This window comes from Homalodisca vitripennis, chromosome 1 (assembly GCF_021130785.1).
Source record: "Homalodisca vitripennis isolate AUS2020 chromosome 1, UT_GWSS_2.1, whole genome shotgun sequence".
NCBI classification, from domain to species: Eukaryota; Metazoa; Arthropoda; class Insecta; order Hemiptera; family Cicadellidae; genus Homalodisca; species Homalodisca vitripennis.
This window is the reverse complement of record NC_060207.1, coordinates 143098675-143673350: the sequence shown is the minus strand read 5'-3', so window position 1 is coordinate 143673350 and position 574676 is coordinate 143098675. Positions and strand designations below refer to the sequence as shown.

The 574676-nt window shown below is 33.9% G+C and overlaps 9 protein-coding genes across 21 annotated transcripts; 4 read left to right on the top strand and 5 right to left on the bottom strand.

Annotated features, from left to right (window-relative positions):
• The first annotated feature begins 8462 nt into the window (after positions 1 to 8462).
• On the top strand, positions 8463 to 39539 carry LOC124372730 (FK506-binding protein 5-like). The gene is made up of 5 exons (XM_046831142.1): positions 8463 to 8607; positions 20370 to 20546; positions 27511 to 30100; positions 32271 to 32497; positions 38927 to 39539. Exons 3-5 carry the CDS (start codon positions 27526 to 27528, stop codon positions 39110 to 39112), a joined length of 2988 nt encoding a protein of 995 aa, XP_046687098.1. The 5' UTR covers positions 8463 to 8607; positions 20370 to 20546; positions 27511 to 27525; the 3' UTR covers positions 39113 to 39539.
• Positions 39540 to 52458: 12919 nt separating this feature from the next.
• On the bottom strand, positions 52459 to 70346 carry LOC124372722 (probable tubulin polyglutamylase ttll-15). Its single transcript, XM_046831134.1, has 10 exons — positions 70147 to 70346; positions 68540 to 68749; positions 67487 to 67648; positions 67273 to 67407; positions 66111 to 66319; positions 61939 to 62102; positions 57676 to 57851; positions 55249 to 55358; positions 54588 to 54789; positions 52459 to 53625 (listed from the first exon to the last, which is right to left on the bottom strand). The coding sequence occupies exons 1-10, from the start codon at positions 70198 to 70200 to the stop codon at positions 53515 to 53517; spliced, it is 1533 nt and encodes a 510-aa protein (XP_046687090.1). The 5' UTR covers positions 70201 to 70346; the 3' UTR covers positions 52459 to 53514.
• A 318-nt stretch (positions 70347 to 70664) lies between these two features.
• Positions 70665 to 99560, top strand: LOC124372705 (tubulin epsilon and delta complex protein 1-like). 2 transcript variants are annotated; one of them, XM_046831119.1, is made up of 6 exons: positions 70665 to 70951; positions 79317 to 79380; positions 81166 to 81356; positions 83928 to 84083; positions 87463 to 87639; positions 93789 to 99560. In XM_046831119.1, the coding sequence occupies exons 1-6, from the start codon at positions 70832 to 70834 to the stop codon at positions 94263 to 94265; spliced, it is 1185 nt and encodes a 394-aa protein (XP_046687075.1). In that variant the 5' UTR covers positions 70665 to 70831; the 3' UTR covers positions 94266 to 99560. The 2 variants fall into 2 exon arrangements, with proteins under 2 accessions (XP_046687075.1, XP_046687082.1); XM_046831126.1 differs by lacking the exon at positions 93789 to 99560 and adding an exon at positions 91871 to 92010.
• Positions 99561 to 109334: 9774 nt separating this feature from the next.
• LOC124353530 lies at positions 109335 to 111950 on the bottom strand. Its single transcript, XM_046803413.1, has 2 exons — positions 110735 to 111950; positions 109335 to 109426 (listed from the first exon to the last, which is right to left on the bottom strand). Exons 1-2 carry the CDS (start codon positions 111948 to 111950, stop codon positions 109335 to 109337), a joined length of 1308 nt encoding a protein of 435 aa, XP_046659369.1.
• A 2441-nt stretch (positions 111951 to 114391) lies between these two features.
• On the top strand, positions 114392 to 150737 carry LOC124372691 (kelch-like protein 18). 2 transcript variants are annotated; one of them, XM_046831103.1, is made up of 10 exons: positions 114392 to 114868; positions 120287 to 120417; positions 123498 to 123638; positions 125897 to 126095; positions 126811 to 126971; positions 132462 to 132598; positions 134271 to 134493; positions 140563 to 140779; positions 141327 to 141496; positions 145131 to 150737. In XM_046831103.1, exons 1-10 carry the CDS (start codon positions 114728 to 114730, stop codon positions 145351 to 145353), a joined length of 1743 nt encoding a protein of 580 aa, XP_046687059.1. In that variant the 5' UTR covers positions 114392 to 114727; the 3' UTR covers positions 145354 to 150737. The 2 variants fall into 2 exon arrangements, with proteins under 2 accessions (XP_046687059.1, XP_046687067.1); XM_046831111.1 differs by lacking the exons at positions 114392 to 114868; positions 120287 to 120417 and adding an exon at positions 123262 to 123409.
• A 6427-nt stretch (positions 150738 to 157164) lies between these two features.
• On the bottom strand, positions 157165 to 200920 carry LOC124372682 (WD repeat-containing protein 76-like). Its single transcript, XM_046831094.1, has 12 exons — positions 200648 to 200920; positions 195710 to 195936; positions 193441 to 193536; positions 185859 to 185995; positions 182805 to 182910; positions 178641 to 178774; positions 177641 to 177801; positions 176182 to 176266; positions 169631 to 169766; positions 164236 to 164426; positions 160439 to 160557; positions 157165 to 158273 (listed from the first exon to the last, which is right to left on the bottom strand). Exons 1-12 carry the CDS (start codon positions 200705 to 200707, stop codon positions 158073 to 158075), a joined length of 1653 nt encoding a protein of 550 aa, XP_046687050.1. The 5' UTR covers positions 200708 to 200920; the 3' UTR covers positions 157165 to 158072.
• A 10104-nt stretch (positions 200921 to 211024) lies between these two features.
• LOC124372674 lies at positions 211025 to 275131 on the top strand. Its single transcript, XM_046831087.1, has 5 exons — positions 211025 to 211091; positions 217511 to 217591; positions 244605 to 244690; positions 245604 to 245667; positions 274938 to 275131. Exons 2-5 carry the CDS (start codon positions 217535 to 217537, stop codon positions 275067 to 275069), a joined length of 339 nt encoding a protein of 112 aa, XP_046687043.1. The 5' UTR covers positions 211025 to 211091; positions 217511 to 217534; the 3' UTR covers positions 275070 to 275131.
• Positions 239195 to 464596, bottom strand: LOC124372611 (RNA-binding protein Musashi homolog 2). Of its 11 annotated transcripts, XM_046831038.1 has the most exons (10): positions 464408 to 464596; positions 379596 to 379624; positions 337645 to 337673; positions 309704 to 309771; positions 276955 to 277018; positions 268484 to 268568; positions 263536 to 263658; positions 243889 to 244106; positions 242393 to 242559; positions 239195 to 241675 (listed from the first exon to the last, which is right to left on the bottom strand). In XM_046831038.1, exons 8-10 carry the CDS (start codon positions 244082 to 244084, stop codon positions 240857 to 240859), a joined length of 1182 nt encoding a protein of 393 aa, XP_046686994.1. In that variant the 5' UTR covers positions 244085 to 244106; positions 263536 to 263658; positions 268484 to 268568; positions 276955 to 277018; positions 309704 to 309771; positions 337645 to 337673; positions 379596 to 379624; positions 464408 to 464596; the 3' UTR covers positions 239195 to 240856. The 11 variants fall into 11 exon arrangements, with proteins under 11 accessions (XP_046686994.1, XP_046686979.1, XP_046687001.1 ...); XM_046831023.1 differs by lacking the exons at positions 263536 to 263658; positions 268484 to 268568 and adding an exon at positions 404735 to 404783; XM_046831045.1 differs by lacking the exon at positions 263536 to 263658.
• Positions 464597 to 544806: 80210 nt separating this feature from the next.
• On the bottom strand, positions 544807 to 547312 carry LOC124355156. Its single transcript, XM_046806150.1, has one exon. It carries the CDS (start codon positions 547210 to 547212, stop codon positions 545302 to 545304), a length of 1911 nt encoding a protein of 636 aa, XP_046662106.1. The 5' UTR covers positions 547213 to 547312; the 3' UTR covers positions 544807 to 545301.
• Positions 547313 to 574676: the final 27364 nt, after the last annotated feature.

The following is a 574676-nucleotide window of genomic DNA, read 5'->3' as shown; positions in this document are numbered from 1 at the left end:
TATTGATGATTTTTTAATCATTATTTTGCTTATGAAATGTCCTTGTTCTGTTGGTAAATTTTAGTTGCATAACTGTAATTTAAACTTATAAAAAAGTTAAAAATTAAGAAAAAAAAATTTAAAATTTCTAAAAAACATTTTTTTTAGCACAAATAAGTGGTTTAAAAAAAATGTATGCTGATTTCCTGTTATATCCTAGTAAACTATATCTAACCCTTAACCTAATTACAAAATTTCAAAAGCCTACCTTATATAGAAGTCCAGTTATGATTTTTTTCACTAAATGTGACACGGGCACAGTTTTTGTAATTTGCATGGACGTTGTATGTAATGTTACACTATATTCACAAATCAATATTTGACACTATACAAATCGGTACTTTGGGATTATACCAACCACACCAGTATGAAGAACACAAAAATATAAATTTATAGATATATTATAAACAAACATTGTAGAACGAAAAAAAAAACAACTTTTTAATTACAAAATTACAAACTTACAAAGATTATCTTGTTAATGAGGTCAGATTCGCTTCAACTTTTTTCAATGAACGTAGAACGTTATAAAACTATGTATTTGAGTAACAGAACTAACATTCCATCAATCAACAAGCATTCCCAGGTATTGTGATCGGTATTGTGGTCACTGTTATCTTATCTTTCTCGAGAATCCCGATTACGGCAGGCCGCGCGGCATCACATGATTATTTAAGTTTTTTGTACGGTACATAATTGCCTTTCTATTACCATTCAATTTATATTTCTGATCAGCCCCTCTAGAATTATATTTACTGATAGATACTATCTCGAGGGATGTTTTTCTTTCGTTGACATCAGCGCGAGCTTCGGAAGCACCTTCGGCCGGAGGCACTCGCATTTTGGGTGGCGGAGTTTGATGAAGAATAATAGCAAGTTTTGTGTGTTTTTTTTTTTCAATAAAGGGTTTAGTTTTTGTTTGGTAATGTTTGTTTTTGTTGAATTTTTGTGTTTGGAGAAATGTAGGGGTAAAATACGAAAGTACAACAAAGCGAACGGGCGGCGAGACTCTGCAATCACGTTATCTACTACACCGCTCGACTTTGACCTCTGTCTGAGGATGGGGAGGGGTTTGCGATAAGACAATTCCTGTTTTATACTGACGAAATATTGTTCTACGCTAATCTATTAATCAGTTGAAGCTAAATGTCAAATAACGATTCATGTCTGGGTGTGGTCTGTATAATCCCAAAGTACCAATGAATCTAATAAAAGGGGCATAGTAAAAATGCCCTAACAACAAAAGTAATGAGAGAATTACAAACGTAAACAACGCATAGCAACATGAACGTAACCTCAATCTCGACCAAACAATTCAACAGCTGCGAAGCTCAAATACGACCAAACAAACAGTCCATAAAGAAATTAACTACTTTGTGGTTGCAAAGCAACTAATCGACTATCGATTAGTCAAAATTTCGCGGCAATAAGATGAACTATAAGAAAATTGCAGGCGAAAAAACGTGACGTACCTATATTACGGCCGTTGGCGATTTTCAGTTGAGTAGCCGACAGCCGTAATACCGGTACGTTGGCATGTAAAGGGTTAATAAACCCTCTTTCAAATAAAATGGATTATTAATTTTTATTATTAGTTTATGTTTGTAATATAAAAAGTTACACTAAATATATTTTTTAATTTGTAAAAAACATTTCTTTGCACACTTAAACGATATTCAAAAAAATATTTGGTGCTTTTCAGTTACACAGCACTAAAGTATATATAATTCTTAACCTAATTATACAATTTCAAAAGCTTACCTTAATGTAGTATTGTGTTTATGACGTTTTCCCTAGAAGTTGACATATATGTAAATTTGGTCAGATGCTGAAGTAAAGTATTATACTGTATATATATTTGTAAATTCACTATGCTCAGAACTAAAAATGTCAAACACACAAAACTAAGTATAAAACAACAATAAACAATAAAACAGTTATAAAACGAAAGAACTGTGTAAAACACGACCTGTAAACAAACAGTACGATCGGCAGCGCAACCTCGACTGTGACAAGTAATCCAACTGCCGCACGGCTGAAATAAAACACAAATACCACCGAAGTAAAGACTACATAGAGTATTAAATCATTATAAGCGTATAAAGCAACTCATTAGATCGAATATCATGCCGATCTGATGTACTATAACAAATTACAAAGACAAATTCGTGACGTCCGTGTCACACGGCCGTCAGCATTTTTCGATTGAGTACCCGACGTCCATGTCACACGGACGTTGGCGTGGAAAGGGTTAACTGCCTCTTTTGTTTATAAGACACAACTTTCTGTAAGCTTTTATAGCAATATCATGATTTATTTTTAAGTTATTACTATTATTATACTTAGCTCCTAGAGTGTCGATCATATTTAATAGGTACATGCAATTAATCCCAGGGTGTTTTTTGCCATTAAGCAAACTTTTAGTTAAAACACTATATCTTTTCTTTATAATTTTAGATTACAAATTAATTTTTATTTTTTTTACCTCAGTTTTACTGTTCATTTGTTTGTAAAGCCAAAACTATATTTGATTAAAAAAATAAATAAGTAAATAAAATAGTAAAAAGTTATTAAAAACGTTATTGACTTTGCACTATCTTAAATCTTCATTAAAAGATCTAGAATCTCAGTTAAGTTTAGTATGATATATTACATATACATGAGCCTATACAAACAAATTGGTAATCCTATCTTTTTAGAAGTTAAGAAGCAGCAAATATTTTATTTTTTTACTTTGGTCCAGATTTGCACATTTTGGACCAGTTTTTGTTTTACACATAAAGTTGTTGTTTTTAAATATAGTTTTGAAGTAAGTATATAATGTTTTCAATAATCGACTTTTTATTTTATGCTAAAGTATTTAATACTAAAAAATAATTAGTATTTTTAAACCTAGTATCAAAAAGAAACTTAAACATTCTATTTTAGCATAAAATAAAAAAAAAATATTTAAAATATCACTCATTTACTACAAAACTATATGTACACTATTTACAAGACAAAACAAAAAAGTAACGAAGCAAGTTGGATGGACATACCGGCTGAAAATGGAAGAAATCTGACGTCATGGCAATGTTGGATACTGTTCGACATACAAGTGGGACAGCAAAATTATGTCTGATGAGGTCTGACATACAAGTTGTAAGGGTTAAATTGTAACTAAAAATCTAGTCTTTTCGTACTATAAAACACATAAAGCTTTCTGTAAGTTGGACCCCATCTTTACGGCTAGTTCTTTCTAAAGGAAAATATAACAGTGCATACACACAAGTATACAGCTATGGAAGTTTTTTAGTTGTTCTTCATAATTTATAATTGTGATTCTACTGTGTAAATAAAGTAAAAGCCTTAAAACTTCAATATTTATTTAATTTTGAAACCCCTTGTATTGTGATTATGGAAGTCTAGCAATGTGATATAACAACAGAATATTTTAGTAATATTGCAAACAATAATGCATGATTACTTATGCTAGTGTTGTTTTTATAAAGCACTTAACGATGAACACAAATTAAAGATGATAGCAAAAATAGATTTAGTTTTATTAGAAGAAAACAAACTTTTAAAAGAAGACAAATATAAAGTTACAGACAAGATTAACAATACTGGGAGGGAAATTGGAAGAAATGGAGATTGAGGAGCAAGAATACATTAATAGAATTGAAATTCTTCTGCAATAGAATGCTGACTCACAAGACCAGCTTGATAGGAAGAAACAATTTTGGTAAGAAACACAAGTAATCTTCGAAGTGCATGATTTTAACTTAGGTTAACTTATTAAGAATCATGTAAAAAAGTTAGACCAACAAAAAGATGGTATGTTTATGTTTTAAAGAAAGTTGATAGACATGAAGTGATAAATAAAATGTACACAGACTCCTGTACACAAACTGCCCCTTTAGTGAATGAGAATAGTAAAAACACTCAAAGTTCATCAACTATATTGATTGCGCTGTCAGAAATTCAAATAAAACTCGACCAGTTAGCAGTTAAATCCCCACCACCTGAAACTGTAACAAATTGTAATCTCTACCCTAAAGTGACACTGGTTCAGACAATGCAGCATATTATCTTTGTACAAGCAGCTAAATTTAAAAAACAGACTACCTTCAAAGGGAAATGCACAAACCTGACCAAAAGAGCATATGTACACTCCTCAACTAACCAAAATAAGGATAACCCGAGAGCAAATGCAACAACCAAGATGCCTCTTAATTGATTATCCCCTGCTACAGTCAACAAAGTAAAAGAATGTGATAGTCTTGAAGAATCTTTTGTAAAGAATATTATCAACTTCAAGAACAGCTCTCCAAAGTGTCTCAGCAAGAGGAATATAGAGACCCCAGTAACAGATTTAAGACCAAATAAAGTACAGACATCAGCAAAGCAAGAAACCTCAAAACCACGGATATCCCCAACAAATGTCAATACAAAAAACTACAAATACTACAGAACCAGAATTTTTCTGTACACAATAAACCAAGCTATACTCGTATAACTAAATAGAGCACTAAAGGTTCAAGTAAAACCTGAAAAATAAGTGTACTTCACCAGAACGTGAGAGGTCTAACCAACAAAATAGAAAGACTTGAGCATCCTCTAGTTAAGACTATTAATATTGGCCAAACTTGGGTTAAGCTCAGAAACCCTGCTCTCAACAAAAGTTAATAGCTACAACTTAATAACAGACTTTAGCAATGAATTACACAAACTAGGATGGATTGCCAACTACACCTTTGAAACAGCAGATATTAATGTAAAAGTGTTGGGCATAAGAAATCACTGAATAGAACTCCTTTGTGAGGCTGCCATGATACGAACTGGCACAGAACAATGCTCCTTCAATCTACTTGGCCTCTATCGGTCACGAGGAGGAAACACCAAACATGCTACAGAGAGCATATCAGCAATTCTTTCTTTAAATTTGGTAGATTTAAGACAAACAATTGTAATGGGTAATATTAATTTTAACCGACTAATAGCAAACCATGACAATATCCTGTTTGTGGAAGAACAATTGACATTTGGCCCTTCCAGCTACAAAAATAACCAGTACCTCTGTAACATCAACCAACTGCATCTGAACGTACCTGAGGACAATATTAGTTTCACTGTCATTATGAAACATGTGACCACACAGGTCAACTTTGCAAGGTGCAATATGAAGGGAAGAAGGTAAAAAAAAAACAGGTAAACGAAATCTAAATAATTTAAAATTGGAACTGTCTTGTCACAGTGCTGGAACAGTGTATAGAATGCACCCAATGCTGAAGAAGCACATAACTCATTTCAATAAATTATAAGCAGAGCTTTAGATATCTCTAAAAAGTCAAAACAAAGAGTCAAGCCTAAGCTCTAATATGACCCTGATGTAAACCTGCTAAAAGAAGAATTACTTATGTGTTTACACAGATATGAACTTGACAAGGACACAATGAAACAGAAAAAGAAAGCTTATGACTTAGAACTATGAGAGCTTAGACAAGCAGCTGCAAAGAACACATAACCAACTCTGACAACAAATCCAACATGGCAACAAGTCACTGTGGAACATGATAAACTCTGAAAAACAACAGAGAAAGTTTCATAATTCATTTTTACATCAGATTGTAAAACTCTAGTAGCTACTTCTGCCAGATTGCAGATATCACTCTGTAAAGAAATCTAAGTGCTCTCCAAATTAGCACTGTACCTAAACAACCTAATGTAATTGTTAAAACCTAAACTATCATGTGATGTTGATGAAGTCACATCAAAATCAGTTAAGCATTGTGCAAACCAATTAGCAGCTCCATTTGTTATAATGACTAATAAGTCCTTTGATCTTAGCCAATTCCTTTCAAAACTGAAACTGTTAAAAAAAATGTATCAAAAACACAAGAAGAGATCTACATCAAAAACTGGAAAATTATCTACCAATCTCTTAAACTCACCTTTTTCCGTAATTATTAAAAAAATATTGTGCTAAAAAAGATGACACAACACTTGGAAGAGCAAAAACTGCTAACAAAAAACTATTATGGAATTCTAAAGGAAAAATCCACCATAAGTGCATGGAATGCACCACAAGTTTAGTAGAATATGTTACAGATTAACTGGAAGATAACTAATTTGTCTCAGCCAGCCTTTTAGACTACAACAAGGCGTTTGATTACTTAGAACATAATTTTATACTAAAGAACTGGTTTTTAAGACAAATGAAAGGATTGGGTGGCAAGCTACCTTTGAAAGTTGCAGCCAGATTGTGGAAATCCATAGGACCATAAATAAAACAGGACCAAACCCTCTAAGCAAAAAGCTTGGATCTGGAATTTTTTTCAGGGTGAAGAATTAAGTGCATAGCTGGCCAAGAGGCTGCAAAAGCTGTATATCATGCTATTGTGGAATCACAAATAAGATATGGCTTGGTTGTATGGGGAGGAACATCGTAGCCTTGATAGAATACTGATTCTTTAGAAAAAGGCTATCAGAGTTATAGAAAGACCTTTAAATCACTGAGGATTATGACTGTCATTACACTTTATATTTACATGGTGGTTGTCTACACAGACCAGACAACTCTCAAGAGGGGAAAATATACACTCCTACAACACACAGAGAGCAACGGACTAACATATTCTAGCACACCACACTATGTATTGCAGAAAACTCTCTTACATTGGGTAAAACGTTTTCAACTCGATTCCACAGAATCATTCAAAGGCCAACAACTAAAACGACATCTTCAAAACTGGCTGATGACGCAACCATTTTTACTCAATGAAGGAATACCTTGAATGAAATTGATTGACACTGTGAAACAAGACTATAACTTAAAACACTTTTGTAGCTCTGTACTCATGTAATTTTGTAATAAACGATCATCTTAATGAACTCATAATAAAGATCTTGTGATAATATAATATACTTTTATGAAGTTTCGTTCATATTTTCACACATCACTTTAAGTATTTACATATTTTTTCAATATTTTGAAATAATTTATGTGTTTCTTCAGAGTCAGTACCTTAAATCCATGATCATGTTTCTTTATTAAAGAAAGTATGCAAATTGTGATTTTTACTAGTTTAATTTTCTCATGGATATACTCGTTAAAACATGGTAAGACATGATAAGTTATTGTTGGAAAGGCCATAAATATTGCACTGTACAAATTCCAGGTTGACAGTTTCAGATAAACTACAGAAAACAGGAATTACAGAAACTTAATGTGTAATTGATGACGATTTATAATTATTGTTGATTGTTGTATTGCATGGAAAAATGTAAAATAATACTCCATTTCTTCTTCCTTCAATGTCAAGCCAAAAATATAAAGAACTTGTACTTGGGTTCACTACTATTTGAAGGATCAAACGTAGCTAGACTACACTCCTGCTCCTTTCATGAACAAAACCAGCCTATTGTTACTTGTTTTTCTCATTACAATGTTCATTACACAGTTAAGAACTATGGTATACCATTAACATTTTTTAATATAAATATACGTAAAAAAATAGATTAAAATTTAAGATATTATTTTTTTCAAAATTTACAACTAAATGATAATAAATTATTCTTATCTTCATTTACTATTAGTTTATGATAATTTTTTAAAGAAATACAACACTAATATTTCACTTTCATTAAATATTGCATTAATTAAAGCAGTCATAAAAGTATTATTTATTGATTTTTGGGACTTTTTAATTTTCAAATGAACCTATAAGATAGATCAAGTTATACTGCTACCTCAAAATTGGTTCAGTAGGATTCTAATTTGATTACAGAGAATGTTCTTTGTCTAACCCTTGAATTAGCATTTATTTTAGAAGATTAAAGTTTGTAGCTACTTCACCTGTTTATTATAGACTAGCAAAATACATTGTTTAATGCATCTTAAAAAATTGTCTGATTTACATAATTTTTCACTAAAAAGCTAAGAAGTCTTAAAATTTTCTTTATTGTAAAGTGTTGCTTACTCTATAATGTATGACGAATACTGCATCATGAATGCAACAAAACAATTAAAAAATAATTCAATAAAAAGAGCCTTAGTATTTATTTCTCTATAGGTCTAAAAATATTGTAAAACAACGTGCAGAAATACTTATGTGATTATATTAGTGTATCTAAATCTTCATCTGATGATGAAAAATTATATGTAATAAGATAACGAATTAGCTTAGAACAAAACATAGTTTATTAATTTTTTTAAGGTTCCTAAACAAAAATTACAGGGCTGCCATTTAGAGAAATTTCAACGTCCAGTTCTAGAGATAAAATTAATTATTGACGGATGATTACATATACCATAAAGCTAACCTTTTTATATATTAGTGATTGCTTTTTTCCTACTAACCAACTGATGTCTAATAAAATCAAAATTTTAAAATGTGAAATTGCTCTCTTTATAATTTTTTCAGCTGTTAATTAAATTCTGTATTTTGGTTATAAAATGAAAGTTAATGGTAGGAATGTATTTATTTGTTGACATTATATTTGAAAGTATCTGGCAGAGGTGCATTATCTAACATTTTGTTGTAATTCAATTTGAAAGTTATTATTACGCTAAAGGATGTTTCTTGGGTCAGTTTTACACTTTTTTAATATACACTATGGCAGTTCCTCATTTTTTAATCAATTTATTTGTTTTTACAGTAGCAATTTGAGATTTTATTATATTTGGTAGTTACTTGTACTTTGTACAAGATAACTTACTGGAAGGGAGTGTCATTACTAATGAATGTCTCAAATCTCGTATTTACGACATTAACCCTGGAGCTGGGTGTTGTTAATAATTGAACATCATAGTGCAAACAATTCTGGTGTTATAGAATTGAAAATTGTGTTTAGTGGTACCACTGGAACCTTTCATCACTTGAATGTTTCAACGCAGTTCTGGCCCTACGATAAGGCATTCAGGGCCTCTCTTGGTCCGTCCACTATTTCATACCTAAAAATGCCTTTATGATCCAGCACTTAACCAAGGACAACTTTGTTCCTTTTTGTTAGTTCCATTAGATCAATCCTTTATTCCTTTACTACCTTTGAGTGAAAGGACCAGTTGTCAAGCTCAATTAAAGCTGCCTGAATGCCTAATAATATTAGATATTTTCCACTTTTTTGTGTGAGCCGTCTTTTTTTTAGATATTTTCGTAAGTGCATTGCCAGTCTGGCTCCTGGCCAATGTAGGATATAAAACTTCTTTGTATTCAATTTATGTCTATTTCCAAAAGATATGAGGTATGTTTTATCAAAGGAGTATTTCTTTACCATGCAGTCATACACGTTAGTTATCATTTCAACATCAGTAAATTCCTTTATTATTGACATGGATCCTTCTGAGGATGTAGACTTTATCACCTCTCTGTTCAAAATTTGTATAGCACTAAATGCAGTTGTCTTCTTCACCTCCTGTCCCAGAGGATGTGTATCCTAACGCTTCAAGTGCCAAAGTTGGACAGGAGTTCATTTCCCCCATAATGCTTATGTAACCTAGCCTCTGAAGACCATGTAGCCTCTCAGCTGTTGTATTTTGTCCTTCTTTCAGCCACCCCAGCTGCATATATGACCATTGGTTATATTATGGCTTCATAGATCTTATATATAGCAAGTAATTTTTGTGATTCAATGTTTATTGAAATTTAATTCAGCTATTGCCATTTATACAAATTTAATGTGTGTGCGTGTGCATACATGTGTGAGTAATCATCTTGGGTTGTATATCCATCTCCGGTTATTTCCAGTCTTTTATAAGCACCTAGAGCTTTTGTTGCTTCAGATATAATTTCAATTTGATAATTCCATGTGAGCTTAGTGAAAACGGTTAGTGAGTTAGTCTAATATAAAACTTATGTGAAGTTGAAGGATACTTAACAAAAGTGTATTGGAAGTATTATGCTTATATTTCTTATGATACAAAGTGGCCATGAGAGGAATATCTTCTGAACAGTCTTGATTGCTATATTTGTTTACTTACTCTTCCTATTACAGACAATGCTGGTATCCTTAACTGTGGCATCTAACTAAAGATCCACAGTTAAGCACCAAACAAAAAGAATATACAGTATGTTGTACAAAAATCGGGCGATCCAAATAAGGCCACATTTCCTCCTGTAGTAAATGCCTGGGAAAAAAGGATCAGATTCGAGACCTTGGAAATAAAAACATGTTTATCTCTTATATGCTAAAGGGTGGTCTATACTCCTAGATCTAAGCATGGCGGATATACTAATGATACTTGCGATTCTAACAGGACATGGTTCTCTTTAAAAAAAATCTGATGAAGGTGGGTTTAAGTCAGAGTAATGAATGTCGACTCTACGGTGAGGCAGAAGAATCAGTGAATCACATGAGGCAGAACTGTCCATACCATTTGTGAAATCAGAAAAAAGTCTTTAGAGCTTATCTCTTAAGCCCACAGAACATCAAAACAGAAATCCACAAATCTAATTGGTTTTTGCAGAAGCCTCAGATCTCAGGGTGAATTGGGGTTTTATTTGTAAGTAAGGGAGGTACAAAGGTCCTTTTAGGACTAAGTGTAGGGTCTTAGAATCTTTGACTTCTTTATTGAAAAAAATATATAAATAGCTTCCAAATGGGATTTTTTAATATATATTTTCTAGAAATAGTCATTTTGGAATTATAAATTTCAACCTTTCTGTTAATTTAATATGCATGGTCTCCCCAGAACTTTGTATTTTTAATTTACTCAAGTTTTAAGGTAGTATGAAAAATATTTGTATGAGTATATCAAATCTATTGGTGTGTTTCAGTATTCTACAGAACTTACTGAGTGAAATAACATACAATAGCATAATAAAATGTAGTGCCTGGAGTTTGAAAATAATTTAGAATACATGTTTGCAAACGCTCTCAAAACAGCCCGCCACTACAGGATTTTTAACTGCCGGTTCCAGGATAAATGGCTGCATGTCCATAAGAAGCTGGAAAAAAATGTATATAAATATTGACATTGCAAAGTAATTTATTAAACATATTGATATTGCAATCATATTTAAAGTAAATACTGGAACTTCATATTGATATTAGCATAATTATGTTTACATTATATACTTTTCATAAAAAATAAAATAATGGAAAAATCAAATGTAATGAATATCTACCATTCCCTTTATGACAATGGTCTAAATTATCATAATTAATATCCTAAGTATGTAAGAGTCATACTTGATCACTCAATAATGTTTAAGTACCAGAATCAAGGCTAAAGGTCAAGGTCAGAATCAAGGTTTTATGTACCTCAGCTCTGTCTCTGGTCTACTCCACATCTGAATACTGTTCACCCATGTGACTAAACAGTTTGCGTTCTAAAAGAATTGACATACAACTTAAAACAGTTATGAGAACAGTAAGTGGCATTCTGATTCTCACTCCTCTTCCTTGGTTCCTGGTACTTATTAACATTGCACCCTTATACAACGGAAAGAGACCTTACTAAGAGAATATGATAAGATTTTGTCAAACCGTGAATCACCTATCTTACAGGATCTTCCACATTACAGAGGTCGGCTGAGGTCCAGACATTCACCCCTACAGACTGCCAGTACCTTAAAAAGTAATGAAGATTCATCCAAAAGCACTTGGATAATGTTGTAAGATGTGTTTGATGGTAGAATTAAGTTCTTGATTCTAATTCAACGGAAATAGTGGGTGTTGTGCAACTCCCTTGGAGGAATGGAGTAGATTCGGTTGAATAGATTTTGTACTGATATGGGTAGTAGTGGTTCTTGGAAGTTTAGGTGGGGTCACGCTCCCACTGAATCCAGTGGCTGTGGAGCCAAAACCCAGACAATGCATCATAGTTGTACATTATCTTTCACATGCACTTTTGGAGAGGCTAGCCCATCCTCATATTGCAGATAAAAAAGCATATAATGGATAAGAGTACTGGATGTGGATTTATAAAAATAGAAACAATGTTCCCTAGTTTCTGCTTTACTTATATTTTCTAGATTTATTGGCTTGTTACTCATTTATCATCTTACTAATTTTGATTTTAGATGTACCAGTATCAGAAATCAGAAACTCTTTATTACAATATCATGGAGAAATGTATAGCATCAGTTTACAATAATTTCATGTCTACAATAATAATGTTTGCACAAAAGTACATGTTGTAAAGTACACAAATTGTGTTTGTAAAGTTAAAATGAATGGTTTCTTTTTTATCGTCCCAGTGCAGGTATTCTTCCAGTGTATAGAAGTGTCTTGAAGCCAGCCATTCATTCAGAAATTTCTTTAGCTTTTTTCCTTTGAGAATCTTCATTTCTGCCAGTAGTAGGTTCAACAGCTTCTGGTCTGCATATGATGGTTTATTTTGGTACAGTGCGATATGGTGAGCCAGTAGATGGTAGTCTTCAGCATGTCTGGTGTGGTAGTCATGAAGGTCTGCTGCTTGAGGTAAGTTTTTTCCATCAACATGTAATATGACTTCCTGGATATAGAGGGATATTACAGTCATAATTCTGAAGTCTGTAAAAGATTATCTGCAGGTGTCTCTTGGTCCCAGGCAATTTTGGATCCTCATCACTTGCTTCTGAGGACAGAATTCTTTGTAGGTTCTCTTGAGATGTTCCTCCCAGATAGCTGTGCCATATCGTATGTATGTTTCAAACAGGTTAAAGTATGTTGATTTTGTTGTTGCAATGTTACTGATGGCTTTTATTCGTTTTAAGATGCAAAGGCTTGTATCCAATTTCTTACACAGTATGTCAACATGATATGTCCATGACATATTTTCTTCAATAGTCACTCCTAGAAATTTGGCCTGTGGTATCACTTAAACTTCTGGAGCAGTTGGAACTTGGTTTCATCTTCTGCCAAAAGCTAACTGGTTTGTCTTTGATGTATCAACCACTAGGTAATTTGTGTAACAGCATTGGTAAGCCATATTCAATGATATATACGAGCTTACTGCCAGTTGGTCAGCAAAATTCCCTGAAGACAGAATGGTGGTGTCACCTGCATACATAAGCGTATGACTGAGTCCATCCAGGTATTGTGGCATGTCGTTTATGAATAAAATAAACATCACAGGGCCAAGGACAGATCTTTGAGGTACACCTCTGGTTATAGCAAGTGCCTTGGATCTTATAGTATGAATTAGTCCTCTTTCTGTATGTTTGACTTCAATCAATTGGCTGCATTCTTCAAGGTAGCTCCTAAACCAGTTTAGAGCAGGCTCTCTGATACCCAGGTTGTCAAGTTTGTTTAAAATTTAGTTATGGCCAAGGCAATCAAATGCCTTGCTGAAATCAAGCATAATACCTGTAACTAGTTCTCCTTTCTCAAGGTGGTCAATTATAAACTCGGCAAGTTCAATTTTAGTTGATCATCCTTTTAAGAAACTCTGTCGTCAGTAACTTATTTTGCTCACAAAGGTCTATCAATCTCTTAGGTACAACTCGTTCAATCACTTTGGAGAAGGTTGAGATGAGATTGGTCTGTAGTTACTGGCTTGCTTTGGACTTCCGCTTTTGAACTTAGAATATACTTTGACCAGTTTTAAGGCCATTGGGAATTTTCCTGATCTTATTGATATATTGGATATGAAAATCAGAGGTAATATAAGAGTTTTACAGCATTCTTGTAATAATTTGGAAGAGACTTCATCCTCTCCTGATGAGGTTTTGGGCTTGAAGCTCTTGATTATACTTTGAATTTCTTTTATGTCAATGTCTGGCAGAGGTGAGAGATGGCTTTTCATAGGTTGTACTTGTATTTACTTGCCTATTTTTATGTAATGTGTGTTGTTGGCAAGTGTCTTATCTGCTATGTTGGTGAAGAAATGGTTGAAGTGTTCTGGCACTTCCCTAGGGTTACTTATTTCCCTGTTATTCACTTCCAGATTTTGTTGAGTTCTCTGCTGTTTATTGTTTTGTCTTTCAGAATTTATTACCTGCCATAAAGCCTTACATTTATTTTTAGATTTTTTAATGTAATCTGCCTGCTGTCTTAGCACTTTCAGTCGAAGATCCTCTTTGGCTTTAAATATTTTTGCCTTATCTTAATCATTGCCTGTAAGCTGATGTTTATTCAGACATTTGACATTAGATCAAGTGCTCCTTTGTCTATAAATATCTTCTTTTTTACTTTAGCTTTTTTTGTCCTCACCATGGGGCAAGCAGCATCCATGGCCATTGACAGTGTTGCTAAGAAGGTATTATATGCATCGTCAATATTATAAATCTTTCAAATCTTCATTTGGAAGTAGTACCTTCAATTTATGAATGTTTTCTTTCTTGAACTGTCGTTGAATAGAACTCGTAGAGGAAATGTCATGTATTTTAAATTATGCTGTGGTCGATTGGGCTCTGTGATCTGATATGGCCACTTCAATTACTGATGTTTTTAATCTTTCATTTTCTTAATTTGTGCATACACAGTCAATGGAAGTACTGGACTGGAGAGTTACTCTTGTGGGAGGAAGGGTCAGTCTGGACCGGTTGTGTCTCATTAATGTTTCACTTGGAATACTGTTGTCCCGGTTGTGTTGTTTTAAAATATCCACATTTACATCGCCAATCATAATTAGGGGATTATCTTCTGCTCTTGTACCTTCCAGTACATTGGATATTTTATCCAGAACATCAATAAGATTTCTACTAGGTGGTACATAGATGCCTAAAACATAAAGGTGTTTTATCTTTGAGAAATTTTTACAATCACCATTTCGCAGGCTAAAATCTGTCTTAAGTACATATTCCAGGATTCTTGTGTTCAGTAGTAACTCATGCTAAAGGCCATGTTCTGTAAGTATGACTATGTTTGGTCGTGTGTGTTCAAGAAGGCGGATGATGCGGCTTTTCTTGTTTTGAACTTCCAGGACATTCTGGTGAAGAATTTGTACTAGGTACTTTATTATTATATTATAGGTTTTTACCCAAATTTATTGCTGTGTGGTTATATATTCTTGATTTTTAGGGCTTCTTTGTGTGCTGTGTTTGCTATCAAAATCAAAACGTTTTTCACTGGTTTCAGTGTCTTCTAATTTCCCTTCCATTATGTTTGTCTGATTTCTAGCTTAAGCTTTTCTTCTTTCAGGACATTGTTCTCCTCTAGCAAGACCGATCCTATTTTGGCAGCCATCTGTAATTTATGTTCTTTGTTACTTGAATCTTCTAATAGGTTGCTTTCAATGAGACTGTTTTCTAGTTCTTTAATAGGACTATTGAGTGTTTTCAAGTTGGCTGTCAATTTTTTCCCAGGTTGCTGGTTAGATGGACTGAGACAGAGGTAGTCTGCATTATATTTTTTGCATTGCCAGTTAATAATATTACATCTGGAGCCCATTTTTGAAGAGTTTCTTTTTTTAATATCCTGGCAGCCAACATGGTACCATTTTTGGCATGGTCCAGTACATTTTATTCCAGAGAATTTTACTTCAATTTCACATGTGCTACAGGGATATTTTGAAGGCATTTTAGAAGTTGGTAGACAAACAGTTTAGTATTTAAGAGAATCAATCTGTTAAGCCAGGTTTTTCTGTTTGTCAGAATAGAGTAATTATCATAAGGATCCAAGTTGTCAGAATTGTATAAGAGTTTGATCAAATGCCTTGTCCAATAAAACAAGCAGTACCAACAATAAGAGGTGTGGTAATGTTGACACTGAATGTCTCGGGTCTGTGTGAGTGAGGCAGATGGAATGTGCTCGGCTGTCAATGTCAGCAGTTGTTGACACTATTGGACCTTCATTGCTGCCATATGTTCTTATTTATTACTTATAACTTCTTTACTTATAATACTTGAAAAGCATTCATATATTATATGCAAATAAGTTTTATGAGGAAAAATAATTTTTGTATAAGTTTGTGAAGACTTGTTAATCTTAATTGTTTGCCTCAGATCAAGAATGAGGTAAGTTTCTTGAGTATTTTATAATGACTGTTATATTCTTATAGTCATATTATTAATCTGTGTTACATTAGAAATGGACATACAGTAATCAGGTACACTTCTGCACAAGTGAGTACTTATATTTTGATGAGAGTCCCAGGTTGTAGCGCCAATTTGATGAGTGTCACCCCCACGTTGACTGCTGTAATTTGCTGAAAGCCCTTTACCTTGACTGCGTCAATTTTCTGCGGATCCCCTCCACGTGGTTGTGTCAATTTATTGTGAGTCGGTTCTTTAGTGTTGTTGACTCACCATGTAGTTGTACGCCTTTTTGTCACCAGTGGCACGTTGTTGTACCATGTTGCTCATCATGGTATTGGTCGCCATCTTGCCCAATGCTAGCTGCATTCCCTTGGTACTGCTTAAAACTTATTAAATTTGAATGTCTGTGGTGTTATCACCAACAACAAGTCTGTGTGTCTCTCAGGTTTTAAAATATGTTAAGTAGTGATTAAAAAATTTGATATCACTCCATCACACTTTTTATAAAGGGGATATTCAAAGAAAAGTCAAACCAAGTGACCATGATATTAATTTATTCCATGTCACACTCTCAATACATATTATAATTTCACTCACCTTGCAATGCTTTGATAATTTAAAAGACTAAAATAATATCCCATCCTTCATTAAAAATTTCAATACACTATACAACAGATCACTACTATCCCAGGAGAATCAACACAACCTCCTTGCTTCAAGTCTGGTGAGAGAAGACCGAATCTCCGTATATAACTATGGATACCGACTCAAAACAATACTCATCCCCTCTCTCGTTCAAATCAGCGTCTTCACGAATAAATATAATTTGATTCTTTTCTTATAATTGTCGAAATTTATCACGTTTACTATAATTAATCAATTTAAGTCTTTCTATTTTCTTTTATTATTTTTTCAAAGCTTTTTATTTAAATTTTTAGCAACATGTGCTTTATGACGTCATCAATATACAAGTCATTCATCCCACAATTGGCTTTTCTGCGTAATTCTATTTAGTGCTTTTGTAAAACACGAATTTTGGTTATGTTTACTTCATTTTAATTAATCAAATCGTTTCCCGTATAAAGTTCAATAAATTTCTTCGTTATTAGTTAAATAAATTTCAATTCCGACAACATGTGATTCACTGACGTCACAGTCTGCCGATTCATTGACGTCACAGTCTGCCAATTCCCCGCGAATATTCAAATGTAGTAATTTGACCTGTTACAATGTTGGGGAATTACCCACGTGCATTCATACTGGGAGACAATTCATGTAGGCTGTAGGTAGTGAGCCATTTTGGGAAATAATCTAGAATCATGCACACACGTAATACTATATCTATAAATAAGAGTGGAATTTCTATTTATTTAACCCTTTGAGTGCCAACGTCCGATTTTACCGGACGTTAAAAGTTGGCCGAAAAGTGCCAACGTCCGATTTTACCGGACGTTAAAAGTTGGCCGAAAAGTGCCGACGTCCGATTTTACCGGACGTTCGGGAAAAGTCACTAAAAATTGTAACCTTTAATATTTTCAAATAATATCATATTGAAATGTTTGTGAAGAATCGTTCTTTTCAAAATAAATTGTTATAGTACACTTCCGGTCAAACTTTAAATTATGAAACTCACATAATTATAAACATTTTTGGTTGCCATAGCTACCAGAAACAATGTGACAATAGTTTCTTAAAAGTTGTATAACTTATTCATTATTGAAGATAATAATATAAATTTTTCAAGATTTACAGACAATTGCATACACTTTCCAGTGATATGGACTAAGAAAAGGATATGAATTTTTTGGTCATAATAATTTGGTTGAAAAATGAAATTAAAAAATATTTTTGAATTTTTTTTAGGTAAGTTCATTTTTGGTATTCCTAAATTTAGTGTTATGGTAACTTTGTTATTTTATGTTAATTAAACAGAGTTTTCAGAGAAAAATAAAAAAAGAATCATGTTGATAGCTTATTAAATCAACTCACATATAAACATTTTTGGTTGCCATAGCTACCAGAAACAATGTGACAATAGTTTCTTAAAAGTTGTATAACTTACTCATTATTGAAGATAATAATAAAAATTTTTCAAGATTTACAGACAATTGCATACACTTTACAGTGATATGGACTAAGAAAAGGATATGAATTTTTTTGGTCATAATAATTTGGTTGAAAAATGAAATTAAAAAGTATTTTTGAATTTTTTTAGGTATGTCCATTTTTGGTATTCCTAAATTTAGTGTTATGGTAACTTTGTTATTTTATGTTAATTAAACAGAGTTTTCAGAGTAAAATAAAAAAAGAATCATGTTGATAGCTTATTAAATAATCGAACTTTTTTTTTCTTTTTTTTTCTTTCAAATTCTTTATTAACATAACATCAAGAAATGCAATGGCGTCAATTTTATATAGGTATTTTCCTTCAGTGAATGTGTTCTTCATTCTTCCTCCAGTCCAGGAACTCATCAATGGAGTAAAATGGTCGGTCGATGAGCCAGTTGGTCAGGGCTGTCTTCAACTTCTTCACGTTCAGCATCTTTAGATCTTCTGATAGGAGGTTAAAGAGTTTCCTCCCCATATAGGATGGTTTCCTCTCATATGATGCAGTGTGATGTAGAGGGAGGTGAAAGTTTGATGCATGACGAGTGTTGTGTGAGTGTATATCAAGGCCTCGTTGAAGCTGTTCGATCGTTACATACAATATGACTTCTTTTATGTATAGGCCGATGATTGTTAACACATTTGTAGTTTTGAAGACCTTTCTGCAGCTCTCCCTTGGGCCAAGGCCGGCCATAATCCTGATTGCTCTCTTCTGGAGAAGTAGAATTCGATTAAGGTTTCCTGCTGTTGTGCCTCCCCAAACTGCAAGGCCATATCGTAAGTGAGACTCGAACAATGCATGGTAGGCAGTTTTTGTTGTGGCATCGTCACTGACGAGGTTTACTCTTTTTAAAATGTACAAGCAGGAGTTCAATTTTTTTGGAGAGTGCGTCAACATGATTGTTCCAGGATAGTGCATTGTCGATAGTCATTCCTAGGAATTTGGTCTGGCTTTCCATTGATACTTCTGGTAGTTTTGGGACTTCCTCCTGTCTTCTCCCAAAAGCTAATTGTTTGGTTTTTTTTCAGCGTTTACAACTAAGTCGTTTTCATGACAGTATTGATATGCCTTATTCAGTGCAATGTAAGAGTTGATGGCCACATTGTTTGGTGATGACTCGGAGACTAGAAGTGTCGTATCATCAGCGTACATTAGGGGAGTACAGTGCATTCCTAGATATTGTGGCATGTCATTTGTCAGGAGAATGAATAGGACTGGTCTCAATACCGACCCCTGAGGTACACCCCTTGTAATGGGTAAAGGGTCTGATCTTACTTCTTGGCGTATGTTTTCTTGTGTGTCTTGAATCTCAACAACCTGACTTCTTCCTTCCAAATAACTCTTGAACCATGCGTGGGCTTGGCCTTTCACACCAAGCTGTTCAAGTTTGTTGAGGATCAGTTTCGTGTCCCAAGCAATCAAAAGCTTTGCTGAAATCCAGCATAATTCCAGTAACCAGATTTTTTTCTTCCAAGCTATCAATGATGAATTCCGCAAGTTTGATTATGGCAGATGTTGTGGATCTTCCCTTGATGAAGCCATGTTGGCTTTCTGTTAACAGGCTGTTATGTTCACAGTCCATTAGTCTTTTTAAAACTATTTTCTCAATTACTTTGGAGAAGGTTGAGATTAATGATATGGGTCTGTAGTTTTTGGCTTCAGTCTGGTTTCCACTTTTTAGCTTGGGGTATACTTTACTTTGTTTAAGTGCGGCTGGAAAGTGGCCATAAGCGAGGGATAAGTTTGTTACTTTGACTAGTGGTGGAGTTAAAGCTTTCTTACAGTGTTTCAGCATCTTTGCTGAAATTTCATCTAATCCTGACGAGATTTTGGGTTTAAGATTATCGATGATCTCTTCAATTTCTTGTTCATCAGTGAAAGGTAGCTGTGTTAAATCATTACCTGAGGTTTGTGGAGGTGCAGGTTGTTTTGTGACTTTTGGCTGGTTTTTTAGGGTGATTTCTGCAATATTGGTGAAAAACTGGTTAAAGTGATTAGCAATTGTGTGGGGGTTAGTGACGATTTCCTGTCCTATAGTAATTTTTGGTTCTGATATTTTTGGTTGATTGTTCTTCCTCTCACTATGTGAACTGTGAATTTTTTACTAAAACCTTGCAAAATGTCTGAAAAAGGGCTGGCACTTTTAGGTACACCCACTAGAAAAATACCTGGCACTTTTCAGTATACCCACTCAAAAAATACTTGGCACTCAAAGGGTTAAATCATGGCTTCCAAGAAGTCTATAAAACCTATGTAAAAATGATTTTGTATTCAAAGTTAACTTAGGTAATATTTTGTTGCATTATAATTACGTTCGCCATATTTTTCATTTGTTTTAGAGGATTATGTATCTTTCAAAACAAGTAATTTACCATAGATTTAGCTACACTGTCTTTGTGGAACCAAGAGTTTTTGTTTCTACAAATTAACAAGGATATTCCAATAGGTGGTCTGAATAGAGCAGAGAAGATTATAGGCTTTCTGAAAGATTTTCACAAAAGTTCTGCATAGTCAAGGTAAGTGATATTCTCATAATCTTTTTGTGCTTTAAAAATAATTTTAATGATAACTAGATGTTATCTGCAGCTTTGCACACAATTTTTTAAAATTGAAGTTCAGAGACTATTTGGATACACCACTTATGATGTAATATTATGATGTCATATGATAGTTTTTACATGAAAGTAAGCACACATCAGTTAAGTATTATTTCAGTACTCATGGTTGAGACGATCAGAGGATAAGGGACTGACTCTTGTATCAGGTGCATATAGGAACATTTCTGGTTCGAATGATATTACCTATTGTCTCATTCTTAAAGAACAGGTGTCTCAATGATAAACTTGTTGTCTCAATGAAAAAATATATGTATATATGTAGGACTGAGACACCTACTTTGGCCAAAAAGCATTTACTTTGGGCCATTTAAATTCACTTTCAGTCTAATGTATTTACAGTGTCAAATTTGAGTTTGCTTTACTGTCCAGATCAAGTAACGACCCAAAAGGGTCTACTCCTTGCTCTTGCAATCTTGTTTCGGTCTAAGATATTTCCAGTATCATAGTTGAGTTTGCCTTATTCTCCTGATGAAGAAAGTATACATTCGAGGTATGGCTATTAAATAAGGAGACTGACCCTGCATGCGTCAACTGCCATTAATCAACAGCTGTTTAGTATGAAACTTTCTCTTTAGTATTCAACTAGTCACACTTTTGTAAACAACACCATTTAGTCAGATACTATGTTTGCGTTATTGTTGTTTTTTTATTTGCCAGATACAATGGTGTATTAGTAGAGCAATGAATTAGTGTGAAATTTCACTTTAAACTTGTATAAACTGCTACTGAAACTTTATAATTTACTGAAAGAAGTGTATGGCAGTGATTGTTTATAATGAGAACACTTTTTTATGGTTTAAGCGTTTTAAAGATGGTTGAAAAGACAAAGACAATTCACAGCCAGGTCGCCCTTCATTGTCAAAAACTGATGAAAATGTTGAAAAGTAGGTCATTTGATTTGGTCTGACCTTCGATTAGGTATTCACGCAATTGGTGAAACTGTAGGTATTGATAAAGAATGTGTATGGCTAATTTTAGATGACAATTTTAACATGCATAAAGTTTGTGCCAAAATGGTGCCTAAAATTCTAATGATTGAACAGCAAGAAGCTTACAAAATGTTTGTATTGACACTTTGTGGTAATGACCAGTGGCGTATATAGAAAAATATTTGGGGGGGGGCTGAAAATACCGGGGGGTCTGGGGGGTATGGAAAACCCCCAGTAGAAGGGGGGTCGGGGGGTCCTCCCCCGGGAAAATTTTGCCAATTTAAGTCTTAAAAACACAGGTTTAAGGTTTTTTGGCATGTATAAACGCTAAAATGGAAAGAATGAAAATCACTCTTTCGGAGAGATTTTTAAGTTTTTCATGGCGAGTTTCCTTCTTTTCGAGCAGGTTTCACTTTTCCATTTTAGCGTTATTATGTTTATATAGAAGGACCTGTATCCTTTGTATATTATTTTTGTATAAAATTAAAATTCAAAACTTAAGTGTCTGCTAGTTTGGTAGTTTTCAGTTGTTAAAATAGAAAATAATAGAGGCTATAAAGTCCTATTTTTAAAATCTTTGGTTTAAAATAGTTGTTATACAAAGAAATATATTGTCCTACGTATCTAAAACACAACACACCACAATATTATAAATTTGAAACTAATAAATGGTTGACTATATACTATATTTATTTTAGCAATTGAATTGTTATTTTAGTTTTTTTAAAATTTTACCTTAATGAAATCAGAAATAGTAATTTCAGTATGCACACAATTCAAATATTTATATCGTTAAAAAACTAAAATCTCAAACAGCCTTCCAAGCTACAATAACCAGTTATTGTAGGCCTACTTTATGAACTGTTACAAGGGAAGAAAATGAAATATAGCTAAAAGTATTCATGAAACACTGTTTATTGTCATTTTTACAAAACAAAATCCAAATTTCTAGACTTCAGTGAAAATTGTTTTAAAACTTCCTCATCAGTTATGGTAATGTCTCTATGAATAGATAAAAGTGCAAGACCATTCAACCTGTTTTCCCGAAGTTTGTGTTTCTCAGATACGTTTTAAGTCTTCGGAGAGATTGAAAAGCTCCTTTCTGCAGAAGCCACTGAAACGGGTAAAACCGCTAACAATTTCAAAATATTAAACATGTTTTGGGAAATAGTCTTTATCACATTTTTCAAGAGCAGAAATTGCAGTTTTTGGCAAACTTTCTTTTCTTCACGATTCCACTTTTGTTTTCCACAGTAGAAATTCACTTCGTACCTCATCTCTGAAAGATAGATCTTTTTCATAAAACGTCAGGGCAGGTTCCAGGGATGAAAATTCCGTTTTAATGCAGTGCTCAGGAAGAACATTCTGTAGTGAGTTCGATTACTTCCCTGTGGTTTTTAAAACGCTCTCCTGAAGTGAACAGCAGAAATCGTCAAGGTATGGTATATACACTACACGCCGGTAGTATTCTTCCACGTTTGTATAAGGAGTATTGCAGCGATTAGTTTGCTTGCGACATGTACGGGGGGTTTCCTCTTTGATACCTAATTTGTCAGTGCTTACTTTTTAGCTCACTGAACAAGCCAAAGCCTGGAATGTCTCTTCTGCTTTGCTTCGCCTTTCCTTTACTAGTTCCAATACATTGGAAATCTGTTTGTTGGCTTGAGCAAGATCTATATCTTTCTTTTGGAGCATCTCTGAAAGGCGGATAGTCAAAGAAAAGCAAGTTGTTCAAAATAAAAAGACATGCAAACAAACTGAAAAACTGGTCACGGAGGCAATTAGTGTGTGTGTGCTTTTACAGAAGCTTCTGCAGTCGATTCTTCTTCAAATAGTTGATTAGAGCGGTAATTTATAGGCTCCAAAGCTTCTTTAAACATTATAACTGAATCGTGGCGTTGCACCCAGCGAGTCTCACACAGACATATAAGTTTTTTTCTCTTCATCTCAGGCAGCATTCAGAAATACTTGACTTAAGTATCGCAGTTCTCTTAGCTGATTTGACTTGTGAAATTACACACCTCACTGATGACACCCATACAATTCTTATCATAGGGATTTTTGATGCATCAGATAGACATAAGTTAAGAGAGTGAGAGGAACAATGTGTGTATATGGCTGAGGGTACTTTTTCACTTATGTATGCTGTGTACCCCTCTGAACTGGGCCACTCATGACAGATACCCCATCATATCCTTGACCACGTAAATTGGTTTAAATCAAGTCCAAGACTGGTTAGACTTGACATTAATGTAATTGGCTAAACCTTGACCTGTTACATCATACACGGGTACAAAAGCCAGAAAATCTTCCCTAATTTTTAAACAATTTCCTCGTCAACCATATCGGACACAGAGGGGAAAAATTGTTTCAATTTGGCTAATGTCTGTTGTCTCATCTGCTAATACTGAATAAATACAGATTTTCTCACGTTGGATACAATTTTTGACTGTTATTGGGAACCAAAAATACCTATAATTTCATTTTGGATAACAGAAACTAGTAATAAGTAATACAATAGTTTTGCCACCACCAGTTTCTAGCTGTGTTTTAAGATTAATGTCCCCGTAATTAACCCCGTACCTTAATAAAAGAGCGAAAATTACCATCATTTTGTATAGGCTCGTCAAGATGATCCACTCTTCCACCATCACGATGCCCTCTAAGAGCAATTTGTTGCCTTCCACAAAATCTAATTGTCTGGATTATCGGTATAATTCTATTTTTGTTTTCCTGAACATTCATTTTTCTCTGCATGTTGATACTGTTTATCACACTTTCTGTTTTTCCATGTACTAAGGATTTTACGTCTTCAGCCATTAACATTGCCAGTTTTATGATATTGTTTATTTTCATGTTGCATGAAAACCTCCCTAGCTTTCTTAAGCTTTGTATGTAAGTGGTTTTGATACTAATACTCCTAAAACTCTGATGGTTTCCTTTCCCACTGTGTTGTGAGAAAAAAACACAATATTTACACAGGGCCCCTTCCTTTGCTTCCGAATAAGCTAACCATTTGAAGTCTTCCAACCACTTAATATTGAAAACTTCTGTTATTTTCAACTTTAGGAAATTTCGTAACTACGTTGAGGCTTCCAACAGTTCTCAATAATTGAAATTTTCTCTTCATTTTGAAGTGAAAAGGAAGTTGAGGAGCAGTAATGACCAATATCATTGATATTGTGAACTAACAAAGTGTGATTACTCTCGTTAAGGTTATGTTCAATTTCACCTGTGTGATCCTTGATCTCAACAAACGCTGCCAGTTGATGTAGCACAAGTGGAGGGACTCGGTGTTATTTCAAACGATGTCTGCTCGTCGATCTCAGACGAAACACGTTTTTTCTTCACGAAAAAAAGCTTGAATCGAACTCTGTCTCTTCATTTTAAATGTTTAATGTAGCCTATGTACTTCACACGTAAACTGTCAACTATAAAGTAATCAGATCATGTTTAAATAACGCGACAACAAAACATATCACTTGATAACAGTCACTACAATTCACAGCACATATGCATACAGCACTTAAAATGTCACCACGGGTGATACGCACTAGACAAACAGCAGACAATGGCGTGGTAGTGCGGAATGAGGTCAGGTGTGGTGGGAGTGGGTGGGGGGTTGTAGGAGGAGGAGGGTTGCTAGGCAGCGCGGCCGCGGCGACACGTCATCGTCATATACGCATGCCTGGCGCTGGCACTACACGAGCGGCCGACGCGACAGTCAGGAGCGTCAGGCTACCTCGCACTCTTTACAGTTGCAACGCTTATTTGCATGCTTACAAAATATTAGTAATTTCAACCTCTGAAAAAAATAAATATTGAATATTGTTAGGTATCATAATGTATTCTTAAAATTCCACTATAAACTATAATACTAATGTAGTCGAAAGTATAGAAGCACAGCTTATTGAAAATAAAAATAAATTATCGTATATAAGTTATAATATTTTTTTTGTGTTTCAAATTTCGGGGGGGGCTCGAGCCCCTGAGCCCCCCCCTTATATACGCCCTTTGGTAATGACCTACATTTTTTTAGAAATGATAATAACATGTAATGAAACATGGTTTTTTACTTATGATCCAGAGCCAAAAAAGCGAATGAGCCATTCAAAATCTAAAGCAAAGATGATTGTTTTCTATATATATCCATGGGATTGTGTACCTTCACTGGGTTCCTGAAGGTCAAAGAAGTACCTTGAAAGTACTTTCTATACTACATCAAAGAGTAAGGAAAAAACACTCCGAAATGTGGAAGGACAAATCATGGGTTCGCCACCAAGACAATGTGCTGACTCATTCCGCATTATCTGTCAAGAGATTCTAGCCATTCAACATTCCATTGCAAGAACACCCATCTTTTTCACTAAATCTTGCACCATGTTACTTCTACCTGTTCCCTAAAGTGAAATCTGCATTGAAAGAGACAAGATTTGAGTCTGTTGAAGCTGTAAAAGAGAAAGCGGCACATGTCCTAAAGTAGCTGACAGAATGACTTCCAGCAAGCACTGTTTCCAACAATGGAAAATTGGCATGGAGAGTTGTAGGAATAGAGGAGTGTATATTGAAGGTGACAATAAGTGGTTAGGTATAAAATAAAAAGTTTTAAAATTTTGTACAACGTCAGTCTCGCGATTTAATAGCCACACCTCGTATATATTAGGGCTGAGAAGCCTAATATGGTCAAAAAACATCAACTCCCAATATAAGGGCGAAATCCTTACTACACTCATGTAACATTTAAAAATAATCAGTTATAACAGGTTTTATGTTAAAGAAGTCTCGCTGTTTTTCGAACGTACAGTTCTGGGAAAGGATGGCTTGATGAAGCATGTTAGAGTTCATTCCTCTGTTTTTCTTTAAAACACTATAAAAATGCCATACCACAATGTCAAGAAAGCAAATCAGTTTTATTACCTTGTGTTTAAACATTTTTTTTCAATCTTTGTTCATTAAGATGAGCTTCATAACAGTGTTTTAATAGTATTTCCAAAAGCAAACTTTAAACAAAGTATTTCCTATGCATTAGACGTTTTTGATTTGTCATAGGGCGCAATCTGAAATACAAGTTACAGGGCAACTTGGGCTCTGTTATCTGCATTCTACTACTGATGAAGCACTGTATAGTTAATATTTTATAAAGTTAAAATGTTAAGAATTATTTCACCCTCTTTGAAGAAAAAAAGGTTTAAAATTGTCAACAGCTATTTAATGTCAGTTAAATTTGTATTGTGAAACATAAATATTATCATTATTTTTCCGAATTCTAAAGTGTTCTAGGAAACTGTTTCTAATTTTTCTATTCGTATAAACCTTGCTTGAATTTTTATGAATATTTTACAAAATGAAGTAGTCGAATTGGTCTAGCCATTCTCGAGATTAGCGCTTAGCAACACAGTTTGCAATTCATTTTTATTTATAAGATGTACTAGTACAACTGCATCAAAACATTATGAATACAGATTTGGGAAAATTACTTGGCAACAGTACAAGAATTTTAGCATCACAGAAAGCTAAAATCATATCACATATAAAGAATATTTTAGGGCAATTCGGGTTGGTTTGTACGAGTTGACTCGTACATGTTGACTCTCAGGGGTTTTTTCAAGTCACTTGTGTTTGAGAATGCTGTGTTAGATGTTCTCTTGACTTTATACATTGGATTGAATTTCATCTTTAAGAATGATACTTCAAAGTAAAATTTTGTGGAAAATATACCAAAAATCTTGTTAATTACTGGATGAGCGATAGCAAGCTTTAATTGCTCCTCAAGTGGATAGCATAATTTTTTTTTCTGTTAACATTTTAAAAGAATTACAGTAATTTTATATTCTCTTCCAATCTATTGAAACATACACTGTTAAAATTTTGACTTATAAATTTGAACAAACAAATAATGAAATGTGTGAAAATAGTTTGACTTTTTATTACAGGTTTAGAAACAGCATATGATAATGTCTGAAGAATGGGTTTCCAGTGGTAATTTTAGCCAAGCACTTAAAACTTCACCTTTTGAGCAAAGCGCCCAAAATATGACAGGCCAAACAGGAATTCATACATCTCTAGTGGGTTCAAACTCAAGCCCTGGTTCTTTACTCAAAGAAAAAACGTCTGCCAGACAAATGGGGTCAAAAGAAATCAGTCATACATCTGCTAGCAAGAGTGCGAGCATTGTGGGATCAGGTCGATTTGAAAAAACTGGTAATAGTTCAGATGAAATTACAGGTCACAATTATAAGACAGAAAGCTTTACAAAAGTAAAATCACAATCTATGGAAACAACAAGATCTCATGACAAACCTGAAGAGCCAGAACAAAACTATTATGGGTGGGATGGCTATGAATCTAGGTTTATGGAAGATGTTAGAGAGAGTATAACATCTATTCCAAAATGCATCCCTCCATGGGCAAAAACTGTTAGGACAAAATATGGATATGCACCTTTAAACAGATTAGAGCAAGAATCAGAGGAGTCAAAGAAAAACATGAGGGATAAAATTGAAAAACTTATGAAGAAACACAGTGATCTAATGTTGGTAAAAAGAGTAGAGAGTAGAAAACAGTTGATCCTAGAGCCAAGCAAAAAATATGATGAAATGGATGTAGTGAAAATGAAAGCAAAAAATACAAAGTACTATATGACACCAATGACTAAAAATGATGAAAAGCAGTTTAGAGATGATTTTCAAATAATTAAAGATGGAAGGAGTTCTGAAAAGTTGTATACAGACAAGAGTGATAGCAGTATGTCAGTTATGAAAAAAACATCAAAGCCCCAAGTTAAGAAGGAAATTTCCAGTGTTTTAGAGTCACTTAATAAACCTATCAAAAGTGTAACTTCTGAGGGTAAAAATTATGAAACTAAAATTGGAAAAGAATCAGGTAAATGTCCAAAAGTAACTCTCAGCAAAATAAGAGAATATGTCAAAGCTCAGACAATGGACCCTGATGAAAGAAGACTTCACGAAATAATTAAAGTAGAAAAAGTTCCAAGTGCAGATGTTAAGGATGTAAGACGACTGGGTTCAAAATATATCATAAATGTACCTCAAAGTAAACCAACTGACAAAGCAACCATAAATAAGATTAAAATCAAAGAGAAACGGAAATTAAAATTACATAACATTGAAGATGTAAAAGAAAAAGTTACAGAATTTCGATATACTCAGGATGGGACAAAAAGAGAAAGTAAGAATAAAACTACTACTAAGGAGTCTTCTGAAATTACTGAACAACTTAAGAAGGAAATTAAATCGCCAACAGAAACAACAACTTTTCAAGTAACTTCTAAGAAAACTCCAATAATAACACCTTTAATTGATGAAAAGAAGACTGATAAGGTTTTACTGATTCAGTATGAAAAGAAATCAAAACAAGGAGAAACTAGGTCAGCAGATGGTAAAACCACTTTACATAAAACACAACTTCTTGGAATAAAGCAAAGGCCTTGTGAAGATGTAGGAGAGATGTACCTTTATGGCACTGAAACTATTGGAACTAAGACAAAAGAAAACATTACTAATGTTGATGGAATACCTTTATCTTTGAAAGACAAAGTAAACTTGATTTTTCAAGAACTAAGAGAGATGTCATTAACGCCAGAACCTGAGATTGAAATGATTGAGTCAGCTGCTCAAATTTGCCCAGAGGTCAGTTCTAAGGTTACGCAGCGTCCCTCAGAGTTGGGAACTGATGTGGCTATGGTACAAGCAGTTCCTGAGGTTAAATCAGCAGAGGTTCAAGTCCGTGAAAGTCTACTGACAATGCAAGATTCATTTTTGTCTGTTCCACCACCTTCCTATGACATAACACCAAAAATGGAAAAGACAAAAGAAAATATAACTGACTTATTGGAGAAAAAGCTAAAAGATTTGGAAAAAGAGGAAGACCAATCACCAAGTGAATCTGATGCAGAATTAAAGGAAAAAGTCGAAAGAGATTTATCTGAAAAAGACGCAGTGGATGAAGATAAAAAAGGTGGATTTATTGAGGAGGAGGAGGAGGAGGAGGAAGAAGAAGGTAAGCCTGGTCAACCTGAAATAGCAATAGAATCAGAGAGGCTGTCTGAACTAGAAGAATCTAAGATAGAAGAACCTACTGAAGTTACTGAGGAACTAGCTAAAATGAGTGAAGAAGAAGATCAGAAAATAGATGAAGAACCAACAGAAGAACAACCTGTAGATGACGAAAAAGTAATAGAACACACACTAGATGAGAAAAAGACTTCTATAGAATTACTGACTAAAACACCATCAAAAGACCTTAAAATACCAAGTAAAATATTGGAAGAGGATAAAGAGGATATTCATAGCAAATTAGAAGAAGAGAAATTAGAAGTGCCTGTGGAAAAAAGAACGACTTCCCTGGATGAGAAAAAAGAACTTGAAGGTGTAGAAATAGATACCACGAAAAGAAGAGATGTTGAAGATATTAGAAGTTATGAATTTGACAAATCTCAAGAAACAACAATGAAGAGTAAATCTACATCCAAGTTTCTTCATGATAAAGACAAAATCAGGTCAAGTAAGTATTACTGGGTTCAAAATGTATTTTGAACCCAGTTATTTTACAATTTATTTATTATTATTATTATTATAAATTATTTATTTATATTTTACAAATTTTATAAATAAAATTTGTAAATAAATTTTATTTAATAAATAAAATTTATAAATAAATTTTATAAAATAAATTTTATACATTTTATAAAATAAATTTTATACATTTTATAAAATAAATTTTATAAATTTATTATTTTACAATTTAATGCATCAGATACAGTTAACTGAGGAAGTTAGAGAAATTGTAATGATGAACCTTTGTTCCTTTAATTTTAAAATACTTGACTGAATATATATCATAATATAGCACACTATATTGTTGATATCTTCAACTAAAAACGTAATACACAATAGATTTTAGCCCACTGAAGCTTCTCACTAACTTGCTGCTATTTAATCATATTGGACATAATATTTATATTAGTATGTATGATTATCCTTAGGAGATGCCCTCATTAGTAGAAAATGGTAAGTGTTCAGTACAAAAAATGGTTTCTCACACCAAAAAAGTTTAACTTAATTTTATAAATATTTTAATCAGCATCCAAGAGTTTTGGACATTTAGTGCTTTCTTATTTTATATCTTCATGATACATTTAACTATTATCAAAATGTACAGTAAAATTAAGGGTCTTAGTAAAATTTAATGATTACAAATATGTTTTTGAGGTAGCCTTTATGAACCAACGAGTATTGATAGGAACAACTGATTGAAAAACTCATTCATTCAGTTATTAGAAAAAAAACAGATTGAAAACAGGTTTGAATTTTTTGTATCAGTTGAATTTTTCTTTAACTTGTTTTATTTAAATAACAAACCAGCTGGGCAGTTTCAGACGATAGATTTAGTTATATCAGATGTTTCCATTCAGTAACCAAAAGAATGAATCCAGTCAACTAACTGTATACTGTCAGTGTTTTACTGGAATTTCTTAATAGTTTTATATATATTAATATTGTCCCATTAATTGTTTTCATACAGTGATTGCTAGTATGGTGTAAACTTAATGATAATTGATAATGAACTTGATAATAAGAATGTGAAGAGCCATTATTTATTGTGTATTATTATTTTTAACATTTATTGAGAGTTACTTTTTTATTACTAACACATTTAATTTATTATACAGTTACGATAAATTAGATTAGTTTATTTATTACAGTACAGTATAAACGCTGTGTCAATTATAGTAAATATTTATTTTTAACACTATTTTCTTTTACAAGTTTGTGCTTAGTTTGGTACTTGCCTCTTATATTGTATGTATTCATGTAAGGTAAGTTCAATTAAATATTGAACCTAAACCGGTTTTCAATCAATTGTTTAATTCAACTGAAACATCGATGAATATGAATTAATATAACAATGAATATTAAAACGATTGATTGAAAATGTGAATATAAAATTGGATCAGTTGTCCCACCACTACCAATGAGAGGATGTAAGGAATCAAAATGAACAGTATTGTCAAAATTCTTAGAATATAGTAAAAATACCAAATAATAAAGTGCTTGTTTGAAGATAACATTAAAGCTTGAACTAGTTGAAAATTGCAATACTAATAATAAGCTAGCGGCTTTCTTCTAGAGAATTGACTAAGGTATTGGGCTTGCATTAATAATGATGCAGTTACTACTGTATTCATAACTTTGGTAATGAATGTAATAAATATCCACAAATTATTGACAAGGATTCTTACATGTAAAATTTAAATTCTTTGTTTGAAGGTTATTTTTGACGATGGAAGGATTGTGAAGGAAACAGGATTTTTCCAGACATTTGCCATCGTTCAGTGAAACAACAAATCAGTAACACTACGTTTCGAGATCTGCAATCTGATCTCTTCTTCAGGTAATAACTAACCTAATACATAATTACAAACTAGGTTAAAATAAACAAATCATACCAAAGCGTTGTGGCACACCTAAGTCAGGAACCCTAAATCCTGACTTAGGCGTGCCACAACGCTTTGGTATGATTTGTTTATTTTAACCTAGTTTGTAATTTATTTATTAGGTTAGTTATTACCTGAAGAAGAGATCAGATTCTAGATCTCGAAACGTAGTGTTATTGATTTATTGTTTCACTAAAATTTAAAGTTATTTACCTTTAAAAAGATGTTCTTTGACAGGGATGAATTGGACCAAAGACACCATATACCTGGAGAAGCACACTTGCCCCCAGCTGGTGCAGGGGCTTGCCATAACGGCCATGAGGCGCCCTGCAGATCCAATATCATTCCTGGCACACTGGATTTATAAGAGTTATGAAAACCAAGAACGAGAAGAGCATGACACAGTGTTCAAAGAGCATCTGCAGTTAGCTAAAACAATGCTCGATGTTAGAGGAGAGACCAAGGTTTGAAAACAAAATAGCTTGCTTGCATAGTCTACAAAGCTTTGGAGTCATTCTTAGTTTCAGATGAACTGATTTATGCTCACCTAAATTTAGCAATGGTAAAGATAAACATAATAAATCACAATGCATCATCAAGCAAATATCATTTAATCAGTACTAATGGCTTTCTCAGAGCAGGTGAGAGAGTAGATGTTAACTACATAAGGTAGTTTAACACACATTCACTGCTGCCTTCTCTGGTGGCTATCTTTCCCGCTTAAAATAATGCAACTCAGTTTGATTGTAGATGTGGTGGGGGTATTCTTTTGCGTGTGAGCATTGTTTATTGTGGAACACGCCATTTCTTAGTGACGTTATGTCAACCATGCCGACAACTCTACTATTCTACTTTATTGGTAACCACTGGGGCATTGATAAAACCAGTTCTGCTTCCTGCTTTCAGCAACATATTTTTGATCAGTGTTCAGGAGAACCAAGACTGTACCTAGCAGCATGTCATGCAAATTAAATCTTAGAATACTGTAGGCATGATGGGATTTTATACTTTAATAAAATTTAAATTAGCTTAAAATGTAAGTACATTAAAACCTGTCATATCTTGCCTAACGTGGTAACGGGGTAGGCCAAATATTGTTAAAGCTAGTTTTATAAATTTCACAAGACACAGCAAACATTTATTCTATTTGAAACTTTAAAACTAAATTAATGCATTGCGCACTAACGCAATTCATGAGGGTATAAGTATAAATTTATTTTAGAAAAAGTGAAACATTCATTGTAATTTACCATTCTTATAAAAAAATTACAAGCCAAGAGATTCCATGAGGTCTTCGGCCCGATGATGAGCAGTAGCCTGGTCATATGGAGTGGAGGGTTAAGTCACGAGCTCAATCTGTGCACTTATAGTATCATGCTCTACTCCAGTGCTGTGGCCATACTGAGTAGGACTATATTCCCCTCCACTGCCGCTCCCCTTCCTTGCCAACCGCGGTTTCCCTCTCGTGCATCTAGGAGACCACATGGAATCTATCAGCCTGTACTAAGACAAAAAAAATCTGCCACCCTCACTAAGATAAAACCATCATACCTGAAACTTCTGTAGGCGTCATCTTAAAGAGCTTGGTAGATCATAGCAATGATCTACCAGTTCCTTGTATAATATTCCAAGTAGTGAGAATCTAGACCTAAATCTAATATGTAAATGGAGTTGTGATGAAAGCTCTGGCTGGACATTTAATTCCAGAGTTAATGAAATTTTGTGGTGTTATTCAGCGATAAATACGAAAATGTAGTATGGTTTTTTCCAACTAAATTTCTTTGTTGAAAAATCAGGGGAGACTAAAAACTGTGATTTTTCAGTTTGTTGCCTGTAACTGCAAAAACTACATATCCTATGGAAAAGTGTATCCTGTAAAAGGGTTGAAGAACATTCAATTTCCTTCAAAATTCACTCGTCAAACTTAGCGAGATACTGCCCTCTAAATTCAGGCAAAACCTGTCAAAATGTAAAAATTCACTAAAAATGCTTGTTTTTGGCCCCTAACTTTAAACTTTTCAACATATCTGTATACGTAGGGTATACCCCTCACCTTTTACTATCCACTCCCACCCCTCTCTCCACCATTACTTAGAAGATATACCTAATTAAATGAATACCAAACGTTCAAAAGTTAGTTAATTTCATGTCCAAGTTTCTTCATCTAGCTATTCAGTTTTGTTTTAATCTTTAACGTTGAATATGTAGTGTACCTGTAACAGAATTTAATGCATTTCCAAATTATCTGTGTCTCAGTGAGCTGGCATGGTGTTTCTCTCAGAGCGTCAGCAGTATTACATTTGTGAAAATTGTTTAACATATTATGAAAGTCAAGTGTCAGTTGTTAATAAGAAAGGGATGCAATTCTTATTGTGCCAAATGCAATATTTCATGTTAACAGTGTACACATCTTGTCAAAACAGTTACAAAAATTATCAGTGATGCAAAAAGTAGAAGAAAAAAAGTAATAGCCTATTAGAACAAAGAAAGAAAATTGTAGAAACAGCTGGAAAAATCATTTTGGAAGATATGCACTTAAAAATATGCATCACAACAGTGTACCACCCATTGACAATTTTTGTCAGTTCACGTCACCTTATCCCAGAAACATTACTCCTCCTTTTGTGTACAATCATTTTTACCAATAAACATAGTCCACTGGATTCCTGGCAGAGTAAATGTTTGTATTATGCTAGCTGTCCATCTAAAATTATTCCTGTCACCCATTATTGTTGGTGTTACCTACATTTGTATACAAAAAGTTTCCATGCTTCTTATTAGTTTCTTGAAAAAGTAGGCATTTCAGCTACCTATGATAAGGCTGCTAGGATTGAAGGCAGACACATATATACTTCAGGCAAAAAATGCCATATTTATGAGCCGGCCAGCCCATTCAATCAGTTTGTTTTTGACAATGCAAACTTTAATGTCACCACTCTTGATGGACATGGAAAGTTTCATGCTATGGATGTATAAATGCCTATTACCCCAAAAGAGGGTCTTACGAGTGAAGAGAATGTGAGGCGCATGAAACAAATCGCATTAGCTGAAATAATTGAAAAAGCTGGCACCATTAACTAGTATACAAGGCCACCAAATATAGGGCTGACAAATGCCCCACTGACTGAAATCCTCATCAACTGTACTCAATAGTATTTATGTAATGTAACTATATTCTTACCTTTACTTTACAATTAAAACATGTGTTCTAAGTTGAAATATATAAATAGTAAGCAAAAATGTCATTTTACTTATTGCTACTTTTTTGGGAGATGAAATAGAGACCAAACAAATAAATGAGAACAGTTCAAAGTGCATCTGGTTAGTGGAACCAATTTACTCTTGAAATGGAGTTGGTGGATTTAAGAAAATTTTACCTATTTTTAGAGGCCTGTACCTCAGTAACTATTAGGCTGAATAAATATGTTTCACCAGTAAATTCTAAAGGAAATTTAATGCATTTTAACATTTTACTGTGTACATTTTTCCATAGGATGCTTAGTTTTTGTATTATAGGCAACCAACTGAAAAAGCTCTAAAAAAATCAGTGTTTATTTCTCACCCCCTGAATTTTCTAGAAAGAAATGTAGGTTGAAAACTTGTATACTACCCACCTTATACATCTCCAAACAATACCCCAAAATTTCATTAACTTTAGTTTTTATAATATTTAATTTAAACTTATTATATACATTTTACAGTTTTGTGTTACTTGCCAGTTCAAATATTTGTTGTGTTGGAATTGTATATATTTCATATGAGACAAGTGACTATGCAGCTGACATAGTCTTCTCCTATGTAACTAAACAAATCTTTAGTCTATTTTTTATAAATTACTAAAAACATATTCAATTAATAATTTTTGTTTTTGAAAATGTTTATATTTATTTTTACAGCAGTTCTATTTTTTTTTTTTTTTTTTTTTTTTTTTTTTTTTTTTTTTTTTTTTTAACTAAGCTACAATAAAATATTAAACAACAGTGCGGTATATTACAAGAGACTCATTCCCAAAACACAAGTTTTTACTTAGCTTGAGAATTAATTTCTAAGTATTATTTTATAAAGTATTACAGCAACCTAATCAGTTTATCATAGTATATTGTATTACACCTAAGGAAATGCATGTAAACTAGATTTAAATGCTTTTGTTGGAAGAAATAAATACTTTTTGATTTTGACTTTGTCAGTTAAACGAGGTAAAAGTTGAGGATAACATTAAAATGACTACAATGTTCCAATTTACTAATCACTGTTAAATATTTAGAGATAATTAGTTCACAGAATTTAAGTATGTAACAACTGAAAATATTATTATTTGTTATTTTGAATTATATTTGGCGACAAAAAGTGCATAAATAGCGATCTTGTTTTTAATTGACTTTTGCACTCTTAGAATAGCATTTTTTTCCCAATGTGTGGATCAAACTTAGATACAAGAAGATAAAATTAACAACAATAAGCTAATAGTTTCAGTTGTTAAATTTAATAATCAGCAGTTAAACAACATTGATAACTCCATTAGTGTATTTTAACCCTGTAACTGGTAACTGCCGTAAATACGGCAGTTGGCCGTGCCCATACTGGCAATGCCCTATGTATGGTAGTAAGCTGACGTTTTGGAAGTCGGTTATTTTTTGCTTATTTTTTAATGTTTTGGTCCAAAGCAGATTATAAATTGACAGTAGAACAATCGGCCTATCGGTTGAAGTATATTATTACTCAATAAATTTCAATAAAACTTTATTTTCTCTTTATATAATCAGAAAGAACGTCTTGTGCGAACAACTGTTTCGAATGTGACTAGCTGACCGGGCCAGCTAACATTTAGTCAGCTGTCTGTATACTTGATTTATTTCTAGTTTTTGTTTTGTATTATTTATTAGTAATATAACTGATGGAGATACGTTAACTGTTAGGAATTGGAGAGAACTATTAGCTGAACAGGAACCACTGTCTAGTGAAGACGAACATAATAGTCTTGAAAATTCCTAATAACAAAATCATAGTAACAATAATTACTAAAGTAAACAAGTATTATTATACCTTGGGTTTTCTTGAAAATAATATATAACAAGTTGTATACAAGTTGAATTCCAGTGTTGTAAAGCAATTGTACAAAAAGGCTGAACATACATTGTTAGTGGATTAAGCACAAAAATTCAAAAGTTACTAAAAAAAGGGAAACATATATAAGTAAAAGCGCTAGAACTATATATATTATACTTACCAAATATATATATATATATATATTGGTAAGTATAAAATTGTGCTTCAAATGTATATTTTGGAATTTATATAAACCATTCATATATATATTATAAAATAGTGGAAAATTATTAAAAATTCAAAACAATGATGATCAAGCACTTTAAAACACACAAATTCCTTTGAAAATAATAAAATACTAATAGAAATCATATAATTTTATTTCTTAAATTATTCAGAAAACAATGATATATTATTGTAAGTAGTATATTTGTGAAATGTGCAGAGGTATATATCAGTTTAATGAAAAGCTTACAAACAGCTGTAAAAAGTGTGTCAGTACATGAGTTGACACCACCAATCCGAGGGATAACTGAGAATTGGCCCGCAATAAAACCTAATCACTTCATTATTATTTATCGTAAGAAAAAAACTTGGTATTACATGATTTGTCTAATAGTAACCCATATTTAAGTATTATTAAAAATTTCTCATTATTTTATGAGTTATTATAGTTAGAACATTTTGTATGATCCCCTCTTTGAAACCAGAAAGATATTTTTCTATAACTTTTTTAAAAAACAACTCTTAATTTGACTAAAAATGTTACATTGTTTGAATGTTATATGTTAATCAATTCAAAGATTCCCCCCCCCCCCCCAAACAGGCAAACTGTAATCTAAGCCAGTTAGGACTACACTTTATGTCATTTCTTATTTATTTAGACTCTACAAATAAAACAGTGAAGTTTGATAGAGCAATTTACAGACAACTTGTAAATGTAAAACTGAGACATATTTTGTTAAAACGGGCCCCAAAATTTGCCAGAAGAAACCACAGAAGTTTAATATGGAACCATGATAAGAGGCTAATCATAAGACCATATGAGTGAGTGAGTAAATTATAACCTTGTAGTGAACTTGATATAATTTGTTTAAATATGTTTTAAACATCACTGTGATATCATTGGTATTTATGGAGTCATTAAGTGATGATAATCCTCATATAGTGCTAATATTATTGAAAAACTGTAGAAAATAATAGTAAAGCACATAATTATAACTGCTAAATATAATCTTATTTAATAAATATATTGGTTTTACATAGAAAGTTCTATGACACCACTGTTGTGTCATCGGCACAGTAATGGTAACAATTAAATCATACCACTGTTCAGTGAGTTAGCTTTACCATACTGTGTTATCACAGTAAATAAATACACACCCTCAGTAATCTCCCACTTGATACTGAACGAAACGTCAAAGAAACAGATGGAAATCTGAGTCAGCTAATTAGAACTGTAATTTATTTTGAAACTAAAAAAATGAAATTAAAATTAGAAACAATACAAAACTCTACAAACAATAACTTTATGATAATTCATTGCAACAATAAGATAAAATATTACATAGTAGAAAATTCTATCAGAAAGACGGGTATGTGACACAATTATGTTGTCATCAATACTGGTGATTTATTGATTGCTGGTTGAAGACAAAAATCATTTCTATATTTTGTTGAACAAATTTATGAAGTGTCTTCAGTAATAATAATAAAGTATGAAAAACTTTACTATGTTATGTCTCATCTATAAGAGGTCTATTAAGACTATTAAAACTTAGGTTTGGAAAGAGTTTTTGGAAACTTTTAGCTATATTTAATTTTTTATCCATAATTATTTGTTGCAGCTACCCAGAAAATTCAACACCAAAACTTATCCTGTAAAAACCTACTCCCCAGAACAATCCCAAGAGGATTTCAGCAAACTTGCTGAGGGAGAAAAAGAAGGAGGAGGAGAAGTAGAAGGAGGAGGAGGAGAAGAAGGAGGAGGAGGAGGAGGAGGCCTGCAAAGTGAAATTGTTCAAAATGCTTAATACAAGATTTCTCTCATCTGATAATATAAGACTACACTTGCTAAAAAATGTTTTAAATATTTTAGTTCCATCAGTTAAATACTACAAAGATACGTTCCTTCAACAAAACTAATAAACCTTTACTAATTTTTTAACATTATGAGTAAGAGGTAAGGAAAAAAAGTGTTTCTCGAAAGGCTTTTAAATTTAATTATGTAAAAACAGTTTTTAAATAAATAAGTTTTACATAAAAATGGTTATAATACAAGTTCATAGACATATCTACATATAATTACACAACTATTTATATAACAATTTGTATAAACTAATTTGACACTCTCCCCACACAGTTAATTAATTCATTATGAGTATTATACAAGATATACGAGGGGTATTAGAAAAATAAGGTTCCCATGATTTTTTTAAATAGGCAGCTCTATATTTCTACATAGTGTTATACATTAATTTAAAACTTAAAAGTTAAGCTATTTTTCCACATAATCACCGTTTCTGTCCAAACACTTTTGTAGACGATGCTGCAACTTTTCTATCCCCATGTTGTAGAATTCTGCTGCCAATCGTTTGAGGAATCGAGTAATCTCTTCCTTGACTTTATCATCGGTACTGAAGCGTTGGCCACCTAAGTGTTCCTTTAATTTTGGGAATAAGCGATAATCACTTGGGGCTAGGTCTGGGCTGTAGGGGAGATGGAGGCACAATAGTCCAGCCAAAATTTGTCAGCAGTTCATAAGTTTGACGTGAGACATGAGGTCGAGCGTTGTCACGGAGAACGTCCTCACGCCACTGGACAATCTTCCTCTCCGGCGGTTCTGGATCGCGCGTCTCAGTTTTCTTAATATGTCGCAATATCTGTCAGAATTTACTGTTGTTCCATGAGGCAAAAGTCGATCAAAAGCAGGCCCTTCCTGTCCCAAAAGACGAAACTGAAGGCCGTCCACTTCGGTTTTCATCGTGAATTTCCATGCGGCCTTCACTGAATTCTCTACACCATTTCCGAACGTGTTGAACAGATATGCAGTTTTCCCCATAATCTTCGATTAACTGACGATGAATTTCAATAGGGGAAATCTGTTTTGCATTTAAAAACGTATCACAGCACGAATTTCGCATCTGGCGGTAACAACGATAAAGAGCTCCATCTTCGAAGGCAGCTAGGCCGGCACTTTTGGACGTAGCGAGGTGCGAGTGGTATGGATAGAGAGAGGGACAGCTGATGAGTAAGACTGTGTCGCCAGATTTCTCCCATCATATCGCATTCTGTCTCGGCGGCAAAGAGAACCTTATTTGAGCTATATTGAGCTCTTGGACTCTTTAATGATCATCATGTCGATTACCGCTCTCCTGATGGTGATTTTGATGAGTTTATCCAACTTCTGGACAAATGTTTTACTTTTCTTTCTCGAAATAAGAAAAAACTTGTGGTCTGTGGTGACTTTAATGTACACCTGGAAGAAAAATCACGGGAAGAGAACATTTTTACAAACATGCTCATTAGTCATGGCCCTATACATTTCAAACAGACTACCCACAAGAGGCACAGCGTGCCTAGATTCCATGGCTACAAATTTTGATTCTTGGGATTATAAGGTGGAAGTCATTGAACCTATGATTGCGGACCATAGTGCAGTTATTATGACAATAAAGTCAAGTTTGGGGAAATGGTAAACACAAAGAAGTTTCATGGCATGATAAGTATAGTTTTACAAAGCGCGTCATCAAGGATGAGCAGCTGCCTTTACTAAGGAGGGCTCTAAAAAAACGTAAACTGGCCAATTGAATTGGGTGATCACTATTTATCTGAGCACTCCTTTGATAGATTTTTTCAAACCTTTAATTACAATTTTGATATATTTTTTCCATTAAAACCTTTAAAAAAAAATCCAGAAAAACGGAACTAAATGTCATTTTAAAGATAAATCTTGGTATACAGCAGACTTGCGCAGACTTAAAAACTTAGTAGTTCTTCTAAATGATCATTATAAATCAGCAGTCTCACCAAAAGACCGTGATGAGTACTATGCATTATATTGTAAAACAAATAAACAATACAGACTGGAAGTAACAGAAGCTAAGAAGGCCTTCAACGTCCACACACCATCAGGTTCATCCTCCAACATGTGTTAAAGCGGCCTGGGATATTATAAACTCACACAGACCTAAGAAGCCATATGCTTCCTGCTCAGAAAGTCCTGACAACATAAACAATTTCTTCATAGAGGCTGTTGAAGAGATAGTGACAAACCTTCCGGAGATGGACTTTAACCCTCTGTATATTGCAAATAGGCCTAAGCCTATATTAGACCATTGGTTAGAGAGGTGCGACCACTAGATATTATAAAAATAGTAAATAGGCTAAAGAACTCTAGAAGCCCGGATATCTATGGTGTTCCTTGCTTTGTTTTGAAAGCGGGTGATCCATGAAGTAGCAAACCCTCTATCAGTAATAATAAACAAGTGTCTTAGTCGAGGTATCTTTCCAGATGCTTTGAAGATTGCACGCACAGTCCCCATCTACAAGAAAGGAAATCCTGAGGAACTGGCGAATTACAGGCCAGTTTCAGTTCTGCCAGTGGTGTCTAAGGTCATGGAGTCAATAATGAAAAAACAGTTGGTTGATTTTTTTGAGTCCAACAATCTGCTAAGCAACACACCCAACATGGCTTCAGAAGTGGACGTTCTACAACCACTGCCTTATTATCCATAGCATCAAAGATAATGGAAGCTTTCGAGGCTGGCGAATCAATGGCTCTTGCGCTCTGTGATCTGAGCCGAGCATTCGATTGTGTGCCGCATAAGATACTACTTAGCAAGCTAAATTTCCTATGGGATCGAAGGAACAGTTCACAAAACTATTTCCAGCTATCTCGAAAATAGACAACAGAGGGTATCGCTTGGTGGGGCTACTTCAGGAAGTAGAGAAGTCATGCATGGAGTGCCACAAGGTTCCATCCTGGGACCTTTGCTCTTCTTAATTCTTGTGAATGATTTAAGACTGGGAGGGCAGGGGCAGTGCTGTTTGCAGATGACACTACGCTCCTGTCCAGAGGAAAGCTGATACACTCCGTGCTTCAGGAAGCCGAGGACTTGTTAGCAGATGCCAAGAGGTGGTTCACCACAAACAAACTAAAATTAAACGAAGAAAAAAACACAACTGATATTCTGTACTCTAAAAAATGGAGATGTCATAGAGGACTGTGATGAGGCCGTTAAATTACTCGGTTTCTGGCTGGACCCGAAGTTAAATTGGAATTGCCACACATAGACAAAGTCTGCACAAAAAGTCTCCAGGGTTATCTTCTTGCTGAGAAAACTGAGAAACGTGGTACCAGAGCGGTTGCCTGGTAACGGTGTACCACGCACTTTTTCACAGGCCACCTAGCCTATGGTATTCTGCTCTGGGGCCATGCATCAGCATGCAGCAGAATACTTGTTCTCCAAAAGAAGGCGCTACGCATCATTACATCTTCAGACCATCTGGAGCATTGTAGGCCTATTTTCAAACGCCTCAGGGTATTAACGGTTCAAGGCCAATATGTAATGAACTCGCTTATATACGTAAAGGAGAATGAATCTCTGTTTGGGAGAAGACAAGATGTCCATGGCTACAACACCCGCCATGCAAAAGACCTAAACACCCTAAAATGTAGACTTTCAAAATCGTTGAACAGTTTTTCCAATAGCAGCGGTCAAACTATATACAACAGCCTACCGGAAAGCATCAGAAATATGAACACTATTAAGTTCAAGGAAGCCATATGGTCCAGACTTACAAGTAGGCCTATCTATGCACTCAAAGGAACTTGAAGATGACCCCACTGTTCTAGTCCTGCCACCATAAACCTTTGTAAATAGTGTATATAGTTTTAAATACTTGACAAAATTGTTTCTGAACAAATTGCAAACAGTTTTTAAACAAAATTGACACAGTCTATCTGGTTTTATCAGTCAAAGACGAAGACATCAAGTATCAAGTATTTTTTCTAATACCCCTCGTAATAATAATACAAGAAATATAATGAGTATTATACAAGAAACACTACAGTCTAACAAATTGAAAATGAGTATAATTTATATTTTAAAATTAGTCATTTACTTTTATTGCTCCTTTTTGTAGTACGAATAAATGAGTCATATTTATAAAGTTTTATCTGCATTATGATCTATATAATTATAAAACTAAAAAAAAAACTAACCAAATCAATAATAAATTGGTATTTATATTATCAAACACTTTAAAACTTTGACAATTTACAGTACGGTATAACCTTTTTCAAGTGGTAAAAAAATAAAATATGAAATTTATTTACAAATAACTAATTTAACTACTGTCACAACGGCCAGCTTTGTTGATTCCTCAGAATGCAAATTGTGTACACACCATTTAGTACAAGGTAGGAGTATGCCACACTATATGCATACAAAATTTCAACCCTATAGCTTATTTCATGTCCTGCGATCAGATAGAAGACAAACATCATATGGAAGAGTAAGTTTTACATCCCCCAGTAGACACAAAATATGTGTCAGCCTATTAATAGGCTTCAATGTCGCTCAACCAAATTCCTTGGTTGACATGGACTCATTCTTGTCTATGTGTAAATGAAATTTCATGCAATATTTAAAGTTTGCAGATGACTTTTATCTTTAATTTTGGATGCTCATCTTTAAAATGAAACATCTCCTGTGATTCTAAGGTTAAAAATAAGTCATAAAAGTGTGAGAATTAGCATTGTTCTGGTTGAGGCTACAAACAAGATAGTAGAACTGGATCTTACAGTTTGTTTTTCTAAAGAAAATCACTGACGAAATCAGATCCCAGCGACCTCTTTCACATGCTAAAAATTTTACTTAAAACGTCTACCACATTAAAATGTATACCTACATTACCTCCGAAATAATTTTTCACTGTTTAGGCAAAATTCATCAATGCATTCAAGTGAAAGAAAAATATTTTATGTGTTGTGGATTTAGGTAACAAAAAATATGGAGAAAAACAAGGTTTTCTGTTTAAAATTTAATCTTTCTCCACTTTAACTCATCATTATTCCAAAAGTAATGACAGTAAAAAATTCTTATACAGGATGCGTTGTATGTCTCTTGAAGAACAACATTCCAAAAATTGAGAGTTCTAAGTTAATAATTGAAGGCGTAATTTTTTTGTAAACCTTTACAAAATTGGTTATTAGTTGTTATTTTGAAATTATACTATACGTACTGGTCGTGAATACTGATTAGGATTCGTGTTAATTCAGTTTTACACCATCCTTCAAATAGAAGATATTTCAAAAGAGTTTTTGTTAATTACAATGGGTGAGCAGTGGCTACTTCCTGGGCCGAAAGTACAGTCATTGTCATTGTTGTTGGTGACAACTGTGGCTGAGCGTCATCGTTCCACAGAGGTCTGTGAATTTGACATATCCAACTTACAACTTTACCACATTTTTCATATATATGGTTAGTTATGATGAAAAGTTCATTAGTTCAGCAATATTAAGTATAAGTATTTTAAAGTCCTAACTGCATGTAGGTTAACTTAACAGCATGCCATGTAGATTAAACGCATTAAAATTAAATATTATAAAACACAATTTTTGACAAAATATCGTGACAAATCATTATATCAGCAATATTAACCATTTTACAGGCTTAATTCTATGCTTAAGCTATCTTCACATCATGAAAACGACCTAGATTACCCACATTAAATAAAGATAATTATGTATTCAGAATACCTATTATTTTGTTCTGTAGTTCCTCTTAATTTTTATAAGACTATTGTTAGTTCTATAATGATCATTATAGAGCTTTCATTTAACGTGGGTAAGCCAACTTCACAGTGTGAAAAATAACTTATCCATATTAAACAAATGATAATTAGGTTTACGGGTTATGTGCAATTGATTTTTTGCTACTGCCTGTTCCCAAAAAACTACTATTAATTAAAAAAATTAATGTTACAATTTAAAATGAAAAAGCCAACTTCATAGCATGACATTGAGCTTATCCAAATTAAATACAATTAAAACTGCTGTATTTTTCCGGCATACGAATGTAGAATTCTTGTTAGTTTATATCAATAAAGTTACTCAATTAGTAGCTACGTCCATTCACCAAAAACTAGCAGTAATTTCTCTATACTATTATTATTTAGCTATTTTTGACACATTCGGCAATCATGAGTGAAAGTGTTATATATACGAGTATTAGGAAGATAGATAAATTTAGTAATTAATCTACAATCAAAATCAGTGCAAAGCAATGGCGACCAAGATTTATAACTGGTGGTGAAAGATTCATTACAAATCTATTTCCTGAAAGAGAAGTATTAGCAAACCTTAAGACGGAAGTAGCCGCCCAACGTAAAGAACAGTGTTTACCCATACGTGAAACATTGGGATTTCCAGAATGGTCATTCAATGGTTTGAAAGCATATTTTCACTAGAACATTGGATGTGCTTTATTGAGGGTGAGAACTGTTAAGAGCTATTGAGCACATTAGCTAAAAGGAGTGTTGCTGTTTTGTCCAGCTAGTGATGCTCCTTCTAAGAAATTTGCTTGTGGCACAGTGGGCCGAGCGCAGCATTACTAGAATCCAGTCTCGTGACTGTACCTCACTTGATCTGCACCCTCACTCACAAGTAAAGACAATTAGAAATAAATATTGCCTGGTTTAAAAATTAATACAATTCTAATGAGTACAAATCCAAATCAATATTCAAATGCAGAATGTGTAGTATCTTGCAATATTTTCAAAATGATGGCTAGTAATCGATTTTGTACGGTAAGCTTAATTTTTAAACAGAAAACTGTGTTTTTCTCAATATTTTTTATTAACACAAGCCACAATAACACATAAAATATTTTTCTTTTACACAAATGCATAGACAAATACTGCCTACATAGTAAAAAATTATTTATGAGGTAATATAGGTGTATATTTTAATGTGGTAGACGTTTTAATTGAGATGTTTAGCATGTGATAGAGGTTGCCAGGACCTGGCTTTGTCAGGTATCTTCTTTAGAAAAACAAATTATAAGTAATGGCACTTTCTTTGTGTGGGTAAAAATCAACAGAATTTGTATATAATTCTGTCAGTTTTAAATGTATTGATCGCAATAATAATTAACAGTCATGCAATATTGGTATACTGACTACTAATAACTAGAAGAATCAGTTATGTCTCTCATATGCTTATAGAAGCATTGTTTGATTATTTTTCATATTTGAATGAGTTACAATGTCCCAAGACCACATAACTCACATAACATAACTTGGAAGGTGTCTAGCTGAAAATAGTACTTGTATCTTTATTTTATCCTTTTTAGAGAAATCTAATTCTGGTCCAGTACTTATAAAGATAACAGTTTTATTTCTTGTTTTGATTAAAAAAGGCTAATGAAACTTAAACATTAATGTTGAAAATTTAACATGATACAAGTCATTTTCCCTCACAGAAGAATATTTGTTCTTTTTTTTTAACTTTATTATTTGCATGTTTTAAAAACTATATAAATAAACAAATAAAAACTTCACCAAACTTCAATTATATATATATATATATATACAGGGTGTATATTATGTCTGGAAACACCCAAATATATCCTTTAATAATTTAAATATAAATTTGAAACCTCTTACAATCGTGATAGAGATTGGGCATCTACTTTTTGGAACAATGTTTTGTTATGTCACACCAACGGGGGACGTCCTGCCGAGGGTATCGTGAAATATTCTTAAAGGAAGCCTATACCTTGTGATACATAATTTTAAAGGTAATAGCTTACTGAATTGAATGCCACAAACCGCATCTCAAGGGAATTATTCTATCAGAAAAATAGAGCATTTTTAGTATTGAAAATTTACTGATGTTCAACAATGTAATTTTAACATGGTTCTTGCCACAAAATGTGTTACACTAATTTTTTTAGCATTTTTTTAAATGTTCAATTAAATAAAACAAAAATTTCATTTTAAGCTGGGTTCTAATTAGCACAAATTTGCCAGTTTTTTTATTACAGTACAATTATGGAAATACTTATGTTATTGATTTCTTATTACAAATAAAAAATAATGTATGCTGTTAGAAAAGTCTTACAACAAACGTTTTTACCTGCATTTGGTGTCAAAGCAATTGTTCGAACTGTGTTCCTTCTACGGTTTGACAATGAGCCAATCTTGTGTAAAAATGATTCGACAGAGTTGCCTAACATTTCTTCAGTTATCAAAGCAATCTCCTCTATAATCAAAGTCAAAGTCAAAATATCTTTATTTAAATTATGTACATGGGTACAATAAATAGTGTCACACTACAACTAAGTTACATAATTGGATGATTATAGTAGATCATGTTGTTGAATAAAATTCTTCAAATGAATAAAATGCTTTTCTAATTAAATAATCTTTTTAAACAATTGATTTAAATTTCTTAATATCTTCAACTCTTGTTATTGTTTTTGGAATTGACTTAAAAAATTTTATTCCTGCATAAAGAAGTTTTTTTTGTATAAAATTCTAAAATTGTGTCGTGGTATTACTAATTCCTTCTTGTTCCTAGTATTGTAAGTATGGGTTTCACAATGAGTTTTAAATTTAGATTGATAGGTCCCTAACATACATAACACATTCTAAAATATAAAGGCTATGCACTGTTAAAATATTTAAGTTCAGTGAAATTATTTTTCACTGACTCATCCTTCTTCATTTTCAACATTATTCGTAGTGCTTTTTTTTGCAAAATTAGAATTTTGTTTAGGTTTTTGTTTGTGGTTCCTCCATACACTCCTATCCCATATGCAAATGTGGGATTGAATATGTGCATGAAAAACCATTTTTAGTACTGACAAACTGCATAAATAAGAAAGTCTTTTGACAGCATATAACCCAGAATTTATCCGCTTAATTATCTGTTCAATATGAAGATTCCAGCTAAGATTTTTGTCTATTGTTAGACCGAGAAATTTTGTGTAGGAAACTTGATCCAAACTGGAATCGTTTATCAATATGTTAGGATTTAAACGTTTTCTGTCTTGTTTTGTATTGAAATCCTGAATCCTGTTTCTTAGGTCTTCCAAATTATGAGGCTTTCTTCTATAAACATTGGATTTTAAATGACCCCATAGGAAATAATCGATTGGTGACAAATCCGGAGATCTTGGAGGCCATTCGATTTCTCCTCTTCGGCCAATCCATTTATGAGGAAACCTTAAATCCAAATACTCTCTTACCTGTCTCCCATAATGGGGTGGGAGCACCATCCTGCTGAAACCATACATTATCAAAGTATTCTCCTGATGCAATTTGAATAGCTGGGATTATTTCATTTTGGAGCATATTGTAGTAAAGTTCGGCATTTAAATTTCCATTGATGAAAAAGGGTCCAACAATTTTGTTACCTAAAATTCCACACCATACGTTCAGTTTTATGTGGTTGCTGTGAATGGGACTCAGTAATCCAATGTGGGTTTTCACTAGCCCCAGTAACGGCAATTTGTGCCTGTTAACATTGCCATTTAGGAAAAAAAGTTGCCTCATCAGAAAAATAGTATGTTGGTCAGAAAATCTCTATTGTCATCACATTTGCGCATCACAAGTTCACAAAACTTAACTCTTCTGTCGTAATCATCCTCACTTAACTGTTGGACTAAATGAACTTTAAATGGTTTGTATTTATTAATTTTCAAAATCTTACTCACAGACATAGGGTGCATATCATGTTGCTGTGCAGCTTTTCTGAGCGATGTATGTGGGTCTTCAATAAATGTTTGCAAAACATCTAGTGCATGTTCTTCATCTGTTGCAGATTGTATCCTACCCGACTTTGGCCAATTACGTACACTCCCTGTCATTTCAAAACGCTCAATAGTTTTTGATATTGTTGAAACACTTATGGGATTCCTTTCTGGGAAAGTGTCATTAAACAAATTACAAACTTCCCGATAAGATCTTTGACAATCGCCATATCCTCGCATCATCAACAGAGTAATTCGTTCTCTTTCAGACAATTCCATTAAAATGCCAAATAAAAACTGAACTACTGTAATTAGATAACTTGTTGACAGCAATGCTTCAGAGACACTGATTAACTCGACAGGAATGATATGACCTTTGTCCATTTGTAATTCCCAAGCTTAGACCTGTCTAGTGAAAGCTCCATGCTCAACAAACTGAAACCTGTAGACCAGATGATTAATAACACAATAATGTTTCTCATAGGCTAGTGACCTTTGTCTCTTTAAACCTTCCTGCTGACTGGGAAAACACCAAGTACAGATTCATAAGTAATCAGAGAAAGTGACTCATAAGTTTTATTCATTGTAATAAAAACTGGTAAATTTGTACTAATGAAACCAGCTTAAAAATAAATTGTTTATTTTAATTGAACATTTAAAAAATGCTAAAAAATTAGTGTAACACATTTTGTGGCAAGAACCATGTTAAAATTACATTGTTGATGAACATCAGTAAATTTTCAATACTAAAAATGCTCTATTTTCTGATAGAATAATTCCTTTGAGATGCGGTTTGTGGCGTTCAATTCAGTAAGCTATTACCTTTAAAATTATGTATCACAAGGTATAGGCTTCCATTTAAGAATATTCACGATACCCTCGGCAGGACGTCCCCCGTTGGTGTGACATAACAAAACATTGTTCCAAAAAGTAGATGCCCAATCTCTATCACGATTGTAAGAGGTTTCAAATTTATATTTAAATTATTAAAGGATATATTTGGGTGTTTCCAGACATAATATACACCCTGTATATATATATATATATATATATATATATATATATATATATATATATATATATATATATAAGTTTGGAATTAATATAAATTTTGGAATAGTGAAGTTTTTATTTATTTCATAGGGATGGGCTGATAAAAAATGTTATTCTGATACCGTTACCAAAATTCTCAATTCTGAATTCGATACGGATTCCTTCATTATTTGTAACTAAGGATACAATACACTAAATGGTTTTGTTGATATTAAAGCACATTTCACTAATAGGGGCGATCAGCCAAATATTTGAAATTCCCTTAGTCATGATAAAATAATTTAAGATATTACATACATTCATATATAACATATTTAAACAACTACACAGATTATGAAGTAAAAAAAATTAACGAATATCTGTTGTTTATCACTGAGCAGCAGACATCTGCTTGAATAGATACAGCAGGCGCACAGTGATGTATGAATAGGCAGACATAAGAAATAGGAACTGCCAGCTAATATTATTTACAAAACTATAATTTTTGTTAATTTGGTTACCTATCTATTTGCTTTCATATACATAATACAACAAAACAAGTTACAGCAATCGCCAATTTGAATACTATCGATCTGCAAATAGATGCAAGACTCGCAGCAATACATAATCATAAATGTTTAATATACAAGCTGTGAGCAATATATTATTTTAAAAACTACAGTAATTATTTTTATTACTATCTACTACATTTCTCATACAGAAATTATGATAATAAAACATCTTAGTAAGGATAATAGGATTTTGGGCATTTGCCATTATTATATGTTATTAATGTATTAAACAACTATATATGTTATACATTTTGTGACACACAACAATGGCAAATGTCCGAAGTCCTATTGACCTTTCAAACCTTCTATTGTCAATAACAAACTTTAAACATTTTAGCAATCGATAATTTTCATACTGGCAATCAGCTGTCAGCCGCGACTAGACTTATTTGGAGGATTGAAAGTTCAGCCCCGACACATCATTAGTCATAATATTGTGAAGTCTTGACTTGCCAAGCGTGTATTTAGCACTTCTGTTAATTTAATTCATTATTTTGTTATAAAATCTTTAGAAATGTTAGCATTGGAATAAAGTAAAAACAGCCGAATTGAGTATTGTAATCGACCCATCCCTAATATATACCAAATCTGAATGTTATGACATTTTCAGATATATATATATAGTTCATGTGCCTTAGATATACGAGGGTCGTCCATAAAGTAACCGCCGCTTGGGCGTAGCGCGATAAGTAGTAGGGGTAGCGCCGCCATTCTCACATCGGCGTGCGCAGCCGTTCAGTACGCTTCTAGCTGTGCAAGGGAGAGCATCGTGCGATCGCGCGTTCTTTTGTTACAACGTAAAAACATGAGCGCTGTGATAGAAAATCCCGCCAAGTGTGAAGTGCGTGGTGTAATAAGATTTCTGTGGTCGAAAAGTTACACAGCAGCTGAAATTCATCGTGAATTGAGTGCGGTGTATGGCCCAAACATTATGAGGGAAGGTGTAGTCCGTCAATGGGTTCGTTTTTTTAAAAATGGAAGAACGAACATTCACGATGAAGACCGGAGTGGTAGGCCATCTCTCGTCAGTGATGATTTGGTAAACAAAGTGGATGAGAAAATTCGCGAGAACCGTCGCTTCACAATCTCTGAACTTTCAGATCATTTTCCTGAAATTTCTCGAAGTCTTGTGCATGAGATAGTGACAGAAAAACTAGGCTATCACAAGTTTTGTGCTCGTTGGATTCCAAAAGTGCTCACCGATGATCACAAAATGAAAAGAATGAGTTCTGCCATAGACTTTCTTACTCGGTATGACGTTGAAGGAGAAACATTTTTGAACAGGATCGTTACAGGAGATGAGACTTGGGTAGCCTATGTGAATGCCGAAACAAAACAACAGTCAATGCAATGGGGTCATACTGCTTCGCCAAGCGAGCCAAAGAAAGCTCGCCAATCTTTTTCAGCGAGAAAATTGATGGCTACAGTTTTTTGGGATGCTAAGGGCATCTTGCTCGTTGAATTTATGGAACGTGGTACGACCATTACAGCTGCAGCTTACTGTGAAACCTTAAAACGGCTACGACGAGCGATTCAAAACAAGCGTCGTGGTCTTCTGACAACTGGTGTTGTGTTTGTCCATGACAACGCCCGCCCTCATACAGCTCAAAGAACAACAGAACTTTTGGAAAAGTTCAAATGGGACGTTTTTGACCACCCCCCCTACAGCCCGGACTTGGCTCCCAGTGATTTCCATCTTTTCCCGTACATGAAGCGGTGGCTTGCATCTCGGAGGTTTGCGAGTGATGAAGAGCTTCAAAACGCTGTGATAGGTTGGCTACGTTCTCAGGCGGCAGATTTTTTTAAAGACGGAATTTCAAAAACTGTTAAAAGATATGATAAGTGCTTGAATTTGTATGGTGAATATGTAGAACAGTAGAGAAAAGCTATAGTTGTAATATTTATATAATAAACTTTTTGTATCTCAACTGGTTTATTTTTTTATTCCAAAACGGAGGTTACTTTGTGGACGACCCTCGTATATAAATATACACACATTTTTGAAATTAAGTACATGCAGTTTTGTTTGTTTAAGGGTTTTCATTGTTGCACTCATTGTAATAAAAATGAATGTTAAAAACTATTATTCAACTAATCACTAATAATACTCTGAAACCAATTCCAACATTATTACTTTCAACGACACTAGAAAATAATAAACATTTATAAAGGAGATCTAATAATCATGTCTACACTGTATTATTAATAACTAAACTAAGAGTATTGTTTAAACTTTTCTGGCTACAACATATGTGTATGAGGTGTGGCTAGAAAATGACTAGATTAGTATTGGCGGAGTCACAGAATGGACGCAATAAAGCTGAATATCGTACTTCCCCTCCGCACCCTTCCTCATACATCTGGCTCCCGTTTTTATTCCACCCACACTAAATGAAACAATTGTAATGTTACAACAAGTGAACAGTGATGAGTGTTCATCACGAACACAAGTGTTTAAGTGGTTTAAATGATTTAAAGATGGCAGCAAAAATACAAGTAACAACACACACATTGACAGACCATTGTTATCAAAACTGATGCCAACATTGAAAAGTACAGATCTTGTTTGAATATATAGCCAATAATTAGTCAGAACTACTACATTAGCATCTTGACTACTATTTGAGCATGTACAGAGAAAACTGAACAATTATTGAAAAGTAAGTCACAGATCCTTCAACAGGACAATGCTCCAGCTCACAAAGCTTTGTCAGTGAAGATGTTTTTGGCCAAACACAACATCCCCATTTTAGATCGTCCACCCTACTCACCTACCTGTGACTTTTTATTCCTAAAGTCAAGTCAGCTTCGAAAGGAACGAGATTTGAAACTGCTGAAGCAGTAAAAAGAAAAAGCGACAGAAGACATGAACATGGTTACGGAAAATGATCCGCTACAGGCGAAATAAGTACAGTGGTCAGACGAAACACGAGGAGGAGGTACAATATTCTGCCTTATTGCATTTGGTCTATGTATCCACTAATACTAATCCGGACTTTTTCTAGCCACACCTTGTATGACAATTATCATAAATATCAATCTTTGGATTTTAGTAAAATAATTTGGTTTTCAACACCACGATGAGTCTTGTTTACATTTAGCTTGGAACCATCGTACCATCAGCTGATTCTCTGGACTCAGCAAATCACTCACTTCGGTAGTCTCTGCTGACTCTTGTGTCTGCAACATTAAAATTACATTAAGATTGATGTAGTCAGCTTAAGACTATATCCACTGTAATTATAATTGTCTGAATTATACTTACAAAGCAAATAAACACTTATAAAAACAAATATGTCACTGCAGTGTAAAAAAACTGGAATTTTGATTTAGCATTATAAAAACCATGGACTGGAATGCACTGATTCTCTATAAGTTCTGCTTATCCATTTGGTCTGGAAATTATTTAAAACATTATGATTATCAATTTCTAAATTGTGATTGAAGAAATACATCATAACTATCACATGAGGAAAAATACCTATGACACAAATGGCAGAAAATCTTATTTGTTTCAATGACTGTTGAGCGACTAATGGAGTTCGTAATGAAACTTACTAAGATATGAAACAAAATTTTCCCTGAAATTTTAAAACCTATTAACATAAAATCTATAAATTTTTTTAAATCTCTGTATTATTTTTCAATTAAACTGTACAACTATAAATTAATATGATAAAATAAATGTTGCAGGTTAAAATTTTGCATTTTTCTCAAAATCTCAAATTATGAAAAATTGGTTAATATACAGTCTACCACTATCTGACACAATATTCCTACTAACCCACAAAGGGTGATATTTTGAATTTTTAATAGTTTGTAAGGTATTTAATCACAAATAATACATTGTTATCAAAATCACTATATTTTGACTCTTTATTACTAAAATCTGTCTTCAAAAACAGATTTTATTTTGATTCTAAACATACTTAAATAATTGATTTTGTAGAAATTCGTAGTATCTAACTTTAAGAGATAGTTAAATGACGTGAAATTTTAAGCATGCATCCACATTTTCAAAATCTCAATATTCTCAATTAGACAATGGATAAAAGTTTATAGCCTATAAATATATTTTGTTTAACCTAAAAATATTTACCGAATCAACTGAAAACACCATTACCAGGATACATGTGACCTACCATGGGAGGGGGGAAGATTCTGTGACAGTCATGTCGGCTTGTGTGTTCTCTATAGGCCCGATAAAGAGTATCGAGAGTGTCTGGTGTGAGGCAGGGCAGACATAACTGACACTGCGGTGCCATGCAGCCGACACACACTGCACTGGTGCACTCGGCCGCTGATACTGCCACGTTCTTAGTGGCAACCTCCGCCTTGGTTATACTACAACCCAACATAATATTGCATGTTAGAGACACAACTGACACTGTGGTGCCATGCAGCCGACACACACTGCACTGGTGCACTCGGCCGCTGATACTGCCACATTCTTAGTGGCAACCTCCCCTTGGTTATACTACAACCCAGCATAATATTGCATGTTAGAGACACAACTGACACTGCGGTGCCATGCAGCCGACACACACTGCACTGGTGCACTCGGCCGCTGATACTGCCACATTCTTAGTGGCAACCTCCGCCTTGGTTATACTACAACCCAGCATAATATTGTATGTTAGAGACACAACTGACACTGCGGTGCCATGCAGCCCACACACACTGCACTGGTGCACTCGGCCGCTGATACTGCCACGTTCTTATTGGCCACCTCCGCCTTATATAATTCACTCTCGTACTTATTCAAGACTTAATTATGACAAAATAAAACCCACATAAACTTACTTAATTTTACTGGCCAGTCCCACCAAATTGAACAGATTGAAGAGGACTTGTTCATATAGTAACTGATTCGGAAGAAAATGAGCTGAAGACAGGTTTGGAGACATGTTTGCCTGCAATAACACAACGTTTCATATTTAAAGTCTGTGAGTGGGGTAATCAATTACATGTACAGATTTAAATGTTAAAACTTTATTCACATTCAAGGAATAGATCTACATTCTGATTTAAACAAGTAGCTTGTGCGTAGGTGTTATAATCCCTGTCATCTCCTACTTTACTTCTTTAAAATAACAAAGTAGGAGTATGCTGTATCACATATCGTATAACATACGTTGCTGAGGTTGCATTCACAATTTCAGATCTTTGGCGAATTTCATATTATGAGATGTCCTGCGGACAGAAATACAGATATTATGCAAAAAAGAAATTGTTACATCCTCCCAGCACACAAAAGAGAAAGTGTGTTAAGTCACTTAGTGACAGGCTTTAATGACATTCAGCCAAATTCCATGGTTGAACATGTACCATGTAGACCTCATTCTTGTCTATATAAAAATATTTCCTGTAAAATTATAAAATCTTCAGATTAAAATTTTTTTTAACATGATACATTCACATTTTTGTTTATTAAGTTAGGTTTCTTATTAGTGTTCAAATAATAAAAGTTCTGGTGAGCTAAGGAGTGTATTTCAAGAACAACTCATTTCAATATGATACTATGCCACATGATAAAATGTCATTTGCTTGTACTCAGTTTGATCAGATGCTACAAAGATTTTACTTCGATATAGTCAAAATAGTTTTCAGGCTTCTAGGAAGGCTTGGTCGAATGGAAAGAATCCTTTTCCATCAGCGGAGCGTGAATGGTTTACGGACAGCTTTAAAACAAAGTGGCACAGGCCTCGGAATTGAGACCATGTAGGGAGCTGGTGGTATTTATCCCATAGTCTTTCAGATGGAAGTTACAGCCATTATGGAATGTGCTTGTGAGAATCCTCGTCTGCAGTATAGGAGTAAGACCATTAGCATTTGCACAAATCGCCATGCAGCATTGAAGGCGTTGGACTCTTGTGTGTTTAACTCCAAACTTGTCTGGGATTGCTATCAAGTCATTTCTTCCGTTGCCAGAATCAACAATGTGACTGTTCGTCGGGTTCCTGATCATGAGGGTATCTCTGTGAACAAAAGTGTAATGCCCATCGATTTAAACGCGCAAGGACGTAAGTATGTTTTTGACAGCAAGGAAGAGCTCGGAGTTGAGGAAGAGAGCAGGTAGCAAAAGTTGTGAGCATGAAGAGTTGGCATGTTCGCTGAACAACTAATGACTGACTTTAGATCGTGAACAACTAATCTTGAAAAAACAGAAATCAGATGAGAGCTTGAATAAGGCTCAATCAAAACATCCAGCATCCTTCAGGAGGATCCGCTCTGTAGAAGGTGTAATGAGCAGGAGGAAACTGCTGAGCACCTGCTCTTTGATTGCCCCGCAATAGCAAGGGAGCGGTATGCCATCTTCAGTAGTATGGACAGGGGTGGTGAATTTTCCCAGGAGGACTTGATAGGTTGTTTTCGGCGGTTTGTGGAACTGCTGAAATTGTAGACGGGTGGGCCTCATGGTGTGTTTCCGGGGTGCGCAAAAAGCCCTTGAGGCTTAAGTGCATGGCAGTAGGCCGCCCCAAGGGGGAAAAAAAAGAAAAAAAAACCAAGCGTTCATGTAGTCATGCATTTTTTTACAACCCTCTACCAAAAATTAAAAAGGAATTTTCCTAGCACAGGAATTTTGATTATTTAAGCACTACACATAATGTAGCTAATTTAGGAAGGGTTTATTTAATGTGATTGTTTACAGCTCCATTTCACCTGAAATCTAACAGCGGAAGGTGAAATGATGCTAAACTTAATGTTCATATTAATTTGAACTTTTTATGAAACTTGAACTAATCAGTAAATGTATCATGTGGATGAATATCCTAAAATTTTGTAGACTACAGTTTGCATAAAAAAATAATGAGTTTTATGATGGTGCATGTTCATCCATGGAATTTAGCTGAGCGTCATTACAGCCTGCTAATACTAGTAGGTTGACATAATTCTCATTTGTCTGCTGGGGAAATAAAAAAATGTATTTTCTGTATGATTATCTGTCCATAGGACGTCTCAACAATGAAATGTGGTATGGATTTGAAATTTTATAAGGGACACCAGTGAAGCCTGTTGCATGACACATGGTGTGTATTAATATTGTCAGTTTTATATTTTCACAAATTAAAAAATTGCTTGCTGTAACTGTAGAAACAGCCTAGCATTTTGGAGAACTGTCCAGCAGTTAGAGGGTTAATAATTATTTATTTTAAAAAAATGTTATAAATTTAAAAAATAATAATGTAATATAATTAATTAATCTATTAGTGAAGTAAAATTAATTACCTCCATGATGAAGACATTTAAGTTCTCATCGACAACAAAATCAAAGCGAACCATCTCAAAGAAGTTGCGATGAGAGGGCAAGGTAGACAGGACCTTGGAAATAGCTGATTCTTTTGCTAGACAGACAGCTCTGATAGCTTCCTCCACCTGCAGCCAGATTTTGCTCGGGTCCTTTCCTTGTAAACAGAGAAATTTTCAGTGTTCTCTTCTATTCTAGAGTAAAGATACTTTATTAGTTAAATTTCTAAAATGCTGGAACTATTCCTTTAGTTTGTGTTAATAATGAATGAATCACATTTGCTTTGTTGGATTGATTGATTGATTGATCGATATTTTTACTTACACACTAATGCAAGAAGTCAATTTTGAGTGGTTAGAATGCAGACCTATTAAAACCTATACTTATTAACTCAGTTGATAATAGTTGGTCTTTGTTTTATTAAGTACATACATGTCTTAGAAAAGCAAGTATGGAGTTGACATACAGCATGTTTCTTGTGATTTCTCATATAGGCATAACCTAGATGGTAGTCATTTTTTCGGTTAGTTATCTACCTGAGAAAGAGATCAAATTGCATATTTGGAAATGTAGAGTTACTTGCTTTTTGTATCACTGAATAAAGGCTAATTTCCATAAAACTCCTGCTATCTTATAAATTTACATAAACATTTTTTATTTCATATACTTAACATTATTACATAAGATAATATATAGTCCATCCCAAAAGCCCCCACTAAACTAGGATATTTGATGAATAAATTGAGACTAATTATAAATTGAAAAAAACAACATAAGGATTGTCAAACACTCTTTTTAATGGGAATTTCCGACATTTTTAAGATCAAATATATGAATAGCAATTCTGATCTAAAAATGTTTGAATTGGAAACTGTTATGTTAGAAATATTATCACTAGAATGGTTATTAAAAATAAGAACTCTGACACAAACAATACTTTTATATCGTTTTGGATTAAGAATCAAGAATCAAGAATCATTTTAATTGTCGTCCCACATTACAATGCCATGACAAAGTCAAAGAAATTAGATAATACTAGAATACTAGGTTTAGCACTTATGGTCATAAGTACATGTCAGAAAACATAAAAAACTAAATTAAAATACAATGTCAATACTGCCTGATAACATCTCATCAACAGAATAAAAAGCTTTTTTCTTAAGCCATCTTAAAACAACATTTTTAAAAACTTTACACGTAATATCTCTACAGCCTAATGGTAACTTATTGAAGAGCTTTTTCCCAATATACAAATTACATTTGCTGGGTTTTGGTGAGTCTAACATATCTTAAATCTAGAAGATCTTGGTACCTTGTATTATAATTATGAGTGACACTTCTCAGGTTAAAAACATCTAGATTTTCCCTTTACATATACCAAACATTGAAAGATAAAAAATACACGGCAAAGTAAGTATACACCGTGTTCTACAAAAATAGGCCTACAAGAATCACTAGTACTGACATCAAAAACTGTGCGTAAGGCCTTCTTTTGACATAAAAAAACCTCATTGGCACCACTTTGAATTGCCCCAAAGTAGGGCACCATACAAAAGGTGGAATGAAACAGCGCAAAATATGCCTTAGTAACTATGGTAGAGCTAGTACAAAATTTTAAGTCTTTTCAGTAAAAAAAATTACTCGAGACAGGCGAAGAACAAAGAGCATCAGTAATGACTTCTCCAAGTAAGCCTAGAATCTAAATTAATTCCCAGTAACTTTATTGATTTATTGTCAGAGTATTTTCCTTAAAACTAAAAACAATATGCTCCGTCTTATCCTCGTTAACATATAGGCAGTTGGCATTAAACCAGAGGTAAGACCTTTCCTCATATAATTTATTACTACAGAATTAATGTCAGATAGCTTATTAGAAACACATTAGTGTGGTGTCGTCAGCATAAAAGAACACTCTTATTAGGTACAAAATTGGGAAGGTCGTTGATAAAAACTATAAACAGAAAGGGACCCAGGACAGAACCCTGGGGAACCCCACTTTCAACCCTTCTAAGATCAGATCTTTGATCACCAACTTTGACCAACTGGGATCTATCTAAAAGATATGAGGACAACAGTGACAACTCGTTTGCCTCCAAAACCATAGTAGCTCAATTTCTCAAGCAATACCTGATGGGGCACAGTATCGAAAGCTTTGCTTAGATCTAGTAATAAAGTGCTGGCTTCCTCACTATTTTCAAAGCTATTCAAGATAAAGGATACAACACTTTCAAACAGCTTTAACAGTAGACAGATTTTCTCTAAAACCAAATTGGGCAGATGATAGCAGATGATTCTGCTCAAAATAACATTCCATCTGAGACTTAATGATACTTTCGACCACTTTAGATACAACAGGAACCAGCGCTATAGGTCGATAATTACTAATATTAGATCTATCCCCTTTTTTATATACAGGCACAGTTAGAGTAAGTTTTCAAAACAATGTGGGAAAACACCACTGCGAGTATCCAATTAATAAGAAAAGTGAGGGGATACAAGATTACATCTATTATTTTCTTTAACACAAAGTTTGGAAAGACCAAAAATATCTTCAGATTTTGAATTACTGAGCCCAATAATAGTTTTAAAAACATCATCAGAATTCACAAAATTCCATTTAAATGGCAGTAATTGAGGATTCTTTATAACACTAGACTCTAAGATAATCGATGGCACCAGCTAAAATTCAAGTTAACGGCATTATTACCTTTTAAATTATTAGAAATATTTACAAAAAAATCATTGAAATCACTAGCAGATATAGGAAGCTCTGTCTGTAAGTTTTTCTTAGGTTTTCGCCCTGTTTCCAGATTAATGACGTTCCAGGCAGCTTTAACAGAGGTTACGTGATTCCACGATATAAGCATCGTTGGCATTTTTCTTAGCTAGATCTATTTGTTCCCTATAGAACTTCTTAACCCTTCTGTGGATTTCACATAAGGCAGGATTGCTCTTACATCTACTATGACTAATATCTAAAAATAGCCTAATCTGCTTTAAAACAGGAGTATACCAGTTTTTAAGTTTGCGATTATTATTTACAGTATTTTTGGCCACTTTAGTTTTAGTAGGACAACAATCATTAAAATTATGTTGAAGGAAAACCTGCATGAAAACAATCAAAAGCCACTTCAAGGTCATTTGAAACTATCACTTCAGACCAGTCAATGTTACCCAATCTGTACTTAAATCTATTAATACTAACATCATTTAAAACTCTAAAACTATACACATTTTTTTCACACTTATCAGCTGGTAAAGCGGTTACAACGGTGACAAATAAGATAAATCAATATTTAACAACAAACCAAGGTGATCGGAGATGTGAGGTTGAACAGTTTTACATGTATATGAAGAAGGGTGGAGATTAGAAATGAAATTATCCAGACAAGACTCCAGCCTGGTGGGAGACAGATTAAGACAAAAACAATCATAAGATTTTAGTGCATTAAGAAACTTAGCTGTATTTTAAGGTACTCCTATTGGGTCAATATTTATGTCCCCCAGCGATAACGACCTTATATTTAAAGAACTTAGGACTATTGCAGACAAATTCAAGAAGTTGAGACAATCTATCAGTAAAAGTTACAATACAAGAGTCAGGTGTGCGATAAAACAGATAAAAATCAACAAATTAATAACACTAAAAGAGATCATAAACCGCTTCAAATTGTTTCTCTTCACAGAACGAATCAATATTTACAACAGAAAAAGAATATTTAAATGAACTTCTTACAAAAATTGCAGCTCCGCCATATGGAGTAGATCTACAGAAGCTAGCCGCAAGTAGATAGTCCATAGGTGTATAAAGTTGTATTTCGTCTTCTATTTAGATTAAATTCAAAATATTTAAATGATTTTAAAATTCAAAAGGACTATTTAAGTTGATTGTAATAAAATCACAGCTTTCAGCATTCTGGTTAAATTATTCACAATGTATGTAAGTGATAGTTTAATCAACAAATCTTACAACTCCTAACCACTGAATGATATTAGTGAAGATGAAAGTCTAGTCTGTGTATACTAATCTTACAACTCCTAACCACTGAATGATATTAGTGAAGATGAAAGTCTAGAAGTGTGAAGATGAAAGTCTAGTCTGTGTATACTAATCTTACAACTCCTAACCACTGAATGATATTAGTGAAGATGAAAGTCTAGTCTGTGTATACTAATCTTACAACTCCTAACCACTGAATGATATTAGTGAAGATGAAAGTCTAGTCTGTGTATACTAATCTTACCTAAACTACGGACGTAAGCATTGAAAGAATCTCTCATAGAATAGCCCAATTCAGTGTATAACTTCTTCAGTGATGGCACTTCCCAAGTTGGCAGGTAATCGTCTCCTATGACATACTTGTTTAAATTCTTGGGATCAAACGGGTGGTATTTCTCTGGACAGTATCTGAAATAAAACAATCATAAATTCAGTTATTGGTGTTCAATTAGGGTTTTCAAGGAATGTGTAGTACACATTTTTACTAGATAGGTAACCTACTTTATAAATAAAATTTGCTGTACGTATATACACACACAAACCAATTATCAATGATCATTCATTCTTATATTATATATATTGATGATACTATTCATGACAGGTGGAGACAGTCAAACCACCTCAACAAAAAAACTGAATTCCAATTTCATGGACAGGTGGAGACAGTCAAACCACCTCAACAAAAAAAACTGAATTCCAATTTCATGACAGGTGGAGACAGTCAAACCACCTCAACAAAAAAACTGAATTCTAATTTCATGACAGGTGGAAACAGTCAAACCACCTCAACAAAAAAACTGAATTCCAATTTCATGACAGGTGGAGACAGTCAAACCACCTCAACAAAAAAACTGAATACTAACGCCATGACAGTGGAGACAGTCAAACCACCTCAACAAAAAAACTGAATACTAACGCCATGACAGTGGGAGACAGCCAAACCACCTCAACAAAAAAAACTGAATACTAATGACATGACAGGTGGAGACAACTATTTTTTTAGGGTTGAGAGAGAAGCGAAGGCCCAAAACCTAAATTGCTGTTGCAAAACAATGGACAGGAAGGAAAATCTAAAAAAAGGTAGCAAAATATGTAATCTACCATCAAAACATTGACAGAGTTCGAAATAAAATTGACACACTAAACCACTTCCTACACTTTTTCAAAACCTGACATACTTGTACTTACTGAGCATGGCCTCAGTGCTGATTTATTGAAAAATGTCTGATTAATTAGCTATGTACTTATTGCAGAATATAGTAGGGAATTGCCACCAAAAAGGTGGTGTTGCAATATTCAAGAGAGTTAATCTGGACAATGAGGTGGAAAGTGTAAATCTTGATAGCAAAAGCATTGAACTTGTTTGTGAGATGACCGCTGTTTAAAATCAATATAAACAAAAAAAATCATGTTTACATTCTGGGTGTATACCCGACCACCAAGAAGCCCACTGGATCATGCTCTGAATTACTAAACTCGTCACTAGAAGAACTCCCCATAAAACAATTCTGCAATTTGCATTGTTGGTGATCTCAATATTGACTGGCTCAGCACACTGATGGAAAGAGAAAACAATAAATTAAACAACCTCCCTATCTGAGTATAACCTGACTCGATGCCTCCTACCTGCTACCGAGGATAACCCCTACAAGTGCTACATCAATTGATGTTTTTTGCACCAACTTGGCACCACATAGCTTCAATTTCGAAATCATTGAAAACGGGCTCTCAGACCACACCGGCCAACTTTACTTCATGGATTTCCCCTCCACATCAAGTAAACAATCTTCATCAAATGGAAGACGTCTCAGTCCAGATAACATCTCAAATTTAAAGGGGCTTCTTGAAATTCAATCATGGGATCGGGTATACAACCTCTCCAAGTGCAGAGGATGCCTACTCAAACTTCATTGGAACTCTGACTGCAGCATTAGACATTACATGCCCCCATACAACATCAAGAAACAGATCCAGGAACCGAACTCAAGAATTTAACAACCCTGAAGTAAACATACTGCGGATGTCTTTCATACAAGCCCACGAGCGCTACTTAGCCAGTGGACAAATTGAGAGCTAAAGAGGATGCTGCCCAGAAGAAGAAATCCTACGACTTAAAACTAAAAAGTCTTAGAAGGGAAACAAACTCCAACTTCATCGCCGAAGCAAGCAACAAGAGCAAAGCAGTCTGGAGCGTCATTAATAGCGAAAAGAGCACCAAAGAGAGAAGCTTCAGAATCCACGTGGAAATTAAAAAATACTGACGATGACACCTAAACCTAGACGACATTTTTTAACCATAGCTGAACATTTTAATACCTATTTTACAACAATTGCAGAAGTAACTCTCGGTCATAACAATGCTCCTAGCGCCAAAGACGTTAACTTATGTTCAAACTTCACAGGAACAGGACTTAACATGTTCAATCTTACATCTAATGAGGAAGTATTCAACACTATAAATTCTCTAAAATCCTCTTCCTCCTCAGGCTATGATGACATTTTCTTCAAAAATACTGAAGTATTGCAGCTCTGTAACCTGCCAACCCTTAACGGATGTAATCAACAAGTCTCTGACTCAGGGATTATTTCCCTCAAAATTAAAAATGTCAAAGGTATATCCACTGCATAAGCAAGGGAGTAAGCACAACATCAAGAACTATAGACCAATCTCCCTTGTGCCCACTGTATCAAAAGTTTTGGAAAAATAGTTCTCTCGAGACTGTTAGAGCAGCACCTTCAGCGTAACAATCTGCTGCCAAAAGGACAAACATGGGTTCATCCCGGGCAAATCGACTATCACCACCCGCCCTTGCTGAGCTCATTGAGTGTATAATTGATAATATTGAGTCTGAAAATACTGTAACAACTGTTTTTCTCGATATGAGTAAAGCATTTGACTCACTGTCTCATAAGCTTATTTTATACAAAATCAGAACCTTGGGTGTCAGCGGTATAGCCCTGAAATGGTTCGAAAGCTACCTCTCTGGGCGACAGCAAATAGTTGAGCTGAAACACACAGCTAAGGGCTTTGACGAAGGCTCTTCATTCACTTCCACAGTATGTTAGAAGAGGAGTTCCGCAAGGATCTGTGTTGGGACCCGTCCTATTCATTTTATTCACTAGTGATCTAGGTAAAACACTCGAGGCTTTTTAGTCATCCTGTATCATATGCAGATGACACAGCTCTTATCACCAGCAGTTCAACAGCGGAGTCACTAGAAATCAACACGTTATATATCTGTTAGCATGGCCCCAACAATATTGCCTAAATAACGACCTTGTTTTCAACCCATCCAAAACAAAACTCCTTGCACTAGGCAGACATAAAGACCACATATCAGGTCCACCAGATCTAGAAAAAGTGGATGAGCTTAAAACATTTAGGAATGATATTAGACCAAAATCTTACATGGAGTTGCCACATTGATTACCTTAGCTCAAAGCTCAGCTCTGCTCTCTTTGCTCTCAAAAGGATAAAAGCTACGGGCACAACATCTGCTCTAAAAATAGCCTACCACTCTCTCTTTGAGAGCCATCTTCGGTATGGAATCATCCTTTGGGGGAGTTCTTCAAATGGTAATCTCCAGAGGGTACTAATCTTGCAGAAGCGGGCCATAAGAATCATGGCCGACCTCTCTTCCCGAGACAGCTGCAGAGAATCTTTTTACTGAACTCGACATTCTCACTGTGACTTCAATCTACATCATCGAAGTCATCATATATGCTTCCAAGCAAAACTTCCCGAGAAACAGTGAGGTGCACAACTACTACACTAGACAGGCTCAAGCTCACCGTCTACCAGCTCATAGAACAACGCTCTTCACCAAAAAACCATCATTTGCTGGAATCAAGCTTCTGAACTCCCTTACCTGATGCCATCAAGACCGGCAACGCTAAAACTCTAAAAAGAAGACTACACAAGTGGCTGGTGAAGAACTCTATCTACAGTCTCGATGAGTTTTTATGACATTCTCAACTCCTGACTTGTAATGTTTTTGTTGTTAATTTTTGTTCTTTCCTTTCAATGTTATGTTTCATAACTTATTATTTTTATTATTGATTGACAACTATTTCTGTTCTTGATGATCATGAATAAAGCTTTCTGTATTCTGTATTCTATGATATATAATGATACAATATTATATGATTCTTATATTATATCAATTATTTTGTCATCAGCATAAAGATAAGCATTGAATTTCAAAACCGATATTATATCACTGAGGAAAAGAGGGAAGAGTAGTTGATGACACTCCCAAGGATGACACTCACAATGCGACAATCATACCCCCAAACTTTACTCTGAAAAGCCTATATTGAAAATATGACTGTATCCAAAGAACAAACTCTGAAGAGAAACCAAAAGCAGGTAATTTCCTTACTATTAATAAAGGAACAATAAGCAGGTAAACTAACCTGAATAATATATCACCATTGTATATGTACACTCGCAAAGGGTCTATGGAAGTAATAATTGTATAGACACCAATGTCGAACTTGTACCCATCAACGAGAAATGGCTTGTCAATGTATTCTTGTAGAAAACTTCCATTAGCCTTAAGATTCAATGTTTCCACAGTTTCAATCTTGATGCCTCTATGGTCGTTGCTTTTCTGAACAAACTTCTTATGTGGATATTTCTTAATCTGAATCAGAAAGGTTTAATTTAATTCGACAACTTCACTTGAAAGAGAAACTTATGTAATAAAGATATGTTTACTTATCAGATCTAGCAAAGTCAGAAATCAAACTCTCTGTTATAGAAAATGTGGCATATCTCAGATAAAGTAGAGGATAGTAGTATTATATATTTCACAAAGAAACAATATCAATGATATACACTTTCAAAAAATAAATTGAGAAAAACAAAAAAAAATTTACTTGGAATCAAAATATAATTCTTAGTTTTAAGTACAGTTTTAAATAATTAACTTCAATATGGAATGAATATTTCAAAATCTGTGGTAATTAACTATTCATTATAGTAACCATTTTCATTAGACACACATCACTGTACTGTATATTACAAAATTTGAAAAATGAAGGATTCACGTAATTATATTCCTTTGTGCATTTTATATCAACTTTCCCAAGATAAATGCCTATTTTTCTAACAAAAATTAAAGTGCATAATGACGTTTGTTGTCAAAAAATCCATATTTATTGTTATGTAGGCTCACATGCTGTGGGTTCAGAGAGTTAAATAATAGCATTGTAATGATATGGTTACTAAAAGTCATTTTGTTTTCAAATCTTAACATTTCCTCACTATACAAAAAAAAAATATTGGTCTGAGAACTGATCCCTGAGGAACACAAGACAAAAATTCTAAATTTTAAATTAGTTCAGTAAAATCTGTTAACACATTGACTGCGGCGTACTTTCAGCCCGCTCTAGCAATTGGCTACACCACACTGAAACGGCAAAAAAGCAGTAGAGCGCGGGGTCGCCGGCGACCCCCGCCGCTACCCAGTGGCGCCACGTGGCGGTCACCGGTGACCGCGTCGCACCGAATGTGTTAAGATACAATAACTACAGTAAAAAACTATGGTTAATCATGATGCAGATCTATGATAACTTTTATAGTACTTGCGTAGTCAAGGAGCTCCTGAGTCTGCTGAGGAATCTTGAAAGCCCGGGGGATGTGTGGAATATTCGACACGGCTAAATCCATCTTGTTGGTAATAAATCCAGAGCCAGGAAAGTGGTTCACCTAAAATGTCTGATTGATTAGTCAGGTTTAAAAAAATCAAATAAAGTTTTTAGAACACTCTTTTGATTTTAAAACATACCATCTGGTGGGATTTGAGGTTTTTCAATTTGGTGGAGAGTTTTCTGAACGGGTAATCATGAGCCCATAGGACGTCCCAGTGATCGCTTAACTCCAGTGATCCTCGGATATAGCCAAAATGTTGAAACATTTCAAACACGTGCTTCAAGTGGCCAGAATCTACCTGCATTAAATTTAAATATAAGTGATTATTTAGCTTATAAATAAACATGTATTTTAACCTCCACCTCTATAGAATTAACACTGTAATTTGATATTCAAATCTAAAATAGCAGAGAATACAGAACAATTATTAGTTAAAACTTAATTAATAGTACTTTTTAACTATCTCAAGGGTTATGAAATGCACAAACAAAACGTTTAAAAGGTAATTAATAAAACAATGATATGTTACAGATCATCTGTAGTTTTCAGAAAGTTTGAACTTAATGACATGAGAAAATTAAGAGGGAGGTATTAACAAATTACACTTTGTTTAAATAATGAGATTAAGTTTATGTTTATCAGTAGGCTAATATATTCCTAATCATATAGTTATATTCCTTCCATATTTGGTTTGAAATTAAATATAAATATTTCTATAAGTGAGCTGAAACCTCACTAATAAGACAACTTTTTATTCAGCTACAGTATCTCTTTGTGGATTAATGGTATAAGGCTTGATTAATATACTTGTAGTAGAATTGCTTAAAACAGCTCTTTGCCAGATTCAAAATTTAAGAAGCATTTACTAGACAAAAATTAAGATATATAACTGATTTAAGAGCCATTCTAGTAAATGTAAGTAGCTCATGATATTTAAAGGAAGGAACCTATAGTATAGTTATTTTATATATTCCTTGTTCATTCAAAACACAGTAGGCTAAGCATAGAACAAAACAATCAGCTAGTTTTCAAAATTATCAAGTCAATTTTTTATGACCTTCATCCTAGCTATGAAAATGAATACTTGTAAAAACTTCCAATCTTTCACTATAATCATATTAAAATCTCAGCAATTTTATGTAAAACTTAATAGAATCTTTAAAAAAATATTTTTTTAACGTGATCTTACATTTTTTCCATAGGCGAGAAACACTGGTGCATTGGTCACAGTAGCAGAAGTTTCTTGAATTTTAGCCTTGTCATTATGATGGTACCGAATATGTTCAGTTTTCATCCATTGTAGCTCATAAATGTTTATGGCAAGAAGAATTAAACAGCAGAACACCACAAAACTCACAAAAACAACTGGTGATCTGATCTTCAATCTCATGTCACAAAGCTGTTTGGGAAAATAATGAAACAATTATTTCTTCAGATTAGCATATGTTATTAAAAATTCAGCAGAATACATCATCATAAACATAGAGAAACTGGAAAGAATTGTGTCACATCATTAATATTCAATGTACATAACTATTGCAAAAAAGCCTATTACAAAAAGTAAACTTGGAGAGGATTTATGGACCAAAGGATCTATTTTTTCTGGTATTTTGAGAAGGTGCTTTAGAACATTATTTGTGAAATGATGCTTAAACATTCCACCATTTAAAATGGCAATCCTCTCTTGAGGGTTTTTAACTGCTCTCCATACATATAAAAATCAAATTAATATTTTTCCATTGGAAATTACAAATTCTTAATGGAAATTTATACTCAGTTTTATCATTAAAAGATGTATATCCTAGTACTTTATAGTGTATACCTTTCTTATATTGTTTACATTGGAATATGATTTATTAAATAGGCCACCTCAAACTAACATTAGACCTTCATTATATATTTAAAACAAGTTCACGCAAATAAAAATGTCTATTGTGCCTAAATTTTTGTTTTCTCACTTTTAAAAGATATCTATACATCACAATGAAAAGGGTAGATTGACAATTTACTGAAAATATTCAGTTGGTAGACACCATCCAATTAGCAGTATATAAATTGACCATAAAGTGTTTTTCAAGTTTGTTTTCTATATTATGTAATAATTTAAAAATGGCAAGAAATGGACTTTTAGATTATGTTGTGTAACAAGTTAGACTGTATGGCATCATGGGATTTTCCCCACATTTATGTCTAGAGCATTGAAAGCCAAGTAATCTAATTAAATAATTTATATTATTTCCTAGGCTTAAATTAAAAGTAACTATGGTATATTTTTACTCTTATTCTGATTCCTTCTTCACTAATCAACTAAATTTACCTGATTCTTTGAAAAGTAAAGATGATGACTGATGATAAATAGGCACAGCTAACCAACCTGAGAGAATACCATAGCTTTGATTGTTCTCTTTTGGAGTCACCCATAAACAAATCTGATTGATTTGTTTCAAAGCGATAAAAATATTAGCATATCTTTACCACCAAGCCGACAGTAGGTTTACTTAGGTAAGTTATGGACATAATAGACACATACATAATTAATAAGAGCTTCCAAAGCAAGCATTTTTAAATTAATAATTCAAATTGCAAAACTGCAATAAAAAAAAAAAAATGTTTCGAAATACAAATTACAAACTGTGTTGTGTGTGCACAGTTCTTAATATTTATCCACACTGTGAGATCTTCAGTTTAAGATGAGGATTTATAAGATTAATTATAATAATGAAAATTCAGTTAAATATTTTACTAGAACTGATATTACAAGGTTATTTCATTTCTCATCTGAAAAAGAATACATACCAAACTGACACACTGTCTTGACATAGAAAAAGAACCAATTTCAATTATGAACATACAGCACCCACAAAAGATATGCAAGCCAATTTCAAAAATACTTAATATGTTTAACAACTACTCAAGTTGGTGAAAGTTCATTCAACTTCTGGCGCCTAACGGTACTGCAGTGTTAAAAGTTACATTCCATTGGGCGAGGCACAAGCACTTACATATAGCTCCAGCTGATTAACTAGAAAACAGGTGGTTTTACGTCAACACATTTCTTACTTTACTCCAAGACAAAACATAACTGCATTCACTTATGAATCAAACGAAAAATAAGTAATGAAGGACTTAAATAAAAGCACTTGAAACTAAATAATTAAACGATGTTATTTGTTTCAGATTTTTATTTAGCTTTCACTGAGGTTAAGCTTGTTCCATATATTGTTGTGGGTTTATGCTGTCGGTTAATCTATGATCAATGTTGATTCAACTCGTAAGTCAGCTGATTTTGACTTCCCGCGCTAATTATTTTCACAATTCATTCCTGTATTTCTTCCATTTCAGTTTTTAAACATAACCATTAACCTAGTTCTACTAATAACAAGTCTGACAATTTCCGTACTTTTCACCGGCTATTCCATTTAAAATGTGAAAATATTTTTGTTAGATCGGTAAAAAATTTTTAAATTTAGTACATATTTCAATGGGTGAATTAGTGCAGACTATATCATATCTGTGCAAGCTCTTGGACGGTTTAGTCAATGTTTCATTAAAACCAGATTTCTTCAGGCTTTCAAAATTAAACAAATTAAGCTTAGAGGAGGTAAAATATTATGTTAACATGTATTACTTTGAAATCTTAATATACGTTTCCAAATCCTTCTAAAATTAAAATTTTTAAATTGAGGTGTTTGGGTCTAAGGCTTTTGTTATTCTAGGCCTATCTCTTCTCATAATATTATATTTACTTTGTTTTTAATGTGGAAATTATGAAAGTAAACTCTGATTGAGGGTAGGGTCCAATAAGCGGACCCGGTTTTTTGTATCGAAGAATATAATCATCGATACCTAATATTTGCGTATATCGAATCATAGACTATCAATCGATATAAAAGTAATAACAATCATATGTTTTAAATTAAAATGTGAATTTAATTATGTAACAAATAATAAATGAACATAACCAAAATCAGGGAAACTCATAACTTTAACTAAATGAAACAGAACGAAAACGTTTTTACTAAAGTTGTGTCCACCATTACCTTCTTTTTTGCATCTGAAGACGACCATGTTAGCTCCTCTGACAGTTACATTTGTTACCTTTCCACAAATATCACATAATGGATTCTTAGGTCCTAACCCAACATTCTGAAGCCATAAAAACATGTTTTATCGTCTTTTAAAGCAATTTCGTGAAGCTTCCTAAGATTGACAGCCATTTTTAATACACAATGTTACTTATGTGAAATTTAAAATATTACCTTAATTGTATTATTTGAAAGTGTTTACAGCTGTTCATATAGATTATTTGAGTTAATTGTTAAAAATAATTAATCAGTATCGATTGATTATATCGATGGTTACATGATTAAGTAATATCATTTGCCAATTTCGATATAAAAAACCGGGTCCGCTTATTGGACCCTACCCCTGATTGATTTCACTGAAATATACACGCACACAAATGTAAATATAATAACGATACTACTAAATTATAACTCTATATAACCAACCGATACTAATCAATTAATATGAAGAGTAGAGTACGATAAGCGGACCCTGTTTTTATATTGATTAGTACAATCATTGCTACTTAATATTCGTTTATCAAATACGTGTTTATAAATCATCAACATATCTATAGTCATAATAAACAATCATATTTTAATTAACATAATCCACAAAGTGATAATCTTATAGATAATAAGATTATCTACAGGATAATATTGAGCTCTAACAGTCAAACAAACAATTAAAACTTGAAATATAAAAAAAACTCATAAATAATAATAAAATGATAACAACATGAAAATAATAATATGAAATATGCATAATTATTTATATGTTTTCTCCTTGGTATCAATAATTAACCACTTTCGAGAAGTTGTTGAAGCATCTTCTCTAGAAAACCGTACTTCTCTTCTGTGCAAATACTCGCAGAGATGATCTGCAAGCAGGTCAGCTGATATGCCTCTTTTTAAAGTTTGTTTCACGGTCCTCGACGAGCTTTCGGCTGTCTGTTACTATCTATAAAAGAAAATACGTTTATTACATGAAAAAGTGTTTATAGTTGATACAAGTTAGTTATTACTAAAAAATTAGTATCAGTTGGTTATATCAAAAGTTATAATTAAGGGATATTGTTTGTCAATATCGATATAAAAAAACCGGGTCCGCTTATCGTACTCTATCCAATACGAATTTTACTTTCTAATAAGTGACTTGGTTGAATTCAAAATGGCAGCCAACTTTTAAAATCTGAATGAAATTGCTTTAACTTATTATAAAACGTGTTTTTCTTGGCTTCTGTGGTGCCAAAAAAACTCATTATATGTAGACAACCAGTCACAGATATGTTGGTCACATATTATTGTTTATGAGTGTTTTCTATCTCCTGCCGTCTAATCGTTTGATCATTATGGTTCCTTTATTATGTATGATATTGTCACTGGTATATTAAACTATTTTAACTTCAAAGACCATTGTTATTATGACTAAAGATATGTTTATATCGATTGATAGTCTTGTATTCTATATACAAATATTATGTATCAATAATTATACTAATCAATATATAAAAAAAAACCTTGTCCACTTATTAGTGGATAGGTGGTGTTAGCCACCGAGTTGGCTACTCTGCCAAATTAGGTGTTAAATTCCTGTTTTGAGCGAAATAGCGGTTTTTTGTTTTCTTATGTCTATGTAGCTTTGTTGTATCTTTTACTGTCACCTGTATGTCTTCTTACACACATTACATTCTATTCAATAAAGATATATTCTATTCTATTCTATATTCTATTCTATTCTATTCTATTCTACATTATGCTACTTTTAGGACCAAATCTTCTTTCTGAAAGTATGAAAATGTAGATAACATTTTATGAAAGATATTCAAAATACAGCAATAATAAAATTGATCGAATTATTGTTGTATGGAACAAGAATTGTAATACATTAACAACAAGAAAAATACATCACAATTTTTAATAAAATAAATTTAACAATAACATTAAAACATATTACAACTATGTCCTAGACCTACATATTACAAAAACTTATTTATAACTTACCTTGTTAGCAGTGAGCAACCACTTTAGTTAAATGTAGGGAAAGATTCTTGCCAGATAGGTGCACTTCCCTGTGGTATGAAAATTGACAAAGATGGTCTGCTAGACAGTCTGCCGGTATTTCACTCCTAAACTTCTCTTGACTGCTTACTAAGAACTTTCAATTTTTTCAGTACTTGCACATGTCAATGGATCAATGAAGTTTTTGGAATGATTTATAGTAAAATGTACAAATTCATGATCAGTTAATTTAAACTTCCACAAGTCAGTGACTATGTTTCTGATTTGACATGTTTCAATATCAGAGGTATAAGAATACCCGTGTCAATCGTTTTTGGGACAGATTTTGAGTCTGTTTTGATACCCTCTTCTTTTCCCTTCAGATTCAGTTTCTAAAACCTAACACCCAAGTGCCTTTAAATAATTTTCCGCGGTTGTATTTTATTTTTCTTATTTAGCATTCGTCTACTTCTGTTCACCCCTGGACTACCCAACTTTTACTCTCTGTCAAACTTATTGTCTAGCCAAATGAAACAAAATTTCCCATAGAAAGAAAGTTTGTTTTGCATACAAACCATTTTGCTTGACACATTGTACTTTTCATCACTACATTCTACCATCAAAAAAACAGTTTGTTTCATATAGAAATTGTACATGAGAGTGACATTTCTCATACCAAACAGAACCCTCAAATAATGCGTTGGCAAAAGCTCTTCATGGTATTGTAAGTGCTCTTGCCTCTTTTTTAGCATCTAAATATCACCATGTTTGCACGTCTGACATGAGTCTTCATTTCAGCTTAACAAACATAGGAAGATGGGTTCCCAGGAGCCAAACCTACATCTTAAAGCCACTTAAAACAAATCTTGTCACTTTAAAGGGAAATCACACACAAATTCCTCATTTTCCTCTATTGTCATATTCTCCAAAAATAATTGACTTCTTGTTGTATATTGTTTACATTAAACATAATTGAAGACGTCAGGGGAAAAAACAGGCTCAGTCCATTTTTTTCAAAATACGTTTTTTTCTACTTATAATAAAATTGAACATTGTTAAACATATCTATACATCAATTTTGGGCAAAAAACAAGCTCAGTCCCTAGTAATAAGAATAAGAAAAATCCACGTCCTGGGGAAAGAACGAGCTTTAGTCCTACTTTTGTGGGGAAAAAAAAAAGGCTCAGTCCAGCTGAGAACTGTGGGAGTGGGATCAGCTGATCTGTTTATTTTGTCTTTCTTGGATTGGATTGGTGGTGTTGTTTTAAAAGTTAATCCTGTTAACATGTTCACTTCTGTTATGATTGTAAAGTTCCTCTGCAAGTGAAGATAGTAAGCTTATGTTTTTATGTTTGTAGTTGAGCTAAAGAGGGAAATGTGATTGTAGGCTAATTTTTTAGTGAATGAATGTGTCAGAACAAGTGCAAATTCAACATAACCTCCAAACATTAGTTGTGTGAGTAGCAAGATAACTGTAGATATATTGCTTAGGCCTTGTATATTTAAGTTATTGGCATGGATAGTGGAGAGGACGATATTCCTCAAGTGCAATGCCCTTGCTGCAACAAAGCAAACCAACGAGCAGCTTTCAAAAAAAAACGGAAAAAAATATGGCAGGATGTCGGCTGTGAGTAAAATGCTAAAAATTCAAAAGCCATGAAATGGGCAGTGACTGTCAGTGTTTGCGTGGCTGTTTCAGACGAGTAAATGAGACATCTCGGAATAAGATTCTCTCCGACTTTAATCTTATGAGGTCACATGATGAACAAAATAGCTATTTATGTGGGTTAATAACTGTCATACCTGTTCAGCGTAGAAGGCCTAGAGTAGAAAATGCTAGAGAAAATCAAGCATCTTATGCCTATAAAGTACGAGTATTGAAAGATAACATGTTAGTAGAAGAAAGCATTTGTCGTAAGGCATTCATTTCTATTCCACGGAATTTCCAAAGCCAAAGTTGAGTTTCTTGGTTAAGAGTCTTAAATCTGCTGGCACATCACCAAAGGACAAACGTGGTAAACATTTAAATAGGCCACATAGAGTATCTAATGAAACTGTAGATCTTATACGTGATCACATAAAATCATTTAAAGGAAGATCATCGCACTATAGCCTCCACAAAAGTAACAAAACCTACCTACCTGAAGAATTGAATGTTTCGAAAACGCATCAAATGTTTCAGACAAAATATCCAAATGCAAAGGTATCATATGAAACATATAGACAATGTTTTTGCAGTGACTTTAACATCAGTTTTTGGCTACCCCAGAACTGACACTTGCAGTAAGTGCGATGAACTAACGGCCAAAATTACAGGGCTACAGAAACAATTAAAAAATAACAGAGAATCCGATGATGTTTGCTAACATTAATAAGGAAATAACTTCTCTTGAAAATGAAGCAAAACTCCACAAAATCAAAGCAGAATGTGTTCTACAAAAGGAAAAAACACGTGCCAAACAATTATTTAAGCAATCAGTGGAACATGAGGCCATAAGTATGGACTTTGGTAAGAATTTACAATTGCCGAATATTACCACTAATGACATCTACTACAAGCGGCAGTTATCAATGTATGCTTTTAACATACATGAGTTGTTCTAGTGCGAAAAGTATTTTTTACCTATATCCTGAGACTGAAGGAAAGAAAGGGAGTGATGATGTTTCTTCTTTCCTACACAATTTTGTCTATGAACATCTGGATGAAAAAATTAGACACCTTCACATATTCTGTGACTCTTGCTCGGGCCAGAACAAAAACTTCACAATGATAAGATTTTTACATTATCTTGTTTATGAAGCAAAGAAAACTTGACTCCATCAAAGTAACATTCCCTGTGCGTGGCCATTCATACATGGAATGCGACAAGAATATGGGGCTTGTCAACACAAAATCTAAGGCAGAACTTCCTTCAGATTGGATTGAAGTTTTTGAAAATGCTAGAAAGAACCCTTTTCCCTTTAAAGTTGTGAGTATTGACAATCAATTCTGTAGACAGTGGACAAAATTCTTGGACACATTATATATGAAAAAATGCCCATTTGCTACCAGGACTATAAAGGAGCTTAAAATTTCCAAGGAAGGCAATGTGTAATGAACAAAAAATTGATGCTGAGGAGTTCTTACTATGCAGCGTGGGACAAATGTTCAATCCTGCCAAAGAAAAAAAAAACCCATTCTTCAACAGTATGTGCTGAAAATGAATTTCTAATGCCAGAAAAATCTTATGATGGTAAGTGAACATTTTAAAGAACCTAATTTAACTGTTAAACAATTTTAACTTGCTAGGCCTTATTGCAATTTATTATTTTGTTACAGGTCCACTGCCTATCAAGAAGGCCAAATACAATGACTTGAAAGATTTAAAGATATTTTGTAGTAGTGCTGCCCAAGAATACTTCACCAATCTTCCCCATTTGGATGAATAAAATTAGGGTCTTAAATGAAGCAATCCAAATTAAATTTATATTTTCAATGTGCTAAGTTTTATATGTAAAATAAATATCTGTATTATTTTGGACTTGGGTTTGTGTTAACTATCCTAGTCTCAATCCTCGTTTAGTACGATGGGGAAGAACAGGCTCAGTCCGGAGGACTGAGCCTGTTTTTTCACTGTAAAAACTGTACTTTAACCAAATATTTTAAAAACGTTGATGTTAATATTTATTTTTTTTTAAATACACAATTAAATAGTGAAATTAAAAGAGTTAAATATTAACAATAGCATTTTAAAAAATAACCTGACCTTAAAACTAACTTAGAAACTAGACTTTAAACTTTAAAATCTATTTCCTGAAAAGTTTTGCAAAATGTGACTGAGCTTGTTTTTCCCCTGACGTCTTCAATTGTAATTAATAAGTCTAAATCATATATTAAGTTAAATAAATTGCAATATTGAATTGCAATTTGATGAAACAATCAATAAATTCGATAAAAACAACTGAATAATGAGTGTAGGCCTCTTAAGTTTTTTCCAACATCCATGTTTAGTAGTTATATTCATCTTAGAAGAACAAATACAATATTAAAGTCACTTGTTTAAAATACATTATGAATCAATCGATATGAAATGATCCAAAATAAATTCTCGGATTGCTTAACCAATTTTTTTTATGTTATTCCCATATGAATCAGCAGTTTAAATAATAACAAAATATATTTAAAAAGGAAATATAAAATATGACAAAATACAATGATTGAAATTATAATCATTATGCTATAAGTATGATATAATTTATCATTAAAAGAAAATGGAGTAACCTGACACACTGTCAAGAATATGTTTAATTACAAGTCGAATCAATGTAGAAGACATTCACAAATCACTATGTCATCCTGGAGTGACGAGAATATTACTTTGGGTGTGTTCGAAAAAACTGAAACAAAGGTTTTGTAAATATGAAGGAAACTGATCAAAATGACAGCTCTATTTGAATGTCTAACCTAAACTTTAAAAGCCCACTTCCTTCCAGAACCCCTGTTTCCTGTTTTTTATTTTACCTTTTCATGTTCAGTTAAATAACAACTGCAGTGATCAATGAATCTTACTTATTTGTTTTCTGTCTCACACAAATCCATCCTATCGAAGAGTTTCTCTTTTGTCAAGAAAGTTAACATCTTTTTTTCTCCAACAGAACTTCACCATATTATCCAGGGGATCAGGAGATTGGATAAGTGGAAAGATACAATAGCTTTATATGGAAGACAATATCTCTTGTTTTAAAGTCCTGACAATTGAAACTGTATTCCAAGACACTTTACATTCAATGAGATTATTGCTGCACTTTTACAAACTTCATGCCATAGGAACATATGTTCAAGCATGACAAGAAATCATCAAATTTAATATAGCTTCTATACCAAGATTGCTGACTATGCCCAGGCCAGTTGGTTTTAGAAATTTTGAGAGAGAAGTAAACAGATTCTCACGTGAGAACCCTCATCGATGCAAATCCTGGGTTATACTCACACCAACCCTCAAATAACCAACTGTATCAATACGCCACCTTATCCAGCTGCTGATGATCCTCAGTTACCAGGCTTTACATTGGATGATAAAGACAGAAGAGGAGGGACACATTTTATCAAGAAAATGCATGAAAATTGAGTTTTTAAATCAAAATCTGCAGCCACTAACAGTACAAGCTGACCATGACCTGTAAGACTAAGTTGAGCTCTGCGTACGTAAAGAAGTTTATACTGGATTGAGTTTTGTGAGAGTGAATGTCTTATGGACAAACCATATATTGAAACAGATCCTTTTACAAAATTGTCGCTTAAGTAGAAAAAGCATGTACATAATTTTTTTGGAATATGTTTTATAATATTTTATTTTCTCCAAGTCATCTAAACTAAATTAAATTTCAAATGCCTTATTATTTTAATGAAACTACTAACTATTGTGTGTCATATTAATTGAAAATACAGTTATCAATTTTGTCAATTAAGGTAGCTTTATTTCTGTTTGTAATCATTCTTTGTAGATTATTAAATCAATATAAAAAATTAGGGCTACATATTTACTCTGCTCAATAGAGCTTTAAGATTTAATTTTATACTTAAAAGAATATTTTAAGAAAATTAGTCTCTTAAATCTTTCATGATAATAATGGCACAAGAACACTATTACCACTTCATTCCTTAACAGTATTGCACAGTGTATCTTTAATATAAAAAAGACACATAAAAGGTTCATTAAAAACTGTACTTATGTTTCTTCTGCATTTGTATAAAGCACACACATATTCTGCTGTAGTATTCACTGTACGAGTACTGGTTGGGGGATTAGTACTTTTCTCTGCAACACAGGTTTTCTTACCAGTACATGTGTGTCTAAGGCAAAAACTTCAATGGGCTTATGGAGCGTGTCAAGTATATTGACTGAACTTGTTATATTTCAGATTCAGCTGTTTTGGACAATCTTACACAAACTTTGCTGCTTTTCAACAGCCACAAAATGCAATAGTAAGTAATGATATTCTAGGAACCAAATCATGTATTGATCAATCTAGCTAGATTAAATACATAATATATTCATTTTGTTATATAAATTTCCTAGTAAATATTATTTAATATATTTAAATACTTGAAAGAGCAAACTTTCCACATTTGACATAAGTATTCAATAACATTTAATTTCATTTTATAACTTCTGTATTGTATAAGTTATATGTTGATTACATTTTCTAAATGTGTGTCCAAATATTATGGTGCTTTTAACTCTCATTACAAATATTTTTCATAAAAACTGAAGTAGTTTGTTAATAATAACTGACAATGATTACATTTGATATAATTATCTTTACAAATGATTCAAATCATCCTTGTCTTGAGTGTAAACATTTCTAAAATTTCTATTACACAACAGTTTGCTATACATTGTTTTTAATTTTTTTTATAAAGAGTTGGGAATTTTCTATTAGCTGTACAAAGTTCTAATACAGGCTATTTTAAAATGGGATTCATGTTAATAGTATAAGTTAGTAAAATAATGCATTCTTTGATATTTATCACTCGAGTTCCTCGTCCGATGGTAAACAGTCTAAGCTGCAATATTCCCCCTCCGTCCCATCACCTGCACACCCAGTAACTTCAGTCATTGTTGTCTGTCTTGCTATCAAGTATCTAGGGGACTGTCAGCAGTAGTTGAGATGACAGCTGATAGTTTCGTATAACATACAAATTAACAACTTGTTATACCAATGAGACAGGCTTGACCTGTAAAAAGGTTCAGTCTGTTTTATAAAAACAAAAACAATAAATTAGAGAGTTTAATGTTGAGAGGCTGTAAGTTACACGATGTATAGTGTAAAAGAATTGAAAAATCTATAAAGAATAAAATTCCATACCCAGAGTAAAGACTTCAGTCCAGTGGTCATTACTATTTAGAAGTAATTTTTCTTATAAGAATATTTAGTCACATTTATGTACGTTTGGTAAAGTGTTAGTCAAGATTGATTATTTACAACACAGATTTCAAGGAAGCAAAATTCTACTCATATTGGTGTGAAAACTTTTCTTGTGACTTTCAGTTGTGAAGAAAATCAAGTAGGCTATGTATAATTTTAATTAGAAATTCCACCCACAAAGGAATTCAGAATAGAATACTGTTCAAAGAACCAATAAAACATGTATGACTCCAAATTTATACAATTTGTAGTGAATAAAATGTCACTTTACATGAATATATTTAAGTAGGATGTGATCATTAAATGACTTGCTCTAAAATTTATTATTTTTTTCTTTTGTCTTTTACCACACTCTGTGTTGTTTTGGCTATTCTGTTAGTGTTTAAAAATTGTGTATCTTCTCAATTCTGTGTGAGCTTCAATGGCATCCATATTTAGGTCTTCAAGTAGTACACTATCACTATACCTTGATCATGTTTTTAAAGACAGTTTTATTTAGTATCGACTTGATGCTCTTTAAGCCACACAAATATATCAAGCACTTGCAGTGAGAACAATATCTTTCACTCTCAAGATCTTAATTTTAACAGTACGCCCCACAAAAGAAATTTTACAGGTACTTTTTAATTTGGCCCACATAAGGCATTATCACTGTCAAATGCAATAGTCTTTGATATCAAAATTGGCAGAGAAGGTTTTAAGGAAAAAGCCCAAACTAAAATAATATATAATTTAAAATTATCTAAAGTTAGTTGTTAATTTAAGATTATCTCACAGCTTAGCATACCAGTAAATGTTATACTAGTAGCTAATACTATAACAGATCTGTTACTCTCTTCAGATGCAGTGGAGGAGTGTGTGGGTAACAGAATTTTGAATCAAGGTGGAATTGTCACATATATTCTTCCTTCAAATGCACAGCCAAGGCAATTGTTGTTAGGCTTGGGTTGGCTGTTGTCTCAAGGCATCGTAGAGAACATAATCGATGAACTTATAATAGCCACTCCCTTAGGCCAAGAGTTTCTGTGTGAGGTAAGTATGTGAAGGAGACTCAAGTACCATTAAATCAGACTTTAATTAACCGTTTTCTTAGTTATTTATATTACCTTCATGGCTTAAAGTCATTCAGAGGAGGCATAAAACTCATTGTTACAAATGTCTTAATTTTGCAGAACTGTTAAAGTTGTGTTGATGATGTGTAAGGCAAAAAACTAGAACCCTCCATGTAATTAAACCTAGAAGGTATTGTAAACTCTACTTCTGGAATGTTCAGTTGTGAAGGGGAGAGGAGTATGTGAGGAAATTTAAAGGTGTATTGTCCTTTACCATTGCTACCTTGGAATAATGGAAGGCTAGAATATGGTTGTTTTGTCTCATTCAAGTTAATCATAGAAATCTTTACATTATCAGTTTAAAAAATATTACAGGTGTGAAAATCTTATATTAGTAAGTACAACACAATTCCATTTTGATTTATAATTGTTTAGGCATCTTACTGTTTGCCTTAAATGTACTTAACACATTATCTGAGGAAACTACAGTAGAATATTATACCATCCATAAATTTTGTCTTATGTTTGTCATTGTCAACTAGTTCTGGAGATCTTGTTATACCAATGAAAATAAGGTTGAAAATAGTAATAACAGGGTGGGTGGCTACTCATTAGAAATTCAGAGAAAATCATGATTTATGCTTGGATTGTTTGTGTGAAAAAAACTGAAAATATGCTTAAATATTTCCCAAGTCACAGGTCCATTACAGACCCCTCACGTAAGGTATGACTTTCTAGAGAGGACTAATATTTTCTTAAGCTAAGGTTAATGCATAGTGACAATGAAACCTCTAGTTCCAAGTCTTTGTGGTTGCATATGTTTCCTTGTAGTTCTCTAGTAATTTTTCAATAATTTAATGTATGGATCCCAATTCCTACTCCTTAGATCACTGAACCAAGTTGAAATGCCTGGTCAGAGAGAGGTCTAGTGAGTGCTTCTAGTTCATCACTAAACTAACCCAGAACAAAGTCTGTGACAGTGTCAACTTTCAGATGGACTGAGTTAATTTCAAAAGGTAAAATGGAGATAACTCAACATTTGCAGAACAGAGTGTGATATCAGTCGTCTCCTTTCTAAACGGATTCATCTCGTTTTTCTTTTTTTTAATCAAACAGACAACTATAGAGGAGTTCTGTGCACAAAACAAATTTAGTGTATTAAACAGGGAGAGGCAGGCCATCCATTTGCAATGTATAGTGGCTTAACCGAGAAACCTACCTTCTTTGTTATAAACAAAAACCCCCATATTTTAACTCCAAAATAATTCAGGGAAATAATTTTTAACACAAAAATGACATTTGGAGGGATAAGGATAATTTTTTCAAGATTTTAAAATGTAAAGGTAGATCAGGCCATACCCCATTTTAAAGGTCTATTCACTGTTCATTTTTTTAAAATTTAAATGTAATTTGCTTTTCGAATACAAGGTGGTCTAAAATGTCAACATTGTACGGTTACACAGTTTTTTGCTGCTACCTCGTTAAAAATTTTAGCAAATTCAAATTTTGATGCAACGCTACTAAAGAAGTAGTCTTTCTAAAAATATGTTACAATTGTCACTTTGCAGTACATTTCCAAATTTGTTTAAATAGTTTTAATTTAGTCTTGTAAAACAAAAAATGAAAGTAACAAGGTATAACTTTTATTACAACTATCAATAGCTCTCTTAAAAATTAAAAACAATTGTTTTAAAGTGCTCTATTTTGAATGGTTGAGAAATAGCACAAAAATACAAATTAAAAAAAGTGATGTATTTTCCTTAAATCTGGATTTTTGTTACAAACCAAAAAGTTAGGTTTCTTGATTCAACCTCTATACATCAAGGACGGGTGCTCTGCCTCACCTTGCATATAAAAATTAAATTGTAGTTTGCTCTTAAAATATAACAAAATTAGTTTCTTTAAAAAAATATGTATCAAACTTTAAACTCATTACATTTTATAACAGATATAGCATGATAGAGTATAGAGATATACAATACTATAGCATGTATTTTTACAATATTAGCTACAATATTGTGAGCTCCTGCATGGTCTGGCTGTTCTCTTAACACCATTCAGAGTAAGGCCTGGTACGTACGTCAGGTTTTCAAACATGCAGTGTTGTTCTGTGCTCACAAATGCGGTCACAGGACACAGAGACATATGGGGCGCTACCACTTACCTTTGTATCCATTGCAGTGTGTGACATTGGCCCTCTGGTTCGTATGCTCTGGTCCTCTCTGGTACTGCAATGGCGCTGCAATCTTATGTGTGTGCCACAGTACATTGTTATCAATTAAACAATGCACATGTACATGTTTCTACCACAACACAATTATGGAAATCAGTATATGTACTAAAATTGCATTAAAGTTGAATATTTGAGATGATAAAAATTAATCTACATGTACAATATTAAAGATAAATTTCAATCAGTTGGATTTATTTGGAACAGAAAGTATATTTAAGATTACAGTTTTAAATTTAACAATTTGTTTATTATCATGGCCTACCACAAAAATTATGTGCGTACATGACATGTAATTAACTAAATATTGGTATGTTACAGGGAGACAGAAATTTTACTTCAGAACCTCCAATACGACCTTGTGAAAGTGATAGAGACATTCTTCAAAATTACGCCATGGTTCTCTTGGGACAGATTAGTCACAATCTGAGAGCTATCTCCAACTTTCGGCAAGAAAGATCGCAGATATGTTCAAAGGTATTACCTTTAGTGCAGTCATTGTTTCAGTGAAAAATTAAACAAACACCACTTCTTAACCCAATAAAATCTTAAAGAATTGTTTTAATTTTCTTGTTAATGATGTATGAGTTATTGAAAAACTGATAGGATATAAACACTTGCTAATGCTACAAAAAAACTGAAACACGTTTCCAGAATATGTTGCTTTTTTCAGCTGTAGAAACTAAAACATAACTTCCATGCCAGTATGTATTGTGTAACCTTTTTCTGTTTTATGCCCAATCTGCTTTATCTTGTAGGTTTTCGTGATGGTTTTTACAAATACCTTTCCACTGTAAGCTTGACTCCTACATATCATCTCCATGCTGGTTTAATTCTTTACCTTTAAAAGATTCTCAACTGCAAAAGAAGCCAGATATCAGTTCTCAAAACATTATTTTTGCATTTATATTTGTAAAATTAACAGTGTAATATGTCCCTAATCCTGTTATTCTTACATATTTAAAAATATATTTTCATTTAATAAGATCTATTTTATTTTTTGAACGATTATAGTTTTCATTTTCATTCATTTAAACAGTCTAATGTACATCTTACTTGAAATAATAAATTTCATTTCTTGATGTTAACAATATAGATTAACATGATATTTACGTGATGGTATGTCTTGTAATTAATTAATGATGTATAGACAATAGGCAATATTATTTATTTTCATATTCATTAACAGAGATAGCGTTAATACATTATTTACAATTAAAAGATTAAATATTCTTAGAAACTTCCATCAGTTGTTGTGTAATGACTCATTTCATACACGCATCTCACATTCATTTCAATATTTAATTTAATTTAGAAATTTATTAGTAATAATAATTAAATAATGAAGGAATAATTAATTATAAATTGTCTCAAATGTTAATACAAACAATAATAAATACAAAATTAAATATATCAAAATTAATCAAAATTCACCTTATTACATATAAAACTCAAAAGTTATAAAGTAAACTAAAGTCAGTGATACAGTGTGCAGGGATGATTGTTGAGTGAAGAGAGCAGAGGTTTAAAAGTTTAGAGGAGAGAGGGATATAGAAGAAGTGAAGCAAGATAATTATTTTAAATAAAGAAACTGGTTACATTTTATTCAGCAGTATTTGGTTCAAAAGAAAGGTTAATTTATTAAATTCATATTATCACTGAAGTACAGAGAAGCAGAAGACAGACATTGGGTGAGAAAGTTCCTTTTAAATTTAACAGTGATCCATTGGAAGAACATAAAACCCAGGAACATTCGTTTCGATTTAGCTAACAATTCAAAATTAATATAATTAAAATTTAACAAAATTATTTTTCAAAATTACAATATCTTTTATTAAAACAATACCTAATATTTCTATTTCATTAAGCCATTACGACCACCCTGCCCTAAAATTTAAGAACTGTATTTAAAAAAAATTACCATTATTGTATCCTCCATCTTGTTTCAAAATTCAAACCTGTATGTCAATTAATTTATCATCATTAAAGTTCACATCTGTATCATACTGAGTTATTTATTATTTCTAGCTATTATCATCAGAATACAAATTAAGTTTAACCATTTATTTAAAGTATAATAGTAGTATAATATTACAGTTGATGATGATGTTTATAACCTAACTCTTCCAGGCTATACACAGTTCTTTCCACTAGTCACTTGAAGATTTTCTTCTTCAAAGCCTGAGGGCCAAGGTTCGTGAGTTTTCCTGGTAGCATTCTGTAAAGCCTGGCACCTGAATAAGATTGTCACTTTGCAAATAGAGCTAATCTGTGGGCTGGCAAATGAAAGTCGTTGCTATGTTTTGTTTGACGATTTTGGATATCACTATTCCCCAAAAGACTTCCTTTTAAGGCATGTTGAATTACCTTATGGATATAAATAGACACCACTGTGAAGCTTTTAAAAGCCTCTGTAAAACTGTTTTGATGATTTAAGCTAGCTATGGTTCACACTGCATGTTTTTGCTAAACTAACACTCATTGGAGGTTGATGATGGAAGCCCAACCAAGAAACAAATAAATAAATGAAAAATTTACAAGACTCCATCCAATTATGATACAATCACAGACATTTTGAAAGCTGAAGGTGTTGAATTAGCAAAACAGTCAAACAAACTTATAGATCAAGAAGTATGGGAAACAGAGAATGCCAGTAGATTGTGAAGAATCTATAATAGTACCTCTTCATAAAAAAGGAAGAAAGAGTATACAAACAATTTAGAGGAACTTCATTTTTGAACATGTTCTAAAATAAAATATAGTCAAGAAAAGTCTTGAAGTCTCTTTCAAAGGTTATAATTATATACTTAGAGATAAAATATGGAATATCTACCAAACTAATTCAAATGGCATAGTGTAAAAAATTCCAAATGTAAGATTAAAATAGAAAACGAATATTCACCACCGTTTACATTGCAGGCAGTTTTGGGATAAGGAGATAATCTCTCACCTTAATATTATTTAATATTAATTTTAAAAAAAACATGGAAAGAAATTAGAAACAGAGAATTAGGTATTAATATTGGAGCTAAAATAGGAATTTTAGTATTTGCGGTGGTATAGTATTATTATTGAAAAACCAAGAATTATTAGAAATAACAAATTTTAATAAAAGAAACTCAATCATTATGATTGAAAATAAATGGTGAAAAAATTAAACTAGTACATTTTGGTTGTAGAATCAATGAAAGAGAGAAGTTTAAGATTTTGAATTATGAGTTTAAAGAAGTTGATAAATTTAAATGTCTAGAAACCATGGTGAATGGATCTAGAAATTCAGAACAGAATTAACCTAGCAAACAGAGGTATGTATGTGCAAAATTAAATGTTAACATAGAAATTACCATCACTTTAAAACAGAATTAAAAATAGAAAGCAACTATAAGACCAATCCGTTATGGAGTAGAGACTTGGATCTCAACAAAGAAACATGGAAGTTACAAAAATAAAATTTTGAGAAAAATATTTGGACTTACCAAAGAAGGCCTCACATGGAGGATAAAATACAGCCAGGTAATTATAGAAGTGTTTAAACGTTTGAAGCTAGGAGTTAAAGGTTAAGGTGGGCAGGAGATGTGATTAGAATACAGGAAGGGAAAACTAAGGGAAATGTGGAGAGAATATTCAATAGGAAGGTGATCCTGTGGAAGACCGAAGAAACAATTAACGAACAAAATATAGAGGGACCGGGACAGATGGAGGCAGCTTGCTGATTAGGCTAAACAGTTTTATGAGAATTTGTCACCAGCAATCAAATCTGTGACTTCTCATTTAAAGAGCTTATTCTGTTAATATAAAGGCTACAGAGGAGGTCTAATATAACCTGTTGTATTTTAAGTAAAGTTGACCTGTTCAGGTTCACACAACAACTCATGGTGTCCAAGGGTTGCCCCACCTATCTGTAGGAGATGTAGAGCTGCTGACTGTATCGGAGAAGATACCAGAGTTCCTAGCCAGTTGTCGCCCCTGTCTGTCAGTTCTTGAAGCCTACTCTAGATGGCAACGAAAATCCCATATCTTCTGGCAGTGGATGGTAAGTCTTCTGGTATCTATTATATTTTGAGTGATATGATAATTACATAATAAGTTATGCATAGGCCACTTTCACTGAATTATGCTTTACACATATATTTCATACATAATATGACATTAATTACTATTTTGAAGCCAACAAGATTTACTTTTAATCACATCTAAAAATTGGAGGAGGTGCTCTCTGAAGGAAATGAAAATACAGAACAAACATTTATTAATCCTTAGTGCATATATGGTCTTGCTTAAGGCTCAATATTGTCTTTTAGTACACTCGGATATTCACTGTCCTCCATGATCTGGCAGCCACGTTACAGGTCCATTACATGTACTTTCACCCTGTCGGAATTCTCTGCTTACCACTTAACGCTGACAGATCGGATTCATTTTTCTGGATAGCTTCAGATCGGCTTCACTTGCTTTGATTTCAAATGTTCATAATATTGATTTATGGTAACATTTAAAATACTTACGCTGATTTAAAAACAGACCATAATGTAAATTATTGTGTTTGTTTTATAAAAACAATTTTTATTATAGAATAATTTAGTTATTTCTCAATGATACTCATTTATTACTGATAAAGATTACATGGTAATTTGTCATACATTGTTGTACAACTCAATGTTAAAAACAATGCAGTCTTCAAGTTCGTTCCAAGCTTTCTAAAAGATGCAATGAATTAAATAAAAAACACTTTTAGAACAGTGATGAAAGAATTTCCTAAGCTTAACAAAAATTTTGTAATTCAGATCCTAAAAAATGTATGTACTTCATAAAATGGATGATCGAAGATGACAAAGTCAATTTGTCTTTTGAATATAGTATTTGGTATTGATGTTTTAATATGTAAATTGTAAGCATGATCATTGGGGATAAATTAGTAGGAAATTGTTGTTGTGTAAACAATTCAACTTTATTTACAAACTAGCAGTTATCCGCGGCTTCGCACGCAATTTCCTGTTGAAAAACAGAACACTATATTCACATATTATTTTTCTATGACATTTCAAACAGTCCTGAGATAATTGGTAGTCACTCAAAGATATTTCAATCTCCTGACCCATTTAAGATTTAAGATTAAAGAACAGTGTTTTACGACCCCAAAGTCATAGATTGAAACAGTTTTTATAAGATTTGAATTTCTCTCCAACATTCCATGATAATTTATTTAAGTGCTCCGACAATTTCAGTAACAATTGAAATATTTTAAGTCAGTGTGGAGGAATCCTTAAGCCGAAGGCAGTAGCAATTTTATAATGCATGGTGGTGATATAGTGCATAATGATATATGGTATCCTGTGCAGTTTAGGAATGGAAGTAAGCTTATCTTAGGTACATATTATGTTACTTTTATGCTTAATATATGCTTTCAAGACTATAAATATCAATAAATTTCAAATTGTACTTAAAGTTATTAACCATATGGTTGTGTTGTAATGTAGCATTTACATAAAACAGTTAATTACTTTATGACAGGTTTTGTAATAAATAAAATGTCTTTTCTGCAATGCATTTCTTATGGAAATTTTCACAACTTTATCACCAGCCCTGATGTTGTAGAGAAAAGTCATTCCTTCATTGATAAGTAATTCAGGACACTTCCTTTATATAGATAAGTCTTGATAAACTAATTTGGTTATAAAGAATCAAATTCTGTCTGTTTGAATTCACTTTCTGTCTAAGATATTTCCAGTACCATTGTAGAGTTTGCCTTGTGCCTGATCAAGAAAATATATACGAACAAAACTAACTTCAGTCATAAAGAGTCTTCTTTCAGCTCTTTTAATTTACTCAAGATCAAAAATTTGTAAAGTTATTTTATAGTTTGCTTGTTTGTTCTGATGAAGAAAATATATAACTTGGTAAAGTTACTGCGGTGAGAAAGATTTAGGTCCGTCTGATTAAATTCACTTCCGGTCTAATTTATTTACTTGATCTATAAAATATATACATTGTTGGTTTTCAAGATCTCATTGGGTCAAAAAGCGTCTACTACCAGCAATTGTAATCTACCTCCGGTCTTAGACATTTCAAGTGTTTTAGTTACATTTTTGTCCCAACTAAAATGTCTCTGCGGTCAATATGAGTCTGTTCCAGTCATTTAAATTCACTCCCGGTCTTAGTTTATTTACGGTGCCACAATTTAATTATGCTGTTGCACTAACAAAGAAAATGATTATATATGTTGGTTTTGGAATCCAACTTAGATTAATATCTGGTGCTGAATTTATTTTGATGTTTTCACTGATCAAGAAATATGTATAAGGGCATATGCTTCTGGTATAAGGGAAAGAGTATGTTAACATTTACTTTTCTTTAACTACAGTAAAAATACCATACACAATATCAAGGGAGCTAACCAGATTCAATTAACTTATGTGCAAACATTCACAACTTTTTACAATAAGATACTTTTTATAACAGTGTTTAAATAATATTTCCATTGAATTGGATGGTTTATTAATCATTGGTGCAATTTAAATTTAGAATTAAATAATAATAGTCTTAAAATTAAATTTAAAATTAGATAATAGTCTTTGCAATCTGCATTACACTACTGATCAAGCACTTTACAATAATTTAATATTTTCTCAAATTTAAATGTAAACCGGTTTCTGCCTGTTTGATGAATTTCAGCTGAAAGTGTTAACAGCTGTTAAGTATCAGTTCACATTTTTTTATTTTTTTTTTTTTTAAGGAGACGCCAATCCCCTTTTGAGCCTTATTCTGCTCATCCTCATGGGCCAATGGCCTTTGCGAGGATCTTATCAAGTGAAAACAGAATAAGGGGGAGAGTCGATACAGTACAAGGTCGATGATACTGATAAAAAGTGTGACAGTTACCTGCGCTATCTCTATCTCAGACTCAGTCCAACGTCTTAGACCACTCGGTCATCGGCACTCCCCATTTTATTACGTGTTGTAGTGCAGTCTGCAGAATCCATTGTAAAATATTCCAAATCAATAAAAATTTATAAATAATTAGTCAATTAAAATGTAATAAGCAATTTAAAGTGGACAGAATTTTAAATCTAAACAATTCTCGAATCCACCTGAAGACACACACAAAATTTTATTCAACTCGATCCAGTCGTTAAGAGGGTTCAGTGACATACACATGCACACAATAAGATTACAAGTATGTAAAATGAAAAGATTGGTTTAATTATCATTAAAATACTAGTTTTATTGAAATATTCATGTAAACAATATGTATTTATTCTTAAGAATTAAAAACTATGTCCTGTAGCTTAGAGGGAATAAAAAATGTTGTATAATAAAGGTATAAAAAACAAAAATGGCAGTAATCTGTACCAATGCAATCAACAAATTCAGTTAAACAGAGTAAATAGTTTTGTTTGGTAATATTCCCATTTCAACCACAAAATCACCATCACTATAATCAAATTCTAGTGTTTCAATGATTTGTCTTATTCCATCAGAACCTAGGTTATGATGATTTACCATGATGACAATAAACAATATTCTGTATTTGCAATGCCATAAATAAATACAATGGCATCATCAAAATTGAAATATTTGTTGCTTTACATAGTTTTGAGTTTTTTGATTTTAGATTGTTTGAATTTAGTAGGTTGAAGAATTTGTTTATTGAGTACACTGGTTGTTCCACTAGCCAGTCCCAAATCTGCCTTTTCAGTCCAATCGCTATAGTATTCTTGAAGTTGTCTGGAAGCAAGTTTGGGATTTTACAGCCAATGTAGAAGGGTTTCTTGCTGAACTTAGTTGTGTGATGAGTGGGAAGACTTTAATAATTTGCTATTTTAGTGTTGTTTGAATGAAAATCCATATTTCTGGGAAAATTCCAACTGTATAAATGTAGAGTGCTGTGAGTGTTAGAAGCTTTAGGGATTTGAAAGCTTCTCTGCAGCTGTCTGTAGGCCAAGGCTTAAGAGTGCCCTAATAACCTTTTTCTGGAGCACTAGGATTTTGTTGAGGTCAGATGTTCTTCTCCATGAGATCAGTCCATAACTTATGTGTGATTCTCTTACACTGTCTTTGCTGTTTCCAGACATTCTATCTATTTCATCCTCTTTATCACATAAATTCTGGATGAAAGCTTTCTGGTCAGGTTATTTATGTGATGATTGCATGAGAGGTCGTATTAATTGTTAGATCTAGCAGTTTTGCACTTCTTTTTACTGTGATGTATGTGATTTGGGGGATTTTTTCATGCTTTCTGCTTAAATTTATTTGTGTTGTTTTAGATGGATTAATGGCAGGATCATTTTGAAGATAGTATTGCAATGCTATATCTGTTGCTGATAAAATATCAAAGTGTAGTTTTTATGGTGTACCATGTGTAAACAGAAGAGTTGTATCATTTGCAAACTAATAAGGCTGTGGAGGATGTTGTATCACATGTAATGAGTGGTTTTGAGGCCGAAAAAGAAACATCTGCTGTGCTATTAGAGTTAAGTATAGTGTTTTTTTTTAAGTTATTCCTCATAATTTTCTTGTTAAAAAACTACAATCTTATAACATTAAGGGAAAAGAATTATTGTTAATGGAGACATATCTGACTGATAGATATCAATTTGTAAAAATTTCTGAAGAAAAATCTGATGTTTTAAGAGTTTTAAGTGGGGTACCTCAGGGCTCTGTCCTAGGCCCTTTTCTGTTTGTGATGTTTGTCAATGATCTACCTGCTTTTATCCCTGATAAATGTATTTTATATGCAGATGACATGACACTGTTAACTTCAAGCGCTAATTCTGAAACTAACTGTATTGTTAAAAACTATATGGTTGAGAGATCTAACCTATGGTTCTCTGCCAATCAATTGTCTGTAAATAGTAGTAAAACAGAGGAAATTGTATTTAGTTTATGTAACTTAGATGATAAGACTGTGAAATTGTTAGGAATTACATTAGACTGTAAATTGGGCTGGCATCATCACACAAGTACCTTGTGTACTCGCTTATCTAGAGTAGTTTTCCTACTAAGTAAGCTAAAACAGTACACAAATGACAGTTTAGTCATAAATGCATAGTATGCCTTTTTCCACTCGCACATATTGTATGGCCTAATCCTGTGGGGAAACGCCCCTGGTGCAAAGGAGGTTTTTAAATGGCAAAAGCGAGCAATCAGATGTGTTTCAGGTATTGGCTTTCTGGATAGCTGTAGATCACATTTTACAGAGCTAGGCATACTTACTGTTCCCTCAAATGTATATTCTCCCATGTCTGATCTATGTTAAAGAACATTTGGATGAATATAACCTATGAGGTAGTTGCCATGAGCATAACACTAGAAATAAGGGCCTAATTGATTGTAAATATTTTATATAAGTAAAACACAACACAGTTATGGTTACATTGGGGTCAAACTGTGTAATAAGTTACCATTAGCTGCTAGGAATGTTACTGTACATAATTTTTAAAAAGTTTTACAAAATTGGTTAAAAATTAAAGCCTGGGAAACTGCTGACATGAGTGACCTTAAGTTTTAACAATACATAGCCTACCATTCTAGTCTAATATTTTATATGTTTTATGTAGGCCTTTATATTTATATTTTTAGCAAAGAGTATATTTTATGTACCTATTTGACAATGTCTATTACAATGTTGTATGTTGTTAAATGACAATAAAGAATTGATTGATTGAAACATTATAATTTCAATATTGTCATCCCTTATAAAACTGGAGAAATCAATGGTGAACAATATAAAAAAGAAGGAACCATGACAGAGCCCTGAGGCACTCTTCTGCTGACTGAGAGTTTTATTACCTGTATATATGTGATTTCCCATTTGTTTTTTGGTGAATTTCAATAATTTGTTTACGCCCTTTCAAGTAGCTGGCCACCCAGTCTTTAGCTAGTCCCTCTATTCCCAGAGTTGAGAGTTTCCACAAAATAAAATTTATGGCCTGAGCAGTCATGCCTTGCTGTAATCTAGTAAAAGTAGTAACTCTGAAGTACTTTGATATTAAGATGCGTAGTTCCTCAAAGCATAGTTTCTACTTTCTAAACATACATGATGACAAATGTCCATAATTGTATTATTCCTTCACACTACTTTAGTATGAATTGGTATTGTTTTAATAATGATGTTTTCACTTTTATTCTTAATAGTTTAAGATTTTGGATTTGAAAATAATTGGATTCAATTGTATTTTCTAGAATTCTGTACTAAAGGAAGAAGAAGAATCTTTGAGATGTGAAACAAACCCTCCATCAGAGGGAGAACAAGATCATCTGAACGGCTTTTTGAAGAAACTGGAAGATAATGTACGACAGAAGATAATGTCAGAGGGGAAAATATTATCTGAAGAGAACACTTTTAATGTTTCTAAAATTAGAATGTGTTTAAAAGAAACAGACACAAATTTTGTGAATGTTATTGATTCTTTAGACTCTAAACTACAGAAGCTAATAGATATTAATGAAAGAAAGAAGCTGGAGCTGTTTAAAACAATGTTAAAAACCAATAAACTTGAGAACTTAAGTGAAATTCTAAATAAGTTTAGTTTTAATGAAATAAAAAATTGTAAGAAGGAACATCCAATATTTTCAAAAGTACTGCCAGTCGAAACTAAACTTGATGCTTTGACTTTGGAGGAAAGTGTTGCTCTTAATCATTTAGAGTCATTTTTATAATAAATTAAAGGATTTTTAATATTGAAGAGTCCATAGGCAGTAATTTCTTAAAGTCGAAAATAATTGTATCTTTGTTTAAAAAAATGTTTAAAATCATATTTATATATTGAATTTGTAAGACAGTAAAATAATTATTTAATGAAAAGTATTTTTCATGTAACCAATATGACTGATAAAAATGATAATTGTAGTTTATAAGAAATGTGATTTGTGTATTTTTAATAAAAAATGCAAAATTTTTAACACGTAATAGTGCTTCTACATAAACAAGAGATGAAAAGAAACCAAGTCTGTTACAATTGCACAGCTCTCTGAAGTGTGTCAGTCAGTAATCAGTACTTTATTTGTCTTTAACCAGTTGGCAATTGACATAGTCAGAAATACATGTACAATTCAAGTGATTAACACATTTCCGCAGTAACCAAAGTGAGGTAGATTAAGTTTAAATTACAATATTCGACTGAGTAAGATTGTAATATATTTAATTTCACAGAAGAATAAGTTAGATAAAACAATAACTAAACAAATTTACAACATTAATTATTTGATTAAAAAATATTAAAAATTATAAATCTATAAAAGTATTAAAAATCAACCATAACAAGAATAGACAGAAAAATAATAGCAGAATTTAGGATGTTCAATATCAGGACTCTGGACAAAAGATTAAAATTCACAATACATACTAGGACTAGTCAGATACAACATACTTCAACTGCCTCAATAAATACAATACTCTAGACAGTCTTCCACAAACAAAATTTATATGAACAGACCTAGAAAGCTTACTGTCAATTGTTATACCAAGGATTTTAACATGCGATGTATATTCATCAGGCATGGAATAATTGTGCAAAGTGAACCAAAACTTTTGAGTTTTACTGTCATTTAATGATAGTTGATTTGACTGAAACCAATTTTTTGCATCAGAAGCTTCATCCATACATTTATTTAACCACAAGAAATAGTTATAAGAACTAAATAAAGTAGAATCATCAGCAAATATCAGACCTAATGCTAACCAGAAGATCATTAATGAAGACCACAAATAAGAACCGATCCCTGCGGAACCCAGTCATATTCAAGCTATGAACTATGCAACACAACATCTACAATTAATTTACCTGCCATTTCATCTGTATGACAAAAGGTCATATCTCATAAATGTGGTTTTGCCTTAACTCTTCACTATTTATTGAAATGGTCCAGTGCTCTCCCAAAAAATGTAACCATCTCCTTCCTTTTTTGTAGATTTTCAGAATTATACCTTTTTAATTTCACTACTCTTGTCCAAAGATGGCATAGTGCTCTTTTGCTATTTCTTGGAAATTAAAGAGCAGGTGTTCTCCAGTTTCCACCTGCCCGTCACACAGTACAGAGTCGATCTTCCTGAAAAATGTTAACTCTGTGAATTTGCTTCCTCAGGTGACCATGTCCCGTAATTACACCCACAACCTAGAAAAATACTGATTTTCCACAGGAGATTTACCATAGGAACTATCTGCATGGTCTCACTACTACAATTCCAGCACCTGTGATAAAACAAGTTTCACTGGTGGAAGAGGTTTTTTCCTTCCAACCAAGCCACCCTAGAAGGATCACAACCTTGAAGGATTTGTTGAAGGAAAATATTTGAGGCATTTGATCAGAGATAATGTGCAAAATATCGCACTGAATAAGGATGGTAACTTTCTGTGTCACTGTTGCAGCCCAATGCTAACCAAAGCATGCTGTTGAAGACAGAAGGCACTCCTGGCCATAACCCAAATGAGAATGTCCAGGGGATAAGGTTCAGACAGTATTATAGAGCTGTGGCTGGTACACTTGGAAAAACCTTAGTGATAGTAAGACAAGCCATCCTTTGGATATTATCCAGACTAGCTACTGCCATCCTGACCTCCGTTTTAGGCAACCAAACGACTGCCCCAAACATTAATCTAGGTCTAACCACGGTGACACAAAGCCAATACAGAAGCTTCAGCTTGTGATCTGCCTATCACGTGTGGATGGGATCCCCAGTTCAGACCTCTATCAAGGATGGTGACCAGGTACTTGACTTCAGACTTTTAACTCAATGGAAGAGCCTTGTAATAAGATTTTATCAATACCCTCTGACTGACGCTTTCTTGTGAATGCGACCACAGCAACCTTGGGGTTGATACTAAGGCCCATCACATCAGTTTCCCATCATGTTCAGTGTTGCATTGTTCAGTTTTATGACTGTTTATTAAACATGAATTACAATGTCATCTGCAAACTCCTTTGTGAAGACGCTGCTACTGTTCTCAAAGATGCAAGCAGGTCATTCGCAACTAGGTTCCACAGAAGGAGAGAAATGACGACAAACTCTCGTAGTCCTTGCACTGATGCTCGCTCTCATAACAGTAGTATCTGGGAAGGAGAAAATCCATCCCCTCCTGTAATCTAGCCAGTCTCACTCACCAGGAGAATTGTAAGGACTAAACGAATTGATCGTCCACTCAATCCTTGTACACCTATCCCAAATTCTCCTATTTCTAAGCATATATAGCGCTGCTATTCCAAGTCTTCGGAGTTGTAATACATTTCAATCATGGTAATTACCTTGTTATGAGTTATATTTAAGATTATAAATATTTTTATTATTGCCAGAGTCTACTCAATGTAGCATTTTGAGCAGTTGTCATTAATTGTGATCACTAGATATTGATAGTGTTTGCCGTTAGATAGCGCACAAGCACAATGTTTCAAGTGGCAACAGAATATGTTAGTAATGGATGCAATATCTTCTCATAGACTGATCATAATTAAAGGTTTCTGATAGTTTGATAAAGTTAAACACCATTGGGTAATAAAATAAAATTAGGTACCTTAGCTAACCCTCCTTTCGGTGTAGTAACCAACTAGCGACCATACCAAATGAAATGAATGAACCACGCACGGCCCGGTCATCCTGCGAGATAACCGGGCCTGGTCTCTGACAAGCACTGTCAATACATTTTAGATTATTTTTGTTGAAATGGCACCGACACGAGCTGTCCTAAGATTAATGTTGTTCATGAATGATTATTGTACAACAGCAGAATACGGGATTCAGTAGTTTCTGAAGAACAATTTAGCAAATAGGTTTTCTGCCATCAAAATGGAAAATGTGTGACATCATGTGAGGTTCTTTGATCTTTTGTAGTTATAAGATGCAGGTTACTTGTGTTTGGAAGTCTCTTAAGGTTCCATACAATCTTTAAGAAGTTTTATAATTAGTACCCAACCTCTCCTCGGAGATGGTGACGTAAAGGAAATGATATTGTGTAGAAAGTCTCACATTGACTACAAAGTTTCGGTGAAACCTGACAACATTTCCAAACATCCTTCATTCAATTTTCAACTTTTAAACCAGGCTATTTTTGAGGCGGACTGAAGATTATTTTACACTTCCTGTTCAGTATCAACGGCTTTTGCTCACTTTTCAAACATATTACAATCATTTATAAAGTTAAATAGATAAAATAAATATCATAGAAATACGAAAAGAAAATTGAAACCACGGATGACGGACTGACGGATGATTATTAAATAAAGTAAAAGAAGAAACGCGTGTACAAGAAAAAGGATGTCTCAAAGAACTATGTAACAGATTGGTATAAACACGTCCTGTTGGATCTATATAAACTAAGTTCAAAATATTGTATGTTGTGAAATAACGAAAAAGATCCTAGGCGTCAATGGCAGTCAATTATCAGCGAATCCGGAAGTGAACAGAATCAAGTAAGTTTAATAAATGAAATCTGTGTTGTTGAGTCGGAACCAAAAATAATAGCAAACATATATAATAACTTTTTTCTTCTATAGCAAGTGACCTCAAGCAGAATATTTATGAGGATTAAAGGTATTTAAGTAGTAGCGCCACCCAAGAAGATTTTGTAAAGGAAATGTATGTAACAAATTCTATTTTCTTATGTCCTACATCAAAATTTGAATTAAAGACTATTATTAATTGACTGAGAGCTTGCAAATCACCAGGATATAGCTAGTTATCTCCAGATCTCACAAAAATATAGCAGATATCATTGAACATTATATTAATTTTAGTATATCTTCAGGTGAGTTTCGGAATGATCTTAAAAATGCCATTGTTATTCCAATCTATACAAAATCAGACAGGCAATATACAAGTAATTTTCTGTGTATAGCCCTACTTTCCATATGTACAACAATCTCTGAAACATTGTGAAGATTTATTTGTAAACATTTTTGGAGCAAGAAGTGATTTTCAGCAAATCCAGTTTGGATTTGTTTTTAGATTGATACTGAGAATGCTTTGTGGATTTTTTGGATGAGTTTTTGAAGGAATGAAGGCGGGTTTGTTTCTTGACGCTATGAAAGCCTTCAATACTGTGGATCACTCAATCCTGGATATAATGTTTAAAGCTGGAATCAGAGGAATCGCCCAAAGGTGGTTTTGGTCTTATCTCACTGGGCGGAAACAGGGAGTAAGGTTCGGATACAACCTTATCGAAGAGGTTTAGATTATTTATGGCAAGGGTCCGTGTTGCCTTTATTCTCTGTGTATTTTAATAGTTTATGTGACGGTAAGTTCAAAGGTTTGTTAACAGCTTTTCCTGACGCCACTTCTTATTTTACAGAGCAAATTCAGGCCTGGAATTAAATTCAATAATCCAAAATTATATCAATCGACTAAGAACATGATTTGCAAATCACTATTTATTAATGAGTCCAAAGACGTAAGCGTTAGTGTTTAACTTAAGAAAAACAAATTATTTATCTCTAAAATATAACCATCAAATAAATTGTTTGTTATAAAATCATTGTAGTTGCTCAGGCATAGAGATAGCGGATAGTATTAAATATTTAGGTTTATTTTTTGATAGTAGAACAAGTTGGAAAACTCATGTATTATATTTTTGAAAACGTTAAATGATCACCTTCTTTTCCACAAAAACCTTAGTGTATTTTTTTACTCTAGTTTAATTGTTTGTTCATTTATTAATGTAGAATATAGGATCGTAACAGGGTCTTCATAGCAGTGTCAAAAGAGTGTTAGTTATTAAGTTTTAGAAACTTAGATATAGGCTTTATTTATATTTAAACTATCTCTCTTTGTAAAGAAATTTGTGTGTCTGGCTCTTAACCCCAAGAGTTTCTTTTTCAGTTTTAAGGTTCGTGTGTAACATCCCACACATGTTAATAACCTCGGGATGCAGACTTTATTAGTCTTAACACCACTATTTATGTACATATGTTATGTATACTGTTTTGTGACTAATAAAGACTTTCATTCACTTCCATAATTAAGCATCATATAGTATCCTAATTATAGTGTAATACTAGCCTAAACCCGCGGCTCCGCTCGCGTGGCAGTAGAGAGGGCTACATCAATCAAGCATCGAAAAGAAATACTAATTTTATTATACGTTTTTCCAATTAATTTATTGCTCTACTAATACATCGTAGCATATCATAAAATCTATTATAAAAGTTTTTTGTTTATTTTAATGCGTTTTGGTAAACAACGTTATTAGTTGTATTATTTGGAGCATAAATATAAAGGTTCTTCGGGTTTCCGACTCTTGAGCAAGCGACGTATAATTGACATTTATCAAAAATTTGACATTTGTGACACGTTGTAAATGTCAAAAAATGTTTGTTTACATAGAAACGTCAAAAATATTTATGTTTACTTAGTTACTGTCAAAAATAACAACAATTTTTTGTCGCATTATATATGTTTACAAAGAACAGCTGATTAAAAATTTGAAAAGACTCTTTCACTTAATAACATATGTTTGCTGCAATGCATTTCTTACGGGTATTTCTGTAACCAGTGGGGCGGAATCCTGAATCGGGAAAGGGATAAAAAGTATCCTATAACCTTCTACAGATCAAGACGAACAAATTAAAAAAAAAATTAGGCGAATCCGTCCAGCCGTTTGTGAGTGATGCTGTTACACACGAACAGTTTCATTTTTATATATATAGATTTGAGGAATTTACGAACTTAGTTACATATTTTCAAAATTTTATACTATTTTTAATCTCTTTCTTTTTGTGCAGATGACTACGAGCTTCCATAATTAATTATTCTGGAGTTTCCTTCTTTTAGTGTAATATTTGAGCAAATTAAGAACCTACGAGATTTTGCTTCATTATTAAGATGTGTATAGTGGCATCTTGCAGATCAATATAGAACTGAACAAAAATATAAATTTGGTAAATATAAAATAGTAGCAGTTACCTAATGCTTCTCACGCAATTTCGCAAGCTTTGCATGTGTATGAGCACTGCCGGCCCGAGTAAATTATATCTCCAACGCCAATGTTCAGTTAGCCCTGTTGCCACGATAGGAAAATATCTGTAAAGTGTATATTTATGGCTATTGTTATTTACTCCGGTTTTAGTATTTTTGTGTCATAGCCGATCTTGCCTTGTTTCCTGACCAAGAAAATAAATACACATATATATTTATAGGTCTGAGAACTCTACTTCTATTAAAAGACAACTAATGTGGGTTTTACAACAGTATTTACATTTATTCTAAAAGTTAGATAGTCCCTTTTTTATACTGTGTGCTGGTTTCTTTAGAAATAAAAACAATTATTAATATTTTAGAGCATTTAGAGCTGGAATTGGCACATTAGTTCAAAAGCAGAGTGTAGCGAACTTTCATTCAACATAGTTCTTGCCGACTGCTTCAAATTAAGTCTTTGGAGCCAAATTCTGACCATCTTATGTTTTAGGACATTTTCTAATGTAAATTTCTAAAGTACAGTACTTACCTTATCGCTGAAATTTAAAAGCTGTGTGTAAATGAATGGTTACTCTTTAGAGAAGTTACACACTTTATGTAAACAAATAGAAAACAGTGGTTAAATTAATTTAATGTATGGGTATGCTATCATATAACAATGTTTACACAGTACAGTTGGTTACAATTGATAAGTTAGGCTGTTTCAATTAATAGTTTACAAATTTAGATTAAGATGGGATTTTTCGGTGGGTCATTGCCCGGAGGAATTTTTGAAATAAGAATAGGTGGCGTTTATTTATTTATTCATACATACGGCAATCGCCATTTTACAAAAATGTTTACAAGATGGTATTCGAAATATTGATAGTACACTTTTCATGCATAGCCACTTACTTACATGCGATATTAGTACTACTGGTACAGAACAATTGAATATGGTATACATTTAAAGTTAATAAAATAGAACATCAAAGACCAGATACAAAAAGAGATAATAATGGTCAACAAGATAATTATATAATAATGTACATGCTGTGTGTGCAACTTGTGCATCGAAGACAAATTGAAAACAAGGTAACAAGATAATAACTACATGCTTCATGCTAAGTGTGTGCTAACTCTAGTGCATGGGTCAATATACAACAAGACAAAAATCAACAAGACCACATGCTAATACTAAATACTATAAGTGCTATAAATACATGTTATAAGTGTGTGCTGACGGTATAAACTATGAAAACAACAATGAAATGACAAAACAATATATAACAAAAAATAAACAATACAACATAATACTAGCAGGGATGAGCAACCAAAGGTAGACTCTTGCTTTCAATGTGCATCATGCTCAGACACCCAAGAGAAGACCCGCCTCCGAAACACCAGCATGGATACGCCAAAGCATTCCAACCGGTGGGCAGCATTTCCCAAACGCAGCAGACGTGGAATTACACTCTGGTAGGTGTAGACAGTCTGGTGTGAGTGCTTGGAGAAAGGCTGCAGAAGGCGGGTTGCAGCAGGTACATGGAGGTCTATGTGACGCTGGAGCTCAGGGCAATCAACCAAACTATTGACAGTCTTGAATAGAAATATAAGGTCAAGAGCCACTCTTCTAGATGAAAGCGAAAGGATCTGGTGTTGGCTTGCAATAACCTGTATATCAACATCAGGATAACGGATGCCACTTCTAACTCCTACCAATCGCAGAACACGCCTCTGAACTTTATTTAGATGGTCGCAATGTCCAATCTGGTGGGGAGCCCAGACAGTAGAACCATATTCAACAATGGGACGAACAAGAGTCACGTAGAGGGTCTTCAATGTTGCAGAAGATAGGGCGTTTCTTGATGTTCGAGAAATGAACCCTAGAACACAATTGGCTTTAGCACAAGTCTTGGTGATATGTATACCTGGATCCAAGGATGGTGTCATGTACAACCCCAAGTCCTTTATAACTGTCACTCTATCCAGTAACAAGCCATACAAAGAGAAGTCAAAGTGCAGCAAAGTTTTTGATCTTCCAAATGACATTACTTGACATTTATGAGCATTCAGTTGCATAGCATTCCTATCACACCACTGTTCTATCCTAAGCAGATCCTCCTGGAGCTCATGTTGATGGATTGAAGTCACCTCCTTGAAGATCTTAACATCATCGGCAAATAGAAGAAAGTTGCCGGCTAGTGACTCCCCGATATCGTTTATGAACAGGGCAAATAGAAAAAGACCGAGGAAGGACCCTTGAGGCACACCCGATGTTACGCTCACAACATTCTTAGAGAGTGATGACGCAAATTTGACTTGAAGAGTTCTGCCACTGAGATAGCGTTGCATCCACAGAAGAAGAGGCCCAATAATTCTGTATGCCCTCAATTTAGCTATCAGATGGCTATGGCTGACCCTGTCGAATGCCTTAGCGAAATCCAAATGCAGGCAGTCAACTTGGTCAAAATCCAAAAGGTCAAATGAGGTGTTGTGTATGAAATAATGTGAATATTGGACAGTTTTCTTTAACAATTTTTAACACTTTTCAACTCAGTATTACTATACTTGAAGCATACCAAAAGTTTTGTATAAGTATAAAAATTATTCATAAGTCTTAAATTTCAAGTTTGATAAACAACTATATTATTAAATTAATGAAGAATTGGGATTCACTTACCATTTGTTGGAAGCACATGTTTCACTGTAATGTTTAACTTTGAATTTTAAGTTATAATTCCTACTAAAAGAGACTAATGTGTCTTAAAATATAATTTGTAATCAGAGCATGTGCTGTTAAAGTACCAATAATAAATCTAAATAATTAAATTATATTCTTAAAATAAAAAAGAACACTATCCAGAGATTGACTACTGTAGTCTTCCTGTAGCAGAATTCTCCAAACAGGATACCCCACTACAAACAGCTTGCAGGAAAGTTGGTTGATTACTACTGAAAACCAGCTGTTGTCATTATCTAACAGTCCCGGTGCTGGGCTATGCTAGTATATATGGACATTGACAATCTATTAAGTAAACATCATTGACACTGTATCATTTGTCAAGTTGGGCTATACATTGACTGTAGATAAAATCAGTGATCAGCATTGACCTTAAAAGACAATACTACAGGGTCTATATGATTGTGTGTATTTTTTAAAACAAACTTTCTTGTTCAGTGTCTATTTGTTTGTGTGTTGTTTGTCAAACTTTTTCATATTTTATCTGTAAACAAATTTTAAATATTTTCAAAGCATTCTATTTGTGTATTTGTTTTTTACTTTAATTTTCATATAAAATATAAATAGGCAACAATTGAAATTATATAGAGTAAAATATAAAATATATTTCATAACATGAACTGTATTGTCAAAAAGTGTAATGTTCCTAAGGGATGTAAAAGAGAGATTTAAAGGAGAATTTAAAGGATTTTAATTTAAAGGAGATTAAATAAATACAAAATGAAGGATCAAGATTTAAAATTTCCTTGTGGAATATGTCACAGAAATGTTAGATATGGAGCACTGGGTTGTAGTGGACCATGTAGAACATGGTTCCATTTAAAATGCTTGAATATTTCATATTTTGATATTAAAAAATTGACAGAAGAAGAAAAGAAATGCTGGAAGTACTTTGACTGTATAAATAGCACAGAGGAAAAAGGAATCAGTTATGACACAGAGATAGAGATGTCTGACAGATTGATTCAACTTCAAAATGAGGATAACACTGATCTTGAGAGCTCATTACATCTAGCAGCGGAGTTAGGAAACGCTCTTCTCAAGGAAAATGAACAACTCAAACAGGAGATACATAATGAAAAATTAAAGAAATCACAGTATGAATTAGAGCTAGAAGATAAATTGAAGGAAACAGAACATGAACTAGAAATAAAATTAAAAAGGCATTCTGAGAACGAAAAGAAGCTGAAAAATGAAATTGACGCTTCAAAAAACAAGCTATGTCTCCAAGAAAAAATATATGGTGAATTGATAAAGGCATATGAAAAGCTAGAAAAAGAAATGTGTACAGCTCGTAATACCTTCAAAAATGAATTAAAAGGTATGACCAAAACCATTAGATCTTTGGAGGATGAAAACAAAATTAAAGAAGGTGATATTTCAATACTAAAGGGAATTGAAATAGTAAAAAATGAACTTTTGAAAAGGGAAGAAAACTATAAGGAAGAAATCAAATTACTAACTGAACAAAATAAAAGGCTGAAATTGGAGAAAAATACTCAATCTCAAAGTATAAAAGTTGGACAATCTAACACAAACAATGATGTAACGGTCAGTCTGTCACTACTGGAGGGTGAATGGATCACCGACGATACAGTTAAAATGTATTTTGATCTGCTGGAAACCTGCATAGACTGTAACAACATTTGTTTGATGAACCCGGCAATTATGCTTGTCATGAAATGTCTTGATAGCAACAAGGAAGTTCTAAATCAGTTGAACCTGAGGGAAAAATCACACATACTCATACCTGTAAATGATGCTCAATTTACAGGCGAAGGACCTTATAGTATAGACAGTAAAGGCATGGGAACCCATTGGAGCATGCTTCTGTATGTTAAAGAAAATAATCAATTCTTTTATTTTGATTCATTAGGGACCTACAACCTTCAGACAGCTGAAATATTAGCTGAAAAATTACTCAAGCATATTGACCCGGATATAAGAGTAAATCTGAAGATTTGTCCAACCCCACAACAAAGCAATACTTATGATTGTGGAGTATACATGCTACTTGTTGCTGAAATTATATTGGCTCAAACCACTAATTGGCCAGTTAATGATGAAATTGAAATTCCAACGCTAAGTTACTTGGATATATGGACTAAAAGAGCCCAGCTCTCATCAGTTATATACAATAAAAACAGGAATAACACGACACATCTAGCCCCCTTGTTGTTAAGAAAAGCTGGCTCAAAGCTTTCAAGCAAACTGAACATTAATAAAAAATGTTTGTATTTGCCTACTCATGCTAATAAAGAGATCAACATGACTTGTAAGACTTTACCAGATGTGGAAAAGCAAAGAAATTCAAACTGGACGACAGTGAAGAAAAGAAAGGGTACTAAAGCCAAGAAAACCTCTACAGAAAAGCACTCCACTCCTCTGACTAACAAATATCAACAACTAAGTGATGAAGAAAAAGAAGAAAATACCACCAATGACAGTAAGCTTAAAAATTTTAGAAGAACTTATGATAAAAAATCTAAGTACTACTGGAGCAACCCTACACTAACAGGTGAAATAAAAAAACAAAGGAAAGAAACTTATCTCATTCTTGGGGACTCCATGCTGAAACATGTATTTGTACCAAATGCGAAACTTAAGTTTTTTAGGGGAGCAACTGCTGCACAAATAAGCCAAGCGATGGACAGTATGGGTAAGATGACAAAAGACCCGCAAGCCGTTGTACTTCACTTTGGTACAAATGATTTAGATTGCTTACAAAATGCAGAAGATGTCATGGGAGCCATGTACAAGTTGATTAAAAATGCCAAAAACACATTTGGAAACACAACCATATTTGTGAGTAGTATTATCAGAAGAAGGAGTTTACCCCATTCTCTACTACAAAGAACAAATGAAAACATACGATGGTTGTGTCAGGAGCTGCAAGTGGTATACGTGGATAGTGGAAAATATATCAATGACTCTTGCCTTGCAAGAGATGGGGTGCACCTGAACAGGAAAGGCTCTGACATTCTCGGCAAGGTTATTAACAAAGTGGTATTATTAAGTACAAAGTTGAATATGAAGAAAACCCAATCGGAAATACAAATAAATGGAAGCATTTTAGATGTAGACTCGCAGTTCCACTTCTCGCCAAAGAACTCAACTGAACACCGTCAACAGGCTCAGAGGAGAGACTTCACATCCACACCCAGAACTGACCGACTCCTCTCCACTACTACAGCTACAATGCCAAGTCATCATGGTGCTCAGGAGGTACCAGGGCCACACACCTCACACGGTTGCGGTGACACACTACAAGCAAACCAATGTGCAGAAATCAGCTGGATGGAGATGAGCGGCTTTCCTCCTCTACCAGACAGCAGTGGTGGTGTAGTGATACATGGGTATTATAGTGAGAGTGTTAATGATAGTGACAAACCACAGACTTATGACAACAATTATAGTGCAAACAATGGAATTGTAGATACTAAGGAGCTTGTATTTTGGATAACAGTGTTTTTTTAGGATGACAGCCAATCACTCAAACTCGAATGTAAGCAAAACTAGTATCGGTAACAGATTTACAAAAAATCAACAAATGTTTATTTTAAATTTAAATATTCGAAGCTTGTTAAAAAAGGTCAATAAACTACAATTAAGTTTGGAATCACACCAACTAAATCCAGTGATCATTAGTATATGTGAACATTGGCTCTCACCCTGGAATTTTGAACTTGTAAATAAATTAATAGATTATGAACTTGCTACAATATATTTAAGAAAAATTTCAAGTCATGGGGGTGTCTGTCTATTTGTGAGGAAAGATGTTCCTATTACAATTAGGGAAGATTTGAATGAGATTTCAGAAGACCTTATTTTTGAATGTGTAGCCTTAGAACTAGAATTAATAATTGAAAAATGTTTCAAAAGGTGTATTGTAATCTCCTTGTATAGAACCCCCAACAGTAACTTCAATCAGTTCATTTGCAAATTAACAAACTTGTTCGAAAAAGTGAGAAGAGAAATCAAAAGTACGAGGGCTGTTTTTTAAGTAAGGGCCGTTCTCCCGTACACGGTAGTAGTTCGCGTTCCTGCCGTAACGAGCGTGCGCCCCGCCTCCCGGCATTCTTAGCGAACAACTTCATGCCAGTTGCAGCTCTGTAGCTAACCTGTATGCATTACTGTGGATCTTGAAAATGTTTAAGATTATCGAATCATCCGCCGCGTGTGAGATTCGGTCAGTGATACGATTTTTGACTGCAAGAAACATGTCGGCTGCTGACATTCACCGTCAGCTTTGTGAGGTGTATGGTGCCAAGGCAATGAGTGAAGGTAAAGTGCGGAAATGGGTCCGAGAATTTAAAGATGGCCGCGAAAATGTCCACGATGAAGATCGCTCAGGCCGGCCATCTGTGATCACGGGAGATTTGATTACTGCAGTTGACGCAAAAATTCATGAGGACCGACGGTTCACAATAACCACTCTCTCTATGGAATTTCCTCAAGTGTCCAGGTCAGTACTGTACAAAATTGTGTCAGAAAACCTAAACTTTAAAAAATTGTGCTCAAGATGGGTACCCAAACTCCTCACTGAGGATCACAAAAAAAGAGATTAAGCAGTTCTTTGACTTTCTTGACCCGCTACGACGAGGAAGGAGACGACATGTTGAGTCGAATTGTCACAGGAGATGAAACATGGGTATCCCATATCACTCCTGAATCAAAGCAACAGTCCATGGAATGGCGGCACACAACATCTCCAGTCAAAGTCAAAGCCAAGCAAACGCTGTCGCGGCGCAAAGTTATGGCAACTGTGTTCTGGGACAGGCGCGGTGTTTTGCTAGTGGACTTTATGCCGCGAGGAATGACAATTAACTCAGAAGCCTACTCGTAAATACATATTTCTTTGTGGGGACCTAAATATAAATTTGTTGAAGGAGGATAAGGAGATGAAAATGTTAAAGAATGTTATGACGTCTTTTAATTGTCAAGCTGTATTTACAAGGCCAACAAGAATTACTAAGAATACCAAATCTTGCATTGACAATGTCATAACAAATGTAAATCCAAAATCCATCAGCAGTGAAATTATAGAATTAGGGCTATCAGATCACAACTCACAAACAGTATACTTAAATAAAAAAGCCATGAGTAAAAAGAAAATTATAAATACAAGAATGCTACAGAATGAAAATAGAATTAAACTACTTTGCAATTCCTTGCAAAAGGAAAAATGGCAGTCTTGTTTATCCAAAGAAACAAGCAATGAGGCGTATAACAGCTTTTTGACAACATTCCAATCATTTTTTTCTCTACTTTCCCAATGAGAACATTCACAGTCAATCCTCTGAATAATAAAAAGAAAAAAACATGGATAACAAACGAATTGAAAGAAGCCAGTAAAATAAAAAGAGAACTGTTTGAAATCTCAAAAGTTAATGAGTCGGAATCATTTAAAAATTATTTTAAACAGTTTCAAACAAAATATAATAAAGATATCAAAAATTCAAAGAGACAATTTAACAGACAATTAATTCTATCATCAAAAAATGTTAGTAAAGCTACCTGGTTAGTGGTCAAGGAGGAGCTGGGCAGTTGGAGAAATAAGATGTGTCATGAAATTAATGTGAACGGAGAAATTATACATAATCCAACAAAGATATCAAACTGCTTCAATGATTTTTTTCTCAGAAACGGGGCTAAAAATTGGTTCTTCAGCTAATATAGAGGAAGCAAAAAAATATTTAAGAGGTTCTAGGCAAGTTTACGATAACTTCACTTTGGAAACTGTGAGTGAAAAGTATGTCCAAAAGGTTATTGATTTAATGGAATCAAAAACCTCTTACGGCTGGGATGAAATTCCCACATCGATAATGAAACTGGCCAGTCCTTATATTATCAAACCTCTAACTCATGTCGTGAACCTAGTAATAACAACATGTGTTTTCCCTCAAAAAATGAAATATGCTATTATCAAGCCCCTGTTTAAAAAAGATGACACTAGACTAATAGAAAACTATCGTCCAGTAGCCCTACTACCAGCTTTCTCTAAGGTGGTTGAGAAGATAGTAAGCAATCAGGTCATGGAGTACTTGGACAAATATAAATTACTATCTGAGCAACAGTTTGGTTTTCAGAAGGGGAAAAATACTCAGATGGCAGTGTTTGAATTGGTCACACATGTCTTGAGGGCTTTGGATGGATCGCAGAGTGCTCTTGGAGCATTCTGTGATCTATCTAGGGCTTTTGACAGTGTGAATCATGAACTACTATTGGTTAAATTGTGCAAATTGGGTTTCAGTGGAAAATCTTTGAAATTTTTTGAATCGTACCTTAATGATAGGTTTCATAGAGTGAAAACCTCAAACCAAGAAGGGAAAATCTTTTTTTCAGATTGGAAACCAGTTACTGTTGGGGTGCCCCAAGGCTCAATATTGGGTCCTGCATTGTTCTTAGCGTTTGTGAATGATCTTCCTCAAAATATTATGTCAAAATTAATATTATTTGCAGATGACACAACATTAATAACAACTGAAAGAAACCCACAGTTTTTAAAGTCATCTGCAGAAGCAACAATTAAAGACATGTATGATTGGTTTAGCAAAAATGGCTTGAAATTCAATAGCTCGAAGACAAACTTAATTAATTTTCACACCTCCCATGCTAAAACCAATGGCATTATAAATAAGATCAACTTTCCTTGTGGAGAAGAGTGCCAAATTTCACAGAAAGCCACATTTTTGGGAATTATCATAGATGAGGCGATGAACTGGCAATCACATATTAATATGCTTCAAGAAAAACTAAGTAAAGCCATTTTTGCTATTAAAACCGTTGCAGAGGTAACTGACAAACAAACTGCCCTGATGGTATACCATGGTTACTTTGTTTCTTTGATCAGATATAGTATAATATTTTGGGGAAGTAATTATTCAAAAATGAATTCAATTTTTGTTTTACAAAAGAAAGTGATTAGATACATGTTTAAATTAAAATATAGAGAATCACGTAAAGAAGTATTTAAAAAGAATAACATTTTGACAATTCCTGCTCTATATATTTTGGAACTTCTAAAATTTGTAAAAAAGAATCCACTAGTATTTACATAATCAATCATAAATCATAATTATAACACGAGATATAGAACTAATTATAAATTCCCAATACATAAACTTACTATGTTAGAAAAGAGTCCCTATTACATGGGAATTAAAATGTTTAATATTATACCTAATGGGATGAAAAAAGAAAATAACTTATTACGTTTTGTTTCTTCTCTGACTGCAATATTAATAACAGCATGTCCATATAAGATTGAAGATTTTAATTTAGAACTGTTTAAAAAAGCATGATGAAAAGATTTTTTTATTTTCTATTGCATGTAATTATATCATATATTTTATTAATAGTAGACTAAGTAGCTTTTAGAAAAATTGACATGTCATACATTACAGGAGCTATGCTCCAACATTATGTAATAATTATATGACAAATAAATGATTGATTGATTGACTTGGTGGAAACGAGAGAAGGAGGAAACAACATAGTCACTGAAGACACAAAGATTGGTGGTCGTTGATTTTCCAGGGCGAAAGCCATGCTGCTGTGGGATGAAGACACTCTTAAATTTAAAGGATAATACGTCCAGGATCAAACTTTCAAAAATCTTGGCAAACACTGACTGAATCACAATAGGGCGGTAATTTGTTACTTTAGATGTAGATCCAGATTTATGAACTGGTACAAGATAACCAGGCTTCAACGAGTTCGGAAAAGAGCCATCATGCAGCAGCCTGTTGAGATAAACAGCTAGGTGAGGAGCCAGAAGATCACTGCATGGCTTCACAACGGCCGGAGTTATGCCATCCGGTCCAGGTCCCTTGGAGGCATCAAGGTCCTGTAGTTTTCTTTCAATCTCAGTGGCCGAGAAAAGACAGGACGAAACGTTGATGTTGGATTCATAATTGTAATCAGTATGACAGTCAGCATGTGGAGTGTAGACGGTTGAGAAGTAATCAGAGAATAAGTCACACATACCCTGGGGTTCATAAGCTAAGACTAAGCCATATTGAAGTCTGCTGGGTACAGTGTTAGCCTTACTTAAGGACTTCATATGACCCCAAAAGGATCGGGGGTTTTCCTTTATGCTATTGTTGATAGTAACAAAAAACTCCTGTTGGCATGCGTTGGAAAGAGTTTTGCACTGCCGCCTGACCACTCTGAAAGCTTCATAATCACAGTCTAGAAGAGAAGTTTTGTAGTTTCGGTTGAGTAGTTTCTTCTGTGAAATCAATTGTCTAAGTTCCCGGGTAACCCATCGAGGATAAGTAGACCCATTCTTTCTTCTTACAGGTGAATTTGTCTTTATAGAACTCCCCATATTCAAACAGAACCTGTTGAAGGAGGCTTCAATGTCCAGACAGCTGGGATCAGGGTAATTCAGGGACGCAAGCCAGGCTCTGACATTGTCGATGGTACTCTGTCTGAGATCATGGAAAACCACATCACAATTATCAACACCAGAACAGCCAAAAAGTAGCACAAATTCCAGTGCCGGGTGGAAGGCCTCTTCATAAAGTATAGGATCAGAGGCAGCCGTAATATTAATCCCTTCATCCGTTGAAAAAACTAGATCCAGCAGAACTCCTCTTGAGTTTAGAATGGTGTTGTGCTGCCGCAGACTTAGGAAATTGATCACGTCAAACATACTCTCGACTGCAGCATTCCCCGGAGGTTGAAAGTGTAAAGACCAGTCCACTTGTGGCATATTGAAGTCGCCAGCAATAACAATCCTGGTGTCAGGTTCACAAGAACCACAAATTTCCTCAACTAAGTCATAGGTGTTTAGGATTTTTGAATTCATCCTACCTAGGGACCGTAACCATGTCCATGTAAAGCTTTAGTTCCAGTGGCGTAGCGAAGGGGGGGGTCCAGGGGGTCCGGACCCCCCCGAAATTTTAAGACATTAAAAAATGAAGCATGGAGCAGGAGAAAAAAGGAGAGTTATCATTACTCTTGTCTACAAACATTAAATTGATTGATTTAATTGATTAAAGTGACCTTTGGTTAAAAATATAATTGTCCTTATCGTTTAAATTATAAAGTATCAAACGATACTTTTGGGCTCGGCCTTTCGGATAGTGTAGTGTAATCACGGTATTTCTATAGGCGCCGGTCACGGGACTTCGCAAAGTAACCTGAACCGTAACACGGCGAACAGTTTAAATTAGCGACCACTTCGTTTCAAATTCTCTTGGGGACGTAAAATGACCGCTTAGAATTAAGTTACGACGTTGATTTTAGGTGTCATTAAACTGTAGACGTGTATATAATTATCGAAAAAAATTAAAAATATCACTTTTGGTCGGAACTTCAACTAATTTAGACTTCAGTGATTGAGGTAAACGTGGTTTAGGACGAACCGATTTTTGTTATCATTAAACTGTACGCTGTACCTATATAATTATCGAGAAAAAATCACTTGCGGTCGGTAAATACCGAAGAAAAGCTCTTTGTAGATTCAAGTTTTTTGAAGATTTTGGATTTCACTGGTTTGAGTGGTTGAGGTAAAAGTGGTACTTAGAATTACGTTAGGACGTTGATTTTAGGTGTTAATTCAACGCCGACTAATACAAATATATAATTATCGAGAAACAAAACAATAAAATCACTTCCGAACGGAAAATACCAAAGAAAAGCTCTGTAACAGATTCTAGTTTTTGGCGATTTTTGATTTCACTGGTTGAGTGGTTGAGATAAAAGTGGTACTTAGAATTATGTTAGTACGTTGATTTTGGGTATCAATTGAACGCTGACTACTAACTATATAATTATCGAAGAAAAATTGAAAAATTTACTTCCTGTCGGATAATACACCAGAAAAAACTCTACTGATAAGAAGTTCCGACTACTTTGGATTTCACTGACTGAGGTATTATTTCATTTTCCGTAGTATAGTCCGATCTGAAGTGATTATTTTTGTTTCTTTTTCTCGATAATTATATATTTATTAGTCAGCGTTTGAATTAATACCTAAAATCAATGTTTGTAACATATTTATAAGTACTACTTTTACCTCAACCACTCAACCAGTGAAATCCCAAAATCGTCAAAACTTGAATCTGTAGAGTTTTTTCTTCGGTATTTACCAACCGGAAGTGATTTTTTTTCTCATAGTTATATAGTTAGTCGAGTTACTATATAATTAATTATAACAAAAATGATAACAATGATAACACAAAAATCGTTGCCCTAACTCAATAAAAAAAACCACGTTTACCTCAATAAACTGAAGTCCGAAGTAGTTGAAGTTCTAATCATTAGAGTTTTTTCATGTGTATTTTATTTTCGACCGAAAGTGATTTTTTTTATTTTTTCCGATAATTATGTACTCGTCTACAGTGTAATGTTACAAAAAAATCGTCATTATAACTAATTCATAAATACCTCAATAAGTGAAATCCAAAGCAGCCGAACTTTTAATCAGTAGAGTTTTCTGGTGCATTTTTCCGACCGTTAGTTGGATCTGTACCCAGAGCAACGCTAGAAAATTTCCCTCCTTTTCTAAAGGGGTTTCGGCCGTCAGTGGCCCAATGTCCCCGAAGGGGTATTTCATTTTCTCCACAGATTATAGTTTGTGTTATTTGTTCTTCTTCTTTCTTATCCAGTGAATGCAACATCACATTGGTGCCTTCTACTCGGCCAGAATCGAACTTCGTAAAGTTTCTGTAGCTATACAAGAAAATTTGTGGTACTAGAGTTGCTGTGAGAGTTGAATTTGCCTATTATATCTTTCCACTTTCTATAAGGCGTAGTTACTAAAGTCCATATTTTTGGTATTTACCTTTTACCAGTGAACTCATTGGCAAATAACACACAAAACGTCCTCCGGATCCCCCGTTTCGGACCCCCCCCGAACGACATTTCTGGCTACGCTACTGTTTAGTTCGATCGATTGAATAGTTTACTCGTGAAAGCCACACAATGGCACATTCTTATATATAATATTATTAAGATAAATTGTGTTACATTAATTACTACAACTTGGAAGATAAATTTATTAAGCAGTAAGTATTATACATTGCGCTATGTCTTGGAATAACACTCTTTTGTCTGACATCCGTGCACGATTGTCTGTTATTGGTTAATCTAAAGTCTGTAATCGTGGTCTGATTGGACTGAACAGGTCTAGTCATCAGCTGACTAAACTGTCAAGTGTCAGTTCCAGTGTCCAATTCAAGATTTGGATTTGATGTCTGTGTGTCAGAGTAGTTTGTTTTGTGCCGTGAGTTAGACCCACAAGTGTGTTATAGTTCTTACCGTATTTTATGAAACAATCTTTTTGGATAATTTATCTAATTGGACCAATCCAATACTGACGTCTACGAAGCTTATTATGAATTAAACCTCTCTATTTAACGTCATAATTTAGCCACTTTTCAAGTTTATCAACTATTGTTGTTTACTAGAAGTAAACATTTGTGAAAATAACTTTAGTCTGCGAGTATGTTTTGAATGGTACAGTTTGTGTAATTTTATTTAAAAATGAAACATTTGTCAAGCAAACCTATGCCCTCAGAACCCGAGGAATGTGTTATATTTCAGCAGTTAGATTTGTTTTCAAATGGATTTCCTGTAATGGAAGAAATTAGAAGACATGGAAAATTGTGTGATGTTACTTTGAAGGTAAGTGAATATTATTAATAGTTGCAAATAATACATAGCCTACATTAGATTTGTGCAATTTTACAACTTAGATTGTTAGTCCATTATACTATTAATATGTAGGCTACGTTGGACTGTAGTATAGCAACAATAAAACCATAATAAGCTTCATGTATTTAAGTGCCATAAATAGGTAAGCTAAGTAAGCTTTATGAATTAGGTTAACAAATTCTCTGCTGAAAACATTAATTAGTGTTTAGTGTTGTCACGTTGGGGGCTGTAGTAGCCTATAAGCGACCACCATGACATTCGTATCATCGATATTTCTGATTTTTACGAAACAATATAAAACCAAAATGTCGAGCCAATTTACATTTTAGGTGTTGTAATTAAGGCTAGTACAGGCTACAGCTATGTTTTTATGTGAAAATTAATAATTTAATAATTAGGCCTAGGTCTAATCAAAATGTATTTATTAAATAGACAATAGACAAATTCTTTATTTACAAATCATCGTATCAGTAAGATTACATCAAGAAATGCAATGGCGTAAAATATTACATTTAGCTGCAGTATAATAAAGTTAGCTCTTGAGGCTTAAGTGCATGGCAGTAGGCCGCCCCAAGGGGGAAAAAAGTGACCACCATGATAATTGAATCAACTCTTGGTTAGACATATTTAAACTATTGAATATAAAACCATTCCACCTAGATATTCATAATAATTACAAGGTGATCTTATTTTATAGAATAACAATATTGTTTAAAATTAAGTTAACCCTCCGGAGGAGACTTTAATAAGCGGCCTACACTCATTATTTGGTTGTTTTTATCGAACGATTTGTTATATTGTCTAACTTTGTTACGTAAAAATCATACACAATAAGAGTTGTAATAAATTACCATAACAAGAAGAACTCCTACATTACAATTTAAAAAACCTAAATTTAACACTAACATTACGAAACAACAAAACCAACTTTGGCATAGGCCTAGACTTAGATATCAAAGAAACCTTACAATATTTATAACTTGCCCAGCTTGATATCAATGAGTAACCGCTTTTGTGAAATGAGGAAAGAATTCTCCCCATGGATTACCAGGAGCCAAACCCACATGTTAAAGCCACTTAAACAAATCTCGTCACTTGTGAGAAATATCTCATATATACTCATATTCATCACCATTTTCAAAGTTCCCAAAATATTAATAACTTCTTGCTCATTATTGTTTACATTAAAATTACTATAACTAATAAGTTGAGATCATATGCTAAGTTAAATAAATTGTAGTATCGAACTATTCCTTCAGATAAAAACATTGAATTTACTTAAACGCAGATATCCCTTGATTTGGTATGCGTAATCTCATTTGTTATAATAAGCATATCATCAAGTATCAACGTGATTCATATACCATTGGAAAGGTAAAGAGTTTGTGAACACAGCACTGGTTTTATATATATATATATATATATATATATATATATATATATAAACTCTACTAATTTTATGACATTTAGGTTGTTATAAAATATAACAAAAACATTATTAGGATAAGTTTTTATCGGTTAATTATCCCGTTTCTAGAAACATATAACAATTTTGGTTTCTACTATATAAAAAATAAAAACCTAGAATTTTCTCACAATATTTATTATTATAGTGTTCTATAGTTTACTATAAACAAAATGATACCAAATATAGTTATATTTTAGATTTTGTTACAATTTAAAAACATTTTTACAAATTTAGGTACTTTGGGATTATACCGACCACACCAGTATGAAGAACACAAAAAATAGAAATTTATAGAAACAAACATGATAGAACGAAAAAACAACAACTCTTCAATTACAAAACTACAAACTTACAAGCATTTCCAGGTATTGTGATCGGTATTGTTTGTCGCTGTTATCTTTCTCGAGAATCCTGATTACGGCAGGCCGCGCGGCATCACGTGATTTGCACGGTACATCATTGCCTTTCCATTACAATTCAATTTATATTTCTGATTAGTCCCTCTAGAATTTGATATTTTACTGATAGGTACTATCTCGAGGGATGTTTTTCTTTCGTCGACATCAGCGCGGGGCAGCACCGAAGGTGCTGTCGAAGCCCGCGCTGATGGCCGGAGGCACTCGCATTTTGGGTGGCGGAATGTGATCAAGAATAAAAACAAGTTTTGAGTGTTTTTTTAATAAAAAGTTTAGTTTGGTAAATGTTTGTTTTTGTTGAATTTTTGTGTTTGGAGAAATGTAGAGGTAAAACACGGAAGTACAACAAAGCGATGCACCAGCTGAACGGGCGGCGAGACTCTGCAATCACGTTATCTACTAGACGCTCGACTTTGACCTCTGTCTGAGGATGGGGAGGTGTTTGCGATAAGACAATTCCTGTTTTATATTGACGAAATATTGTTCTACGCTAATCTAGTAATCAGTAGAAAACGAAATGTGAAATAACGATTCATGTCTGGGTGTGGTCGGTATAATCCCAAAGTACCCAAATTTATGTACTTTGATCATGAAACCCACACTTCTTGTACTACTTTCAGTTTTTGCGCTAAAACTAATTTATTTACCCAAAGACTCATTCAAAACTAATTATTTTCTGAAACTATTTTTTATATTAACTTATTTTTTTATAAACAATATGTACAGTATAGAAAAGTGTTGGCTATTTAATTTCAGGAGTAGATATCCAAGATTTTAAGCAGCAAATGTTCTACATTGTTGAATACTAGGCCTACATTTTTGGATACTTTTTGTAAGTTGTGTCATTAATGTCCGTTCTTCATAATTTTTTATAACTCATAAAACAGCTACAGTAAATAAACATACAAAATTTGATACTTTTAGAAGTTAATAGTTGTTGTATTAGTTTAAATTAAATTCAGACTTATAAAAAGAACAGTTATAATAAATATTTATTTTTCATCATTTTATAATAAAAGTATCTTTAGTATTTAAAAATAGAAGTATCAATTGTATTAGTGGAGTGCTCAGTCAAGCACAGAATGTGACCTTGAATTTGTACAGCATTGCTTGACTGGCAGCCAACTCTCATCAGTTTATTTAAACTGCATTGTTACTTTGTAAACTCAACAGGCTCATTAGTTTGTCATTCTGCATTGTTAGTTCAAGTGCTGTTACAACATTGAAATAAATTGAACTATTATAACTTTCTTCAAAACAACATTAAATATCACAGAATAACATGTGAAATTTTTGTAAATATTAATTCTGTGTGTTAACCATCCATGGAATCAATATATAACTGCAGAAGTTAATAATAACTTGTAAATTTTAGCTGATATTAAGTTGTTTATGCTATTTCCCATTTGTAATAATTTTTGCTCATATTTTAAAGTACATTCATATGATGATGTCAACATCTCAAGTTGATAGTAATCATTACTTCTTGTGTGTGTGTACTATTTATTTTCTCCAGAAAAGTTATTGAGACCATTCAGTCCAACTTGGACTTTTATAGCCTATCCTTAATTTTAAATTTTTTTCAAGTTGAAAATGGGGTTTTATGTATGTTATTAATATATAACATGAAAGATTATTTGATTTTTTTTATTCTACGATATATTAAAAATGTATTTGTCAAAAAATTTATTTATAACTTATTGAATGACTTTTTTAAATTTTGTAAAATATTAAGTTAAAGCCAAATAACACTAACTCATTATGAAATCTATGAAACTACAGAACTGATTTACATGGAACTTGGCAGAACAATTTCGTCTTACTTCTTAGGTACTCACTAAGAAACAGTTTTTTAAATTGTGCAGCATATACATGGAATACATGAAAACCCGTTATATTTTAATCATAATTTTTATTATATTCATCATTGTTAAAACATTTAAATTACCATTATAAATCCTACTTAGTTATATAGATTCACCAAGATATGTTTTTTTGCATGTTTTCATTGTGGAAATTTATGAAAAATTACAATACTTGTTAATGGAAATTTTTATAATTACGAAATCTGAGAAACAACAGTGTGGATTTATTTGGAATTTTGTATTTATATTCTTCTCATCTCTTAGGTGCTCAATAAGAAACAGTTTTGAAAATTTCTTAGCTTAACCCCGGGAATCTGTGTAAAACCACAGTACAATTTTTATCATATTCAAAATTTGTTAAAACTTTAAAATTGCCATTAAGGTTCCATATAAATCTTATAAGCACAACAATTATTTTGCACATTTTCTCAACCCAACGTGAGAACTAATGAATGGAAAACAACGATATTACGATGAAGTCTCTCCTTGTAAATATTGGATACTGAGGCATGACATACGGATTTAAAATTTTAAATCTACTTATAATGATGAATTCAGTGGTGCTAAATTTTATCCATATTTGAACTAACGAGATTGCAGTTCTGGTGCAGTACGAAAACAGTGACTTATTCTAATGACTAACACAGATTTTAGCGATATTTGGGAACAGGTCATCAACAATGTAGGTTCCTGTGGGTCCTAAAAGACGATGGGCGAAGATTCAACTAGCCTCTAGTGTAAATATCAGTTCAGCTCGAATTCATCTTCCGCTTATCGCAGCATCTGAAAGCTGACACAGGATGGCATCATTTCTACATCAGAGACACCTAGACTACAAAATAAAATGTAATCTAGATGAATACAAACAATTATTGTGCACTTCATGAGGCATTGACATTATCTATTTCTCTTGATTTTCCTGATTTTGTAGTCTAGGTGTCTTAATGTCGAAACAATGCAAAGAGTTTGCTTAGAGCTTTGTCATCACCGACTTTTTGAATCTCTTCAGATAGACATTGACTCCAGATTCCAGTATTCAAGTCTGTGACAGATTCAAGATTTCAGTCGCTGCACTAAGCAGAAGGTGAATTGGAGCTTTTGCATTGAATAATAAATAAGCAACTAGTAATAAATAAAAACGATTGACTAAATTTTATACAATTAAATAAAATATATTGTTGAAGGTTTGAAAAGATATGAAATATTTAACTGAAATGTGTTACAAAGTGCATTAAAAAAACATTTGAGGTAGTTATTTTAACATTTGATATTTTAATTATTATTTTTACTTTATTTTGTCTTTCTGACATGTGTAATAATCTTAGAGGTTATTAAAAATGTTCAATTTGTAATTTATATAAATAGTACATTTTAAGTCGATACAGTAATTAATTGTAGAGAATTACCCATAACCACATTGTGGTACAAAAATTTTTTCCACTCCATTGTGCTCCAATAAGAGTAGATAATTATAAAAAGTATTGTTAAAACTATAATAACAAAATTAGTAACAAAAAAGTAATAAAAATATTATAATAATTAGTAACATGGAACAGAGTGTAATGTTTTAATTCCCCCGCTCTAATTGTAAATTAACTTAATATGTACACAATTATATTAAAGCTAATATAATGTGCAGGTAGAGGACCAGTCCTTCAGTGGACATCGGATCGTGCTAGCCGCCACCATTCCGTACTTCCATGCCATGTTCACCCATGACATGGTGGAGAGCAAGCAGAGAGATATCACCATTCATGGCATTGATGCTGTGTACGTGGAGAAAGTAGTATTGTTTAAGCTTACTTATTCTATTGCTAAATAACGTTCTAATGGTTAAAAACATACGGGGAATGTCTAGACAGTAATAGACATTTTGACCCATCACAGCAGTGCGTGGGACCTAGAGCTGCTATCTTGGTATAAAATCTCTTCTGAACTCAGAATTCATCCAGCTGTGGTAACATGTAAAATGTGCACCTCCTACCGGCTCTCAGTGACGTGTGTACAGAAATTACACTTAGTTTATTGTATTATTGTGAAAAAAGTTTAGTTTAGTTGTGAAATCGCAGGTAACTTCATTCTACAAAGACAAAATTGTAAAACTTATGCCAGAGTATGACACTTAATTCATAGAATAATTGTATAGAAAACTGATTTAAGAATATAATTTTCAAATGCATATACTGTACTGTAATAACATTAGGTTGTTTTATTTTGATACTTTTTTTATTTTAAATTGTAGGTCATTCTCTAGAAAGCCCCCATAAATTGCAATTTTAATTATGTAACAATATAATTTCTTAAAAATCGTTTGCCTAAAAATGCATATAAAATATCCAATTGACACCATACATATTAATTCGTATTCTCAAGAAATTAAAAATACTGAAAAATTGTAATGTTTAGTAAATGCTTGTATCCTTTAAAATTAAAAATTTTTATTTTGCAGCACAAAGATGTAGGCAAAAGATGAATAGCCTTAATATTGCTATGAAAACTGTTCATCAAATGCAGTTGTACTTTATTAACATTAACAGTGCCAATCTTTACTATATACTTTCCTTCACTGGTAAATATATGACAACACGATGAGCTGTGGTAAAAGTTTCGTACTTACCCCAGAAATTTCACATATAACATCCAAGATCTCAAGACACTTAATTGTGAACAATGTTTATTTAATATTTATATTAAATACTTTTTATAATTTTTTTACTGATGTTTAGTAAAAAATGTTTAGTGTAAATTAATTATCTTACACTATTCCATAAACGCTGCTTTAACTTCACAATCTTTTTTGAAGAAAGTAACCATTTGAGTTCCCAGAAGTAGGGTACAAGTTGTATAATATCCAAATATTATTTTCTTCATAACATGAGTGAAACTATTTTTTATAAGTACCTTTCGAAATTTCTCAAATTGTTCTCCAATATTTCATGATATTTATTGCATAATTTCAACGATTTCAGTAATAATTGAACTATTTTAAGGGAGATAGTTTATATAGATAGCTTTACATTTAACACACTCATTATGTAATAAATGGTGGCAATTTACTGTAATGGTTTAAATACAATAAAAACAAATCCAGACAAAGAGAATTATTTGCACATAAGATGGTGTTTGTAAAAGATAACTGACTTTGATAGATGAGTAACAACAATTTACTATTACCTGTTTAACCCTTGCAGAGCGGCATATTAAGATAGAAAAACACTTTACCACGCATATTTTTTTAATTAAATTTTCATTTTTGTTTTAACATTAGAATTACGTAACTGCATGAAAAAAGTATATAAAATGTTTTTTAATTAAATATTTACAAAAATTAATAATTAAAACTTGATATTTTTCAATCAATAATATAAATAAGTTACAATGCCTATATTTTGTTAGTGAGTAAAACACTTGTATATTACCCATATTTATATGTTTAGAAATATTATTTGTCAGTATAACTCAAATATATTATCTTGAAATGGCTGTGGTGAACGTGTAGTGTAGCGTCCTTGGACTGGCGGGGGTCACGACACCAAGACGAGCGAGGCATGGGAACGGCGCGGCACGACATATGTCTGATATTACTGTCACTAATTTCCTACATTAGAGTCTCTACCTTATTTATATATAACTAAAAACACAACACATAAAACACAGCTGAAATAAACATAATGTAAATGTAAGGTTACTTCAGAATCACTGATGACGAATATTTGTTTTGTTTACTTTACAATGATCGCATTGGAAAAGGTGGGAAAACAAATAACACACAGGTTTATTGATACGTGCTGCTACCTACTAAACAGAAAGGCGTACTAAGTGTACAGGGCTACATTGACAAGTGCTGCTACGTAGTAGGTGACGTTGAAAGTAACGTGTGGCGACAGCGTGGCAGCCAGATGGAACGCAGGTGGCGGCTGGCGCATAAATGGGGATGCCGCTTGGCAAGGATTAAATGTATATAAATTATTATACTTTTTTATTTTTTACTTTGACAGGTGATTAAAATCATATTTACTATTTTCTAATTAAGGCAAAAAGAGATTTTTCAAGACCAGTGGGGCATAGCCCAGAGGGATTTTTGAAATGTGAATATGCCTGTGTTAACCAGGGTCCCTAGAATATCCGTGTAAAATTGTAGTATAATCGGTCCTATAGTTTTTACGTGATTAAGTAAAGCGCATGCACGCACGCACAAACACAAAGACACCATTCGATTTTTATATATTAGTATAGATTTGAACTATCAAATGTTCAAGCAATTTTGTTTTGTTATCAGATAAACTTGTATAAATCTGTTTCTTGGCATAAGTTACCACACTCAATTAATGATGATAAATTTTTATAGCAAACTTCTTTAACGTGGTAATTACTTACAGTTTTTTTTTGTTTACTCCTAATTAATTTAGATACATTAGTTTAGTGAAGTTAATGTTGAATTTACATTGCTCCATTAAAAAAATAATATTACATGGCAAAAATATCTTTTACCAAAATTATAACATTTTGTTTTACTGCAATAGTATATTTATGTGTACTTTCAGATGACCTTGGATCAACTTTGGTCATTGTTCTCATATCATCACTGATATTCAGAAGTTGGCTCTGGGATTGAGTGAAAAAAGAAAACTGAACAAAATATATTAGTAGATAATTGTTTTACAAAATAATTTTTTACACATTATTATTTAAAATCAAAAATCCGTAAAATATTCAGATGAAATCAAGATTTTAAACTGGAGAAATTAAAAACATTGATAAGGTAAGAAAAAGGACAAAATATGTAACAATATATGTGTCAACATTTAATAAAATCTTTACCAAGAGTTAAGTTTTTGGTATGCTTGCAGAGCGCTGGAAGCCCTTGTGAACTTTGCATACAGCGGGCGAGTTACCATTAATACATCAAATGTCCAGAGCCTCATGGTGGGTGCTTCGTTTCTTTCGTTACCTAAAGTGAGAAATGCCTGTGCCGAATTCCTTAAAAAACGGTAAATATTTTTAAAGCAGTTATTATTTTTCACATGTCTGATTTGGGTAGTTTTTATTCATTCATTTATTTTTACTTTTTACATGTTGAGATATTATGTATGATACTACACAAATGTAATGTTGATAATTACTTGTTCCTCCTAATATAATTTAATTTATTTTTAATAATTGTTTTACTAAAAATATGAATTTACTGTGGTCTTTTTGACATCAAGATTCTACACTCAACTCTCAAAAAAATTGAATCTCAAGACAATGCTGTATTTATGTATATGCAGTACATACTATATTCATGTAATGTAATGTTGAGTTATTTATATTATGACTGACATATAGTATGAGTAGAAGAAGTAAAGAATGACATAAAGAGATTACAAACATTTGAGATAGAAGAACTAGTTAAACAACTTGAGCTACAGAAGTAAAATTGATCTTTATTGCCATATAGCCATTATACTTTTAATTATTCTAGATTAAGTTTTAATAGCTAAACTTATAATAGTTTTTCAAAACCATGAACATTGTATTGCAGATAGGTATTGAACTCACTCAGGGCAATGTTTTTCTTTAACTTTCTCTTCCACAGCCTCGATAATTTAGATTTTCTAACCAACAGTTAAGAATTTTACTGCACGTTTATCACTCATTGTACTTTCAATATGTAGTAACATCAGAAATACAGTAGGAAGCCATGGTAGGAAACAAAGGACCACTTCAGACACAGCTGCAGAACTCAAATTAACAAGTATCGTACAGTAAATACCAGGCAGTTGATTTCAACAGATTACAGTATGTACTAACATGTGAAACACAGTAGGAAGCCATGATAGAATACAAAGGACCACTTCAGACACAGCTGCAGAACTCAAATTAACAAATATCGTACAATAAACACCAGGCAGTTGACTTCAACAGATTACAGTATGTATTAACATGTGAAACACAGTAGGAAGCCATGATAGAATACAAAGGACCACTTCAGACACAGCTGCAGAACTCAAATTAACAAATATCGTACAATAAACACCAGGCAGTTGACTTCAACAAATTACAGTATGTATTAACATGTGAAACACAGTAGGAAGCCATGATAGAATACAAAGGACCACTTCAGACACAGCTGCAGAACTCAAATTAACAAATATCGTACAATAAACACCAGGCAGTTGACTTCAACAGATTACAGTATGTATTAACATGTGAAACACAGTAGGAAGCCATGATAGAATACAAAGGACCACTTCAGACACAGCTGCAGAACTCAAACTAACAAATATCGTACAATAAACACCAGGCAGTTGACTTCAACAGATTACAGTATGTACTAACATGTGAAACACAGTAGGAAGCCATGACAGAAAACCTTCAAGTACAACTGCAGAACACAAACTAACACACAACCCCTGACAGTTGACTTCATCAGGCTACAGTTATTTTTTCTATTGTAAAAGTTATTTAAGTCCAATGGTATAACTTCAACTTATGGAAGCCATTGTTACAAATAGACGTAATATTTAAACAATTTACTTAGCTATAGTTCTTGGAATTATAGACATTACAGTTTTGTTTCTCAAACATACAGATTAACATTTTGCTATTAAATTATTTGAATTGTTTACCTATTTTATTTACTTATCAATATTTTCTGTAAGAAACAGAATATTATTCGAGTCATTGACGTTTGAGTTATGAAGAATTTTTTTTAATGCATATTTAGTGTAGTAAGTTACAGAAATACTGAAACATCATTATCCTGAATTTATCTCGTTGAAATAATAAAACACTAAAGCGTAGAACATCTACTGATATTTATTTCTCAGATCTTTGAAGTAAATTCAAGGGTTCTTATCTAAGTGAGATAGAGAAAACAATAGTTCAAATTCATCTTAATATTCCAGATGCCAGGATGAAATTTCAAATTGACGCTGGTTTACTACAAACACATTATAAACCGACTTAATTTTTTATCAGAATTAAAATACAACATTTTCGGTCATTCACCAACACTAAAATGAGGGTGGTTGTATAATATATCTAAAAAGTGCTGTAATAGATTCTGTTTTTTATAAGGTTTCATACACAGAACATCTTGGGTATCAGACAGTTCGCAGACACACTACGCTGTCTGGTACTAGTATGTGTAGCAATACTTCCACGATGTTAGTCTCTGTGAGGAGTACCAGTTTCTCAGTTCAGGAGAACTATTGGATATTGTCAAGTGGAATGAGTTTCACTTATATCTGTTGTTGTGTATCAGGTTTCACCCGCAGAACGTTTTGGGTATCAGACAGTTCGCAGACACACTAGGATGTGTGGTACTGGTGGAGGCAGCTGACAAGTATGTGCAGCAATACTTCCACGATGTTAGTCTCTGTGAGGAGTACCTGTCTCTCAGTTCAGCAGAACTGTTGGATATTGTCAAGCGGGATGAGCTTCACGTGATATCCGAGGAACAGGTCAGTCAATTGCTGCTTGACAGGTTGCGGGAGAGATAAAGAGATTTTATGTTGTTTGCATGTCGGTGTAAACGTAACAAATTCAGTAAGTGTATGTTATACGTAGTTTGGGTTTTGTTTCTTTTTTGTGGGTAAAATCCTAAAACATTCATCCAAAAAAGTAAACCACTAAAACATAAAATGGTGTACACACTAAAGTCAAAGTGAATGAAAATTGAGTTGTTCCTTGAAACTGTAAACCCAATATGAATCATTCAGCTCTAAGTTAGGAGGTACAGAAATGAAAAACACAGCTTCATCATATATGTACTGCTGAAACGCACTACAACAAGCAGTTAGAGACTGGTCAGGTATAATTATAGCAAATGTTCATAGTCCTGTTATTCTTACAAATCATTATCAATAATGAATTTTAAAGAAAAAAAGGAATCTCTTAATTAGCTGGATCATTGCTTATTAATTAAGCATTCATGTACTTCTGTACTTTAATTGAGCCCAATTTACGATAAGAAAAGGCTCTAATAACAATACGTAATAAATGCCTCAAAATAATGTTTATATCTCTAAATGGATGCTAACTTTGAAATTGTGTAATAAGTACTATCTTCATTTTCAATTTGAAATCTCATGACTAATTTGCTCTTGTAGTAGATTAAAATTGGTAGTAGGAGGAAACAAGTTTTATCATACTATAGATAGATACTTATGTTTGCAGGTTTTTGAGGCAATAATGCGATGGGTGAAGAAGGATCCGGAGCTGCGAAGCAAGGATCTACCACAGCTGTTGGCAGCAGTGAGACTGCCCCTTTTGAGACCCCACTATCTGGCAGACAGTGTGGCCACAGAGGAGCTGGTCCGTACCTCTCATGAGTGCAGGTATATCTCTCACACACTATCTGATGGGTTCAGTGCTATTGGTGTCAGATAACTACAAACATTATTACATTTTAAATGGGTAAACATTGAGTAATCCTTTAATGTAAAACAGACTACTGTCAGGCCATAAAAGTAATTTGTAAAACATAATAAAATCACATCTTAAATAATTCTTGTAAAAACCACCAATTTGCTATGGTGTTTTCAGGAAGATGGGACTTTGAAAAGATATCTGTCTGAGTTAACAATGTGAAGCACAATAAGAGCTTGTCTGTCACTGTTAAACTGGGAATCATAGTGTCTTCCAGCTGTGATGAACTGTTATTACCAGTCTTGTATCACAGGTGGTGGAATGGTGGATTTAGGTTGGGGGACAAGCACAAGGCATTGGCTTGTTCTTGTCATTTCTGTGATAGACATTCGGTATATTGCACATATAAATGAAGTGATATAGGTTAGAAATAGAAAGCTAAACCTGAAGGAGAAGCTGGAGATAGTTCCACTTCCTTAACCAAGCAACTGGAGAGTCTGAAACCTGTGATGGCTTTAAAAGAATTCAAAATTATAAACACGTACATAATAATGTTGTATCCTGTCGTCATTTTGAAAAACAGACAATCAGGTTATTGCCCGACATTCCCTTCTCCTGCTATCCATTATTCAGGTTACCAGTAGCATTGCAATGCTTAATTCATGATGGTTGAATACTCAAGCTCATATTACAAACTGGGTTTGATTTAATTCTTTTGTACTAAAAGTAAACTAAAGGAAAAACTTCGTGTGAGGAAATTACAAAAAGTGCTTATTTGATTTAGTGATATTAATAATGACAATGTTGCCAGACCAGCCTTACACTCATGTACTACACATAAAGTAGCTATTGTGGGAATGGTTAATTCAATGCGAATGTTGAAATTGCACTAAGTGGAATGGGAAGTGGAGCTAAACTCAACTTTCATACTCATTTACTGTTCTAGTTAAGACCTATATATACAGGGTGTACATAAAGTCCTGCACGGGTATAATATTTTCTGAACGATAACAGATAAAGAAACAAGATTTGGTACATCAATACTACACCTAAAAATCTACTTTTTGAAGGAACTATCAGTTTTCTGTAATATCATGGGGACGTCCCGCAAGGAGTCAGAAGGAAATCTTAAATAGGAGCATAGGTCAATATGGACATCATTTTAAAGGGCTTATCTAGCAGAGTTTAATGCCGCAAACCGCACTCAAAAAGATTGATCCAGTACAAAATGGCGGCTGTTCAAAGATTTTACTTGGTTACATTTTATTAGTAGCCATAACCCCAGTAAAGCAAAACTGCAACCAAACGAATACTGCAGCTAACTACTACATTATGCTTGTCAGTTGTACAGAAGTGAATTATGACATTAGTTATCCTCAAGAGTTACAAATTTGGTCCTAATATATTGATAACGGGGAAAACCTGATAACAGTAACAATTAGAAATCTCAGCGAACTATGACGATCGGAAACACTTCCTGTTTTCATAAAGTGTTGAACAGTTCTCCCTACAGTTGTTCTAGAAATTGGCTGCCTCTCGTGAAAGTAGTCATTAAATAAATGGCATGCTTCCTCGTGTGATCGTCTGTTATTTCCCCAACCATCATAAGAAGTGTTATACGTTCACGTTCGTCAAGCGACATAGTGTAGTTGAAGAACTACAAGCAATACGACAAACTCTTTTGTACTAAAGCGCACTGATAAAATGGATGGACAGCACTACTAAAACAAGAAAACTAGAATAGCCTACTATGAATAGACTGGCTAATAGGAAAGTCCTAACTGCGACCCAAAGATAAGAGATTTCTAATTTCTGATAACAGTAACGATTAGAAATCTCTTATCTTTGGGTCGCAGTTAGGACTTTCCTATTAGCCAGTCTATTCATAGTAGGCTATTCTAGTTTTCTTGTTTTAGTAGTGCTGTCCATCCATTTTATCAGTGCGCTTTAGTACAAAAGAGTTTGTCGTATTGCTTGTAGTTCTTCAACTACACTATGTCGCTTGACGAACGTGAACGTATAACACTTCTTATGATGGTTGGGGAAATAACAGACGATCACACGAGGAAGCATGCCATTTATTTAATGACTACTTTCACGAGAGGCAGCCAATTTCTAGAACAACTGTAGGGAGAACTGTTCAACACTTTATGAAAACAGGAAGTGTTTCCGATCGTCATAGTTCGCTGAGATTTCTAATTGTTACTGTTATCAGGTTTTCCCCGTTATCAATATATTAGGACCAAATCTGTAACCCTTGAGGATAACTAATGTCATAATTCACTTCTGTACAACTGACAAGCATAATGTAGTAGTTAGCTGCAGTATTCGTTTGGTTGCAGTTTTGCTTTACTGGGGTTATGGCTACTAATAAAATGTAACCAAGTAAAATCTTTGAACAGCCGCCATTTTGTACTGGATCAATCTTTTTGAGTGCGGTTTGCGGCATTAAACTCTGCTAGATAAGCCCTTTAAAATGATGTCCATATTGACCTATGCTCCTATTTAAGATTTCCTTCTGACTCCTTGCGGGACGTCCCCATGATATTACAGAAAACTGATAGTTCCTTCAAAAAGTAGATTTTTAGGTGTAGTATTGATGTACCAAATCTTGTTTCTTTATCTGTTATCGTTCAGAAAATATTATACCCGTGCAGGACTTTATGTACACCCTGTATATATATATATATATATATATATATATATATATATATATATATATATATATATAAGGCCTACTATTTGGGCAAAGGAAAGCTTTCATGAACTTTATAACTAGACACAATTGTTGCAATATTACTACTACTTACTGAATACCCAAATATCCAATGTCATTTAAATACCCAAAACAAGGGTATTTTAAGTTTTTGAGCCACAAATAATATTTTTTGTTATTTTGATGAAATGAAATGGAAAATCTCTTTATTAGAGGCGAAGTTAGGACTATAAAGTCCTCTCTACTACTTAACCTCAAAAAAAAAATTAACTAACATATATACATTTATAACTAAACATGAATCCATTCATTTAAATTATGTATTAAATGAACCTTAGCTTAAAAAACAAGCATCAATAATTAATGTAACTTTATAAATATTTACACTTATATTACAAGACACACTCACATTCATTCAACTTGCATTCCATTGCCCTAAGACAACATTTGACATTGTTGTTTGTTGCCATTGTTTGATAACATGTTGAGGAAACAAGGATTGAGGCACAGTCATTTGATGCCTCAAATTGGAATTGGGATCAAATTTATCCTTCAAAATTAAAAAAGTACAAGGTAAATCCAGGTACTTTTGGGTAATTATTGCTTTTTTCATGGCTAGTGTCTTTCTTAGTTCTGTAAATGCCTTTTAATGAGTTTTTCCTTAAAATATATAAATTGTTGGAAAACCTTTTTACTGTCTAATATGTGCTAAAATATAAAATAATGGTTGGAAACATTTCATTTAAGTGGTATTGTGCATGTACATAGCAAAATACCAGATTAAACCAGAACATAATTTGTTCAAGCCAGGAGTATTCCGGTCACACAACAGCCACACAGGCAGATATACAGACAGTTAAGAAGAATTTTGTCAAAATCCTAGTGATATCTAAGCAAAATACACACAATGTTTAATTTATAGCTAAATTAATTCTTGAGATATCACTCTGAGTTATATGTAGGCTTTCCTAATGCTAAACTAAATACCATGGAGAGACATTCACTATCATAAAACGCTATCCAATCTATATACAAATAAACCATTTCAAGTTTAGTTTGGAAAATTTAATTATTATGAATTTTCTAAATGTTGGTGACAATTAATGTCTCCTTTGTCTATTGTTTTTGCAATATGGAATTGTAGATGTTTTAGTACATGATTTATACTTTAGTTCTATATGTTGTTTTTTTGTACTTTAAACAAATGGTTGTCTTTTAACTGTACTATAATGATGTAAAACACTTTTGGCTCAAAATAATATCAAATAAACCAATACAATTGAGTATCAAAGGACCGAACAGAATGTAATGAAAATCTTACCAACAATACGACAAAATAACATTTTGTGTGCTAATTTGCCACTGAGTGTATGCTGTACTCAGTTTGCTTAAGAAATTTTTAGTCGTTCTACGATTGCCATCAAAGTTATCCGTAAGACCACTGTAAAAATGTTCACTTTATGCTTATCTGGAGTGTTATGCCCATCATTAAACTTGATGTTGCGTATTTAGAAATGAGATCTCATGCAAAATTTCAAGTCTTAAGGTTTATTTGTTCACGTGTATAGTAAGACAAACAGAAATTAAATTGTTCATTCTCATGAGTGGGTAGGCTCTGCTAACGCTACAAACTAGGTTACTACAGTTAGATTTTATTTATAACAAAAATTTTTTTAAATAGATCAACTTTTATCACTGGAAAATAGCAACTAAGATGTGAAAGGATAGGATACTTACTACATTTGAATAGTAAGAATAAGGCTAATAAATACATGTGAAAGATATTTCAGTTTTTATATCACATAGTAGGTGTAGTTTATGAATCTTCTTATAAATTACTGAAATACATTGTTCACTTTTAAATTTGTTTAACTCTCTTCAGATTATACTGGTTTGACCTACTTAATTATATTTTTTAATCTTTTAATTTAAGTGCTAGATCCTAATTATAATTTCTATTAGTTTGAATAACTTTCTACTGTTGTAAAACTCTTAAAAATAAGTTTCTATACCAAGGTTTAATTTACTGAGAGACAGGATTTTTAATTAACATCCAAAATACCCGGGTATTTGTCCTCATTCATAAATACTTGGGCATTTAACGTACATCCCTTAGATTGAAAGTACATTATAGGTGCCAGAAGTAGACAATTTTTTAGTGAAGTAGGTTTCTCAGATACTTTAAAAAATGTATTTTTTTACATATAAGGTTAAGATAAGGTTTTTTTGGTATGTATTATCTTAATTGGGGCAATAAGGCAAACTCAAATATAGGACCTAAAATATAACTTATTTAAATCAGAAATACTTTTTATTGTGTTTCTTCAGCTTCATTAAACTGCCTTGCTTGTTCACTAATGTTCTTGTTAATATGTTGTTGACAATGCCTAGACATTTTGAACCGTCTGTGTCCTCCTTACTTCTCCTTTCAACTCTTTCTTCTCCTTACTTGCTCTTTCAACATCAATCGTTCTTCTCCTTCTGTATTTTGGCACTGATATATATATATATATATATATATATATATATATATATATATATATATATATATTATTTCCATTAACTTTTATCCCATAAAATGTGTTATTCTATCAAATTATACCTTATTTTTATTGAAAGTCATCACATTTTCTTTCCATCCATTATATCATGCTGGACTACTACTAGAGATGTTTCTAACTATATTTTCTAAACTAATGGTAATAAATTTAAAAATATTTATCATACAAGCAGTTCTGTTCAGGGATTTACTGGACGAGGCAAAGGACTATCATCTAATGCCAGAGAGACGTCCATTGTTGCAGAGTTTTCGCACCCGTCCTCGGTGTTGTAACTACATCATGGGTCACATCTTCGCAGTTGGGGGCTTAACGAAGAATGGTAAGGGTGTCTGGTCCTAATCAGTAGTACATTGTGAAATTACTTATAATATCAGAGAGGTAGTCTGAAGTAATTATTTGATGGACTAGCGAACTTGCACTCACTATTGAAATCATAAATAAACAAGTTGAAGACTAGCATTTTTTTTCTTTTTGAATACTCTCAGGACTATGCTTGAAGGTGTTTTGAATTCGATATTTACAGGAAACCAACTCATACAGATAGATTTATCATCAATGAATCTAACCATCCATCTGCACAAAAAAGAGCAACATTTAATTCAATGACTTACAGACTTTTAAATACACTACTTTCAACAGAAAACTACAATAAAGAACTTAATTACATAAAAGATATTGCTATGTTCAATGGTTACACTACACAACTTATTGACAATATACTAAAAAAAGCATTGAAAAGAAAAACTAGAAAAGATGAGACAACATTAAGGCCACCTCCAGACACAAAACAATAATTTATTTGCACAACATACAGCATTTTCTTGAACCAAATATGCAAAACTTTTAAAAACATACAAATAAAACTGTCACTCACAGAACAAGCAACAAACTATCCAAAATTTTAGGAAATCCTAAAGACAACATTTCAAATGGTAATAAATCAAGAATTTATGAAATTGGATGGGATGACTGAGACAAAATTTATATTGGACAAACAAAAAGAACAATAAAAACGTGATTTAAAGAACGTTTATTACACACAAAATATGGAAGAGTTGACAAATCTGCTGTAGCCAAGCACTGCATTGATCAGGACACAGAATATCAAATAAGAATGAATTAAATGTTTGGGAAACACTGCACATAAACAGAAATAAAGAAAAACTCATGAACAATGAAGAGGGCCCTATTGAAGATTCCAGTCGTCTTTCTTCTCAATTTATTCAAAAATTGATCTGTAGTCATATTTAATTTTTCATATTGGTTGAAATATTTCCAGAATTTTTTTCATTTTTATACCATATGTTATTTTAATATTAATTGTAACAAAAGTAATGTAAATATTTATTTGTGGTCGCCTGATGATAAAACCTTTGTTTTCGAAAGGTCTAAAAAAACAAACACAAAAAACAAACAACAAAAAACAAACAATTTGAAAAAGTATTGTTTTTATTAATATTTAATATTAATTATATTCATTTTAATATTTTATTTACTGATATTATTAGTAAAAATTAAACCATTGAACTGAAAATTTAGAGACAAGTTTATAACACAAAACACCATAAAGAAAAGTATTGTAAATATCAGACTACTGTTGGACTAAAAAACAGGCTTTTCAATACAGCATGTTCTTGTGGTAATATAAAACTAACTCTAAATGTGAGATTTAAAAGGACCTAAAGAAAATAAGAGAAAAGGACTAGGAAGAAGTCAAATATTTCAAAATATTACTAACAAAATAAAATGATATATGCATTCAGCTGCTTGAAGTATTGTGATGCCATTATCAGTTAGTGCTGTAAGAATTTCTCTTTAAGTATCAAATAAAAAATGTGTCTGTAAATAAAAAAACAATTGTATAAACGAAGTTAATAACATTGATATAATTGTGTTGCTCATGTTGAACTAGTTATCTTTTCTATTAACTGACTGTTCTTGAGCTAGTTCCACTCTGCCAGTTGTTTTATAGTTGACTTTTACGTACATAGGTGACTCTCTGTCGACTGTGGAGGTGTTTGACCCGATAGTCGGGCGTTGGCAGATGGCAGAGGCCATGTCAATGTTGCGCAGTCGCGTGGGAGTTGCTGTCATGAAGAATCGACTCTACGCCTTTGGTGGGTACAATGGCTCCGAACGTCTCTCCACTGTTGAAGTGTTTGATCCTGACAAACGTGTTTGGAGACAGGTGTCACCAATGAACTGCAAGAGAAGGTGAGAACATCCTGATAGAATTTTATATTAAAACCTAGAATTAGCATTAACAGTTAACTTTAGGTTATTTTGAATTTTTATCTTAATAAAAGAGAAGCATTAAATAAATCTAATCAAAGAATATCATATTTGTGTATAATTTAACCTCGCATTAGTTCTAAACAAATGTTACTAGCAGCACTAATAAACAAAGGCATATTTTCTAATAATTTGCATAGACACTGGTAGATAGCAGCAACCCCTTAGTTAGATATGTTTACTCAAATAAAGGGCGGACAGTGAGTTTCATATACAGGGTATAACAAAACTCTACACAAACTTTAGGATGTTGTTCCATGGACTAAGAAGAGCTAAAAACTAAATGCAACTAATGTTAAGTTAAAGTTTAAAACTGTAAAAACTAATACTATATCAAAAGTGTTTAACCCAATGTTCGTATTATATGGATATCGTAAATATGGGGTCAACTCCCGACGTCTGTGTAGTGCGGACATGTACTTTTTACTATTTTACTGGCGACATATTTTACGAAATGCTTTGAAATTCCAGACTTGTGTAAAAAGATATATTCCATCAAAATATAACTGTTCGTAAAGCTTTGACTCCACATTTTGTCATTACATTCAATTCAAATAATCTTTATTCATATTTGTACATTGAAATACAATAAATAGTGTCACAATTCATCAGACTATATCTAAGTATGTTCCAGATATAATTTGTATCTAAAACCTTATAGTTAAATGTCTAAATCTATGCTTTAATACCTTGTCGAAAACATTTTAAAATTTCAATTAAGTTGCATGTTGTTTCTTAGGCTATAAAATTCATCAAATGTATAAAAAGCATTTTTAAGCAAGAAATTCTTTAGAAATAACCTGAATTTTTTCTGATCATTTATTTTGCCAATTTCTTTTGGAATAAGATTTAAAAACTTTACACCATTATATGTGGTTTTCTTCTTAAACAAATTATGATTATCCAAAACTATTTTATTTTTATTACGTGTGTCGTAATGGTGAATATCATTGTGTGTTAAAAATTTTCCTAAATTAATTTTGACATAAATAATATATTCTAAAATATACAGGCTATGAACTGTTAACATTTTTAAATCAATGAAATGTTGTCGTACCGAGTCATCATTATGTAAATTTAACATTGCTCTTACAGCTCTTTTTTGGCAAATTAAAATTTTATGGAGATTTTGGTTGGATGTACCTCCATACACACATATTCCGTAAGATACATGCGATTGAACATGAGCATGAAATACACTTTTTAATACAGTTAGATTACATAAGTTAGACAAACTTTTTAGAGCATAAATTCCAGAATTAATTTTAGTTAAGACATGGTCAAATAGATTGAGACATTGCATTTCATCTCAGATGACGGCTCATTGATTGTCGCAGACAGTTGTATTTCATTACGTTGTGAATATTACATGTTGTTTAATGTTATTAGGTTAAAATAGTATAAGGTACAGCAGTTAAATATTTGATTGTTACGTATTTTATTTGAAAATGAGTGAAAGGAATTGTTTGAAGTTCCAAGTGGCGTGGGTATGGGCAGTGACAAAGATCTGAGTGATAGCTACTTGAAATTTATGAAAACATATTCTAGACAAATCAAAAGGATTTTGTTTTTAAATATAGTCTATAAACAGTTTTAATTATTTTATCATAAAAAACTTTGGTTTTATGTTAAGGAAAAATGACACATTCTTACAAAAATGTATGTTACTGAACTTGTGAATAAAGTAACACATAATAATAATAATTTTTATTTCATTGGAATAAAAATTACATTTAACATAAAATAAGTATATATTTGTGTGTAAAATATATTTTAACCTACTATATGGTTTTCATCTGCAAGTATGAAATTTAAAAATTGTTTTATATATATACATTTCCATAATATTATTTTGTTATTTTTTCATATTTTTGTGAATTACATTTAATAATAAGTAAAACTAAAAAATAGTTAGCTTAATATCTTGAAAAAATATCCTAGTTATGAGTTTTTTTTTTACAAAACACTTACATTTTCTTCCAAAATGGCTTGGGATTTTTGGCACATCACTTAATATAATGGCTGAGTTTAAAAGAGTTAAAGTACACAAATTTTGATACCTAGCTGTTAGTCAATAAATAATGTACGTATAAGCTTTTTACGGTTTATGATGCTGTAAACATTTAAACAACGGAAAATGTTGTGGAAATTTGCAATACTCAAGTAAACTCTCTACAGTTTGGTTATACCCTGTACAGTGTAGTCTTGGTGCATTAGTAATTGTGTATGTGCATGTACAGCAGTTAAAATTTTAAAGATGTTAAATTTTTTGTTTTAGTGATTGTCAATTTTGTGAGTTTATAGAAATGCATATTGAAATCAGTACTGTATGAAATGGTGAAAAGGTATCAGTTAAAGTTAAGGTTGGTTTTATGCCTTGGATATGTAATAGATCTAAGGCATATGCTACAAATTTAGTCAAAGGCAATTTTCACAGGATGCCAAATGTTTTAAAATTATTTAGAATAAAGTTGTTTAAAGTTTGTTGTGATTATGTAGAATTGTCATATTTAACCCTCCAAGTGATGACTAAACCACTTCAAAGTGCTAGGCCATTTTCAAGCATATGACATGTCTTTTTTTTAAATCAACTTTTTATATACAAATATATTTTCAAATAGCATGTATTACATATGGTTTTTTCACAAAAATATGTTCTATAAGATCAAGTAAAAATAAAAATGCTTACATTTTATCATAAAAAATCTGGTCCTGTTAACCGGTTGTGTAGTTGTTTATATTTTTATTTTTCAAAATCCTTGATGTATAGTTTTTACAAAATGTAGTAGTCCTAATTCTAAAAAATATGAAAAATGTTCCAAATTTAATGCTGAATAAGAAAAATATCACTTCATAACCTTTTGCACAACATATCACAATACTAATTGGTAAAAACCAAAACAATGTTTTTTCACCCAAATTTTACTAAAATGTTTACCACACAACAAGTGTCAGTAAGTAGTTAAATAGTGACTATTGCCTCAAAATAAAAACATATTTAGTTACTGATATGAGTAAAAGTAAGAAAAATAACAGATAAAGTATTAAAAATACAGAAAAATGGCTTATATACATATTTACATTACACTAAAAAAATTAGTCTGAGTCACTCTCTGATGGGGGTGCTGTATTTTGACTTTCTTCGCTATCATTTTCACTCAAATCGTCATCAAAACAGCGCCTAATGGCACTTGAATTACTAAGTTCACTCATAGCACAAATAATTACTCAATAAACAATAATATAAGTCACTTACAAATCAAAAGAACGAAGCAAAACACAACGTCACAGGGCATCAGCCGCTAGACGACCGTAACCGACAAACACGCATCGAAATCAGCGGACTATTCTTCTTACTCTTCCTCGCAACCTTCTGAATTACATAGTTCTAATTACGTTACTAGATAGGGAATTTATTCCTACATGTAGCCTTATAAACCACGTCATTATTGAGCGAACCGTTCGTCTGTGATATGAAAAAAACTAACAAATCGCACAGTGTGTTAATCATATCGCACAGTAGCACTTTGAGTGTTAATCGTAACGTGGGGAATGCATAATTTATATTCAGCCAAAAAATTTATAGCTGTAATCTGAAAGTTTATCTGTATTTACATTCGTGCATCACTACGAGTCTGCTGCATATATTCGCGGACTGCAGCTGACCGCCAGTACGTGAGATACCAATCGCCAAAATGTGTTATACTTTGTTTTAAAATCACAAATAGGTAACCTTATTAACACTTTCACTGCCGCCTCCTAATCTTGACCACTTTCTTACACTGCCACATGTTTTAATGGTTTTTTAAATAAATATAATTTTTTAATCAATTATGAGCAAAACATGGTACTTACATTTTTTTAAAGCTGAGTTGTTCTTCTTTCTATACAAATGCTCAAGCATAAATATTTTCAAACAGAAAGTCTTGTTTAATACCTAAAAACTTAATGTTTTTTGGTAAAAAATAAAAAAGTTTACCAAAAAACATCATCATGTACTAGTCTATAACATAAATATATTTTTCATTTAGTATTTGCTGTATACAATATTTTAATTACTGTCACTATAGCTACAAATATTTACAATTGAAATCCACTTATGTATACATTTATTTTGTGTGGGAGCCTAACCCACTTGTTCCAGGGCCATCATCAAAATCATCAGAGGCCGGAAATAAACAAAAAGTTGTAAAATTCTGTAATAAACCAATTATTTATGACATAAGAATTCAAGTTTTTATTCTATTTTGCTAATATTTATTTTTTGAGTAGAAAACAATGTCAACAAGTCCATCTGTAGTAAAATCAGGATCTTTATCTGTGTCATCTTGGAATAAATCATCACTTTCACTGTTACTTGAAAATCTGAGTAACTCTTCTAGCACTTGATTTTCTTCAATACTGTCACGATTCATTGTATATACTCATAAAGCAATCGTTGTAAACTAAAATAATAGCAAACAAAACAATAATAATGCAGACGACGAATTGTTAGCGGAACAACAACAAACAGCCGCCCGACCGCCATGCCACGACGATGAGTTCGTTAACAAACCACTTTTTTCCGATATTCCAGATGACTGTCAATATTTCATAGTTAATACTTAGATTAAGAAATAAAAATATGTTAATAGTGAATGACTATCAATGCTGAAGTCTAAATACGTTTAAATGATTTTTATTACTGTAAAAGTCAGCACCATCAAAAGATATCGGCAGTCTAAAGAACTCCATGCGCCATCAAATGATATTGTCGGCAGTGAAAGTGTTAACGAATTATCTGAGTTTCGTAAATAATGTTTTGCTTGTAGTTAGTATTTTCTATATTTATGTTCGTGCATTGCCGTGAATCTGTTGTGTATATTCGTGGACAGTAGCTGACAGCAGTACGTGAGTTACTAATTACGGAAACGCGTTTATTGTTATACGTTGTACATGAAAACACTTAAATAGAAAACCTAATTAACAAGTTAATCTAGTTTAGTATACCATATTTTGCTTGCAATTCTGTATTTATGTACATGCATTGCTATGAGCCTGTTTCATATATTTGCAGATAACAGCTGATCGGTAATATGTGAGTTATCAATTGCAGAAACCTGTTTATTGTTGACCTTTTTACATGTAAACCCGTAGATACCTAACCCAATTGACAAATAATCTTAGATATGCAAATAGTATTGTGCTTGTGGTGAGTATCTTTTACATTAATCCATTGCCGTGACTCTGCTGCGTATATATTTGTGGACAGAAATATATCATTAAAATGCAAAGTACTGATTGCTAATATGTATAGGCTAGTTGTTCAATCACTACATTGTTGTAATTGAACAAGTTATCATTGGTTGGTGTATTTTTTAATGTATTGATTGAAATTAAGAATAGCCAATACAAGCTCCATCTTCAACATTTCCTATTGTTGTTGTAATTTGTGTATGAAAAAGTGTAGGTAAAAGACCAAATTAACAAATTGTAATGTTTTTGTCAATAATATTGTTTAGTTTGTATTTTTCTTGATTTTTACAAATATTGCTGTATATTATAATGGCTTGGGCTGCAGAAAACTAAACATATAGTAAGAAAAGATTATTGTTGGAAAAATATTTCTTCATTCTATGCATATATTTTCCACTTTAATTAGCTAAATATGTTTTAAAATATTGCTTTGTGAAGATGTTGCTTGTAGTACTTTATTTTTGTAATGGTTGTTAAGAATACTGTTAAAGGTCAAAGATTGTTTCCTTCAAAGGTCACTGAAAGTCTTGCATCCCGACATCTTGACATCTCCAGTTAGTGATGTGCCGCTCCTGGACTTCCAGAAGGTTGTCCAGATTTAAGTTGCCTGTGATTTAATGACCAATTGTAAGTCTGGATTTAATTACCAATTGTAAGTCTGCGGTGGCTATGTCGGAGTGTCTTCCCTCAACACTGTGGACTGATACTAGGACCGCTATTACTTCTATGTCATAATATAAGATTGGTGTTGTCCAGTGCGGTTGGTGCTGCTGCTCTCAACGACCGACTATATGTCTGCGGCGGCTACGATGGAGTGTCTTCTCTTAACACTGTGGAATGCTACCAGCCTGAGACTGATACTTGGACCACTATTACTTCTATGCAGAAGCACAGAAGTGCTGGTGGTGTCATTGGCTTCGAGGGTTATGTCTACGCACTGGGAGGCCATGATGGTCTCTCCATCTTTGATTCAGTGAGTCTTTCAGTAAATATGTATTTATTGTTGTAAATTTCACTCTTCTTGCTTGTCTAAGGAAACTATTAAAAGCCATATGAATCTGAAGGCTTACACTTCTTAACACTTATCATAAATTTTCTAATTTTATAATCTTGCCACATGCATGTTACTTAATTTCATTTATTAGTAACATGATCAATAACTATTTACTTCATTGGGTTTAAAACTCACTCACTTATTATGGTAGCATAGTAATTGAATTTAGAGCTTTAGTCTTTTAATCAATATTGGATTTTAGTCTTTATATTTATGTATACATGGAATAATCTGTGTGTATTAAACATTACACTCCTAACTATTTTACTGTTAGTCCTTTTCTTATTGTACTAACCAAGATGTATAAATAAACTATGCATAGATTTATAAAAATGCTGTTGTGTACTGACATATTGTTATACAAAATGGTGTTACTGTCTACTACAACTTTGTTTACTATTAAAAAAGTGTTAATCAGTTTTCCTTGTATATCTGAGTAACTGGAACATTTAGTTCTGTTGTGTAGGTGGAACGCTATGACCCTAGCAAGGGCACGTGGACGGCTGTCACCCCCATGTTAACCAAGCGCTGCAGACTGGGAGTGGCCACACTCAATGACAAGCTGTATGTCTGCGGCGGTTACGACGGCGCCACCTTCCTGCAGTCGGTGGAGATGTATGATCCTGTAGTCGACAAGTCAGTATATTGCAATTTATCCATTTTCCCCTTATTCAAAGTTAAATGGATATTGTTGAATCCTATCATACAATTCAAATATATAATATGAAAGTCAATATAAGATGGTTTCAACTTGTGATTGGCAGTATATTGCTGATCTGAGTCCATACCTTAGTAGCAATCATTATTGAAATGCCAGTTCAATACACACACGTTATGACATTCCTTATAATATACAAGTCAACACCATCACCATGATATACGTACTGATGAACTCGCAAAGATTTGCTTGACGTCAGTGATGTCTCTGTAATTTTCCAAAGTTAAATATAAAGTGATCGTGAATCATCAGAAATAATTTCTTCTTTAAAATAAAACATTTAGTTATTTAGCTTGTTTACATTGGTGTTCTAGTGTGCTGTAATAATATTTACTAAAGTTGTTTTGATAAAAAATAAATGATTTAGTCATACAATTGTCATTATCCAATAAGTACCAAGTATTATAAAAAGATTTTTAATTTTTTTTTTTAAGTATCCATAGGCCAGTGTAAACAAAACAGGCTGTTGTGCTTTATGTTTATTTTATTCAGTTACTTTATAACAACACTCTAGTCAGATGTTACATTTTCAGAAAAAAATTATTTCTCTAAATAACGTTTTGTCCTTAAAATGACATGACTTAAAATGATTTATAAATGGATGTGTTTTTGTACTATTACATTCTACATGTTTCTATGAAAAATTGACATATGATATATTTTGTTTTATCATAAATATATATTATTAACTGTTGACCATGATGGGAAGGGCTCTGTGACAATATAAAGTGGTCCATTTATGTCGTCTTGGGGATCTTGAAGTTTTTAAATATTTTTCATAACAAAAGTTTGGATGATAATACAAGTGTGATGCTTTAGAATGAAATACAAGATCCATAACAAACACACAACTTCCAGTTTGAAGGAAAGAATTTCCTGCAGGTGAGCGGAACCGCAATGGGTACTAGAATGGCACCATCCTACGCCAGTATCTATATCAACAAGCTAGAGCAGGTCTTTCTGAACAAACAACTTGTCCCCCAACATGCTGGTTCCGATTCATTGACTACATTTTCATGATATGGTCTGCCAGGCAAGAACAACTACAACTGGAAAACAACTGCCTATAAATCCTTAACAAATTAAGTTCTCTGCAGTTTACCTATACAGCCTACACCACAGACATATTTTTCTAGATGTCATAATTAAATTGTAAAATGGCCTATTACAGACTGGAATTCATTTAAAACAACAAACCACCTACAATATAATATGTTCACTTCAACACTTGCAACCCTAACAACACCAACAGATCCATCCCATTTAGTCATTTAGACAGCATACAGGGGTGCTGAAAAGTCCCGGGACAGTCTAATAACTTTTGAACTAATTACAATATAAGAACCAAAATTTACATCAAGCTTTTGCTCATATAAAACTATTATTTTATGTATTTCACCATGATATCCTGCTTATGGGGGATGTCCCGCTAGGGGTTGGTGAAAATTCTTAAATAGAAGCATAGGTCGAGTCGTACATAAAATTAAAGCTCTTTTTAATTGAAACATTTTGGCGAAAATCTGACGTAAAACAGTTGACGCATTACAAAATGGCGGACACTCAAAGATTATAAAATACAGAATTTTTCAAATGCAAACATTCTGGTTGTTAGAGAAAACTGAGACACTTAATCTTTTATTTTACTTCTTTTACTTCAAATCACTTACCAAAACAGTTATAACAAATGTTCAAAGTGTTTGCCTTCAGTTTGCTGACAATATCCCAATCGATTGTAGAACGCTGATATCGCATTGTTTATCTGGAAATTCCTTATCAGCAGGTAAGGTTATTACCTTCCTTATCTGGAAGGTAATCAGCTGGAGCAAACAAGACCAAAAAGACAACAATGAAATTGCCAGCTGACAGATACAGTTGTTTTATCAACTCAGTCACTTAGAAGTCTTCAAGCCCTAATTTTGCAAGTAGTTTCAGTAGTGCTAGTTTATTTTGCTATGGCGCTTTCTGAGAGAGAAAGAATAACTTTATTAATGATGCGCGGGATTGGTGACCGTATTAGATCATGTGATGAGGTAAGGCATCTGTTTAACCCATTGCGGATCGTATTGTTTTGGCGCGCGGGCACCAGCGGGCGGGAATTAATTCTCGGGCAGCGGCCGCACGAACAGCAATGGTGCGCCACATCGTATCGTTCGCTATTGTATACTAGAAAATTCAGCTGCGAAGGTATTCGTTCAGATGGAACATGGGCCTGCTGGGGTATCCGTGATATAGGAACGATAACACACGAGCAAGGTTACGGCGTGGCAGGGATGATGTCTGAATCATAGTCTAAATAAAGCGGCTCGGGCGAATCGATTGCAACATCCGGGCCATTGTCTAGACTAAACCCACCAACATGTACGTCTGCGTCGTTTAGTTGTGTCACTAACCTCAAAAGTATTATAATAACAACTGAGGAAAACACCCAATCAGAAGCGCTAAAAAGCAGAGAGTAAACTCATATGAATGATTTTTCAACTTCGACATTCAACTACAATCTGTAGGATATTTATAAAACTTTTGAAAACTAAACGTAGACCGTTATAAACACTCTTAGTAGACAAGTGGAGACGATCGCCCGATCTGTCAGACATTAACATAACTATTTGGAGGGAAATTTAAAAGCAGACCGCTTTTGCGACCCGAGCTCGTCACCGTACCGTTAGGCCCGGCCGCTGCGTGACGAGCTCAGCTCGTCAGTGATCCGCAATGGGTTAATGATACTTTCCCAGATAAGGAAGGTAATAACCTTACCTGCTGATAAGGAATTTCCAGATAAACAATGCGATATCAGCGTTCTACAATCGATTGGGATATTGTCAGCAAACTGAAGGCAAACACTTTGAACATTTGTTATAACTGTTTTGGTAAGTGATTTGAAGTAAAAGAAGTAAAATAAAAGATTAAGTGTCTCAGTTTTCTCTAACAACCAGAATGTTTGCATTTGAAAAATTCTGTATTTTATAATCTTTGAGTGTCCGCCATTTTGTAATGCGTCAACTGTTTTACGTCAGATTTTCGCCAAAATGTTTCAATTAAAAAGAGCTTTAATTTTATGTACGACTCGACCTATGCTTCTATTTAAGAATTTTCACCAACCCCTAGCGGGACATCCCCCATAAGCAGGATATCATGGTGAAATACATAAAATAATAGTTTTATATGAGCAAAAGCTTGATGTAAATTTTGGTTCTTATATTGTAATTAGTTCAAAAGTTATTAGACCGTCCCGGGACTTTTCAGCACCCCTGTATATGTTCCATGAAAATGAATTGAACACTTTAAACAATAGTATCGAGTGATTGTTACAATGTAACAGTCATAACACTTTAGAGCTTGCTTCTGTGTTATAGTTAATATTTATGTGGTTTTTAAAGAACATATATAACTTTTTTACACATCTGTAAAGAAAGTCGTTTAGGTTTAGTAGCAGTTGACATTTTTAACATAAATAGTAAATATGCAAAAGTTTTCATAAAAAGCTGTTTTGCAACAACCAAAAAACCTATTTTTGCTATTTTGAAGTCTAACCAAAGTATGATGTCTGTCCAGATGGAAGTTTGTAGCAGCAATGAACGTAATGCGTAGCAGAGTGGCTCTGGTAGCCAACATGGGCAAACTGTGGGCCATCGGCGGTTACGATGGTGTGTCCAACCTGTCCACAGTGGAGGCCTACGATCCCACAACGGACTCATGGTCATTTGTGGCAGCTATGTGTGCCCATGAGGGGGGAGTAGGGGTGGGTGTCATACCCATCTGTGGCTCCTTTGACTAGACAGTGTCTTGTCAGGCATTTGGCTCTGTGCTTCTGTTCATACTCAGGATCTTCTACGAGAGTGTTAATATCATTGTCTTTGTATTGGTAATTAATGTATCTCTTTTTAATAACATTTTTTAAAACTAATTTAATAAAAATGCAGCAAAATGTTCAATCTTCATGTAGATCTTTATTAACTCTTTGGGATCGGCCAGGACAGTGTTTATCCCACTAGTAGTGAGTGGTTATGTTGTGTGCGAGACAGTGCCTGTCCCGGGATACTAGAGTAGCCGATTAGCACACGGGACACCTCTTGTCCCGCACCGAAACGTTTTGTTCTCTATTTACTTTTTCAACAGCCAATCACTTTTTTTATTTCAAATCCTCATCATTTGCTTGGTTTTCTAAAAATCAGTTATCTTTTCTAACAAAAATAATTAAAAATTCAAATTTTTTGGTTTACAGAAATCATTTGGTGCACTGTTTTTTGTTTTGTTTCTATATAACTTAAATAATTACTAAAACTCATCTGACACTGACCCATCCAACACACCCTTCCCCCATCCCACTCCCCTAATGTATCTCCATCAGTGTGGAGCTGCAGCCGGCCGGCGATCATGTCAAGTTTAGGTAACACCCAATCAGAATGCATTGCAACAGGCATTCTAAAATAGCCTTATTTTATTCAGTGAAACTATAAATAAATGTTATTATCGAGAAGCGTATACGGGAGACATTATAAGCGGGTTCCATAGTAATTTAGTTTTCTAGCAGAAAACATCAACTTAAAACCTATAAAATAAGTAAGCTTGAGGTATTTAATTGGAACAATGCGCAGAACATGAGATTTATGTATAATCTAGCCGGCCAATCAGATCTGTACAGCACCACTATTCATGGGCGGCCCGTGTCAAACACTGCCGATGCCAAAGGGTTAACAATGCATATTTTTGTTAGATTTATTATTTATTATGTTTTATTTGATTTTTCTTGTTTGGAAGGTGTGGATATTATTTAATTATAATTGACACCGATGTCAAGCTGCATGTCTCTTCAGCAATTGAAAGATCACTTGTTCCAGAGACCTCTTGATATGTGTGTGTGTGTGTTCTTAAAGTTCACATTGTAAAGTAAATTCAATTTTTTAGATCAACTAATTGTTATATTATAACAAAATAAATTTAAAAAAGGCTTTCAAATAACATTTCTAAAATGTTCATTGTACGTTTTTTTTAATTAAAGTATACTCTAAAATCAATTAGTATGTAAATATTTATTTTGTTCAACATACATTTTATTGCTTGTATAAACAAAAATTCACAAGGTTATGTTATAAATCTGAAATATTATAATATTATTTTATTATCTGTATGTTTATCACATAGCTAGCCAAATGCCAATATCAGTCAACATATTGTCTACTTTGTGATCAGTTTTGTTTTACAAAATACTTTTATTACTGAAGCAGCAATAATCAACCACTTGTTGTATTGTTCGGTCTTTCAGAGAGGAATCATATTTTTTAAATGTAATTGTATATAGTGAGGTCAAAGGTTGGTGTTAGTGATAGTTTCATAATTTAGATCTGTAATTTTGATCTTATTTGTCACTTACTTGAAATTTAATAACGTACTTAGTCATGACAATGATCTGATTAAAATTTAAGAGGCAAGGACTAGACAACATGTATAAATTAGTAAGAATAACATTAACATGGTTCTTTGCTTTGTTCTCTTTGATATTTTGTTCAAGTATTCTTCTTTAATTAAATTTCTCACATTTTTTAAGATCTAACATAGTTTTATGAGTATTTTTAATGATGGTACAAAATAAATTGTAAGAAAACTAAGCAATGTTCTCTGTTCCATTGGGTATGAATGGAAAGTACCACTAAGTTTCTGATGTCTAGGGAATGTGACTTCTTGTATGCTTGGCAGTTGGTAGTGATTTGGACATTGGTTCCCAGATGTTGTCTTTAAAATTATATTATTTACAAACTCAGCACTTTGAACTATTCATAGAGCTAAATTATACTTCCTTTTGATAGCAGAAATATTTGGCGCTTGTTGATTAAACAAGTTTAATTGAAATTACATGGATGGATTTTTTATTCTCTGTATTTAAGTTATAAACAAATAAAACATTTACATTAAAGAAATTTTCAATTCAGCTTGAAAACATTATTTGCATGCTAAATTTATATGCAGTTTCAATAAGTTCTTCAGAGATATTGAAAGGATATAGTACAAAACATATCATTACAAACCTGGCCGTTTAGCTTTATTTTATTAATAATGTAAAAAGATCTGAATTAATAATTAAATTGATTACACTCACACAAAGTTGAATCATATCTCTTCTTGGCTTAAGGGAATGAAAAAGTACATTTTCCACACCCAGGCTTGCACCTCGCACTATAACAGGATTGCAGATATTCACAGTTGTTATATGTTACAAAAATATTATAACACATTTAAGGATTTAAATCCTTAAATGTAAAAAATTCTAAGACATAAAGTTAAGCACATACTAAAAATTAAAAAAAATCAAAGTGTTAAAAAGATTTAAAAAATAAAAATAATTAACTCACTGTCAAACTTAAGTTGTAATAAAAGAAAATCAAGCATATACCTATATGTTCAGACTGAGACTGAATCCAAACAATATCACTGTGCACTACACAACTGCATGTTGCATGCACTAGAGACATGTGAGTCTGTGTGTGTGTGTGTACATGCGGGTGTGCAACATGTAGTTTGGTAGTGTACTAGTTCTGTGCAGTGACATTGTATGAACTCAATCTCACAGGTCTGTTTTTGACATATAACTTTTTGTGCGTTTCAAATCAACCATTGCCAATAATAAACTTAATCAAAGGTATTGTGGTAGATACATGGGAGCATAAACAAGTCAGTCACTCAGAAATTAAAAAAAAAAAAAAAAAATGGGTGATAAGCAAATGTCATGGTCAAGTGATGGATCATCTGATGAGGGATATTAAACTGCTAATAAAGACTTGCTCGGATGGGATTTATAAAAGTATGTTTAAACTACCAGAGGTATAATCCCTCATGATAATATGAGGGCTATCAAGAAAGTAGATTATGTTTCATACTGTAGCCGCTAGGGGCGGACTATCGCAGCCATTTTGATGTCAGGGAGTTTCTCCATTGAGTGACTATCCAGCCATGCTAGTGAGAGGTTACTGTCACCCTTTTTGTTTTACAATAGCAGTTTAAAATGTGTGATGCTATCGAAAATCCTGGTAGTTGTGAAGTACGGTTGTTTAATACGGTGTTTGTTGGCTAAGCACAATAAACTGATTGAGATTTATCGCCAACTCTGTGAAGTTTATGGAAAAAATGTGATTACTGAAAGTTGAGTGCATTAGGTATAAAAATGGCTGAACTTGTTGTAAATAAATAGTCAGAGGATTAATAATCAAGTTAATGTTTATTAATTAGCAAATATATACACATTAAGCACACCGACAATGTAACACGTTGAAGACGTACGGAAAAGAATAATACATATTTAGCTATAGCAGCTGTTGTAAAAGTTGGTGCAAGCGCACGTTGATTTTTTTGCTGTCGTAGTGTGTGTCTGTGTGAACCACCAATACACGCGGGTATTGTCAATTATTTATAACAGAACTAATGTGCATGATGACGAACGAAGTGGACGGCCAAGCATTGTGACCAATTAAATTGTCTCTAAATTCTATGAGAAGATAAAAGAAGACGACCGATTTACAATAACAGAACTGTCACATAGTTTTCCTCAAATTTCAAGGAGTTTTTACAAATTTCAAGGAAATTGTTATGCAGAAGTTAGGATCACAGGAGACGGTACTTGAGTAAAACACGTGAATTGGGAAACCAAATTACAGCCTATTGAGTAGTGATGATGACGTGGATCCGCGGGAGGGTGTGACTACCTGGTTGAAATCTCAGGCGGCAGAATTTCATAACGCTGCAATTTCAAAACTAATTCACCGCTATGATGTGCCTAAATTTTTATGGTGACTATGTTGAAAAATAGTATTTTAGTGTCACTTTCAAATTTATATAATACAATTTTTTTAATGTACTTTGTTTATATCAAAACGTAATCTACTTACTGGATAGTCCTCGTATTATTATATTTACAATGTGTACAAATAAATTTACATCGATTCACAAAATTTAAGCTTTACAATTCTTTTATTTGTAAATATCAATTAAGGAACGCTTAGCAAATCCAATTATTTGTATATAAAAAATGTTTTATATATTATGTAAACTCAATTCTATGGCTGTTTTTTAGCATTTAAGATTACTAAGACTACATTTGTTCGTTGTTGCATTTATCTGTACAAAAATCACTTTCTGTTCCTTTTTAAAGATCTGTCTTAACAAAATCATGTTAAATGAACTGCATTAGATTTGATTCACATCAAGTTTGGCATTTTGAGAACTGTCTTATCAAACCAAGGTGTAGTATGTATAATGTTTATTCGATTTTTGAATATTTGTAACATATGGTAGAGAGTCAACTACTGAAATCAATAGGGATCTAGGTGTATAAACTGTATGGATATTAAAAATGTTTTATCCATATATTCAACTAAATTGCTAGGAAAAACTCTATTATTACATAATTAGACATCAGTTAATAAAAGGTTGAACGAGTTGAAAAATGAAGTAAATAATTATTCTTAATTGACAGGATTTTTCAATATAAATTTATAATTTTTATTGTTGCTGTACTTATTTTGATTATGTATGAGTCAGTATTTTTTCAATGATATTTTATTAGTAATAAATATGCACCAAGAACATTTTTATTGCATTTAGAATATTTTCAAAATACACATAATTCATAAGAAAGTAACAACTACATTTGAAATTGATAAAATGTGTGTACATAAAATTGTGTACATGTTATAAAGTGTTATAATATGAAATATTAATAATTTAATATAATGAGGATGAGAGCTGGGTTTTAATAATACAGATTGGACATTGATATGGTAGGAATAGTTGGCTTATCTTTACCAAATTGGAAGATTGAGCTTTTCTTCTTAAAATAGAAACACTAGCTTAGAACTTGAGTCATTTAAAAATATATATAAACAGATAAAAAATAGTAATTTTCCCCTTCCATCAGTACTAAATTCATCAATTTCTTCATCTCCCTCTCTATTTTCTCCTTTTTTATAATCTTCTTTACCCATTTCGTCACTGTTTTGGCTCACCCTATCTACCTAGCTGTGTCTCTTCACTGGCTATGACCACTTTAACAGGACAATAATATTTGTTCCAATGTAGTGTTTATGTGTCGGGAGAGGAGGCTTGACCTTCCAACGTCAAGTCTCCTCTTCATAACCCCCTTCCAATCTATTTAATTTAAAGTTGCATTAACCCTTTGCGTGCCACGGCGACGATACATCGTCGCCAAAAACCCTTGCGAAAAGTGCCACGGCGACGATGGATCGTCGCCGACTTACTTTGCGAAAAGTGCCAGGCGACGATCCGTCGTCGCCGTCTGTTATCGTAATTTTTAACGCTTTATTTTTCATGAATTCTTTTCACAACCAATATTGTTTTATTTGTTAACTATCCTGCAATAGATAAATAATAGTTCACATAGTACTTTATATTAGTGAAGATAAAAAAAACACAGAATAATAGAAGCAACAACAGCTGGCGGTGATCAACCGGGCGCGTAACATCGTTGACGCGTAAACAACTCGCTACGTATAGTATGCGTAATATCTAAAATAATACGTTCGGTCAAATGGTTGTGTTTACATCGTTTTGAGGTTAGGATCTTTAAAATGATTTTGTTAAATTGATATCTCCCGTGCGTGCGTGCTTGCGTGCGCGCTTTTGTGTGTGTGTGTGTGTGTGTGTGTGTGTGTGTGTGTGTGTGTGTGTGTGTGTGTGTACATATGTTTTGGGAAAATATGAAGACCATATTTTAGATATACTTTAGAACCAAAGGATAAATGTAAGTAATGCATTAATTATTTTTGTTTTAGTGTTGTGTTACCGGTACTAAAAAATGATTTTTTCATTATGTACATAATTTCAAGCATTGTTATGTAACTATAGTAATTATATAAAAAAGTTAACCATTATTTTTTTTCACATTAACAATGTTATAAAGAATATTAAAAAAAATTCTTCCCATAGTAAAATTGTTTCTTATTAATTTGTCAAAAAAAATAAAAACTAAAAAATAAAAATTGCTTTATACATTTTTTGGTTTTGACATGCCAAAACTAATATTATTTTATGTTGTTTCATTTGTTTAGTAACATTTTATTGTAATACAATTTTTTACAAACATTTTGATACCTGTTTCATAAAAATAGTATGAAAAATAAAAAAAATATATTGTTTTTCCGGAAGCCCGGTAATACTTCTTATTATTCCCTGGCATTTTTCGCATATGACTTGCAATATAGTTGCTAGTGCATTTCTTTTGTACTAAATTTTTTGCCTTGTGGCATTCAAAGGGTTAAAAAAAAAAAATAGAACTGAAATTGAGAACCTTGGGTGCCGAACTATTTAAGTCCACAATATAAAAATACGCATGATCCTTCAGAATTAGGCCATTAGGATTCTGATCAAATATTGACTCTCTACTATTGTTTCATGTATATAGATACAAGCCATGACTGGTGTATACAGAGCTTACTGGGCCTGTCTACCGTACTTGTGCATTTCTCTAATGAGAAATTATAAACTCTTCATTTAGTTGAGAAATCTAGATTTATATATATAAATTTTCTTTATAAATTTATTGTACATCCAGCGTACTACTTCTTCAGAATGTATAAATATTTACAAAATTAAATTATTAAACTAACTAGAAATATAAACAGAAAAAATATGTATATATTTTAATAAATATTTCTGTTACATGTAATAACAAATTTAAAACCATTAAATAGACTTCATTAATCACAAATTAAAATCAAATCAAATGTACATTTAAGAATTATACAAATGTTTCTTGCCATTTTTATTACTAGATCTGATATTATTTCTCGATTATAGTTAACTAGTAACTAAACTATGGACTTTGAAAATATATTTGCCATTATTTTATATGAATTATTTGTATATATTGTTTGTTGTTTATTATGATGCTTTTAATTTGTAAAAATAGCATAACAATTTTAAATGAATTTATTTAACTATACATTATTATTAATAAAAGAAATAAAATTGTTTACAATGTATTTGTTATTTTCCTCTCAGACAAGTAGTATAATGGTAATTACATGGTGGTTATTGTTTATTTAAAGATTATCAGTAAACCTTGGAGTATTAACATTGACCATGAAGTGTATGAGATTATTGTCTGAGCTTTTAGTGAAGCCTCTCCTACCAGTTGCTGATGGACAAAAACCAATTTCTGTACACAGGATTGTACAGAATATATGACACACATGGTCATACATTCTGATACATTTCTCAGAGATCTCTGAGGTCATAGTAATAGATACTCGGTATTGCAAAGTTTACTTATAAGTTTAACTATGGTATATAAAACCTAAAAGCACCACTTTTAGATTAAAATAATATTGTGATTTGCCACATTGCTGCCAAAATAGAATAATAAAAACTAAAATTATATATTGGGGGGTGGGCCTGGTGGTTCCATTGTTCTTTGGAATTTTGCCTATGAAATTAATCATTGATAAAACTTTAAAATGGTTTCGCTCCACGTTGATGTCGATTTACACACACAGCGTCAACAAAGGAACCAGTTCAAATCCCACTAGAGTGATTTACTTTTTGCTAACTAAAACTGAGAAAGTTCTACTAATATTAAGTATATGTATATATTTTTGTTATAATAGTTACTAATTTTATCAAGAATTATTTTATTCAACAGACAAGAACAAAATTAAAATATAACTTTACTCATTAAAAAAGTAATATACGTAGAAATATAAATTAATAGGAAAATGGTCACTAGTTTTTGAAGTCTGTGCTTAACCTCTGCCAGGACAGTTTTACACAGCATGACTGACTTTTTTATACAGACTAGTTCATCTTGGGCGAATTCACAGTTATAAAAATTGTACCTCATCTGATAAACCAGCAAAGAAGTGATTCTTTAATTTTTCAAGAAACTCTCAAAGGTAATAGTATTTTTCATAGTTACTTGTTTTGTTGTTGAGGTAGTTTAACTTATATTTTGCTGATAGGCTACATTAATCTAGTTTTTTTTTTTGTATAGGCAAAAGGCTTGTGGTATTATTATTATTATTACATTAAAATGTTTATAAAACTAATTAACAATTCATTGTAATGCAAAATGACATGACTACTTAAAAATGGTTGATGCTCGTAATGGTTACAAAATATTCATTCAAGTATATTATATTTTAACCATTATTTTATTATTGTCTGCTGAACATGCAGATTCTTGTGTACTATTTATATATCATAGCATATAAATATATTATAAATAAATATTATAATCAATAATAATAATATTTATTTGCTCATAAGAATCACAAACGATCATCTGACTATGTCATTTTAGCTGCTAAGTAAGCTTAGTCATGAAGTCCCATCACATATTCAAACATGGTCAAATCATATTTTCTAATCAATCAACACACAATATTAAAAAGGATTACAAATTACAAATATTATATGATTAACTACTACTTAAAAATATTTAACATACAAATACAATGTAATTACACCTTGTGAAATCCAAATCAATAAAATTCCCCTGCATAAATCAACATAATCCGATTTTAACAAAATTACCCTCCATTAAACTGAACTATCCAGTATAAATACAAACAGTACCCATCAAAGTACTCCGTCAAACAACAGCTCTCTCCGCACAGCTAATATACATCCTTCAAGCAAAGACCAGCAAAACATGATTAACAAAAATTGTGATTTGTAACAGGCCGTCGTGCAAAGTTCAAAAAGTCTATTGGATCAATGACAAAAAAGTCATCTAGTTTTATAAATGGGGGGGGATTTCTAATAGCAGTTATAATTTTGACTTGTTTTTTAATTGCAGGATTGGATATTTATCCATAATACCTTTAATTTAATTGTAAATTTTCCATAATATAATGTCATGGCTACTTTGGCATTTACTCAGTCTAGAAAACGCTATGAGGGCCTCTATCCTTATTCCTTGAATTATAGTTATGAATATCATAATTATAATTTCTAACTACTTTTATTTTTAAATTGCATATAGGTTAAGTCATAAATATAGAGATTAATTACTGTTTGTATTTTTCATTTTAATAAATACGGGTTGACAATGATTCATATTCTTGTGAATTTGTTAAAGCCCTTAAGGCTCTTTTTTGGATGTATAATATTCTCCTATCTGCTACAATTTTCCCCAGCGTATGCGCCCATAAACGCATTATTGACTGAAAATATGCAAAATAGCTGTTTCTGTTAAGCGATTCCGTGATTTTATTCAGTGAGGACTCCTCAAGAGATAAATGATTCTATTTTATCTTGGATTAATCGAGTCAATGTGTTGGCTCCATGTTAAATGGTTATCACTAAACACTCCCAAAAACTTACTGCATTAAGGAATCAGATTCCCTCAGGATATATTTTTAAACTAAATATAATTTTTTGGGTTTTTCTGATTTAGAAGAAATCCATTGGCATTGAACAAGTTGGTGGCACCCTGAAGCGCGTTTTCAGTTAATTTCTTCAAAGCATTAATGTCTCAGTGAATTACACCGAAGTTGTGTCGTCAGCAGTATAATATAAGATTCTGGCTTTTATAAAATCCGGGAGGTCATTTATTGATATTAAAAAGAGGAGAGGTCCTAGACGATCCCTTGAGGTACACCCGAAGTTGACTTTTTAGTTCTTGGGCACCAAATACCATCAATTAAACCTTTTTGACTTCTATTTCTGTAAGTATGATTCAATAAAAACTAAAGGGGAGTTTTCAACACCATAAAACTGAAGTTTATTTAAGAGGTAGTCATCGATTGACACAATCAAAGGCCTTGCTCAGGTCACAGAGTGTGCCTGAACAAAGCAATTTGTTTTCAAATGCCTGAAAGGCTTCTTGTACTAATTATCTATTTGCATCTAAGTTGACATCCCCCTTCTAAAAACCGAATGTGTTACATTAAGGTATTTATTATACTTCACAAGATGCATACTAAGCTGGTCATATACAATTATTTCACAATTTTGGATATTAATTGTGTAGTATTATAACAGGGCGTAACTTTGTGGTGTACTACTGGCCTTTTTTTGTATATTGTACATATCCCGAGATATTTTGAGCTGGTAAGGAATACACTTCTTCACAATAATTGGTTATGCAGAATGCTAGAGGAACGGAAACTGTCTGAATTATCTTTTTTAAAACGCTGTTAGAAAGGTTAAAAATTCTTTACTGTTGGAGTTGTTAAGTCTCTTTGCTGCTTTTATAATATCTTGGGTGTAAATGTATTCCAATTAAAGTTAGCTTTACTTATTTGTTTCTACTTAATCATCGAATGTCACGGGGAGTCCTTAAACAAGTTTTCTCTGAATACCATTTCAACAGATTCAATAAAAAAGTTATTAAAAATCATCTGGTGTGAGATTAGACTTAGGAAGGACTGGATTGAATTGTTATTCGTTAACCCTTTGAACCCCAGGCGAAATCGAAATTATCGTCGCCGAGAAATATGCGAAGGATCCCGCGGCGACGATGTATCGTCGTCCAATGTAATTTTGCCGAGAATCCCCGGGCGACGTAATATCGTCGCCAAGGTATATGCGTTTAATACATATTCTATTTGAAATCGTAAAATACATATTTATGATAGTAATACATTATTTATGATGTATTTATTAAATACTAATTTTTTTTATTAAATTTATTTACTAATTTAGTTTTATTTAGGTAAATATCAGTGATTTTTGTGTTTGTACCGCCTAGAGGTTTTTACAAGTCCACATACTTTTATATAAAAATTCAAAAAAAGTTTATTTATAGAGATATCAATATAAATTTTTTTTGTACATACACAAACTAAATTTAGAAAACATAAAATGTGGGAGCCCATAGTAAAAAATATTCTTATTTTTTAATTTAAAAAATCTTAAAATAATTTTTTATGCCTAAAAATCTATATACCTATTTTTGTAAAATTATTTTTTAAATGCTGTAAAACATTTTTTTTATACTTCAGACTAAATTTTTCTGTGTATACAATTTCATTCTGGACATTTTGTGTTTAATACAAGAACAATAGCAAAAAAATAGCAAACGTATTAATTTTTTACAAACAGTATGCAAAACAAGTCTGTTTTTGCTCGGATTTCCTCGGTAGTTCTTAGGTCAAATGATTTTTTGGTACGTTTTTTCCACCATCAATATTTGGTCTGGGTTCAAAGGGTTAATCAAATTCCCAGCAGCTTTGCACTTGTTGCTACTATTTTTCAATATACTGAGCATTCGATGCTAATTTTGCATTCTTAAGAGCTTTCGATATTGGTATTTTAAGATTTTTCATTTTGGTTTACCAAATCATCATTAGGACTATATATAAAATATAAAATAAAATATATATATATATATATATATATATATATATTATTTACACACTGAGTATGAGAAAGATTAGTTAAATTAAGTGGGTTGTACTGTTTCTCGATAGAAATATTTTCAAAATAAATATCTGCAAATTTTTAAAGCATCTAATCAGAGAAAGTAATGTAACTATAGAACACTAAGTCTTGAGATTTGAAGATGTGAAATCACAGGCAGTGTGGAAAAAAGACAATCTGCTTTTATGTTTTACTGTTATGAAAATAAAACTATATATACAGAACTTATATAACGTTAGCTTTATTTGATTTAATTTACAGATTTTAATTACATTAAAAGTTATATCTAGCAATATACTAAGTTGTATCTTAGAATATAATTATATACAAGAATAAAAATATTTTACAAATCCAAAGGAAGGCACAAAAGGGTATTACAAAATTAAATTATGAAATATATATATAATGTTTTGAAAACTTCATAAGTAACAGTATTAATATGAGAAAAATGTCAGAATAGAGTAAACGTTATTAACAAAGATGAGTAAAACAGTGTTTTATTAAGCATTCTTGTCCTTTCAAAAAGATAGTGAGAAGGTAATGTTGATCGGACGAGTCAAAGCTAAATTCTGATTTTCAATTACTGGTTACAAACTGAGTAGAGAAGCTCAACAGTAATGTGTATGCTGACATTTTGAAGCTCCTAAGATCAATTTTTGAGTGATATTCAACGGACACGTTTTGGTTGGTCACCTTATAAATTATGTAAACAAACAGAAAGTATAAAAATACAATAAAATAAGATGTATTGTATTCCAGAATTTCATTCTCTTAAAAACTAAGTATAACGTTTTTATAACTAAAACTCACAAATTATTAATAAACACATTTTAGCAATATATTTTTAACTAAAGTATGGTAATAATTAAGTTTCTATTAGTTTTAATAATAATAATTTTAACTTACTTCATAAAATAAAACAAACACTTTAGTTCTTTTTAACCATTAGAAAAAAATAGATGCAGAATATTCAAACTTCATAAATCCCAAAGTAATGTAGGTGTTGTGAAAGAAAAAAAAAACAATTAATCTGTTGTCTTTGTGAAATTAACTATAAGAACTTGAAAATATACAATATTTTACATTGAAGATAAATTAAGATAAATGAAGAAATTATATGGAAGTTTAGGATGAATCATCATCTTCTTCATTCTTCACCAGCTGGTCTGATATGGTCGGGATAGTGAAAAGGTGAGCTTTGCCAGAACTGTTCCCACCCACCAACACCGGGAGGGAGGGGTGGAGGCTGATCACAGGGCAGATGGTGGTCAGCTCTTGACCTTTCAGTTCCCGCATCAGCTGTCCTGTCGCACTATACAGTTGAATCTGTGGACAACCAACCATGTATCAAACAAATAAAGAAAGACAAATGTATGAAATATAGTGTTCTAGAAAATTCAGTATTTTGAACATGTACAACTTAAATAATGTAGCAGATAAATTTATACATCAATCAGTTAAGGTACAACTAAACAACACTAATTATTAAAACTGAACTACAGAATACAGGTTACAATAGGTCTGCATTCGCAGACTAACCAGAGACCAATAGCAAATGGCAATCGTCACGGCAGAAACAAGGTGGCGGCAAAAAAAGGAAGGGAACAGGAGTGGGCCTTTTTTATTATTAGTTCATGCTAGATGAATTTCTTTAAACCATACTGTGACCCTGCAAATTACAAATATCTGGGTTTATTACAAATATCTAATCTGTTTAATACTTTTGATTTTCTTTTAGTTCATTTTTCAGAATTCGCAACCAAAGTGGCCTAATCTCGACTGATTGATTGGTCTGCCAATTTAATGTATGTAGCCTCGATTATTTCCTTTAAAGAGATTAGGTTCCCGGTGTATTATGTTGGCTTCATCCCAATTCATATGACGGTCTTCAGACCAACAATGGTGTGCAATTTTTTTACTTTTTCTTTAGACCCTTTCTTGTGTTTATTGTGTTCTTTTATCCTTACGTTTAATGGTCTTTTTGGCTCGCCTATGTATTCGCTATTGCAACTACATTTGATATTGTAAACACAGTTTTTAGAATCCTGTGTACCATTTTTTTGTTTTGTTTTTATGACACTTTGCCTAAGAGTAGTGTGTGTTTTAAACGTGGTTCTAATGTACATTCTACCTACTCTTCTAATTTTCTCTGATAATCCCAGAACATAAGGGATTGCCATAAACGCAAATTTATCACAATTCTGTTTGACTCAGTAATGATTTTTCTGGTTTGTTTATACTTATTTATTACTAATTAAGGGTATCCATTGTGTCTAAGATCCAATTCGACATTCTTAAATTCCTCTTTTAATCTATCTTTATATGAGCATAAGCTCTTTGCTCTATCAAATAATGAGTAGATCACTCCTTCTTTGACAGATTTTGATGGTTTGATTGATAATTTAAATATTTTTCTGTGTGTGTTTTCTTTCAAAACAACACTAGTCTTAAGGACATCCCTATCTCTTAATACACACACATCCAAAAAAGGACGCTTGTTTTAGACTTCTACTTCCCACTTCCATTGTAAGGCGGATGGAAGGAGAAATTACTACTACTAATGTGATTCAAAAACTCATTCAGTTCAGTGTCTCCATGAGGAAAAATAACAAAGGTATCATCCACATACCTCTACCAAATCTTCGGTTTGAACTGAGCTGAAGCCAACCGCCAGTCATCTAACTATATATAGGATCTTAATGTGGTGACTTTCAGTCTCTTTATCTAGTTGCCTGACAACGGATGTAAATATAATTTATATGTTTAAAGACCGGTTGTAAATGTATCATGCTACATAAGTTCTCTTTAACTTGTGCAGGAGTAAGGCCCTCTTTACACAGTACTCAATCGTGAATATTGCGAGACAGCACTATTTACTCCAATATCACAAAAAGACTGATAATACTACAGAGAATAGGGCAAGTGATAAGAAGTGTACAAGCATGGGCGTATCCAGTGGAACCGGTACCAGCCAGCTCGAAGCAGAAGTAGGGTAAAACGAAAATGTGCAGACCTTACCTCATACTTATTATAATGACTGAAGATCCAATGGAAATATTAGAATATAAGCTATTGTAAACCACATTATTCGACACGATTGGTGTTAATCCCCAAAAACATCATCAGCTATTAAACTTAAATTTTCATTTTTAATGCCATCATCAGCAGCACACTTTATCATTTAACACTTAATTAGATCATGCTCTAACTCTAGAGCATTTATTTTTGAAATCCTGTTTAAATCAAGACAATAAAAATATTTCCACCTCTAAACTTGTTACTTTTCTATAAAAGAAAAATAAAAAATTCAGTGACATAATAACTATTTTTAGACTCCAGAGGTATATTTTAAATTTTTTTATTTATACCGGAGTTAGCAAAATTCTTTAAGAATTCCCGGTTTTCCCTGGTAGACAACTTTGAATGTCTACTGAAAAACAATTGTCTCAGTTTTTTGTATTATTTTATGCATTTGTATAACAAATACTCACCAGATTAGGCTTCTGCATGCTTCCAATAAATAACAGATCAGAGCTTCGAGGATGCCACACAGCCTTGAACACTGACAACCAACGACCAGTATGGTTGTTGTGCATCACCTTGTGAGTTTCTGTAATAAAACAATGTTTACAATCTGATCAAACGAGCTACGATGTATGATAATGTAAAAACAACAAATAAATAAAAGAGAAAATTTGGTTAGTAATAAACCAAACCACTGATTGTTTTATGATTTTGCTTTTTCTTCAGTTAATTAAAATTTTTCTTCAATATATTCACCCTAAAATGGATTTCCACCTCAAGCAGAAACTACCGAATATGGCCGAATATTATTGAGCCACCAATTATGTTTGTGAACAGATAGCTACACTTAATTTCAACTTTGACTCATCTTATTGATGTAATCTAATGACCAAATTGCCCATTTTGCATTAAAGTTTTCACTTTTTCAAGATAATTAAACATTTTCATTCATACATTTTTGAAAAGCTTTTCCAAATGTGACATGCTCTACTCTTTTAAACAGTTAAAATCTAAATTAAAAATATGTTAAGTCTATTCTTTATGTTGGAGATGAACAGATATAAGTTTATTTACACTCCTACCATCCACTATTGTGTTAATTGTAAATTGATTAAAAGCAGTATAGGGGTTAAAAATCTATGATAAGATTTTCTAATATAATAATAATAATAATAATATTATGATAATAATGTTATAATCTGCAAACCATGTTTTTTAGTTGTTAGTAGGTGAAAGGAACTTGTATTTTATTTAGGCCAAGCAAATATTTTATTTTTACTTGATGTGGTAACGCCATTATCAACTCTCAGGTTTTGGACAGTATTGTTGACGGCCTGATAGTATGGCCGATGGGAACAAGAATGTATATGCTTTGAAATATGTACGGTCAGCTTGATGTCATGGCTGGTCATATTGCCTGCACCTCCTCTATACTTGTAGTAGTGGAAGAGAGCAAGATGGGGTGAAGGGTGGACAGAGCATAGCAGCTATTATGATACTGGCTGTCATGCTGAGTGGCAGGAAACTCGCTTGTATGGTACTCAAAGACTTGACTTCTAAGTTTAACTTGCAAGGAGTGTTACATAATTTGGGGCATCAGGGCAATGTTGTACGTGATTCAATTTAAATTAATAAAGAGAAAATGTACTATATAAGCTAAATTAAGAATTCTTATGGAGTAGAATTTAATAAACATCTTTTTGGTAATTGTCTTCTGAAGTGGATTGTTGAGAGATTGTACGAAGGTTGAGGCTGTGCTGTGGCCGCACTATTATTATTTTACTTGAAAATGATTTAAAACAAAGATTTTGTTTAAACAGACATACTCTGATAGTTGTACAGTGAAACCTTGATATATCGAACCTCAAAATATCAAATTCCTTGATAAAAGTTGTCATTTTCTTGTTTACTTTCATACTAATTTTACCTCTATATATCAAAGGTTTAAGGTAAATAACTTCAATATATAAAATTGTTGCCTTTAATTTTTCCTACTGTCAACCTCTATAAACGAACAGAAGTACAGTACCGTACTTTTCATGTCAAGACTTGAAACCCCTTACCACTGACACTTCTTTTTTTTCTTTTGTAACCAGTGGTAAATCACCACTTCACCCTCAGTTTGATTTGAACATTACCGTGATTCGAATCTCAGTGAACTGTGCGCATTAGTTTTTGATAAAATTGCGACGGCAAACATATTGGATTTATATAACTGTTTGAATTATTATTTCATGTTCCCATTTATACTGCAATACTGTAGGTTTTGTTAAAATTAATGAATTTAAATGTATACACTTTACTTGTTATAATTTCTTACTACAAATTTCCAGATAAAGTATTATTAATCAAGCCTACATTATTACTGTTGTTGTGGAATTCTTTATATAGAAGTCTGCTGATTTAACCTTGATATAGTGACTAACAGAACAACAATTGTAAACCTCTATATATCAAAGTTTGCCTCAAACAGCCTTAATATACCGAAACTCATTATATTGGAATTCTCGATATATCGAAGTATATATTTCCCCTTGAGGTTCGATACATTGAGATTCCACTGTATTCATTAAAAAACAGTGTAATCCACAGATACTTGATCGAACAACGACATACTCTGTTCCTTGCATTATCACTTATTGTTTCTTTGTTCCAATTTAGCAATCAGAAATTTCAAACAAACAGTGCTGTGACTGTACTAGTATTAGATTACTTGAAAACAGTGTAATACACTGATATTGATTGAACAGAGACATACTCTGTTCCTTGCATTATCACTTATTGTTTCTTTGTTCCAATTTAGCAATCAGACATTTCAAACAAACAGTGCTGTGACTGTACTAGTATTAGATTAGTTGAAAACAGTGTAATACACTGATATTGATTGAACAGAGACATACTCTGTTCCTTGCATTATCACTTATTGTTTCTTTGTTCCAATTTAGCAATCAGACATTTCAAACAAACAGTGCTGTGACTGTACTAGTATTAGATTAGTTGAAAACAGTGTAATACTCTGATATTGATTGAACAGAGACATACTCTGTTCCTTGCATTATCACTTATTGTTTCTTTGTTCCAATTTAGTAATCAGACATTTCAGACAAACAATGCTGTGACTGTACTAGTATTAGATTACTTGAAAACAGTGTAATACACTGATTTTGATTGAACAGAGACATACTCTGTTCCTTGCATTATCACTTATTGTTTCTTTGTTCCAATTTAGCAATCAGACATTTCAAACAAACAGTGCTGTGACTGTACTAGTATTAGATTACTTGAAAACAGTGTAATACACTGATATTGATTGAACAGAGACACACTCTGTTCCTTGCATTATCACTTATTGTTTCTTTGTTCCAATTTAGCAATCAGACATTTCAAACAAACAGTGCTGTGACTGTACTAGTATTAGATTACTTGAAAACAGTGTAATACACTGATATTGATTGAACAGAGACATACTCTGTTCCTTGCATTATTACTTATTGTGTCTTTGTTCCAATTTAGCAATCAGACATTTGAAACAAACAGTGCTGTGACTGTACTAGTATTAGATTACTTGAAAACAGTGTAATACACTGATTTTGATTGAACAGAGACATACTCTGTTCCTTGCATTGTCATTGATTGTTTTGTTGTTCCAATTTAGCAATCAGACATTTCAAACAAACAGTGCTGTGACTGTACTAGTATTAGATTACTTGAAAACAGTGTAATACACTGATTTTGGTTGAACAGAAACATACGTTGCTCCTTGCATTGTCATTGATTGTTTTGTTGTTCCAATATAGCAACCAGACATTCCAAGGAAGCAGTGCTGTAGCCGTAAGTATTAGATTACTTGAAAATTGTGCAATACACCGAGTTTTGATTAGCTGGTGCTTAAGGTTACATGTTACAACAGTTTTTGGCTACTTAATTTAGGAATCAAAACATGCATGTAAGGCGTACACATCAAAGACAGAAATAGACTGGTAGTTGCTATGAACGGGCCAAAATGAAATCTACTTTACCTAGATATCCTGAAAATTGAGAAAAATGACTTTAAAATTGAAAGAGAATGTGACTTCACAATTCTGTCTTTCATTCACTTTATAGCTACAATGTTAGGATAATTTTTCTGACACTTATCAAAATAAAAAACTGAATACACTAATTTTAAAGCAACTGGATTTTTCTAACTTTAGATTGTCTTTCACATTCAATAACATTATGTCAATGCATTTTTTCAGCAATAGAATGGATCAACTAAACATACCTTTAGGATTTGCAAGATCAGAGGTGTCATAGAAACGTAAGTAGTCATCGTTGCAAGTGCTGACTATTTTGGAGCCATCGGGAGAGAAGAAAGCAGATGTCAGACCCTTCCCTTTAGATGGTGAGGTTAACTCTGACACAAACTGGTCTGTGTGTTTCTTGCTGTTGCGTAAATCCCAGATCTTGCATTCTCTACAACAACCACAACATTTTCAGTTATATTTGTGTATAAGAGTAAATTACATACATACTTAATGTTTCTCACAACGACAAGGAATTCAATCATTTCAAAATTTCAGCAAGAGCAGATTGGAAATTATTTTCCTGCATCCTCAAATGTGAGAAAGGTGAATTATTAAAATTTAGCAGCATTCGTCTATAGCATACAACATAATAGTAACTGTTGTAGTTAAAAGGCCAAATATACTGAGTCATGTACAATGCTATGGATTACAAGCTGGAACCTCTTAAAGAAAAAATAGTGTTTCATTTATGAAGATATGTCTAGCTTGCATTCTGGATATCAAAATAACAGGTTTTTCTTCAGGCTGCTACATTATTTAAAAAACGAAATTACAACTGCCTTGGAGATTCATTAAATTACAGTGCATCTTATCTAAGCTTTACAAGCATTTCCCGACAGTATAACGGGAGTGTATTAAAAAAACATATTTTTTTTTGTATCATTTGCATTTCTGATTTAATATCACACTGATTTCTGATATTGATGGTCAATGAAGCAGAGTCCAGTAACATGAAAGTTTGTACTATATTACATGACATGTGTTCAAGTATCTTCTAAGATTACACTTCTCTATTACCTGGAGCAGAGCTTTAATATCAGATTAAAATAAGACAATAAGAATATTTCCATGTGCAGAAATTAGCACAATTCTGATTGATGGTAAACAACCATATGAGTCCTTATCTCAATATCCAATAGGTCTTAACCCTTGATACACTATAAACGGTTTATCAGGAGCATACTGAACCTAATCTACCTATGATAGTTATTTAGCACACTAACGGTTAACATGTACTATAGCCATAGAAGCACTGTCAGTTAACCCTTATTATGCTATAAGCGAGATGACTAGGAGCATATTAAACCTTTCTAGTAATCATATTATTCTTATTTAGCACACTAAGGATTAACATCATGTACTATAGCCAAAGGAGAACTGTTAGTTAACCCTTGTTACACTATAAGCGGACTACTAGGAGAATACCTATAACCTGAACCTCTTTAGTAATTCTATTATTGTTATTTAGCACACTAAGGGTTAACATCAAAGTCAAGGAAGTACTGTCAGTTAATTATTCGCTAATTAATTTTAAAAATTTATGAAAATTCTTTATGATATGCTGCATTGTTACGTTGATTTCCGATACAGCAGCACACTTTCAACATGTGTTTTAATAGTGCACATTCACTGAAATGCAGGACCATGCTATGGAACATTAAACAGTCCCAAACAATTTGTTACTGGAACTGATTATTACTATTATTTTACTAGAACAGGGCAGATATAATAAATCTCGATAACTGTTATAAAATAGCTACACCATTCAGTACATAATGCTGACAACAGACTGAGTTGAAAATTAACCCATCTTTAAACTCAGAAACCAGTGTAATTATAGAACCTACTAGAAAACATTTCTTATAATTTTGCACTTTCCATAGTACCTAATTGCACTCTCATAGATATGGTTATTATCTCAAATATCATAGCTCCACTCTTCTATTGGCCTTTAATGTCAGATATCAATGTATTCTTGAAACATACTGGAACAAATCTCATGTAATTGTGCACAGACATTATTTTTATTAACCCTTAAAGAGTGGATAATGTGCTGTACCAACTCTTATCCTTATTTTGTTTAATTAGATCCTCACAAAGGTCAGCAGCCAATGAGAATGGGTAGAATAAGGCTGATAATGGGATTAGCTTTTTATATAATAATTATATATGAATACCACACCAGCATACCAGAAGCAACAATCATAATTTTTACATCTTATTCAGTATGTATTTGCTAAAACACTTTGAGCAGAATTCCTGTAGTTTTGTGTAAAATAAACATTTTTAACTGAGTTATAATATTGTGAAATTAGAATTTTTAAAGATTCTGTTTACTCTTTGATGTCTATTGGAATGTCAGTAGTAAAATTCACTGCTAGGATGTGTCCAATGTAATGAACAAGCTTATTGACAAAGCAGAAGTTGTTGGCTTACTTTAGAAAATGGCACTATACAATAACCCTAAAACTGGCAATGGTAAAACTTTATACTGGCAAGGTGTTTTCAGTGTCTTTGCAGGTTATATTCCAAAAATTTATAAAAAATATAGTTCTCATACTTAGTTACCCCATTAATTGAATATGGTTTTATTCACCAATAAATTATATTTCCTAATAATAATTTATTATAATCATTTAGGCACACTTCTCTTGTAAAGAGTGAACAAGTTATCTTTGTTCTAAAATTTGAAGTTTAGCCCTTTGTACGAAATGTTAAATACATTTTGTATGTTAAATTTATTACATACAAAAGATAAAAATCTGTTATTTATAAGAATCTCAAATCCAATTTATGTAGTTTTATCTAGAAAAAAAAAACAATTTAAAAATTAGTAATGGTCCACCAAATTACCAAATGTCAATTTTCTTGTAAAATTCAAAACATCAACTATTATCATCTAAAGTATTATTTATACATATACAATTTGAGGGAAAAGAATTGGTATAAAGGACTCGTGATGGTTTTATTGTATAAATTCATACTTTTTATTTAATTTTCACTGCTGAATCAGAAGTGTGAATTTTTATGGGAACAACATTAAAATCAAAGCAATATAATATTCAATACTAACTGTTTCCCGCGGCTTTGCATACTTTTCATAAGCTTTGCCCACATATGAGCACTTCTGGTTTAAGTGAATTATATTTCCAATGCAATGTAGAGTTTGTTTTGTTGCCACGATCAAGAAAATCTGACAAAAGTGTATGTTTTAAGCCATTGTACACATACATGTCCTTTACTATAAAGTGGTCTAACACTTAAGCTTTAAGTTCAAACAGAATTTTATTTTAAAAACAAACATACATCATAACAGCGCCATAGAATAGTGTTTGGCTATTTAATATACATAACTGTCTTGTATTTGCAGTTTATAATATATATATAATATATACAGGGTGTCAATTAAGTCTGGAACCTCTTTTTTAATTTTTTAAAACCACAATATAAAAAAATACCAAAGTTCACACGTGCTTACTGGTGATAGTAACGCACATATCTTGCCCAATTACCGACCAGATAATCCCTTTGGGGGGGCGGGTCCACAAGGAGTCAGACAAAATTCTTAAATAGCAGCATAGGTCAAGTTTGGTATCAAATTAAAGGTCTTACTTAGCAGAGTAACAATGCCCGCAAAACCGGACTTAAAAAGGTGGATTCATTCAGTAGTTATAGCTATTTGAATTTTTTTAAAACAATTGAACAATGTAAATTATTAAGTATTACAAGTAAACAACCAATTTTTAAGTACTGTGATCAAGTAAGTGTTCAAAATGTTCCCCTACCATATATATATATATATATATATATATATATATATTATATATTATATATTTTTATATATATAATATATATAGTGTAGTCAAGCCACGGTACCAACAATGTATCCCTTATCTTTGTATTGTAAAATACAGTGGATATACAGGGAGCGGCAAAATGATCTGACGGTTTTATAATGTAAACAACTCAAATGTTTAAAGTGGTACAAAGTGTTTTATTGCAGATTTCAGATTGGTATTTATGAACATTTTATAAAAAATAACCAAAAAAGGGCGAGTTGATCCGTTTAAGAATTGAATATATCGTCTTTCAAATGATGTCTCCGTCTTTGGCGATGTATCCTTCCAATCTTGCACTGCTGAAATTGTCAAACACTTTCCCTAACATTTCAGGAGAGAGGTTGGCTATTTCTTGGCGTATGGTTGTCCTTCAAGTTCTCCAATGTGCGGGGTTTTACGGCGTGTTTGTGTATACTCTAGATTTCATCAGTCCCCACAAGAAGAAGTCACAGGATGAAGAGATCCGGGGAGCGAGGTGGCCACGCAATGTCCCGAAACGCGAGATGACTCGGCCCCACGAAACTTGCTTCTTAAGAAGTTTATTACCACATTTGGCTGTGTGGGCAGTTGCCCCATCCTGCTGGAACCAAATTCTGTGGCGGTTGAAGCGATTTATGCGTTATTTTGGGTATCAGGAAGTTTTTTCAACATAGTCAGGTATCGTTGTGAATTGACGGTTTACAGTTTGACCGTTCTCTCAAAAAAGTATGGCCTATAACACAATTTTTCGTTACGCCACACACACACACACAGTGACCTTGGGACTGTGAAGAGGTCGCTCATGCAGTTCTTCTGGATTGTTTTCTGACCAATATTGGAAATTCTGTTTGTTAACATAACCAGTCAAATGAAATTGAGCTTCGTCACTCATAATGAGAATTTTTTCATCTGTAAGCAAATCAATCATTTGCTCTGAAAATTCAATACGTTTTGCATAATCACTGGGCTTCAACTGTTGCACGATAGCCATTTTGTACGGATGAAAGTGCAGGTCGTACCTTAATATTCTTCTTACCGAGCGGTCAGACATCTGCAGAGCTGCAGCTTGTTTCCGTGCAGGCCGCCGAGGACTGTTTTCCACAGCTCCTCTCACTCTCTCGACGTTCTCTGGCGTCCGGGCTGACCTTGGACGGCCTGTTGATTTTCGTTTTAAAGCTGAACCGGTAAGCTCTAAAGTTACCCACCCGCAGCAAAATGGCTTTGTTTCGAGTTGGCACTTTCCCTCTTGGAGCCACAATAAACAACGTCTGCGGAACTGCCGCTGAACAGCAACAACACTATCGCCACTTTTAAAAAATGCTTCCACAACGAACGCACGGTGCTCAGAGGTTCCACCGGCTCCATGGCTACTAAAAATGTCCGCACGTAGGCTCTGCTGGGGCAACGCCCCTATCCCCACCACCCCCCACCACTCACTCGCTTGACAGCACGGAAGCGAAAACCGTCAGATCATTTTGCCGCTCCCTGTATAAACATTTTTTTTATATGTTTCAATAGGTTTTTTAATTATGATAGTTTTAAATTAATAAAACATCCAGTCATGTAAACATTAGAAATCATGTAATTCAGAGCTAGCATTCAAAATGTTACAATACCAGTTACAATGAAACCTACATGAAGATATTTCAATAATTCAATAATATTTCAATTAACTGAACAGTTTCAATTTTTGTTTGATCCACAATCTTATATACTCAAAGAGCTGTGTTCTTGTAAAAATTAATGTAACATTGTGTAAAATAAACACACTCACCCTAAGCCTGAGGCTGATAAGAAATAATGTTGTTGAGTCGGATGTAAGTGGATTGTACGGATTGAGCGGGGATGGCAGTCGTACCAATTCTGGACTGCCTTTGCCCTCAGGTCTACAACCCCTACGTCCCCAGTACCTGTACATATTCACACATAAACATTGCCATGTATTTTAATGATGAAAAGATCAATTTAAAATATCTTAGCTACTTTAAAAATAGATTTTTGACAACTCAACTTCTCTACTTTTAAGGGGGTTTCTGTATTCTGTGACTATATTAATGTTAAGGGAGTTCCTATGTACTTCAGCAACAAAACCACCTTCAGGTTGATTGTAAATGAGTTTAATATTCCCAGAGAAGGAAAATCAGAGGGAAAATACTTTTTTATTGTGTTGAAATTTTAAACTAATGCTTTTAACTTATAGCAGAAGTATTATAATCTTAACTAAAAGGAGCTATAAATATTTTTTTTTACTCCAACAAATTCTAAAAAAACTCTTGAATAACAACAGCATACCAGAAGCAACAATCATAATTTGTATATCTTATTCAGTATGTATTTGCTAAAACACTTTGAGCAGAACTCCTGTAGTTTTGCGTAAAATAAACATTTTTAACTGAGTTATAATATTGTGTAATTAGAATTTTTAAAGATTCTGTTTACTCTTTGATGTCTATTGGAATGTCAGTAGTAAAATTCACTGCTAGGATGTGTCCAATGTAATGAACAAGCTTATTGACAAAGCAGAAGTTGTTGGCTTACTTTAGAAAATGGCACTATACAATAACCCTAAAACTGGCAATGGTAAAACTTTATACTGGCAAGGTGTATTCAGTGTCTTTGCAGGTTATATTTCAAAAATTTATAAAAAATATAGTTCTCATATTTACTTACCCCATTAATTGAATATGGTTTTATTCACCAATAAATTATATTTCCTAATAATAATTTATTATAATCATTTAGGCACACTTCTCTTGTGAAGTTTTTGAAGATTTAGTGAACAAGTTATCTTTGAACTAAAATTTGAAGTTTAGCCCTTCGTACGAAATGTTAAATACATTTATATATATATATATATATATATATATATATATATATATATATATATATATAAAAACAATTATAACCTAAACAAACGCTAAAAGTTCAAAACAAACATTTATTTAAATCAAAATAATAAAGAAATATGTTTTAGGTTTGTTAACAATGTCTAAAGTTAAGGTACAATGGGCCGATATGCCTGCCTGTCCTCCTTTCTTTTAAAAACCATGGAGAAAATGGTTGCCAGGTTTGTGTGGTAGGGAGTTCTTTTGGAGAGTGACCTCTACATCCTAATCAGCATACCTACACTCCAGGAAGGTCATGCGACTCGGCCCTGCATCAATTGGTATGCAGGATTGAGAAGATGCTAGCAGCAAAAGAGGTAGCCATAGGTGTCTTTCTAGACATCGAAGGAGCCTTTGACAACACAGCCACTCAGGCGATTATCAATGCGGTCTCAAGACGTGGTATTGATGGTCAAATATGTGACTGGATAAGGGCCTTGCTCACGGACAGGGTGGTTGTTACATCCCTCTTGGGAGAAAGTGTTAGTGTTGAGGACTATGAGGGGCTGTCCGCAGGGTGGTGTCCTTTCTACTCTCCTGTGGAACCTGGTTGTGGACGACCTACTAAATTCTTTGAATAGTAGCAGTGTCTTTGCACAGGGGTACACAGATGATATTGTGATTCTTGTGAGTGGCAAGTTCAACACAACAATCACGGAACTGAGCAATGCTGCTCTGAACATGGTGGGAAATTGGTGTGATGAGGTTGGCCTCAGTGGCAACCCCACAAAGGCTGCTGTGGTTGCCTTTACTAGGAGGCGACAGATGGAGGGCATTGGTCCTTTTCTATTAAGAGGCTTTTCCATTGAGCTGAAGTCCGAGGTCAAGTACAGTGGAGTCTCGCTAATCCGAACACGTGTAATCCGAACGTCGGTTAATCCGAACAGGTCCAGGAGGAATTATTTATAACGATAATGAACAGTTATAGGAAATAATTACATAAAAAATGAAAATGGGTGCACCATTTCGTACATAAACAAAGAAAACTTTAATTAAATAGACATACTGTACAGTATTTTATTAAGACAAATTGTGTACGGTACAGTACATAAATAATGAAGTTAAATACAGTATCAAATTGAAACTTATAGGTTAAGTATGAGTTAAATTACTGTATTAAGAAGTGAAATCAAACGAAAATTGGACGTACAGTACTGATATTATTATTGAGTACAATATTAATTGTTAAAAGACATAAATTCAGTTATTGTCTTCTGTCGCATTGAAGAGAGTCTATTGGATGACGCGTAGTTTCGTACAACTATTGAACGCGTGGACCCGTACAATATCCAGTACGCTCACATTGCTTAACAATAGAACTCTCAAACTAAATACGGTAAATGTGCTTAGTATTCGCAAACACTTTTATTTGTCAAGAAATACAATGCAACAGTCAGAAAACATGTTTTAATAAACAATGTTGATAATTCTATAACAAAATAGACCCATCTCAAGTTTAAAACCGTATTTTTCTGTAATTCTGGCTAATCCGAATAGGGCTCGGTCCCAATTAGGTCGGATTAACGGGACTCTACTGTACCTGGGCGTGATCTTAGATAGGGTTCTAAACTGGGGACCTCATCTAGAAAGGGTCATCGCCAGGGAGAAATGGTCTCTAATGCAATGCAGGCGTGTGATAGGTGGCTCCTGGGGACTGAAGCCGAGGCTCTTGTACTGGCTTTATATTTCCATAGTCAGACCTGCACTAATGTATGGAGCTGTTGTCTGGTGGCCAAAAACGGAGGCCAAGATGGTAGTAGCTTGTCTGGCGGGTATCCAAAGGATGGCCTGCCTTGCTATCACTGGGGCTTTTCCTAGAGCGCCAGGTGCAGCTCTAGACTTAGACTGTTGTCTCAACCTCGCCCCCTGGACATTGTCATTCGGGCTATGGCCAGGAGGAGTGCCTACTGTCTTCAGCAGATGGGACTCTGGTTGGGCTGCAGCAGTGGGCACTGTAGAATTAGCACCTTGATACAGGAGGATGCTCTGCATATGATCTCTGATCAGATGCCACAAAAGTTTTCCTTTGACAAACCCTTTAGGATTATTGTACCCTCTAGGGATGATTGGTCAGAGAGAAGGAAACCTCTTCCACCAGCGTAGCTTGAATGGTTCACAGGCAGCTCTAAAACAAAAAGCAGCACAGGCGCTGGAATTCTGGAAGTGAGACCATGTAGGGAGCTGGTGGTCCCTATAGGTTCGTATCCGACAGTTTTCAGGTGGAGGTCACAGCTATTATGGAATGTGCTCGTGAGAATATTCGTCTGCGATATAGGAGCAAGACGATTAATATTTTTACGGACAGTCAGGCACTGCTGATTGCGCTGGACTTTTGTGTGATCAAATCCAAACTAGTTTGGGATTGCTATCAAGCCGTTTCCTCCCTTGCCAGAATCAACAATGTGACCGTTTGTTGGGTTCCTGGTTATGAGGGGATCCCTGGGAACGAAAGAGCTGATGTCCTGGCCAACCGGGGCTCAGCGACAATTATGGCAGGCCCTCAACTGTTCTGCGGTGTTCCAAGGGTGCGGTGAATCCTCTAGGGTTGTCTCGAAATGGGTTCGCACGAAGCATGAGAGAAGGTGGAGGTTGCATCCGGGCTTGAGAATGAGCAGAATTGTACACGCCTTCCTCCAGGGTTGTGTCGGACCTTCTCTCATTAAATAGATCAATGTCTTCTCGGGTTATTGGTCTTATCACAGGGGATCTGAGGAAGCGTCTTCACATAGTCGGCATCCTTTAGAAGGAAATGTCCTTCAGGATGTGTAATGAGCAGGATGAAACTGCTGAGCACCTGCTCTTTGACTGCCCTTCAATAGCCAGGGACAGTATGCCATCTTTGGTATTTTGGACAGGGGTGGTGAATTTCCCCAGGAGGACCTGATAGGTTGTTTTCAGCGGTTTGTGGAACTGCTGAAATTATAAACTGGTAGGCCTCATGGTGTGTTTCCTGTGTGCGCTAAAAGTCCTTGAGGCTTAAGTGCATGGCAGTAGGCCGCCCCAAGGGGGAAAAAAAATGGTACAATGAGGCATATATGAAAGGTCTGCAAACGCTAATCAATTGTCTGTTGGAAACTGTCCCACCATTACCTACTGAATATTCCTATTCCACTTTCGTTAGGTTATAACGTTTGGTTTTTCATTTGGTGATCATTTCATGTTAACAAGTTTGATATAGTTGAAAAAGTGCTAAATCCAAGACTAACAAAGAAGCACTCTCTGCCACTGAGTGCAAAGAGGAAGAATAGCATCAGATAAGAAAAAGGTTTTTTTTTTAAGAAAATCACTAAAATGATTTATATTTTTAAATAACCATTACTTAAAATAATAACCATTATTTATTACTTTTAAACAAAAAATTCTTAAAGTAGAAAACTTATGAGTACTGCCTAATATAGTAAGCCTTAGATAATAGATATACGTCCGAATAGCAAACAGAAAAAGGAGGATAATTATCCGAAGAAAAAGACTACAATGGTGACAATAGAGTAGGCTTATATTTTTTCAATCACAAGTGACAATGTAATTCTACAGATTTCCCACAAGCTCTTACCTATGGATGACAGACTTATTTTACATTTTTAAACAGATGCTTTTCACATGCCTATCAGAATTAATATAAGCAATATAGATTGTGTACTTGGTATTAATTTCAAAAATTTAAATTTGTAGCAACACTATGTGACCTACATTTTTTCATGCAGCATAACTTAAAAAATTGTAAATAAATTCTCTTAAAAGTATTGAGTATGTGAATATATTAGATTAAACTATATAGCTACTGGGTAAACTAGGCAGAGATCTTTCGTAGCCTAGGTGCCTCTGATGTCAAAACAATGCAAAGAGTTTGTTTCAAACATTTTTCATCGCTGACATTTTCCGATTTCTTTACATGGATAGAGAATTCAAATTCGAGGAGTCAATCAAGTCTGTGACAGATCAGATTTGAAACGTTGCATTAAATTGAAAGTGAAATGGAACTAAACTCAAAATTTGCATTGAATCAATCTTTCACACCATAACTATTTCATTGAGTGTCATTTTCATTTTCTATCCATTTCATCACTCGCCACAATAACAAGAATTTCACAGATTTGAACAAAAGTTTCAGCTGGTTTCTTCTTTCTTGGACTCAAATATTGGATGACATCACAATTTAACCCTTTTACTGCCGGCCATTTTTTTTATCGTACCAGTCAAAATTGCCAAGGGGGAAAATCGCTGTTGTGCATTCATTTACAAAAAATGCCGTATCTTTTTTATTTTTCATTAGATTTGCATGAATTTTTACTTTATTTACTCGTATTTAAATGCTGTTTTTTAAATAATAAAAAGAAATTTTAATTTGAAACAAACTCGTTATTTAATTTTAAAAATTATGTAAATAAAAAATAAATAAAAAAATAAAAATTGTGTTTGGCATCTGATAATTTATTTTTAAAATTATACTAAAATTTTGAGCATGATATCATTATAAACTAGAGCAATTGCTTAGAACATATACCAAATTTGAAGGTGCTACCTTGAAACATAGCTGCACTATGAGGATTTTCCCAAAACTGGTAGGCCTCCTCTAGGCCTACCAGTGGAAGTTGAAGGTAAACTTATCTGTGCCACATCCCCCTCACTATCTAATAACTCCTCATTATCTGATGGTAAGATAAAGTCAGGATCGTCATCAGTGTCATCCACATCACTTTGATTGTCATCAATAGCCCTAACACTAATATCAGAATCGTTCTCGGCATCTGAATCTGACAAATTCTGAAGGAAATTGTCACTCAGTTCGTCTTGCACTTGTACACCACCATCGATTAGACTGTTAATTATTGTTCCCTCACTCACAGGAGAGTTAGATGTAACTCTTTTACTCATTTTATCCTTGATCAACAAAAGTAACACTTCAAAAAACTTTCGATAACATTGTAAACAACAACAATGAACGAAAATTTCAGTAATCTAACCCGATCATCTGGTTTTGACAGCTGTCTAGGTAGTTCGTCAATTCTAGTCAAAGACGACGAAAATAGAAATCCAAAGTTCTTCAAATGGCTTTTTTCATTATCCTTTCCTCCTAAACAACCAAAATACCGAATATTTCGGCATTTGAACATAACAGTAGCCAGTAACAATAAAAAAAACAGACGTCCGACATATCGGACGTTGGCGTTTTCGGCAAAAATGCCGACGTCCGATATGTCGGACGTCGGCAGTAAAAGGGTTAAGGAAGAAGCAAAGGATGTAAATATTTTAAAAATTGAAACCAAACAATAACAGCCACTTAGATGTAACACCAGTAACACAAAACTAAATAAAGACAAGGAACCACATAATGTATATGCTAAATGGTAGTTTTTAAACTACTACAACAGCAAAGCAAAATGGTGTTTAAATTTCAAAACCCTCTCATAATATATTTTTAGAGACAATATCAACTTACCGTGGGCAACCATGAGAGTATTTGAGTCTATTTGTTCATGCCAAGTTATGTGGCAGAAATTGCTCTTCTCATCTGTTTGGTAGACCTGGAAAGTAAACGTCACACTCACTACACAAGCAGATATTAGTACAATACAATCTGAATGAGAGAAGATATAAACAATGACAGTTACATTGGTATTCAATAAGTACTAAATGTAGGTAATGTCTTAGACATATTTTAGCTTGTTTGGATTATAAATTGATTTCTTTCCATAATTAAAATTTCTTCAAATAACTTTAACACAGCAAAATAAACCAATCACTCATAGAATATAGAATTAAATCACAGCAAATAAACAGTTACAAAGTTAAAAATTGTCTTTTATTGCACATTGTACTAATTTAATTTTTCCCTTTATAGATTTTTTTACTTTTTTTATAGTTAAATTTAGACTTAAATGAATTAAAAACAATTAGTTAACCCCTGAAGTCTTATGTTATTTGTGACATGCTCTACTCTAGCAGGAGATTTTTAGGCCCAAATACTCCTCACGTATAAAATAACTAAAAAAAACTATAAACCTACAATAGAGGCATTATATATGACTATGCCATAGTCCTTAAAATGATGGAATTAATAATTTAGAAACAGGAGAAGTGGAGGAGAATTAAATTGGTTAAGAAGCTATTATTTTATCCAATGATGTATCTAGTTATACACTGGATGTTTTGGAACTTAGGTAGATCGTTGTGATGGTGGTGAGGGAAAAGAGATCCTAAGAAGTTTTTTGTAAATCATAAAATAAAGTAAAATACCTTAATATTAGGAATATTTATTATAATTATCATGTTACATAGTACTACAAATAAAGTAAGCATAGTGTTGAGGAATGTTTACAGAAATTTATTAAATGAATAAAAGAATTAAATTAAACCAGTTTTTAGATGTTTCCAAGGTTTATAGTATCTGGCCCCATAGTAGTTAGCAAAGGACCCACTCAATGACACAGACTGTCAACACACTCATTGTCCTGAGACTATATAAATATTGTTTTGTCAATGACATGTTTGTTAAGAACAGTAGACTCATGCTATGCAAGGTGACAGGAGGCGACACATGGTGGGAGTGGAGACAGTCTCTTGCCGTTGTTATCTCAGAAATAAAGAATGAAATTACAATATTCGGTTTCAGCAGAAAACTACAGGGGTACATCTACATTTTCAGCCCTTACTCGTTTCCAAGCTGCACACATACATATGTGTACTGCACTTAAGGGTTGTATCACAAGAAAGGAAAAAATCCCAATTGTAAACAATGCAAAGGAGCAAAATTTTGAAAAGCTGTATTAAAACACACATAGTTTTTGGTTCATTAAAGTTTGTTATAATTCAATAATCTTATTATTCAACTTCTTTTACACTTAGTGTTTTAATAATTTTCAAATATGATATTGAGAGAATTACTATAGTCTACATACCAAATCAAAGACACTCTTGTTAAGATCTGCACGGCGCACAGTTCCATCGTGGCTCGTTGAGAACACCTTGCTAACATCAGTCTCATCCGCAGTCACACAGTTGATAGGAGCCTTGTGGGGATTGAACTGCACCACCTCCCCTTCCGTCACGTTCCATAAACCTTCAACACAGCATTCCATATTTATCAATGATTCCTGAGCAGGCTTTATTCAGGGATATATTCAGAATTACATATTATAAATTAAATTTTAAAATATACAGTATAAAAAACAAAATAATAATAATAATTTATCTTTAACCTTTATAGCACTGATAAAAATGTGGCTTGGATAAAGTTAGTGTAAAGTTGGAGATTTTTAATTGTTTGTTTTGCCAAAGTTAATTTATTTTCTTTTTCTTGGAATATAGGCCATACACCTTATCTGCTTACAGCACCATGCATCACTATAAAAAAGATGCATAGAGATCAGTATTGGTTATTGATTTATTTTCAGCATGACACACATTCAGTTTGCTCTCCGACGGTCATTAATCAATATCTTTACGCATTCACAAATATTCAAGGCATTGTATGCTGCAACAAGAGCAATTCCAATGATAGGGACATACTTGTATACCACACTTTAAGGTTTTATATGTACTCTTTTTACCAGATATACCTACTTTTAGTTTTTTTAGGATCTGCAGTGTTACTAAGTAATAAGTATACACATGGTCCATGTTTGAAAAATTAGATAATTATTTTTTAACATCAAGTGTAATAATCAAGGAAAATTTATTTGCAAGTTATAATTATTAAAAAAAAAAAAAAAAAAAAAAAAACAACTTTAGCCTACACTAATATATAAGGAATCGAAGATGTTCTATAACTAATTCTGATTAGATTGTATTTAAAACTATTATAAGCACATTCCTATGTAAAATAAAATAAAAGGGTGCTTAGATACAGATGTTCAATTCACTCTAACAAAAGTAATAATAACAATGTGAGATACTCACTCAACTCCCCTCCCGTGCTACCAGAGATGACCAACAGCTTAGACTCCAGAGGATGGACACAAATCCCCTGAATCCGAGAGCTGTTAACTTTAGCCACTGCAGTCAGCTGCATTTGGCGCATGTCCTGGATCAAACTGTGACAGAGTTGGTCTTGTTAGTTCATTATACATGAGCAATATAGCCAATGCAAAGGAGATTTTTTTGTTTTATTACTTCATTCAATTAGTTTTCAATTTTTAAACTAAATGGTACTAAAATGATGTTATCTTAAACCTAAAAGCAATATTAAACTCTATTTAACAACTAATCACACAACATTTAAAAATTGTCATGCCTAATTCGTTGTTAACAAGAGAATAAATTTGATTGGTTAATCATAATAACTCTGATTGTGATGATATAATCATAAATGCAACTAACCAACTGTCATTAGCAGATATATTAGCATATTTCCACATATATTTAAATTTCAAGTTCTACAAATGTGGCCCTATATTTTGGCTCCCTAAAGTTTGCAATGTTTGTGTTTATTTTGGCTCCCTAGAGTTTGCAATGTTTGTGTTTTTAATAACTATTAATTATAATACAACTATTTAATTCAACCAGAGTATTACTATTTGCTATGCAGTTGTTATCTGTATGCCGATGAGTGAGGAGCTCTTATGTCTAGTCTCCACACTTATTTAACTACGGGCCATAACCTGTCCAGTGCAATATAGATATATTTTGCTGTGAGTGTTTTATAAGTTGTAGTAAATTTATTTTTTGGCTCCATCGTAAAGGAAAAATGTTTTGTCAATGTGTCCAAAGGTGGAAAGTCCAGTGTCGAGTTCCGAATTGGTGAGGTCACACTGAAGTGTGTGGATTGTAATCTTATGTTTCATCCGGCTTGTACATGCACAGGTACGGCACAAAATCTTACAAAACTAAAATTAAATTTTGGAAATGTGATAACTGCAAAAGAGATCAGCCTCCATACAAAGCAATGAAGATTTGGGGGAAAATAGAAAATCCATCCTTGAGGCCCCAAATGTAATGAATATATAAATGAATTCTAACATTCACGCCAAAATGGGACGTATTTAAAAAACTGTTGATAACCTGTGCAATGAAATAAAAGAACTTAATATCAAAGTTAAAAACTTGGAAGAAGATCAGTGTAAGTTGAAGGCAAGTTGCTACAGGTTGGAGCTAGAATGGGACTGACTGAGTGGAGAGCTTCGAGATGTGTGACTTCGAGAATTTGGAAGCGGATCAATACTCTAAGAGAAGCAATACTGTAATACAGGATTTACCTCTTACACCAGCTGAAGACATCTACGAGGTTTTAAATAACATTTCCTCAAAACTCTCATGCAATTTAAGAGAGAAGTCATTTCTGTGGCACATCTGTTGAGACTGTATTCGAAAAAGCTAGTCTACCCTCCAATTATATTACAGTTTGTACCTCAAAGTGTAAGAGATGAGTGGTTCGCGGCTTCAAGGAAGAACAACTTACAGTCGACAGATATCGCAGCTACATTACCGCCAAGCAAAATCTACATCAATGAACACTTAACGGCTGATAAAAAAACACTACTGGGAAAGGCCAGGAGACTAATGTGAAAAGGAACTGTATTTCGCTGGTTACATAAACGAAAAAGTTCTTGTGAAGTGTAGGGAAGGTGATAATGCCAATGATAAATGTCAATCCTTCCTTGATGATCTATACATTAAAGAAACTCGTTAATTTTGAAGATCAGTATTTTATTTTTGTAAGTAATGTTTATTTTAATGTATTTGTTTTGTTAAAGTAAAGTAATATAGTTTTTTTTTCAAGATTCAGTACAATCTTTTTTGTTATTTTTTATTTATATATACATAGGTAAACTAATATTTAAATACGGTATAATACAGTAGTAGTTAAGTTTTCTTTAATTTTGCATGTAATAATGGAAGAAAATCATGCTTTCAATAATTATTTATAAAAACAACAAATAAATAATAATATTTTAGCATTAAAGAAAGTTTTTGTTGGTTTTCCTTATGCAAAATTTTAATATTATTTCAAAGTCTTATATTCTTACAGACTATAAACAGTTATACAGTAGAACCCCTCATATCCGGCCTCGGTTTTACCGCACCTCGGTTTATCCGGCCACTTCCCGGAAGCCAATATCGAAATTTATTTACCACGGCTTGCAGACGCGCAGTTGCACGCACTAGTCTCCCACGACTCTTGCGTTATTTTGGTGTATCTATTTGTTTCCATTTCCCTGTGTTGTCCTCAGATGAGCTAATAGGTTTAACCTGTAAACGGTTCGTTGATTATTTCCAGTGCGGTTAGTACAGTACAGTACAATTGTTTTGTTTCGTCAAGTGCTGTGTACTGTAGGTTGGTTTATCCGGCCGAATCGTTATCCGGCCAGGGGCTCGGTCCCGTGGTGGCCGGATATGAGGGGTTCTACTGTAGAAATATATTTTGTCTTTATTCTAGAGTACTTGTCAATTTGTTGAAAAAGGATTTACTTACTTTTTATTCATTTAAGCATGAATTAAAATTTTATAAGCATGTCATGGATTATAATAAATATAGTTATATTTTGTTGTCACTGCATCCAAATGGATTAATAAATGTAGATTTCTTTGTTTTATTATTTTATAAACAAATTATATTCTGACCCTGAACCTAAAAGTTTTATGATGTACGTGTGTTTGAATGTATGTGTGTGTGTAGGTACGAGGCGTGTTCATAAAGTAAGTAGTGTATCATACTACTACTGCTGTAGCGCTGCAATCGGTGTTCCACACTTGCGCAATAGTCGTCCTTCTCTCGTCACCGATGATCTGTTAAAGGCAGTTGACGAAGAAATGCAAGAGAACAGACGTTTCACTATGACAACGCTATCTGATGATTTCCAACAAATTTCACATTCTTTTGTACAAAATTGTTACAGACTGCTTAGGTTTTCATAAGTTGTGTTCCCGATGGATTAAAAAAATGATCACTGAAGTGCACAAAACCAAGAGACTCGGAAGTGCTTTGACAGTGATGATGGTTAGAATCGTTGAAACAAAATTGTGACAGGTGATGAAACTTGGGTCCGTCATGTCACACCAGTACCCAAACAGCAGACAATGGAGTGGCAACACACGCAATCCCTGAAAAAACAAAAATTCCAGACGACAATGTCTACACAAAAAATCATGTGCACTATCTTTTTGGATCGGAAAGGTGTTTTCCTGATTGATTTTCACTCAAGAGTTGAAACCATTCATGCAGCAAGGTATTGCAAAACCTTAAGAAAACTAAGGCAGGCAGTTAAAAAAAAATGGAGAGGAACGCTCAGTAACGGAATTGTGTTGCTCCATGACAATGCTCGGCCCCGTACTGCAAGACAATTTCGTTGGGAGCAGTTCGATCACCCGCCCTACAGCCCGAACTTGGCACCATCTGACTATGACTTGTTCCACACATGAAGTACAGCACATGAAGCGCGCCAACGTTTTGAAACCAACGATGAAATAAAAACTGCTGTTGGAGTCGTGGCTACATTTGTTGGGTACATTTTTAATTTTTTTCTTTCAAATTCTTCATATGTACAAATATTTTTAACTTAGTTAAAAGATAAAGGATTTCTTTATTTTGCTCATTGAATGAATATGATATATGTAGAATACTCTTAGTTACACTAGATTTTAGTTCTGAACCCAGTTTTGTTTATATTAATTGTCATAAATATATATGTAAATTGTAGACTAGACATAGTATTAAGATTGCATGTTTTATTTCAATGTTTATTATTTTTATTATATACTAAAATAGTGATTTTATAGTTTAGCGTAAGACTATGCTAACAAAACTTATTGATTATTGATATAGGGTTGTATGTTTTTAGAATTTGCTTGTATTGGCATTTAGCCTATATAATTCTTTGTCTTAATTAGTACTGTTCACTGGGCAGGTGGGCTTCATGGGCTATGGGTCCGATAGAGGACAATGACAATGATCTAATTGTAATAAACTCGTGCATGCAAATCTCAGATGTTTAACTTCTTAATACCTTTTATACTAACAACATTGGTCGGGATATCATATACTTTTCCTATTAGGATATTATATACTTTTCCTGGTCAGTCAATATTTATTACTAAATTGCTAGGTAATATTAGTTTTGTACTCACCCATCCATAGAGCCTGTGCTTGACACTGAAGACTCTTGAGAGAGAATAACCTTCAACCCCTCCAAAAAATCTACACTCTCCCCATCTTGACTCATAGGAAGTACCTCTGCACACCATATACACTCATTAATATCCACAAATAATTATCTGTTGTGTAACTTAGCCTATTAAATGGCAAACTTCAAATTGATGTCCTATGTATCATATACACCATGACAATCATTTAGCACGTGCTTTCGTAAAGTGCCTTGCATGGCCAAAGGGGTACACATTGCTATGCATTTCTTTAATGTGTTTTTATTGTTTTCCTGTCTTGTTAGTTTGGTAAACGTGATTCCGTGGTTAAATAAATACAGACTATCAAGTACCCCATAAGGCGTATGATTGCTTAATTTTTTAAATAAATTTATTTTTAACATTGGGGTACATGGAGAAACATTTAAAAAAATTTTGTTGTTCAAAACTGCAGAGCCTACATACATTTCTCGTTCTAGTTAGACATTTAACGTAAACAAATTACAGGTTTTTGCTATTATTAATGAAAAATTAGACAACAAATAATAAAGTATGGAAATAAGCTATCGTCGTGAAATAAGCTGTTGTACTGAAATTTGTGAGAATAAAAACATAATAAATACAAGTATAAGATATACTTATTACACATATAAGTAGTAACAAACAAGTTGTAGCCTATGTTTGTTATATTATAACTCATAAGACCTGAAATTGGGTTTTCTCCCGAAGTATTTTCTGGGATTATCCAATTCAATGACATTGTAGTGCTGTTAACATACCATATTTCTAATGTACAAGTGTGTGTGTGTGTGTGTGTGTGTGTGTGTGTGTGTGTGTGTGTGTGTGTGTGTATATCTTATAAATAAAAATTAATCAAGAAATGTATTTCTAAGTGCTGTTAATCTTGATAACGGTGGACTGATTCGGCTAATTCTTTTAGAAAAATATTTATTGAAATACTAAGAAGGCTTATATGAAGAGAATTATATAAGAAAAGTTCACAAAATATTTTGGTATTCTGATAAAATTGTAGCATTTATGTTTCATAATCCAAATTTAACGGACATTAAACAGCTGCTGACACTTTCAGCTAAGTTTCGACAAATTAGCTGAAACATCTGTTACATTTAAATTTTATAAAGTGTTAAGTATACCGTGCTTGATCAGTAGTATAATGTGGATGGCAAATAAAAAATTAATACCTAAATTTTACACCAGATTACGCCAGTGACAAATTAAAAACATGTAATGCTTTGTAAATACTATTTAAACACTGTTATAACACCAACCTTAATGAACAAAGCTGTGAATGTTTTCATCATGTAAGTTATTTTAAACTGGTGGGCTTCTTTAATAATGTGATATGTTACTTTAACAGTGGCTCGTGGAAAAACAGAGAAATGAACACTAAAATGCCTCAACAATCCACTCCTTTCTAGACTACAGTCCGACAAACAACAAAACTTCTATAACATAAAACCTTATAAATGATTATTTTGGAATGTTGCGTTAACTTAATAAGGATTTCCCCTTTAGATAAGAAGTAGGTAGGATTTCCTCCTAGGCTGTAATTGGTTTCTTAGTCCTGCGTATATATGTATGTATATTTTCTTTGTTAAGCCAACAAGGTAAACTCAACTATAGCACAAAATATTTTAGACCTAAAGTAGATTACAAGAGCCAGAATTAAAATTTTGTTTACAGAGTTAGATTGCCGAGAGCTACATACGTAATTAGGTTTTAATTCTGGGCAATAAGGAAAACTAAACTGTGATCTTTGTCTGGATAACAAGGTAAAACTCTACAATGGTACCGAAAAATCTGACCAAAAATATATGACAAAACAAGTATCCTTTTTTACTGAAGTAGGTTTCAGAGAACTGTGTATTTGTATTTTCTTGATTAGAGCAACAAGGCAGACTTAGCTGTGGCATTGGAAATATAATTTTGATTCATACTACAATTGCTCCTACACGTGCAAAAGATTATATAACAGTCAGGTTAAACTTTGATACTCTTAACCATGAGTACTGAAATAATATGTACATGATGTATTTATGCTTGAAACATTTCATAGGACTCTCATCATATTACATTACAAGTGCTTTTACTAAATAGTAAAATCACAGAAACGTGAGAAAGATATTTTTGCAAGGAAAATTAAATAAAGTTAGCAAGTCCGTTTAAAATTTATATGAGGTAGACAGGCATCGAAAACAGTTTGGAGGAGTTCACTTGAAATTGGCCAGGAGTAAAATATTCACAAAATGTTGAGAAAAAGAACAAGGAATTTTGGGTAGAAACCATACGGTGGAAGTCTAATCAACAAGGCTAGATGTGAAACGTATAAAACAAATAGGGGTAAATTAAAGGTGCAGAAGTTTTAGTTTGTGAGCAATCGGCAACTAAACTGGAAGATTTGTCATGTCAATAAGAATTTACAGTCTAATCTAAGAAAGTAAGTCACTTTTGGTTGTAGCAATGAAAATAATTGAACTTTGATGTTCTGTAATATGGATATGAATAAAATAGCTTCCAATTAAACATGGTATCAGTATCAAGTTTTGACAGGAGAATCACATTATATACTGAATTTATCCCAATGGACTTTAGCCTTCATAGAAGGACAACTGACTGACTGGCATTCAAGGATTTGACTAAGATAAGCAGTAGGTGTATTGTTATTGTTGAAATATTCATGTATTTAAAGGTAAAATACTTTACAATATGAACAAAGCTATAATTCTTTTAACTTTAATCACACATAGCAATCTTAAGAGAGGCATTTTACAGAAATTAGCATTTGACTCTTGCCTGTTTTAAATTCTACATCACCATCTCCAACATAATATCCTAGAGAAGAGTTAAATTTTGTTTCCTAATGTGATGTTATTACTATTAACGAATGAACACCTTCACTGCGAAACAAGACTTGTACAAACTTTAGGGCTGTTAGGATAGTAACTAGTTGCATCCATTGAAGTCAACATGTCACATTAGTGTTAAGGCACATATATATATATATAATTTGATACATACCTTCTTCAATCCTTTGTTTTTCTTCTTTCGAATCTGGTGTAACTGTTGGAGATTCTTGAAAAAGTTCGAGAAGAACGTCTTTCCCAGAAGCTTTCCCACGCAGGCGCAGAGAATATTTTGTTGGAGTTGTCTTTGCCCTGAACACATTTCATCAATTACAATATTGCTTACTTTTAATAACCTAAATTACAAAGAAACAATTCATGAATCTCAAATAACTGATTGTAAAAAAAATTTGGAAATAATGCAAACAGTTCCTTTTAATATTGAAGTACAAGATCTGCCTAAAATATAACCAGATTAAGGCTATAACATCCCTTATTTTTACTTCTTCAAAATTTTAACACCATTCTTTTAAATATACTTCTCATCACAACTTTTGAATAGCTCCATTTCCACTGGTCTTTATGGAGCATGTTCATAGTCTTCGTCGCTTTTTCTCTCATGGCTTCAGCTTTTACAAATTTTGTTTCTTACAGTGTAGATTTAACTTTACACAACAATATTGTAGGGATCAAGGTCTGGTGTGTAGAATGGATGCTCCAAAACAGTGATGCCATGCTGAACCAAAAATGACTTTGTGACCAATGCAGTATGGGTCTTTAAAGCACACTTTTTGTCCTAGTGAAGGAACCATAACTTGATTTTACACAACTCAGTTTGCGAAGTTAAGACTTATCGATAATAGTCTTTATTCACTGTTTGACCTTCAGGCACCAATTCATGTAGAAGATCTCATGCATGTTAATACAAAAACATCATTGTTTTGAATTTTGATCTTAACATCCAAACTTTCTTCACTTTTCAAATCACTGAAAAACTTAAGTATGTGACAAACTTTCATCACCATACACTTGTTTCGATGAAGGAATGAGCCTCTGTGGCAAACTTTCTGATATAAACAATGAACACAGCCTGACTGAATGGGTAGCAGATAGCCAGGAATAGGGGAGATGTCATTTGACTCTGAGGTGAAATGTTTGGGCTAAAGAACCACACTTTTGTCTGGCTAGAAAATCAATCCAGTTATTTTTAACCAGCCCTTGTATACAGTGACATATATTAAATATAACCGTTTTAAGATGAAAGAATAATAATAATGGAACATTAAGGTCACAGTAAAGTGCTGGGAGTGATAGTGTGAATATTGTGAGGACTTGATAGACACCCTCTTGAAGTCCTAAGAGGCTTCATCACACACTCTTGTTCATGGACAGTGTATTTGCTTTTCCACATCAATGAAAAAAACCCAGCATACTCTGGGGTTTTATGAAAACATGACTTCATAATAAATTAATAGAAATTAAACATATGTAGTAAATAAAATGTTTATTTTAAATTGCAATTAAGTAATGTACAGATAGCTCAAACCTACTATATGTTTGAATTATCTCAAATCCATTAATACCGGTTTGATCAAAACAACTGGTTTGGGAGGAGTATGTGGCATGTGCAATGCTAACATAATTATGAGTTGTAACATTAGAACAAAATAATGATCACAACACATTACAAATTTAAAAAATACTAACTGCATACGTAGCTAAATCATGGTTTGAGGCAAATATATAATAGTTAAAGAGGATAAAACTAAACCACATTTTTATAGTTTAACACCTTTACTATGGCTCTATACTTTAAGTATGCTTAACAATCCAGCACACACTGGGTGCCTGTCCCAGTTAACTTGTTAAATAACAATCCAGCACACACTGGGTGCCTGTCCCAGTTAACTTGTTAAATAACAATCCAGCACACACTGGGTGCCTGTCCCAGTTAACTTGTTAAATAACAATCCAGCACACACTGGGTGCCTGTCCCAGTTAACTTGTTAAATAACAATCCAGCACACACTGGGTGCCTGTCCCAGTTACTTGTTAAATAACAATCCAGCACACACTGGGTGCCTGTCCCAGTTAACTTGTTAAATAACAATCCAGCACACACTGGGTGCCTGTCCCAGTTAACTTGTTAAGTAACAATCCAGCACACACTGGGTGCCTGTCCCAGTTACTTGTTAAATAACAATCCAGCACACACTGGGTGCCTGTCCCAGTTAACTTGTTAAATAACAATCCAGCACACACTGGGTGCCTGTCCCAGTTAACTTGTTAAATAACAATCCAGCACACACTGGGTGCCCGTCCCAGTTAACTTGTTAAATAACAATTTCAATACTAATGACAAAATAATCTAAATCAGAGATTGAAATGGGATGTTTATATTGACAATCTTACAGACCTTCATAGCAGCTACGAGTCTTTACTACAGGAGATATGAATTCCATTAAGCACTTTTCTGTCCGCTTCCCTCTTTAATGTTCCACTCTCACCATCTACGGAGCTGTTTTATGTCCAGATTCAGTGTAACTCCACATCATACTTTGGATGTTTGGAAAGATTCTAGCCAAGCAAGTCTTGTACAGGAAGATGTATATTCTGTTGTGGTATTGGCTAGACAGACTGTCTTTGAATACTTGGAAAAGAGGACGTATTTGGGAAAATACTGATCGGTTCCTTGAAGATGGCCCCAAACCACATGGTGTTAGACCAATGCAAAGCATGTATTGATGATTTTACCATTGACATTGGTATAGTACACTCCAGTATGTAATGATAATTGCTTTTTTGAGGCACCAAAATGCACAGATTAGACTTCGGCATTATGTTTTAGCCACATAGCTTTTAGAGATATCAACTCTGAAAACAAATTCTCCTTAAGAAAGACGTTTGATTTTACATTTCAGCTCATTTGCCTGGTACTTTACATAGTAGATGTACTTCTTACAGAGTTGCTTTTCTTTTTCAGATTTTACCTAGGAAATATTTTTGACTTTTTTTGTTTTCACAGTTTTCTTGATAAATTTATTCATATTTTAATCAACCTTGTTAAAAAAAAACAAGGTTGCAACCAACTTTATAAATAAATCCAACATTTTTGTCTTCACATCTAATAAACATACATTTCTAATTGTCAATAGTAGAAACAACATTATTTACAATATAACTACATTTTTTCATTGATGACATTGGTCTTCCCTTAACGCATCCACGATAAACTTCATGATTGAATGCTTGATACAAACACAAATTTTGCTGTCAGTCATTTTGTGTTTCATAACCCGAAAGTGTTTTGAACTGGCAAAATGTTACTATAGAAATCATGGTACGATTTTTATTTGGAAAAATTGCTTGTGAAAGTTATATATTGTGTCTATAATTATCCTCCTTTGTTTTTCTATTTTACCCGTTTTTACAAATTCCCTTTTCTGGGACACATTTGCTAACTCTTGCAATCTTCAAAATATTTTATCAGTAATAAGAAAACTTTTTGTCTTATACAAACCTTACCCTTTCTTGGTATACAAAGGAGGTGCTTGGATTGTCTGTCTTGATAATATTTGTTGGCTGAATTAATAGTGTACAATGTCTAAAAAATGTTTCTGGACTATTTTTCAATATTTATGTTGACAAGGACCTTGTGCATTATTTGATTTTTTTAGTCCCAGAAACTTTTAGCCTGACTTTTTAGTTGTTTTCAAATGGTAAATCCCAAAAAACAGTTCCTTCTAAAATTAAGGGATACCTTTTCTTATTTTTGGATTTAAGCCACCCTTTTTTTGGAGAGGTGAGCATGAATCCTTCAAATTTTTGCTTTGTCTCTGAAGAACTTTTTGCATTTTAAAAATTTATTTCAAGGGCCTAATCTTTTCTTATTGTTTCTGGGCAGTTTGATAAGCCTTTGCCCTGTCTCAGCAGACTTGCTTCTAACCCCCTTTATTACTTGCTGTTTCTACAATACTCCCAGCTTTAAACTTCTTACTTGGTTTCATTCCCTCCAATACTATCTTATTTTCTTTTGCTCTCTGGGAGTGGTCACCAATTTGTTAAGACACTATTATAAAATACAGTAATTTTACACATATCAAAATGTTTAACTTAAGTTCGTAGTAATATAATATTATATTACATGACACAATTTAAGTTGTATATAAGATTGTATAGTGTGGTACTTTATGTTGAATTATAGCCTCAACCTCTTAATTCAAAAGATATGTATTCTGCAAAATCTGGGCTGGATTGTAGTCGTCACACATGTTTATACCATAATAAATATATTGCTATTAAATTGTATTATTGTTATAAAACCACATTCGAGATGTTGCACATTTAATGTACTCAGATCCTCTTATCTGAATTTGATCAATTATAAATCTTCTTTATGTACAAAAATCCAGAAAAACTACTTTGCACAGTTTTGCATTAATAACCTCAATGGATAGTCACTGACGTTTTCCCACCAACATACTTTTTTTGTGTTACTGGCTCAACATTTTGTTAATCTTTGACTTAAGAGCATTCGGAGACTGCCTTCAAAGTTGTATAAAGGTAGAGAAATCATTATTTATTCTTTAGAAGGCTATGATTTTCATATAATACTGGCTTTTACTAATCCAATACAAATACATCATAACTTTATAACACTTTATAACATTTATAACTTTACATCTCATAGAATCGGCAATATAAATTATCGAGTGAATAGACAGGACAGTTACCAATTTGTATTTAGCCGCTACTTAAACACTGCTGATACATTGAAATTTTCACTTGAGATATAAAATAAAGATTAATATGTGAAAATTAAATTCGTTTATTGAAATAAAATCACACAAAACTAGTTTATTTGCTTATGTATATTTTTATTACAAAAAATTACTTAGGAATTCAATTTAGTCATTAAGTGAAATACACCTATAAGTCACATGAGTAAGGGCAGTTTCTATTGGTTTACTGGAAAAAGTGCAGTTTGCATTTTGAAGACTCTCCATTCTGTGGTGGACAAAACACGCTTTACAGTAACACGGTTTTTAACATAAGTTTTTAATGGTAGCTGTTTTTACTGAAAATGCTATTGTTTCGAATGTAAATAAGCCAATAGAGTAGCAGTCACTAGATAACTCACTTTCTAAAAAAATGGACAAAACACGGTTTGCAGGTAAGCTTCTCATTAATAAGTTAATTGGATATAAAAGTGTAAGATAATTGTGTTTGTATCTCTACAACTTTTAAATCCTAATCCTTACATAATGTGGTTCCACATTCTCCAATGGTTGTTTGATTAGAATTTCAAAGATTTATACAGGCTATGGTTTTTATAAAAGCAATTGCCTTTCCAACTACAAATCATGTTCAAAATACTTGTAGTATATCACATTTACAATAATAAACAAAAATTCTTTGTTACCGTAATTTCTTCACCACCGCAATATCTGAAATATAAATATATTTAAAATCCAGAAATGTGTTTAACTGCAGAACAATGTTTTCAGAACACATCAGTGAAGAAAAGGGTTACAAATTATTTTAATCATTCTCAGAATAAAATTTGTGTTTGATATACCAACTAACATTTATTTAGTAGGATACAAATTTTTAACTACATATTTATAAATATGTATGTTATAAGTACTGCACATTATAAATACCAAATATTTACATGTATCAGCAAGGATACAATACAATTAAAATGAAGTAATAAATAAAACACAAATTGGTAATTCTAAGCAATATATGGGTCAACCTCGATTTTTCTCATATTACAATATAATGTTCCAGTAGTCAATTAGAAAAGGAAATGACTAGAATTTCTTGCCGGAAAGCAGTTATAGGGAGCAGGCAACCGCCAGATGGTTATATATTGCTTAGAATTACCTATTAATGATCAGGGGCACTGACGTGATCTGGGCTTCAAATTTGGAACTACTCGAGTTAATTTTTTTTCTAAAAGAGCAAGCAGCGCGAAGCGTTGCGCAGTGGGCAGGCATCGTGCATGATCTGGGTATATACTGAATTAATTTCAGTCCGTGCGGCGTTATCAGTCACTGGTGGCCGGTCCTAATCAGTTGCTATCGTGATGTGCAGCCGTTCGGATGTTAATCCTTTTTTTGTGTAATTCGTGCGAGTTTACGTTAGCGTCATTTATAGTTTGTTCTGAGGATAGTGTAACTGTAAGAAATTTTTTGTACGACCACGGAGTTTTACCACGTAATAAAACATGTCCGAGTTGCGGGGGTCAAATGACCTTAAATGAAACGGATCACGTGTTTCGATGTTGGAACAGGATAGAAAAGACTGATCGTAACCAGAAGGAAGTGAAAGTCCAGTGCAAAAAGTATGTGTCTCAGTATAAATTAACTTTTTTCGAAAACCATAATCTCACAACGCAAACAGTGTGCCGATTTGTGGCTTATTGGGTGTTATTAAAACCACCACGACATGACCTGCTAAGACATGAACTCGACCTGCCTCATGTTGCTGTAGTAGATCTCAGAGAAGTTTGTGTGATTATTCTAGTTGAAAAATCAGAACCTATTGGAGGGGTGGGCAAAACAGTAGAGATTGACGAGGCAAAAATCGGTAAACGTAAATATAATCGCGGCTGTATTATTGAAGGGAATTGGGTTTTTGCTGGTATTGAGCGTGAAACAAAACGTTGTTTTTTCGTTCCTGTACCAACACACGGCCAAGAGACGTTGTTACCTATAATACAAAAGTACGTGTTGCCGGGAACAACAATAATCAGTGATTGTTGGAAAAGCTATAATTGTTTACAATATAACAATTACCAACATCTTACTGTTAACCACAGTTACAATTTCATTGATCCCGATACCGGCGCACACACCCAAACCATAGAACGTTTGTGGCGGGAAGTTAGAGGCAATATCCCAAGGTACGGCAACAGAAAACATCATCTTGTTGGACATTTAGCTGAGTTTATGTTTAAAAGAAAATATTCAGATTATAAAACTAGAGTACACAACATCTTTCGGGCAATTTCACATGTCTACAACGGTGTCACAGCGTACGGTGACCACTGTGAACAACAACCCATTGAGCCAGACTCCAACTCCGACGTTGACGACTATTAAGGTTAGTTGTTGGTTTTTGGTTGATTTTACTTTGCTTTCCGGCATGTAATTATGTGTTTAAAATTGTTTTACATACATTACCTACATTATGTTGTAATATGTAATAACAATTTATCAGTAATTTTTAATAAAAAAAAGGATCACGCACGATGCCTGCCCGCTGCGCAGCGCTTCGTGCTGCTTGCTCTTTTAGAAAAAAAATTAACTCGAGTAGTTCCAAATTTGAAGCCCAGATCACGTCAGTGCCCCTGATCACTAATAATTAATTCTAAGCAATATATGACCGTCTGGCGGTTGCCTGCTCCCTATAACTGCTTTCCGGCAAGAAATTCTAGTCATTTCCTTTTCTAATTGACTATTGGAACATTATATTGTAATATGAGAAAAATCGAGGTTGACCCATATATTGCTTAGAATTACCCTCAAATTTTTTAGTTTTGCCAAATCACATATCAATCTACAACTTGACTTGGAAAATGGAGTGCTTTAACTGACGTAACCATCTAAAATGTAAGACTTTTTGACATCAGTACAATTTTACCTGTATGTCAATTTCTGAAATCAATTTTATTTACTGAGTTGGTAAGTCGAATTACCATGCCACCTTAAGACAAAAACTGTACAACACACCACATGAAAAATACTTACGTTGTATCCTGAAGTTTTGGTTTAGATTTGACCTTGGGCTTTTGGATTTTTCTTATCACTTGTTTCTCTTTCATAGGATTCAAGAGCCCCAACTCTCTGAAAACATATTTATCAATAAATAATTTTGTATTAGTTTGTGGGATTCCTATACAACATTAAACAATGTTTTAATATTTATATAACTTTAACTTTAACACAAATGGCTGATCAACCCGTCCATATACAGGACGTCCTGGTTTTCCATTAGACATTTTTGGTTACACAGTTTTTCTGCAATAAAACATAGCTATTCTTTGTTAACGATTTAGTCTTTTCTTTGTTTGAAGTTTATTTTTGACAATGGAAGGATTGTGAAGGATCAGGATTTTTTTGGACATTTGCCATCGTTCAGTAAAAAAATCAGTAACACTACATTTCGAGATCTGCAATCTGATCTCTTCTTCAGATAAATAACTAACCTAACATATAATTACAAACTAGGTTAAAATAAACAAATCATACCAGAGCGTTATGACACGCCTAAGTCAGGAATCACAATCACCATGTTGTGTGTCAACTACTTTTGTCTGTTCATATACAATATATTAACTCATTTAAACAGGCTATGCTAGAGCATTGTTGTGGTTTTGTACGGATATTTACCTTATTGGTGCTTCACTTAATGATAAAAAAGTATATCTTTATCACAGTTTTAAAAGGCAGCTTACAAGGGCTGTCCAGAAAATAACACATTTTGGTATATTGCAGCTGTAAACTGCACGCGTTGAAACAGCTGTCATCCTTGTTTCAAAACATTTCTGCACTCAGTATGCATCTAGTTGTGATAATGTTCATACTGCACCTCTCCTATGTTGCTCACTGTGACATGTCATAATGTGCTCATGACAGAAACGTAACTTACCTTAACAATCCTTAGTAAAGATGCATTTCTATCATAAAATTTAAACAATCCAGAGTCTAATAAACGTGAATTATAGGTTTCTGTAAAGCCCCCTCTATTTGAGAGTATTATTACAATAGTAAAAATAGGCTGTTCTTATATAAATTTCATCCAATTCTAACAAATGCACATCTAGTCTCTGTTTCCCAATATCAGAATGAATAGACTTGGTATGCACCTATAGTGATGTAGAGTCTGATCCCTTGCATCCACTTCACACAACCTGATCATGTCCCTAAAGTATCTGGCTACTTACTACAATTTATAAAACATCATCGGCAGAATAAACCCACAGTGACTCTGTAAACACATGAAAATATAGGCTATAAATTCAGCCAAAATATATTTTGTAACTCCCAGAGAACACCAGTACACACTGATCACACAAAAAATTAAAACTCTTGCCCTCTGTAGTCTGTAAAGGTAACAGAATTTTATCGAGCTTATTTAATAGTAGGCCTAACAGGTCAGAAAATAAGTTAGTCTAGTATACATTAGGATGAATGTTTTAAACGTTAGAATTAAAAATAAACAAACCTGATGCAAAAGACCAGGAAAATTCTTATTTAAGTTATTGTTATATTGTCAGAGTTTCCTAATCTATTACTAGACGGTTATGTATTCTAAAATGGAATTGACATAAAATTATTTTTATCATATTAAGCTAGTTATTCAGTAGTTTTTGAATAGAAAACTCTCTTTATTGCAGGAATATACAAACTCAATTTCAAATGAAATGAAAAAATAACACATGATTAAAACAGTTCATAAACAATAATTACTTACAACTAACAATAATTACTACTAAATTTAAAATATGTACTATAAATATGGAAATTCCCGCAAAAGGTAGCCCTTACAGGCATGAAGCCCAGTTATAGTTATTATATATAGGATGATCAAAACTATTATTCTTTCTGTCAATAAAACTACTAAGATAAAAAGAAATCCTTGAAGTATTCTAAGTCAATTGAACATGCTTATTGACATTCAAAATTTTACCTCACTATTCAACAGAAAATAGCAAATTCTCTCATCCTTGTAATATACTGGGAAACAAATAAAAAAAAATGTAGATTTTTATGTTATATAAACAGTGGCATAACTAAGAGGAGGGATAGAAACTCGCCCACTAAAAACCCTAAAAATTAAAAATAAGTATTTATAACAGCAATCCATCTTGTTTGAAATACAGAAGTATAGCATTTAATACTTTAAATTAGGCCTATTTAATTTAGTTACATTCATTAGATCTATTCCAAACCCAATGATTTTTCAGATTACTTTGTACATCAATGACTCACTTACACTAGTACACAGCTCACTTACATCATCATGCGCCTATTTTCTTCCAAATTTTTCAGCCTTAATTTCTCATATTCACTGATTTCTTCTGTTTCACTTTCTTCTGCTTCATTTTCTTTAGTTTCACTTATATCTCCATTTTCAATTTCACCATCAGATAAAGAATCATTCCCTGCGAACTTCGACCGTTTTCGTGACGTAGGTGTATCTTCCATTGAAGATTCTAAAAAACGTTCTTCGTAATTTACTGCCTGTAACAAGAATGGTTTTTAAGAGGTAAATAATAATATTAATGTGTTCAATGCAAAAAAAAAAAAAAAAACACATTTATTGACTATGACCTTAGTTATGCCACCAATCATTCTCCAGTGCCACCAAAGCGTGCACTGAAGGCCAGAGATATTTCTAATCAGTACTTTTCCAAGCTCAGATCATTAACAAAGCTGACAAGTGAAGTTTGTTGTCTTGGGTTTTTTTTGCGATAAAACAATTCCTGATTATTATCAACTTAAGATTTCTCTACACTACTCTAGTAAGCAGATCAACCAAAAATCTCACAAGAAATTTATTGTTAGGGTGTGGTCGGTATAATACCAAAGTACCAAATACCAAAACAAATATAAACATATAATACGCAGTAGTAAAAATAACTAAGTAATTAAGTAAAATAATAATGCAATGCTCACTTAGCAATTAACTGAACAGTTAGTTGTATGTACAGCTGATTTACATAAAGAAGTTGCAACATCACCGACTATATGATCTATAGCATTTTTTAATAAAGGTTGTTAACAACTTAGTTAGAAAGTTAAATTTTTTGTGATCTTTGTCTTATAGCACACAAGTGTAAGTTTTGCAACATTTTAAATTTTTAAACAATCAATGGCTGCAGTATAACAAGTGGCTACCACGATATTCGAATCATCGATATTCATGATTATCTAAAACCACTAAACCTAAAATAAATAACCAAATTACGTTATAGGCAAATTACAGTTTAGTGCTGAATAAAAAAACATCTAGGCTATGTATATTTATAAAATGTAACAAATGAAACAGTGTAACATTTAGTCATTTTTACTATTTTGAAGGGTAATTGTGTCCAACACCTTGTGACAGAAATAACACATGTACATCACCAATGTATTTGCGCCCATTACTCAAATACCATACATACGATTTTAATTTTTAAAATTAATTTGGAACAATAATGCTAAACTGAATTACTTTAGAGACTTAGCATAGTTATATAGCTACATTTTTATACTTGAAACAAATATAGGTATTTAAGATTATATCAAATAAAAATACCTTATTAAATCTGTATAAATGGCAATAGCCTATTTTAATATAAACAAATATTGAATCACTAAAAGTACTTGCTCCGCCGGGACTCGAACCTGGATCTCTCACTTGCCAGGTGAGTACTCTTACCACTACATCACAGAGCACTTATTTTTTACGATTCATTTATTTTGTATGTGGCCGTTTCTGTCACATCAAATAACCAAACTACATATTATCGGAAGACCAAACACCTGTCAAACGACTTTTATTTTATCTTTTGTATTATTTATGGATCTCTTACTTGCCAGGTAATTGTGCTACTACATCACAGAGCCACTTGTCAAAAAACTTTTATTTATATTCATAAAATTTGTATAAATGGCAATAGGCTATTTTAATTAATAATATAATTATTAATAATAAATAAATATTGAATCACAAAAAGTCGTTTACTAGATATTTGGTCTTCCGATTATATATTAGTTTGGTTATTTAAACATATATGTGACAGAAACGGCCAAATACAAAATAATTTAATCGTAAAAAGTAAGGGCGCTTTTTGTGATTCAATATTTATTAAAATTAAGTAAGACTATAATTGTCATTTATACTAATTGAATTAATGTTAATAAAAGTCAGTTAAAAGGAGTTTTAATTTTTTTTTACAGAGTGCCAGGTATCCTGGGCCTGATAATTGCCCTCGGCCACCCGACTTATTGTGCACCCTCTTCCAGGTTTAAGCTGTATCAAATCCCAGGTCTTTACAAAACCTGAGATTTTCTGAACAATGCTTGCCTGTTCCAACCCCTCTTCAGTATGCCTAAGAAACCTTACAGATCTTGAGTGTTTGCTCTGTGTAGCTGGGCATTCAAATACGACATGCTCAGCTGTTTCACCAGCCTCACCACATTTCCTGCACAGTGTTTTCTGAACAGAAATACTTATTTTGTTCAGGTGGCTTCAAAATATTCAATGACCTGTTATAAAACCAGTCATTTTACGGATCTCCATTTTACTCATTCTAAGGGCATCTGCTGCAATGTTCCTTGATAGTCCATTGAGCAACCGCTTTGCTTGTACGTTCCCCTCAATTCCTCCAATGTTGTCGGTGTTTGTTAAACACCCACTTGGTAACTGATGTCCGTTCTAAGCTATAGGAAACCCCACACGTTGGTTTAGCACCAGTAAAAGGACAATTGGCTCCCAAGTTAGCACAACTGTCTGCCTGTAGTTCCTCTATGCCCAGGCACCCATGTTAGAATAACTTTATTGGTTTTTGCCAGTAATTACCTTACAGCATTCTGATACTGTCTTTGAAATACAGTCTTGGTTGGCCTCGCACATTCCGCAAGGGTTTTTACTTCATCCTGAAAGACAGTTGCCAGTTTGCCTAAGCTAAAGCTTAAGCTAGCTCTAGGCCTGGCTCCTCAGATACCTGTCCCAGTAGCCTTCAGACTCTTCGACCCGTCCATGTACCAAGTTAGAGCCTTTTTCATGTACACAGGCTCACCGTTTACCATTCCTCTCTTCTAACATTGTTGACTTGAAATGGTTTTTCCCCATCCGTAACCTTTGACATTCTGTCAGACATCATCTCTACAATGTCCAGTTTGAGAATGTCAGAGATCTTGGAGCGATTGCTAGCATGGTGATGTTGCCAGTTCCTATTGCACTGCAGTCTGTAGGCAGCCATCCTAGCCTCTCCTATGACAAATATGTCAAAAGGTGGGAGGTTTAGCACTACTTCCATGGCAGCGTTTGGTATGCCTTTAATGGGGCCCATTGTTCCCAATCATGCCAACCGTTGTAAGTTTGATAGGTTTTTTACGCAGAACCTTTGGCCACCATAGCAATGAGCCATACACCATCATCGGTCTAATGACTGCTGTATAGCTAATGTGATATGTAGGGTCTAAGCCCCCATGTGCATCCTACAACACGTCTCATCACCATCAATGTAGTCTGAGATCGGCTAATTGACAGGTATTAGTTTGTGTATTTAAAAACATATGTAAAAAGCCTAATTTAAATAATTGAATCATAAAAAGTTAGGGTTCTGTGGTGTAGTGGTAGCACACTCACAAGGCAAAGTGAGGGATCCGGGTTTGACTCACAGGGGAACGAGTACTCTGCGATTTAATATTTATTGAAATTAAATTAGGTTATTATCATTTATACTAATTTAACGAATGTAAATAAAAGTCATTTGAAAGGTATTTGATCTTCCCATCGTTAGTTCAGGTATTTAGGCCAAATACAAAATAATTTTGTAAAAAGTAAGGGCTCTAAAAATAATTTTGTGGTGTAGTGGAAGCGCACTTAACTAGCATTTGAGTGATCCGGATTCAAGTCCTGGTGGAGCCAATAGCCTACTTTTTGTGATTCAATATTTATTTAAATTAAAATACTTTAGTTATATTTGTATAACCATACAAAATAAAACCTCTAGCTACAAAATGATAGCCAATCTGCAATGGTATGTACTGGCATGTACTGAATATGTCAAAACTACATTTATTCATTAGAAAATCATAGTTAGTTTGGTTCCAACTAAGATAGTACATGATTATTAATATACTCATTAAACCAAATTTAGAGTGTAAATAAGACTTCTCAAGCGCATTTATTGTAACATTGTGTTTTTTTAGACTTTTCTTGCTACAAAACTATTTTATTTTCACCTTTAATTCTAGTTTTACTCTTCTCACTACAAACTGGACATTTTGGATTTAAAAGGGCAAAATCATTATCCTGAACCATAAAAAAACATTGTTCTCTGTTTTGAAACATATTTTCACACAAAAAGCGTATTTAAATCACCATTTATTTATTTTTTTTTTTTTTTGCTGATGTCATTACTCACTATGCAAGTGAATTACTTTGAATTAACTTCATACTAAACAATATTGTTATTCTGCAAAATAAAAACAACTGTTAATTATTAATTATGAATACCTATAGGCCTAGATCAAATGTTTCAATGTTCAATAGTTTAGATATTTTTAATCAATAGTAGATTTCATTATTGTGGTGGCTGCTTATTACTATATTGCAGTCCAATTAATTTATGAACATCCATTTACATGGACTTTGGGATTTTATGCAAGTACAGTGAATTTTATATATGTAAGTTCGGATCTAAGTGTTAAGAACGGATTTGATTAAATTCGTGGTCAGCCACGAACAGTTGTCCCTTCTGATAGACAATTTTTAAACCTTTCACTCCATATGCCCAGTAGCAAGTATAAACATGATAAGTTAATGTAATTTCTGTAATCTCCTATAGGCGAATGTTAGCAATGAAACTAATAGCATAATTAACTATAGTTAGAACCCATCTACTGGAATATTTTATAGGGATAGGTATAGAATAGACTCTTGTCAAGTTTTGAAGTGTGAGCATTAAGAGTGGAAGAATTAACCTGATATACTACATATATCACAAAGAATGGTTCTAACCAGGCCTAAGGCTAATGTTTTTTTACTGGCACTTTATAAAGTGATGTAATTTTGTAGAACATCCTGTCTATTATTACTACAGAATATTTAGCAACCATTAACTTAACAGCAAAGATCTAACTATAACAAAACTATACAGGTATGCAAATACCTCTGGAACACATATCAGTGTAATAAGGCATCATTAATTACCTATTCCAACTTAATCAAACTTACTTTTCTATTCCTTCGAGGATATTTTCGCTCAGTTGGGGTTAGGCCTAATTTCTTCTCCATTGTAACTTTTCTTTATAGGAAAGTGTAAGAAGCAAATTTTAATAATATGTGGATTTCTAATATCCTAAAAAATAAACTTAACTGGTCGTAAATCAATATTAAAAACTAAATTTAGATGAAATTACCATACAAAAGACCTTCAAACAAACTAAGAAACTTAATCAACCGTGTGCCAAACTAGACCAGTTTTCCCGCGAAGGCGCGACATGACGGCATTTGGATTTGGCCTGTGCAATCTGTAACTTTTTTTATTCAATTAGGCAGGGCTTATATATATAGCCCTGTACACATTCTAAAATTGTTATTCATAGATTTGTTACTCCTTCTTGTTGACTGTGGTTTACTTCTTTTCGCAATTTGCTCATTTCTTCGGCGTTATTCTAGAATTACAGGGTTTCAACTGACAATACTTTTAAAATTCAAAACAATAATCCTATTAGCTCCTATCAATGGACTACAAATGTAAATGAGAAGGAGTTGCTGTTTTTACGAGAACCACATTAAAATCAAAACCTTATCTTAGTCATTATCTTTTTGTGTAGACAAAGACTTTGAGCTGGCTGGCATAGGTGTGAAGAAAGAAAATAATACGTTGATATCTGTCTTAGGTCTTTAAGGAACCCCTCAGAGCAGCTCGACGTATTTTTTTACAAAATTTGGATATTTATTGATAAATGTATAATCTTATAAATTTAAATACATTTTAATTGTGGACCATAATATAAATGTGTTAGAAGTGAATAAACCAAAGGTTAAAGGTTTCAAGAACTTATTATATACTTTTAATTTGAAATTGTCCATAAATGTATCAACAGATTTTACAGCCACATCATTAACTGCTTTGATAATGTCATATCAAAATATTAAAAAATTAAATTCCTATCATTAACGCAGATTTTTACGATCACAATGCACAATGAATTTTCAATGAAAACTGGTGTACAACATTTCATTATAAAAAGTAATAATTAGACAAACATTATAACAAAACAATAGGTACCTAAGCGGTATCGTATACTTCATCAGTGATAAATGAATGCGATGCCCCCTCAACGATGTCATAAAAATTGCATTAGTGTTTTGTGTAGTGCTTTGTGATCCCACTTGCTGTAATCACAGACTCCTGGCTCTCTTGTTTCCTGGAATTGTAGTAACGGAGTGAATGGTTTGTTAACTCATGCTAATACCCAATTCCTGAGTTTTTATTCCTTCATCTATTGTAAATATGCTATCCCACAATGTCTAAGGAAACCAAATTCAATACCTAACATGTACACATTCACAATTTAGTTCATAAAGTAAAATCTAAACTAATTGGCTTCGCTTGTTGCTACGATGCTGAAAAAGAGTGTTTTTTTTTTTTTTTTACTTGTGTTACGTTTTCACTTAATAAATGTAAACAAATTGAAAATAGTGGTTAAAGTAATGAAACATATCTTTGTGCTGTCATAACACAATGTGTACACAAAGCTGTTGATTGCATAAGCTCTTTCAATAAATATTCTCAACTTAAATGACCAAGATGGGACTTGTAACTGTTTTAGAAACCAACAGCTCGGCTCTTATTTACACTGAATATCGTGATATGTTTTGGTGCATGTCTTACAAATTCTAGGTTATAAGCACCTCACTCCTGTGTGACCATATTTTAAGCAACTGAAACAGATAAAAACAGGATAGATATCCTGTTTTACTGTTAATACCACATAGTTTAATTTAACTTCTTTAGGTAATAAATTTCCTTGAAATCTAATTTTAACCCAACATGTCTTTTTTATGCTATCAGACGTCTTCTTTGTAAGTCTAAAAAAGTAATTGATTATAATAGGACTTTCTGCAATCTGTAAAATTTCGTCAATGTCAACCCAGGGCTCAATATTTACTGCTGTTTATATTGTAAGGAGAAACAAAGTGCTTATGACATCTAATGTCCTGGATATGCGAGGCAGAAGAATATAAAAGAAAGAATTCATGCAATTCGCCTTGGAAAACACTAAAACACAAAGAAGCATCGAAACAGAAATTATTATGTACACCAAGTCGTAGACTGAGGATGTCAAAACTACAATCTCTGAAAGCAGGCGATAGTATTTCATCGCCCTCGCAAAACACCCTCACTGCGACCCATGAAAATAATGCTGAATCGTAAGGAAAAATAAGAGCAGGAAATACACTACATGATTTTCTAAGTTATGCTGTGTTCAAAAGCAAATATGATCAATGGGTGAAAGCAGTCATACACCAAGGTAGTACATATTACAAAGGACACTATATGTAACCAAACTAAGATTATAGACATGTTTAGTATGAAACTGCTAGTTTGAGCAAGTTTTATGATATTTTACTCATTAGTTAAAGCCGGCAAATTTTATTCTGTTGGCGAGTTAGTAATAACATGCATTCTAAGGGCCATTGAGGAGTTATCTCCACAAAACCAGCAAATATTTAATGGGCTTAGCTTGTCTCTGCGGAACATTGTAGACACTGAATGACATTAGAACAGTTTAAAATGTCTGTAGGTAATTTGAGTACTATTCAATTACTTCGGATGAGTCAAGGTATGTGTTCGTTTTGGCTCAATTGGTTCTTTTAAGAAATTTTGAAGTAGTGATTTTAAAATAATCGAAAATTAGCTGATGATGTTTATTCCATGGAAAGGTGTGCCATGTTACTGGTACATATATCTTTTCCGGTGGTAAAATAAAATATGTATTAACTCAATCTAAAAAAAGTTAGGAGAATTATTACAGTTGGAGATTAAAGTATTTGTAGCACTAAATCAGCCTTAGTAGGATATGTTTTCAATGCAGTTTAAATCATGAAGAAGAGAAACCCAAGGAATTCCAAGGTATTGTTCACCAACATGTCTTGTGTGGCAAAAATATATAGTTGAAGAGGTGGCCGTAACAACGTTGTAACTTCCATTTTTCAACAAATTGATTTAGTGGAGGAACAACGTTGTAAGTGTCTAAATGCAGGCTTCCACTACAAAAAAACCTCCCTACTTTATATTTTAAAGGTTATTTCAGCTGTTGAATGTTGGTCACCCTGCAGGAGTTTTGAAGACGCTCGGGGAACAACGTTGTAACTTGCAAAGATGGCTGACTCCAATACAGTCCATTTGTCATCTAATGCAATAAAACATCTAAACAGGGCAAAAAAAACTAGAGTTAATATTTCTTAATGGAAATCTAATGTGAGGAAGAGGAAAAGAGATAGTGGAGAGGCATATATTTCATCCCGAAAAAAACGAGTGAGTGCTTTACTTTTCACCAACTGAGGTAAGTGTCAACAACGTTGTAACTTCCTAGGCTAAACGAATTTACTGCTTTGATTACAAAACTGTTTTGTCGTTATAACAGTAATAAACTATTGTATATTTTACTTTTATTATTATACTAGCTGTCTCCCTTGGCTTCACTCTCTACTTAATATTGAAATTTCCAAGATAACTTTATACCATGACATGGAAACGGTATGTCTTCATTAATACTAGGTTATGTAATGTAAACAAACGCTGTACTTTCCTTGGCTACTTAATTTTCATACTGGATGTATCTTGTTTTAATGAAGTAGGCACAATTAAATATTTATATCTATTTAGGCTGATCAAAAACATGTTTATTCCTGAATATATTAAATGTAATATAATTTTAAGTTGATGTTAGAAACAAGATGAAGTTAACTTAGGGTAGCTTGTAAAATACCTTGCATTTTAACAATGCCTTCAATGATTATTGTCCATTCATTATTAGCCTATTGTTAGTTTTGTTTTGTTTCAGGGTCCTATCTGCAAATGCCGTGGGAACTGTTATGCTCACAACTTATCCACAGAAAAAAAACTGGAACTATTCCACCAGTTCCGTGAGAAAACCTATGATGAACAAACTTCATATTTGGCATCAAACTGTATAATACTAGATGAACCAAGAAAACGAGTTCAACATGAAGATATATCACGGAGGCAATGCACTGTAAGGTATTATATACCTTCAGAAATCGGAGGAGAAAAGGTAAAAGTTTGTCAAAAAAATGTATGCAATATTTTTCGTGTTACTCCACGAAGAATTCAAGTACTAGTCGAGAAAATGAAAAACAATGAAGATCTGACTGACCAACGAGGCACACATCGTAATAGGCCTAACGCCATTTCTGATGAAGTTATAATGAAAATTCAGGAACATATCGCATCCTTTCCTCACCAAGAAAGCCATTATAGTAGAAAGAAAACCTCTAAAGAGTATTTATCGCCTGATTTAAATTTGAACAAGATGTATGACATGTTTACCGAGAAATATCCTGATGTAAAACTGTCCAAAAAAAATACACTGATGTTTTTTATCGTGATTTTAAGCTGAAGTTTGGGCTGCCCCGCAGTGACACGTGCAAAACATGTGATTCATTTTTTCTGGAAATGAGTCACACAGCAGATAAAGAAAAACTGAAATCTTTAGAGTTTGACAGTAAAATGCATCATATGAAAGCTGAAGCTGGTTATGAAAATCTTAGATTAGATCAAGAAGCTGCCAAAAATAATGATAATCTTGTTGTATTATGCACTGATCTTCAGCAAGTGTTATTTTGTCCAACTTTAACACATTCTTCAATGTTCTATCAGAGGCAGTATTCTACATACAACTATGCAATCCACGATTTAGGTACAGGCCAGGCCACAATGATGTTGTGGCATGAATCTATTGGAGCAAGAGGGTCTACTGAAATAGCTTCATGTTTTCTAAAATATGTCACTACAAAGTTCAGTCGTCTTGAATGCCATGAAAGTAGGAGGCTGATTGTTTGGTCTGATCGTTGTGTTGGGCAAAACAATAACTGGACAATGTTAATCATGTTCCAGCTTTTATTAACCTGTAGATATTTTACAGAAATTAATCAGAAATTTCTTGTAAGTGGCCATAGTTTTCTTCCCTGCGATAGGGATTTTAGTTTAATAGAAAGACAGAAGAAAACTGCTATTGTACACTGCCCTATGGAGTGGAAAGAAGTTCTTCTTGCTGCTAGGCCTAGTAATCCCTTTGACATAATTTGCATGGATCTGTCAGATTTCAAAGATTTCTCCCCTGCAGAAAAAAATTATTAAGAAAACTGGAGGTTTGAAAGTAACCAAATTTCTATGGTTTAAGATAACTGCTGATGATCCAACCACTGGGATGGCTCGAAAATCTCACAATATTTTGCAGCCTTGGGAACATTATCCTCTTACGGAACCTCAACTAGATGACTGTGAAGAAGCTAGTTCTAGCCAGAAGAGTCTGAAAAAACGTAAAAAGAACTTTGTAGGTCCATTATTAAATAAATCTCCACATTTTAAAGATGTTAATATGTTAAAACCAGCCTATGACTCTCCCTTACCAATTAAAAAAGTAAAGAAAAATGATCTCCTTGACATGTGTAAATATTTACCGCCTGATAAGAGAGTCTTTTATGAAAATCTAATCACTGAAAACTAATGTTTTCTTATATTTACACAACATGGTTAATTTTTTTAAACAATATTAACAAAATATTAATTTAAAGTAAATTTTGTTTGTGATTTTTAAAACTGACCATTGTTACATTATTTTAGTAGTACTATAAGTATTTGAAACTAAGATAACCAAGCTTTGTTGTGAAGAGCCAGAAGTAATCTGTGAACTAAGACTATCATATTATTATTTTACATTAATTTTTCTTCTACGTAGGATAAGATATTAAATTAGAAGTATAGTATTAATAAAACTAGATCTGTTGTAAAGGCTGTATGGAATAAACTAAAAATGTTCAATGCCTCTTGTATTATCTAAACTCAAACTCATTATTTTTTTTCTAAGTCTGCATGTAACAGTGGAACAAGGTTGTAACTTTTGATTGAACTGCAACAACGTTGTAACTTCCATGATGTTACAACGTTGTTGCCTGTAAAAAATTCCATTGTTACTTAAAAGTGTTGTTTAATGTTTTAAATGGCAATAAGCATGTTTTTTATGTACAAAGCAATTTGTTTGAATTTTATAAAAACAAAAATAACATTGTTGCAACAAATAATAGGTTTTAGTCTTTGTTGCTCTCTCCTGAAAAGTTATGAGTTAGGAAGTTACAACATTGTTATGGCCACCTCTTCAGTTATAGAAATTATGCAAGTTGTTGTTAAGACACCGAATTATATTGTTAGGGAACAACGCCAGTTTAAACATTTTCTTTCAGGACATGAGACTGAATATCCAGACTGCCATATCAATACGATGTAGGCTAAGTAGAGGAAACGTGCTGCAAATATGTTTATGGACTATGTTATGATATAATAGGTCAAGCCGGTAGAATATATTTCAGATGACCACTGGCTTTAAACGTTTGCATTTGCAGTAGATCTCACCATTCATCTCATTTCTTAAACTTGAAACTTCAAAGAGAATAATTTATAAACGATATGTTCGTCCATGAAAGTTCTTAGAACATACATTGCTCTCTTTGGAGATCAGTTGGAAAAGACAATTTGGAATAACTTTGAAACTTCGCAAGAAGTTCGCTAGTGAAATTCCTGTGCCTTTCCTTCAAATGACGTATTTGATACTTTTGTGCAGCTAATGGAGAAATTTCCATCTCGCTTTGCTGACTTTGACGAACAGCAGAAAATATATAGCTGTCAAAATCCTATAAAATATCTTAAAAGTTAAATTGAAAATTTACCTTCAGAATTTCAAAAGAAATTCCATTTAAAAATAGGGTTTGAAATGTATTTTGTAGTCAAGGTTTCTTATTAATTAATTACATTCACTGATAATTTATTAACTGACAATCATCAAATTGTTTTAAACACATTTGTGTTTTGACATTTTAGTCTCAAATCTGAGTCCTTTAAGAGGAAAACTTATTGTAAATATTTATACTTTTCATATTTATCTGAAGAAGCGTAGCCTACCAGATATGTACTAAAAGATTTATGTGATTTATTAATCTACCGCACTGGGTCAGTTACTGTAGAACTTGGCAGTTAGTATACATATCAAATCATATTATATTTCAGTAAAATACACGTGAATGTACTTGGCCAACCGGACTCCTATAATCTTCCAGTTTGGCCCTCGATCGAAAAAGTTTGGAGACCTCTGCCTTAGAAGAATTGCTAACTCACTTTTTAATCTGATGTAATCGTTCTAATTTCATTTTTTAAATATAGTAGTAATCATAAACATTCCTGACGACGAATACTTTCTCTCTAGTGACGCAAAGTTCTCCAGTAATTTCAAAATAAAACCATTTCCGTGTAACTGAATAATTTCTATCCTACTTCTGGATCATTGAGTGTCCTGTGGTGTGGTTCGCCTTCCAGCAGAATAAACCAAAGGCGAGATTACGGAATATTACTGACTTCACCTATCTCAGTTTATGATCCCGCCTAAAATAACCCCAAACTCATTGTCCTTAAGCCGAGGCATTAATTTGTATAAAATTAAAGGAAACTGCATGACCAAAATGGTGCATGCGCACATGTAAATCTTTGCATTAATAAATTAAAAGAAAAGGTAAGATCAAGTTAACTTTAGTGTATCTTCAATCAGATATTGAAATTGACAATTATTTTTTGCATAGTTACTATTTTAATATGCAAAATTAAATACTTATGGTTAGAGCTCACGGGATTTGTTTCCGTTACTGAGACATGCCTATTTAGTGTACAGGAATTCGCCACTTTTATCCCGGAAGTAGATATTTAACTCAGCCAAGTAAAACATAAGAAGCATCAATGAAGAATGTTTTATCCTGCTACCAAATATAATAATTTACTATACCGTTTGGTGAGGGGGGGGTGTGATGTGACGTTGATCTGTATTAGTTATTGTTATTTCATCCCTTGAGGTCTCAAACCATATTTTGTAGTCAGACTGTACATATGCGTCCACGTGACAGACAGCCGTATTGTACTAGGACTCCCCCGTATTTTACTGGACAACTTTGCAGTTAATGGATAATGGTGGATGTTATTTTTAACAAAGAACGGATTGACCTTATTTAAAAAAATCCAAGTAGTGTGTGCTTTAGTTATTAATTGATTGTACATCTCTTACACATTAAACTTCTTTAGTTATGGAGCATAAGTACTACTGACTGAAATTTATTGTAAAGTACTAAATGAATGATTAAGACCAATGACAAACATAATTGACACGATAGATTGTATGCACGCAAATAGTGTACGGAAAGAAACATTACTAACCCAGTTTTTGTTTATTTATGCAGAGACGTGACTCGGAGGTCGGCGACCTCGAGGGGTGGGAATATTTGTCTGGGTGGGGACGGGACGGGACACGTGATGCGAGTGATACTCACGAGATGGCGCGCTATACGGTGCTCGCCGCGTGCTATAATATACTAAAAGGTTGGACCCGCTGTATTTGATGTGGCCTACACCCTGTGATAAGGCGAGGGGGAGGAGGAGGGTGATAAGAGGAAGTAATCGCGAGAGTGGGCCAAGCCTACGCCCTACTCCTACCCCCCACCCCCACCTTATCGATTCTCCCCTAACCTAACCTGTGTCGAGCACCTGGTAGACTAGACACCACCACTGCACATTGGTTATTTGGTCTCGGAGTTAGCAACAGGTACGTTAAACGTCCGCCCACGTTTCATTATTTACTCGATTATTTTTCATTTTTAAGGATAGTAGGTTAATTTTCTATACTGTTGATAGTGTGAGAAAATATTACTTCGTTTAATCATTATTTCACATTTTACTATCAAATATGAAACGTTACAAAATTATTGTTTTAAAATACAATAAATAACTGACAACAATTTGTTTACAACAAAAAATAGCTATCAAGTCAAATTGAAAAATGTAATGTCATTTAAATAAAATATTTATATAGTATGCGTGTATTAGTTATACACAACTCAATAGAAAACGATTTTGAGGAATTACTCTTTAATGATAATAATGTTACGTTTCCGTTAATTATTTTTAATTGGTGCAGGTCACATCCAGTGGTTTTGTAGTTCATGTAAATCTTTAAATTTATAAAACTATGTTACAACAAAAACGTTTTAAATAACATAATAATCAATAATAATTGCTATTTTGATTTCAATGTTTTACACCACTAGTAAGGTTCCTAACAGGGGCAAATTACAATCAAGTCGTTTGATTTCAACAAGTTATGCTGAAATATTATTAAAGTCTTCTACACATCGTGAAGGGCTAAATAAATATAATATTAAATTGAATGAATAATTATTCTAAGTAGTAACATAATCATATGTTTTAATTTTTAGATACGATTATTGTGAATATTTTACTTTACATTTATATAAATAAATGGTACAGAGTTCCTAAAGCGAAAAATCTAAAGCAGGATATATTCTAAGTACAAAACTATAGAAAAACATTGCTAAAATCAGAGAAATATATTATACTTGTTTAACCACGGTTTCAGTTCTAAATTAGCAATAAATTAATATGAATTACAATAGTTTAGATATTCCAACGTGGTTATAACTCATAAACAGAATAATAATTGTACCATCAAAAATAATTACCAAGTAGGCATTTTACGTGGCGTTGAAACCATCCACATCATTAATGTAAAACCTGAATGTTACGCTCAGTACCGATCAACTCTATCGAGCTCGTCTCTAAAGTTATGCAAACTTGTTTATTCCCCCTTCTTGTCACCCTCAGCCTCTCACTCCCCCTCAACAAACGAGAACATTACAAGTTCAGTCTTGTCTCAAAATTCTATAAATAAGTAACAACTTGTCACAGACAGCTGTTAAAGCGTTGTAAATTGTATTCTATATATTAATTTTTAAACATAAACAAAATGTAATACAATTGTTTTCCGCCCATGCCATTATTAATTCAGCCATACCAAATTACAAAAACCTAAAATTTTGCAAAAGAGTTTTTGTTATGCAAAAATGCATGACTAATTTTAAATCCATTCACCCTGTAGTGTATTATCTTTTTAGTTTGTGGCATAACTTTGTAACAAGTCTCTTTCTTTTTACTTGAGTTTTCAAACCTTGCAGTATCAGTTTTTGGATGAAGAGGTATTCGATGGCTATATTAATAAGCACCTAATTATTATATTTACGTTAAAAATACGTAAAACGGCAATAAAGGTGAGTTATAACAATGTTGAAAATACCATTCAAAATTGAATGACACATTCGGTGGGCATATTTGCAAATATCCCATCAATTTTCCATTAAAAACTGGCGATGGTTTATTACTTGTTCCAGTATATTTATATGAAAAATTACTGTCGGTCACTAAATATCAACACTAAAGTTGATGACATGCTTAAAGTGTTGCTTGGCAACGTTCGATTTATATTGTTTTTGACGGTTCCAAATTTGAACTTCATTCTAAATTTCTGTTTCCCATTAGGTAAGTTTAAATATAAATATTTTAGTACTGAAATTTATTTAACATTACTTTAAGGATACCTTGGGATTGTTATTATTCCTTTTCCTGGTGCTTTTTGCTCAATTATCCTTTCAGAAACGGATACGAAGATATGATAGCGAAGATGAACATGAGGACAGTAGGGTTAGGGGTGGGAAAGTTTTTCCCCACCCGTGCTAGTCTTCTCCTGTGTTCCCTACTGTAGAGAAGCATAAGTGACATCCATTCTCCCACTGTTTTCAAATTCCATTGCTATTTTATTTCTATAACATGGAGACTACACCACATCCTTGACGTTTGAGTCGGGACATATCCAAGTACATTTAGACATGTAATTATGATTTGTGTAATGAGTAGTAAGATGTAAAATTTAAATAAAACCTCATGAGATGTCGTATATAATTCATAGCTAATAATTAAATGGAGATTGAGGAAGCGTGGAATCTAAATCATTATGACATTGGTTAAAATCAGCTTCCTACGCCGTATTCCTTCATTCCACAATCCATAGTGACCTGGATACAATTCATTACAATTGCCGTAATGAATTTAAGCTAGTGAGTAGTATGATTGTCGTCATCAGCGAATTTACCGATTCACATTGTTTAGTTGGAGGGATCAGTTTAGATGGAGGATTAAAAAAACATTAGAGTGGGCGATTTGGATGGTGAAGATTTGCGCATGTCTGAACAAATGAATAATATTACGTTTGATGAACGCAATCATAAAGCAGAGTAAATTCGCTATAACAATGTTAACAGTGCCATCCGAACTGACAGACCTAGGAACAATGGCGCAACTCTAGTGAATTATTGTGGCTGATAGGCCTACTGGCTACTAACAGCGGTGAGGTCGGGATGATACGGTTTGAACTGTTTTTGGCTTAAAGTTTCTTGAAAAATCGATAACTTATATTCGATTGCTATTATATCATCCGAAAGTAAACTGAAATTTGTTCACATTGCGGCAAAATAAACGGAAACGAAAATGAGTATACGTATAACTTGCGAGGAAATGAATAATAAGGAGAGCGTTTGTACGCACCTGTTAATTCTGTTTAATTTATCCAAACCATCACGGAGAAGAGGTAAACGAATGTGTGACCATCTACAATTCTTGCAACTTTGACTTCATATCTACTGAAGTTCGTTTCTCGGAGCATCCTGCTTCCGAGGCAACGCTCCCTGGGCAGTTTGGCGGTTTTCGCCTAAATGAGCAAGTGTCGATCGCGGAAATTTAGCAAAATCTGTATTAGAATCTAAACGTTTTTAAGTAGTTGTTTACAAAATTACACACCCAAGGCAAGGACATTAGGAGCTCTATAACAAGATCAATACTACATGTTTTGTACCAACCGCGCCCGGTGAAGAAAAAGGTTAAGATGGTAATTCAATAACAAAGTTTATCAAATAATCCTAATATACGTATAAAATTATAGAATTTAATACTAAAAAACAGTACATATGTTGTATAAAAATTTAGCCTTTAATCGGATCACAAGTATTCAAGTTGCAGTTTGGTTGAAAAGCGTCAAAAACAGGTAGGCTACAGGCAGAAATAAAAAAAACTAAATTCGAATGCAACTCCCATTGTAGCTTCCGGGGATTGAAATCTACCCTGTTTATTATGTGTCAAAACCATGATACACGTACATAATGAGGAAAACATAATTTGTAAGCGTTATACGGTGTGGATTGTATTCTGAAAAGTTATTGTGCGGCGAATAAAATATTTTCTTTTTAAATCAAAAGAATCTATGGAAGTTAGAACGAGCTGAAGCGACCATACTGAATTCTACCTCCTGCATTATTGCCTTAGAACATTTATTTGAGTAAACCAATTAAAACCGCTGTTGTTAGAAGGCGTCGGAGTTGGCTTTTCTTCGCGAACGAATGCGCCAGCACTCCAGTTTGAAAAGTTGGCTTGTTTATATTCAGATTCTGCTTTCGTTTGATTTCACCCCTCGATAAACCCATGGAATATTCCCTACAAGGCCATAGATTTGAATGAAATAATTGGTAATTATGTACAAGAGTTAACTTGAATTTAGAGATTTTCAGAGCTGAACTTCTAAAAGTCATTCAGTGCTATGAGATATTCAACAAACCTGCTAATAAAATATATCTTTCATAACAAAATGTACGGTAGATAGAATCAATGAAATGTAACTGCCTGGAACTCCGTTATTCGCATCACTTATAATTTATTACCATACTTGTAAATAAAATTGTTACAATCAAATTAATGAATATGTTTCTCAGTTCTGTAAATAAATATATAATTACAACCATTCTCACTAATATTGTACATTTTACTGATGAATGGAATCAATTAATCATTTTCGCCTTTGCTATCTACAAATCTTTATACATCAAACATAACTAACATTTTCAGCATTTTTATACGTTGTCAGTATTTAATGGATAATAATTTTTTAGGCATTTGCCATCTTTATAACGTACAAATTGAACACTTCATTTCGAGGACTGGAATCTATCTCTTCTTCAGGTGTCAAACTTTAAGGCGTAAGGTAAAGGATATATAAAACTAAATACTAATCAGTAGGCTATATGGTGAGGAACTCGCTAAACAAAAATTCCTGATATCCTTTGAGGTAATCTACCGTTAAAAATAAACTTTAAGCAAAGAATTGTCAGTAGTGCTGCAAGTGTAGGTTCTCCTACTGAGGCATTATAGCATATATGATTTGTTAGGTGAAATAGTGGTAACAATCCAGCTCCTTTTAATTATTAGCTTCAAGAATGGGGTGAAATTTCGTTTTCTGTCTGCAAAACTCGAAAGGCGGATATGCTATATCAGCAATAGTATGAAATCGTTCGGAAACTAAAAAATGCTTTGTAAACTCGTTTTAAAAGTCGTACAAACTTTTTATTCGTTTGAATTTCTACTTTGTTAGTTAAAGTATCATAGAAGAGGTTCAATGTTTATTGAAATGAAACAGAATTTAACTCAGTTTAGGACTGTGTTCATTTAATAAATCAAAGGAATCGATAAAAATAACAGTTTAACCGTGTAGAACGTACTATTTGAATTTTTTTATATCTTGCACCGTACAAAAGAATAACATTAAAATTGAGCCATATATTAAAACTCACAATATACTATACAGGTGGGGGCAGCGGAAAAAATCAACTACTCTATTAATACTAAAACAATATGTGCAGTACTATTAAAACATTTTAAATTTAAGTTTACAGTGTTTGGTCACAGTATTATTACTACTGTTTTTATGATTGACATCTTAAAATTGTTTTAAGCTAGGCTACTAATGTATTAGTTAAAGATTGTTATTCAAGCGCATTGAATTGTCCTACCCCATGCATCTAGACGGAGTATTGTTTCTGTAGTTACCATGGTCCATTATTAATGCTCATCGATTGCCGGGGGCCAACATGCAAGTATAGGGCGGGGCTCGCCACGCCGTGCCGCCAGGGTGTTACCCTCTTACACTAATTGTATCGGACAGGCTCCTAATGTAACCCCACCCCCAGGGGCGTAGCCTACCCGAGAGGAGCCTGGGGGTTTCAATAGTTTCCACAGAATTACAACATTTTTCTAGAAAAAAAATACCTGTCGCCTTTTAATTACTTTATTTAAATGTAAATAAAAGGCGTCATACTTGCAAATTCACTATAATTAAACACTCAGTAAACAGTTGGTAAAATCAAATATATAATTAGATTATTTTAAATGTGTAACATTCCAATATTTTTAGTTTGTGCGGAACATTTTTCCTTCAGGAGAATTATTTTGTGGGATATTATCACATATTGTCTATAGTTTGTGCGCTATTTCAAGAGCCCCAGAGGATTACAATGCGACCCATGCACCCGAACTCGCACACACACCGTCACACGCGATGACTCACATAGTATAGACTCCCTCAACACGAAATAACTGCGACATTTCTGACGCATCTTAGAAATAAAGGGGTCAATGATCACTTTGTTTCTAAGATACATCAGGAATGTCCTAGGAATTTCGTGTTTGAACTCTGTTTTCATGAAATAAAATGGAGAATTAAAATATTACAAGAATATTGATCTAACATAAATATATGAAAATTAACAGTTTGCAGACTAAAGCCTAGTATGTGCGTCATCGAAACAAAAGTGACGGCAGGTAGGCCGGACTGCGCGCGTGACGGTGTGCGCATCGGGGCACGAGGGTCGACAAATCCTCAGGCCTCTTGAGGCTCCGGTCTAACTATATAAGTTACGAAAACGTTGGATGATCAATTTGGGTGAAACAACCTGACAAATGCCCTCCTTACATACACTCCTAGATTCATATCTGTCCAACCTCACACGTCACAGTCAATACGTACATTACACTGCCTCTTGGCCGCTCTGTTACTTTTGAGGTTATGTTTCTCAGTAAAGTTGTCAGCAGAGTTGTACAATCGCTAGTGAGAAAAGAGGGCCGCCATCACCTGACGTGGGGAGAGGCGTGATTAACCGCTCGGCAAGATACCATTCCATTGTTCTTCTTTCTCCTGTCTTTCTTCTTGTTATAATTCATCTCTGTTTTTATTTTGTCTCTGCACTATTTTGACAAAAATGACAAAAAACGCAAATAATTTATCTGTGTATTATATCCAAACTAATTGTAGCATGAATTGTGCAGCTTTTATTCCAGGATAAATATTTAAGATATTTTACGCTTGCGGAGTGTAAAGCATACTTAATGCTTGTACAGTCTCTATTAATAAAATACTCATTGAATACGCGTAATCAAATCAGTGAATGCGTGGAGACAGCGGTAATAATGTTGATACAGTTAGTAACAATAACACTTTTCTTGGCGCAAACCGATACGTTAGTAATGTTGTAACCTCAAGATGAATGCATTATTTCGTAGCTTGTTTCATCTTCCTTGATCAATATACATACCATTTAAAATATAGATTATATTTATTCAAACAATTGAAAACAAACCAACATTAGATTCTTTGTTGTTCAGTAACTTTAAGATAAATATTATCTATCATATTGATGTAACGAACCCTGCAATACTTTAGAAAACAAGGAAGTTCTGGGAGCGTGACTGGCCTTATAAGTAAGCCGGGGTGTCCCCTATTTTACTTAATTCCAATAGGGTTCATTAGTAAATTTGAGACCAATTTCACTACGAAGTATAACGATAATTTTACATCGATTAATTTTTCGATTCGATTAAATACTAATCGTTTATTAAATTTCACTTACTGTACAATACTTTTTATTCAGTATTGAGAAAGTACAAAAATTCCATTTCCACTTTCCCGAATATAGTAAATTCATTGACTATTCCTAGGTTGTTGGTCATTGTCTGCTAGTAGTTAGTTTATTTAGGTTACATCAGATCAACCTCTCCAGACCTGATGTTATAAATTAATGCTATAGCTGTTGTACTGTAGTGAAGCCTTATTTAAGCTATGGCAAAGATTTTAACTTTTTTGTAGTACGATAAACTACAGACAATAAATTGTATAAATCATGTTGTGGTAAATATACGGCACAGATGCAATATAGAGCCACATCTGTTTCATAAATGCATTTAAACATATTGAAGGCGTTCTTCAATTACTCGTTTATTTTAATTTTTTCATATAATGTATAGCTATAGCCTGAACCAAGTAATAAAACATGTATTATTATGATCTAAAAAGTACGAGTATATTATAAATCTATAATTATTTTTATTACAAATTTGTATCTATAATTACACGAGTAATATAATAAATTGCTGCTCCTCCTCAAAATATATAAGTTTCTATAAAATATAGAATAAATTCTGTGTGATAACATTTTCATTATATAAAAATTAATCTGCATTATTTGATGGCCAACAAAAAATTACAATATAATGATAATTATTTTTCAATGTCCAAAACTAACAGATTTGGTGATTATAAAATAAACTACATATACATTTATTGGATTATAGAAATTGCACAGAAGGTATATCCAAATACATACTGTATATCAAAATCTACTTAGATAAAGTGAAATTTCGATGTAATGTTTTTTAACAACATTGTTAAATTAAAAATAATTATTGAAAGACTTACATTTAGTTTTTTTTTTTACTTTTTAAGAAATATTTTAGTACTTTTTATGCGATTTGAAATACATTATTTTAGTACGTTAAATGACTGTGAACTAGATAATTGTATGTGTGTACTGTACAATGTGCAATACTAAATTTAATACTACAATTTATTGATAGCTATTGTGCATAATATGCCTAATTGTTGAAGAATTCAAATATTAATAAAGACAGTAAACATAATATTTTCTTGGGTTAAAAATATTTTTATAGCATGTACTCTTTTAATGTAGAAATGAAAATTTAGAAGTTAAATAACATTAAACTCAAGTGTATAATTACGATTTCAGGAGCTGTGCTTCACAAGGGCTAAAATGTCAAGGCCTTATGTCAATAAATTCACTCTCAGAGGTTTAAAGAGGTTGTATGAGGTAAGTTACAAATCTACTAGTAATGTACTGTGTATACCAATACTGAGTTTATTTTGGAGTGGGCAAGCGGAAGTAAGCAACCACCAAACTTAAAGACGTACGGAAAGGTTCGAAGTGTTTTATATCCTGGAAGGAGGAGGAAGAGTAGGCACTAAAACGGAGCTCTTAAAAGTCTCTTGTTGCGTTCACGTAGTCTCCATATTTAGGTCCCTCCTCGCCCAGGTCACTCCCACCATTTATTCCACCCCTTCAGTCCCCCTCAGACCCCCTTATACGTCCCCTCTCGTATACTGTACACTCGTGCTTAAGTCAACTCATTTACCTGCTCAATTTCGACATTCTAACAACACGTCTTTATTCTCGCATCTCTTTTTTCTCAGATTATGCTACAAGCTAGACAATGCCCAAAGACTAACTGGTTCTAAAAATATTTAACATAATTGTATGGATTATCTTTTAACGCTAATCCATTTGGTAACTATTAACTATTAGTAAAATATACAATATTATTAATTTTGACAAAATATTCTTATCGTAAGGCTAGAGGAGGATAATTTTTTAATTCTTAGAATATGATTTCAAATTAAAAAATAAAACGAAATAAACCAATATTACAAATATAGTAGGAGTACTGCTTGCTGTCATCCATAGCTTCACACTCATTTTCTCCGAAGTATACGACATGTGGGTTTGGGAACCCCAAGTACTGCTGAGTCACGTGATATTAACTGACATCTTCATTTACGTCCCACTTCTTGAGTTGTGCTTTAACAGGCTGTTGTGAGATCTCGCTCAGGCCAAATCGTAATCTACCTAATTGCCTTGCACCCGTACATGTTTTTTAAGTCTCATGAACTTAATTTTGATTTTTGTTTTGTATAAAGAGTATACAGAGCGTTATTATGGAGAAATACGACTTGCAAAACTAAAAATGCCGGTGGTTTAATAATTCCCAAAAATATTCTTTCCGTGCTTACGCGTACTTCAAAATACAACTGTTATTTCACTACTGATAAAATAGTTAATTGATCAGACGATGACTGCTTTTGTCTATGATTTTCATTGCCCTGATACTTTAGACTGTAATATTTTTTCATTTAACTACTAACAAAGGAGATATTTTTCTCACTTTTTGGTTGGCTTAATCGTGCTTAATAAAGTGAAACATGGTGTAAACACATATCGGGTACGTGATTGTTTGATCACTTTCACAAGTAATTACAAGAGATACGAACCGGTATTACGATCTGGAACCGAGGAATTAAATTAACAAGCAAAACCAAAACTACCGTACGCAGAGAAAGTACTCTCGACACGTTAAATAAAAAACATAAGAACCATTTTATCTATAAAAGGATTTTTAGATATGCTGCCTAGAAAAAATGCATTCGCTTAGCACTGTAAAGTAACTGCATAACAGAAAAGGAAGGGTTTGCTGTTGGGGGTAAATGTCAGCCTAAAGGTCAACCCAAGAAAGGGTGAAGAGGTTACAAGAGCTTTCTTTGTTTCCATCCACTTTTGCTATTAAGGCACCTCTGAGCCTAAACGTTTAGCATAATCTGATGATATCTCGTACGGTGAAAGTAGTACGTCCCATTGTTCTGCTTATTTAATTATCTTTTGATAGAAATCTCCCGGAATTTATCAGTTTTAAGGATAAATTGTTTCAGGGAAACATTTTTGGAAACAAATATATAAAACATACAGATGTAAAATGTCGACTTTGTATTATTGTATCATCCAAAAACTATTTTATATTGAGGTATGGTAGGAGAGAAAATAGTCCTGATAAAGAGGAAGGTAAGAATTTCTTATATTACCTTGAAGTTGGGGATTGGAAGGAAGATTTACCCATCTGAATGCTGTTCTATATAAGGATTAATGCTAAATCTCTCAAAACGTAGCCTCTGTTATCCAAATGGGCGGTAAATGGAAAGTTAAAGAGGTAGTTACATAATTATATCTTTAGATGAGCCTTCGGTTGATCACTCCCCCACGTCTTGTTCACGTTAAGATACTACTTATCCTTCATCTTTTGACTTTGAGAGAGGGAAGGTTGACTTACTTAATATTCTTTACGTCATTAAAGATCGTTACCCACACGAGTTACGTTACCAAGCTTTCGTTCTTTTTCCATGCAAAAGGGAATATTTCTCCTTCAATTAAATTCTTCCATTGACAAGGAAATTTTCTCTCACAAGCCTTCCATTTACTTGGTCTTCATAGTTTGACCTCGATAGGGAGGGCATTCTCTTAAATTACAGCTATACTTAATGATTTTTCTCCACCTCAGTAAAATTACTTTCTTTGCATATCAGTCCATATTTCTCTCACGTGAATTATTTCAGTTAGGTCTTCCGTAAACACACTTGAGTTACAGTTTCTAGTCTTTCTGTACATGAACTCGAAAGTGTCGACTACAAAATGAACATTACTCATTACATTACATTATTCACAATGATCGAAGCTTTAATAATATATCTATATCCCTTAGTTCTAATGTATATACTATTGTCATTTAGGTCCTTTCTATTATAGGACCGCATGTATTAAACACATTGCTATACAAACACAATGACAGGAAAGTATATTATGATATTTTACCGATAGGTACTAAGATGTACCAGAGGAGTACGTGTTGATCCTGGACAATGCTTAACAATATCTAGATATTACACATTTTATTGTTTTCAGAGTTTTTGTTGTATGAAATGAAATGAAATATGCCTTTGTTTAAGAGCGGAGTTAGGGCTATTTAGCCCTCTCTACCACTCAACCTCAAAGTGGTAGTGGTCAAAGTTATATTAAAGTGGTTAAGATATATTAACTAGCTGGAACGAACCATTTTTTGTGTGTAAGTAAAATGTTACATAATGTGATTTTATCATCAATGAGGATTCAACTCCAATGACAGTTTATGAAATATTCCAGCGGAAATCATTCCCTAAATGAAAGGGCGGGGGCGACAGAGGCTCGTGGTGCGTTTGTTGATTAATAGACCTGAACTAATTAACTCTGTGACAAGGATACGCCCTGCAGATTAAATATTTCTCCACCCATTCCACTAATAACGTAGGAAGACTTGCACGTGCATCTAATTTTACGCATTTTTCATGTATTAAAATTCTAAAACTAATTACACAAGAGGCTCAGTTCAATAATTGTTTTTATCTAATGAAAATGCAGTCTTTTAACCTTAGCACTTTTATAAAAAAATAAATACTTTACTTCAAAATAGTGGCATAACGGTTTTTATATTTGAATGAACCTATTTTTACATAACTTGTATGGGGTCCTGTTTTTAGTTTAAACAACAAAATTCCTTTAAAATGCTTTAACTGCTATAAATTTTGCGAAAGTTCCCATCTTACATGGTTTTTCTCACAAAATGGAAAAAAAATCAGGAGGAACGATTCCTCTAAGACTTTCCCACGTATCGATGACGTTCTAACCTACGATGAGGCAACGGTCTAATAAGGAATTATCTATGACACCGTGTGTATTATATTACAGGATAACGGCTAACCCCTTTGACAATGAAAGAGTGAACATCAATTTCTATGTCTTCTGTTGTGACCTAATATATTTCCTCTCACCTGAGTTACATCTCCTATTACTTCTTTCTATGAACTCGATACTATTTCCACTAAATTATTCAAAGCTTTACCCACACCTTAGATCTAATATCCATGCTAATGACTCTTTACGTCTTTTCTATTATATGACCGCACGTCTTAAACAATTCTCTAGACGATCACAATTATATGAAAGTTCATTCTGATATTTTACTGATATGTACTAACTCGAGGGATACGTCATTACACACGGATATAAACGTGGGTAACATCTAGATGTACCTGAATGAAACATTCACAAAGACTTTGGGTAGTCCAAACAAAAAACATTTGTGACCTAGATGTCTCACAGAGGTCAGTGATTGAGATTATTCAACAGAATTCACTAAGCTTGTTTGCTAGATAGTACGTTGAACAGTATTCTGAGTTCTAACTTTTCTGTGCCCTTGATCATCGTATTACATGATGTATGAGTATTACAAAACGAAACTGTTCTGTGCCTGCTAAAACTTAAAGAATGTAACATTGATTTCGATACTATATTCATTTATACGTTTTAATGGTGAACGGTGACTTGTTTATTACAACACATATTTATGGTTTGTGGGGTAATCATAATTTTTAATCTTAGAACAGAAACGTCTCACCTGTTCAAATGTTGGAGCGGCCAAGCGAGACGCCTCACAGATGATTTTTTTCTCAGAAACAGTTAACAGATTGCGCTAGTGATGTGCTTCACTCAGACATCAGCCTTGCGTCACATGGCAGCGTTAAAAGTTATCCCAGTTAAATATCTGATTTTTCTCTCGTCTACGACGCTCCGCGGTGTGAGTATCCCTCCCCCTTTTACAACCCTCCCCGCGCGAAGCCAAGCTATCAGTATAACGTAATAATAATAATAAAGGTAATATCTCTCTAGCTGATGAACTTTCGTTACTCCTGGAAGTTGGTATTTTCATTTATTGAGATTAAGATATTTCACTGTTTTTTTAATCCACGGATATCATATTTATTCCGTATCCATTTCTCAACCTACATGCGAATGTATCACATTAAATATAGTTCAGTCGTATAAACAATTATATGCTGGGTGTATACAACACACAAGACATTGACGATATAATTATAAATGCCTAGATGAGTAAAACATTTACAATTAATGTGAACTGTCAAATCTTGTTTCGACAGATAATCACTTTGTTCTAAAAATGCATAACTTACAAAAGTTTATGAAGTATTAGTCACAAGGTTGTAACTTTACTATTACGCCCTATAAACGTGCTGGCGTTAAACTGATATAAAACACAAAGCAGTCTTTACAAGTCTTGTATTTTTATGTAACGAGGTAGGGATATATAACACGAACATATCCAAGGATGTGTTCACATTTTACAACTACAGCTTTGTTGACAGTTTTCCTGTTATTTCCCTAAATTAAGCTCAGGTTACATTAATTTCTATTTATACATTATTAGCAAACAGGTTTAATGTTTTTCAAACGAGTTGTTGGTAGGGTAAAACAATAACTTACATTGTTTTAAAATTATCTGTTATTTACTATCCGTGTGGTAGTCAACTTGTATTGATAGATGCAATATATTTGTTAAATGCAAGTGTATTTTAGGATACACTGTATACCTATAGAACTGAAAATTACGAAATGTGAAAATACTTTAAATCATTTAGACGGATGGATGGAATATTTTGAAACAAGTCTCTAGGGTTCTGCAGAGATGGTGGATGTCACGACACGTACACTATATATGATGCATGAGCCCCTGGAGTGCACTAGGGTAAATATGTGTATATCACTTCGTGATTTAAAACTCTTCTACATCATATGCATAATAGCAAAAAGTATTAAAATGTTCGCTTGTGCATAACTTGTTTAATGGTTCAAATGAGCATAAGTGATTCTGCGTATCTTTGATGGATCGCTAGTTAAATAAATATGCAAATTCAAAAGGTAAGGTACTAATTTTGAATTATATCATTATTAAATCCAATACAGTAGACGTTCTCTTACTCAGTCATTCGGCCAAATAATCTGTTAAATCGGAAAAAACTAAAAACTATTTAAAATCGTACATACATTTCAAAAGTTATGGTGAAAATATTTTTATTTATTTTGTCAAGGTACACTGAAAATCCGTGTAAAATCGTAAAAATGGTTAAATTAAATGTTTAAATTGTATTTTTAATGCTTTTCAAAATGCCAGAGTTATGCCTTTGAATAACGATCAAATGTTTTAGCAATAACTCAGAAAACCTACATGATTTTTGGCTAATTCTAGTATGACATTTTTAACAATAAAAGTTAAAAATTTCGAGAAATTGTATTATAATTTTTTTACATTAATAGCATAAAATTGTAGATAACGAAGTCTCATATCGACTCGCAGCCTATTTTCGCGAAGTGATTCATTCTGCCTGCACACTAATTTGTCTTGTTCTTCAGTATGGTAACCAACCTTACAGTCCGTGCCACTATAAATATATAACAAATACTCGATTAGCGTTTTACACCAGAAAAAGGTCCAATTTACTCCGATTTGCGGATTACTGGACTGGCTCGTAGTTTAATGCACACGAGTGGAAGGATCTCCGCCAGTTTCATGGAAGCATGAATTTTTCTCTTGTACCCTCGACGCATTTATTTGCTTACCAACCAGATTCGAATATCTAATATCTGAATGGGACGAGGAAAAATGATGAATTTTTATTCCACTAAGTAAACTATCCAACAATTTTATACAATGATTTTTATTGAGTGAAATATTTATTCGTAGGTATGAAAGTAAACAATAAGATTAAACAAGTTTAATTTACCATAAATCCAACTTTATTGGTTTTATTTATCTAAAACCGCAATGATAATTCTAATCTTCTATTCCGATATCCTATTTTTGTTTTGCACTGTATCGACGTCAGTTTTAATTCCTACTGTAATAATTCCTAGAACTTATTCATGAAGTTTCAATAGACATTAGTAATATGTTTATAAAGTCTAGTAAACCTAAACGCACAAAGGCCATTAGGATCTATTATGAAGTACATAAATAAATAAAATGCGGCTCTCAACGTGACAACACTTTATGGTATTTAGTGCGATATTTTCATACACGATGTCGTATTCGCACTTCAAAGAGAGCCAAGGACCACGGGAGAAGTGGTATAAAGCATGCTCATTAGAGCTATATTCAGCAAACCCAATTTGAGGGAAGTGTTTAATTGGTGGATGTTATGTTAGGGGAGTGTATAATGGGGCTACCTACTCATGTATGAGAGCAGAGTTAGGGAGTGGGGGTGAGGGTAGGGGAAGGGGATGATTTGTCAGCACTAGATACGGTGAACCGTTTCTCTCTCGGTTACGTATGCCAAAATATCATAGAACTGTTCCGTTTTTCACAACTATGCAAGATTTTGTTTTGCATAAGATATATTTTGGAATTTAGAATTTGATACTACCAGTACAAAGCGTAGTTTAGGAATTTTACTTTAAATTTTATTACATTTTCCGGTTAAAAGTTTTCTTTGGCCAAGCTAGTGAGGCTTGGAATCTTGAATTGAAACATTTCATAGAGCATTCAAACAACAGCGTAAAATCAATATTTGACGGAAATCTGAATAAAATACTTGTTTTTTTTTTAGTTTTGAGGTTCTATTTCACATTATCGATTTTGGTTTTCCTTTGCATTGAAAAGGGGTAATACATTTTGTTAATTGTAAAATATTTCTATTTCGCTCATTACATGGCTATGTTGGTGAGTAATAGTATGAGTATATAGTATATATAACTTCAATAAACATTGAATCACAAAAAGTACTTGCTCCGCCGGGAGCTAATATATGTATACGTTGTCTCTCAGAATATTGTTAAAAACATTGCAGAATAAATAATTGACGCAAAAAAAACCTCAAAGGATAGTGTAAAATGGTTACAAGACAAGGCTGAGAGTTGTGTATTCAGTTGGCAAAATTAAGGAAATCGCAGACACATTTTCAATACTTACAATATTTTTTCGAACTTTCCTAATATATTACGAGCTCACAAAAATGTCCTAGTCTATTTACTAGAAGACAATACAAACTATTTATATCTGTAATATTTAAACCGCGATATATTTTCTTTCAAGATATATTAAATGCGTAAAAGTCAAATCTACTAAAATATAACAACTTCTACTGCCATATCAAAGCCAATAGTTTATTCTTAGATCACAGAAGCTGTGTTAATAAACTTTCTTTAGAAGACTTTAATATTTTGAGATAAAATCATGTGAGTTTGAATGTAATTATCAAATGGACAGATTTATAATTAATTTCGTTATTTGTAATATTCAATGGCAGTGGAAGTGTCTTGCTGCAATGTGGATCACTGGAACAAGCCTATGTGGAAGTGAGGTTAGGTTATTCCATTTGGCAACACCGAACGCTCAGAACGGCAACCGCGAATTGTATTGATCACTGGGTGAGAGCGAGAGTGAGGGGCGCGTTTTCCGCTCGCTCGGGGAGCCAAGGCGCCATGTTGAGTAAAGTCTCTTGGTCGCCTTGGAAACGCACCCTCAACAAACAGACCGTGGCGCTGTTGCGGCCACATTGAGGACTATAAACGTTCTTATTGGGGGGGATGAAGTTACGTCATGGTCCCAAGTGTTAACAACCACCTGCTCTTACGATGCGCTTGCTTATCCCAAAACAGAGACAGTATTTGTTATATTCATATCTGCCATACTCAAGACGTATTTAGTGAAAAATACAAGAGTATTTTAAACAGATTTTATCTTTGAGATTGCTTTAAATTTTATGATTATACACTAGCCTATCTTATAGATCTACAATAATTGGGTAATGACATCACTTGGTAAAAATGAAACGGCATTTTGTGATGATACTGAATGCTAAATTCGAGCCCCAGCTCTTTCAGATATAAGTGTTAACTAGTGGTAGAGGTGGTACTCTAAAGTGGAGGCTTGGATGCTCAAGCTCCAAACAAGGTGTTCTTTATAATAATGGAATGCTGTGAGTGCTCTATATTAAACTTGAAAAGAACTATTGAATTTTGAAGATTTTGACTAGGAAGATCTTTAGTCATCCTGATCAAAGAGTTAACTCTCTAGTTAAACCTGCCAATCCACTAATTAAAAATATGTACATAATAAATTAACCCAAATTTTTGAATTACCTCAATGTACCGCATGTTGGTGTTTATGTAATATGTATTTAATATTACTCATAAATTTTAATTGTTTAAAGTTGTTTAATTGTGAATGTGTAAATGTGTTAATCAATAGAATTACATCAAAATTGTGTAACCTTTAGGGTAGTCACGCCAGAAATAAAAGCTTAACTATACAAAATATAAATAGTAATGTTTGTTTAAGTTACTCTGTACATGTTTTCAAATCAAATCCAAAAGCAGAAACACAATGATCTTTGGAAAATGTGGCTTGGTTATATAGAATGTGAAAATGATAATAAACTTTTAGTACCCATCTTATTCTTTCTTTTATTTTGATAGTGGGTTTGACCTCACAGTTTGGTACTACTCCCCATTCTTGGCATCTGGTCACAACCTCTCTTTATTTCCACTTAGTTACTGTAAAGAAAACAGTCAAGTAAATGAGTGAAGTCCGAATCATGTATTATTGTCAAAACTATTAGTAAAGTACTATTAAAGTGGCTTTCAGATACCTGAAATTTCAAAATAGTTTTATAACACATACCAGTTACTAGTTAAGAGTTACAGTAACACGTAACTATTATAACAGTTTTTTCCTAGATCACAGGGGAGTTTTAATAAACTATAATATTACATATTCAAAATCAAATTCCTTGAATAGAAAAAAAAACAACTGATGTAATGGACCAATAAAAGTTGTGTTCATAGTTAGCTGTTCATTTTAATAATCTATTAGAGATTCTTTAATACTCAACAGTATTTTTAGCTTGGTTTAAACTAAATTTAATTCTTTTCCAGATAAATTTTCTCTAAAAGAACTGATAAAGAGTTGTTTAGATATGGTTAAAGGTATATTATATTACTGACATTTTCTTTACATTTCATGGTCAATTAACTTTCTAAATAACTTTTTGTGATTCAATGTTTATTGAAGTTATATATACTAATACTCATACTATTACTCACCAATATAGCCATGTAATGAGCGAAATAGAAATATAACTCTTCAGCCAAATTACGCAGAGCTAACTTAATGAAATGTTCTAGATAAATAATTTTTAATACCACAAATAATTATATGGTAGCTATTAGTATTACTTAATCTGGATTTATCATAAATCATTTGTTTACAAAAATAATTAATTAAAAAGATACTTAATACTTTTTATTGTTTTTAAATGTGATTATTTAAAAATAAATAATTTCTTAAAAAGTATATCCAAAAGTTTTAACCGTAAATATACGTATATATATTTTAATCCTGTGTTAGCCACACTGTGTTTTAAAACATTTAATTTCTGTGCACTGTCTTGGAGATTTAACATAATAATAATTTTTATCAATATGTAGTTTTTGTATCATGAACTTAAAAAATTCAGACCATTGGTTTGAATTTTTCCAATTAACCCTGTGTTAGTCCATGCATTGTTTCTAACTCTGTGCTCCTTGAAGTTTTTACATTACATTTGTAAGGGTTGTAAGTCTGTACTATTGTTTGTGTAGCTGAATTAAAATCCACTCCAATTAAAATAACAATGGAGGAAAATAGTGATTTGATGAATCATCAGGTCAGGGCAAATTTTGTTTGGCTCCTTTTGTTTATCCTAAGACATATTATTTTTCTATCTAATTTTAATTTTATTGTTTTTATACTGAACCAATTAAACAATATTTAATTTTATTATTCATCATTAAAATTACAAGTTAATAAAGTCATTGCATGCTTTCCCATATTGGAAAATAATATTTCTGATTATTTTTTAATTAAATCTTTGTATTTTATGCAAAAAAACAAGTTTTATGGTGTAACCCCCTGGAGGGTTATATAATATTAACTTATCAAAACATTTTTATCTACTAATCCAATAATAATCTAATAAACCAATCAGTTTCAAAAATTGTTCAGAGTATACCTATCATATCTCAACAGTTTGTTAAATAAACATTATGCCATGTTTAAAATGAAGCAAACAAATTTTAATTTTGGTTTTTGATGGAAACATATTGGGACTTGAGGTTTTATCTTGATTGTAAACGTAAACATGGTAGTGGATTGATTGTATAGAGAAAAAAATATTTATAGCCTAAAACATACTGATATGACAAGTTTTTGTTGTTAGTAGTACTAGCTAGTGTGTTTCCCTCAAAGAGTACTCCATGAGCAGAAACACCAATGACTAACAATAATTACTTCCTTGTGTCAGTTACTGCTGAACTCAGTGAGATACCTGTGAAAGCTGCAGGCCAGTTGTTTAGGAGGAGTTCCATCTCCATCTCCAAAGAATACTTATAACTTGTAGGAGAACACAGTGAATATTACTTTGAATTGCACCTCCAGGTTCAAATAGAAAATTTATACTACTTCGTATTTTTGAATAACCATGGATAAAAGTTTACTGAATACTTGGTCTACAATAACTTAACTGTATAGTCTTACCTCAGTATCTGGACTGGCTGGAAAGCCTCATTGGCACTCGATGATTCCTCAATTTTATGTTCGTGAAGTAAGTTTTCTGTTTTGGAAGAAAAACTTGACCCATATATTGTTTAGAAACAGTGTAAATTTTAAAGTAATATCTCGTTTTGTGAAGCAAAACTAATTATTTAGAACAAATGTAAGCCAATTTTCAGAACATAACTGAATGATACCCATTTTAAAGTGTTTATTTGGATACAAATTTTAAATCAGGCGAATATATATATTCTCAGAATAAAAAGTATTTTTGGGTTAAATATTTTCCTCCTAATTAGGATAATGAAGTTTAAAACTCGGTGAGTATATAATTTTATTCAAAATGTTAACTGTGTCCGAATTTGAGTCTAAATACTCGAAAAGAATATGAGAAACTATACAGTCTACATATAAACATAATTGAGACAATGTATGGTTACATACTACATAGGCTAACTAAGAAGTAAATCAGCTATCTACTGTACTATGTAACATTACATTTAAAAGATTTTACAGTATATATCACAAAACTAAACAGGTGAACAGTCAACGTTTAAAGTATTATACTTCCAGATATAAAATCTAAAACTTTAAAATGTTATGATTGTTAAATACATTATATTAAAAGTGCTAAACCTTCATTATTTATTTACAATATTTATTTTACATGGTGGATCCGACGTTCCGTCACTAAGAACATTGCTTCACCAGTCTAATTTTGTGATCCAACTATATAACATTACTAGGATTATATGTAAAATGGAACATGAAACTAACCAGACCTAACCAAAAAAGACAACCAAATGTTGACAAGACATTTACTAACTATGTACGGTACGGTAAGGCGAATAGGCCTACATACATTACGGTAATCCAACTTTAGGCCTACTGTAACTTATCTGTTATCACAAAAGACAGGTACACGTATGTATCTGTGTGTCTATCTGACTAGTCTATCCGCTCCACTAAACTAAGCTACGGTACTTATTTACGGTAGCAATTGCTATTGCTTAAGTTAGGCCTACTCAATTACAGTTTAAGTGACATGCATTCTGGATGCAGTTTCAAAATATACACCTAGAATAGTTTTCCTTGATTTGGCATCATTTGAATAATAATATACTGTTATCAATTAAGAGAGTGCAGCTAAAGGGCTAGGGTAACACCTCTCAGCATACTGAGTCTAACTGCACTCCATGATTGACAATACTATAAAGTTTTAATTTAGGACTTCACAAAGGCTCTTATAAATGAAAAATTATTTTATGAAGTTAGAATATTATTATCACATTTCAAAGTGCAAGATGGAGTTTAAAATAACTGCATTGTGGTTTTCAAAAAATAAATTAACAATTCATTATCTTCTGCTAACAAACCAACCAAATATTTAATTGGTTGTGAAATAAGAAATGTTGAAATAGTATATGTTTTTTTGTAATTAACTTAAATATTATTACTAATTTACATTTTAAAAGAATATTATTAACTATTGTAATTTTTACTTTAGTAGGGATGTAAATATTCTATCAGTACATTAATTTAAATAGGTGGATATTAGTTATTGAAATACTTAAGTTGAATTTTAAAATATGGTAAGAGTTAAAATAATAAAAAGTACATTACATGAGGAAGTTATTAAATGTAAATATTAGTGGGTTTCAAGATATTCTAAACAAATACTAATAAGGCTATTTAAAGGTGTTATAAAACATTCGGAACTCTGTATTTAGAGGCATTCAAGAATAGGAATAGTCGGGTAATTCTTTGCAAAGTTCAATCAATCCTTAATACTAATATCTAAAAGTGCATACCTAAGAATAATGGAACAGTCTGTATGATGCTGGGTTGAAAAAACTGACCATATGCACTGTGACTCACCTTAAGAAATTACTTGTAGATTCTGTCTTCTCAAAGTACTTGTTGATTTTCTATGTTAATAGTGTATTGAGATATATATTGTGTGAATAAATCTTTAGCAGTCATAGGGAGCTTCCAAGTCTCAGTATCCTTGCCTTGCTGGATCCAAGGTACACAGGACATGTTCTCATAACTTTTGTAACTCATTTTGTAACTTTTTGTAAAATTCATACTTTACATTCTGTATTCCCATTCTTACTCCAAAGACAGAATATGCTTCTGTGAGGGAGCTCAAGAGTATACGGAGACAGTGCAGTGTACTAATAGAAGGGAAAAGACTAGCAAAGGATATCAAAGTACAGTAGGTCCACAGCCTGTATACATAGTAAATGTCAAACATCAGAGTTTTGGTTTCAGAAATTGTGAATATGTAACATAATTTATTTCCTACTACTGCTTTTTAAGTTTTGTATTTATTGTTAAGATTTACTTTCGTGAAATTTTTATATTTTAACTTTTCAATGTATTATGTAACAGAAAAATATATTGTTTGAATTCCTGAACAATATATTCAGTGAACTGTCCTGGCAGTGACTGTCCTTTTATATTGTGGACAAGAGTTAATAAAAATAAGGACAATTGAAACTGATTGCTTCATCAGTGCTAGGACTCATCCTTGATGTATAACAGGGTTAGGCAATTAATAATTACCCAAGCATTTTATTTTTAGAATAAAACCATTTGGTATACCTTTCTTGTTTATGAGATAAGTATGAATTGGTTAAGTCTAAATACTAATAAATTTTTAAAATGCAGAGATTTTAACTTGTAATGTATATGCAAGCAGAATGCTATCGTCTAGATAAGTGGTTGGTGGATTGTTATTGGATTCTGCTAAGATAAATAATCAAGAAATACAAATTATCCTTATGATTTATGTTATAGTAACATTGCGATTTTCACACCTTTGGACATTTAAAAATCTTCTCTCCCATTACTTTGACAGTGTTTTAACACCTTACATGTACAGCTTCAGTTATTCTCGTTGTAGTAGTATCTCTAATAAAAATGAAACCATTTGGTTTTTCATTATGTATTAAATAAATTAGTCCTAATAATGCTCACTATATCTTAGCGAAGATTTCAGTTCCTTTCACCAATTAATTTTAATTTTTTATTTAAGAAAGGATATTAACTAGTTTGAAAGCTTTGGGTGCATTCAGTTTGATGGAGACTGTAATAAATTATAATAGCAACATCATAAACGTATTCTGAAAGTGTCATATAAAATTATATATACTTCAAATTAAAAGGCCACTTCATGGAAGACAGTGATTTTATATAATTTAAGTATACAAAATGTTTTAAATAAAGAAGTCCAAATCAAAGTAATGACTAAAATTGATAATTTGGTTTATCATCTATTCCAAACTGATATTATTCTTTTATTTTTACCGTCAGCCACTTTGAATCATATTAATGTACATCCATAAAACTGTTGATGTCTAGTGAGCAATAAATATCACATGAAAATAATTGTCTTAGTAAAATTAATTTATACATTTTGCAAGGATTCAAAATATTCTCTGATAACACAACAATTTGAAAAACCTTAAATGTTTTATTATATTTGATCGAAAACATTTTAATATTAATATTTATCTTTATATAAGACTGATTCCGTTATACCAAAGATACTATGAAACTTATAAAAATTGGTGGTTGGGCCTGAAGTAGAATTGCATCAACGACTAAATTACAAAACCTCAATTAAGCAGTGCATCTAATAAATTCCATAAAGCGAATTCAATTGATTTAAATGAGCTTAATTACATTAACAGTTTTATGTTATTACTAGGAATAAACATTAGGTGCTTTATGCTGAAAATGTCTGCAACCTATTACCCTACAAATCTGTGTGGTATATTATATTTTTATTGGTATTAAAAGTTTTTCAGATTTTGGCCCAAATTACTCATTAAATGTATTTGTTCTGAGTAGATGAATGTATTTGTTTCTGAGTAAAATGCATAATTCTGAATAGAGAAAAAGAAATCACCAATCATGCAGGTAAATTAGTTAGTGGTATTGTAAATTTTTTAAATATAGGATGATATTTTATATACATAGCAAAATAGTTAAATAAAAATATAAGTTGGCAGATAATCAAAGAGAAATTCAACATTAACTAAATATGTAAAGAAGAACTTTCAGCAGTGATAAAATTGAATCTTCCCTGTGTGATTGATGACTATAAAGTATTGGCAACTTAAAGGTCTACTAGACATCAAACAAGACCATAGTTTATCTTTTATAATCAAAGTATATAGCACATTGTCACATTTTACGTTCAATATATGCAGCAATAACATATTACTGACCATATTAGGAACAACATGCTACTGGAGCTTAATCATGGTATTTAAAATATTATTAATTCAAGTAATCACAGGAAAAACTTTATGAAGTTTTTAATTGTTCGATAAATTTAAAATTATTGGACAATTGTGTACTTTTCTTTGCGACAATAGTTTATTTTCCAATAAGTAGAGCTTCTCCTTCAATCAATTAGTGATGATCACACTGAATCAGTGCTGCTTATGGTAATCAATTACCAAACATACGTCAGAGATTTCTATATTACTTACACTTTTCAATTCCTACAAACTTTATGAGGACTGAAGATTAAGTTTTATTTGTTTTTACTATTTAATTATACATTTATAAGGAAAATTATGTTCTTCCATGGATTTCATATTGAAATCCTGAGGTAAAAAACTGCAAATGGTTTAGTAACAACTAACTACTGTGAGTAACAACAGTTTAAAGATATGAAAAAAAAAAATAGTTATAGTTAATATGGTATCCAATTAATTTTAGGTAGTACACATTGTTAAAAGTATATTTATGTTCAGAAATTTAGTCATTTAACAATTGTTTTAAAATTGATTACACCTTGAAAGCATTACTTTCATAATTCAAATTAAAACCTGTATCATAATAAATGTTGTAATAAAAAGTGGTTATAAACAAACTTTTATCTTATATGTTTTATCTTTCCTGAGTTAAGAAAGACAGTTATTAGTCAGATAATATACCACAGGAAACTTAAGGTTACAGTTTATTATTTTGTTAATGTAATCATTGTATGTAAGTTTTAATGTTTCTATTGTCAAGCCAGAAATGTTTAGTGCTTTACAAATAATGTAGCAGTTTTCTGTAGTCAAAGAGCCACTTTTATGTACATTTCACTCTTGTAAATATAATATGTTTAAAAATTAAAATCCATTATCCTTGGTTGGTTTAAATAGAAAGTGTGCTGGAAACCTGTGTTTTACTTAACACTATTGTAATATGAATGACTGTTTGAAAAAAATAATGATAACGAAATGTAGCTACCACTTGCTGGAGGAAACCTGTTCTCAATTTTTAAATTTATACAACTAAAATTTCAACTGAAATACACCTTGAGTTTAAAGGTTTATAGAGATAATGCTTTGAGAATTGTGTGAAGGAAATGGGTCTGACTGTTTGTTAGGCAATTTCAATTTATAAGCAGGTTAGTAATAACTTGTGAGTCTTTCCTAATTACTGGTTTCTTCAGTCTGAGACAATTTATCAATGTCAAGTGTATGCTCTAATTAATTTTCATCAATTTTAGCACTTTACCTCACTTTTGGTATTAATAAATGTTTAAATGGTGCTATGATTTTTTTATATTAGTAGAAGATATACATAACTAGACAGGTGTTTACTCTTAGTTATTTAGAGGCAGGTTTCTCCTTTCCTCTATTCTGAGCTATTTATTATTTTATTAGAAAAAAAAAATCATAGCAACATTAATTAGCTCTTCTCAAACTTGTGTCTGATGTATACTATAGTTTTTAAGGGTTCTTTTGTAATTTGTCACTGTTTTAGACAATTATTACAGTTATGATTTTTGAAACTGTACAGATTTAGAAATTCACAGTTAACAGTTCAGGAAGATATGTAGGAAATTCACCACCTTAATACACCACTATATTATAAGTGTTAAAATCTGCCACCAGTTTAAAAGCTGAATATTTCTTATTGTATATTTTAACATTTTAAAACAATAATTTCTCATGACATTCATATGCTTGTTAGTGCAACTATCGGCTAGTGTCAGAGATGCATTCAACAAATTTGAAATGAATCAGTTAATAAAATTTCTTAGTAAAAATTGTACCAATTTTATTTTGTAAACATAGTGCTTTAATTTTTTTCTGGTCATTTAAGTTAAAGAAAAATCTAAATCTAAACATATCCTAAAAGAGTTATGCAAATATATTTTGACTTAGTAATGTAATTAATTACTGGTGTACTTTAAATTTATAATCTCTATGTAAAATTGATTTGTTTAAAATGCAATTTTATATAAAGGAACATTATCTTTTTTACATTATTAGAATATTTTACATGTCCAAATTTTATTTCCTTAAATAAATTGGGAAATCTTCATCCTCTTAAAAAAAAAATAATCTTAAAGACAAATTATAATATGAACAAAGTGTTACTTTATGTAATGCTTTCTTAAAACCTGTTTGAAAAATATGTGTTTTGTTTCTAATTTAAATAAACTGATCAGACTGAGGTAATTAAATATTAACATACAGTTACCAAATAAATTGTTAAAATTCAAAATATGTAGGCAAGCATTATCAAACCATTCTGAATTCCAAATAAATCGATGTTATTTTTACTAGTGTCAGAGATAAATCAAGTTTCATAATTTTTAACCATTAACTAACTGCTAGCCAAGGTTCTGGTTTTATTAACATGGGTATAAATTTCAAAATGTTGTTATAAATAGGAAAACCTCTCAAGTCCATGTTTCACTTCAGGAACTTGGATTTTAGTATTTCAATGCTAACGAATTGCTAAAAAATATGATTATCTATTATTACTATTGGTTCATAATTTAAATTCGAAACTGAATATAAATTATAAGCTATTGGTATTAATAGATAATAAAATTTTTAATAATTCATGAGCATTGAGACACTAAAATCTCATGTTTTTGTAGTGAAACATTTATGGATTAGAGATGAGTTTCTATTATAGCGGTTTTTAAACTTTAAACCCAAGTGGAGCCTCAAATGTTTGGCTATAAACTGACTAGTGTAACCTCTTAACATATATTCTTCTTCTGTGATGTGCCTCTTGTGCAGCCATGTGATCTTATCAAAATGTATCGTAAGTGTATTTATAGGATAAAAATAAGTTTGATTCCTTTTTGAGAGCATTAAAATAGCATATTTTCAAATTTTACCATGAAAATAAACCACAGATTATTAATACATAGCTCCAGTAGTTTATAAAACAGTTAATTATTTTTAAGGCTTCTTTTAATATGTGTAGGAGGGGATTTTATTGTACAATAGCACAGAAATTTGTCATGTGGAAACAAATGAAAATTTGCACATTTTTAATGTTGAGTTCCAACAAAAACAACTTTAAAACATTCAATTCATTGAGTGCTCTGAGTTTTTTTCACCCAAACCCATGGGGTTATTCTTTTCTTACTTCTCAAGGTATTTCATTATACTTTTATGACAGTTTCTAGGATAAAGTGATTTGCAACTGAAGGTACAATTTACATCAAGCTGTATTTGTTCACCTTAATAAACAAAATAAAATATATTAATTTGACAGGATATTAAAAAAAGGCCCTGGACTCTGTTTTTAAAGTAGTTATATGATGTAGTGTACAGATGTACCGTCAATAGAATATATGTTAAATAGTTTTTATAATTGCAGAACTTTTCCTGATACAAGGAAATATTAACTTATAATTATTTTTGCATGACTAGGCCTAGTAGACCTGATGAAGGAAGCCACTGAGTGCTGGTAGGCACGGATGTAGAAGGAGCAGTCATTAGCCAGCAATATGGCCACTTTTATTAACAAAGATTATACCAATGATGGTGCCATAAGTTATTGTCACGAACAAAGTTATCAAAATTAATGGTATTTTAAATAAAATGTATTAGTTTGGGAAATGAGATATTCTAAGCATTCCTACTGAAGAAATAATGTTGCTTCTGTTAAAATGAACTAAATGTCTAGGTGATTATTTTCTGGGCTCTATTTATTCATTTGTTAAAATGGCTATGAAATCTATCTTGCAAAAAATATGTCCAAATACATTCCGGAAAGCATACAACCATTACCTATTTAAATTTCATTAGTAAACTAACAAATAAGACACCACACCAGACATCTTTCATTAGGCCAGGAACTGCTGTTTAAGTTTGTAAAACGTCACGTTTGACATTTCATTTTGTATTCATTACAGTTTATTATCCTAAATATTTTACCCAAATCATAAACTTGGTTATGAGACAACACTTTATCCCTAACTATGGTGTCAGTTTAGAAAAAAATCCATTAGGCTTGACAATCTTAGTCTTTAAAAACATAAAATATTAAGTTGAGTGAACCTCATATGTGTAATCTCTGCAATGACAATCATTCTTGGTGTGTCACAATCATGGTACATCTGCTCCCTTGTAAAACTACAGCAGCCACTAATACAACTGTATGGTTAACTGTTTCTCTTGTTACACCATCAAGGATACACTTGCACATTTATTATATTTAAGATGTGTAGTGGATACATTGTATAGTTTGTTGCTATCAGTATTCTGCTGGTCCTTACAAAGGGTGATTTATTAATGGGTGGCTTTGTATGTGGAATCACAAAATCATGGGATGTAACAAGATCTGATTACTATGGGAATTTGTTAATGTGGTTGATAAAGCAAAACTTATTTAGGTTTTTATAAAAGTTATGTTGTATGTCTTTTTATGATAATTATAAAAAGCACATGACGTGCAATCTGAATCATTTGGGTATTGGTCTGAACCAATATTACCACTCCATAACTGACAAAATTCCACTCTCACTGTATCCAGGGTCCCATTGACATTCCCTACTCATCAAGGATGTACCAGACCTCTAATAGTATTCAGGTTTTAGCTCATATAGATAATGCAAGAATGTCATACCGAAACCACATTTCCCCTAATATCCCATATCCAAAATGGTCTCATAGTCACCTGATTAGAGCATTACAAATATTATTACATTTAAATGAGCTTTGTACATCCTTCATTTTGAATTTTACTAATTTTAATTGCTTGGTGGTGATTTTGGAAGTACACTACGAATGGAGTTTTGTATTCTACCTGAATGTTTGTGTTAAACCAAAACTTAATCATCAGGTTCGAACCTTCATGATCTGCTATCAAACCTTGTGCACTCTAAACAACTTTCTGGCTGCTTATGTATAGAAATTAAAATGTTTCCAACCTGAACTAAATAATTTAAAATCTAATCACATCTAACTTTATTTGAAATAGTGAAAATTCACACACAGGGGATAGATAGCTTATCTGCTATGGGGAATGCTTTATTGCCACATTCTCCCAAAGAGATCACCGTTTCTGTCATGGCGGGCATTTTAAAAGAAAGTAATTGATTGTCTCATCTGCAACAGTATCCAAAGTGACTAAAAGAAAACTATACCAATGACTTTTGGACTACATTCGTAAATGTAAATTGCATTATTCTTTGTAGCACTGTTTTATAAACCTAGAAGAAACACCAAATTCAAATTCATCTTTAAAGTACCTTTCAACTGCAAATCACTGTTTTACTGCCAAAGCCAAAGTATCAATACTGTTATCGGCACTCATACTTAACATGTCAGTCAGATGATGAATTCGTTGGTCCGTGCGTAGGCACAATCTTTGTTGAACACACTATATTGAGCGTCTCCCACAGAGTTCGGCTAATCACTAAAAGCATCTACGTGGGTAAAGCACGGAGAACAGCCACTGAAGATCAGATCTGCGCTGGGAACTGTAGTAGCTCCAACCCATCAACAGAGAGCAACTTCTAATTTCACTTACTTTTAAATTAACACACATCAATGGGCATTACTAGAATCTTGAAAAAGTCATGCTCGTTACCAGTTAAACTTCAGCGAAATAACCTAACATCCTAACCTAGTTGAATGGAACTAATTACACTTTTAATAAGCAAAAATATCTAATTAATTACTAGCAGTTAGTTTATTTCTCTTTATAAAAAGCTTTTAACCTTTTTCTAATGAATGTAGACTCGGATGTGGCATGCATAACAACGATTTAGATTTCATTTTTAAACAACGGTTTTATGAAACATGAATGCATGCATTCTATAACCCTAACATCAATGATAATCTAAAAGCAACGAATAACGCAGTTTGAATGATTCAGTAGAGTCGTCCATGCACTACTCCCCAGAAGTTAGTTACACCAAACTATAAATAAACTACAAAACACAGTTATTAAGTTTAAAAGGTAACTGCATAGACGCTCTCAATAAGAGTCTAGTAAGCCCAAACGAAACAAACAAACCGTGCAGTGTAATAATATTGGTGAAGCAGGTGAATACAATACGGTAACTTCCGTCGAACAGTCAAATCAAGCAAAGTAAGGAGTCATTGAATATTATACCATCAAGCAGCTCTACTGTCAACCTACTTTATTGATATCTGCTCTACAGTGCATGATAGATCGCTACGCTACACACACAACTACAAAAACATCTAACACTATAACATACGGAAACACTAAGGAGCCAGGTGAACGTTTTAGACCAACCCTCTAAACCCGCAAACAAAATTACAAACTTACTTTATTTTTCATTTGAATGAGAATACAAAAATAGAGGGTTCATCTCCACTTCTACACATTATTGCTGTCGCATAATATTGTCACCTAAGCAAAAGGAAAAAGTGACTTCTTGTTAAATCCGGTAGTAATTGAAACAAAAAACTGTTTGGCACTTAACAAATCAATTAAACTTGTATGTGTGAAAAATTTAAACTTGCCACCAATAATCACATTTTCCTTTCACTGTACGCAATTCTCTGCCAAAACCCGAACCACAAAAGACTTAATTTCCACCCAAGAAAAACTGTAATGTCACTTTGAAGAAATGAGATCCTGGCTGAACAAAGAGAAATGAAAGAATTAAGTACTGTACAGATCTGTAAGTCACAGTGCCTTAAGGGTTTTCACAGAGAATTTCCTAGTAAACCTACTTATTACTACAGTTTGCTTCTTGTAATCGCTAGAAGTATCTTAAACTAAGATAGACAATAACATTACCGGTAATGAAATATTATTACATCAAATAATTTACACAATTCTAAATACAAAATGAGTATTGAAAACAGTTTGTAGACCTCTTGCGGTGAGGTGAAGCACACTTGGGACCTCGGCAGAGACTTTGTAACATTTACAAAAATAAGTACCGTAACCAGCACGCAATTTTTGTCACCACATTTTAGTAGTCAATTTATAAAACCATACTTTTTATACAATTCTACTATTCACTAAAACATTAGTGTAGGCAATTTAATACAACTCAGAAATACCAACAACTTTCAACTGTATTATAATCTGTTGACGTCAACATGTCAAAAAATAAATTGGTCCACAAAATCACATGCTTTAAAATTCGATGTATTCGGGCACAAAACCCGTTTAGAACTTTAGTCTAGCCCAAACAGATGGATTATGGAATGTAACAGGTGCTTCAAACTCGACTCGTGAACAAGACACAATAAATACAAAAAGACAAAAAGAAAACGGAAATCTAATAACAGGAACATTACTTACTCTAGATAGTAGTAATTTAGTTAACAGATAAAATTAAAAGCACAGTTTGAATAAATAACTATGACTAACGAGTGGAACATTGACAGTCGATATATGACTAGATTCGGCCCACACGAGACCCACTGTGAAGGTATTCCACTTGAGATCAAGTTACTGTATATTTACAAGACACTCGCCTCTTAAAAACAAAGCATTAATGAACACTGTACAACAGTTCTCACGTCGCAAACACAACAAGGCGACTAACAACAGCGATTTGTCTCGACGATTCGGCCGATCACTTCAAAGAATTAACCGATTTAGTGGAAGATCCAGTAGAGGGCATTGCTAATACTGTCGCTTATTGCAAATTTATTGCTTAGAAAAGGAGCCCGGAAATAGGTGTTATTGTTACTTCACCGATGAGCAAAAGCAGATCTAACTCGAAAGACTTTTAAAGTACTGAAAAGGATTTTGAAATGAACGCTGTCTTATCGGTAGGATGCGGCAACTGTTCATGGGCTTCAAACGTACATCCCCATGCCATACATGGAACTCCAATCGACGCCCTGGAAGCTGGACATATCGACATTGGCGAGACTGTAGGCCTGGTAGGGATTTGCAGGGGGTGCTAGAGCTGCTGCAGGGTTGAGAGCTTGTGTGGCTGGGGCGGTAGCGGTGGCAGGTGGTTGTGTCGCAGGAATAGTCGCAACTGGATACGGAGCATATCTGTATCCAGCAAGACTAGGGTATCCACTGAACAATTTCCCGTAACTCACAGCAGCAGCTGCGTTCTGCACTGCTGCATTCTGCGCTGCAGCAGCGGCTGCGGCGGCCTGTACGTGGGCCTGCGCCGCAACAAGTTGTCCAGCAGAAGTCACAGGTGTTGGTGTTGCCATTCTAACTCCACCCATTACCATCACTCTTTTGCCCAACAACAGTCCAGGGGCAACCACTTCCTTTGGCTGAGCCTTCTTGCATTCTACTTTTTTATTCTTTATCGTGTGAAAGTGTATTTCACAGATTCTATCAACAACATCCTCATTTTCAAATGTTACAAATCCGAATCCCCTGTGGCGTTTGGTCTGCTGATCCATAAGCATCACAGTTTCTTCTACTTTACCGAATTGGCTAAAATATGCCTTTACCTCTTCAGAGGATGTATCTTGACTTACCCCTCCAACAAATATTTTCTTTGTTCGGTTTGACTGCTTTGGTCTGTTTTTTGGAGTGGCATGTTTAGGATCAATTTTTTTCCCATCTAAGGTGTGAATAGGCACTTTGAGGACTTTCTCTACGGTGTCAGGCTCAGAGAATGTAATGAATCCAAATCCTCGGCTTCTCTGTAACATGTAACAAATCCATTTACTTTCTTGGAAACTGAATGAGATTAAAATTACTATTTACGAATACACATCCTGTTTAAGAGTTCACTGTACGAGTATTTGGCACGATATCAATGAGGTTTCAGTTTGTTTAGTTTTAGAATAGTCTGTTTAAGCCTTAACAGTGTTTTGTCTAATCAGTCTGTCAGTTTATCCACAACATCGCCTGACACTGTTTATAATCAAAAGCTAATATGTTAAATGTTAGCAATTTTTTTAACAGAGCTTTTAATGTTTTTAACATATACACACTCTCATAAATGTATTGTTTCCACAAATTACTAGATGCATTTGTTTTGATTTTATTTCTATTCCTTTATAATATCACACCATACGATAATAAAACTTGACTTGTAACGATTTTTTTTATTAGATTTATCTTCTTAAAAGAATAATTATCCTTTAGTATTTATTAATATGTCTGCAATAACTTTATACGTTTTACATTAACAGAAGTAGACAAACAAATTAAAGTTAACCAAAGTAATCATCACTTTTTATAAATAACAATGTAAAGGTATAAGATATTAACTATTTAAAAATTTTGAAAAAGTTACACAAATTCTGAAGATATATGAAATTAACTGAGTTAGTTTCTTCGTAATTGTATAGGTAGTTATTATTCCAAAATAAACTGAACTCCCATTAGTTTTCAAATTAAAATTTGATACTAACCTGTGTCAGAGGGTCCTTCATGATCAGAACATCAGTGACTGTCCCAAACATGCCAAAGTATTCCTTGAGCTTATCAGGGGATGTCTGCCAGCTCAGGCCACCCACAAATAACTTGGCAGCTGCAGGATCCTCATTGGGCGATGAACGGCCAGATGAGTTTCCACCTCCTAAAATACGAGAATTATGTCAATTTTGTTACTTTGCAAAATTTAAATTCTAACTTTCTATTTGTGTTCAAACAAGAAATAACTTTATAAAAATTAATCTAAATACATTAATAGTATTAATAAAAAAGAAATTTGATAGTCAATTTACAAAAATGTATTTTGTAGTTACGTTTACAATGATTGACTTTACCCAAACAGAATCTAGTTTAAATCTCTATAACTTTTTTGAGTATAAACTAAAACCTTCATTGTCTAATTTCTAATAGGGAAATGTTTTAAACTATTATACTCCTATGTCAGGTAATATATAGTTGTCAGAAACATCCCTCATCCACCTTCACCACCTAAGAATACACTGACTGGACACTGAGCGTTTTAGGATTAACACTGGCATAAAAATACTTGTTCAAGCAAAACAATAAAATTAAATCCAATATCACAAACAATACCCAACAAATGTACTAAATTAGTAGAAATCTCACAATAAATTTACTATTGGTATAGACTTTTTCACCAACAGTTTTACCTCCTGACTATCCGAATAGTCTGATTTGGATAGCAGAAGGTAAAATAACTCTATAGTATTATTGTGATATAATTTATACAACAATTTAATACTTATACAAATTTCATCATTAAAAATGAGTGTCATCAATTATAAAATAGAAAGTTTTTTCTGATGTATTACAAAAAAAAAAAAATATATATATAATGGAATAAATCAAATAAATGTTAAACTACATATTGGAAATTTTGGGTATACTCTGGCAAATCCATTTGTAAAAGTTGGATGTTAAAGATGATATGAGGCTATGCTGTATTGGTACATTTTCTGCAGCATCCTTAAGTACTACACCTTGGGATCTTTTATAAAAGAATCCACATAATAGCTAGAGCAACATAGTAAACAGATAGAATATGGCATTGTTAAGTAGATTTAAGCAGTCTTTAATTTGGTTAAAACTATAATATCTGCAGTGATTCCTAAATAAAACTGTAAGATTTATTTGTTTGTCACTTGTCATTTGGGGTAGTAATTATTACACTCAATCTTCATTTCCTATTATTATACCTTAAAATATTTAAACATACTTGCGAAGCATTATTGTCATCTCAAATTGACAATTGAGCACAAGAATTTCAAGGATTAGTGAATGATTATGTAGTGATACTGTAGATCTCTTTTAGGAATTTCTATCTCAAACCATACTGTACTTAATTGGCTATCTCCTAACTGACTAGTGACTCCTTTAGCAGGATACTTGGTTTCACAGTCTATAGGATGAATTATGTGACTCTAACGACAACATTAGAGTTTTAACCACTCACCCGTGGAACTATTGTTCTGTGTGGTGGTATTCAGATGCTGTGACGGTGTTGTGTTGCCGTTTCTGTGATTTTCGGCTGTCTGTGAACTGGCTGTTCCATTCATCTCTACCTGCGGCTGTGAACCGTTCAGGTGGTGGACGAGGCCCAGTCCGTTCATTTGCAGCATGTTGTTGAATGCTTCATGGTGGTCGGCCATGCCAAGTCCCTCCAGGCCCAAGCTGGAACAGAATTTTTATTGTAGAGGCTGATATATTTGTCTTGAGTTCTCAAGCAAGTTTTTAGTTTATAATAGATCATTAACCTACTGGGTAACATATGAAAAAACCAACGGAACTTTCCAAAAGCGAAATACCATACACCTTTTACTTATAATTTGTTTAGTGAAGAGTTTATGATGATGACCAAGCACAAGGTAGAACAGTACAAATCAACCCTCCGATCACTAAGTGCCAGAAGTTTTTTTTAAGGATGCAATCAATGCACTAAACTCAGTTCAGGCCAACTTGATTAATCCCTCTATCTGTCTTTTAAAACATCTTGTAAATATCTGTTCATTTCCTGATTGTAACATAGTCAATTTTATGTTCCAATAGCAAAGTACAGACAATGTTCTCAATAAGCTATACAAATTAAGTATAATATCTTGAAAACCGGTAGATTCTTACATGTTAATAACATAATGAATGTATAAAACTAATCACATATCATTATTCCAGCTCTGGCCTGTGGTGACTATATCTGCTGGTGACATTGTCTTAATTGCATCTTCGACTGCTTGGCAGATGAACACCAGGGACATAACGTAAGTTTGCAACAAAAGATAGTATACCATTTTTTATATAGAACATAAATCCTTAGTATGACTAAAAATATCTATTTGTATACACTTTTAAGTTAATGTTCATGATATTAACATAGTAAGCAAAAGTTTTTAACTGCAATAATATAGCCTACAACAATTATTTCATATATTTATATGTACTTTAGTCTATTTTAGCTTATGATTGTATTAAATCTGGTATTGATGTATATTTCATCCCTAAGAAGTGATTCAATTACTTCAGCAAATTAAAATATTCTGTCGCTGCAAATAATACTTTTAAAAAGACATCAAAGTTTACTTGAGGTATTATTTTTCTCATAAAGCTGTAATCTACTATAAACTTAATGCTCAATTTGAGAATAAGTCCTTTACAAGAAATACAGTCAGTAAATCAGAATTAACTGACATTACTTTTCTGTTTTAGTGTAATTTTTTTAATTTAATCTATATAAGAAGTTTAGAAGAAAATCTTAAGCTGCATAAAATGACTCATTGTATATGTTGTTTCCTAAGTTTGTAATGTTAAAACTGTAGTATAACCAAATAATAGGCTTATTTTCATAAACATATACAAAAAATGTTATGCTTATGAACATTTAATAGACAGTTCCAACAGGAAATGGTTTTAGCCTATGAACAAAAATATAATTTTCTTCCTTAAGAGATAGTCAAATTTGGAAAAAAAATTCAAATAAAATATGAATTTGGACATATTCGTCTCTTACAACTGTGATGAAGTAGTAAGATGATATACATATAGATTAGAGGGTGGGAGGGGTGTAAGGGCGGGTGGGGTTGCGGCAACGCATGCGCTAGGGCAGCTGGAAATCCAGGTCTTTCTCATCCCATCCCAGGCTAGAGCAGAGAGATCAGTAGTTTGTTGGTGTTTCAGGGTGAACAAGCGGAGGAAGCCGATCAACGAGAGGGTCGACCTGCTGAACCCCAAAAGTCTCAAAGTAAGTGTCGAGTGTGTGCCTGGGATATTGTCCTGTCACAGCAGTATTGTCTGGTGTACTGCTGTAGCGGGACATAGCCCTAGTCTCGCACCAGTCTCCGCCGCCGAGTCTCCACTCCGCGATCGATACGGTGCTCGCCGCTCTCCGGTCAACAACCTTCAATCACAACAAAGGCTCGTCCTTTACTCACCATCAGTGTTGTTTTTAGTGAAAAGTGCCTCGGAAACTAACGCAGTGTGTTAATCACAGTTTGCGACCAAGTGTTATAGGTTATGTAGCCTAGCGTAATGCTAAAGTGAAAAGTGGTTGATAGTGCAAGGTTTCCCCGCGAGGAGCGCCTTTTACCTTGTTTATTGATTGAATGATTATTGCATGAGTTAATATTTTGGCTAAGTGGTAATTATTATCATAGCCTTATTATTTAAGTTTGTTTTACTCTAAGGACATATTTAAAATATAACTTAAGCTACATCAAAAGTTACATAATATTATATAATATTTACGTGACTAATATGAGTAATTTTACCTGCAACTAGTTGGTTAGGCCTAAATAAATCAAATTAGATAGAACAGAATAAAAATAGTGTGGTTTTCTTACAGAACAATTATTTATTTTATATTAATATGCTTTCGAAAAGAAAGTATTTACTGAGTCAGGAATGACATCAATAACATAATCAACCTGTTTCAGAACAAATGAATTAATGAATTGGTAATTTGGTAATCCAATGCCATTCTGATTTGTCAACCCTAGAACTAGGTTTGATGAAAAATAAGTTACTCTTGATAGTACCGTCTAGACCAACCAGATTAAAGCATTCTTGATTGGTTTAATACTAACTTATTACTGTATAATGTACTTTTAATCACAATCACGTTTACACTTACTTTACCTGTAAACTAATGTTATCTTTAAGAGTTCTTGTGCTATCACACTATTCAAGAGATGTTAAAAGAAAAGTATATCAGTAACATCTTGTGTTATTTGTATGTACAACTAATAAAAAACATATAATTTATAATAAATATTTTAGAAGTCTTAATTTATATTTAGTAGCCTACCAGAGATAAAATTGAAATTTATTTCAATTATGCATGTATATTTGGCTTATTTTGCACTTAAATACAATAATATGTAATTTTTTATTGATAATTTACTTGTATTCGAAAAAGTAACTTAAGCCTATAAGAGTTCAATTTAATGTTATGGTTGTTAAAATCCTATCTCACGTTAATAATGAGATTTCTATTTATATGTGAAGTAGTAAATACATAAAAGTTGGAATCATAGAGTGGGGTGTGACACTGACACCCCAAAATTGTTGTAGCCTAGTGAAGATATTGATTGAGGCTGGCCACTGGTGAATCACACCACTACCATCCCTATACCCCTCTTTCTCCCCCTTTCCAATCATGTTCCTCCCCTTTCCTCACACCAAAGATACTCCAAGTTATAAATTAATTTAATTACTCTAAATCATTAACAGTATAATTTCTACATACACTATACTTAATTAAATTATAATAAGTTATAGATATCATTCTTTGTTAGGATATTTTCACAAATAATATAACACCAATTGTATGATTTTATGAATTTAAACCAAGAGGTACTCCATTGACAGTTAGAATTAAATTAATATTGTGGTACACTAGAGGTCTGAAATTAGGTAATTGATCTTAAAACCACACACAAATTACAACAGAGTTTAAATAATACCTAATTTAACAATAACCTTTTCTTGCACAACTAGGCTAGACTGAATTTATTTATAAAGCATTTAAAAAATTAAATAAACATTTTCTCTAAATAACTTGTAGGCTATGTATTTCATTGTTAATATAAGTATAAAATCAATTTTATTATGGCTTTGGTATAAAAGTTAATTTTGATAATTGTACTTTATCTTTGAGTGGTGATAAGTAGAAGAAGAGGTTGTGTTGAAATGTAAGAATTTTGACATTTAATTTCTTTTTATACTATTAACTATGTCATTAAGAACTCTGTTACAGTTCAGCTAAATAAAAATGAAATAACAAAATCATACTAAACAAACATAAGTACTTGCACCTCCCCTCAAAATCACTAATTATTTACTCATAAAAATTATAATATTTTATTTTTTAGCAAAACTCAACTGGAAACAACCTAATCACAAAAACTAAATACTAGTTTAAAAATGGTAGCAACAAAATTGTTGTTACAATTGCTCGTAACAACAATATTACATTACATTATAGTATTTCGTTTTTGTTAACGAAACACTTGTTTAGATAATTAAGGTTGTATTCATCTTATTGAGTTTCTCAATATTTAATGTTAATGTTATTTAATATTCTTAATGTTACTTGTGTATAATATTTCTTTACAGAGATATAATGTTCATTTTTAATCATATTCCTTTTGAATATATAATTAATGGTACCAAGTGAATACGGAAGCCTTCCTTGTCAGTATTAACATTATTATTAAGTAACAAAGCATTTTATGAATTTCGTGTTTTGTCTTGGAGCTTAGTGTTTGTTATTGGCATGCCTCTAAGTAAACTAATAGTACCTATCTTTCTCTTCCTGTTCCCTAGTCCAATATCTTATGACATGTTGCAGAAAGAATGAATACTAGTGCTAATCATATTATGGTCTGTTAAACTTCAAGAGTGGTGAAGGCAATGGGAGCCAGTGTTAAAAGTAGCTGGTACTTGAAAGTAGTGATTGGCTTGCAGAGTGGTAATTTTGCATATTTTTCATCTAATAAGACAGTATTGCCTGGATTGTATCATAGCTTGTGTGATATTGTCAACTAATCCTCTTGGTATCTGAGACAATAAAGCCGAAGTGTTAAATATGTTCTGAAAGATCCTTCAATATTAAGAATACTGGCATGACTAACAACACATCAATAATATAATACAACTTATCCTGTAAATATTATTGAGTTAAACCTCTTAAGCATCTCAATTTTAAGTTGAACTGAATCATTTGGTAAAATACATCTTATTGAAGTTGGCCTAGAGGAACCAAAAACAATTGACTTTAGTGAAGAACAATAGCACTTGAAGACCGATAAATCACTTCAATTGAGTCTTAGGTACCTCTGGTGTGAACAAATATGTTTTGTTCATTTTAGTCTAGTTACTATAGTATGATACAATAGAAGTTAGAAAACAATCCGACTCTCTTCCTGCTACTGTATGTTCTTAATAAACTTATTATAAATATTTCATTATTATTTCTTTTTGAAATGTACCTTAACATTGGGCTGCAGGCTCTAGACCATATAAGTTCTGTGATAGGGGACTCCGGTTTACCAACCACAAAAATATATGTTTTCAGATAATATTAAATCATTTTAATATGTTGGGAACTGTTCTTTAAACTTTATCATTTCTCTTATTGTATAAATGCTGAACAACACACACTCCCTGCATACTCTTCAATCCCCTTACACAGTTTTAAGTAACTTTAACTATACTTTTCAGTATGTTTATGACATTTATTAGATCATATCACGATCATATATCAATTTTTAAATGAAGGATATCCCAAAATTATGGCTTGTAGTAATGACAGCCACAGTGAAAGTAAAAGCCGTAGGATCTCTACAGAAAGCTATGTTTTGGAATTAACACAATGTTTAGTACAGAACATAACTTTAGGATTTATTGAAATTCCAATATGTGTTTAAAATAGAGCCTGGATTTCTGAAACACTCTTCCGACAATGCTGGTTAGATATTCATTTTGGAGTCCAATACTTTTCCTAGAATTTATCAACAAATTTCAACACTGATAAATGTTACCATGAATAACTTCTAATTTTATATATTTGTATTTGAAAAATAAAGAGTAACTTCTAATTTTATATATTCATATTTGAAAAATAAAGAGTAACTTCTAATTTTATATATTTATATTAAAAAAAAAACATGGCAGGACTTTAAATGACTATTCAAAGTATCTGTAACACATTAAACCTAATCAAGCCCTTTTATGCATAACTCAGTGATACATGGTGTATACAGAAACCATAATCTCTAAATTATATTTTAATACTTTATTAGAAAATATCAACTAATAGTGACTTAAAATTAGAATACTATTAATTATTAATGATAACACTGAAAAATAATCATAAACAGTTATAAATTATACAAATTTCTGCTATTTGGAAAAATGTGCTACTTTTTACATTCCATTGAAACCGCTATTATCTAAGAAAATCTTTCTACAACCACACAAAGCTAAAAATCTATTAATAATCTATAACACTAAATGAAACACACACATTAAGAAATGAACCCCAGATTGTACAAGTTTTAAAGGAAGAAACTTTAACATAGAGTTGCCATTTACAATAGTCAGTGCTACAGAATATACATAGGGTAAAAGGAAAAATGTAATTAAAGTTTAGTTGTACTAATAATAATTTCTATAACCCTCTTAAACTATAAATATATTTTATCTTTCTCACTGTGATTCAGCATTATTTGGTAAATGTATAGTAGGCTGATGATATGTAGTATCTATTATGTGGAGTAAATTTGTCAGTAAGTTTGGCTTAAAAATTATATTGGGCTTAATTTGTGCAGTGCATGTAAATAGTGATGGTTTTGTAAAATTTTTCCTTGTTTTCCAGTTTTTTTTACTTAAAAAATCACAATTGTCAGTTTTTCAAATCTAATTTTCTACCTCCCCTTGTGTCTTTGTTATAGTTATTTTACATTCATTACACATTATGAAGATTTGTTAACTTTACTGAAATGTTTAAATACTCAGTATATCCAAAGGAAATTAAAACATATATATTTGACTTATACAATAGATAAAAAACCATCTTTAAATCAGAAATTAATTCACTGATTAAATTAAATAAATTATAAATATAAAGAGTGTTTAAAATGTCAATAGCAGATGATTTGGTTTGTAATGTGTAAATTCTGTCAACACTTGTATTGAAGATTCTTTGATAGATCTTTTAATAAAAGTAATTAAAGTTATAATATAATTTATTTTAATTCAATAAATTGAAAATTTAGTGTACTATATTTTTATAAGGTAATTATTTTGTTGTAGTTTAGAAATTACAACTTTTAATTTTTAGAAGACTGTACTTTTTATAAATTTGGAAACCCGCCCAAAACACTTTAATTTTTAATATTCTGGAATGAAAATTAAAGAAAATAACTATATTTTCCAAATATAAAATATCTTAATTTGTTTTTCCTACTCATTTCCATAAGCTTAGTTTTAAACATTATACAACAAATAGCACATTTATTTATTTTGAAAATGTTATGGGGGTTCTTATTTATATTGCAAATTATGTGTAACTTTTATGTAGAAAGAGTTTTAAACATTCGAAATCTTAAAGTTTATTACATAATTTAGAAGTTATGAACTGTTCACAAGATATAAAAGCCTTCAAAGTATTTTTGAGATAAAGATATTGTTGGAATTATAACAGTTAAATAGAGGATTAGCACAATTACAAGTTTTTAATTTTGTAATCATAATGGAATTTGAAATTAAAACATAAAACTTAAGGAGTCTTTTACGGTATCTATTTTTATAATAGTATGAAGATAAGCTAAGCTACATTAGGTACCCATTCTCACAAGTTTAACTAAACTACACACACAGAGTGTGTGAAAAAATTTTTGTTTTAAATTATATTAATTTTAAGTATGTTTTGTTATGAAATATTTCAACCATTTCAAAATGTTGGTTTACCAAAGCTAAGGGGAAATGTATAGATAATCGTGTACAACAGTTCATGTATTAGTAAGGTAATGGTTAGGGTTTTTAACTTTGAAATATCAGAAAGTAGTATTTATAGATGTATAAGGAGATATTTAAAAATATCTAGGCTTTTCAATCTACACAGTATTAAATAAGTAATTTAGACGTTGTTCCTTATGATATTAAAATTTACTTATATAGATAGAAATTCAAAGTAGTTTTAATGATAAGACAGTAATTCAAGAGAGAGTTCCAAAAATTCGGTTTTTATGATAAGAATTATTATTTTAACTTTGAGATATGTATTTCAGAAACATGTTTACAAAAGGTGCCTTCTAATCCATATACATTTTTTGAGAATATAAGAAATGAAGTGCCGAAAAGTTTGAACTGTACAATAAGCAAACAAATCATAAATTTAATTGAAAAAACCACATGTCCGAATAAGAAAAAAATAGTAAGTGTTAATAATAACACTATATGCAACGAAATAGACCTTTCAGTGTCTTGTTCTGTGAATATTTCAAACAAAAATATAGAATTGTCTGTAATCCAACTATTATTTGAGAAAATAGCAACTAAACCTCAACTAACCGCTATGAGGAAATAACACTTTGTCTACTCTTCTGCTCACTCCGGATATCTATTTTAGACCTCTATCAAAAATCCCAAACAAATAGATACTACCAGCAAGAATAGGCAAATTTGTAATATATATTTTACAAAACAATGCGATTAAAAAATAGAATTCCAGGGTAAAAAAACACACACAAATAGTCCAAAAAATAGAAAGCCTAGCGTGATCTCGACCTCCTGTATGGTTTAGTGTTTAGTATATTTAGTACGTTTCTAGAAACTTGTGTTCTTATAGACTGTGTACATGCTATTTCATGGACTATGGTAATCAATTCATGAAATTAGAACGATATTATCACAAACAACCGAATTTTCTATAATAGACCCGATATACTACACTTTTTAATAATCATGTATATCTTCTCCTTATGTATTAATTATTCCAGTCACAAGAGGAATAATAATAAGGCTATTACAATTTTACTGCAAAAAATATAAACAGGTAGATGATGGAATGTATAAAAATATCATGTTATCAATAAAGAATTTATTACGAGAACGACGAGTCTGTTTCTCATCAACCATAAACTCAATCTTTATTAATTGCACTAACAATTCAAAATTTCAGATCAGAAAGAACTTTTAATCCACAAGGGTCTACTCGAACTTGGTAATTAGTAACCCAACGTGAGCTGCCCACATATTTGAGTGAAGCCCCTTCCAATATGAGAATTCAAAGTGCCATTACATTATGCGAAGTCTGGCGCCGCCATTAGGTCTACCAGCAGTCCGGATTTATCGGTAGGTTACAGCCCCAAACGCGCAGACGAGATCAAGAGATTATCAAGGGTCGGTTGAGGACGGTGTGGGCCCGTCCCTCCGTCAGTCGAGGACCCTCACCGCTGCTGACGCCGCGCCGCGCCGCCCTATACCGTGCTGACTGCTGAGGCAGCAGTGGCAGGACTTTGAGTTCGAGTACGCGGGGTGTTGTTTGTCGTTATCGATTGTTTTGGTCGTATTCATCAGCCACGCACCGATTGCTATCTCCATCCGGCATTCATTCAATTTACCCCCACCATTGCTATGTGCTGCTCAGTTTTTTATTCAGTTTACACTACTTAAACTACTTTGTTCTGTCTTTGAAATACTACAAGGAAAAATAGTTATCTCGGCAAAATTTAAATTACAAACTACTATTTCCAATTCAGAAGTGAGTTGATTTTTAATATTATGTTAGGATGGTAGAATTAAATAAAACTGTTAAATACGTCTTTTGTAACACCATAAATATTATTTTAATATTTATACATTTTCTACAAACACGGAATCTTCCTGAAATCGAAATTTCTCGAATACTTAAATTAAACATTTTATATTAATCTATTTTTAAGCAGTGTTTTCTATTTACCAACATATAAATTAACTTGGAACATACAACGTACAAATGGCCCCGCTTGGAACTGCAACCTAGAGACCGCAATCTCAAATACTGCTATAGGTTTGGCATTACGAACCTCGAGACAGTCATAAATGACAAACCGATATAGACCGCAATCTCAAATACTGCTACAGGTTTGGCATTACGAACCTCGAGTCTGTCATAAGTGACAAACCGATATAGACCGCAATCTCAAACACCGCTACAGGTTTGGCATTACGAACCTCGAGCCAGTCATAAGTGACAAACCGATAGAGACAGCAATCTCAAACACTGCTACAGGTTTGGTATTACAAACCTTGAGGCAGTCATAAGTGACAAATCAATAGAGACCGCAATCTCAAGCACTGCTACAGGTTTGGCATTACAAACCTCGATGCAGACATAAGTGACAAACCGACAGAGACCGCAATCTCAAACACCGCTACAGGTTTGGCATTACGAACCTCGAGGTAGTAATAAGTGACAAACTGATAGAGACCGCAATCTCAAACACCGCTTAGAGGATTGGCATTACGAACCTCGAGTCAGTCATAAGTGACAAACCGATAGACACCGCAATCTCAAACACCGCTAAAGGTTTGGCATAACGAACCTCGAGGCAGTCATAAGTGACAAACCGATAGAGACCGCAATCTCAAACACCGCTACAGGTTTGGCGTTACTAACCTCGAGGCAGTCATAAGTGACAAACCGACAGAGACCAGAATCGCAAATACTACTACAGGTTTGGCATTACGAACCTCGAGGCAGTCATAAGTGACAAACCGACAGAGACCAGAATCGCAAATACTACTACAGGTTTGGCATTACGAACCTCGAGGCAGTCATAAGTGACAAACCGACAGAGACCAGAATCGCAAATACTGCTACAGGTTTGGCATTACGAACCTCGAGGCAGTCATAAGTGACAAACCGACAGAGACCAGAATCGCAAATACTACTACAGGTTTGGCATTACGAACCTCGAGGCAGTCATAAGTGACAAAGCGACAGAGACCAGAATCGCAAATACTGCTACAGGTTTGGCATTACGAACCTCGAGTCAGTCATAAGAGACAAACATATATTGACCGTATCTCAAATACTGCTACAGGTTTGGCATTACGAACCTCGAGTCAGTCATAAGAGACAAACATATATTGACCGTATCTCAAATACTGCTACAGGTTTGGCATTACGAAACTTGAGGCAGTCGTAAATGACAAAGAACGTTTCGGGAGTAGTCCCTCAAAAGGAATGAAATAATATATTTAAAACTTATTGTAAAACGTGATTTTAATACAGTAAGCAAATACCTCCTTCATCAAACTGCAATACTACAAAGATATTGTCAGGCAAAAATTAGGCTAGTTCGATGATTTAAATTATCAAGCCTATTCCAGTGAATAATATAAAACATATGATGTGGAAATAGATACAACCACGGAGCTCAGTCCTGCACGGCTAGACAAGAAGTACGAGTAATAACGTAGCCAAGGTACCTACAGAGTAATGACCGAAGGCTATTGTATTGTGGCGGGAGCCAAATCACTCGGTAGACAATAGCCGTAGCGACTCAAGGTAGGCGTGCAGTAACGACCGAACCATTATCCGTACTGTTTAACACACGAACTTTACTAAGCTTCATTGCTACTAAATCAGCCCTTCTTAAACGTCTGAAATAAATCTCCGCTCGATCGCATCACACACGTCTTTCATCTTCACATCCTTTCCCCTCTCCTACAAAGTAACGTTTGTATAAGACACGTTTTTTGGAACAAAACCTCTGTTTCACGTTATCCTGATTCCCAAAATAAGTGTTTATCGGAGGGAAATCCATGTCTGTACATACGGCAACGTGTATGTACGAGTAAGCGGTGTGGTTTCATTTAATAATAGGACTGACCCTGTTCAAATTTGGCTTGTAATAGCAAACGACTCCAAGATATGAAAACGTTTTTATCGTTTGTCTTTGTACCTAAATAAACTATGTGTTGCCTAAAAACAAAATATTCTAAAAAAACGACAGTTTTGATCTCATTTTAACCATTAATAATAACCTATTGAAAACCTAACAAATTAACAACAAATCGAATCACATATGTTTCGTTACTGGAATTTAAAACTACAATACAATAAAATCATAATAAAAATTATTTTAATGGTTTAATTGTTATGGAATTATTTATGTGGGTTTGGTGCTATATATATATATATATATATATATATATATATATATATAATATCAGTTTATAACAATTTTTCGATTTCTTGAGCTTATACCCCATTCACAATTTTTAGTAAATATCCATTTTATTGTACCGATTGAAAACACCAGCGAAAAGTTCAGCAGTCCAATGGCAATTGATGATCAGTAATAATTAGAATCTGTATTCAAAACCTCAGAAAATGTCAAAACAATTATTAGATATATCCCTTTAGCTAAAACCGCGATTAATTTGATATAATAATGCAAAATAGCTTCATTTTACAAAAGTGATCATAAAAAGATATTCTAAAATCCAGAAATATGACAATGTTATGTATTTAAATATATTTCTCGCATAAGTCCTTGAAAGCTGAAGCTGCTAGTTATGCTTTTTGTATGTCACGTAATGAAATAAAGGTAACGGATTCAATCGAGGAAAAGGACGAAGGACACAACGGTCTGAAGCACCTACTCCTCCTTTAGAGTCGCATCTCCATTGTTTATTTTTTGTTGTCTACGTCAAACTACGTGGCGACAGTGCAGTCGTCTCCAACATTATATGTAGGCCTAGTCTCTTGTGTTGTAGCTTTCCATATCTAATATCATGGAATTTTGTGGAGAAATAGCGAATTCAAAAAATAAGCATTTTATCTTCATCCAGCAGAAAGAGAGGAAGAGTAATTAATTAATGATGTTAAAATGTGAAAAGTTTAAAGATTATACGTGAGGAATTCGTAAACCGATTAGTCAGTTACTCTAAAAAAACTCTATACTAGGTCGTTGTAGTCAGTTGAGAAGACGACCAGCCAACCACTTGCAGAAACTCATTTAGTGTGAGGGATCATGCGTAATCATTTAGTTAATAAAACAAAAGGTAAGGCGAACGAGTAATTCCTCTGCCGATTACACAGTTAACCATTCGATTAGTCAGCTACTCTCCAAAATATTCGGTTAATTTGGCCTAACCTCTCGGAGATCAGGTGAATCACGACTTGAGATATCCGAGTTAGTCAGAACTTCAGAAGGTGTAGAACAAAGTGACCACCAAAGCTGCTGTGGCTGTCCACCACATCTCCCACGTATAGCAGGATAATAGAGGTCTGTATCGTGGGTTCCAAAGCCTGTCTTTTCATTCCTATCCTACATATTTCTTTATTCAAATTCGTTTCTGTGTATTGCTGGCAATATACAAGAGATAGAAATAATGACTGACTATAAGCTGAGTGTTCCTATTGGTATAGCGTCGACACATCGTTAACACGATTAAAATTCTGAAATATTTCGACCGAGTGCTAGTGGCTAGCCGGTTTGCTCAGTCAACACTCAACAACCGACATTGTTAAACTTCTTATGCGAAAAATTACAATTCAATGTGGGATTTGTAGAAAGTATATATCAATCATTGTAGTTCACTTTTTAGATAACCCAACCTCTGGACGTAAATTGTACAGCAACGATTGATATCTAGTAAGTTCATAGACCTCGCGACACTTGGTGCTTTAGCACATCAGTCTCTAGCCTCTACACACCGCACCACACCAACACAGAGCGCGGTACAGTATTGATCTCTGAGTCAGCAGTCAGCGCTCGCACCCCTCCCCTTCCCCCACCCACCACCTTACAGCCCCCTCCCTGTGCTCACTATAATGTGCTGGCTTCCGTACTCCCTAAATACGTCCGCATCAGTTAGCAGAATAAGCGGTAAACAATGGAAACAGAATCACCTATTCACAATTTATGTATGTATGCACCGAAGGTTTTGCATTTAACTTATTATTTTAGAAAAATTATGAAAACTTAAAAACAATATTTTTGATAGTTGACGTTCTAATTTTTTTAATAGACTACGGTATCATGCATTAACTTTTTGGCAAACTTATGGTTTGTCGATGTAAAATTAAATTAATGTAATGCATAAATTTGTCTAGTCAATTTCTTCTGGTATGCAACATTCCAATCTTTGATGTACTTATATTAATTACAACTGTTCGTATACAAGCATGATGTTTTTTTATCTATTTCAAATAGGTGGCAAATCTCGATTAATTGAATTATATTTAAATTCTAAATACGATGGATTGCACGTTGTATAATAATTTGTCTAAACATTATACCGACGATGCAATTATTGTTTTATATAACCGTATAATTCCGATGCATTACTACACGGCAACACAACGGGGACAAATTATAATCAGAATGACTAAACCAACAGTAAGCAATTTTTAATTTCAAAATCACAGAGAGAGAATAAAAATTATATGGCGTACGCTTTAGACAAAACGCCACGCCACGCCTGAACACAAGTCGCCGTGCATTCTGAACTGTCTCCGTATTGCCTACCAGGTGTTGTCACGGCGCTGTCCGGCTAGCAGGTTCTAAAACTATCGGTGTCACTCCACCGTACATTATTGTCACAGTTACGACGTTCGTGATAAATATAATTAATCGATAACCATGACACAACCAAACTTGTTATCAGACTATGTTTTAACAATCGAATAAAGGCTTTGTAATAGCATAAATGTGCAGTTTATACAAGGATAAAACGTTGTAAAAAATGAGAGGACTATAATTGAGGTTATTTTTATTTCATACATTTAGCTGTGATTAAATTCATGAGGTCGGTTTAATATCCACTCAAATTAAAGTACATGAGATTGCTATAGTATTGGGGTTATTTTTAGTTCATACATTTAGCTGTAATTAAATTCATAAGGTCGTTTTAATATCCACTCAAATTAAAGTACATGAGATTGCTATAGTATTGAGGTTATTTTTAGTTCATACATTTAGCTGTGATTAATTCATAAGATCCGTTTAATATCCACTCAAATTAAAGTACATGAGATGACTGTACTATTGAGGTTATTTTTAGTTCATACATTTAGCTGTGATTAAATTCTTGAGGGTCTGTTTAATATTCAATTCAATTAAGGTACATGAAAGGGCTATACTATTGAGCTTATTTTCAGTTTGTAGCTTTATTGGAGGTACTAATACAAGATTTTAGTCGTATATTATTATTATACTACTCTTATGTGTAGTACTACTTTATATATAAAAAAATACAAATTTGAATAACAGGTTCAGCCTTTTTTGTACAGAATCAGCTCCTCGTGGCGGACCACTTAAATATTCTTAAATATATTTGATATAGGCTACATTTATTTATCTTGGGATATATGCAAATCCGAAAGAATCATATCAATAAATTGGTGAAGGTTTAGATAGTGTTAGCACCATGTCTGTCAATTATATTATGTTTTTAAACCATAGAAAAATCAAGTGCTATTGTGAACTTTCTCAGTCATTGATAGAACATTTTCTTGTAAATCTTTTATCAATTAAATCATTGTATAAACATGTAAATGTAGTAGGTTTCTGGTGTCGACATTCAACATCAAATGACATAATAATGCTGGAGATTTAATCCTTATTAGAGACATTTAATGCCACTCTCCTATTACACAAACGTAGGATAACTCTTGCTTTATTAACAGAGTAAAATGTTCAAGACTTTAAACGTGTTAAAGTACACAAGCGTAAAAGAAAAAGCACGAAATAGATTTTACAAAGCGCAGAGTAGATAAGAGAGCTGGCCCTAAGCACTTGTACCAGGTGTACTATATTGACCGGTGCTGATGTATAGGTGAGACGGCGTCATGCTGACGTCGCCGCTGAGGCAAAGTAGGGTTCAGCTGGATGAGTCAGCAACCCCTACCCTCATTAAATAGCCGGTCACCGGAATTTCAAACCCGGCCATGAGATTCATACGAATTTAGATGTTTGTGGTAATAGCCTGTCACAATTAAAAATAGATACATTCTTCTCTTAAGGATTAAGGAATAATCATAATCAATCTTTCCTAAACTTACAACTGTTTTCTAGTTCATTAAGTTTGTAAATAATTAGTTTAATTGTAAGATACAACCAGAAGTGAGTTTAAAAACGGTCGAAGTATAGTAACCCTGTGACGTTTCTGTTTTATTGATCAACATATAAAACCGTATATTAATTTAAGTTTTTTATTATATCCGGAACGCTTGTATTTATTTTAACATCGTGCGAATGTCTTCAGGAAACGAAAAGTTGGCAGCTTTAAGAGTTGTAGCAAGAACTGCACACAGCTGTTTTGTATGTACAATATAGCCGAATAGATTCGGCACGAGTTCATTTGTCGACTTGGGAATTTTCGTGTCATAATAATCTCAATCATATCCAGTCAAATTAGGGTTTAAAACATTATGCATGATAATACAAAATCATTTACTTCTCATGTCAAATAGACTCATTTCAATCCAATTACGCAGTATTAAATCTAAAATGATTTATTGTCAACGGCAAACAGGAGCTATTTTACAGAGATTCTCCCGTCGTCTGCATGTCAGTTGTGAGTTTGTGTAAGGGTTGATAGTAGGGAGGGTCTCTCTAGTGTCTCAATTTACATATATGGCTTGCGAGGTTATACAATTTCAATCAAGTGTTTCAGGCGGATTCTGAATCTGAGTCGTAAGACAGTCTCTAAAAATAGTCTAGCATCAGAAAATTAAGGAGCAGCAGTTTATGGTCAACATGGATTTTAATTTGAAAAAACTGAACACTAAAAGAATGGGGTGCAAAGTAGCATCCTATCAATAACTGGTTTGAATAGTATATTCCATCACTACACGAAGTTGCGTATAGGCACATTCAATTTATTGATAAAAAGGAAGCAGTTAAAACCATTTTCGCTGAGTTATGGACAATAATTTCAATTTATATAAGTTTTATTAATTTTAATATTAATATATTATATACTTTTATTAATTTATTGTACTGTAGACAAAACGTGCTAATTATAAAATAAAAGACAGCTGATGCCAAACGGTAATCTTTGTACGAATGCACTGGGATCGCCAGCGTTGCTGGTGGACAACCATGCAACTAAATAGTAAGTAGCGTGGACAAATCAACTGATCGCTATCCTTGTTACCAGTCAGGTGATTGGCGAAACAATACCTTTCGACGCTGTTCGAGAAAAACAACTACCGTACCGTAGTGAACTAATAAAAGCTTATTTACGCTATCGAATTGACAAGCGAAAGCACACGGGTGAATGATCGACGGCTGGACGCGGTACAAAGAGCAGCCGGTTGAATAATACACGGGGCAGAATGGGAATTGGAACGGGAACGGACCAAACCCCAGCACCACCATGTAAAACATGCAGGCCCCATGTTGGGCGGTCGGCTTTGAATTAAATATGTCACCACCCCCATACACATACGTACTACACTGTGTGTCTCATTACTGTTAACGCGGCGGCGCGGCGGCGGCGGCTACAGAGGTCGTTACTGATATAATGTTGTTTTATGCTTTTTCCGTGCTGAGATTCCAGAATATCTGGTGGACATAGTGCATGCTTGTACGATACTCTGATTGTAAATATAAAGGTTATCTATCGGTTAGTAAGATTCGGCCAGGCTTACTGGACAACATGGGCGCCTATTATTCTAGGGTTATTCTTCGTGACTCTGACGCCAAATTAGATCACGTTATTTAGTAAATTTGCAAGGTAAAATTTATAGTGTTACGGGGAGCTTTATTATGATAGATTTCATGAGACGCCTGTCATTACTATTGCTTGGCTTTGAACAAATATGCCTGTTCTCCGAGTTCCTCTTTTTTTTAGTGCTTATCATACTTTGGGCAAGTTTAAAAACTCGGTTACTCAAATTTAATAATGGTAAATAAAAATAATATTACTTTGTGCGTATACTGTTTTATCTATTTCGAAGAAATTAGTATGTTTTTGAAGTGTTCGACTGACCAACATACTTGTTTACCAAAAAATGAATGAATTGAAGCTTGTTTGATTAATACTGAAATCGTAGCTTTGGACAACCTTTAAAGGTAAATTATCAACAGTAGCTTTAATTTATAAAGATTTAACAGTTTCCGCCTGGAATTCATGCTTAAACATTTGATAAAACAACTATAATCCAGGAGATTTTCATCTTTTAAAAATTACTTTGTAAGTGGCTATATGTTCAGAGAAACCAAAATTTCAGGAGTAAAATCTGATCAGGAAACGCCACTAAAATATTGTCTATATGGTTTAGATAAATTTAAAACGTACATTTATAGCTAAATATATCTTAGATATTTTTTGTATCAACTTAATTTCGCATAGTAACATACATCGACAAAAACTCCCACACTTTCCATTGCGATGTCGATGGCGCTCTAGAGCTAACGATCATCTGCTTATCTGATGGTAGAGATGAGTATAATATTTGTTGTACGTATTACCGTGTGAGCAGGTCCTGAGTCTACACATATGGTAACAATGTATAGCAAGAGATATTTAACATCTAGGGTATTGACATATTGGTGATTATTGCTATAGGCACGCGAGTGTAAAAAATATGTTTTGGACCGAATGTTTTTCGGCAAGCTGTCGTCATTCATTTCCCACTACTAATGGCAATACTTAAACATTTTTAGTATTGCAAGATTCCGGACCACATGAATACCGGATTTGGCTTTATTGTATCTGATACAAAAAACAACTATAACAGAAATAATGACGTTTTTATTAAGTTACTTTTCGTCGTTCATATTTTGTTGGGTAAGAGGGGGAGAAGGGGATGGGACCACACCTCGACGTGAGAAAGGTCGTGGCACAGCGGCCGAAAGGTCGGTATGGCTCAATCGACACGTACGGCTTCTATAATCGACCCTAGCTTATTATTACTGAGACGATATATTATAAAGAGCAGTAAAAGGGAGGGACCCGGCCTTCTAGTCCCCTCGCGGTGCTCACAAAAGCGGCCTGCGAGCCACAAATACATTACAAAAGAGGTTTTGTGAGGCACAAATAAATTATTGTATTTATATTCCACGACTGTTCTGCGGTATTCACACTTTGTGTAGACGTCGTAAACTTCGCTTGGAATTCAACACTGGGTTACCGGCCGCCTAAAAAATATCATAAAGAACCCCCCCCCTCCTTACGATGACTCGTCTCCCTCTACAGATTTCGCTGATACTGTCACTCCTGCTATGTAGAGTTATTAATTTGAAAAGCAACTGAAAACCTATGTGTCCACCAAAGAAAGTCAAACGTCTCACTGAGATTAGTTACTACGACCAGAACACAGAATTCGCTAGCGTTGAGTTCCCATCTGTGGTAATACTAAACCTAACCGCCAGATTGCTCTAACAATAAATTGAAACTTGTGCGTTTTATCTATTGTGCTGTACTCACTACTTCATTTAGAAAACTATTTCTCTCCTTATTACTGCTATTGAAAAGCTACCTTTTGTAGAGCTTTATTAAATTGCATCGCCTTATACAGCATTGGGAGACCCAATGAAAATCGCAAACGTATTCCTCACCCTTACACTCCGAAGCTTCTCAACTTCATAATAATAAAATATTCAAATCCATATATGCTGGATCTTGTTACATGTAATAAATATTTTCACCACTAAACAACAACTTTCATTGCGGTTATCTTTACAAACTTTTGAATAAATAGATCAGAACGTAAATTCCCGGTTTTTTTAAGTGTATCAACTTTCCAATTAGTATAGTAACATTTTTACCAAACTTCCTTTCTTAAAATGTGTCTGTAAATCATCGTATGATGCATTTTTAAGCTGCACATTCGATTTTAAATGTTGGATCAAATAAGTGTTTTATGATAAATTGTAGACTTAACTCTTGTATTTTATGTACACGAAAGTTAAATTAATTAACAGACTGCGTTATATTTAAACTGCTTTGTAGTTCTAAACAGGATTGGTTGGAATTATGATTACAATAATTAAAATATAAATGGAAAATTATTAGTTCCAACAACATATTAAACTAATATTTAAAACTATATAAAGCAGCGCTCGATAAAAAATAAATTGCAGAAAACTAACAATCAAACCTTTTGTCACTGTTAAAAACGGTGTTCTTCCGTAAGGGTCAATACACAGAGAGGAAGTCCAAACTCTTAATCAGGCGATTCTTGATAGTTAATTTGTACAAAACCTGCTACTTTGATTACAATCTGAAAATGTAATAAAATAGTAGCATTAGATATGAAGTCAAAACAGACTATTATAGTGTTTACAATATATTAATATTAATTTTTATTGGTCTAGTAATAAGTCATGTAGGACTTTCTTGTTAAATAATAGAAAACTACCGTCATAAAATACAGTGAACAAACAAACAATCTATACTGAATATATTATATGAGCGAGAGTTAATCATGAATTACTCATTGTTAGGATACGTTTATGCATTGTTTTACTCACGGGCAAGGTCGTCATAGAATACTTCCAACTCATAATATATTACAGTATCATTTCCATCAAAATGTTCAAAGAAAATTATAAATTCTGTATGATAAAATATATTGCATTTAACATGAAATCTTTAGGAAAATGAAGGAGACAATTCAAGCGCTTAGGTAAATGCTATGCCAATCGCGTTTTCCCTCTCCTTAAGGGAAATCCAGAGGATTTAAGGATTTTCAGTGCCTCGAAGGTAAACTCCAAGACCCTTATAATCTTATAACTGTGCTATTTGTCCGACTTAACCGGCAATTCATTCTTTCATTTCAGGTTTACATTGTTTAGTGTGGCCAACCAGATATGTATTGTCCTAGGAATACGATTACATTTTCAGGCACAATTTATAAGAAGACAATTTTGTCTAATAAATCTATTGCTTCGGTGTTAGGTAAACCAGACAACGGCATCCATAATTATTGGTATATCTTTTGCCTAACGATAATTAATTTAAATATTGTACGTAGAATTTGCACATCATTGAAACTATTAGCATTTACCAGATTTAGATTGGTCACGGTTAATTTTGAAATTTGATTATATTCAAATTAGTACAATGCATATTTTAAATCTCTTTGTTTATTAGACATTTTGGCACACTCAGTTTGGTTTATCTTTAATGCAACCTTAAAGTATTTGTACGTCAGCAGACAACCTTTGCTTTATGACGTCTTTGCACGGCGTCACTTGTATTAATGACATAATCCATACGAATAATAAATTCCACCGATTTACTGTGTAAAGGACGCCAAGCCCTTAAACTCTTTCAATTGTTTTTTTTTTTAACAGAAGATGCAGTCTCGCCGTCTTCCTTCTTGTCTGATAAAGAAATCAAATTGAAAAAGTGTCCCTCGATAAGGTATAGGATCACACGGCAGATAACGGTGTCTACTTGGTAGTACGAGGAGCGTGTAGTACTAATAAATTCAAAGTTTAACTCAAATCCAGTAAACACGTCATGTCGAGCCGTTTCATGTTATTTCTGTATCCTTGTCTAATTTAAAGGTTCAAGCCCTAACTTTTCCTCTACGCTGAAGCTCACAGCCACTGTCTACGATCAAAACAATTACTCTGTCAGTATCAATCTCTCCAGTGTTCCATAGTGGCGTGTGAGGACAAATACGTGCGGGCGAGACGACAGTCCGTCACTCAAGGACCAAGGCGGCAAGGCAAGGCTGCTGCACGTTCTCTCTCTATACACCGGAAGTGGGTCCTCTGCGCCCGGACATATCGTCTTGCGCCACCTGGTGGTTCACGCCCCACTTCCGCTCTCCATTGTCCGCCTCTAGCCGATCACCTGGCGCCAGCAACTGACGGAGAACCACGTCCTCCACTTTGTCTTTTAGTCAAATTGCGTTGCTATTTAGAAAGGAAAATTTCAAAAATTCTTTAAGAAAATTGATATTTTATCTGGAGAAATATCCTATTTATCCCAGAAATGAATCTTTTAGTAGTATTGAAATAGTCCTGCTCTAGGTCAGTCTACATCGTGGTTAATGTTCTGCGGTTGTAAAATGCATTTATCTGCCGATTAAGACTTTTATATATATATATATATATAATTTTTAATTCACTTGTATATATCATCAAGTACAATAGTAGCTGACCAATATTCATAAAAAAGTTTTTTTCCTGACAGAGATAAAGGCTTTTAATCTCTCTTAATTCTCTTAGCACAGATTTCCCAAGATTTTACAGCGAACATTTCCATATTTTGATATGCACCTCCTTGCTGATAATCCGCCACGGCAGTTGTGATTTCAAATCCCTTACCGAGACTCAGAATTGAGATCATCTCCCGCGAGCGTCGCTTTGTCAACGTCAACCCCAAGACAATGCCGCAGACTTCTCGGCGCGGCGGGGATAACATCTCTGTCACTAAAACAATCGCCCCTCACAATACTTGTACCGTTAGAGTGACACCCGTGTTCACCGAGTGAACTAATCCCGTTTGCAGGATAGGATTGCGAGTGTAAGCGCTTCACTCATTTCTAAGGCCTCCTCTAAAACCCAGGTTACGTAACGCCCCTACCCGGCTTCTCAAGCCCTACAGCGCCACAGCCGTACCGAGCCAGACTAGCGACTACCGCATGATACCGACCCCGGGAGGTCATTTCCGTATCGAATTCGAGTCCACGTGGGGGTGTCTGTGATACCTAATAGTAAGATTAATTATTCTTATTCTGTGTGCTTTTTAGAGTTCACTACAGTTGTCCTTCTCAACGCAGTCTGACAATAAGCTTGACCATTTAAAACCAAACAAATATTTTTATACTGATTTTCTTAAACACAACCGTATACTAACTCATGCTATTCTTCCTTTCATTTCCATTTTATTTAATAGTATAACCGAAAAGTAAAAAAGAAGAAATTGAAACATACTTAAGGGAAAGTATGGAAACTACAACTAAAAACTACGGGTTTTCTGTAGTTTTAAAGCGTAGAAAATTCTCTACTGTATATGTTCACTAAACAAGTAAAGCTGAAATGTTTCGCGCATTAAACAATATTGTGAACAGTAAGATATTCCTATTAAATTCCTCAATACGAGGAACCTTCCACAAACAGCACGCTAACACTGATTCAACTCCTTCAATGTTTTAGAACCAAATACCCAAGAGGAGCTTGTTTCGTGTTTTATTCGTCTACAAAAAGACACAAATTAATTTCAGTGTAAGAGAGAGGTGTTGTTTACACGATTCCCCGCCCTTTTGACGTTTACTTGCAACCGACAGCGTTTTTCGCGTCGCCAACTTTGACGTCACACTCATCAAAGCGCCGTTTGTTTGGTTGTTTATTTGTCAAACAAACGTTCGCTCGTCAAATGTTGTGATTTACTCTACTTTTAACACATCGCCCTTTCCCCCTCCCCCGCACCGCTCATGAAGGTCCCCGGCTTAGTGCAGCTTCCGTTTTAATTAATTGGGTTTTTGAACGTTCTGCTGCCTGACATCTACTTTAGGCAATGGCGACAAAGTATTTTCAAGACGCTTTCCAGACCTTCTAATTAGGGACGAAACTTAAATTATTTTCTGTTCAAAGATTTTATTTGATGAAATGAATTTAAATCTGTCTTTAAACACTTTGGATCTAATTATACTGATGTGTTTGATTGCCTTTAATCGACGGAACGATATATATTTTTTCAGTTTGTTTATTCATTGCTGTGACATTATCTCTTTTATAATATGATCAACTCCTTCAACACTGAGTTTTCAAAAACATTGATGGCTTATCACTAATTCCTTAATCTAGCAAACTTAAATTTACATGAAGCCTATAATACTAAGAACAGTTATACAAGAAAAGTGTAACCAATTGAGAACACTGCATAAACATGTCGTCTAAGACAAGAATATCTTTTAAAACAATAGCCAAAAACCCACTAATAATTGCACAAAAATAAAAAAATCAATGCTCCAATAACTAATTAATCAAAGTTTTAACGCTAAAAATAAACCAATACACTTCCAACAATGAACATTACGTACAGCTCAAATAACAAAATAAATACATAGACAGCTAACTGAGTAACTCGTGTAGAACATCTAAGACTGGCCCCAACTACAGAGATATTACCCTTCTATGGATGCATATAATATATCTACAAGTGTCTACTCGCAACGTTGAGTTATGTATGAGAGAAATGTGCTAGTCTACCGCAGCACTGGGAGCTTGTACAGTACAGTTCCGCCCCGTGTTAGTGCTACTGTACGTCCGTACCCGGGACCTAGGGCCTAGTGCAAGTACAGTGGCGATGCCAGCAAGCCGATAGTACAGTACAGAACAGTGTTTAGTTACATTACAGTTAGCAAGCACCTATCTCTTCTCTCCGGGGCACTTCTGTACAGTACAGTACGCCATGCCGTCGCTGCCTCGAGTTGGACCCGAGACCGAGGATTCCGCCAGTTCGGCCCCGTCCTGTCCTTGTCCCCCAAGTAGGCAAACATCAGGGAACATTTGGAATTGAAGGAAAGTCTAATTTGACCACCTTAAATTTACTTGCAAAAACTCACGTTTATCAATTTTGCAAAACCATTTTCATACTAACGTATTAAAAATATTTAATGGGGGCGTTACATGAAAATGTACATTTTGGAATAAGAACAGACCGATATTTGTTAAAATGACGTGTAAAAGATTTGCTGCTAAAATTAATAAATGTGTTGCGTGCGCATTTGTCATAACACTCGATAATGAACTATTCGATAGTTGTAGTTAGTTTATCTTTGGAAGGAGGAGATGACATAATTCTATGGACACTCGCGTGAAAAGGAATTTACAACATCAATGATTTTCTGTAGTTGACCACATTTGTAAATGTTTTGTGGGGAGAGCCAACTTGGCGGAATCCAGTACGCCTCGCGGGTCCGGGCGGTTCGAGCGGCCTCCAATCTACATTCATGCAACCTCCTCTGACGACGTAGGCCTACGCTACGGTGTACTGTGTTATAGGTATCTTGGTTAGTATCAAACATCAACTGGTACATGACAGCTACAGTACAAGGCTTCCTACGGCAAGGCCCGGTCCCGCGTTACCTTCAAATCGTCATCAAGACCACTGACACCACGGACCGTGACTGCAACTCCGGGAGACGGCGTTGTTAGCTGCCGCATCATCACGCTTCAACCAATAAATACACCTTAGATATTAAAACATGGCATAGCCTACTACAGTATTCTACTATCATCAAAATAAACAGAGCATTGTCTACTGGAGCACACGTAATACTGGTTGGATTTCCTTGGTTCCTGGTTGTTCACCTCGGCACTTCCACACATATGGTTTACCAATAAAAAATACTTGTTATTCACCTTTTTAAGTATCCAAAACGCATCCGTCATTGAATATGATATGACTAATCGTAACAATAATTCTTCATCAGTTGATAAACTACCAATCAGTATACATAGTGGTAATATGTTTCTGACCAACCCCGAATAAAAAGTAGGCCAAACCTAAATATCAATTAAACAAAAATAAAATGTATTAATGACTTAATAAAACATAAGAAAAAGAAACATTTTGAGTAAGAGTTATATCTGATAACGACGATTTACGGGTTTTAATCAGTACTTTTGTATATATATATATTGTAGAATAACTATAAGGCAATGGAAATAATCTTCCACAGAACGTTTACGATAAACCTTAAACGTTAAGACATTCTCAAATTAAATGAAAAGATAAATTTTGTCAACGGTTCTAAAACGATTGTATTAGATTTAAATCAGTCCTTAGTATTATAAGGTCGTTACGAACTAAATGATATCACGTCATTGTCATGATTCAGTAATCTGTGAGGTCACGTCAAGCAGAGATCGATCTGGTAGGTATGCAATGTTGGTGCGGTGGCGAGACCGCCCCCGTTATCACTGCACTAACACCAACAACCCTCCATAACAACCCCATAAAGCACGTGTTTCCATTCACATCCACATTCCTGCCCCATACATCACAGAGAGTTACGGTTGCCGCCGCTGATATCTCGTCACAGAACTCGACTGGTCAAGGTTTGCACGGGCTTGAGTAAAGTTTACGTCGGAGTTGGGACATTGCCACCGCCCCGGACCACATTGTGGTACTCCAGTGTGATGAAACGAATATTTGCGAGTATGTCAAAGTCACAAATATGTGAAGATTATTTATTTTTCTTGTTGCATTAAAATAAATATAGAACTATACACCTATAGACAATGATTAAGAACCGGTTGTGAATAAGTAATTCAAACTAAGTACATAATCGAGCAGTATTTGATGGTATTGCGCTTACAACTCAGACAACTAAAACTTCAACTAAGTCCCGTCGCAATGGAGAATCCCTGTGGTAGCATCAAAACCCGTATGACACAAATATTGACAATTTTAGACCCGTATGACAAATTTTAGACGTCACAAAATATTAATACTTCTTCTTCGTGTGTAATGTTTTATCTATTTAAATGGTCAAACATTTCGGCCAAATGAAGAATGATTTAAATAGGTACTTTTCGATGTCATGCGTTATAATGTAAACGAGCCTTAATGTCGGCGATGTGTCAGTGTGGACCTCGATAAACCGATAGTGCTACAACACATAGTGCTCGTAAAAATGATATGGGTCGACAATGCATCAGGTCACATCGGGTGCGATCTTGGCGAGTTTCCCAATCCCTACAGGAACCCTGTATAGTCGCTGGTACGGAATCACCCCGCCAAGCCGCGGGACACATGTAACATGTGCCCCCATTCGTTGATACAAGCCGTATATAACTTGGACCTCTGCCATAACTTTGTTTTGTTGACTACAATGTTCGAAATTCTTGCAATCAACTCGTGATTTTCGTGTTGTCGGAATAACGCAAGCATTCGTTGCCTATTCTCGGGGAAGCTGTAACGCGTCTTCTCTTATTAAGAGGACTCGTTCGCCGAGGTCTCGCGGGAAATTTATTTTGACTTCATAATGAGCAGTGGTATTTCTACCACAGTTCTCTTCGCGGTTCTGTCCTAACTAATTAAATCCCTTCACCAACCACTGATATAATTCTCTGTTGGTTTAGCGTCCTAAATCTTCCTAATAACAATCTCTGCATACTTGAAAAAGAAATATTTCCATTGAAAATGTAAAGTTTTTATCCTTTTTTTTTGTTTCCAAGACTTTAATAACGGTTTTTTATAACTTTGCTACTTAAAATTTCCACAGTTAACTTCTTTGTACCCTCCTCCTTCCTTTCTTTCCCATTAGTCGAAGGCAACCACTACGAGAGTAAATTTTCTTGTAGCGCAAAAAACCATTTTTCATCTCGATGAACAAAACCTTTGTATGGACACTATTTGGATGGCACGCGGCAGACAGTATAGTGTAGTAGTTAGGTTATGTTTACGAGTTGAAGCTGTCGGGGCAGCCGGCTGGCGAGTGGCCAAGGGAAACCGACGGACACGGCAGCTGTGATAGCTGCGGCAGCTGACTGGCTGGGGCACAGCCACCGCGACATTATCGTGCGATCCCAATCTCCCTGCCGCACAAAAACTTTGCCGTCCAATTCGTTCATGCATTCTCTTTGTCAAAGGCGATGGAGACCTTCAGCGAACTAACAAGTACTGAAATCCAATATAACCTCACTCTATCTGTCCATATATTTTACGCACTTAATTATTGTAAGGGATAAACGAGTGTTTTTGTTTGCCCTGGGGCTCATCTTGCTTCTATCGAGTCTATCAAGATTTTGTTTACGCCGTTACCGGATGTTATATGGAAGTTTTATAAAATAATTATTATTATAGGAGCGAATTGAGGAAATTTAAACGTAATGTTAAATTTTAGGTAAGGACATTGAAAATGGGGGAAACAGGAGTACAGCAGTCGACGGTAAAAATGTCAAGCGAAACGAGTAGAAGGGATGAACAAACTTTGAATCAAAGAAACGGAAGAAGCAATTAATTCATGTTTCAGGATGGAACTCGGTTGGCATAGAAGCTGAGGTCTGCTCCTGCACACAACGTCATACTTCTGTACAGCGAGCCATTGAGGTTAGGTCCAATTACCAAAGAGCTTGGCCGCAGCCCGGTGCGGTGGTTGTATACCTACCCTCATGTACCCCGGCACTCTATTGACACAACAAACACGCTACACCCGGCTACATCTGCTATCGTGTTCGTTCACCTCTCATTAGACGTGTACGAGCACATATCGTTTTAATTAACCAACTTTAGTCCCTTGTCGATCCATAGGCACAATAGATAACAAATTCGGATGTGGTTTATTCTGCGTCAGCACAATTGATTTATTATTTTCAACAGTAGTTCTTCTTTTCTTTAAATTGGTTTATTTACAGGTATTTTATTATACTTTTTGAAAAACGTCACAAAACCATTGGTTTTAATATATTCGTTTAAATTGTTAATCCCCTTTTACTTTTTAGTATTTGGCACTCATGGTTATACAGCTTGGATACTAAGAGTAACATTTTTTACTTTTTCATATTCTTATGTTTAATTTTCTTTAATTGAATACGATGGCTTTAATTTGGAAGAGGTTAAGATTTTATGGTTAGTTCATTGCTTCTTATAAAGCGAGTTTGTGCGCTTAGGATTACATTATTCTTGAATTAGCAAATTTGTATTATTGTAGTAGATTGAACCATTTTTTCATGAACTCATATATGGTAACCGTAAACCCAAATATAGTAAAATTACTTCATATGAGCAAATGATGAATTAAATACACATCTTACTTTCTTAAGTAATTTTCCTAATATATCTTTTCATAGAATCCTTTAAATGAATTACTTGACACTTAGATTCCTTGACTTAAATGACTATGACCTGACGGTGATTCTCGCGCCTGTGTGCACTCTAGGTCTGCTCGGAGGGTTGAAGCTCGAAGGGACTGGGAACGCCATTTTCTATTTTTTATTGGAGGGTGGCAGCCCTTCGCCTTGTTCGCGTTCCAGGACCGATTCCTTTCCTTCACGATCGCGCCCCTGGCCTTGAAACCCTGGGATAGATCCAGAGCGCGTAATGTGTTTGCTGCTTATCCGAACGTATCACGATCGAAAAGTGCAAGTTTGGCTGCACAACTTCTTTTAAAATAATCTGAACTAGAACGGCAGATATGCATTCATAATATCACCATAAATATCATCGGTTTCTTGATTTGAAATATCACTAACGTTCAAGAACAAACAATAAAATATCCGATTCTAAACATTTCCATTGACAAGCGGCATCAAGTTATGCCAGAAGTAAAACATATATTTTTACTACTTAACAATTTACTGGACATCTTTAATCATTTGGCATGTGAATTTATTTTATTGTAAACTTGCATACTCTAAACTTTCATAAATAACTCAAATAAAAATAATTTTAATCATGTTTGCCTAAGAATAAAGTAAGAATTTTTATATCGCAGAGCTCTACCACAGAAAATTATATAAATGTATGTGGGCTTATTTGAGTAAATATTTGAAAACAGACAACACGCGTTTACATGATAGCAAGCAAATAATATCACTCCGTAAAGAAATCTTAGTTTCTCCCTCGGAGCACACGTAGCAAGCTGATGTTTTTGGAACCGATAATACCCTGGAGTGGTGGTCGCGGATTTGTGTGGTGTAGGTAGGCCGTGGCGCGGCTGGGAGGGTGAAGCTGAACAGAACAGCTGGCCGCTTTGTTGGTCGTCCCAGCTGTTCCTTTGTGCCCCATGCCCATGCGGGGCCGCATCGCACCGGGCCGCAGGATCGACCCGTACAGACCTCTCTCTGTCCGTCAAGGATCGGAACCATTTCTGCCAGTTTTATATTTCAAACATCGAGTTGTGTTCTGTTTGAACCATCAGATTTTACAATAGTGAGGAAGATATGACTTTAGCATTGGGTTCATCTAACATACATACACCAGTAGTGTGCTTTTCAATCAAGGAAAAGGATATGCTGACTGGTTTCAGCATTGAATCGATGGAAGACTCTTCTACTTATTCGTCGGCAACCGTGAGTCGACAAACTCTCGCCCTCCACAAGATGCGAGAAGGAGGGCCCAGAGAGATCAGCCGGGCAGCAGCGGGACCGGCAAAATTGGCCCGCCGATGGGATGGAATTCCGCGGCAGCCGTGCGCCCTGAAATACTCGTCTGTAGGCGAGGCGGGCGTAAACGTAAATAGACGATCGCGTATTTTTACCCTTGCCAGGAAGTGCGGCACTCGCTCGCGGGGAAGGCAGAGACGTCAGCGCCTAGATTTGTACTTTCTGTATTGTCTGGTCGACACGCCCTCGCGACTTTCGACGTCTCGACGTCGCGACGATATATTTACAGCTTCTCACTTCACTTTGGACTCAATAAATCACTCAGTTGTACACATTTTATTGCCAACATAACCTAACCTAACTACTAGACACTCTTAATTGTCTGTCATTGTGAAATTACTTTCCTAAATTGATGCGTGTCTTCAATAAGTCATTAATTTTTCTGATTTACTTTAAATCGATTCGTAGCGTTGAACATAATTATTTAACATTTACAAACATGCCTAATTAGGAAAACTCTGAGAGATAACGCGAAAGTGCAACGTTCAGTTATTTCTCCCTGCAAATGTATTCTGGATAAACTTGCGTAACTTTGACCTCTGGGGTGTTGTTCTACATCTCGGTCATAAATTCTTTTAAATCACTCTCGGGCCCAAGAGGCTATTTAATGGCAGCAAATGAGAGTTGTTCATATCGCAGGAACTCATCAAAAAGAAATCAAGACTTAAAATAAAAAATGTAAGGTAGTTTTTCCCAAAGGGGCGAAGCTAAACAGGAACAATAATTTTGTTACACGTGCTATATAATATGTTTTCACAGTTCTTTACGTGTATTGGAATGTATTTTGTCGCGATTTCAGTCTATTATACGCATTTAAGGTTGCTTTTTATTGTAACGTTGACAATTTGTATTTATGGAACAGCATCTTAGGTCTCCTTACATAAATATGTTCTTAACATCTAGACCAATCGCAGTATTTAAATCTTAAATAAATGGTTGACCGATCGCAGTACAGTACATGGTGGTACTGTAGACTTAGATTACCGATGACGACGTAAGTATAAACGAAGAGCCCAGTCTTCTATTATCCACCAGCGAATAGACAAACTCCCACTTTTAATAATAATGTATTGCTCATATCCGACATTTTGAGGAGATAAAACATTGCAAACTCGACATGAACAAGCATATAGAAATGTGTTCCAAAAACCTTTATTAATGTTATGACTGTCGAAACCTCACAAACAATTAAAATAGATATACATGTTGTTACAATACGTACGTTGATAATGTAAATAACTTTCACTGTATTGCTGTTATTGTATGTAATCACCGGAGAGCGGACATGCAAGCGCGTACTTAGCAATAGCTTAACGGCATGTTAACGTGTTACTGCAGCATCGCACACCACTAAACGCAAATGAACGTTACAATTTATGATCATTTCTAATTTGACTGGAATCCTATTGAGGTTGGCCGAATGTTTCAGCTGGCGGTGATCCAGTACCCTCCTCGACCAGTTCCCGAGCTGCACAGCATCTACCAGACCATGGACGCCGAACACGCACGACGAGCCCGCGAGCTGGAAGCCATCCGCAAGACCAAGAAAAAGCGCAGCTAAATAGAATTTGCAGTTTAACCGGTTAAACGTATACATGATTAAACCCGAAATGTCAAGCCTTAGCCTTTAATGTGTTCTTACTGAAAACAATTTTATGATAGAAAGAGCAAAATCGAAAATTATTTTCATGAAAAGTACACACGTGTGTTCGTAACATGTGACAGTAAGAGGTGATCTGATGATTTATAGTTCTTTTAGTGATTTAGAATTTCAACAAACATCTGATGCATATTCATACTCTGCTAAGGTACTATTGTGGAACATCACAAGAATTCAGTATTTTGAAAATTGTTCATGAATTTATCTGCACAACGTTTGCAACAAATTGATAGAGGGTATAATAAATTAAAGGTATGTAGCAGAAAGGGTAGAGGACCGTGGGAGGTTAGCGGACGCTGAATGCGCCACCTCACGTGCTACCACTCGGACTCGGGACGATAAGGCCGACAATTCGGTGAATCAGCTGGTGATATAGAGGCCTACAACTGTACACCGTACAGTACGACTCTGGGTAATTTAGCTGCCGATTACATGCGGCGGTGTTCCAGACATACACGCCAACCCCCCGAACACTTCCGGTACGCTATGTCCCTTTATTTTCCCGTATCGCCGCACACAGTACAGTCAACACCTTGCTATTAACATTATTAATCTTCATGAAGTTGTTAATTGCAATTACTTAGTTAGATCTTGCCTTTAAATGACATCAAAATACCGAATTTTCTAACTTATAATTACATCCATTTTTTTTATGATTTACATTCCAAGTTCTGTTATATGCTATTATTATTTTTTCTTGCCAATGCAAATTTAAGGTTCACATTTTGTTTGGAAAATTGTGAAACAACTAACAAGCTTCACGTTGTACAATAAGCCGTAGCTTGTCAATGCGTCAAACAAATAAATGCCAAACGGCCAGTCTACATGTAGACCTGAATAGTAGGCTATAACTCAACGCAATATTTTAAGCAGACAATTATAAAAACATTTTCTATTCATCATTTACTAGACTATTCTGTTTAATGTTAGTAGCATAAATCGAAAATAATAACCAATAACACCACAATAATTTATAATAACTTCGTCGATCATCATAGTTTGTTATTAGAATCTTTTAATTCACCGCACTCTTGCATTGGAACGATGTTTCTCAGTTTATTATTTTTAGTCATCAGGTGAAATAGAAAATTGTTCATTGAAAATTGTCAATTCAAATTAAAGTTTCAACAGCAATAGTGTTGTGACTGCTAGAATCAAGACAAGACAAGAGAAAACTGCTTTTTATAGGCGAAGTTAAAGTTCAAGTCATTTGATGAGATTGAAGGTACAAAATTCTTCCGAATGAGAGGTTAGTGTAATACCAGAACAAATTGTCATTTATGAAAATCCTCATTGCCATAATGATACCCACTTTATATGGCATTTGATTATAAAATTATAATTTATTAATGCATTGTACCATGCATTCTGAAACGTTAAAATAGTAATTCAATTGCTGTGCACTATTGTGATTATTGGCAGAGTTCTAAGAATAGGTGTATTTAAAATAAAAAGTATTTAAAAATTCAATGTCGTTTTACTATGTGTAAATTTTCTGTTTATGTAATAACGAGCAGAATTTTTTATTTATACTAACGAAACATACCATAGTTTAACTGTATTTTGGGGAAAAAGTTCGGAACAAAACACAAATTCCGAAAAGCCTCTTTTTGTGTCGGTGATTGAAAGTTTGACGGGCACAGAGAGCCGCAAACCGGTTCTAGGGGTTTTGGCGCGGGTCTGTTCCCCCGAACCCAGACGCGCGCCTGCACACGGCACCGCGTACCTACCGACCCGGTGTTGTGTGCTCCAATAAGACAAACTGATATAACATTGGGCCACTCACCTGGTGGGCAGACGAAGTGCGGGCTGCGGATACAGCTTGGCGGCCACAGCGACACCGGGGAAATCTACACAGAGAGACGTTAGCGTCAAATGGGGTGTGGGGTAACACAGGACACACACTACAACACAAGGCAGGCAGGCTGGTGAGCGAGTGAGTAGAGACTGCAGAGTGGCGACTGGGGTCTCTGCTCGGGGCTGAGAGCTCCCCCCACCCTGGTGAAGCCCCACAAAGACCTTGGTGATGGGCACATGGTCACCCGACCCTTTCCACGCTACCCCTGTCTCAGGAGTGACAAGCGATGATGATAACTGACCTGTCACAAATAAAAACATCGACTACTCAGCCAGAAAACCCGGTGTCAATACAAGTTCAAATACCGCCAGGAACCAAGTGTACTGCCAATAACAATACACACTACACAGGCAATGTAATGAGGTTAACATCTGTAGTATTCCTCTGCTCAACACACACCTTAAATAACTCATTATTAGCTAATTTATGCATAGTCTAAAGGACGCAAATACAGACGATACAATAACTCCGGATAACGCAGGCTTTTTGCAATAAACAAAGTAAACATTAAATAATATATTCCGTACTGGCTAAAATAATAAATTCTAAGCAATCGGATAATTTTAAAATAAAATTAACATGTTTGAAAAACAGGCGTCTACGTCTATGCGATGTCTGTTCCACGGATGTATAGTACCACAAACAAAAGATGTAGGCTATATGTTTTGTTTCTCTGTGATATTATCATACTACTTGGGTGCACTCATATTTACCGGTATGTAAGTTTAATTAATTAGTTTTGATCATGGCCACATTCTTTACAATATATTTTCTTGTAGCTAAGATAATAATACTACATAAGTTATAATAGGCCTACACGTATACAATAATAACTGCATTAACCAATTTACTGAATTGTTGTAAAACGACGTTTATAGTAAATCACACAGTAAACGTGTGATTTTATAATGAAACATTTGACTGGCTAAGTAATACTAATTACGTGTAAAGAATACCTAGCTTATAATAAAATATATCGGTTTGTGAATCAACACAAATAATGGTATAACCTAGACATAACGGCACGAATATGATCAAATATATTATGGGTTGTGAATGCATTTCTTGTACTGAACTAAGTTGTATATAAACAAATGTGTACTTTATGTTACCTGAAAAGTAAGAATTAATCAATACGGAAAGGATAGTTCTAAATTAATATGTAGATTCAAAATAAGTCTCTTCCTGAAATAATCACTTCAGCTAACCAGTTTACGACGAATTGTTAACCAGCTGTTTAAACGTGAGCTCGAAGTCACTGTTGAAGCGATGTAACAAAATCAAACCCCACCGGAGCAAAATTACATTAAAACAAATTATTATTATACATTATATTTTATAATACTAAAAGGGTGCCTAACGTGAGTTCATGCTCAAATTGTGACGAAAGTATTTCCCCAGGAAGAACAACTGCAATATTCATTACCATCGATTTAACGTATTCCGTCATGATTCATTATGTTGCAATAAAGGAAGAGTGCACTTCGTCTGCAATTTGGTTGCCCCGTTCGTATGATGAACGTATAATGAATATCCACAGACAAAATAATGTTCTTGCAAAATATAATATAATTGAATAATAACATTGATTATGTTTGCTCGTTTTATAACGTAATTTTGTTTTCTTAATTTTTCATTCTTTAAATATAACTAATTGAATAATTTCACTATTATTATAGACTACTGTATAGCCAAAGGAGTGCTAAATTAATGAACTGGGATTTGATTTGAGTATGTTTTAAAACCCATTTCCATCAGAAACTGTAAGAAGTGGGAAAGAAGTAATTAGTTACATAATTTAATGTTTACGAGTAAAATCACTGAACAAGTTTCACACAATTTCCATAATTTCAAAGATCCTTTTACATCAGCGCAAATCAGTTAGCTGTTAATGCAAGTGATTTCTAAAAGAAGTTAGTTACGAGGGATTCGATGTAAATAACTAACGCGTTAATGTGATTTTAATGCTGAATTACTTTATAGATTTGAATAATTCGATTCATTTAGAAGTGAGAGATTAAATTTCATCTACGGTTATGTCATCTGCATTAGTCAATTTGTGTTGTATTTATAAATTAATGCCAACCATTAATAATGAGAAACAAGTCATAACTATTGACGGTTAACTCTTCAATAAATTGTAATCCATGACGGTTTTTGAAATAGTTGTATTTTATATTTATAAATTAAATAACCGTGTCCTATTCCTAAGAATGAGATGAGTTTTATTCAGATTGAGTATACATTCCGTGTAGTTTTATTGCTCTCTAAGGTAGATTTTCCTGGGATAATATAATTAGCTGAAGACCGGGAAACCCCAATATGTTACATACATAATCGAGGCTTCTGAACCGCATAAGTGTTGGTTTAATTCTATTGACGGCATAATGATTTTAGCTCCATAATAACAGTTTTAAAATATGTTTATGACTTTATTTTTTGTAATAGCAAAGTCATGTCAGATAACAGTATAAATAGTAAGCATTCAAACACCTTTAGGTCTTTACATGTTGTTATGAAATATTTAAAAAAACTCAAGCTTGTTGTACTCTATCGCTTTTTAAGTATTTATTATACAATTAATCTGTTTATAAGAAAAAATGCTTATTGGATGCGTATTAAACGTATCGTTAAAATGAAACACCCTTCACAACTCGAACAACTCGAAACAACCAGAACTAAGGACGTAGCAGGGTTTGAAATTTCACATTGTTCATATGGGGTAACATTCAAGGTCGTTTTACTACAACAGGGTCCTGGACTGTTATTTAAAACTGTCGAACCAACCGTCTGACCTGACCGAGTGAATACAAAAAGTCATTCGGAGTGACATCACACCGAACAAATAAATTAAATGGACTGAAATTCCATTATTTGGCTTAGCAGTTGAACTACAAGCCGACGTGACGTGCAGTTCATGTCTTCGTCCTCGTATTCATATCCTCACATCACTGACCGAAGCTCTACTACGTTAATATTGTATTAAAATAAATGTTTAGATGATGGTGGTGCAAAATTAACAAACTATGGCTCTTTCCAAAAAGTACGTTTTAACAACAGGATCTACTTAAGAAGTAGTATTGCCTAACCTAAAACAGTACTGAAAGTCAATTTGACCCTGGTTTGATTGTTGGTTCTGAGGGAAGGGAGTGTCCACCCCTCCAACACGTGCTAAGCTCGCCCCCGTGCTACACCCCCCACCCCCCTACACACGATAGCACGTGCCTACGGACTCTCACCCTCACCATCGTCCTCAGGAGGGTGGACCGAGCCGCTCACAGTATGGGCGATAAATTGAAACTTGTGCATACCTTACAAGAGATTTGGTCCGACAAGAATGCACAGGGGCTTGGCCGTATGACCACCGGAGGGTGTTGAGAACCCATTAATTCTGAATGACCTTTGAACTGTCCTGAAATTATTATTCACGAAACGTTTTTGTTCTTACTTGTATTCACACTACCGATGATAAAAATTATACTATATACGATTGCTGTACAGATATTACTAGAACTGAAATGAGATGAAAAAGATCTAAAAAGATTTGTAAGTATTGCTATTATGTATATATGGTCACAGACAAACGATTGTAGATTTGTTTCTCTGTGCTATGGTCCAGGCCATTTTAGGCAAAACACGAGGAATGTGATACAGACATGCAATGGGAACAATAATATCAAGGAGATAGGGAGGAAATGGCGGGTCACAAAAGAAGGATACTAAAAAAAATTTAAAGTTCACAATTATAAAGGGCCTGTTATGCGTGGTGCCCTTCAATGCCAATTTCGTTTCACATTTCGGTAGATGGAACGGCTCGGCGACTGTAGACGAACCGGAACTGCCACATGATGGATATTGTAGGCTCAACTGTTGAGTTGGCAATCGTGCTTTCCGCTTTCATCTTCATTACCCACGGTGGCTGGATTTTATCGTGTTCTACTTTACCTTGCAAGACGTTCACATGCGACAGTGCTGTAGCTAGAGGAAGACAAGGGGGCAAGTGCTGGTTATCACAAACAAGGAGGAGGCTATATATACATTCAGGTACAATATTAATGGATCGAAAATGGAGAAAAAGCAGAATTTGCCGACCGATTCCAAATCATTGAACGAGAGTGCAACCTAGGATTTAGCAACACGTTACCTAGATTATTCTGTTCTTTAAAAAATAAAACATTATCTCTAATTTATTTATCGAAAGTCGAAGGAAATAATCGTTGCTAAAGTTGAACTATCATTTACATGTTACATATAATGTTTGTAAAAAGTACAATAAAATAAGTTATTTATCATTACTTACGACAGATACAAGGGGTGGGCCCCGAAGGGAAGGGAAAGAGAAAAGTCACATGTTAAATCCTCTCTGTCCTGTTACAATATGAGGACCCTACGGTCTTGGGATCCTTATGTTTTGGACGACACAGATTTCGTCACCTTCAACTCTCCAGAGTCTGTACGTGGTATAAATGATACAATATAAAATACTAAACTTCACAACATATTGTTATAACTCGTATATTTCCTGACTGATAATTATGATTGTTGAATAAATGAAACAACCATTTGGACTTTTGGGCATGTTTTTATTTATAATATCAAAATGTTAAAGCAATAAAATGAAACAGACAAATCACATGAACTCCTTATAAGTCTTATTCAAGAAATTATTTTAGCAGTTATCCGCAGCTTCGCTCGAAATTTCACAGATTTTGCACCCGTATGAGAAATTCTGGTTGAGTGAATTGTATTTCCAATGCCACTGTTAAATTTGCCTTCTTCCTACGATTAAGAAAATATGGAAAAAGTGAATATTTATGGCCATCTTACTTTACTCGGATATAAGTATTTTTTGTTCCAAAGATGATTTTGCCTCTCTCGCGAACAAAAATGTATCTACATTAACAGCTTTGAGAAGCCTACTTTTGTGAAAGACAACTTAGATAGGTTCCATAACGACCTATAAATATAAAGGAAAAGTTAGACTAAATCGTCTCTTATATCTGCACTGCTATCAGTTACTCACTGCATTGCGCGCAATTTAGTACACGTTGCACGTTTATGACCACTGCTGGTTCGAGTGAATTATATTTCCGACGCCAATTTTGAGTTTGCCTTGTTGCTGAAGTCAATAAAATACCTACGTCAAAAGGTTTATAATTTTGGAAATTGTAATTTAATTCTTACTTAGTATGTTTAGTTCCATAGTTGATTTTGTTTTGTTTCCCGACTAAGAAAACATATAATACAGATCAGAAAAGCCTATTTCTGTCAAAAGAGAACAATGAATAGTTTTATTTTAGTCTGTAAATTTATAGTACAACTCTTTAAATATTTTAGAACATTTAGAGCTGGATTTGGTACATTAGTTTAAAAGAACAGTCCAGCGAAATTATCTACAATCGTTCTTGTAGACTGCTTGAAAGGGAGACTGCTAAATCAAACTCTATCCTTCTTATGTTTCAGGAAAGCTTCTAAGGAGGGTCCTATCTACATAACTTACATAATCGCTGACATCTAAATCGGCGTTAATAATTATGATTAGTTACTAGAATATTTACTCTCTATAAATGTAAATAAATAAGAAATAATAAACAATATTTACACAGAACAGTTGATTGCCTTTGACAGGCTAATTTAATTAATACTACACAACTTTAGAGAATAGATGGGATTTTTCGTTACTTTAATGACCACTGGAGCGTAACCCGGAATTATTTTCGAAATATAAATAGGCCTATATACATCCCAGGAACCGCAAGAATGTCTATGTAAAATGTCTGTACACTCGGTTGCATATTTGAAAACAATAGCGTGAAAACAAAATAAACCAACAAAGCCACTTTCACATTAATAATATTATTAGGATGTATCAAAATTACAACAGAAGGGATGACATTATTTAAGTATTGAACCAATTCTGTATCCTCATTTCACTCATTGAGCTTTCTTAAAAATATTTATTTATACAATCACATCCCGTGTTTCGATCAGCTATTGTAATATTTTGAATTCAAGCGAACAACATACAAGAAAGCATTATAATGTGGATTACAAACTAAATAATAAATTACGCAACTCTGTGTTTAAAATTTATTACTAACGTTGCGTTGGTTGATATGCATTGATGATAACTGGATTTCTGACACAAAGTTACGTGTTACAATTATTACTGTGTCCATTCAGGTTATATATGTTTGTGTAATACAAAATTTAAAACTTTCGCTGCCGTGTTACACAGACCTCTATGACTCAGCCACTTTCATTTATGCGACCCGGGTCGCTATGGGATTGTATTCATACAATGTTTTCTTCCACATACATCACTGTATTTACAATTTTCATTGAACTTCAATTTGTTCGTGTTTATCCACAACTCTCTAATAAAACACACAACATTCAATTAAAAAAATGTCATAATTACTCTATACATCAACAATATGTATATAACCATCAAACAAAATTTAAAACACAATCTTCGTATATAATAAATTCGTGTGGTATTCAAAATTAAATTACATAACCTCCGACAAAACATAACGCTTGTGATACATGAACGGATTAGACTGTCGATAGATACAGGAATAACTCGACAATGTATTGAATAACGAGAGAGATCAGCTGTTAGTCGGTATTGATTGCATGACGTATCCAGCTGTCTCCACCCCTCCCCTCATCATCCCCTCCAGTCATTTACCACTCGTACAGTACAATTGCCAATGTGCGGTGCTGCGGCGCGCGGCAGCCGCTCTAACTGCTATTGAAACAGGGCCGTACCTACAAAGGGGGCATTTGCGTGCCCTTCAATGTTGATTATCTATGAAAAAATGTTTGAATTCGTAAATTAAATTATATGTACCTACTGAAAAGATCTTTCAGGGAGAATGTAAAATAAGTGTACGGTGCCTCTGCGCGCGATCAACGCAGCCAGTACTACTGTGACAGAGCCGTATCTAGCTAGGGGGCGAGGTAGGGGTGTTATATCACAATCTCTTCATCTATATATAAATAGTATTATAATAGTAGAAACGACATCTCTTTCTTAATTGCTACTGATGCATGGCCGTAGCTTGAAGGGAGAATTTAAGATGGTTTGGTTGGCTTTCATCTATAAATACCGGGTGTCTTAAAAGTCTCAGCCCCAATTAACTTTCTTATGAATAGAGATGGAGTGATTTACTTTAGGGGATGTTTATATGACCAACTGAGACTTTTTTGATGTACGAAAATTTGTTTGACGCAATTCAGTTACTGGGTAAAAGTGGACTGAACGTGTCTCATGTTAACTGGTAAACAATAAGAGATGACAATGCAAACCCAGCTATTGGTATTCCCAGGACATCCTAATGGGCTTTCGTAAAATAAAACAAAACCTAATAAATGCTATATCAATCATGGTTGTTGATTTTAATTGATTCTTGTAAGAACTTGTTGAGATAAAATAACTATTGAGTTTTATCTGCCTTACGATAACTTTAAAAGTAACAAACTGTGGGGGTTTTATAGAACAATTCAAACTTTAATTAGCCACAAAATTTGATAGATTAACATTAGAGACCACTAGTTTGTTCCATTCTTCTCCTTTTTAATACCTAATGGGGTGTCACTTACTAGGAGATATTTAAACAGATTTACTTATCCCAAAAAATACCCCATTTGGTGGGGAGGACAGAGTAACAATTGTTTATACATAAAAACACTTCTCAGTTGGTCATATAAACATCCCCTAAAATAAATCACTCCACCTTCTATTCATAAATCAGTTAGTGGAGGGGGGGTACTTTTAAGACATCTGGTATAATTGTACAATAGAAAAGGTGCAGTGTTTTTGCCAGCGACTCGGTCCGTAACTGTCAGTGTGGCAAGGCCGTAGTTTGAGACATTCGTGAGGAGAGGGGACTTGAGAAAGTTACAGCCCTTACTAATGTCTTTTATAAATTAAACTGTACTATGGCCAATGTGAGGTGTTACGGTGCTTACATATTATTAATTAACACTGAAATAGGGCCGTATCCAGCGTGGGAGGATGTGGGAAGAAGAGAGCAGGCGAAATGGGTCATGCTCATCTTTGTTTTCACTAATCCGTACAATTGCAATTTTATGCCTTCGACAAAAAAAAAACAAAAAAAAAAATATATATATATAAAACTAATTCGTTTTCTAAAGAAAAATTCTAAACATTCTCCCTTTAGTTCATACAAAATTTACTGATTTCCACACTTAAATTACATTTAATGTGACAAATGTTTGTTGCAGTAAGGGAAAAATATAACTATAATTATATTCTTCTTTTTATATAAAATAATATGAATTATTAGAGTAGGCCTACATACCAAACAACTCTCTAATAAGTAGTAACAACAATAATAATGGTTTACGTTTCTACTGTTGAACACAAGTTATTTATGGAACTTGTGGAATCTCGCTTATTTCAAAAGCAATACAAGCATTGGTCTTTTACATAATAGGATGAGGCATAAGTCTGGATACACCCCTATAAAAGTCGAACGGTGCAAAGAATAGTAATAGCGTCTGTGGGGTTGAGACACAACTCGAAGTCTGCTACCTCTTATTTGGGTCTAATTTTGTCAGATAGTAAGAGGTTATGTAGTACATCATGTTGAACTGAGTCATACTCAGGGCAATACATGCGAATTGGATTTAAGGTATCTGTCAAAGAGTTATGGCATTTTAAAATATAACCGACATAGTTTACAGACAGTAATTCCTACACGAATAAATATATCTTAAAACAGAAATCTTATTTGTTGTTCAGAGAATGAGACAGAAATACAATTTCTAACACATTCTCCCCAAGATCGTACACAAGAACAGTGAGAGAACCAAAGTCATTAGGCTACAGAGGAGCCCTGATATACTGTTTAAAATATAACCGACATAGTTTACAGACAGTAATTCCTACACGAATAAATATATCTTAAAACAGAAATCTTATTTATTGTTCAGAGAATGAGACAGAAATACAATTTCTAACACATTCTCCCCAAGATCGTACACAAGAACAGTGAGAGAACCAAAGTCATTAGGCTACAGAGGAGCCCTGATATACTGTTTAAAATATAACCGACATAGTTTACAGACAGTAATTCCTACACGAATAAATATATCTTAAAACAGAAATTTCATTTGTTGTTCAGAGAATGAGACAGAAATACAATTTCTAACACATTCTCCCCAAGATCGTACACAAGAACAGTGAGAGAACCAAAGTCATTAGGCTACAGAGGAGCCCTGATATACTGTTTAAAATATAACCGACATAGTTTACAGACAGTAATTCCTACATGAATAAATATATCTTAAAACAGAAATCTTATTTGTTGTTCAGAGAATGAGACAGAAATACAATTTCTAACACATTCTCCCCAAGATCGTACACAAGAACAGTGAGAGAACCAAAGTCATTAGGCTACAGAGGAGCCCTGATATACTGTTTAAAACAGTCGTAGTTTACTGTATTCAGTGCGACATCTGTACAAAGTGGCAATATACGCTAATTTTAACGAACATCACTCAAGCTCCGACATGTAAATGTCATTTACTCACATTTGAACAGTCACTGACGCCGCAGCTCTCAGTAATGGCATATTCTAAATGGAAGTGGCCAACCCTATCAAATCTAGGAAACTACTCAACTACGCTTGATGCATATCGGTTGATTTAGAAGCAATCTCCACCGGACTGTCGACAGTAAAATAGTTTGCAAACACCTGCTTACGAGAAAGACTGCCAAATACAAGCACAGAGAAAAAAAAACGGGGAATGTTGAGGTAGAACGTTTTACTTATTAGTCACTTTTAATAATCTTATCCAAAACATTTTTATCTATGAAAGGAAAAGGTAGAACTTCCCATGTGTCATACACAATTAGTGATAGCTTATCCTAATAAAATGTCCGTATTAGGCCCTACATAAGAGAAAAATACTGTTCTGGAACCGAACTTTAAAAACTTAAATCAATAAAGAAATAATTAAAGAAAATAAGGATACTACTTAATTTGACATGTAAAGTTATAGAGCGTTTTAGAAATGTGTCACGTGTTTTTATTTTGTGATGTAACGTATATTGTGTAATGTAGAATAAAACAGACTGAATACCATCGTGCACTTTAAAATTTTACATAACTTTTCGCAGCACTTCACCAACAGCAATTTCACAGAAGAGTTAAGCCCTGGTGTGGGAGGAGATGGGTGGGGGGGGGGGAGAGAAGGGTATGCGCCGTTCCATCTCGGCCCAAGAATGTCATCCATATCGCAACATTCTACACGGAATGACGCAGCGGCTCATTTCGGCTTGACAGTGATAGAGGAAGACAAAAATTTCGTTTGTTTTCACCATTTACAACAACAATCCCCTTCTTTTTCTTCTTCCTTCAGTTACTGTTTCCACGATGTCGGAAATCCACAGCATATTACTTCTTCTGTAACACATTTCGTCGCACACCATTTTCAACGAGTTATAGGTCTACATAATTTCATTTTTCCAACTTATTCTCTGAATCGAGTATTTTCACAGGGGTTTGTTTTAGCCATGTGAGGAGACAAGGTTCTGAACGGACGGGATCAGATGAATCGTCTATCTTGGGGACCAAACGGAGCTTGCACTTTACAAGAATATAACCTAAATTTTCACGCGTGGGCTATCGATATAGGCTTTTTTCTATGGAAGCAACTGTTTCAACCGGTGCTAATTTTGAAAAATGTCAACAAGGGAGGAGTTAAAATTAGGATTAAAGATTTTCACAGATCAATGTTAGCTTGACAAACTCAAAATCAATAGCAAAAAATGTAAATCAGCGTCAGCTAACGAAATACAAAGACGAATTGAGATTTTCAAACTCGTCTGGTGCTACTAGCATTATTATTAATTGTGTAACTCCTTGTTAACTTTAAATGAGTCAAACTAAATGTACGATAACTCTAATTAATACGATCCGTGACACAACTGAAATTAATTTTGACACTAATTAGCACGTGCTATAATAGAACAAATAAAGTACTTCATTGAAATACAATTAATTAGTAATTTCAAGCATAAAACAAGTGAAACCCACCGGTAGGTTATGGGTATAATAAACAGAGCGAAGCGCGAAGACGAGGAGAGAGTTGGTACGGTTTAGTCGCGTAAGTTTGGTTACACAATTAATTGGTTACACAGTCTATAGAGCAAATCGATATGGCCTGTCAATCAACTGTGTATTACCATGTACATTATTGCCTCCGCCCCCTCCCCAGTCCCACGGTGGTATTACCGCGGCTATATTGTATAATGCATGCACCATAAACAGGTACGGCAGGAGCGAGCATGCCTTGTACATTGCAATGCGATGCCACCGGGATATCTAAGATGAGTTGGAATATTTCTAGTGAGAAAATGTTATCATTATTTGTGTGCGATAATTTACGGGAAAGTTTCTAAATAAAAGATACCTTTGTATAACTAATATTTTGGCAAAATAAACTTATGGATTCATCAGCTTTCTTTCATCCATTTATTTATTGTAATGGCTGGGCTCCATTAAGTTTATAAAAATTAACCTCACTTTGTCCGCCTACAGAAAACATTAAACGCTTCATTACCTTTATTGACCTTGGCAATATATTTACCATAATATGTTACCGAAAACTGACCTTTGACTAAAACATTAAAACAATAATGAAACCTGCTTAATGATTTTAATTTTAAGTTTCTCAAACTCTCCTAGTATATTCTAACAACCTCCTCTAATTCCATTCCGATGTTTTTGGTGACTATCGTCGTTCAAACAGTATTGACAAACGAGGTTCGCAAGATAATTATTGAACAGTTGCGATTGCAAACACTTTGTCGAATAACTAAAATACGAGTACATTAAATTTTGTTCATGAATTACAAAGATATGCATTGAAAAAATACGTTATCATATTAATTCCAATGTTTTCCTTAAGACTTTTTTTACTCTATAAAAACGTCTGCATTGCCAAACAAGCATTATAATAATCATTAACATAATGAAATTAATATTTATGTTATGAGTAGAAAAATTTACATTAAAATAAAAAGGAAATTATCGCATAATGTGAATCATTCTTTCGAATATTTCAAGAGCCTTGAATTTGCTATGAAAAGGGTTGAAATTTTTGTTGAAATCACGAGATTCTTTCTGAGCGACGAAACCAACCGAAGCCAGGCCCGGAGAAACAAACAAGTCACGTTTAACAAGTCGCAGGATCATGTGGGCGGAGAAGCCAGTCCGTCGGGGATCAAAGAAAAGCTCTACACCGGGAAACCTTTTAAAGGCGGAGAGAAAGCAACAGAGAGGCACTTGTATGACTATGTAAGTGCCGAGAGCTCGCCTTGTCACCTGATCGGCAGTAAACTTACGGCCACTTTACAACACAACATTACCCAATAAAACAACGCCTTTGTGTTAGAGCTGTATAGTTTTACAAACAATAATGAACTGTAATCAATGTCGTCTTCGCTGGATATATGAGTGATGTAATGGCCGGATATCAAAACAAAAAATTACTTTTACAACCCTTCTGAAAATTTAAACTATGCCGCCATATGACAAGTTTTTATAAAATTAAAGAAATACTACCCGACGCGACGTAAAAAGTGATTAATATAAAATAGAACTTTATTTTTGGTTTAATCAGATAAAGAGTGTTTAATATCGTATGTAAACTCTTTGATTTTAATTAGGCTATGTTTCAAACTTCCTTACATAGTTCTTCACCAGGTTAACACAAGTTAGTCGAAGGCTTTGGTCTGGTTTAGCAAGGGAGTAACGGCATTTTTCTTTATAGTTATGACTGTTGGAATTAGTGGAGTTTGGAATTAAGCTCTTCTGTCTCTCTTCCACCTCTCTTCTAGGCTATTTATTGTCTATTCAGTCCATATTTTGTTAACTCGATTTATTGATAAGCAACCTGATTAACTAAAAACAAACAAGTATATAGCAATCGTTTTCTATAATTTAATTTAAAACTCCACTTAAAGTGGCTTATACGTATAAACAATTTTGCTATTTTTCACAAGTAAATAAAATCCTTGGGCTGAGTTCAAACAAAAAACTTGTTTTGTTTGTTTACATTCACGTGTATCTGCCACTACTACGTCTTATGTCCAAGTAAATTCATTGCAAACTTTGTTGCTCATAAGTAACTTAGCCTTTTCGAAGAATTTGAATACTGTATTGGATTTATTGAAGTTTAGACTTGTTCTTTTAATCTGGTAAATTATAGATAAGTAAAGTACATTGCAATTACGAATTGGGATAATCAAACCCACTGATGGGAAAATTAACTACTCCTCGTCAAACATTTTGAAATTAATTATAAGTTAGAGCTCCATCGTAAACGTTTTGACATCAATTTGGGCTTGGTTTAGGAAACTCTTGTGGTATTTAATTTATCTTAAAATTGACTAATATAGACACCATTAATTTATATGATTATAGATTTTATTCCTTAAACAAGAGAAAGAAATTGGAGAAGAGTCGGTGTGTGAGGGGCGCTGCGGGTGTTGTTGTACCCAGTGATTAGCCGTAATTGATGGGTTACAGACAGACAGACACAATGTTAGATCGATGGCAGCGCAGAGGCAGCGTTGGGGTAGTCGTTGGAGGGGGATGGGGAGGAGTGAGGCGGGGGTGCGTACCCCCCACCACCGGTCAAACAGCATCGATACAGCTAATTCTCCGATTGCCTTTCTGCATTTGCATACAAAACGAATGATAATGTAAAATTAAGCCCCAGAAAAGTCCAACGCATTTCATTTATACTTCCCTCCGGCACAGATGTACGCCATCAGTCAATAAACAAAAACATAAGCTAAAAAGTATTTTTTACTTAAAAAAATGAGTTTAATGAAAGGGCATAGAAATCTCAACTACATACATATCTGTACTCGGTAATATATGTGAAGTGACAAGTAGAACGTCCTAGTTAAGGAGACGCAATCTGGGTTCGGTTCAGTAATTGTTTTGAATAATTTGTCTCTTTAAGATATTTCATTGAAGAGGTGTAAGAAAATTTATATTATTAGACAGTTGTAAGTTCTCTTTTATAGAATAGAATCTTTTTTGATAGAAACATATAGAAAAAGAATTGCCGCTCCATGAACAGTTTTAGGCATTTAAAATAGTAATTGGGGGTATCTTGTAATTAGGTATATAAAACGCGGCTGAAAATAATAATTATATGAATAGTTTATAATATCAATGTGATATGTGGTTCAAGGGAGTGACTTGTTTCTAATTCAAAAATATAATTTTGTAAGTATTATTTTATTTTTAAAATATGTTCCTTATATTATTTTTCATAAGTAACATTTCCTTTAGTAACAACTCATATATGGCGATATCTTCTAAAAAATCACATTATAATCTCAACAGTTTTTTTTTTGGACCTGATTAAAGGAATTTACCCAAACTTCCTACTTTAGAAGCCAATAAATCCTCGAGGAGTTATCAAAACTTCCTTATTTTTCTCTCTTCGGGAAAAGTGTCTTAAAAAGAAATTACTCAGGATTATAAAAAATTAATGAAACCAAAAGCCGATCGCATCACCTTAATATGAAAGTTCATTGTCTCGTTTCGGAGACCTGGTTCGAATCTCAGCATACGTAGGGTACTTCCTAACCTTAAAAATACAAGTAGCATATAAATCTAAACGTAAGTAAAATGACAGTTTAGCTTAAGGGTAGAATTTAATTTAAAAAGCAGCAAATGAAATGTTAAACATATACGTGTCCTCACTATTGCTTTCCGAAGAAATAATCCAGGACTTCATCACTGTTGTTATATGTTGTATAAATTCGACGATTTAGCATTGTAACCACGACTTCGTCCGATCGTGGTAGGATTGTATCAAACATATAGCTGTTTCACACTGGTGTTACATTCATAAGGCCGATATGGTGCATGAAAGAGGCGCCGAACTTGCATGGTATCGACAATCAAGCGGGGAACTAAGTGTTTGTACTAAATGGTTTATACGCTGCAAAGGCAGAGTGAAATATTGAGGTAAACATTCATTATGGTTAGGTTTGTCTGAAAGCACTCGTACAATGTTGAGGCCAACATAACAACGACTTCTGCTATCTTGAGAGCACGGGGTTCCTTGGAAAGTTTGAGCTTTACATCACGGCAAGGTTGTAAGCAGTCGCGCGAACTTCAGAAGATGAAATAGATGACCATCGAGACTGCATGAGTGAGCAAGGATAAGGGTTCGTTCAGCTGTCGTATGTGCGAATCTGATGAGTTGTATCCAAAATGTATCCTTTCCCAGTTATTTCAGTCTATGTTACCTGCACCGCATAGAATATACCGTGACTGTGTGTGTACATTCAACCAATATAAGTCTTAATACCTATAATGGAGGGCTGGTCATACAGACATGGAGGAACTAAAATTGAAAACAGATCTTGTTCAAACTTTATATGACACATCTACACATACATGTCGATGTTTTCCAAACGTCTTTCATTAGTGAAACAAGTGGTCAGAACCTGTACAGGTAAAAGCCAGATAGGTTTTCACCAAGAAACATCTATCTCAAAGAAAAGTTTGTATATGATAACCAACAAAAGGTTATAAGTGAGATTACCAAATTTTTTCAGAACCTTATTGTAGCGTGCTTGGGCAACGTGTTGTGGATGCTTTATCGTCCAAATATATCCCGTGTTGGCATTGCACTAGAACAAGAAGTGCTCGTGATAGGCCGCATGGCGTGGCGGTCTAAATCCGGTGGCGGCGCGGCGGCATGTCCGATCGGAAGTGTAACAGCGTCGGAGATCTCTAGCTGTGGCGTGCGATCCGGAATTAACTCAAGTATCTTCGGGACTTTCCATATGGATGAGGTCATACTTTCTGGAACATTGTACTGACTAATTTATGACAAAGTAATCTGTGGCCGACAAACTATCCGGTGGTGCGACAAAATGGAACTTAAAATAAACGAGTTTGACAATTATTAGCAATTTATAAAAATGGCAAACATGTTAATTGCACAAGAAAAACTCTTAAAAGGTTATTTATTTTGGAAAAGCGCGTGGTTCAAGATCAACCTCACAATATACTCAAAACACTGAAATATCAATAATTAGAAATCTACCTGAAATCTACCAATGTCATTTGATTGTCATCGGTTATCGCGATATTAATGATTGAAACATGTTAGAAAGAGTAGATGACAGCTATAATAAAACTATAACCTACTACAAACCACACCGCCCACAACACTAACCAGACTTATCCTAATGTACATTCCTGTTAATAGAGGTATTTGGAATATCTACAACGGAAGATTACTCTATGTAGTTTACTATGCTTACGATTTTTAAAGCCTCAGCAAAGTTGGATTCGAAACGAATTGCTTTAATTTTTCTAGCATTAAATTTGTTATTACCATAAATTTGCTATCTTATTTATAAAACCACTGTTAAATAAAATGATCTTGTTACATTCACTAAATCTTTAATTAAACGGATCCTGTCCATACTATAGTAAAAATGTTCAGAAAATTTTAATTAAATAAATAAATCAAACATCTTTCAATAAGAACGTCTAAATCCCATTCAGTTTTTAAGCCTTTTACATTTCAATCACAAGAAATCTATTTAGTAACAAATAAACGTCGGGAAGAAATAGTTAAGGATCATTATAAAAAAATACCATTCTCAATTAAATAAACCATCTGTTATTGCTAGTAAACAAAACAATAATGTATATTATAATTTTGAAAACAAATAACGATATAAATATTAAGATGAACAACCGTATGGAAATATTTTCACCAATATAATATATTATACTGGTTTCCGTTATCTGTCTCCAAAACGTTGACTTTTCTATGTGACTTTAACTACTGAGATAGTGAAATAGAAATGAAAACCAAGAAAAACTGTCTTAATAATTCATTGAAGGAGGAGCTTTTCTTATTGGAAAAACAATTGTCTGTTATTTTATAAAAGAAAACTCACAATTCTCCAATAATTTTTATATTTTCACAGCAGGCCTTTCGACATTAAAGATGCCATCGTTAGGTGTGAATCAACAATTTAAAACAAATATCAGCCGAGTAAAACTTAATACAATGGTTAAAAGTAAAATAAAATAAATATTTTAAAGGAATGGTGAATTTTGAATCGGTCCAAAATCATTGTTTAATATTTTATCTTTATGTTTTTGTACGTATAATGTTTCATAAGCGTCGAGTTCTTCTTGTTTATGGACTTGTTTTAATAATGTGAAGTTTTTAAAGGTGTGATTTGTTTCAGGTACATGTCTGGCAATAGCTGATTTTTCAGTTTGTCCGTATTTATAATATCCTTCGTGTTCCTTAAATCGTTTTTTAATGATTGTTTGAGAGAGATAAGGAGGAGAGATTAGTTAGAGATAATTGTACATTATCTCAAAAGTAACTACAAAATTTAATATATAACGGTATTTGTAAATACAGTAGTATTAGTAAAAATGATTCATGAAGAATAAAGTTGAATAGGGCTTCACTAAATTACCCCAAAGGGATTACATTTGATGGTGAGTTTTGTTGGAGTTTCCGTGCGACGAGCACTAGGGATATTCAGAATAACTTGTGATTTATTGCGAGTGAAGCCGCGGCAATCACAGATAACTGTCATGACGCCTTCGATACCTTTAACTGGTTATTGATAGTATCGCGTGCTCCCTCTCACATCGGCGCGCACCGTTATTAAACCTCGTCTATCCTTTGATCTGGTCACAGAAATTTCATTTTGGATCACATCGTTGAAAATATTGAATTTTCCACGGTCGACTGAAGGAACACATCACTGATCGGAACAACCTGCATAATTACATTTTATCTCATTGACGTACGGACAGTGTGATTATAGCCTATAGATTTCAGCGGGCGGATATTCGGATATTTGTACACCAAGTATATCTTGATAGTTGGCAGAGGGAATACTTCATGTAACAGCTACCACATGGCGTATGGCGGTGCACACGTTAGAAATTTAAGTGAGAATAGCTGGAATATTAATCCTGCGAACTTAGAGCGCTCAGTCAAACTACAACTACCTCAGTTAGTGATTGTCCTCCGCGGCAAGTCCCGAGAGAATGATCGAACTCAGACTGGAACCTTATCGCAGGCGGTGAAGTTCAATCTGTGGCCTGAGACTATAAGGTTGTGTACTTTACGTTACTAGATTTTTATTCATAATAAACTCTAGAATATGACAAATTCATGGTTAATTATTCACTAAAGACGATCTAAATGAAGTATAATTATAAGTTTTGAAACGTTCGGGAGATAAAGGCTGCTCTCACTTATTCTACCACCATTTGAACTCCAACACCTTGTTCCTTAAATATTGAATCTTTATATAGGCATGCATATTAGAGTAAAAAATAGGAAGTACAGATTTTTACTTCATTGAGTTAACAAATTATGACCAAATTAAAATACAAGCTTCCCAAGAACGTTCCAACAAAATGAAAAATCACAATGGACAGAATTACTTTGCGAGTACGATACCTGCATTTGTCTTAAGAGAGCTATTAAAATAATTTAGGGAATGGAAAGCAAGGAAAGGCAACGCAAGGTGGGTAGTACACTGGTACCACGAAACAATAGCTCGTCTACGGTTCCATTAGGTAAATGAGAACGGCCATTGTTTCTGCTGAAAGGGACAAAACGGCTCGCCGGGACTGTAGAAATACGTTATTGCGGTTATAGACAGTGAGCGTAGAGCATTCACAGCATTCACACTCGCACTCACGCGCCGCCCCGCGCAGGGAGGGCAGGAGGGTTTCTTGGCCAATTTGCCCCACGACAGGCACAACCACCCTCATCTCATCTCTGCTGCATTGTCTAGACCGTGTTAATTGTGTTGGGTTTTGTTCCTCCAATTAAAACAGCAGAGGTGATTTCGTTACTGAGGACTTCAAAAGTTGAAATTATGTGTCTGCCACGGAGGGGAGCACTTTTGATAAAAAACGGATGTCATCTATGTTGTCAATACTGTCTGTAGCAGAATGAGGCATTTTTGTCTGTTTATACGTGTTCCATAAATTAATAGATAGGTTGTGGTTTACAGAAAATCGTATAGTTGAAGCATGTTGTATTTGGCCTCTCTAAGCGACTATCTGCTCTTAGTGGTGTAGTCTGTTTTCAGTTGGATAATGCTTTCTCATTTTTTTAAACATTTTAGGGGGGTCTAAGTTTTTCCAGAAAGTTGGAAAAAGGGCTTAAATACTTCTTTGAGAATTTGTATGCATTTAAAGATGTAAAGATTGTCTTGAAATCAGACCTTCAGAACATTGGCTGATTAAAAAGATATGCATTTTACCTGTATGTACATGAAAAATTACTGAAGTCAGATACTTGTATATACTGTTTAGTTGCATACCAAAAATTCACATATCATAAACAATCAGACTTTTTATGTAAACATATTTCATTAAAACACACAATAAATATGCAATTTTAAAAACGTATATTGTTTAGAGTATCTTTTAAGACATAACTGATTTAACATAACACAGCGCTTTTGTCATGATTCATATAGACACTGTAAAATATTCAAATACTTATCATCAGCAGTTTCTATTAATCCCCAGTTTACAACAATATCTAAAATTACTCTCTATTCCTTCTCATAAGTGATCATAACATTGTTCATTTTTATGTTTGTAAGGAAATATTCAGGGCTAAAACTATGAAGATAAAATAACTCAACAAAACCGGATTGCACGACATTAAGAGAGAGTGAAAGAGTTACTCATGAAGCTTCATGGAATGCTTGACGCGAACCCATATAATGGCTTTATTTATTTAAATCCACAATGAGTAGGTGAGGTATGAAGTGAAAGTCTGAGGTTTACAGAACTCATTTTGTGAGCAAAAAGTGTTGTATTTGTATCACTGCTGGCTATTCACAAACACTATACTATTTACTATACTAGTTCATTTGTTCTGAGCCTAGCGCTTGGCATCTGAAATATAACTAGCTATATAGAGGTGATGGAGGACGAGGTCTAGTGTCAAAGAGAGGCTAAGACAAACAGAGGCAGTATGTAGAATCAGTTGTGGAAGTACTAGTAACTACAATACGTTATGACTACTAACTAATTATGTGTTGCTGGCTATATAGACGTGATGGAGGACGAGGTCTAGTGTCAAAGAGAGGCTAAGACAAACAGAGGCAGTATGTAGAATCAGTTGTGGAAGTACTAGTAACTACAATACGTTATGACTACTAACTAATTATGTGTTGCTGGCTAGTGTCTACGCGACAACGAAGATAAATGCAGGCTTAGTGCCTGAGTTAGTTGCCGCTACTGCCGCTTGGGAGCGCGCATGGAAGTGACATAGTTTGGCATCCTTAACCCCATTGTAATACGTCATAGCGTTGTAATTCGGAATGAACATTTTCTCAACGAAGGATTGATTTCAAAATAGCGGCATTAAACCACTCTGATATGAAATATTACAAATTAAGTAAGAATAAAAAGAGTCAAGAAAAATAAATTTTACAAACGTCGACATGCCTTTTACTTGTTATGTTAAAACCATCTGTACAGGCGGTCATCTTCGTTTTAGTATCAAAGAACCATAAAAATCAAACTGTTTACTTCATTGTGTTTGTTTGTAGTATAATGGGAGATTGTCATTTTAGATATGATTGATATCATTTGTGTTTATTTCTTTTCAATATACAGGTATTATTTAAAAGTAATGTAAAATGTTAAACACATTTTATCGTTACAAACTTTACAGGAAGAACTCTACTGCTTAATCTCATCTCATTTATAATGATATAAATTCCTTATCCTACAATCAAAATAAGGGCGTAATAATAGGCGACTGACTACAAATTTAAATTTACAAAGTAACGTACGTTTCGGTTTCATAATTAAAACCAACGTTCATAACATTTATTAACGTAAACTACACTGAAAGTAATGTCTGTATGCAAATGGTGTGATGTTGCACCATTATTGTGTTAAAAGAATTCCATGACATTAATAGGAAGTGATGAAACACGTTTTAAGTGAAACATCAATGTGGACCTAGTCCCACTCTTCAAACCCAGTGTGTGGCGTATATAAAGAACAAATGAAATTAAGAACAAGAGAGAAAATACCTGATGTAAGTTTTGTTATATCGTGTGTAGTTTTTAGGAGTCAAGAAAATTTTAGATTTTGGATATTCGAAAGAAAACAGCTAAATGTTTAAGTATATAGTAAATGATTTTTTAGATTTTATTAATTCAGAAGCATTACAATAACGCAAATGCATTTCCTTACCCAGCTATAACAAATACACCACATTTGATGATTATTTTTCAAGTTTTTTAAATTTGACATAACCATTTATAATTATATTTAATTTGCAATGTGAAATTTCCAATTTTACACTATTATATTTTAGAATAAATGTACTCATAACAGGTTTTATAGATCGGTGAGAGTTGCGATACTAAAGTTAAAATTAAAAACAAAAAGACGGTAGAAAACCAGATATTAAAAAATGTTTAATACAAAACGATTTTGTATATATTAAACTTAAAATGGTGTCTTATGTCAAATTGTCTTTTTATTGTGTGTTATACTTAATGAACACAATGACAAATATGGTTATAAAAAACGACTGAAGAAAACCATTTATTAATATTAAATGTTGGTGTAACTATTAACTGTTCCTGTAAAACTATTTGTGGCAACATTTGTTCTCTTAGCTGACTTGGTTTCAAACGCATGGTTTGGATATTTGAACTTGTCTCCAAAAGACGAATTTATACTTTAAATGAGAATTTATGATTACTTGTAATATGATTGTGCTTATGTGAATTAAACTTTAATTACTACTAACATAAATGTAATTATTCTAAGTTTTCTTGTTCAGGGTCTAAAAATAAATAATTAAAATGTAAGGGCGTTTTTATAATTATTTGTAACATTAACTGGAACTCAGACAACACTCAGAATACAACTCAGAATTAGTAGTCTATCATTTCAGTTTAAGTTCATTTATATTACTTTAGATCAGTAGAATTTGAGAGAAGTATTTAAAAAGAAAGTATTATGCGCGTGATGTACTACATGTTTGAAGTGTTATTACTTTACTTTGTCAGCTTTATTGTAGATGTGACAGGATTCTGATTTCTTGATTATAACTAACATTTGTCAGACAAGAGCTTACTCATCCTGTTATGGGAAGAACGTGCGTGCGTGTATGTTTTTTCAACATACGATAGCGCAAAAATAATAATATAATGAAAGTGTAGCTGTAATACGTACATAGTTAACGGTTTTATATAGAAAAAATGTGACGTCAATAAATCTACCCGAGTTTATAAAGCAGTAATGGAATAGAATCTTCACTGAATGTGTTCAATGTGATAAATCCAGTTCTTTAACAGCTTTACAATAACTGAGATTAAAACTCACTTGTAGGTAAAATTAATTCAAACTGAAAACTCTATATTACTCGATAAAGTAAATGATACTGCGTCTGTTCAATCATAAATATCGCTCGAACCTCCGCAGGATGCTGAATATCCTGGCACACAAAACATAATGGATTGTTCCACGTCCACAGATTTCAGATCCAATCGAGCGCTCCATTAACTCGTCTTGTCGCAAGCTCATTATTGTCACTGGATAATACACTCCACTTTCTGTTTCCATTCATGTGCATTGGTAAATGATGATTTGAAATAAATGTTTCAGAATTTTAAAAACATATTAAAACACGTACATACAACACATTACATATACAATTTATTTGATCAATTTTCCATTCCCTTGTATCATTTTCATTCTACGTTTCCTTTATTTTGAATTCATTAACATTTTAAATTCCAGTAGTATTACAACCCCAAATATAAGTTCTAGTTTTAAGTTGTGTTATGCATATAAAATTAAATCTTAAACATAAGTAAAACTAAATGCCATAAATTACAAAATTACAATCTGACCTTCTGTTGAATTAAAAGTGTATGCCGTTTAGCTCTGCGTGACTACTGCTTTGTGTACACCAAAGAGAAAAAACCGATACAGCGCAGTCCGAAGACTAGACCTAGTATTACAACTGGCACGAATTACTAGCGAATTGTGTTGACTGGTCCTAGCTAGTTCTAACCTCAGTGGGACGTGTAAGTTTGGATTGTATCTGACCTTGTCTCTATGTCATCACAGCACCGGAAATGGCATTCATTATTTATATTAGTTGCTTATCTTTCTTGAGTTCATTGAATTTCCTGCTAACTTTGAAGACAGTTCGATCAATCATGAACTTTATGAGTTGAAGGAACACAAAACTAGCTGGCAATTATGATCAAATATGTGAAGTATGCAGGATGTCTACACGGCCTTGAGCACTTCAGAACTGTAGAATTAATACATGCATGAACTTAAAAAGCTATGTATAAAATGAAGCATTTTTGTGAGAGTGACGATTTTGCCCACTTCCAGCTAGGGGAGCAACTTAAAATGTTAAAATTAAATCTCTACTTATGTCAACTCCTATAAATACACGGAGAAAAATGGTAAAATCTAAAGGTGCAATTATGACCCTGAACAAAATAGTGTAAACGTACATATGCAGTATGCACATATCAAGGACACCTTAAATTACACACATATAGAAACTAAATTTCAAGTCTTTTGAAATTTAGAGATATGGACAATATTCATTCATGTATGGACAATATGGCGTTTTGACTGCCTTCTCCATATGAAGTGATCCATGGGCATCCATTTGCTTCGGGAATGGAAACATTTTCAAAAATGAAACAACAGATTTCCTTGATGTTTGATGTTTATAAAGAGCGGTCACTTTCATAAATCACTACGATGAATAACTCTACAGTCACAATTATGTACAATGCAATTTATAATATAAATTTTCACATGATAAGATATATATATACATATTTTTTAGAACACTGCTTTATTCACATTTATACCACAGCGGTACGTAAGTTTTAATTTAATCGAACGACACAGAAGAAGAAAGCATAGAGTAGCCTATTAAAGGTTTCTAATCAAACGTAAAACGTCGAAATCTATTCAGAAGTTAATTTGCAGAAGAAAATGTACAATTAATTCAATAGATATTACATGCATTACAGTTAGTTACCCTCGGGTCCGCAACTAACAGTCTAATGTCTCCACGGGTAATTGGAACTTCGGTGGGTTAGACAAGATATGTGTTCTAGTGAGTTACTTAGTGTAACTATACCGTAGTGCGGAATATCTGTGTTATTGATACATAGCATTCAAATAAAGTAAGGATTTTAATTTTAAATTTGGCTAATAAAGCGTATATGCATATTCTATTACTTTTATATTATTACAAATTATATGTTTTTAAAATTTCGTAATTTGAAAACGGTTTAATTTCGAGTTTGAATGTTTCCACTGTGATACTGCTTACTAATTAAAGATTTCACTCGTGTGGAGTATTCTAATATAGGCATAAATGCAAATAAAAGCTTTAAAGTAACAGTGATTAAGATCGTCATCATCAAAATAGAAGTAATACAGTAAATACACAATTTTGCTATGCGTATGATACGTTTTAATGTGTATTTTACCAAAAGCTCAGAATCACGATCTAAGATTTGTCACGCTCTTCAGAAGATAACATATGTCCACTATGAGTAAGGATCTGAGGACAGGCTGACCCGACGCGACGCCTGGCGTCACGAGTAATATCTGCACGCGTTTCATTCCCTAATGTAGTTGCAGAGGATTTCAGTTGAAATATAGCGCAGTAAAAGATAGAAGGCCAATTTCCCTTAGAACAAGAAGTGCTCCCGGTTTTATTAAGAATGTACACAATGCCGCCCCAGTTCTAAATTGAGTTGAGCTAAACGTGCATGAAATAACAGGAACAGCTCTCAGTTAAAGTGGGTTAGGAATGGGTGAATAAGTGAACGAATTATACTAAGTGGAATTGATTTGCTCGGTAACTGGAATGTCGATATCTCCAAATGTACGTTTACACGAATTCCCGTTGAATTCTTGTTTCCGAAACCTGCACAAGTTGAAAGAAACAATGCGGTTACCTTAGCAACTCGACGAATAATACCTAATGAGCATGTTTTGTCGTTTTATCTCCGCCTGGTTAGTTCCAAAATCTGTTGGACCATGGTTTCCAATTTGAGGAATAAACATGATACTATCAAGTAAATTTACAGCTTTAATCAAATTTCGCAAAAGATTAACTGAAATTGTTCATAATATGAAAATACCCTATATGCAATGAAATATTTTGCATTTTTACAGACAAAGTTAGATAGTTGCCTAATGGCCGAATAACCAAAAGTCGAGTGCAATGTTACTCTGATTCCTACAATTACTATTACCTCACTACATTATTATTATTAATAACAGTATTATTTATTGATGACTACATATAAATTTAACTCTTAACATGATTATATAATCAATACTCTACTGATTTAAACTACTAAAACGAAATCTAAAGAATTTTATAAAATCCTTTACGAGTAGGTTTATACTTTATTACAATATTGATTAGACTGAAAGGATGATAGGGATTCGGACATTGATACAAGTAATGGATGATTGGAATCTATAGCCTCCATCAGCAGTAAAAATTAATTTTTAAACATGCTTAACCTTATTCCTTAAAGTGTTTTTATTAAGGGGATATATTTCAATCCCCAAAACGTGGTGTTGATTGAATACCACTAAATACATACCAAATGTCCGAAATGGTATTATTCTTTCAAATCACCCATGTCAAAAGCAAACTAATCACACTAGAATTATCATAATAAAACTATTGATTTGGACCAGATTAAAGCCTACAATTCGGTTACTCGTAAGTACTTAGAACGAGTACAGTGGTACAAAAGAACTCAGTGGAAGTTTCACTGGCCGATCACTCATTATTTAGCAATTCATTAAAGTTGCATCAATTTAATAAAAGATTATGATTGAAACTTTGCTATAAAAATTGTAACAAGTCTAAAATTCTCTACATGCATTGTGTGATATAATTATCTGTATTGCATAAATGTTAATTTAAATACCAAGCGGAAAATACAATGAACGATGTAGCCATAACCATAATTTATATTTAAATTTAGTATATTGCTCTGTCTGCATAAATGTATTACAGTATTATTATAAACTCATCACATAAGGCATAATCTCAAGCTATTTTACAGTATCGTGGAGTTCTCCCTTGTACGATATACATAAACAATCAACATTTGGAAACAATGCGAATCTAGTGTATCAGTTGATAATAGTATGTCAATGATAATGCTAGAACAATGTAGCTGGGTCTGGGAACACATCGAGCCGCCATTATATTACACGATTGTTTACACAATGAAATGCCTAGTAGTGAAGTGGATAAGGAGGGGTGGTGGGGATTTGACTCAATATTGTGACTTGTAAACAAAGGATGATCCAGCAGCGTCTAATATTTACATGACAGCGGCTGGGATTGCTGAGGCAGTGGTAATCAAGTGCTGACTCGACTCCGACTCTGCTGATACAACTACAGCCTCCTCGACACGACAAGGAGGCAATATACTTAATTTTAACGCTAGTGTTTGATGCGACAATGACACAGGAAGACCTGATTTAACGTGAAACGAACCAATGCCCCTCCTCCCCACCCCTTCAACACTAGATCTATTTAATTTAGATAATGATATCGAACTACCGTCATTCATTCATTCACTGTGGCTGGAAGGCAAAAAATGTATTCTGACACAGTTTGGGCCATAATTTTGGATTCGCTATGTGGGAACTTGGTTATGTTTTCAGACGTAAATATAACACTATCACAAGCAATGTCAAACTAATCTATTTATTTCTTTCTATTGTTTAAAATTTTAAGATATTCAGAGTTTATAAAACTGGTAGTCCAAATGTGTCATATTATTAACCATCTAATACGAAATATTTTGTATATATACCAAAGATCATATTGTCTTAAAATATAATTAATATAAATGTTATCAACTAGAGAGTGAATGACAAGATCAGGTTATCAGTCCGTTATAAAGAAGCCACATTGATCACTGATTGGTTCAGTATCAGCAAATCGTATAACTTTGCTCCATCTGGTCATTTTATAAGCCGATATGTATGACTAGCTATGCTAGTTTCGATTTAACTCTGGCCACTGAAGATGTTTCTCCACAGATATCGCGTTTTCGGCATGCAGCTCACGTAGAGTGTTTAGTGATTTCGGGCATAACATCTCTGATGCTTGACTGAATCACGGCTAAGGTTTTCGTGTCACATAATTTAACACGAGAGCTGCACGTGCTGCTAGGGTCAAGCACGTGATGCATCCACTTACTCTTATGTAGTTTTGTGGGTACAGCCGTCCTTCTCTAGGCTAATTATCTCCAATTTCAATCCTTTCCTCACTTTGTGGCCAATGTTGCTGACAGAGTAAAACATTATAAAAGTCCTGCCAGTAGTTATTTTAATGAGAGGACAAAGTTACCACCAGACACCAGAGAAGAAGAAGAAGCAATTGTGGCGACAGACTACTGTAGTCTACTTCGAGGAAGTTGGCCTAACCGATGTAAGGCTGCCCTTTAATCACGCCCAGCACAGCTCAACTTTTGCACCTTGAATGTTCTAATTAGTTACATGAATAACTTTATAACTGGATGGTGTGTATACAACACGTATAAAATGAGTTTTTCTATTGAAATAAATCACTTGCATCTACCATGATAAACTAGTTTAAATTGTGAACTTTAATTAAAATAGTTGAATCACTTCGTTTTCAGTTATTAAGCTTGAATAATGCATCACAATTTATAGAAATGTTGCATAAATGATTACAGTTTCCGGTCGAATAAATGTGCTCATTGTGTACTTATCAATTTGTTTCCATTTCCAAAAATAACACTTCTATCAAAATGACGATACATGTTATTCTAATGTTATTTTATATTGCGTTATTATAAAAACGTTAGTTTAATGAAACATTAATACAGTAACTAATCAGTTGTAACCAAGATAAGTAAAACACATCTTTAATGTATGCAAAAGTTCTGAAATTTACAATGAAAAAGTAGGGATAAATATTGTCTATATGTTGAAATATATCTATACATTCAATAACTCTGGGAGAAACTAGAATTAGACACCACACAATGGAACTGGTTAGGTCGATTAGGATGTACTGTAATGTACGCGTCTACATTAAACCCAATAAAAATAACTAAAAACAGGAATTTTTTAGCGATTTTCAGTTACATTCTTCCAATTTTAAACAAAATTTGGCCACTATTGGCCTGTACGAAATATGGGATAGAATCACCAAAACATAAATATCTATTCTGGAAGTACTAAATAGATCTCAGTAGATGGATTTTCATCAATGAGGGTGATAGCGATACAGGAATATTAGAATTTAGGAACATTATTGTTCACACAATGATCAATGAAGTATTGCTTCGTTGACAACGTGTCGTATAATTTATAGTTTTAGTTTAACCAGGAGTTTTTAGTTGTCAAGGTCCTTTGCATTTGTATGTTTTACATGATCGAACTTAAAATTCCGTAATGCCTATAGCAATGGAAAGGATACCTTGAACCTGTACAAAATAAGGATCCAAACGATTATAATATATGTCTTATTTAAATACTTCCAACAAAATGTACTTCCATAATACAAATCGTGTTTATATACACAGTTCCAGAGTTTAGTTGCATGCTTGTTAAAATTCAATAATTTGAAAAGGCTAAATTTGCACAGTGTGAATTGAGTTGTATCACTCATTCTTAAAATTTGAGTTATGTTTACAATTATGTACGTAGTACTTACAAGAGTAATATGTAAAAGTGACAGAAAACTACATGGAGCTGGAAAGCACATAGCAATATGAAAGTTTACAGTGTTGCCTTTACGACCTTCGACCAATCGTACAAAAAGGGCCCTTGCGTTGTCCGGGAACTACGCGAGCCTTGCGGGCGACAAAGCCCTGGAAGGATCGATCGACTGTGTCTTAGCGATCGATGTAATCGTCGACAACTCCACAACCTCGAGTATATCCTGCTCCCCTCCCACATCCATGGCGCAACGTCTTGTACCATTCAAGATCTTCTCCCGAGCTGGGTTCAGTTTTGAAATGCAAGGAAAGTTTCCTTACAAAAGCAATCTAAAGCCACAATTTACTCAATTTTATTGACAAAGCCGTGTTTCCAAGCAAATAAATGTTTTACAACAGCAATCGCGTTCGAACGTTTTTCACAGTTTTTTATTTAAAGAACAAATAAAATATGTTATAGAAAACTTAAGATCAACTCTCGTTTTCGAAACTGGTTTCTAGAAAATACATTACGATTGCTCTGAATATAGTGGAACTAAATAGAAGTTTCTATAAATGGAATGAATTTGTTCCGTTACCTCTGACAAGAAAATAAAAATGTTTAAAAAATCAGAAACCGTATATTTTGAATGGGACGAAACACATTATTTGATCGTTTCAAACACGCATTTTTATGTGACTTTTAACTGTAGATTTTTAAAATACAATGCGCTAGCCTAAGATTTCTCTAAACAAATCATATTAAATGCAAAGATTAAACGTCATGTTGATTGGCCAAACAGATCTTTGCTGCTGGTGCGGAGTATTCCTAGATTAGTCTATACGACTACATTACTCTGAAATGTAATAAATAATCAATACATTCTATATAACAAAACTGTTCATAGTCATTCAATTTTATGATTTTTTTCATGTTTTATTTTTTACAATGGTGGGTTTGTGAAGGCATCACAATCTTTTCGGACATTTTCCATTGTTTAGTAAAACAAACATAGGAGCGCTTAGTTCCACCTCAGAAAGGAATCATACTGCAGATTTCAAAACATATTTTTATTGGTTTTTTTTATTATTTCTGTTATTATTTAAATGTTCTGAAAAGCAAATATTAAACAGATAGTATAATAAATACAAGTGTTTAAAACATACACACGAAAGATAATTTTCACAGTCGTTGTTGACAAATCAGAAAGCGGCGTTTTATACGGACATCCTAGAATCTTTAGGGTTTCCAGTCTGTGACATACATCAATCAGATATTACCGAGTGATAACTTTGTGTAAAATAAATTATTGGAATTAAAAACAGAATAATCTGAGACTCGACTCTGTCCAGGAGGGCTGTGGCTCCTGCAGGATTATGTACTATCGCACGCCTAGTGCCAACGGTCAGATTGCCCTTCCAACCGTAGAGTCCTTTTGTGTTCCCGATACGTTTTTTTCATTCTTATTTTATTCAGTTAGTTTAATTACACACTATAAAATACAGGAAATGAGTCTCAATACAGAACTTCAAAATTGGTAAAACTGAAACTGAAGTGTACAGTGTTATATTAAATTCAACGTTCTACTACAGTAAGGATTACACTGAATATCTGAAGATCTTATATTTGGATCTTTATTCCAAATTTAAACAATTTTCTACATTTTGTTATGGAGATAACCCATTTTATTAACATTTTAAATACAGAAAATATATTTTGTTCACCATGGCAATCCAGTACAGGTAGTTAGGGCCCGAGCTGTGTGGGCGTATACAGGTTAGGTTTGAAGCACAAGTCTCTCCGGACAGTGTATACTGTTAGTATTTTTTTAGTCAAGTGGTGGAATAATCTTCTCTAAGAAAGAAATAGATCCTCAAGCACGATCCTGTATTGGCAACAATTTCGATCCTGTATTGGCCAGGATCGAAATGAGTTGTATTGCAAGGGTTAATAATAATAATACAGTGATGAATTGTTCTCAATAATATATTTTTACAATTTATACCAACCGTCAGACTTGAAAAAAATGACCATATGATAATAAAATAAATACGGACTGTTTGGCCTAAAATGGTGAGTTTCAGTCTGTTTATCCCGTTGGCTGATGCAGGTGTAACTATTTTTAAGTATAAAATGATTTGATATAAGTTTATAAAATTAAAAAAGACTAAACGTATTAAAATTTCCAACGTTTGATACGTTTTATTCCTTACTTTTCCAAAGGACTATACGCTCTTATTTAGAGCTTATCAGATTTAGCTTGGTCAACGATAAAAGATCGTGCCTCTCGCCACTCATACTACGATATAGTTACTGTGTAAGGGCATGCTGCACATTTGTCTGCCAGATGAAAGAAGTGGGATGACGATTTTACTCAGTAAAGCGAGTGCCCCTGGAATGTTACCGCTCATTGAGTTGAAAATCAGAATTAACAATCAAGTTCCTGACCACAAAGTGTGACAGACTGTGTCAGGGGATGTCAAGTGTCAGCTGTCAGATGACCCGTATGTGCGGCTCACACGCGTCTCTGTCCAATTTGGTTGTTTTTGTCGACGAGGAAGCCAAGGCAAGCGAAAGGGTCAGGTTTGTTTATCATTTCTTTAACAGTTCGTGGTTTTACTACTATCGTCAAATATTTACTGCAAGGTGAAGCTTTGTACGAGCAAACATTCTTAATTGAATTATCTGTAAGTTTTGGACGTCCTAAAAAGCCACAGGAAAGTTTTAGCTTTTAATTGACACGCTGTCATGAATAAAATGATAAAAAAATAAGTGTCTTGTTTGACAATTTGATCAGGTATTGAAAATACGACTATGTTTCTTTCTATCACTATAGAGTTAAAGTAAACGTCTACGTTATGAGAGACCGAGTTATAATTATTGTGCTAAGAATTGGTTGATTGTGTTATTATAACATTTGTTTTACGTGACCATTGTATCAAAACTAGTTTTGTAAAACTTCATTTATACGTGTTTATATGTATTACGAGTATAGTGACATCTGGTAATACGCCCAGAGAATATTTTTACTGTCACAGATTTTCGTGTATGTACTCTTATAGTTTATTTATATTACAATTAGTATACATACATAACTGTACAAGTAAATGAAATAATTACGGCGAAAAGTGAAAAAGTATCTGGCAGCATTGACCTGATTTACGGTTCGAAATTTAGATATTATTTATTACAGTTGTATTCGGCAATTAATAAAATTGAATTATTAGTTTCTGACAAAATGGTGTGTGTCTATTTTGTGTAGTTTTATCATTAATTAACTATTTACTTCTAGACATACATAAATTGTACATTAATCCTATAATTGAGTATTTTGGAGGAAGAGCTACCACTGATATAATAATAAAAGACGTCTAGTTATTTGTTTCAGTAAATTAAAATAAATATAAAGACATTTTTAAGTTGAATTTATTTTCTCTAGGAAACGACATCTGAATTGAAAACATTTACACCAAGTAGCAAAAGAATAAATTAACTTCCAGTGGCAACATTGGATATGGCATAACAATTTCAAACGCGCCATTCAACAGAAGCCTTCACGTTTTCTAATCAATGTTCAATAACAGATAAATTATTTACTTTCGCAAGCTTTGCCAAGAGGCGGCGATAGACGCGGTCAGGCGAGACCCCGGTCTGTTGTAATGTTGTCCTTTCATTAGGCAATCGTTTACATCTGTTTGTTTGGCTGGTTAAGGAGCTTTGCACATTTTGAATTAATCAATTGATTTTGCATTCATACAGAATAAACAATGTCGCACAATGATAATCCAGCAATATACATTTTAATTTCCTCCTTTAATTGTCAGACATATATAGCAATTAGATTTTAATTATATATTTACCTTAATTAAGAAATTTTGTTGATGTCAATGACTCAAGAGCTTTTCTAACTACGTGGTCCACAGCTTTCCTGAAAAAAAAAGAAAATAAATGTAAAAGAGCGAAAGATATAATTTATAAACAATGACATGATAAACATGGTCTTTTCTGAAACAAGCAGTTATAAATACTGTAAACAGGTATGTTTAGTAGCCTCGGGAAGGCTTGTATTGTGTCAAAAGGAAATCCGAAAATCAATATACGAGCTGAAGAGCTATTTTTATGATAGCTATGAAGACGAAGACGGAATACATAAACATATAGTATTAAATGTAAATCGCATATTCATGATTTTTTCACATCTTTTCCATAATGCATACATGTAAGAGAGCTACATAATTATGGATTTTCTTTAATAGAATGCTAAAATTTCAAAAGCATTATCACTATTCTTTATAAGCGTGTATATTTCCATAATATATGATTTTCAGTCAAAACGTATATATTTATATTAACAATAAAGGATTTAAGAACTTTAAATGAACTTCATTACTTTTAGGATTTTCCAAATATTAAATTGTAAGCACTAATGATGTTTACTCATTGAGCATTTATAATCGATTCAACCACAAGTGCATGTAAGATTGATACTAATCAAGTCAACTATAGCTCATGCTCACTGCCTTAGATACACTAACAAGGGAGGGCCTATTGTTCCACATTCATGTTGTCAGCAAAACGTCAAAATCTAAGGCATCATATCCTCCACAGAAGACCAGTAGACAATTATGCATTGCCCACAATGAGCACTTAAATTTTATTCTTGTGTTTATTAGCCTACGAGTGACAATTTCGTGTTAGCGTAATTAAACACAATAATGAATTATAATGTTTGCCGACTCACTATCTGCTCCCTCTCCCCTAAAGAGTAAAATACATCACTGGTAATAAAAGTACTTTGATATGAATAACTTTGATATGAATAAATGTACAATGTTGATATTACGTTTTAATTTTATAATATAAAGAAGTTATTAGGCATTCGATATTTTTAAATACACTTTAGGACTACTACTTTGGCTAGGCATGAATATTAACACCAATAAATGCTACCTTTTTTAGGTAATAGTGTTAAGAGTTTGAGATATTTCACAATTTTGTAAAAGTATTTTTAACTACTGGATGTCTACATTTTGTGAGGTGAGGGGGGGGTGTGCTCGTTATCAATGAACATTCACATGAATCGACTGGCCCCGGTATTCTAGCGGCAGCGATAAAGTTGAAACAATATCTAAGTCTTTATTGATTCCCGCAACTTACAAGAAAGGGAATAAAGAACAACGTGGTATAGAGTAGCAATTTGTCAGAGTGGGGGGGGAGGGGGAGTTTTGTAGTGATGACACGAACGCACACGCCAACCGCTCAGGGATAGTCACGCGACTTCCCAGTAGACCTTACCAGTAATACTTACTATAAGTAAAATATTGTATAATATGTAATAATGATACACAATACAATATACTTGCCTCTCCCTCACGAAGTTGCCCAAATTATCAAATTATTTATTTGTTGATAATGAAATCCATATCTGTTCCATTCTGTCATGTTTATATCAATTGTATTGTTTATATCGAGTGCTTTCGTTAGGAATCGTAATAAAAGGGCATTTTATCTGGGATAAAATACTATATGTTTTGATACAATGAGTCACATAAGTAGATAGAAACCACCACATGAAATCATAACTTAATAGTTAAACATACTCTAATGGAGTGGGTATAAACTGGTAATAGCGTTTGATGTTTGTGGAACAAATGATACAATACAATTGAATTAATTAATTTATGGGCAATAAGGAATTCTATACCTAATAAAGCGGAATTTAATATAAAATGCTAGCTGTATTTAGATTTATATAGTTAAGAATCGGATCGACTCAAGAATAAATTGAAATTTGGGATGACGCAATACAACAATGCGATGCGGAGCGCCTGCACAAAATGTCGCCGCATAATCCGAGTTTGTCTACACATCAGTGGTGCGTGCTTTGCATACATAAAACCTCGCAGGCGCAGTCCACAGTGTGATCATTTTCACATTCATTCTTATATCGTTCTTGTAAGCTCCTCTCCAGCAGTCCGCTACAACTTCACATAAAATTCACATTATCTCACAGGCTATTTTAGTTATACAGATATATGTCCTAATTTGTTCACCAAATTTTGCATCAGTTTAGATCTTGTTTTTTGTTAATGGAATGAATATTACGACATTTTACTTTATCACCTTATTTTAGAATATATTTACAGTTTTTACATACGAAACGCATATTAAAGTTACATTTGTGGACTCCAAATATTTGAAATCAAATCCAACATCTGAAAATTATATTTAAGTTACATTGGTACTTACACAAAATTGGATTTAGTTACAGATTTACGTATTTATATTTTCAAACAGGACTGAAATAATTTTGTTTTCCCATTTCGTATATCTTAAAAAGTCTAAATTTTACTCTGTTAAATATTAGTAAAAATTAGTACTAATATTAATACGTGACTCTCTAGTAGTATCTAAACCGATAAACTTGAATTAAAATTACTTTTTACTATGCATTTTGTTAAAAATGTGACGGTTTTCCCATTAAAATAGTAATGTAACATCTGAAATCTCCATGTGTAACAAAATATACTAGGAAAAAATGAAAAATCTCTAACTTGTGACATTTAAGAAGCCCTACGTAAAGTTTCCTTCAACTATTTCCATGGTAGGACCACAGCTGATACCAAACATTCTCTAATCAGGGTCATTGGAGAGTCTGCTTCCATCTACGAAACCAGATCTGGTGGAACAGAGGTCAAATAACGATGATCTCGCTGCGCCACACTAGTCTACTGATCTGCAGTAATTACTACAGTTGGGCTAGTTGACCTAATTCTGAGCTCAGCCTTAATACATGAACAGTAAAAGATGTAAGAGCAATGCTGAACTACTAAAAATGAATTTAAATAATACTGAAATTCTATAATAATAAATTCTAAATAATACTGAAGTTGTACTTCTTAAACTTCTTCGTGAAAAATCAACTATAGCAGACCACCGTTACAAAATCAAATATAATGTAAATTTAGCGCAAAATGTACTCGTAATAAGTCAATACTGTTATCCAGGGATAGTAAGAGAAACTTGCTTGTATAGTTAAATAAAGTAAACAAAGTAAAAGCATCAGAACATACTGCTGACTGGTTGAGGTTTAACCAATCACGATGAAGCTCCCCTCCACAACTGACTTTTATAAACAGATACGCTTTAATGGTTCTGCCAGTTTAGAACTGGTAATGGCTCCCATAGCAAGAACGAAATGTCTCTAGATTTGAAGTGCAATAGCAAACTTCCGACGCGGTGTTTACCGGAGGACGTGGAACCGACCGCATCAATCTGAGAAATTAAACGCAAATTAATAGGCAAATCTAAAGTGGAGACCATTTGTAAAATTTTATGATAATACCTAATTGCTTTACTAACACAAAACCAAGCGATATGCTGCTGTAAGATTCAATCAAAGACATCGTTTTTATAACAATACCCTAAAGGAAGTGAAAATCAAAACAAAGAAAAGTCACAATTGCATTTATATTTATTATTTTTCATTAATTAGTTCAAATCCTCAGTTTTTTATTGTTATTATTTAGTTATTAACGGTTCACCATTCACTGATTTATTGAGCTGAGTTTGTTTTGTGCTACGACCTCTTGAACTTGATTTGTTTTGTATCATTATTTTGGAATAATTGGTGTAATCCGTTGGTAAATAATAACATTAATAACATGATAATAATAATGATAACAGGAAAATTGTTACAGAGAACAATAACGCAAGAGTACTGTACTCTTGACAGATCTCTAGACATCTCTAAACACAATCAACGGGAAATAAGATAACTGTATTACTATACTTAATAAATCAATAATCATGTTTATAAAAACGTCCAAAACATTATTAACAATGTAATATTTGTAATGAAAGCAGTAAGGATGTGTTATAAATACGTGGTTACTTAGAATGACCTTCTGGCAGTATTAAAGATATCTCCATATTTTTGTCACACTTTTTAAAGTACTTAAATAACAGTAATGACCTGTTTTCTAACGTGAAACACATTTATCGAGAGTGTAATAGTAAGTGTGTTTCCAAACTTGTGTGAACAGTTCAATAGTTGTAAGACTCGCAACTATGGGAACATTTGAACAAAAGCCACGTCGCACGAACAGCCGTGTGGGCCACACAACAACAGCTCATATACTCGTACGTACCGGTGTAGTGAGCTCCCTTGTACAGTACAGTACAGTACGGTACACTACTTGTTAAAGTCTAGTGTGGCCTGCAGCGACTCTCTCAGCAGCTAACAAAGCCACCCCGACATTCCTCTGACAAGGCACGTACAGTAGCTGCCCCTTATCACTACCCTCTCCCTCCATCACCAACAATCATTATAATTTCAAGTGAAACCATCCAAATCTTCGTATTTTTATTGGATACTTATTTGCAAACACTGGCACCCACCTGCAATGAAGTAAAAAGGTAAAATGTCAAAAACCCTGACACATAATGTCAAAGACCAATGGTAAAAGGCATTCGTAAGCGAAATTTCATGCTTATAATAGATGTCGATGAAATTGCGTACAGTTCAGATTTTACAAATCTTTCACATAAAATTAGTTTTTTTTTTGTACATGTCTTAAAAATGTAATTAAAATATGGACTATATTTTGGTGTATTAAACATGCACGACAAACATGAAAACCGCCCGATCAGTGATTCAACCTGTAAATCTGTTTATGTACGCCCTTCTAATGTCAGGGAACACATCTAATAAACAATGTTTGGAATGAAACCAACTATCTTCCACATGCCGTTCATAGGAAGAAAGATTAAAATTTTATTCATTATAATTGTATCTGTAATAATAGTTTAGCAATAAAATATAACATTAAGTTGACCGTAAAATACAGTACATTTGGAACACGGTCAAGAAATTTCGATGTTATTGAATTACAAAGAGAAACCTAAATGAACTTCCATGACAAAGTTACAGTTGAAATCCGAGCAACTCATTCACCGGCGCTACAAAAGTAATTGACAGTACAAACCAATTTCCCCGGCTACTTTGCGACTTCTCCAACAGCTTTGCTCCCGTTTTACTGGCGACAAAATTATCATTTGTTACCGCGTAACTTCCACGGCGCTGTTATAATAGCTCGTAAATCAGTGTCACATTCACTTCCCGAGGCTTTCACTCATGAGGGATAAACAACGTTTTATCATTTATCCGTTATAACTTTCTTCTGTTTGTTTACATTTTGGCCGAAGTGCTTGAAATGAAGTAGTGCTAAAATGAGTTAATTTTCGAATCTGATATGGATTATACTATCCTATGTCGCCGCCCACGCTGTTTTGTCTGGAAGGCAGGTTTTATTTCAGGCAAATACATTGCATCTTTTTTATGAGGGCATTATAAACACCAATGGAAATTTAATATATTTAAACGATTTAGAGGGAAGTGGTCAATAACTATATGCAAACCTTTATGGTATCTCCGGGAATCAAACTCGAGACCTCCCGCTTAGAGTCGCAGCCTTTCCCCTACGCTACGTAAGGTCGAGGGTTTTTATTCCAGATGTTCCATTTCGAATTTTTTAACGCTTTATAAGCCGTCATTTCGACTAATTTTCTTAAACTAAAATTGGCTAGAAACATTTGTTTTTCTATTTATCTTAGATAAATATGTCAGTATGTATATATATTTTTAATTTCAATAATTTTTATTAGTTTTAACACATTTTTGTGGTATAAATACTATAATGTACCACTTTAAAAATGTAAACCCATTTAAAACTAAATTGGTTTCTATATTATGTTAAATATAATATTGAAACTAAATTGTAATGATTTTGAAATTCAATTATTAAATTTAGTTATTGAATGATGAAGGAGGCCTTGATGAATATTATGCAACAAGCTTTCATGTTTAAAACAAACACAGTTGCTAGTATTGGTACAAATGAGAGATTACATAATATTTGATCCTGGACATGTTAAACTAATATAATGCTGTTTTATCGTTCAAAACAAACCAACAAGGTTTTGCCTCAATTTCCCAAATTATTTATTTCGCTAACACTTATAAGATACAAGGCGGATTGCTAATTGATTTAAAGGCAATATAAAAAAAAAACATAATATGCTAAAATATTTTTTTAGTTTGTACTGATTATTATTGCAAGTTGAAATAAAACCTTGTTTGGTTAAGACTGACTACTCAATGCAATACACGGTGTGTGATGGTTTTTGTACTAAACAAGATATTTAGTTAAACACATTTCTACCAAATTATGTTGTGGAACTTTAGGGAGTTTTAGAAACAACAGCAAACAGTACACACCAATGTCCCCCCTCGATGTTGTTTTTCCAGTGTTTTCAATAGAATACTGAAAAATTGCATTTCTTTATAATACAATATCGGGAAGTCAATAAAATAAACCGACTTTACTGCGCAGAAAGTGGAACTGAAAATACTTAAGATAAGTGTAACCACTGGGTACTTACATAGAACAATACAACTCCCGGCTGAAGTTAATTTAAGCACAGTTGGTGGAATAAGGGAAGACATAAAATACGGCACATAAAGACTCCGGCATAAGTACATCTGTGGCCCTCTGCGGGTATCGGCAACGCTTCTCCGCTAATGAAAGTCCCACCAGGGGAGGAGAGCCCAATAGCGACTGTACAATCAACGATATCGGCTGATTACAGCCGCTGCGTTACAATAACAAGCCCAGATTTTTGTTTTGTGTTCGAACATCTTTCGTTCCAGTGAGTTTTCGCAGGGATCGAGGTTTATGTGGACTAACGAATGTGTGCTTAAGATGTGTACAGTTCAGGTTGGGTAATTTGTTACTATCAATGTGTACTGTAAGACTGTCTCCAGATTCCACTCGCTGCTCTGCTCGGAAAGTGAACTGGAGCTAATCTACATTATGTGCAATTTGTTATATTAGAGCAGATTTTGATTTTAGTTTTCTTATACTATAAAATCTTTGCTAACCTAAGGCCAAAGAGTCAATTCCTCAATAATAAAATCCGTTAATAACAGATCACCTAAGAAAAGAATCGATAAGAGCAATTCTTGTTCAATGCACAATTCTTGTGACATATTTCCAGAAAATGTAATGATTATATCAAGAATCCTTGAGGCCCGATTTACTGAGATTACAATCCTTGAAAGCACAACTCCTGGAAATAAGATCATAGAGAATGATACTTGAGATTAGATTCTTGCCCACAAGACAATAAGAGTAGAATCCCTGAGAGAATAATCCTAGCGAGCAGAATACACAGGAGCAGAATTTTAGAAAGCAAAAGTTTTGAGAGAAGAATTCTTGAGAGCCGATCGCTCTTTAAGAGTGGTATGAGGACGTTAACGTATATTAATACTGTGGATTCATTTATACTGTGTCCATTACCAAATTTTATTCTTGGCTAGTTTTTGTACAATTTACTGTACATGAAACGAAACTTGCTCGTCTTTCCTACCAAGCTATCTACTGATAAACGACCAGCTGTATTCGCTCTCAATCGGGTTTTGGAGACATTGGCGTGAACTTTAAACATCGATGAAATGAGCGTGCACGTTGGTATTACATATACGTGTTCTTCTTAGTAAGCTACTGTTGGTATGCTTAAATAGTTCAACTTTATGAATTTAATCTTTGATACTGATCTTAAAAGTCTTCCTCACAATCATAAAACTTGTTTGACAAGATTTATTTCCGTGAATAGATCCGTGAAATTTACTTGTTTTTTAAATTTATAATAACATACAGTACGGAGTAGGGCGGTAAAATAATTGTTATCCAGAAACGTCGTTTCATCTGACAGCTGAATAAGTCCACGTGCCTGTCGAGTAACAGTCGACACCACACGGTAGACATTACAAAGATCAGTGATCACCAAGACAACTACAGCACAGCCAACTGCATGCGAACTGAATGGAGCAATCAGAAGTAATGGCCATCGCACGCAACGGTCTGTGTAGTGATGGCTTTCAGAGGCAGGACCTTTACAATGGGAACGTTTGTTTTTACCCGCCATTGTCTACTCTGAGCGAGTCCCACGAACACGTCTTTCTTTGATTGAAAATGTTATGTATTTTGAAATCGGACTGCTTACGGACGATTTACGACGTACCATAACTGTTAGTTAAAAAGATAAATTATACGGCAGGTTGCAGAACCATTTTAGAAAAGTGTATTGCTATTCAAAGCAACCATACATGAAGAAGGGTTTCTAGAAGCATACTGGTTACGTTAAGTGTATGGATTAACAGATTAATTGACCATGACAACAGGAACCATGGGATATCATCCTTCACTGGACAGTTAGGGTTATAAAACCTTTATTAGAATGCTAATATTACATTTTTCACCAAATACGAAACTAGAGTAATTTTACAAAATTCCATTGTCAACCAAGACGTTAGTGACGCACCAGGTAATACTGGAATACTGATCCCAATACAACCTATTATCTCAGTCACATTATGTCCAATTGTAAATATAAACGAATTACTCGTATTTGTTAGAATAACGAATAAACATAAAAAGTAGGGCAAAATCTTAAATTATAATTTTTAAATATTACGAGAAATGTCTGGAACGGTTTGTAAAACAGGGGGAGAAATATAATTCCACATCGATGTATTATATATTAAATCCAAGGTACTTACCACGATCCAAAATTAATGGAATAAAAAATACAATTGCAAAGAATTTAGCGTTAAACGTAACAGTAACATGTCAACTTAAAAATAACCATTGTTATAGAACAAAAAATTTGTTTTGGACACCGTATAATACTTGTTGCTAATCTCGTTACATCATACGATTTACAATTTTATTTTGGAATGAAATCATTGCATATTATTTGTTAAGAATTTGTAATACTTTGATTGAAAAATTAGTCTTAACAGATTTTTTGTGGAAATTTGAAAAAGATTGCTGTTTTTATTGCAAGAGTGCACTCGGGATGCTGTTGCCACATCCCGTCTGAAACCCAACAAAGGCCTGAGACCTGTTTGCCATCCGCGGCCAAATAAGGTCAGCTCGGCCGCCCATTCTTCGGCCGCCGCGCCTCGTAGACGTTTACCGTTTTTGCTCTTCGACTGTTCTCAGCACATTCTTCAGACGGCCAGTGGCTGGCCTCAGGCCAAAACCGGCGGCCAGGTTGAAAAAAACGCGGTCTAAAAGTGTCTTTTAATCGGTCACGTGTCAAGGCCTACTGCACTCACTGTGGTATAACACAAGACTTATCGCGTCGCGACGCCCTGTGAGACACAGCTTTGTTTATTCCGCGCACTGCGACGCCTTTCCGCTGATTGTCTCAGTTCGCACCTAACTCTCCTGGAGAGACGTCACTCACTTACTCACCGGCTATCGTTGTTACGCTGCCGTTTGTCTTGCTTTGGAAAATCATACAATATTTAGTATTTCATTCAGGCAAAATCTGTGTAATCGAATTTCCTTATATAACAGAACAGAACAAAAACGCTATTAAATACATATTACAGTGCATATTTAAATCGAATTATGGTTTTGTCAATTAAACAGTAATTTGTACAACTAATTATATGTAAATGAATGCTGACTTAAATTACACCATTAATGGAAACATACTTTACAAACTCATTAGGATAGTTAAACGATGGGGAATGAAAAGCAGCGTATTTTTGTATGCGGCGGCTGGTAAATATACCCGCCAGCCTCGGTCATTATTTTATATTCTCGGCAGACTTCAGATTGAGTTTGTGTAGAAACTGCCAGCAAATTACTCGCAGTACAACCGAACAATATCGCATAGCATTCAGTGTGATTGATATGATCTGATGATATGATATGAAGAAATAAATTGTATATTTCTTAGTATAAGATAATCCTATGATAATCCCTACAGTTAAACACTTGGATAAAAGTTTTCGTAGTGACTGTTTTGACCACGGTAACTAGTTTGTTTTAACATGATTCTCAATCCTCAAAAACCAAAACTTCTCTATGTAATTTGTGCTATTCTCAATAACAAAGCAAGTTACAATGAACTGTAACAGTGGTATGGACAGAAGTTTCCTCCACAAAGATATTTTTCTGATTTAGAATGGGAGTAAATGCCGAAGAAAATTAGACGTGGCTCTACAAAATAAAGATGGTGTGGTCGAAAAAGAAACAGTACACTAAATCTCTAAATTTACATCCAACTCAAAGTAGTAACTATGGAATAAATGGTTGGTAAGCATTATGTTAGGTGATATAGTCAGTCTTCAAAAAATGTTTTAAGTAACAAGCTTTATTATATTAAGTAAAACCCCAGAAATAGAGTGGTGTCCAAATTATACTTTCCAAGTTTTTTCGTTAACTATGCTGTTATTACAGTTTGCACTGAATTTCGAAAATGACATGTTTATGGGCGTTACAGAATATATGGTCATGGTTTAATATACTTCTATTCAGAGTATCAGGCGGTGAGTGGCCAAACGAGCGTGTACGATATAAACAGCTGACTGGATGGAACGGAGCCGAGGGAAAGTGGAACAATTATTAGGATGATACGGTGGAAGTGCTGTCGTCATTATAACTACAGCCCAGCCACTACACAACACTAGAGCTACTGACAGTGGCACGCACTCCACAGGCAACACGAGGGTGAAGTGTGAGGGGGCGGTTGTGACTCGGGTTATCACACTAAGTCTTTCTCTCCTTTTGACTAGCTTTAAGTGGTAACTTCTTTAATTTGTCAAATATACCTTTACACTTTGTGGAGACGCACTTTTCATGACACCTAGTTATTATTTTAAGGCTGGGTCCAAAGAGCGCTAAAGTGTTCCACATGTAATTGTAACATGACAAGAGCTAATCGAAAAATAATATCTATGTTTACACTATAATAAAGGTTTACAAAATACGTCAAAAAGTGTAGAAAGTTATAACATTCTATAACAGTTTAAAACAACAGAGCCAATCCAACTACAACTTGCTTATGAATTCAGGAATAACAGTTTATATTACCATTAACAAAACTTATGTCACAATTGTTTGTATTTGTTTTTCTAAGTTGACAGTAATTATTACATTACTTGTACATTGGATGTTCTCTGGAATGATAGCTAATGTAATTATTAATAATTTGGTAAAATTCTGTCAGCATTTCCTCCACTAAAACCTCAAACAATAATTTAATGTTTAACGAAATGTTTCAGTAAATGGCACATTGAACGGTACGAGATAACAAATGGCGAGCAGACTGAAATTCATGTTGGACTTTTCCGTTAGATAATTTGATTGTTCTATTTAACATGTTTCCTCCTGTGAATAATTAAATATATATAGCACATTTAAAGTGTGCGTGTAAAGATTTTTATAAATTTTTTTATTTTTATGAAATGAAGTTCCCGTTTTTCAGACGTCATTGTCAAAGTGGCACGAATGAAAAGCTCCCACTGCATCACTTAGCAAGCTTGTGACGTGGAACATTGGGAATAGTGGGAAGCGGACTAAAGCGTGATGACGAACAGTTGACAATGGCCACGTGACAGATCCTCTCACCACACTACCGCGATAGTAAATGTAATGATCAACAGAAACCCGCCGTGCCGCGCCGGGAGAGTAAAATAATTACTAACGCTGCCAGGAACGTTTGCCAGCGCTCGCACAAAAAATACGCCGTTGACTATTCTAATGAGTTTCGCTCTGTATGTTCCCCGACTTATAATCTAGTTTACGTCAGAGGTAAGCTTGTTTAAAAACTAATTTCAAGTTTTGCGCGGATTTCAAATAAAAAGCAAGTACCGCGTTTTTGTTCAAAGGCACAAAGCGTGCATTGCATTTATACTACCTGTTGATGTAAAATATTTAAACATTTTTCTTCAACTCTCACGTTTATATTATATTTTACAAAACTCGACATCTTTTTATAATGAAAAATCAGTAACGGTTGGTATGATGATAGAGCGTAACTCTATTCATCAGGGAATCATTAAAATGGCGACGTTAACCTATGTTGCTGTAATACCCCTTATAGGCATTCCTAGAAGGGTTAAAATAATGAAAACAATAGTCGATTGGTTTTGTTAAATCTAAAAAGAAAAACAAATCACCACCAAATACGTAAATAAAACAAGAGATTTAAAGAAGTTAATAACAAAGGTCACGACTAGGATAGCACCTCCCCCACCCCAAAGATCGAGTTAAGAGTGATGGGTGCAAACTAAACCAATCAGCAGAGAGGCGTCGCGGCGCGGAGGAATAAACAAAGCCGTATCTCACAAGGCGTCGCGACGCGTCTGTGACTTAGACACCACAGGTAGGACTGAGTACAGTAGCCCTTGACACGTGACCGATTAAAAGACACTTTTAGACACTCGGCATTTTTCGATCTGGCAGCCGACTTTGGCTTGAGGCCAGTCGATAGACTTCTGCAAAATGTGCCGCGAGGAAAAACGATAACGGTCTAAGAATGGGCACCCGATCAGATTTTATGAGTTGGATTTTCCCGGAATGGTATGGCGGCATTTAAATTATAATAGTCGCTACTATGCCAATTTAATTTTTTTCGAAGGTATTCCATAAAAATGAAATTCTGTGAATTATAAATGAAGAAATAAATAAAGGAACAATTCTGTCGACACATACACGAAAACTAAAATAGTGATGTATGAGACAATGTCGAAGTAAAGAACAAGATTGTTAACGGTCTTCTCACAGAAAACCCAAATATCCTGTTCTAAATTTAAGCTCTTTCTGGGATTCGTTGATAAATTGATAGTGAATTTCATTGTTATCTGGACTTGGCTGCGAACCTGCCGACCTCTAGAAATAGCTGCCCGGGATCGTACGCGCTACTTTCCGCTCTTCGTGCGAACTACCGCTCTTACAGTGAACAAAGTCAAGGTTTATATAGAAATAATATAGTATGCATGTTAAAAAAATATATTTGTAAAACTAAAAGTGCGTAGTCAATTAAATACTTCTTTTACATTAAAACAAAATCGTGTTTAACAATCACTTGTAACACATGATGATAAGCATTTCAGAAATTAACCAATATTATTACATTACAACTAATATTGGCGTTTTTAATAAAAACTAGCAGTTACCTGTGTCTTCGCACGCAGTTTCATTTTGAAAACAGGGAAAATATGAGCATACTCTTTTTAAATGGCATTCAAAACAACCCTGATATACGTGATAATCACTGAAAAATATTATAGTCTCTTGATCCATTATAGATTGAAGTTTAAAGATGGAGTCCTGAAGTCGGAGAGTAAAACTGTTTTATAAACACCTCTGACATTTCTCTCTAATATGTCATGATATCTTATGGAAAAGCTCCAACGATTTTAGTAACAACTGAAGTGTTATAGGTCAGTGTGGAGAAATCATACTGTCTAAAAGTCTAAAGAGAGACTAAAGACGAAGTCCTTAGCTTTTCAGTTAATGCACTAATTATGACATTTTACTGTAGTTGATTAAAATCCCAACAAAACAAACCCAGACAAAGAAAAGCTTCTGCACATAACATGACATTTGTAAAGTGTAACCGACTTTGACAGTTGAATAGGAACAAAGATTTACTATCTGCTTAATTAGCCAAGCCCATAAAAATAATGGAGTGTTAAGGGTGTTTTTATTTCCTATGGACATAGCCAGGAGAGACTTTTGAAATATGAATATGCCTATATATCGACCAGCGACTAAGTATGCCTTTGTAAAATTTCAGTACGATGTAGAATTAGTTTGATTGTTTGTTAATTTGTAAAGCAATGACTTGCACTCTGCAACAAGTACTTAAGAAATAATTTCTCTCAACTTCTTTTTATATTTAGTTCTGGCCTTTCCATTCTTTTTATTTTTCAGATAATACAAACAAAGTTGAAGTACATTTCAGAAATAAGTAAATACTAAAACTGTTAATAGCCTTCAATCGGGCTGTGAAATTGCCAGTGGCGTTTCCCGCATCGCTCGTATCCCCACCAATACCCATGATCCCAGATTCCAAAATGAGCCCGAAACACTTCAACTATGATTAATTCTGCCGCCAAGAGATAAGTTCTGAGCATTATTCGGTTCCGTAAACAAGAACCATTTAGAGCAGCAGAAATTCATCGAAGGAGGAGCCGAGTAGACAGCGAAGAAGACATTACTAGAGACGGGATTGTGTGCGAATGGATCAGCAAATTAAAAGACAAGAGTAATGTTCATGAAATACGGAGTAACGATGCGAGTCAGTAGCAAGAGAACATTATTGTTCAACGAGTTCACCAAGCATCTACACAATCGGAGATTCGCCATATCGCAGTTGTCTGATGCATTTTCTAAATTGTCTCTTTAATGTACCGTAAAAGACACAAGGGCTTAATAAACTGTGTACTCGATGAATATTAAACTAACTACGAACTTCGAAATGATTGGAAGATGGATCTCAAGGCACTGGTGACAATAGTTTATAAAGAGGGCTAAGAAAAACTTCAAAAGTTTGAAAAAAAGTGTATTTATGAAAATAAAAAATCCTTTTTACTATTAAAACAAGATAGGTATCGACGGGGTTGCCTGACAGGATTCGGTGAGGTCTAATGCAAAATTGTAAGCTTATAGATGATTAAACTGGGCTATTATGTGTCACATATTAAAATGTCATATGGTTATACTCAGTTTGTTTACGATTTTGTTGTTTACTAGGATGGTTAGACCAATGTTTCAATGTTCGCTAACGTTCAGCCAAATCCAATGTAGTGATATATACTATCATCGACCAATGTTGATTATGTAGACTTCATACAAAAACTTCATGCCTAATTTTCAAGTATGTAAGTCAGTTCATCCTCGAGACATCGTGCTGACAGACAAACAGTAAGAAATTAAAATTTTCCAGCCCGTCGACTGAAAAGCTTGCTAACGCTCTGCCAATAAATGTTTTATAGCATATTGAAAATGGAAAAAACCAACATCGTATTTATAACGCATTAAAGTAAATTCGTAAAGGTGATGTAAAAACATATATGAATGATAGTTAGTTTCTTATTTACAAAGTTTAAGCCAAATTAAAACATAAATCAAACTCGATCGAGTGTGAAGCTCGTTAAAATGAAAAACTATAACCAAAGAATATAAGCTAGTTCTCGTAAGGGATCTAACACAAGCCGGTATATTGTTGATTATACCGTTGTTATCAGCCGCTCATTCCCCCTGATGCTTGGGACTTTCATTAACAGAGAAGCGCTGCCGATACCCGCAGAGGGCCACAGATGTACGTAGGCTACGCTCCGAGTCTTTATGTGAACATATTTATGTTCTCCCTTATTGCGCAACAGTACTTACATTAACTACAGCCGAGGGTTGTATCGCTGGTACGTAAGTCCTCTGCGATTATTCATTCTTACATTTAATATCTTCTAATTTCTTCTGGAGAAATATAAAAGTGTCTCCAAAGTTCTTTAATTATATCCGAATAATAATAAGTGAAATTACCTAAAATCAAAATGAAACGTTGAATGAGGTCCTCACCATCGGATGCTAATCCAGGATAACTGTGAGGGACATTACCAAAAAGAAACAGTTCAAGCTCTCTACATGATAAATTAAAATGCTTAGAAAATATTCCAAAATATTATACTATCAATATAAACAATTTATGTATTAACTATATTTAGTACAAGTATCCAATGTTAAAACCCTGTTTCATCTTGAACTCTGACATTGTGAAAAAATAGTTCTTCCAAATATGAGTTTGAGATGTTGCGATCGTCACTTTAACGAAGTGTAAATAAAAAGTTTTGTAGACCAAATATTTATAACACAATATGATAACGACAGCTACAATGTACCTGGCCTTAACTATTTATTTTCTTTGAAATCAGGTGTTGTTCAGTTCTTGAACACTAAATTCAAACTTCAAAGTGTTGTTACGAACCCTTCGGTGAGAAGTAAACAACTATGATTGTTGAATGATAAATCGTTGTTTATTCCTCCAGAATAAAAGGTCAGCAAGCTAACGTGACGTATTATGTGATTTACGCTTTACTTACAACACTTTCGCACAACTATCAATAGAACAATAGTAATTTTAACATCACAAAACAAAATCAAAGCTGTTAGTGAGTCGCAAAGTAGCTGAGGGATTGGTTTGTACTGTCAATTACGTTTGTAGCGTCAACAATTGAGTAACTAGCAATACGATTGTTACAATCGCTATAAGAAAAGAAACAAAATATTCATAGCCATATTGAACCTATTGAATCAAGGTATTCATTTTACACGATAATTTAGATATTTTCCATTATTTTAATTACACTGACCCAACAGCTACCCTTAATACGAGTCTCGCCGATTTGAATAAAACAGTGCAATACGTGTTTTTACTCGACAGTGAGGGACTTCATATTAAATTATCGAATACAATTTTTTAGATGAGGTTTCAACATGTGACATTTTTAATTTACAGAGGTGGAAAAGTGTACACAGTGGAGTCAATGGTATAAATTGGTAAAAAGATTTAACTTCAGCGCAGTCTTGCGTTGTAGTACCCTCCCTTGCTCATCACTATGAAACCCAACTTCATCACTCAGCGAACTAAAGAAAAATATAAGGCTCTATAACTATAACTTTGTAAGGGCTGCTTGCCTTATGGGTTTGTGGACGCCTGTTGTTCGTATACAGTAGAATTATAATACTGGAGCTTGGATTCACGTGGGCAAAGTAAAATATTGAAACCTTGGAAGACACTCAGGAAATTGAAAATTATAGAAATGTGAATGTATAATGTGCAAGATATTTCGAGAAATCCTTCGTCTCTTAACTTTATATGTTGCATGAAACTTCATGTCTACGTATACAACAATGATGGTGTATATCTAACTATGGAAAATGGCTGAGCGTTATTGAAGCCACGAGGCTGACACAATTATTATTTTTTTTGGGGGGGGGGGAGGGGGCGTGTAAAAATGTATTTCCTGTATGAGTGTTTGCATGTTTAATCTATCCGTCCACAGGACATCTCAAGAATAAAATAAGGTATAGATTTGAAATTATGTAAGCAACCTCAGCGAAGCCTGTTACGCGACACGTGGTGTGGCGTACTTCTACCTTGTCTAGTAAAGAGATGATAATAGTATTTATTTAAGCTATTTCAGTGAAATGATGTATAAATATAATTAATTTCTGGACGACTGTATACAGTAGAATTATAATACTGGAGTTGGTGGAGATGCCGAATAGCCAACTACCTCTGGAAGGCAACAGTCAAAGTTTACTCACGCAGTTACTAACGTTAGGCATAATGCAGCAGAGATTAAGCGAGAGCTTCTTGTCATAACAAACAAGGCGAGTGTAAGAGAGCACTTAAGCGCAGCTTGAACATCGTTAGGCAATGCCTAGTCAGTACTTCGTCCGGGCTGCAAAAACTTAAGTTTGAAGGAGGTTATGTTCAATTTATTTACGATATCCTCCGATTACCCATCCACCTAATGTTGTAAGGGCGGATCGATTAGTTTGTGCAATCTTGAAGAGACCAGAAAATTTGCGTATTTCACTTTATTTTCAGTTGCATCTACTTCTGCAATGTTTGCTTAATTCGAAAGGTACAATCATGTTGCTTTATATTCTCCTTTATTCATGTGTTGCGATGAATCCATGTATCATGACCCGATTGAAAAAATCCTTCTTTGTACCTATTTTGGACTGTTCTTCAGTACCATAAATAAGAGAAACTATATGCAATCCATATTAGATAGTTTTATAGATTACACTGAAACAACTGCAGACTACTTTAGTAAGAGATGACAAAATATTTTGAATCAATTAGAATACAAACTAATATGGCCCGATTAATTGATGTTCATAGTGGTTTCCTTTTTAGGAGATTTCAAAACCACCAAAAGTACCAAAGTTGAATATAAGGTTATGCAAACATGTAGAATATGAGTTGCAATATATTCATTGAGTAGTCACTACTTGCCCCACACCACAGTATATCTCTGTGGTGTGACAGAATGCCACCTAAAACTCGCCAGATGGGAATTTATTGCATAGTCTAATTAAAATTAAATCCGGCGAAATAGCGATACAGCAGAGCGATCTATTTAAAGTGTCAACTGGCAAAGGGAATTTGCCTGTTACACACAAGGTCGAGTGTAAGTCTGAGTGTCACTTGAATTAACGACCAAGCATGCTTTCGGTCCGCTGGCTTTCACCCTTGACCTTTGCCTAACCGCTTCTACCGGACACGAGTGCTTTTAATCCTATGGTACAGCAGTCTTGTGAGGAATACAGCCTAACCGCTTCTACTGGACACGAGTGCTTTTAATCGTATTGGTACAGCAGTCTTGTGAAGAATACAGCCTAACCGCTTCTACTGGACACGAGTGCTTTTAATCGTATTGGTACAGCAGTCTTGTGAGGAATACAGCCTAACCGCTTCTACTGGACACGAGTGCTTTTAATCGTATTGGTACAGCAGTCTTGTGAAGAATACAGCCTAACCGCTTCTACTGGACACGAGTGCTTTTAATCGTATTGGTATAACAATATTGGGAGGAAATACAGCCTAACCGCTTCTACTGGACACGAGTGCTTTTAATCGTATTGGTACAGCAATCTTGTGAGGAATACAGACATGACAATCAACTTTTACAAAATATAAATACATATACTTTCTACAAATTGAACTGCAAATGTAATAAAGTTGTTTCTTGATCAGGTAATACTTCTGTATCAAGAAACTTAGAGTTTTGACGAAAGTAAATTTTCGCATCAGCTGCATATTGTTAGACAACGGCCGGGAGGCCGAATCCCCATTCTGTTAAGCAACTCCTGAAAAGTGTTTGGTCTTGATTATTGATTGTAAAATCAGAGTAATCGTAAGTTAAACATGTACATTTATTTGTTGAGCCAGATACATTTCATGTTTTCAGATATAAGCCTAGGCCCAAATGTAAAAGAGTCAAATGTAAATAAGTCGCATGTAGACCAGTCAAATGTAAATATTAAAGTAAAGACAAAACTTGTTTTTTTGAATGTCCATTGCCTTAGAAACAGATTAAATTTCATATAGGAATTTATAAATAAGCTTCTTTCTGATTTTCTCTGTTTATGCAAACATTGACTGTCCGCATCCGGAAGATTTATAATATACGACACGCATTGTAACAAATGACTGTCTAAGAAATGGGATTTTACCTGACCAACTAAGCTAGCAAGAACTGTTGCCATTCTTAAGCAAGGCGAAAAAGCAGAATCTATTCTATTCTGCATTAAAAAAAGAAGAGGTTGATGGAACTCCTCACCATGACCATTCTAACCCGGGCGTTTGTCTCCTTCCCCCCAACTCTGATCCTGGATATACAAGTCCCATAACACTCCAGTTTACCTTTCACACGTGTTATATCATGATCCACCGTGGAATTGAAAAAAACCCTTGGATTTCTCGTAGGAATAATCTCTGTTACACAGGAAGGGAAAACATCTGCATCCATTTGCCATCTATAGAATTCGCGACGGTGATCAAAAAGACAGAACTCACGTGTGATTGCGGTACTTTTCCCTATTCGATACAGATGACAACAATAAAACTGTCGGATCAAACAAACTGTGTGGCAACAACAAAAGAAAGGGAAACGCATGGCGCGGCGCGGCGCGACCAGTCGTGTGTGTGTGGGGGTACCACTACCAGACCAGTGCCCGGTCAGACTACGTTGTGTAACAGACTTTCTCTCCTTCTGTCAGCATCTGGAGCACTGCCCTTACCTCTTTCTTGTCTCACCGTTTACATCATGTCTACTTTTCACCCACAGTATATCTGTTACGCTTCAGCTACGAGATATAATAATTTCCTCCTCGACCGAACCACTTTCTTCTAATTCTTCTCAACGCCGTGTTTACGGATAATTCTAAATGTATTTTCCGAATCATTTCACCTTTCATGAGGTCAGATTGGTGTTTAAATTGATTAAAAAAGATGTGTTACTATGTTTAGGATCCAATGGAAAGAAAAGGAAAGCTTAGTGGCCATAAAAAGAAATTATTAATGGAAGGACGAAATAACATCTTATAACATAAACGTACACCAAACAATTAGGTTGTGCAATAAGATTTTAGTCTTTAATCTTTTAAATTTTAGAGTACCAAAATTAAAGAAAAATAACGTTCTATGAGGATTTATGTGCATTCAAAGTAGGAGTTTGATAAATCTAACAATAACCATGTCCAAATAAAAATGACTGAAGTCAAGAATGTGATTTTATATTAATTTTTAATTGCATATTTGAATTATGACTTACGGAAATAGCACACTTTCTTATGATTTTTAAAATGATTTTTTACCAACTGTAATTTAAAAAATTTAAATGTTACAGTATCTAATAAAATATTACTTTAGGAAATTAACATTTCATGAATAAAAAATATCACACCTTCTTAAGCTTTCTTTCATATACATACGTAGTATAAACATTTCAAGATTTTATCTTAATCAGTTTTTTCTGTGGGTTTGATTAAAAATGCCTCCATATACTATTTTAAATGCGAACAGTTCCTTGTGGAAAGTAAAAATTCGATTTTATAGTTAGTTTCCAGGTGAGGCACCTAAAAAGCTCTGACTACAAATACAACCCCAATCGAATAGCGATTGCTTCATCTTAATTGGGCAGAAAGTAGTGAACCTGATAGAACTTGTTATGAAATAATTTTTAATTATGGTTTTCATTTGCACGCAGTTTATTCTAAAAACAATATTGTGAACCGAAGACTAGAGGCTAGAGGACTCTCAAGTGTCCACCGCACCCTCACACTCCACCCTCGCGTTGTCTGTGGAGTGCGTGCCACTGTCAGTAGCTCTAGTGTTGTGTAGTGCCGCTGCAGAGTTATAATGACGGTCGCACTTCCACCGGTACTAATTATTGTTCCACTTTCACTCGGCTTCGCTCCACCCGCTCCACAAACAGCGGCGTATCGTGTACGCTCTTTTGTCAGCCTGGCCTGGCCTTGCACTCTGCGAGACTGTATCTGATAATAAGTGCGGAGTGTAGTACGCGAATCGTGAATATTTTTACAACGCTTGGCAATATTTGAACCGTATTGGCAATAAAAATACATTTAATTCTCTAATAAAGCTAGATCACTCCTGATACTGATATTCTTTTGCAATCCTTACAATAAATATTTCGTACCCGTATCTACGGAAACAGATTTCGGAAAATCTGGATGTGATTTAGATTAATCAGTCCGTCCATAGTTCCTATATCCTTTTTTAAACACCAATTTTACAACGAATTAAAATTTCCAAAATTTTCTATGGTTTGATGATTGCTGTTGCTTTAGGTTGTTATTTATGGGTTTGAAAGCGATAAGAATCTTCACGAAAACGGTATAAGGCCCTTAAGTTGAAAACCATTACAGTTCGCATTAACTCTTGACCTGTTCCCCACCTCCTCAATTTTGGCGGAGAATTATTTCGAAAATGGGCAAAACAACTTAAAGGATTTTAATATTACTAAAAGGGCGTTAAGTTAGATTAGCAATGTACGAAATTTTCGTAAAAAGTAACTGACCGTATTCAGGTATGCTAAACGAAATGCGCAAACATAATTTTCACATAAAATTACCAAACAGAAAAATCGGGATACACCGTTGCTAAGTACTGTCGTTTATTGAATATAAATACAAACTAACATTTAGAATTTAAAATAATGTGTCTTTCTAAGATTTTTGAAATGGCTATCGGAGGATTAGGAAAGTTCAAGTGTGAAGGTTAGCGGTCCTCAAGTAGGCTACACAAGGCAAAGGTGGTTAGCTATAAAGTCGAGTCTCTACACCCATACAACTAACCTTGTAACTAGACAGAGAACGCTTACTTTACCACTTTACATTTTAAATGAGACCACTGCCTTCGCTTGTTTGCCGGATAATATTATAAAGCAGTCTGAACATTTCAGCGTAAAGAATGATTGGGTTTAACTAACCTTGTCTAGCTTGTTCAACCCCTCTGCGCTGAGGTTCAAAGGAGTTGCGATGCGCTTGTAAGGTGCACTTCATTTAAGTAAAGGAGTTTCTGATTACATTATATGATTTCACAGCATCTCCGATGATGAATCAACTTTCATTCCTGGCAACAAAGTGATGCTAGATTGATTTTAAGGATGTAGGGGCACAACCTACTTTTTCGTGAAATCGGCAGACACATTTTCCTTAAGAAAAAAATCTATCGTCAATCGTACAAGTCTGCCAGGGGTTGACATGGTAGGGTAGTAAAAGTAAATGATAAATGTCATACGTTATACTTTTTCAGCTTGAAATTTTAAACCAACTGCAAATCCTGGACGTAATAGGAACATCAGTGTCAGCTACAGAGCAAAGCCATTGAGATCTGAAAGACGCAATTTTCAGTGTCTATCTTGATAACTGTTGCCATAGTCGATGTAAAAACTATTATTTATGTGTCTGATGGATGGTTTGAAATAAACAAAACTAAAAATATAACAGGTGAAAAAACCTATCATTTGGCTTTTTAAACCTTTTATTTTATCTCCTTCTTATTCCATTCCTAGTCAATTCGACACATTACATAATAAGTGGTAACAATCAAAAGTTTTGACACTATGATTTATAGAATGTGAAAACCTACGTTTAAAATGCGTTTCAAAAACTGAAGGGTTAAACAGAATATTTAATTTATGTTTTGCAGTCCACACCGCGTTGGATCGCTGATAACATAACTATATTTTGCTGTGGAGAGCCAATTTTAGTCAAAAGATATTAAACCGAACCTGAAACCAAAGTGCTGGCACAATGAGGGTGAGAACCGGAAAGTTTCCATGATACCAGTCGCGTGAATCTAAGCCCTCCCAAATACATCTTAAACACAACAAATTAAAGAATGCTTCATTCGTCACTTCCATCAAGTATTCATTATCTATTTATTTATTTTATCAACAATGCAATAGTTACAGTTAACAACAAAAATAATTATTTAGTTTCTCTTTGTAACCGTTCTATGATTTTGAATAGTAATAAAAACAATGGACATTCAAACTGTCGTTCAAATTGGCAATTAACAATCCGAAGACAATTATATAACGATTACCACTGTCTGTCGGCTAGATCGAGTGGTATCACGCCCCGAGCAGGGTTGTGGCCAAGAGAACTGTTCACACCCCATTTGACCTGGGCCTAATTATTACGAGCCGGCACAAGCTCCAAATAGCTCACCGACACAAGCGGCATCTGATAGCGGCAACAGTAACGATGGTGTAACATGCGAGACTTGCCGCGCCGCGCCGGTACAACTAGTAGACGCTTCTTACAACACAGCAGTATCCTCTTCCGGCCACTACACCACCACCTTGGCCAGACGACGTATTTCAAATTGGGAACGAAGATTGCACCAAATTTCCACATAATACACGTTTTCAGCATGGACATTGAATCAAAGAATACTAAAATGTGAAATAAACTGTCTCCTTACCATGGCTGAAATGTTCTCATAATTTTACGCCGGAGTCATCATATCGTATCAATTATATTAAAATGATATCATGAATGTTTATACAGACCTGAAATATGCAGTTTTTAAAGCAATTTAATGGGTTAGAAATTGTAATCATTTAATCAAAATAAAAACTCCCATAAATATTAATTCCGTACTAAAATCAAAAGTATTAGGTAAAAAAAATAATCAAACACTTCTAAGTAAATTAGAAATTGCGAAATGTAAAACACTGAAATACTTTCTAAATTTGACCTTTACAATGTAATGAGCTTCAGCCTCTAATATATATTTTGAACTCCGTTTGGATTGGATTTTAATCTAAAAATAGTAAACATTCTTTTACAATTTATGAAGGAAGAGCTTTGAGGCTTGATGTTCGCAATATACAGTAGTTCGGGAAATATAACGGATAATATAAAACAAAAGGTATGGAGAACAATCGTACAGAATAGTGAGTGTTTTATTTACAAAGGATTTGTTTTTGATTCATCAGAAAATAATAAGGCATCTAATATTTCTGTAAAATGAATACAAAGAGATACAACTTGATCTCTTTCCCCAGAGATTAAGGACTCTTGGATACTGAAGTTCGGATACTGACATTTTGTAAGGCCTTGTAACCTTTTAAGATATTAACTTATCTTCTCTTGTTTTTCTTAAAAAATCTCGGCACAGATTTTTATGATCGCTGGTGAATGCACAGAAGAAAGCACAAGGAGAAAAGCTAAGTTAGAATAAAAAATAAACTCAACGATACCAGGAAATGTTATCAATTGATAGACGAAGATAATACAACTCAATTAAGAACTTGCAGTCGGATTACGTCTGCCTTGCAGTGATGAACGGGAACAATAACAATAAATGAGTTGCCAATCGCTGGAGAACGATTCCGGAGAGATTAGGAACGACTTAGCAGAAGACACCAACATTATTGCTCTTGGATGAGCTCCACCTTTATCTTTCCTTATCTTCAATTACTCGGATTAAAACTGAGGTTAGTTCTGCTCCATTCGCGTTCACTTTGAGATTGTTATTTTACTAGACGTTGAAAGATTCAATTAAACTTGCACCAACTTCTCCAATTGTCATAGCTAGTGATTACCTGCTACGAATACCTCATGTACAAAACTCATTTTGAGAATATTCCAGTTTAACTCCGAGTTATTTCTTATTACTTACTTTATTATACGTAACGTCACTTTTATGCACAATAAAACGTGTAAATCCAGAGTATATGTCACAAAATACGTTGCCTTTGGAACATAAACATATTTTCGATATCTAGGTCAGGAAAGAAAAGGATAATCGATATTTTTATGTCATGTAGTGTAGAGGAGGAGAATGCATTGTAATTATTCCTATTCATTGATAAAAATCAAAATTTTAGAGAACTTTCATGTGTAGCCTATATGTGTCAAAAGGTGAACAAATTACATAAAAACTTTTCCCCAGGTCACATAATATAACAACAGGTCTATCAATGATTATACATATTTCAAAGAGTATAATTGTTTTTGTATAATAAATCTCTTACCGACTTCATACCTCACTTTAAGAATGTGTGTATAACCTAAACCAAAACCATTAAAGTGAGGAAAGTGTTAAACACAAAAAAGTTACTTGTAGTAGTTGAACGGGCTGACATTATATGAGTACCGTTACGACATTTTCTTTCATCTCATTAAACTTCATCAAATACAATAAAGACTCCGAACCTCAATAAAATAAATAAATATTTTAAACTTATCGACCGTCTGTGGTGTGAGGGAGGGGTGAGCTGCTCCATAGCCGTTGAGTTTAGGTTTTGCTCTAGGTATGTTCCTGCCTAGAATTGACGGTGTACATTCCGAGGCCCTAATTTTAGACGCTTGTTTAAATCCTTTTGGATAACCCAACATGCGGTTACGTTCCGTTAATTATTAAAGTATAATACAAATCCTACTGCAAATATTGTAATGCATTTTGGTTACAAATACAGCTGGCGTTAATTAACTATGCTAATACGCTTGGAAGGTACACCGTGCGGTAAAAACTTGCTAAATGTATGACAAGATAAAGTTTCAAGCTTATGATGTAAGTTGTGATGACTCGACATCATAATGAGTTTGAAACATTTGACAAACGTTAAACGATGAGATAAGTTTATGCGCCTCAACTTGTTACAGTGACTTCACTGTCATTATAGAATAGAAAATATCCCGTTTAGTTTCACACACACAAATGCACCTAAGTGGTATGCCCCGGCATTGACATGTAATGCCCAATAGAGTGTCTGTGTATATAAAGTTATTACAGAACAAATCTGAGAGAAATATCGCACTTCTACACCGACACTAGGCTGCAATCATTCGTAACGTTATTGCGTGTACTCATGCACTATTACAGCTTAGACATGAATGATTTCCAGGATTCAAATATAATTTACAAAAGGTATATGTGAAACATACATAAATAATTCTTTGAGATTCTTTTCTTAGCACTGTTAATAGTATAATTTTCAAAATTTTTAGTAACGTATAGTGGACTAAGTGATACCGGACGTATCAATCTTTAAACGGATTTATTCGTGGATATAAATTCTAAGAATGTTTTTATGTATCAAAGCGTTATTTACTAAGATATTCCTTAGAATGTTAATTATTACATTTTTTTTTATTCTTTGGCTGGGAATAATTTTCCCGAAGAGCCATACAGAATAATATTCTACAAAATCATTTAATATTCGTCATCATCAATGACGAAGAAAGTGACTATTTTGAGCTTTACCACGAAATTAATCCTATTCTATTGCTAATCACGAAGACTGATATAATTAATCTAAGGACGAAACACCGTTTAAAAATATATTAACTCACGCTCGGACTGAAATCGCATAAAACATAATTAAATGGTAGAGAAGGAAACTGATTCAGAAACGACAAAAGTTTTGTCACGTTTTTGTGATAAATTCGGCGACATTGCCGCCCGGGGCGCGAAGCTGCTGTATTAAACTGGGGCGACAACAATCGCGCTTGCTGGAATTGCTCTCTATTATTCCAGCGTGAACTGGCGCTATTCGATAATTAGATTTCAATATAGAAGTTTGTTAGGCGTAACAAGTTTGGAAATACAATTTGATGGAAATAGCCACTGTAATGTTAAACGCACAGTAGGAATGCCATGCCGTCTCAAGTGGACAATATAGAATAGTATCCTTCAAGGAATAAAACCATAAAGTAGGCTCTTACCAGAATGGTTTATTTTTTAAATTTACACTGTTACATGGTATAGAGTTGCTAATTTATAAAAATGGACATAATTAATGTAAATTACTTCCAGATTTTCCTAACAAAAATCATCGACGAATTCAACCGGGGTTTTTTTTTAAAGCTGAACAGTGAATGATTGAGCCAAACCAGGAACAGTGACTGATTGTATATCAGGATGGTGTAAAATTATAGACGTGTAAGCCCTAGCGATCTCGACAATTTTATAGAAGAGGCAGGTGAAAGTAGAGACGGAGTTTTCTTGTGAAATATCAATTTTGTAGACTTTACTATAATAGGGGACTTTACCACGATACTAAATATCACAACCTAACGGCTGGAACCTTAAACCTCGTTTTAAACGCAAAATAATTAGAAATCTCTTGGTTAGGGTTATTACCTGTTGGGATCGATAGAACTACTAATTAATGTACACTTGCTAAGAGAACGCAGACATTCGCTTGCAACGGGGTTAAACTTCAATCAGTTGTACTCATCTCATTTAATTCACATCTGACTTAAGACCTCTCGAGTGTCGGGGTATCGGAATTCTATTTCACTTTACTTCTAAATGTACAGACATAAGATTATTGAAATGTTGAACAAGTACTTTAATATGTCCTAGTTGATTGATGTTTAGGGGCCAAGTTCTATCCATCTGCGTTACATTATAAAAATTATACCCAAACAATCATGTACGTTCCCAAACCCTCTTGAAATCACCAGACAGTTAATTTATCCATCAGTACCTTCAAGCTACTTCCGGAAATATTACCCACTTCCGTGTTTCTTTCTTCGTATTACTTTAACGAAAGTAAGACTACCTTTGGACATTATTTTGTGGCTGACAAAATATTTCTATAGAAATCTTACAAGATACTTTTAAACCAAATTGGGTCATAATTTTCGTCAAGTTTAGATTGTGGATCTATACCACAAAATTATAAACCAATTATATTTTTCAACCAATTACAATGGTTAGAAATGGAAGAAAATAAAGTACATTATTCCAATTTAAAGGCTATTGCATACATGTCCAATCTTGCAAAGAATATACTTATACTATAAACAATTAAGACTAGTTAACTACGTATTTTATGAAACTAAAGTAATAAATATTCGCTGAAATTGCTCACCAACTACGATTTTCAAGCAGTCTCCTTACCTGTAATCAAAGCCAATAATATATCAAATCACAATTTTACAATAACGTGGTGTTAAAAGTTTTTTAGACGCAATCCTAGGACACTCTAATAATATAAATTATAATACAATAAATATTATCATTTTATTTTAAATATTGCTTACATGGAAGACCAGCTTGAATGGTTTAGTTTGAGCGCCCTGCAGCAGATAGGGCTGACAGTCTGGGCAGTTCACGCGGTGAAACTAACGTACAACTGTCGGCACAACCATCTGGAGTTCGTTTTACAATTTGTCTGCTGAATTAGTCCAGTGGGATACTTGGCGAAGTTTTAACTCGCCGTGATAAATTCCTTTCCCGTTGAATTTAAACAGGATGAAATGTGTATATTTTGCTCTTGGATAGGCAAATAGATTGAGCAAAAACTGACAAATTCGTATAATTTCATACTAAACACGTTGAACCGCGTTGGATGTTTTAAATGATTTTGGGTTTTAAAAATTAGTGTCTATACTTTAGTGGATATCAATAAATCGTGGAATATATTTAAAAGTAGTATTCTGATTACGCGCATTTGCCGTCAGTGCCACAGTAAAAACAAGGTTTCGCGGACCAAAATATATTTTCTCCTTCTGGTGAAAATACTAGACCACGCGTTACATAGACTTTGAAAAAGCAAACACTTTTGAGGTGTTCAACACTTAGTGTTAATGGTATTTTTATCTTTTTTCACTATAATATATCAACTTCTGAAGAAGGAGGTACATATAAATTCTCGAAACGTCGCGTATCTTTCTTCTTTGGTAAAATTTAAAGATAGCTAATGTCCATAAACCTTCAAACCAGCCACTGTCAATAATAAACTTAAACAAAAAATTAAATGGTATTAAAAATATCCCTTCACACTCGTCCGAAGAAAGTTAGATTTCACATGTGACCGTCGTCTCTAAATGTCCAACTGGAGATGAATTATGATGAAGTTTACATGTTTAATTTGCACAACACTGATGGGATAACAAATCTCAATGCTGGCATGTTAGCATGATCAGAACAATTTCAAACATTTAGAAACTACATAATCTTGAAACCTTACAAGACAATCAATCAATTGCATATTTCTATAACTTTAAACTGCCATCATCTTAATACCTTACAAGTTATAAAATAAGCAAGAATAAAAGTTGCTTAACATTGCTCAACAGTTTTTATTATACATATTTTTTTTGTATTTGTTATTATGTTATATACAGTTTTATTTGTATTATAATATACCCGAGATAAAAATTTGGCCCAAATGTATGTGACCGCTATCTTGAAACGTTTTATTGGTTAAGACTAGCTAACGAACTTCACCAAACCATGTGTAAATACTGTATCTTTACCACATGTAGTCTGAATATATTAAGAACTATGGTAAATGGCCCTCTATCTTTATATATAGATTTGGAAACGCATAGGAGCAATAATTATTTTGAATGGTCTGAGAATTCTAAAAAAACTGTCTTGTTTTACGCTGTAATACATAATAACTTATACGTAACCATTCCTTTTCAAACTTTTAAAGAAATCCGCCATATTGAATTCTTATGAAATATAAAAAAAGAGTAAAAGTTATTTAATATATTTAAAAATTGTATTATTTATGTTGGGAATTAGTCGAATTTTGCTCAAATTCGAATGGCCGCCATCTTGAAACTTTTTATTGGATAAGACTGATATATGACCTTATCCGAGCTATTATTGCCTTTGTACCAACTTAGTCTGGGTATTTTTAAAATTACGGCAGTTTTCGTGTTTAAGAGAGATTCCAATAAGCAGATTGTTATGAAATTTACTTTATAACAGTTAACTTTTTTAGTACATTAAGTATGGAAAATTTAAAAAAAGCATATAGAATGCTGTAAATGTTATTTTCGACCTTTATACAATTAAAAACTCGTTTAAGACAAAAATCCCTTGTTTTTGCCAACGGAATAGGATTGAATGACATTTTTAAATAAATTTGATTAAGAAATAAAAAAAACTAACACGTTTAACAGAAGAACTTATTGTGGTAAAGGGACAAGCAGCTGAGAAGAGATATTATCGGTGGCGTTGATTAAAATTCACAACGACCAGGAGGGGATGATGTAGAATGTGAGGCTTGCAGGGATCGATGCTGTGCTGAAACACCTGGTACTGTGACTAACAATAACCTCCCTTCTGTGTACCGTCCACAGATATCGGTATAATACTAGAGCCTCGATTATCCGTACTCAATGCAACCGTATAACTAAAATTTCGGATAAACCAGAAAGGAGTTTACAGATTTCTGCGAACGCACTTGTATGTTACCCTTTAAATGTACATTTCCAGTTTTTACCGATAGTAATTTTTAGTAATTTTGAACTCTCACTGTTTACAGTTCAAATGCCAAAAGAGATTAATTTATAACTTGAATTACGTAGTAATGGACAGTTTTAAATCATACGAAATTACATTTGGAATGATGGTTGTGGATCGTGATGATATTCTATTACCTTATTTACAATAACCAAGGAAAAATACACGGTTTGATTGAAGTGGTTAGAACATTATATGCCTAGTATAGGCGAGTCTTAAAAAGATTGTGCCTCTACTAGTAATAATTTTTCATTTCCAAGACGTACATAATAAGGGGAAGGTTGTTTAACTGTTACTATAAAACGTGTATCTACTATCATTATTTTTCAGCAGTTTATGAGTGATTTTATGTTAAAAACTATCACTCATACAAAATTTGAACTTAAAGAGCTGTAATTTTCTATAGTTATCTGTCTTAATGACATCTAATGAGGTTAAGCACTTCAGATAGTTTAAACTTTTTATAATTACGGTTTTAAAACGCCTTTTCAGTAAATATCCTCACAAAAATTCCAAAAAAATAACATAACATAAAAGTTGTGAAGTTTGAAAAACAAGCCAGCCATTTTAAGTATTATTGTACTAATTGTGAACATTAACTACGGAAATGATTATCCATTCAGTTGGCAAACGGGCCGTCGTTTAAATAATGGCATAAATTCAGAAGGTCGGAACGCTCAAAATGTTAACAACTCTATTACACATTCAGATATCTAAAACGAAATCTCATTAACAGGGTCTGACGGTTTCGGTTAAAAATAGAGAGCAATTCTCGGCCAGCTGGATTGTTGTCCCTACCCCAGTTTAATACAGCAGCAGAATCCAGCCACAGGCGTCATGTCGCCGCCCCGCGCCGCGCCGCACACTATTGTCATAGAAGTGGCCGAATTTACGATATTTTGTTTTTTTTTTTATCATTGACATACGTTTGTTTTTGTTTCCATCATGGACAATCTGTTTGTTTTATATGAATTTCTCTTCCAACTGTTTTAGTAGCGTGCTATTGTGGTTTACCTGTCATAGTTGGGGTTACTCTTTAGCAATTTCCCTATATTTGTTAAAGAAAACTAAGGTAATGCACGAAATAAATATAGTTTCGTGATTTTGGACAGGAAAATCGATTTTAAACTTAATGTAAAATTAGTAAATAAGTTATTGTTGCTCAATTAGTAATTGAAAAATAACCTGTCTTTGTGAACAAGGAGTTCACAGAAAGGCCGACTCCAATAAACACTACTCGCCTCAGACCAGCCTTGATGTCAAAGACAATCCAAACTCAGAATTCTTTAGTTTATACTGAAAGTCCAGTTAGTAGAATTCGTTAGCGTTGCGCTAGGTCTCGTAAATGATAGTACTAGGCCTGGCTGTCGCATTGCGCTTTGAAATGTGAGTTTTTTACCTTATGTGTGCCCGAAATCCTATACCCACGTAGATAGACTGAGGCACCATGCCACGCCAGAAGGTCCAAACAATCATATACTAAGATCCTTCAATAACCTAATGTAAAATCAATTAACAAACAATATATAATTTTATGATGTTAATCAAGCAGGCACCATAAGGAACGTTTCAGGCTGTTTCGACAATTTTCTAGTTTATATCGAGTTCCTATAAAATAGTTGCATATTGTCACTAATCATGAACCCTAGATCACATTCATACAACTATCATGCAGTGAGACATAATGAACAGCAAAATCCTAATTTCATTTTGTGGTTAGTTTGGGATAAGTTCAAAAATGAAACCATAATTTTAATGTAAAACAAATAAATGTGTTTATGTGCATACCACAACACTGACAAGATATGACGCACACAGGGCATTATTTTATTTTACTCCGATACATTTCAACAACTTCTTATAATAATAATAATTTGTTAGTTATTATAAACAGCTTTAAAACAACGGACTATTAGCGGTGCATTATATAAATAAAAATTAAAGAGGGTTGTTGCAGAAATTTGCTACTGTATTACACAAATAAATGTTCTACATTTAAAGATGTGATAATAGATCTCTTTCTCATTCGTATGAATAACAAACCAAATCATATCACTAAGCTACGCCACACTAGAAATGAAACTCAAAAATCACGTTAAACAATAAAAAAATAGTCTTATCCATCCACCTGAGAAGGTACTAGATTTCAAATTGAGAAACGTCGTAGATGCATGGTTGTGTAACACTCGACGTTAGTGAATTAACAGTTTTCATAACAACGCTTTGATCAATTCAAATTTTACTTTAATAAACTTTAAAGAAAAAACTTTTGTGATCAATATGTTAAAAGCGGATTTTAAACTAGATTTGTATAAAAATAAATTGTTGGACTATGCCACAATGGAATCTACTTTATCTTCGTCTCAGCCGGAAGAGGGAAATTTTAAACCATTTATCTGCTTGGCTGCTAATTGCATTTAATAGCCGCAGTATGATTGCATGACATAATGCACAGTAAATGCAATCGGTATACACGCAACCCGTGTACTACGGAGCTGACAACATTGGAATTGATGGAAGCCATTTCCACGACATACGGTAAAATTTATGTCGACAATTTGACTTTCGTGCATTAGATATGGCTTTGTGCTATACACTATGTACCTATCTGTGCTGAGTGAAGGTTACATCATGCTCATCGTAGAAAATATTTCATCACTTGATTGTTTCAAAATAAAGCTGCACTCTAACAAATAGCAAACGATTATTACAAATGATAATCCTACAATCTTACATCGCTTATACAATTTAGTCCCAAATATTATAACACTGTAAAGGTGACATGCTTCAAATAAATGTACGGCGTTCAGAAACAACTGTACTCGAGTAACTTTAGATTTTAGCTCGTAAAAACAGTTTTAAACAAAAAAAACCACACATTTACGCCCTTAACTTACATCCAAAAATGTATGAGAGTTGTCTCATTTTAAACATATTTCGACGCCTACAAAACGCTATTATTAACTTAGTATTTTATTTACAAGAAAAACGTATTTGGATGCATTTTAGACACACCCATTAATTCTATAAACAATAATAACGATGGACAATGCTGTTTAACATTTACATAACCTAAGTTCGTTCAATGTAGCCTTAGTTTTGTATTTGAATACATATACTAAAAGAATGTGATTTTTCGCTCACTATACAATTTATGATGTTGTTTTACTCCATACATTACCAAAACTAACAAGAAGAAAAGTGGTTGGAGATGACATTTTCTCAAATTTCCATCTAGGAAGACATGGTTGCAATGACTGTCTTACCATTTTTATGACCTGTGTATACTTTCTAGGAGCCAGAAAAGTATACTTAGGACGTAAAGCAAAGGAACCTCCAAACGTGAACAATCATATTGATAGTTGGGCAGTAAATATCACGATGCGAGAGTGCACTCGTACAAAGTCTAGTTGGATAAGTGTTTATATTCTTACAAATCGTTGCTAAAACCAGAACTACTCTGTTCTTGAGCGTATTAATGGAGTTATTTACCAGAACAAGCTTAGGTAAGATTCATTGAAAAAATATCAACATAATTTCTAGTACCTATGAAAAGAAGTATTTCAAACGTACAAAGTTGGTTAATAATGTTGACTGGTTAACAATCGTTTGGTACTTAAAGGCCGTGGTATCTACGGGGAACGAACCATAAACAAATAAAAGTTGGGGATGAAGTTAGTAGGGCGCGTGTTTACAAAAGCCGGAGACAAAGGAGGGACAACAGCATTGTTGTTTGTGTTTGGCGGGACAGATTTACTGACCATTCTGACCGTCGAGAGTACGACACTATAAATATTCCCATCTATTGTCAGAGGCAAGGATTAGCGCTGATTAGAGCACAGTCTCCCAGAGTGTCGTGGCCTCCAGTCACACAGGACAAACTGACTACGCTGCCCGGATTAAATGACACGGTTCACGCCACCTGATGTAAATGGATCCTCACAGGCCGGATTGAGCGGCCGGCACAGATACGCAGGGTGTCGTGTCCTCCAGCCACACAGGACAAACTGACTACGCTGCCCGGATTAAATGACACGGTTCACGCCACCTGATGTAAATGGATCCTCACGGACCAGATTGAGCGGCCGGCACAGTCACGCAGGGTGTCGTGTCCTCCAGTCACACAGGACAAACTGACTACGCTGCCCGGATTAAATGACACGGTTCACGCCACCTGATGTAAATGGATCCTCACGGACCAGATTGAGCGGCCGGCACAGTCACGCAGGGTGTCGTAGCCTCCAGACACAGAACAAACTATCTACGCTGCCCGGATTGACACGGTTCACGCCACCTGATGTAAATGGATCCTCACGGGCCTGATTGAGCGGCCGGCACAGTCACGCAGGGTGTCGTGGCCTCTAGACAGAGAACAAACTTTCTACTGCCCGGATTAAATGACTCGGTTCACGCCACCTGATGTAAATGGATCCTCACGGACCGGATTGAGCGGCCGGCACAGTCACGCGGGGTGTCGTGGCCTCTAGACACAGAACAAACTATCTACTGCCCGGATTGACACGGTTCACGCCACCTGATGTAAATGGATCCTCACGGGCTGGATTAAGCGGCCGGCACAGTCACGCAGAGTGTCGTGGGCCTCAAGACACACAGGACAAACTGACTACGCTGCCCGGATTAAATTACACGGTTCACGCCACCTGATGTAAATGGATCCTCATGGACCGGATTGAGCGGCCGGCACAGTCACGCGGGGTGTCGTGGCCTCTAGACACAGAACAAACTATCTACTGCCCGGATTGACACGGTTCACGCCACCTGATGTAAATGGATCCTCACGGGCTGGATTAAGCGGCCGGCACAGTCACGCAGTGTCGTGGCCTCAAGACACACAGGACAAACTGACTACGCTGCCTGGATTAAAATGACACGGTTCACGCCACCTGATGTAAATGGATCCTCACGGACCGGATTGAGCGGCCAGCACAACCCTATGTTTGTATTGGATTACAACACGTTGACAAAGAACGACCGAACACTGTGGGCTATCCTGCACTGTAATTAACTAATGGGTCTGAATTGCGTTAAGCGACGCTGCGTTAATACCTAATTCAATCAATTAACACGACATTGCAGGTTTTCCACAAAGTAATACGACATATTTGTTTATAGAATGTTTACATTAACAACATAAAAAGAGTACTTAATATAACACAGCATATAACAGTGTCTGATTAATATTGTAAAAGTGCACTATAAAAGTGATAAAATCATTTATGGCTTAGTACTCATCCCCATTTCACCCCAATCAAATGTGTAAAATAAAATTTCACGAAGCTTCTATTAAAAATACTTGAAGGTTATGTGATACTACACTGATAGCGTGGTCGTGTGTGAGACCGAGTAACCGCATTTATAACACTAAATACTCGTATTACGATATGTTTAAATATCCAGAACAATTCAATGTAACATACATGCATCTCAGTCTTTATTCCATTGATTAGTCACATATATTATATTAATATAAAACTTCAAAAATCCGTTAGTTCTGAGTATGGATAGAACATGTACTACCGCTTTTGTTGGGAGAAAGTGGGAACAGAAAACTTAAAAATAAAAACAAAGTTTAGAAATTGGCATTTTTTAAATCATGAGACAATATATTATGTTACATCAGATTAAACTTTCAAAATTAATGGGTGAGAGAAATATAAATTTCTAAACAAACAGAGTTATACGTTTTATTCCACTGTTTAGTAAAAAATATTAGATCCCTAAACCTCAGGTCAACACTGAGAAGCAGTACACCTGCCAATTACTTGTGACTCGTGTTTGAGAAACGAAGAATCTAGTTTTACAAATATTTATTTTGAGTGGAATGGGTATAATATCGAATTTATTGTTGACTTATTGAATCTACTAAAACAATCAATGTTAAACTTTTTATTGTGCATTCAAAGGAGATTTTACTTACGCTTCATAAAAAATAACGAAATTTAAATAGTGCCTTGAAGTAAGTTATAACAAAAGTACATTATAAAAAGTACTTAGATTTAGTTATAAGTACTTCAGAAAAAAATAAAAACAGGAATGAATCAATATTCCGCAAGAAAAGTACAATTTCATGTTTCATATGGTGCGTCATTCACCCACATAACTAACTACAACAACCTCGTTGAAGGAAAAGAGACCCAGAAGTAGTTTCTTGGAGAATAGTGTCTATTATACAGAACCAAACGGAGGAAACGGTAATTGGGTCCGTTATGAACCGTCTGTTTTCCAAAGAATGGCAAGAAAGCGGTAACGATCAGCTGAAACTTTCACCCTTCGGCCGTAACTATAGGTAGTAACGTTAATTGGGTGAAATTAAAAAACGTACAATTGCAAAAAAACAGTTTGTAATAGTTGCAATCCGATAATTCCACATAAAACCTACTAGATCACATCAGACTTCCAAACTGAGAGATGTAAAAATAGGTATATGGTTTCAAATACACGTCAGACAATAATTAGGTTGCACGGAGTATTATTGTTTAATAAAAATAAGTAATCCTCTAAGCTCTACATGCCTTGAATACCATAAATGACAGAACAATTTGCCAAACGTCCTGGCAAAGATTGGAATCACAGTTATGATTGTGTAAACATGCGTGTTCATGATAGAAAAATATAAACTACACATGCGTAGTGAATGTGAAAATCACTTTTCGTTTATGCCTGCCGGTGTATTTAATTAAACTTGACTGAATTTATTTTTTAAATATTTTTGAGTGTATGGCAATTTTAAAAATATGATGAATTTTTGAAGCAGATCTTATATACGCATAAAATAACTGGGCACAACAGAGGGCCTATTAAATTCTTTAAAGTGATTTTAGACAATTGCTTAATTTTAGGAAGTTGTTTTACGACGCAAGTGGCATTTCGATTGTACTAAACATTTGAAAGCGCTCCAAATCCATTTGCAAATTATTATCGATCTCTCCGGGAATAGAACACGTGTAGAGTCGCATTTCTAGACTACGGTGAAGGATTGTTTAACACAACCGCTTTGAATGTATGGTTAACTAATAGGAAGTTATTTTTGGTTTAATTTAATTATTCCAATTGAACCTTCCTAAATAACAACAGTATTTACCACTTATTTATCGCCTAATACAAAATTGCATTGTTTTCTATTTTTATAGTAAATTTATCTCCCAGTATGAAAGCAAACAACTTTATAAACCAAACAGTTATTAGTTAATCAAACAAGCAAAGTGTGCTTTCAAATTATATCAGCAAACTCACCAATTCTTGTTGAGTAATGGCGATACTTTCCCAGTCTGCCAGGCAGCCCCGGTTTAATATAAAGATAGCACCGTCCCGTACGACAATCCAAGAATTTATTACCACCGTGAACCCACCCTACGTTGATTGTTATCTACTTGTAATTTCCTCTTAATTTCAATAATTTTAAGACGTGTTTAATCGCATGACGTAAATTTATAATTTAATTTCCTCACTTAAATATTATCTTTTTTCTTTCAAATTGTATTTGCTCACTTCAAATAACTTCAGTATGAAGTTGTAATCGAAGGCCAGGTACAATAGAGAAGTGCCTGAGGTTGAGGTCTAGGTACCAAAAGTCGGGTGGGTGACACGGGAGATCTGTAAAAAACTGTTGAGGGTTTATACAGTAAAGGCCGATACCTAAATGCTTCAGAGCTCACATTAAACGTTTAACCCTTGGATTTCTTAATCATTAAAACTACCATCTGCATTTACTCATTGTCACAAAAACCTTTTACTTTAATAGTAATACATTTTAGAAAATAGTTGAAATGGTAAAAAGAGTTCAATAACTGATTTATTTCCAGTTATAATATAAACAATGTAGACATGTCTTATTTTATACATTTATTTAAAAATTAAATTATTCCTTCAATTTTAGGTATGGACATAATACTTAGGACTGTAATAAAGCAGACGCTATGTTGCATGTACAGCCGCCATAAATTGACGCGCAATGGCCAACTTCATCACTACAGTATAAGTTCGCTTCGGATCAGGGCATGTTTAATGGATAAGTTTGGAGCCTTAAGGACGATAAATTATTTAGGATTGGCCTTTAATATTCCATCCATCGATATTCATAACACGTAATATGTACAGCGCCCAGGGCCGAGTCCAGGCACGCAAACCACGTCAGGTAGTGAGTTCAATGTTGACGATGATTTTAGATTTTATAAAGTAGACTTTCATGTACCACTTAAACGCAATTAATAATAGAAAATGTAGCTATTTAGATTGCGATTTAAAACTACTTCCTCGGACTCTTCCTCTGTCCTATAGGTTGTCACTGGTTATTGGTATATTAATTGACAAGGTTTGTGATGTCATCAATCATTTTTAGCTAAAAAAATAGCTATATATCATTACTCATAAAGCATGTTCGATATTAAATCGTACTTGGACATGTGTATCAAGGATGTACTTGGACATATAGACGTCTTAAGTACATATCTGGATATATACATATGATGTTTAAAAGAATAAGATCAGTAGGCTTTTGATGAGACTCTGTTCAGGAATTTACACATGATATGGACGTAGAATATACCTGGGAAAAATAAACCAATAAACGCTGTTGAGTGGAAATTTCCAGAGGTCGAATTTAAAACGAAGTATTTTAGTGAACATTGAAGAAGTACATGACGAAAGAATGAAAGGATCTTCCACTTGTCGTGAGCCTACTAGAGAAATAAAGGAGAAGTTCACCATTACTCCCAGTCAAACCGATTGGGAAAGAGGTATTTAACAGTAAAAAGAAAACAACAGTCCATTTGGTGTCGTTTTAGTCGACCTGTGAATCGACAGATTTACGTACAGCTCTCGCTCAGCTAAAAATACTTCTCGACTGATGGCATCCCGTTTACCATTAATTGTATCGCAAATAGCTCCTGTCTGACCTTTAGTTGACGGCTCTTGTTTAGGTTTATTCTCATAAACTCTGTTAATGCCAGAACAGACGCCACTTAACTCGCTCCCCGGCCCGGTAAAGAGAGTATTTCAACACGAACAAGTCCTAGAGCAATGCGTTGAATGTAAAACCCTGTAGAATTACACCACAAACGTGACAAAATATATCTGATCTAATGTCATAATATATTTATGAAATTCCAACACCTCGCAAAATGTAATGATTTCATCTGATCTACTGGTGCGTTTCTCCATATTACATAATCTATTGCCTTTATTGTTGATCATTGTATACCAGTTTGCAAAGGAATTTGTGTTTCGTATTTTTAGATTTACCAAACCTGTAGGTATATTAAGAGACATTTACAAATTTTGCTATTCCAACTGAATTTCAGAAATCATCGATTTTCTGAGTGGGAATGCGAAGAGGTGTACTCACTTCTATGAGAGTCACACCCTTTCGAACGTTCTGTGGTGCAAAGCAAAGGTCATCGATCAAGGAAGAGGAAGAAAAGCAACAACAGTAGAGGCCGACTGGCCCCACAAAGAGCACAGGTTTGTCAATATTGGCGCTCCAATTTCACCGTGATAGGCTCGATTATCGGTACCAGCAAAGCCTTTGCTCGGCTAAGCTAACAAGGAGAAAAGATGTGGGTCCGGTTTATCATTATCAATATTCTAATCCCTAACAAATGAGCAAGGTTACATCTTTTGGAACAGGATTAACATCAGCTTAATAGGGGAAACATCAGAATAATTGAAGACTTAGATTTATTGCGATTTAACCTTTGAAGATTTATTACGATTTTTTTTAAAGAGGTAAGCGTACATCTTTTATTTTCAGATTGTTTAAAGAGATTGCTAATTTGTCATAAATACAAAAATATTCTCAAGATTTTTAAATAATAGCTTTGTGCCATTATTCTAAAATACTGTAAACATATGTTTCTTAAAATAACCCATACTAAAAAAAGTTCATTGCATTCAGCAGGAGAAAAGATCCAAATATCTAAAACATAATCTATCCAGAGTTCAGGCCTGGTTTCAAAACTAATTTTCATAGCGATTTCATAAGGTTATGTAATATTGTTCTTGTTCAGTAAAACGATTTTTAATTGAAGGTACAACGCTTAAATTTATATATCTGGAAAAAATCCAGTGGTACATATAAACAATACCTAAATTAAAATGGATTTAAATGTACTACACGGTTTGATGGTTCTATTAAACTTTAAACACGGTGTTCGGTGTTTACAAGTCATTTGAAAATATGTGAAATTCTTTATTCCAGTCTGCTTCTTAGTTAACCTTTTTATTTGCCGAGTAAAACGCTTCTCATAAGTTTTTGTACGTTTTTTATCGTTAAATGTTACAAAAGGTATAACATAAAGTTTTGAGGATTGGAGACACAGTATCAGTCTACGCCTGTGCTGGTGTGATGTGTGAATGTGATTCTTGTACTCGAGATGTGTACTAGGGATTTACATTATGTGCAGTGTCAATGCCTGGACTAGACTCCAATCAGCTTTCTGGTATGTTTGAACCTTTCTTTCCCTTCTTTTCTTCTTTATGTTCTTTTTTTGTGTGAATTAATACCCCCTCTTCCACCTGACGAAAAGGATAGATTCCAATCCTCAAAACGTCGTGTTATACTTATTGTAACATATAACGATGGCAAATGTTTGAAATCCTGTTATCCTTTTAAAACCATTCATGGTCAGTAACAAACTTTAAACAAAGAAATGAATGTCTTTTTAGTTATGGAACATAAAAATACATTTTCCACAGTTTTTATGCTTTTGTACTTTAAGTTTAGTTTTGGGGTTCCAGAAATTTAGCAATGTTGCAATGAATACGGTTTCTTAATATTGTAAGAGGTAATTCTCGCAGGTTATAAACTTTATTGCAGTATAATTCCCTAAGTTCATGATCCAGTAAATTAATCCATTCATGAATTATATTTCTAACCAGTAAAATATTGTCCCACGCCTATGAAGACTGTTATAGTTTGTTGTCGGAACAGGCGAAGATTACAAACAAATTTCTTCCCGCGAAGATTTTATAAATGAGAATACCAGCGGCGTTAACGCTATAGCTTCACCAAAATCTTTGAAAACGGGTTTGCTATTGAGGCGAGTCATTAGAATGAAAGTTGATTGGTTCCGAAGGGAGTAGATTGAGGTTAAATGCAGTTGCCACTGCTTTAACGGTTTACTAATGAACTTCCAATATTCTCAATAGACAAAATCATTAGGCATTTTAGTTCATTGATAATTACAATATTAGCTAACTCATTGCTGTTTACCATATCCAGATATCTTTTACGGTAACAAAACAGCTATTGCTATATTTAAAACTGTGCCGAGCTATAAATAAAACATAAATCAGAAAAATAAACTAGAATAACATTTTGTATTTTACACAACTATCACAGAACTGTTTCAAATAATGTGACAAAAGCAAATAGCTTGAAACCTTGGTTAACAAAAATATATATCACAAAAGATCGATCTAAAACATTCTTCTCCTCTTTTGCTTCATCTTTTTCATATGTGGAATTATATTAGCACCCTACCAAAAAAGTACAATCAGTGATTCCTGAGTAATTATACCCTTATTCCCTAACGAATCATTACGTAATACGTTACGTATTATTATTATTACGACGTAAGTATGAATATACCATTATCGTATTTGACACAACATGATGGTCTAAAGTGAAGATAATTTGTATGTCAGATCTGTGAATTGTTAAGAGAACTTTGCTATTTAAAGCTGATGAAAGGTATGTGATAGAAAGGTATAATCAACCAGTCCCCCTGGATTATTCAACTAATAAATGACTTGATGTAGTATTATGCAAAGGATTACTCGGATGAATGACAATTTTACGTTTGATTTCTACCATCGATGTTATTACATAAGCTGGGCATTATTTTGATACTCCGACTGCCCATTCGAAATTAAATCCTGATATATGAATTTCCTCTCTATAATTTGTTTCGTAAATATTCGTTAAATAATTTTTCACAACCATAACCATTTGCGAATTCCCGGTGGTAAAAGTATTATTGCGATTGTGAATCTGTAACAACATTGCCTGGAAGGGTATAATTTGATTTGAGCCAAGCTTCTAAAAGATGTTTTGAAATTTGTCACATTTTAAAATAAAATATTTTTTAAAGTTTTTAAATATTCTTTTTTCAATTATTTTGAGGAGATTACGTTATCGTTGGTTAACAAGCGAAATTGGATTAAGATAAAACACATATTTTTAACTTGCAATTTTGCCAAATCAGTTTCCCCCGAGAGTAGAAGTTTAAAGCAAGATTTAGATTAAAAATCAGTTTCTAAAAAATAAAAAACGAAATTAAAATGGTAAAAATATAAGCTCTAAGATAAGGGAAGATAGTGGTCCTAACTTACAACAGAAATTGTAGAGACAAAGCATTAATGGAATTCATTTCCGAACAGCTGCTTTTCTTCCACAGTCCAACAAAACTTGAGACTGAATATCTCTTAAGTCACGGATTTGTTGTGCGTGTAAGCACCTCAGATCTGCGAAACGAATTATATTCTTTACATGGACACAAACAATTTCTATATTATTGTGCATATGGTTCTTTAGTAAATAAAACATAATTTGGGCATTATACGATCATTATGACTGTCAGTATAATAAGTTAAAATCTGACTGTCAATTCTGTTTGATAATTTATGAGTGACACTATGTAGTGATAAGAAAAACCTTTAGTAACCTTTGGTGAACCTCTTGTTATGAATGTCAAGTTAAACAAAGTTAAACAGATTACTAACATAGTATATTTAATAGGCCCCGATGGGAAGGTGCTGAGGCGCGGGGGCCCTGGTAACGTTAGGCTGCAGTTATGAATGAATATGTGTACGTACGATTGTCAGTCCTCACCCTCTCTCCAAACTTATTGATGGACGATAATGACGAGGGAACAAAAATGGTTGTTCCCTGCAGTACATCCATACACAATAGAACAATTCTACACATAGATTGACAGTATTACTGTAAAGAATGTCAGTATGATTGGTACGGTATGGAGAGAATCAAAATAAATTAAAGCTCTCTCTCCCACAGTATTAACGTGGGTAGTTGAGAACCTAACACAGTTCCGGAGCGCAGATCATATTTTAGCAGCGCCCAGCATCAGTTACGTCCGGTATTTACTCGGGTTTGCCCGACATTCTGCATTATCTACTCAACTACGTTTTACTGTGTTTAACTTATTTACAATATACACTATTTAGTTTCGCTCTACTCTGCTGATTTAAAGTGAGTACTGCTGATACCACTACTGTGTTTTCTTGTCCAAAATCTTAAACTTAATTGCACATCTTTTTGGAGATTCAATTACAAGATCAACTATCTCTATGTATTGGAATACTTGGTAAATGCGATGAAACAAAGTATAATCGGAATAATAATTGAATTTTTTTATTTAAGCGTTGTAAGAAGAATATTGTTGTTTAAATGTAAGAGTGTTCATTTAAACATTGGTATGGTACATTCTTTTCAACTAAAATCTAAATGCCTAAATTTTTACAAAATTAACATTAATTGGCTAATTTCGAAGTTTTAAATGTAACGAAATAAGAAGTAATAGATGGTATGCATCATTCTGCTATTAAAAAATAAAAATAATTTAATTTGTTCAAAACAGTGGACATAAAAGAATAAAATTTATTACAAAATCCAGATGTAACTAAAACCTGTAAAAGTATCTAGTTGAAAAATTCGCTCAAGGTCATAGTGTAAACTTCAAAACTTATATTCATGCAATAGATTTAAATGCCATAAACTTGACTGAAAGGGTCTGCAGAGACTTCACGTAAATTGGTAAAAGTTATGACTGAACCAAGCTATATTAAAAGCTCTCTTGCTCATGTATAAAAAGTTTCCGAGATATTTTAGTCCTTGTTTAACATCTGGGGCATGTCACAGCTATTTCAAACCCAAGAACACGGTGATTATCGTCGTTAGTTCGCTCAGCTCGGAGTTTTATTTTGATCTGCGTTGTACAGGATATAAACTATGTATTTCCTCTAATCTTCCACGCCGCCGTTTTAATTCGTATGAATCCGGTTTTAACTCAGATGTAAATCATTATGAACTAAAAGCTGTAATAAATAATACAACAATTTAGTGTTATTAAAACTGCATAAAAAACAACACGAAACACTGGTTGTAGTAAGTAATGGAGTATTAAAAACCATTAGATATTTCTAAGAAATATATGAGATGAGCCTTTTAACAATCTGACAAAAACTTTCACTGCTTATGAAATGTATAACTTATTTTCTCGAAACACTGCAGTCCTACTAAGAATAGGTCTGATGGTGTGTTTCCTTATCTTGCACTTTAGAATTCCGATTTTAAGGATTGTTTGAGAGTTTTCTGTGCCACCTGTCGCTCATACTGAACACTTAGACGGTAAGTAACCACTATGATCAGACCATTGGGTGGTCAAATAATGGAATCTATAATTATTAATGCTATCATTATGATTCACCGGTCACGTATTAGGGGCGAAACCCGATTCCAGTACAAAGAGTCATTCTCTAAATCTAACCCCCTCCCACCCGATGACTGGATTACAGAACCGCTCCTCAAGTGCCAGTTATTGGAAGCTGGACTTAGTGAGTCTGTCAATAAAGCAAATTACAGTACCTTCACTGTTTACTTTCCATCATGTCATAATTTGGAAAGTCAAAAAATATTTAGTATTGTTATGTAAATTAAACAAAAAAATTTAATTGGCTGAGCGTCAGGGAAGCCTATCACTGGAGTGGCTGAAAAAACTAATTTATGTTTAATTGTCTGTACGAAAACGAAGTTACCAATACACGTGCAAGATGATTTATTTATATTCAGTCAACATCGAATTCGATAATAGGAAATGTCGCTCCATGGTATTTGGCTGAGCATTAACGAAAAAGTTTTTTTAATTGATCTTATATGTAAGCATTATGGCAACGGAAAATCATAGAATAAACAAATTTGAAGCCTAATTAATTATTCGAACGATATCTAGATATACATTTCATCTGAACACTGTAAATTGTTTTACTAAACTTCACTTAAACATGAACCAAAATGAGTTCGATGATAGTGCATGCCTACTCATGGGACTTGGTAGAGGTCATTAAAAATCACTCAGGAGGTTACCATAAATTTTCTTCTGTCAGCCCGGAGGCTGTACGTTATTTCTTGTCTTATAATCGCCTATGTCTGTCCGCAGGACACTCACAATGAAATAAGACTTGAATGCAAGTCCAGCGAAGCCCATTACGCGACGCGTGAGGTGGCGTACGTCTACCTTGTTTTAAATTGATCAGTTACGTTCTAGCCTGGTTTTCAGCTAGAAATACCTAATGGCAACCTGGCTATATACAGAAAGAATAAAATGTTCTTACATAACAGTTATTAATACGATATACATGGCTCGGCACAGGTTACAATCAACGAGCGGGCTGTGGTCAGCGTCAGCAGCAGGTTCGGCTTTGCGGGAAACGACGACCGCAACCAAATCCTGTCTGAGTTCACGGTCCACAGCTGCCGCTCTGCCCTCATTACCTCATCTGTGCAGTATCTCAACGGTTTAGTCCTGATAGAGGCTAATTATGTGTGCATTGCATTTCTTGAAAAACCTCTGAGCCCAGTATAAGATTGTAAGCCTGGTCTTCGATTGTTCTTGGAAAGAAATCTCTTGCCATGGAGCCGGAGGATCTCGAGTAAACTATACTTCATACGTCTTTGTGATGTAAATCATTACTAAATACAGTAGTTTTATATTTATCAAGTTCCATTCACAACGCAACTTATGCTTTTATATATTAGAAGAGAAACATTTATTTCGTGAAAACCTTTTAGTTTGTATTCATTTTGGTAATACGTGTATGAAAATACATAAAATGCGTATTGTTATTTTATTTATTGCAAATCCTTCCAGCCTTAAAACAGTTTACAGGTAAAAACCAATCAATGGAAATTTCTTACACTGGGATCAACACTAGAACTAAAACTATTTACACATTATTTAATGGTAACAGATGATAAGTAAAACCTATTTCTTTAAATGAACGAAGACCGGAAGTAACCTACTTTACCGCGTGTAGACAGAAGGATGACTTTTTCAGTAAATTATCCGTAAATCAGCAGAGTGCTGAAGCTCCAGTTCGGAAGGCAACAAAGACCTGTCCCAATAAAATACCTGCTTGTACAATGAGTGCTCAGGGGTAGATCTCATCCCTACAATGCTCGGTGCTCTCGAACTGATCTTCCTATATATCACTGGACTAGTTCTTTATATAGCTGCGGATGTCTATTGTGCGCCATAGATTTATGAGTTTCAAATGCTGTCATTAATGCTGTATTAATCTCAACTGGTTGTAATCAGTTTCCACACTCTATCGAATATTAGTCTTTTTGTATAGAATTCCGATAAAATTTGACATAAATACCACTTTAAATGTGAACATTAATTTATAATTATTTACAACTTAAGATCAACATACACATGATACTACGTACACATGTACTGATAATTACTAAGGTTTAATTTTTATATTAGATTGTTTTAAATGTTAAGTACAATCTTAAAAGAGCTAGTGTCACACTATTTTCAATGGATTCTATGCTGAATTGTTTTTACACCGAAACTAAATAGCAAGCCTATTTCATTCCCACATTATTTTACGTAAAGCAAGATTTAATTACACATATGATGAATTTTATAAGCAATGCGTTTCTAGAGGAACCTATGAGCCTAATAATAGGTGGTAGTGGTTCTATTGTCTTCGTTCGGCCTTTATTCGTTGGAAGAAATCCCATCCTTGGGTATGGAAGTGGACATTTCTAATATATTATACTTTTTACATGTATTGTTATAAATCAGACTTAAATGTCTTTGGAGTATACTTTGACCAAAGGTTAAACGATTTGATTATTAAGAGGAAAAGCTAAAAACGCAGCGCATCTGGGGCGTTCCGCTAACTTAAATTAAAAACAACTTTATACATAAGAATTCGTTTCAAATCAATTAATATTTAACTATATTAACTTAGATTTTAGTGTCTGGGCACTAATGAATTGTTAAAAATACAAGTATCTGTTAATACAATTGTTTAACATTCATATTCGGTGTATAAGAAAAAATTACAAACTATATTGAATATAAGCTATAAAGCAGTAATATTAACAGATAAACGTAGTTTTCACGATTATTCATTATTACTGAGATACTAAAATCTGTTTTTATAGTGAAAACTTTGTTCTTGAGACATATTCTTATTTATAACTAAGTTTAACTCCGTGGAACCTTATTTCATTAGCCGAGCCTCAGGTACTTGTCCGACAGCTAAATAACGTGCCCTCCTATGACGTCACAAAAGCTGCTTTGAAAAATTGCTATTGTACTGTAGCCAACCACAGTGTTAGACCCAGGTGTTAATCTACATAGGTGCATGTATAAAGGTGACAAATTAGAAAGGTGCGTTGAAAACACTTACGCTTTAATGAACTAACTATTCGAGCATCCAATTTCAAATTATTCAAAACGCTATTTGCGATTTGCTTGAGTACAGGGAGCTATACGTTTTATAGGGCAACCAAGTTGTAGGTCAATGTTCAAGTATGATGTTTTATTACTCTGATTTAATGGATTTAATTACTCCATCGCTACTTATAAATTTCATTTAATATTGCATCAGTATTTGTTTCCTAATGTTTATTACAATTTTTATGTAAGCAATATAAAATATGAATTCAAATTAAAACGAGAGATGTAAACACACTATACCAGTTGTATAGTTTATGGAGTCTGTAAAACACAAATCAATATAAGACCCCAGAGCTCAGCAACCTAACGACGATAATCACCGTGTTCCTGAGCTTTGAAATAGTCGTGACATGCACCAGATGTTAAACAAGGGCTAAAATATCTCGGAACCTTTTTATACATGAGCAAGAGAGCTTTTAATATCGCTTGGTTCAGTCATAACTTTTACCAATTACGTAGAACAGTACTTCACCACTTCCGTGAAGTTTATGGTTGTTTAAATTTATTGCACCAGATTTATGTAGAGTTATTCACAAAGATATCTTGAATGAATTATATACAAGATTTATATTCAGAAATATAATTATATCCTACATTCCTTATTCACGTAGTATTATACTTTACTAGCAGTTACCAACGGAACTGCAATTTTAAAATGAAAAACGGGGTATTCGTGGGCATATTTATTTTGAATGACATTCTTAATTCTTCTGAAATAAGTTATAGTCACTGAAATATATTCTACCTTCCCGATCCATTTAAGAATGTAATTTTAATTTGGGACTCTGAAGTCGGATAGAGTGAAAACATTTTACCTGTGATTTCATAATAACTGATTGTTTCTAAGTTTGTATTATAACTCAAATCCTTTTCAATATCCAATTTTTAAAATTAAATACCTCAAATTTTAGTAATGGAAGTATTTTATATTTTTAACCCAGTGTGGCAGAATCCTGAAGTCGGAGTCCTTAGCTTTTCAATTAACCCACTTACGATGTAATAAATGGTAGGACTGTACATAATTTTTAAAACGGAAGTAGAAATATTTAGATGTTAATCGAAATTGCGTTTGGCTTTTTTATTTTAAGCTTTGCGCGTGTATGAGCACTTCTGGTTTGAATGAATTATATACTTCTGCAGCTTGAGTTTGCTTTGTTGCCAAATGAAGAAAATGTTTAAATCGCAGGTTTGAGAAGCCTATTTCTGTCAAAACACAACTAAGGTATGTTTCATAACAGTCAATCTGTATCAAAAACAAGATAATAATTTTGTCTTATTCAAAATGCGTTAAACTTTCAATTTTATTTCCTGGATAACCTATGTGCTATACAGTGATTACAGAAAAGATGGACATAATTATTGTCACTTTTAAACTTACTGTATGCTTTAAAGCTATAAACGGTAAACAATTATAAAAGGCACTTAAGTAATTAAGCATATGGTTGTTTTGTCACATTATAGCGTTTAAAGAACAGTTGATTACAATTCAGAAGAAGAAGAAAAACGCGCTCTTTCAGTTAATAATATGTGTTTGTTGCAATGCATATCTTATGGGCATTTTCTCAACTTAGATACCAGAGGGGTGGAACACTTAAGTTGGAAATAAAAATACTTCCTTGGTGTGCTCCTAGGGCACAAGAGAAACCTACGTACCAAATTGCATGTATGTATCTTAATGGTTTTTTCTGTGCGTTGATGAATCAGTCTGTCAGTCAGCTAGTTGGGACTTTTTATATAATTTATTTAATCATTAAATCTCTCCAGACGACAAACATTCAACTACTTTTCTAACTAATGTCCCCACTAATTGTGGGGTCAGATATGTTAAGGAGTTAATCAATAATTTTCCTAAACAGTGGAACAAAGAATCACAGAAACATTGTTATTAATTGAATTAGAATGTTCTCAACAGTACTGATTAAAATTTAGCTTACAACTTCTGAGGAATCTTTTCACATACAAAGTTATATCAACCAGCGCTTAAATAATTAACTTTGCCTAAAAATAATTTAAAAATATTGTATTTGTATTTTCTGACTGAAACTAGGAGGCACGCACGGTAAAACCCATGTACACAATGTCGAGTGAGGTAAAACTGTATAGGCTACACGCCGGACACAACTGTGCTGTGGTGTTGGGCGCTGTTGAAATATGACCAGCATTCCGCTACTGCGTTAGCTTCTCAACTGCCCACGTTAACACAAACTATGGCAGATTTATTTGAATACTATCTCCACACCGAACTAATGGCCAATCAGACTGCCATTATTTTGAAAATAATAACACTTATACTGTTTGTGTAGTGTGTGTAATAACTAAAAAGAAACATTTTTTAGTTATTAATAAGCCATAAGTCCATAAAAGCAGTGTGACGATGGAGACATTGAAAGTCGCACTTATCATTGGGAGCGAATATTTACCTTATTTCTTTATTTTGTAATATGTTATTTATTGGATGTATAGCTGACGAGTAGTAACGTTCACTATTTAAACGTTTATACTTAATTTAGCGACATATCCTTAGCGTCATTTCTCACAAAACACATCAGTAAACCAGAATATCAATTGCTAACGACATTTATTCAATACAACTTTAAAACACAACAACAACATTACAAACTATTGTAATAGACTGAACTTTGAAGATACCGGTTATACTAGAGGAATCGAAATTCAGCAACCCTTATAAGTGAAACTGATAACACATTAAAACACTACGTTTGGGATGTTATCCTAATAATAACGTACCTACGTAAATCTCCAACAGTATACACAAAGATATCTTGAATGAATGCCTATTTCATTGTAATTAAGACTAGCAATTTTGGTATGGTTCTAGTTAATGATCTAGCTCGTACGGTCAAATTAATTAGAATTAGTCTTAAGTTCAACATATGACACAACACAGAGTTGGTGTCGACTAAGCTCACAAGTTAATACAAAAATAAACGAACATTACATCCTATATCCTTCACTCTAATAACAGTCAGTCTGATATAAGTTCGATTTAGACTTTCCATTTAATAGTGAAACATTTGAGTACAATGGATACATTTGTTGTGTATATAAATTAATGTGATTTATGGTAGTAACGCATATTAAAATACCTCAACGGCGTATCATTCATAATAATGTATCTTAATGTGTCAACTACAGTGACTACTATTTATTCCAGTAATCCTTTACAGTACGTACAATACACCAAGCACTGAATATGTTGTCATCAGGGAGAGAATGTTCGTATTATACATCTAAACATAATATTAATACATATATAAACAAAACGTTTTTAGAGGTGACATAGAATTTCGGTTGGGTTATTTATTTGAATATATTAGTCAGAGTCCTTTGACTAATAAATTTAGTCATTTTAGTGTTTTTTTACAAAACATTTTTTTGTTTATTCCGCGGGAACATCATAGTAGACATCAAAGTAATAATTTGGGCAATCTAAAATTCAGATTCACGATTGTAAGGTGGTGAAGTGGCTTAAGATAAGATACACATTTCTATAAACATATACAAGCGTATGAAATGTAGCTCCTGAAGTAACATTTCATTAAAATATGTAACTACATCAAGTGATCATAATTTTAAAACACGTTATTTACTTAAATTATTATTTAAAAGATAACGGTTTTATTCATATTGTTATCCTCAGCCGTTTTACGCTGACCCTATTTACAAACTTACAAAAGAAAAAAAACTACTTCAGATGTCATTCAGCGATAAAAAATGTTCCTTACTGAAGAAAAAATACCTTAACGGGATGTGTTTGAAATAAAACACAGTTCTAATCAAAACCTGATCGTACTACTTTAAACAGGAAGTAGTAATAAGTACCTTTTAATAAAAGAAGCCATTCTTTTAGAATATAAGATAGTTTCTGTTGTATTTTAAGCAAATTTTAAATTTTTACTTTTGTTCAGCGATAATCTTGAAAATGAAATTTACACGGCTTATTTAGTGTATTACTGTCTGAATAAGTGTCACAAAATTACGTTGCTCGGTCAGCTTAGTTACAAGTAATTTAGTAATATAAGATTCACAAATTTAATTAACTTTAATGAAAAAAAAAATCACTAGGGTATAAAAAATTACTTTGCGGTTTCTTCTCTCCAGTAAACTGTGTAAATTTATTTTCCTACCATCTGGAAGTTCGGTATGTGTGTGATGGTACAACACTTTCATAATACAATTTTATAACATCTATACAAGAAGATTCAAAGATATAAGAATTAATTTTAGTCATCAATTTACATTGAATAATTACACAGATATTTACTAGACTTTAATATTATTCAGTCGCAAACTGTTTAGCTAATTACATTGTTAAAATGTCGAATATGAGTTTTAATTACAGTAATGGTTAAACGAGTTGAGGTTACCTCCAGGATACAACAAACGCAATTACATTTGTATAAATGTAGGGTAAATATCACAGTTAATAAATATTAAAAAATTAGTTTCCTCAAAGTTCCTATTTGGTTTGGTGTATTTCAGATTTAAGTTTTTCATGTATGACACCAGTACTTCGATAACAGATTAAGAAATTATCCCTAATATTATAAATTCACGTATTCCAAACCTAGACGTCACACTGAGGCTAGAAACTAGAACAAGTGATAGTGTTAGGTAAGTCTGTGTTTTATACCACTAATTATATATATATATATATATATATATATATATATATATATATATATATATATATATATATATATATATATATAAAATCTCATCTAAGCTCATTCAATAACACATGATACGTTACACAGAGGTTAGAAACTAAAACCAATAGTAGTGTTAAGTACTTCTGGGTTTTATAATTTCTGTGCACGTTCGAATGTCCAAAAACATTTCTTGAACTAGAAAAATGTTGGCCAAATCTTGGATGATGAAATATAGAATATGTCCACCAGGTGTTCATAGTCAGAGGTTTACCATGTAACATCGGATTCCTTCCAGTGAGAATAAGATCCAAAGTAAAAATGTCAACCGACTTCGGGATTCCTCAAGTAACAAACACTCTGCGCACAAAAAGCCCTCATTAGCCCCTTCCAGGACTAAACCGTAGAGACAGTACAGCACTGATCGGGTAATGAGGGTAAAGCTGCAGCTGCCGACCGTGACGTCAGATAGGATTTTGCTGCGGTCTGGCCGTCGTTTGCCACAAAGCCGAACCCGCTGCTAATGCTGACCACAGCTCGCTGAATATAGCCGTGTGACGTCACTGAAACCCCTCATTAAGCTAACAAAACTTGTAAAAACAAACAAGTGCACGGAATAGTTTTATTATACATCCTATTTGACTAAATAAGAACTTCAAAAGAGCATCTTAGGGAAGATAGCCGTTTTCTTTTGAAATTATTTCCATACTGGTTGGTTAGCTTTAGCGTTCCTTATTTTAAACTTTCTTCAGATACGGTGTTCTTTAAAATATGTGAGCTCTTGAGATGGCAATTTCATTCAATAGGGGTTAAAATATTTTGATGGAGACATTGACTAGAGCTAATGGTGTAATCTTGTTATTCATACTTAGGTGTGGTATATTGAGGGAGGCCACAGAGCATTACAAACGGTCAAGTCACCTTGGATTGGTAGAGAAATGCTCGTGAATGAAGTGGAATTAAAAACTGAATTCAGTAACCTACCAATACAAATACGGAATCCACGTAATTGCGATTTATTTACAACCCTCATGTATTGTTGTAGCATTGGGCTATTAATTATTGTAACTTTCAACAAATATATCACATAAGTGGCACATTAATGGAAATAATACACACTTCGAAATAATCCCTAAAATGTCTTTGTGGGGTGGAAATCCTTGTTTGAGTTTATTACACGGTTAACTATACTTTGTTCCTAATCTTACAATAACTTGAATAGTGAAACTTAACTAATAATTATTGCAGTAGAACTCGGTCCAGGTACTGTTAAAATGGCAATTACTCTCACTAAGTGACAAACGACGGAGCGATACTGATTGAATATGGTTTTGGCATCAGTCCTTCCCAGGGAATGGGTCCAGACCGTCAGCCAACGGTCAAACGAGAGCTATTTGGGATGCAATATTGACACTAAACTGAGTGCCATTAGCTGTCGTGTATTTTGGTTCAGCTAGAAATCTGTCGTAATTGGCTTGTTCAAGTATTCTCCTAACCGTAATTGAGCAGTCTACGTAAAAGGTGAAAAGATAAATCATAAACAAGATTAAAATTATGATTTAGGCTGACAAAATAGCTTTGGCCAAATAATGGCAGTTGTACCTGATGGCTTATATTTTACTTAAGGGACGTATCTAGGTATATTTATTATTATTAAATCTGCAATATTAGTATGGTAAGTTTAGGCCCTTGTTATACAGAACTGTTTTATGAGTTTTAAAAGTGACAAATAATATTGATGTAATATTTCAAGTAAATATTATGGGTTAAAGTGTTTTGTAAACTCTTAAAAGCTATTGTTATGTTTTTTTATTTAATAATAAATGCCCTGAAAAACATAAAACATAAGTGCACTTCAGATTTACCAAAAAACCTGTGACTTTCATAGGTGGACACTGACTTAATGTTTTGAATGTGCAAACATCTCACATACGATTTCGCTTTAGCAGGTTTTAATGCATCGCGACTCATAGTACTTATAAGGCGCAAAAACTGATGTAACATATCATCATCCCTATTCTCAATCTGAATGATCACATGGTTAAAATGTGTTCATAAAATTATATTTTGAGTAATCAATATGGTAGCCAAGGAAGCATTCTGCTTAATTGAGCTCATAGTCCTATGTCCCACTTTCAAGGTAGTGCGGTGGCGGTTCGCATTTTTATTCAGATTATGTTCAATATAACAAATTATTATGTTCTTAAGAATACTGATTCATATAATTAATTAAAAATGAAATTTTAAAAAGCAATTAAGAAACACATACTAACGTAAATTTAGTTTAGTAATTTCGTTTTTACTTTGTTACATTTTCAAGGAACATCATAGCAAACAGTTGAAGTTATAAAAATTCTATCATTCCCTCATATATCAATGTTAACATGACGGTGGCAGATTAGCGAATGATAAACTTGAACATCCTAGGAAGAGTTAAAGTCATAACAGTTCTATCCTTCTGTCATATAGTAATATTTTCGTGACAGTTGGCGGTAGATCAGCGAATGATAAACTTAAACATCCTACCTAGAGTTAAATTTATGAAAGTTTTATCTTGCTATCGTCTAGCACTATTCACGTGGCAAGTGCCCTGAAAAACGCAGTGGGAGGCAGATCAGTGAATGATAAACTTGAACATCCTACCTAAATTAAAATTTATAAAAGTTCTAACTTACTATAATGTAACAATATTCACGTGTCAGTTATGAATTTACATGAGCGAACGACATGAAAGCATGCTTTTACATGAAGTCTTTTATATTGATATATTTTCAAAGTAATAAATTTAGACAACTAACGTGTATTTTTGTGCGCGTTAAACGTCAGAATTCAGAGGTAATCAAATCATCGAGAATATAACCTAAATTTGCTGTACTTTAGTTAAACATATACTCTCTCATGTTTACATACGAACTATTAGTATATAAAGAGTCAATAGTACATATAAGTTATTGCCCTCATTTCCATTATACAAATTATGTACAAAATTGAATCGCTCAAATGTATTAAAATAATCAATTGAGGGTTAAGAAATAATTTAATTGAGAATCAAAATAATTAAGAAAGTACAATAAAATTGGTAACGGACATTGCTTTCTACCGACTACTCATCGGCAATCGTACGCATTGTGGAAACGATTAGTGACATGATTAAAACCAAGTTTTGGTAACATGTTCAAGTGACAAAATTAACTACTAATTGAACCGTTACATTTATCCGTATTGAACCGACACCTATTATATAGGCACCCTTCTCTGCATATGTTAGGAGGGTAAGACGTTGTCGAAATATAACTTACGTTAAAATGTAAGGATTTATAATAAGTTCTGTTCTGACCAGTGGTTTTATCATTACCTAAATAAACATGGCAAAACGCTGTAAAATAATAACAGGTTGCATTAATAATGAGCGTTAATTATCGAAGCAATTCCAAGAAAAACTTTTAGATAGCAATTTAAAATGTGATAAACAGCAAGTTAAAGTTCGATATGTAGGAGGCAATTAAGTGAATGAGGATGTTTTGGCAATAAATCCCAAAAGCTCATTATCATCATGTAACCAGTTATAGTGGCAGCAGCTGATAATGTAATGGTCGTGATAACAATTCTAAGTCATATTTTAATGACGAACCAGATATAATTATCAACGAACCACCGCAAGCCATAGCGCCTTCAACTAGTGACAACTTCTGCAATTAATTACAGGCTTGAGGTTGTTACACCTGGGCTGTTATGCGCTGTTAGAGTTGGCTCCACTGTCGAAACTTCCCATCAAACCTACACAGTGGCGGAGATAACTGTCATTACTGTCTCCCCACGTACATGGTTGTTACGGCAGTCAAGTTCATTTCAGGGTTTAATCAAGTGAACCTACGCGTTGTTCTGAGATCAGTCAGTAACCGTTATCTCAGCAAAAGTGGAGTGAAGTGGTGGAGTATTGTAGTAAGGTACCAGTTAATGCAAGATGAGATGATACGAATGGAGAATAGCAGGCATCCGGGACGTGCACAGATGAAGACAAAGAGCACAAAATGAAAGGACTAAGACAAAAAGTATCAAGCAGTACGAATGAAATTAAAGAACTTCGCCTATAACCGGGTTTAATTTCCTGTAAAATAAAAAAAATAGTCTTTTACAAGAGTTAAATAAAGCTGGTCATGGATAAGTAAATTTTTTAGGTATATACCCGTGCTTAAAAACAATAAAATTATAAATGGGTCAAATAAAATTTAATTACAAAATTTACACAGTGCGAGTTTTTGTCTCAGAGCTTTCAAGATTTGTCACTTCATACAGTTTTCATAGCAATTGTGATTTTAAATAAATTTTAACTCAAAGTAATGTATCAGTCTTGTTTTTTCGTCAATCCAACAAATTTGAACGAGTTACAAAAATGTATATTTAATGCGTCAAAACCAAAATGTATAAAATACCGCCTTTCACGGATTTCTTATGTTAACAGATTTTTATTTAAAGAGATGCATTAGACTAGTTTTGAATTGCCAATAACGTAGTAATCAATCGAGGAATATACTCTTTTGGTGGTGCTTTTTATTGATAGACATAGATCTCTGGATACAATTCAAACAATAGGGAACTCCTTATAAAGAAAGTTTTTTTGAAAGAAGCTCAAGATATCACAAGACCATAGTTTCATCTGATTGGCACGTCATAAGGTAAGGCAAATGCTCAGGAATCAGCAAGCGCATAGGGTAGATATTTCCGGGAAGGGGATAACGGATTTCAAAAAATTGAAACGGTTCAATATGGAATTGATTCACCATTTGAAATAAATAAAATAAGATATTTAATAACAAATAAAGAGCACAAATAATCAAAATGGCAATTATCCACGGCTAAAGTTCATGACTAAAGCAAAGTATTTTCACATTTTCTGGCCTTTTTACAAACCCTATGAAATATAGTGTAATTTGTAAAATGTAACATAAAGTCTTCAGATGTATCATATCGATATTTTGTAGAATTAAAACAGATGTGCCAAAGCAACGCTGTCGCATACAAAGATTTACAATGCAGTATGTTGAAAGGATAGATCGGCACCAAATAAAATAGAGATAGAGAACTATTCTAGTGATATATGGAAGGGTCTACTCTCTGAGACTGGTCATTGCAAAGTTGAAAACTACCCTTGAACGATTGTTTGGACAAACAAGACTTTTATTGCGACTGAAGCTTTGTTTCAGAACTGGAGTTCCAGCACTCCACACAGAAGTACTGAACCTTGATCTGTGCGTGGATTTATAACACTGCATTTCTAGAATCAAGAGGGAATTTCGTGTCTATTGAAATCAATTCCTGTAACATAATTTATTAAGCAGACAAGCAACAGCTTTTGTGCTGCTATTTAATATAAAACGTATTCTTAATGGTAAGTAACAACAGGAAAAATGTATTGTAGGAAATTAAACCTATTACCTTTTTTATATATTTACAGAATTCTTTAGTATCCATCGAAAAATTTGAAATGATTAGGTCCCAATGACTGCAAAAAAACTCTATTATTATTGAAGTTGTGCTGAACTAGACGTCCTCCATGCAATCTAGATCGAGATCTGACGTCATCGTATGGAGCAAATATACTCAAGTGTAAACGAAAAAGGTCTAACAAAATTAAGAAGAAAGTGCAAATCGAACACAGACATTTGGTGCAACAATCTTGGCTGATGATATAAAAAATATCATAAAGGTGCATCTCATTAAAAGACGGTTATGAGAATATATATATATATATATATATATATATATATATATATATATATATATATATATATATATATATATATATATATATATATATATATATATATGTGTATTCTCATATATATATATATATATATATATATATGTATTCTCATAACCGTCTGTATATATATATATATATATATATACATATTGCACTTGTAATTAGTAGCTATTACATTGTTTTGTATTGCACTTTTTTTACTGATAAGTAATTTAGTTAGGTACAATATATTTAAAAAGTCACCTATTTGAACTCTCACTCAACACAAAATCAAATGTACTTTCCTAAGTTGGATGTTCATATTATTTGAATGTACCGTAGTGGCACTGAAGTTGTAGCGTGTACAGGATACATTTCAACGATGAGTTAAGATAAACATACATTTATAGTTTATATACCTGAGGCCTACTACTGTACTTCAGTATAGATTTTGAGCTTCTTATTATTTGTTTTTGTTCGTATTATATTGCCGTTCAAAAGGAAAAGCTGTCTATAAGAATAAATAATAATAACAATAGATATATTTGACCTTGTTCAGTCACTTGTCTGTCCGCTGAACAATTTCCTCTTCCGACAAGAAACGTTTTTTCCCCTTTCCATATAATCCATTAACGTCAAAGTGACTGGTATGATGTAAACCCACGTGTCAGTAGTGCGCTACGAGTCGGTAGTTATCTAATGGTATCACAAATCGGCGAATGATCTTATTTATCAGGCGAGACGCGGGACCAATCGTGTCCACTCCCGGTGTCGTAACACCCGGAAGTATGGCGGTACCTGGGATATAGTAGCTCTGTCGTATACACAATCATATATACTATATCTCATACCATATAGTATATCTTATATCGTATATACTATATGGTTTAATAGAGCGGCACATCAACAGATCCATTCAAAAATTTATTAAATATTAGAAAAAGAGAATAAAATATTATTGGTCAAACATTATGAAATGTTTTTACTTCGACTGATTTATAGAACATTTGAGAAAGGAAAAAAGTCCCATTGTTAGAATGTTATTGAAAGTGTTTTCTTTCGAACAAACGCACTGTTTTAAACTACGTAATGTTATTTCTAATATACAGAATATATCATACTACGTATCAGAATTTCAATAACTTTACCGCTTAAGTTATAACACGAATTGACAAAACTTCAGAGAGTATACGTATCGACCTACCGATAATAGTTAACACTTTACATGCAGTAAGACACAGAAAAAATGCAATCACAACACCACGTTTTGATAACTGGTTTCTACCTTTTATTCAGTTTTCAAAATGTAAGACTTGGTTAAGAATGTAAGAAATTGAACAAACAAAGTAAATATGGCGGAGGACACAACGAAATCCGATTTGACAACAGAAAATTTTTACGGAAAAATTTAGTATGTCCTTGAGACCAAGTACGAAAGACAATTACAAACTATTGGTCAGTCCTTACTTTCCATGGAGTTTATATTATAATGGGATTCATCAGCGAACTTGCACAAGTGTAGTGGTATTGTATTTGCTCTCTTGGCCTAGATGCTGGGTTTCAAATTATCCTTTCATTTTTAATGTACAATGCGTGACTACCACCTTTAAGCTTGTTAGTTTGTTACTTTTCACCTACGCTAGTAAGGTTTTGGCACTTGAAGAAGAGGATAAATACCATATCTCGAAACGTTTAGGTTTTTCATAACTTAATGATAGCAAATATTCGATATCCTATAAACCTTTTATTCTGTAGTAGTTAAGAAGGGAATCTTTACATACCATTCATTGGGTACGATTCATTATATTGATAAAACATTTAAAACATAATATTCACGTTGAATTTTACAGAAAAAATAACGTGAAAGATGAGATAATTCAGTTTGAAGTAGAGTATAAAGCAAGTTTCCTTTGATGAAAAATGCACGGCCTCCTGTAACGGCCTCACAGCTCGCTCTCTCCCCCCCTCCCCCTCGCCCAGGCTGAAGTTTCGCTTTGCGTGGTAATCAGACCAGCATCAGTACACCCGAGGGAACACCAGCATTTGTACTTACCGAGGTGTTTTTAAGTTCCAACATCTGTTGCGTTCTCCAACTGATGGACTGTTTAAAAGATAATGCAGTCCGGGAGTTGAGACGGTTAGTTTATGGGTTTCCAGTACAAATTGCCAATGTTTTTCTACGTGTTCTCTAATAAGGTCTAAAATGGTTGTAATGGATAACACTGTTACGCAATTCGTGCCTCACGGCTCCGTGTGGGTGTCACGTCTTTCGTTCTGGAGGCTTCGTAGTACAGAAACGAGAAAAAACCAAAGTCGTACTGGATCACCCTTTCACAGCGCGTTCATATGGCCAGGTCTATTATTAAATGTAGCTTTTAACGGCATTAACGAACTCTGGTGGCTTGTTCTAGCTACTAAATTAAGCACGTCTAGGGTTGGGTTTTGTATGTCCAGTAGTATTGAATTACTGATGAATATAATTAATAAACATTTGTAATTTATTAAGTTAACACTAGAAAATATTATAATACTGTTACTAAACTGAAACATTTTTTCAACATTTTGTATAACCATTGAACTAACAAATAGAATGCTAACAAGGTATATATCGGTTGGTTCAACGTATTCTATAATATATTAACGAATATGGTATCAGTCAGTATAATGAGCGGATTGTAGAACCGTGATTGGGTTTTAATGACTGTCAGACTTAATTACATATGACCCAGCCGTACCGCCCATAACGGCTGACAACTCAATAATTGCAGAGCTCGCCTTTGTAGTAGTCTTAAGTATAGCCAGGCTAGTGTTAGAGTGAATGGGGGGACCCCAAGACGACGGGGTTCCGTAAAATATGAGTTCAAGGATTGAGCTTTCTTGGAGGCCCTGAAGAGTAAATGACCTTTAAATAGAGTAGGCTGAGACGTGAACTCTGAAAGATTGATACTTTGCTGTGAGAAAATATGAAAAAAGTATATGGATTTGTCTATACCATAGCAATTTTATATCTCAACATGAGGAAAAGTTAACTATGCAGTTAAATCATAAATAACCTGATTTGGACAAATATTTTTGTGGAATACAAAGTTAGAATTTTTGAAATAAATGCAGGTTATGAAGAAGTTTAAATAGATTCATCGCAGTTTATTCAAACTTCGTCATCTGTTTTCTAACTATTTTTTACCCTTAGGGTATCGTGACATAATCTTCCAGAAAGTCGCTGACAACTGTGGAATTTTGCGTTTAAATTTTGATAGTAATTAGTATCTAAATTGAAGCAAACTGTACCAATGTACTAGATTTGTAATTTTGCGGAACAAAAGTTATAGAGCATTCAATTCTGCATGAGCAAGTCGTTGGCCCGGCAATTTCGTGTTGAGATTTTCACAACAATTACTACTTAATTTGTACCAAAGTATTAGAATTTGTACGTTTCAGGAACAGGAGGTATAGCATATTCAATTCTGAAGGGCCAGCAACACGATATCAACAAGCTAAAGCTGCACAAGGTGCATACGATGACTTGACAAGACTAGAGAGTGTAGTTTGTAGCTAAGACATTATATCAGCAGTGTTCTGTACAGTCTTACATCAATGTTAAACTTTGGGCACGTAATCCAATTACAGACAAAACAACACAGTAATATTACTAGACTAAACTAAATCTTATGTACATGTAGGATACCCACAAAAACTATAGCCGATATGGATTGTATAATATTAAACATTAAAAATTTAAGGGAACGACCAAATTTTAATTTCGCTCATATCATTGTTCTTTACGCTCTATTATATTATGATTTTATTTAAATTTAGTTAAACGCAGCCATGTGACCCCTGGGGCAGCCCTTTTAATAAAGAATGTTTGAACACATTTCATCTCAGAAGGGCAAAATTTTCCCTTTGACATTTGTAAGCGTATAATAATTGTAAATTATTTGCGTTTAATCATTAAAGAAATGATGAGTCAATGATTATCGCAGTTTTGAGAACTAACTTATTCATGTTAAATTTAAATTTTTATTTTCAAAGGAAAATGAACGCTATTCACCTTTTACCAAACTATCTATTCTTGGCGACTGCTCAGGGCGCTATAACCTCCGTCTACAGCCCTTATCGTATTACTCTCTACCAGATGTAAACTTTTGTCGACTCCTCACAACATAACCCCTTCCTGCTCCTTCAGTAACGAGCGAGTGCGGTGAAGGAGAGTGCACTTGATTACGGTAAAGTTCTTCCTAACACCACACAACGTCGCGTCGGTATCACTTCACACCGTGTGTATCGGATTCACATTCTGTATCGAATGTTGATGATACACACCCCACTTTGACGCACTTGTTGTATCAATCGCAATGTGTTTGTTAGCACAGCAATCAATTCATTTCTAGGTGGCGTTCAACAGTGCAAATTGCTTGGCACCAACGTTTTAAGTGCAAACATTGATCAACATTGTTCCTTTATTACGAACATTACACAAAGGTAAGTGGAACACTTTTAAAATTGTAATATTTACTTTTTTGGGACTTTTAAACTTAGCTTCTGTGAAAACGGTCTAATGTGAAATTTTATTCACTCCTTTTTACAATTTGGTTTGAAAGTGTCCAATTTGGAAGACTTTGGATCGAAAATAGTTGGTCTTATAAATATCTCAGTCTAATATGTGTATTTATTAATTAAATTTGTAATATAATCTGTTAATAACTTACGACTCCTTACATTTGTATTAAATTTGGTATGTATTTGGAAAATAAACACTCAAATGTTGTAAGGGGTTTGTTGCAGTTTTTACCAAAAATATGAGTGATCACATATAATTCATAGTCCATTCTGAACTACCAGAGCTTTAGGTCGACCATACAAATGCAGACGTTGTGCATAAATAACACTTACATTAATAATGCAAACAGTACTAGTGCACGACTTTACATACATCTAAAAATAAAACAATTCCAGCGGACGTGTTTAGTTTTTATCAGAAATTACTAAACACACTTTAGTATATCAACGTCATTGCATTCATTTGAAGAAAAGCAACTGCATATAGAAACAAAGAGACGTTAACAGCATAGCAGAAGCATTCATATAATAACATTAGTTGACACCAGGCAATGCGGGGTGTAATGCTGCAATATTTACTTTACGGCGAATGTTGCATGACTCAGGGAATGAACGGGAAATAGAACGTTTTATCACGAAATCACGCCATAATCATTAGTATGTAATATTACAACAAAATAATTGCCACTGCCGAAGCGTTTTATTGGGTATATAAACTGCTCTATTTGCAAATTGAAAGATTGGTAATATATGAGTTTATCACACAGTGTAACGTTATTCTGATATTTAAATATGCAGTTTTAGGGTAGGATTTTACATTACCCGACTTCCTACTTATGTTTCCGTCCAGAACTTGTTGTGGAAGTAACGCCATAAACTGAATCGTGGGGAATGTTACTCAACTACATTAATAATCAGATCTAAAACTTGTAATTTTTTTTATTATGAACAATAATGGCAGTCCAGTGTTGCCATATCAGAATGAACCGCAGTTGATTTTATCCCCATAATACAACAATCTTTCACTAATTATAGATGAAAGCTTGGCTATAGGAAGTCTAGTGAACTATGTTTCAAATATTTGACAATATTGTTAAGGGAGGTACAGTTGGCTTTTGTTTAAATAATAATCTTGTTTATATCTTAGTAAACAAATTGCTGTTATCTAGGCTTAGTTTGGTGCACTATTTCGTTTCATTATGGCAACGGTTCAAACTTTATAAAAAAATCACAACTCTGATATTTATAAACCTACAACGGAGGAAAACAGTTTTCTAGATATTGAATACATGTAAATCCCATGAGACTAAGTTAATAATATACCAATTGTCTTAAAAATCTAGCAACTTCTTCCGACTGACCAAAAAGGACTATTAAAAATAGGTAACAATCATTTGATCTCTACATAAACTTGTGCAAACTAAAGTTTAACTTTATTTTTGAATTTTTATTACCAAATGAAGGCTACGTTCAAAACAGTTCTCCTATACAAAGTAATTTGATAACACAAGTTTTAACCTACGATAAAATGGATTTGTTCCCCTGTATCGACAATTAACGATAAAAATCAATAGCTCTCGTGAGCTGTCAGTCTCCAAGTCTCGTGACTAATAGTAATCACTGAGCATCATGACCCTGTCTCGCCTGGTCACGTACCGTCGCGTCGCGGAGACGTGAGGGTCACGCAAGTAACGTCTAGTACAACTCACGTGCGGTCATACACCATCACTCGGGATGCATGCACTGCAGTAACTCCTGGGAAACAACTCTTCAACAAGTTTTAGGATGCATGCACCACCGTAGCTCCTGGGGACCACCCTTCAACAAGTTTTAGGATGCATGCACCACCGTAGCTCCTGGGAAACAACGCTTCAACAAGTTTTAGGATGCATGCACCACCGTAGCTCCTGGGAAACAACTCTTCAACAAGTTTTAGGATGCATGCACCACTTTAGCTCCTGGGAAGGAACTCTCTAAACAGTTTTAGGATGCGAGTTTTTAATCCTAATTCCGTAGAGAGCATGTTCAAATTGATTTGAAGTAGGTATACAACATTTGCCATATCTATCTTAATACATATTCCATTATAAGGGGGAAGATTTATATTATTTTCAAGATTGATGTCTAAGTATGAGACTGATAAATAAAACTTTCCGCTATCGGTATACAGCTATTGAATTCCAAATTATGGGCCCTCGAATCTGTAAAAAGCAAATGGTCTTAAACCCTAAAATAATTACTTCGTAACATAATGCACGTAATTCTATCCGTAGCGACACAAATTTAACAGCGAACTCTTGTGGCATCGAGGACGAATCAACCGATGGATCGGTATTAGTTACTAATACAATACATTGGTATACATTTCCGCGTTTTGGGTCCAAAAAGTTGAACAAACTCCTCAAGACCCAATTAAGTACGTTACACTATTCTGATAGTGTTCTCTCTACGCACGATTTGTACTTTACATTTAAGACTGTCTCTGTGGAATAAAGCTTTGCACGAAAATTATATACATACACTGAATGATAATTTGGACAAACATTAAACAAAACAAAAATAACTATAAAATAAAATAAACAATTTGGGATAAAGTCGTTTAAATAACTTTTTACATCGTGTAAAAGAGTAATACCCTAAACAATGTATGGGACGTTTAACAGAAAACATTAAAGTCTCAATTAAAGTAATACAAAATATTTAAAATTACATTAAAGATTAAGATTTTATTTAAAATGAAACAGATAAGATGGACCATGCTCAAGTTTTTATCTTAACGCGAGGGTACTTTGCGTTAACTTACAAAGTAGAGAATGACGTGTATCGATTTTCTCATCGGCATGTGCCAACGTAAGAGTCTGAGTTTTAAATTAAAATTTCAGTGAGACTAATACTTAAGTGGCTTAGGTCTAAAAAATCTTTGATTGATTGATAAAGTAATTCGTATAAAAGAATCCAGTCTAAAAATGTTTATTTGTACTAGAAAGGATAATGGATAAAAAAATATAGGGAATGAGTGTGTATTCACGATGTAGACTTATAAACACCATTGCATATATTGCAGGATACACGTGCCGTAGGATACTTATATTTCATATGGATTCCGAGGCACTCAAATATTAGGCTGGTTTTATTAACAAACTGTTAAACCTGACCTTCAATTGTTACGGCTGAGGTTCAAGTACGTCTTCTATATACAAATCCAAGTAACTATAGTATTACCACTGGTATGTGTAATCTAAATAAAACAATTCACAATGAACAAATAAATTAAGAAGAATTGGAAAGTATTAAATAAGGATGAGGGTGTTATAGGAAGTGTGTAGCCTGGTATGTGAAGAGATTGTGGAGGGCAATAATCCGAACCCAGACTAAAGGTATGAGGATGGTATAGAAAGTGACCATTAGAATCACAGTATTGCGCTGTAGCTTTCAGTAGAGCGTGCAATATCGGCCCAGTGCGGGGCGAATCAGTATTATGGCCAGGATTACAGTGAGCTGGGTTTGTTTCCTATATCATTTCATTTGAGGCGTATCTACATAATTGTAATTAGGTTATTGAGTTGAATGCATAAATACATGAAACTGAGATGTATTGAATTGTAATATTACACAGAATTCATTGTTTAACAGGTGATACTGTATGAAAAAGAAGAAGAATGGCTGGAACTGAAGAAAACTCTTAGAGATAAAATTTAAACGAATATAACTCCGTAAATTTGAATAATCTAATACAGAAGGCTCAGCAGAGGACTTAGCATTTCTCGTAGATATATTCTGCAACAATGGAAGAAAAGTGAATCCACTGATGAAGAAGAATCGCACTAGAAAACTAAAACAATGTGATAAGAATCCTTGTCACATACTAATAAATTAACATTGTCTGCAGCACCTTATATGGTTGTCGAAACGTCTATATCAAGCATGTTTGAAGAAATCCTGAGCATAAAATGTATTATTACTCAATAAGATGAAGGCAACAAATTCAGGTTATGGACTTTCCAGAATGATCCCTGACCGCCAGAAGGAAAATGGGTGTTGTTTTCTACAAAACAGCCCTTTATTGTTTAGCACGTTTTTACTAATATTATTTAAAACCAGCAAGACCAATACTTACAGAAGAAAGGTCGAGTTTAAGAAAGGTTAAAACCCCGTGCTCAGCGATGCTGATCTCCCCCCTCCCCAAGTATGTAGGTGTGGAATCGAACCGGCAGTGACTCAATACGATCCAATGATGCTCCCATTTGCGCCAACTAGGTCAAAATATTTACACTGAGCGATCTTAAACTGTTGGCAAGCGGTGGAGCAGACAAGACAGCGGGTTCTCTGAGTACACAAATAAACTACAGAGTAGCTGACACTGCATTGTTTACTGAGTTATACGGGGTGTTACAGAATTATGTTCCGTAACTTTGGTAAGTGATTTAGGGAGGGGGGCGCACGTTTTCTCTCTCTCTCTCTCTCTCTCTCTCTCACTCTCTCTCTCTCTCTTTCACTCTCTCTTCCTCTCCTTCAAAGGTGTAAAACCTGACTATGAATGATTATAGGTCAATCATCACTACATTAGTTTACGCAGATTTAAATAATGTACATATTCTTTGCTTATTTTCCTGTAGAGTAATGAGTTTAGAAACATTTAGAATAAAAACGTAGGAAAAAAAGATAAATGATAGAAAATAACAGTATTAACCTAGGAACCTACGTCACTTAAAATCCTCTCTTATTGTAACAGCTTTTAATACGATTTATACCTAAAATTTGATAGAATTTGTATTTTTAAATAGATGAAATATCTGTTTAGATTTTCTCAATATGAAATGTAGGAATTTTCCAAATTTTCACTTAAATGTTGAATACGTTATGTAATATACGTAGATTATATACAATATTAAGAAAGGTACATGAACGAGACTCTCTACCGGAACTCAAACCCGGATCTCTCAGTTGCAAGGGCAAGTGTGGTAACCATTACAGACAGCGCAGCGCAAACAGAGCTCTCACTTGTATATCAATGTTTTTGTTTCGCTATTTCTGTCACACTTGTTTAATAACCAAATTAACGTGAGATCGGAAGAGTATACTCGCTACAGTTGTATTCTTCATTAATAAAATTATTTCATTGCTACAATAGTATGTTTCTTTACTACGATTACAGTAGAATTTCCGGTATGTTTAATGACAGAGGCATGTTAGAGGCCGAAAATTGAAAAAGTATCGAATAATGTTTTGGTGCGACCACCATTTTTGGAACTCTGGAACTTAGTAGAACTACCGAAGCCAAATTCTCTCTTATTATATACAAATTATGTTTATTTTTAATCAGTTACAAGTGTCTGAAAAGGTATTTGGTTAATGGTATAATTTCAGACATTAAGATATTTTCTACTCTTTATTCAAAAGGTGTTGTTTTATAACTATACAAACTTCGAAATAATTGTCACTCTAAGCTCGCCTATTGTGGTCAAACTTCAATCTCGACCTGGTTCCAAAGTAATACATCACTTTATACCTAAACAACTAAGCAAAATAGTTTGTATTATACTGGTCTCCAGGTGTTTCCTCCCTGTAATGAAATATTGTAATTAAGAGAATTATTTGCTTTAAATTTGTGCATTTGATAATTGTATGGATCATTCATGGTAACTGAATGGTTATGTTTCATCTTTTTACCTAGTTCCCGAGCTTGAAACCCAATTCAGGCACATTGTTTTCACATTCTGACAATTAATAATCATAGAGTCTTAAAGAAGTAATGTGATAAAAGGTTCCGGCCCAATGCTTAAATAATTTTGTAACACGACATTCAACTGAAATGTATGATGAAATAATTGTCTAAAAAAAAATTATATATAACATCATTATGTATATATATATATGTATGTATATATATATATATATATATATATATATATATATATATATATATATATATATATATATATATATATATATATATTCAAAAAGTCAAGACTGTTTCCTTTTGACGTCCAGCGTAAACCAAATAATCTGAAAACTTTCCTCCCAAATATTACCTAATATTCCTTAATCTCTGTTGTATATCTACAATATTATGTAGTACTCTAATGGTGTCTGTGTGTTACTCAATCACGTAAAAACTAATGGACAAATTGCAAGGAAATTTCAAATGGCCATTCTGGTTAACATAAAGGCCTATTGTTAGTGGAGTCGTTGGAGCTTAATAGAATATCATGAAATATTGGAGGAAAATTCGAGAATCGTAAGCAATACTTATAAAAAGCAGTTTCATTTTCCAACTTCAGCATCTCGTCTTTAAATTTTAAACCTAAAATGAATCAAGATATTGGAATATGTTTCAGTGATTATCACTTATATCAGGATTGCTTGGATTGCGATTTAAAAAGAATATGCTCATGGCGTCCTCTTTAAAAAAGAAAAATTAAATTGCGTGCGAACCCTCGGGTAACTGATAATGTTAAATAATAATAATTGCATAATTTCCTTCTACATTACTCAAAATTTATTACTTAGCACGTTTCTTTTCTTTTTCCTGAGCATTCTTTTAAGAACCCATGGTAAATAGCCGTATAGTGATGCTTTCAAATATGTTCCTCATTGCTTATAGTGATAACTTTGACTTTCTTACTGTCTCTTTCAAAAATCGCGGACTAGAAAAGCCAAAACTAAAATTATAATTTATTATCAAAAATTATTATAATTAAAACTACGAGAACTCATACAACAAATAATTGACGTGATTTCTGTATCGTTAAAAAGTTGTATTTGTGAAACAAACACAATAAAATCACGATGTATGAAAACAAAACTTAAATAACACATAAGGCACAAAGAGTTCTTTGAGGACCAAAGTGTAATCAAAACAAAGAGCCGATATAGATTACATCGAGGGTTTAAAGCTTTTTTTCGGAACGGTACTTCGGTTCCTTTGACATAAAATATTCTCTACGGGCGAACAGATCAAACCAATGCAAATGCTGCGCTAAAAGTACAAGGGAATACAGAATACACTACGATTTTCATTAATGGAACATTAGGTTCTTTAATGTTCTAGAGATAAATATTTATGGTTACTTACGGTCAATTGTAATTGAAGCAAGAATCCACCTGTAAACAAAACAAAAAGAAGTTAAATTTAGTATTAAAGTAATATAGTAGATGAAATTCCAATTTTCTTTCAAATAACAGTTGCTCTTCAATTTGTTGTTTTACAAGCTAGGGAAGTAATGACGAAGACAGGACTGATGGATATGGAAGTAATAAGGGATACAGTAAGTGGATACGTGGTTCCCGAAACTGAGACTATTCTGTGTTATTTTATTTGTTCCACACAAGCCTATAGGTAACAGTGACAAAATACTCTTTGTTAAATCAAATGGATAACATTTTTAGGCTAAATTAAAAATGTATAATACAAAATCCTTACCCATCTAACAAAGGTTAAATTTAGAAACTTACAACACCTACATTCTGTATCAATAATATATCTATAAAATAAAATAAGGCATCCTAATGAGCCTGAAATCACATACAAAATCATATTTTTCTAAACTAATTTAAATATATAATGTATAAATAATGTCAGGATGGAATAATGAGGAATATTCAATGTGTTCATATTTAAAATAACATTAAATTTATTATTTAGTCATTAATCTTTTCATTTTATGGCTTTAATCATGGCAAATTGTTTTAATTTAATCATTATATAACCGAATGTCATGTACACTGGTATTAAATGAGAAATATAGTTAGTTTAGAACTACGTAGTTCACTTTTACAGTTCCAGGGCTCGATAACTGGACTGAAAGAGTTATATCCTGTACAGATGACTGAACGTGGGTGTGTAAGACTGTAACCGGACAACATGTTTACTTTCACACCTGTTATTAAAAGAAACGAATGCCAAGTATAACTTTGTCTTGAGAGCCTTATTGCGTGTAATCGTATTAATCTTTAAAGGCTCCTAATCTTATCTTGTAAAGCCTAACTATAAGCCACTTTAATTAAACAGCTGTAAATAATCACTCATCCAAGATTAGTCAGACTTAATATTTAACCAGGGACTTTATAAAAGCACTTCATAAGTAGCGGACCCGAAAGTGTCCGTTATGTTTTTAAACATTACAAATCTACTCATTGATCTCGTAAAATTACACACTAGTCAAACTATAATGTTTAATAAAACCATTAACATTATGTACCATTATTTATGCTGAATGGATGTTTCATAAATGTAATAATTAAGGCAAATAATTAATCTAGTAAGATATGTGCATGCAGTTAATTCTACTTCATTCTGATAAATCGCACGTTGTTGTGACAATTATAACAATACGTTAATCGCAGAGCTATACGAGCAGAGCAAAGGTCAACAGGGTGTGTTCGGTGTAGTTTACTTCTATTACATCAGAGCCGAGCCAGCTATTAGGTGTCCCTCAGGGCTTTGCAATAGGTTCACTTCTCTTTCTTCAGTGGCGATGCCGATGCTTAGCGTAGGCTACGTCGGTCAATTCTTGCTATTGTAGAATATTGTAGATTTCTCTTTAATCGTTTAATAATAATATGATCCTACATATGCAATCCATCTATAGATATAGGTGTAAAACACTTGTGGTTGATAATATGTCAAATATTAATAATTAGTGAAGGAAACAGGATTTTTCCGGACATTTGCCATCGTTAAGTGAAACAAGAAAACAGTAACACTACGTTTCGAGATCTGCAATCTGATCTCTTCTTCAGGTAAAGAACTAACCTAATACATAATTACAAACTAGGTTAAAATAAACAAATCTTACTAAAGCGTTGTGGCACGCCTGAGTCAGGAATCACAACCTACATGTTGTATGTCAACTTCACTAACACTAAAGACATGCACTTAATAAAAAACTTCCGTAGTTTAGTTTAATGGTTGGTGTTTTGTATAGTTTTTTTTATTAAGTGCATGTCTTTAGTGTTAGTGAAGTTGACATACAACATGTAGGTTGTGATTCCTGACTCAGGCGTGCCACAACGCTTTAGTAAGATTTGTTTATTTTTAACCTAGTTTGTAATTATGTATTAGGTTAGTTCTTTACCTGAAGAAGAGATCAGATTGCAGATCTCGAAACGTAGTGTTACTGTTTTCTTGTTTCACTTAACGATGGCAAATGTCCGGAAAAATCCTGTTTCCTTCACAATCCTTCCATCGTCAAAAATAACCTTCAAACAAAGAATAATAATTAGTCTTCTTACTAACAGTTCTCGTTCCACATCAGAGTTAATTTTTTGTTCAATTCCATATTGTTAATTTCGATACACCTTTTACATCCTCTCACAGCTTTTTTATGATGTTGAAATTTATTTGAAATGATGATACTTAAATCTTTAGTAAAGTCTTCGTAATAGTAAATCATTTGCTCAAAGGTTGATTGCTCATGTTCAATTGTTTTCATACTAATTATTTTACATCAAACACCAATTTACTTTCTTATATAAAGAAGTCAAGTTCTAAAAAAAGTTCTATTTTAAGGATGTGAATAATTCACATTCAGCTAATTTCAAGCTTCCCCGGTGTATTATTGTGTAGACAACAAAACTTGGTAATGAAAAGTTAATCCATTTAAAAACAAAATGCAGTAAAGTGAGTAATTTATGCATTTAAAGTAAACATGTAACATAAATCTGCAACTATATACAACGATATATCTCTTAGTAGCCATAATTATATTTATGTATTAATTATTTGTTCTAAAAACCAATAATGCAACAGTGATTATGTTATTTAATAATAAAAGTTCATTAGAGTAATGATAAACATTGAAGTTCAGGCTTGACTTCTCTTGTATGTAACGTTTTGTGTTAGATCATGCATCATAACATACCATATTTATCATGATATTGAAAACATAATACATTCAAACCTACGTTAAACGCTATAGTGTTAGACTCGTACTGCTCAGGCTATGAAACGCACCACACATTTGTTTCCAAAACTTGGTCTATTTTAACATTCTTTCTTGCTAATGAAGACATTACTTAATTTATTATGGGGGTTTAAAAGAAAACGTCAACCTCATGAGTTAGTGATACGTTTCGATATGTCATGAAGCAGAATCAAGAACACGAGTTAAAAAGAACACGTAGAAGATAGAGGGTAATAAAAGTAGTGATACTTTGGGCTATAATAAACCCTATCTCACAAACGGGCACTCATCTCCCACCGTCTCCTATCTTCTAGTCCCCGGATCCTCCAATTGTACAACTTTACTGTTTTCCCAGCAAGAAAATTAAAAATCAAGGACAAGTTTTACAACCGTTTAAGAAAAATGTACGAATATAATATACACCATGCATGGAAAACATCTACACCGTTATAATACCAGTACGCAATCTAACTCCCAATCAATGCATCATTTTGAACAAAGAGTAATCAAAACCTAAATTTAGTTTAAATAATTCTCGAACCACCAAACAATTGTATCAGGAGTAAATCAAATCAGCGCAATACCAGATGTGAGAGGCGATTGAAACCGAAAGCGCGACTACAATCAACTGCGAGATACATTTGTAGCGACAACAAATGGCGGTTAATGAGTTGTCTATCAGGCGTAAAATTGCGATAGGCAGAAATTAATTAATGACTAAGTTAATTACAGAAGTCGGGCCGACAGGAGTTGATGAGACAGTCACCGTGTTGTGCTGCACAGGTCAACGGGTTATTGTGCCTGTCCGGCAAATGCTGATGGGGCGGTCGGTATATACACAGACGTCATCTATTGTGTTTTATATTGGATTTGTTTAGTGGACGTCAACAAACACGGAGCTCGGAATAGTCTAAAAACTTTTTGCTTCCGTCGATCTCTACAAATTGAATCGTTGTGGATGGCTGTAATATATCAGGAACGAATGCGGCCTTTTTTCGATCCACTGGAACGAACACATAATGAAAGACAAGCGTAATTTCTGCATATACAGCACCGGAGTTTGAAGAAATATGTATCGAATGTAAAATTAATTTAATTACTTATAGGTGTTTTGAACAACACACATAACACTGGGAATTCAATACATTTAAATTGAGTTGACCATAAAGGCAGATCTGTGATCGAATGAAGAGAGAATGACTTAGATGTTGATTTTCAAACGTCGATCTTCAGGCTGAGTAGCTCTGTAAAATTAGCTTTACTCAATGGACCGGACTTTCAGCCAAAACTATGTATTTTACTTATAAAAAGTGGTTTGTGGAAGCAAATATTTTAGTTGGACGAGTACCAGGGTGGCAGAATCAACTAATAGCAGTGTTGTGTTATCGACATCAGGGTGTAAGTGATACCTGCTGGTACTCTGCCAGGATCACGTCACGCACTAATCACCCTCCAGTATCCTCCGACACGATGCTTGGCTTTGGGTTCATATACTTGAAAATACCACCAATACTTTGAAACAGTCTAATATTCATGATATCAAACATTCTTCTTTTTCTTAAATTGAGAATACAATGGACAATCAACTTTTACTGCACTGAGAAAAATTTTGAGTAAAAGTTTGGCCGGACTCAAATTGGATTGATTTTACAAAAATGTGATACACATAGTGATGGTATCAAGTGACAATCAAGGAAAGTCGAGAATCTCTAGTCTAAAATTGTGCTAAAGTAGGAGTATAAAAATGATGAAGCTGATGCGAGAGAAATACAATAAAGTTTTAAATATTAAGTGACACGAATAAAGAAATAGCCCAGATAAAGGTATTATCTTCCACATAATATTTTACAATAACTGTTGATGCCAGTTCTCACTAAGAATTTCATATCGACCAAATTTTAAATGCCACCATGAACTAAAATAAAAGATGAGACTTGTAAGAAAAGAATGAAGTTTATTTAATAAACTGGAAAACTGCTCAGTTATATTTGATAACAACGCCCTGACATTGCGTCTCGGCTGAATCCGACATTGAACAAGAAGTAATCGGCTTTAAGCGACTATCACGACTGTAACAGAATATCAAACTGTTTATCCAGACGGCACTAAGGTCTCGAGGGAATCAAGTACAAGTTAATTAAACCGTAAGCTGCAGATAAACTAGAACATAATGTAATCTCATTAATGTATTTCGGGAACGATTTAAAAAGATTTATGCTAGCTCTAAAAATAATAACTTGTAAAAACTGTACAAACGTACATTTCATACAATATTTTCGGGTTACGTAATTAAATATTTTCATAAATTAGAGTAAAGTGAAATAAATTAAATAAATGTCTTGTAATATGGATTCAGTATAACCAGGTGGGAATCCAAGCTAAACAATGTGGCTCTACACTCTCATGATTTGAAAAGGAATAGTTTTCATTAATCAGTCAACATTAATAAAAAGATATTTAAGACAAAATTAATATAATCAGGATTTCGGACGTTTGCCATCGTTATGTCTTACAAGAGTAGAACACAAATTTAGAGGAATTGAATGTTCTTCTTCTTCAGGTGCAAAAATAATTTTATGAGAAACAACATTAGCAAATGCCTGAAATCCTGAAAACATTAATTTTGCCTAAAATTTTTTTTGGTAGCCGAAATAAACCGTAGTCGATAATGAAAAAGACGCAAATGTTATGTTTTCAATTCGTTGTGTGGGATTCAATTTAAAATATACATTTTAGTTATATTTTAAATCTGTCCAAAAATGGTGAAATATTTCAATACATACAATTGGTGGTAATAAACAAAAGTAATTCTTTTGGGGAATCTGAATTTTTGTTCAGTGAATGGTCAAAGTATTCAGCTGGCATCGAAGAACGCTACAGAGATTTTGGATTATCGAGTTACAATTTCGTTAAGGCTACACTATGCCCCGCAAGTACAATATCGACGGTTGTACTCGTATCATCGTGCACGATAACCTAGAGCGGAACAAATAATTTTATTCTTAGATTATATTTTTCTTAGTATGATACACTTAAAACCGACCGTCGGATATAATAACAGTAGCTGTCATCGCCAAACAACTAGACAAAGTGACCGACGACCGTAGTTTGTCCCTTTAAGAGTCTGTATATGGTTAGCTGACGCTGATTTAACATTTATATTTCTTATAATTGTGTAAAGCTAAGAACATGTATATGCTAGAAAAATATCATTGCTAATTTTTTAACAATTTTGATACACTCCCATTCGGCCTTCAACACAACTATCGCGGCTTAAGATTGATATCTTTCTTAGAGGAATTTTTTCTATAGATTTCATCTTGTCATTTATCCATTCACGTGTCTAATTTATAGTTATCCAAGTTAAAACTGAAATCTATGGACATAAGATTTCCATCATTTTATTTATGTACAAAGTGGAATTCAATTATGATTTTGATGGACTATTATCTCTGACTCAGACGTCCTGTACTTGTGTATTCAATTGTTACATTCAAGAGTGAAACGGTAACGAATACCTCATTAGTTTCCTCATCCTTGCCGTTAAAAATGTTGACATTTGTTTAGCTTATCAGCAGCTGGCATTTCTTTGTAAGCCTTCCAAGTAAGGCGAACTTACTGACTAGGAGAAATACCGCTACGTTTTATCTTGGTTTTAACCTGTTATCTTGGTTTGTGAATGAAGCGTTGTCGTCTGCTTAGCTAAAAACCGCAAATGCAGCAAAGAACGCCTACAGTTTTCTGTACAATGTCATACCTCGATATTTAATTTCAAATATATTTTTACTTGTATTTTAGAATATAGTCTTTAATTAAGATTAATTTGGGTCTCCTACTTCATGATCCAACCTCCAGGTATGATAAATTGATCTTTATATACTAAACTAGCAAAGTAATAATAAATAAACAACAAACGTTGATACTGACATTAAAATAATAATTCCATTGAAAAATTATTTGCATACACCTATATTATATATGATAACCAATATTATAACTACAAAAAACTATATAAACCTATTATTTTATGCATATATGTATTTTTTAAATTTTATTAGATTTGATTATACATACACACATATATAATTGCCTGAGTATTAAATTAAATGATAACAAACTAGTTTTAGAATAAAACGTTTTAAAAGGTTGCTTATTTAATTTTAATTCTTTTAAATCGCTGTGCTGGTTGCAGGCCAAAAAACAAATGAACAAAAGACTACCTGGTGCGTGGGGGTTGTTTAAAATCAAATTAGCATTTAAAAACAATCTTTTCATGAGGAATAATTGAGTGAGGGTTAGTTAGTGGAAACAATAAAGGTCAGGAGAAGTAAGAGGGGGTGGGGTGGGGGTGGATGTAATGGCGGATAAACCGGGAGCAAACTTCTGACAAAGGATTGCCTCTGGCCGGACTGAGATGTCCTTACCTGGTCCTGAATTGTAGCAAATATATTTGTGTCACTACCAACGATCTTGTACGGAAATACCTTTAAATTTCTTTATCAAACCCATTTCAGCTTTATGTTCAAGCAGAAAGATAAGTACGATATTTTTTGCAGCTGCTATTGCTTTGTTCAATGCAATGTTGTTTGTCCAAGTCGTAAATTAAACTATAAATAATATTCATGAAATAAATACCATAGAAGGTCTCATTATGGACTGATTAACGTATTATTAACGTGCAATACTAATAGTAGTGAATTATAAAGGATAATTATATTTGAGTATAAGAAATGTTGTTAACAGACATCCCCGAAGATATAACGCAGGTCATTTACAAAGACATTTTATTAAAATAAACCTCACTACACATATGACACTAGCAACTATTAGTTGAAATCATATTTTGTATTCATTACCATTTTTATGGGCAAAGTTTTTATAAATTCTTTGTCCAGTTAAAATTAAGAGCCAGAAATCAATTGTTGGTTTATAGCGTATTTCTAAAATTTGTTTTTAAACGTGAAGTAATTTGTGAGTAAAGTACAGATAGTGCCTGCAATATGTAAAACACAATATGTGATACAGCACGATCACCATCTCGCCGACAGTACGACTCATGAAATGTAAATAGTTAATGTTAAATAAATTACAGAAATCAGTAATAATTGCAATATATTACTATATCAAAGGTTTATCAAATGTTATATATTTTAGAATGCAAAAATAATCATTTGAGCTTATTTTCCATATTTATAAAAAATATTCTATTTTAAACGAAGGAAATCAGTTTTAAAATGGAATCTTAAATTCCTATTATTATCACTTAAGTAACTAAGTTAATATGAACTCAAATTTACATTTGAAAAATATGTAATATTAAGAGTAACGATAAAAATAGAAGTGAAGGTATCCCAATAGAATTACAAGGATATGAAATACGTAAAATGACTTGAGGTATAAAGAGTTGAGCCGATGTCCCCCGGCGGTGAAGACATGGTTGCGGAGCCCCAGGGGGCAGGATGACAGGGGCGCTAACGGTAAACTGAGCTGACTTGACACCAGGGAAATTTCATCTCAGGTTCGTCCCTTTTCCCCCTCCGGCTGAGACCCAACTTCGTATTCTTTAATAATGTTAGTGAAACATATAGTTTTGCCAGTTCAAAAGGAGCTTTCAGACTTTACCTGATCGTGATGTTCTTAACAGTTTACCTCTACCCCCACCTTATGTGACGAGCCTTTATTCATTATTCTGTGCGGTTTAAAGTATAAAATCATTTGTGTGTCCTTTAAATTAAAAAAATACTCGGCATATTAATTATGAACTCAAAAAGTTAATTTTTGGGCCTTAATAACCCTTCACCTCGTAGTGTAAATACTGCATGACAAGTTTATGAACAATATTAATGTATATAGGTACAATTTGGTATGAGGGATTTTATAAAATTTAATACCACAGTGCCAATTATCCTTAAAAATAAATACGATGGTTACCAAATAAATTCTATCGTAGTTTGATTTGTTTATTAAATACAGACTCAACAAATGAAATTATTTTAGCGAGACAAGGAAATGTGTTACCAAATGATAAGTGGGCTTCCTGACAGAAATCTTCTCCGATAGTTGATTTATTCTCAACTATGCATACAAAATTACATTTTTAAGAAAACCCCTCTTGTGAGTGTATTTTTTTCTTTCAATTGCCTAAATTTATATTTTGTCTGCAATATATACAATTTACGGGACATGGAGCTTAGTTTTGAACTCTGTTACTAGTTAGGCTACTATCCTCAGTGAGACGTCTGGTTATACAAATAACTACTGTGACTATTCAATCGATAAAGACCCATTAACATACACTACTTGTGTTTGCTACTATCCTCAGTGAGACGTCTGGTTATACAAATAACTACTGTGACTATTCAATCGATAAAGACCCATTAACATACACTACTTGTGTTTGCTACTATCCTCAGTGAGACGTCTGGTTATACAAATAACTACTGTGACTATTCAATCGATAAAGACCCATTAACATACACTACTTGTGTTTGCTACTATCCTCAGTGAGACGTCTGGTTATACAAATAACTACTGTGACTATTCAATCGATAAAGACCCATTAACATACACTACTTGTGTTTGCTACTATCCTCAGTGAGACGTCTGGTTATACAAATAACTACTGTGACTATTCAATCGATACCCATTAACATATACTACTTGTGTTTGTCTGGATTCAAAACAATAAATCTAGATAGTGATATTTAAGGGTTATGAAACACTATTTAACCGAGTTCTAGCACAGAAACAGAAAGTACATTGATGAACGCCAAATTTACAGCTGACATATGCCTCTATAATCAAGACATACGATATGTTCTGTGGATTTACTGAAGTTCGTTAAGATCAGGTCACTGTCGTAAATATGATAAGGCGAGAGACATAAAGCGAAACCGACGATAAACAGCAGATATCTGCTTAACTTATGGCGTCCCTACAGCCAGTAAGTTATCCTGGGACGTCTCCCCATATAATGTTACATTTCGCTCTTGCCTTGTGGTAGTTGTCTTTGTCAGCAATGGTTTCAACTCAGAAATGTTGTAGGATATTTAAGGGATTATGTCTTAGGTTCAATCGTACAAAAACATTAAATAACGTGTATTTGTAATGTCTAAAACGCTTTGATTGTCGGTCCGTATGGAAGTTTTACGAACAATTAAATTTAAACACTACGTTTCAAATTGTGCCATTGTAATTTTGTTTTTCTGTTTTTAAGTCGGATAGAATTTCGCCTGTTTGCCTAGTCTGCGATTTCGGACAAACGACAATATTTGACCTGAATGTTCCTCAAGAAAAGTCCAATATTTAAAAGCATTTTACAGCCATCCCTAGGGAGATACAGTTGAAGATAAGATACACAAGTGTACAGCATTTACTTAAAAGGCTAACTTGGGGAATTTAATATTTTTATTTATAAAACATTAATTGACTTAAGTAAGTATTTTGTAAAAAAACTATATTTTCTTAAGTCAAAACCAATACAAAAAAAACGCCACTCCTTGAAGGTAACAAAATTGTCGAAGTTAGTACTCTACATATTTATAATTCTTTGTGGTGCTATTATACAAATTTTTAAAATTTGTTGTCTTTGGAAAACTATTATGAAAGGCTAAATTTAAAAATTAAAGAATGCTAACTCAACCAAAACTGATTAAATTTAAATACGATAACAAATCCGTTAAGAAAATTGTCTAAATTCCATTATTCATCAATTCCATTCCATAATTTGGTTATGTTTCGTCAAGAATTACAGGTTTACACAAATATATACATACATATAAGACGTGTAAGTGCTTTCGTAATCCATTGTACAGATAACTACTACTTCTATGCACCACACTTCAAATTGGCCAAAAAATTAAAAAAACCCTTTCCCCTTTTTCTGAAATAGTGATCCTTTACAGTCTGAAACCTGAAATATCTGAATAGTTCCATAACACCCTGTATAAATAAGCAGTATTCCATTTAAAGGGTCAATATACTTGAAGCGTAAATCACGATACACCACGAACTCCATTCTGATAAGAAATGTTGATTTATAATGACAAGATCGAAATCTTGCTATCACTGAGTTTGAGTGTGATGAAATGTGTAGTAGTTTTTACAATTCCTTGTTAGATAACATACACTTTACTTTCAAACGGCTAGCTAAAACAAAGAAAGTGTATTCGTTTTTCAAATGGATACTAGCCTTTCCAAAATGTTACGCATATTCCCACATTTTCCAAATAAACAAATCTGCTCTTTTGTTATTTTATGTGTTAAAATACTATTTAAATTCATATTATCTTTTACAATATCATGTGATGAGGTACAAGATAATAAAAAAATTAAACACTTCCAAGATACATTGATGAATAATTGCAGACATTGTGACATTCCTTGCAAAAAACACTTACTTATTCTACACAAGTACAATCATAGTAAAATCTAAAAAAAATATGGTATACAACTTAAAATTGGTGTTGAGATTGTAAATCCCAAATTACAACTGAAGTATATTGGTAAACTCTTATGGGAAGATATTATATATAGTATAAACATGTTCAAATAAACCCTAATTCCATTTGCTGCTCGAACCCTGTCGAATATTAAACAGTCCTCAACTGACAACCCGCGTAGCTGAGCGTGTCAAAGACCACGTGGTGAACAGATATCTACAATACACTGAATAATTCATCTAGAGTATTCCACATTACAATGGTATTGCACGTTCAATATTGTATTCAGGTTTAAAACCGCACTCCCTTATCTTAAAGATTTAGTAGCAAACGGGAATGAGTGGAATCTAGTAGATATGAAATACACCATATTTTGGACTATAGACGGTGTAATATAGTTTTGGGCTTACTATCAGAGAACAAATAGAAAATAAAAGACTCGAGGTTCTTCTAATTGCTTTCACAAATACATTTCTGGGTGCTTTTAAAAAGTATTTCATAAGCAATGTAAGTAATATGCAATTCTCGAGGTAACAAAGGCATTATATCTTTTGCTAATTGCAGTTGAAATGAAGGATGTAGACTGAACATAAATTTCAGGAAAAAATATATGTTTTAATGCTAAAGGTGATTCATTTTCAGAAAGGTAGTCCATAAGAAAACGGTTGAGAATTGGAGCACATAATAGTTATATTTAATTTCACAGGTTTTTATAAGATAAGAATAATGTCACAATAACACCAAGGTAACAAACATATGATAGTATCACGTTATATTGTTTGCTCAGTAAAAATATTATTTAGTTAGGCATTTCAAATTATGGCAGCAGTACAGACCAAAATTACCCACCTATTACCGTACTTTATTAAGCAGGATAAGTGTTGGCTTGAGCATAATTTTTACATAGTTCACCTCTACAAATTATTTTAACTTAGTAAAAATAATATAAAATTAGATAACTAGGAGTTTTCTTACTGGACAGGGCCATGCTATATATTGGCAGGTTTTTAATGTTCTTGAATTAAACATATTCAATCCAAATCATATCATATTTTCTGATCTTACAAACAGCAACGACGATGGATTGAAATTTATTTGAAAAATGGTTAATAAGTCGTATTAACTCAGTTTATTACTGATCAATCATATTGGATATTAACCTTCGTCAAGCAGTTTAATAGTTGTAGATCAATAGTTGTAATCTACACGAATATAGTTTTGACATCTATTAAACCATCTTCTGGCGCCAATAAGTATTAAAATCGAGGATGATAAATCTGGATTCGTCTGACAATTCTTATAGTACTCATAGACACTAGTATAGTTTTGACGTCTATTATGTCATCTTCTGGCGCCAATAAGTATTAAAATCGAGGATTGTACATCTGGATTCGTCTGACAATTCTTATAGTCTCATATACACTAATATAGTTTTGACATCTATTAAACCATCTTCTGGCGCCAATAAGTATTAAAATCGAGGATTATACATCTGGATTCGTGTGACAATTCTTATAGTCTCATATACACTGATATAGTTTTGACATCTATTAAACCATCTCCTGGCACCAATAAGTATTAAAATCGAGGATTATACATCTGGATTCGTGTGACAATTCTTATAGTCTCATATACACTAATATAGTTTTGACATCTATTAAACCATCTTCTGGCGCCAATAAGTATTAAAATCGAGGATTATACATCTGGATTCGTGTGACAATTCTTATAGTCTCATATACACTAATATAGTTTTGACATCTATTAAACCATCTCCTGGCGCCATAAGTATTAAAATCGAGGATTATACATCTGGATTCGTGTGACAATTCTTATAGTCTCATATACACTAATATAGTTTTGACATCTATTAAACCATCTTCTGGCGCCAATAAGTATTAAAATCGAGGATTATACATCTGGATTCGTGTGACAATTCTTATAGTCTCATATACACTGATATAGTTTTGACATCTATTAAACCATCTCCTGGCGCCAATAAGTATTAAAATCGAGGATTATACATCTGGATTCGTGTGACAATTCTTATAGTCTCATATACACTAATATAGTTTTGACATCTATTAAACCATCTTCTGGCGCCAATAAGTATTAAAATCGAGGATTATACATCTGGATTCGTGTGACAATTCTTATAGTCTCATATACACTAATATAGTTTTGACATCTATTAGACCATCTCCTGGCGCCAATAAGTATTAAAATCGAGGGTTATCCATCTGGATTCGTGTGACAATTCTTATAGTCTCATATACACTGATATAGTTTTGACATCTATTAAACCATCTCCTGGCGCCAATAAGTATTAAAATCGAGGATTATACATCTGGATTCGTGTGACAATTCTTATAGTCTCATATACACTAATATAGTTTTGACATCTATTAGACCATCTTCTGGCGCCAATAAGTATTAAAATCGAGGGTTATCCATCTGGATTCTTCACTGTAGTAAACAATACTAAATCGTAACAGCGTCTCGCCAACTGACCAATCAGGTTAATGCTCATTACGTCGATGCACTGAGAACTGGAATTACCCAGTTTTAAATATTAAATATCAAATTCGTGAGAGACAGACCTATGTTGTATATTTCGTATTTATTTATTAATTGTGTTTGTAAATTTTAAACAAAGTCGACTCCAGATGGATAATCCTCGGTTTTTATGCTAGTACTTACTGACGCCAAAAGATTACTTACTAGAAGTTGAAACTATAGTAGCGTATATTTCATTTGAGCTGTTGGACGAAGGTGTGTTGTTAACTGTTTATTCGCAGCTGGATATTGTATATGGAAAATACTAACCGCATTTATTTAAACTGATATGGGGTGTGACGTTACACATAGGTATTAAATATAAAATTATTTTAAAGCTATAGTAGAGCAGTAATTTATACATTTATCGAAATTTTAATATAACAGTATCAACTATTACACAAATTTAAGTGTTGTATAGCAAAAGTTCATATAGTAAATAAAACAGTTAAAACGGTTTTGATAATATATTTAACAGCTTCCTCTAATCGTCCATTTTCATTTATATTAAATGTAATATCAAATGAAATTCTGTGAATGGTAGTACTGATATGATGTAGTAAAGTAAATCATTGAATGAAATGACATTTTTTGCTGTCTAGGACCGTTTCCGGACATGTCACCCGTGATGGGACAGAATAACGTAATATACAGATTATATATGATATTCTATCTACATACATGTTTCCACCGTTCCATGCACTTCTTGCCTATTTTATACAATTGACTGACCTTTATTAGGCGCGTCACATCTTTCCGCCTCCAGTCAAAATATCTAAAGTTTTATTCTAAATTCGCTAATATTTCATTAATAATTTTTGCGCACCAACAGACCTCAGACTGACAATACAGTAGTAGTGTATTGACTTAAATTGCTTGTTCAACATCGCAAAGTTTAGCGCCAAACAAATACAATCCAGTTGTCCGGGACTGGCTAATATCGTTCATTCTGGTCTAATGAAGCTTAAAAATGAATCGTGTTATCTCAATCAGACTACAACAACTTTGATGGTTCTAAATCACGTTAATGTACAGATCCCTTACGACAAAGTTTATCCAATCTCACGTACAAAGTTTTCCTTCCACAAATTTAAATAAAAGTACTACGGACAACGAAAAAGCTGTGCTGGATGTGAAGGCAAATAACGTCCCGGCGGTAATGTTAAATGCGTCAGAACACCGCGTTAAAACTGAGTTTCCAAGTTGAGCGTCATACTTAATTAATTAGTCCACGCATTACAGCAGAGCCGCAAGCCAAATGGCCGTGTAGTCTGCAACAAGGGTGTAGAAAGCTCCAGAGAATGTCGGCAAATACTTTCCACTCTTAACGAGTTCTGTTACGTCAGCAATTAACCGTCTGTGACTAGAAACAGGTATTACACGTACTCCCTACACTAAAATACGTCTGGGTGCGACAAAAGACGCTACCTGATAGAGAGGTGCCAGCTCCAACAAAGATCCAGTGTTTGAGCAGACGCCGGCTTATCTCCGACTAGCAGCCTCCCTCCGGATTAAAATACCGCCCACAACCACTTTATTGCCGCGCCGGAGTCAACAGGTAACGGGTTTACAGAAACTGATACGACCACTTTGATAAATCTCAACATTATATTGAGGTTTCATTTTATTAAAGTATCAATTGGTTTTTGTCTTCGTCAGTAACACAGACAACTATAAAGTTGTGATCGTGCTGGCCCGATTTAGTATTTTGGTAAATAAATATAAGGTCCAGCATTTATACCAATTTCTTAGTTACATAAGCTGAAATGTTTTTGACGAAACTCTCCAAATAAGGTTTCTTAAAATTATAAAATAAAACCATTTTTAAATACATGTTCCACTTAATTAACAACGGGAGGCAGCAAGATATAACAATAAATATTAATAGATGAAAGAGATGCAACATTGTAACTGGCAAATAGTAATATTAGTACTTCTTATTAAAATAGGATTAAGCACATTTCCCATCGTAAAATATTAAAAACAATTGATCCCAACGTTTCCAGAACTGAAATCTTCTCTCTTCTTCACGTGTAAAACTATAAAACTTAAACGATCGAGACCTGCTATGCGATATCGGCTTTAGATTTAAATCTTTAAACACATATGTCTTTATGGAACTTTCGTAAGCAAGTAACAATCATGGTGATGAACAAGCAGGAGTCAAAGTTAAAATTGTTGCACGTGAAAACAGAAACATAACCGTAACATACCCGAATAGAAAATATACCGAGCGCTAAAGTCATACGAAATGTCATCGTTAAACCAAGACACAACACACATGTGCTGGTGAAACACGTGATCCACGCCACACAGCAGGTGAGTTGGAACTTCTGGTTAATTTAGGCTGAATTAGACTGCTGGTTATATTAGTTCAGGTTAATTTATTTACATCATGTATATGTTTCCTGAGCCAGTTTACCATCTGATAAGAGTATCAGTTAATATGAGTTCTAACATCCAAAGATTATATAACTTGAATAGGATTATAATATTATTAGGACCACCACTAATTATATTGATGACAGAAAATCGTTGTGGTTCATTTTCAAGGATTTTAATCAACCGTGGCAAATGCCATTATCGCAAGTGTATTTACTTTTAAGCTAAGGACTTAAACCTTAGTCTTCCTTTAGTTTTATGATTGGCCTAAAACAGTTCAATGATTGCAATTATTGTTATTGAAATCGTTGGACCTATTGGATACAGTAGCATGAAACACCGGACAGAAATTTCACAGGTACTTGTAAAACACAATTTTACTCTCCGATATCAGGGCTCCATCTTTAAAATATGCTCATGGAGTCCCAGTTTTTCAGAATTAAATTGCGTGCGAAATGCGTTTAACTGCTAGTTTTAGACATATAATTATTATATATATATATATATATATATATATATATATATATATATATATATTTATATAACATTTTCAGTGTGGTAAACGTTGATAGTTCGCCGTCGTCGTACATAACTTTGTGTTGCATCATTCTTTTATAAACACTTATTTGTTCATTTCTAGCGGGACCAACTGCCTTCCTTGTCACTAGCTTTGTACGTCCATGATTCCTATCACGGTTTCTTAGGGCTAGTAACTGCGTAAATACAATTGTAGCCTACTTTATAATAATCTCCTTACGTAACTAAGATAAATGTAACTAAGATTCTGTCCAGAGAGTACGCAATACCAAACGAGGAAGAATGAAGTTTACATTACTTTACTTCTGGCATGTGTTGATGCAACAACTTTATTTGTTTTGGTCACTTATTTTGTTCTTACAAGCTTAATTTACTGAATCAAGCCGATTTTACAATTAAAAGAAGAAATGTAATTTATTTAGGTAGCATTTAATTGATTCTGATTTGAATCGATCAGTACTTAAACGTGACGTGATACCTACACGAAACGTACTATCTACATTAATATTGCTTAATTTAGCACTTATTCCTTGAGGGATATCATATGAAAAATATTCAGAAATTTTGCATTCTACCATCGATTTTAGAACGTGTTCCACTTGAAAACGTCTTGCCTGCGATAGACAAGTCCGGAGTTGGAACTTGAAGTCGTTAGGAGACAGAGCACGTTTAAAACTTTTGAATAGTTTCAAGGTGGAAAACTTTACTTTGACGAGTAGAAATTGTAACCGTTATATAAAGGAACAGTCTAACTGGAAAGCGAATTTCTGTTGTAGCGATAATTTACTGGTAAAATACAAAGCATTATTGGTTGTGCTAAAAAAATTAATTAATCCGCAAAAATAATGACAAACAGAACATACTATTCTCCTCCATTAATCTCTATGACCTTTACCTGCTCATTGAATTCTTCATATACCGCATGAAAAAAAACTGACGAAAACAAGATTGCCGGAAAAAAATACACTGTGTCCGTTTAGATGGCGAATATTGTCACTGTCATTGAATTGAACGATGAAATGGTAATGAGATTAATGTCGTGGATAACGCGCTAAACAAAAATAAACAGAAGAATAACGTCAAGAAAAAAAAATGAAACAAGTAGACGTAAATAAATCACCATGCGACAAAAAACTCCAATAAATCAATGAATGTTGCTTTCATGTAGTTATATTTAACATCAACAAGTGAACAATAATTGACATCCATAGAAGAATATACCTACAAAACAAGCATTCCTTAATGGAATAGATGAAACGTAGATCGTATAGAGAGATGAAGAATGTCTCGGCAATGGACAGAGATCCGTGGCCACTGCGACAAAACAGCATTTAGATATTGATGATGACTATTCTACGGTGAAAGAAATGTATAATTGGGACAAGTTAAGCACTTATTGAATGGTTCAATAAAAATGGTAATAGAATTACACTGCCTGATATGTATGTTTTAGGCAATTATATAGAGAATGACAAATTGAAAATTATCTCAGGAGTATAATGCAGTTTAAGTTTGGAAATAACGATTAAATTCATTATAATATTCGTTATTGAGGTAGAAACAATCTTGAAACGCATGGGAAAATGTCCTGAAAGTCTCTTGAAATGGCCGAGGAGGCAGTTGAAATGTAGCGTGAAATTGGTCGGCTTGGCTCCCACAAGGCACCTGTGTGCCGTACATTCATTACACAAGTCCTCTCTTCCCCCCACACCCCTCATTCACAACTTCGACCGGTGATAAGTAGGCACTAACTTGTTTTATATTGTATAGAGTTTAAAACCAACAAATATACCTTCTAATGGAACATTTTCCTAATGGTCTGACCGTTTTGGTTTTAACAAAAAACAACAAAAAATATAAAATATGTTTAAAATTATTTATTTTATACACACATTTCACTTGCTGGCAAGATCTATTGGTATGCCATCTTGGACTCATAGTGATGTTTAAAGTTAAAAGTTATAGAATGTCTTACTTTACATAGGCAAAATGAAAGCTAACAATTCATCTAACTCTTAGCCAGGACCCCGACAGCTTTTAAAGTTGTCCTCCGGCCACCATCATCGGCCGGGTAGGATGTTTGCTTGCAAGGACGGATCTCTCAGCGGTCACACGTCCATAAGGAATCTACGTTGCTTGAGCTTGACACGGTTATATTGCGACAACAGCAGAATTCACCAGACAGATTAGGCTGATTGTAAAAATATCCCAAAAACTATAATTTTGATTTTACTAGCGTAAACACTCTAAAAATTGTAAATAAATTTAATAAATAAACGTTACATTTTATCCCTCCCAGCACTTTCAACATATTACTACTTTTTATCACTGATATAAGAATTATTCAGCAAATACAAGATAAATGGTTTGGATGCCAGAGTTTACTCACGAGGTGTGACTGATAAACAGTAGCGGAGAACTGGTCTTGTAGATAAGCCAGGCCAACAATGAAACGTAATTGGATATCAGATTTGTTCCACACCTTGTGTTCACATCTCTTCATATTTCTGAACCTTAACCCAGACTTGTGTTTTATGTAGTAAGAACGATAAAAATAACTGAGTACACATATTGGGAGTAAAATGTAAACAAGACAAGGTCTAGCGGAGAACTGGTCTTGTAGATAAGCCAGGCCAACAATGAAACGTAATTGGATATCAGATATGTTAACCCAGACTTGTGTTTTATGTAGAACGATAACTGAGTACATCTCATTCGAACAACGTAATTGGATATCAGATTTGTTCCACACCTTGTGTTCACATCTCTTCATATTTCTGAACCTTAACCCAGACTTGTGTTTTATGTAGTAAGAACGATAAAAATAACTGAGTACACATATTGGGAGTAAAATGTAAACGAGACAAGGTCTAGCGGAGAACTGGTCTTGTAGATAAGCCAGGCCAACAATGAAACGTAATTGGATATCAGATTTGTTCCACACCTTGTGTTCACATCTCTTCATATTTCTGAACCTCAACCCAGACTTGTGTTTTATGTAGTAAGAACGATAAAAATAACTGAGTACACATATTGGGAGTAAAATGTAAACAAGACAAGGTCTAGCGGAAAGCTGGTCTTGTAGATGATAAGCCAGACAAACAGCAGAACTTAATTGGAAATAAGATTTATTTAACACATGTTGATCTCATTGCGTCAGTGGTTTCTAGAGTACTTCATTTAATTATCCATCGCAATCCAGGCTCATGTGAACAATATAGATGCTAAATATTACCTCTTAGTAGGAGAGGTAAACAAATAAGGTTGGCGGGGAACTAATCTATTCGATAAGCCAGACAAACAGCATGTCACAACTGGGTATTAGATTTATCCTTCGCTAGCTGTCTTTATTTTCGTTTCATCTATCCAGTCTACTTCAGAAAGTTTTAATTTCAATCCAGACTTAAGTGTCATTATGTAAATAGAATCTAGATATAAAGCGTACAATGAAGGTAGAGGAAGAGGTAAACAAAATAAGGTCTGGCTGGTCTTGTAGATAAGAAAGACAAACAGTGGAACTTAATTGGGTACCTGATTTATACCACACTTGTTCGTCACATTTCTTCTTTCATCTTCACAAACTATTTCACATATTTCAACTTCAATTTTAACTTACGTGCCACACAGCAAGTAAAACATAGATACTAAAGATTACCAACTATGGGGAGAAGTAAACAAAATAAGGACTGGCGGAACGCTGGTCTTGTAGATAAGCAAGACAAACAGTGGAACTTAATTGGATATCAGAACTATTCCACACATGTTGGTTATATTTTTCCCTCCTTACAAAAAGTTTTTACTTCAATTTCAAATTATGTTATATTTATTAAGTACAAAAGTACTGGCTAAACGGTATAAACAACAGATGGAGAGCTAGCTGGTCTTGTTAATTAGCTAGATAACAGCGGAACATAAAAAGATAAAGAATTTTTAGCCTCATCAATTTACTTAAGTATACTTACAGAGACTATCTACTTTTGTATATTGCGTCATAACCATATTTTAAACACGTTCTTTATCTCTCATCTACTTATGGTCGAACTATGTTCAATAGTATTATTATTTGTAAGGTATGAAATTTTAGCTATGTTCATGTAATTCATGAAAATAAGTAGTATTTGAAATCGACCGATGACAAATAAGATGCTATCGAGCCGTATCAAGTAGTAACGATGAGATATATTAAGCACTTAAGTACATTTCTACTATTTGTTGACTAGTAACGATATAAAGTACTGTGCCGGCCGGCGACGACGAGTCCCGTAACAAGGCAAGTCCACGCGCTCAAGGCCAGCCTCAGAGCCGCGGCCCGGTTTTGTTTCGCTTTGTTTCATTTGGACGACGGCCTTGAGAGCGCAGCGAGCTGGGCTGGCTTCGTGTCCAATCCTCCCAGGCCCTGGACAGCGACCTGCGTGGGCTCTTGGGCGTTAGACTCGGGAGTAAGGGCATCGCATGCATGCAGCTTTGTACAACAAGCGATGTTTTACTCTTCAGAGTTAAACGCCTTGCTTCTCCGCGAGAGGGCGATTAAAGCAGCGATTCGCGGGGGCAGTGGTCGTTGAAAGAATAGTGGTAAATAACGGTTTTAGAAACTAAGAGCCTATTTACAAATCGTTGTTGACTGGACTAGTGAATTACTTTTAATTTGGTTTACTCAAATCCATTTTGTGTGTCATTTTCTGTTGCTCCTAAGATTAATTAATGATACATTCATTTTAAGGGAAATGGAACACACAATTGATAACAGTATATTAAAATGTGTACCTTTTTACTACCTCGAATCTAAATATAGAATTTTTTAACAGGATATAAATTATTATTATGTTTTATCAATAATATCTACGTAGTATATTGGCGAAGTTTTGACGATATTGATACATAATTGATTACTACCAGTATTTGTAATGTTTAAGAACGTCTTCGTTATATTCTACGTACTATATCCGCGACAAATACAGATTTCGTAATTGTATTCGCCTAAAGCTGGAAATAGTTATACGTAATGAGAACGTGATGTACGTGTGTTTTACGTTGTTTTACGTGATGTTTTGAACTGTTCGTAACAAATAAAATTAAGTATGGTATGTTCTAAATTTCAGGCACGTTTCGTACTACAAGCCGAGAGCTTTAAATCTGACAGTTTTTGACAAGACAAAATAATTCTATTACATGATGCCATTCCAAAACTGGGAAGTACGAGATTATGAGTATATAAGCATTTTGTAAAACAGTTTTGTATTCAGAATCTTAGCTACGAATTATAGATAGGGTTGGTGGGAGGGCAGAGTGGGGAGGTTCTCTAACCAATTAACACATCTCCTATTTACATACTGATGTCCCCTCCCCACCCTTTGGGCTAATCAACTATAGCTTTGACACAGCTCGTGTCCTACAAACAGTTTCTTTGGCGCGAGACGTGTCTCAAAATATACCTTAATTAAGTATGGACCGCTGAGATTGAATATGTTGCCACCTCCGCCATGATCTTGGTTTTATACAATCTTTATGTTTTAAACTACATGAAATTATGTAATTTATAATAAGAAATCGTAACTAATGTAAATCGTGTGCTATACAACCACAAATTAATTAATTTCATTGAATAAATATACAAATCTGTCCACTACGAATTTATTATTACTGAAATATGTACTAATGATTGTTTAAGACATTCATAACAGACTGGACTTATAGTTATTATAAGGATTATTTTTTATGTTATATAGTCTTTAATTTTTATGACATGGTTTAATATGATAACATTTTGTAATCCTTTTGTACACCGAAGTTATTTGGTTTCTACAAAGACGCTTGAATAAAATAATTAACACTTTCGTAATTGAATAATTTAATATCTTTAATACGAGTGCAACACTTTAATCACTAAGGATACAGGAAGAAGAAGAGACCTCACCCGAGTAATATTTTAATGAAAACGAGCGTCTAAGGTGGAGGTAGCAGTTTTAAAGGGTGATACCGGTATTAAAAAGCGGCGAGGGGTTAGGTCAGGGGGTAGAGGGGGCGGTATATCGGATATTAGATGGTCGAGTCGGGTATTACAGCCATCCATCCAGAGTTGCACATTTCACCCGCATTCTCCCATTGTTCCCGAGACTCATATTCTGGTTGGCTTCTCTTCTACGGTCTAATCACGGGTCAATATTCCGCCTCACCTGAGCACCACTGGGCAGCCATGCATGAGTCGTGGATACAAGTCCGTCTAATATTCTGGTTGGCTTCTCTTCTACGGTCTAATCACGGGTCAATATTCCGCCTCACCTGAGCACCACTGGGCAGCCATGCATGAGTCGTGGATACAAGTTCGTCTAATATTCTGGTTGGCTTCTCTTCTACGGTCTAATCGCGGGTCAATATTCCGCCTCTCCTGAGCACCACTGGTTAGCCATGCATAACTCGTGGATACAAGTCCGTCTAATATTCTGGTTGGCTTCTCTTCTTCGGTGTAATCATGGGTCAATATTCCGCCTCACCTGAGCACCACTGGTTAGCCATGCATGACTCGTGGATACAAGTCCGTCTAATATTTTGGTTGCCTTCTCTCCTACGGTATAATCACGGGTCAATATTCCGCCCCACCTGAATACAATTGGGCAGCCATGCATGAATCGTGGATACAAGTCCGTCTAATATTCTGGTTGACTTCTCTTCTGCGGGTTAGTCACTGGTCAATATTCCGCCCCACCTGCATATAATTGGGCAGCCATGCATGACTCGTGGATACAAGTCCGTCTAATATTCTGGTTGGCTTCTCTTCTAAGGTCTAATCACGGGTCAATATTCTGCTTAATATTCATCCTATACTGAATATATTCGAACGTCCAGTTGGATATGATCACGGATAGAAGCCCATTTAATATAAGAGCTGATTTCCATTTTACAGTTTGATAAGTTAATGTTGCACAACAATTATATAAGCGACACAAGAGAACTCCAAAACTTGCTGTCAGGGATGTGATAGCAACATCTGGCTAACCAACAGCACCGTCTCCATCTTGACTGTTAACAACGTCCATTGTTTACCATTTTGGGGTTCTACCTGATGGCTGCAGAATCTTTTACTTTGAAGACGTGCCTATCAGGCAAGACTGGGTATCCTAAACACTTTACAATGTAAGACGTGCTGTTGATTGTCTACAAATTAGTGTGCTGTTAAAAGCCAAATAGAATACAGAAACATTCATCTCGTGAGTCTAGAATTGCTATTGAGATGCTTCATTCGGTTAGCAATGATTATAGAACTTGAGTAACCTTTATTATCGAACCTATAACTAATCTACAATACTTTGAAGACGTGCCTATCAGGCAAGACTGGGTATCCTAAACACTTCACAATGTAAGACGTGCTGTTGATTGTCTACGAATTAGTGTGCTGTTAAAAGCCAAATAGAATACAGAAACAAACATCTCGTGAGTCTAGAATTGCTATTGAGATGCTTCATTCGGTTAGCAATGATTATAGAACTTGAGTAACCTTTATTATCGAACCTATAACTAATCTACAAATGAAACAAGAGAGGTATAATATACATAAAAATCAAGGAGGAGCAAGGTGAAAACGGTATATATATATATATATATGTATATATATGTATATATATATATATATATATATATATATATATATATATATATATATATATACATGTGTGTGTGTGTGTGTGTGTGTGTGTGTGTGTGTGTGTGTGTGTGTGTGTGCGCGCGTGTATGTGTGTGTAATATTATAAATTAATTAGTTGTTTTAATTCAATAATTTTCATCGACACATATGCCTTTTTTCAGTGCCTACGAATTTTATTTTATTTTTATATTTGATTTATTATAAGTCCATCCATATAACCAAAACTTCTGATAAATATGTGCTGAGATTACCTACGTAGGTAATATGTGCATACAACCGGTATAATTGGTGGCCTGGAAAGGTTATTTCTTTTCAAACGGTAAACATTAAATTCACGATGGGAACGAAGTAGTGTGAGCACATTGGTTGATTTGATTACGCTAAAACATATTTAACTGTGGACAAACTTTTAATTTTGATTACACTGGTAATTAATTATCTAACAGTTATACGTAAAGAGAGTGAGTGCAAATGCAAGTTCAAATTTAATTACACATTTTTGGGTGGAAGTATTTATAAATGATAAGATGGACATAAAAACTCAGTTTATATTTTCAATAATTTTTAATCCTTATTGCATATTTTAAATGTTTTATGTGAACAAAATGAAACTACAACTTTTTGATATTTATTTATATTATGTTTTATCAACTATATTAATGGTCAAATGTACATTTAAAAAATAAATCAGTACAATATTGCATTCTACATACACATTGTTACATCATGAGATAAGATAGTCAAAATTGCTTACGTTTATAAAAGCCAGTAGAATCTTGCAATATTCCACATCAAAGTCGTACCTGCAAAAAAAGGAAAATCTGTGACAAAAGTACAAACAATCACATTAAAAATGCAAATATACAAAATCCAGTCGCATTAATCCTTGACATGATAACAAATACGCGAGAAATTATTGTTTTAGAATTAATATTGCGTTCTTAAAAATAAAGGTCATAGCTGAAGACATCACCTACTATGATTGTAATTATATTTTATCTAAATAAATACCTAGAATTCGTTGGATGCTTAAGTTCTTTTATAAAACTATAATCATATACCACGAGTCAATATAAGAAATTATTTAGAATAAGTGTACGACATATGTAGGTTTGGGTTTTGAACCACATGGATATTAACAGAGCATTTAATCGATATTGAACATAATCAATTATAATGTTGTGCGAGGTACGGTTGGGTTCTTGTGGTTAACAATCGTAACTGTACAAAATATACTACCTCTTGGTAATGGTCACGGACATGCAGGCTACAACACATCTTACAAAAACTGTGGGAACAACAGTTGCCTCATAAATATAATAGTAATGCTTTTAATTAAAAGCAATTGAGGAAACCAACACCATCTATACTTTACAGTGCAGCGGGTTTACAACTCATGGAGTAAATTTTGTAAACTGTAGGCCGGCCATTCTTAATGTAGGCCGGGCTTGAACTGTACAGTATTATGTTAGGGTCGAGGAACGAATCAATAGCCAGGGCGATCCATCACTCCATCCTGGAGAGTTCGCGAAGCCATTATTCTGCAATCGCTACTAACTCGTTTCTATATTCCGTTATTGCTCTGACTTTTGACCTGGACGGATCTCATTTTCGAAAATCATTTATTGCCGTATCCGAAATTTCTAATCACGAGTGAAATTCTTAGACAGTTCCTATTTTAGCATTCACAGCGGGTAAGCATCCAATATGTCCAAACTGTAGGTCATTACACTGTTCGTACTAGAATCCTCGAGAAATTGAATCGACGATTGAGCAATAATGTTAAAATACATTGCATAGATGATCTGACTAATTTAAACAGTTGTCATGAAATAAATAAAGGCAAAGTCCCAAAAAGGTATTACTATCAAAGATTCAATGTTACGATAACACATTCGCTACCAGAGTTTACAGTAGTAGTGAGTAATGAGCATCCAGATATACGACACTGCTCTGCCTGGTAGCCAGAGTGTTAACAAGTAGCATGTTTAATAACCCAATGACCAGTGAAATCCTCGAAAGTCTTAAAGATATATATGAAATTGGAACCATGATAATTGCAGTGAAGGCTTCTTTGATAACCTGATGTAATCGGTTTTTCAATTCGAAATTAGAATGATATTATACCAACACAAGGGTGATTAGGTCATTTAGAAGCCTTTGGTTAAACCAAAGAACGGATGCCAGATGAAGTAAGAAACCAGATTCCAGCATGACCTGAAGCCACTTTCAAAATCTGAGCTGAGCAGCATTACAAGCCCAAATCATTGGCCCGGTCAGCTCCGACAGTTGAAAGTCGGGCATCGATCGTAATGGTAATTTTTATCTGTATGACCTAACTCGTCACACCCCAAAAATGGTGACTGAAATCTTATTACAGACAGTACGTAATTATTCAGTTTTAAAATAGAATTCTATCATTGAGTTAACTTTGACTATCAAACTACTTACTTTGTCCAGTAGCACTATCAAATTCGGTTAACTATCTAATTTTTTAACCGAAGACTTATCACTAAGTCTATATTGACTATCCAGTTGTTCATTTACCAGACCTTGATTTTAAGACCGCCCTTTATTATGTGTTACATTGAATTCAAATAAAGATAATCTCACGATCAAATCGGGAAAATGCTTTTCTCTCAAATAAATCTTGCTATAAGTAACCAAGATACAACGATTTATCCTATACTTTCCGCATGGTTTTAGTGATAATTATAATTCCAATCGAATGAAAATTACCACACGATAAGAAACGATTAGTATTTTTTTTTTTTTTTTTTTTGAGGGAGAGGCAGGAAAAATGCAATTACGCACGCAGGTGGCCAGCCTGTAGTGTGGGACTCCCCTAAAAACGGGTTTACCCACTAAAAAACCTCCTCTACTCTTTAGGATTCTAACCTGGGATTGTTTATCACATTACTTCAGGCTAGGCCTAAATTTGGCTTAAGCCCGTGGGGCTCGCTCCTTATCCAGCCGCTCGGTCAAGGGATCTGGGCCACTTCGCGGTCCAGATCGGGTTTCTTTTCCAGGAGGATGCCCCGGACGAACTGTGGTAAGAAACGATTAGTAAACACTGATGCATTTGCTTAATTGTAAGATTGTACTAAAAGTTGCCATCTGCTCTTCCCACTCGTGCTGGAAAGAATATTATATTGTCCTACAATCGGTGTGATCATGCAGGGAACGTGGGCGAACAGCCCAGGTCGACAGCGATAGTACACTCGCTACAGACTACATTACTCTGCGGTTTTGTTCTCGGAAGCCCTTTTTCGGAAACCACGGCGACCGCGGGACGGGGGCGGTGGTGGGTGTGGTCTTCCCGGATCGGGAATGTTTCCAAATATAGTAGTGAGCGAGTAAAGGGAGCCTGGACCGGTATTTCGGGAGAGCAGTAGGTATATTGGTCTGCATAGTATCTTCCGTCAATGCTATGCCAAAACTGAACTTAATGAAATCATTTCAAGAAGTGAATAGAAAATATAAATAATAAGTATATCAATATTTTTTAAAAGTACAATTGTTCAGTTTTATCTATGTAAGAATGGGGTTAATATTATGCATAGAAATGTATTAATATTTTAGTTGCGTTCAATAAACTTTTCGGTTTGTGCTTTAAATTTACAACGACTTCTTGTACAGACTTTCCTCTTTATCACTGACATAGCTAGTATGGTGGGAGAGACTGCGTTACTTGTATCGGTTCAAAGATTGATCTATCTTAAATTAATTATTATAAAATATGTATTATAAGTTCCTATAAAATCTCATTCTTTTATATCTCAACCAGACCTTCACCGCAGTTTTAAACTGAGTGATTCGTACACGTCCCTTACGTTAAGGTAAATAAAATGTGTTTTGACTTTGAGTCATTAGTGAATTACGGTAAGTTGCCCAGCATCGACTGCACACTATGGTGTTCGTATATTGCGCGAGTCAGGTTATTAGTTATAATTTAATTTGATGTATAACACACAACCCCCATCCACACAACTACGGTTATATACAAAGAGTAAGATATCAGGATGATAAGTATACATGCATAGGAACCTTGAATGATTCAGTTTCGCGCTATACTCGTAATATGGAAAGACTCATAGGTTCTTTATGAAAAGAAATAGAACTCGGTACACACGTGTGATACATACCAAAACAATTTAGTCTTTTTCAGGAGAAAGACGACACTGAACATCCTAACTGACACACCTGACGTAAATCTCAGGATAGTTTAATTTAATAACAAAAACCTAACGATATATACTGGTTTGGGGTCAGATAGGCATGACGAACTCAAATTACGTACAAATCAGTCAGGGTTTCTTATTCAGCTTGTGCTATTGAATCCTAACTTCTCTTTCCTTGGATCAAAGTCGGCACTGGCTTAATCTTTCCTTGCCTCGTTTCCAGCCATACCCTCTAGCGATGAAAGTCGTGTTTAAACAAATAATGAAACTGACCCAACGGTTATGAGATAATTGGAACAGTGTGTTCAGGTGTCATTGTTTTGTAGTTTCTATTTCTTTGTTTCCATCGCAAACAAACGACTTTCAACGCATCAAACAATACTCTTTTATGATTCATTTGAACTACTGGAGCGAATCGTGTTATTTAAGTAGTTCTAGGTTAGTAATCATATCTGAAACTGAATAATTTACTATACTTGTTTGTCCTACTTTTTTGTCATCTTTGAAACTTGTTAGGTATATATGTACGTTACAAAGCAAGTATAATTTATTAGTAAAATAAGAAGTCCTTAACTTACCTTTTAACTTACTTGTATTTTTTCAATTATACAAAAAATACAATGAAAACATTAAACCATACTGTAATATATAAAACTCATTCAAACTATGGAATATTTCATCATCCACAATTATTGAGACTACACTGGTTTGAAGTTAGATGATTGACCTTTCCTCTAACATATAAAAAGGAACCGTGAACCAAAAGTTGTTATTCCATTTTTGTAACAAAAATAACTTGCGCTGCGCAAAGTTCTGGGCGTGTGATAGAGAGTGTCCGTGACTGGAGAGGATCTCCTTGTCCGCGTCCTACACAGAGTGACTCAGTCCTGGAGTCGTTATCCCATACTAGTACGCTAACAACAATACAGTCTTGCATAATGAGGCTGGTCCTCAGTGGACCGGATCACTTACTGTTGGAAAATCCAGCTGGCTTTTTTTAAATCCCTGATTATATAAACATTGCATCATCTGTTAGTTACATTGAGTATTTCAATTGGGGTGAAAGTGTTTTTATTAATGGTGCCTGTTGTAAAAAAATATATTCCTGTCAGTATGCTTACCAAAAACTAAGGAACGCAATTTAAATAATGAAAAATTTTAAATCACTCTTAATGTTAATGTGACGGGTTGGCTATGATAAAACGGCAACCACAAAAATAATTCTTAATTTTGGACTACATTTTATTCTAAGCTATCTTGCCGTTGAATTTCCGTAATATTACAATAATACACAAAGGTTTTTCAGTCATTTAATATTTTAGGCAGAACTGAGATAGGTCGAACGTTGTGGATCAGGGACGGGATGCCTTCTCACTAATACCCGCTGTAACACGTGCAGCCATTGCAGTGTTCGTTATCTAAATATGACAAGGCGACGATGGCAAGTATATGATAATTAAGTGCCGGAGCTATTGCTAACAGGGAAGGAGTAAATGTGGTGGAAATCGGGAGATTGTGAGCCTTCATCACAGATGGGGTAATGGTGTGGAATTAACAAAAGTTGGGGATGGAATCTTCTTCAATTAGCAATGGGTAGCACGCCCCCCCCCTCGGCAAAGATAAGGTGAAATATGTAGTGAGAAGATCGATGAGATTTGAAATTGGAGAAATAGAAAGCACTTACATAAATTATATAAATTCAAGCCATCGTCTTTTGGACAACGACATAATCGAGGTTTAATTACTACACAATAAAGCGCGGAAATACGATTTCTGATTTTCAAGTGAACAAATGTTACACCCAGAGTTTATTATTTTGTGAAAAGTGGACAATTAAATAAGAATAAAACCTATAAACCACAAAACTACTACAAAGGAAAGCTCCTTTAAATTTAGAAATTCCACTGACTCAGTAGCGGGTCTACCTCATGAATTATTAATGGATTTTGTAATAGCACCTAGATTTAAATATCCTTGAAAAGACTTCATTTACTATTATATATGCACAAATTATTCTCTGCAATAGTTATTACAAAATCTGAATGTGATTTATGTGAGATTAGATTAGTGATCAAAAGAATTCAGCTGGTCATGTCCATGCTAAGGTTCTAATTAATGATGAAATATGTTTCTCACTTCAAACTATCTGTATTAAGTTTGGAAATTACATCGTTAAAGAGTTAATAGTGCATATAAATATAGTAGCATTGGATATTTTGTACTGAAAATTCCTTATGCGCTAATATATCTATTATTACTAATCTTTATTATATATACTGACGAAAGAAGTCTCTTCCATAATATTATATCAAAGCATTGGACAATAGGAATATTTTCAGAAAATATATGAAAAAGTTTCTATAAGCAACAATGACACAAGCTTTTCTAAAAATAGGTAGAAGTAACAGAAGATTGAGCGAACGAAACAAGTCTACATAAAGACAACAATTTCTTATTAATTTGACCTAATGTTGATAAGAAAACTATTAGTGGTATTATATAAGTGTATGAATAGGATATAATAAAAGGTAATAATTTATTCCGCATGTTTAGTTCTTGTAATAGTTGGACAAACATCGATTTATCAATTCGATGTGAAAGAGTTTAACAGAAATGAGAATTCTTTGAAAAGAAAACGTGACAATAAAATACATTAAAATATAACAAATTAACTAAACAATGAGAATATATTGGATCTATAAATTGTGCATCGAGCAGTGTACATTTGTGCAAAACGGCCAATGACTGCGTTAACTAGTTTCCAACTATTGTAATGACAAACACTCCGGCCGCCATACAGTGAACAATGTGTTACTAGCTGCGGGACCTAGTTAAATGTTTCGGACAGGGTCGACACCAATGTGTCACTGTACAAACGTCAAATTAATGCAATATTAGAATAGATTCCAAAGCACATGCGCGCTAACAATGGCGAGCGAAATACAGTTTAACGAGAATTTGTAATGTTTTCATTTGATAAAGTTCTTTTTACATAAACGTGCTCAAAGCACAACTTTGCAAAAATATTAAAATGTGTTAAATTGCTGAATTAACATTACTATTATATGCAGTAACGCTTAATTATTTTCAATGTAAATAAAACATAAGTAATAAATAGAATAATATATTACTGTTATTGCCAAACAAAATGCATCAATATAATAAACGCGTCTTCCTTATATTCGAGACTCTATTGTTACAATCTACCAAATGTAAACTAGAGTTTTTAGAGACTCTCTTATACGAAATAATAAATGACAGAAAACAGAAATAAAAATGACAGATATTTCAAAGTAATTTGTCCGCTCAAATATAATAACAAACTGATATGTTCATTAAATTTGTCAAGACATAATAAAATGTAATATTTCTTATAAATGAGTCCCTCACGTAAAAATAAACTTAAATAACCTAATAACGGCAAAGGAACATTGTAACGGTAGTTCATTACGTTACTGACAAAGGTTTCAAGTTATTCTCTCTTTATAAGCCATATCTCTCAATTTAATGCTTGTCTCTCGTAACACGAAACACGATTCATTCCAACTGTTTGAAAATACTGTAATCCAATGTTACGTAACGAGTGTAAGAGAAAATAGTACATCATTTTCTGAAATAACTACACGTGTTCGGGTACTTTGGCACTACGTAATGATGCGTATAGAAATCTCAAATCACAACAAAATACTAATTAACCGAAACCTGATTAGTAACAGAATTTTCGAGTCAACCGAATCGATTCTCATTATTTTCTTTCTCTTACATGTATAATTAATTGGCGACTGTAGATAAATACAGCTTCTATGCTTTCATCGGTGAACGTTATACTATAATAAAACTACTGTATTATAAAAATTCAGTCTACGTATTAGACGCGTGCTTATTAAAAGGATGAATTTGTGTATTATTTCTAACCATATGTTTGGATTAACAAAATTACCTCAGTTCACATTTGGTTAAACAAGATTCTAGTGAAGTAAAGATGTAGAAATTTAGAAAACGTTATGCAACAACACAAAAACAAGAAAAGTTTAATCATGCAAAAAAGGAAATGCAAGGGGAAATGGGGTGGGGAGTTGTAAGGGAATATTATTAGTATGGTTTATATACGTTATAAATTAGTATAATTAGTGTTTGGTTAGTATTGACTATATTTTCTTTAGGTTGAATGGAAAAGAGCCACAACTCTGCCTCAACAATATAGATATTTCATTTATCTTTTTCATTTGAAAAAACACATTCTTTAACCATTACACCGTTCTTATTATAAAAGTAAGGCAAAGGATTTCAGAGGAAGAACAACACTGTTAGAGAATGAAAAAATAGCACCTACATCAAAAAGACAAACTATGACAGCCTTCTCTTTATATCTGAGAGACGAAGTGCCTGTCAGCATCCGTGTAATGTTGCGTGGTCGGGGCGTGTTTCATAACATTGTACTCTGGGATACCTGAGCAGCTGTCTAATTATTGTCCACTAAATAAAATCATGTTAAACTATATTTAACCCGAGTCAGTGTAACAGTCATTAGTACTTGAAAAGTATATAAGAAGATGAAAAAGGTATTTTTCACTGCAGCAGTACCCAAAATAAGCAAATAAAAATACATTAACTCACATTTTAATCTCAGTTAATAATTTTAGCTACTTTCAATAAATCAAGAAAGTTCAATAAATTAGGAGTAGCCAAGGATTTAATTAAATAAGTCTCCGATTATAACTTATAATTTTTAATTAATAATTCTAACAAGCATTCAATTATAGATTCTTAAAATTGGTAATGTTGTGGAATATTACGATGCAAAGCATTCCATAACGAAAATAATATATTAGGATTTAAATTTTAAAACAAATTGTACACATTTAAAATAGATTAAATAACTTAACGAAAACTAAAAATGGTTTATAATCTTATACGTTCGGTTACTATATTTACTTTTCATTAATATAAAAGTTCATGTAAATTGGGTCGTGTTTGAACATCAGTTATACATCACTGTGTAAAGCATGTATGCTTACGTGGTTCAATGTCGTTATAAGTGTTTAATTGAATCACTACAAAAATTATAAATATAAGATTGAAAAGCTTTCTTCACGGTTCTAAAACTAAACATACCTCTCACATGTGCAAATTTAATTCATGTGAGCGTTCATTAACAATGTTGTTTCATTAATTGAAATAATTTTAAGCTAGTTACTTACGCACATAAAGGTGTATACAGTAAAACAAAGAGACTTTGACCAAAATAAAAATAAATACTCAGTGGTTAAACACTCCAATCTCCGTTCTGGATTCGAAAGCGTCCGCATTATGTGAGATTAACAGTTATTAGGTCCAATAATACCTTGTATTAGTAACATGAAATGGGAAAAACGAAATTTAGTTTATAAGCCTATACAAAGAAGATTTTGTACATTGTCATCATACGGGGTTTTGAAAGCAATATATTATTATTAATTTTAGTACTATATCATACTAGTTTATAAGCAATACTATACATGTTTTTATGTTTCAAGTAGGTTGTCATACTTCTGTTGGGTTTTCCTTCATGTTACATCAAAATAAAAATATTATTAAAAATTTACATTCCTATCTACCGTACATTGGGTTAAACGAACTGAAAATTTTAAATTGCCATAAAACCAAATTTGTCACATTTATAACGTGAATTATAACTAACATCTAAGTTTTCCAATTCCCACAATTCAATTCGTGAAATACGAGGGACTTGCTGACGGTAAAAACTAAAACTAGCAGTAGAACACGTCTGATTGTACAAGCAGTGGAACGTGGTAGGGCTGTAACGTGGTTGGCTATTCGCTAATCAATCAATGATCAACACGACAAAACCGTGATCAATGTGGCTTCTTCTTAAAAACTAAAACTACCAGTAGAACACGTCTGATTGTACAAGCAGTGGAAGGTGGTAGGGCTGTAACGTGGTTGGCTATACGCTAATCAATCAATGATCAACACGACAAAACCGTGATCAATGTGGCTTCTTCTTAAAAACTAAAACTACCAGTAGAACACGTCTGATTGTACAAGCAGTGGAAGGTGGTAGGGCTGTAACGTGGTTGGCTATACGCTAATCAATCAATGATCAACACGACAAAACCGTGATCAATGTGGCTTCTTCATCACAGTGCAATCTTTGAAAATTCCTCGCTATGTTCTTTAATGGAGTTATTTTCCTTCTTGATTATTTCTTATGCCTTAACGAATTCTATGGCATGATTTGTTTTGTAATTGTGTTCCACTACGGTCTATTTTGTTCATATCCTGGCGTTTATTTTACTTAATGTGTTCCTACAAAGGATTTCAGCATCATAAAAAAGTTATACGAAAATGTAAATTATTAATTTTTAATAAAGTTGTATCTGACTGTATAAATCCCATCTCCATACATAAGATTCAGGCATTCTGAACAGTGAATAATGCAAAACGTGAAGTTGAAACCATTATAGGTCTAACAATTATTTAAAGATATCTTTAACAAAAATAAAATATAGTTTACTAAAATATCATGTAATGAGTGATGACGACTTTTGAAACTATTCCATCGAGTTTCAGCAAAAACTCACAAGGGCGTTGTTTAACACGAATAAAAAATATCATTGGCGTTTCTCCTTCCTAGCTACTTAAGACATCTTTTTAAATCAGGCGATTCATGATTACTTTTCAGATAGTTTACCACGAAGCAGAAAAGAAATGCTGACTGAGTGATAATATGATATGCTGTCAACTCAGACGCCACCCTATATTTAATCTCAGCAACAATGGCAGCCTTTGCTTATGCGATCTAGAGCGTCCCAATGAGACTTTCTGTCTTTGAACAGAGTATAACTAGGCCATTAGTGGAAGTTTAAGAATTGCTGCGGCGTTGAAAACCATATTCCTAGTGTTTGAAACGATGTCAAATTCTCATTAGGGTGATATGTAAACCGAATTATACTATTACAAGATGAGAAAGAAGTAACAGTTTAGGACTGGCAACAGTTTCAATAATTTTTTAAAGTATTTCGGTAATTGTAGGTCTAAGGGCTGTGGATTTCAACGATTTTATTACAATTTCTGTTTTAAGAGATTCACATTGAGAGTATCTAAAGTGCAAGTTTCATATCATTGACGTGAAAGCAGGTAATACTTGATCTCCTTATCCTCAAGGTTGATTGATAAGGTTCTTTTCTTACTCAGGCAACTGTTCAAGGCTGCAGGCTCCTCTACAATGTCATCACATAATTGTGTCTGAAATGAGTGAAACGCCGCTATTGTGATCGGCCCAACTGCGCTGAGAGCTGCAGGCCGGCGCGACGTATTCTGATGGGAAGTGTACCAGTGGTGAATGCGCGTACAGAAGGAGCACAAGCACAGCCGTGCCGTGACGATGAAAGCACCGAGTGACCGCTCCACTTTATCGTTCCTTTCACTCAAATTGCCGCTGCGCGCCCGTCCACCGGGTCCAGCTCCAGTCTCCAGTTCCAGCCTCCAGTTCCAGCTCGCCGGTTACGCGACAAGCGAGGCGAAGCGAGTCGTCGCGGTCAGAACCGGTTGCTAGCGCGCCAAGTGAGCGCATAAATTTCGCCCTCGCCGCCGCGCCGTGTTGTGGAAGAAAGTGGCCGAGTTTAATAATGCACAATCAGCGCAGTGACTTACAACAGAGCTTTCAGCCTCGGACCGGCATCTGATTATTTCATGAGGTCGGCAGGGCGGGGGATATGGCGATTTTATTCCGATCTTCATAGCCAATAGTCAGCAGTACATCTTGCACATCTTTGACGAATTTCATACTAAAACTGTATAATTCCAACTAAATGCAATGCAACTGTTACATCTACTCTCCCAAAAGATTGCCTTCTGTTATCTTCACAAAAGAGAATACACAAAGTGTGTAAAAGTATTGTACTTTTAATTATCACTGTTTTCATATGTATGTTCATAATATATAATTCAGTTTGACTATCATACTTTTTACATAATTTAAAATAAGTTGAAGTAAGCAAGATCTTAATTATTCGTACACCCGTCTCCACACGTAATGGTAATTCTGAACTAAACCTATGGGAACAGGTTTCACATTTATGATTAACAAAAAATTAACATCGGAAAGAAACCGAAGAACCGCATGACGTAATGGCGACCACAATGCAATTTAATAATTGACAAGACTCCCGACAAATAAGAATTCACCACTAGAATGAACAAACAAAAAGTTTCTTAGAGTAAATGGTTTTACATCTTAAGCAAAGACAGCATTACGGAGACTACGTAACTTCTGCAGAAGTTAAACAATTGTATCGAGTCTAACGAACTTAACCTTGCGACCGACGCCCAAAATACATTCTGTAATTCCCTGAAACGCTTTAAAAGTTTGATTAGGTTTCTCTGGATAACTTTATAATTAGTTTGTTTTAAACCACAATTCCACGCCGCGCCCGCGCCGCTTCACCAAAATAATCACCGCGTTGTTTACATTGAACAACAACAGGGCGCGCGTATTTGTTGTGTGTCGGTTAGTTTAGCGTGTTTTACAAGTCTCACGTCAGCTGATAAACTCACTTTACTAACACATGAGAGCCTGTTTACCAAAATAACTTATTTATATAATCTCTCTTAATTATTTTAAAAAAAATATAAGGAGAAATAATTATATGTTTTGCAGGGAGTGTTTAGAGTTGAGTTTATAATGCAGCTTCCGAGATGGGCGTGGCCCAAGAAGTATTACAGACTCTCACCGACACAAGAGATCTCGCACGCTAACTCATAGCCCAGATGGCCGTGGCTCTTGTAGTATTATAGACCCTCACCGACACAAGAGATCTCGCACGCTAACTCATAGCCTAGATGGCCGTGGCTCTTGTAGTATTACAGACTCTCACCGACACAAGAGATCTCGCACGCTAACTCATAGCCTAGATGGCCGTGGCTCTTGTAGTATTACAGACTCTCACCGACACAAGAGATCTCGCACGCTAACTCATAGCCTAGATGGCCGTGGCTCTTGTAGTATTATAGACTCTCACCGACACAAGAGATCTCGCACGCTAACTCATAGCCTAGATGGCCGTGGCTCTTGTAGTATTATAGACTCTCACCGACACAAGAGATCTCGCACGCTAACTCATAGCCTAGATGGCCGTGGCTCTTGTAGTATTACAGACTCTCACCGACACAAGAGATCTCGCACGCTAACTCATAGCCCAGATGGCCGTGGCTCTTGTAGTATTATAGACTCTCACCGACACAAGAGATCTCGCACGCTAACTCATAGCCTAGATGGCCGTGGCTCTTGTAGTATTACAGACTCTCACCGACACAAGAGATCTCGCACGCTAACTCATAGCCCAGATGGCCGTGGCTCTTGTAGTATTATAGACTCTCACCGACACAAGAGATCTCGCACGCTAACTCATAGCCTAGATGGCCGTGGCTCTTGTAGTATTACAGACTCTCACCGACACAAGAGATCTCGCACGCTAACTCATAGCCCAGATGGCCGTGGCTCTTGTAGTATTATAGACCCTCAAGTTAGAAAAGGGCTATCGCATGCATACTCCCCTGTATGTGGATTGAAAGGTTTTGACAATTTTTTTTCAGTTCAGTTAATTTTATTACATTTATTTAATAGTTTTTGTTATAAATAATGACTTCAATATAGGGTTATGAAATTCGAAAATAAGATCTAGAAACTTGAAAAAAGGCCAGAACCAGGTTTCCAAGAATCCAGTATATTGTCATTCATTTTGTCACCACTAGCACTTCAGTTCCGAAGGTGGTATGGTGTTAATCATAAGTTGAGTTTCACACTATTTTTAGCTATTACAATATATACAAAGTATAAACAATATTTACTTGCGGATATGCTATATGGAATTAGTAATATTTTTCTTGTTTAAACTTAAAGCCGAGGGTGAACTCATATATACAACAATAAACACGAGCCTAAACGTATAAAAGAACGTGTCAGATGAGGCGGCACTTTCTCCACAGCAAGCTACATCTATAAAGAAGTTTACATCTGGATTGGACCGGTCATAAAACGAGTTGGGCCGTCGCGTCGTCGGTGCATAGCAGCGGCGAACAGCTCATAACTGCGCCGGAAACAGGCAACAGCTGCTGGGATAAATAGGGTCCGGTCGTTGCCAAGTGAGACAGACAGACGATCTTGTACTTCTCGAGTGGAAACTTACGTATTACTGACCGGATATCACCGTATACATATATGAAGGGAGAGGTGAATAGTAGGGTTTATATGTCCGTTATAATTGTAGTTCACGGAACAGTCAAAGGTACCCTATATTTTAATTTACTAACGGCAAAGAACCGTTTAATACAAATTTAATGCCGGACGAGGTACACGTAACACATAGTTCTCGAAAGTTGTGAGAGTGCATTAGTTTCTAAAGTAAATTCAAATTACTAGGTCCACGTGCTGAACATTAGCCATGTTTGGTTTCTAAAATAACATTTATTTGAAAAGATGCGGTTAAATTAGTGGAATTCTCTTTCAAAGAAGGGCTTTTTATTTTTAAGAATTTTGAGTTCAAATTAATATTAATAAAGTAACCAAAATACTTGCAAAATTCCACTTTGTATGACCATCATAAACGGTACAGTCAATAGAAAGCCATAATATGAAACTTTAAAATGTTCGTAGTTATAACAATTTAAATTTGTATATTAACTAAAATCTATGTTTTCCGTCTGATAACATATCGAAACATTGCTTATATAACCAAATTCTTGATATAATTCGGCCTTACTATGGACAGATTCAGTCGACAGATGTCAAAGTTTCGGTGTGAACAGGAAAACTTAGCCTAAGGACTAACAATTTGATATGATGTCTTCATATATTTCTTGCATAAAAATAATATAACTTTCTACAAGGAAATAGGGCGACGGGTGAAGAGGTTCTGGACTAAAGTTAAAAAGGTGGTTGGTTTTAGATTAGTGTTTTACCCCTTGTATTATAAAGATTTTCTCCGTTATCTAGATTAGTTTTGTATTAAGAATAGACTACTAGAGTTTCTTTCATTAAACGAGCGAGGTGACGTTTATCTCACAACTCTCTGATATTTATCGTCTGTCAGTACCACAAATACGTCTAAACGTTTTGACTATATGGCACAAAGAGTCTATTGTAACTATATTAATTAGAGTATTCAATTATACCCCATATGGTAAATAATTAATCAATGGTTATTAATAAAACCAGTAAAAATTGAGTAAAAGTTGCCAATGTTTGTTACACAGCTCTCCACTTGTTACAAGGAAGGTAGTTAGTTAGTTGCAGGTTGTTAAAGAAAATAATCTGAGCTGGTTTATGGTAAAGATACACTCATATCTCCTCTTTGACAGCGTTCTTTATCTTTTTCTGAATATTCAACAAGTAATTACGTAGGGATCTGCATAATGTTATTCTTAACTTTACGATAGAACATAGAATAACTTAAATGTACTAATTGAACTGTGTATATGTCTTATTTTCTTCTCTACATCTGAACATCAAACATGTTACACTAATCACAAGAGTTCGCGGCGATTTACAAGCTTTTTTGTTTTAGTTTCTGAATAATTGTACTCTAGCCTCGAGCTGTACATAACATTACGTACATCGTCAAGGTTTTTTATAATAATTTAATTAGAACTTATCCTACTTCAAGAGTCTTTATGTATTTTATATTCCATAAATTGCATTGTTTTTCGATGAAATAAAACATAGCCAATGAATAAATTATCAAACTGTATGGTATACTTCATTGAGACTTAAAAATTTCGTACGGTAGCAAATCATAGATTTGAAATATTTTGGGAATGTCAAATAAAGGAATAAACAATAAATTAAACAATGTGTACAAAAAAGTTGATGGGTTTGATCCTTAAAGAAAAACAGGCAACATAGAAATGAATCAGTTTATGAATAAATTTGTCCTATTTCGTGCATGTTTGTGTGTAGTTTCATTTGACAATTTATAACTGAAAAACTATTTGTAATTATTAATTCTGTTCTGGATGGTTGTCTTGTTGTTATTTTATACACTCTTCGGAAATGATTGAAAGACATTAAATAATTGAAATCATGAATGATAGCAAAGTTAATCTTGTTAAAGTTTCATAATCCGAGATAAACATTAAAAAAAAAATAATAAACCGATTCATCAAAGTATCGATGGATCCAGCAAAACGATACGACAGTGTCTGCGCACAGACAGAACTTTGACCTGTTTACTTCTAAATTAATAACATTCTTCCTTGAACCAAGAGGATCCCATGTACCAAGGTCCAAGTCTCTATGACGTTTCTATCAAGAGTTATCGCACAGACAGAAGAGAGACGGAGTTCCCTTTGACCTTTTTACTTCTAAATTAATAACGTTCTTCCTTGAACCAAGAGGATCCCATGTACCAAGGTCCAAGTCTCTATGACGTTTCTATCAAGAGTTATCGCACAGACAGAAGAGAGACGGAGTTCCCTTTGACCTTTTTACTTCTAAATTAATAACGTTCTTCCTTGAACCAAGAGGATCCCATGTACCAAGGTCCAAGTCTCTATGACGTTTCTACCAAGAGTTATCGCACAGACAGAAGAGAGACGGAGTTCCCTTTGATCTTTTTACTTCTAAATTAATAACGTTCTTCCTTGAACCAAGAGGATCCCATGTACCAAGGTCCAAGTCTCTATGACGTTTCTATCAATAGTTATCGCACAGACAGAAGAGAGACGGAGTTCCCTTTGACCTGTTTACTTCTAAATTAATAACATTCTTCCTTGAACCAAGAGGATCCCATGTACCAAGGTCCAAGTCTCTATGACGTTTCTATCAAGAGTTATCGCACAGACAGAAGAGAGACGGAGTTCCCTTTGATCTTTTTACTTCTAAATTAATAACGTTCTTCCTTGAACCAAGAGGATCCCATGTACCAAGGTCCAAGTCTATATGACGTTTCTATCAAGAGTTATCGCACAGATAGAAGAGAGACGGAGTTCCCTTTGATCTTTTTACTTCTAAATTAATAACGTTCTTCCTTGAACCAAGAGGATCCCATGTACCAAGGTCCAAGTCTCTATGACGTTTCTATCAAGAGTTATCGCACAGACAGAAGAGAGACGGAGTTCCCTTTGACCTTTTTACTTCTAAATTAATAACGTTCTTCCTTGAACCAAGAGGATCCCATGTACCAAGGTCCAAGTCTCTATGACGTTTCTATCAAGAGTTATCGCACATACAGACGTACAGACAACGACAAGATTTCAAGAAGGCGCTGTCTGGTTCTCAATAAATACCGTTATGTTACAAATACTAGTGTTGGCTGAATGGCTAATAAACTCATCTAAAGGATGTGTAACTACTAACCAGATATCAAATTTGGTTTGTATTTGAATTTAAAACATCAATGGTTGAAAAGAGCGAATTTTAAATGTGTAACATCAACCTTTTTATCAACTGATAAATTACCCTAAATTGTACACTAAAAAGCACAAGAAGTGAGAAAAATTGCACAAAAAGTCTATTAGTTATTTTCGAGCAATAAACAGAATTAACAATATTTCTACTGAATAAAACTGAATTCTAAGTTTGATGCTTGAAACTGATTATTGTAGATGTCATTATAAACTTCAAATTATGGTTGTAACTTAAACTTCCTATCCATCTGTTTTTGTCCGTCTAAAAGTCTGGTCAAACTTTTGATAAACAATTTCGTTGAAGTAAATTATTTTTAGTCAATAGTATGAATAAAACCAAAACTCCCGTTAGGGAAATGACTGTTAATGGTAGGGCAAACTGAATTAACCATTTTCTGAACTACTGGTAAACAAATTTCCGCATGCAAACTAAACTTTTAGTGATGTTGTGTAATCGGCTTAACGAGGCAACGATTATTACTATCGAACTTGAGATAGTATCGAAGGTCACAGGCGACCTTGGGACCCCACCTATACCTCGAGGCCTGACCAAGGAGCGAGGAAAGGTACCATAGTGACGGGACAACAGTCAGTTCGTCTAACGAAATCACATTTCGACTTCAAATAAAGTTTATTTTTTTTGTCTTTAAATTTAATGTGGATAGAATATTTGTTCCAAAAATAGCCGGATTGGTACAATATCTCTGCTAATGAACACCACAAAATGAAATTTGCTGAATGTTAGACTTTACACGGCTTAACTCCGGATTCAAGTAGCGCATATGAGCTATTGTGGCGCCCTCGTGATACACCAGCTATAGAGGATGAAATACGGATAAACAGCGTTTTAAGTGTTTTATCAAGACTATTCTACTACTTTGAAAAATACGTTTCTAGTCATCTGTATAGTTTAGATACCTCTTAAGGAAATTGATATTGAACCATAGCAATCAAAATGAAGGAATGGATCGAATGCTATCATAGAATACCTGAAGTTTATCATAGAAGAAAACAAATAAAGAATAGAGTGAAAAATTCATGGCAAAATTCGATTTGATTACCACACACTCTCGCGCTGTATTACTCTGTAGTTCAAAGGAATTGGGAGTCAACTAATTATTCAATAGCAAAACTATTAGTTTGACAACAGTCGTATATATTAATTATCATACAATATAAATGCCATTAAGATAAATAAACTAAGTAAGGTTAACATATATCTTACAGCAGACACAGATTTCAATTATCAAATAATATAAGAATAAATCATATAGCGCAATTGCTTGCACAACGTGCGTACATAGTTCAATAACAAGATTCTGAATTATAAATCATACTAACTTATAACAGCCGATATTTTGAATTGAACAGTATAACTTCTCAGCCATTAAAAAAATAAGGTATCTTTTTTACGTGAAGAGACAGGGTACTACATTTCGTCCCTATACATAAACAGTCAATTTTCCATTACAGGATGACATTCTTCAAATGGTAACAGTATCATCAAGGTGGGGACTGGAAAATCATGAAAAGGACTTAACCCCGACTAACAGGCTCAATGCACACTCTTCACTTTTTTCATCCCCAAAGAAGAAATTCAACTGAGAGTTTGAAATTCAACTGAGAGTTTGTCAACAAATGTTACAGAAATCCAACGATACTTTTGATTTAAAGAAAATGCGGAGTGTATCCTAAAATAATCATCTGCATAAAACCTCTTGAAATGTATTTAGTAAATTTAGTTGTACAGTGATCGGGACTCTCGTTGAACGACAACAGAATACTACGACTATGTAAAACTGAAACGAGAGAACAATGAGTAACCGCATGAGCGTGACCGTGATGTGAGTAATTACCATAACACTAGTTAACAGCATTCACGCTGGATTACTCTGTCATCAAATATTTCACTCATTTCAGCTTAGGAGCGTGTTTTATTTCCATTAGTCCTCCTCATTCATCAACCTTTAAAGGTTAAATCATGTTGCAATACCATTTATATATTTTATTTTGTTATTAATCTACTGATTACAATATTTATATTTTTATTAAAAGTGTAATCACTTCAGAAAAATATGACATCTAAGGTTCCTCTTTCATTTCCAATACCACCAGAATAAGTGGGGAGTATAGTCCTCTTAAATCCCCTTAGTGGTCTACTTAAATCTTCAGTAATGTTAACTAGTGTGTGACTTTTACGATTCTTAATTTTTATTTTTTAAATCTATCTTTATTCCACTGTATTGATTTAGCTTGGCAATATGCTGATGAAGTGAACACCTGCCTGTGAGGGTAAGTGTTCATAAACCATCGTTCTGTGTCTCCCAGTATGGTAGTTTACGCTGCCCCTAGTATCGTACCTGTGTATGTCATGGCTTCTCGTTAAGGTAAATTTAGCCATACAGAACACTGTTTCCCAAATGTGTAGATTAGGCAGCGTTAATAGTTGCACTGTTTTGAAAGTCTTCTTACACGACTATCTCTTTATGTTTCAATTTTGTAACGGTTCCAACAACTTTTTACTGGAGTTTAAAAAAGGATGAATGGGTTATTTTCTGGAGTAATTTTAAAAGATTCCACTGTTTTTACGGCGATTATTTATTTATTTGATTTGATTTGGGACCAATGGAAATAGAAATAATTAAAACATTGTCTACGTTTATTCAATTAGAAAACAACTACTGCGACTTGTGACTGGCTAGATTTTTCAGAATAACTAACTAGTGGACTTTGATTGATAAAAACAAGGCAGAGTTCTATCGTAGTGACAAAGTAAGCAGAACAAAAAACTAAAATCCAGTTCTTATTTATAATCTACTTGGGAAAACCTCCTGCAGTAAGTAAGTATAAACAGTGAATATTCAAGACTATAGTTAAAACATAGGTGATTATGTTTATAACGATGATACACAGCCTTCCTAACGGAGAAGGAACATGTTGTCCTTGGATACCTGAATTGAAAGTTGCTAAGAGAGTGTTCTTAATGACGCCTCATTTGAAGGTGCGAACAATTTCGCTAAACAGACAAACGTGCACTTTGGCACCAATGTTGGCAACGATGAGTTTCCAGGCTTGATACAACACGAGATATTCTGAGATGAGAATCACAATACCCAAACCTCAAAGAAGCTATATTCTGTCTAGACAGCCTTGACTACGGAAGAAATATAAAGGACCTTTGCTGAATCCAAGAGCACTCACACACACTGCTCTCATAGCTACCAATGGTCGACCGTTACTTCTATCAGCGTCTGTGTTCTCGGTGTGCAACGATCAGTTTCGTTAACATTATATCTAGTTAATTATACTGTGTCGCTTCAGAGAGACCCATATTGTTGACTCTACCAGACCCCTGCTGAAGGCTTTGACTAAAAAAAAAAAACCACGTGACCTACACGACCGACTGGTCCCCCACAAAGACACACACGACAGATTAGGATCCTTCAATCCGTGCGAGAGAGGACCCCACCATTAATCTGTGCCACTATCAGCTAAGCTGTGCTCGCCACCGTCACGATTAATTACCTAACACACGGCAAGCAAGGCGGCATGCACAGCTCGGCACGGGACACGCTCACATCAATCATTCATACCATTCTGCTCCACAATAATTAATGGAACAAACACACAGGCTGGCAAACGGTCGTTTAACCTGTCAAACAGGCTACGTACAAGTTTCCAATGTTATTATCGTGCTTAAAGATGTACAGTTTCACATTTTGTGGTTTGGATATGGTGGACACAAGTAATTTACTATAAATAAAAACAATGGTATACATTACTTTATGTTTTGTTCCAAAATATCAATGTGCCCAATACCTCCAGTTTCTTTAGCAGTCGTCTTAAGAACCAGCAATAGAGAAACAACCTTTAGTTTAACCTATAAGAGCCATAATAATAATACCCAAGCACCTCTAAACCTAATTTTTATCAAAGAATTATGGGATGTACCTTATTTAAAATATGTCATTGCAAGCAAACCTTTTTCAGGATTTTGTCACGTGAATGCTTTTTTAATAACGATGAAATGAAAGAATTTTATATTTAAAAAAGAATCTATTATTAGTATTATAGAAAATACTATAGAGCATTTTGAATAATTTTAATCCTTCCTTTTATATGAGTCAAGTCTCATGACGAAAATAATGGGCTCAAAGTGTTTGAATATAATTCTTGTGCGCTATATAATCTTGCGCTAAAATCAAGATAATCAGGTCTTGTATCTTACTGGTAAGGCTAAAAACAAACGCATTCAAAACAGAAAAAAACCTATAATAGATCGAATTTATGAAATTTTAATTCCTCACATTTATTTCTATGTAGAGCAAGAAACATGTTTTCTAAAATGATATCGACTGCAAACGGCTTGATTGACTAACGGTAGATATTCGCACTTAATTAACATGTATTACGAAAATACAGATAAATACACAATTATACAACGGGGTATTTATCGACTTCTTCAATATATCTCAATATATTGGAGCTTTGGAGGTGCTAATCACTAATTAGACACGATTATCATCAACGAAAGTGAAACTAACATCTACTTGACTTGGCTTGAGTGTCATTTTGCTATCATGCTTGTATACATGTGCACACACTTGAGTTAGTGGCCAATGTTAGTCATATCAAATTTGATTTGGTTGAATTTAGTTAGATTTCGTACTTATATTCTCGAAAATTCCATTGCAGATTTAATTTCCTGGTTCATTGATAATTGGATGATCTTATTTAAATAACACAATAAATCAACATCGCGGTCGCAGTCTATGAATGTAAAGACATGCACTGTGTAAAAAGAACATTAGTACAAGTCAGTAAGACTGAATTATTTATCAGCTCCGTTCATCTCTTATTCTACCGACTCTCCCTCTCATTCCGCGCAGTCCTGTGGCCCGTGGGGACAGGAAACAGAATAGAGTTAAAAACAGGACCGACATTTAATTTTTATTATATACACCTGCGACTAATTTTATTACTTATAGACTTTTATTATTTTAATCCTAAAAATCCTTTGAAAGCGCTATCAAATTAAGTCACAAGTAGCACAGTCCTGGAAATGTATCTGTTCAAATGATCAACGAGACAATACTAAACACAGTGTTCATTTTAATTAAAAGAATAATTTTTTTGCAGAGTAAATGAAACATTTAATATATTTTATAATTAAAACATTCTTATTAATGTAGTTTCTGGAGCATAAAATGCAACTAAAACACACACACACACACACACACACACACACACACACACACAACAACAAACAGACGTGTGTTCTAAAACAAAAAAGATATCAATTAACAGCCAACTAGTAATTATATCAGTCTTGTTACAATTAAGAGACATTACGTCGGAATTCTACTATTTTATTAATATCTGAAATATTAACACGAAAGCCTCAGAGAGGGGGTTTAATAAGTGCTAATCCTCTTAATCAAATTGAGATTAAAGATGCGACCTAGTTGTGTGTCTGGGGATTACATTCTTGAGTGCTTAAATAATATGATAATCTGTTAATTTTATTTATATCCCTTATCAATTTTTTCGAGGTTTTTGTAAAAGGTGCACACCAGATAAATACCGTGTTTTTCTCAATAGTATTTAGAACTATTAACTTTTAAAGTTGATTTATAAATATTTTATGGCAATTTATTCCTTTTTTTTGTTTAAACCTAAACTGGAGGAATGGTGATCGAGCAGTAAAGAACATAATATCATCACGTCTACGAGGCTACGACACTGAGCTGAAATACTACAGTAAACTTGGAGTAAAAATTCACATCTCCAATATACAGTATACAATACACATTTATAGTCTTAGGATAAAACCGTGATCAAACTGAAAATAACTCCTATTTTTATATTATTCGGCACGATTCAAAGTATTTTCTCAGCTGAATAATATAGGATGAACTAAACATGCAAAATATTACAAAAAATATGAATATATACGACAGTAAAAATAATCTCGTAATTTTACATAATGATCTAAATATCTGATTTCAAACCAAAAAGCACCAATTTGACAACTTACTGAAAATTTTAATTATACGTAAAAGATTTGGTTGAGACATTCTTTCGATTTTATAAATTAGTATAAAACAAAGTATCATACTACAACTATACTAGATAAATCCATACGATTACGGTACAGTCGACTACAAAAAAAAAAAAAAAAAAAAAAAAAAAAAAAAAAAAAAATGGTGCTAGCCCTTCATTTTCTACTTACCACGGCTAAAAAGGTAAAAATATCGCATAATTCGGAGTATTGGATAAACCAAGACCGAATGTAGGAAAGGAAGGAATGAAAGGCGAAGGTCAGAAATGCGCGATTTTACTGTGTAAAAGTTGTATTAAACTAAACAATAGATTTAACGTATCTGTTAAAAAATTAGAAACTTTTACATTTTAGAGGACCAACCTTTAATTTAAAATGAGTTTTCCAGTATTTCCAGAACCATATTGTGATGTGACTATGATATCGCATGGTACACGCATAGCGGACTCGAGTTCGTGTTTCAAGCCAGAGGTACATTACGGTAATGGCAGAATATTTTAGGGAATAATCACAGTTTGATGATGAAAGTAAAGACTGTAGTGCCATGGCTTGGTTGAAAAGACTTGTTAGAAAAACTGTAATTTTTTCTTATGTCGGTTTTACTATAAATGTTGTTAGTGAAAGTAGTTTCGAATTTATTATGAAACTCACAGTATTATGAAAGACAACATCAGTTATCAAAGTTGAAAAGGAAAGTTAAATGTGAAATTGGTTTAGAGTAACTATACCCTACTCAAATGGAAAAATGGCTTATGTAAAGATATGAATTTTTATACGATGCGTTTTGTACGTACAATTGGATATGTATGTACACGATATATAGTTTAATTTAATTTATTTTTATTTCATGATAACGTTATTCTATACTGTCAGTTTATATAAATATTGAGAAATAATAAATATCGTTATGGCCAATAGTTTTCCTTAAGCCGGGTTACATAGTTAGCTAAATCCCTCAAATGGTTATATAAGTCATGAGTGTCTATTCTGCAGCAGCAGTTGTCCATCAGTATACAAAATGACTTCTTTAATGTAGAGTTTTATTATTGTCATACATAATCTTCAGGACCCTGACAGAATCTCTGCAACTTTCTCTGAAGCCTAATTCAGCTAAAACCCTTATGGCCCTCTTTTGCAATATCAATACTGTCTGAAGATTTCTTGCCAAGGTTCCTTCCCATACCACTAGCCCATATAACAAACCTGAGGCGTGTTCCATAAAAAGAATGGTAGAAAATAACAGTTTTTAAGCAGTCAACACTTATGTCATCTAATTATAGGATGGGATGATTTTCTGCTTTCATCTCCTCTACCACCTATGAGTTTAGACTCAGTGATCGATGAAGGCTGCCAGATGAAGGTGTATCAGTTGCGATACGCAACTGCTTGTTATTCCATTTTAGCAACAATACCATTATAATTTTTAATCGTATATTAAATAAAAAGATAATCTCTACATTATTTTTTTATCCATTTTAATACAAAAATTAAATTTGTTGCTAGGATCTTTTTTAAACATTGTTCAGTGATAAGAACACAAGAGTGTGAATAAAACTCATGTCATTTTTAGTGCAACTGTTTTATATAACTAAACAAGGGTAAATATTATAAAAGAATAATGCATAGAAATTCGTTGACGTGGTCTGTTTTTAATCAACGTATACCTCCCTAAATGCACTAAATTAATCTACTGTGATGGGAAGTTTTGAAGACAGTTTGAAACAGAATTCAACAAGCGATCGATTTTACAACAAGAAACAAAGCGTATATCGGAGAGTAATCATTCGCGAGCAGAAACTACTAATGACGGCAACGACGGAACGAGCGATAGAAACAATGACCACCGTAGCGTAGCGTCGGGCGTCGCGTAGTTCACAATACAGTGGTACAATTTACCCGAGGTAGGCTCATTATGTGCTGATCACTAATTAACGTAATTAGCCCAGATCTAACCAACCGCATATTCCCGTGATGTGGCGATAACTGCAGTCACATGGGGACAAGTGGAGGTTCAAAAGAAAGGGGAATTGCATTTATTTATTTTGTAATATGTGGGATTTTAATAATACTACTACTTACACAGTGGTGCCTATGGAATTTTACTAAGGAAATAAATAATTGTTATTAAGGAAACACAAATAGGATGTGACCACGATACAATTAGGGATTGTAAATCTAATAATGTTTTTTTTACATAGGAAAATATTCACAAACTTAAAAAAATCAGTTCTTTTTAAAATTAATTCGAAGACACTTTTCAGAATTTTACATGAGTAGTAAGTTGAATTAAAGTTAAAGCGACGATAGGTTATTGTACCAAGAAATAAATTCCTAAATCTGATTTTAGCCATGTCTTACTAGTTTATACATAACAGTTTTATGTATTGTCTTTAGCCATATTACTGTAAGACAATAACTGATATTGAGGTAGGCTAATATTAACTTTACTAGACCGTTTTAGAATATAAAACAGGAGACCTATTTCGTGCTAGATAATAAATTAATTTCATTCACCACTAAGCTAAAGAACACCCAAAGTATGTTGCAAAAACATAAAATCTAATTGTTCTATAGTCAATGTTTCTTGACAAATAAATAAAGTGTCTTATAGAAACACCAAGATTAGTCAGTTACTGTAAAAAGCGCCAAATATACATTTCAGATACAAATTTAAATTTAAACATATTTACTATAATGAATATCCATAGTATAGAACATGGCAAATTTGAATGTTTCACATTATGAATGCAAATATATTTAAATCATCGTGTAATGCAATTGTGATATAATTGAATTCTGCTTATCAATTAAACCATCATATCTCATTTAGTCCAAACAACCAAATTATAGTAAGTAAACAAACCAATTTTAATAACTCACTTTTTTCTTACTTTAATCATGTATTCAAACAGTCATGTGTAGGTCGTTGATCAGAAGTAAGGTGTTTGCCAGAGGTTTAATAAAAACTTCTCACGTCGTATTGAAATCGTTGTTCCTCTGGGAATACGTTTAGTTAGAGTAATATTGGAAACTTGTAAGGGGGGAGGAAGTGAACAGTGAAAGAGACAACTAGATTTTGTGGATTAAATGGAAAGGGTCTGACACCCACCTCGACAGTGTCGCCAAGCAGTGTAATATCTACCTGAAAGGTTAGAACCGGTCTAGCTTACAGAGACGTTGTCATATCATATACTGTGTTTCACTACTAGAACATTTCTATCGCTTTTCCAATGTTAGTTATTTTTTTCGGAATAGAAATTTCTGGAATAACGATGATTTTTTATTAGAGCACCCGCTAAAAGAACAAAATGTTTTACATGAATTACGTATTCCTAGTTTACGGTTTTCATTGATTTCTCACACAGGAGAGAAATCATTCTTCATACGGACGCGGTATGTACAGGTCTGGAATATTGTTTCAGTTAGTTCTGAGGTCTGATGCTAGGGCCGCGCCACGTAACTTTAATTGTTACCGTTCGAATATTTACTATTTGAGCTAACTGAGCCTCTCACTTCTCAAAAAGCAGTCCGAGCGCTACATTTTTAAGCGTCTTAATTTATAGTATTGGGTGAACTTTCTCTGAGCAACTGATACAATTAAGGCTGATAGGCTGTGACAGTTTAGATTTCGACTTATCCCGCGTGTCTCACTAATTGTAAGACATGGTAATGAATCATCCAATTTATGAGAAGTTGTTGAGTTTTATAAAATCATAAAATACAAACATTTTAAATTTTTAACATTTTAAAAATGTAATTTAAAGCATCAGAAAACTGACATTATAAAAGAATATCAAGTGTAAAAATGTTGGTTACATAGATTGATCTACATATAGGTCTGTACAACCTAGGAATACAATAGTAATGCTTCATTACTTCTAACATCATGACTACAGTAAGATTTGTTTAACTGGACCCCGTTCATCCAAAATCTTATTTAATCCTGATATTCCCATGAAAAAATGGTCAGTTACTTCATTTATTTTGTTCATAATAGATTTGGTTTATTTGAATTGTTTTATTAAAATTAATCCGAATCATGGTTTGAAAAGTTTGTTCAGGCTGTTTTAGTAGTTTTCTTTCTCGGCATTTTGCAGTGTGTACTCCCCGTACAATTAAAATCGGGGTTCACATTCAATAAAAAAAAACCACTAGCGTCTGCATTTATGTCCAATACATTTTAATAATAAATGTACACTTATTATGAACTTTTAAATGGATGAATAGCGAGCGCGTCGCGGTGATGAATTCACCCCATAGAGACTGTTGTGAGACTAACAAAGCTGATCGGATATGAAATGCAGTCGATACGGATATGCACAGAAATTAATCCCCGATATCCGCGTTTCCGGTCCAGTAAACCGATCCTGTGTGCAGCCCTCCCGTAACCGTCTCATTACCGCGTTCCGACAAGATATTCAAGCCGAAAGGAGGCAAAAAGACGGCGTTCTAATTAGCTCTGTAATGGCTTTAACTAGTAAAATATTCAAACACGACATTCATCTTTCCCTCTTTGTCCGGCGTCCATTAGGCTGATGGAAAATGCGAAATGTTCGCGAAAAACGACGATTCTTCGTCGCGCAGCGCCGTCGCCGCCACTGTAACGCAATTACAGGCTGAACTACAACGTTGTCTCTCGCCGTGATATTTTTCTGTTTGGACTCATTGTAATTCATAACGCTCTGTTTTGTTCAAACAGAGTTACAGGAAAAACTGTGGGACTGGAGTTCGCTTTGGGTGAAAAGATGATTTTACTCAGTGCTCTCTAAAGTTCGTTCACTTCATTCCATTAACAATTTGGTAACACAGCTCCTGTTTATGTACTAATTTCTGGTAGCATCATCATAGTAAAATACGAGTGTGAAATTCACATCAATGAAAGGTTCAAATGTTTAAATAAATAAGATAAAAATTACAAGCTAAAGTAGTTTATGAAATTACCAACATTATTGTTATTTGCCCATTGCTCATAAAAGCTCATGGCATGTTTATGTTTTATGTATATTTTAAAACTAATCCTCCCTTTTTAGAAATGAAACTATATTCAAATAATAATCTATAGGAAAAGCTTACATGGGCAATCTGCCTGTGCATAGACCAGTTGTTTCCATCCGCCTTAGTAAAAAACAACAATTACATGATGTCTTAAAATGCCGGAATGAGCAAAATAAGTAAACCAAACATTAATAAAAAAGTTAAGTTAAATTGAAACAAAACTACTTATACGTAATCAGATAAATTAAACAAAGAACAAGTAGAAAGATAGTAAAGAAAATAGAAATAACTTCTTGATGAGCAATGTTAAAACCTGTATACAAATAGCTTCTCATGAAAACCCCTCTGACTCACGAACCACGCTTCGTCGCCGATTCTCCAATTCTTCCGTGCAACTTTGGCAAACAGTTTATTTCCTGCTAATGTAGTTCAAACTCTGCCAAAGTGTGTTTAATTAATTTCATATTTATCTAGTAATAGAACTAAATTGTAGTGTGTATATATGTACTTTAACCTTTCCCACAGTTTAGATTTTATTCATATACCTTTTTGAAACAGTTTACTTCCTTCAAAACAGTATAAATGCTCCAATTTAGCTTATATTTCTGTAATTCAAACTAAAAGTGTGCTACCAAAACTTAATACATCGTACTAAACTTACTCAGTTGTGTTTATCTAACTAACACTAACCAAGTTTAAACTGACTGCGGTTAGGGCTTATTTACTTTACTTCTTTTTTATAGTATTTAAACTGTACGACAGATTAGTTCATATTTATGTAATTTAAAATCTGACACACAAGAATTAATTTTAATTGATATAATGTAATCTTAATATCAGTTTAGTTGCTATTCATATAAGTTGCAAATATATGAATTAATACACTGCACAGTTCAGTCGAATTAATATACTGTAGTTCCAACTTGAAAAAGGTTTAATCTCTACCAAAGTTTTCTCACAAACGTAAGCCATGCCACCGTTCTGTTACTAGAATCCAATGTCTTGTTTTGATGTTCGCAATGATTTAGATCAGCCTTATTAGGTTTTCTCGACGTAAGATCTCGGATACAAACTGGACATAGTCTTGTTTGTTTTTCTATAGAGCTAATAGTTAGTAACGTTAGTAATGTCATTAGCTATTTTGAATAAAGCATAGGTTATTAAAAATTGCCTAGATGGATTGTATAATATACAATACAAAATTGTATTACATACAATACAAAATTGTATTATATACAATACAAAATTGTATTATATACAATACAAAATTGTATGTTTATTCAACCGTTTTATGACCAAATCGAAGGTCAAATTTCCCGTTCGAACAAGATGTCATCGACACCGTCGATCCCTACTAACCTGGCAGGTCCTGCACACGTCTGGCTGGTTTAAACCTGCCAATGGAACCTATACTGGGTAATGTCTCACTCGTCAATTTGGGCGACCCAACGGATATCCAGTGGCTCATATCACTAACAGCATATGTTCAGATAATGTACTAAAAAGGGGTGGTCGGCTGCAGAAGATGTCTGTTAAAGAGAGTGGAGTTTTTAAAGCCTAAACATTAAGGGAATTTGGCTTCTATTGTCTGCTTTGACTGGAAAAAAGGTGGAACAGAGTTAGTCCCCTTCCTTACAAGGTAACAAGACTGAGGTAGTGTCTGAGAACTCGGAATCTAGATAGTAGGTGGTCGTCCCTACCCCCTACCTTACCTACTCCTGTCAATCCAGAAATAACGGAAAAGTGCTTTTAGGATTAAATACAATGAGAGGTGTGCTTATCTTTTTATCCTAAGGGAACAAACAACCTGGAACATGTAAATAATCCTTTTAAATTTTGGTAACATTTCACTCAGGCGCCAAAACAACTGAACACGAAGTAATATTATTTATTGTAGAACAAATATTTGGTAACGTTTTCTTCTTAAGATTTCAAACTTAATCAATTAATACAGTTTATAAAATGAAAGAAGTCTGTCAGAGAAGAGGAAACTTTGAAGCATTAAGATTTATAGTAATTTTCCTGTGTCAAAGGGTGAGATGATAAACAGTTTACAAACAGTGATGGAGCAACCCCCCCCCCCCGATCATTTCGTGACATTTACTGCTTTTAAGATATTACTCAAATACAGACGCTGCAGTGTTTATCTATTACCAAATCGAACTCAGAGAAGTACAGTTTCAAAGTAAACTCATCTGAAAGTTGAATTTCATCGGTTTAAATTCTTGTAAATATCCAATGTTTTTAGCTTCCTTGGGGAGAGAACGGTTTCAACACACCCGGATAAAAGTTCCCGGGACATACGTGAGATTATTTCCAATCGCACTTAGCTAAAAGCTAGATGTCGATTTCTTTGAAAGGCGTGCCGAGTGGCGGGTTTGCTTTCAAAGCGGGTAACACCTGCCTTTAATAACGTTGATTCTCATACCTTCAAACACATTAGGTACTTTGGCTGCTCTCTCAGTAGGGATTTAAATATCTCATTCATGGTACATTACACTAGATTTTGCTTTATTTTCCCACAAAAATAATGTATAACTTTCTAGTCAGAGCGTTTCAAAAAAGGACCCTTTTCATAAAGTCAATAATAAACTTTAAAAATCTTACCGTTTTTGTTATGTTATAGTATAATTTCGTCAAAACCAATTTTAATCTAGAATGTTAATTTCCCTGGAGGAAAGTCTTATTTTTGGAATAAAAATGCATTTTGCTAGTTTCAAACTTTGGCTATGGCTTTGGGTTACGGCACCATGTTTTGGAAACCCATCAATATTTTCATTCGAAAGTATATCTTAATGATATAAGATGCAAGTTCGAATTATTTGTTTGCGTGGCTCTCGTATTACTGAAGACGCATTATGTTCCCAATGAAGACTCAACAACACTCAACATTACATTGTTATATACTCTATATATTATATTGGCACGTTTCGTTTCAATAAATCGCCCAGTTTTACAGGGTATAATCATAGATTTCATACTAAGACATAAGAATAAACTTCCCACTCTCGCTTCGTTCTGTTTCAGGTCGATTCGAGACCTTGAACCAAAGTTGTTCACTTGCTTCCCTGGAGTAGTATGACAGAATTTAAGTTTAACTGCCTTTAAACGGAGCCTGATATTTCAGCAGTAAAAGGTATTACTAAGGAAAAAGACTCTTGATCATACGTTTTATACGGATACGGTTTCTATTACCATTCTTCAATATTTTGAAGGTGAAATGGGTTTGGACCATTTCCCTTAAAAAAATTATTATAATATATTAAAATGCACCTAGCGTAGAAAGAAACCATGTACGAGTAAAACAAATATAACTTGAGTAAAACATTTGCTTCAGCTCGGAATCTCTTTCCAGTGTACCTTGAAAGTATAACGCAGATTTTACAACACTGTTAAACTGTTTTAGTTTATACAATTTAATTTAATTTATATTTAAACTATTTTGATTTGTTATACACTTCTTTCAAATTTATGTATCAGGTTGTGTTTGAATAATAAGCAATGTGACTGAAATCGGATGGATGGGAAAGAACTGCACAGAATGAAACTACAGTTCACAGCGCGGTCCGATAGCTAGAACTTGTACACAGCGCAACACTTCCTCGTTACTAATCTCAGTGTGACCTTCTGGGTTTGGACTGTCATTGGTGAGCTGTCATATCACACTGTCAAACAGTTATTACAGTACGAACAGCTACATAGCTAACAGCTGTTAGGTTACTGCGATAGGCACGTCAAATGTTTGTACAGTCTGAAATTGTAACTAAAAAGACGTTTACACAGAATACAACTGTGTCCACACAAAAGTGTGAAGCCAAGTCCGCACAGCGCGTTGCGGAGACCACGGTCCGCCGTGTTAAACGAGCGTGCACGCTGAATGAGATAGCCGTAACGTCGTAAAACGCGTTCATGTTCAATTCGCCACGGCGCGGCGACTGTAACAACGCATCGGCGCAGCGCAGTTACCGGCTGTTATTGTAAAACCGAACTGCAAATGTGGATGCCACAGTGTTGTTACTACAACAACATTGAGCTACCCAGTGGAAATACTTTAGTTAGTCAACCTCCACATCAGGTACGGCACCGTGTTTGAGCACATACGTTGTTGGTTTTGTATATTGTTTTTATTTACTAACTTACATTGTTGATGGCAATATTCATTCGTAAACGATATACCACATTATATCGTGGTAAGTTTGGAATGGAAGTTAACGATGTAGTGAATGCGGGTGCCTACATCGTCTTAAGTAATTGAAAATACACGTTTCGAGAACGTAATCTACTGTTTTCTACAGGCGCAATAACTTGTAGAAGGTTCAGCACAATGAAGAGTTAGAATCAATAAGAAAAAAGAAGAAAAAAAGAATGAATAAAATTCAATTACACATTTGTAATTACTTATTTTAGCAAGTTTAATGCGATGGGCTTTGATTTCTAAGTGTTTTGCGTAAATCTTGTTTATGTGCTTTACACCTGAAAGCAGTGTACAGGGTCGATTCTGGAAAAGTTGTAGTTTCAGTTTAAAATAAAGTTGAAAATTGCTTGTAATTCTGTTTTACACATTGTACTCATTGACTTGTACCATAGCGTAGAAGTAAGGCAACGGCCTAACCGTAAGGTCACAGGTTCGATTCCCTGAGAGATCATAAACATTTGCAAAAGGGTTTCCTTACAGTTTTTCTTTAAAAACGTTTTGTATGTAAAATAAAAAAGCAAATATATAAATATAGATTTATATTAATGGAATACCGAGAAGTCCCTCTTAGGATGTCAAAGTCAAATCCTAAATTTACACTCAGTATTATAGTAAATGATAGTTTTGCCTTATTTTTAAATTTTAACAAACTGAAGCTATTGGTCTTTCAACATACAAACTCGTATAAATGTTATCAAAGAGATAACGTAGGTAATAATGTTGGTGTAGCTCTTCAGATAAGTGTATATTACAAGATAATAAATTCTTTTAGATAACGGAAAGTGCTTCAGAACTACAATTTTCTGATTAGTCACCCGCTTCATGTAAGCGCTGCGCTTGCATTTGCTGATTTACAGTTTCAGTTAGCGACATTCCAGATACAGTTTTCTTCATTATATTGATTATTTACCATGAAGGCGAAGTGAGGGCAGGATAGCAATAGAAAAAGAAGAAATGACAGGAATGTGCTAACTAACGTTGTTGGGTATGATACGAAGTACATTTCAAGGAGAGTATGAATGAAGGATGAATGTTATAAATTCATTCTTCGCGTATGATGAACCTAACACTCCCGAAAAATTAAATTTGGAGGGTATATAATGGAATGTGAAGAACATTTTTATATATTCCAATAATGTTACAGGTTTAATAATTTTTTGAAGTTGCTTTCTTTACTTTGGAATGAAGATGAAATATACAATGAAATAAACTGAATTATATATGAATCTATAGATCTGACCGTATCAGATGTGGATGTACGTGTCTGGGTGTGGCGTGGCGAGGGTGCCTTACTTCAGGTGGCACGGGTTTTCTGACATACTCATGTCAGTACCCATAGCAAAAACACGACAGAATTCTGTGTACGAAGAAATGGAAGTGTTCCTATACAATAATTGTACCTTATAAAGGTGCATCACTGTATAGATAAACTTAACATCAAGCTCCAATATGTATTATCTCTTTGCTTCGGGGAACCTATTAACCTAATTATTGTACAAGGCTGCCGATACTCACGAGACCAACTGACTAACATCATACTATTTAAAACATATGTAATAGATTAATATTAAACCCCATAGTTTTACTATCCATCATCAACATGTTAATACACTTGCGAGTTTCGACTGATTTTCTAGTTTTATAAACCCATCTTAGACCGATCTGTGTGAAAGTGTACTCACGTTCGATTCTTTAAATGTGTCAACAATTCTTTCAAATCTTTCAGATTTGTATAAACCCTTGTTTTGTATTACAAAATATTTTTATGTAAAATATTAAAAAAAGGCTCGGCACTTACTAGAAAAATATTACCGAACCACTAACTATATCATGAAACCTTATTGGTAGGAAAATAATTCATCGTATTTTAACAAAGGATGGATAACACAATATATTGTAAGTTCACTATACAAACTGTTTTATCAGGGAAAATGTGATATGAAAGAGAGACTTACTGCTTCAAACGAAGTATTCTTGGATGACAAGAGCAAACTTGAATCTACTTCATCATAGTTACTCGCGCAATCTTGTTGTCACTCGCTCTGTGTCAAACTCTTGTATTCTGTCACGTCGCTCAGACAGTTGCACCTCCTGCAAGGACTTTCCTCTAATTAGTCGGGGAGCCGGATGGATTGTGTATACAGTTAATGTTTATCGCGATTTTATATTTGAGTGTTATTAACATTTCACCGCTGTGGTTAAACAAATTATACCAACCTTTCAATATGGCAAATGACGTATTTCGAATTTGAATTTTGATACTCACAACCATAATCAACCCAATTTCACTAGGGTGAGGGAAGGAGGACGGTAGATTAACCATTTTTTTGATACCGTATTAGATATATTAGTGATAGAAAAAACTTGAACTTAAATATAGATAATTTATAATTATTAAAAAGATGAAAAATTATGAAACATTCTTTTACTACTTGCTCTCTTTTTTATTTAATAACGCGTACCACCTAGGCTTAACAAAATTGATTGCCTAACGAAAATACAAATTCCAATGCTAATAAAAACTTTTTAGGTTGCCATTCTTTCGAAGACAAACGTTGTGCTACATGCACAATTCTAAATTCTTTAAAATATTTTACAAGTAGCACAACTAATAAAACCCATCAGATTTCAAATAACATTAACTGTAAACCTACGAATGTAATCCATCAGTTGCCTTGTAAATTTTGTTCCAAGACTATATTGGTTTAACTACAAATCCCCTTCATATTAGGATGAATAATCATCGATCTTCATCCAGTAGGCAAGACGAAAAATGGTTTTCACTACTGTATTGACTTACAACGAAACATTTAACAATTGCTTCTCATTAAAAGGGATTTGTAAAGTACCAGATGATTCTTTTAAAATTTAGTTTGATAATTTAGAACAACCATATCAATTAGTCACTAAATCAAAATTACCCTACGCTGCAGCGCCAACCCAGATAATCCAGTAGTTTGTCAATTTCTCGGTTTAAGGGTTGCGTGAAAGTAAACAAGAAACATCTAGCTTTCACTCCCAAAATTTGTATTTTGTGTTTACTTGGGCTTGCAAAGGTAAAAACACAATATTAATTTATTAAAAGCTAAATTATTGCGCAAAGTATACACTTTGATCGTAGTTATTATTTTTAGTTAAAAGTTTGTTTAGGGGTAAGGACGATTGAATACAATATGGTCATTTACTATCCAGATCTACAATTACACATTTTTGCACTGACGTAATTAAACTGAATTGTTCGATAACTGTCCAGCTGTAACAGATGTCATATTCCCTGCGAGTCCGTACTGAGTGATCATGATAAAGCATTCCAAAGCCTGAAGGAGTATGCGTCCGCCGCAGTCAATGTGAGGAAGAGGAAGGGGATTCATGCTCAATAACTATTAGTTATTAGAGAATATATCTGAGCAACTTGCATGATTTACTGCCAGACCTGATCAAAGAGATAGTCCCGCGTGTATTGGTAGACCTGATGTAGATGTTGATAGTAATAACAGTTTGGTATCGCAAGAAGAGTAATAATATCGAATTGTTACTGAAATTGAATTCGTAATCTGTTTGATTTCGATTACCAATTGATGCTTACAACTATTAATACTTGTCTACCTATCAGTATGCAAGTAATGAGTGTAGTCTATGAAAGGGTGATACAGAATAGACCTTGCTCTTAAGACGATGGACCTGGCTGCAAGTCGGGCGGAAGGAAGCAGACAAAGCGATGACCTTGAACTCAACAGCTGTCTAGTAACAGGAGGGGCACCTGGACAACACCTGGAGCGGGCGGACAGACACGCGATTGTGTGGGACAGCTGCCTGTACGAACTACTCACCTACTGCATAGACGCCTTCATTCTGCATATATTAATTTATATTACGGGGCGAGACGGTAAGTGAAAGTGGAGAACGTAAGGGGTCGTTTGTTGTGTTGAAATTTATGATTCAAATTTCGGAAGCAGCTGGCTACTTGTGAATAAGTACAATGTTTTCTGTTGGTAATTTGTATTTCTTTTCAATAATTTCAATTCATTTAACTACATTGCACTACTGGCAATAACAAATTCCATGTAACCTAAGCTGTTGTTAGTTAAAAGTCCATTAAGACACGAATAAAACAAGAATGATATCTTGCGTATTTAGTTAGACTAATAATGGTACTATAACACAAAACGTTAGGAAACAACCTAAATTTATTTCAATAACAATATTTTCTAAGGAATTTATCAGTTTTACTCTTTATCTAAAGGAAATAAGTCAATGTCATTTACACAACTGCGCCTCAACTACAAGCATATGATTCCATACATGAAGTTGTATTTTATATTTTGAAAATGTGCATTGAAGTTGTACAGTACATAATTTAAACCAAAATTATTATTCATATGGGAATTTTTTACAACATGAAAAAACCTTCAGAAATTAGTGAAGTTATTCGAAAAATATAACAATTTAATGATTGAAAAAGGCGAGATTACAGTTAGCCGTCATTTTCTGGCATGAACGAAAGGTTAGCTTGCAATTAAATTCTAGAAGAGATTTTCTTGAACTTGACTTCTTCTCATTTACTTTCGACCTCTCCAAGCTTATAGAGAAAAGTGTTAAACAGCAACTGTCAAATTATCTCTCACAACATAATATAATTGCTGATGTTCAGTATGGATTTTAGAGATAACATAAATACATCACATGCTCTGTTTTGACATTACAAAGTTTTATTTCAAGTCAGATTGCGTTGAAAAAGCGGGTGCTGATTACATTTTTAGATTTGGCAAAGGCCTTTGATTCTGTTGACAAGGACAAAGCTTATTGCAAAGTTAGATGCAGTTGGTGTAAGGAGGTAAAGAATTAGAGTGGTTCAGGAGTTACTTCCAGAATCGGCTTCAGGTAGTTTCTATAAATGGAATCAAGAGTGACAATGCTGGTGTTGATTTTTGGAGTTGTCCAAGGAAGCACTTTGGGACCTCTACTTTTCTTAATTTATATCAATAATGTCTCTAAATTAAATGCCAAAAGGAAAATTATTTTTGTTTGCTGATGACCAACGGCTGTTGTCTCTGCTGGCTGCACGTGGGACGAAGTTTTGAAACAGGCTTCGGAGGATTTATCAAAAATTAAAATGTGGTTTGACCATAACTCTCTTACAGTTAATGTTAGTTTAAAACTAAATATTTGCCCATCGTTACTAGAAATCAAGCCGATCTGACCTTCGGATTTTGAGGATGCATTCCTGCGGTGATCCGCTGTCGAATGTGTGTGGGTGTGAAGCAATTGCGCGTGTGGAACCAGTACAAATATTTGGGTGTTATCATTGATTATAAACTCTCCTGGGGCCCACACGCACAGTATTTGAATAAAGCCTTAAGGAAATTATATACGCATTTTCACAGCTTGGTCATGTTTTGACGGTGGATCAGTGCGGGACTGTGTACTTTGCCTACGTGCAGTCGGTGTTACAATACGGTATACTGGCATGGGGTGGTGCTTCCGCTGCTGTCTTGCAACCACTGGCGATCACACAGAGAGCAATAGTAAAAAACTATTTTAAAAAAGAGCTATAGATTTCCTACTTTATTACTTTTTGCGGAATTTCCTGTGCTTAATATAAGACAGCTTTTTATCAAAACATTGTTATTATTCATAAGAAAGTAATAAAGAAACGATTTTTTACTGAAACTCATCATCGTTATGCAACAAGGTTTAAAAGATAATTACGGTTATTCCATTCCTAGATTAATTCATAGTTCTGAAATTAGTAATTCATTTTATCTGGCCCAAATACTGTATCGAAATTTACCTAACGAAATTAGGGAAGCAGAGAGTGACAGCGTCATTGTATATAAACGGAAGGTGACAGCATGGTTGCTCCGTGTTGGATGGCGGGCTGCAGAGGCGCTGTTGTTGTCACCTTATACCTAAATTACCGGACCAAAGCTCTGTTAATTAATTGTTGTATGACCATTTGTTATTAATTTAACCTTTGCATAAAACTTGGCACCTGTCAATTTCAATGTCATTAATGTAGTAATTAATTTTTCCATACGTGGACCTGCTTTTCGTTTGTTAGACAAGTTATTTGTATTAGTTGTAATCCTTTCTTTTCAAAGTTGTTAGTATTTTAGGTTATACTTTTAAAGACACTTTATTTTTATTCTGTCATTAATATAGCTTTTATTGTAAACGATATGTAAATATAAGAAAGAACTCTTCTCAGCACTCTGACCTGTAGTCTTGCTGGGAATTTCCATAGTAATAATAAGCTTTGTTTTTCTTGTATATTCTAAAGTATGTGGAATAAAGTGATTTGATTTGATTTGATTTGATTTGAGTCAATGACTCATTTCAGTACAGAAGAGAACCGTCATATTTCCAGTCATAAATCCGGATAATCGGAATACCTTTTATGGCCGTACTTTCATTGATAAGACTGATAAGGTTTTTGTAATAATAAGACATCCCTGGCTATATAGCAAACAACGCTTTTTCTATTTTCTCCCCAGATAGGAGTGTAGGAACGAAAACAAATATATTTTTAAATTTCTACAACATTATTTTGGACAATTAGGTAAACGTAAAAAGTCGTTAAAATGTATTTAAAATATTTTATTTTTAAAACATATATGAAAAACAATTGAAGAACTTTGAAGAGTACCTATTTACAACATTTTAGTATTGACAATCCGAGCTAAGCCGAATCGGCCCAACCTCACCCCAAGGCCGTCGACTACTCCGTGGATACACGGCTACGTCACGTAACGTTCAGTTTGAATTGTCTGGAGAGCGTCCTCCCGTCTCCGTGACGTGGACGAAAGGTTGCCGTATAGCAACATCCATTTGATTAACTGTTAAGAATGTCTACAGCATTTGGGTTGGACGTGACGTTGCGTTTTCTTTAAGAGTCAAGTTCGGGGTTTCTAAGGCTATACGAACTGTGAGTGTACGTGTACGTGACACGTGTACAGTAAGTGACCGATTACGGTTACGGTTACTAACAGAACTCCAGGGGCTGCGAGTGTGAGATAATCCCCCCGCACATCCCACGTCAGTGTTGGGTGAATAATTTCTGTATTTTTAATACCAATGGAATTCCTATTACTCCTTTCCTCTTTCATCCCTTTCTTGTACACCAGTTCTTTATTAGTGACATGAAAAAACATGAAATAATAACAATATAACAGAGGAATATATTTTTATAAAGATTCTTGACACCAGTCTGTTCCGTCATAAAAAGTTAAGTGCAAATAAAATCAGCAATTCATATACGCGTAAAAACATATACCATTCAATTGAAAAGCTACCCTTACAGATTTCCTTCATATTAAACGTGCGCCTTCAATTCAATGAATAGAATTAGAAATACTCGCAAGCATTTAGCCTCTTCCGAAATGCAGGAGCTAGAGGGTAGGGTGGTCTGCTATAATAAGAAATGTGATTTTAAAAAGATGGTAACTTATTTACAAACTGGATTCCACGACGGGAAACGGTATAAATCCTTTCGTCGCTTACTTACGCTGATACGCAGTATTACGACGAGGTTTACAGACTGCCCGGCTATTTTTGCAGTTGTGGCATAAAACCAACGTTTTACAGTTTCATAAAAACTTTCAGACATGAGCGAACTTTCCATGTGATGTGAGTGGGGACGATTCATGCCAAACCGCTCAAGTGCGATCATTTTTCAGCGCTATTTCTTAATTCCTTTTATTTTTAGAATAAATTTAAATTTTACCAATTAAAGTACATTTTTTTACTGATTTGATTAAATGGAAAACTACTCAATTTTAAGAAAGTAGTAAAATACATTATCATAAATGGACCCGAGATCTTTTGACTTCTACACATTTATAGTTTTAATAACGTTTGATGATTAAGATTAAATATTTACTTAAAAACATTAGTTGTATGTAGTTTATTTGCCCCAAAATTAACATGTTTTGTGCTACTTTAACTACTGAAATAAAAGTGCAGACAAAATCTACATTTTTTATGGACGCGGAGGGTGAAACATTCTTTAAGATAGTACCTAATAGCCTGATCTTGGATGCTTGAGAGAGCAATGTTATAAACTCAATTATAAGAATATAAGAGCCTCCAAACTGCTAATTGTTGAAACCAGTTAGTAGATGTGTTTAGGTCATAAGTGCCCACTTTTTGTCCGTTGCCTCCCTTTAGATGATACATTTTTGGAAATGGTATGTAAAATAATTATTTCAACTCAAACAGAATGTTCTTATCATTTGTACATACATTTTTGTATTAAGATAAAAATTCATTCAAGGTTAATTAATATCCGTAAAAACTTTCTCGCAATCTATTGTTTCTGTTTGCAACATGTCCAAAAAAATAGGCTACACAAAAAGAGGCTTGATAATTGCACTGTATGTGTGTATAGAGAAGTTAGATATAATGTTCTCTCCTTAGAATTTCAAAATTGTTCTAAATTCTTCTTACAAAATGCAAGTTCCACAAAATTAAATAAATAAAAATATTGATTTAAATTTTTGAATCAGTGACGCTTAACTATTGCAAATAGTAGGAGAGGATCAAATGTAGAGAAAAAAGCAAACACGTATTTGAAAAATCGGTTCTGAGTGTAATCGCGATAAAAAAAAAAATTAAACCACCGAACCGAGACTTCTTTCTATAGTGATGAAAACCAAGCGAATATAAAATAATAAGAAAACAGTAGTTATGCTACAACAATCCGGGATGTGACTACACGAATACAGAGATTTATTCAGCTTTCCTCGTAGGCATACATGTTTTCCTCATCCCAATATTACCATATCTATCCCAGCCGGTATTCCAAGCTTGGTCTGATAATCGATATTCCATTGCTCCGATCGCCTTAACCCCACAGCTTGACTTAAGCGGCCGTCTCCAACCCCTGAACAGCTTGTTGGACGTGTCTCCGAGTGTTAAGTGTAACTGTGCTGTACAAAACAACATATGAACATTCTATATCAGAGTCAACTGCGTTTTTCGTGTAAATAATCTGCTAATTGGATTTCCCATCTAGATCAAATGCTTGGTTGAACATGAATACATAGATTTTAGAGAGCACTCTACAATCAACGGTGGATACCAGATGTGTAATCCGGGTCCTAGATGTGTAATCTGGGTCCAGATGTGTAAGCAGGATCATAGATGTGTAGGACGGAACCTAGATGTGCAAGTCGGATACTAGATGTGTAAGCCGGATCCCAGATGTGTAAGCCATTTAGAAAGAAAGGATGATTTAAGACTGTTTGTTTTCCAAATGGTTATTATGACCCAACAGGGAGCAAGGTTTTAAACCTACGTAAGGTCCACAATTAGGTTTAATTAAACAACTGAATGTATGAGGTAACTTTCTTGTAGGTAACTAAAAAGCGCATTTACCTTATTCAGCCAAAACTTTCACATGTTCACGGCATAAATAAAACTGTGTGCATTATCAACATGTTGCAATTTTAAAACAGTTTAATTTCTTACTAAAACAAAATATGTTACATTGAGCCACATTGTAGCGAAAACGAAGTATTAACTGAGGAACACCCTATATAAAAGAAAAGAATAAAACTGATTTATAGAATATTTAAGTTCAGGATTACCAGTACTCGTTTTTAAGAATTTTCCCCACAAAATATACACTTTAATTTTTCAATAAGATTTTTAGCTACAAAGTGACACAATGTTTATCAACTAGTTTAAAGCTTTAATTCTATTATATTCAGCTTGTTATAAACAGTATCGGTGTATTTCATTACTAAGAAGTTTTATATTTTTGTAAAATTCTTTTTTATTGTGATTTTAAAAATACCCCTTTTCCAAAAAAAGCTTGATTTCTGTAGTATTTACGAGTATTGACCTTGTACAGTTTTTATTACTAGCAAAATTAATTATTTAAGTAAAATTTGCATTAGGTTTGTACCACAGCAACAGTAGAAGGATATATTTAAAGAATAATAACTATAAAAAGAATTTTATATGAAATATTTGCTAGTAACAAAAATTATAAATAAGAAGACATTCTTAAGAAAAATAAAAGAAACGTATGATAAGAATGTGCTAATAATCAAATTTAAAAACATAGAAAAAACTATGGTTCGGATGCCATCTGAAGCTTGCTCTACAAAAGTAGCTGCGCTGATTACCTACACCACACCTCTTTCATCCATCACAAATTGTCATCCACACATATTCGCCTTAAAACATCGTACTCAGATTCCACTGAATAGTCCATTGGAATTAATAAGACGAATAAACAAATTTAACTATCCGCAAGAACAAAATGACAAAGTGTTCGTGAAACTATTGGAAGAAAGTTTTTAAACAGGATTTATTAGGAGCCAGTTTACTATCACTCACTCAAGTTTCCGAGTCGAGAGCCAACTCGAGTCGAATATAAGTCAGACATTATAATCGAGTTAAACAAACTTTGAGAATTACAGACGAAGATACAATGCACAACTTAGCCGATCCGCTTAGGGAAACTTGAGGAAAAACGTTGATTTGCGTGGATTTTCATTGTTCTATGTTGTAGCATATGGCGTTATACCCACACAGCTTGTGTTGGTTGTGTGTCTTTGTTTGTAAATTTTAATTTAATATTACTCCCAGTGCCGCTCAACTGAAATTTATAAGCTTAATTATTTTTTTTTTCTCATTATACAAAGGACAACTTAAAACAATCTATACTCACAATCGGAAAAAGAAAAAATAAGATTTGGTAAATAGGATTTACTTTTTGGCGAGTTCCAAATCATGGAAAGTTAGTCACTGTTTCTAACATACCTGTCTTTCAGATGGCGGTACAGAATGAGATATTTTAAGGCACATTTGTAAGCATTTTTTCGTTGTATACATTTCTTAAGCAATCAAGTCCTATTCGAACATTCAGGAATGGTAAACATGATCATACGTACAAGAAAATCCCCAAACACTAATATTCAAACATGTCAGATTAAGAGAGACTATTTTTGTTCAGGCCATGCTTAATTGTAAATATTTCAATGTTTACATTTAGGGGTTTTAGTTGATAGACCATGAGGAGAGCCCCTAACTTTGGAATAGTTTGCATTCTAGAAACACTTTAAAATTGTTCTTTTCTTCATAAATTTAACATAATTTCAGTATCATTTGTATTAGATCTTGTGTTCAGATTGGCTTGTCTGGCCTAAATACTATTGCCGTAAGATTCACACATTCATGAGATCATTCATGAATGATAGTTGTGGTCTACGAAAGATCGCAACGAGGCTCCGCGAGGTATTATTCCATAATATTTCTTAATAAATGTGTTACTATATTCTTAAACTGGTATTGACATTACAACTATACACAGCAATGTGGGGCATAGATCAGGGAGATTTACAACTTTGTCAGTTCTGGTCGACCTTGGAAGACATTGCCACTGACCTCAGCGAAACTCCTTGGTATAGAGGATAATGTTATGGAAATTAAAACAAGAACCAGATCTCTGTGCGCTGAAATGTGTTCATTTCTTTTCCATAAACTACGAATGTTGATAACATTTTTATACCGAGCAAATTTTCGTCCAAATTTTGAAAATGAAGATTATTCGTCCACTTTCTATTAAGATAATTTAGAAGTCCAAAAACTACACGAAGTAACTCTAAATTAAAGGAAGAAGCTCACGTTTTACGAGTAGATTCTCAGAATAAAAGGCAGTAAGATTCTTTCCAATACTTTTATATACTACTATATCCGTATATATTTACAACATTACTATAAAACGGAATAAGTAATCTTAATGGGAATTAGAATCAATACATTTGTTTTGCTTCTATATTCTTGAACAGATCGTGTACTACAGAGTCTGCATACGAGGCGAAGACGTCCATCACTGTGAAACTAGAGACAGGAACAACTCTCGATGCAACATGGATTGACGTTATCTTAACACCTGCCGCAACAAGTTGGTGTCAGTGTAATAAATAAGCTCTCCGAATGTATCAGTACCTTCCAACAACCAAAAGCAATTTTACATCTCGTCTCAAAAATGACGTCATTTTTTCATTCTCGCTTTTTTAAGTTTTTTTTTTTAGTTTACTTGCACTTTATTATATACTATCACTAATTTTTATTATAATTTATACATTCTTATTACATTAATTATACGTTAATTATGCCTAGATTTGGTTTTGAGTCCAGTTGCATGTTTGGTATGGCCCTTTTCTTTAAGTATTATTTAATCATCTATCAATAAATGTAAATTGGTTTTTGACCGTTGAAAGGAAATAAATAAATAGATAAAAGGCTTTGGTGGCCAATGAATTCATCTCTGACGACGAATTCACAATGAACTGTTGGGATATTCCAAGTTTAAAAGGTGTGGGTCTGAATGTGAATAGATGAGATCGCACCGATTTATTTAAAAGCTTGACTGCTTGATTTCATACAATGTAACAATGAGAAAAAATGCAGTAAAGACATTATTGATGTAGAACTCTTGATTATGAAATTTACTTTTAGAACTAATATCATTCATACATCAGTAGTATGCTAGTAAATGATTGTTCTACAAAACGTTATGACCGATGCAATGGGTTGATGATAATAATAAATAATAAATATTTATATTTCAAACCCCTCTGGTATAGCAACATAGGAGTTACCACAGGGATTCCTGGATGGGTTTTTCTGGCCGGTTGAATCCCGCTTTGCTCCCCTCGAATGAAGGAAGTGCACCTCTATTTTTGGCTCTTGATGAATATAAACCGAGAAAAGACAGTGAACGCAAACAAACTGGCTGAGCGGCGCGGCGGCGGCGGCGGAGGGCAGGCGGCAGGAGGCGTGTGGCGGAGTGACGCGTAGGGGAGCGGGAGCGCTCGACTATTTCTGGCGGTACCGCACGCCGCGCCACGGCTGACACACTCCAACCGGCCTCGCTTATCACAAAAACGCGCCTGTCATTGCCGCCGCCGCAGCCCAGCCAGGGTTCTTGGAAAATCCCGGTCAGTCTTCAAGTGATCTCTGGAATGCTGCTTTGTAACATCGTATAGCGCTTTGCCTCACAACAGACTCGCAGAGACCGGACCGGAAACCGACCAAAACAATCGGTAATTGTTCTACTGATTCCAGGAGTATACGAGTATTTTCATACTTTTATACAATATTAATTTTATAATATAAAACAAGAAATGTAACGTTTAGAACCTTTTTATAATATTATTGTTCCTCATATTAATAATTGATACAGTACTCTCTAAACTGTGATAAACATATCCGATCCGCCTATTACTGACTTGAAACAACTACAATTACATGTCCAACGGAATCTATTGTCTGATGCACGAGAAATTCCCACGAATGAGAGAAACGTGACTTCAAAATGTTCAAATGTTAACCGCCATGTAATCTTTGGTGATACATCATAAGTCCGAACATAAATCTTTAACATAAACGAAAGTCGTATGCTTTATTCCTTTAATACTTTATTTAATCTTATGCTTTACATACAATAATAAACCTTATCTACATATTTGCAAGAAGATAAGAATTTCATTAAGCATATCAAATCCTGAGAATAAAAAACTAAACTTAGTATCTTTTTTGAGATGATAGTCATAAACATGTTTTTTTTCAGTGATGTATCATTTGGATATGCTGAAATTTGAAAATATTTAGTAAGGGGAAATATTCAGACCACTTTTTGAAGGTATTACCTAAATTTTTTAATCATATAAAAAAGTTCCGAAATACCTAGAAATAGTCTTTAAATCTACTTTTGTACAATAATTCGCAGCCCGTTTAACCTTTTGATCCACATAGTTACTGTACGCAGATTGTTTAAAAATATATCTTTCTTTACATTACTAAAAACAAATTATAAAAATCAATTAAAAAGACTATATTCTCAGGTAATTACGAGAGTAGTCTGTTATTTGTTTCCCTCAACATCAAAAGGCAACCGACTGGTTTACTTATATAACGGCTATTTGTAGCCGATAAATAATAATTGAATGTACCCACCTACACTGCTTGGCCTATACATAGCACACATGTTGGTTTATGTTTAACAATGGACTAGACCTCGTTGAAAGAAATCTTATTAAAGGACAATCTAATGTTATTACCGATATCATAGTGCTGTTCTCCCCTAATCACTACTTTCTTTATTCAATGCTATAAAATACTCTAATGCAATCAATCCTATTTATTGCTTATAAAATACTCCACGGTGACCCCATTCGTTTCGGAAAATCAAGTTGGTTGGACGGTTGATTCCGTGAACTGTCCCTAAAACCTTTTTATAGGAAGTAAGGCGAGTTTATGATTCTTTATCAGACTTTAGAATTTCAATCTGTTACGTAGCAGGTACAATCTCGAGGGATGTCGCCATCAGTGCAGGCTGTGGCAGCACCCTCGGCACCGGAATCGCTGGTGTCAGACTGATATGAAGCATGACTCCATAAGATAACAGTTCGCAAACTATAATTACTTAGTAGTATTTAAACGATCTTAAAAATCGATTTTATAATTTGTTTTTCTATTTGAGTGGGAAAAAGTTAAATTATGAACATATAACCGAATTTAACAGGTTGGCCGTTATTAAAACTGTTGTTCAATCAACTTAGGCCTTACATGTATATTATATATATATTAACCTTCGCTTGAGTATAGAAGATTAGTTTTTTGGGATTGCACTAGTAGTAAAATTATCAATTTTGATCTCTTAAAATATAAGCTTAATAAATAATAAAGCCAAACGGCCAGCCTTGCAATGATTACCTCTTACTAAAACTATTACTATAAATACCTAATACTCTTACAAGCCTACTACTGTTATACATCTTAATGTCACAATATGAGAAATATTGTTTTGTGACAGAACTGTCTTTGTATTTAATAAAATCAACACAACAAATTATGAGAATTATTTTCGTACAGTCCGTGTATAATACGACCGTGTAAAAAGACCGCAAGTAGAAAGAGCAAAAGTGAAGAGTTTCAACACAATATATTTTCATGCCCAAGAAGAGATAATTAATTCAAGACTACAGCAGTACCGCACAGTAGCACAGGGAAGGAATGGCGCCCACACACGCAACACACGTGACCTAACCTATAGATCAGTGTAACTGCCGCCATTATGTGCTCTCCCACCCCCAATCGGGGCCGATTTCTACCCACATTAACCTATCAGTTTGTCAGTGCATTGCAACAGTAACTTGTTCAGTATAAACTTGATACTGATGGACATTTCCATAATATGGTAATCTAAGGCAATAGGTTAAAAGATTTTTTACAACTGTTGCTCAGAGGGATTACATTGGAGCCTCCACTTCATAACCCAAAAGAAAACAGTATTTATGAAATGAAATGAAAATCTTTTTTGTCATCCGACTATACATAGATAGCATTGACGAAGGTCAAATCAATATTATTTATCTATTAAAATTGTTGAAATAAGGATTGGATTCCAAAAACAAACTGCTTACAGTGTAAATGATATTAAATATCAGATACGATATTTACATATTAGATATCACAGTTACAATGATCTTTCTGGTTTAGTATGTAGAAGTAGGTGGATTTTGTGACAACTAGATGTGTACCAACTTGTTTCAGCATTGGTATCGCTGTTATTGGCAATCGAAAACTTCTAATGGGATTTATATGTAATCAATATCTTAAAAACCTTCCAAGATACATAAATGTTTTTAATAAAACGTTTTATAAATGTTTTAAGCAATCCATGACACTTTTTGGCTTTCCTCTTATAAATGATGGAGATGTGGATTTGTTTTGAAAGGCCGCCGTGTTAAAATGATATTGAGTAAAAAGCTGAAAAAAAACCTAGCCGTGATATTTTTTACACTAATATAAGTATAGTGTCAACTTGCTCGTGTTTTTTGATACAGTTATCATACCACAAGTCAAGTTATATAGCATATATATTGTATATAACCATGTATCTTTATAGGTTTAAATCGTACAAAATGTAGATTTCCAATTTTTCATTAGCACTTCTTCAAAAACTGGCCAAGAAATGGATAGTAAAACTTGATTTAACATTTTAAACGGTTTGATTTATTAATTTAGTAGGATACAAATGTTGAATATCCAGAAATCCAACTTCACCACCAACAGTTCCTTAGAGTAAGACATATATAATTCATTAGATATATGTATGATGAATAATATGGACGGCAAATTGTAATGATGTTGAAAAGTTGAAGACGTGAAAGATTCGTAAAGGGTGTAAAACTTTTCCTGCAGATATTGAAGACAGTTTTGTACGAAGTTGCTACCGAGAGACTAGGGTCCCTTATGTGTTGTTCACGCTGGATTTTAAAACGTATCTCTGAATACTTTTAAAGCAATATATTGGATTTATAGCTTCAGTTAATTTTGGTAATTTTCATTGTTCACAACAAAATTGCTCCTACACGTCTCATAAACTCTTTCTTCAACAAATATTACATTGGGTTCAATATATTAGGACCACATTGTTTACGTTTCATATATACCTTGGTTTGACTGCTAGTATAATATTATTATTGCATTAAACCAACTAGACTTATATTGAATGAACGCTTATTCTTTGCTAATATCCAAAAATATCGTAGAAGAATGTGAGAACGCGTTTAACAACTTTCAATGCAATCATTCACGTTTGGATCGTTTACGTGTCCATTAACTAACGAGACGAAGATTGTGAAATATTGAATAGAGGACAACCTGAAATAGACTATTAGTTAATACCAATCTATACAGTCAGTTTGGACTGACAGTTTAAACTGTTTACACAAAACTGATCTGTTAGTGAGCGCATAAGAATTAATTAAGGTGACGGGCTGATGAACATTTACATTGTACGTATACCGTTGCAGTTAGAGTGGATGCAGCCATTCATTTAGCACATTGAACACTTTGTACCGACAGCCTCAACCAGATAATGTGAACTGACAGTCCGATCTGACCCGTTAATGAGTGCATGGGAATTATTTAAGGTGACGGAGTGATGAAAACCTACATTTTGCATAGAGCGTTGGAAATGGCGTCACGTTGATGTTAGAGAGGATGCAGCCATTCATTTAGCACAACGAACATGTCGTACCGACAGCCTCAACCAGATAATGGGAACTGACCCGTTAGTGAGTGCATGGGAATTATTTAAGGTGACGGAGTGATGAAAACCTACATTTTGCATAGAGCGTTGGAACTGGCGTCACATTGATGTTAGAGAGGATGCAGCCATTCATTTAGCACAACGAGCATGTCGTACCGACAGCCTCAACCAGATAATGGGAACTGACCCGTTAGTGAGTGCATGGGAATTATTTAAGGTGACGGAGTGATGAAAACCTACATTTTGCATAGAGCGTTGGAACTGGCGTCACATTGATGTTAGAGAGGATGCAGCCATTTATTTAGCACAACGAGCATGTCGTACCGACAGCCTCAACCAGATAATGGGAACTGACCCGTTAGTGAGTGCATGGGAATTATTTAAGGTGACGGACTGATGAAAACCTACATTTTGCATAGAGCGTTGGAAATGGCGTCACGTTGATGTTAGAGAGGATGCAGCCATTCATTTAGCACAACGAACATGTCGTACCGACAGCCTCAACCAGATAATGGGAACTGGCAGTCCTACTCGTTAGTGTGTATATATACAAAATGGGTTAAGTTCATGCGGTGGCTTAATCGCATTGACGACGAGGACTGAATAGTTTGAACTAAAGTCTGAAATAATAGGGCCTTAATACATGTAACTAAGGAACGACAAATACAATCAATCACAAGTAGCCTTCAAATGAAAGTCAAGCAAACGAAACAAATAGATATGAAATATTCAAACTTTCTAGCCAAACTGGTTTCTTATTAGAACCGACATTGTTAAAAGCCATATATATATATATATATATATATATATATATATATATATATATATATATATATTATGTATATACACACACACACATATGATTATGTATATGTATAAAGACTTACATTAAACAAATACCAGAATCCACATGGTTCAATATCCATGTAAATTTATAATCTGTCTCGTAATTGTTAAGAAAACCTATCCTATGCATCATATTCATAATTAGTTCACTCTTTTTGTTTTAAAAACGCACAAGACACTTTAGTCTAAGGTTCCTCAAGTTTTTTGACACCTTATGAAGAGGTTAGATTCCAATCCTCGAAACGTAGTAACATATACGCCTAACCATAGCAAATTTATACTATCCTTTCAAATCATCAATCGCCAATAACAAACTGTTAACAGAATAGTCCTGATTGTCAGAATATGGAGATTTCAAGGCTATCAACTTGCTCTAAACACTGAGTAAATTATTCAAAACATTATGTATCAGCAACACATTATACATTTCCATTATAGATCTACAGCATATTGCCAGTGTGGACAAAGCGAATTAAAACCGTATTACCTATTCGTTTCATGCATGTCTAAAATTGTTGCAATGCACTGACAAACTGATAAGCTAATGTGGGTTGATTAAATCAGCTTGGACTCAGTCCCCTTTCTTTCCTATGATAGTAGTCTATAATTTGATAAACTTATCTTGAAAATCAATAAAGATTATAAAGATAAAACTCTGTAATAGTTTTTAAGCTAAGCATTTTGATATGAGCATGTTATACATTATTTTATAAATGTATTAATCTCTATAACTTTTTTAATTCTATAAAATCTATTTATTGCCATGCGAATATTAATTATGATCATTATAAAATGTTAATTATTTATTTAAATTTCTGAGAGTAGTTAATTAATTATGTATTATTCTAAGAGGACTACAAAGGACCTCATATTCAGGGTGTCTCCTAAAATTTTAAAGTCAACAGAACGCTGAAAGACAACTTTAAAATGTTTCGTCCTACTGTTATGAATCCTAAAAGATGATACGAATTAATTGGATTTGTGTGTGTTTTTTTATTATCAGGCGACAATATAAGTGGCCCACCTCTAAAAGGGAAACCTTATTTTTCTTACAATTTGTATAATATAACTTACAACTACACTGAATATTACACATTGCGGCGAAGTTGACTGTATTTATGTATAATAGCCAAGTCCGGACCGGGTTTCGAACCCGGATGTTTAAGGTGATAAGTTAAGATGGTAATCGCTCTGTTACCAGGTACGGCTGCTTAAAAATAAACTGAGAAATCGCATGTACGACATGTGGTAGTATAGTAACAGGTAATGGTAACTGTTATTCGTATACGTAAACACAGAAAACGACCAGAAGAGCGATCTATGAGAGAATGTCCCTTATTTTACAGATAAATTTAATATAAATAAACTATTTCCAACGTGGAAACTCAAAATAATTTAGCGGATCTCCAAATAGCGCTGTCAGTAACTGCAACGTTGGTCAACCTCTCATTCATGAAATATGCGTACCCTAATGTATTTGTATCTAACTGTATAAGTAGCTTGGGAGCTCATCTTTCTCATATGCCAACCAGTTTGTAAGCATGACATATGTTAGTCCCTTGCCCGGTTTCTTTTAAACGGTTTAGGTTTTTAGTTTCAAGCTTCCAATTGATCAAGTGCAGTCTTTAGCAAGGTATATATTGCGTTGTAAATGATACTTCTTGTAATACTATACTGACAATATTTAACGGGGACACTACAAAATGAATAATGTGTCACATTAAAAAACTACTATTAGATAAACATGGTACTGTTATACTAATTCTGTTACACAAATGAATTAAAACATACCATAACATTGAATATCTGAATGCAAACGAAGCACCTCCAAATACAACAACCTAACTTTAGTGACTATTCTCATGTAATAAAAATCCAATTTTATGTGGTCCATGAGAACCAGATCACGGCCGCTACCGAATCACTACTTCCATAGAGGTCACGAGCCGTGACCTTGGTTGGTCACTCGGCCATAGAGGAAGCAATTTCGCTCCTAGAGAGAGGCCTTCTAACACGGATTTCTATTGTTTTAAATATGTCGAATTAATTCGCTATGATCTTGTAATGAGGTACTACGCAGTGTATTATTTAGATTGTAGTCTATCCCTGGTTTAATTACGCTTACAGATTGCCAAGGTTTTTCCAATTCGGCAGGATGTGGAAGGCGATGGAGGCTAGTGTCTGAATGTTACGCGCAATTAATTCGTGGGCTCAAACAAAGATTAAAATTAAACACATCTTGACTATATGACGACTCCATTACATCTTAAGTTATTCTACTAATTATTTAACTATTGTCTTTGCTACATACTTACAATGTATTATGTACTCGTAATATAGGCTTACAACACAAAACGTTCCTTTTCATAAAAAATATGGTTAATATACTATTCCAAGATTTAATTTTAATAAGATGCCTGTACTGACAGAATAGTTTCTTTCTCGCCAACTAATAGATATGTTATTTATTTGATAAAACAACTTTATTTTACCCTCATGACACTGAAAATCGTTTATCAGTAGGTTTTTTTGGGAAAGTGGAAATAAATAATTATGGTGTGTTTATTTTGTACATACTTTTGGCTAGACCAAAGACAGTTTCAGTTACACACAGTACGTAAAATTTTCAGGATGTTTTAAGTTTTTAGTTGGATAATAGAGGGATGTATTTCAAATTTAGCAAACATTAAAACAAGTTTGCACTTCTAATTAAAGAGTTTTTACCGTAAAATTTATTTCTATATTAAAAAGAAAATATGTAGTTCTCTACATATTTCTCATAAGCAAAAAACAAAAATCATCACAATTTAATCAAATTAAATATGGTAGCAACTTATTGTGGGCTATAAATTTGGAACCAGTGAAAGTTTGTTCTTATTTATTATTGAGTACCGTAATTGAAATGATAATGAACAGAAGACGAAACTCCTAAATATGTTGCATAAGTATACATCAAAAGACACTTTATAGATAAAACATCTTGAAATACTGTAAAAATAATAAAATTTCCTTAAGGTTTAATATATTATTACATTGTTACTATACAATAAGAACAAATATCGGTTCAGTTTATGTCCGCAGATTCACCAGAAATCGATTCAAATTGTTCAGCAGTCAATACTAATCTTTCGCACTTTTTAGATCACATAGGTTAAGTGCCTGTTGTAAATACCAATCTCATTATGTTTAAAATGAACGAAATATATCTTTTTAAATGGGCCAGTTATTAATGTATGGTAACAATACAAACTACAACAGGTATATTCAATATTGAAACAAATATAAATGTAAACCCAAGATATTTACATGTTTATAGTTTATTGACCCGGATTTTCTGAGAGCATATTTTAAAAATCTATAAACATGAATCTTAAACACCAACATGACTAAACCAATTTGTGATTAAAGTTGAAATTCTGAAACCAGTGCCATTCGTGGATCCCACTTTAGAGTTTTAAGAGCGCAGACATAAACAGAAATAAAATTAATGGAATGTGACCGAAAAAAACTAGTGCGTTTCAAATTTTGCTAATACCAAAAGAAACTAATGTTCAAATAATTTCAACTAAAATAATTTTAAATCCCAATCTTGAATAGAAACCTTTTATAGACAGAAGAAATTCAATATGACGAAACACGCCACTGATAATAGTTGACAGTAAGTAACTTATTTAACAATATGACAACGGAACAGCCATACCTGCCACTGCAACAAGGTCGCAGTAAGAAAAGAGTTGTAAGGGCTCATTACCATGGTCGGTAAGCACGACGGCAGATAGGCGTACCAACGTAAACCACAGTGGCAGCTACGTGTGGCTGAGCTGAGCCTAACTGTATACCAAGTAGGCTACAACAGTGTGAGACAATCGGGCGGAGCGCCGATTTTCCGCTCTAAATTTGCCGTAACGGCACACTTCTTTACACCTTTCGCCGCTTTCAAGACGCCACAAGACCGAGTACGGAGTGCTGAGGAGTATTCAGGAGAAAAGAAGATTCCAAGGATGGCCTACTTCCCCGGTTGGTTGTTCTTGTAATACTGAACACTGACGTACCCAGAGAGGAATGTAGGGGTAGAATCTCCCCTTAAATTTAGAAATTAGCGCTGTTGAACAATAAAAACAACGAATTACAAGATGTACTTCAATAAAAGTTTTGATGAATTGTTTTCTATACTTACAATAAAACTAAGATTATGCAGTGATTATTTTGGTATAATAAACTGTATTATATAACATTTTGTGAACAGGAACTTCGAATAAGACTGTAAGTTGACTTCATAAGTTATTTTATTACATGCACTGAATCGAAGAAGTAATAAAAGACAAGCATACTTTTGTTGTACAACAATATTGTTGTCACTTTGTTAAATTTTCTTTCTAAATTTTACTAGCTAATATTAAATACATTCCAATCGCAGAAACAATCGAATTACCCGAATCGGAACACTGTTTTCTAATGCAATCTAACGGACGGGCGTAGGAACTACCATTGCTAGGGCATAGCGCATCAGTAACGCATTCTGTTCTATACTGCCTTTCGCCTTGTTTATCGCATGTCCTTTTCACTAGTTCGGATCTTCACAGATGCTATTGCATCTTATGTACACGTAAATATCACTCTGGTGGCTAGTCAAAAGATGGAACGTGGCGTTCGCTTACTGCCTATCAATTACCCCCCCCCCCCACCATTCGTGTCTACTTTCTAAGAAAAGGCCGCAACATTCTGTAGCTGGTATCCTGTGGGAACAATCGGTGTTGTCTTTTACTTTTTCTTCTTCCGCTCTGGTAGGGCGAGGTTATTTAACCCTCCCACGGTCCTTGACCAAGCTAATATTGTATACATTACAAGCATGGAGATATTCAGTATAATCGTGTATTGTCTCAGGAAATTCAAGTACGCATTGTCTAAACTGATGGACTATCTAGATAGCCTACTAGATGCCTAAAATAAGAGTGCAATGGGTAGTAGTAAACCACCGTTTATTAAAGTTGTTTGAGTTTTATTTGTTCGGATCATCGTTTTTGTCTTATTCCTCCCTTTGCTAATGCTGTTCCCCGATGTTCCTAATAACATAGAAATTGTAAACGATTTAACATTTCATATAAGATAACAGTTTTCCTTGCATGTGTTTTAAGCATGGATTTATTATCAGTTTTATATATTTTTTACATACTTTATACAGTAGGCTTCCTCTATTTCCCTTCTCCTAAAAGAGAGATTTAGCATGAGAACCCTGAACTTTTAAATATTAACATTCCACTGATCTTGATTTATAGTGAACAGAAAGTCTAAACTGTAAACTACGATGATAGGGTTTAATTAGGGAAAATGGATTTTTGACCTAATTAAAATATAGAAAGTCAAATATTTAGAAAAACATCAATAAATATTCTAATAGTGCTTTGAGTCTATTTTGCAGCATTCCTAGTTTTCAATACAAGAGCCAACAGTATCCAAAATGTAATGTTACTCAACAAATTATAAAAAAAACGGATTTTTAATAATCACAGTTTTTAAAACTAAGTAACAAATCTTTTTTATTCATTTTAATATAAGCTTACTCCATTCACAAGCGTATCTGCGACGTAAAAAGTCAACAATGTACATTGACAACAATAACATACATTACCTCATTATTTATGGATGAAGCTCGTAACCAACCACGGTACAGTTATATGAGGTAGCCTGTTTGTGAATGTCTTCTCCCATTGTTATAGCACTGTATGTATAGTCGGTCGTGTGTACCTTTCGAATTTCGCATGAAGACCTTTTAGCGTTGTTTGTACATGTAAACTATTTGACCTTTGCTACATTCCATTGAACAGGAAAACGTTTAGGTTAGGTTATCTGGTTAATGAGTTACGCATTTGAATTGAATTTAGATATATAAAAATTGTAAAAATGTTACAAAGCGATAGGCTACTGGCTTTGTAAAATGTTAATAGGGGTTTACTAGATAGGTTAATGATTGATAATATGTTTGTCATGATTTCTTTCCATGAAGACAAACTATCTTTCCTAGACACGGTATATGTCTGCAAGAGTAAAAAGTATTGTTACGATTATTAAAAAAATTTAAATCTACATAGTTTACAATAGTTCAACAGTACGTTTATTTTTGCCTTTTTTATGGCATTTGGATGTTGGATGTGTTTAATTTAGTAAAAGGGCTGAGGATTATGTTGTCGAATAAATTATTCGAGTTTGTATTTTGAAAGGCTACGCAGTGAAAAAAGAGATTAGATTTCATACAGTTAAAGTGGGGTTTTAACACGTTGTTCAGCGATTCATTTCATTATTTCTGTAAAAGAGAAAATTATATTTATGCAGGAATACAAGATATACTGATTAAAAAGGATAACAATAGTTTGTTGAAATATATTTTATACCCGATATACTAATGTAGCCCAGTGTAATCTGAGTTTTTTGTAATGATACGGAGCGGTATCTATATCCTCTACTTTAGTAAAACTAAAGATTATCGATGACTGGCGAAGACGCACTGTCTCAGTAGGATAGTGATGCGAGTATTTCCTGTCATATCACAGAATAGATGTTTGGTGCACTGGTGCAGTTCGGAGAGTACGTAACAGGAAGAATCCAAATCGAAACCGTACATCATATTCTCATAATACATTGAGTGAAATAGCTTGAATCTTTCAAAACAACCTAACTCAAAATTGGGAGATATTCGAACAAAGCTCTAGGTGATTTTGGTATTTAATTTTTTACAGTATAAGAGTATGCTACTCTTAAACGTGTATCCGAAATTCACTTAAAACGAAAATTCACGCCATGTTGGTGAAAATCTCTATCATTGTCGTATATAAGTTTTAAATTTCTAAACGTAATGTTACAAATGTTTGCCGCAAAAATATCATAAGCGACATTGAAAACACTTTTCTTGGATTTAAAATTTTAATAACTCTTGTACTTACAATAACTGTGAATGTCAAAAATGTTGTTTAGTTATTAAAAAAAACATATACCCGTTAAGGGTACACACTAAAACTATTTTCACTACCAATTTGAACACAAGTTCAATATTACATTACTACTTATGCCCATTAAGCTTCGACTGCCTATGTAACAGACAGTAAAACATTACATAATGTCTATTGTTAAAAAAATGAGTATCACGTACATTACAGTATTAAAGTATTAAATTATAGAGATTGATTGATTACCTTCCGAAATCGCATACCATAACATTTTCAGATACTCAACGGTATTAAGAGTATCGGACATACATTATGTGTGGCCAGATGTGAAACAAGTCTACTGGTGTGAGGTAGAATTAATTTACTAAAGAGGATTGCAGTATCACTAACAAAATTATGTGTACTTGGGGAGGAGGTTAAAAAAAGGAGCGCAGAGAGCTAGAATTGGACTAGGAAGCAAGCAGGTATCTTCCCTAGTATTGCCAATATAAAAAATACCATATCTCGTGAAATGACAAGTAGATACTATAAATAATGTAATTAGCGGTTATGTATTTAACGCTGAGTAATAATCCAATTCAGTAAGAGACAAAATAATTAACTTATTCATGATATGACAAAATACAGTAGGGACTATTATTACTTTACACTACCAATCGTGCCAATATAGCCGGTGCTACATTTCGATTCCCGTGATGCTTCTATTTGCTTTCATATACAATTAACTACCTGCGACTGACCATCGTTATCACTGCATCACTTAACAGCCAAATTTAATAAAATCAAGTGCAATTATGTACAAAACGAGTAACAGTTTTTTTGCTAGAGTGGATTCATTATCCGCAAATCTAACTTGAGCCTGTTTAGAGGCGCAGACCTTCAGCGAAATGGAGAGTGTTTAAATAGGTGAAAATAGCATTTAATTTGTTACTGAATATCTTCCTCCAAAATGTTGTCCGTACCTATTTCTACCAAATCCACAAAGTATGTATGGAATGTTATTTTGGTACAATGCTTTTAAAGTGGTTTCTTACAAATTTTCACAAATTATTAACGCAATAGATTGCGAAAAATGTTACTAAAGTGTTTTCAAATGTTCATTTCTCCAGATTTGCAATGGCAAACCTTTCTTATTTCAGGACATCGAATGGAAAAGTCTTCCACCATGGGAAAGTGCCTTTTCTAGTTTCATGGTAATAGTTTGACGTGGTAAATTGCAAACACTATAATCCAATGTGTCTGTTAAATGTTGTACCAGTGGTAATAACAGTCAGCCGCCGTATATTTACTGCATTAGTACAGTACGTATCGTCTGTTTTCGTTATGATTGATTGGAAGTAACATATGACAATTTTCGTTTGCCATGATTGGTTTATTAACAACAGTCGGAGAAACAACTTGGAGTTTCGTGACCAACCCCAACTCGCTGCGCTCGCTTGTTTCCTCAGACCCCGGTATAACTGTATAAACAGTACAGATTTCCTCAAATATTCATTACTGTAAGTCGAGTGTCTTCACATGTACACTTTGGGGATTCAAAAACATATACTATTCAAAAATATAACCGCGGAATTGTATTTTTTTATATTCAAGTTTGGTTTTTAAAAGGTTTAATCTCAAAATACCAAAACAGCATAGGATAATGTGATGAATGGGTGATATTAGAAACGGGAGTTTACTTCGATTTCGATGAATTCGTTAAGACGTAATTTTAGGTGTTCCAAACCAGTATTGCAGCATTGCGGTAACATACGAAAACTGTAAACACAGACAATCATCTATAGTCAAAATTGCCCAGGGACGTAACCAAGAGTGAGAACATCGGATATAATTCACCTTCCAAAGGTTTGAGATCCAACTATACTGTAGAACGATGTGGTTGGACAGATCCAATAACCTGTGCATTCTTAACTTTAAAATTGCTTAACTTTACTTAATTTTATGATCTATCAGACAACTGTTCAAATAGACAAAAACATAAGTCTACATTGTAATGACGATTATAATTAGTTTAATATTTATGCTATGTCTAAATTGCGAATACACCCGTCACTGGTAACCAATAAGTTCATTGGTTGGCAAACAATGTAATAAAGTAAGGTATTGATCCAACGCACCCTGTCCTACGTTAGTGGAATCCCCATAAGCAGGGTTCCCCCATGAGAGGGGAAAAGACGGCACCGACGTTATATTTCACCCTTCACTTCATTCATATTAATAAGTTTAAAATCTTAATTCTTGTTACATTAACCGCAGAGTATTTTAAATAGAGATAAATTGCTGTCAAAAAGACTTTATATAATAGCATCCCACCACGGTGTTTCCAAAAGTAAATGATCCAAATCATTTTTAAATTATTCCGCTTTACAAATAATGAGACAATAAATTGTTTTTAGTTTAGTGCATTATGGTACAATATAATACTAGTTACTAAATAATATTAACCTAAATATTTTATTAATAACGGTTTTGGTTTTTTATGATACAGTACCATTTAAATTGAATTAATTTTTAAATGAAAAAGGTTTTAAATCGATTATAATTAAAAAACTATAACACAGCTATGTCTGTGGGCTTTTACGTTCTAATTAGCCTAATTAAGGTTTATACGTGATTTACTCCTTTGCTGTATTAGTTGTCATTCCAAAACAACAATTGTCATATGAATTCGATAACGATAATGGACCGCTAAGGTCAGAATAGAGAAAGAAGTGCAGTAATGATTACCTAAAGCGGGGTGGTGTAATGATAGCACTGCAGGACAACAGCAGATAATGTCCTGAACGTTGTCAGAGGTAACACTAACGATAGAACGCCAACGACCACTGAACTACTGGCACTAGCACATGTCTACAGACAACACACACTCGGGCCAACAAAGACTGACCAACCTCGACACCACCAGACTACGGTAAGTCGGTAGACTGCAGCAGCCGCCGCTGGGAGTGCTGGTGTCGTCGTTGCTATAGTTACAGCGCCAGAACCCCCCTCAACTCCCCACCGACCCACCGAACCTCGCACCCACGGTCTTGGGTCTTCTCGTACTTGCTCCACTTCGGTACAATCCTCTGCGGGAAAGCGGGAACTCACCGTCTCGGCTCTGGTGTGTCCAACAAGAGTCTGGAGGATCGAGAGACCCCTGAAGGATCATAGACTCTTATCACAACTGTACCACAGCTGATCGTAACAGTACTATTACCGTACTTGGTTACTCTGAGATATCAACATACACAACGCGTGGAGAAACTAGTATTATGGCATACAAAATCCTTTTTAAATTTATGAGCTCAATATTATGAAATGTATTATCTCCATGAAAAAATATGGCTTTTGAAACACTATAAGTGTTACATGTTGAAATATAATTTTAATACAGCCTTGTATATTAATATTTTAACTCTACTATTTCTTAAGCGTATCGTAATTTGGACCAGTAGAAAAGGTGCTATGGATACAATTACAGTACCTGAAATATGAATACAATTTATGGAACTAGGTATTGTCCTTCAGGAACAGTTAAGTATTTAAGTGGCACATTGACTGGAGTATAAGGTGTATGACATATCAGACGTAATGTATGATAAGTATTAGGAACATAAACCATAGAGAGTGTGGGAGCTGTAATTTTCTTTTCTACATGTTGATAAATCGTTTACATACGGGAAATGGACAATCAGACGTTAGGTCTTTTAGAGTTACTAACGATTAAACGTAAAATTATAATGTGGGTATAAGAGATGTGAAATCCGAATAAATTAGGGGCGTTCGTAAATACCGACTATTAGAAGTTACCGTAACGCAGGGGTAAGGCTATGGCTTTTTAACCAAGAAGTCACGGGTTACATTCCCGGGGAAGATAATAGAAATTATCAAATTGATTTCCACAGTTTTTCTTAATAAACGTTTGACTTATACTAATTAAAATTCCACTTGCATAGAAAACATCCCCTAAAAATAATGCCAAACCATTAGGGCGCGGATTTGACGAGGATCGGTCTGTTATGCTAAAGAGTCACGACCCCATTGGACCATTAGGAAGGACAGACACGAACTCATCACAACTGGATTTTTTTATCTGTGCATGAAAATAATCATAAATGTTATTTATGCTTTGTGGAATTGCACAATTAGGGTGAAAAAGCCTTCTCTAATTTGACCTCTGCCATTACAGACATAGCCTAATATTAATAATGACACGTTTTATTACAATAATATAAAAAGTAAACATTTCAAGAATATTTAATATTAATGAAATAGTCTTGATAAATGGCGCCAAAAAGGAGACTGGAGCCAGTTTGATTGCTTGTACCAAAGCATGGTGAATCGTAACTGATTGAACACATCGCTTCTGATAGCCTCTCGATTCTCTGTATACCAAATCTGACAAACAATAGCTCAACTTAAATACCATGCGTCAACTAGACATAACAGAAGCGCTACAGATAATCTTCGGCTGCTGCTGATTTTTTATTCATGATTCTATTCATGATTACACATTTAAATATCTTAAAAGAGTTTTCAAACTATCTTAATGTTAAAATTTACACCAAATATAACATAAAAGTTATTAAATAAAAGTAATTGACTATGAACTAACAACATAAACTAATTTTAAATACTCTTCAATGACACAACGAAAACGATTCGTTGTAAAACATGTAATTATATTGTGTAATCGGTTTTCCGTTGAGTTGTTTTAGTCACAGCTCTAAAATGTTTATCCACTCCACAAAGATGTACAGATTTTTAAAGTATTATTTTGTTGATAATGAAAAACGAATAGAATGAAATCATGTTTGTAAATGAAATATTAATGAAATTTTCCATGAAATTTGTCAAAGAACATTAAAGAGTTTTTTATCTAAAAATAGTTCTATAACCTTCAGTAATATGCCATAATTTACTGTAAAATAATATATATCATTATTTTCATCTCTTTGATGACGTTTCTCACTTGACATGAATTGTTATACAATATTTACTACTTGAAATGCCTACAGGCTCTACTAATTATGTAGAGTAGAACGGGCGCCACTTTAGCGCTAACATGGGCTCTTATGGAGTTATTCTGGACCAATGAGAAAGCAGCAATGGCGGCTAGGCCACGCCCCCTGCCCCCCTCCCCTCCCCCCTCCAACACCCCCCGCCCCCTCCTAGACCCCCTGCGACGACCCCCCAGCCAATGGGAGAGCAGCAAGCCCCCCACCTTACGAGAGCGATGGCGGACGAGCGATGGCGGACGAGCGATGGCGGACGGTGTCATGGCGGATGAACAAAAATTTGTGTCTCCGGCGGCCGGTATCCGAACCCGGGCCCCTACGAATGCGAGACTGTCGCGCTGACCACTGGACCACGGAGACGAGTTGTGCGTGGCGGCGCGATATGGCTGTACGTGCGGCGCGGGGCGCCCGGCGATCAACGGGTTTTTTTTCATATCAGCTGTAGTTTCTTAGCTTTGCGACTGCGGTGCTGCTATCTGGTAGAGACGGCTTACAACATGCTGGTAGCGGCAAGTGAGGACGCAAAAAGTATGCCTACTGTAACACTATTTTTCTTAGCGTACGTGTGCGACTGCGGTGCTGCTATCTGGTAGAGACGGCTTACAACATTCTGGTAGCGACAAGTGAGGACGCAAAAAGTATACCAAGCCGCCCAGGATTTGAACCCTGGTCCCGCGGAACGTAAGACGAGCGCTTAGACCACTCGGTTGGCATACCTTTAAGAGCGATGACTGCTCTCTCTCGTGTAGGCGAGCATAATCTCATTACAGCACATGGTGACAGAGCGGATACAGCTGTGCATTCCAATGACTACAACTGCACATGTGTGTACCAGGCCATCTGTACGTCTTACTCTGTCAATTACTGACCCAAAACGCAAGCGTGAAGATGAATATGGTACTTTACCACGGTTATTGTAAAAAAAAATCTAAAACCAGCTAGAGTCGGAATCTTCAGCTATTGGTATTTGGTGAACTAGAGACGGAAACATTATCACAGTGAAATGTAGTGATCTGTTAATGATAACCGGAGACAACAATAAAAATAACTCACCCTTTTTGGAAGTCTAGTAGCCTAGTACTCTCTCCAGCCGTTCCAGCCACCACCACGCAAATCGTCTTCTTCTTCTTCTTGTGTTGAATATCCACTCTCGGATTCTGATTCTGAGTCCCAAAAAACTCCCAACCGCTACTAACACTACCCCAGGAGACTGTAGAAGAGGTGAATGAGGAAGATCTCGAAAGGGGACACGGTGGTGGTGATGGAGTCGACAACAGGTCAATAACACGTAAATACAAAGAATAAGCAGCAATAATTACTGATATCATCTTAACCGAGTCGGCGCGAACACAGTACTGAGTGAGAAGACCCACAATTATGAACACCAGCAACTGCATGTGGTCACCACATGTGACGGTACATCTCCTGCATAGATGCACTATCTAAAAATAGCAGGGAGCCGGGGCGTTGCAGAAATAACACACGTGTTTACGTCCGTACTACATTTATTAAAAGCGTTCTGATTACATACATTTCCAAATCTTAACATCTACCAAAAGTCCGTTAACACCCGTACATCTAACTTTATACCTTTTAGACAACGTCATTTCTTGTAGATCATTGTCATCTAAAGTCTTTTCAAATCTCACCGGTAGAAATGTGACGGCTGTTTTGGTGCTGTCCACTTCTACGAGTAACATCACTGCCTTCCGGTCAAATTTAGTGTCCACCTTCTTTGCCTCCAGGATCCTGTAGCCAGCTTTCCGTGTCAACTCTTTTATCGCCATCTTTGGTGTGGGTTCACCATGCTTCTCCAGGGACGAAAGCTTTGTAGAAAGTTCCATTTTTCAATCTGTAAAGGAAAACCGACAATCTGTATAGCGAATAATCTTAACAACGAGTTCATCGTAAAACTGTTAACTTGGCTAGCGGATTGAGAATAACTATGCGTGAGCAACACACCGCAAATAGAGAGCGCAGTCGAATATCTTAAAGAAAACAGTTAAATGTGTAGTGTAGTCACTTACCTGTAATGAGAGCGTCGACACGTAGACGAAGAGTGACTGTGACGATCACCTTGCCACAGGTAGTATATATACCTTGGAATGAAAGTGGAGGTAGTCGCGGCTGTGGTCGTGGCAAACTGCCAAGCTGAATATAGACAGGAATGCAGCGTAGTTGACCCACGTTTCCATCACCACGGTAGGCTTTGAGCCAGGCCGTAGGGGTCTCGGCGCGTTTTTTATTATAGTGAGTTTCCCCAGGAGGCCTAATCTCACTTAACAAAGAACACTGAACACGTTCAAGTTCTCAACTCAATGCCGAACCTCTCCGTGTCACCTCTCTTTGCGAGTGGGCCCCAACCATCGCCCACTCTGTCGTGATGGCCACTCCATAACAAATTTGCCACCTCCGAAAAAGTAAACTTTTTTTTTTGGTGTCCTTGCGAGACCGTTTAGCGAGTCCGTTAAAGTTCTCAACTAAATGCCGAACCTTTCCGTCTCACTGTCAAGTACTCGCAAAAACTTTTGTATTTTGCAAGTGTTTTTCTGCCCCACGTGAGCTTTGAAGTTTTCAACTTAATGCCAAACTCCTTAGCTCTCGCAAAGACATTTTTTCCAGGAGTAGTTCTCAACTCAATGCCGAACTCCTCCTCCTCCTTCCGAGAAGGACATTTTTGTACTAATCTACATTATACTACTAGGCGGACGCGACAAGTCACTTTACTTGGTGAAGCCTTTCAATATGACTTGTCTCATCCAGGTGAAGCTGAAGCATCTCTCAGTCGGTTTCATACAAGCCACTTTACTTGGAGAAGCCTTTCAATGTGACTCGTTGTAACTTACAGAGGATGAGCGAGATCCGATTCTCAGCAAGATTCCTACAAGTCACTTTACTCAGAGAGGCCTTTCAATGTGACTCGTGAAACACAAGCAGAGAATCGGTTGTTGACCACTTTACTCGGTGAAGCCTTTCAATGTGGTCTATCGTAAAACTGGAGTTTTTCTACGGGACACATTACGCTTCATCACTATAATAATTACAATGGTCCTGAAGAAACTTTCCACTAAGGTTTTGGTACAATAGTATGTAATCCCAGTCCAGCTGTTCAGCAAAATCGTGTATAAACTGCTCCGATAGAACCTGGTGACGACTTATTACTATCCAACAGTAAGTGTCAAAGTTCGGCATCATTTCACGTAAAATGAATTCAGGAAGGCGAGCATTTTCCAAAATCGTGGTCCAAATTACTTTATGCTGAAATATTCTCAACATGTCAAACGAAAAAGTATAATTTGCCGATAAAAGCTTCCAATTCAGAAAGCGACTAAATTTCAAAATGAACGCATCAGTGAGCACACCGACAGGCACTTTGGGCTCTCGAGAAATGAGGTCCCATACAGCAGCGGTAGCAGCAGCAGCTGTACTCGCCATGCTGACACGATGTAATCTCAACAGTGACCGTGAACAGAATGACTACTAAGTGGACTGGTGAGTCTGTTTATTCAGGATTTCAAAACGACATCTAGCAGCGTGCATTGCACACCGTACATCTTCATCACGGCCGCTGTGTTGCGGTAGGGAGCAGGAAAACCGATGCGTTCCTTTACAACTGCATAATGTACTACTGTCATAACATGCCAGGTTGTCCAGCTCACAAACGTTAGAGTGAAACCGTCTTAAAAAATTCGCTTTCTCATGACCACGTGTATAAATTATGGTAAACGGCTTGCACAGGTTGCGAATGACACTTCCACTGTAAGGGAAATCGCCTTCTTCCCACAAGATCTTGTGATAGTTCTTCTCTAACCACAGAGCTGTTGTACGCATTTTCTTGTTTAATCTCTCCCTAGGAAACGGAGGTTTGAAAACAATTTGACATTGAAATGAATTAGCCACAATGGCAAACTCTTTGATTATAAACGGTTTTTTGTTACCTTGAAAAGCTTGAAATTCAACTACTGCCACATTCATCGCCGCTGGAATGTGGCCAACGTTTGTAGCACTGGACGTCATCAAAAAGTCTGTCGCAAAGGTGACGTGGTAAAGCCTCAGGCGGATCAACGTAACCCTCGTCCGGACTTCCGTTGTTAGGCAATGCTAACACATCACCGACGTAAGATCTCAATAGATCCTCCGTTAAAAACAACTCGTTGATTTGACGTGTTACGCAGGGCAGACAGTTGGTGAACTGAGTCCACTCGTCTACGGACAGAGTTAATGTATTCTTTCCGTCGTACAGTACAACGTACTGCTGACCAAATACTCTACGTACCACCATATTCTCTCCACTTTCGCTTTTAGAACTACTGAATCTATGCACGCCTGTCGATTCCAAGAGTCCGGTGATTTGGTTCGCGCACCCTAATAGAATGTTGAACATTTCAGGTTTCCAAAACGCAAACGTTCCCCTTTTACCTTTCATCAAGATACCGACACCATTGTCGTGATCAACAAACAATCCTACAATCAAGTATTTGGAACAATCAGGATTCAAAAAGTAAAGAGACTTTAGAAACACACCGGTAACTAGATTCGGGAGATTTCGTTTTGAGCTTTTACGGACTGATTTAACCTTGTCTATTTCCATTGGTTGACTCACCAGCTGGTCCTCCTCCTCCTCCTTGAACACAGCATCAGCGACTGTAGCCAGTATGTCTTCACTCTTTCGCTCCATGATCACGAATGACTCTGTACACCTTGAGCAAACCATTAAGTACCTGACGTATTAGTCACTGGCTTATACAATTACATACCTCCTCCTCCTCCTCCTCCTCCCCTTCTTCCATAGAGGATATCGTATAGTCACTATCATCTTCTATGACATCGTCGTCGTCGTTTTGCACAGTGTTATCGTAAATTTCATTTAACAGTCTGAATATTTCATCTTTCCGCCTGTCAATCATTACACATACACAAGTGTCTGGTACATCTTGACAATCCGGTGCGGTATACGCACATTCGCAATAATGCATGTAGCCATCACTCGTCCGTTTCATTGTTGTTAACTGGTGATTGCGGATTAATCTACGGATTTCACCGACCAAATCAAGGACAATATTTATCTTCCGTGAACCTTCCATCGTGGCGTCCAATTTGAAACTGAAAGATTCTGTCATTTGCATCGTGTTTTATTCACGTTACATCATCTTCTTTACCGTGCCCTTGAGCATTGTGTAAACGAAATACGAGTCATGAAGCAGTAGACAGTAGGCTGTGGTGTTGGCCTTGAACGCTTCCGTAGCCTCAAATTCTAGCCGCACATCGACAGGTCCAGACTTGACCGAATCATTTTGGCGTGAACAATCAATCACATACAGAGGTGTTTTATTTTTAAACGTGTCCAGACTGACGTCAGGCCACCGACGACCGCCTAAATCGCCATAATAGGAGTTTTGAAATCTTACAAACATTTCATAGAATATAGCGGTGTCTCCGTGAATGTTGTCATAAGGGAAATATTGTGTATTTAAATACAGGCGGATGTTCGATAACTTACAACTGTCAAAACATGACATGTCTTTCTTTAAGTTGTTTTTCCTTTCTGTCTGGAAAGCTACAATCACGTATCGTGGTTTCTCCAATTGAGAAGAAGTTTTTATAGTCCATGATTGACGTTCAGTTTGCGGCAGTACAGGGTATTCGTGCAACTCCCACGATCTAAACGGTATATGTATTGGAGTATCTTTTTCAACTAGACGTAGGATTTTAGCACGAAACAAGTCGGATACAGAGATGTGAGGCACCCGCCAGTACAGATTGGTGATCTTCAACGTGTGGGTCGCTGCGTCATCGCTAATAATAGCGTTGGCATCTGTCGCCGACCGCAGCAGTATCAACTCTTGTTTTACATTCACAATTATTCGCTTGTAATCCTCTGCGAATCCCAACAACAACCTTAAAGGCACAGAAAATGAGAATTTGTTCATTTCTTTCTTTCCACCGGGGCCGAACCAGCATGCATTTTCCAGATTATTTTCGTCTTCCGCACGAGCTGATAATATATTTTTTAACGAACTGGCTATACCTACATTCTTTGTGCGATCAATTTCCACACCGCCAATCTCGTATCGGATATCATCAAAGAGAAAAGCAATCGCGTTGTTAACCAGAGACACTTTAGCATCTGTTGTACCGTCAGCTTTCTTACCGCTTACTGTACCCACAACGTGTAGTGTGCTTTCAAAAGGAGCTGTTATTAAATCCTGATAACTGATTGGTATCCGTATTTCATCGTTATTATTAAACGTGGTTGAAGCATACGGATTATGTGTGTGATATTCCAGTCCGGTAATGATTTCATTGTACTCAGCGGGACTCTCTATATCGAGCATTTTCACGAATTGCGCCGGTGTTAACTTTAAAGCCAAGAGAGCGCAAGAAATTTGCGTTAGCAGAAGTTACCACTATCAGGCGCGACGGTCTAATGACCTGAATTATGTTCACACCCTCCTTAAATACTAGACCCATGAGCACCCACTTTCTTTATATGCAACCTCAAAGATAACGTTTCACCTCTGAGATTCACAGGATTGTTGTCTTGATCTTTAAGCTCGACAGTTATGGTGTGCACCTTCTGAACGTTGAGCGGTAAATAAATCACTGTACCAGGTGTCTCGACTATTTTATACCCCGGCTCTACTTGTGGAAAGAACTCGTGAATAACGTGACTCTCTACACCGTTATCAAACGAGCCGCGAACAACGTTGCACTCAACTCTTATGCTGTTCACCTTGAGAATATTCACAGGCAGGTCTGAAGTGTGTACTTTATTAGCTTGCAGCACCTTTTTGCTGAAGCCCAATATCGATGCAATTGTGCCTTTCTTGCTGAAATCAATCTGCACGTTGCTTTTAATCTCGGTCTTAAGAGTATTGTTATTTGCATTCAAGCGGACTGTGATCCCCTCCGGTAGTCTCCCCTGTATATAATTCGCAATATCTTCTACTTCGTAAGAACCTTCCTCAAACGTTATCACTTCATCATGGTTTCCGTAATAAAATTTATCGTTTACATTCTTTTCAATATTGGGAATAGAATTGAACGTGCTCAGATCTATCAATCCAATTACGTAATCGCCATCACTGGTGTCGTATGGAGGAAATACGTCACAAGTTATTCTTGAACCTTTCCCGCTCAGGCAAAACATTCTTTCCGCTGAGAAACTCTAAGCACAGATGTCCACATACAACTGAATCAAACCCCTGACGACTTTGATAATTATACTGTATGTCAGCGGTGGGTCCGAAATAGTATATGAGTTCCCAAGGAGGGCGAAGATTTCCGAAACTGTCAAAATAGCTCACATTATGCCGGCGTTTTCTGTAGCAAACCCAATGAGTACCGTCACCGTAACTTGAGTCCAGATTAACTATAGCTGACTCGTATTTTCTGGGCCCTGTTTGAGGTAACGTGTCACGCATAAACACCCCTCTAAAATTGGGAATGCTTAGTTGTTTAGCGTAGTGTATCAACTCGAAATTTGTCAACGGTCTTATCGGGATCGAGATTTTTTTTTACAACAACTCCTCTTCTTCTTTCTAACACCAGCTCCCCTCTTTGGATAAGGTTTTAGGTAAAGGCCCCTACCTTTCGTCTTTCCGGTCTTCTTCTTAACAACTTTCCTTCGTCTCTTCCCACCACCACCACCGAAAGCCGTTTTAGCTTTCATCGCACCAGTTACCGCTAAAGCAGCTGCTCTTTCACCTATAGTCGCGTCTGACGCTTTTACTCTATCCCAAGCCCGCTTTGCCAACTCTTTGTCTGCTTGATTGCGATGCTCCGAGTCACTGTATTTATCGTAAGCTATATCGTGAATACGGCAGGCTTCATCCAATAAATTCACCCCCTTCTCACCCCTAGCGATTCTTTTTTTCAAAAATGTGCCAGGTCCGCAGAAAGAATAGCCGGGGATGTGTGCTTCAAAAGGTAGAAGGTCAATCGCCTTGTTAATAACACTAGAGATAATACCTCCTGCTCCTCCGATGGTTCGCTTTCGTCTGACGGACGACCCTTTGCGCTTTGCCATTTTATCCGCGCCGTGGCCAAAACCAGACTGCAGTGTATGGCTTGCAATCACAGTTTATATAATTAGTCTTCCGATCTCATTATTTTCGTTTTGGCGTTTAAGAAAAACGGATCAACAACGTTTGAACGAATCCACTGGTCTTTAGCGACCGATCTAACACTATCACCAGGAGGAGCGAGACGTATATAGAAACTGTAAAACACTTCACTTAAGACACGAACGAGATAGTTCATTGTCACAGCATCCTGCATTTCGGTAGGGTCTGCAACTAACCCTAACTTTTTGTTTGCAAACTCCCAACCGTCTTGCTTCTTTGTAACTGTGTTTGCGTTGAAATAGTTGAGCGTCACAGCGTCACGAAGCTCGACAGGATCGGCCACTAGCTTTAGCCTTTTGTTTCCAAGCTCCCAACCATCCTGCCTTTTTTTGATAGTGTTATTTTTGAAGTAACCGAGTGTTAACGCGTCATCGTTTTGTTTAGGCTCCCCAATTTGATGTAATCTAAAGCGCTGGAACTTGTAAGATTTATCCTTTAAATCTTTTGACGGTATGTGTTCGGCCAGTTGAGTGAGAGGTAAAGCATCGTATGGTCTTGTAGCTTTACTTATATTGATCAATCTTTGTTTCCGGCAGTCAATTCCATCTTTCCCGATTATCACCGATTTACTGGTCAGCGTTTGTAGATTTACGGCGTCGAGATCATCTTCTGGACTTTTTACATGTCTTAGACGTTTCCCGTTAATGTCGTAGTCACCTTCGGCCGTCAGCTTGAATCCATCTCCTTTCGGTCCCCTTAACCCGCCTTTTCCAAACTGCCTGGATCGCCGTCCAAACTTGTCAACACTCATTGTGCAAGTGATGGCGAGTCACGAACTTTACTCTTTATAAATATCTTATCCCAGTCGATATATGTATGTGCATCAACGTTAAAGTGTGCTTGAAACCTACCAACAGCTACGGTACTGTGTACTCTATTGATCCAATGGAACAATTGAACCGCTAAAAGCTTCATAGAATTTTCTTGCGAATCTTTCAAGCTGTTTAACTTGTCGGTTAAAGTAATCATTTCGGTCTGCAGATCTCCTAACTTACTGATCAACGTCTGTAGATTAACAGCGTCTAGTTCATCTTCCGGGTTCCCTAGATTTCTCAGACGTTTTCTCTGCACGTCATAGTCACCTTCGGCAGTCACATTGAATCCCTCGCCTTTCGGACCTTGTTTAGCCTTTGTACGCTTGAAGCGTCGTCCAAACTTGTCCACACTCATTTTACAAGTGATGAAGACTCCTCCTGTACATTGCTCTTTATAAATATCTTATCCCAGTCAATATATGTGTTTTCATCAGCATCTAAGGCGGTGTGGAAGCGAGCTGGAGGTACGGTAGTGTGTATCTTGTTGATCCAGTGAAATAGTTGAACTGCTAGACGTCTTATAGCTTCTTCATTTGTATTTTGTAAGCTGTTTATTTGATCCTGCTGAATAAGCGCTTGATTCTGAAGGATTGCAATTTGAGAGTACAGTCTTCTTACATCTTTCTTTAGCTTTTTGTTTACAGTATTCATAACTCTCTGGATGTCTTGCTTCTTCAGAGATTGTGGCCTCTGACCAAACTTATTGACGGTCATCTCATCAATGATCTGAATCTCGCGTTACCATCACCTGATATAGTCTTTGATTCTTTCAATTCTTCAATGATATTTATAATCTCGTTCTTGTGGTTCGTGTTTCCAGCTTCAGCGGATGCCACCAACAGCCTAAGACGGTCGCACAACTCATTTGGATCGTTCCAGTAAACCGTATCGGGATCTGATAGTGATTTAGTCACACTATGAGCTTTCCTGTCAGCTCCAGAACCCTTAACTACTTTTGGAAATAAGTCTGAAATTACATACTTATACTTGAGCGACGTGTTGCGATTGATAACTCCATTTGGGTTATAGTTTCTTTTATGAGCGCTAGTTTTCTTCAGTATATCTTTGTAAGCGATTTTGTCTTCGTCATTGTAGATTTCATCATCTGGTATTCGCTTGAAAATCAACTCGTACAGACCCTCTTGTGGCTTATACGCCACATCATCTATTCGAATACTACCGTCCTCATCAAACTGCAATTCTTTATTGCCAACCATTAAAGTATTTTTTTCGTAACGAGGACCGTAAAGATGGTCAATTTTAGATGAACGCCCACCCAAATCCTTCATAAGCTCTTGCATGTACTTTCTGGTCAACGGATGAGCAAAGCTGTCGGCGATATATTGGGACGCCGTCTGTAGACCCGTAGGTGTTGAAAGCATTTTTGTAATTTCGCTGTTTCCACCATCACCTTGGTCGTCTGTCTCAAACACTTCTTCTGCTCCAGAATCAAGTCTAGTGGAGACCGATGGTTTTAAATGGGAAAGATTAGGCGAAGAAAATACATTTGGTAGAAACTCTGAGTTTTCATCATCGTCATCATCTGCATCATCTTCCTCTTTCTTGATTTCCTTCTTGACATCGGTGTGTAAAGTGCGTGTCTCCTTGGTGTCACGCAATTCCTTGATCAACGGCTGGTATTGCTTTTCAAACATCTCCTCGGACTCCAATTCACCCCGCTTAAACCGATTATACTTTTGTTTTATAGCTTTCTTTAATTTTGATATCTCCGTCATAAGCTGCTTCTTGTTTCGCGTCATGATTGACACTGAACCCACAGCCTGCTATCTGTTTATTTATATAGGATTTCCTCATCTGTTCGAAAAATGATGAAGTATCGAATAATCTGCACTCGTCATACCGCGAAACTAGCCTTACCTCCACTCTATCGTCAAACCTTACCCTCTTCATGGCAGTTCTACTTGTCTAAAAAACAATGCCCGCTTCTTGTGTTTTCTAATGTAACGAATCACTTCTTTAAGTGAAACACCAGAGGTCAATGGTAGGCCGTAGTAATATCTGTCTGTCTCAGGATTGAATCTAGGTATGCGTTCTCGTAGCGTCATATCTCTAAAAATAAATGTTCTTTTAATACCGTGCCGCCACTGAGGGATCTCAGCGACCGTATACTGATCGTTTGACACTGTTCTGTCCATATATTCCTTCAAACGTTGAATAGGTCGATCAACGTTAGTGTTGTGCAACAGATATGAGTTTAGAAGAAGAAACTCATCCGAGTTTGCGCCGGTAAATTCATGCCAGCTTCTAAACAGGTTTGGTTGCGTTATTTTATACTCACCGGTTTTCGTTACCAAAGAGATGCCGAATTTTTCGCACTGCAGTGGTACTGTGGGTAATGCAATTTTCAAGAAATCTGCTGTGTACAGTCCTTGACATATGTTGTTCACTGCAGCAAACGGTTTACCCCGCCTTCCCATTACACTACTAGGCATTGGGCCGTAACTTACATTGTAACTTATGTTTAAGTAACACCGCGACCGCAGTGCACGTCTATAGAGTGTAACGGGGGATCTAACTGGTATACTGCGCTCAGTCAACACTATACACTTAGTGGCATAAGGTATATCACAAGCATACTTCAACATCCTTAAGTATATCTGAGTAAAGTTCAAACTACCGTGACTGTTACTGAGTTTCAATATCGGCTTGCCAAAGAGGTCGGGGAACGGTCTAAACCGAGACAGTAGGTTCATGGGTTCACGCACCGTACCGTTTAGCATGTCCTCATGGTAAATTACCAATTCAATAGGTACATTCTTCTCCTGACACTCGGCTATAAACGCTATCCACCTATCTCTGTTGTATATACGCTGGCTAGATGAAATCATCAACAGCACTATTGGCGGTAAGCTCCTGCTGTAGCAACCTGGTCTTCTATGACGCCAACAAAGTCTATTATACGCATGACCGTGTGCACCACGTCTACTGCAATAGTTACCGCAAAACCTTTTCTTATCTGCGTAATACCACGTGCAAAGATTAGAGCTTACCTTTGTAAGTCTCTTGATACCACCGCAACCGGCATCTGCATACCTTCTAACGTCGTTGTAGTAATAGATCCGCGTACTCATAGTGACTCAAGGAAAGTGTCAACCCCAACGCGGTATCTGCCCTTATAAAGGTCGCGATCCTTGTCTATGACAAGAAATCCATGCTTGTCATTCCACGCTAGAGTGCATAGTTTTTTCAAAGAGTCATACGGCATGTCTGTATTGATGTGATCAGCGTACACGTGTTTAAGATTCATGTCATCCTGTTTAAAGAGTATTAAAAAATTTGCATTGTCTCGTATCAGTTGTTTGGGGATCCTGCTGTACGTTTGGCCAAGATAGAAAACATCGATATTGTTGTGACGGCCCATAGTGAAATAAGCGCGGATGTTGTCATGCTTTTCACACGCTATGTCGTCGAAAACCATAATGGAATGCGGTTTGGCTTCGCTAGGACTTATAACGGTGTTATTGTCATCTGAAGGAAAGTAACCAATCTCTTTAGGCAATACCTTTGCAAGAAATTGGTATTTGGGTTGATAAAGTGATTTAGAAAAAACGTACACGTTCTCGTAAACAAGGCCGTTTGGATCAAACAAGAGGTTGAACAGCACGTTGGTTTTACCGCAATTAGAAGGCCCTGCAATAATACAGCGTATAGAGTTTGGTAGGAGAAGACCGTGCTTGCTTTTTTCCAAATCTCCCCCTCCACCCACATACCGGTCAAAATTAGACACGGGTAGCTCCAGAGACTGCTTCACGACACGCATTCCAGCTGTTACTGACTGCGCATCGTAAATATCTATGTTTAAATATAGCTTGCACCAGCAGTCGCTCTCTCTCTCTCTCTCTTGGACGGAACATTAAGTCCTCAGATAATATGCTTCTTGTCTATCCACGTATCACTTGTTTTATCGAAACCTGTCCATCTAACAAGTACTTTATCTTTTTTTCTTTTTAATACTTTTTCAATTAGATAAACGTCACCAGTTTTTGCTTTGGCTAGTTCCTCTTTGTAAAAACCACCTTTTAACACAGTCCCGCTAGAGTCCATCAGAATGTATGTCTTTGGATTGCTCGGTTTCACGGCGAACACTGTGAATATTTCATTCGTCCAGTTCGGCATGTAACCTTTTTTAAAAACACGCTTGTACTTGCTAATTCTTACTTTATCGTTCACGTTGAACTTTGACTCGATCTGTTTTTTCCCTTTATTTCTTCTCGATTTTTCGATACGCGTCAGAATAAGCTTTACGTGTTTTTCCCTCACATCCTTCGGTTTCATACCGATGCTCCTGTGAACGGACGCGTTGTACTCCTTAACTATTCTCGGTAACATGGAGAGCCACTCGTAATTACCTCTAGCAGTAAACAGTTTCCACATTTTTTCTTTTAGCGTCCGATTGAGCCGTTCTACTATACTTGCTTTAAGCTCTGAGTAAGTGTTATAGTGATTTATTTCGTACGCCGTCATCAGTTTGTTAACATGAATGTTGAACCATTCTTTACCCTGATCGGTCTGAAAGTTCTTCATCTTATGCTTCTTCAAAATTGGTTCTAACGCTCTCGCTACCTCTAATCCGGTTTTACTCTTTAGCGGTACAGCAAAAGCAAACTTTGTTAAGCAATTTATCATCGTAAGTATGTATTTCATACCTTTGTTTTCACCAGCGTACGGTAGCATCTCTACAAGATCCGCTTGGTACAAATCGTCTTTACCTTTCAAGGTGACGCCACGCCTCTTGAAATTGCGACGAGCCGGTCTGTGTAGCTCGTTAGCTATTGCTTGACGCTTGTCCATTACGCAAATGATGAATATCTAAGTAATCTTTTATATTTAACCCCCTAAATTCTACAGCCCCTCCACCGCTGTAGACCGTGGCATGCTCCAAAAGACGCTAGTTCATGCCTCCGTTATCCCCCTGGCATTACCGATGGTTGTCAACACTCTGATCGACTGTCAACACGCCGACCGGGAATACCCATACAGCCCCAACCAACGCTGTATGCTGTGATGGGACAACGAGTTCCCACCTCCCTTCCTTGTCCGTTGAACAAGGGTATTCTCTCGAGCAGCGATAAAGACCGAGAGTATGATACTATATTCCCTTTAGTAGTGGTAGTAGGATTGTGGAAAGAGTTTATATAATCTAGAGTCTGCAGAGGCATAAATCGGATTAGTGGCTGAAATTAGCCTTATTGCATACTTCATATCATTATACACCTGCTGACGTAAACACGGGTTTCCGAGCGCTTTAACAGGGTGGTGGACGCTAGAGGTGCCCGTCCAGTGAAGGTTTCACCCATCTACATGCGTGAGTCCTCGCACCTTACATGGTCACACCTCGTAACGACCGAAGGAAAAGTTTGTTTCTACGGTGTTTAGACCAACCTCCTCGTCACCCCGGCTCTGGAACCGCGAATACAACAGCGCAGGAAGTGCGTCACAACATGTGTTGACCACATGTGCTAGTAGAGGCGCCGTTCTGCCACGTATCCCGCTCTCAGTACTGAGTTCGGCTCCGTGCAGAGTGCTACCAATTATTCTTGGTGCGTATCACCTATACTCGTTTCTCGTTGATACGTTTTTAATAATACCACTATCACGATCATCCTCTGCGTCATCCGTGGTCTCCAGTGCTAGTGATTAGTAGTTTTTTGCGGAATTCGCAATCAGGATATTCGGGTGAGGAAGATGAAGAACCAGAATATTTCCGGTGTCGTGGTGATGGTGGATGGAGTACGACTAAAGGGAATACAGTACAGAGGTAAATTTATTCATTATTTTCTCATTTTCGCTCCAAACTCAATTCGACTGTGACAATAGACTCATTACTTGTTAACATAATTCTGTATTGTCAGCATAAGGTACCATCTAACTGGTTTTTGACATTTTACAATAACCATAAGGCAGGGTTCCATACTCACCTTCGCGTCTGCGTTTTGGACCTGTAATTTTGAAAACCTTTGTCTCTTTGACAGTAACTATTTGCCTGGACTTTGTTCTCCTAATTCTGTTTTCTTCAATATCGAGTGTTACCCAGGTTTCACTAAGAACCATTTCTTTAAGTTTTTCAAAATTTAGATTTTTTGAAGTTTTTAGGTTAAGAGTGAGACCCTTGATTTTGCAGACAGATACAAAATCGTTTTTGTTTGTGGAAAAAACGCGATAAGCATACGTCTTTGGACCACCGGAAACAAATTCTACAATATGAGATCCGGGACCGTAGTCTTTAGCCAGCTCGTCTGTCATCTGCCCTAGGTAGTCGCCGGTATTTACTCTGTACAAGCCATTTTTGTATACGTACACAACACTGTCTGTATCGTAGTACAATACTTGTTTACCCAGTGCCTCCAGATGATCATAAAGCTTTAAACGGGCTTGACTTGTAGTGTAGGCAGCTAGGACAACGTTTACAGTGGCTAATGACTCGCCCACTTCTTCTAAATGTTGCCAGCTTACCAGGACAACGTCATCGTTGATTTCCTGTATTCTGTTTACGGCAACGCTAGAATCCATACACAGCTTAAACAGTTCCTCAGGGTCTCTGGTGATGAGCGTTTTTGTCTGGTTTTCTCTCTGCCCAAACTTACCCCAGAACGAGTTAAGCATTAACTTTGCTAGAGAGCGGAGGCCTTCGTTTTTCTCTATCTTTGACGGATCGAGCTTTACTCCCTCGTGGTCGTAATAATCCTGCACATATTTTTCCTTTTCCTCGTCTGACCGACACCATGATGGATAGCCGGACGCCTCTTGTTTTATCTTTAGAAATTTGTCGATAAAGTCTGTAAACAATCCGCCCGTTTCGAAAGTGGCTACGTTGTACTCCCACAGCTCGTACATTTCAACAACTCTATAGCCTTTTTCAACTGCCTTCCGTACTTCATCCATCGTCCATGTGCCAATCAACGCCCTTTCCTCGTCACTGTGTTGACAGTCATCGTTGTTGAGCTCTTCGCCACAGACATTGCACAGTACAAACATTAATTTGTCATTCATTCTAGCTGGAAGCACTGGATGATAAAGATCTTTTGGAGGTAGCATTTTGCACTTTAGCAAGCCCTCAACCTGCATTCCCCTCTCTCTGCACTCTTTGTCACCAATGTAGATGGTAGGATGGGATATCGGATATTTACCATGTTTACAAACGTAGGGATATAGGGAGCATACGTCCACATACTGTATTGTCTCATCTTCCGTACACTTGTAATACGTCATGGCATTTCCGGTTCTTCCTCCGAAAAATGCGTCTCGTGGATTGAGCGGTAAGGTGTTCAACACGGGATGGTTTTCCAAATATGTTAGCTCCTTTTCTGATTTTAGTTTATTAAAGTCACACTGCCACATCTCTACCACCTCATAAGGTGTACGTGACAGCTTCTCGATTTTGGCTCTTGTCCTCTCGTATCTGAGTTCGAGGGTGTCAGAAGGATCTTCTTTCAACGGTTCACCTCTTTTGTACGGGAAACACTTTGGACATCCGTGATAGTAACAACCTTGAAATTCATATATTCTGTCTCCATCAAATCCATCCACCTTCATTCCCTCAATGTTGACCTCTCGCTCTCTTCCTGCGTGCTGTATTCTAACACCTCGCCGCTCTTCTTCCCACGTCAACCATTGTAAAGAAATGCCAGAATGATTGTCCACTAATCTGTATCCTTTCTTTGGCAATATTCCGATTGTTTCAGGCTTTAAGAAATTACGTCTAAACGCTAGGTTACATGCGCTAGCTATGGTGACAGCTTCCAGAAACGGGTCGACATTGCATTCGGCTAAAAATAGGGATCTAAATTTAATACACGCCTTTGCCAGTATGTCAACGTCAGAGATGCAATATTCTATCAATTCCTTCTGAAAGTCAAACACATAGTTATTGCATACCTGTTCATTGTGCCATTTCTCGAAGTCTTTGTAGTTCTTTTCAAACATTGACTCTGGGCAATAGAATACTTTTGCTGGTATCGGTCCCACGTAGTTTTGGTTTGCGATCGTGTTGAACAGATGAGGGAAGTAGCCTTTCTTCATTTCGGGACCAAGATCAAAGGCTTTAGGAAGAGCGGACAGTGACATGGGAAAGTAGTTGAGAGAGTCAATGAAACGTACGTTGTCAAACTCCAGCAAAATTACTTTTGTCCCACGAGTAATGACTTCCGGTGTGAATTTGGTCTCTTCCAGAATATATCTCAAGATGAATTGGAAGTCGAATCCTTGTCCGTTATGAGCTATGACGCACACGTCTTTGTATGGTTTGCGAATTTCCATTACATAGTTCATAAAACTGGATATTGGGTCTTCCTGAAAGATTTTTCTGCGTTGGAGGCAGTTTTCACAAAACTCGTTATTATTTATACATTGGCTACAGAACTGTTCTGAGACGCACAAGTTAGCTTTGTGAACCTTGACGTCAGGCTCGTTCTCTAAACATTCGTCCTGACGAGTCTCCAGGTCAAAGAATATGTACAGAAAGTTATCATTCTTAGTGGGTACTTTGTTTTGGCGCATGTAACATTGATGATTAGCGGGTTTAAATTCTGCGCAAGTGCTACAATATACTTCACCGCATTCATGTTGTGTTTTTCTATGTTTCTTGTATATGTTTTTCTCACAGTCGAGACACTTCTGTACGTTTTTGCAGAGATCACCTTGGTGGGCAGCAAAGCAGCGCTGGTTTTTAAAGTGACGATTACACTCAGGGCAGGTTATTCCTGAATGCTCGAGCTTGCAGGGAGGTGAGATTGTGCTACAAGCAGAGCAGACATTAGAACATCGGTGATCACCTCTGTGGTCATACGGCACATGACAAGCTTCACAATAGAAATGGCAAGCGAAAGCTGCTGTCAAATTAATTATCACGTTGAAGTGACCTTTGTGAAACAACAAGTTTATTTTATAAGAGGCTTCCGTATTGTTACCGCTGAAGTATACGTCCCGCCCTTTTACATTATAGCTGAATACTGTTATGTTATATTTCTTCAAGTGGTCTTGAAACTTTTCAAGTTCAGCTATACCAGCCCCCTCTTCTGAAATATTAACTCTTGCCTTTGCCATTAGTTTCTGTGCTCTAAATGTTTGTCTCTTAGCCTTGTCTTCTCGTATAGCTTTAAGTTGAGGATCTTTTTTGGCATAGGCTTTTGCTACCACTATAGCTCGGGGCAGACACAGATTATCGCTATTCTTAATGACTACGATACCTTTTCGTCCTTTGCACTCTTCGCTGAAGCTATTGTATTTACCGGGCCTATTTCTACCTCTACCTACGGGCAGATTGACAACCGTACAAGACACTTGAAACGTATCACTAGAAGTGACAGATTCAGCGTTACTCTGTACAATACCTCCAAATATTTTCCATAACACGTCAAGGTTAACTTCATCAGCTGGTCTAAAGGCTACGTATCCCGGATCTTTATTCTTGAAATTTAAACTGTTCAAAGTGAAACCTAGGTAATCTGTATCTGAAGCTTTAGCTTTCATTTGCTCTACAACTTCTCCGAACCCCCGCTTAATCCAATCCAGTTCAGATATTCCTTCAGGAGGACTGTTGAATTTAAACGTTGTTCTCATACCGTAAAGTCTAAACTTTTTGACATACGTTTCACTGGTGTTTACTAAATATACAGACTCTAGCATATTTACCGACATGATATATGGCTTATTGAGAAATGTAGTTGAGGTTTATGTTAAACAAATATGACAATGTTATTTTAAATTTGTTTAAATGAACGGCTATCGTTGAGATGGTACAATGTAGCTATACACAATGACAATGACAGAATAGTGTTAAGTGAACAAGTAAGAAGCAGGCTTACCACAGTGAACAGCAGCACGGTTAATGACTGGCCATCGGTCGGCCGCTCTATTTATATAGCGCTCCGGTAATGTTCGGTAACCTGAGCACCTATAAATAGCTGACTCACCGGTATGGACTGAAGACTAATGATCTGCACTTGGCTCACGTAGCTCCCAGGCTGACGCAATATGATTTAATGTTTCATGTTGGTTACTGTGGAATGCACATCTGTGTAGTTATTACTGGAGTCGTTGGAATGTGCACCTGCATCCGTCACCGAGAGAGGGAGAAGAGCCGTTGGAATGCACATCTGTGTAGTTATTATTGGAGTCGTTTAACGCCGGGCGCCCCGCGCCGCACGTACAGCCATATCGCGCCGCCACGCACAACTCGTCTCCGTGGTCCAGTGGTCAGCGCGACAGTCTCGCATTCGTAGGGGCCCGGGTTCGGATACCGGCCGCCGGAGACACAAATTTTTGTTCATCCGCCATGACACCGTCCGCCATCGCTCGTCCGCCATCGCTCGTCCGCCATCGCTCGTCCGCCATCGCTCTCGTAAGGTGGGGGGCTTGCTGCTCTCCCATTGGCTGGGGGGTCGTCGCAGGGGGTCTAGGAGGGGGCGGGGGGTGTTGGAGGGGGGAGGGGAGGGGGGCAGGGGGCGTGGCCTAGCCGCCATTGCTGCTTTCTCATTGGTCCAGAATAACTCCATAAGAGCCCATGTTAGCGCTAAAGTGGCGCCCGTTCTACTATGTAGTTTTGGATATTAATTCCTTAAATTATTAGAACATTCCAAACCTTTATCCTTTTTTCTGTTCTGGAAATACCACAACAAAGAAATAAACCCCATCAGTGAAGAACAATCTCAAGTCAAAGATTCTCGGTCTCATGACAAATCAGCTTATTAGCTAAATATTTCCATGAACATTTAACAATACACTAGTATACTCAGTGTTTCTATTAGTGTGAATCGTGTTGTGTTCAAGACTATGTATCGTCGATCCTGTCAGTTTGAGCTAGGACAGCTCGCCCAGCTAAGTTTAGTGCCAGGGGCACGGCCAAGGAGGGGATATGAGGGTTGAATCACCCCCATCGATTAGCGCTTGTCTCTATGGTTATGGTTTTTAAATCAAACATAATGTGATTCAAAATGGTGGATGCTTGGTTAAATTTATAATTCTGTTTCTGAAGGTTTGTGTGCGTGCCAATACAAAACGGCTGGATGGATAGTGCTATAATACGAGTATTAATACATATATTACACGAGAGTTATTCTTCACACAGGGAAGAAAGAAATCGACTTTTCGACCATAGTTCTAAAAACCTTCATCCTATGAGGGAAAACTATACTATAAAAAGAATAATTTGTTTAAAATGTATACATTGTATTAATAGAGATAAATTTGTAAAGGTTTTTACAACGTTATCCCGAAAAAATCTCAAACCATATTGTATTTCATATGTTTCAATATTTACAAACTATAAACTTATACTATAACTATAAACTATAACTGTAAGAAAATCTAAAAAGCGGGTGGACCTGTATTGAAAGCTCTTCAAAATGATACATCCCTTAACTGCAACACTATGGAAAAAACTAATAGCGAGCATAAAAGTATATAAATTTAACATAGTTCTTTTAAGATAAAACTGAGGGTCATTTCCCTACAGCACTTAAACAAATTGTTAGCACTTACAGTCTGTGCATAGTCAATGTTTCTACTGTATATATTTTTAATGGCGTTGTCGAAGAATCGGTACAAATTTAAGTTTTAGTAATATTTACCTAAATATATACAGTAGTATATGCCTCTGAAAAAAGCAACTATTCATACAAGCGATTAGTTGTACATCTTGAAGAAGCCTAATGGGGAGAGTAAATGAAAGGGTAACAGAATTGCGGATATTTTTTATGGCTATTTAACAAAGACTGAAGAACGGCGTGTCAAGAACTGGCATCTGCCCTCTTTTTCTGTAATTGAGGTGATGACTGGTGTACCATTTATACTCAATTGGTAAGTTATATTCCTGTGTACATTAGTTAAAAAGTAAAACCAGTCTTGTAGTACCTTGATTATGTTTTTATGGCAGATCACTCTCGCAAATGTCCGCATCCTGTTAGCCTTTTAAATCATAAATCATCAGTAATGATCTTTAAACAAGATATTACATGTTGCATTATTTATTGATCTTAACATTAAAAACTAATTTGTAAATTCTGTTGCTAATCGCTAATCTTGTGAATGGCTACACTAATTCGGCTGATTATTTTTGTGAAATTTCGTTCCGAAGAAGGTTTATACGAAGAGAAAAAATGGAAAAGTTACCTAAAATGTTTTTAAATAAAAAAAAAATCATTTACGTTTTGTAATCCAGATTTAACTGACACTAAACAGCTGTCGATACTTTGATACAGCTTAAGGTACTTAAAACTGGTGGGCTTCTTTGACATTGTGAACTAATGCTTCAAATATACATTCTTACGCAGACTACAGGCCGAAAAACAAGAAAACTTCGTATATTGGAGACACTATTTGATACGATTGCAATGCTGCATGTCAACATAGAAGTGGAATTGATAATGATTTGTCTATGTTCTGAGTATTTGGGTTCATACCGTGTCCAGCACAAAATTATTACAGATTTGAAACATCTTAAAAATAGACAGCTGTGAGGCGAAATATTTCAACATTATAATTATGTTAGCAATATTTTGACAAGGAAACATACAAAAATATTTCATGATGGTTAGTTCTTACTTTGAACGTTTACATGCAAATTAAAGTAAACATACATCAACAGATTATGCAGATATAATTGATGAAGATTATAAAATATTCATTATAATCACAAATTTCTATATTCCCATCATACTAGGCTTTTTATAAAAGAACTTTGAATGGATTTTGATATTTATCGAGTGGAACGGAAATGTTTTCATAATTACTAATAAATGTTTTAGGTTTTCTCTCAATGATAAAAACTAATGATTTTGAAAAGGGAAATGAATGTAGCGACATAAACCATTTCTCCTGAAAATGACAAAGTAAATTTGTGTAATAAATATTCCAATCTGGAGTTATTTTAATTTATTTTTATTTAATCCTCAAAATAATGTTTCAAGTTACAACGCGCCTGAGAGTCACTCTTTTCTTCATTTACTATTATTTTTCTTTTTAGCTCTGGAGAAAAAATTCCTATAGTAAAATATTATAAAAGGAAAACTGCAAAATTATTTATAAATGTATTCTTCCGAATCTTGTGGCTCTAGTAAGTGGCAATTAATATTTATTGTAATGAGGTATCCAGGTTATAGAAAACTGAATCACTATTTCTCTTTCATGTTTCCACAGTCTCTAACAAATCGGTTTAAAAAACCAACGAGAAAAATCGTTCCAAACTGTCAAAACCTTTTTTAGAATATAAAAACCACGCACCTGTGACAATTTAAGATTAATACGTCCTCTTTTGCCAGTGTACCGTTCTGAACTTTCTACCATCAAATTTATCCTCTACATGCAAAGGTTTCTGTATGACCTCATAGGATTCGGAAAGGTAAGCCCACGTTTTCCAAAGAAGTGTTATGATTAATAAATGTAGTACACTTTTAATAATGAAATATAATATAAAACAGCTGTTGTTATTAAAATACTACCGAATTATAAAAAAATACAATTAGAATAAAAATTACATTTTCGGATTTTCACCAATATCAGAATCAAGGATGCAAGTTGGAAGACAAAATTTTCTTAACAAAACGTGGGGTTGATATTAGCATGGAGAGTTTGTTCATTACGCCCCTAGGACGATTATTTTCATGATGTAAAATCCAAACCTCTCCCAGTATGACCTTCATTCGGTACAGTAAATACCCATGTGTTACTTATATCTAGACAATCTTATGGATTTCAGTGATCAGCGCATCACTAACCGCAGATGTCGAGATAATCGAATAAAAGAGTGGTTCGATAAGCCTAGTCTACTGCGGAGAATGACAGTGTTAAAGGCTGTGACTAACCTGGAAACTACGATTGGCTGTTCTATACCCGCTTTGGCTGGGCAGGCTGTACCGATCTTCCAAAGTGACATAACCCGGTATACTCCTTCATGGTATCTCAACAGAAGGCTACCTATACAACCAACGTTACCTATCCTGAATATTCTGTTACTCTGGAAGCAAGCGCTAAGGTCCATGTAGGACGAACTACAATGAGAGGTTTCTCACTTTCTTTAAGTAAACAAACAATAGTAATTCTTTTGGAATAACTCTCAAAGAACTCTTCTGTAAAGTCTTTGTTATTTCTATTGACTTATGAAATAACTATTTTGCAACGGAGTCTTTGAAAGACTACTTTAAAGTACCTGAACCATACAAAACTTGCTTGTTTTCGAAGGATTTCACCAAAATCCTTTGTCTTCAGCAACCGAGGAAAATGTAGAAGAGCTTCTAAAATGTACACTTTAAAAGAGATATGAAGCAAAATACATTATGTATAGAACTCAATTCCCTCTGGGACTAACATGGTATGTTGACGACCTTTGCATTATGAAGCCATCCGTACAGTCTGCTTTTACTAGCAAGCAATTTCTACAGGTATTTTCTTGAATATTCAAGGGAATTTTATATTGTGGACTTGAAATTTTTATCCAAATTAATTAGTGTATTATGTGCGCAAGACTGTTAAAATAATGAATACGTCTTCAACTATCGTTCAGTGTCTGTTAATAATAATATCTGGTAATACATACACTGCCTCAAAAACTCTGTGTAACAATGTTCCTAAATGTTCTGGTTTGTGTCCTTTATATTTATGGTCTAAACTTACAATGCATTTGTACCTTCACATTAAACCGTTGCAATTTTCTGGTGGCTTATTACATGTTACTTTATGTTAACAAGTTGAAACGATTAATTAAGAACTATATATAGCAAGTCATCTGTATTTTCGGGATATATATATATATATATATATATATATATATATATATATATATATATATATATATATACAGGGTGTACATAAAGTCCTTCACGGGTATAATATTTTCTGAACGATTGCAGATAAATAAACAAGATTTGGTACATCAATACTACACCTAAAAATCGAATTTCTAATTGTTACTGTTATCAGGTTTTCCCCGTTATCAATATATTAGGACCAAATTTGTAACCCTTGAGGATAACTAATGTCATAATTCACCTCTGTACAACTGACAAGCATAATGTAGTAGTTAGCTGCAGTATTCGTTTGGTTGCAGTTTTCCTTTACTGGGGTTATGGCTACTAAAAAAATGTAACCAAGTAAAATCTTTGAACAGCCGCCATTTTGTACTGGATCAATCTTTTTGAGTGCGGTTTGCGGCATTAAACTCTGCTAGATAAGTCCTTTAAAATGATGTCCTATGACGTCCATATTGACCTATGATCCTATTTAAGATTTCCTTCTGACTCCTTGCGGGACGTCCCCATGATATTACAGAAAACTGATAGTTCCTTCAAAAAGTAGATTTTTAGGTGTAGTATTGATGTACCAAATCTTGTTTATTTATCTGTTATCGTTCAGAAAATATTATACCCGTGCAGGACTTTATGTACACCCTGTATATATATATCTTATATATATATATATATACGACTCCCGGCGGAGCAAGTACTTTTTGTGATTCAATGTTTATTGAAATTATATATATATATATATATATATATATATATATATATATATATATATATATATATATATATATATTAAAAACAACATCAGAAAATTATCACAGTTAACAATGGTTTCCATCCGTTGTCAGATGTCACTCAGATTTATTAAATTGGATAGAGAACGTAACTGGTGGGACCATATATCTCATGTAAGGAAAGAATGCAATAAACGCCTGAACATTGTGAGATCTGTAAGCAGTTACAGTTGAGATGCTGATACACAATCACTCTTAATGTTATATTACATTATATGGAGCTTAACCGTACTAGAATATTGCTGTTCCTTTTTTGAAAAATCTTCTGGATATCTTTAAGTTAAATCAAATCACCACCCGACCATACAATAAAGAAATAGTAATAACACAGCGATCGAGAATGAAAAGCTCTGACGGCATGTGATTAAATGTGATCATTAAATTAGAGAAGACAAGTACTTATAACATAATTTATTTCCGAAACTTCTTTCCTTCGTCACCCTCTGCACGGAAAAAGCATCTTAGATGTTATTAAAGTTTTAATTGTGTCAGAATAGAGGAATTACTTTCTTTGTTACTGATTCTAAAAGTATGAATAGAAATAAAATGTTATCATCGAAGAATGATGAAAATGTTCCACTTTACAATACGAGTACATTGTTTTTGCAGGAAATGTCTACTAAATCAAATATAGTTATTTAAGTGTACCTTTTAAACTATTGTTCCTTACGCCACATATTTCCATAAACATATGTACTATTTACAAATAAGGTTAAAAAATTGGTTTTCTCACCATTTTTCATGTACACGGTTACAGCATGAAAATCAATATATGGTGCATTGAATATACTTTTGTAAGCATTAAAAATAAAGTAACGACATCGTTCCAAAACATGAATGTACAATTTGTTCAGTTGCATGTAATGTGACATACTTTGTGATTTCCTGAACACTAACAAACGTAACATACAGTAGTTACACACAATAATATGTGTTCTAGCACAGTAGAGTTAAGCCACAAAATTTATTAAAATATTTCCCGGTCATCTTACAAATCATACTGAAATATGTAGCGTTACAGATTTTGGGACTCAATATCTTTTCATTTGTCGCTCATGTTGGTATTCCTGAGAATGAATATGCCGATATAGATACAGATAAACCGATACAACAAACCATCGAAAACTCAACAGTACATAACGGGAGGGGTAGCTCACGGACGGGTAGACGAAAATTTTACCCTAGAATTAATAGAGCTCTTATTTGTACCAAGAGGAACATATGTACCATATTCAAGTTCCTAGCACCATTTATCAAGAATTATCGCACAGATGGCCTGACAGACTGACAGACAGACACATGGACTGTCCATAGACTTTTTAAACTTAAAATAATAGCGTTCTCACTTGAACAAGAGGAACCAATGCAGCAAGTTTCAAATCTCCTGGAACTCTAGGAAATTAGAGTACCTATTTCTCCTTGTTATTTTGTATAATTATCACTCTGTATAATGTTTGTCTTAACTTGTTGTTTTAAGCACAAGTAATTAAATATAATGTATTCAACGAACTCATCGTATATACACAAAAAGGAGTACTTTAAACTAAATTAAATGCATATTTAAAAATATCTATTCATCTTGTTGGTTGGATATTTTAGAGTAGTATTAATAGCGGTAATTATTCTAATTGTGCAGGTGGCAAGTCTCACACATTTCTTAATTTCCGTTCACATAATCATCAGACTCAACTGGCAGACTCAGATTAAGTTTTATAGTTCACGGTGGTCACTCAAGTTGATGTGTAATTATGAATTACAAATGTTTCAAAACTGTAAAATAGTACTAAAATGATTATTTCGAACTAGCAGTAACCCGAGGTTTCGCACTCAAATTTCTGTTGAAAAACTGGACAATATATCTATGTATTCTTTTTCTATGACATAATAAACAGTCTAGAGATAATCGATAGTCACTCAAAGCTATTCCAATCTCATGTTCCAATTTAGATTTAAGTTTAAGGAACAGAGGTTTGGAATCCTGAAGTCGTAAAGTGAAACAGTTTTTATAAGATTAGTATTTCCCTCCCACATTCCATGATAATTTATCGAAGTTCTTCGATGGCTTTAGTAACAATAGTAGTAATATATAGTAAGAGTTAGCTTTTTTATCCCAATGACGAAAGTGTATCGTACATCTAAAAAGTTGCTGCGGTCAATATGGGTCTGTTCTGGTCGTTTAAATTCACCCCCGGTGTTTTGGGATAATAAGTCGCCCGCCATTATCTTTTTATTTTCATTAGCAATGTAAACAGATGTTTCAGAATGTTTGTCGAATTATAGCTGTCAACAGCTGCCAGTTTAATTTGAATTATGAAACATTATTACGTTTCGTTCTTATCATAACATTCGAATGTAAACAAACCAATTTTTCAATTTGAATTCGACTTTATTTACTGAAATTAATGTGTTATGGGTGGTAAAAATCACTCTAAATGTTAATTAAGACCAAAAGCTATACCTGTTCCAAATTTCAGCACAATCCGTATAGCAGTTTCAGCGTGATTCGAGGACAAACCTTCAAACATCCAAATATCCAAACATTCAAACTTTCGCGTTTATAATATTAGTGGGACTACAGCCTAGGCAAGTTTTGAACCAGCTCACCTTCCTCTTACGTGCATCATCTGAAATCTGATGCTGTTGCAGACTTGACTCCTGAAAATTCTGAAGTCATGTTCTTTTGAAGGGATTCAAAAACAGCCGGCGACGAAAAACGAAAAAGCTCAAAACGAAAACTCTTTTCGACATCAGCTGGGACACCCACACTACAAACAGTAGTGCAATCTAGGTGAAGAGGCATCCTCATTGTCTCATCAGGCGTACTATTGAGTACACTACGATGACGATCATCAAAACACGGTGGAGCAACCGAGTCTTCTACTTATAACGCAGCTTTGTTGGGAAGGATTAATTCAATGCGAATGTTCAGTTTAGCTCAGATGCTGCACGTAAAAGGAAGGTGAACTGGAGGAAAACTCAACATTCGCATTGAATCAACCCAACCCACCATAGCTGCGTTGTGTGAAACAATAAATATAATCGGGATTTACTTCTACCAAAGTACTTTAAGCGTACTTAGCATTAAACAAAACACTTTTTTGAGTTGGAATATGAATTTTAATAATACTTTGGAGTACATCTACCTTGTATGAAAGCAAATGATCAATGGGTGGGAATATTCGAAATTGATGGAACCAAGCAACTATATCGGATAGTAAATATTTCGTATAAGAAGGACCACTAAAAAAACTGACTTCCTGTTGGTACTGATGTCTATAAACTGAGCAGCAGAATCACACTACGACTAACAACAAAGTATAGCTGGCTTCTAGCAACAGTCACATAATTTGTTCACTCATGAAAGAGATTTTGTAGAAAAATAGAATGATCTTTACGACGTAGCTATATATAAAATTGTTCGCTAAAAGTTTTAGTTAGGCAGATGTTTTGTTTTAAAATGTATTTATATCAGTAACGAGTATGAAAAGGCATAACAAAAGTTTTATATATATATATATATATATATATATATATATATATATAATTTATCATTCTTTTCTTATAATTCTAATATTGATGAAGTATGATCTCATACTCAAAATATTATTTGCTAACGATGCATAAATAGTATTATAGTAATACAAAATAAATACTTTAACCAACTTTGCATACCTTTTAAATTTAAATAATTCAGTATTTTTTTTTTTTATTTTCGACAATCTATATAGAGATAAAATTTTTACTAATACACTAGTTTGTCGAATAAGCTTACAGTGTTAGTTTTTTAGGGTTCAAGGATTTTCCATTCTCTCCTTAATACGTTAACACTATCTAGGTAAACAATACTAAACTAAACTGGAATATTCTATATGAAATAAAACGTAATATATTACCTAAATAAAAGTCTCTATGCATTCATCATGGATTCGTAAATTAAACTGTTCCTTTTTTACTATATAGTTTTCTTTCACTTTAGGTAACAGAGAAAAATATAGTTCATATTCCTACATTCATATGAGCGAAATTAAATTTTAATAAAATATTAGGCGATTAATATATAGCTTCCAGTATTACATGTATGTCAGTACTATCTTATTATTATCACATATGAGTTGTAAAACTAATTAGAGAAATTTGATGGTATCAGCAATAGCTGGTTTTCGGCTCTGATAACACAACAAAAGGGCGATACAGTAGGTAGCAATATAACGATTCAAAGGTCAAATTGTCATAAAAATACGGATTTATTGCGTTGTTAAGCTTTTATAAATAGCATTTTATTACAAAAATATCACATGTGTATTTAGTTTAAGTATAAAAGTAATAAACACAGCATTACTTTTTTTGTTATTTGTTAAACAAGTTTAGTTCAAAATAAACTTATCTAACGTGCAGGATTTTTATTAAAATGAATAAAACAAAAAATATTTTGTAGTAGAGTATGTTAAATTGAACAGTAAAACTAAACCATCGAAAAAATTAATGTTAGATAATAATAATGAGATTCAGAATAAAGTATTTATTTTTAAAAAATAGCTCAAAATGAGCTACGTGCAAAGTCCTGTTATCAGTCAGTCACAAGAGAACCGGTTTCGAAAATACCGGGTTATCAGAGGATAATTTTAGAATATTGATAAAAATAGTTTCAAATCCGTATAAATACTATACAGGGTCTAAAAACCAACTTACTTAATTATAATTGGTTGATTTCCGTTTTAAATATGATTTTTGAAACACAGACAGACAGTAAACGGGGAGAAATTTACCGTTGTTTACTTTTGATTTTTTGTTTTATTTCACCCAAAAGAAATATCCTAAAGTTTGTGCAGGGAGTTTTGTTCCATTCTGTATATGAAAATAATATTGTTTATAACTAAATTCAGCAGCAATTTAGTTAATGGTTTTTGATCGGTTGAATTAAGTTTTTAATTAATAAAAACCTTTTAGATGAGCGCTGTTATCTTTCTTAAAAAAAAAATCCTTTTTTGTTACTCCAATTTATTGATTAATCTTACTCCTAATTGTAACGGAAGGTTTATAAATAACTTTAGTCTGTGTTTTTGAGGTCATGGAATTTGATTATTGTGTGTTATGACCGTGATAATCCCTTCGATTCAATCAGTTGCATATACGTTTTGAATTTATTGTTGTCTCTAATATGTATAGGTAATGTAAGGTCAAAACTCTCTAAAGACAGATTTTTACGAATCTCTCAACTGTAGTTTCTATTAAATTCATAAGGTTATTTTGTAAGGCAAACAGTCTTTGTACATCTTATATTACAACGTCCACATACATCACAGTACGTATAAATAAAAGTATAAAATAAGTAATAAGCTTTTTTTAAAAACTTTAATTTACAGCATATTGTAATATCTGAAAGTAATTGGTTTGTGAATTTTCTGTGTACACTCATAATTAATAATCTGGTGTGTATTAAAATTACATGGAAAACTTTCAAGAACTGTAAGAAGGCTATGCAAACGCATAATGTATAAAGCGTTGAGTCATATACTGAAGACATTATTTTGATATCCAATAACAGTAAAGCCATATAACAGGTTTAGTAGAAGACCGTAACTTGAACAATATTTATACTATTTCCATACATCATACTGAGAAATATGATGATAGAAAATATTATGCGTAGATTTCATGCATAACAAACTAGCTATAAACTTACACTTTATATAGCGAAAACACCTTATTTTCTTTAGACAATCGAGCTTATATGTGAATATGTTACACTGCGTTTGAAATACGTACATTCACATGTATAGCCTATTTAGAAGTAATACTAGGATGACTTGATTTGTAGTAAGCAACCGCAGTAATAATCTTGCAGAGTATGAACTAAGTTTGTGCAAAATACAAATGATAATAAAGAGCCAAACAAAGACATTATCACTTTTTCTCTGCGGTAAATATATAATATGTTTATTACAGGCATTTTTCCAAATAGCGTCCATCTGTAATATATAACCTAAGAAGGGAAAACACTAAACACTTTATTACAAACTGGGATAAAAAATATGTGTTTGTTTTATAGACATGTCAAGTCAAAGTTTATACTAACACAAATTTTAAATTACTATTTTAACAAGAACTATGAGCAAAAGGTTTTGCATTGAAACTAAATTTGGGGTACAGGAAAAACGGCAATTGAAAACTCAAAGCTACTCATCTACTGTATACACTTCTTATCTCCCAGTAGAGACCAGTGTTCTACGATTCTCTGAAGTAAACGCTGTCACATTGCAAGACCTAACTATCTGTTATTGTAGAGCTATTGATACTCCAGTGACCAATGCAATTTGCGGTTTACAGATCAAGTATGGTGTAGTCACATAGCCACCTTTAATTGTAAATTCTATGCACGGCTTCAAGTAGAGACTTAAGTTTTCTCATTCCTGTGAACTAAATCCTCACGCAGAGTAAGAACTAAGTAGAGACCAAAGTTCTCCTGTTCTCTGAGCTAAACCTTCGCACAAATTGAGAAGTAAAAAGAGACCAAAGTTATCCGTTCTTGAGAACCATACCCTCATACAGAGTGAAAAGTAAGTAGAGACCAATGTTCTCTGTTCCTCTGAACTAAATCCTACACAGAATGAGATCTAAACGGAAGCTAAAGGTCTTCTATTCGTCTTAAGTAAAGCCGTTACACAGAGCGAGAGTTAAGTACAAGCCAAAATACTATTATTCCTCCGAACTAAACCCTCACACAGAATGAGAACTAAGCAGAAACGAATATTGTCCTATTCCTCTGAGCTAAACCCTCACACAGAGTGAGAACTAAGCAGAAACGAATATTGTCCTATTCCTCTGAACTAAACCCTCACACAGAGTGAGAACTAAGCAGAAACGAATATTGTCCTATTCCTCTGAACTAAACCCTCACACAGAGTGAGAACTAAGCAGAAACGAATATTGTCCTATTCCTCTGAACTAAACCCTCACACAGAGTGAGAACTAAGCAGAAACGAATATTGTCCTATTCCTCTGAACTAAACCCTCACACAGAGTGAGAACTAAGCAGAAACGAATATTGTCCTATTCCTCTGAACTAAACCCTCACACAGAGTGAGAACTAAGCAGAAACGAATATTGTCCTATTCCTCTGAACTAAACCCTCACACAGAGTGAGAACTAAGCAGAAACGAATATTGTCCTATTCCTCTGAACTAAACCCTCACACAGAATGAGAACTAAGTATAAACGAAAATTGTCCTATTCCTCTGAACTAAACCCTCACACAGAGTGAGAACTAACTAATATTAGTGTAGAGATATATTGAGACTCTAATACCAAGGGGAAGTTGTGGCTTACAGATCAAGATATATACAGTAAGATATATGTACAAGGCAAACGTCGTTTATTTGTATACTATATTCCTGCCTGAAATATCTCCTACTTATCCAAACCGAATCTGTGACAAACAGTAGTGGATATACAAGTCTAATTTTTAATAGAGAGAAGTATATTAAAACACGATCCTACCTACTTATTGGTTTCTAAGAAAATAGAATTTGTAACAAAGAATTTTAATATCAATAATTGTCCATTAAGTTGTAATGTAGCTAGAGTTCGGATTTTATCAATACTACCTTGCCGTTTGAGATGTACCCTAACATCGCAAAGTTGTGATTTTTACTTGATCAATGTAAAAAAAATATAAATATAATTTTAATTATAAACTAAAGTAAATTTTTTCTCAGTGGAATAGTTTACGATAAAATAAATAGCTATCACTTGAAGGGAAATCAATTAAATAATAAATTTCCAATCACACTATTATGCACACGACAATCTGAATCCTTTTAATTGCATGAATGGAATGTAGCCATCCACTTGTTGTGTTGTGCCACTAATTGCGGGGCTAATTAATTGCATTTAATACGTTAATTGCCAGCTAGCTCCCACAAAATTAATTGTAATCGAACTAAACATTTCAACCATTTTTCATGGCTAATGTTTGTCTATTAACGTTTGAGTATTTTTATTTTGTAGGACAATGTATTTAAAAATAACACATGTAATTCTTTATTTATTGAATTTTGAAACAATTTTGAGGAAATTTAAAAATAAATGAAAATAAATGTAAACAATTATACAATAGCTCACTGACACAAAATAGCAACATCTGAGTTTCCTATAAAGATAGGGGAAAAACGGTAAAAGCTTCAGATCTGTAGACTTTCGGATACTGTCGCCTCTCAAAAGAAATTAAATAAAATAACTTTTGGTATTATTAAAACTAAGAAAGTATAGTGCATCTTTCCAGCAAAATAACATTCTCGGAGAGTTAAAAAGAGTTTATTGATGTTTATATAAAGGCCGAAGAAATATTTAGTTGAAGGTATTTTTTCAAATGAACCGAATCTAGCCGACACCGCCTGCATGTCGGTTGCACGGTTAATGCTCTACACTGAAAGTGATAAATCCGAGGTGCCAGTTGGGATTGATATAGCAGTGAGTAATGCAGGGAGGTTATTTCTGGTGCGCGGGCGCGGGCGGAGGACGGATGGCTGGAACAGCTGATGTTGCTGAATGAATTTGAACAGTTGCAGGGTTGCCAACATGTATCTCAAGTAAAAGATTTAATGAAACTATCCAGAATGTATGCTAGTGGGCAGTTCTGATGCGATGTTTGGGACGTCTCTGACTCTGAATGGGAATGGTTCCATCAGTTCATTTCTAATCGCAACAAGTCGCCAGTGTGTTCCCATTTTGAAGGGTAATAAGTCTGTTTGAATTTATAGTTTCAGTATGAGTCCGATATAGATCTTAGAATCAACTCTTTGGCATTTGATATAGAGTTATTAGAATCAACTTACAACATTATACTTAATATTTACGTATAATATATACTTCCGCTGATTGGTGTACCAACATTTGAGGGATTAATTTGATTGCTTCGTTTAGTCATACCTTTATTTATTTGTTTGAGGGTATTTGTTGACGATTGATAATTTGATAGAGTAACATAGCCTTTACGCAACTACTCATCGTTATGTGTTTCAAAATATTGAAATACAATGTTACAAACCACACGTAATGTCTTCTTCTTCAGATGTAAAACTTACAAAATTTTAAAAATCCAGAACTATGGCGCTAAAAATGCCACAGTCGTTGTTCTCAACAGCAAGGAGTTACCCATTGGCCTGAAAGTGGAGCGTAAGGAGACAGCGGATAATTCGCATTTTAATAGGCCTACCAATTTTATGATTTTAAGGTAAATGTCATTTTCAATACTGTTTAAGTTGCTCTTTGAAGGCCAAAGTCACGCATCGTAATGTTGCACTCATAGTTTAAAAGCGTAGATTTCAGGTATTTACGCTTATATTTTTCAAGATCATGTTTTTCAGTGTTAGATGCGTTTCTTGAATGCCAAAACAACTGTTACATTAAATTTCCTTAAAATCAAGGATGTGTTCAAACACTGTTAAGGTCAATATTTTCATCATAAAAGTCACAGTTATAAAAAATACAAACATTATAACGTATGAACAGTTCTGATACAGTTTTTACTATTCATAAAAAAAACTTGGCCCAACTAAAACAATACATACAGCATCAATTTAAAATTGATATTTTAAAAACATTATAAAATATAAAAAATAATGTTATGTCAAAATCCAGTTATATGTTATGTAAAGATGATGCGGGTGGCTTGATCTTACACATAACTCTAATTATACATATTTCAAAGAAAAATTTAAATGAAAAACATTTTGTAAAACGTTACCAAAATAATACAGTTTGTATAAAAATCGAATATTCTTTATTTATCATTTACGAAAATAACTTAAAGTAGTTATTACACACCAGGCTACGTTCCAACTATGGTGCTCTTTCCAACACAAATTAGTAGGTTAAGGTACGAGTAGGGGTACAAGGGAAAGAGTCTCACCCTCGCGAAACCACAAACATTCATATCTCCGTTTGAAATCTCATAATGCGGAAGTGAATGTTTATTGGAATCCTTATAACGGCATTTTTTGTATATCCGTACCTTTTAGGTATTCTCAAATGTAATGGTAAATTATTTTTATAATTTCACATTTATAGATGTTACAAGATAATATAACATTACTTTCCCTATCTTAGAAATCTATTCCTAATACTTACCAATGAAATATTTCATTAACCTCCGTTTTATCTTACAAACCTTTCTCACCTACGATTTCTTAAACGATTACCATTCAACATGAAGAAATACTGTTAACTATTTACATATCAGCGTTAAGAGAAAACCGACTTGTGAAAGACAAATGTTTAAGATCGGTTTGACCTTTACCCTGCAATTGGCCTCGTGAAGACCCATTTCAAAGATGTTCATCAATATATCGTCTGCCGCTGCCAGCAGCCTGCCTGGAGTCTGCTCAACTGTACAAAGCTGCCAAATGTAGAATCTTTGACTGCATTACGATTATCGGAACGGCTTCAGCCTGACGTATTTATAGTTTTGTTGTTCTTCTGCGAAATAAAAGCAAAGTATTAAGGATTCTTCGCCAAGTATTTTTGAAACGTATGTTCTTAAATGTTTTTGGAATGTTTCCTTTAAGTTAACAACAAACTATTTGTTGTTATGTAACATATTTTTCAAATAAATGTTTTGAGCATACAATAAAAGTCACAACGAAAATAATAATGGATTTCTGTAGATTTAGTATAACCTTGAATTTGCCAACAAAATACAAATGTAGGATTTTCTGCAACCTTCGGTGTAACCAGGTTATGAGTTTTATTCCTGGGGTCAAAACATATAATATTATTAACTATATAATACATATCAAGCATGAAGGTACATGGTGCATGTAAAAAGTGGGTTAAAATTTCATTTGATGGTTAAAATGCATCATTAAGCGCAAACCATTAAGTGGCGCAACCAGAAGTTTCACAAGGTTTTTTTACTTGAAGTTTTTACATTAGAACAATGGCTATCTCCAACACAATTCTATTATTGTAAGTTATAATTCACGGTGATTGGCAACTGTATACAATATATGATTGCTGCAGAGCAGGTTTATTCTTTTTTCACTTCGGTTTTCTTTTGGTGCCCTCCTATAATACTTGATTGCAACCCCCATAACCCCCCCCTTAGCTACGTTAATGGATCAAAACATTTTACTTATACTGTATCTTATACTAGTCATCTGCTTCGTGACTCACATGGAGGAATATCCACATCTACTACGTTACTATGATATAACAAAATAACTAGCATATTTATTTTTCGTAATATATACGATGATTAGCTGTCCTCAATGGCAATGTTTTTGATTTGGTTGTGGTTAGAGAACATTTTCTAAGCTTATAAGTATAGACACAGTCTTAACAAACGGCCATGACATAACGCCAAATCTAAAGTTACGTTGACTACAGATTTATATGATACTAGCTGTTTCCCGCGGCTTCGTACGCTTTTCGTAAGCTTTGCCCGTGTATGTGCACTTCTGGTTCAAGTGAATGAGCATATATTTCCAACGACGATGTAGAGTTTGTATTGTTGCCACGATAAAGAAAATCTGTCAAAAGTGTATGTTTATACCCATTGTCTACGTACATGTACTTTATTATAAAGTGGTCTAACACGCAAGCTTTAAGTTCAACCAGAAATGTATTTTGAAGACATACATCAAAGCTTAGAGCCTTAAAATAGTTTTTCGCTATATAATATACTTAACTGTCTCGTAATCGCAGTTTATAGTGTAGACGCGCTTCAAAAACTTTTAACTTTTGCATTGCCGCCTGGGGGCGAGATACATCAATAGGCATAGCATATAAACCTTCTCCGTCGAAAAATACATTAATATACAAATTTCATAATGATCGGTCAAATAGTTTACGATTCCATAAAGGACAAACACACAAACATTCATTTATATATATATATATATATATATATATATATATATATATATATATATATATATATATATAGATTAACATTTATAATAAACAAAAGAGACATTTAGATAAAACAAATTAAATATACGGGGCTAATCTGCCTGTAATTTAGGCCGCTTTAACAGTCAACAGATTTTAAACTAAAGAGCCTAAAAAGTTATATGATTATGCATTTGGACGATGTGTGTGTGTGGGGTTGCATCGTGATGATTGGCTGAAACTCAATGAATTAACGTTAAATATGACAATCATTAATAAACAATCATTACAGGTTCTTTATGAATGTGTGATAGATGTATGATATTCTGACACTGTCTTCTTTGTTGAAGTTGTTTCCCTTCTTGATTAGTAATTATAAAAGTCTCTTTGCATGTTTTGAAAATTGTATTGAATTTTTAAGTGGCTTTTGTCGAATTCTATTGAATGTTTTGTTTTGTAAATGTGTCAGCTTTGGCTCATTCCCCATGTCCTGATGCTTTGTGTGCTTGTGTAGATATGTTCCCGCCAACATAGACTGACCCACAACTGCTTGCGTACACAGTGGATGCTAAGAATGTGTGCATAGTGAGTGATACGAGTATTAAGTTGATTACATTTAATAACATTCAATGACACAGTCTACTTAAAAATACTAAATCTAAATGTAATATGGTGGATTTAATTTGGCTAACGAAAAATTTGAAATAAAAATTAAGTATGTTTACTGTATATACATACCTGAAGTATGACCGGGTTTTGAGAAATTGTCCAAAAGTCTTGTGAAAAAATTAGCGATTCTAGCTATTTCCACTTTTGTCCGTTATCAATATGGTAAATGTGATCAATGTAGTGTAGGAGTTTCTTAACTAGTAGCCTAATTTTTTTTACCGTGGTTATTTATTTTCTGTGTGCAGCTTAATGCCCCAAAAAGGTATGTTTGATTAATAATTAGTTACCTACCTAGTTATTTGTATATGTGTAAGATGAAATTTGATTGACTGTGTTTTAGTTTTAAAAGCAAGTCAAAAAACTTTTAACTTGGAACATTAAACTTAAATATATAAATTATGTTTAGAAAACAAAATTAAAATCGAAATTACAAATAAGCAGAATACATAACTTTCTTGTATACATCATATTTCATGAATACATCAATACACAACACATTGATTTTTGATATAGAATAATTGGATTATTTATAAAACTGCTCATAATGTAATTTTACCGATTAGGTACCATGTATTTGACGTAATGCACAATAATAATACCATACTTCAGGCTTAGCCTGTTAATAGATTAGTTTATGTGAACCATGGCGACAGTCCATCAATCCTTAATGTGGTTTTGGCTAGTTAGGCATTTTACAATACAAATGCCTGAACCGATTTTTTAAGATGGGTGAATAAAGAACGGCTATTTAATATTAAATTTAATGTTCATAACAACGTTGAATATGACGCTACTGTAACTAATTAATACAAAGCGTACCAATACAGTCTGCTCTCCACCATTACCGCTGCCGGGAAGGTGAGGGAAAGTGACAAATGAAATGGCAGAGGAAAATGCGATGGCGTCTGCGCATGCGCACAACCATTCCAAGGTCTACGGGAAACAAATGGGACTATCAAAACTCCCACACTTTATCTTCAGTATTAGGATCTACTTGCAGTTTCGCAGATCTTGCTAGCAAATTTCGCTCGCAATGTATGAAATAATCAGTGGTTATAGATTCAAATCACACACATAAATGAATTAAACACATATAATATTCCATAAGTGTTTCAGTGTTTTGAAGTGTGTTTTATGTAAGAAAGATATATAGAAGCAGATGGAGAAAAGTTTCTATTTTTGTATTTATTAGCATGGAAGATCATTTACTGGATTTTAGATCAATGGGTAAAAATTGATTTTCAATTAAGTTTTTAAAATTAACTTGATTATTATTATTATACGAGAACGTCAATCTACTCTAAGTAGCTATGTAAATTTCCAACCCTTGCATAACCGCTAAATGTGTAATACATGAATTTTTAATCCTCTAATGTGAAATATTCAATACAATTTTAATAAATGTTTATCGCAAATGCTGGTATTTCTTCAAAAATATTCTTCATACAAAATAAAACATATATTCTAATGTATTGCTTTGGGTTAACATTTTATTTTATTTGCAAAATATAAAATCACTGGATACATCCAATCTTTTCTACTGAATTACATTATTAGCCTACTAACATATAAAATATCTAATTAGTTCTTCTTAAGAAGATCTTCAAATAAAAAACTGCCATCTTGCCGTTCCCGGTCTCATTAGTTCTCCCTCCATTTTATTACAGGCGTTCTTCTGTTGTTAGCCCTGTTGATTACAGTACTTTTCAGTTTCATTAACCTTTCTTTGGTGAAATTAATAAAAATTAGTCATATACAAATAAATAGGAATACGTTTTATAGCACTTGATTATGAATACTGTTTCATGTTATCCCAAATTCTTAAAGCAGTAGTTAACGGTTTTTAATCCCTTGAATCTATTTGAACTCGGAGATTCTACATTCTCAACTTCCCCAGAAAATAAATGTAATTAAATTATAAATAGCTGACTCAGCTATTTTTGAATTGGACATTAGTGTTTCATTTACTTCATAATATCAACAGATTGATGCAATATTGAATATCACATTAAATTAACAGATTACATATGAAATTAAATATCAATAAAAACAAATAATATGAGGTGGTTAAGGCAAATATTAATTCAGTACGCAAAGAATGAGATAAATAACCTGATGTTGAGATATAGTTTATTGTCTGGTTTTTAGCAAGTGCCAAAAACAATTGGATTAATTTTAAATACAAATTAGAACGACTAGCAATTCGGTTTCAACTATTGGTTGGTTACCGATTTCCTGTTTACATTCCAATTTCTGTTTATCCATAAAAAATGGTCATTTTTAGGGTTACGTTCAAACCCAAATGATAGTGCTAACTTCAGATGATACAAAATAATAAAAATCAAATAATCCTTGTTGAAACCTCCAACAAAATTCACTACGTATAGCGTCGTATAACTGTACGCACGGGCTGGACCATTACGGGAATCATGGTGCGGGGAAGAACTCAGAACGTTTTTGTAAACGTAACACAGCCGCTTATTTTATTTGCTCGTTGCTGATTAGGCAGGTCTTTATATTTTGGCGTTATTCTACAACTTTGGCCAGCTATTGTGGGCATATGTACATACAGTATTACAGAAACACGCCACCACGTCTTCTCCAAATAAATAGTAATAAGTAGTTTTTATCTATTCGTTGTCCTGACACAGCACAGAATTGAGAATGATAACGAGATCGTGGCAGCAGTAGCAGTGTCCACTGTCCAGTCTTGTGTAACGTGCATGTGGGTGGACCAGTCCTGTCATGTTAGCACTATCACTTGCTTGGCGTGTTCTGACCTGTTCCTGTCTGCCAAGAGTGAGAGTGGACTGCCCAGTCAACCACAATTATTTTACCGTTAATCTTACCATTCTGTTGTAGATTCGACACCACATTCGTACCACACATTCATTGTTATTGTATAGTACTAGGTTTTGATCTATGAAAAACAATCTCATTGGGATATCAGAAGGAACGTACTTGACTAATTTAACTCTGTTTTTGAGCTCTTAGTATAGAACCTAGTAAGAGCCGACTTGTCCATCGTGATTCTAGCTCCATAATAATAATGTTAACTCCAATTTGAACCTCTTGATAGTCTTAGAATCATGGCAGGTTTTTTCTCATTTTAAAGATATCATTAATACGCATCCAAATAAATTTTTATTTGTTTTATTTCTTACTAAGAAAAACATTATAAACTGGTTGTAATTCGTAGTTTGAATATTATAAAGTATAAACGTTTCATAATTCTACGAGTAAAAATAAATACATAACAATGTTTGAGCACTGTTCTTATAAGATCAGATTCACGGACTTTTGTAAGTGAAAACTGAGGGTAAAATTGTAATAATATATGTGCAAAATTTCCTATACAGTTTTTAAACGACCTTAGCTCATGGGAAGTTGTCAAATAATATTGTAGAACAAAATTCTATAGAGATTATTTGCAATGGTAAATTTACAAAATACTGTTACTTAAGTTAAAGAAGAATGTTTCATACAAACAGGAGTCATGGATCTAAAGGAATAAAGTTTTCAAGTGTGTAGTAAATAATTGTATAGTAAAAAAGTTATAAACAGTCTTTTAGAAATTTTATAAGTGGCAATACTCTGTTTTAAGTCATGAAACAGTTACAAACAATCAGTTATGAACTTGATTATTCAAAAATCGTAGAGCAAATAAAAATAAGAAAAAGTCTAAGATAAAAGGCTATTATTGTTTCAGTTTAAATATTTATTTCATGAAATTCAATAAGTTAAACTAACATAGAATGGCTACTAGCTTGTATATTAAAGTAAAGACTACTACCGTAAGCAAGAACTATTTTTGTGTTGTGGGGTAAAAAGCAAGTGTTTATAAAAAAGACGTTTATAAAAAAAGTGTTTATAAGTAAATTAGTTTATTATTTATAATGAACTATCTTTTGATATTAACTTAAAGTATATCTATAGTATTTCCTAATGTCATGTATTACTTTGTTGTATAATTTCTTTATTAACGTACGCAAATTCTAAAAACTATTATTACAAATAAAGAAATGTGTAAACAAATATAAAAATAAATATTTATAAAAATGTAAATAATGTTTTCGTGTATTTATTGTATGACTCGTTATCTGGAGTTAAGAGGAATTTGTAAACTGAATTCTATTGGCTAAGTAAGAAAAGTAATTAAAATACCCCTCCGGCACAGCTGGAAGAAATGTATATTTCACGTGCGGCTATCGCGCTTTTGAAACTTTAGATTTAAGAGGCGTTGATAGTTTTTTTGGTTAATTAATACAAATTTGTTGCTATGTTGACTATTTAATATCTCGCTTTTTAATACCTTAATTTAAAATGTGGAAGCTCACTATTTTGATACTTTATTAAACAAATAAACGTATATAAGTGGTTTCTAAAAATTTAGAGTTTAAACATTTTTAAGTCTCACTCTGAGACTAGATAAAACTATCTAGTTGAATTAATCTCTATGCATAAACCCTGGACTTTATAGCAACCACTATTAAACAAATAGAACAAAAAAATGAGGACTAGTTCATAATATAATGTTTGTGTTGAAATTATAGTTTTATTATTTTGATCTATAATCCTCAAAACAGTCGTTTGCTATTACATTTACTTGCAGCAACGACATCATTATATCTCAGCGCAGAGATGTGCTGTTTAGTTTTTGCTTAAACAAACCTAAGCTTCTTTGATTTTCAGCGGCTGTTAATTAAGCCTCTTGTATGATCTTAAACAGGTTTTTGCTGCTTATGTTCATCCGTTTCTGCTTTAAATGCTCTCTTAATGATGGTTTGACATTTTTCAACCCTTAAGCCAGTCAAAGAAGCATCTCGAACAAAGCATAACTCTGAAAATCGTTAAAATGCTAGTTACGGTGGAACGTGATCATTTAGGAATGATCAACTCCTTTTTATGAATGCAAAAATAAGACCTCTTTTTATGTTTTGGTCGTTAACTCCAAAGTATTATTCAATTTGTTGTTGATTGAAGAATGTGAAAATGTACAAGAAAGGTTACTTATGAATTAATGAAATAATGATTACAAATCAAGAGCGTTTTAATGAGATCTGAGTATACATCTCTACTACCTGATGACGGTTCCGCAATAATTTATTGGCCCTAGGCTATTTACGAGGGAATTTCGCAGTAAAGAGTATGATCATTTTGTGCTGAGCTCATGTTTAAATTGCAAATTTTTTGCCATTAACTTTGATTACAAGCCCTACAGTATACAACTTACTGTTGCTCTGTATTGATATTTAACATACTCTGCATGGCTTTTATTTCGGCTGTGAGTAATTTGGTTTTCGAGTATAGATGTGAGTTTTTGGTGCTGAACATAAAACAATTATTAAAACAGAAAAAAGATATTCATGAAAAGATGGAACACGCTGAACGTAAGAATAACCTGGAGTGCACTATGCATACCCTGCAGATGTGTGTTCTGGCTGCGTAATTTGAGCATGCTGCATTTTAATTGTTCAGATTTTTAGGATTTAAGAGTTTCTATTTTTAAAAGTCCTAAGATTGTGTGAAACCTTTGTTGCCTAATTTAGTACTAAAACGGTATTTAATTAATATGGAGTGTTAATTCAAAATCATTCAAACAGCTAGTGCATATTTTGAGACCATACATGACCAAATAGGAACACGATATTTAGGAATGGAATATTTGTCATAGATTGTTATATTGTCTATAAATGCCCAATATTTTCTTCTTTCGCACTTTAAATGGTCGCTCAGAATGTACCTGTTTCCTATTAGCGCTCATTAAACAGACATTGACATATTCATAAGGACGTATACCTTTTCGGCAGTACGCAGTGAGATAGCGTATTCTATGCATACGAGCGAATTGTGAAATATTAAAAATAAGCTGTCGTCGAAAGCCAAAATCATAGCTACGAGATATTCATAAGATTGTATCTCGTTCCAATTTCCGTATTCCAGATAATATCTAGATTTAGCTCTGTTCGATCTTTAAATGTAATTACAGGAGTTCACTTGGGTAGATATTCTTCGGCGATTGTTTCCACCTATCAGACAAGCAAAACAAAATTCTTCATCTTTTCATCTTTCCCTCTCCATCTTGAAATCCCATTATGAAATCCGCTATAAATATTAATATGTTAATATACAATTTCCACAATACGTATTGAGCAAAAGTATTAATTTATAGAAGTTTTTAAAGCACGAGCGTTCTATATTAGGATCTGAAACTACAAATAATTTAAAACAAATTTTGATGTCAAGGGTGACGATGATAGCATGCTTCCTGAGAGCTCGTGTGAAGTTTTCGCTTGATCTAAAGTCAACTGGGAATTACGTGAGAGCTTTGAAGATGTCATGTTATTCTTATTACTGTAATTAACCTGAAAGCTAACAGCTCAATATGGCATTTTCTGTGGACAAAGTAATTTCGTTCATTTTTATTTACAAATGTTCCGCTACTAACCAATTTCCAAGTTAGGATTACGTGTTGTGGAATTGTTGTGTAATAACCAGTTGTGTTTCGCTGAGGTTGCTTGCAGAGTTTCAAATGTATAGACATAAACAAATCATAAAGAAAATACATTTTTACTTTCTAGATAGAAAAAGGGAAATAAGTGTCACCCTCTTGAGTAGGCTTCCATGACGCTAAGTTGGACTCAATGGCTAGGCATGCACCATCATAGTTTTATTCCTGTCTATGAAGTTTAATGGACAATTTCAAGTCAACAGATGAAACATTTCTTGAGATATCTTGTCACATGATACATTCCCATATTGTCTATTAAATTGGGTTTCATATCACTGTTTAAATAATAAAGCTCTAAACACCAAGTCACCATAAGATAAAGTTGTATATGTTGAAACAGTTTGAACACATGTGTTAATTTGTCACATGTTAAAACCTCATATGGTTCTACTTATTTCGTTTACAAATTTATTTATTCTGCTATTTTCTCGTTTTCGTCATGGTTGCCCTTAAGACCAATTTCGTTAACGCTCAGACAATCAACGCTCCATCATCTAACTCTGTAACTATTTCACCCTCACAGTCTATAGGTGAGTTCGTTTTCGAGATATTGTGCGAGCAGACATACAAATAGATTAAGAGAAATTACAATTTTCCAGCCTATTAGGTGATAGGCTTCGTTAACGCTCAGCCAACTAATTGGATATTGGATATATTTATTTTAAATATATTTAGTTTCTGCTGTAGAAACAAAGTAAACAAAAAGAAAACAAAACCATCATTCTTCTTAAGCAATGTGCCTCTCGAAAAGAAAACAGTCCGATTTTTCCTCAACGCTGCTTTTGACCTTTCTCGCCAAAGTGTTTTCTATGTCAAGTAGAGTTACACTAAAAACAAAGTAAAGCGATATTTATAAAATAGCCACTTGAGTGTAGCTACATTTGAACGGCCGCCAACTTGCCATAATGGGGTGGCTGTGCACCATTCCACCCCTTCCCCCCAGGGTGAACCGTAATGGTCGCAGTTGTTCAAGTTACAATCCACAATTAATAAAATAGTATACTTTATTTTTAAAGTATTGAATCAAGTCCCGCCTGGTGCTTACCTTTTACACCAAGGCAAATCTGCAATTAGGGATCTAAAAAATGAAATGTCGACAGACAATTTGATGACGGCAAAAGCCAGCAGACAACTATGTGGCAGGAATGAAGTGAAATTTCGAAATGCAGTGAATTTTCTCCAAAATATGAAAATTTGATGAAAATTGGCCTCGGATCAAACTAAAACAATATACGAAATAGCAATAGCCCCTGTGTGTAGGTAAATGTTATTTATGTATGTTATGGCATTAATGAAGTAACACGGTTAAGTAAAGTTAAAAAGCCAAATTTTTTCTGACAAATGTCGGGTGGTCTGTCAAGTGTAGAAATACCCAACAGGTGACCGACTCGGGCTTGATCTACCGCTTGTCACAGCTGATATCTTTCGTGCTGCCGCAACGGCTGTGGCAAAAATACACCGACACTTCCATCGGGCAGTCTTGTCATGGAGTATCAACATTAACTGGTAACCGTCATTTCCTCTTCTTATCCTTCTTATCTAGTCTCACTCGCATTACATACGTACACAGGAACATATCGCAGTACATATCGAGGAAACTAGTAAGCAGTTTTTGCTCCTTACATTAGATACTGATACCTTCGTAAAATTTGTGTCGCATTTTGGTCCCTTACTGGGTATTCACAGTCTTTTCACAGTAAAACACGGTAAGTGCGAGTATATACGAGTGAAACACAAATATTCTAATTTGTATCTACATTAATACTTTTATATAACGGATGAACAAACGCGCATGCGCTTTAGCCCTATTATGTCTATATTATTCTTACAGCTATAGGCGAAAGAAGTAAAGCGTGAGCCTGTCATCCTTTGTAATAAGTACCTCTATGTGAAACTAAAGCGCCAGGAAAATTTGGTTAAGAGCGAAGCAACTTAATACCAGTGGTTGGTTATATTCTATTCCATTGATATATTAATTATTTTTACTAGTTTTCTAATACTTAAGCTGAACTTCGAAACGTTCCTATATTAAAATTTATTCTTAGATAAAAAAAATAAGTTTATAAATACACATAACAGATTTTTAATCATTTACGGAACACTAGCGTTTCTAATTTTGTAATGAAATTACCTCCAATACTTATTAATTTACAAACACAAAAAAAGTCAGCCTTTCATTTTCTAGACAAACAGAAAATGTAGTGTAGATCGGATTTGCCCGTGCAATAAATTTCATTAAGTAACTAGTTAGCTGAACACACACCGAGGACTGCTTGTCAACAATGTTAACTAAAATATTGTTTACTAAGTTCCATTCTTTCCACTTTTGTACATTCAAAAGTTCAGAGCGCGTAAGAAGGACAAAATGTGTATCTTTCGTCTCATATTGGCGAGGGAAACATGTAACTTGTGTTCAAAGTAAACTCGCACTTTACTTAGGTAATTTCATTCTTAAAAAGATATTGTAGTTACATATTAAGAAACGGTAGATAAGGAGAAATGACACTTATAAGCCAAGTGTAAACAGATTTTCGCCAACTGCAGCATTTTACTTATTGAGATAATACGGTCTTGACTGACCTGAGAATTAACTAATGAAATTACCATTGTTTGGTAACACACCGGAAGTTCTTAGATTTGAGAGGAGGAAGGGGTTAGTTATGGCGATGAGAGGTGAGCCGGCATATAGTTTTGGAACTAAATGAAGAATTTACCAATTGTGAACTCGTCTCAGGCCTAGCTGGATAGAAAATCAGCTGGTCAGTTGCTAGTATTCATGAATCCGATCCATTACATTGGGTTTTATCGGGCCATTTAAGGTGGAGCAATCGAATCTGGGGAAAATATTTGTTATATTAAATTTATTTCAAACAAAATCTACTCTTTGATATTTTTTTTATACTTTCCTTTTCATTATTATATAAAAAATGACATAGTGTCAATACTAATAATAAAATATTGATTTTTATTATTATTAAGGACAACAGGTAGCTAAATCTAGATACTTAAACAGCCTCCGTTTACATTATTGTAAGATGACCAAAATATGTTGTTTTATTATCACAACCTTTCGTTTGAATAATCAAAGACAGGTTATTTAAAGACATGTAGATCAGTTATCAATAACTTCCAGTTTTCTTCTACAGAATACATTAGCTGTAATCTAGATGGAAAGTCTAGAATTAACATTTTTGTTGTCAATGATATCTTCCCATCATAACCTCTCATTTGTAGTATCACTCTAAGTCTTCTCATTAAAACTTTATTCGAGTAGTTCTCCCTCGGATCATCCCTCGACTTCATTACTCTCGATCTCTATCTCCAGAGATTACGTTATTTATTATGATTCTTTGAATATTTACGCACGTTAAAAATTTAATGTAGACTAGGTTTTAATCTCTATGTAAAAATGTAGATTCTTCCACTCTATTTACAAATATATATATTTAAGGTATACATATATATATATATACATACATACATACATACATATATACATACATATATACATATATATATATATATATATATATATATATATATATATATATATATATATATATATTGCAAGAATGGGAATCGGAAACTATGTAAATAAGGACACCTTAATTTGTTTTATGCACTAAACATGAGAATATGATTGATTTCAAATCCAATGCTGTCATTGAAGAAGCAGTTGCTATTGACGCTATAACTTATCTGATGAATGAATCACAGAATAAACAGGTATTTGTACAAGCTTGGAAGAAAAGCATTGCTCGGCCAATATCGACAGTAACTAATCAAACTAGTGCACCAGTTGAAGCACCAGTTGAGGTATGTATCCATACTTCCAATAGTAGTTCAATAAATATCAGGTCACATGAATGAACATTAATTACCCCCAAAAGTACAATCTGAACTACAATTCATAAAGAATCACAATACATGTTTTACCTTGACAAATTTGTTTTTATGACATTATTGGAGCTTGATTACTCTAAAGTTTTTCGTTCAATGGATCACAATTTGCTGATTGTAAAGACGCAATAATAGGGACTTTGTGGTTATGTTACTTCATGGATAGGATCGTATTTTGGAGACAGGCTGCAGATTACCACACTTGGGAGTGAGGCATCCATAGCCTTGCAGAGGTGAGAAATTAATGGTCTGAAACTCAACTCAGGTAAGTGCACAGTTTTCGATGCGCCATACGATGTAGTGTAGACCCTTGAGGTGAGTGTCCAACTTGAAGGCAGGAGTCTGGCTGTCTGTAACAAGGGTGACTCTCAGTGTAGTGATCACCTTCACTGAACATGTCACACGTGCCTCCCAACGTGCGTTAGGAAGACTGAGAGGTCTGTATTGGTTTAAAAGTTTACTTCCAGAGACCGCTAAATTTAATTTAGTGCAGTCACTGATACTTTCAGTATTTTATTACTGCTTCTCTGGAAATTGGCAATTATAATTTTAGGGAGAACATGGATTATAACCAGAAGCTTCAAACTCCTCCATTCATTACAACGATCTCCCCAATGACCTCAAAAAATTTTTATACAGTACCTTTAAAGTTGAGGTTAGCAAATGTTTAAGCATTATATTCCCGATTATGTTTAAGTAACAAAATGTTAAAAATTTATGAAAATTGTTGTTCCGAAAAACTGATTTATCATAGAAACACAAAAAATAAAGAAATTTTGGTTTGATATAACAAAGGTTAAAGGAGTAAAATGGTTATAAGTTAACCATTATATTTATGATAGAATTTATAGATTATGTACAAAAATCAAGATGGCCACCAGAACAAACAAACTGTAGTTAATGCTACAGACCGGCAAGTAAGAGAGCAAGATTTGTTAGAGAGGAATTTACAAACTGGTGATATATAACGGTTCATTTACTTGATTGATGCTGCTCGCATTTAAATTGTGCTGTTTGTACACGAACTGAGATTTAATTCGTTTTAAAATCACATCGTTTCTTTAATGAATATTTAATGTTTTAACGTGTACGTCATATTAGACAATAGAGTAAAACAGAAGTGACTGATCCAAATACTGCACTGGTTGTATTAAAGGTTATACTAAAAGAAAATTAATTAAATATTTACACACTTAATAAGGAGGGCCAACAGTGTAAAGATGGCATACACAAATTATAAAACAAATTGATTAAATATGGCATTAGTATTGATATTGTATGGAAAACAGTATTGATATATTAATATAACGATAATTTATTTAATTTTTGCTTATTCTGTCTGGCTGAAACGTTTTGCTGTCACAAGTTTCCTCAATTAAAAAAATTGTCGTGGAATCAAGCCACATGGCGCGTAACAGATTTCGCTTAAGTTACATGCAACACTTCAAGTTAATAGTTCATCTCATTAGTCTAAATCTGTCACCATGTAACCTGTTAAAGTTTCATATGATTGTTCTAATTTTTTTGCATAATGATTTACTCTTAACGAAAAACGTTAACATCATGGTAGCCCATAAGTCCAAAAAAAAATGTTTGCCACATAAAAACCGATGAAGAGACATGCATTATTTAACTCGATGTTGCTTATATAGAAGATTTTCAAGTCTATAGGCTACTTCGTCCTCAAGATTTCTTGGTGATAGATAGAAAAACAATCTTAAAAAAAATTGTTCCTGCCCCTCGGTGATAGGCTTAGCTAACGCTCAGAAAATGGCATAAATTGATGCCATAAATACGTCTTGGAAGTAAAACATAAAACTGTCTATGGTTTTAAATAACGAGATTTCTAGAAGTATTCGAAGACTTTATAAGCAGGTATCAATCAATCAGCAAGCTCTTTATATTAGTTGTATATTTTTTCATTGTTTCATTATTTTGTTATTTGTATTTGTATATTTCTAACCTCCTGATCTGGCTTCGCTCGTATTTTCAAATTGACTCATATTATAGAGTAATATTACCGTAATGTTTATTGTCTCATCTAGTTTCTTTGAAATTTTCGATAGACACAAAAGACGAAAAACCAATCCAAATAATTAAATTTTTTTCTTTCAATATTACTCCTAAAATTTCGTTTGCAGAAGTATGCTGTTGAAAAATTATTATAAGTATAACACAGGTTTTCTGGCATTTTTTATCATTATTATCACTGTTATAAAAACTGCGTTTTTATGGACTATTATTGTCCATAATTTTTTTGAAATGTCTAAAAGGATCGGGTTATATTACAAAATTAAAGGCTAATCAACATGTGGGGATAACTTTTCTTAAGTAATAATTAAAAAAGAGCAAATTGTAGGTCTACGTCATGAAAACTCAAGTATACACACCTTCACGAGCGTTCACGAAACGATCTCTCCGAAATAACAAAATAGACGCTTTTTAAATTCCTACCATTAAATTGCATATCCTCTGTGTGTATATTGTTATGATGAAAAAACATTTCTTACCTAAATCGAGCCGAAATTCTACAAATAAACTCAAATTCTCTGATATGTTAGCCTGTTTAAAATACTTAGAAAAAATTCGTAGCATCTTGTTGAGCGTTAACCATGGTAGCAATGAGAAAATACCAGAATAAATAGATTTGTGAACAAACTGAATACAACCATAGGAGATTTTAACTTGTCGCAATTTTGTTTAAGAATAAAAATAAAATAAAATATCAGAGTGGAAATAATATAAATGCTAAAAGTCAGAGGTATAATTAGATTTCAGTGAACTATTGCGTTGTTGTATCCTTCGTGGCTCATCAGGAATTTTATTATATGAAAACTGTTATGAAACATAACTTTAATAACAACATGTGAACATATCACGTGGCAATAACATATCACGAGAAAGATTTCATTTGTAGACTTTAAGTTTTGCGAAGCTTTCTACGAGTATATAAACGAGAATGAGTTGTGTTGCTGTGCATGCTTAAACATGGAGTTTGGCTGATAGTCATTGACGACTGCCACTCAATAGTTTGATACAGTTCCTTTGTAGTCTGTAAATATTTATTTAGGTATAGCTGTCTGTCTCCAGGACATTTTGAGAATGGAATGAGCTAAACATTTGGAATTCGCCACTTTGTAATAAAATTATAAACAGGCAAAAATCCCATTGAGAAATATATTTTTATCTCATCGTTCATAGTATGACTTCTGTTTGTGTCTTTCCTTGAATATTGGATAGCACAGAATGGATGAAGGGATAGTAGTGATGCAACTTTCATATACAGGGTGTATATTATGTCTGGAAACACCCAAATATATCCTTTAATAATTTAAATATAAATTTGAAACCTCTTACAATCGTGATAGAGATTGGGCATCTACTTTTTGGAACAATGTTTTGTTATGTCACACCAACGGGGGGAACGTCCTGCCGAGGGTATCGTGAATATTCTTAATGGAAGCCTATACCTTGTGATACATAATTTTAAAGGTAATAGCTTACTGAATTGAATGCCACAAACCGCATCTCAAAGGAATTATTCTATCAGAAAATAGAGCATTTTTAGTATTGAAAATTTACTGATGTTCAACAATGTAATTTTAACATGGTTCTTGCCACAAAATGTGTTACACTAATTTTTATAGCATTTTTTTTAAATTTTTCAATTAAAATAAAATAAACAATTTATTTTTAAGCTGGTTTCATTAGTACAAATTTACCAGTTTTTATTACAATGAATAAAACTTATGAGTCACTTTCTCTGATTACTTATGAATCTGTACTTGGTGTGTTTTCCAGTCAGCAGGAAGGTTTTTAAAAGAGACAAAGGTCACTAGCCTATGAGAAACCATTATTGTGTTTATTAATCATCTGGTCTACAGGTTTCAGTTTGTTGAGCATGGAGCTTTCACAAGACAGGTCTAAGCTTGGGAATTACAAATGGACAAAGGTCATATCATTCCTGTCGAGTTAATCAGTGTCTCTGAAGCATTGCTGTCAACAAGTTATCTAATTACAGTAGTTCAGTTTTTATTTGGCATTTTAATGGAATTGTCTGAAAGAGAACGAATTACTCTGTTGATGATGCGAGGATATGGCGATCGTCAAAGATCTTATCGGGAAGTTTGTAATTTGTTTAATGACACTTTTCCCAGAAAAGGAATCCCATAAGTGTTTCAACAATATCAAAAACTATTGAGCGTTTTGAAATGACAGGGAGTGTACGTAATCGGCCAAAGTCGGGTAGGATACAATCTGCAACAGATGAAGAACATGCACTAGATGTTTTGCAAACATTTTATTGAAGACCCACATACATCGCTCAGAAAAAGCTGCACAGCAACATGATATGCACCCTATGTCTGTGAGTAAGATTTTGAAAATTAATAAATACAAACCATTTAAAGTTCATTTAGTCCAACAGTTAAGTGAGGATGATTACGACAGAAGAGTTGAGTTTTGTGAACTTGATGATGCGCAAATGTGATGACAATAGAGATTTTCTGACCAACATACTATTTTCTGATGAGGCAACTTTTTTCCTAAATGGCAATGTTAACAGGCACAATTGCCGTTACTGGGGCTAGTGAAAACCCACATTGGATTACTGAGTCCCATTCACAGCAACCACAAAAAAAACTGAACGTATGGTGTGGAATTTTAGGTAACAAAATTGTTAGACCCTTTTTCATCAATGGAAATTTAAATGCCGAACTTTACTACAATATGCTCCAAAATGAAATAATCCCAGCTATTCAAATTGCACTTTGATAATGTATGGTTTCAGCAGGATGGTGCTCCACCCCATTATGGGAGACAGGTAAGAGAGTATTTGGATTTAAAGGTGTCCTCATAAATGGATTGGCCGAAGAGGAGAAATCGAATGGCCTCCAAGATCTCCGGATTTGTCACCAATCGATTATTTTCCTATGGGGTCATTTAAAATCCAATGTTTATAGAAGAAAGCCTCATAATTTGGAAGACCTAAGAAACAGGATTATAGAGGAGATTGCTTTGATAACTGAAGAAATGTTAGGCAACTCTGTCGAAGCATTTTACACAAGATTGGCTCATTGTCAAACCGTAGAAGGAACACAGTTCGAACAATTGCTTTGACACCAAATGCAGGTAAAAACGTTTGTTGTAAGACTTTTCTAACAGCATACATTATTTTTTATTTGTAATAAGAAATCAATAACATAAAGTATTTCCATAATTGTACTGTAATAAAAACTGGTAAATTTGTGCTAATAGAACCAGCTTAAAATAAAATTTTTGTTTTATTTAATTGAAAATTTTAAAAAATGCTAAAAAATTAGTGTAACACATTTTGTGGCAAGAACCATGTTAAAATTACATTGTTGAACATCAGTAAATTTTCAATACTAAAAATGCTCTATTTTCTGATAGAAAAATAATTCCTTTGAGATGCGGTTTTGTGGCATTCAATTCAGTAAGCTATTACCTTTAAAAATTATGTATCACAAGGTATAGGCTTCCATTAAGAATATTCACGATACCCTCGGCAGGACAGTCCCCCGTTGGTGTGACATAACAAAACATTGTTCCAAAAAAGTAGATGCCCAATCTCTATCACGATTGTAAGAGGTTTCAAATTTATATTTAAATTATTAAAGGATATATTTGGGTGTTTCCAGACATAATATACACCCTGTATATATATATATATATATATATATATATATATATATATATATATATATTGTGTGCGTGTGTTGTGCACATTATAAACTACAGAGGCAGTTACGTATATTAAATAGCCAAACACTATTTGAAGCCTCAAGTTACGATGTATATTTGTATTTAATATAAATTTCTGGTTGAACTTAAAGCTTTATAATAAAGTATATGTACGTGTAGCATACGCATTTTTAAAATTTTGTGTGGTTTACAGGACACCTCAGCCTACCAAAAATTTAAGATCGTCCATAATTACATTTATAAATATGAGCAGTAATGACTTGCATTACGTAATTTTCATTCTTTATTGCACGTTACTTGAATTATTGTGTGTTTGTAAAATTAACTTAATGTTTTGTTATACCTTTATATTAAACTGTCACAACAGATGATTATATTTTTGTTACAATTACGTACTCAAAACTGTGTCTACAAATCTTAATCCTAATAATTAATCCCAATATTATTTGTGAAAGTGCCTTCTTTGTTTATTTTGTTTTCGTGCATAAAATATTCAACTGATTGCGCTGAAATTTGACATGGATATTTTTAGGATCCCTGGGATGAAACAGGCCTATCCTTAGTTCGAACATTTTTTCCGGGCTACACCCCATTGGTCTTTAAAGTAGCGAGAGAATTCCACCTTGATCTCTAAAGTTGTGAAATACTAATTAAAAGGATTTTTAATGTAACCAACAGTAGTTCTGTTTTAACATTGTTTATTATTTCCAATTTGTTTACATTTATAGTGAATTCAAATATTTTAGCGCCATTTTAGATTTCAGTGAATAGGAAAGTACTCATCTATTTTACAAAATGCCCCAAAACATAAGATGGTCAGAATTTGGCACCGAAGATTCCCTTTGAAGCAGTCGATAAAAACTATGCTAGATGAAAGTTCGCTGGACTGTGATTTTGAAATAATGTGGTAATTCCAGCTCTATAAATCTTTTATAATATTAACAATATTTTTCAGTTTATAAAGAACGAAACGCGTAGTATCATTGTTAATGTACTTTTAGCTGTAAATTTCAAATATTAAGTATTAGATCTAAAAGACATTGTTACTATCTAACAAAGTAAATTAGAATGGGCATAAATATAAACTTTTGACGTATTTTCTTCATTGTGGGAACAAGGCAAACTCAAGTCGAACCATCAATACACGTCATATACGTCTACTAAAATACGTGCAAAGAATCAGGTAACTGCTAGCAGTTTAGATATATGAGACAATATTTTCTAACCTGTTATCAAAGCAAAATTTCTTGCCTTTTGAGAAACTTTATTTCTCATAGCTGTGTATGTATGTATATTTGCTTGGCCAGAAAAGAGGCAAAATCAGCACTGGAACAAAAAAAAATACTAACACCGAAATAAATCACAATGACCACAAATATACACTTTTTATCATATTTTCATGATCGTAGGAAGAAGGCAAACTCAAAATTAGTGTGATAATTCACTCGAACCAGAAGTGCTTATATACAATTGCGAGCGAAACCGTGGGTAAAATGCTAGCTTGGTATAAATATTGATTAAATTTCTACAATTAGCTTGCAAACTCTCTTTGTATATAGCCTATATTGTCTTGACGCAAACTTCGATACGTATTATTTAAACTTAAAAACGATTACTCAGTTAATAACAGCAGCTGTCTAATCTATTGTTTAGTAACTGAGTTTTGTGTGTATGTTCCCTTGTATGTGGCTGTAACCTAACCCGAACAATACGATGCTTAATTTATACTCCTTTATACGTATAATGTTTTATTATGTACAGTATATTCGTAAAACTCACTCCGACCGACAATTGAGAGGCCGCGCCCTCTGATGCAACGATAGCGGCCTGTCAAAGAGCTCGTATTATTGACATATGTTTATAATAGGCGTGAATCAGATGTTTTTACTAATTCTTAAGCATTCTAAAATAATGAAAAATATAGCTTTTTTGTGAGTTTTTTTTAGCATTAAGTCATTTAGCTTTCGAAATATATTGTACATAGCTAGCTAGTAATATTTAGTACATAGTGTGTGTATCTCAAATAATGTCTCCCTCTAATTCTTAGATACTGAGTGAGAGTAATGGAATTACAAAGTACATTCTTGTCATAACATTTATATCCCTCTGGAGGGTGAGGAGGGAGAAGATGGTACCCGATCCTTTTTCCTGAATACGCCTGGTACAACTATGTGTAACACACAAAGTTATTGGTTTGACCTTTCATTACTTAAAGTTGGCAGTGGTATGTGTTTCATATTGCAGTTGGCTACACTGACATACAGACAGAGATGAGTTACGCGAGTGGCGCAGTGTGGCGTGATGGCTCGTAGTTAACCGCACTGAGACTGAAAACTTCCACCTACAACTTTTGAACTGCTGACTTCCGACAACGGACAGTAGGTAGATATCCTTGAAATGCCATCTACATACAAGTAACCTGTGATGAATGAGTGCAAAGATAAATTTAAACTTTGTAACTAATACAGTTTAACCCCATTTTAAATTGCTATCAGATTAAGTAAATTAAAGCTAATGCACTAGACAAACGCGTCAATTTAAAGTAATACGATTTATTTAGCCAGATTTTGGAGCTGTGAACTTCTATTCATCTATACAATTTTCCTATTAAAGCTAAATCTACATGATAGACTGTACATTAAAGTAAACGACTGCTTTATTGATACATGTAAGAACGAGATCCTTATTTCATACTTATTATTATGTAGTTAGATAATTGTTCCGATTTAAAAAAATGTAAACACTCTAGTAAAAACAAATCATGGCTAAGCGTTAGAAGAAATATATAGTCAAATATTTGTTGATAAATATGTTGAGTGAATATGACTATTTATCAATCTTGTTATAAACTACTTACTGGACTGGAAATAATTGTAAGCTGACGTTAAAATATCAGATAATGAGGTCATATCAACTAAAAACCTAAGAATAAAACACTAAAATCATTAGATGGTAAATAAAAGGAGCTATAAATCGTAGGTGAAGGAGAAACCTTGATCAACGAACTAAAAATCATGATACTACGAACTAGGAATCATCAGCTAACGGGTTATCACCAGTATGTATATGATGGTCGTATTTCCATTGTGTATATGGAGTACTTCTTGAAAGAATCGCATGGTTTTCAACGAATTAAGTCTTCAGGAATAAAATAGTTTATTTGAAACACTTTGTAAAAATGACTTGTTTCAAAATACCCAAATATACGAGTATATATATATATATATATATATATATATATATTAATATATATATATATATATATATATATATATATATATATATATATTTTAGTTTGTTTAATCTTAAACAATAACATATTTTTTAAATTAAATATGTGCCATTCTCCTCAGTTCACACCGTTTTGTCCATGCCTGATTTCAAGATAATATATATATATTTCGTAGCTTTCGACTGAGGATTTGGTAGAGGTAAAATAATTCATTGGTTATATTGAGTAACACAAGACAATGTTTTTAATCACAAGTAAAATGCAATTTAATTACCTGTGAGTACAATTCACATACAAAGTTGAGAGGTTTAATGTGGTATATTAATGGATGTTTATAATAAATTTTATATTTAAGCCCAGTTATATGAAAATAAGTATATTGTTGTATATTTAACGGCAAAATAATAATAAATGTTAGCAGAATGTCAGTAAAGGACACAGCTGCCGGCACTGTGGGACCATAACAAAGGTGTGGCGTTGGCGTTCCTCTACAATAACTGCAGTAGATATGAGCATTATACTGTACCTGTTTACAGCACAGTTATACCTGGGTGGATGAAATACGAATATTTCTCAACTATTCTTCTGTCCATACTATTATTATGAATACAATTTTAGGAGCTGAGGTTTAATTTCCCTCATGTGTACAGAAACAATACTACAGAAACAATACTACAGAAACAATGTTGTGGTGATATAAAAATATATGTATTGGGACCATCGTTAAAAACTTATTTAATAAAAAATGTTTATACATGAGTGCTCTTCGCCATACGCTATATTTATGTGTAATGGACCAAAAACAAACGAATGGAAAATATTTAAAGTATATGAAGAAGTTAGCTCTAGCTGCTTAAAAAGCTAAATTACAAGTATCATGTTATTAATAGTGGTCTGAGTCTTGGGATGAGTATTTTATTTATTTTTCTAACCTGACAAGTAAAATAATCTTAGCCCGTATTTTATCAAATTTATGGACAAACAAGAGGAAAGTTTATTTTAATAACATGAAATACACTACAGAAACCCAGGGACCAGCAATAGGCCAAGGTCATGCATGATTCTTTCACAGAATGTACGATTAGGACTAAAGAAAATGTAATCAGCGTTAAAGGTTACAGATTTACAAGGTATAGTTGAAGCGATACAAGAGCGATTCTTATAGGTTGCAAAGGCCCTAGGCTTTTTGGTTACATTATTTTATGAGCTATCCATTTTTAGGGCTAGCACGTAGGAAGATTCAAAATGCAATACCGGTCACTCTCAATTTACTAATATGTCTCAATATTTAAGCTGTCGAGCATAAGATCTTGTTTTCAGTATTGTACGGCAGTAAAAAAGTACCTGATTAAGAAATAATTAGGTAGTCAAGAATATTGATGATGTAACTAATATTGCATAACAAACATCAATTCAAGTGCCAATGACCGAGCGGCCTAACACATCGCACTTTGGAACTGAGTTAGAGATAGCGCAGGTTCAAATCCTGCTTGTCACCTTTTCACTTGTTATAAGTACCATAGATCTTGTACTGTATCGACTCTCCCCCTTATTCTGTTTGATAAGATTCTCGCTCAGACCAGTGGGCCATGAGGGGAGACACAAATAAAAGGTTACAGGAGCAGTATGTCTAAGAGTCAACTCACTTGTAAAGTCCCACAGAAAAGTATTGAAGAAATCAAGCAATTTCACTAAAGTTATTTAAAATAAACGAAAATAAGATTTGGATTTACTTATAATTATGATCCAAATTTTTTTGTCAGTAATATAATCGAAGATTTTGAACTTTGCTAATTTTTTCCATATTGTTGTATGTTGTACGTAACTTTCAGAACTGATAAGGAGATAATGCATGTTGTATTCCTAGATTAATATATAACTTTGGTTTGACGTTTAATTAAACCAAGTAAAGGGTGAGGCACAGTGTATAATGGCGTTTGATATGAGGCGTCTGTTGGTTTAAAGAACTATGGGAACAGTAACGCCCATCTTAGAGTCCGCAGGCCTTAATAGCCGTAACCCCTACACAAATGAAGATATCTTAAAACAGATGTCATGTTTGTACTCCTGACAATGACAGTTAAGAATGATGAGCCACAAATCCCTCTTCTTCTCATTTGAAAACTTTTACCCAGATCCAAGATGGCCGTCACTGTCTATATAATTCTCAAAATTGGTGCCTCCACCTAAAGAAATCCCATACTAAACGCCATTATGATTCCTCTCTGCGTTAAACTTTTGTAGGGTTGTACGAGAGTACCCTGTTACCTATTTTAGCCAATACAAGTTATGGTCCATTACAGTTGGCACAAAAAATATTTTCACTACACTAACAATGTTGTCCAAATAAATATGCAGTTGGAGTTCTTAATAAGTAGAGTCATTAATTTCATAGCCATTTCCCGCGTAAGGTTATTATTAACTAAATAGTAGCGTCGCGTGTATAAAACTTTAGTGTTACTATTGACTTTGTTAACTTAGTTATTTAGATTATACCAAGTAAAATAAAGGATATCATAAAATATTGTGGATGGCTCAATCAATATAAATTATAACTAATGTATTATTAAGTCCTAACGCAATGTACTACATAACAAACCTGACATAGAAAACCTGTTGTTGAAATAATTTGGGAATAAAAGGGTTATAAAACTGAAAAATCACATTTGGGCATACACAAATGATATAATATTCAAGCTGATTAGTAATAATCACAATAATAGTGACAAGGCTATACATTATAACAAGCTATGTTTAGAAAATTTGATTTAAAATATCGCTTCCGGCTTAGTTGAAAGAAAGGTAGATTCCACATGTAGCTGTTATCTCAAAATGTCAAACAGAAACCCATTATTACGTAAGACATTTAATTTCTACAACAATGGTACAATGGCTTTTACAACTGAAATGTTAATATACTTGCAACACCGAAAATATTGTTAAAAACGTGTAAATTAGTTTTTAAAACGTAGTCTTTATTTATTTACGATCAGCCCAAAATCATCGTTGTAAACACATTTATTCACTTAGGAGAAGTGTCAATTTAAATTGTGAAACACCTGTGGTAAAAATGTACAAAGATATGAAAGGCCGCCATCCTGAAACGCTTTATTGGTTAAGACTGGCGAACGAAGTTATCAAAGATATGTGTAAATACTGTTGTCTTAGTCCCAAATTTAGTGTGAATGTATATGAAATATTGTAGATCATGTTCGTAAGTGCGAGTCATTTCCGCAATGTCTTTATACGACCCCTCTCTGGAAGTGTAACAAATTATTAAATAATTCATAAGAACAAACATTATTGCTAATGATCTGAAATCCTACAACAATTTTTGGTATTGTTGTAAAATGTATAATTACTTTGCCATATCCTTTTCCAAAGTTGAACGGTCGCTATCTAAAAATCTTAAGAGGCATTGAAAAAAGCACAAAAATAGAATTAATTGTAATTCTTAATAATTAATAAAATGTGTCGTTTTGGGTCTACATTGGAAAGTAATTGAGTTACACTTTTGCACAAATGCAAGTGGCCACCATTTTGAAAATTGTTATTAAAGACTGCCTTATTAACTAATACAAGCTACGTGCAAATACTGTCTGTGTACCAAATTTACTCGGGATCTAATAATACATTACGGCAGTTATCGTATTGACAATTATTTCTGAAATATTTTATAGTACTCACATTTTTGTACGGACACTATCTTGCGAGACGACCATTACTCCAAGCGACCTAAGAATTCTGAAATAAACATATTCTTTGCCCAGCCATGCATAGGACAGAAATAACCATTCATTTCCCAATATTTGAACGGCCACTATATTTAAATCTTAAGAGATATAGAAAAAGTACAGGAATAACCGTTATTTGTAATCACCTAATATTTATAAAAAAGTTCTACTTTTGGGACTATATTTGGAAATACTTAAGTTGTATGTTTTGCTCAAAAACAAATGGCTGCCATCATGAAACGTGTTGCTAGTTAAGACTGGATAACGAACTCTTTTAAGCTATATATAAACTTGGTACTGTTTCTGTACCAAGTTTAGTGTATATATATTAAAAATTACGGCAATTATCGGATTTAACAAACAACACTTGCAAACAAACAAACACACACACACACACACACACACACACACACACACACACACACACACACACATTTTAATACATTTTTGGATAATTGTGGATTTTTCTCGTAGGTGGTGAGATCGGAGAAAATGGTAAACATCTCCCTGATATTCCGTCACTGCAAAATGATTTATACAAGCAGATTTATATGAAGTTTAGCTAAAATTGAAGACAGTTGAAATAATTGTAAAAGTGGTAATATTTACATAATAGAACTATAACATAACAATGATTTAATACAACTTGTAAGTTAGTAAGTAGTATAAACAACAAAACTTTATTCTGAAAGCAGTTCTTAAGTTAAATATTAAAACCTTTCAGAAACAGCCAAATAAATGATAATATTGATGGAAAATTATACTATATTTGTTTTCTAATATGAATAATTTATAAAACTGCGACAAGAAACATTATAAAGATGAGGCGGAATTTATATTCATAGAAACTATTTACAAAATGAATTTTTGAGATACAAAGAATAAAGTCCAGGCATCTGACGACGAACAAGTACGCACCAAAGTGTGTTGTTCAGGAACAATGTTCTCAAAGCTGTCAAGGGAGTCTCCACCGCACTCCAGGGGGTGTTTAGATGTAATGTTGTTGACCGTATAAAAGAAAACTATTTTTCGTGTACATTTGTTTTAATTCGTACAAACATTGTTTTTAAAAACATTAGTTACACGAAAATGTTATGTACTTTACTTTCCTTACATAAAATATTTATAAACACTTATTAAAGCTGTTTTACCAGAATGGATTAGTGTTACTATACTATTACAATATTTTATTTACGGATTCCATAGCACCTTAATCTTATACAAATCTTCTCTTTTGTCGCTTCACCTCAATCATTGCTCGAGTAACTATGAAAGCGTATGGCCGCACTCAGTAGTCATCGATGCATCACTCTAAATTACTACAGGGTGTATCTAAACCTATAAGAAAACTTCTAGGTTGTGTAGAAGTCAAAGTAAAATAAAAAGAGTGTGATATTTTTCAATCATAAATATTGGTAAAGTTTGAATAGAAAATTTACCAGTTGCAAAATTTCTTCAGATATAGTGCTAATTAATTGTACAACGGAAACTATCAGTAAAACTTTCCAAACTTATAACTGTTATGTCTGAAGTCAACAAAATAGCTCTCAATACTTTTATTTCCCTAAAGATTCTACTGTTTTAGTCGCAATTACAATAGAACTACAATTTAACCCTTTCACTGCCGTTGATTTAGTCTGATGTAACAGAAATTAGAGTCAATAAACACTGGTCGTTGGCAGTAAGAGTTCAAACACGTATAACGTTGTGTCATATAACGGTAACGCAACACCTCTTGTAAACAAAGCGTTAATTGGGGCGTATAACGTTTATGTGACTCCGTGATGGCGAACCATTTCAGAGAAAGAAAAGTATAAAACAGAGTTTTCAAACATCCGAGTGATTTTTATCAAAAGAAACTTTAAAAATTTTAGAAATAAAACAATGCGAATGAGAATGTTGTCTTTGTAGTTTACAAGAAAAATAACTTTCAGTTAATTTACTGATTATTGAGCACATTTTTGACCCCGCCTAAGACGATTAGGAACATTTAGTTAGTTTATTTTTTAGGAAAAAAGCAAAAGGGCGGGTTTGGGAAACTACAAGTATTAACATGCAAATTTATGCAGAAATAAAAATTGTTGCAACACAATCTGACATCAAAGTAAACATTAAGTGTATTATTATATGTAAAACGTTATTGAAGTGTATATTTTCTGACAATCTTGATCAACTAAGGGTACTTATGAGTCCCATGTGCATTATGTGCAACGAAATGCGTTAAAACTTTTAACTGTTTTAATTGATTTGATTTGTTATTACATGGGGTCCGAGGTGTGCCTCTCCAGTGGCTCATCTCTAAACCACAGAACACAAGTTGTTCAAATTTAAAATAAATGCTATGAACAAGTCAAATTAGCTGTGGAGTCCAGCAGGGTGTAATAGTAAGCTCAGTTTTCTTCCTTGTACATGTCAATGACATAGGTATATCACTTACATCTTCACAGAAGTCTTGTGTGCAGTACGCTTTTCACACGACTTTAGTAAATAAAAATCAGTTTTGGAACGGCAAAATAAAAGATCAAATTATTTGAGTTTCAATTATAGACTAGCAGACAGGTCCAACGTGGATGAATAAGTACCATACTCTAAAATATTTACTTTTCTACATTGCTGGGTATATACATTAATCGATGACCTAGAACGACCAATGTGGACCATGCTTGCTACAAACTATCCTCAGGTATGTTTTGAGATCCTTAGCTAAACACCGCCTTATTCAGGTTCTGATAGTATTATGGCTTGATTTATCCCAACTTAAAGCTACGAGTTATAGGAAGCTTGTTTAAACAATGCATTCATGACAGCAAATAACACTTTTAAAGCAAACGATTTGCATAACTAGTTTTGTAAGAAGGTCTTCCAAATGTTAAAACATTGAAATGAATCGCTACTGGAAACCTATATCTTGGAAACTACTTTATTTTCTACGTCTCAATTTGACATGATACGAGGCCAAAACATACATAGCCTACGTATAAGACTAGAGGCAGAGATAACTACATAATTGGGAGACGCGAACGGTAGTTTATGACCATTTGATCGCAAGTTCATTATATCAGCAGATTCTCAGGTACAAAGTTTTAGTGTTACAGACATGATATAACCTTACCGTGTGTCTGGTATACAATTCCGTCCTATAAGACTGTTATCGTAGCTGGAGGTGGAAAAATTGGCAAATGGATAGACGCATGTATATAAAAAATTATAAGTTTGAGTGCGATTTCTTATAGCATTCATGTCAAAAGTTTATCTAGAAAAATTTGATGAATTTTATACATTGTAAGATATTCTAGCCATAAAAGATTAATTTGATTTGGTTTGATATAATATAAAGAGGCTTCCATTGACATTTACGTTTTTAAGGCTTCAAGGGTTTTCAATATATTCCTACTGAGCTTGTGGGTCTAGCGCAGGAATGCGTGACGAGAGAGGTATTTCATTCTCCATTGGAAACCATTGATCTTTAAGATCCTTCATCGCCTGATCTCACCGTCCTGGTCACTGTATTGAAAGACGCGTGTTGAAGTAAGGCTTGATGAAGCTTAACACTAAACAACCTTGGGAAGTGCGATACTTGTCACCAACTGTTTTTGCATTCGTATTAAGAGAAACATAGTTAAATTGAAACATTGGTATGCTTTATTAAATGATATCTCCGTGTACGTGAGTTACATATACGTGCGTTCTATTCCCTTAATCTTGATGTTCCCTTGAGGACTCCGGCACTGGATCTGGATATCGGAACTGGGTATCGAACCATTATCTCGTCAGGTGCAGTCCTGGGATCGATTGGTAGTCTCCGTAAACTCCTTAACCTCCGTGTTTGGAGATCGGCATAGCCTTGTAACTCTATGGTTCTCGGTTGCAGCAATTGCGTATGATGTATCTTAGTTCGATATCCCCTCTGGCTGGCAGACTATCACATCCAAAATTATGACTCCTACGAGTACCTCTGATGAAGTAGCGATCATGCATCACAATGAATCTAAAAAAAGCACAAAACATCTATTTATATGTGTCAGACAACATGTAGAGGGAGTTGGGGGTATATCCCTATTGAATCACATCTGTTACTGATGGCACAGCCATCCCATCCGACGAAGTCCCGTATGTTCATCAAGCCCTTGCGGAGATATTGGGGACTCAACTGCTCATGCGGAGGTGTCGGGGGCTAGTTCATACTCATGCTTTCATTTTTGAAACAACCCATTCAGAACGGTAATCTGCTGGAATTACCGAGTATACAAAATTTCCAAGCACTGGTGTGGTTCAGGTCAAGATGTGAACGTTGCAACCCATGTTCTTTGATCCCGACTCATCTATGCAGTATACGTAACGTCATTCTCCGGAATAGACACCTTAAAATGCTCACAACTTCTCTTAAGGTGAAAGTAGGAGCTATACTCAACCCTTCGTCCCTTCAATGAATAATATCTATCAGTTTGCCTTTCTCAATAACTACATCTAAGAGAACAGTTCTCAAACCGTCATCAATATTCTAAAATATCTCATAAAAAAACGACAGCCCTTCCTTTTGAACACCAATGAACTACGTCTAATTGTAAATATTTAGCCATGAAAAAGTGTACAAATCTGTCAAATGCCTTTGCTTGTGACATCTAAAGATGCCAATGTGAAGCTCGCTTAGAATTAGTATTTTCCAAAGTTACACTTAACATTTGTAATACTGCCGATGCAACGCTGGTGAAAGTAAAATACCATAGCTTGACGAGAGCGATGACCCAAGGTTTCATGGCAATACTTGAATATCACTAAATGTTGAGCAAATCAAAATTAGACTTGTTAAACATATTGGACATTGGTCCTACTAGTTCAAAGAATTTAAGAAAGACACAAGTTAAAGACATTCTAATGAAGCTGACTAAAATAACTAAAGTTAGTCATGCTTTCTATTACTGCATTTTACTGTATAGAAGTAAATCCATCAATCATAGATTCTCGCAAACAGCGAAACACTCCTTAAAAATATTAGACCCCAAAAGAAAAGTAAATGACATCTTTGAAGCACTAGTAAAGCTTTGCAATAGTTCTATCAATCATCACATTAGCTGGAAGTTCCTTAATTTTAATTATACCATACATCAAATCTCTCACAGCTTTGTTCAAATTTGCTCTTCATTTTATAACAAAACACGTACATGTATCTCTTGGATCTGTGTGTGCACCCGTTTACTTATTCGAGACATTAACAGGAGAAAACACACCTACAGACGATTCGACTCAGTCTGCACAGTAGAAATACTTTCTAAACACAATCTGCTACGCCCAACTGCATTAAACGGTTATCCAAGACTTACAACTACGTAATTAACATAAGAACAGCGGAAACTCTGAACAGTGCGAACAATCCTTATCGAGCAGGTAATATAAGTAGTCTACCGCTCTTAAACTATGTTAGGAATTTTGAAATGCACGCAAATCATTAAGAATGTTCCTTAGCAAATAAATAATGTACCGATCAACCAAATACCATATTATTTGTAGGTCAAATCTAAATGTTAAGCAAGGGGTTCCTTGTTTTATAACTAACAAATTGAACTTGTGCACATGAACAATAAAGATTAGTTACAGAATTTTCTTCTTAGCTAAAATTCATGTGATCGTTATTCAAATCAAATCAAATCAAATTCTTTTATTGCAAGGACAACATGTATGAGTTGCATAGCAAACGTCAATATTGTATGAGTCTATTCTAAAATTTTAAACATTCATACCACATTACCTCATTCAAACATACAGTTTTACAATCCCGCATCTTTCATTCCTGGCCAATGAAACCCACTTCAAACATTGGAGTCAGTCATTCCAATTGTGTGGTCTCCCAGTCGAATTCAAAAAACTCATCTGCATTATAAAATGCATGCGACACCAAAAGGCGTTTGAGACGAGCTTTGCACGCCTTGGGCGTTGGGGTAGTTTTTATAGAGTTGGGCAGTCTGTTGAGGAAATTAACACCTGCTTGCGAAGGCAAGCGTTCACAAACTACCGTTCTGTGTCTTCCCGTACGGTAGTTTTCTCTGCCTCGTGTCTCATACATGTGTATGTCCCGGCCTCTGGTTATGGCACATTTGTACATACAAAACATGGTTGTTTCTAAAATGTAGAGACACGGCAACGTCAACAGCTGCAATTTCTTGAAAACCGGCCTGCACGACTCTCTGTAATTGATTTTTGCGATGATTCGAATCGATTTTTTTTGAAGTCTGAAAACTCTCTGGAAGAGAGTGTTTGCACACGCTCCCCACAGAACCAGACCGTAGGACAAATGGGGATAAATCAAGCCGTAATACGCCGTTATCAGTACCTGACTCGGGCAGTATTTTGCTAAAGACCTCAGAACGAAAATTCCTGAGGAAATTTTGGCACAAACGTGGTCAATATGATCATTCCAGGTCAACCCTCTATCAAGGTGTATTCCCAGGAATTTTGAAGAGCAGACTTCGTCCAGTGTGGAGTCCCCCAAGAAAACTACGGGTTCACCAAGGTTTTCCACCACACGCAAAGAAAAATTCAAAACATTAGATGATTATTAGATTATTAGATGATTCAGGCAAAAAATTTGTGAATGTAGGAAGTAAATGAAGTAACACATGGTATTGGATGAAGTTTTAAATAGACCAATGATTCTAATGTTACCAGCAGCTTTTGCATAATGATTATCAGCTGTGTCCACATGAACATCGGAAAGCAATGAAATCTTGCACCATCTGCTTATATTGTACCACAGTCGACATAGAGTAAAGAATTAAATTACATAGCGCCAAGCCTATGCTTAGAGTCAGTGGCAAAATTAGATTACCACTCACTCTTGTGATATCTCCCTAGAACAAAGAAAACCTACCGTCCTCGATTCTGTCACCTAACTTATAGTGCCAATTTCAAGTTTATCAATAGACTTTGGCTTCTAGACAATTCACTGAAAACTGCCTTCTTTGTTTAGGATTGCACTGTCATTTATTTATGGTAAACCATAAATGCCATTAAAATCTTTGTTTAAAATACGTCATGTAAGAATATCAATAATAAATTATGGCTATGTGAATACATCACGCTAACATATAAATATGAAAAATGTAAAGAATTATTAATTATACACTTCAGCTGATACTTTAATGATGAGATTAAAATTGTATGAACCAATAAAAAACTAGAACATACTACTGTTTTTTTCCAAATTGTGATATGCGAAGTATCAAGAAGTGATTTTTCATAGAGTAAAGAAAGCAAATTATAAAGAATAAAAATATAGGGAGGAAAATTTATTTTAAATGTCGGCTAGATGGTTTGGTTATCACGAGCCCGCGTTGTGGTACCTCCTGGCCCACCGGGAAGTGATATCCTAGTTACCTCCGTCTACCACATTGTGTCAAATTAAAATTAATAGAAATTAAAATTTGTTCAAAAAAGTGTATACATTTTGCTGACTAGGTTTACAGGGTATACTCATTTTGCTACAAATGGTCAACACTGTTTTAGATTACAATTTCATATACTGCCTTATAAAACAATGGGAACTATAAGATGCATTATATTTTGTATTAGACGTAAAACTACTTTAAGGTGAGAGAACTGCAAAGGGATAATCGATTTTAACTGTCCTTATCGAAGAATTTAACCAATGAACAATGACTCCAACTCAATTCAAACCGAGGATTTGGGGGAGAAACGTTGATGAGATTTCCGTCTTCTTCCCTTATGGGGATTAGTTTAGTACTAAATTAATCTAGTTACATATAAATAGAATTTCCAAATCAATTATTTGAACCGTATGAGTAGTAAGGGATACGAATGTCCTTAAAACAAAAAATTTTATCGAAAGAAAATAAATGCTGAAAACTATCTAAATTTTGAAACTAACCATAAATACGTCAAATAATAATACATTCAGTAAAGTTCTTGTTCTCAGACCAATACGGACTAAAATAAGAATGAACAAATTTAAATAAGGCCTTATTAAAATGGATAATCTCAGTCTGTTATAATTAATTGCAAAGTAACATGTGATACAAAAAACATGGAGGAATAAAACATTGTGTTTGGGATATAAAATGCCCTAGCGAAGGGAAATAAATAGGCGATACAAAGACCACTGAATGTGAGAGTTAGAGGACAAAATGCCAATAGGACTACAGGAAAAACCTAACTGCTCAACATTGCAAATCTAACATTCATGACATAAAGTGGGATAAAATATATAATACACCACGAAGAGAAACTTTTTAACACAAACTAATTGAAGTGTCATGTATAAAAATAGCAGATCAACAAGTAAACCACCCTTTTGACAATGTTAGGGCATTTTAGCTACTAAAATTATAAAAAAAACACTATCAAACTTGGGACCTTAACAAATTCAAATAATCAAAGATATCACGGCCAATAAAATTCAAACACAAGGCTTTCAAATCAAGAACAAAAACGAAAGCCCACGGCCTTCGGCTTTCATCCATTGCTATCTAATTTATTGTTTGAGATGTACCGCACTTTTTGAATGTGGCGGTATTGATTTTTCCTTAGTTTCTTTTATGCTCTGGTGTGTTCAGTATGTTACGAGTAGTGCGCCTAAATTGTGTAGTTTTAAGGTTTGTACTTTTTTCCCATTACTGTGCTCTTAAGATATTTACTTTTTTTACGAACAAGTTGTTTTGACTTTTTAAATTCAACACAGTTCAATTAATTTGTGGTTCATATGTATTACATTGTTGGGAGCTGGATGAGAGGATGGATTCCAATCCTCGAAACGTGTCAAACAACTTAATACGAAGGGTATTCCTACATTTTACCCAAAATAGTTCCTCGAGCTTCTCACACATACTCATAGCTGAAGTAATCAAACTAACTATTATGTACAGTACAATGTGGTTTCAGTATTATGTATTTGGAATGCATCACAATTTGTAATTAATGCCCGATAAGAGAAAAATAAAATAATAATCTGTTAATAATCTTCTTCCTTGTGACCTTAAAGGGATAAACAAACTAGTTTCGTATAGTTGAGTATTATAAGACGTAAACATGGAGATTTTATGTCAAAGTATTGTACTAAGAATGCAAAGTGACTATTCCCTATAGTTGAGTACGGACCGAGGAGACTTTTAAACCAGTTTTACCTTTCTGAAATGAAAAATCGTGTCTATTATTTCAGTAGAAATGCAAAAATGATCAATGGTTTCCTGACCTTTAGCGAAACTTGTAAATAAATCAAGAGAAGACATCAGGTTGCGAGTTTACTCTGGCCAAAGTTGAGTGGTAGAAGTTTGTCACGGCAGACTGCGCTACTGTCAAAACTTTCTCCCTTACTTTACTGGACATTTTGAGACAACCTACAGAACATGGAGTGTTAATATTTGTTACTGAACATGGTAGTTTTACTGAAGTGGTACGATTGGTATATTTTTGCTTTAAGTTGCAGTTAAATATTGATCAAATTGGTGGTGTCCAACTCCCCCTATCCTATGACCGAGCATGCTAAGTCAAGTAAAAGTAATTTAAAATACAAATGTTTAATTGAGAATTGAGATGTCCGATAAGTACATAATCGAAGCAAGAGAAATGTCGTGATTTACTACGAGTACAATACTTTTCATACCGAGTTTCTAAGTAATTATACTGAAGTGCCGAATAGTTGGCATAAGAGATTCAAACTAGTGCCAATTTAAGTCAATTTAATATATCAATGAAGATTTCAACTACAGACTTGAAATGTTTTATAAAACTGTATTTATACATAAACAAGAATGAGTTCTATGACGGTGCATGTCCAACCATTGAATTTGGCTGAGCATCGTTGAAGCCATCTCGAGAATGAAATAAGTTATAGATTAGAAAATTGTATGTAACCTCAGCGAGCATTTTACGTCGCGTGGTGTGGCGCACTTATATATAAAATAATATTATATAATAATTATAACAAATATATAATAACATCTCCTCTTTTATCGTTATATTGAATTTGTAATGAATACTTTAAGTAGCCTAACAATGCATCTTTTTAAACTAACTTTTCATTGATGGATAATCCCTAAATCAAGTATATTGGTACTACTGCAATCCTCTCGACAATCTCAGAACCGGTCGAAAGGCTAAATGTAAGTATGTGCCTTTCGGATATAAGACAATTCAACACTGTAAAGCCGACTTCTATCAGGTTATCGTGTAGTAATTTTAAGTACTCCCTGTTAATTAGTGTTAATATTGTTACTGTAATAAAGTATTTGTTTCTGATTCTAATATTTGTTTGACGAAAAACTGGTGAAATTAGTAAAAGTACTCCATTTCTAAATACTCAATAAAAATAGTTTTTTTTGAGACATCACTGTAAATTATTCCTGTATCAGGAAGTTTAAATATTTAATTTGAATATATGATTGATCTTTCTATATTGACAAAACGTTGCCTTTAGATTACTAATATGAAATGTATCTAATATTGGCATTAGTCAAATATTATTTCACCTCCTTATAATGATGTGGTTACTGTACGGATTAACGCTATTTGTGTTTCATTTGAACGGCGTGGCTCTTTAAACATTGATACGATTGTTGAAACTACTAATATACGTGGCAGAACGTCAAAATATTTTTTTTCACACGAGGCGCTGTCCTGAAGAAATAAAAAGCATTCACTGACCCACTTACAATGTGGATGGCATGACTCCATCGCACACAGCATGGTGTTGACTTGTTATACTACAGAATTGAAATCTACACACAAAATAAGATAATAGTTTTCGAATATATTGAATAACGAACTCCTTCTGTTACAACGGTATGAAAGGGGGAGAGTCTACTCTAGTATGATTAATAGGTGCTCTCCATAAATACACATTTTATAATATGGATCACATAAACAATATTTATTTCAATATAAATAAAATCTATAATAAATCTCATTCCGTTGTATATTAAATAGCAAAGTCATGTTAAAAAGTCAATATTCTTTAAAATATCAATAAGTTTTAATTTTGTTCATTAGTATTGAAAAATGTCACCGATAACTAGCAGAGTAGAAATAAATATAATTTTATATATACCTTTTAATTTGACAAAGGGCAAGGGAACAACTGTTTCGAACTACAGAGTTTACAGAACACTACAGAACAGGAGTACTACAGCTGCATTCATTATAAACGGAATGTTAAAGCAATTATTTAATAAATGCACTGGCTGTTGGGTTTGTACCCAGGACTTTCATAATTTACAAAGGGAAAAACAAACATGCAGTAGGAAATGAATTTGAACTAGAATGTTTGATATCCTGGTCAACAATAAACTATTTGTTCCACAGATTAAATATATATTAAATGAGGTATTGATACTTTATTTTCCTATCATTTATTCAGTAAAATTCGCTCTGTTTTAATTTGTTGATGTCAATTATTTTTCTGTTGTGGAGCAGTTAACATAATTTGAATCAAAGTTATCGTTAGTATAAAGTTTCGTTAGGCCAGGCTGTAGTGAAACGACCTTGAGTTTTATATCCATAAGAATTATGTTTAAAAACCTTAAACACTTGTACGCCCTTAATATTGATCGTATAGTCATGGGATATGTCTATTTAATGATATACTAAATATATATTTAAAATCTATTCGGGTTTTCATCTAAAGTTTATAATTTTTAAATATTTAAATAGTTAAGTAAAACCTATTCAATTACCCAAGTAATTTCTAAATACTCAATAAAAGTAGTTTTTATTTTATTTTTTTTTTTAGACATCACTGTAATTACTGTAAATTATTCCTGTATCAGGAAGTTTAATATTTACTTTCAATATATGAAAAAAATTGCGTAAGGCTATGGTTTTAAGTGGTTTAACTATATTATTTTTATTTTCTAATAATCATTTATTCAAAAAGACAACTTTTACATTCGGTACCGTTCTAGGAGCTTAAAACTTAAACATGTTTTCTAGCTTCGGGTACTATACGTCTATTATTATTAGTTTTATTTTGGTTCGGAATCCACTATTAAATAGATAATATCCTGTTATAAACTAAACTACAGAGTTGGTAGTTGACAAATGTTTAGAAAATCTTTAGCAGATGAAATTGTTTACAGATTCATTAAAATGTTCTGTTTTCTCTATTGTAAATGTTTTAGAATAACCAAAACGATAAGGTTTTTCATTGACAACAAAACAGCTGAGGCAGGTTTACTATTTTTAGTGCCTGAAATATACTTCCATTATGTATTTATTTAATGGAAATTCCGCTGTCATCTATTTAAAGGGACATCTACCTTTTAGTATCTAAATAACGAATAAGGTACGGTAACTAATAAGAATTATATATATTATTATTTTTGAAAAAAATCGTAAATTGTAAGTTTTGTTTAATTTTTGATAATTCATTAAAATATAATAACAATAAATTATAAAACTATAACAAAACTATAAAATTTGGAGAATTTAAATCTCGTATCATACAAATATAAAAATTAAAACATTATACAACTGAATGAAATAAGAAGAATCATAACGAAATAGACAGCTCTCCTGCCTCTAATTTTTCAAAATGTTTTTCATAGTTTAAAAAAGATATATGACCGTTTTATTAGGTTAAAACTTCTCTATTATTATACTTTTGAAGTTAAGTAATAAATGATAATCATTAAACTACTAGAAGCAGTAACATTCTATATCATTGTGTTTAAAATTTATATTCACTTTCATTAGTACTTTTAAGACTCGTGAACTAGCACTGGCGCTCTGAACTCAGAAAAACGTATTTTATTCTGTATGACAATATTCCCACTTTAAGGAAGAAATATAAAGCAACATTCTAGTTGAATCTAATTTTTCTAAGTGTAAGTTATTTATCCGGAGACCGATTATAATTTTTTATATTGAACTAAATTGATATGGTTTAGTATTTTATAGTGACCATCTCATTCCCTAAAGATAACTTAAATATCTCTGCGAGGTGTTCCTAAACATTCTAAAAGTCAATGAAGACAATCAGTATTAATTCTCATTTCCCACCTAAATCAGTCTTCTTCGTGGAACAGCACTGAGCTGTATCACCAAAACTTTCAATATCTGTACGAGGTGTCCTTGAACATTTTAAAGTGTATGAAACAATCAGTATTAATTCTGATTTCCCACACAATTGTCTTCCTTGTGGAACGCAACCCTTCTGCAAAGTCCCTCATCAGATAATCCTATCCGACCGTAACGAAAATCATTGATTGAGAGAATTTCACACATTAAATATTTACAGTCTTAGGTATCATGACTGAATACTGACAATACTCTCAAAGGAGTGTTATCGGTAAATTTTCAGTTGTATTCATGGTGACTACAACACCGTTAGAATTTGGCTATCCAATTGGCTAGATTTATTCCAAGAGAAGTCTATAGATGTTCGGTTATCAAAATGTTTATTATGCTTCTTATTTCTTTAGAAATATTCTATAGTTGTGAACAAGCTTAAATTTTTCAACTCAAAAATTGTACTAGATATGCAATTCTTTTCTATTTGAGACCCAAATTTATGTATTTACTAAATCACGCCTCTCCAGTTAGAAGGATAGGATGTTGAGATTAGCGAGAGAGTGAATAAGGAAGTTAATCAAAACTTCGATTTACGGATAGTGAAATTTTAAAATCTGTTTTTCAAAAATGTGAAATATCTGTCCTTGATGGGGCTATTGAGGACCCCCACTGTTCTCCTGGTTTGTCGACAGTGACTTATCCAAATATTTTGAAACTAAATTAAATAGTTCCCTTAGTTTCGGTATAATTAATAATTTGTGTGACTATAGTAAAAGAAAGGTATCAAAATGTGTCTTATTTATCTAAATATGCATCCGTTAAATTAGTTATTTGCGCGCTATCCCCTACAAACATCTGAGTTTCTACATTATTTTTATGTGTTTCGAACTAGACTATTTTCCTTTGCTCCAAAGTTCCGTCTGATCCTGTGAGGTAGGGCAGGGACTGCCGGGTGGATGCCGAGGACACTGTCACGGTCGACAAACCAGCAGCCCCAGTGCTGGTGACTCTGTTTGGACGCTCTGATTCACTTCATCGACTATCATCTCGACCTTAGATCTCTCTACCTCGCTTCAATGAACGTGTCGGTACCTAGTTAGTCTGCTGTCTCCTCAACTTGGAAACATTGCGGGATAACAATGCCAGGTTTTGTGGGACAAATTCCAGCCACATATACATCTAAAACTACCACACCACGATTTAAAGAAAATTGTCGTCACTCATGGTCTAAATCACAAAGACACTTTTGAAAACACTTATTCTGTCAAACCTATTCGGCAAGGGCATGAAAGTACAAACCAAGTTTACCACAGAACAAAGCACATAAATGTATATGTGTATGTATAATGTTTGTATTAAAGAGCAAAATTCCATATAGACTCAACATCAGGTAGCTTAGAAAAAACGTCTAAATTTGAAAAAACACATATTTGGTTGAAGAAATATGGAAGAAATATTTAATTCATGTCATCTGTATTTATAATTTATTCACAATTTATGAATTTTGTTTGTATTAAGTTTTTTTATATATTTTATAAAATTTATGCGCCTGAAGACGGTTTTTACCGAAGTATTGTGCCAATGTTTTAAAAATAATGTTATTTGTAAAGTTATTTATTAAAAGTTTTATATATATATATATAATACATATAATATAATATAAATATAATATATATAATAAAATAACATTAAATAAATGTAGATATTTTATGTATAGTTGTAAATCCACAAAAACTTTACTGTTACTCCATCAGTTATCAGTAATTGTGAAATTCGTTCCAGGTGGAGCACCCAATTTCCACTCCGGTTTGAATCAATATCATTTGAACAAGAGCATGGGGGAACGTAAATACCTGAGGCACACCTACAAACAATTCCCGTAGTCAGAACTCTTATTTCACCACTGGCCATTCCTCCAATCTGATGCTTTCCTTTGAGGCCAACTACTTTCCGTGGTTTCTGAACAAGTTGATCGGGTGGTCTCATGTACGTTATACATTTCTACCGCTTGATACTTATGTTCCTTAACAATTCCGGTTAATTTTTGAAAAAAAAAAAAAAAAAAACTCGCCAACCCTTTCTTTTGAAAACCCGATAGCTCTAGACATAGACCTTCGTTCTGGTTTTCGAAGACTTTACTGTGGATATCTTCTTAAAATTGATTAATTCCGTTTAGGTATCTCCCGTCATCTTCTTGGATTTTTTAAATCTATGATCTATATTGTTAGCTTCTGCAACTTGGAATTCCAACCTTTTAAGGCTCTTGTAAGTCCAAAAAACCTACATTCTAGATTAAACCTTGTTTTACTATCTATTCTTCAATTACCTTAGCAAATCCTGAGGACGGCCTTAAAACTATTTTCCGTCAATAGCATATGTGTTGATTTCCTCCATGTGCCTTTATAGGGCAGCTTTATCTCCCATATCACCGTTTTGTACGGCGGCGGCGGTATATCCATGTCATGCACTGACCAAAGACCGTATTTTCCGTCCTTTCATCCATCTGAAACCAAAAGTCATCTTTAGTTCAAATTAGACCACTCGAAAATTGGTACAAATTAGGAAAACAAAAGCAGAACAATTTATGCAAATTCTCCAGCTTGGACAAACTAAGCAAATTGTAGGTTATAACTCGATTCTCACTAACATTAGATAGCTTAAGTTTAACACTACTAACGTGTAAAATAGTGAATACACTAACCTTTAAAGCCGTGAATGGGCAGCAAGATGTTTAAATCACAATATGTTTAACAAATGGCACAGACCTAAATTTTAAGACTTTGACTAAAACACAGGCAACGCTGACACAACTAATACTACGAGTAGTTCTCCTTTGTCAAGTTCCCTAAACGGCCGCTCGTAGCTCTACTCATGGCTTAGTCTAGCTTTATGAATATGGTACGATTTAGACGGAGGTACAAATTAGGCGCACTTTCCCTGATTCACATAAAACATAAATACTTAACCATGTTGAATGAGTTTATCAGAGATGCAACTAATTTCAAGATTTCAAGATTAGGCGGCCTAGTAATAAGATTTTTATTAAAAAATTTAACTAAAATGTTATATATATTTGTAAGAGGTTAACTATAAGCCTTCAGTCAACAATAGAAAATTAACGCTGATACGTTTGATTTTCCATCATTGCCCAAGCAGTACCAAATTAAAGTTTAATCCCCTACGCGTACGTTTGTGTGTAGTATGTTCTTGTATGCTTTATGTGTGTACTTGTATTATTTATTTCTAAATACATTTTAATTATTATATCTAACTACAGCAAGGTCTTCTGACCATAATAATTTCTTCTATTGTCTGGAGAAAATAGTAAACAAATGTTACTGCTGTGTTTTTTTTTCTGATTGTGATATTTTTCTCGAACGTCAAGAAAAGTAGGACCGTAATAACAAAAATATCTGATTTCTACAAATTGCTGACTCAGGTGCGCTACACAAGTTCAACTTATGGAAGCTACATGGGTAACAGTAATGTATGTGGCGCAGTAGTGAGACTTCTCCACTCGAGAACTAAACTGGACCACTTTACACTAGAGCATTCCCAGAGCATCAATGGTTGATAAACGCCGTATAAACTGTCTGAGAGCCATTGTGACTGTTTGTGTGACAACCCAGTGTTGTGACATCTCCTCTCGGTTGTCACAACAACGCGTGATATTTCCTCTCGACCGACTGATTCTGGCGGGTGACAGCATAAACGCCACAGTTAGTTACTGCATTGACCGTTTATGTGGATATATTAGATACGCTTTTCTGCGCTTTCGGGTTCTTTATATGCTGAGAATTTTGAATTCAGGTCTATTTTTAGGTGTTGTTAATTGAATGTACGTTAGGAAAGCGGGTTGGATCGCCCTGATTAAATTTTCCACAACACATTTTGAGATTTTCAAAATACTTGAATTTGTCTTGAAAATTCTTAAAAAAGCGATAAGCATCGGCCTTTATCATCCCTGCAACTACTTTCGAATCATTTTTTTGTGAAGAAACGCGAAGCTTTGATGAACATTCAATAAATTTGGTTGCGTTGTTTCAAAGATTTCAGTTATTTTTAATAATTGAATCTTTAAAAGAAATATGAAATATGGAAGTTAGGTTTTATCAAAGAGATACAATGAGATGATATGAACAAATGTGCAAAATTGATTTATCTGTTTTAGTAATTTTAAAAACTACATTAGTTTGTAACATAAAGAATTAAAGGATTGATGACCATATCCTTTCCTCAGTTCACTCCTATGTGATGACATGAACCTACGTATGTACCAAAGCCTACTACTATTTATTTCGATTTTAAATAAGATTTCGGAAACTTCAAATCAATATCAAAGGATCGGAGATTTAAAATCGGATCATGATACATTAAAAGAGAGTTCTGACTTCGTCCTACCTATTATATATTATACTCAAAGCATTCACTCATCTTGTGCTGTGAACATTGGTATCATGCAATTACATTTTTTATGTCTATTATTTCGTAATAGCTATTAGTGTATTTCAATTGTTGTTTTCAACTTGTATAAGTAGGTTGTGTTCCCTGTAAATATTATACCATATTTTAAAATATACTTATGTACTGTTTATTAGCCCAGGAGCCAAGAGTAAATTTAGAATTGATAAGCACACAATCTGTCTTTCTTCAAATAGATAAAGGAAAGAACTTGATTGTCAGCCGTGCTAGTTTTGGTGACATTCTAAATGAAAGAGCACCAATAAGAATAAACAGTTAAACAATAATATTTTTTTTCAAACCATACCTTCTCTAGCCTGACAAATCTAAAATCAATCGTAGGACACGTAACTCCAAATAATAACCAAGTCATATATAGAGGTTAAATGGAGTGACTTTTAGTCTCTTTATTTAGTTCTCTGATGGAGGTATAGCTATTATTTATTTTAAAAGGCGGTTTTAATGTATAAAACTAGAAAAATGATATAAAACACAATATTACCGTTTCATATTTTTAATCCTTTTGATATCCTTACATCTCGCCCACTACCTAATTAGCGTGGCTGATGATTGATTTCATTCTTAGAAAAAAATGTTCTATCGGTTTTAAAATAAATCAGGTTGTATACTTGAAATCTTTCTTGAGCCCTAGGGCTATATAGAGTATTAGGTTTACTTATTTTCTAACCATTACAAAGTTGCTGTTTTATTCCATTTCGTGTCAAATATTTCTTTTCTTTTTGACAAATTAAACTTCTGTGTCGGAAATTTTTATAATTAATTAGTTTAAATACAGTTAAAGATACAATTTTTTTCTTAGTGTAAACTGAGTGTCCAAAGAAATTTTATGAAATTTAAAATAAGATGGAATATAAAAACTAATTTATTATTCTATTATGATACTATGCTTATATCAGAGTTTGTTCATACACGAAACATGTATATTGGAAAGCAGAAAACAGTATTGTGTTTTGCCAATTTAATTCAATTTACCTAGTTAAAGAGGCTCGGTCCATTGTCGATACAGAAACAGTACTTCTTTGACTCAGGGAACAAAGCACAATGACTCAGGTTGTGAAAATGATTCAGTCTACTCATTGCATTGTCAACCAAAATGTCGTTTCTGGTCCCGATAATAGTTCCCTCAAACTGCGCCCCACCGGGTTGAGTTTCAACGCCGACTATATATTCAACATCCGATGGCTTTGCTTTCTGCCATAAGTACAATATCTTTGAATTTGCCAAAGTCGCACAACTAAAATTTACAGTTCTGTTACATTTAAAATTTTCGACAATGCGTTTGTAATCCAACAACTTGGCGTTGATCGTCTCCACGACCAGGTCGGCCAAAAAAGAGGCGAATAATATATCAGAGACTTCGTTTATGGGGTGACAGGAACACCAGTGGGGAGAAATGCCTGCTTCTGCACAAGTCCTGGTAGAAGATACTGGGGTAAACAAGCTCTTGCAGGTTTTGCAGCCTGAGGGCGTTCGCCATGTGTCTTTTTGTAAGATGTGGTAGATCGTCGAATATAAGTCGTAGGGTGAAACTAACTTCTTCACATTCTCTTGAAGGTTCCGATATCGCAGTTCATATCTAGCCTTATACCATTTTGGAAGAGCTATGAACAAAAATGGTAGGCGATCCTCATACCACCCGACTTTTGTTTTTCGTAGATCATCCACGCGGAGGCCGTGGTCACTCAGAAATATCACAATCGTGTTACCCAATATGCCCTGAGAATTTAACTGCTGTAATAATTTTAGGGTGTTCTCATCCTCAGAAGCTGGTTTATTTAAATCGTTATGACTGAACTGGTTTATCCAGAAGAAACCAAAAAACGGATCGTCCTTGTTAACTGTGACAAAGTCGATTAAGTAATTAAACATGTGTTCCGAGGGAGATTTGAATCCAAGACACTCTGTACCTGTATCGTTGTTGGCAAAGTATTTTTCACCAAACAGAAAGAAGCTTCTAGTGTAATAGTCTGTCGGTGCATTCTTAAATCCTGGAAGATCGCCGTAAAATGTCTCCAGATAAGGCTTATCTTCTGCATAGGCTGTGACGTATCCTGCTGAAGAAAAGTCTTTCCATACGAAAGGAAATTTATCAAAATAATTCAAATAGGCAGCTTGAGTACGAGGTAGAGGAAGGCCTGTCAGAAGTGACATTAGGTTGGGTAAGGTGTTATCTCCAACTTTGTTGTAACCCACCATCTCTGTCCAACCTTGTGCGTGGAGATAGTTCACTGTCTTCGGCATGGTTCTGTAAAGGTTTAGACGTGACATGGAGTCAAACCCCAATAAGAGGACGTTCACGTTATCCTCAGACAACATTGAATATTTCTTCGTCTTCCGTATTCTCACTGGTGTTGCGTGTACGTTTTCATACACCGGAGGTTGTCCGAGGTCCGAGCAGCGGACGAAGAGGAACTGGTGGTCACGTGTCAGAGCCCAGCTCCCGTTGAAAAATTTACATTCCGTGACTTTGATGTTGACGCCGTGTGGCTGTATCATGGATACGCAGCACAAGAGTTCTCTGCCATCAGAGTAGAAATGTACCGCAGCTAAGTTGATCTCCAGCATGTGTTGTCCTGTTGTGGGACTGTAACGTACTTCTGTCAGAGGCGGTCGGGAGGAACATTTGGTGTGGTCTCCTGACTTCAGGAACTTGGAGATAGATTCATCGAAAGGATTCAAATTCGGGATTTTGCAGTTTGGAGAATCAACAAGATACTCGAGATCAGAATACAACGTATTTAAGTGGGCCAAATTTACATTATTTTTCATATTTCTCTGCGTATAATTTAGCCTATATCGACAGGATTTGATAACCAGCACTACAAGTAAACCGATCAAAATGAACACTTTAACTCGCCGATTAAATTTCAGTGTTTTATTCATTTGAAAAGTTTGAATTAAGGTATCTTTAAAAATGTTTCCTGCTTAGAAATATACTTCATCAAACAAAAATTAATGATGAGTCCTTATAGAAGGCTCTCAATTGCTTAACAAAACAAATAATGACATATTACAGCTGCATTTATAATACCAGACGTTTTAGATGTTTTTAATAAGTTATCAGCTGCTTAATAGGTTTAAGTATGTAAACATATTCCATTATTCCATGTAGTCTAATTGCAATGATGAATATTAGAAGTGTGTAATGAATTAATGCATATACGAGATGGTGGCACTCTCTATTGATGGCTGCTTCTTAGTGAAAAAAGATAGCATCTTACTAATCAATTACATAAAGTCTTATAGGTTAAGGAATGGACTCCATGGCTTATTATCTCTCGGTTACCTTTGTGCGGTTCTGCTGTAAAGTTTTCATTGTCACATTCTAATTTTTTTATTTTTTACTCTATGTCCATTCTCTACATCCAAGGGATATTGGAGTTTGACTATGCAACAGTCTATGACAATATGTATCGTCCAATGTTAAAATCTGTTGCCGTCTGAAACGTTCTGTTGGAGCTCTAGCAGGAAACAAAACAGTGAGTAATTATAAATATATCACAGAAAAGTAAAGTGTGACAAAACATGAGTACCCAAAATTTTTACTTACTACTCTAATTAGTCAAAATTAAACATCTCCAGAAGATTCAATTGGATTATCACTCTATACAAAATATTCAGCATGACAGTGGCATGTACATATCGCCACACAGAAATAGTTTTAGAGCACCAAATTTATATAGCTAAGTTGTCATATGGGTGCAAGGGCTATTATTTCAAATTAAAGAAAGTAAGTAAAGTCAAAGTGAAGGATGGACTGAACACTTAATAAAGAGCTGGTTTACAATCAAGTCATTAGTGCCATCAGAGACGATAGTATAGACTTTAGAGACAAAAACTTTGTCGTATACTTCGACAATTGTAACAAGTGAACTACAAAAACAAATACTTCTACATTGGTTTTAATGTTTCCTGATATAAAGTACACGTACCATTATACAAAGCTAATCTTACTATCTCAGCCTCGCTAGATTTCACCATCTCTGCATTGGTGTTTAATAAGCTGCAAAGCGCGGATGAGTGGCTACAGTGATTTTCCGTTCTGAATTGGTTGGGCCAGGAATAACCTTTTCTTAAGGTAAAATTTAATTTGAATCTGAATCTTTATTTGTAATATTAATACAATGTATAGTGTTCTAATTTATTCTACAATCTTTACAATTCAATCAGGATATGTTCAATTTGGTAATGTTCAAATCAACTGTTCCTTTACCAACAATACCAACACAACAGTCATGTGACATTCTACCGTGCCATTTTCCATGTGCCATACATTGCTTTACACTTGATAAAAAAGCACAGTGATATTGTGTACGCCACGGTGCCTGTACATTATCCGATGATGGTTGAACTGACACAGGATCAGTAGCGTAGCAAGGGATTTCAAATGGGGGCTTTAATCCTCCGAGTGTTTATATAGAAACAGCAAAATACCTGTGTTGTAAGTTATTTCAAGTAAAAATTAAGCTGGTTTGCAATTGGTTAATTTTTATATTGAGGATACATTTTTTTCTTCTTTTTCCTACTCCAATATGTGTTTTGACCCTCATATGAGACAGTGAGAGAAGGCAGATGTTGGTTCCCCATAACATTGGCACTCCACGCACAAGGTTTATTAACGAAAATAAGATGTGGCAACAATTCTGATAGTTACCTGGTATGTGTAGTCTTCCCAATATGTTGCTTAAAAGTACAGAGACAACCAGCCACTAAGTGTGGCTTTGCTTCGTAATTATAATTAACCCAGTGCAGTTTTAACGGTAGTTTATGTTCATTTTAGATGAATAGTTCAGGCCACAGAAATCTCACTTGAACACTGTTCATAGCGCCAACTCGGAACAAGATTTTGTTGAGTTATTTGACTGACTCAACAGTGAAACGCCGGTTGTATTGTCTTTGAGTCACACTAACTGTATTTAAATACTATATTATTATGAGCTAGCATCATATGCAAATCATTTGGGATGAACCACATGGCCCAATTGTTAATACAATACAGATCTATAGTTGAGCTCGCACAACAATTTCTTAGTAAAAATAATAATAGTCAAACAATTGTGTATGTATTTGTTTAAATGTAGTGATAAGAAAAGTATCGGGATTAAATAAATACGATTTAGGCTATCATAAAATCAGATGATTTAGTTGATTTGAGTACTGGAGATGACCTTGAAATAATTGAAAAATGTAATAGGCCGAGTTATATTTTGAAGTTCGGTGAGTCAAAAAAGTTATGATCAAATCTTGCATGTTAAATGGAATTTTTTTGCGTAATCTAGGGCCCACTGTATTATCTACATGTTTTTTGCCACCAATAATCTTGCATTTGACTTCTGTAAGTAAAAGTTTACAATAAAAAAAATCACTTTTATAGTTTTAAATCAAGATTTTAAGTCATCTACAGTGAGAGTTATTATGAATCAGAGTAGAATAGGAACTTGAGTGGAAGAAGCGTAACTCTAGAATAAAATTTAAATTTGCGGGTATTAAAAAATACGAATGGAATGACCTTATCCATACTTGGGAGCCATTGTCTTGGAAGCGCATACAACTTGCGTTTTTTGTTTTTGTTTTACGCAGTTAATACACCTAAATAAATCAAATGTTTAGAGACTGGCATACAGGATAAATCATTCAAAAAATCAATCCAAACCCCACAAAACAGTAAAGTTTTCTTATACAAGCCTATAATTTCAATAGAGTTACTTCGAAGTCAAAAGTTAAAATTCAAATGGTTATTTTGTCCTACTTTTAGGCGTTAAACGTTACTTAAATGTAACCTACACATCCCCTATATTAAAAAATGCTTCAAGTAATAGATATTTGTCTACTAAATTTCTTTCATCAATCTTACATTTGTAATTGTAAGTATTCCTGCTTCTCTTAGAACCAGTAAAAAAGTGAGACGTTAAATATAAAAAAATTAAAATTTTCATAAAACTTTCTGTAAATATTATTATGTAATTACATTCTTTGTATTAATTATACTATTATTGAATAAATCTGTAAATACACAATACTCTACTAATCATTATCACCACAGCTGATAATCTGTGTGTGTTAATAATATAATAAACAATAATACATAATGAAGAATTTTTAAAACTCCTCGTGGAATGTTTCTGAAACACAAATAAGTGAACTGCTGAAAACACAAATATTCAACGAATAGGAAAATTAAAAAATAACATCGTATACGAGGTAAAACAAGAAATAAGAAATAATGTTTTTGAAATTTGATTGGAGTAATATAAATAGTTCCATTTTAATTGGACATTCTAAATGTAATATTATATAATGAATGAAACGAGCCATGATATCCTCGACGATCTATTAAGACTTTTACACGAGAGTAATTTTAACTGGAGAGCTTTGCAGATGAGGCGTTATTAATCTAGCCATGTGCTCTCATGGCTGGCAAATCCATTCAGAAAATATTAAAATAACTCAGCTGAAATGAACACATCACCGACACGCACCCACGGAACAGCTGTCTCTCACGGGGAGACGAAAATATCACTGGTTTGTGAAACTCTTCACAGCCAACTACTAGCACTTGAAGTTCTCCAGATACCCGCCACTTGTTAGCAAGTAAACCACCGGTTCCATTACATACACAAGATCGGTACGCTGAGTTTGTGTTTTATTTTTACTATCGCTGGATAAAAAATTTTCTATTATTAAATTTTGTTAAAATAAAAAAAGTGTAAAATGTTATTTGTCCTTTAATATTTAAGTAAACACTAGAATTTCACTTTAGGTATAAGTATCTTTTAGGTATAAATGGAATCTCAATGTGGAGAGTAATATGGCAAGCGGTGTGTGAGATGTAGCATTGTTACTGTCTGAAGTTTACAGATACCAGAAATCAACTAAAAAAAGTTTTTCCTGTTTAAAGTACACAGAAAAATATCAAAATTAATTAAAAAAAATATCAGTGTCAAGTATAAATATTTTACATTTGAAGAGGAGGAGAGATAAAAGCTACCTAAACGTTGTGTTCACAGAACTTAAAAACATAGATGTTTCAAGGGAATAACTGAACACAGTGCGATACGAAGCGACGGCCAGGCTTAGTACTACCATTGAGAGGACATAGTAACATTTGTGAATGGTTTATACTGGTTACTATATAACTTCAGTGATGCACTTATGTGTGAGATATGTTTGATTGTGTTTCTGATACAGTTATACCTAACAAAGACAAATAATCTTAATTTTAATTACTTCGTTACTAGCTGTTACCCACGCCTTCGTTTGCAATTTTCAAAATAAACATCCATAGCCTCTTTAATGAAAGCACTTACGGCGCAATATGATGAAGCCCTATAGTATTATTCAATCAGAGTTAGGCATAAATCAGATTTTTATTATTTCAGTGTTCATAGATAACAGGATCAAAGGTTAAGCAAAACGTGAACTATTATACCAGGCTTTGATTGTGCAGAAGCGTTTCTGGTTCGATAAATTGTGTAAGCGATAGTTTAGTTTTCCTTCTTACCTCGATAAATATATGTGTACAAATGCAAGTTTTGAAACCTAATTTGTCGAAAATGTCTGTTTCCGACCCTTATAATATTTCGGTTTAACACATTTCATTGCCACAGTTGTGATTGCCTTTTTGCCCCGATGAAGAAAATATATTTATATATACGTAACACTGAGAAGCCTACTTCAGTGAAAAGTGCTTATTCCAACCACATATATTTACCTCCGGTCTAATGTATTTACGGTAACTAAATCAAGTTTGATATGTTTCCCCCGATAAAGTTGTACAATTATAGGTCCCAACATTTATCAAAAAAGTCTACTTCTGGTCTTTGTAACATACTTCCGGTCCAAAGTATTTCTTATGCTACATTTCATTTTGATGTGCTGCTCCAATCAAGGCAATATACTGTATGTATACGTCGACTTAAAACTAATTTGGACCCAAAGCGTCTTCTCCTGCACTTGCATTCTAATTTTGGTATAGGGAGAAGTGTGGAAACCTCTTACTAACTTCATGACATTAAAAAAAATTATTTAGTTATAATATGTTTTGCACGATAAATATCTTGTTTTTAAAACTGTAGTCTGGGAAGGAATGCTCCGATGAAGTATGTTAGTATCGATTCTTCAATCTTTTAATAGGTCAATGTAAAAATGTCATATAGCAATGTCAAGGGAGTGAACAAGTTTCGGGTAACTGATATGCAAACATTTACAGATTTTTTATTGGGGTAGGTTTGTAACAGTATTTTAATAGTAAAAGATTATAATAGTATTTTAAGTGCATTAATTATTTTAAATGCGTCACTGACGCAGTTTGTAGTAAATATTAAATAGTAACTTTGTCTTTGGAATTTGATTTACATACACTACTTTGATGAAGCATTAAATACTTAATATTTACTAAAATTTAAACATAAGTAAATGTTTCTACCTCTTTGGCAAACGTCAGCTGAATGTGACATCAGCTATTTTAGAGTCAGTTAAATATCAACTATGTTTCATTAGTAGTAATTTTTTTCCGAATTCAATAATATGTTGTAAAACTTTTCTCACTTTTATCTTTAAACATTCCACAGACTACGAGTATTAAAAAATAGAACAATCCGAATCGGTTCAGCTGTTCTCGAAATTAACGCTTAGCAATAAATGTGTTGCGATTAGTTTTTATTTATTAGAGGTTTAAAAACTTCACAGTTGGAGTATTATTTTCTAATATGGAATAGTTCTAATCCATAATACATTTTTCTGTTCTTCCACAACGTTTAGGCCACTCCATGTTTCATATTAATCATGAAATTGAAGTAGATTCTTATCCTAGCCACTTCTTCTTATTTTACTAACAATATCACACCTCTGTGATGCACCTCCTTCTGTGTACATAATGTTGTAGTTTGCACGATGTAAAGAACGCAACGCAGTGAGAGAGATAGTAGTATCTGGTTGGAAAATATTAACGCCACCGCCAGAAAACGTTCTGGATCGCTTGAGAGAGGAGCCACAAACTGGCAATATCCACGGTCAATTAGTGTGATGGATGTCGATGTGTGCACATGTGACGAACGATTGGGTTTTACGGCGGACGCTGTTTCGTTTATAATATTTATTCATCAATGACCTCTCCAACTTGCCTAATTCGTGACATCAGTATTCCATAATATGTCAGTGATACTGCCATTTGGTCTTGTAATATAAATCTTTGGTCTGAGAAATATATGAAAGAAAAATTGTTTTTGTAACACGTGAAATAGTTACTAAAATTTATTTATGAATTGCTAAGTGTTATGCGATTTAATGCTGCTATAAGATACAAAGCCAGACAGTACTAGAGTAGTTACGGAGGAAATAAACTGAAATAGGCTTCTTGGTATGTATAAAAAGATTTCTATTACGAATAATACATTTTGTTTTTGTGGTTTATTGTAATATAATCTAAAAAATAAACATCTTTTATTAGGGAAATTGATCCTTTAAACAAAATTAATCATATCTTCATTTTGTTAAAGCTCATACTTTAGAATTAAGATATTCGATAAACTCTTAGATACAATATTTAATATTTAGGACCAAATAAGATACAAACCTATATTTTTCACTGAAGTTAATGGCTAGGACTGGTCAACAGAATTTATTAGAGCAGCCCACACTAAAATGGACTAGTGACACTGTGCTACCATATCATTGCTGACCCCCAGCCGTTCCCGCTATGACGTGGCTATGGCGACTACTGACCGTTTGATGGAAATGTTCCTGAAAAACAGATGAACGGAATCGTACGTACGTATTTGTTTACGGTAAGATGTAATAACATTTGTTTATTACAACAGCTGATAAGATCGAACAGTAATTTTTCATATACGTAATACTGGAAAAAGCAACGAACTTGGCGAAAGTGCTGGAAACAGGAAATAAAAGGAGGATTAAAAAGCAAGAATCTCCATCGGCTATTTTGGTGCAGTCTACTCTAGTGTTGTCTGGTCAATGAGCCCTAGATATGCCGCCGGATCGCTCCGTAACAGTGTTCTAGTAAGGGTAGCGAGTCAGTGTTTTCTGTGTCAAGGTTTGTTATATTTTTAGAACGTGCTGGTGTATACGAAATTATCTTCAATGAGTACGGTCGTTTAAACCGTTGGCTTTTGAAGAGTTTATAGCAAAATGAAACAAGCAGATATCAATAAAATCTTCGGTACTTTGGGATTATACCGACCACACCCAGACATGAATCGTTATTTCACATTTCGTTTCTACTGATTACTAGATTAGCGTAGAACAATATTTCGTCAATATAAAACAGGAATTGTCTTATCGCAAACACCTCCCCATCCTCAGACAGAGGTCAAAGTCGAGCGTCTAGTAGATAACGTGATTGCAGAGTCTCGCCGCCCGTTCAGCTGGTGCATCGCTTTGTTGTACTTCCGTGTTTTACCTCTACATTTCTCCAAACACAAAAATTCAACAAAAACAAACATTTACCAAACTAAACTTTTTATTAAAAAAACACTCAAAACTTGTTTTTATTCTTGATCACATTCCGCCACCCAAAATGCGAGTGCCTCCGGCCATCAGCGCGGGCTTCGGCAGCACCTTCGGTGCTGCCCCGCGCTGATGTCGACGAAAGAAAAACATCCCTCGAGATAGTACCTATCAGTAAAATATCAAATTCTAGAGGGGCTAATCAGAAATATAAATTGAATTGTAATGGAAAGGCAATGATGTACCGTGCAAATCACGTGATGCCGCGCGGCCTGCCGTAATCAGGATTCTCGAGAAAGATAAGATAACAGCGACAACAATACCGATCACAATACCTGGAAATGCTTGTAAGTTTGTAATTTTGTAATTGAAGAGTTGTTTTTTTCGTTCTATCATGTTTGTTTCTATAAATTTCTATTTTTGTGTTCTTCATACTGGTGTGGTCGGTATAATCCCAAAGTACCAAATCTTCTGTGTTAATTTTAAGTTTTATAACAAATAAAAGTAGACTATATTATAAAACTATCCGGCATAAATATCTGGTAATTTTACAACGGGTTTGTTTTATTCAATCGTGAGTAACACTCATTTCCCGTCCAGGCATTGTGCATTTTAAATTGTGGAACATAAATTGAAATCTCTTGTTTCGAACAACTGTATATTTTTGTTTTAGATAAATAATGTTTCAAATATTAATTAAAACTAATCTGAATAAATCAGTGGGACCACATGCTAGAGACCCTGAAAATCTTGAAACTACTTGAGGGGTGTTACAAAGATTGTAACTAGATCTGGATGTTTCAGTTACTTACATATTATACTTGAACGAAAGTCACATTTTTTGTGAGGAATGGGATTCAAAGCTTAAAATGGACTTACAGCGCAAGTGCTAGAACTGGAATCCAATTAAAGGAAGACATTCCAATGTCGTGGAACTGTTATCTAAACGAGATCGCTGTCACCGTTTGTAAAACTAATATCTCTTTACCTGTTCCGTTTCAAACGTTCGTTTCTTAAATTTCAATTAGTGATTTTTTTAATGTTTCCCTGTCTAATATACAGGGTGATTCAAAACTAAACGGCAATCTCTCGGGAGCTTATTCTATAGCTAAAAACAAGTAAAAAAGTTCATATAACCATATGCCCGGAAAACGCTTCGTTAGCGAGTTACGCCTAGTGAAAGATTTCGCCCGGATTTCAGAACCCTTGGTGAAGACAGGCCGTATAAAAATGGTAAAGGGTAGTTACAAAGATACAAATACGATTGTTTTTTATGTTTTTATATCTGAAAAATTTATTAAAAATTCGTCCCAGAGCTGTAAATGCAAATACTTTCAGAGATATCTTACGTAAAAAAACACAAGAATTGGTGCAAAGAAATAACACATTTTTGTGTTTAACGTAAGATTACTTCCATAAATGTTAAATAAAGGTCAGTTTTTCTTAAACAGATTTGTAGAACATTTAATTCTGAAAAGATTCATGTGAATTACTTAGGAACAAAACTAATAATAGGTATTGAAATTTAGCTTTATTTAAAAATAAAACAGACGCACAAAAATGCATATTCTTATCTGCATAAAATATTAACTAATGTTTAGGTTGTGAGTAACAGCTGATAATTTATTCAACACTTTTTATCGTCATATTTTCAAGTCGTCAACGTAGCGCAAGGAACTATAATAATGAACAAGCAATAATAAATGCTGTAGAATTATCACCAACCACAAAGCACCAGACGATTATCACGTCAGTTAAATATTTGCCAGTCAAGCGTATGGCGGACACTTCATGAAGCACAGTTGTACCCATTCCATATAACACGTGTTCAAGACTTATTACCGCAAGATCTTAATAAACGGAAGATGTTCTGCCCGCTGGTTAAGAAGAAATTGTTTACGACATCAGTATTTTCTTCGGCGTATTCTCGTTACTGATGAATCCTGTTTTACTAGAAATGGAATTGTAAATTTTCGTAATACCCCATACTTGTGCGTACGACAACCCACATGAAACTGCGACGAGGCATTTTCAACATACATTTTTCAGTCAATGTATGCTTGGTGTTCTGGGTGATAATTTGATTGGTCCATTTTTTCCTCCCTAATCGACTTAATGGAGTAGCGTACTTAAATTTTTTTAAGAACAAACCTGCCTACCCTCTTGGAAGATATTTCCTGTTCAAAACAGAATAAATGCATGGTTTCTGCACGACGGAGCACCTCCACATTTTTCTAATGATGTGAAAAACTATTTAAATGATACATACGGTAGACAATGGATTGGTCGAAATGGACTCCAGTAAAATGGCCACCACGTTCTCCTGACCTCACGCCAGCAGACTTTTTCTTATGGGGTTGGATGAAGTCAATTGTTTATTCAAAACGGATTAACACCATAGAGGAGTTACGTAATCGCATTACAGAGGCGGCAGAAACTATCAAGAATGCTCCAAACGTTATGAAACGCGCTAGAAAAGAGTGGATTCGTCGTGCGAAAACGTGCATTGCTAACAACGGAGGACACTTTGAGCAACTATTATAGGTGATTATTACAGTTTTTATAAAGGTAAATACATTTTATGTTAATGTTCAGTCTAGAATAAATGATCAAGCTGTTACTCACAACCTAAACATTAGTTAATATTTTATGCAGATAAGAATATGCATTTTTGTGCGTCTGTTTTATTTTTAAATAAAGCTTAAATTTCAATACCTATTATTAATTTTTTCTCCTAAGTAATTCTCATGAATATTTTCAGAATTAAATGTTCTACAAATCTGTTTAAGAAAAAAATGACCTTTATTTAACATTTATGGAAGTAATCTTACGTTAAACACAAAAAATGTGTTATTTCTTTGCACCAATTCTTGTGTTTTTACGTAAGATATCTCTGAAAGTATTGCATTTACAGCTCTGGGACGAATTTTAATAAATTTTTCAGATATAAAAACATAAAAAACAATCGTATTTGTATCTTTGTAACTACCTTTACCATTTTTATACAGCCTGACTTCACCAAGGGTTCTGAAATCCGGGCGAAATTCTTTCGCTAGGCGTAACTCGCCAACGAAGCGTTTCCGGGCATATGGTTATATGAACTTTTTTACTTGTTTTTAGCTATAGAATAAGCTCCCGAGAGATTGCCGTTTAGTTTTGAATCACCCTGTATATGAAGGAGAAAGTATGTTTTTCTATATTCATTTTATTTTGTAAATAGTGTAAAACGAACTTATTTTAAAGATCAGCTAATACTAATATATCGTTTTTTGTATGTTTATGACAGGATAAAAGGACTTGAAACAGACATAAAACTTACTTATAGCATTCATTTCCTCAAATTGGCACGTACTCGTTTATTTCCTTTGCTAAACTACCAGGCAAGTTTTTCAGGTAATTTATTTCTTTAAGGATTTATTTACCTCTTTTATTACTCCTGCAGGATATTTTGCATCTATATTCCTATCTAGTAAAGATGAAATCCCAGTTACAGCAGTTTTAACAAACCTGCTTCCTTAAGTGGTGTCATGACTTGATATCTATTCACTCTAACCCGATCCTAGCTCAGAGTTTTGGATCTTCATCTTTTGTTAAATAACTGAGAGATTGCACTTAGTCATAAAATTGACCTAGTTATAAAATATATAATACATTTAAATAACAAGCATAACCACAGCTACTTTATACAAGACAGTTAAGCTACATACTATTTTTGTGGTCCATATTTTTATTGAAAATATTTCATAATAAGCCATTAGATTATTAGGCGTTTAATACATCCTTCCCGAGGACTGTTTCTCCATAAAATGAGATGCCTAGAACTAAGAAATTTATCTTAGGTTTGTCTGATTGAAATCTTAAATGTGGAATATCAATCGACGAGTCTTACTTTTTAAAAACTTAGAAACGGACTAATATTTTGGGTACTTAGGTATTAACGCCAATTTATTGAGGCAGTTGGAAAGGTTACCAAACAAATAGAATAGAAATAGAAGAATTTCATAACGCTAAAGTTAATAATATATACAGTTTTATTGACATTGATACAGGAGTCCATACACAAACAGTTGAGAGTTGTGAATGTGTGTGTGTTGAGACAGCGCTAAATGGAAAAATATGAGACATATGGCGACAGCATCAGTTAAAAGGAAATAAAGACAGTTTTGAATCTATCGTTAATTCCTTATCCTATATCCTAATGAGTATTTTGCTTTCAATGATAATGTTCTGTTGCTTTTGGACTTCTAAACCGTTTTGATGTTAAATAAAATGTTTTATTTTGTATTACGTCGCTAATAATTTAGGTTAAGATTGTTTGCACTTAATAACCATAAAATCTTTGCTGCAGTACAGTTTTTCTACGTAAGTACTTTTTTTGTTTGAAAGATTATAAGTAATCAAGAGACTTATAATTTGCCAATCACTGAAGACAATTTCATGATTTTCGTTCGATAAAAATGTAAAACGAGTAGTTTACAAAACAGCCTTCCTATGCCAGTTGTGTACAGTCAAGAAGTCTTTAAAATATTATATTTAATTGGAAAATTTCCAAATATTTAGTGAATCTTAACAAGAAAAATTTATATAAATATTAATTAATTTGAAAATTTGCTTCAAATCTAGCCATTAAAAGTTGAACAGATGTCGAATTCACTGTACCGATTAATATTTCCTCACTATTTTTAGTTACTTCTTACATTAAAAACTTGACGTATTTTAAGTCCATACATTAATCTTGATGATTGCATTGGATGTAATAAGTCCGATTATTTATGACGCATGTGTTTGGTACAAGCTTTTGGCATTACAAGGAGCAATACAGCAAATCCGCAAGTTATTCTACAGTAGATTAAAACTCCATAGTTGTTAGTATTTACTAATTTTGTTTGGACTGTAATCAAGTATATTTAGTGTTTTTGAAATAAATGCAATAATTTAAGCTGAAAGTAAAACATATAAGATAGTTTTTGCAAATCATGTTTAAAGTGGAATAATCAAAATTCATGAAGTTTAATATATGAGCGTAACTGTTTGTTGTAAATTCAGGTTATATATTATTTATTTATTGATCTTCGTTAAAAATGATCAGTAAACAAATGTGCAAAAACACTCTCAATTAATATATGTTGTACTTTTCCATTTAAAACTGCATCAGATTGTTCAGATAATTTTAATTAGGATAATGTTTATTTACTCTTTTCGTTGCAGTTTTAAATGAAGCAAAATTTACTTTCTTAATAAAATTCCATAAAGATGATCTTAAATTAAAAAAGGTTACTAAGGATGAACACATAATAAAAACTATTAGATCACTTTAAGAAAACTGTTTGCACAAAAATAACAATTTACTTAGTTAAAACATGATTGTAATATAGATTCATTAGAAAATCTCTTACGTTGTTATATTAACGTATTACATTTTACAAGAACTAGGTCATTTTTATACTATATCAGTAGTTTAATAGTATATTTAGCAAGTTATTACATAAACTATGCAATATATGTTTTTGGGTATGAGTTTAGTAGCACATTTTTGATCCCAGAGTGTTGCAAGAAATATAATTTTAATAGTGCAATTCTTAAGTATCCAAAATGTATTTGCAATATTTCAAGATTTTATAACTGACGTTTTGAACCTAAAAAAATAGTTAACTTTTATTTTGGAAACAAATTAAAATGTTATATACACATTACTATATTACAGTAATAATCAATAGTTTGATAAGTAATACATTTAAAACAAAAAGTACTTCCCACTTATCCCTTAGCACATACCTCTGAATGTGGTGTCTCATACTTTCAGGTTCCTTTAAATTGTGGAAAAATTGTTTGCATTTTGAGTATGAGCTTGCAACGGAATAGCGCATAATTACATTTACTCTTCAATAGTTTTCCTAGTATAGCGGTACGTTTTATTAATTAATACTTGCATCACGAGAGGAGACAAAGAAGTATTAAATAAAGCAAACTAGAAGAAGCCCTAAAATAAAAATGAATAAAAAAACATTATTATGACAATGTCTCCAAGCTAATTAACTCTTTCTTTCTATTGTGGTTCCACCAACATGCATTAAACACTGTGTGTACATACCAATGTGTAATACACATTAACAGAATATTACACATTGATAAATTAATGAATACAATAACAGAAATATAATTTTGAAGGGTTTTGTTCTATGATTATGAATTAAATTTTCTAGGTATATTTCATTTCTACACAATTTAATATATATAGTAAAGGATATACTCTTCGCATTGCTTCTTTAGTGACTAGCAACAGAACGAACAAATTCATGTACCCAACCAAGATTCTCTACTTAGGATCAGTTCAAACTCATGAATATTAATTAATTATAGCTAGTGTATCGTCTTATCATAATTTCATTATTAACGTAAATTATATATTTGGTTAAAATGGTATCAAATAAAAATTAAACTTTTAACAGCTTAAAAGTGATATGAACGTTATAACCTACCGGAACAATTGTACATTGGAAACATTCCATAATTTTTACTTTTACAATTTGTTTTTATATTAAAGGAGCTGTTCTAATTCTCTGTATTTATTAAAACAAAATTGCAGTCAACCTTTTGCCGAAGATAGACACAATATCTAGGGGTAGTCAGTCAATCTATAACTTTCTAACCTTTTACATGCTGTCACACAGTATATAGTAAGTACAATATTTTCAAAATTGTAAATAACAATAATAAACGTGTTTAATAATGTTAGGGGTTTACCCCACTGGCAGTTTCAGTATGTAGTGCATCTAAATATAAAAACACCGAAATTTATTAAAGCATTAGTTTCAACTTTTAAAGGTTATGGACACTTATCTGTATCGATGTTATAAGGAATGTTGCAAATAGATAACAATAATATAAATTGCAAGGTATTATTCAATAACAAAGTTGTAATATTGTTTATAACAAATGACGCTCACGACTATTCTACTTAGTCCACTTGGAGGCTTACTCTGTTACGCAAATTCTTTTGATACTCATACCTTCGATAATGTCAGCATCGAATTAAAAAACACATACTTTAATTCATTGGCAACTTTTATTCATTAAAATTAGTGAAACCTCTGGACTTAAAATATATGAATGGGAATTGTCAAACTTCTGAAGTTAATAAATAATAAACATTCAAAACAATTTTTAAGTTATCAATAACATTAAAATGTCTTACAAAGTCAAGTAATATATTAAAATCAATTTGTTCCACTACTCAGAGCCGATAAAAATAATAATTGTGAGGAGATAGTAAATGTTAACAATGAATTGAAACATCTTTAAGAAATAAAATTAGTTAACATTAAGTATGTGATGTCTATTCCTGATACCTGGTTGTTAACTATTCAATTCGAATGTTAAGACGTTTTGTTCATTTGCCCATATTTTCCTACATGCCATCTAAGAAAATCTGTATGTAAAACAGTTATGCATTTTTATACTAAACTAACCTAATGTTAAGTTGACAAATATGACGCTAATTTTGGCATTAAGAATTCCTTTTTTCTTTCTTTCACCATTTTCATTAAAGGACTTTTGTTCGCTTACTTTACAGGATCTCCAGAGGATTTAGTATTTCTATATACACTCCTAAAATCTTAGAATCTAAGTTGAATTTTAATTTTTTCATGTAATAGAATCATAATAAGATATACTTCAATAGTTTTATTAATTTTCGTACAACTTAAAATCATTTTAAAAGTTTAATATAGGCTAAATAACTTGAGTAATTTTTAAACTAGGTACTGAAATTTCTCACAGTACCTAAATAACGCTTCTGGCTCAGTCAGAAGAAGTTGGTAGATTTTGTGACAACTTAAATAACTTAAATATTATTAGTTTATTCTCGTGGGATTTACCTGTACTCAATATCGTCATTTTTGGTAATATGGAAGTAAATGTAACAATTATTTTTAACTTTTCTTCTTTTTTATCACAATCTGTTTACATAGTTTGGTTTATTAGCTTTACTAGTTCTATATACAATATATTTAGAAAAATACAAAATAGCGGCTGGCGGGTAAACAAAAAGAAATCTCAACCAACGTTTGCAGGACGTTTAGAAAAATGATAAAACTTATAAACCACAGAAGTTTATGACAACCTTTTATAACACGTTGTGTACCGCAGAACATACAAACTGGATACATTTATTAGCACTTTGGTAATAACGAATCGTTTACTTTTGGGACTGACTTGAATACTGGATCGAAACCATCAAAGCCATTAGTTATAGGATGAAATAGCTTCAGATTTATGCAACCTATTGATGGCTCTAGGTGCTGACTAATTGCTGGTGCATTGCCGCAAACAGCTGTCCACTCTACTTTGTCCCACTGTAGGCCATTCATTACTTTCTTTACGGTTTTGAATATCAGAGTATATAACATTTTTAGCTCAGGGTACAGTTCTTTTGTTCTTTAATGGTTTTGTTTCAAAATATTGTATATACCGTACTCGAATACAGTATATCTCGTGAAGATATAACAAATTATTTTTTGTCAGTTTCAAGTTTCGTAGTTACACTGTTATACCACCCAAACAACACATTTATTGTTATAATGTCTTATTTCATATTTTGGCTTAACTCTTAAAAACTTAAAATTTTACATTAGTACAGTATTTAAAATACAGGTAATCTCTGTTTATATAGGTTTTGTTACTTACAATTAAGGTACTTACAGAGATAAGACTAATTTAAAAACGGTTAGAGGTATCGCTTGTATCTTCCCACACTGAAACTGGAACGCCATAGACAATATTTGGTCTGCATGCTGAACAACATTATTGTTTTAAATTTTTAATACTTGGCCCTAATTCTGTATAAGCCATACACGGAAGACCATAGCCTCCACCTGTCTCAAAATACGACAGAGTATCCATCGATTTAAAAAACATATGAAAGAAGAAACAAAATTTAAGTTGCAATATTTTAGAAAGTGTCATTTCTGAATAAAGTAATAATGACGAATGGTTTTCATAAAAGAGAAGCATTGCAATGAGCAATACAGCAAACGAGCTGGTTATTATAGATTAAATGGGATTTTAATATTTAAATAATTTTCTAAAAAAGATAATTAATTTATTGGCTAATCGCTAGCGAAAGCCTATATGCCACCATGTATATCACTCTATGGGTTTTGGCCGAACATTTTTTGCATTTGTTTGGGTAAACATGATGGTAACGAGAAAATCACAGAATTTTTAACCGAGTTGAGTACTACCATATGCTATTTTATCATGGAACGTGGTAACACATATAACTTTGTACTTGAATTTTAAATGCAACCGCAACGAAGTCTGTTTTGCGACACGTGGTATGGCTTAATCCTATCTTGTTTTATATATGTTTAATAGGAGTAATATAAACATAAAACAGTTTAGTATTTTATTTATCCACCATTTTCATTTCTATATCGATACACTTTCATATTGGATCTTTGAACTCAACTGAAGTTTCATACATTTGCCTTTTGCCAAACGGGAAAAATTGTAAACAAAATTGCTGTTATGCGTCTTTAAAATAATAGTACACAGATATATGAAAACGTCAGGTTTAACACTTAATTTATGTTTTATGCATGATCGTAAAGTACAATGGATCAACCGAGTTTTCTGCACATAACGTAACTATGGTGGGAAGGGCTGATTCAATACGAATATTGAGTTAAGCTCCATTTCACCTCCTACTTAATGCAGCGTCTGAAATCTGGAAATCTGTCGTCTTTATCGACTTTTTATGCATATCTTCAGGCAGTTGTGCACTCCAGATTGTAGGAGTAAATCTGTATCAGCATCAGATTTCAGACTTTGCATTAAGCGGAGGATAAAACGGAGCTTAACTCAATATTCGCACTACATATTTTATTACTATAGGACCTCTCAGAGTTAAATAAAATGTTATATAATTGGTTAACAGATGAATTGGTAAGTTGGTAGTTGGCGTTAATTAAAATTTTCGGGTTACTTATCCATTATTGCACTGTAAAAACCTATTTAATAAAGACATTAATTCACCTTCACTACAACTAACCAAAGAGAAATAACTATGGTTTCAAATATTTCAATTATCCTTGACTTCAAACTCCCGTATTAAGTAATTATGTAACACTGCCCTCATGAACTAACTATCCAAGCTAGGTTTACTATCCGGAGAAGTACCTACTGAAAATAGGTATACAAAAGTTGGTTACTTATATTTCCTTTATTAATTTGGTCAAGTCTTTACAGCTTTAACAACAAACGTTGTTGTTTTTCAAGTGTGTGCCAAACACCTGTTGTACTTTGACGTCGCGACACCTAAACGATGAAATACTTTTGATTCAGTTCCAGAACGATCCGTCAGAGCGCTCCACCTGTCTCGCGACAAATGGCCTCTTCCTCCTCGCGCGAGAGCAATAAATCCGCCGACCTTATTCCGTCCAAGAACTTCCGCTTTAATACGACAATTTTTTGTAGATGATAAATTATTGTACTCAATTAATGAAGAAAAACAGCTGCGATGAGTTACAGGACCGCGTGAGCCAGTCAGTAGTGAGAGTGACATTAAATGTTCCCCTAATGGCATAATCGATACAGGAGAGCATCGATAACCATGGGTGATAAGAAATGAGAAATTGATATCTTCTTATTTTTCTAATTATATCTTCCACTGTTGTTGTCATTAGACGAACGGAGCCATTGTTTGGTAATTAAAATTGAAACTTACTTTGAAGGTGATTATTTTGTTTTTATGTCTCATTTAAACCCAATATATATTAGGATATTACACTGAGTCTCATGATTTCGAACCGATTCCAGTCTAAACATTTTGAAACAAGGATTAATACAAGATTTATAATCCATTTATCATTGATTTCTGAAGGGCTTCCTTGAGTAAGCTGATTAAAATAGAACTCTCTCTTTGGAGATTTTCTAGAACGATTACTTTTCCCGACACTATTAATCTTCCTAACACTGTAACGTGTAAGAAATGGATGGACTATTACTGATAATACATTTAAGAAATCCTTAGTTAGATTTGCTTGAGAATAAGTTTGTAAGGTAGTTTCAAATGGTAGAAGAAAAGAAGGAACATTTGAAGCCTGAACAGAATTATAAAGAAGAACATTGATCAACAAATAAGGAACGGGAATAATAACAATTGGGAGAGAGATGGCAAAGAAGAAGATGAGAGATGGTAAACATAGAAGTTTAAGAAGGAATAGACGAAGAAGAGGAGTAGTTAGCAGCTGGCGTTGATGTCCCATGACAAGGCCGACCGAGATGTCAGTATATTTTCGCTCCGGATGTTGCGGCAGTCTTGAGAGAAATCAGCTGTGACAAGCGGTAGATCCTCAAACCCTCGGTTGACCACCTGCTGGGTTTGTCTACAACGGTCTGTGACTCACGCTTCCACGTTAGTATAAATTAGCAACCCACTCTCTTATTTGGGTTATTTACGCTGAATCTCATACTTTCTTTAGCAAAAAGTAATATTAAAAAGATTTACGTGTAGAAGAATGTGAATTTTAGAGTCTTGATATATTGAGAAAAACTAAATACGTTCGCACTGATGTAAGATGAGTATCATAATATAATGGACGAGACATTAACAATTTATAATAAACACAATGATATAAAACTATACTCTTCCACTAATTAACAAAAACCACGTTTGAAGTAACCAATCTTTGAGAATGTGAAATAGAAGTAAAAAATACTGAGAGCAGTGTAATTTTTAATTTAGTCATGAAGTGATTACGTTATTAACATCACATTTTGAACTGTTATTCGCAGTACAAAACATGATTAAAAATCTACAACATACAAAAATACAGTTATTAAATTTAGTACATGAAGTTTTAGAAGCATTTGCTGCACGCAATGTTATTCAATATAAGATGCTGTTTAAGTATTAATGTAAGTTGGCACCACTGTCCACTGCTCCTACTTCCGTGTCCGCTGTGGCGCCCGCACTGCGGCACACTTAATCCTCGTCTTTTGACTTCCGCTTGTTTATTATGTAAGCTACTTAACTTTCTCGATTCGAGACCTCCACTAACATCGATTCACGTAACCTACTGAATCTGAAACAAATCTTCCATACTTAATTTAGTATCTCATGGAACAAAGAATGTGGAATGCGTTGTGTTATTACGTAAACAAATATTATTATGTTTCTTACAAAACAACATAATACATTTATTGATTATTAATGTTCAATTATTCAGTACTTATAATTTACAGATATAAAAAACACTAATTAACAATACGAAAACCATTGAACTTTAATCCGCAGTGGTTTAACAATAAAATGTACTAACTTTTAATTATATTTCAATCGATTTTGTTTTGTATTGTATAGTATATATGAACAATATTTATTTAACAGACTAAGTGAAATTGAATAATACTGAATTCAATGTTTATACTCTGTTTTTCCTACAGATTCCCCTACTTATATGAATACCAGAGTTGTCATTCAAATCCCACTCTCACCAACCAGTAAGTATTTAACAAGGTAGCGTTAGTTCACACAGCCTGTCCATGGAACAACCTTAGAAATAACATTTCTTGGAAGGAGTTTTAAAATCAATTTTAAAACTAGAAAATAAATATGAATGAATCAATGATTTTTAAACATATATTAGTAAAATAAAGATGTGAATACTCATAGTTGGTGGTATTGGAAGTTACTTCTATTTCTACATCGTACTTCTATATACAATCATGTAACTCTTAATAAAATTATGATAGTTTTGATTATTTATCATTTATACACCATAGAACACAAATCATTAAAATTTATAACACATGCTTGAAACCAATTCAGCTGAGCTATTGGTGTCCTACAAGGTGAAATCCTAAGTCGAGTTCTCTTCCTTGTATATCTCAAAGACTTAGTTAGGGTAATCAATTCTGCACGGTAGACTTGTGCAGTGTGCTGATGACAACATTCTCTGTTTCATTAGCATATGAAAATTAATTCAGAAACAGCTGATCTTTGTTGAGACAAACCACTGAATCCAGCATTTCAACAGCTTCGATCATAAGACATATGATTCCACATCAAAAGGTGAGACACTTAGATTTTGTGAAAATAAAAAGCATGAGCGTTATTCGAATAAAACATCTGTCGAAGAGTAGCAAAACACAACTAAAGCATAATTCTCCAAGCAATGGATATTGAACTGAAAATAATTTTATATCTCAACCAATAAACAATTTTATAAATAAAGGAAGTGCCTAAGTTTTTTAATGCAGAGTAGATATCAAAAAAATTCTGCCATTTCGGTAAGTCTGGTAAAAATTAAACTTAAACCTTTTTTCTATAATTTAAATTTAAGATTTTCACATACTTCTGATCCGCATATTGGCACAGTTGGTATTATCGTGCAGACACGCGTAGACATACAGACAGAAATAATAGTTTTTCAGCCCCTTAAGTGATAAGCTTCGCTAAAGCTCAGCCAGTTATGTATTAGACTGCTAACTGTTAAAAAATGCAAGTCCACCAGATTCGTTTCTGAAAGACACTAGTAAAAAAAACCACCTACAGTGAATGAGATAGCTCTCATAGAGGGGTATTTCGGTTATTTGAACCCACAAAACACAAAATCTCTTCGAATAACTTCCCAGTTGATAAAAGTGAATTTCACTTAAAAGAGCTTCAGTTTGGAATACGTGTAACAGTCTTCGTTGCAACTAAACCATGAATGGAAACCGATTGCGGAGCGAACTGCCAGGCGGTGGACGTACTGAAAAAATGGTTAATAAATGTCCTGTAAATTTTTTTCTTAAAGAGTTTGTTGATCGGTTGTTCATATGGGTGTGCAAAACTTCTATTATATAATGTCAAGAAACACATTTTTAAAGTCCTTTGAGGCACATTTTACGATTTTGGTGCAAGGACTCATAATTATGCAGTGTTTATTGGGTAAAAAAACACCTGAGCAGTTAAAAATTTACAGTTAATGGAAAGTTTTAAAAAATGTATAAAGAAACCATCGGAAGTAAACAGACTGATAGCTAATAAAAATAGCAATGATGTGTTCACAGAATTACCTAAACTATAACATTGACAATATTGTGATGCTGTGACATTGAATAAGTTGTAATTTGTACATTTGCATAACGTAAAATAACTGCAATTTCAAATAAAATTTGCTATGAAAATTAATTGAAGAAAAACTTCATATATACATTTTGTGATATTTAGGAACGTTTAAATCGCAATATAAATTATACATGATACAAAAATTACATCTTCTACATTAAAACTTACCTAATGGCATGAATCAAAGAAGTTTTGATGTTCAGTCATTAGAAGAATTGTCGTCTGACGGCTACACTGAAGAACAAACAGCAGTTAACTCGGCTTGTTCACGTTGAAAGAACACTTCTCTCCACCATTTGATCTGGAGCCAAAACTGTGTTGCGTTTCGTTTTTTAGGAGCCTAGAATTGGTATAGTTTAATTTCAAGCTGTTCATTAAAGCTGTTACAACTTAAAAGAAACTTAAGCCAAAGCAAACACTTAATGATTTGCATACCCAAATACAATGGACTAAATCTATGATCTACTGTAATTCAATTTAAAATTCAAATTTAAATTAAAAACCCATTAAAGATATTTAATAGTAATGTTTAAAACATTACAAAAAGGTGTTCTTCTCACATGTCTGCATATCACTTGTCAACCATTGATATAGAAATATTTAAATAAAGTAAGGTTTTGTTCCATATATCGAATAAACACTGTGTGTATACACTACAAATACCTTGACTACAAGAATGAAAATGAGTGGATACGTTTACAAGCATCAGGGCTTAATGTAAACTATCGTTGTCATGCATCGTATAAATCGTAAGAATTCTTTTTAAAAAAAGATATTCTATAAAACCTGTTTAGGAAGTGCATCAAAATTCAAACCCAATCATGCAATTGTATGTTATGCAATTTGTATATTTATTTATAAACACATTAATAATAACAGTATATGCTATATATAATTGCTATTTTAAAATGTTGTTTGATTACTGAGAAATTATTTCCAACTAAAGCATTTGTACATTTAGATGTTGATGGATGCTAATAAATTAAGATCTTCTTTTCGATGTCTAAACGGATGCTGCTTCGATAAACGTAGAAAAGTGTAGACTGAAGAGTAAAATTTACTTTGGTTTATTGTACTATATGTGTTACGTTTTTTTTATTGTTCAAAGGTTACTCTACCTCATATTTCGTACCTTCTATTGGATTAAACGGTATTGCTGAAAACTGGACGCTTTCTGGAAGAGAACCACTGAAAGTATTCAGTGGTCTACAACTGAAAGAATGACTCACCTTTGCATAATACTACACTTTAATATTTCTGTACAGAAAAGTTTATAACATTTAATATGTTTGAGCCCTAAAGTTTATATTAACAACCACTAATTTAATACCTGTAAAAGGGAAGTTTACCCAGGGGTTACATTTATAAATTGCAATTACCCGCGGTTTCGTACGTAATTTTCAAGATCAATGTCAGTTGCCTTCTTAGTGAAAGTCCCTACGATGTAAAATGATGGATCCATATAATATTTTTGAATCAAATTAGGCTTATTACAATTATATACTATTGTGTGTTCATGGTTAAGAGAGTAGTTATACCAAATAGTGCCTAACCTGATAGAAAGTCTTGTTGTTTTTCAGACTATAATCTAGGAAAAAATACTACATCTTGAAACATGTAGTGTCCATTCATCGTTTTCAAGGTGAGCCGGTTGGTGAAACTCGATGTTTTTATCTTGGCTGATCTAAATATACTTTTTAGGCAATATTTGATACAATAATAATTCTATTCCGTTACTAATTTTTAAAAGTTGTGACCTAAAATGTAAAAGAGCGTAAAATAAAACTTTGCAAAAATTTGATGTTTTTGGCAAGTACTGCTTTTACACTGTACATATTTCATTTACTATAGTAAATATTTCTTCCAAGAGTAGTGACGGAACAATTGGGCGTATATTTTAGAACTTAGCAAACCCTGCCATGCTCCGCAGACGATTATATTATGATGGAACTCAAATTGCTGCTGACTCGCTAAATAGTATAATAAATAAATAAATAAAAATGCCTTTATTAATCCAGCGCTTCTCAGTACAATACTGCTTTTCAGAATTACTGTCGTCTAAAAACTAAAATAAATACAAAAATTACAAAAACTTATCTAGGCCTAAGAGTAAATACAAGAAGTAAGATAACAAATAAATATACATCAATGCCTATACCACAGATTTTTTTAAATTTTTCTTGAAACTAGAGCATGATAACTTTTTAATGGGTTCGGGGAGGTCATTGTACATCTTTGGCCCAAAATAAGAAAAACTTGTTCTTCCCAATTCTAACTTAATTTTGGGAAAGTGAAGCACTCCACCATGGCGAGTGCTGCGCAGGGAAACCTCGTCTCGACACTGGAGCCGGTCAGTAATGTACCCAGGCACTCCAAGTGTAAGGGCCTTGTGCACCATACAGCACGTCATTATCCTGCATACGGTCGTCATTGGGGCAAGTTTGGCAGCCTCGCGGTAAGCTGTCACATGGTCATATTTTTCAAACAAAACACAAACCTCATGGCTGTGTTTTGCATTTTTTTGGATCCTACAGCAGTCCCCCTTGGAGATACTATTTCCGTATGCAGGATAGCAATAGTAGAAAACAGATAGGATGACTTAAGTATGACTGTATGAGCTTAAGTTTGGCGGACTCTGGGAGAAAACTTCTAAACCTGTAAAGTCCCCTAAGTCTGTCCAGTGCTCGTTGACAAGTAAATGTGACATGGTCAGAAAATGTCAGATTGTTGTCTAACATGACCCCGAGTGTAGTTATCTTGTCACATACTTGTAACTCCTCATCTCCGAGCATCACACACAACCCACTACCATGTAGCCGTTATACAACGTGCTGAGAAACTGTATGTAGGACACTGCACTTTTTTTAATTAATTTTTAGGCCGTTGTTTTCAGCCCATGCACATATGTTGTGCAGGTCATAATTTATATTGTTAACAGCTTCTTCCATCAAACTCTGCTTGTAAGACAGATGCAGCTGACAGTCATCTGCGTATAGATGGACCTTACAGTGTTGAAGATAATTGGGGAGGTCAGCTGTATAAAAATTGAACAAGATGGGCCCCAAAAAGCTACCTTGAGGCACACCTCGCTCTTTAATGAGCGGATCCGAAGTCACACTCCCAATTCTTGTGACTTGCTTTCTTCCTGTGAGAAATGACTTCATCCAATCTATAGCCAAGTCATCAAATCCATAATAATGAAGCTTCGCTGCCATAAGTTCGTGAGAGATCGAGTCAAATGATTGAGAGTAGTCAATAAGCACAATTGTACTACTTTTACCGTCATCTCTTGCATCAATTACGTCACTGAACAGGTTAACAAGTGCAGTGCATGTGCTATAGTTTTGTCGAAAACCAGACTGGAGTGCAGGTAGTATTTTGGTATCGTTCTCAAACTTGCTTATTTGTCGGATTACTGTTTTTTCTAGTAGCTTTGACATTGCTGGCAGAATAGAGATCGGTCTGAAATGCTGGGCAGTGGCAGGAGAAGCTACTTTTGGAAGTGGGAGCATAATGCTTGTTTTCCATCTGCTTGGAAACAGCCCATTTGCCAGCGATGTATTCACCAAATGGGTGATTGCCCCTATAGCATACGGACTGACGGTCTTTATCATCATTATTGATATATCATCATGTCCCACTGCACGTGATTTCACTTCATTCATAACTTCCTTCACTTCCTCCTCAGTAACTGGTCTGAAACTAAAATTCTGTCTTGTGTTAGATAGACGGGTTTTGTTCCGTAAGTCAAATAGTCTATCGTCGATGTTATTTCCAGAACCCTTTCAGAAAAGAACTTATTCATGTCATTGGGCTTCAGACCGGGGGGGGGGAAGTTCTTATTGGAATTTTGGCCTGCTATTCCACTTTGCTTAACGCAAGACCAGAAGTCTCTAGGGTTATCTGATGAAGCCAGCTTCTCAGAAAAGTAATCCTTTTTTGTTCGCCAGACCAACACATTTAACCTGTTTCTTATGTCCTTGTAATTATCCCAGTCTGAGTTTAACCTTGTTTTCCAGTACTTTTTCCTCATCTTGTTCTTTGTTCCTGTCATACGCTTTATAATTTCTTTTCGCCAAGGGGCTTTTTTCTTACTGACCTTTTTACATACCACAGGTGCATTTTGGTCAAATACATTCATAATGTTGTTTGTCAGGAACCTTTCTATATCATCTGTAAGGCACTCTCCCAGTTTATTTCAGCAATTTCTTTAAGTGCCTTTTCCTGATCAAACTTAGAAAAATCTCTATACCTTATAATGTGGTGCTCATTTTTCTCTCTTAAAAACTTCAAGGTACAGTAGACCAATTTATGATCAGTTATAACAATTCCCCTGTGGTCTTTCAGGCTAGACGCATCAAGAACACCAACCCTCTCAATTTTCGTACTGGTAGACTTATCCACAATTAAGTGATCAATCAATGTTGCTGAAGTAGATGTTATTCTAGTAGGCTCATTCACTAATTGCACTGCATTAAGTTCATGTAAGAGCCGACGTAAATACTGGGCGTCATTCCTTTCTTTGGATAACAAATCAATGTTCGTATCACCCATAAATGCAGACATTCTGACTTCAATCGCTAAATCAATAAACAGCGAGAGCAATAGAGAGGTGAGACAAGTGTATCTAAGGTGAGGGGGCCTATAAGCAAAACATATCCCCAATGTCATCCCCTTTTGTCTTACAACTAAAGAGACGTAATCAATACCAGGGTCTACATGTTCCGCAAGGTAGTGCTGTTCATATACCACGCCATCCTTGATATACACAGCAACACCATAATATGGGCTAGAGTGCCAAAAAGCACTTTTGTATAAAAAAAGTACACTGGAATTAGGTGTCTATGAAGCCATAGCTTCATACAACCAAGGAAACATTATAAAATGTAAGATTCTGAAGAAATTTGTAATATGTCCTGGGGAGAACAGCATTGAGCATATGAAGAAAGCTGATGAGATTAGAATCCTGAGAGCGGAGATAGTAGTAGAAGGAATAGAAACAAATACTCACTAAAAGGAAACTTTAGGAACATTATGGAAAGAGCAGGCGAATTGGGAGAACCCATCATATGGTCCAGGAAGATAGTAAAGTAGGTTTTTACTTTTACAATTTCATATTTAAAAAGTTTGATTTCAGGCAGATTTGTTTTTTACAGTCAATATACCTTTTCTCAAGAACCAAGGTAATTTAGTTTTGTTTTATTCAGAAAATAGGCTTAACAACTAAGCAGTGAAAAAAATGTTAGTAGCACATTTTACTTAATAATTTAACCTGAACAAAACTTTTTAACAAAATTAGAAAGTTGTATTTGATGTATATATAAAAAAAATGTCTGCTTATATTAAAGATCAAGACCCAAACTTTAAAAATAAAACATAAACCAACATTTTATCTTTTATACTTTGTAAAAAAGGTACATAAAACTTGTTAAATTTAACATGAGCGAGATAGGACCATCCGACTACCCGCCACTGTAAACATGTCACAACACAATGTCAAGGAAGTCAACCAGATTCGAGAAAACAAATATGTTAGCAACATATTTGTAGTTAAACAAATAGTAAAAAAAAAAAAACAGATATGTTAGCCCGCAAAGTGGGCTTTATAATAGTATTTAAATATTATTTTTCATTATATTATATGTTTAAAATTTGTCACTGTCGCAATATAGTAATCTTTGGTTAGATAATAACTTTGTGTTTGAAGTCTGCATTTCACTGTTTATAAAGCCCTGTTATAATGTTGAATTTAAGTAAATGTTTCAGT

Coding starts and splice junctions, on each gene's coding strand:
- LOC124372674 (XM_046831087.1), top strand. CDS start 217,535: ATGTCAAGGCCTTATGTCAATAAATTCACTCTCAGAGGTTTAAAGAGG. Junction 244,691..245,603: donor ATGAACACCAGGGACATAAC/GTAAGTTTGCAA, acceptor TTGGTGTTTCAG/GGTGAACAAGCGGAGGAAGC. Junction 245,668..274,937: donor TGAACCCCAAAAGTCTCAAA/GTAAGTGTCGAG, acceptor CGAATGTTTCAG/CTGGCGGTGATCCAGTACCC.
- LOC124372611 (XM_046831023.1), bottom strand. CDS start 244,084: ATGGCCGACCACCATGAAGCATTCAACAACATGCTGCAAATGAACGGA. Junction 242,560..243,888: donor ACAGAACAATAGTTCCACGG/GTGAGTGGTTAA, acceptor CTCGTATTTTAG/GAGGTGGAAACTCATCTGGC. Junction 241,676..242,392: donor TGAAGGACCCTCTGACACAG/GTTAGTATCAAA, acceptor TACATGTTACAG/AGAAGCCGAGGATTTGGATT.
- LOC124355156 (XM_046806150.1), bottom strand. CDS start 547,212: ATGAATAAAACACTGAAATTTAATCGGCGAGTTAAAGTGTTCATTTTG.
- LOC124372722 (XM_046831134.1), bottom strand. CDS start 70,200: ATGTTCATAATTGAAATTGGTTCTTTTTCTATGTCAAGACAGTGTGTC. Junction 54,790..55,248: donor GGACTGGCCAGTAAAATTAA/GTAAGTTTATGT, acceptor GTTGGGTTGTAG/TATAACCAAGGCGGAGGTTG. Junction 53,626..54,587: donor GAATCTTCCCCCCTCCCATG/GTAGGTCACATG, acceptor TTAATGTTGCAG/ACACAAGAGTCAGCAGAGAC.
- LOC124372682 (XM_046831094.1), bottom strand. CDS start 200,707: ATGGAGAAGAAATTAGGCCTAACCCCAACTGAGCGAAAATATCCTCGA. Junction 169,767..176,181: donor TACTCTCATGGTTGCCCACG/GTAAGTTGATAT, acceptor GAATATGTACAG/GTACTGGGGACGTAGGGGTT. Junction 164,427..169,630: donor TTATCAGCCTCAGGCTTAGG/GTGAGTGTGTTT, acceptor TGGTTGTTGTAG/AGAATGCAAGATCTGGGATT.
- LOC124372730 (XM_046831142.1), top strand. CDS start 27,526: ATGATAATGTCTGAAGAATGGGTTTCCAGTGGTAATTTTAGCCAAGCA. Junction 30,101..32,270: donor TAAAGACAAAATCAGGTCAA/GTAAGTATTACT, acceptor GTTCTTTGACAG/GGATGAATTGGACCAAAGAC. Junction 32,498..38,926: donor ATGTTAGAGGAGAGACCAAG/GTTTGAAAACAA, acceptor TATTTGTTGCAG/CTACCCAGAAAATTCAACAC.
- LOC124372705 (XM_046831119.1), top strand. CDS start 70,832: ATGGGTGAATTAGTGCAGACTATATCATATCTGTGCAAGCTCTTGGAC. Junction 70,952..79,316: donor ACAAATTAAGCTTAGAGGAG/GTAAAATATTAT, acceptor GTTATATTTCAG/ATTCAGCTGTTTTGGACAAT. Junction 87,640..93,788: donor ATATCTTCTGGCAGTGGATG/GTAAGTCTTCTG, acceptor TGTATTTTCTAG/AATTCTGTACTAAAGGAAGA.
- LOC124372691 (XM_046831103.1), top strand. CDS start 114,728: ATGAAACATTTGTCAAGCAAACCTATGCCCTCAGAACCCGAGGAATGT. Junction 114,869..120,286: donor TGTGTGATGTTACTTTGAAG/GTAAGTGAATAT, acceptor TATAATGTGCAG/GTAGAGGACCAGTCCTTCAG. Junction 134,494..140,562: donor CCAATGAACTGCAAGAGAAG/GTGAGAACATCC, acceptor GGTGTTGTCCAG/TGCGGTTGGTGCTGCTGCTC.
- LOC124353530 (XM_046803413.1), bottom strand. CDS start 111,950: ATGCCACAAGTGGACTGGTCTTTACACTTTCAACCTCCGGGGAATGCT. Junction 109,427..110,734: donor CACCAATCTTTGTGTCTTCA/GTGACTATGTTG, acceptor CACTGTCAAAAG/CCCTAGATAGATCACAGAAT.